The sequence below is a fragment of the Anas platyrhynchos genome, chromosome 3 (genome assembly GCF_047663525.1).
Source record: "Anas platyrhynchos isolate ZD024472 breed Pekin duck chromosome 3, IASCAAS_PekinDuck_T2T, whole genome shotgun sequence".
NCBI lineage: Eukaryota > Metazoa > Chordata > Aves > Anseriformes > Anatidae > Anas > Anas platyrhynchos.
Genome location: NC_092589.1, coordinates 19,583,315 through 20,080,858, shown reverse-complemented (window position 1 = coordinate 20,080,858; position 497,544 = coordinate 19,583,315). Strand labels below are relative to the sequence as shown.

At 42.8% G+C, this 497,544-nt stretch overlaps 7 protein-coding genes, 4 long non-coding RNA genes and 1 pseudogene across 34 annotated transcripts; 6 read left to right on the top strand and 6 right to left on the bottom strand.

Moving 5' to 3' along the window:
• Positions 1-10,433: 10,433 nt before the first annotated feature.
• On the bottom strand, positions 10,434-17,913 carry LOC106018032 (uncharacterized). Of its 2 annotated transcripts, XR_005264563.2 has the most exons (6): positions 17,796-17,913; positions 16,641-16,717; positions 14,004-14,093; positions 13,122-13,305; positions 12,772-12,883; positions 10,434-12,363 (listed from the first exon to the last, which is right to left on the bottom strand). It is a non-coding gene; the product is annotated as an uncharacterized lncRNA (long non-coding RNA). The 2 variants fall into 2 exon arrangements; XR_011807826.1 differs by lacking the exon at positions 12,772-12,883.
• A 3,497-nt stretch (positions 17,914-21,410) lies between these two features.
• On the bottom strand, positions 21,411-48,057 carry LOC106018030 (uncharacterized). 2 transcript variants are annotated; one of them, XR_011808054.1, is made up of 3 exons: positions 47,600-48,046; positions 26,178-29,723; positions 21,411-24,644 (listed from the first exon to the last, which is right to left on the bottom strand). It is a non-coding gene; the product is annotated as an uncharacterized lncRNA (long non-coding RNA). The 2 variants fall into 2 exon arrangements; XR_001191864.5 differs by lacking the exon at positions 21,411-24,644 and having other exon boundaries at positions 26,858-29,723; positions 47,600-48,057.
• STUM (stum, mechanosensory transduction mediator homolog) lies at positions 25,438-62,022 on the top strand. Of its 5 annotated transcripts, none has more exons than XM_072035495.1 (5): positions 25,447-25,740; positions 51,618-51,797; positions 52,647-53,014; positions 57,995-58,783; positions 60,234-62,022. In XM_072035495.1, exons 1-3 carry the CDS (start codon positions 25,554-25,556, stop codon positions 52,670-52,672), a joined length of 393 nt encoding a protein of 130 aa, XP_071891596.1. In that variant the 5' UTR covers positions 25,447-25,553; the 3' UTR covers positions 52,673-53,014; positions 57,995-58,783; positions 60,234-62,022. The 5 variants fall into 5 exon arrangements, with proteins under 5 accessions (XP_027309483.1, XP_027309485.1, XP_071891596.1 ...); XM_072035494.1 differs by having other exon boundaries at positions 57,824-58,783; XM_027453682.3 differs by lacking the exon at positions 52,647-53,014 and having other exon boundaries at positions 25,438-25,740.
• Positions 57,082-64,415, bottom strand: LOC119716482 (uncharacterized). The gene is made up of 2 exons (XR_005264601.2): positions 64,269-64,415; positions 57,082-58,266 (listed from the first exon to the last, which is right to left on the bottom strand). It is a non-coding gene; the product is annotated as an uncharacterized lncRNA (long non-coding RNA).
• A 1,159-nt stretch (positions 64,416-65,574) lies between these two features.
• ITPKB (inositol-trisphosphate 3-kinase B) lies at positions 65,575-118,386 on the bottom strand. Its single transcript, XM_027453678.3, has 8 exons — positions 118,041-118,386; positions 115,695-116,805; positions 76,880-76,979; positions 75,995-76,208; positions 74,527-74,731; positions 70,969-71,070; positions 69,995-70,066; positions 65,575-68,024 (listed from the first exon to the last, which is right to left on the bottom strand). Exons 2-8 carry the CDS (start codon positions 116,643-116,645, stop codon positions 67,809-67,811), a joined length of 1,860 nt encoding a protein of 619 aa, XP_027309479.1. The 5' UTR covers positions 116,646-116,805; positions 118,041-118,386; the 3' UTR covers positions 65,575-67,808.
• A 19,668-nt stretch (positions 118,387-138,054) lies between these two features.
• On the top strand, positions 138,055-162,763 carry PSEN2 (presenilin 2). 4 transcript variants are annotated; one of them, XM_038176123.2, is made up of 12 exons: positions 138,055-138,214; positions 142,454-142,654; positions 143,373-143,602; positions 144,813-144,954; positions 145,561-145,628; positions 146,595-146,815; positions 147,399-147,497; positions 149,306-149,383; positions 150,976-151,095; positions 151,645-151,763; positions 153,557-153,656; positions 161,883-162,763. In XM_038176123.2, the coding sequence occupies exons 2-11, from the start codon at positions 142,511-142,513 to the stop codon at positions 153,653-153,655; spliced, it is 1,320 nt and encodes a 439-aa protein (XP_038032051.1). In that variant the 5' UTR covers positions 138,055-138,214; positions 142,454-142,510; the 3' UTR covers position 153,656; positions 161,883-162,763. The 4 variants fall into 4 exon arrangements, with proteins under 4 accessions (XP_038032051.1, XP_038032049.1, XP_038032052.1 ...); XM_038176121.2 differs by having other exon boundaries at positions 153,457-153,656; XM_027453672.3 differs by lacking the exon at positions 138,055-138,214 and adding an exon at positions 141,573-141,729 and having other exon boundaries at positions 153,457-153,656.
• A 3,649-nt stretch (positions 162,764-166,412) lies between these two features.
• COQ8A (coenzyme Q8A) lies at positions 166,413-202,870 on the top strand. Of its 3 annotated transcripts, none has more exons than XM_038176117.2 (15): positions 166,413-166,527; positions 176,690-176,884; positions 180,517-180,924; positions 182,192-182,258; positions 186,515-186,589; positions 190,724-190,846; positions 193,873-193,958; positions 194,996-195,136; positions 196,312-196,393; positions 197,380-197,473; positions 198,104-198,245; positions 199,404-199,511; positions 200,276-200,341; positions 200,856-200,942; positions 201,453-202,870. In XM_038176117.2, the coding sequence occupies exons 2-15, from the start codon at positions 176,708-176,710 to the stop codon at positions 201,744-201,746; spliced, it is 1,950 nt and encodes a 649-aa protein (XP_038032045.2). In that variant the 5' UTR covers positions 166,413-166,527; positions 176,690-176,707; the 3' UTR covers positions 201,747-202,870. The 3 variants fall into 3 exon arrangements, with proteins under 3 accessions (XP_038032045.2, XP_038032046.2, XP_071891594.1); XM_038176118.2 differs by having other exon boundaries at positions 166,433-166,527; positions 176,693-176,884; XM_072035493.1 differs by having other exon boundaries at positions 166,436-166,461.
• Positions 202,871-204,651: 1,781 nt separating this feature from the next.
• On the bottom strand, positions 204,652-353,667 carry CDC42BPA (CDC42 binding protein kinase alpha). 9 transcript variants are annotated; one of them, XM_027453658.3, is made up of 40 exons: positions 353,526-353,667; positions 352,820-353,037; positions 311,752-311,843; positions 305,522-305,605; positions 304,063-304,158; positions 301,348-301,496; positions 278,786-278,879; positions 278,057-278,257; positions 277,227-277,475; positions 274,773-274,852; positions 273,552-273,718; positions 272,571-272,693; positions 266,870-267,003; positions 265,041-265,283; positions 264,680-264,790; positions 261,333-261,580; positions 256,301-256,406; positions 254,393-254,517; positions 248,885-248,990; positions 248,128-248,276; positions 246,011-246,102; positions 243,739-243,815; positions 242,515-242,562; positions 238,107-238,145; positions 234,665-234,784; positions 233,911-233,991; positions 232,719-232,824; positions 231,861-231,997; positions 231,086-231,225; positions 230,323-230,404; positions 228,958-229,174; positions 228,091-228,153; positions 226,592-227,185; positions 224,557-224,654; positions 223,168-223,252; positions 222,312-222,435; positions 220,888-221,005; positions 211,748-211,865; positions 210,865-211,022; positions 204,652-209,549 (listed from the first exon to the last, which is right to left on the bottom strand). In XM_027453658.3, exons 2-40 carry the CDS (start codon positions 353,013-353,015, stop codon positions 209,418-209,420), a joined length of 5,382 nt encoding a protein of 1,793 aa, XP_027309459.1. In that variant the 5' UTR covers positions 353,016-353,037; positions 353,526-353,667; the 3' UTR covers positions 204,652-209,417. The 9 variants fall into 9 exon arrangements, with proteins under 9 accessions (XP_027309459.1, XP_027309461.1, XP_027309462.1 ...); XM_027453660.3 differs by lacking the exon at positions 238,107-238,145; XM_027453661.3 differs by lacking the exon at positions 242,515-242,562.
• On the top strand, positions 285,042-292,526 carry LOC119716329 (uncharacterized). The gene is made up of 3 exons (XR_005264178.2): positions 285,042-285,155; positions 289,213-289,316; positions 292,421-292,526. It is a non-coding gene; the product is annotated as an uncharacterized lncRNA (long non-coding RNA).
• Positions 353,668-355,853: 2,186 nt separating the features above from the next.
• On the top strand, positions 355,854-426,365 carry XDH (xanthine dehydrogenase). Of its 5 annotated transcripts, none has more exons than XM_072035487.1 (41): positions 355,854-356,456; positions 363,892-363,944; positions 367,991-368,270; positions 370,084-370,116; positions 377,701-377,908; positions 384,400-384,457; positions 386,289-386,385; positions 387,580-387,688; positions 388,664-388,790; positions 389,630-389,691; positions 391,508-391,576; positions 392,347-392,415; positions 392,821-392,907; positions 394,139-394,280; positions 394,891-394,983; positions 395,674-395,825; positions 396,494-396,587; positions 397,431-397,540; positions 401,242-401,426; positions 401,940-402,114; positions 402,705-402,794; positions 403,446-403,615; positions 406,075-406,198; positions 406,737-406,856; positions 408,354-408,450; positions 410,451-410,575; positions 411,295-411,428; positions 411,867-411,954; positions 412,573-412,659; positions 414,076-414,267; positions 414,772-414,917; positions 415,493-415,574; positions 416,204-416,299; positions 416,754-416,882; positions 417,920-417,994; positions 418,918-418,970; positions 419,392-419,506; positions 420,215-420,280; positions 421,985-422,173; positions 423,454-423,621; positions 424,572-426,365. In XM_072035487.1, the coding sequence occupies exons 5-41, from the start codon at positions 377,891-377,893 to the stop codon at positions 424,620-424,622; spliced, it is 4,044 nt and encodes a 1,347-aa protein (XP_071891588.1). In that variant the 5' UTR covers positions 355,854-356,456; positions 363,892-363,944; positions 367,991-368,270; positions 370,084-370,116; positions 377,701-377,890; the 3' UTR covers positions 424,623-426,365. The 5 variants fall into 5 exon arrangements, with proteins under 5 accessions (XP_071891588.1, XP_071891587.1, XP_071891589.1 ...); XM_072035486.1 differs by having other exon boundaries at positions 363,723-363,944; XM_072035488.1 differs by lacking the exons at positions 363,892-363,944; positions 367,991-368,270; positions 370,084-370,116.
• Positions 426,366-444,772: 18,407 nt separating this feature from the next.
• Positions 444,773-472,063, bottom strand: EHD3 (EH domain containing 3). Its single transcript, XM_005021966.6, has 6 exons — positions 471,548-472,063; positions 466,034-466,210; positions 462,078-462,175; positions 448,658-449,070; positions 447,407-447,571; positions 444,773-445,918 (listed from the first exon to the last, which is right to left on the bottom strand). Exons 1-6 carry the CDS (start codon positions 471,772-471,774, stop codon positions 445,391-445,393), a joined length of 1,608 nt encoding a protein of 535 aa, XP_005022023.3. The 5' UTR covers positions 471,775-472,063; the 3' UTR covers positions 444,773-445,390.
• A 2,897-nt stretch (positions 472,064-474,960) lies between these two features.
• LOC119716612 (calpain-14-like) lies at positions 474,961-486,059 on the top strand (annotated as a pseudogene).
• The last annotated feature ends 11,485 nt before the right edge of the window (positions 486,060-497,544 follow it).

Below are 497,544 nucleotides of genomic sequence, written 5' to 3'. Positions count from 1 at the left end.
CTGCGTAGTGTCCCCAGGGGAAATTGTTCTTCCGTGAGACTGTCCAGTTCCTCTGAATATACCCTTCTGTTTATACAGTGTTTATTTACAGAGTACCAGAAACGGAGATAGGGCTTCTTGTTAGTGTTTCTGCCTTCTGGGGCTGCTTCCACTCCTAAAGCAGGGCAGCACTTTCTAAATAATAAAGTGCTTCTATACAACCTGCATCCTAGAGACCAGCAGGGATCTGTAAAATATCATGAGGTGGCCTACGGAGCCACGCACAGACATTCGCAGGCATGGAAACATGAAAGCATGCAAAAAAAAAGTGACAGGAACAAATGGCTGTTCAAAGTTTAGCCTTTGTTGTTGTTGTTGTGAAGTAAAGCCGCTAAATCAACACTATACAACATGGGTTTGGGTGGATTTTCTTTTTACAAGGGGGTAGGTGGCTCTTTAGTAACGTGTTCAAACAGTGCTTGAAAGGATCAGGTGAGCAGCTCTGTGTATTTTACCTCATTTTGAGAAGTGGTGTACTGGAGTCTGTATGGTTATAACCAGTGTAAGTCTTTCTGAAACAGGAATGCCTACACAAAGAATTACACCGTTATTATTCTAACTTTATTAAAACATAATTTCCTCTGTAGACAAACTGTCATCCTGATTTGTGGTGTTTGCCACAAATATTTGCCAGGTCCTGCTAGCCCCTGCCGTAAATCTAACGGTCTCAGATGGCTTGCCTTTGTCACACCTTTGTCACTCAAGTGCGACACGTGGATCACAACACGTCCCCCTTCCCCTCTCACATGCCAGCATGGGACTAGTGGGTTAGTGCTCACACAGAGCCCTCAGTAACACAAACGGCACTGAGGACACTAGGTTTTGTTGCAAACCAGAGGATGCTCTGTGGCAGCTGTGAGATGCAGCGCCTGCAAGGCCAGTTTCCTAGGCAACCATCCATTTAAGTAAATCTGGTAGTTTAGAAGCCCCAGTATTTGGCTGCTGGGTTTTACAAGACGCTGCAGCAACAGCAGTTAAAGAGGGTAGGATTTTTTTGTTTCCACATATCTAACAATATTCCTGTGTCAGTGGACTGCCAACTTCTGGGATCCTGCTAGATGATGAGTGCCATGAGGACATGCAAGATCAATGTTTTGTTTTTCCTTTCTGTTAGCAGAGCAGGAATTGTGAGCTAGAGAAAGTTTAGAGAAGACAGAGCCAGACCCTTTGGAAAGGTGTACACTAGAAGAAAGAAAGGCAATGGACACAATCTGGAACAGGAAATTTTGACTTTGATATCAGGAAAAAAAAGGTCCTCGTGAGTGTGATAAAGAACTGGAACAGGTGTGCAGGGAGGCTGTGGGATCTCCATCCTCGGAGGTACTCAAAACTCACCTGGACAAGGCAACCTGGTGTTGGTGGACTCAATTCAGGAAAAACAAAGTAATCATTTCCACATTTTCTTGAAGGTGCAGTAATTCTTATGTTCCTGGTGGAGAACCAATAGAGTGATACGGCATTTAACATCATAGCCAAGGAGAAAGAGTCATAAACTAAATATAAGGGCATAAAGCAGAGAGGCCAAATCCTGCCAGTAGCTGAGCACATGCATCAGCCTTAACAGAATTTGAGGCTGCTCACCATCTTGTAAGATCACATTTTAAGAAAGGGAACCAGCGTGAGATCCTTTTAACACTAAAGAACATTTAAAAATGCCCATCAAGTTCAGTGAATGCAAGCACGGATGCCTGAGTTTCCAAGCTCAGAATGCACATTGCGTTGGAGGCTGATAAAGTAAAGTGCAAAGTACTTTACAATGTCCATTTTTGTAGCTAAAACTAGAAAGCACACCCAGAAAGGTGACACGGTGGCTGCATCCTGAAGGGAGTCTGAAATCACAACCATTTCCCGTCACTTCCCTCTCCTAGTGGCCTCGGCTGTTCTGAATAGCGTTCTGACTTCAGTGAACTTTCTCAGCAAAAGCTGTTTTCACATTGGGTTTCAAATCCCACTCGAGCTCTTCTTTACAGAGGAAAGACACAAACACCAGCTTGTCTCTTTTCAATCAAGGAACATGCCGTGCCAGAAGATGAAGCATCAGATTCTTTACTTTTGATTGAGGCTCATTAGTGTTTCCTCTAAAGAACACTAGGAAAAATTCACTGGGTATTCAAACTACAAATTGCCTGAACTCCCAACCAGAGCACTGTTGCTTGAAGGAACGGGGCTGCCTGGTGCAACTCCAGAGGTTTTCAAACACTTGTTTGGACATCTCAGTGATGGGACTTGTTTGGACATCTCAGTCCCTTACCAGGCAACTTCAAAAGCATGGGGTCACCGCATCCTGCTCACAGCTGGCAGCACACAGAAGTGATCCTGAGACACTGTCCGGCTCTTCCCTTCTCTGGGCTCAGATTTCTGCACCTGCTCCACATGGGAAAAAACATGATGCTCCGCACAGAGAGCCAGTGCATCCTGCTGGCTGCTTCAAGTTCATGATGGGGACTCAGCACTGAAAGTATTTTGCAATTCATGGTCTTATTGCACAGGACACTGAGGCTCTGTGTAACATGCACTGGGATTAGCAAAGCAGCCACAAGAATAAACCTCTCAGTGTCTGCTTGTTCAAAGTAGCTATTGGCAACATGTACTGACCTCTCCGGCCCTGGCAGTCAGAGCCGGGACAAAGATCTCAAGGGCACAAGGCTCAGATAAGCAGATAAGTAAGAGGAGAACTAGAAGAATGATAAAAAGGAACAAAATAGGAACAAAATAGGATCAAAGAGAAAGATGGATGAAAGACAATCTAAGGCCCAGAGCTGGAATGGCAGCGTGGCACTTTCCCCACATCTTCTACGCAAATTTGAGTTCGGCACTCTGGCCATAGTACCTCCTCAAGCTCTGTGTTGTGGTGTAGCCCAGGAGGCAGCTAAGCACCACGCACCAATTTGCTCACTCCCCCAGCCAGAGAGATGGGGGAGAGAATTGGGAAAAAACAGTAAAACTCATGGGTTGAGGTAAGGACAGTTTAATAGGAAAGAAAAGGGGGAAACAATACACAAAGCAAGTGATGCACAATGCAGTTGTTCATCACCAGCTGACCGATGTCCCCAAGTAAAGGCAGGCACCCGACCCCGGCCACCTAACCCCAGTTTTATTGTTGAGCGTGACATCATGTGCTATGGAATATCCCTTATAAGCACTGCTCAGCAACTAACATATCCGTGTGTTACTAACATTATTTTCATCCTAATTCCCAAATCCAGCACCCTACCAGCTACAGTGAAGAAAATTAACTCCATCCCAGCTGGAACCAGGACACTCCGAGATCTAGATTTGTGGCTGGTGACCTGCTTTACGGTAGGACAAAACAAACTTTACATCTGAGTGTAGTTCAACTGCGGAGAAATGTGCTTGTGGCCCAGATATCACTCTTTTCACATATTGCAAGAGATTTAGGGGGGGGGTGGTGGTGAAGTTAAACCCTCTTGCTTAATGGTAAGGGTCACATCGAGCACTGATTTGTGCAGAATGGATAGGAGAGGCATTCCATAAGGCCCGATTCATGTGGTTTTGATTACTGCCCGTTAGCCTGTATCTCAGACTCTTGAAAGCACCAGCTTCCTATCAAAAAGGAAATATCACTGCGTTAGCTAATAGACTTTTTTCTCTCATTTGCAAGAGACTCTAATTGACTTTTTTTTTTTTTTTTTTTTTTTTTTCCAGTTGAATGCAGCTTTAAAAATGAATATTTTATGTCAGGCATTAAAGATAGCACATTGGCTTGCAGGGGAAATCTTGACTCACACAGATGCTTGTTAAGAGAAAGAAAGGGCAGACCATGCCTCCCTTCCCCCCCAACACACAGCATAGGATTGTATAGGTGATTTTATGCCTGAAGGGAGATTTTTGCATACAGCCCTTCCCAAAGGCCCTGGGCTATGGGACAGCTGCCTCCAGTACCCACCACCTCCAGCATCCACACACTCCCTTCAAAGAAACGCTGAGGCTGGCAGGCCTGTGGCTCACTCCTGTCCCCAAGTCAAGGAATTGTGCCAAATGCATGCCATCAGTGTTTTGCATTTATCCCCAACTTTACAGGTCAAGCAAGAGATGTTAAAATCACCTCATGGCAACTTGTTGGCTGATGCCAGACTTCTTTAGGGGAGTAGTGTCAATTTTAGTGAAGTGCCATGCTTAACGAGACACTGAGCTCTGAGGGGTCACCATGTGTTTGGGAACTCTCTGCTGGCCACCCTGGGCCTGCTCTCTGCTACTGCTCTCACAGGAGACCAGACCTCTCCCAGACCTCAGAGCACACACAAACTAACCCACGGCACAGCCACCAGGCTCAGCTGCTGCAGACACACAGGCAAATGAAATCATAGCATGACCTGCAAAATGCCAGGTACTCAGCGTCAGCCCCTTTCTTTGCCTTTTGCCTAAAGGAACAGGAGGAAGCTCAATTCCAGGGCCAGTTCTGTTCAACATGTTTATCATTGAGGTAGATGCAGGAGTGGAATGCATCCTGAGCAAGTCTGCTGATGGTACTAAACCGGGAGGTGCTGCTGACTGTCTGGAGGGAAAGGAGGCCTTGCAGAGAGATCTTGGAGAGCTGAACAATTATCAGCGACATGAGTTTCAGCAAAAGGAAATGCCGGGTGCTGCACCTGGGACAGAGTAATGCTGGACATAGGTACAGGCTGGGAGATGAGTGGCTAGAGAGCAGCTCTGCAGAAAGGGATCTGGGGGCAGTCATTGACAGCAGGCTCAGTGTGAGCCAGCAGTGTGCCCTGGCAGCCAAGAGCGCAAAAACACATTTTGGTGTGCATTAAACACAACATAGACAGTTAAAAGATGAGATTCTCTGTCTGTATTTAGTGTTGGGGCAGACCAACCTTGAATATTGTGTGCAGTTCTGAGCTCCACAGTATAAAAAGAAAGTTAAGGTCCTTGAAAGTGTCCAGAGGAGGGCAACAAAGCTGCTAACAGGGCTGGAAGGCATGTCCTACGAGGAGAGGCTGAGGACACTTGGGTTGTCTAGTCTGGAGCAAAGAAGGCTGAGAGGCGACCTCATTGCTCTCTACACATTCCCGAAGAAGAGATGCGGAGAGGGAGCTGCCAGTCTCTTCTCCCTGGGATATGTGGAACATGTTGGAGCAGCACAAAGCAGCACCAGTGGAGGGTCAGACTGGACATGAGGAAATACTTCTTCATTGTGAGGGTGGTCAGACACTGGAACAGGCTTCCCAGCAAGGAATTCTAATTCTAATTCTAAAGCATGGGATTACTGCAAGTGAAGACCTGTTTCTGGCTGCTACTGCAATCCTCGTGCTGCAGCACCAAGCCTTATGCCAAAGTCTGCTGTGACGATCTGAGCCTAGAGCACACACCAAAGCCCCATGCCTCTCCTGTCTTTATGCTTCCTGGGAATATTAATTGCTGTTTACAACACTGTATGGTTCATGGGAACGCACAAACCACAAAAGGCCAGGAAGCTCAGATTTTATGAAGGGCTACATTCAACAGAAAGGCTTTGCCAGAAGGAAACTGATCCCACCCATCTACTATATTATCCATCTCTGTGATGGTTCAGGGGAAGGTCTGAGACTGTGAGCTGAAAGGAGTGCTGTGCAAAGTGTTATCATGAACTAGGCAGGAGATAATACTCAAGCTCTTCTCAGAATGGGGCAAATAAACGTTAACAGTATGCCCCAAGCTTAGATCCCTTCCTGAAACCACCCAGGGGTCAGTTTGTACTGTGAAGTGTGCAGATTTCCATCTGTGTTGAAAATAGTTGAAAATAGTTGAAAACACTGCTTTTATCCAGAAGAATATCAGATCCCTTCTGATAATCTACCAAGCCATTTGCTGTCTGTGCAAATCATGCAAGGAACATTTGAACACGGCTAATTGCTAAAAATAGCCCAGTTTTCAGCAGTAGAAAAGCTGGCAGTTCTTCCAAGTCATGTTAAAAATACTGTTCTAGTATGGCTTCAGCGAGAGCCGCCACCTGTGCATGCTGGGAGGATGGAGTGGGACTGCCTTGTCCCTGAATGGGATTTCCTCCAACATGTGATAGGAGTGCTGGGTCCCACAACTCTGAAGTAGGGAAGCCACAAGCTCTGAAAATGTGACCACAGTATAAACTAAGTACCTTGCACCTGTGTTTTCTTCCTCCTTACAGCTTCACATTTTTCTGAGCCCAATTTATGGATGTGTCTGTGAGTATCAGGTCAAAGTGAACTTCTTATTAAGTAGGAACCTTCTGGTTACTTTGCTGTTCTAAGCCTGGAGGCCTGAAGTCCCAAGAATGACATGCTGATTGCTTTTGGCACCTGCTGCCAAAGAAGAGCAGCAAGTTACAGATGCTGGAGAAGCCCAGCCAGCCAGTGATCCCTCTGAACGTTAGGAAGAGGTTCTTCACTGAGAGAGTGGTCAGGCACTGGAACAGGCCCTCCAGAGAAGAAGGCAGAGCTCAAAAAGCATTTGGACGACACTTTCAGAGAAATGGTTTGATTTTGGGATGGCCCTGTGTGGACCAAGGACTGTTGGTGCCAACAGTCCTTGTGTGTCCCTTCCAACTCAGGAGATCGTGACATGATTTTCACCCAGCGTTAGGAGGATGTTTCTGAGAGCAGCTGGCTTCTGCTACTCAGGATAAAGGAACTCGGGCAAAACGTCCAAGTGCTGTGCTTTAAAATCCAAACCCATGATGTAACTGTGTTTCAGCACTGAATCCTGCTTCTGAATCTCCTCTTAAATATCACATTAGCTCAGATGTACTTTGAATTTACGTATCTGGAAAGTATGCATAGCTCATGGAATATTTAGGACAGCAGAGCTGGAATAGGACTGGGGATGGAAGAGGTGTGAATGTGTCCGCACAAGATATCAACTGTCTGAGAGTGTAGACACATCAATAGCCCTAAAGGACTGGTATTACAATCATTTCTTGTGATAATCAAATAGCCTTTTGCCAACTTGTAATTACATCTCTGTATTTTTGGATTTGTCTTTGCATCAGCGAACACTGGGATGGAAGAACAAGCTTTCATTGCACTTAAAGGAACAACAAATTGTGCCCAGCACTGCTGGCAAATCAGCTGCCAGTGTTAGCCCTGAAGATCAGGTCCTGTTTGCAGGCACTGGGAACCTGACCTGAGGAGCTGTGAGTGGAAACACACCTCTTAACCTCGGCTGCTCAGATGTGCCAGCCGAAGAGATCACTCTAACTAAAACGTACCAGACCCAAAGACTGCATTCTGACCTGCTTAATTTGATCTAACTTTGCCTTGCTGCCTCTCAGAAGTGCAGGATAGCAGCCAGTTAAGGCAGTGAGACACAACCAACTCTGGATTCTCCCTGTGAAGCAAGGGCTAGGAATTGTTTCCTTCAGTTTGTGCTTTGCTTGTTCCCAAGGATATGTGGAAAAAAATGCAAAACCTTGACAGATTAATATAACTCAGTGGCTCATAGGAACAATGTGGTGTAGAATAGTGCCAGGCTTGTTGGTGTTGAAATACTGAGTGACTGTAAATCAGCAGGGGATTGCTGAGATGGGGTTTGAGCGGGAATAGGATTTAATTAACATGCATATCTTACTCATCTGGCCAAAGTACAGGACAGTCGGTGGACATTTGCAGGCTACCAGACCTCAGTGCTATCTGGCAATGTGCAGCACCCAAAGAGCCCTGGCAGTGCCACCCTTTGAGACTCCAGCACTACCTCTCTGTGCACCTAGAAGTCTGAGGGTCAGGGGTTTTATTTTGCTTGCTGAACAGCAGACTGCACCCTTACAAGGGATTTTCATTAATTCTTTGAAAGAAATCTGTTGATTTGATAAGATTTCATTAATAAATTAATATGTTCTATCAAGGGATCTCCAAGCATGTTTCTATCAACATCAACTTCACATCTGCTCAGTGGGCAAGGCAAAAAATCAGTAGGATCTCTTCTTGCAAAGAGGAAGATTGAAGCCAAATGCCCACTGTGCATCAACAGCAGAGGTCAGGACCCTCTGCCACTCAGTCTCTTGCTCCAAGTTCTGACTGAGCTTCCTTCTGGTGACAGATCAATTGCATACGTGCTACATAAGATGGCAATGTTATGTAAGTACAAGGTACTTATGTTGCTACATGATGGGTGTGGGGGAGAAAGATCTCCTGGGTAGAGGGGACATTTTGCATCAATCACTCCCTCCCCCATAGCCACCCACCAACTGCAGGGATTTTTCTGAGCTCTGAAGATGATAGAGTTTGGTACATTTTAATCCGTTCCTTACGCCCATAAAATCATGGTGGAAGCACTGCTTAAGGAAAAACTGATATGGAGCAATTAGAGACGGTGTAACCTGCAAAGGAGCAACACGTTTGTGACAGTGTGTGCGTCGCAGGCAACAGGGAAGAGATCAGAGCTGCCAGCTCATGTCTCATTTCACCCCACTGGACAATCACTGTCAAGTACTGGGACTGCAATTAAAAAGGGACAGAAATCTGAATGTCAAGGAGAGCAGAGGAGCCTGGAAAAGGGCTGTGGCAATGGGAAGAGAGATGCACATTTACTGATAGAAGCAAGGAAAACCAAATTATGTTTTAGAAGGAAGAAAGTAAGCTAGAAGTTAAGTCCTCTTGGTATTAGTAAGAAAGGAAATACCTTAGTAATGTTTCCCCCCTTTGTGTAAATAAATTGTTCCTACAGCAGCTGTTTGAAGCAGCATGACTGCAACTATTTTCTTTCAGTACACTTAATACATGTCCCTGTTGGTTATTCAGATATACATAGTGCTCCATGCACTTTGCAGACTGTGAGGAGAAGCTATGAATATCAGTCCCTAGGTATATACTTAATTCAGTGTTAAGACATTTAATCAAATATATTAGCTGGGTATTTGCTTGAGTGAAGATGTATAAAGCCAAAATAATTCACATTTCCACTCACCAGTGTTCCAAAAAAAAAAAAAAAATTTAAAATTAAAAAATATCCCATTATGTGATTGCATTGGCACAAATTTTAAATTAATTAATCCAAACAAATCCAGATGCAGGATAAATACCTAAATTCTGCGATCAATCAAAACAGAAGTACCTCTGGATCACCATGTCCCACCAACCCTCCTCCAAAGTTCAAAGAGAAAGCTAACAAAACACCTGGAGACAAAGAATCATACTAGAGGGGTAGTCATAAAATACATTTCCTCCCTCTGTGATTTTCCTCAAGAGGACTACTTGTTCGATTTGTGGAAAAGAGAGCAAGAATTGCCAGATAGACTAACCATTTAAAACTGAACACTCAGCTTATTAATGACATAGCTCTGATAGGAAGCATTTTCCACAGTAGACACAAGGAAATTGGTAGACTTATGTAGAAGGCAAGAGATGCCTAAATAAGGGACCAATGGTACAACTACACCAAACTACATACTGCAATTTTTCTTGACTTGTACAGCTTTCACTTGTACTTTCCAGAGGTGAAGAACTCTCTTGAAAAATGTACAAGTTACAAATATACTCAAGTGCATTTTGTATTTTAGTTACATATCCAGTTAGGATAAGAAAGCAACTGAATGCCGTGTTTCACTATCCCATAGAGCACCTGTGAGATGGGTGAACATTTCCATACATATATGCTGCAAGGTCTCATTTTCCTTTTCCCAGTTTGTCAGTGTACTGATCCAAGAGGCTCAGAACTCTTTTGCCAAAGCCACCTTATAGGTCTCAAAAGTAAAAAGGTACAGCAACTGCTGCTTCAAGCACGCAATCTCTCAGCAGGATAACTGAAGTCCCATTCCAAGTCACAGCACCAAGCCTGTCAGAGTTTAAGAAGCATTTGGACAGTGCCCTCAGTCATATGGTCTGAATTTTTGGGTAGACCTATGTGGAGGCAGGAGTTAGACTTGATGATCATTGTGGATCCCTTCCAACTGAGGATATTCTATGATTCTATGAACTATTCCCAGCACGTTCCAGCTGCTGGGTCACTGAGCTCCATAGCTCATGCTAACTGACTACTCCTGTTATAAATAATTGTTTGGAGATGTCACTGCAACAGTGATCTACGTTTAAGGCATAGTTTGCTGCAGAGATTATTTATTCTTGAGAACCACCTTGTTATTATTACAGTAAGTTCTTCCTACCCTGTTAATACCATGGCAGTTGAAGACTTTCCGCTAGCGTTTCCACAGGCACTCACAATTCAACAACACTTTGTTTTTCAAGAGCCATAGGCTCTTCCATCAGATTTTTATCTCCTGAAAATGGATTTCCACAGCATATATCCAGAGGAACTCTCTGGAACCAGAGAGTTGGTAGGGGAAGTAAAAGACCTTTGCAGGTAAGACAGTAGTTATTCACAGAACCGAACAACTGCTTCTGCTACAGCGAAGTGCTTGCAAATTCAAATCAAATAAAGCCTTTAAAAAAAAATAAATTTATTTCTCCAGTCAAAAAATCTAAATGAAAGAAAAATCCCCAAAAAAGTCTAAAGGGGTCTTGTACTATGATTTCAGGTCCTAGCTGTGTTATTTCACAACTGCCTGCAGCTCAGAGCTGGACCTGCTCCATCCCGTTCCCAGACCTACTCTGTCACTCACCTGTTGCCACTGTGAACCAGATCCCAAAGCTGAGCTAGTCAAATTCTGTTCCTCCTCTTCTGCAAAGCTGGGGTCCCTGCCAGCTTGGTTACCTGAATTTCTTTTCTTAGATAAATACCAGAGCTATGCTTGGGGAAGCCACAGAAATACTTATCATAGAATCACAGAATGGTTTGAGTTGGAAGGGACCTTAAAGATCATCCAGTTCCAACCTCCCTGTACTCATTTGCATGCTTAGATGGGTGCTAATGCAGGCAATGCTTGATCACTCTCTCTGCATGCTCTCCTGGCATTTCCTGGCATTGAAGTCTCAGTGTGAACACAATCATTCGGAGTCCTTGGGTCCTCTGCTGTTATCACAGAGGGGGTGCTTGGGATGCCAAATTTCATGTCTGGATCTCAAACCCCTCTAAGCAACAGCCCTATGTACCTGGAATACAGATTGAGGGATCATTTTTATTTTTCCACATTACCAGTTTAAAGAGTTCTAGTTCTGTTGTTGTTTTGCAAAAAGCAAAGTATAATTTGTCTGCAAATATTACTTGTTATTTCTTTAGCAAGACAAATGGTAGCCTTCTCAAGTGTCTCTACAAGCCATAGGAGACATTCTCTTTAGTTCATTCAATGCTTTGATGAAAAAACGCATTTTTTTCCTGTACAGAGACATTTATAATTTATTTTTAATTCGTATGTGTGGCACAGCTTTGTCTGAGGAGTCTGCCATTGCAGCTTTTGTAATGTAATATTTCAGGAAGATTAGGATAAAAAATGGATTGGAAAAACTGCAAATTTCATTGCTTTGTTCTCTTTCTAGGGGGGGGTGACTATCAGGGCTAAGAGTAAAAAACAGTGATAAAATACATGCTTGCAATAGTGACTGCTTATTTACCATACTTTCCCTGAAAAAGCCTCAAAGTGTTATCAGTGGAAAGCCTGAGAAAGCTGTTTTCAAAAACTTGCGAGACTGGGAAAACATAAATTGCTTCGTTATATAAGAATGGTTTGTTGCAGCTTCTGTCATCCTGCTGTCTAGCAGAAACAATGCTTGTGGTTTCAAGTTCTCAGATCAGCTTTGACTTCAAGATTTTTTATGTCCTTGTGTACTTAACCTGACAGGATTGGTATCATCAGCTGAACACTTGATATCACACTAAAGTAGCTTTAAAAGTGATCATGCCTGAACCAGCTGTCCCTATTGCCCCACAACAAACATACTAGTCACCTACATACACGCATGTACTCTATTCCTGCACAACATGAAACGAGTACAGGTAAATCACTTTCAACAGGTCACTGCAGGAATTCAGAGTGTGTGATGAACAGTTATTGCCAAAAGAAGCTGGGAGTATGAACCACCCACCTGATCATACACAAACCATGTCCCTTTCAGCAAAAAGGTACACCAACACAAAGGAATTCAGGATATTCTATATATAGCTCACAGGCTAATGCCAAAAATAGATCCATATTCACTTAAACTGTTGGGGATGAGGGATTCATACTAGCCTCTATCCTGTGTAGGTACTTAGTACGAGTAGCCCCAGTCTTTGTGGGTCTCTAGGGATGAATGGAATAATAGTAACGTTGTGACTTTTCAAGATCTGTTGATCCCAAGCTGGCAAAAAGAAATTGCTAGCCCACAACCCTGCTCCATGAGGCTGGAACATGAAATAACAACAATGGTAGCTCACCATCTGTTCAGTAACTGCTATAAAAAGGCTGGAGAATCGCAGTCCAGTTCTTATCCATGGCATCCATATCCATCATGGGTGTACTCACGTGTGTATGGCCACCTGTGTGGAGAAAGTAAGACAGGTACTGAGCACACATTGCTTTTGTACACTTACATCCGTAAGTCCCTCCTTAGAGCAGCAACCTTATATTTAAATCACCTATGAGCCTGTATTCTGCTGACACAATGAAGAGAACGGCAGTAATTTGGATCAAACACAAGCCACATAACAAATCATTCTACGGTCCCTACTGATACACATATTACACCCCTTTAATTATACCCACAGCAAGGCACTAACAAGAAAAGCTCTGTAATAAATTAAGCCCATACTAATGACCTATTAACACCACAGCTGAGAATTTTTCTTCTGGATGCATTCTTCCACCACAGTTACATGCTCCTTCACTCCACCTGTAAGGTGTACCAACTTCTCAATTTCACTTTAACAAATTGCACAACATCGCACCTGTAAGCTTTAGTTTGTTTAAAGGTCCAACTTCAGAGCTTTACCAGTCTGTCAACTGTACAGCAAACTGTTGATAAGTTGCCTCAGTGTTTCCATGGAAACAGTAAAATGCCTGTTAATTTTAAAACAAGTGAGAGGATATGCCTTCCAGATGAGCTACTTCACGTTTGATGGGGTGCTTGCTTTTCTCACCTGCACTACAAGGTTTTGATCACCTGGATCTTTCTGGATCATTCCTGTAGTGAGCTGTATCAAGCTGGCTTGACCTTCTGCACAGACCTTCTGCAGTCAAGGGCTTTACGGGAAAACTGTGCTGGGAGGTCTACCCATGAACATGCAGATACATGTACCTGGACTAATTTCACAAGCAGCTCCAGTCTTGGGGAGATCAGGAGGCTGGTGCACAGACTCCTGCAGGACCTGCTCCTATTCTTGCCAGAAATAGTGTGTGGGCAGCTGGCCTTATACTCCCTCCTCACTCGTTACGGTCAGCCTGGAGGTGTGTGCAGCAAAGGAGAAGTGGTTCAGCTGTGCCTGATGAGTGAATAAAAATCAAGGAGAGGCAGTGGCCGGTGAGAGAAGATGTGAGCAAATTGGTAGTGTATCCAGTATTTGAACAAAAAGATCACAGAATCACAGAATTTCTAGGTTGGAAGAGACCTCAAGATCATCGAGTCCAACCTCTGACCTAATGCTAACAGTCCCCACTAAACCATATCCCTAAGCTCTACATCTAAACGTCTTTTAAAGACCTCCAGGGATGGTGACTCCACCACTTCCCTGGGCAGCCTGTTCCAGTGTCTAACAACCCTTTTGGTAAAGAAGTTCCTCCTAACATCCAACCTGAAACTCCCCTGGCGCAACTTTAGCCCATTCCCCCTCGTCCTGTCACAAGGCACGTGGGAGAACAGACCAAAAATGCTTGTAAACAGTGGAAAGTGACAAGATGGAGAACAGCCAAGAACTGCTGCTGTCCTTGAGTTAAAGAGGTGAGCTGGGGTACCCAAACATCCTCTCTTCTTTGAGAACTCCATGGGCAGCACTAACGGATGTCACAGGATCTGTGAAGTCTCATACCCTTTTCTTCCCTTCGAATGTCAAATCAGACTCTTTAAGTCTTAGAAAAGACACTGAGGCAGTAAGACTGGAAGTTGCCCAGTCACTGGCAACTGAAGGCTGGAGATGTATTCTGAGGAAGAATTGCTATTGATTTTCCTTGTTCTTATACTCACCCCAGGCATCCATTCTTGGCCACTGCCCAGGGACAGGATGTTGAGCCAGATGGACCTTTACTCTGAGCAAGTATGGCCTTTCTGATGTTCCTGTGTAAAGTATGACAAACTGGCAGTTGCAAAAAGCAGAACATTTTAATTTATTGCTGACAAAAATGTCAATTCATTTTCCTTTGTACCAATTCTTAATATGCCTGATACCTACATCTGTTTTCCAATGAAAACCATACTAGTTAAAAGCAACACACTCAGAAGCACGTTATTTAATAGCTCCTGGATTAGCTAATTGCTTCTAAGTTTTCTAATTTTCTTCTACACTTCAGAGTAAAACCCTGAAGAAGGTAAGAACAATTTCTGCCAACCTCTCCATGAAGAAGTTGGAGAACAGCCGAGAGCTGCTGTTTTCTTTGGGTTATACAGGCTAGTTGGGAGCACAGCTTGTCTTTCTCTGAGTTCTCCATGAGCGCATCAAACCACAGACATGGTGTTTACTTTTGCAATTATATACACTACCAGATATGGAAATAGCCCCACTGATGGCCCCACTAAGCCATCAAAACTAGTTTTCCTTTAATAAATGGGATATTGGCAAGTTAATTCCTGTGTGGCTTCAAGCAAGCTCACCATTTCTTTACTCTCTATCCTGAAGCATTATGGAGTAGTGCTAAACTCAATTAAAGAGATGTCCAGAGAGAAATTGATCTCTATATGCTACTTACTGACTTCATCTGGGTGCTTTCAGATTTAATTAATATTCCAAGAGTACATTTTAATCATTGAGTGAAAAGCCTTATGGCACCCAAATGGCAGTATTTGTTACATTAACCTGATAGCAGTACGAAAGGGGAATAATGATTTGAAAGGACAAAAAAGAATAAATTGTCTCAAGGAGCAGGCCAAGCAGAGAAATAATGTGACAGAGGACAAAGACCCAATAGTGTGGATCGTGAGTGATGAATTTGGCCAACTCATTATGTCAATAGGATTTTGTTGTCATTAGTAAGGAAATAAAGGTTGATTTTTTTTGCTGTCTTTGACTGCTGAAACCCTTAGCGTACAATCTATTGAACATCAACGTTGCAAACTCTTTTTCAAGAACAATTCTGTATAATCAAAATCTGCCTGTTGGAGATTGGTAGTTTTAACCTTTATGGTGTCTTTTGAAAACATTTTATGGATTTTAAAGCTACTTTTTTTTTTTTTTTTTTTTTTTTTTTTTTTTTTTTGCCCAACGTGTCAAAACTGCATCCTTGTTATTTATTTGAAAGAAAATAACTAATACCTTGTCAAGTACCTGACAAGAACAGCTACTGAAGTCCAGAAAAGACTAAAAATTACCTAATTGAAAGCATTATGTTTTGTAACACACAACAATACACAGCTAAAAGCCCATTGTCTACCTTGAGGAATAGTTACATTACACTCTCCCTCCCATCTTGGAGTTCATTAACTTCATACACAGGTGGAACAACACTGTTAGAAACTAAGGACTAAGAATTAAGTACAAACACAAATATAAGTCAACACAAAGGCTGTTAGTGTGCGAATCACTGAACCCACACTGGTGATTGACTCTCAACAAATGTGTTAGGCTTAGTGTGAGGACATGGAGGAAAGGAAGTTGGATTTGGAAATTACAGCAGTGATTGTCAAAATCTTAGGGCCGGGACTTTGCTCCATCTAAAGTAACAAATTCCCTGTCCTTTCAGACAAAAGCGTACCCTGAATCACATTTTTTGCAGTAAATGATTTAACAGCTGCCTTGGCCTTAAATCAGCTGGATGAGAAATCCACACTTGAGCTCAGTGAATAAATGGTTGCAGCAGTATGTTGGGAATGCTCAGAGAATATCTGCTTTGAAGAATAAATTCTAATACCTATCTGTTTGCGGATATGGATGCTTTAGGTAGGACTGGTTACAATTAAGGTGTCTCATTTTTGATGTGTTACAGCTTTGACACATTTCAGTAACATGGGCTGATTCTTCCTGTGTTTGCTTATTGGCTGAATTTGAATTAGTGTTGAAGATTCATTTACGGTGTAAATAAATTAGAGAACAACACATTATTTTGTTCTAACACCTTTCTTTTGCTTCTGAAAAGCTGTTGCTATCCCTGTCACAGTGCTCTCAAAGAATATAGCTGAAACACTCTATTAACTACAGTCAAAGCAAAATCATCATTAGCTTCAAAGGGAACAGCATTTCATTTTACAAGTAAAATATACTGTCTTGTGGTACAGAAGTTTGATTTTCATTAACAAAGAGGTGGCCACCAAATTGAACTCAGCTCTATTCTTTTCACCTAAATATAGGTACTCCTCTAGCCTCAGTACTACTCAGTAGAGTTCTTTGCTTTTATTCTTAAAAATGGACTTTGTCACACATACTTTCAAAACAATTTCAGAGAGTATGACAATGTCACAAGACTGTTAAAATCTTGAAGCTGTTCAAGTTCTTTGCTTTAAAACTGACCATTTTTATAATTTGGCTTGTATGTAAGGTTCCCCCCCAGAAAGCTACATCATTTCCCCCATCTACCCAAGGGAAGCTTTGAGTAGAGCTTCCCTTTCATTAGAAAGGCACACAGATACTGTAGAAACCAAAGTATTTTTTTTTCTACACTACTACTAACTTACTTTAAAGAACTTCTCAAAAAGCAGTCTCCCAGTGAGGCAGTTGTATTACAAACAGCTTTGGGTCATGCCAGGTACTGCTAGAGAGACAAAGAAAAAAAAAATCTTGTAAAAATCTCTTAGCAGAGAATCACAAAACACTATTATTATTATTATTGGCTTGGGGGACTGAGCCAAATAATATTTAAAAAGCAGATGGGTCTCAGCTTCATCCTTCTAATGTAAAATGGATGCACTGTGTTGAGCAAATGCCTAATAACTCTGTGGGTGTTTGCTTAGAAATGCCATTTAGGTTAAACACTGCTGCAGTATCTGTACTTTAAAGGTTCACGTGTTGTTGCTGAATTTGAAAGAGAATGAAATGCAAATGCTTGTGTTGGTCATTTAGAAAAGGCAAAACTTTAAAAATCTCCTTTTGGAGAATAGGAAGACTGCAGCAGCAAATAACACTCAGGACTGTGCAAACAACAGCGTAGCTTGCGCACTGATGTACACAAGGAGATGATGCCCAATGTGCAAAGGGCTGCTCACATTCCTGACTTGTGTTACGTGAGATCTGTTGTCTCCTGAGGCATTTCTGGGTTGGATGTATGGTCAAGGTAAAGTGTGTTTGCTCTGCTGTACCCTTAAACTGTTACACAGTTGTGTTACAAAGTTGTGACTTTGTGACATGAGAATAAACTGTTCTTGAGATGGTCCCTGCATAGAAAGTTCATGTTTGGATTTATCCTTTGGGCACACATAGTTATGATCCGGAGCTCTGACTCAATCTCTTAGTTTATCATAACTCTGGGCAAAAGCCTTGAATTGTTTTGCAGAGCATTTAAATGTGAAAGCCAAAACTGTGGAACTGATGCAGCTCTGCTGAAAGTCAGAAATGGGTCACTTTATGGAAGTCTGCAATAAGGACATCTTTGTGTACTTTACAGTTAACCTCCTTTTCACTGTCTAGGTATTTCTGACTGAGTGTGGATTCCAGTACTGGACATTATAGAATACATACTGAATATAAATAAAGGGTTATTTTTCCATCTTGATACTAATATCAGTTGCAAGTCAGTTTTCATACTCTCCTAAAACAACTCAGTCTCTCAGCAGGGATATGTTGCTGTAATTCCTCTTTGCTCATGACAATGCTGTAGAAAACACTGCCCTTACCTTCTCAACACTGCCTGAGCAATACAATAACCACGGGATGTTTTGACAGCATCTCCTTTGCAGTCTTTGGAAACAGAGTTTGCTGGAAATACCTTAAATAGCAAATTAGAAATCTGAGTTTATAAAAGGGTTTCTTCCTCAGTTTATCTGTTCTATGTGTATTTGTAAATCTTATCTTTACTAATGAAACAGCAAGAAGGAAGGAATGAGCTGGATTCTGTCCTGTCTCTGGCACTACCAGTAGAACTGTCAGCTCAGGGCTATTTGTAGATTCCTTTCTTGCTTGGGTGATGTGAGACAGAACAGGTTTTCAGGAAGTGGGGTAAGCCTGTGGGTCAGATTCTCTGCTGTAATACAGACTCAGTGATTTCAAAAAGTGATCATCATGGGACAGTCATGCTCCAAAAGGTCACAGCGAGCTTCCATACTCCATAGTAATCAAGCCTCTTCATGTTTCAGTTTACCCTGTTACACCTAGAATCAATGGCAGTTGTAGTACCTGTGGAAGACCTCTCCCCTCAGAAAAATTAGATATGGGATATCTGTTCCAGGATAGACCTTTCTGTTAGACCATCTCCTGTCACCCTTCCTGCAAGCAGTGAAGAATTTTCCCTTATAATACCAAACATCTGAAAAGTATCTATTTCAGTCACATTTTGGAAGGGGAGCGGAAGGCTGATAGACCTGCAGTTCTAAGAAAATGTCAACATATTGACTAGGAAATTTGTGGCATAAGATATGTAAAAGCACTCAGAACTAGACCTAGATTAGATCTGGAAGATAATTTAGGGCCTGTTTTTTGCAGAGAAGCTGAGGCCAACTTCACCAACCAGTCTAAAAACTACAGATCTGACTTCAAGATCTGAAATGGGGCAGCTTCTGGGCTCTTCTCACAGAGGCCACCACTGCAGCTCCCCTGCTACCAAACCCTTGCCACGCAAACACAATACAATGTGCTGTTATGACAGTAGAGGAATAGGAAAGTTATGAAAGTAAGGAAGAAATAATACTTCCATTTGGAAGGCTCTTTAATTTAGCATCAGCCTGGTGGCTATGAAAAAGAGGATCTTCAGAATCTGCAGTTACCCTGCTTTCAGGGTAACCATTACCACCTGCAACGTTTTGTAATGGCTTTAGCACAATGCCTCTCCAGGTATAAAGGAGCAAATGGCACAGTTCCAGAGAAAAGAATACACTGATATTTTTTCTAGTAGGAGGAATGAGCTTAAGCAAAACATTCTAACTCATGTCCCATCTTCCTTTCCTCCCTTCTCATTTTTTCTCTCCTTTCCTACTGTGATAGCATATAAAATCCCCACAAAATCTCAAAGAGGCTGTTTTGCCTGAAGGAAAAGCATAGCCTACCTGCTGGACAACAAACTTATTTCAGTCCTCTAAGAAAGCAACAAGGTGAGAAATGACTTAAAATGCAGTTCAGTCTATGTTCTAATATATACATTGGCTTCACCAAGGTCACCGCTATAGCACACGTAGTTCACACACAGGAACACATACCTCAGTGCGACACACAGCTCATAGCTGTTGACGACCAAACTCACCAGGCACAAGAAATACAGAGGGAGAAACCCTCAAACCAATGAAGCAAGAGGGTGAAATGCAAAAGAAAGGCTTGGAACTTAGGAATCTGAACGGCACACCAAAGCTTAGCATCAGCCTCTGCTCTTGTAGGAATCGTGCTATGATGCAACAAGAGGACAGCGCGAAGAGGAGGTTTCGGGGCTAACACTGCTCTCCTGCAGACAAGGCATGGGTGAGTCAACAAAGACATCAGGTGAGCTGCCTGGTTCAAATAATAGTTAATAATATCTACCTCTGTAGAAAGACCAAGCAGGGATCATAAAGTGAAAAGTATACAAACTATTCCCAAAACTGCACCCATGTTTCCTTCTGGAACCCTGCATAACCTTTTTCTCACTAGCATCCCATTGTCTCTGGAAGAACAACCTATTTGTTGATGATTGTACATCAGGCAAAACATCTTATCATTTCTCTCCAAGTACGATGTGGTTCCTGTTCTTATTGACTCTTCCTCCCCCATCTCCTCTGCGCTAAATCTTTTCTACTCTTCTTAATCTGACGAAGGGGACCGCACACACCCAGCACGCAGCACCATACCCATTGGGCCTGCAGTTGCTAAGAGACTGAATTTTGAAAATGTGGAGAGACCGTGCCCACACAATTTCCCCTCTGGCTCCCAATATCCCTCCTATTGCTACTGTCGGTTCTTACAGTTGATGCCACCTTGGTACCATCACATACATACAGCTTTTATGGGGTGTTTCTTCCCCCTGACTCTCACAGTACACAGGCAGATGTATTTGCTCGTGCCCTACAGAAAGTATAGCAAGTTTCAAATGATAACAAATCTACTGACATATGAAAATTTTGGGGAAGTTTTAGAAACTCTCCAAGAGTCTTGTCATATTGCTAGGCTGACAGAAGGTACCTGATCACTTTGGTCCCTGACAGTAGTGACAGACTTCTGCAGAATCATAAGTGGTTGTGATTTTGGAGTCTGTTTGCTGCCTCTCTCTTTCAGGCACGCGGCTGACAACTTGCTAGATACTTTGCTCTCCATTAATATAGGGTCAGTGATAAATATGAGAGAATTCAACCACCACCAGCTTCATGAGCCATCTAGTTGTGCCCTTGTAAACAGGACCGAGGAGCCTTCCATGCCATCAGATCACAACTCTTTGCCTGAATACGCATATAAAGCAATCAAATCTTCTGTTGACCTTCTTTTTGCTTACCTGAATAAAGGCGTGTTTTCTGCTCTTGGATCACTTGAAAGTGATTTTAAGGATTTTTAGGGTAAGATCCATCTGCCCTAGAAGGATTAAGAACAAACTCACTTGTGCTTCAGTTGCAGCGTTATATGGCATCTGTAGCTATTGCAAAGATTGTCACTATAAGTATTCCCCTTCCATGTGCTAAAAGGAAGCTTAGTATTAAAGTCTTGGGCAGGCTACCTGAGGTCAGCAAAAACCTGTAACAAGGTACAAAGAAATCAGAAGTACGTGGGAATATGATGAGCAAAGCAGCGAGTGGAGACTGACCACACTGCATAAATGCTTTCCCTGGTGAAGGATTAGATATAGCCTGAGAACAGGACAGGTTTGAGGACACAGCTCTTCAGAAGGGTAGAAGGGTAAGTCGTGCACAGAAGCAGCAGACACTGATAAAAACAAGTTTTCTGCACACTGTTTATAAGGAATGGGGAATGTGGAAAAGATGCCAAGAACAGCCATATATTTTTCTAGGGAAGAAAGCAGAGATGCTGTCAGAAGTTGAGATCGTGCCAAAAATAGTTATAAATTTTTTTTTTAGAATGTCACAAGGCTGACAAAACATCAGGGCCAGATGGGATCTGTCTGAGAAAAATCAAGCAATTAACTAAAAAAATGCGGTGGCATATGAATCAAAGGAGCAAGGTCCATCATGCTTTACCCTGCCTGTTTCACACCAGCAACTGAGTGAAATAAACCCTGCCTGGCCTCAGGAAAAAGCCATGCTGTGTGTGCCACAGGAGCAGGAGGGAGAAATCAGGAGGATCCTGGTTCTCATGGGAAAAAAAACTTCACACTGCTTCAGTCACAATGCTGTAAGGCAGGCATCTCAGAAGGCAGCACGTACCTCTGGAGAATGCTGCTCTTCACTTTCTCCTGGTAGCTGAGTATGAGGGATGCTGACACTGCTTCTGGGACAAGAGGTGCTAGTATATCCTGAGGTTTATGCAGGATCCAAAAACCAGGAAGAAACCCACAGCTTGACTTCCACAACGAGGGGGTGGAGATGGAACGGAGGCACTAATTAAGGGCACACAGAACCACTCAGGAAGTTATGACTTCATTAATGATAATGACTAGATGGGGAATCATACTTAAATCTGTTAGACATGGATTTTCTAGTTTAATTGGATATTAGAAATGCTCTTTTATATGCAGCAAAATCTAATGTGGAAGTCTGTTTAGCAGGGCAAAGGTTCTCAAGTAACTAGACTAAAGTTTCACATGAGAGGGGGAGAACTTGGGATGTCTTGCAGATAAAGTACCAGGAAGCTTATGGTGAGATCATGGGATTGCATGTCAGTTTCTGGTGACATGAACTGGGCAGTTCTCTACCACTGCACCATTAATGAGTATTCTGGCTGGCTCAGCCAACATTCCTACAGAGCCCTGGAGAATTGTATGCTGGAGTGAAGTTTTTGCCAGCTATTGGTGACACAGAGCCCAGTGCACGTTCTGTAGGCCTCCTTTTGTGCAGGAAATCATTTGGGGATGGAGAGAGACACCAACTATGGTCTTAAAAAAATAAATAAAGACTCAGTTTAAATCAGACAGTTTTATTTAAGGGTGGAAAGCTGAGGCTGCTCTCCTTCCCTAAGCCTTTGAGAACTGAGAGCAGCAATGCTGTTCTTTTTCCTTGTGCTCTCCAGTCATCTATCCAGAATCTATGTAGCCTGGGAAATTCAGCAATGTAATAATCTCCACTATAAACACCCCTTTCAGGATTTACAGAACGTTTCCTGTCCAGTCACCATTGCACTTGACTCAACTCTCATTTAACATACCGGCTATATTCTTCCCATGGGCAAGAATAACTCAAATGGGGATCAGCAAATGCAGCACTGATCACATTCTAGATTGAAAGGAACTTAAGCAAGTTTTTGTTTATATGACAAGAAATAATTTAAAATAAATTTCCAACTCCAGCAGGAAGGACTGGTAAGAAGCAGATAAATCGCAGGATGAACATAAATATATCTTGGGGAGCAGTGGTTCAGCCTGATAGTACAAAACCCTCTTTTACAGTTAGTTGAATTGCTGAAATAAATGAAGAACCAGGGGGTTGCTGGCCTCCCTCCCCACATGTCTTTCCCCAACAGGTCATTCACTCCCTCTGCATGCTACACGTATCATCTCTCATTGCCTGAGAAACTGCTTCTGTCATTATTGCTTTCTTGGTTATGCTAATTTTCACTTTTACATTCTCATCTCGTGCCAGAATTAGTTGGGTGCATTATGCTTCAAGTGAAGCTTTGCCATTTCCTCTTTTGCTGAACAAGCTTGAAAAAAAAAATAAAAAAAATACTGTTTCTCTCCTATTTTAATTCCTAATAGCCACAGAATATCGCTGTGATTTGTAGCTCTCTGGTGCATGTCAGTGTAGTATTTATAAAATGGGCAAGTACAGTACCAGAAAATTAAGTCTCTTGCTTGCTCATAAGAGAGATACAGACTTGGCAGCATCAGAGAAAGTTCATATTGCAGTAACTACTTAACAGTGCATACATAAATCTTCTCCTGACCGTAACAAAAGACCTACTGAAGAATATGGGAATATCGGGCCTGTCTCTACTGACAGAAAGCAGAGGACACAGGTTCTACAGCTTTTTTTTTTCCACACCAAAGATATTTCCACACCTAAGAGAGGACTCAGTGAACAGTCATCCTGTGAGCTAATTCCACGGGAAACCTTGGAAGTCCACTGGGCTATATCACAAAACAAAACAAAAAAACACCTCTGATCCTTACATTTCACAGCCCATCAGTTACCTCAAGAAAGTAAACTCAGGCAAAAGCTTTTGTTCTCAGCACATCTTGGTGAGGATGTCTACACTTTGGAAGACACCAGAGAGCTAATGCTGTTCCACAAAGAGATGGACAAAAGCTTTCAGCACAGACCAGGGATCAGACAACTATGCGTAAGAGAATATAAAGCTCCTTACACTCCACATACAACACTCTCCATCCCACTGGAAATTCCTGAGCTAACCAGCAGTGCTTACTGCTTCTATCTATTCAGATGTGACCTGTATCGCAGTAGCTGTTGACTTCAGCTGAATTGACAGTACAAAGCTCTGGAAAATTGTAGCAGGGAGACAAGGACTGAAATACTCGTACTTTTTGGACTTGTAGCTCATTTTTAAAATTAGTCCTTCCAGTCAAGGCGTACAACAGTATGAGGAAGACATGCATTTACACTGCTCTCGTGTCAGTAAATAGAAGATCTCATTCCTCACAGTTGTCAAATAGGTGCCTTTCTCCAAGATCAAAAGTTATATATGTTGGTAAATCAGCCTCTGTCAGCATCATGATTTAAGGGAATCTGAAGAAAGGGGAGCAGCATATGTTTTTCTATTTCACAGCTTTCTGAGAAGACCGTCTTACAAAATATAACATTTAATCCTGTCTGAGCCAGCTTTTACTAAGAAACAGAAAGTATTATATAAGTAGCAAGAAATCTGATCTGAGTCGTAACTTCATTTGAGATGGAGCATAGAATCATAATCGCATTAATGTTGGAAAAGACCTTCAAGATCATCTGGTCCAACCATCCCCTTGCTACCAATGTCACCCACTATACCATGTCCCTGAGCACCACGTCTAACCTTTCCTTGAACACCCCCAGGGATGCTGATGCCATGCTGGAGCCTGGAGTATCTCCTGGTGATCCTGGTAGTATCACATACTCTCAGGACAGAGCAGAACACAGCCACAAGTGCCACCATTAAAAGTTCTAGGCTAATAGAAACTTGCAGAAAGAACAAGACTTTGTTATTTTGACAGAGAAAAACTCCAAACAGAAGATGAATTAATAAATATGAAACTACTGCTCCCTCTGGAATCTGTGCAGGATTTCTGTGAGATTTGGCACAAAGAATACCCTTCAGCTTGATTTGTCAGTCTGGTGTGTAACAAAACTTGTCTGAAGTCTTGTGAGCAGAGGATATACTTGCGTACTCTGTAAGCAATAAGCGTAGTTCTCATCTGCACTAGGAAGGGTCCACTGGGTCAAATCCAGCCTGACGGAGCAGCCTGACATCTGTGAGATGGGAACGACTTCTGAGGTCTCGGTGCCATTACAGTCCTGTCAGCACAGCATCTACGAGTAGTAGCGGGTGAATAAAGCGTTCATCTGCACAGAAGTGTACTTCTCCCTTGAACCAGGTGATCGCAGAATGGCTGGGGTTAGGAGGGACCTCAGAGATCATCTAGCTCAATCCCCCTGCCATAAATACCCAACAGGAATTCCTCTAGGGAAGATACAATTTTAAAGTGTGCAGTAAGACGCTGACTACTTCTCATGCAGAAGTCCTGTATGCATATCGCACTTACGCTCTGTATCAGGATTAATGCCTTTAATATTTCCCCCAGTTCCTTCTCCGAGAGCCGCCGAGCCTCACCATCATTTCTAACTACTGACACATTTCGAGCCCTATTACCACTTCCCATTTTACTGTGTGCTGAATAAATACCAGCCCTACAAGAGGACATTTCCCTTTGCAGTACTGACATGAACGAAGACACATTTCCCCATTATCCCAAGCCACGACCAACTTGTGGGGCGCGTATTATTTTCTCTCCTAACACTTGTGGCTCCCCCCCTTCCTCTCGACAGCGCTTTTTCAACCCACAAACGAGCAGCGAGCCGCGTGGGCTCCGTTTACAGCCCCTTACACCTGCCGGCAGCTCTTTTTAAACAAAAACACGGGGGGCAGGCAGCGCTTCTTGGCGCTGCGGGGAGGGAAGGACCCTGTGAGGCACCGGGCACTGGGGGGGGGGGCGCCCTGAGGCGAGCGGGCTCCGTGAGGCGCCGCCGGGGCGGGAACGGCCGCGGGAGCGCGCGCGCGGCGCCGAGGGGGAGTGGGGCGCCCAGGCGGGGCCGCGCAGCGCCGGGAGCGCGCACAGGCGGCAGCTCGCAGCCCGCCGGGGCAGCGCCGAGCGCCGGGCAATGGAGCCCTCGCCCAAAGACGGCGAGAGCGCGGCGGCCGCGGAGCCCAGCCGGGGCGCCGGCTCCTCCAGCGGGGTGGTGGTGCAGGTCCGGGAGAAGAAGGGCCCCCTGCGCGCCGCCATCCCCTACATGCCGTTCCCCGTGGCTGTCATCTGCCTCTTCCTCAACACCTTCGTGCCGGGGCTGGGTAAGGAGCTCCGGGGCACCGCGGCGGTGACTTGCAGGGTGCCTGAGGCAGGCGGGGAGCGCGCTCCCGAGGCGGGTGCTGGGACGGGGGCTGCGGGGGGCGCGCGGCCGTTGGGCGCCTCAGGGCGCTGCCGCCGCCTCCTGCCCTGCCCTGCCCGGCCCCAAAACTTCGCTGTGGTGACGGGACCGAGGCACCGGGAGACCTGAGGCGGGTGGCCAGAGCCCTCCGGGCACGGTCTGCACGAGTTTGCCGAGGAGGCTGGCAGGGAGAAAGCCCTAAGGGAGCGAGGCGAGGAGCTGCGGGATTCGCCTCTCCGCGGTACGAGGTCCCGAGTAAGGCTGAGGTAGCACGGTTGTAAATTGTGGCTGTGTTTTTGTATTCTAGCGGTAAGCAAAGCACTCCCTTTAAAAAAAGAATCAAACAAGATAAGTCCATACCCTGAATCTGCCACAGTCCTGGGCACTATTTCAGCTACTGTGTATGTTACTGAAGCTTTCTCTGCAGGAGCAGCAGCACCTCCCTTGTCCCGTTAAAAGCCGCTGCCCTGCCCATCTTATTATTTTCAGGTGCCTTAATTCCTTAATGAACCTGGAATTCTTAATCATTTGTAACGATTAAAGCATCACCTAGGTCTGGGTTACTGTGTGCAACGGGTACAGACCATCACTATTTCTGCCTGCCTGCTGTTCAGCTACAGGTGTGTTCCTGAGGAAAGCGTTCACCTTTTTAAATCCCTCATAGTTTTCCTGTAGAAAGAGTGGCATTGGTATATATGCTTCCAGATGTAATGCTGCACCCTCAGGTGTGTTGTTTTCACAGTCCTTAGTGCAGACACCTGAAGATCCCGCAGTGATGAATCAAACAGAAACTCCCTGGTTTGGTACTTCCATGAGCTTTTATGTTATCGTCACAATTTCCCACCACCTTCAGAGAGAGGTTTTCAAAAGCAGAGCTAAGTGGATGTAGTTCTCCATTGCACTGAAGATGCTATGTCCTCACTGTAGACAAGGAAAAAAAATCACAGAATTGAAGGGGTTGGAAGGGACCTCAAAAGATCATCGGGTCCAACCCCAATGTTGGTTGGACCAGATGTAGATGGGGAGACTTACAATACCCTTTTCCTACCACATCTGAATAATATGATTTTGATATAAAATGTGCTTTGTACAGCACACTAGAAAATCCTCTCTGTCCTTTCCTCATCCTGGGAGGGTAAACCCTTTAAGCTGTCCTCATGCCAGAATTGGCTTGAGGTATAGTTATCTGCACCAACTCTTCTCTACTGCTGGGCTGTTGGAGGTAGCCAGTGCCGTGCCTTCCCTCAAGTGGAAGGGGACCATAAAGAACGGCAGTAGGCAGCGCTTCCTTTCTAAAGACTGGTGTACAGGACTCCCAGTCCATGCTGGCTTGAATGTTGAATCTGGATTTTGCAGCCCTGCTGGTTGCATTATCACTGTTTGGTTGGACCAGCTCCAAGTCGTATTATTTTGCTTGCTTGTTTAATTTTTTAACGACCTTAGATTTTTTTATAATCCATCTTTCTTTTGATAAGCTGTTCTTTCTGACTGTCTGTAACTCTGTTCATCCTGATCTGGCATGAAAGTAGCAAAACAAACTACAACTTAAAAAATAAATAAACAAATCTTCCATGTGGCATTCTCACAGACTGGCCAAAAGCTTTGTTTGGGAGATGCATCCCTATGCAAAGCACAGCACTTAGTCCATACATAAATGAGCTCTTCTCTTAATGAAGCTGCTGATGTCTTATACATTTTCCTAAAAAATTTACTCTGAGATACTATAACCAAGTAGAATATGACTGTGTACAGTCTCAGCCAGATCTTGTCATATATCACACAGCTTACATGCAAGGGGAAACAGGAGGGATACAAATCTGCTGGTAGGAATAGTCAGGGTAAAAAGAGATCTTGTGTCAGTCTCACACTTTATCTGTCTCCATGAGCTGAGCAGCACTTACAAATAAATATTTGCGATGATGTGAAGTATTCACATCTAGCATCTGAGCCTGTTCCCGTAGTACAGATTTTTAACATGTTAAATGATGTTTCACAGGCTTCCTATATATTTTCCCTGCTTAGGTGGAGAGAGTGACTTTGTACTGGTGATAACAGAAGTTCTCTGTTTTCCAGTCCTCAAATTCTGTTCCTCATCTGTTTTGCGTGTAGTTATAACTGATCTGTAGTCTCTGCAGTGCACTTGTAATAGAAGGTCAGAAGCCACCGGAACAGGTGAGGAAATAGGCAACGCTGAGTAAATCCAGTGTTCCACTGCTTGGAGCCCAGTACATTTGATGTGCTCGTTAGTGCCTAGTACCTCAAACAAGTAGTATCCAAACAGAACTTGTGCACTGTTGCACTACCAAACACACAGGAGGTCTCTTAGCATCTGAAAGCCTCTCCTTTCTTCAGTTAAATTATCTTTTCTACATTATGGAAGTCATCTATGAGGGTAAAATCTGAGAATTTTAAACATCCAGTTTATTTTTCCTGTATGCTATTTATGTTTTGCTCTATCACTCTGTTTGGACAGGAGAAGTAATACTTTCTCTTTGTTTATAATTTTTTTTTTCCTACAATTGGGTAATTTTTAGGGTTTTCTGTAGTAACCCAGAATTGCAGTTTTTAAGATGCATTGTAAACTGGGTTTTTGCATAAACATTAGAAAATACTCATAAGAAATTTTTCATATCCAGGGGATACGTTAAATTTTGCCCTGACAAAAATTAATTTCCAGACCAAATGCCATGTAGAGAAGCTTGATTAGCCCATCTACTTGCAGTCTGCTTTGTGGAGCAGCTTTGAAATTGTACTCTTGCTTCCATTCATTACGATAGATGCAACTGCTTGGTGATGTCCTGGATCAGGATTTTTCATGGTGTGCTGTGGTCTTCCTTGTATGCATCTGGTAGGGCTGCAGGACTGAGCTGTAACAAAGGTGTCCCTTGTTCGGGTTCATAAAAAGAGTTGGTATCCTTAGGAAGTGCTCTAGTAAATGCTGTGGTTCTATCAACTACCAGTCTTCAGTTGTGTCACAGGCAGCCTGCCACGGACTCTGTGAACCTGTAGTTTGGAATAGGGCTTTTGGAGAAGCCTCTGGGGTCTCAGGGCTAACTCATACCCCACCAAGCTCTGGAGGATGGAAGACAAGGACACCAGCAGAGGTAAATGGTGGTGTATCCTCTGTTTTTCAGTTTCCCACAGGATTGAGCAGCATGCATCTCCAGCCGGTACGTGCTGCAGATGGCAGCTGAAAGAAGGGTCTGTCCATGCCCTTTAGCTTGCAGACTGCGTTCTCCTGGAGCTGCCATGTGCCAGTCAGCGTGGGAGAAGATCTGGCTCTCTGTCATTCCCTGAGCTGATACACAGTAATCTTGCCCTCCTTCCTACCCATTTTGCCTTCTCTCAACATCACATGTGTGGGAAGAGGGGAAAGCAAAAGGGGAGAACGGGAGGAAAATATGAGGAGTGGAATTATCTGAAAGCATGAGGTATTCTCCAGGATGAATCCCTTGTGTCAGGAAGAGGGCAGACTTTTGGATCACAGCCTGAATTACACATGAATACTATTTTTATGCCGGGAGTAACTGAAATACATAGTATAACGTTAGTGGAAGATAGAAGAGCAGCCTCTGATGAGGCATGAAATAGCCAGGGGTGGAGATCATGAGGGACAGCCTCTCACAGCCAACTAGAGAAAAAAGGGATGATTCCCAGACGGTTCAACCTTTTTCTTCTGTGGTGTACAGCTCTCCTCTTCTTGGGTGTGACAGCTCCACGTAACATGTCTTTTGTTTTCTGTTTATTCTGCTGCAGTCTTGATAGACTTCAAGGGCTAGACCTTCAGCTGTGTAAACTGCAGTGGCACCATTGGCTTTAAGGCTTCATTTATGCAAGATGAGCATCTGAAGAATGGTTCTCATTAGAAGCTAGTGCTGTCTTCAGCAGAGGGAGCTCTGTAAAGGGCTGAAAAGAAGTGTAGAACACCACTTAGGAAAGCTGCAGGAATTAGATCTGTCTAAAATTACCAATATCCATTTTATTTTTCTTCATGGAGTTGTAAATAGATGCCTCAAGTAAATATCCATCACCTTCATTATTGAAACAAATTAATTTATTAAAAAACAAACAAACATTTTCTTATATATAGTAGGGCAAATATTGCCAAAAAGAAATTGGGACTTTCAACTGTCTGTTCTTTAAAACGTCAAGCTTTCTTTGGCATTTATGATTCCTCTTATTCTTTTTAATTTCTATGGACATGAAAATGAATGAATATGGGTGATTTACACCCTTTTTTGTGGAAAGCAAAGGTTTTTCAGGTGTTCCTATGAATTTATGTTTGTGAACTTTACTGCTGGAATTCCATAGCTAATGTTGCCTTTCAGCCTCTGGTGCACAGACCACCGGCAGTCTGCAGAAACAAGCTATTTTTTTAATGAGAGCTTAATTAAGCAAAGCAAACCTACTGTCAGTAGACCTTACTCTACTTTTTTTTTTTTTTTTGGTATTTCCACAGAAAGTGGTCCATACATTGAAAAAAATCAAGAAGTTCTTTGTGGTAGTTTTTTTACTTGCACGTGTAATGTAGGAAAGGATACGCAGGGAAAGATGTGTGTATTCACAGCTTGCTGCTCCCTGGTATAGTAGCAGTGGTACCAGCTGTTTGCTAGGTATTCCTAGGGTTGCATCTCTGCTAAACGCTCTGCCATAGCCCCTCAGTTTTAATCCAGTGTCCATAAAATACAGGAGGGTGAGCCATTGAATAAAGCTGCTTTCTGCTTTGCAGTTATATTTTATTAGCTCATACTTACCTGAATACTTAATGTATTCTTTTCCCTCCTCCCTTTCCATTGTTTAAGACTGGATTCTTTCCTTGTGTTTATCTGCCTAGGCTTTATGCCACATCTGTGCATGCTTTCTTGTCATCTTCTCTTGCTTTACAAATGCTGCTGCTATGGACATACACAATGCACGCACCGTAACACCTTGTTCTTGACTACAGTCTCTGTCATAGTCCAAATATTTAGTATTGTTTATATTATTTGGTCAGTTTTTGCTCTTCACTCATTGTGGTTGGTAAAAGTCAGCTGTTGAGCGCTGCTTGTGTTTATAACAACTTTTTGGTTCTTTTCACTGTCAAGCTGCACACTACCTAACGCTGCTGCTTTCTGAACTGTGGTCACTGCCAGACCAACTTAACTGTGAACAAATTTCTCTCCCCTCCCTCATGCCTTCTGTTTTCATCAAAATAAGAGACAAGAGAAGTGGCCAGAGACATTTTTCACTGCTGTAGTTTCAGCAGTTCTGTGGATGTATTCATTACTTAATGAACACATAAGGAGACAGGGTTTGCTCAGCATCTTGCAGTCTGGTTTGACAATGCAATTTGGACAGATGTACATGAAGATTAACAGTGCAAGTAGGAGCAGACAGAGAAGAAATATTAAATGGCCAAGTGAACCAACTGAATTTTAAGGGCTCTGGGAAGCTGTTCCAGATGAATGGTGTGACAAGGAGAAAAACAGAGAATCAAGCCCAGAAGGAGAGGAGCGCAGCCTGGGAGAGCACATTAGCAGAGATCTGGTAAGAAGGACAAAGAACTAGAAACTCCTGCAGAAAGACAGGAGAATGAAAAGATTTGAAGATGGAAGCTGGATGAGAAGAGTGCTTTAACAGATGAATTTCGGCAAACAGGTGAACTTGAATTGCAGGATAAAGGTGAGTTGTTCCAGTGCTCTGAATCAGTGGGCACCAGAGGTATTTAAAGACGTCGATAAAGCACCATTGCCTGCAACAGTTCTCTTCCATTTTCTCTGGTCCACCACAAAAAGATCATTGAGAGGTTGTAGAGCTGTTCAGGATACTCAAGGGAGCAGGAACACAGGTTTCCCAGGCTCTTTCCTACTCATCAAATCACATGCAGTGCCCTAACAAACGCTCCCCTAGGGGGGCAGAAGATGGCATAAAGTAGAAAAATGAATTTTAGAATACATGTACAGTTCTGTGGAGAAATGAGATTGGATGGTGATGGGATTTTAAAATAGTCCCTAATTTTGTAAAAAGGACAGTAATTTGCACTGGATTTATGAAAACTTTCAGATATAACCTGGAAAGAAGAAATACAAAAGAGTTTTCTTATTTTCTACAAGATATAAAATAAGTCTGACATATAACATTCTTTAATTTGTCTTTAGACTTGTCTTCATTAAAGAGCTCTACAACTTTAAAGTTACACAGTTGCAGCATTACAATGGATGTATGTGGCCTTGGTTGTAGCAGTCTGTAAAGATGATCATCGGTGAAGATGCTTTATGACTAATTATAAAATGCAAAATGAAAATATTCTAAGAGCTTGAAAAAAAAAAACCAAACTATTCTATGTAGTTATATTTCACTGGTTGATTTCTATTATAAAGTTATAAACTTCCTAGGTTTCATAATGTATAGAATCAAGGAGAAAATTAAGCACATGGAACTTGAAATTTCCAGACTAGTAAATATAAATGAGATGTTTGATGAAAGCTAATTGGTAATACACTAACTTAAATGAAAAGTTCCAGTTACAAGCATACCCAAAGGATATGCCCAGAGGGGATAATGATTAAATCTTGCTGGAGGAAACAGTGAATGTGATCAATAGAGAGACTCTAGGAACATAATTGTGTTCACTGCAGGGGTTCAACCTGTACTGCATTTCTAACTTCAGTAATGATGCTTATGCAAGGTAACGTGACTAAGGCTGCCATCTCTGGGAATCTGAATTTGAACATACCACAGGTAATTATCCAGCATCTCACCAGCTTGTCATTTATCTAGGCTGAGTTCTCAACACAAACATTGATGAATATCCACACAAAGTTACAATTTCTCTGTCAGCTTGAGTTTGTGGCTAATCATTTTGTACAAGTCATAATAGTGGAAAGTTTCTAAAGAATGCAAAACCTAAGTGGTCAAATTCATCCTGAGAAGTGGGGAGAAAAAAAAAATAAAATCAGCTGAACCAAATGAGTATGCTATTTTAAAGAAAGACTGTACATTCACAGGTAAGCACTATAAGCCCCTGAAGAGCTGAGATTTTAATGGAGATTAATAACCATTAACCATATATACCAAAATAACCATTGTTACAAGCTTTGTGTTAAAAAGCTGAGTCATATCACAAAGTATGAATGGTAATATATGAAAATATTGTACTCGAGATAAAATAAGCCCGATGATCACATTAGTATCTGTCCAGCTGAAACTGAGTTTTGCTGTTGTAGTTTAAAATATTTATAGCTATGCATATCTATTACATATGCCACTATGATAAGGTGAAATTTTTGGTTTAAGCGATTTCATCCTTACGTAGGTAGAAAACCATTTTTTATATCTGTTTAAGTGCATTCATGAAATAATTGATCTTAGATTTCATAAATGTGTTTTGTTAATTTATTTTTAAAATACTTGCAAGACCTATTCTGTTGCCATGACAATTTAATTTCCATAAACATGATTTTTGTGTGTGTGAATATTCAACATCGTACTTGATGCGTTGTGTTGGGGAAAGGAGATGGCAACTTGACACTGCAGAAATCACTGTGCTAAATGGCCCATATAGTCATGGAATGGTTTGGGTTGGAAGGGACCTTGAAGATCATCTAGTTCTAACCCCCCTGCCATGGACACCTCCCACTAGATCAGGCCACCCAGAACGCCATCCAACCTGACCCTGAACACTTTGAGGGATGGGGCACTGACAACTTCTCTGGGCAACCTGTTCCAGTGCCTCACCGCCCTCATGGCTCCCTGTCCCATATAAAAGAGAGAACAGAGCACAGGTACTACAGTCATTGGCAATTCTAAGTACAAAGCCACTTCCCTGTTTTCTCTCTTTAAAGCCAGAAGGTGATTTTGTACATTGACTTGCACCTGAGTATTTATTTCATTCAGTCCTCTACACCTCTCACACATTCCACATAATCAACATTTGAAATTGATTCTGCTGGCATTCCTTTGAAGCTGACTCCTTGAGGAGTCAGAAATAGATTTCATCTTATTTACATTGGTCAGCTACATGTTAACCTGGCTGCTCTGCCTCAAGTGGTAGACCCCTTATATCATATTTGTCACAGAAGGCTAGTGTTATTTTACTGTTATGCAAAGGTGCAGATAGCTGCTGAAATGCAAGGCAGAGCTTGAACCAAGCTATCATAGAATATTCCAAGTTGGAAAGGACCCACAAGGATCATCAAGCCCAACTCCTGGCTCCACACAGGTCTACCCAAAAATTCAGACCATGTGACTAAGTGCACAGTCCAAATGCTTCTTAAACTCCGACAGGCTTGGTGCCACGACTGTGTCCCTGGGTAGCCTGTGCCAGTGCATGACCGCCCTTGGTGAAGAACCTCTTCCTGATATCCAGCCTGAAGCTGCCCTGCCTCAGCTTGACACCATTCCCATGGGTTCTATCACTGGTCGCTAAAGAGAACAGATCGGTGCCTGCCCCTCCTCCATTCCTCCTCATGAGGAAGCTGTAGGCCACCATGAGGTCTTCCCTCAGCCTCCTTTTCTCCAGGCTGAACAGACCAAGTGACTTCAGCTGCTCCTCATATGTCTTCCTTTCTAGGCCCTTAACCATCTTAGTAACCCTTCTCTGGACACTCTCCAACAATTTAATGTCCTTTTTGTACTGTGGTGCCCAGAACCGCACACAGTACTCGAGGTGAGGCCTATGAGTGTCTGTAGAAGAATGTGGGGAAGGAGGAAGAGCTCATCTCTCTTCTCCTGTCTCATCGCCAAGATAGAGGCTCTGTGGCAGTGTTGTATGAATGTGCAACATAATGCTTACTCCCAGGCAAGGATTAAAACCATGGCCAGCCAGAATACTACATTCTTTGGGTTGGTCATTTTCTTCCAAATCTGAAGAAAAAAGCTGTCTTCCCTATGACACCAAGTCATGGGTTAGTGATAGAACTCAGTAGGTCAGGTTGGCAGTTGGACTTGATGATCTTGAAGATCTTTTCAAACCTAAATGGTTCAATGATTCTGTGGTCATCTGTCTGGCCATCAACCATTCTATGTCACCAACCCATCTGGATACAAATAACTCCTTAGGCACAAGGGTGCCAACAGGCAAATTCTCATTTCCAAAGTGAAGACCCAGTGGAGCCACTTTGGATGTTAGATTTAAGGCAATGTAGTTAGAAATAGGATGTGTCTCCTTCTGTTGAGTGCAGTTGATGTTTAGTAGAAGCCTGTGGTGGAGACAGGAATGGAGTTTAGACCAAATATTAGTTCCCTGGAACCACTCCTGCTTGGTAGCTACATGGTGAATCCTTCTTTTGCTGAAGCCACGATAAATAAGTGTGTTATTGACACTAGGTAGAAAAGCTTTTTGTTCTGTGTGTTAGCTGAAATGTGGTACACATACCTCAACTGAAAATCTGTCTCATGCTTATCTGTTCTACTCTCACATCAGTGCTTCTCCTGTGCATTCTTTCACCACTAATTTAAATCTGTGTGTGCTAAGGCAGAGCTCATCAGACATCTTCTTTATAGTTACTCTTAGGACTCCAGATCTCATTGCTTGGCACAATCAGCAGAACCAGATCAATACAGGTACAAAATGTTTCAATTTCAAGATAAATCCACCCGTCAGAACTCTTAAGTCCTCAACATGCAGAGCAATGTGGGGTTGAGCCTCTAGAAACATTTCTCACATCTGCTCATCATTTTTGTTTCTTAATGTAACATTTATCAAACAAATCCATGGTGTGATGACACATTAATAATGGAAAGAAGACTGGGCTCAAACGTAAGCACTAACATCAGTTCACTACTCAAGGCTGCTAGTGTGAACAAGTATTACTGTGACGAGGAGCTTCAGGGCTGAGCTCATCGTATTTAAAAGCTGAGAAGATTCTTCCTAATTTGCATTAGCAGTAGGAAAGCCATTAAGAATTATATTTCCCAAAATAGCCAATAACCAAAGCTAAAAATCTGAGGCTGTGGTATCACAGAAGGTATTCTTCTTTCTCACTTACAAATGTGGTTTTAAATATTTATGGCACTTATCATAGACTAGTAAACGTTCTTTAGTGTATTTTGTGAAAGGAACAATACCTAAGTGGCATGAGACCTTATTCCAATGACTGTGATTGTCTTATGTTCACTATGAACTGGTGCAAGAAGCGACAAGTCAGTAGCTCAGCAAGGTTTTACTACTTTAATTCAGTAGTATTGTAAAATGCAGACCATGCATGAGGCCTTTTATGATACAGAAATACGAAGGAAGACTTGTGTCAGACTTAGACTGTTGGTAGTATGAATAGAGAAGTCAGGCAAAATAATCTGAGGATTGCACAGGAAGATGGTAGCAGAACTGGCCGCAGGTCACACAACCATACTTTGTTACCTTTAATTTCTTCCCAGGAAACCATTTTCAATGAACTACCTGTATTACTCTTGGACTTGATATCTGTCACAAAGCAAGATGTTTGTGCCACATCTTAGTGAAAATGCTATTGACAAGTACAACGGAGAAGGCAGTTAGTTCTTCTGTGCTGGTTATTTCCTCGCATTATTCTGTGATCTGCTCTATGCTTGTGAAAGCACACACACCATCTTGTACACATGAGAGGGGACTTCAGCATGTTTTACTTAGTACATGACCCCTCCATCCCCCAAAAAAGCACAACACAACAACACACCACCGATAATCCAAAACTACCAAGTAAGCTAGTTTGTTTCATAGTATATATACAACTCAGAGTTGCCATTTGAAAGAACACTAATTTGTATTGTTCATTATAATATAGCACTAACAGATATTTGCAGTAAGTAGGCTCCATTGGATCTCATTTACACTGCAGTTGTGTGCAGAATGAGTTCTTATTGTGACCCTAAAATGTACTATGTTAAAATAGATTTATTACCTATGCAGCAGTGTAGGTCACTGTGGCACTGTGCAGACAGTGGGAAAAGAATGGGTCCTGTACAAATAGGATGTGATAGAAATGTAATCTCAAGAGTCAGATTGACGTTAAAAGAAATCTTAATAAAAACATACAATACGGTGTAATGAAAAGAAAAACACTTCCTTGAGTTGTATTTCTAAAGACAGAGTCTTAAAGGCACAGTTGGGACTTGTTTCTTAGCAACAGTGTGCATCTGAGCTGTGCAGACATTCTCGTGTTGTAAAAAGACACCCTCAAGAAGAACGGTAATATGAAAGGAGCTAGAAACATCAAATTTAAGGGATATCATCCTGCAGGAGCATTTTATCAGCATTGCAAAACCTTGTATCCAGTACTAGATGTTTCAGAGGAAGATCTCTGATGGACAGAGCTGAATGCAATAACCTGCCTGTAGCAGAAACTCCTCCTAAAGAAGTTTACTAGCTAGCTGATGTACCAAAACAGAAGATATTAGTATTTTTTATTCAAAATGGCTTAATGGTAAATGTTCTTTTTAATGGAAATATTAGATAGTATTCATCTACCTGTATATCTGAGTTGGTTGCTGTTATAGTCTGTGAGGATGAATTAGACACTACTGGCATGTGACTCATGTCTTCTGTAAAACAGGTAGTGAATCACACCCTCAGGGGTCCTGTCCTTTTTTTTTTTTATTAATAAAAAAAAAAACACACTGCAAAGGGAGCTCAGAGTAACTGGCTCAGATTGAGGCAGATACCTGAAGTTCGCTGAAGCTACCTGATAACTGGTTTGAGTGAAGAGGGCCTGGGTGCACATCTGGCAGCCATTCAAGGGCAACCAACCACAGCATCTCCCTTACTCCTGCAGTGCTATTATAACCTCTACTATAGAGAGCTACTATACTTACTAATAAGGGTGACACAGATAATACAGATATTATATCTGTAACTGTTCATTGCCTCTCCTCCTCTTGGTTCAGCTTGCTTCACCCTCGCCTGCCAGGACAATGCCTGGCTATAATCTTTGGTTATGATAAATGATATAGGGTTCCCCCCTCACTCTTCTTCTGACTTCTGAGGTATCAACATTGCATCAGAAGCTTGACTGTGACAGCTTAAGCAGTTACTGCAGAAGTAACAGAGCCTTTGCCATGCTATAGCTGGAGATTACTCTATTTCAAAGATACCTGCTATCAAAGATAGCAGAAGAAAACATCTACTGGGACCTCAGTGCCAAGCCATGGTTAAACTAAGTTACATTTAAGTTTGGGTAAGCTTTAGTAAGATTCACACTGAAACTGCTGTAGCACCGATACATGTTCCTTTCTGTTAACTCTGATACGGTCTTACAACCTATACTAAAAATAAATTAAATGCCTGGCAGCTGTTGCTCTTCATCCCGTAAGTCCTTGTACAGTTACACAGAATATATACACTTGATTATTCACCGTTAGACCAGTTCTGTTCTCCTAAGTTAAAACCAAAAAAAAAAAAAAAAAAGAGAGAAAAGGCACCATTTAAACAGAAATACTATGACAGTACAGGAAAGAGATTTTTCAGACAAACTTGGCCTTCTTTCATACCCTGCAGTACCCTAATTTTCAGGTACACCCTTCTCTTCAGAAATGAATAAATTCCTAATATATGTTCCTTTTGCATTGTAGCTAAAAGCCTTGGAGGGCAGTGAAGCTAAACTAGGAGAGCCAGAATTTAATCAAGTACCTGACAACTCTTTCACTATGACTTCAGGCATTGTCTTAGGCTGGAATTCCTTGATTTCAATGGGAATTAAATGCCTAAATATCTTCAAAGGACCGTGCTTTAGCCTCTCTGCCTTTCTTTCATTCTTCAGAAGGAAGAAAATGGTGGCATACATAATTACACAGCCTGCGCTGGGGTATCATTAGTACTTACAGAATGCTGTGATAAAAAAAAAAAGAACTAGATGAAGTGCTGCTGTTGCTTAGCACGTACATTAGGAGAAAAGTAACTATGTTCAGAACAGAATAAGTAGAAAAATATATGCAGTTATTGGCATATGCTAAAAAATATCGAAGGATTGTAAATAGTTTGGAGCCAGACATTTGAGAAGGGTAAGAACTACGTCCACATTCTCCTCTGCTGAGTAGTATGGCTCAGCTTCACCCACTGGAAAATAAAAAGCACTTCTCCAATAGTCCAATAGATTTGTACTGCCTTAATCCCAGATCTGTAAATGTGATGTTTCACATTGATCACATGCATGGCACCAGCTCTGCTAGTCTTGTGTCATTTAATGAGAAGATTGAACTTTCCTACAACACCGGGAAAGGGCAGGGTAATACGACCATTGACCACCTCTCTGGTTGTGGCCTTTGAGCCAATTCCATATTCACCAGATGGTCCACCCTTCACCTCTCCAATTTAGAGATCAAAATGTTGTGTGGAATGTGTCTCAGAAGTCCAGGTAGATGACATCGGTTGGCCTTCCCTTGTCCACTGATGCAGTCACTCTGTCACAGAAGGCAACCAGATCAGTCAGGCATGATTTGCCCTCGGTGAAGCTGTGCTGGCTGTCTCAGCTTTTCCTTGTCCTGCATGAATCCTTTACATATCGTGCATCTCACCTGCTGTGTTCCACCTATACCCCAGGCCCACCCATGACTCTCATTGTGCTCAGCTCCCAGGCTCAAGCACACATTGCTTTTACAGTGGACAGAAATTCCTCTTCTCTGTGAAGAATGGATTTTGGGTAAAAACTCTCATTATCTCTATCACACTTCTTATCCCTACACTTCCCCTTCCTCCCCCTCTGTCCTTTGCACCAATTTGCTGATGCCTTCCCTTACAAGGGACTGCTATAGGACAGTGGTTCTGTTTGTGGAGCACAGTGTAATAATTACAGGCTTGAGGTCCCACAGAAGGCCATTCTGCCTAGGTTATCTCACTGTCTGATTGCCCTGGTATCTCACATAGTCAGACTGTTCACTGCAGATGGCTCTGATACCCCTGAGCGTCAATGGTCCTGTTCCAGTCTGTCTCCAAGGACAGTTCAGTAAGATGCTGTTGCTTTGTGATGTGGTCCTATAATGCACTAAAATCTCTGGACTTCATGCAGAACAGATTTTTCTCTAGAAAATACTAATTGTAAAATTTCAGGTGATTTTTTTTTCATGACTGTATCTGGTTAGACAAATGTTCCTCTAAATTACAATAACAGGCTTCTGCTATCAGATTATATTTTTAGCTAACTATGCTACCCAGAACTTGCTTATTTTTTCATTGCAGGCACAATAAGAGATGGCACAATAGATCTAAAACATCAGATCATTGCTTTTGAACAATATTGTACCAGAAGTATTTTTCTGTAAAAAATGCTGTGTTTTTATTACTAAAATGAAGAGAAATGAAATACTCCAGCATTAAATAACCACACATTTTTAGCTAAAGTGTAGGAAGCTATAATGCCTGCAGAAATACACTTTAAGTATCTGTAGGGATTAGTGTAAAAGAATAAGAAATTCTAAGTAGGAAGACAATATTTTGATATAGCAGTGTATCGGTGGTCCACTCTTTCAGAGAACACATAGTACCCCTTGCTTTAAGGTGGGGAACGAAAAACATGGTCTCACCACTGTGTTAGTGAACACCCATCTTTCTGCCACTGCTAATTGACTTAGAGCAGGACGGAGTGCAGCCTTCTGTCATTTCAAAGTTTAGAACCACAGATTTCTACATGCATAAGAAAAATCTGACCTATTTTTTAGTCTTACTAAGAAACGGTGAATTGATTTAGCCTTTGTAAATTCCTAAAACAGATGGGGATTTTTATTAACTGTAGAAAAGAATTTGTTGCACCAAGTTACCTAATGTCACACAGAAACTATGACAGATCCGTAATTCAGGGGTAGGGGCTTTATGTTGCAGTATATATAAATAATAAGAGCAACAGATGCTCATCAGTTGTGAAACTAAGCGGAAAGCAGTTGATATGGTGTTTGAAAGAACTGTGGCTGCAACAGGCAGTAGTGGTTGAAGTAAGTTTAAGGAAAGAAAAAGTTTGAACTTCATATGAGAGAGGAAGAGGAAAAGTATTTGGGGTGACAAGTGCACAGCAAAAGGAGGGGGAGTATACACATAAAGGATCAGATTTCTAATTCTGCTTGAATTTCATGGATACATATTTATGGTAGCCCTGTACAAGTTCATGTCTGAATTTCATTCATTGGCTTCACACAAAACAGCAGATGTCTATGCTTGGCCTGGCCTGTTATCCAGAGGAACAATCTTTCTGGTGTTTGCATTTCTGAATCGCTGCCAAGATCAGGTTAGACCTGATGAGCCAAATTAATCCCCAGTGTAACTCCCAGTGGCAGCTATTGAATTTAGGTTTGAAATGAATCTGAGCCCAATACAGATTTTTGGCAACAGGAGAACAACAACAGAGGAAGGCTAGGTGGATGGTCCCTCAGCTGAGCATGCCCTTTCAAGAAGGTTTTTCTCTCTTTGCTCAAAATTTCTTTTCTTCAGGACAAGGAGAATCTTGAGGTTCACATATTGCCTACTACTACTGGCCCAAGCTGTTGCACAAGTAGCAAACATGAATTCCCTTTCCTCTACCAGACTGGTACTCCCTGAGAAGCAGCCTTGTTTTAGAAGCCACCATGGAAAATTGGGTAAGAAACCAACATAGTGATTTCCAGTTTATTGAGCTGAAGGACAGGCAGGAGTAGAAAACCTGCCCCCAGTTTGATGGCTTCTCCATAAGGACATTTTGAAGTCTAAATTTTATCTCAGCTTCACCCTTTAGCATTTCAAATAAGTGTTTCTAGCAGCCTTGCATAGGAGGGTTGAACCGTTCCACCATTGCCTCTAATCTTCTTGTAACCCATTCAACATGAGAATTACAAAAGAGAACGACAGGCAGGATAAAGGTATAATAATTAACACTTTGAGACACTTTCCTCAGTACATCTCACTCTATACAAGTCTTCTCTAACTTCTGAAAAAAATTATATCCTTGATTTACTGTATAAGAGAGAGTACTTACCATATTTCACTCTGAATAATTTCTTGCTATATTGTGATACTCAGTTCTTTGTGATATCTACAAACAAACATATATGCGTTTTTATATAATGCCTACCTGTAGCTAGATGATTAATATTGGAAATTATTTGGTAAAGGGAAAAAAAAAAATCTGTCCTTTAACTGAAATCAGTGTAAATCAGATTCTATTTCCTGCAGGTTGGGAATACAAGAATTTGAAGAGATGATGTTGTACAGCCAGAAGCTGGTTGATTTGTTTGATATAAGCATGCACACACATACATAGGGGGTAACATAAAAGAGTGGTTTCTGTGTATTGAATGCTTGCCTGCTTTGGCATGATTGGCAACTCACAAGCAGGGTTTATGTTTGGGGCTGCTGATTGCTGTGGAAATCATTGCATCTGATACTTAAAAAGCAGAAGAGCTGTTCAAAAACAAATGGGAAGTCATGAAGTGCTCTGTGTTGAAGAGCCATTAGTTGTGTGGTGGCAAGAGGACGTGACTCTGGAGAAAGAAACCAAGATAGTCTGAGATGGCTGCCAGGAAGAGGGAGTCTTACTTCAGTTCCTAAATACAGGAACTGAGAAAGCAGAGATTAAACAGACACATCATGTCCTTATCACATATAATTATTTAAAACAACACCTCAAAGAAGTTTGAGAGTTCCTCTTAGGTAATGCATAAAACACTTGAAAGTAGTAACGTTAACATCTTAATTGTGCTACTGCAGCACTACAGAATAAAGCTGAAATTACTTTGCAAGTGCCAGAAAATTGGAGCATGATTTAGTAAATAAAGCCAGGGCTGAATTCTGCCTAAATCATCTCCCAAACTCCTGAGTTCTACACTGCACCTCTAGGCTAGAGAGTACAGCTCTACCATGTCCCCTTCAAGTCCTTCCTTGAGACTCTTCAGCTCACAAAATGCATGTACTGAATTTTCTGGATAAAAACACCTTTCTGTTAGTCTCCTGCATACTCATCACTGCAGACATCCAAACATCTGCGTCACAGTTGTTTTACATTCTCATACTACTTAACAGATAGCTTTACTTGCAGTGATTCTGTGGGCTGGTACACTTTATTGCACTTCCATTTCAGCTATCTTGTGCTACAACCAGAACTCTAATTGCTCTATGTCCCCATCTAACTTTCTGATAAGATTAATTCTCTTTTATGTCTTGGTAGTCCCTAGTTAACATAATTTATCCTCATAGTTAAGGACTCCAGAGTATTGCACCAAGATGAAACTCATTGTTCAGTGCATCTTTCAAGTAGATAATTGTTCTTCCACAAGCAGAGCAAATGCTGTTAGGTAGCTTCAAAGGACTAAATTAGCTGCAAAGCAGTGAGCAGAAAAACAGAAGAGGAGGCAACACAACTACACACCTAGCCTTGAATTGTGGCTGCTTGACTCACAGACGGACAGGACAGATGGACCTTTACACTTTTATTTTTCACTGTTATGTAGCTCTTATTTCCAGGGCACTCTGGACTGGATGTACCAGAAAACCAAAAAGCTTTCTTTACAGATCTCATGGCCACTCTGAAGTAAGGATGGGCTCTCTCCAGACATTCTGCTCTTGAAGGTTTCAGGCTGGTAAAGTTTGGATGAAAAGCTGTGTGCAAGTTATTTTGATATCAGTAGCAAAAAAATAAAAAATGAAAATGGCTCAAGGGTTGTTTCTGGATTTATGCCAACAAAACAGAAAAGTGACTTCTGGAGGTGTTGAGCATAATGAATTAAGATCTTAAGATTGTAATCTTAAAAATAAGATTTTAGGGGAAGGTAGCTTTTGTCTCCTCAGTTCTCCTGTCTCTTGGATCCTGAGATCCTGCAATGGGTGGGTACAGAGCATCCTGTGACTAGGGGAGCCATGGCCAAGTGCACAAGTTCCTGCTTAGCTGGTGGGCAAAGAGGGGAATAAGGCTTATTACAGAGTGTAAGAAGGACTTAGTTTATTAGCAGACAACATGAATATAAAAAATCCGTACAGCAGCAGACAGAAAACTAAGTGTATCTGTTCCCATGAAGTAGAGCTGCTTGGTTGCTGATAAGATTACAGAGCAGCGGGGCTGCGTTCGCTCAGAGAAGATGAGCTTATAGTGAAGAGCTGTACGCCATAAATGCTGGTCATGCCTTTTTTTTCCCTATATACTTATTATTATAATTGGAAGCCAATTACATTATTTCAACCATGACATACATAATGAGGACGCAAATTTATGAAAGTTCTCTCATCGTTCCACCAGAAAAGAAGAAAAAAAAGCAAGCATCAAGCATAAGCAAGGCTGCACTGTCTGGGACCCTTTCATAGCAGTTTCTCTCACTGACAGCAGAACAATGGACACGCTCCTTCAGCCTCCCTGGCTCTTTGTTCCCTGTCTGTGAAGCACAGACAATCTGTTGCCTGCTTCATGGCAAACACCTACCTCACCTACTGCAGAGCACCTCTACTACTTGTACTAGCTTTAACAAAGCCTGACTAGCCATGGGCAAGAAACAAGGCAGATTCTTTTATGCAGAACTCAGTCTGCTCTTGCTAGAGTGCTGCCTAGACCTGAGTTATGACTTCTGGACGTCCCACAGAGCATCTCTCTACACAACTACAATCAGCATCACGATGTACCGAACGCCTTTCATGCTACTTGGGCAGCCAGGGATCCCAAGTGACCCACACAGAAAACGGTGGGAAGGAAAGATGACTGTTAGCGAGGCATTAGGAAGAAGGTGGGAATGAATGACAGGTTATTGCCAAGTACAGGGTTGATCAGAGTGTCAGCTAAAGAGCGGCAAATAATTTCTCCTTGTGGCACGTTATCTTAGTAATACATCAAAAAATGATGCTTCTGATGTGGAGGGATTTATCATAAGCAATTATTTTTTTGTGACTGCAGGTTGTAGGTAGCACTTGTAACACCCTTCCCATTTCCTATATGGATATCTATAGAGTTTCTGGGTAATATTCTACATCTCTCCCCTTCCCCCCCTTTTGGAAAATTACAAGTCCTCCCCAGTGGTTGAAACTATTATAAAATGCGATTCAAAAATATGAGTGGCAGTTCTGGAACCACATAGTTATATAAAGGAAAAATAAAATAGTTTGGGAGGTGGGCTGGTACAGCTTGCAAACACAGCTCAGCAGCAGAGTTCTGGCAAGAGCCTGAGGTCCGCTGTGCTGCTGCAGCTTACACAGCAGGGCCCTGCACCACAGTTCAACAAAAATACTCCAGTCTCGAGTCCAGCCTGAATTTTAAACGTCAAGTCAGAATTAAATCATAGACTAGCAGACAGGAGCTGGAAAATCTCTATTTATCGGTAGCTGTTTTTAAGCGTTCAAAAACATTGCAGAGCTGCAGCACTAAACAAACAACAGCAAAGAGCCGCTGATGGCTCCATGAGTAATTAACGGTTAGTAAGTCACTTGCCCTTTGTGCAGCCTTCCCCTGCAACTTAATATTTTGCTATGAATTTTTAGCCTAGGAAGCCTTTAAGAGTTTGTTGCAATCTGTTTTTTGAAGTTCCTGTTCAAACTCCACCTTTTCAGTAGAGTTAACTTTTTCCCCCCCCTTGTGTTTAATGTTTTGGAAAGCACTTCTTTTGCATCAAAGTGATATTATCCTACATGCACGTGGGCAATCTTTAGTAGATGCTCCATAAATACTGCTCAGACCATGGTACACAGTCTTTTTAATAAAGAGATGCAGAGCACCAGCTCAGCTTTGTCACGACAGCAGCGTTGTGAAGCGGCTGTAATCAGTTATGAGGATGCAATGCTTTGGTGCAGGCTGGGCATTTGTCACGTAGGGAAATCAGAAAGCAAATCCTATGAACAGCCCACCTTATTCAGACTTCAGAGTTGTGACAAACCCCTTGTTCTTGTGGAGACAAGAATCACAAGTGCTAGCTCCCACTTGTCAAGCCCCTGTATATATTTTTGTTGATACTGAGCACAAAATGATTGGACAGTCAGAATTCACTTCACATGTCCCTCCTGCATGGGAGGAAAAAAATAAAACCCATGCTGGCAGGAGCTAAGCAATGCATTTTTAATAGTAGGCCACAGAGGAAAAATCATGAGCTGCTCTCCATGGCAACATGCAAGCTCTGTCACATTTGCCTGCCTCCGCTCTTTCCTCTTCTTTCTCTCCTACCCCACTGCTCTGGTTTCCTTGCCTGGGTCCTGCCTGCAGTGCTGCCTGTGACAGCTGGCCTTTGCAACCCGTCACTTTGCCACCAGGTGCTTGCAATTCATTGGATTTTCCCCCACTACAGCTCATGGCTGCATCATTACTTGGTCACACTTTGAAGCCATTGTTTGTGCTTGGCCTACAAATTTCAGTTTTTTTTTTTTTTTTTTTTTTTCTCTCCCCAGTTCTACTAGGTGATGACTAGGACCGAGCAAGCCTGCCATTTTTTTAAGCAGTCCTCTGCTCCTGCTCTTCTTCCCCATCAAATTGTTAAAGCTACTCATCCATACTAGCCCTCCTTATACCATGTGTGGAAGAAATAAACTTTAGTCTGTTTGGACAATGGGAAGGGGGAAAAAGCTTGCCAGTGCCTGTTTAACCAACAAACAAAAAAACAACATAAGCTTTCTTTTAACATATGGAGGTAAAATACCTTTATTTCTAGAACAAACCAAGGTAATTGCACTGACTCTTGGATTAATTCCCTGACTGAAGTGAGCTGCAAGGGGAAGGTTGTAACAAATGCCACAGGTGCACAGGTTGCATATCCTCTTGTGGGAACACCTAAATCATGTTGATGCTGTAGCACTGTGATGCCATCTTGCCACCTCTACTTCCTTTATATTTCAGAAGCAGCACATGCAGCACCTACCAAAGGTGGGAGAACGGCTTTGTGACACGCTCTGTACCCTGGACTGCGCACTAACCCCAGCCCATAGAGGCATCAGTGCTCCACAGCCTCTTGGTGCCAAGAAGGCTACAGACACATGAGCTGGAGCAGCCTCTTCTGAGCAGAGAGCTGTAATCAGCTTGTGATGAGGATGCTCATCCTGGAGGTTTAGGTAACACTCTCACGCTGGCAAGTTCTCTCTGATGCAGCCTAAGCCCTAATGAGTTCCAGCAAGGCAGAAATTGAAGAGAGTGGTGAGGGCTCACACTGGCCAAAACATTCCCCTTGGATTTTGCTTTGTGTCTGTTTTCTCAAGGAAAGACATAAACAGATCTCTGAGAAAGGTCAGCAGCTACTCAGCCTGAGCATTAATGCTTTGCAGCTTCCTTTTCTTGTGCTGCTGACAGCGTTCTCCCTGCAGCCCAGCTCCACCCATGTGGCAGAGGGGAAGGACGTCAGGCATTGGCTGGCACTGCTAACAGCTATTTTTGGGGTGACTTTTTGTAGTTCTCTTTCCCTCATCATAATCCAGAGGACTGCAGATTAGCATTTTGATTGATGCCACCAAGGACGAGAGGCCTCCATAGCTGAGACTCCTTACAGATGGGAGTATGAAAAATGAGTTCAGGGCACCAAGGACTCACAGATGTCTCAGCCAGTAGATAACACAGTCCCTATAATAGGGAGCAAACTGCAATCCTTATCACTCTTTTTGTGCTATTTTTCTAGCTTACTCGAGCAAGAACGAGCACATCTCATGAATTTTCAGCACATCCACAACATCTGCCTCATACACCTGTCAACACTGTTTAATGACAGCTAATAATCATTTTAGTTAAAAAATTCAGACACGTTAGACATGTCCCCACACACTGCATTCCCCTGACACAATACTGTTACACAGTTGCTTCTCATCCCTGCAAAACACACACCTTAACTACATCTCCCACCATCAAGCCTGCAGCCGTCCTTGCTCCTGCAGACATCTCACACATCATTCTCCTGTCCTCCCTAACTTTGCCTGTGCTTACCTGCATGCCTCCTAGTGCCTTGCTCCAGCATCATGACATGTTTTGCTTTTTTCCTCAGGAAACAGGAGAGAAGCAAAGGTTTTCACTGCCTCATTTGCTCCCAGTACTGCAGGAGACCACCTTGTACAACTCTCCAGCTTACAGGAAGAGGAACAGATGTCTCCAAGCCCCTCTGGCTCCATCTGTCATGCTTTTGTAGGGTAGGGAGCATGACCAGCAGCAACCTAATGAGCTGCCCCAGCTGCAGTAACTTTGGTTTCTTTTCTTCCTCCACCTGTAACTGGGTATTTCATCAGACCTGATTTCCTCACGTAGATAGTTTGTGGTGTGGTTGCTGGTAGTCAGTGGGAAGCCCGGTAAAAAGTTGGTGTGCTCAAATTATTTCCACTTGCCCTGTGGCCACTGGTGTCTCACCTCCCTCTGTTTTGCACCTCGACTGACTAGGCTTCTACATCTGATGTTTCTGGGAAGATAAAATCAAAAGTTTTGCTCACAGCCACGTTCTTTACATGCAACATGCCAAGCTCCATATCTGACTGAAGCTGTCGCTTAATATCATGTTTATATCACCCTGGATGAGTGACCCAAACAGCAGTAAGCCAGGAGATGTCTCTCTGGAGTGTGAGTTTTAACTCTAGTCGGGAGAAAAAAAAAACACAAAACACAACATACACAAAACTTTCCTGTCTCATACTAATTCGGTGTGCTCTGTGAGGCCAGGAGCTGACAGGTGATGCTCTTGGGAAGGCTGCGAGTGCCAGGATCAGAGGAGCATACAGCAAATTTCTCTTTCCCTTTATGGTGGTATCCTACAGATAACTACAGAAAGCCTCCCTTATTTACTTGTGTAATCCAAAATGACCCTGATTGATTGGTGAATTTTCTCCTGGTGGAGGGAAGCTCTTAACACGTCTGTTGTCTCTGTGTAACCCTGGCCCTTACTGCATCCCTCACCTGCAACCTCTTGTTGCCCATCTATGGAACAAGGCAGGACACGGCTACCAGTGCAAGCAGCTTCTGCTCAGAGCTGAATAGAGAAAGCACGTGGTGTAGAGTAATACCAGATTTTACTAGGTTTGGGCTACTTTCTGTTGGGAAGATAGGAGAAATGACTCGTCTAACTTACTTTTCTCATGTTACACTGGCAAGGTTGTAGGGATTTTTAATTTTCATTCGTTTGCAGCGTTAGCAGTTTGCATTCACTGACTACATTCACAGCCGGAGATCCTTTTGGAGAGCTCATTTATGTAGCCTGTGTAATCCCAGCTGCAATTTTCTTACCAGGTTTACACTTTATATGCTGCAGGTATCCAAGTGCCTGCATGTTGGGAGGTGAATGCATGGGTGCCCTAACTGCTGCAGACACGCAGTATCTGCAGACACAGCTTTCCTTCCTCCTCCTCTCCGGGAATGTGCTCCCAGATGCAAACTCTTCCATATTTGGAAACGTGCAGCTAAGAAACTTTCTTAAGGGGAAATCACATACCTCGGAAAATGTATTTAAAGCTGTCTTCTGCCTCACGTTTTGGAGTGAAATGGGGGCTAGAGAAGAGCATTTTCTCCGTGTTTGTTGAAACAGATAAAATGCTTGTCCTCTGAAAGAAACATGTTGACTAGAGGAAAACTACTTCCATTTTATATCTTCTGGCACGTCTTAATTGATTTTAAAAATGCCAACGTTTTTAACTAATATTAACTAATCATAACTAGTAAAGAAAATGCATTGGTTCCCATGAGCAGGAAATCAGCCTGAATGGGGAGTCAGAAGGCAAGGTTCTTGAGATTTTATCCAAAGTTTCTGTATTAATTCTGTCTCCAGACAGGGGCACTTGGCTGCTTTGTTCCCTTCAGAATGGGACTAGACATTAGCTTAGTCACCGTGGTGTGTAGGGGATTAATTAGGCAATTCAGCACCTCACTCTAATAATGTAAAAACATTAAAAGCGTCACTGGAAGGAACCGAAGCTGTAGTTTAAGAATTATTGCTCATTTACAATCTTTTTTGTAACATATCTTGGAAGAGTAAAGGCAAGGCAATTTTCATTATCAAAATAGATATGCATTGCAGTTTGGCAAGATTGACCATCCTGATGGGAAAACATAAATATTCAGTTTCTGATCCTGCCTCAATCCAATCTCGGATACTGCTGTGCTGTAACGTTGCAGAGAACTGTTTCAGGATGCACTGGGGAATGTTTCAGTCTTCCTTCTGGTCTGAAGAAACCACACAGGGAAAAAAAATGGTGGGTAAAGCAGGGCAGAGGTCTGGGGTAATCCCACACGGAAGGCAGCAAAGCCAGAGAGCAAAAGGTAACCTCTCTCTTAATGAGAAACAGGGAGGCTGGTTTGACATCCGTCAGGATAAAACCATTCCCCCTTTTGCTCTTCCCACCTTGCTGGGCAGCCTGCCAGCGATGCTCGGGCGTGGGGCTGCCTCCCTCCGTTTCGTTTCATCGCTGCACACCCACTCCCTCTCCGCAGTGCCGCTACTGCTGCACTGCTGGCTGCAGCGGAGGGAGCCTGTGGGAGTACGAAATCCAGTGGCAGGAGGACAAGGGGAGGTTAGGAGCTGGTGGAGCATGAGGAAGGTGCTGGAGCTGAAGCCTGCAGAAGATGGTGAGATTAAAAACAGGCTGTGGCCAGCCTTCCCTAGCACGAAACTGATTGTCCTCCTTGTTACCACTGGGAAAGAGAGTGGTGGCAGAGTCTCTCTCCCACTTCCCTAATGGGGTAGGACAATGGCATTTTGCTCCTAAGCAGACCCTTCTGCTCTGTCTGTCCCATCTTCAGGAAGGATGCAGACTTAGTGTTTCCTCCTGCCTGCAGCCAAGTCAAGGGACTGCCTCTTTCCCCTGAGTTCAGCAAGGTGTTTGTGTACATCAAAGATATCAAAGATGAGCTCACACATTCACTTCTCAAAGGTTGTTTGCATGCTCCCGTCCTTACAAAGGTAAAAGGACAAGCTTTGTAGAAAACGTTGTTCATCATTCTGCACCATTTGTTATCCCAAACATTCATCAAGGAAACTGTTTTACAGAACTGGCTTATCCAGCACAAACTCTGCCACACCTCTGTGTCTACCTTGGCAATGCCCTATCTAGATTAAAAAATTACAAAGACAATTTATAATGATAAGAGCTGTTGAAATGCACACTTAGCTCAGGTAAGTGAATCTGCTGACCTACAGCCTGTACGTCACAGGAATCAGAAACAGCTTCTGCTACTCTTTGCTGATGCTGTGCATTTCTGCAGGTTGGCTGGGGGGAAGATAAGACTTCCCCAAGCTGCAGCTTCAGTTATCCATGGAAACAGAGCATCAGCTCTGAATAAATGATCAGCCTCATCCAACGTGCTAAATTCAGAAAAAAATCTCTGTAATGTCTGCTGTGTAACTCGCCCCTACTTTTACCTTCATGCATCACATCAATGAGATCACGTGTCTGAATTGTTTCAGGAAGCCCTGAGGGTGTGTGGAAATTTTGAAAGCTTGGCTCAGTTTGAGCCAGGGTTTGCAGCACCAGGTGAGCCTGGCTCAGCGCTGAGCTTTGGTTTTGGTTTTTCCACTTTGTACACCCGATAGCACCCTAATTCTTGGTGAATTTTTCCCTTTTAGAGCTTCTGTGGAGAAAGTATTCTCCCCAAAAGGGGATCATAAGGCAGAAAAAAGGTAGACAGGTGTTTCCACAGACAAACGTCAATCCTTAATCCTTTGTAAACCCTCTGGAGTGTGTAACTGGTTATTGGTGCCTGGCAGAGAAAAAAAGAATCCAAAACCTGAAAGAGGTTTTTCTGTCCTAGTTTCATGCATACATCTCAGTGCAATTCAGTGGAGACAGTAATATGTTCAAGGTAGATGTGGCTATGCCTCTGTTTAACCTCTAATGATAATTGTAAATTTCCAGCACTGCAGCGGGAGCACAAGGAGCAGGATGCTCCTTGTAAAAAGTAGGTTTAAAGGAAGAAGTGTGGCACGAAGCCGTGGCTTACACTGTGTGTTTTCTTGCTGCTCTCTCCATAGGGACACTTGTATCAGCTTTCACGGTGCTGTGTGGAGCCCGGACCGACCTCCCTGACAGGCACATGTGCTGTGTCTTCTGGCTGAACATTGCCGCTGCACTGATTCAGATCCTGACAGCAATCGTGATGGTTGGCTGGATTATGAGTATATTTTGGGGGATGGACATGGTCATTCTTGCAAGTAAGTACAGTGCACTCACCCTCCCATCTACCCCCCGCCTTGGGCTGTGTTGCTGGGACCCAGCTAACGGCCCTGCAAGCCTCCAGACTGCTCTCTAGGGAGCAAGAGCCACAGGATGGGCTCTGCAAGTCAATGAGAAACAGTAGGCAGAGGAATTGTGAGAGATGCTTAGGAGCACTTGCACCCAGGCTGCCCCATCACACATCTGGACGTCTCTCATCCCACCACACAGGTTAGGATTGTACATTCCCCTTTAAACAATGAGAATTGTAGGAAGGGGTGCGGATCCCAGCACTATGAATGCTGTTTTCTGGAGCTTTCCCTCCCCGGCTGCATCTGTATGTGGTTTGAACAAGAAAGCCCTTTGTCTCCCTGTGACTCCAGCTGCACCTCTCTAATTAGTAAGTGCTTCCCGCAAGGGCAGTCCATCCCTAGAAAAGCTCTAGGTTGATCTAGTACCTTCCATCCTCCCCTGAATCTATGTATCCAAAGGCTTTTTTTCACTTTTCATTAAGTTCTTAGGCTCAATAGGACTGTTGAGCTTTTTCTGGAAGGAATTCCCCTACACTCTTTCAGAAGGCTCTGAACCACTACTCTAGAGGAAGAAGAGAGGAATCCTTCTTTGAACATACATAACTTAGGTCAGCCAACTGCTTAACTAGGTGTTGCCAGCCCACAAGCTCTGTCACTTTATCTGCTAAAGACTTTCACTGGTGGACACTTTCACTTTGGTGGACACTGCCCCAGCTGAACAGGTCTGGGACCTTCCAGACCAAGGGGCTCAGCAGTTCCCAAAGTGAGGGCTTCTGGAGAATGTCTTACCAGTAGCTTTTGCTGTTTTGTTTGAAGGGTCTTCACGTAGTCATCTCTGCTGATGACATCTCTGTGGGAGGAGGATCTCAGGAAACTGCCAGGCACCAGCAAAACAATTAAATGGATGAAACTGAAAAGAACAGCAGGAAAACAGAGCACATTTTCAGATGCCAAACCCACCGGTTAAACCCATCCACCAAACCACCTGCTGCTTTCTGAGCCAGCTTCAATTTACAGGCTGAGTTCAGGGAGATCCACATACACAGTAAGATGATGTGAACATGAGTGAAACAAAAGGCTTTCCTCAAGACAAAGACAGCACTACACTTTGTTTTCCCCTGCAAACCAGCAGAAGTTTCATCTCAGATGTACCTGCATGTTGGGTAGCCTGATGAGGATAACATGTGAGTCAGTCTGTAACTGTGAAATGTCTCTAAGAACCTGCCTAATTTGTTTGTAATTGGGTAATTACATGCTTGTACCTATACACGCTAGCACTATTGCTCTGCTGGGCAGCCTCAGCATGTGGAACGCTGCTGGCAGACCTGCTTTTGGAGTGTCAAGCACCTGTTCAGACAAAGAGCTGCAGCTGAAACTGTGACTTACCTTCCCCTGTAGTCCTCTTTGTTGCATAGCAAAGACACACATCAGCTGGGCAAATGGCTGGTGCTCAGGAGGCTCCAACTAGTTTTCTGGCTTGGCTGCTGGGGATAAAACCACAGCTTCATCCAGATCTATCTGCTAGTACAGAAGGGGAAGGGGAGCCCACATGCCTCATGTTAACCAGCTCATTAAATAGCCAGGTTTTAAGTTTACTTACAATATATAAAGGAAATCCTGAATACGTTTAGCAGTTCGTGGTTGATGGAAAACAAAATAAAAAATAGCTTTGCAATCACAGGAAAAAACAGAAGTGATCAATTGCTCCCAGCTGGATCAAACAGCCTGCCAGGCCCGAAGTGAAATGTATTCTGTTTTGTTTTTTCCCCAATGCTTTGTTTTCATGTAAAAACAAAACTAAAACAAAACCAAATTCAAAACTGAGTCATTAAAAATGAAACAATGTTTTAAATGCAAGAAATAAGATATTTCATTTAAAAACACTGCCACAAAATGTTTTGCTTTGGTTTGAGTTTGTTTGCATACAAATGGAAACAAGTTGTTTGCAGTTTGTTCTGCACTGAGCAGAAACCACAAACTGTTGCAACTTGAATTTGCATTTGGGTTGGGAGTAGTCAAAACCTACCGAACCACTGCCCCTGAACCTCTAATCTTCCTCACCATGGGATGGTTGAGTCCATTCCTCCCTGTGGCTGTCCCATATATACAGGTAATGTGATTCTGATGGGCTAAAGATGGGCAGAGCATGTGATATCACAGATAAAGGGACTGGGGGGCCTTTGCTCTGGACTTCCATGGATGCCATGAGGGATCAGTGCCTCTTTCATGGGCTCAAGGCTGAGCCTGTGCCATTACGTTGATTGGCAGAGCACTGCGTGGCAGCTAGGGAGGCTTGTTGCTATTCTTCCCTTCCTAGTGCTCCTTAATTCTCAGACTCTAAGAGGGGAGCACCGCAGGAGCCTGGTCCAACAGGAGAGGAACTTTGAGGATAATGTCATGCTGCCTGTCTTTAACGTGGAGAAAAATGAGAGGAATTATAGGTCAGTCAGGTACACTTCAATTCCTGGAACAGCTAGTCACATGGATGATTTGCAAGCATTCAGAAAATAAAAAGAAACAAAGCAAGAGTCAGCCTGGGGTTGTTGAGAACAAGCTGTGTTAAACTGGCCTAATTCCCTTCTGTGGCAGAGGAATTCATTTTGTGAATAGAGAAGGTGATCAGACATACAAATCAACAGTGTGCATGGCTGTGCCTACGAATGAGCAAAGGCACTGTCACTTGTGGTTTCAGAGGACAGAGACTCCTGCTGCAGCAGTCCTTGGCCTTTCAAGAACTGGAAAACAGTAGTAAGAAATTACCTGTAATCATCCCGTCCACTCGTCACTCACTCCTTTGCTAATTACAATGCTCACGCCTCACCAGAAGCGACAGATGATTGCATAGTTGCTGTACATCTGGGCTCCCAGAGACTTTGGGAAGTGTCACCAAGGCCTGTCTTCTCCACAGGGCCCGTCCTAGGGTAGGTTCTGCAGTTGCCCTGGTAAGGAAAGAAAACAGAAAGCATGTGAGAGACTCAGAAGAGAAGAGCATCCCTAAACAGCTGGTAACCCTTCGTGAGATTAAGGAAATTCTGGGGGCAAATTGCCTACTTAGATCCATTACATTCCTTACAGTCTAAATAGAACCATCCCCCAGACTATGCCTAAGGTAAGTAGGTGGAACAACCTTTGTTGTGGTCTCCTACCAAGGGCTGCAGTGGGTTAAGTTCTTGACCTCATTTATGAATGTTAGATAGGGCCAAGGTCAGCAGCAACCAGTCAGGCTGGGACATGCAGAAGGCACCTGTGGGCATGAGCAAACGTGGCAGCAAACCTGGAGAAAAACCAGCAGGTGTCTTTCTCCTGGCTGTTGGACCATGAACAATGTGTAGCACGTGCCATCCCGTACACCATGATGTCTCGTTTTCCACCTTCAGTCCAGCCTGAACGTCACCGAGGAGAGCACTCACGGGAGCACCTTGTGGGCTTGGAGGTGCTCAGCTCAGGGCCAGTGACCTGAAAAACAGATGAGGATTCCACTGGCTTCCCTAAACAAGAACCCCAAACAAAACAACCCACTTCAAATACAAGGATTGTAGCTAAACACAGCCAAGGGTTAGCTTTGGTGTCAACGTTTGATTGTAGAGTTGTTCTCTGTGTACACAGCCCCAGTGTACTCATTCTTCATGTGTTTCGGATATATAGCCTACAGTTACATTTCTCCCTCTCTCTTTCTTTCATGTTCCTTTGCCTCCTTTTGTTCACCATCAAAGTTTCACAAGGTAAGTTTGTTTCTGTTGCTCTTCCTTCCTCCTCACCCTCACACCTCATGGCAGATCACAGCAAGCACTTGTCTAGGGTGAGGAGCTTAGGTGTGTTTTGGGCAGGTGCTGCCTGCTCCCAGCCCATGTCCAGCTCTGTCTGTGCTGTCTGTGCGTGTCTGCCTGTGTCTGTCTGTCTGTCCTTTGGTCGCTCCAGTGGATGCAGGGGAACAAGAAGGGTACTGCCTCTGGCAGTAGCCTGCATCCCCATCCCAAGGGCAGGTTGCTCACAAATCCCAATGCCCCTACAACAGGTGATGCCTGAGCTCTTCTCGGAGAAACCCAGGGCACCCACAACAGTCCCACCACGTGCCAGGTGGAAGATCCTGGTATATCGCTGTAGCTGCAGGACAGACCAAGGTCAAAATGTTCCCTAGGCTATGTCACAGGTGAATAGGGGTGGTAGCAACCTGCTCTGGCCTCAGAGAAACTTGAGCAGGAACGTGGTCCTGGGGAGGGCCAGCGGAAGGACAGCCTGTGTAGGTTGGTTGCCTTTTGCCTTCAGCTTTCTCTAAATGCAATCTTGCAATGGCTTACAAAAGTGCAATTTCAAGCAACCTTGGTTCAGTTGGTGAATTTGGGCACAAGTGCTGGTTCTAGACCTGTCTGCTTCACCAAACTGCACCTCGATACTATTGCTACACAAGCACACTAACATGAAGTTGCCCTACACAAAATACCTAGTGCTATAGAAGAAGCACAGGAACTATTTATTTTCATGTATAAACTATTTAATAGGACAAGTAAGTCTTAAGTGTTTTAATAATGTAATTTAGCACAGAAGAGGTCATCTTTTGGCTTACTTTGTTCATGTAAAGAGCGATACAAGCTCTGCCACTGCAATTGCCTTCTAGCCAGTCACAAAACCAAGCAGCAGAACTGAAAGGATTTCTGTTATATCTTAATTAAAGGCGAGGCTAAACAACATAGCATTTGTAAGTATAACCTATCCTGCTTCAGCTAAGGATTTGCAGCATGACCCCTGCTCTCCGGTCCACGTTTATTATTTTTTTTTACTAAACAAGTTAGAGCAGTGCCATAGGTAACTCCACATTACAGAGCTTCATTTTGCCTTCACAGCCGACTCACAGTTAGAACATAAATGGACAAGAAATTATTTTTTCCCTACAAAATACTGTTTGAAAGATCTGGGAATCCTTCTGTTGAGCTGCATGGTGCAGGAAGCAGTGTGGGGCAGCGCTGTGCTGAGAAGTGCTCATCCAGCCCTTGCCTCCCTGTGCTCCTTTAACAGAAGGGGATTTAGGCTGCCAAGGCTGGGTGCACACGTGGACATTTCCAAAGTGCAGCAAAGTTCATTTACCAGGGCCACCTCTCAGCTCACCCTTAAAGTCCCTTAAAGGTAGAAGTTGGAGCACTTGAGTGTGCTCTGTGTTTAGCCTCTTTAGATGGACTTAGAACAGCCTTACACGTGAGTTGGAAAGAAATTTTTAAAATATCAATGTTCAAAGCATTAAATATTCTCTGGGATGTAGAATTTCAATTTTATTTTATTTATTTATTTTTAATTCAAAATATAAACTTTACAGTCTACTCACTTTATTCAAGCAAAGAAAACAATTTTAAAAAGATACCTGGTTGGAAGAGCTTCACTGCCACAGGCAGCGCAGGTAAGGACAGTCTGTTGGGATTTTTGTTGTTGCTTTTTATTTTTTAAAGAGGAGATCTGTCACATTACAGCCTCAGCTTCTTTTACAACGGCAGCAGGTAAATCGTCCGGTGAGGTCATTGCAACTACCTAGGGAAGTGTTAAACAAATGACGTGTTTTTCTCATCCCCTCAAGATGTCACACAAGAGCTGCGGGTGCTCTGCTATTGCCCCAGCCCCTGGTAGCTCACCCCAGCTGAGGCAGCTGGCGGAGCAGGGGCTGAGCAGATCCCTTGTCCCAGTGCAGCCGGACTGACAAAAACACCTCTAATGCTGGTGGGCTGGGGCAGAGCAAACAGGTAATGAAGCAGCTGGAGTATCCTGATGGGGACAGCCCCAGCGTACCCGTGACGGTGTGAGGTTATAGGTTGTAGCGCTGGCAGCCACAGCGATACCCAGCACTTCTGTAACCCCTCCCGGCAGCGTGCCCCCATTCCTACCAGGGCAGGTGGTTACCCCCCTGCGTGGGTCAGCACACACCTCCTCGTGCACCAGGCTTGCCAGAGCCTTGCCAAGGGGCTTTAGGAGCTGAGACTAACCGTGTTCCCTTCCCCTCCTCCTCACAGGCTACAAGGAGCAGGGGATCCCACAGCAGCTGTAGTGGCTGGGACAAATATGTTGAGAGAAACACGGCGAGAGATTTCCTTTGGCAGCCGCGGGCCACGGACCTTCTCACTACCCTTTGTCTTTCTTCTTCCTTTTGTTTTGTGCTCGCCCCTGTCCCCCTGCCCATCCAGCGGAGCGGAGGTGCAGAGCGGCAGCAGGAGACTTGCACTGAGCGAGGAGCAGAGATGGGGCAGAGGCAGCGTGCGGTGGGCCCAGCCACAGCCCGTGTGCGGCGGGTGGTCGAGGAGGAGGAAAAGGAGGGTGCCGAGAGGAGGAAAGCCCCCGGTGAAGGTGGCACCCGGGCAGGCAGCAGAGCTGGGGGAGCGGGAGGTGTTGGTCTCTCTGTCCTCCCAGCAGCAAGCGGTCAAAGACATTCTGCCTCCTGTTAGACGTTTTTTGCCTCCTGTTACGTTAAAGAAAACCAGCTGTGAACATCAAATGCCAAGGAGCTATCAATAGACAGACGTACAGCCTGTAGAAGCAACAAGCGGTCCCTTTTTCCCTTCTGAGAGCCCCTTCTTGACTGCTTGGTGGCAGCAGAGGGCTCAGCCCAGCTTCCTCAGCTGTGTACCTTCGATGCTCTATCATTGCAGATGTCTTGAGAAATGTGCTTGCTGTAAATCGCGTTTTACTCTTAAACTGACTTGGGCTGTCCTCTACATCGATCCTCTGGCTCCAGGCAAGCACCAGACCTCCCACTGGCCCCGGGAGGCTCCTACCAGCGGGAGACGGGGATCCCCTGCACCCCGTGTGCTGCTGGTGGGGCAGTGGGACAAGCCCCGTGCTGCCAAAAACCTCTAGTGTAAAGACTTCTCCCCTTCCCCTGGGAGGAACCTGCTGTCCTTGGTTTGGCTGTGGATCCCTGCGCAGCGTGTCCTGCAGGACCGGTTGATGGAGCATCTCCGCTCTGCTCCCCAGGGGTGAGTGCCTGATGCTTGAGGATTGTGCCCTGGTGCTATCGTGGCCAAGGAGTACAGCTGCATGCCCACGGTGTGCCTGCAGAGCTGCAGCTGCTGGCCAGGCCCCTTGTTCCTTTTTGGCAGGGCGAGTGGGGCTGCGTTGGGGCAGGTAGGACCTGCTGGGAGCCCTTAGGGAAAAGAAGGGGGTAGGTGGGAGATAGAGAGTGTGTGTGTGTGTCTGTCCATCCATCTATCCCTAGCAAAAAAATCCCATTGCCTTCACCAGGATGTGCCCAAGCAGACAGACCCGAGCTGCTCCTCACCTGTAATTTCTGCAGGGAGGCAGCTGGCAGCACGCATCCCCTGCTGTGCCCGGCCTCTCACAGCATAACTGCTGGCTTTGCAAGCACATTTTGAAGCACACTGGTGTGCTTGCAGTGCAGACCCTCTCACTTAGGATAACTTTTTTTGGATAACTTGGCAGACTTCAGCCAAGCCAGCATAATTTGCACCCTCTGTGTGTGTACAGAAGCCAGCTGGTGCACCAGGGCAGCATGCCTGAGTCCATATGCTCAGATAAATGCGTGCACAGCTGCCTTAGCACGACGGAACACATCCTCTGGTGCCCATGGTCTCTGGAAGACGTGCCTTTGGCTCTTTGGGTGGAGAGAGCTGCAGAAATAACCCAGGGGGGTTTCTGCTGGGCTCATGCACTGCACATTGTGCCGCTGTGCTGGGCAGCCTCAAACAGATATTTCCAACTATCCCGAGTTAAAATGAGCAAGCTGAACCCTGTTTTTTCAGCTGCTCCACAAAAAGCAGAGGTCCATAGCATTGCGCAGACAGAAAAGCCTCTCATTTTTAATTTTTAGAGGAAAACAAAAAACCACCAGCTTCTAGAGCAAGATAAACCACACAGCATAGGCAGCAGTGAAATGGGTTTCTTGGGAGGACAGGTAGCAGCTGGTGCTTCTTGTTAACCTCGGGCTGGGTGTGCTCAAGATGAAAGGCAGCACAATTGTCACACCATGAGGTGGTGACAGTTTGCACGACAGCAGCTATTCGGAAATCCCAGCTTGATTTCACTTGGGGTGGATTACAGTAGGAAAGGTTAAATCTGTGGGCAACCTGCATTAAAGGCAAGAGCTGAGTTCCTCAGCATTACCCTGGTGTTAAAAAGCAAACAGACAAAGCCTTCGGATGCAGAAGCCCTTCCCAAGTCCTGGACCAGGAGCAGCATTTAACTAGCTAAACGTCATCTAGGAAGGATGTGTTTTGGCACCTGTGAGGACTGATACACTTCTGTGTTTGGTGCTGCCTGTGCACTGTAGTGAGGGTGGGATGTTGTGGTTAGCCAGGGGAATGCTTACATGAACATGCAGAACTCCTCAGGACTGCTGCACACTCAGGGGAACACCACTTTGATCTTTTTTTTCCCCTTGTTTTTAACCTTGCTGTCAAATCGGTGAAGTCGATCAAGCAACCAATGTACAACTCCAGAGGTGCTGAGGTCTGCCAGATGGACACCAAGGCCAAAGGGTCCAATTTCTGCCCGTGAGAGGGATCAACTTTAATAAACAGCCAGATTTCCACTCCCTACTTCAGGACAGGAGCAGCTTTACAGATTTGCCACTCTCCCAGCTACCTTAGAGGGAGCACTGGACTGAATTTTCAACCAACTGCTGCAAAAGCAATGAGGAACGCTGCTTTTTCCAGTAGCCCTTCCCTGGAGAGACATTTCTGTGACACCACTGGATGGACGGAGGATGTTTTTTCCCTGCTCCTGAGAGACTAGACCTCTGTCCAGGGATGGATCGAGCAGAGCCCAGACCCCGACACTGCTCCCAAGGAGCCCACAGCAGGGAAGCCAGCAGCCAGAAGCAGGGGGCCACAATTTTCACTGGTGAGAAGACCAATGCCATGAAAGCCCAGGTAGAAGTGCTGATGTGAAGCTCTCCTTCATGAGCCATGCTTATTATTAATTATTTGTTATTATTATTTTTAGGGCCAGATGAATCCAGCACCTTCCCACCTCCCCTGCCATGGGTGCACGCAGTGTGCTCGCTCCTGCCTGTGGAAACAGGACTGTCCCAGCCACCCCTCACCAGGCACATCAGCTAAGACTTTCAGGGCTTCCACCAAGATATTCCTCCTCTTCCTCCTGGTAAATACTGCCCCCTTGCACATTTTTTTGGTACAGCAAAATACCAAAAGGCCGTAACTGCAGGCCCTGCACATGATCCAGCTGCTGACCTGGACAGCTCGATACCATCCCGCGCTTTATGAGTACAAATGCTTCAGGTGCAAGTGTTGCAGCTACAGAGCTACAGCAGGTTACGAAGAACAAATGCAACTGCTTCACCACCATCAGCCAGCAACAAACTGTCCTCTGTTGCTCTTTCCCGACTGGGGAAACCAGGTTTCTCAAAAAGGGCTTTAACTAAATAGTTCCTTGGTACTTTAAACCTAGCCGGGCTGAAAAAAAAAAAAAAAAAAAAAAAAAAAAAAAAAAAAAAAGCTGATTTACTGCTTGCTGGAAAGCACTTCCAGGTAGGAACCAAACCAAATGCGCTTTTGAAACTCGTGGTGAGTCATAAAGTAGTTTCAGTGAGCCGAACCATTTCAATGTTCATAGATCTGTTGGTGTTGCCAGTTCTGTACTTACCATGGAAAAGGTGCTGTGAAAGATGGTCCCTGCCCTCCGCGCTCCTGCCTGCCCAGCAGAGCTGCCTGCAGAGGCTCAGCACCTCCTGGCCATGGCAGCATGATGGGTGATCCCAGCACATCCTAGAAACTTTGCCATATTAACACCGGACACCTCCTGCTGCCCTCAGTCAGGCTTTGTGCTAGGAAATGGTCTGGCAGCAGGCGTTATGGGTACATGACATGTGGGTACCTGTGTCTGTGCCACCGCATCCCACACTGCCAAAAAAGCCGCATGTTCCTCTCCATGTGCATCACTTAATTTATTAAAGACCTTTCAGTTTTGCTGGAAATTGCCCTTGGTCATAGCCTCTCCATGATGCATGAGGTGTTATGCAGAGCTCCACATTTGGGAAGCCCAAGCACGAAAACCCATAATGCCATTACTCTCCAGGGGCTGCTTTATCCCATCCTGGTATTGCCTCCTCACCACCTGGGGATGAGCCATGCACATGCTAAGCCATCAGGGTGTCCTCATACCCTGCCACTGTGCAGCACCACCGGGGCAATGCACAGGGCTTTATCCCACAAATACACTTTAAAAAAAAAAACACACACACACACAAAAAACTATTCAACATAAACTGTATCCCCTACATGTCAACACCAAGACTTCTTTGACGCTTTAAGGCCAGGCACGAGAATAGCCATAAATACAGCCAAACCTGATGTTCCTTCCAGCCAAAGGAGTGGCTTTGCTCACTGGTGCTGCACCGTGATATTTTGCAGATGGCACTTTTCCGTGTTCACGCACACAGCGCACTTTCAGGCAGTTCTGGAATGGGTTTTCCCAACTTGAACACAGCGTTTCAACCCCTCCTGCATGCCCACCCTGCTGTACCACAAGCTAAACAGAGATTAACCCCCCCCCCCCACCACCCACCAGTTCTTCCTCACCCACAGACCAGGCTGGTCTGGGCTAAAAATCAGTCCCACCTCACCCAGAGGGCAGCAGCACCCTAGTGAAGGGGGAGCTGGTGCCCACACGCACCACCTTCTCCCCACATGGGGACAGTGCTGGTGTCCCAACGTTCACTCAGCCTGTTTCATTTCCATGCTGGAGCCCGAACTGACCCAGCCGCGACGGTCACAGAGGAGCGCTTGTGAGCCTGCCAGTGTTGCCAACTGTTTGGTTGTGACTTGCTGTGTTTTGATACTGTGGATTATTATTATTTTTTAAGTTAAATATATTCTATTGCTGTACAACTGGAATGAAATACAGTCTTTTTACACAGAAAAACCCATCGGCCCCACATTGAAGGGAGGCTTTTCTCTTTCCACCCACTAAGCAGGTGGGTGAGAACCTCCAGCAATGCCCACGCTCCCTGAGAGGGGAGGCAGAGGCCAGGACAGTTTGCAAAGGAAAACACGTGGATGTGGGCTGCAAACGCAGCAGGAGGGCCTCAGTCCCCAAAATTAGTTTTCTATTAAATATACATGAAGTAGGCCCCCAGGGGGAGTTCAAATGTGGTAACCAGATCATCCCCACACTAAATAATGGTATCATGTACCAAGTGTCTAGTTCTGCACTGAGACAGCACAGCTGCACAATCTGCTCTAATGCAGGGGGTGCACAGGAGCTGCAAGCCAGACTTATATGTGGGCACACATCCAATATCAGCAGTGCACCTTCCAACAGGAGCTGAAATCTAGGTAGGGGACCAGCTTCCCTGCTGTGCATTTACAGAGCAGCTGGGTCAGCAAAGCCCAAAGCCACAGGAATCTGTGTTGAAGGCCTGCTGCAGACAGGAATGGGTGTGTGACAGCTGCATGCCCAAATACAACCCCAAAGATGCCTTTTTTAGGGGAAAGTGAGCATTCCCATATGCTAGTTGCAACAGTGCTAAAAGAAAGTCAAAATGGAGCAGAAACGTCCTTGTCACTGGGGAAACCCAGGGGCACCTGATGGGGGGAGAGCAAGCCCTACACCCAGCTGTGACAGAGGGCATGGGTAAGGACCAAAATCGTAACCAATGCACACGAGGCCACCTTCTTCCATGAGGCTCATCCATGAAGAGCAAGCTGAGGATGTTTGCTTAGCAAAAAGCACTTCATTTTTCAGAGCTGCCACTGTTTTGCTAATGTTAATTTCATGCTATGTTAACCCAGAGGAGGATGGTTCACAGCAACTCATCTCTGCTCCAGAAAAGTGTTATATATATACATATAAATAAAAGGCTGCACAGCTGTTTTTATTCCTTCTGAACCTCCCAGGGCCACTCAGGCCTGCACTGGTGACCCACCTATGACCAGCACGTGAATTTGGGGAACCTTGCTGCATTGCCTGGTGCTTATGAGCCATCCCCTGGCTGCTCAGAGCTGCTGTGCTCCCCTGCAGCGCACTTCCCCTTCCAAACAACGCTGCCCTAACCCTTGCGGATGTCACGGGCTGATTTATTTCTACATTTTGGGGAAAAATAAGTGCACAAGGAAGGAGGGTTCCCCATTCCCAGCCCCACCCCTCGCGGCCTGGGGCCTCCCCCGCTGCCGCTCCCAGCATGGCCGCTCGGGGGCGGGCACGGCCCGGGCCCGGCAGCGCCTCCGGAAAGGGCCGCGCCTCACGGGCCGGGGTTTGAGGCCCAGCCTGGGCACGGCTCGGTGTGGGGTTAGGGCAGCGCTTGTCCTCTGAGATCTGCCCTAAAGGGGTGCGCAGCCCCCTCCCCATGTGTGTCAGTGGGGCATCTGCACGGCTCGTTCCCAAACCAACAGCACCCTGCAGCCCATAGGCTCCAGACACTACTACTTGCTCCTGCCTTCCCCCACAAATAAACCACGCCACAGAGACCCGAGCTGAATGGCTCACCTGCAGGGATGAGCAAGGGCCCTCCAGGACTGGGCTTGCTGCGGCCACACACAAGAGGAAAAGCCTGGTTTTGCCAGCACTAAGCCCAGCAGCATTTCATCTGGGCACAAACATGGGTTTGCCCACTCCCTAATACCTTCATTTAGATCCAGCAGCCTTAATGTGGCAGCAACTGAGGTCATTTATCTGAACCCTCATTGCCTGGGCTTCATAACCCCCTCCAGACATCTGCTGTGGGGCTTGGCAGCACAGCGGCCCTGCATCACCCATGGTGAGGCCCAAACACATCTCCAGGTGCTCCCCCACCACCAGTACCACCACCAGTACCACCACCAGTACCACCACCAGTGCCACCTTGCACAGCCTCAGCCACCACCACGCAGCACAGCTGAGCCCCGCATCAGCCAAAAGTCACAACACGCCCAGCAAAACTTATAGAAGGCTCATTCTTGCAAGTGCTAGATAATTAAGAAGATAATTAGTAGAAATTACACAGCTTGAACAGAGTGCCCTGTACTGCGTGGCCTTGTGCTCAGGGGCTTTGCAGTGTTAAGTATCTACAGCAGCATCTGAAGTTTGCCTTGTTGCATCCGTGTAAATGCTGACCTCTCTGGTGTGAGCTGTTTGTTGAACGTTTCATTTATTAACCCCTGATGCAGCAGGGAGCCTGGAGAGGGCGGTTTTGCTTTGGGTGCAGCAAAGCAGGTGGCAGGGTGCTTGCTGTGGCGTGTGCTGTGTGGTGCTTGCAGACACAGCTTGGTATGAAAAGCTGCCCGTTTCCAAACTACACCTAAATTTCGGTACTGCCAGACTCCAGCACACAGTCATGACAGGTTTCTTGCCCTGACCTTTTCCCTTCCCTTATCTACCACACTGTCATGGTATTTCCTTCAGTAGTAGGTGAGAACAGATCTGAGGATCTCGTCATTTATCTACTAGGTTTGCATTTTAGGGGGCAGCTTGGCGGATTTTGGAGGCCCTTTCAGAAATCTTTGCTGTCCCCCTCAGCAAGACAGGCCTCTCAGTGGCCTCCATGACCTGGAGTTAGCAAGCAAACCGTCAGATATTGGCAGTGATGCTGCAAGAGTGTGAAAGATAGGAAACCCAGGCTTCTTTCTTGCAGCCCAGGAGAAACTGCTGAGCGGAGTTGTAGCAGTGCCAGTTCTGTAGTACTCTACAAGTTATTTTTCATAGCAAGAGGTTCCCAGTCTTTAAGCAAAGTTTTGCTTTGGGAGAACCATGGAGAAGCCATGGGTTGCCCCAAGGCTGCTGCAAGCTGTGCCACAAACGGAACCGACGCCAGAAGGATGCTTCCCATATGCCTTTATTTGGAAAGTTACAGGAGTTTTCTTTTTTTTACAGGCACTGTGCATTGGTGTTCAGACCAGTTTAGATTTTTCTCCATGTTACCCAATGACTGAAAGGGGAGGTGGGAGCTGGGAAAATACCTCACAGCAACTGTTCCAGCCTCCAGAAAGGCATAAGACAGCTGGGAGAAACAATCTGCTTCTTCTGAAGCCACAAAGTGAGGAATCTATTTTATAAAGTCTTAAAAAATAATATATATATATATATATATATATATATAAGAGCACAAAGCTAAAGTACAGCAATAACTGGTACATATCTAGGCATATCGCTTCAAACCTTTTCTCCAAAGGTGGAAAAGGGATGGTTTAAAAACTAAAAACACAGTTAAAAAAAAAAAAAAAAAAAAAAAAAAAAAAAAAAAAAAAGGATTCCATGCATGAAGCTTTAGTGTTCTGTGCAATTAAAATGGGATGAAAATAAATATAACATTAAAAAAAAAAATCCAACCTTTTCCATGACACTAATGGAACAGAGGCAAGTCTGTAAGGCACTTCCATAAGGGCTAGTCTAGAAAGCCTGGTGAAGAGCTGCAACAATGCAACCATTTACAATGGCATCATATGAGCTAAAGACATTTGTCTGCTGAGACAGGAGCTGACGAAAACCTTGGGGAGTTTAATCCTTGGGAAAGAGGCTGGGGCACAGCTGTTGGGGGCTCGACAGCCCAATCCCCCTTATTGCTGCCAGAAGACGCCCCTCAGCAGGGGAGTGATGCTCAGCAGATGATGGCAGAGGGGCTCTCGAGCATCACTGCCGGGAGCGAGGTGAGCCGGGGCCTGGGGCTCAAGCAGGTGCAGGGTTTGTGGCTGCAGCTCGGTCCTGCCGGCCCATCAATAGCTGACCTTTAGAGAGCCAGTGCTGATGTGAGCAAGCTGCTTAGTTCAAATGTTCCAGGAAGTTAAAAAATAGCCTCCACCCTGAATAGAGAACTGGTTGTTTTCACAGGACTCGAAGCAGGGAGGCCAAACACAGGCTGGGAAGCTAGCAACTGAGCGTAGCGGCAGAGCCAGCAAGCAGTGCAAGAAAAAGGGAAGGCACAGGAACGCCTCGCCTCCCCCCTCTGCTTTGCCACACAAGCCTAATGGGGCACCTTGAGTGCTGCTCGTCTGCCAAAACTCCCAGCTGCTGGGAAGCACCGGGCAAGAAACTGGCACGGGTACAAATGGTGGAGGTGCTCCAGGTGGGAGGGTGGTTCTGGGCCAGGAGCAGGCATTGGCAGCACAACCCAAAAAAAAAAGAATGACCAACCTGGATGTCTACCTTACATCTCATAGGCGTCCATTACAAACTGTTTTTCTCCCTGCCAGCCCTGCCCAAAGCCTTTATTCACTGTGGAAGGTCAGTGAGGAGCTCCTGGCATTGCCCACCCAGCCAGTGCAGCCAAGGTGGGTGACATGGGGGGGCAGCACCCGGCCGTGGGAGATACCTGTACCCAACCGCATGGCCCTGCAGCGAGAGCAAAACCCTCACCCTCCAGTGTGACTCCAAAATAACAGAGAAACCTCCACAGGATTAATGGAATGTCTTCAACACAAAAACTCAGGTCTGCAATTCTAGTGATTTACGCACTCAGCAAAGACAGTTCCCAGGGCAAAAGGTTCTGGCAAAGGCAACTAAAGGTAATCAACCCCAGTGTCTTTTAACATCTTCAAGCCTTGCTCATCCACCCTGGGTACTAAAGGGTCCCACGCGTGGCCAGAGGTGTTTTGGAGGTGAAGCTGCTGAACCCAGCACAGGCAGAGGCTCCTTCCTCCACCACAGCCCCGTGGCTGGGCAGCACTTCAGGGCCTCGGCTGCAGCATCCCCTGACCCACAGCGTCTCCATGGCCACCCAGGAGGAAGGTTCCCTTAAAACCATGCTGCACAAGAGACAAAAGCATGGTAGGGAAAGTGTGTGTTTGCCTAACCAACCCCTCCCCGGCTGCTCCAGCACAGCCGGGCTACTGACTCTGTGAAGCCAAGGTTTCAAGTTCAGGAGTTGTTCTGGAAGGTTAGCTCTGTATTTACATGTGGAATTAAAAAAACAAAACAACACAACAAAACCACCTTAAATAGGGAGAGAATAGCTTTAAAATGGGAAGGGCAAGGGTTGGAAAGTGTCTTGTAGTGCAGTTCAGAAGAGTCAGTTGGGAACAGGTTGGGGGTAGTGGCAGAGTCGGACGCATGGCTTTAATGCGAGTCCTCCTTCTGGGACAACTCTGTCAGGATCTGGATGAGATTGTCCAGTCCCCAGAGGTAGCCATCCTCTCTGTTCCCTTCCACCCAGGGCACGTTGTGCTGCAGAACTTGTCCCTCTGGCAGCGGGGTGGTTTTCCCAAAGTCAATCATCCAGACTTTGGCTTGCTCCTTTTTGTCGTGAATGAAGAGGAGGGAGCTCCCGATCACCTGCGGAGACAGGGGGTCAGTTAGTTGTGCACCTGCTTCACATCAAACCCAGCTCTGACACCTCACCTAGAGCTGTGTTTGCAAGAGGTTATGCCGAGATTTTGCATGAGCAAAAGCAAGATCAGTGCTTTGCCAGCAGTGTTTGCCCATGCAAATCAGGCATTCAGACCGGCTGATTTATTCATACAATTCCCCGCTTCTGGCAGAAGAAAAAGGTCAGCAAAACACAGGCACAAAAGGTACAGATGTGATTGCGGAAACTGAGTCAAGGTTCCTGGGGAAGGAGTGAGATGAATCCCAGCCTCCTGACTGAAGGTTTTCCAAAGCTGGCTCTTGGTGGCTGGTTAGCACCATTCACACCCACCAACTCTGCAGGCATCGCTGTAGGAACAGGTATGCTCCAAGGACGAGGTACTTACAAACTGCTGCCTGAAACATCATTTGATAGCACCCAGATCTCCCCCTAGAGCATCCTGGCTTTTACAGTGCTCTGCACACACGTTATGGGGGTGACCAGACACAAATTTCCTCTTCCACAAATTCCTTCTGCTACTTTGGAGGGTTCACTCTTACTGACTGGCCTTCCAGCCACAAACCCCAGGAAAGCCTGCAGGTATTTTCATCTGTGAAGGTGAAGCGCATCGTCTGGATGTGCACAGATTTGGTGGACTGTGAGCCCACATGCTCGTGTCACATACGGGGACTTCAGGTGTGCAAAGCGCAATGGCCTCAGCACACACACCATGCTGTGCAGATACCTGGAAACAGGTCGCACACCACAACCTGGGCAGACCAGAGGAGGAGCACAGCTCTGGGGACATCCTGCTGGCATCAGCCCTTCGAGGCAGCAGCACTGAGTGCCACCAGGGACTCCCATGTCCGTCCTGTCACTGGGGTTTGCCTTTAGACAAGGGTTTTAAGCTGGATGCGTGTGCTGTTTGCGATGTATTCACATTTTCAAGGAGACTTCCTCCTCCAGTGCATTGGGAAAATCTCCAAGTTCCAGCAACATGCATTATTTCCCAGAAATGCTTATCTTCAGCTCTTCTCCTAAGCTCTTAGAGCCCTCTCTTGGCCAGGATACAGCATTTTAAGGAAAAGCCTTTTGCTGACGTTCTTTGCTTGCCTGGCCTGACTCACCAAGTTCTCTTGCAGCTGCTTAGAGGAGCCCCAACCCACACGGGGAGACGTGAAGGGCCTGGCAGCCCTCCTGCTATGCTTCATCTTGAAGTTTGGTGGAAAGTCAAAGCCTCTTCTTTACAATTTTTAAGGATTGGAAACTCCTTTCAAAGCCTCTTTGAAAAGGCTGTTTTGTTCCTGCATTTTCAAATGAACTCTTTGGCACTTCACTCCAGGGAGCATTTTGTTTCTGTCATTGAACTGACCCAAAACACTCAGCTGTGACATTTCCCTGGGTTTTCCCATTGCCATGCAGGCACTGCTGGGGGGAGGCATTCATCAAGGTCCATCAGAGGGGCAGCACAGCTCTGCTGGGCAGGGGGAGCAGCGACTCCCAACACGTTGAGCTAGGCATTATTCCTGCCCGTATGACAACATGTGCCAAGGAAATGCACTCTGCAGTTTGCCAGGTAGATGAAATGGCATGGAGAAACTGGCAGCCAAATGATACCTGACCTGTGCATTCAGGCAGGAATTTCTCCCAAGAAGACCTATTTTTAAACCAGGATTTATTTCCAGTCATATAAAACCATAAGCAGATCGAATTCCTTTGACATCACTTTTAATTTGTATGAACATTGATTTCCATTAGATCTGAGCCCGTGTCAGATGCATGAACACTATTTCAGTCACCTGCTGTCAGTATTAGATAAACAGGTATGGAAATATAAGAATAAATTCAAAACTGAAGAAATTTACAACCTCTGAATTTGACTCCTCCCTGAACAAGCTGGGGTTAAAGCAGTCAGATCTACCTACATGGCACCTGAGGAAGGGAACGTGAGCGTTACCTCATGGCACTTGAAGAAGGGGGATGTCTCCAGGGTGGCACGGATACCCTTCAGCCGGATCAGGTAGCTGTTCTGAAACCACAAAGGCAAACAAACCCTCAGTGCTGACCGTGTGCTCCTCACAAGCAGCCCTGCAAACTGCTAAAAGGCACTCAGGGCTCCTCGGGGCCCCTTTGGTAATTCATCTCTGAGGTGTGGGCAGGAGGACGAGGCACAGCCTGTGCACAGCAGGTACCCTGGCAATGTCACACAATTAAACTGCTCACGCTGTGACTGCCTGAGGAGATGGTTTGGCCAAGGAGTCCAGAGACTGCGTGTGACAGTGTGAGAGCTCCAAGCTCTCCGCAGATAAAACACAGCCAGGCAGCTTAATCTGCAGATCCAAGAGTAATCCCTGGGTAACTGCTGTCAAAGCAAATTTGAAAGAGGCAGTGCCGAGGGCTACCCCATCTGCAGCCCTTCATTTGTAGGCTTTACAGAGTGCAACTTAAAATAAAGCCCTTTGTCAGTAGGATATTTGACACAGCCCATATGAATTGCTTACAGCTCGTGTTCTCCTGGCAGTGCAGCACAACTTGGGAAATGCCAGCTGTGGCGTGCCCACGAGAAGGGCACCCGCTGCAGGTATGGGGGTGCCTTGGCCTCTCCTCCTGCCAGTGAGCTCGGGGCAGGAGTCTCTGGCACCTGCTGTGTCAAAGCCAAGGCTAAAAAGGAGGCTCGGAGGCTGCCATCAGTCCTGGGGGTGACGGGGCAGAGCCTCTGCAACAGGCTTTGTGGCTGAGCCCTCAGTGGACTTGGACCTGATGGGTGCTGCTGCAGTGAATGTGTCCCCTCCCAGCTCTCCTCTCCTCACCCTCACCACAGGATGGTGTTTCTCTCTGCCATTTTTCTTTCAAGAGAGCTCCCCTGGGCTGTGGAGTAGCCTCTAAAGGAGAAGCCCTCTCGCTGCAGCTCCCACAGCAGCCCCTGCTCACCAAGACGTTGCGGTTTCCCCTGGTGAACTCCCTGAAGGCTTCCGTGACTTGCTCCTTTGTCCGCGTCTTCTTGAAGTCCCGATTCACAGTGCCATCCTCTTTCTAGGACAGAAGGGAGAGCCGTCAGAGGGACAGGGAGAGGAGGAGCCAGGAGGAAGAACTGGTGTTTCAGAAGTCACGCGTGTCCCCACGTAGTGACCAGCCCCTCTGGTAGCTGCAGGGCCTGTCTGTGGGGGGTGGCAGAGGCAGCACGCCTTGCCTTGCGTGTCCCAAACCATCCCGCGGCTCTGGTGCGTTGCCACAAGGCAAAAGGCAAGTCCCCACCATCAGGCACTTGCTGAAAACACTTTCATGGACCTTTCACTGAACGCCCTGTGCGTGGCCCACCGCGGGGACAGCGCCCAGCCCCGGCCCTGAGGCTCCCGGCCTTGCAGCCCCTCGTAGCCACTCGCCATTTCCCCGGTACCCCGAGGCTCTGCTGATTTTCACATCAGTGCCTTTCATTGTCTCGGACAGGCAGGGCTGGCTTCCTGGAGACAGGGGCTATTTTAAACAACAGGCTCGTGCTCACGGGGCTGTTTCCAGAGCTCTGTCCCACTGCGCTGGACAGCTCGTTTGCACACAATGGAGCGAAGGGGCAGAGGCCAAAAAGACATCCTGTGGGCTGCGTGAGATGAAGGAAAGGTGAAGAAGGGGAGCAGAGGCCGGGGAAGGAAGACAGCACGATCAGTCACCTGTCCTGGAGACTGACGTGTCCTGGTGGGACACGGAGACCCCTCCAGGGAAGTGACCCTGGCTTGGGGTGGCAGTGCCAGTCCAGCTGGGGGCACACAGGGCACACAGGCTGTGAAGAGCTGGGCAAGGCACGTCCAGCAGCAACCCCAAACCTGATGTGCAGCTCAGGATGAGCCACACCACACACATCCAACTTCCAGCTTGCATTTCGTGCGAGCTCTGACAAAGGTGGTATCAAAACCAGCATGTGAATGCTCTCCAAGGAAGAGCTTTGCTTGCACAGGGTGCAGCTGATACTCCTGGCTTCAAACCACCCTGGGATGAACCTGACCACCTCCTGCCCCTGCACTAGCTCTGCCGCAGGGTATAAAAGCGAAGCTAACATCTGGCAGAGGTAGGTGACCTTCTCTCTGTAGACATCCCTGCTATAGCAGCCGTCCTGCACATGGACAGAGCAGAGCCAGGCTCTCACCAAGTTTTTAGCTGCAGCTATGTGTAGGACTCCCCAAGTACGTACAGGAGAGGTGCACTGCACTGCTCTATGTCTGTCATGGGGCAGTGCAGAAACCCACCCATCCCCTCCTGCGGGGATCTGAGGCCCATAGGGGTGGGCTTCCCCAAAGCAGAAGCGTGAGGGGGGCTGGAAAGGGCTACGGGCACCTGCCCCAGCTGGCCCCCGCCCCACCAGCAGGCCCAGTTGGTGCTGGTGTCACTGGGACAGGGCTGGGGCTGTCTGCCTGCCCCGGCACCACTGGCCAAGGGGCTCACAAGCTGCCCGTCTGGGGAGAAGTCAGGAAAGGTGGTCAGGACTGGTTACGAGACCCCACAAACATCCCAGACCCAGAAATATCTCTGCAGCAATGTCCCACCGTGGCCTTGCAGTGGGAAATGGTGAACAACCCTCAGGTCAGAGCAGAAACTTCAAGATTTTTAATTTTTTTTTTTTCAGTGAGCAACTCTCCAGAGAGCTGAAGTGGGTCAAGAGGGACCATTTGTACTACTTTTAACACAGTGACTTTGTTAGTAGTTGCTGTTTATAACATTTTTGAGCTGCTCCACAAAGTTAGGTGTCATTAACCCCTTTTGCAGAGGGGAATTCCTATTTTGAAGAGGAAGAGCCATCAGCTCGAGGCCACCTGGCTCAACCAACGAAGGCTCCTTGTCCCTGTTCCCATCCCTGTCCCCGTCCCCATCCTCATTCCCAGCCCTGCTCTGTCCCCAGGCTGTGGCTGCTCCCTTCCTCCTCCTGCCTTCCCCCCAGCCCATGCACCCAGGATGGCTCCTGCCCTTTCTGCGAGCACCCAGCCCCTTCCACGGGAACCCATCCTCTCCCATCACCCTCACACTGTCAGCAAGGGGCAGAACAGGCTCACCCCTGCTTTTCCCAACGTTGTATCCTCAGCAGGAAAGGAAGCACGGAGAGCCTTGTCGTTAAATGACACTTCCCTGAAGTTTCCCCAGGGCTCAGAAGCAGCCTCAGGACCCTGAAACAGGTCAGCTGCAGCAATGCAACTCAGCTCTCCTGGTTCTGCAGCCCTGCTGGAGAAACGCCAGCCCTAAACCAGCCTGAACGACTAATGCTGTAGCTTAGGGGAACATAATCCAGAAGCCAAGGGATTTAAGGAGAATTACAGTAATTAGAGCCTTGATCACATTAGTCAGTCCCAAGCAGCAGAGTTACTCCTGGAGGCCAGCACTTCTCAGTTTTTCAATTAAAGAGCTGCCTAACTGCTTTGAAAAAATCCACGGCCCACATCATGTAGCAGCTCAATTACACTTGGCTAAAGCAGGGGTGCAACTCTCACTCCTCAGTCACGGCTTTTATTCCCCCCTCCCCAGCATTTTCTGGCCTGTGTGAGAACAGGGTTTTATTTTTTTTTTCCATTTCAAGTGCTTTGCATGTGACCTGATTTTGCTGTAAAGCCCATGAAAGTCACCCAAACCACAGAAGCACCACTAGAGGCCAAGGATAGATCAAGTTGGACTATAAATAGACAGATATTCTTGATTATAGCATGAAAACAGGGAGAAGAAAGAGTGCACATGAGCTTCAGTCCAAACTGGCACACTTGTATTTTATATAGCCATGGTTTTATAATAGGCACCAGGAATAAGAACCAGGCAAGGGGCTGGCTGGAGCAGCTCACAGCATGCTTGTGGGTGCCTGCAGCAGAAAAGGGACTTTGGGAGGGCTGGGGATGGTAGCAAAGAGCTGTAAGAGCAGGGAAATTGCTAACGTCCATGTGAACCTTCCATCGCTAACCCAAATGCTCTGTTACAGACCTACCTCTGTTCAGGTGCCATCCCGGATGCCTTTCTCACTGCAAAGCCTGTTGCTGATCTCTGCCACTCGTCAGGACAGAAACCCCTGTGCAGACTCATCTAACAGACACCCAGAAGCATCCCAGGAGGTATCCCCGGAAATGTGTGTGTCAGCTCAGAGCACTGGCATTGCCCAGCTGCTGTGCTCTTTGCAGAGTGCTCAGACAGAATTGAGAGAAGCAGCCTGGATGTAGGTAACACTCAGCTGCTGAATTTGTCTGAACATTTCCCATGTAAATACAGCCTTGTCACCAGCTCCAGCTGAACTCCCAGCTCCAGCCAGAGACAGGCACAGGCCAGTGCACACTGAGGCTGGGAATTGGGATTAATGGCTCAGGCTGGCAGCACATTGGCATTGAGCATGTTGGCAGATGCCTGCTGAGGGATCAGGATGCCCTGGGGTGACAGGAGCTTGCCACCAGCCTGTTCTGTGGATTTGCTACTGCGTGTGGTAACAGAGAGCTGCTCTTCCTCCTGCTCTGCCTTATGGAGGGCCCTCACCTTTATCCCCTCGATCCTGAAGCCCAGCGTGGCAGTGGAACTGATGGTCTCCCTCCACTGCATGTAGCGGGGCTTGGTTACTGCCCGCAGCACGTTCTCCTCCTCCGTGGGAGCGTCGGGGTCCACCTCGATCATCTTCTGGTACATGTCCTTCCGCAGGCTCGGCTTCTTTCGGGCCTTTATCAACTCCTCCTCCAAGTACGTTCTGTGAGGAGACGGGGGGAAATTAGCAGAGCAGCAGAGGCCAATGGCTGGGAGACCACTGACCCACTCCAAGGCTATGATGATCTTTAAAAATGATCTTTAAAGGTCCCTTCCAGCCCAAACCATTCTGTGATCCATCTTTCACCCTAGGTGCTTGGGAGATTTTACCTTGCAGGGCAGCTGAACTCCGCTCTCTCCCTGCCCCTCGTCAGAAGCAGGGGGGAAGAAGAAAAGGAAAGAAACAACTCATGGGGTGAGATAAGGATAACTTAATTAAAGGAAAAAGAACTACTAAGGGAAAATTATTATTAATTAAATAATAATAATAAAAGGAATGGGGAAAAACACCCCCAAAAAACAAGCCAAGGCCATGTGGAAGTGCAGAGGAAAGAAATGACTCTCTACTTCCCACCAACAAGCGATGCTTGACCACATCCCTGAAGCAGGGCCTCAGCACACGTAGCCAACGTTTGGGAGGACAAATGTGTCCACTACAAGAGCCCACGTGGCTACACATGCAGAGCACAGCCCTGTATGAGCTGCTGCAGGGAAAGGTGACTCCATCCCAGGCAGACCCAGCACAGATGCTTTACTTAATGAACCTATGTTAATTAGAACCCCATCACCAACACATGCTATTTTACCATTTCCTCAAGGAACCACAACCAGCCTGGCAATGAGAAGGGAGATTATTTCTTGCAGGTGCCCACATTGTTGCTGCAGTACTGATACCCTCTCATTGCCAGCTGGTGGTCCTGGGAGACCAAGGCACAGCAGATCTGGGCAGTGACTTACTCCCACAAACTAAAAGCAGCTTTCACAGCATGCTCAGGGAACTGCCTGATGGGCAGATGGAATAAAAGAGCAGAATAGAGATGCAGTGTTCTCAGGAGGGCTGCTCACACTGCTCAGGAAGCTGGATTTCCTTTTGGAGAGAGCAACACCTTCGTCTGAGGTATTGGTACCCCCGTGTTGCTCCAGACTTGAACCACAACCAGCTTAAGCCTGACAAAACTTACTTCAGGGCTGACTGCACTGCACCAAACCACTTTCTCCACACACCAGATGGTCAAAAAGCAGAGAGGAAAAGCCTGCCATGTTCTTCCTAAACCCGGGCTTCCTCACATCCCTCTCCTCATGCTGTTGGCTTAGCTTTTCCTGGAGACAGGTGAACCCGCTATTCTCACTTGCAGGCTTCCAGGGTTTCAACCTCTGCTTTTGGTTCCCAATCTTAAAACTCAAACAATGCCCCAGAGCCACTCACCTGACCCCCATTTTGCAGTCCATTACACAGGGGGAGTCAAACTCGGCCAGCAGGTCCTCCATCTGGTTGTACCGCTCCCCATCCTTCACAATGTCCCCATGGTAGGCAGGCACGTAGGGCTTCAGGACATCGTTCATCAGGCGGTCGAGGCAGCGCTGCTCGGATTCACAGTGCTTCTTCAGTATCCTGCCGTTGGCTGCTGCCTTGAAGCTACCTGCAGGTGGTAATGGGTGTGGGATGGCATGGAGCCTTCCCAAAACAAGAAGAGAGCCCAACAGCACCTTGGAAGCGTTCCCATGCCTAGAAGAGGCCCTGCAGACTGGGGCTTACAAGCTCCAGCTCCTGGATTCATGTATGGGGTCGGAGGTTTATGACCAGCAGTGTCACACCTCAGGCAGAGCAGGGACCTGGCAGCAGCTCCTGCAGGGCACATTTGTGTCCCATTCTCTGTGTGCTTCACGTGAGGGTCACACCATGTGGCTTTCCCTCTGTGCTTGTGAGTGGGGCACCTTCCTGCCAGGCAGTGTCACACACTTCCCTGTGATCTGCAAGGGAGCTTGGGGCTCACCCAAAGGACCCAGCTGGCTGCTGCTGGAGAGAAACGTGGGGCAGCAGCAGTAATACCCGCTGGCCTTGGGATATCGAAAGCACAGAGTGCTGCAGCTCCTTGTTACCCTCCTGAACATTTAGAGGAGTCACTGACCTGGGCTCTGGACACGGGAGATGAAATCTGTGACATTCACGCAGCAGTCAGAAGCAATTCTGTCCAGAAAAGCCCATTATCCTGACTGAACAAGACCCTCTCCACCACCCTGCCCTCTCCCAGCTCCCACACCCGTGGCTGAGCTGCAGATGGTTTGGGATGGTCCCTGTGATGCTCTCTACCTGCATGTCCTGCTAGCTGAATCCAAGGGTACTTCTTCTTGAAGGACATCACAAATGGAGACCAGTGCACCATGTTCTTGATCTTCCTCCATGATTTGCTCTAAGGAAAAAAAAAAAAAAAAGTTGAATGCAAAGTTTTAAGCTTTTACTGTCCATAAAGTCACTCCATGCAGCACGTGGCTGTCTTGGACGACGCAGCAGGCACTGCAGCCAGCGCAGGATGGAAAGCAAACAGAGAATCTGCTCTTTTCCCATCGCCCCACGCCAAGCCAGAGTCACTGGGCCTCATCTCCACATTCAAAATTCATGAGTAACCTCACTGAAGTGGACGGCCTCGCTGTTTTCTTCCAGCCGCTTCTGATGAAGAGCCCAGCCGTTTGCAGCGCTTCCTGTCCACTTCCATGTACCCCTCTGCAGCAACTGTGAGGACATTAACTCCTCTTTGGGTTAATTGCTGCATCAGATCATAGCGAGCAGAGTGGGAAATGGAGCCTGGGATTACCCCTGGGCCACAAAACTCCACTGCAGCCCCTGCAAACACGTGCGTGTGCTCACCGATGCATTTCTGCTCCCCACGAAAAGCCAGCTGCCCTGCTCACCACGTTTCCGATCCACCTGTGTCTGATCCACCTGCTTTGGCCAACCATTAACCACATTCTGGAGAACAATTCCTTCCTGACATGTTGTGCTTCTTGCCAGATAGATTGCACAAAACTATTTACATTACCTTAGCGAGAGCTGCATCGGATATGCAAAGGCCTCGCTTGAATACATGTTCCTTCCTGCACAGAGGTTTTCCCTGGATTGTTCTGGGGAACACACTGCTAACAAAAGGCAGCGGCAATGGAAAAATGCCTTCTCGCAGATGAGGAGACAAACAACAGGCTTTATCCTGGCCACAATTTGCTACTGGGTTCAGCTGGAAGCCCACAGAAAAATTATCCTCATTTGCTCCATGCCTAATGCATGCGGGGGAGCCTTCCAGAAAGCCCCAGTAATATCTTCCCCGCGCTTGGAGAATCGGCCTCTGTTCCAGTAACGCCTCACAGGCAGGAGGAGAAGAGCCAGCAACCCCGGCTTGCAGCTTGGCCGCTCGTCTGGGCTGAACTCAGAGCACAGGAATCCGTGCTGGGAACTGCTGACATGTTTGAAAGAATAGGAAGGAGCCAAACAAGGATGTCAGTGTCTGCAGCGGGGAAGCCGTGCCGTGTCGGGCCGCTGCACCCCGAGGGAGCAGGGCACTGGGTGGGCTGTGAATCCCATTCCCTCCTCTCCTTTCCCATCTCCCAGCCCAGGAGTGAAGCTCCCCTGGAGCACCGCGTGGGGCTGAGGGTGTCCCGGCGCACCCTGGCATTTAGGGCAGGAGAAGAGCGTTTTGGCAGAGAGCTCTGAAGAAGCGTGGAGTGACTGCGGGCATGCCCTTCAGCCAGGCTCCTCCACGTGGCAGGTCTGCACCACAGCATGGTTTGCTTGCTTTGGCAGGGGCTCGGGCAGTTCCCTACCTGCCATGAGGGAATGTTTTGATTTCCAAGGGCAGTGCCAGGACCGGCGCGCTGTAGCTGTTCTTTGTTCTCCTGTTGGCAGAGAGCAGGAGGGAAAATGGAGGGGAGGTGAAAAGGGGGCAGAGGGGTCTCCCTGCTTTTGCTTTAGAACAGTAACAGCCAGGTCCAGTATGATGTTGTGAAGAAAGAGGGGAGAAAAAAACTCCATGGGAGCAACATGCCTCGTCTGAAATGAGAAGGTGTCCTACCCTCCCGCTCAGCATCCTGAGGCACACAGTCCCCGGAGAACAGCCAAGGCACTGCACCTTCCCAAGCCAAGGTTTTATTTTTCAGTGGTAAGAGCTCTGTAGCTCAGACCACGATGCACTTCAAAGCGCAGGCAGAATGAAGCCAAGCGGTCCCTGGGGCGGTGCAGCCACCTCAGGCCCACCTTCGGCAGAGCTCTCTGAGCACAGCACTCGGCTCCAGCACTGCTGGTCCCTGCTTGCCGTGCCGCTGCTCTTGTGGTGCAGGTTGATGGCCCCGAGTCCCCAGGAAAAAAGCAGACAACACCAAACCCTCCCGCTGAGCTGAAGCCTCACTGACTTGGCCTGCATGTTTGGTTGCAGGTTTGTCTTGGCAGAGCCCTGGGGATAAACCTAAATAAAGCAAAGCTGTGGAAGATGGTGCAGATCCGAACCGAGATCGCTCAGTGAACAAGCAAGGCCTTCCTATCCCCTCACACAACTGCCAGAGGTTTTTACGGTGGTCCTGGAGGTTGCTTTGCCCACCTCAGGTCACCCCCAAGCTGCTGGAAGCAGGCTGAGTTGTGGAGGGACAGCACTGGCCAATGCTCCCCAGTGATGCTGCAACCCTGTTCGTTTGAAGATAATGAAATTATCTGCCCAGGTAAGCAGTTTCTCTGAAAGTTCACCCTCTGTGCTTTCCCTACAGCTTAAGGGTGACTCCGGATGTCTGCGAGCCAGCACCGGGGTCCTTCCAGGCGCTGGGGACGGCCAAGAGCTTGAGCGAGCCCCAGCTGAAGATGCCTGTGTTTATCCACATGCCAGCGTGGGTTCACGCAGGGGTGAACATCTCAGAACTGACAGCCTCGGATTCCTGTCATGCCAGCCCCGTGTCAGGCTGCTGCCGATGGCCACAGACTTGGTTCGTGTCACGAGGCCCGTGCTGCTCCACCCTGGCTCTGTGGCCACGTGCAGCACGCAGCCCCTGCGAGAGCAGCAGCCCGGGCTCTCCCCCCCTGCCCTGCCCTGTTCACATGCAGCATTAAAGCCGTGCACAGCCATGGTATCTCCTCTGCCTCCGAAGGATGTGCAGAAGGAGCCTGGTGCAACCTGAGCCTTGTTATTTAAAACCTGTTTCAACATCGGCAAGCGCCGACTGATTAGCAAATTATTTAGTAACTCTGAAAATGCGTGGAGCCCGTTGTCTGCCTTGTGGAAAGAAAGCTGAGCAACTGGCAGACCCAACCCTAAAAGCTGTTTCAGCCCTAAAAGTGGGTTTCAGCAGCGCTTTGCTCCTGCCCCTGCCGTTTCAGGCTGCTCACGGTGGAGCTGGCAGGGTGTGGGACTGGGGCCAGCAGAGCTGCGGCCTCCCGACAAGTACCCACAAGTGGTCAGTGGGAGAGGAGTGCTTGGAAAACAATTTTATCTGCTGTCTGTTTGGCTTTACTTATCTGAAGCTTAAAGCAAACTCCAGGCTTTCCCCATCTGTCAATAGAGCTTCATATGGAAAGAACAACAGGGAGAACGTAGCACCAGCCCACAAGGTCAGAGGGTACGTGGTGTTTAATTAGATTAAACAGAAAGTGACTGATGAACTCGGCGCTCGCTGCACATTTTCCCTGGAGCAGATGGCTTTCCTTTAATGCCTGCCTGGGGGCGGTGTGACGTTTGGGGACTGCTGCTCCCCTCCCTCTCCCAGCGGGAGCGTCGATGGGGTTTGGTCAGTGTCACGGGGAGCCGGGGGTGCCCTGCCCTTTCCACGCATTGAGCCGGAGAGATGGGCAGAAACCGATCTAATTTGCTGAAATTATTGTTTCCTGTTGCTTGCCAGGACCAAACATCCTGGAAATAGATGGAGTTGGGCCGGCGTTTCAGTACTTTGTATTAGCCAGGGCATGCACCACTGGAGTCAAGATCATGTAGCCGGGGCAGGGAGGAGCAGGAGCAGCATGAAGTTAATGATTTGAGGAGAACTTCAGCCCATTTGTCCCAGGAAGGTCCTGAAATAAACTAGGAGCAGAAGGTGGTGGAAAACTCAGAGGAAACAGCAGGGCCTTGCCTCTCTGCTTTCACTTCCAGCCCTTCCCAAATGGGAACTGTCAGCCTGCTTGGGGGCCATGCACACACATGCCCTCCAGTTTTCCATGTTTAAAAGAATGAATGTGTTTTCTCATGGTCTGTAAAAAACAATTAAGCTTTTCTTAGTGATGACTGTTTCCCTTCACAGCAAAAACCTCATGACAGTCAGTGAAGCCAGAAGGCCACCTTAGTTCTTCACAGTGGCAAAATAACCTTTTTTTGGCCTGAGGACCCACTTGTGATGGGAGAACTTTGGACCAGAAGGCAGTTTCTGGTTTAGTCACATAGAGATGTCAGCAGCTTCCCCAAATCTGGCAGGGCAATGCCCATCAGGTGCCTGTGGTGGTTGTTCAGCAAAGACAAAGAGACTCCCTCGGCAGACTGCACTGAAGTTAATGAATGGGATGACGATACTTTGGTCATTGAAACACACTTCTGCATGCCTAAAAATTCTAGTTTAAACCCTCAAACCCTATTAGCTTAATTATTTGTGTAGCTGGGGCACAGTCACACAAATAATTAATCATAGCCCCGGCCTGCCTCACCTTGGGCTTTGCAAGAATATGCTGAGTGCAGCCTGGAGGACTCAGAAGCAAGGACCCCATCACATCTAGAGAGAGAAAAACACCTTGTGTATGTATTATTTCTTTGACTTTCAATGCTTTGTTTATCAGAATGGTTTCATTTCAGCCAGCAAGGATTTTGGCTTTGGCAGGGGAGAAGCCAGTCCCGCCTGGCATGGTGAGGAATACCCTTTTCTCTAGTGCAACCAGGAGCCAGCCGCATCAAGAGCAAAAATCTGGGGCAGAGGGGCAGAGAGACAAAGTCACCGCCGCCTCTGCCGTCTGTGAGAGATCAGCACGAGTAAGAGAGGAGCTTCAGTCAAAACGCAGGGCAGGCAGGAACATCCGTGGGGATCGCTGAAAAAAATATTCCAGCGTATTGGAAAAAAACACAGGAGCTCGCTGCAGACTCCCCCTTCCTGCTTACGATGCCAGAAAGGAGAACTAGAAGCCAAATGCACAGGCGGGTGGCAGTGGTGCTTCAGCTCGACCTCCCCTCTGACAATAGAAGGAAGCCCCGTGGCTGTGGGAGCGGGCTGCTCGGGAGGCACCCAGTGCACCGGGAATATTCCCAACCTCCCCCCGCCAGCCTGCAGGGCACAGTGGGCACACGGCAGCTCCCACGAGACAGGTACAAGGAGAAGAGGCAGCGACAAAGCATCGGCATCGAATTTGGCCAGGAAGGAGAGAAGCCCAAGTGGGAGCAAAGGCGGAACTGGCGCTGGAGCTGCGCTTGTCGCTGCGTCTCTGTTTCTTCCCGATTAGGAGTCTTCACTTCAGTGAAGGTGAAAACTTTCCAACGCAGATCAGTCATAGCTGACTTCCCAGGAAAGCTGGATGAACTGTTAATTGCATGCATTAGACAAGTCCAGCCCACTTTTCTGAGTGGGAACAGCTCCAGATCTCTGGAAATGTCTCAGGAAGAGCTGTTCACTGCTGGTGCACTGCTATGGAAGCCCCACACTGCTTCTCGCCCAGCAAGCAGCTCACTTTTAAAATCCAGCAAATGGTAAAAGTGCTCACTAGTAGCCAAAAGCAGGCCTTGGTGAATGTGTTTGTACGAAGAGCCCAGAAACACTGCAGCACACCTCCGAAACCTGTTAGTGCCCAGGGCTGGGGCAGCAGATCAGCTGTCCAGCTGTCCACCCTCTCCTAATGTTTGAAGGCAAGTTTTCAGGGATTTAAACCAAGACACGAAATTTCCAGCCTGCTTAGAGGCATTTAGGGTCTGAGGCACCGAACACAGAAGCAACATCCATAAGTGGAACAAAGGAGCTTCTAATGCCTATTTTTGGAGTCCTTATTTTTGGAGATTTCTTCCTATCTGCTTCTGGATGCAACCCAGGGACTGAATCAGCCTGCTCCTGGACATGTGATGTGAACTGAGCTGAGATGGCCAAAGGCATGGCCCAAAACGAAGGTGGTTCATGTCTACAGGCACTGGCACTGCACAAGCAAGGCGATGCAGAACCAGTGCCGCATTGTGCCACGTGAGTGAAGCAACCTGCGGGAGAAGCTGGATGTGGAAGACTGGCTTTTAGGGGTGAGCTCTTCTGTTGCAGGAACCCACAGCAGCTCACGCTGCTCTTGGGCACCAGGAAACATTCCCACTGCCGTTCTCTTGCTCTGCCCAGCCCTGGAGCTTGCCTGCTGCTCTGACACTAAGTAAACTGAATTTCGTGGTAAGGAATATGTGAGTGAGAAACGCATCCCTCTTCCACAGCGGAGAGAAATGGTCGGATCGCAGCTTGAGTGCCTGAGGCTGGAGTGGGAAGGCAGGCAGAGAAAAGGGCAGGATGATGGCTGTGGTAATTTGTTTAGAATAAAGTTGTTTTATTTTATTTTTTTTTTAATTAGTCATAAGCCTTAAACATACCCGCACTTACCGGGTACGTGGAGTGTAAAGAGCTGATTTAAAAGAGCAGTTATAAGTTTCATAAACATGACTAAACCCTAAAGCTGAGTGTTCAGCAGGCACGGCCTTTTAATTTGCCTCTAAATCAGTTTAGCACTTTCATTTGTGTTTGGATAGCGCTTTGACAGTCTAAAGCACTCTGCAGAGTTTATTGTCTCTCCCGTGCTGAGCGGCTGGAGCAGCCTCTACTCGCTCAGGAGCTGCTGGGAGCCCCAGCCTGGCTCGGCCACGGCTCCACGCGCCTCCCTGGCACCACTACATGGCCCGTCTGTACCCCTAAATACCCCTGAGTACCCCTAAACACACCTGAAGGCCAAGAGAGGCTCGTTGCAGGCACACGGTGATACTCTGGCCCCAGCCTGAGTGCCCCATTTGGGAGGACCCAGCCCCTCCAGCAGCACGCTTGCCAATACTGCCGATGCTGTGCCCGTGCAGGGGCAATTTTCCATGATTCATGCTCAGAAGAAAGTCCTGCAGCGGAGTGTGGCTGCTAGGCACCTCCAGGAACTGGAGAAAGGGAGAAATGCAGCTAGGCACAGCAGGCGTCCTGACGGCTGGAGCCCCGCAGCAGCAGCGAGTTATTCTCCGCCTGACTTCCAGGGTCAGGGCCCCGTGCGCACCCCGTCGCCACTTCAGCTCTGAGTCACAGAAAGGTGCCCGTTTTAGCAATGCAGCACAGCTTGTGCAGGGCTGGGTACGGACCTGCACCAAAGCCAACATCCTGCCACATGTGCTGGGTGCAAGAGCACCCGGTGAGCGCGCTGCTGCCGTCGCCCCGCCAGCACCCCGGCAGGGTGGCAGGGGGAGAAGCCATCACGGCAGAAGGCAGGGAGGTTTCTTGCTAGCGAGGAGCTGCCGCTTGGGTTCTGCCTTTGAAGCTGTGGTCGGTGAGCAGGGCTGGCAAAGCTGCTGCACCCCCTAAAGCCCTCAGGGGAAGGGACAGGGTCCCAGGAGCCCCCTGAAGCACACCCGACGATGTTCAGGCAGGAATGCCCTGCCCCAGCCTCAGCTCAGAGCCTCCCTCGGGACCCCAAATAACCCTGCAGGGCTGAGGCTGGCAAAGGCACATGGGGGGGGATTGCTGGGACTCAGCACAGGGGGAACCTTGTGTGAGGAGAGCCCACCTCCTGAGCAGTGCCATCCCCTTCCCTGGGTGCTGGGAGAGAGCAGCGCGGTGGTGCTGTCACCGTGCCCCATGCATGTCACCCACGGGTCACCCAGGCAATTTTAATCACCTAGAGATCTGAAAAAGCAGGTTGCTCCTTTTAGCACATGGCACGGCACGGTGGCTGTGCACATAACTCCAGCACCAGCCTCTGGGCACGGGGTTAGCGAGGAGCTGAGTTACCCATGAGCCGTGGCATCCTTTCGAGAAGCAGAAGTCACAGTTTTTATATGAAAATCCAGACAGCCTTTCCCAGAACAGCCCTGTTAAATTTGAAGAGGAGGCTCAAGCCATTTTCTGGTCAAAAAAAAAAGAAAAAGAGAAAATAAGAAGGGTAGGAGGCTGTTATATCTAGCCATATAATCACTCAGGCGCTGGCGGAAGCAATACAATGAACCCATTATAAACATGGGTGGAACAAAGACAGAGCTTAGCTCATTGTGTCTTGGTGTTTCTAATTATATTTTATCTTGAAGGAAGAGCAAGGGAGAAGAGAAATTAGTGTAGGGAAGGCGCCTGGTTCTCCATATGACTGGGGCTTTGCAAGCCCACGATCTCCGAGGCTGCGGCTGTAGGCAGCAGCGAAGTCCTCTTGCTTCAGGAGATCATGCTTAGTGCTGAGGGAAGCAGAAGAGGAGGCAGAAAAATTTAGTCATCTCCCCTCAGACATCTTGTTTTGCTGCTCGTTTAGCAGCACGCGAAGGACTTAGTCACTAGATCTCCGACGGGGTATTTTTAGTGTTTTTTTTTTTTTTCAGTAGAAAATGAGAGAAAAAGGAGGCTCCTTCCCAATGCGGTGGGGGTGAGCTGGGTGCAGTGAGAAGTTAAATGGCTGGGACCTCACCCGACAGCTCAGCGCCCGCTGCAGATGCTCGGGGGAGTGTTTGTAGCCTGCAGGAGCCCACTGGCCCCTCCGTTCAGCAATGAATTTTGCAAGAAACACAAGTGCTGAATGCAAACGTTATCAATAGCTGCCATGCACAGTTCCTTGAATTCCCCGCCCAGTGCTCAGACCCAGCACCCACCTCCTTCCCCTACCAGAGAACAAGCGTGGGGGCAACCCGGTGCATTTTGCGACCAATTCAGGAGGGGTTTTGGTGGGCTCAGAAGGCACCCAGGCGGCTCACGGCTTCCTATTGCTTAATCTTGACTACAGAGCAACCTTACGAGGTCTTCGTTACTTGTTGACATTTGGTGCTACAGCAAAACACACCTTGTTAATGCACAAATAGGAAGCACTGAGGCAGCTTTGAAGAGATTCGGTGTTTTTCCTGTACTGATACGAGCATGATGGCCCAGTGCCTGCTGCATCTGCTCCTGCTTTGAAGACGGATGAAATCCCTCACCGAGCTCCCGAGCTCCCGCTTTGTTAGCACCCAGCAGGCTGCGGGGACAGCAGCAAGCCCTGCTATTTCCTTATTTTCCCTGGCCACATCGGCGAGGGCCGGGGGAATGCTGAACGCTGCGTTTCACCGCTGCGCGAGACGGACAGCCCCGCACACCTATCACCGAGCCGAGCGCAGGCGGAGGTTGCCAAGACAGCCAGTGACGCACAGCTGGCCCCACTTCTACATTTTTCCATGACACAGAGTTGAAGCTTGCAGAGCAGGAGGCGGCTTTCTCGAGCAAGCTATCAAGAGATCAGCAAGACGCAGCAGGATCCTGCGGGGCACGCCGTGCTGCAGCTAAATGAAGAAGCAGAGAAAGGAGCCAGAAATGAAGGGTAGGAGCGTGCGCGGGGTTCAGATCTCGCTTGGGAAGTGGTGCAGCCACTGCTACACCCCCCAGAGAGCCCCAGCGCAGAGCGAGGTGTTGGTATGAAATGAGAAATCCCCGGCTGTTCTCACTGGGGCAGCCCTGTGCCTCGCAGTGCGGGCAGAAAGCAGCAGGCAGCAGCCAAGGAACCACAGCGTGAGCAGAAACATGACCCAGTCACGGCTCCAGAGCTGCCACTTGTGTCTCCCAGCTCTGTCACTGGTGTCCCTGGGGGGCAGGTCTCTCCAGGAGACGTCCGTCTTGTCCCTGTGCAGGCAGCTCCTGCCCCACAGTGCAAATCCCCCAGCACCACCACGGGCAGCCTCGGCGCTCAGCAGCGTGGCTCCACACACAGCCTCCTCCCACTGCAGTCAGGGATCAAACCACACAAATAACAACACCAACCAAACCAACCCAAACCCAAAGGCATCTCCAAGGGGTAGGGTTGCTCCTGTTGTTGGTTGGGAATGGAAAGAGGCTACACAAAGGTAATCTCACCTGCGAGATGCATGATAAAATCTCCCCACATCTGCCCCGGAGATTTCCACTCCGAAAAGCCAGCCCTGTTCTCTACGGAAGGGTGCTGAGACTTGCACCATCTCAGGCTGAGTAACACCGAGATCAATTAGAGCTCACGGTACCTGTCAGTGCTTTACCTGGGGGCTAGATACCTTCTGGTGACTTTGCCTCCACTGCGAGCACTGCTTGGCAGGTGGAAGAGAAGACTCTGCAGGGATAATGCGAACAAAGCCCCAGCTACGTGCAGGGCTGCTGGGGCCCTGCCTCTCGGGGGATGCAATGCCCAAGGTTCCTCAGCCTTACAAGGAGTAAGGAGTGGAGATGTGCAGAAAGCAAGCTGTGCCACTTTGCAAACGCACTGTCCCTGTCACACAGAAAGCTGCCAACAGCAGGGTTTGCATTTTTTTTGCATGGAACCACTTCGGATTCACCGCTCCTTCACCTGCACAAACAGCAGGACCCTCTGTGTTAAAAACAAGGCATGAAGTTACAAGAGAAAGCAGCACTCCAGACATGTCAGGAATTACTGAAAAGGCTCTGTTTGCTCTCACAAAGCAAAGATCTCGCAGCTGTTGCCACCACAAGCAATTTGGGTCACAGTGACAGCGCCATCAGTGGAGGGAGGAGGCTCACACGTCCCCAGCACTGCGCTGGCACTGCGTGGCTGGGATGTGCAGCAGCACGTTCACAGCTCTGTACAAGAGCTATGCAAATATTATGGCTAAATCCTTCCCGTTCTCAATCCCAAACGTAATTGCCAATGCAAAGACCATGCAGCTCCTGCACTCCCAGCTAGGGGCTGGCTGCCCACAGTGTGGTCACCTCCATGCGGTGACGGGAAGGGAGGGACCCTCAGCACCCGGCTAGGCTAACTCAGGGCAGATTTAGAAACCCTGTGAGACCTAAAGATAGGTTTCAAAGTGCAAATGTTAAAGTGCAGTCCCTCTCAGCCGGTGTGGGGGCACACGGGCATAAGCAGACGGGGGGTGTCCTCCTTCACCCAGCTTACAAACAACAGCAGGTGTTTTAGGTAGTCACAGCCGCTCATCCTGGGGTGGAAAAAATGTATATGCTGGAAAAAAGTGTCTTGGTAATGAATCAAGGTATTTCTAATAGCCAGGGTGTTAGAGGTCACACCAAAAATGTGCTGAGGAGGTGATTATTTGGTACCCGGCCTTACAGCAGCAAAGTGATCGCAGGGCAGTGGCTGGCACATCCCAGAGAGTGGCTGGATTTAGAAAGGATGGGGGAATTTGGGTGTTCTGTAGAGATGTCATTAAGAGGGGTTCCTCTGGAGCATCTGGGAAGCAGGAGCTATGGCAGGCAGCTAACAGGCTTATTTGGAAGATGCAGACCCCATTACAGCATCGTTAATTTGCGTTCAAGCAGCTTCAAAGGCAAGGACCAGAGGAAATCGCAGAAGTGAGGATCTGGACAAAATCACCACGGGAGCTGCAGCTGCACTGTAACCACACTAACAAGGACTGGGACTTGGGATTAGCAGCAAACTTCACCCCATGGGCTCTCCTCTTCAAGCAGAAGGTTTTAAAAGCTGGGGGACACACAACATGGGACACACTCCTCTGCCTCCTGAGGTCAGGAAGAGGACAATATAAAATCTTATTTATTCTGAGCAATTGGTCTCAGGAGCTGGATTTATTGAGTCAGTCGTGGGTCTGGTCTCCCATTGGAAAAATATATTTTAAAATGCTCTTCAGACAAGCATGCCCTTTGCACGCCGGTGCCACGGGGAAAAACACCTGGCTGCAGCCAGGATCAGAAGAGCAGCCTGCACGTTGGAAAGCATGGGATAAAGCTGACCCTGAGTGAATCCCCTTTTGCAAAGCCCTGTTTGAACCACTCTAACAGGAGCTGTGCTATGTCTGCAGCGGCGTATTGCCTGAATGTAATTTAACTCTGCAGTAGTTTTAACCCATTTAAATGGAAGCCATACGGGCAGCTTGTGCCTTTCAGCCCTGCAAGAGAGCAGCCGTGCCAGCAGAGCATCCCACGCCAGCCAGCATCCACGCCAGCCAAGCATCCTGTGCTCAAGAGCCATTAACACCCAAACAAGGGTTAGGAAGACAAAAAGTTCTGGAATAAAAAGCCTGAACTGGAAGCATATCCTAAAACTCAGGGTTTGAGAGCCTGCTTTAGCCTTTGTGTGGCTGCAGACAACGCTTGCTGCCTGTTTGTTGTGTATGGCATTTGAACACAGCAGCTCTTCCTCATCCGCATGCAGTGTTGGCATGACTCAACACCAGAGATGTGATTGCTCGAATTAAAGCAGCATTGCAAAACCAAGCGGGAGCTACCCCGTGTGTGCTTACATGCCTGGAGACATCTCCCTCCTTAACCCACTGCTGTCCTGCACACGCAGCGTCTGCTCCCATCCCCTAATTCTCTGCAGGACAGTGGAGCCATGCCAGGGCCTTGCCCAGCACCATCTTTAGCAGCCGAGAGAGCCAAGAGAAAGCCACGCACTCAGCACACCCCTGTGCCCAAACCCCTGTCCCACGGCACAGCCAGGGTCCCGCCGGTGGCATGCCCAGCAGCCGGACCTGCCCCTGCTCTGCTGGCAGCCAGAACCCAGTCCTTTGGCACACTCCTTCCCTCCCTGGCAAGACAGGCCAGAGCTAAACTTTTCCATTGAGGCTGGTAAACAAAGACTTTGCTTTTTTTTCCCCAATAACAAAGTTTAGTCCAGAAAGTCACATGAATGCAGCTGCCTCCAGCATTTATATCGCGAATGGCTCAAGCGGCTGGTGGTGTATGGATATTCAAAACCTGATTCAGGACAAGCTCTGCTCTGGAAATGAAGCTGGAAATGCCCTGGAAATGCACCAGAAAGAGCCTGACCCCCAGGGCCAGCCTGAGGACCAAGGCTGGAAAATCACCCCGCAAAGTATCAGCGCTCCAGAGCATGAATAAATGATGAGCACTTTGCCTTGGAGGCAGCAAAAACACGGGGATTTTCTGAGGGTCATTCTTTGCTGTTACAGCCATAAATCCATTCATCAGCCAGCCAAAATGCCAGAGCAAAGAATGTGAACTTAGGGAAAGCTGGAAAAAAGAAAGGTGTTATTAGACCAAAGTATTTTCCAGCAATGTTTAGAGGCAGTGCTAAGCCCAGCACCAGAAAACCTGCTATTTCTGAACTGGTGCCATGCTCCCCCTGCAGCTATTGTGCTCTCCCTGGGCTTTCTCACCCTGCACAGAGCTTTGCAAGCCCCAAAACACTGGGAAATTCCCCCAAAGCACCTGAAGAAGGTGTTATATGTGTGCCCTTCCCAGGGAGGAAGGCAGAGGCTCAAGGGCAGTGAGACAACAGCACGAGGTTATGACTCGGCTCTCTTGGCCGTGTCCAGCTGTCCCGAGCCTGCATTTTATTAGCTGATAAATAATTTCCATTAATGACCTCACCACTGCAACCCCACCTGTGTTCCTTCACTTACCTCTCCTCCTCCGTGCTCGGCTTTTCTGGATGTTTTCCAGCGGAGGACCTCATCCCAATAACCTCAAACTTTTGGGAAAACGCAGTGCAAAGCAGCTGATCTTTTCCGGCTCTGCTTCTCCTAAAGCAAAACCCCCGCCGCCAACTGGGGAGGTGCCTCCAGCAGAGGCACGGGGCACCTTCCCCAGCTCCTGCAGAGTTCCTCCTTCCTCCTTTTTCCACAGAGGAAGGCACAGCCACCCAAAGCACCAACCTGCCATGGGATGGGTATCCCAGACAGAGCAGGTGGCTTATCCCACAGCAGGATGCTCATCTTGGGGAGGATGATGTGTAGCAAAAGCTCTCCCAAGACATCTCCATGAAGAGTTCCTTGATACAGCACTGGCTCAGACCACCACTCCATCCCTGCTTTCCAAATTCAAGGCCTCCCTACGGTGCATACTTACATCTGTGCAGCAGTGAGCTGGAAATAGGAAGCTGTGTGGGTGAGCCAGATGTGGGGAGAGGAGGAATCAGCCCTGCTCTGCTTGGCCCTGTTGACTCCTGCAGTCACCGAAGTGGCACTGCTTGTTGATGTAGCCAGGGCTGACTCAGTGGGAACAACCCTCCTGGGAAAGGTCCCGCTGAAGTATTTGTTCCTATTATTTACTCTGTGGCTGAATCAGGCATCCCTGCAGAAAAACCAGCAAGCAGCTCCGCTCCCCGCTTACTGAAAATGAGGTCACCGGCCCTCTTTCACTTACAAAGAGCTTCCCAGGAACCCAAGGAAGTTTGCCCTCAGTGTTTGCATCCTGGGACTGTCACCACCTAAAGCACATATTTTAAGTGCCTGAGCCTGAAAAAGCAAGTTCTGTTTTTATTATTTTTTTCCCCAGGACACACATTTGTTCCAGCTGCAGCCAACAAACTGGGAGGGATGAGGACATGCATGCTTCCCTGCATCTGCACGGGAAGCCAGGTGGGAGTGAACCGTGAGTATCCATACCACGTTCCTCGCTGAGATTCACTGTCAGGCACAAAGCTCTGACGAGGAAATGTCAGGATTTGGCTTCGTTCTTCCAGCCTGATGTAAAGCTTCCCTTGAACTTTAAGCTTCTGACTCCACAGTTGAGCGGTAACATCTGCTACTTCTACGGGATCCAGGGGAAACTTCGCAAGAGCAATCTAGCAGCCAGCCACTGAGCACAAACACATTTCTAAACGACAGGGCAACCGTATTAAAACAAGCTCCTTTCGACACACACACGGAGCAGAAGAACAGGAAAGGCAGAGGCCCCACCACCTGAAGGGCTCTCGTCTGAGATCGGTGTTTGTGAGTTACCCAGAGCAGGGCTGCAGTGCCTGGGCTCTGACGGCAAGGGATGTTTTCAAGGAAAGCACTTCAGCAGACAGCCGAGCTAGCAGCAGCTAGATTTCTGTAGGAGAAAGTTGCAGCTGCCCAGGGAAACAGCTCTTGAGCACAGCTCTCACCTGACAGGGTTCTCACATTGCGTGGCTTCCCTGAGCTCTGCCTCAGATTTGTGATAAGGCACTGGGAGTTTGATTTGTCGTCTGCAAGAGCAGGGTCTGCATGAACACGGGTAAGCCTCTGGATCGGGTATTTCACAGGCAGCCCACAGGGCAGGTGGCAATATGGATTTGCAAAGAGTCATCCCTGAAACCCAGAGCCCAGGGGTGGGCAGAGCAAACGTGGTCCTCTGCAGCCAGCAGCCTTGTCAGCCTGGGACATGTGGCAGCGTGTTTCTGGCGGTCTCTCTGAGCAAGGATGGTCCCTCGGGGGCAAAGAGGTGGCAAGGGATGAGGGGAAAGGGCTGGTGCTGGCAAGGATGCAAGGGGGAGGCCGGCAGGCAGAGCTGCCCTTTCCTGTTGGCAGCAGAGCACACCCTGTCCGGAGTGAATGCCCTCCGACAGCCGCTTCTTTCCTACCGAGCTTCTTCCCTCCTTGCTTAACCCCGAAGAACCCTGCGCCAGCAAAACTGTGCCTTACAACACTCGCTTCGGCAAATCGCAGCTCAGAACAAAAATGTCTCCGAAGGTCAAGCCAGGAAAACCTGAACTGAGAAGCAAAACGCTGCGCTGCCGTGGGGACGAGCACCCTCGAGTCCTGCTGATTCTCTGCAAGCCCAGGCACCCGGCACCCCTGCAAGCAGAGCCCACAGCACCCTGCTCGGTGGCACTCAGCCATTTCATCCCCTGCCCTCTCCCATCCCTGCGGCAGAGGACCCGCAGTGCCCCTCGCTCCTCCCCACACATCCCCACAGCCCTACCTGAGACAGGCGCTCCCACAGCAGCTGCAGCAGCCCACCACCAGCGCTGGCTCTCCCTGGGCCACCCTGCATCACAGTGCTGCCAGGAGAGGTGCTGCCCTTGCCCCTCAGCAACCCGGGACGTGACGAGCTCCGGGAGATGCTCAAAAAGCTGGGCTGTCTGTCTCCTGCCTCGTGGTGTGCTCGGCAGGCTCTGAAACCAGGTCTGTGTTGTGCCCAGGAGGCTTTATAATCCCCGGGTGGCAATCCCTTAAGCTATAGGCAGTTTTCCCAGAGGTTTCCCGGATCCTCTGTGCGAGGCTATTGCCATAAATCAATGAGGCTGCTTAGTCACCTCTGTTTGTCCCGCCAGTGCCAAGCCAGGGCTGCTATTTCACAGCATGTACTGTACAAAGCACCAGGGCCTGAAAATGAGATGCACCGCGGCAAAGTCGATCACATATTGTTTTCTCCGTTGCCTTGCTGGACTGGGTGAAACATAAATAAGAAAAAGAAGAAAAATGAGCTAAGAAGCCATGTTAAAGGTTAGCGGGAGGTGCCTGGCCCGGGGCTGAATGTGTCTGGGAGGCTGAGGCCAGGTTCGTGAGCCAAGCAGTGAGCGAAGGGAGGTCTGACCCTCACTGCTGAACCCATCATGGGCGATGGACCCTCACTGAAGCCAGGGTTTTTGCCCCAGTGTCACTTATCTGGGCAATACACAGAACAACGGCTACTCTTCATGCCTGTCTGTCTCAAAACAGGTCCTAGAACAGAGGTACCCAAGTATCTACCTGGGCTTGGGCACAGTATTTGACTCTGTCCTGTACAACACCCTTGTCCCCACATTGGAGAGATGTGGATTTAACAGACAGATCTGGTGGATGAGGAATTGGCTGGATGGTCACACTCAGAGAGGTGTGGTTCAAGGGCTTGACATGCAAATGGAGACCAGTGACAAGTGTTCAGATTAGGTTTAGATTAGACATCAGGAATAAATTCTTTACCATGGTGATTATGAGGCACAGGCTGCCCAGAAGAGCTGTGGATGCCCCATCCCTGGAGGTGCTCAAGGCCAGGCTGGATGGGGCTTTGGGCAGCCTGGTCTGTGGGAGGTGTCCCTGCCCATGGCAAGGGGTGGAACTGGGTGGGCTTTAGGGTCCCCTCCAACCCAAACCATCCTGTGATCCTATGAAAGTGAATGAGTATTGAAGAAAATGCCGACCTCTCTGCCAAACCTCCTCAGTGCACTTCAGCTGCCTGCCAGGGAATTTGTCACAGATGCCCAGGACACAACGATTCCCGTGGAGCTGCAAACCCTGGAAGTGACGTGGCCAAGAAGCCACATCAAGCTCTTTCCCATTGGAAAGGTTTGTGTTTCAACTCTCCTTCCTATATTTATCATGAAACGCAATGTTTGACTAGCGTGACGTATAAGAAAGATGCGTTTAAGATCCTGGAAGGCCTCTGGCAGAGGAGGAGGAATAATGAGGAAAGCACATGTAGTAATGTTCTGACAGCACTTAAAGTAAACAGGAATCGAGGCCTGCTTGTGGTACATCCTGTACAACAAAAAAGATGTAAAGATCCATTGCCACAAAGGCTGTATGGTACGAACGCACAAAACCTATTAAAACATTAAAACAGAGGCAAAGAAACCGTCTGCCTGCTGGGAGATGCAAGTCATCTCTGGTGGCTGCAGGCAGAAGGGATCGACAAAACCAGCCAAATCCCTTCCACTGAAGGACAGGAGCTTAATAAGGAGGTCGCAGAGCCCTCAGGAGCCTGCCAAGGAATCAGCACTGCCAGCACCCTTTTGGATTTGGTGAATGGGTTTAATGGCATTGACTTGTCAGGAGAGAGGAGAGGGAGAGTAATTCAGGAGAGGAGAGCAGAGCAGAGCAGAGCAGGAGATGGAGATTTCTTGCTGATAACAGAGAACCACAAGGGCACGTGCTCACAGTGTCAGATGTCCCCTACCAATGCAGGCACAGCCTGAGCTTCCTCTGACAGGCCCTTGCAGCGGAGCATCCCCGTGTAGCAGCAAGCCAGCCTGCCCGGGCTACAGGAAGACATTAAGCAGAGCTGATGGTCTGTGAAATAAAGTGATGATGCTGGGGACACTGCCTAGCTCTGGAGTCTGTAATGAATGCCACGCATGCCTCTGCTAGGCTGGTCCATGACTTGCCATCTCAATGAGGAGGCTGTTTGTGTTGTGCTTTGTCGGTGACTGTCACACAGAAGTGCTGTGGGTTTAAAGCTTCACCATCTCTGTCTTGCTCCCCCTCCAAAGCAGCTCGTTTCAATTTTGACCTCAATTACTTGAGCAACTAGGGATGTTCGTCATTTTTGTGAAGCTAAAAGCAAAAGCAACCTTCATTCTGAAATCCTGAAGTCCCTTTTCATTTTTTTAGAAACTTTATTTGAAAAACAAACCTTAACTTCAGTGTAGTTTCACTGAGACCTTTGCTTTCCAGTAAGGATGGAGGGAAAACTGAAAGACAGCTTTGGAATCAGGTCCATGTGGCGTAAACATGATGCAGGCACTGCTAATAGAAGCACTCACACAATAGTGCAGGAACTGACAGAGGAGGATTTCCCTTCTGGTCCCTCCCATGCAGCGGCTCCTGTACCCATCCACACCCTGCACCACGACACAAAGGATGTGGCTCCCTGCAAAACCCTCCTCACGTCACTGTCCTCATCCCAGGATGACAATGATGGGGGCAATCGTGTCACAGACGTGCTGCCTGCATGTGCAAGTGTGCCACGGCGTGCGTGTGCCACATGTGCGTGAGCTGCTCCTGCCACCTCACGTGGCAGCAGCACGCCGTGCAGCTGCATGGCGAGAGCAGCACCACGCCGAGAAATGACGCTCAGCTCCTGTAATAGACCACAGGGGCTGTTTTCTGGGCTTTGTGTGGCTGTGTGTGCATGCTCACGCTTTCCTGTTCCTCCTCAGGTCACTTACGCTCAGCCTCGCCTGAATGAAAGGGTTCTTCCACCTGCACCTCGCTGCACCTCAGGTCAGCTGAGAGAGGCTGCAAGAGAAATGCAAATCCAAAGAGGAAACCCACGTGCCCCTGTCTGAGGGCTGCACAGAGAGGTGTTTTTGTTGGTGCTAATCTGCTTGCTTTAGCGTGTTGCCACCAGGAGAAGAAAACACACTGCTGCTTTCTTCTTGCACAAGAGGTTAAGGAATCCCTCTGTGCAAGGCAACATCCGTCCCTGCCGTCACACACCACCCTAACATCTGCTCTTGTGTCCAGCTTCACCTGCTTGATCTAATTGTTGCAAGGAGCTGCATAGGTCCCTGGTTCAAACTAAGCAAGGAAAGAGATGAAACTGGTGCAGAACTAAAAATGCTGCTTCTCCCCAGAGCAGAGCCCAGGCCAGAGAGCAGCCAGTGGTCAGAGACAATGGCTATTGTCCCCCAGACGCAGCAGGGCCTGGCCGGGAGCTGGCACAGCTCCCAGCACCATGCGATGCTGAGCAGAGCCTGCCCTGCTGGCCAGAGGACAAAATCCCATCTCCACCCCGTGAGCTCCCTGCTCTGCTGCCAGCACAACAGGTTCACCCTGAGAGCCCAGGACGGGTGCTGCTGAGTCTCTGAGCAATGTCCACGCAGCTCTGCGGAAACCTGGGGGACTCACAGCCCAAAGCACTCCAGCTCTGCCACAGCAGCATTTGATGCAGCTAGAATAGGAACAGAGCTCCCTCTCAGACTGAACCACGAGTAAGGACATATAAATAATTTTTAGATCTACTTCACTCCTTGCTTTAAAAAAAAAATATAATAACGTAAAAGCACCTACTGAAGAAAGCGTACCTTCCCTCCCACCCAGACACAAAGCTCAGCCGCATACTTTAAAACAAATATCCTGTTACCTTGCTTCTCTCTGATTCTCTTCGTTTTCTCTTGTGACAAAGCATCACAAGCAGCGCAACCTCTCGAGCTAAAAATGCAGGAAGAGGGTGGGGTTTCTAACACAGCCCAAGCCATATTATTTATGTAAGCCCTTGAGACAGTGGCCAGACCCTCAGCTGGTGGAAATCCGAGAGCTGTGCTGAAACTAAGGCAGCACGGGGAGTCCAGAGGAGGGCCACAAAGATGATCAGAGAGCTGGAGCACCTCTCCTATGAAGAGAAGCTGTGGATACACCATGCCTGGAGGTGTTCAAGGCCAGGCTGGATGGAGCTTTGGCCAACCTGATGCCACCTGGGTGGCATCCCTGCCTCTGGCAGGGGGCTGGAGTTAGATGATGTTTAAGGTCCTTTCCAACACAAGCCACTCCATGATTTTATGATTCTATAATGCTCTGATATTCCCAGGTTCCTGTGAATAAGCAAGAGCCTTAGACACAGTCAGAATCAAACTGTATGCGCCCCTCCTTGTGCACCCTTTGGGGTTGTTTTTGGCGAGGGCCGTGCCTGTTCCTGTAACTGTGATGAGTGTTTTCACGATGAGCTGTGGGACTCACAGCCCTAACTGCAGGAATCTGGATGCACCCACAGGTTGGGACAGGGAAGGATCAGGGCCACAGGAGCTGAGCAGCAGCAGGATGCTGCCAGTGCAGCCAGGCTCCATCTCCGTGCCCTGCTCAGTCCATCAGTGCCAGCACCATCCACGTGCGAGGGGGCCCATGAAATAAATAACTGTGCACGTGTGCGCCTGGGTTTCTCTTGGCACGTCCTATGGGTGTCCCTGCAGAGATGTGGTGTTATTCTTTCCAAACTGGCTCTCTCTCAGCAGGGGAGAGAAGCTGTTTCGACTTAAGGGCAAGCAGTGAGGTGACATGGGGCAGATGGCATGCACACCAGGGGACCAAACACATTTCCCCCGTGACGCTGGCACTTGCTGGCATGAGTTAAAGCAAAGTAACCTCTACACTTAGGGGAAGCCAGTCCCCCTAAGCCAGTATCCCCATGCTGGTTAAGGCAGCGTGCAGAGCTGAGCTAAAAACATAACGTGAGGCTGGTGGTGTCCATTTATTTTAATGTTTTGTCCTCGGGACTGCAACTCCTCTCACCTATTTTTAGTGTAGGTGACTGCACCAGCACAGTCGGGCACTGCTCAGCCGCAGCTCCCCTCGTGCTGAGCGGCCCCAGCTGCGCCCTGCAGGGCCCTGCTTCTCCCCACTGATGTCACAGCAAGATTGGCTCACACACACCTCGCTGTTTCTCACAAACCCCGCTTCAGACGTCACGAAGAGCTTTTAAAATCCTCCTTTCACCAGCACCTTTCCCCCCTGTTTCCTCCTTTCCCACCCCCTGACCAGCTTCCACACGCAGCCCTCCCCGACCTCCCCCATCTCCCCCCACCACACGCCGCTCCTCCTGCCCACAAGCCCAGTCCCTGTGGGACTCCGCATGCAGCCAGGGCTCTGCCCAAACCCTCAGGGTGTCCCCTCACACCCCCTCATCCCTATCTCCCCTGCACCCCGCCTGCCCCCGCGCGCCCCGCCGCAGGCTCACCCCACACAGCCGCACGCCGCCATCCCGGCTCGGCCCGGCCTCCTCTGCATGCCGGTGTGCTCTGTGCGGCGGGGAAGCCAAGCCACAGGCACGTCTGGGATTTACACGTGGCTAAAGCAGATTCCCAGATGGCTTCACAGCTTCCCCTGTATTCTCTTTAGTCTTCCTGGCCTCGGTGGTCATTTCCCTTTTCTACCTGCCTTTTCCCTTCCTGTCCGCCTTATCTCTTTCTTCTGACCCTGCTGCACTCCCACGCCGCACGGCTCCCTCCCCGTGGCCTGCCACGGACGTCCCTGCGGCCCCTCGTGTCCCCTGCACTCACGGCATCACCTCTGCTTTGTGGCTTGAGCCGGCCTGCACCCACCCGCAGCGCGAGCCTCACAGGCAGAGGACAGCTACAAAGCCGGTCGGTGAGAAGCTGGGGAGCCTCTGCAGCTCAACTTGACAAAATCCTGGAGAAAATAAGGTCAGGAAAGAATCGTGCTCTATTTCCAGATGGAGCATGTGACGGGACTGAAAACTCGGTGTGTGCCCCCGCGAGGAAGATGAATGGAAAAAAGGCTGAAGGAAATGGTGGCATGATGAGACAGCAAAGAGGCAAACAGCATACGGGAGCAAGGGTGGGAAAGATAAAAAGGGAAAAAGGAAACAGGAAAAAACAGGTAGATTCTTAGATGTACTTCACATGCTTTTACAAAAGTTGCACTTCCTTTGAATTATCTGTGCCGGAGATATTTTCAGCCCATCTCCGCTTCCCTTGAAAGATTAATTTGGCATGCATTCAATTCTCAGATGAGCTTGCAAAACATGAAAGAAGCTGCAAGTGTCACCAAAATGTAGGCCCAGACTCAGTTCTGAGATCAAGAACCGCGCATCTTCCTCTTTGAGAGCAAAATGGTGCCTCTTGTCCCCTCCCTCCCACCTCACATAGCCCCAGCTCCCCACGCCCAGCTACCAACAACAGCAAGTTTATTTCTCTTCTAAATGGCATGAAAGGTGTTGAAAAATTGCATAGGATTCCGATCACACCGAGAGATTAACTCATCTGGCACCTGATCCAAGGACACCAAGGGAAAGGCTCATGCTTCACCCCTGGGTGCATATCGTGTATATATCATCAACAACCAATGCTTTGTTTGCTTACAGATGTAGTAGTGGCAAATGTAAGTCCCTCTGGCATGAACAACAGCCCTGATCTAGGAAGAGAAACTGCAGTAATTTCAAAATCGTTGGCTGTACTTTCACAAAATGTACTCATACCATTTTTTCCATTGATCTGATGACTCTGGTTACTCACACAGCTCCTCAGACTACTTCCTGTTCTGCTGGAGAGCTGAGCAACCCGCGTTAAGAAAAAAAAAAAAAAAAAAGTATCTAAATTTATTTTGAGGTCATCTGAAATAGCTCTGGTGGATGGTTCCTGGTTTTGCTCCAAAATGTATTTATAACTTCACTCCCATCGGAGGGTATGGCAATCTTGACCTGTCCTCTTCCTTGAGATGCCAACCCAGTTTTATGTGTGCTGGGCTCCTACAGCACTGACACGTGCTTCAGCTCTGGGCACAAAAAGACCTGCTTAGGGAAAAGATGGAAAACTTAATCTTTGTGGTACATTTTGCTGCTGCTCTGTCTGGGCTGTGTTTTCCGAAGGATCCCAAATCATGCTAGCTGTGAGGGGGATTTTGCAATGCGGGCAGCTCTCCATGGTTTTACATAAACAGTGCAGTAGCCTTGCCCATCTGTTTCATGTAATTCTTACTGAAATTTACCCCTGGTTAAGCCCACCAGACTCAACAGAGCTATGACAGAGTCGATTTGGCCCAATCTCATTCCTGTCTTCAAATTTAAAGAAGCAATGCTCTGTACTGTCAGTTATTCTCAGTAAAAATGAGAGAGAAACATAGTTCAGGGAGTCAGTAAGCTTTGTTTGAAGCCCTGGTTCCTGCAGTAGCAAAAGAAGACAGCAAAGGACCGTCAAACAGCAGCAAATAAACACTTTGCAGTGAGATCAGCTGGAGTTGCTCCTGCAAAATCAACCACCAAGCCTACACCTGGAGTCTGCCTTGCTGTTCCAAAAAAAAAAAAAAAAAAAAAAAAAAAAAAAAAGCAGGATTTTTTTCAAGATTAGTGGTTAAATCTGTGTCTTTCCATTATCCAACATGAAAATTAATATATCTTAGGGGTTTAAAGGGTTTAGCAGGTATTTTCAAAGTATTTTGTCTTTGGAAAAAAGACAGAAATTATTCCAAAAAAAACTCTACTGTTAGCTGCGTTGCTTTACAGATGTTAAGTGCCATCACATCACATTGTTAGTGTTCCCTGGGCCAAGGCTTGTTTCTCAAATCCCCACTCTGTTCAATAAACACTGACACCAAGTAAAAACACTCGGTATGTGTGTTGTAATGTGTGTTATTTTACAGCTGGCCATGCTGTTGAAACCAACTTGCAGTGTAATTCCCAAGCAAGTAACTTAACTGCACAGTGTATAGAAAATGGTGCTGTTACGCAAGCCTATGTTTTCTGACAATAGCCAGTAAGGCTGCTTTCCACATCTAATCTTACATCCCAGAAATATTCTCATTCTGTTTATTAGGCCGACAGTAAGTTTATCGAGTTTTCCAGAAACAGCTGCTTTCCAGAAGAACATGGCCACGTTGTTTGCAATCTTTAAAAGTACCCTTGTGGTGTAATGTCACTGAAGTTAACCCTGCGGATGGGGCACCTAAAAAAAAGTGAGCCCATCAGTGGGATACAGCCAGCACTGATGCCTTTGCTTTGGGAATTATTCCCTTTAAACATAAACCAGCTCTAAAGACGCACTAAAAAAGAAAAATATCTTTGCCTCGTTACCCTTGGGGAAATGAAGTTGCATACCCATCATCGGGAAAAAAAATACTGCAGTGTCTTAATTGAAGAGGAGAGCTGGAGAACGTGTCAGTGTATGTGATGAGAGGAGGTTAACATCCAAACACCCTCAGTGCTGCTAGAGAACAGAGAACTGGGCAGTGTTTCAGGACCTTCCTCGGCCTTTTCTGACCACTGTCTGAGCCCAGTATTTCTTATTAAAGATCTGGGCAGTCTTCAATAGATCACTGCCTAAATGCAATCGTTTAGTTGAAAAATTGAGATTTTTGCTAAAAACATGGGCCTCCCATGTGCAGTCTGTATTGTCCTTGTTCTCCAGTCACCACTTTCCTCTTGTCTATGCCCTCACCTCCCATTTTTGCCTTGGAGATGATTCTTAATTTCCACAGGGATGTAAGAGTCAAATGCCACCCGCTGTCCTGGGCCCGTGACACATGTCCAAGCAGGAGGTCAGATCTTGCTTTATTCGAGGATGGGCTTTTTGTTTCAGCTGGGGCAAGGAGGAAAGCTGTCTTTCTCAGTGTGTTAAATTAAATGCTCTTCTGGCCTTTCTTTCCATGCATCAGATTTCTCATCTGAGGGAAGAAGCTATCCCAATAGTGCATTTGTCCACCCCTGCAGCTTTACCGTGAGCCCTGCCTTGTTTTCGCAGGCCCCAGCTCTTGCAGACAGGAGGCTGAGACTTTGAACTTTCATTTTTAAAAAGAAAGCACATTTGTAACCTTCTAGCTAAGGGAGATGAGACTGTAAAATCGCCCCACATGTAAGTAAAGGCAGAAAAATTAGAAAAACAAATGTAGAACTTACCCCTGCCTACCCCACCAAAAAGTTTGGTGGTTTTCAAGGTGATGCTCATTATTTTGAGAATATCCATCCTTCAGTAACAATAAACTAGAGCAGGACAGGAAGAAAGCTTACAAATCTTCCCACTGCAAGTAAAACCCAGGATTTTCCCAAGAACGGAAAAGGAATTTCCTATAGCTCCTGACCACGAGAAGCTGCTGCTAAAAGGTTTGCTGTCCTGCCCCACAGCATCTGTTTTGCACCCAAACCCTCCCAAGGCATGGAAGTAAAGGGGTCAGAAGACAGCCACGGTAAATCTCAGCAAAAGCAGCTCTACTTCAGACACCAAGCGATTGACCCCTGAGGAGGAAACAGCACAAAACGTCCCAACAATGCAAAAATCAGCCAGGGACAGAAAACTTGGTGATGGCTCAATACAGAAAATGTGCCCGTTCCTTCCCTTCTGGCTGCAGCAAAGCATCTGCTAGCTGTTTGTTTGCTTCCCATTAATAAATGAGTTGAATGAGCCCAGTGTGACTGTCAGAGGAGTGAAAGTCTGCCATTCAGCTGTGTGTAAACTCCGGCTTTTCTGAAGATTTCTAGATCAGATTTCAGGGCCTCATGAGTTTGGGTAATTTTTCTAGCTGAGGTTCCACATTACGCCTTCCGGAGAAGCTGCCAGTTATCTACAAAAGCTACAGCTCTTAATCATTTGATACCACAGGTTTCAGGTTGAATCACAGCCAAGTGTGGTTGACCTCAGATTATACTGAAGCCCTCGCTCCATGGCATTGCACTTAAGGATTGGCCAGCACGAGAGCTGGAGGCAACGCGGCTTTCTTTGCATCAGAGCTCAGCCAAAAAAACCTTGGGGGAGAGGAGATGCTCGGGTCAGGCTGCACACAAATTAAATTGTGGGGCTGGAGAGAGAAAACTCTGAAATTTCTCATTGGGAGCCATTTGGTTTCATTTTGGGTTACGTCATTTCTAATAACCCTTTCTCTTTTCCTTTTCGAATGTGTTTTGAAGCCGAGGTCAACGTTTAAGTGAAAAATGCCATTTTGAATCAAATCTACATTTCAAATGCGTGCAAAACATAAACAAACCATTCCCAAAATGAAACATTTCATTCTGAAAGTGTCAGAATGACACACGTCGCTATTTTTAACATCCCACCCTCTTCCCCCACCTCTGTATTTTTTTTATTTTATTTTTTTTCTAGACCAGAAGTATTCAGGAAATGTGTTTGAATTTGTGAATCATTTTGACTCCCCCTCCCCCTTGACATTCACTGGAAAATTTACTCTGTGCCAAAATAACTGTTCTGCCAGCTCCAGCCAGCTCCTACAATCTCCTGTCCTGCTGGAGTCTTTCTGGACAGGACTGGTGCTCAAGATGTCTTGTGGCCACGCTACAGATGCTCCTGGGGTACAAGCAGAGCTGGAGGACAAATCACAGCATCTCTGCAGGCAGCTACAGGATCTGTGCCATAAAGCAGCTCTAAAACCTCCATGGTTTTGCCTGAAAAAGCCCTGAGCCACCCTCTCCAGAGACCAAAAGGGGAGTCAGCCTCTGAGAGAAGCCACCGCACAGACGGAGTTCCTCAATGAGGCTGGGCTGGCTTCCTGATAGTGGGGGAGAGCGCAGAGTTTTGCTTCTCTTGGAAAAATTTTAAGCTCAACATCAGGCCTCTGAGGGCGGGTGGGGTGTGCCAGGGCTTGGAGGTGCTTCCGTGGAAGTTTAGGGAAATTTCGGCTTCGAGGTAAGCGTGACTGTGCTGTGGCTCGCACGGCAATACAGACACTTGATTTTTTCGCAGCCTAGCGAATTGCAGAACAATTTATGCCTTTGAAATGTGAATATAAATATTGCTGCTCTCATTTGAGAGTGTTTCGCTCCTACCCTGAAACTTGTAGCAGGTGGAAAATTTGGATCGCTCTCTCTCTCAGTCCTCACATCCAACCTATCTGCAAGCCTCCCAGCTTTCTCAGAGTAATATCCCTCACAGAGCCTCTCCAACTTACACACCCAAGTAAAATTCACCTCCAGGGCTCATCATCTCAGCTCTGAATTTCACATCTCAATATAGCTCTGCAGACTTGCTCTGCAAAGATCCATCAAACCCATTGCTGAAAGATGGCTTTCTGAACCTGTCACCTCCTGCAGCTCTCTCCGCCTTGATTCTTTCCCTCTAGGTGCATCACGTCTCAATCACTTGGCTTTTTCTTTCCAAATGTGATTTTATCTATTCCCATCACTAATTTCAGTGCCAAAAGGTCAACTCCTGCGTATACCCTAGCATGAGATCAGCCTATGCTCAACAGGCACCTCTGTGTGTTCTCCCCTTCTGGGGAGGGTTCCCATCCACGAGAACAAACCTGGGATGTGGAACAGTTTTTAGGCTGGCCAAAAGCTCCAAAACCTAGTACCAGAGCTGGTCTGGCTGTAAAATACAGGAATGGCCAAAACCAGCACCGGTGGCACTGCGCTGCCTCTGCATTGCCTTCGTCACAGGCCTGTCCCCTGCTCAATGTTACAGACACTTCTGATGAGCCAGACTCCCACGCTGTCTTCCTCAGCTCAGAAAAGTCATTCCAGCACCAGAGAGAAACACGAGAAAACAGAGACCTGAGGAGAGAGGCCAAGCCTTTCTCCCCAAATGAGATGTGGATGAGAGGACGCTAGCAGTGAAGGAGCAGAGCTGTGTAGCCATTTGTTTTAACCTCCTGTGCAAGGAGGCTTCTGCAAGAGCCAGGTGACATTAGCTGCACCTTCCTCTGAGAGAGGGTCTGGCTCAGGTTGGAGCTGGTTTTCCACCCCTTTATCTTCACTCTATGAGCTTTAAGCAGGCTCTTTTTTTTTTTTTTTTTTTCTTTAGTGGTGGCACATCTAGGTCAAAAACTGTGATATCCAGTTTTTGTGAAGGTGGCAACGTGACACCTGACAGGTAATTCTGTGGGCTTTGCAAAAAGAATAGATCAAGGTTAGATCTCACTCTGTTGAAAGTATGGAAGGAAAATGCAGGATTTGTCAAGCAGAAAGAGATAAACTGAACCGGGAACATTGTATATACAAATTCCTAGGAGAACATTAAAACAATGGAGCTGGGAGAGCACACTTGTCAGGGTGTTTTGTTTTTTTTTCAAACAATTGGTTTCACATACACTGCCTCTTAAAATACAGCAGTAATTCAGGTGGATAGAGATAAGATACAGTTCCAAGACCTCATTCCTTTGCTTCCTTTATGGACACCCTCATCTCCAGCCCAGTAAGACATTCCTACCATGAAAGTGCAGGATGAAGGGCTGAAGGGAGACTGCCCTAAGCAGCAGGAATGGAGATGGGGGAGAGGCTGCATGGGGGCCAGCTGTGTGCTGGGGAAGGACTCGGAGGCCAGTGCAGTGCTGGCAGCTGTGAGAAGCACCAGCACCCCTTCCTGCCCCTGTACCAGCAGCCAGTACCCGGGCAGCACACACTTGCTGCTGTCCCAAACTCCCATCTGCAACAGCTCCCAGAGGTGGAAATACTACCCTGGCTCCCGCACGGTCACTTTATCTGAGTACTGAGGACAGCAAAAGATACGAGGTGATGCTGAATGAGCCCCAGTGGAGTTAAGCTGATGCTATACATGGATTGAAAAAAAAAAATGTTTCAACCTATGGGGCATTATTCAGGCTCATCTCTAATTATGCCCTAGGATCAGGCTTTGAAACCAGTTCTGTAGTCCTCAGTAAGGGTAACTTTGCAGTTGTTATTTGAGTTCCTTGCCAATCTGTTGTTGGATTTTCCATTTGACATTATTAAAGGATTAAGTTGTTTGTCTCATCATCTGTTATCTGTCCTGTTGAATTTCCTACAAACAGACTTTAGCCAGAGCAGACAGAAAGTGGAAAGAAAAAAAACAAAACCAAACAAAACCAAAACAATCAAACAAACAACAACAAAAAACTACAACCCACTTTCAAGATACAATCGTGGTTCAGGGTTTGTTCGTATTATTGTTTAAATTTATGACTTTGGATGTATAAACTTTGCTGACTCCTTAAATCTGGAATGCATTAAAGAAAGCATTAGGTGTTACAACACGTTATTGTATTATAACATCCTGATTCAGCTACAGCTGTGGAAGAAATACATAACAGGAGATCCTGCAGTTATACATTTAAGGCTCAGATCATCAGTTGACATAGAGAAGATAAAAACAAATGTAGCTGAGCCTGGAAAGAATGTTGCTAAAATTGGACAAACCTTTAATGTGAGTAGCCTAGGGGTGCAATAGCTTTGCCTGAAACTTAACAAAACCCACCCATATAAAACACACCCTGGGAGACTGCAGATTGGACTCTGACCTGCAGTCAGCCAAAAAAGCAAACCTGACTTCTCCTCCCTCCCTCCAGATGCAGGTTTGAATGGTCCCTGCAGCGTGTGAAACAGATATTGCCCATAGCAGCACACATGTAACACACACAGCCTCCCTGGACTATTGTATTTAAGTCCCTGCTTACTAAAAATGCTTTGAAAACATGTGGCTCAGTGGGGTAGAAGCTATTCTTCCCCCTCCCCACAACAAGGCCTAGCAGCGAGCCGAAGACGAGGCTCTGCTCCTGCCCGTTTAGCGAGCAGTGGGAACGGAGACCTCAGCAAGGGACGAGAAAAAAACATTCAGCCTTAAGTACAGTTTCCAAAAAAGTCACCTTTCAGATCTCTGTTTGTACCGCTCCCGTCCCCAAAGGCTGTGTGCATCAGTGGGCAGAGCCCGCGTGGGGCCTGCCCCTCTGCTCCGTGAGCTGCGTTTGAGGTTGGCCTCGGTGCAAGATGTAACTGGATACATGAAGGGGAGAGCAAGGGGAGAAGTGATAACGGACCCAATCTGCAGCACGCTCCTGCTGGCTTCTGCGGAGCTACAACAGCTTTTATCAGCGTTTTATCTGACCCTAACAAAAGGAGCGAATTGTTTAGCAAAGGAAGAGGGTTCTTTGATTCTATCTTGCTGCAGATGAATTGCCCAAGCAAGGGCAAAGGGACAGGAAGCGGAGGGGGAGGAGGGGTGATGCTGAAGGTAGCTGCTGCCGTTGCTCAGCTCGCTGCTAACCTCCCCTCTGTGCCACATTTCTGCTTTCTCCCTGGCGTTACGATCCTACAGATCCTACCGAGAAGTTGTGCTGAGTGTTCCTGGCGTTGCTCTTCGTTCCAGCAAGGCCCAAAGCATTCAGGCTGAAGGGAGTTTTGTAACAAAAAAAGACTGCGGGATAACTGCAACACACCCCCCCTGCTCCACAGCCTGTGAGTCCCATCTCCCAAAACGCCAGGCACAAGAGCTAAAGCCAAGGATGAAAACCCAGAAGCCGGCAACGAAACCCTTATCAATTCCGTGAGGCCCACGCCACAGGAGCTACAGGCGCTGTGCTCTCTGCAAACCAAATGCAAGAAGCAAACAGTGAAGAGGGTCTGATTCTGCACTTTGAACCAAACCTCATTAAAATGTCTGTCAGCATGGCACTCCAGAGCCCGTGCAGGTCTCTCTGGGGGAGGACGGATGCTTTACTATTACTTAAGAACCGCAACAGTGCTAAATGCTAATGCAGTTCCTGTTGTGTACTGCTGATCAGATAATGCACTGTACTACAAGTCGTTTGAAGTGCTAGGCTCTTACTGTTTTACCCCCTAGCTCTCCTCCCCAAAGCAATCGCTGTGTTTTGGCTAACAATGTATCACAGAGCTGAAGGGAAGAATTGGATTCCTTCTACCAGGCTGTGTCGTTTTACATTTAATTAATGAAAAAAAAAGTTAATTACTATTAAAAAAAGAAATAAACAAACAAACAACTTCTTTCTTCTCATAGCTGAAATGTATGATAACATTGAAATAAATATGATAAGAAAGGATAAAGGATAATATGGGTCTTAGCAGCCTGCAGCTGCTTCAGACTTTAATTCTGCTGCTCAGTGAGAAACTACAGGCCAGAAAATTCCTCTGCAGCCACCACAACCCACAGCTGACTGTGGTAGAAAGGGTCTCCCTCCGCAGGCACAGATCTGCAACAGAAGCTCTCCAGTGCTGAACTCCCACCACGGCTGGGAAAAAAGAAGCTGCGATCTGCATCTCTTAAAAGCACCCACCAAATCTGAGCGCGGACTGAAACTTGCAGCTGGATACCCTGAGATTATAAACATACCCACAGCAACTTGTGCTGCTGGGTGCCCATCCCTGTTACAGAGCAAATCACACATTTTGCTGCCTAAACACGGACTGGAGAGCCAAACATAGGCACTTTCATTTGGGGCTGACAGACCTCAGACTGGAGCAGGTTTCTGAAGTACTTGCAACTATTGTGCAGGTTATGCATGATGTGGATTTTTACGTGTATGAATATGAATGAAATTCTGACAAATGTTATAAAATGCATTTATGTGTAATTTAGGAACAGATTCCTGGCTTGAGCACACTCCTTGGCTAATCCTAAAGACAACATCAGAGTGAATAGAAAAGAAAGGTACCATAGGAGGGGATTTATCCCGGGGAGATATCCAACATGGCTGAGCATGATGAATTCTGTCCAAGGGCCACTGCAAGTGACCCAGCAGGTACTGAAGCACACATTGCCCTAAAAGTCACATTTGAGGATACAGATTAGGCTGCTAAGTCACTTGGTGATTTGCAAATGTTAACATTCAGTATTCACCGTCTGCTAAATATTAACTTGTCTTTCTTAGAAAGCTTGGCTGGGCTTCATTGGATGAAAGCAGGTCAAATTTACTGCACAAATTTTCCTACCGGTATAAACAAAAATAATCTCTAACAATTACAGAAGACTAATCTTAGCTGAAGCAACATTTAACATCATACATAGATGTCATTATTCCTCTAGTGAGTTAGAACAGATTTACATGTAAAGAAAACATTAGCTCAGTGCGGGCTTTCAGTCACGGCATGGCATGCAAAAGTTCAGTGCTGCGCTAATATTTTCTTCATATGCAAACCTAACACATTATAGAAATCACATGGAAAACATGAGACAGCTGCTGACTATGTTTTGATTGCTTTTTGCCTTTGCAAGGCTCTAAAAAGTTAAGGACAAAACTGTAAAGTTTTCACCGATCCAGGAACTTCATTCTGTGGACATTCAGCTTAATGCCCCAAGAAGTATTAAGGGGTAACCAGCAAAGCTCCTGACATCTGTGATTCCCATCAGAAGGGGAGGAAACGTGGCTCTTTCAGAGCTGGAGACCCAAAGAAGGATGAACATCATGCTTTATCTTGTCTGTTTTTTCACCTCAGAAATGTTTTGGGCTTTATTCCATTTTTATGAACTCTTTTAGTGTGAAATTGTTTTAAAAACAAAATATGCAAGAGACATCATCTGCGTTAGCAAGTAAGGCATCTGCTATGTGCCATGTCACTCCTGTGCTATCAATCATGGAGAATGTTAGCAGAAAAGGAACCCTTCCCAATTAGCTTAAAAGTGGTGATGAAAACGGGTCTGAAATAGCACTGCTCATCTCCCACTGGGTTATGGCAGCATCTTCACCTAGCCTCCGTGGGTGGGATAAAAAAGCTGCTTATCTGCTGAGAAGGCCAGATGAGTAGGTAGAAGATGAGCTACCAAAGAGAGAGCCGTGCTTTGTGAGTTCCCAGGAGCGCACAGACTCAGTCGAAGAACAGCCTGAATCTCTGCCCAGCCTGCCAGGCACTGGGTGGTCCTGATCTTGTCCCATGCTGTGCCACCAAGCCTGCTGAACGTGGTGCTCTGAGCATGGAGAAACAGAGGTGCCCAAATTTTCTCCTCTTTCTCTGAGTCTTCCCAGAGCAAGGCTAAAAGAGGCTCTATCCTTTGGCACTTCACCTGGTGGGCTAAGCATCTTCTCCTGCCAGCCACAATGCCGTGCACACTTCTTAAAAGTACACATTACCAGACTAAGAATAACTTCAGAGCAAGCAAGCAGGGCCCTAATATGCTAGACATTGTATTGATACTATATTGGTAATACCACTCAAGCTCATTAGCTCAGGAGCTTTTAATATAACCGTGGCAGGAGGAAGGAGCAAAGTATGTGAACAGAGTGAGCCTACAGACATGTATTCACAGGGTTGCATGCATCACCATAGCCATGTGTTCATGGTTTCTCTTACACAGAGACTTCCTGATCACAGTCACAGCTCTGAAAGGGAATGAAAGTGCATTTAATTTGATGGATTTTTATAGAAACAAACCAGGAGTGTTGTTGTCAGCTTACATCTTGGAAGATCCGAAAGAGAAATAAGCATGGGTCCCACAGGCCCTTGGCTAATACTAATCCTGTCTAAACTTGGCTCTTCAGAAATACGCTACAGCCATTGTGAGTCAAACAAACAAATCAATAAAAAAATCATCTGTCAGCAGCAGTGCCATTAGCATTTCCAAACACTCTTGTCATTCTGCACATGGTAGTGGAAGTCTCTTATCCTAAGCAAGCTGTTCTGCCTGCTGAAAGGAACAGAAGTTTCACAATGTACCAGGAGTTTCTTGGTTACTGCTCAGCATATATCCCTGTTTTCACAGTGGTGGTGGGAACACCACGGAGAGGAACGCTGTAGTATCTTCCACTGTTTTTCCAGGAGTTTTGTTGTTCTTGTTGTTGTTTTTCCTATAGCACATACTGGCACTATTTCTGCATTTCTTTTGACTCTTCTTTTGCTTTGTTTCCAGTGGCTGAGGAATTGAAAAGTTAGGGGATTTAGGGGATTTGGCTGAGCAAGGATCTGCTTCTCAAACGGAGGTGAAGACTGGAGGCAGGCTGGGCTGCAGCAATCAAACCCTTGTTGAGTTTGTGACCTCGAGGAATATGGACCTGACAAAGAGCAAAGTCAGGACCCTGAGCTTTTGAAGAGTGAACTTCCAGCTGTTTAAAAACCTAGTGAAGGAGATCCTCTGGAACACTGTCCTTAGGGACAAAGGAGCTGAACAGAGCTGGCAGCTCTTTAAGGATACTTCTCTTAGAGCACAAGAGCTCTCCAACCCCATGTGAAAGAAATGAAGCAGGGAAGGCAGCAAACTGGCATTGCTGAGCAAGGACCTGCTGGGCAAATTGAGACAGAAAAAGGCAATTTCACAGGCAGTGAAAGCAGGGACATGTGGCCTGGGAAGAGTACAGCCCTTCCAACCCAAGCCCTTCTATGATTCTATGACTCCCAGGGGATGTCTGTGCCCACCTTGCTGAGCATCCTAGAATCACAGAAGATCCCAAGTTGGAAGGGACCCACAATGATCATCAAGTCCAACTCCTGGGTCCACACAGAAACACCCAAAAACCAAACCCTTGTGTCTTAGAGTATTGTACGAATGCTTCTCAGACTCTGCCAGGTTTGGTGCTGGGACCACTGCCCTGGGGAGCCCGTTCCAGTGCCCAACCACCCTCTCAGTGAAGAACATTTTCCTTATATCCTGAACCTCCCTCATCACAGCTTCATGAAATTCCCTTGGGTCTTATCACAGGTCACCAGGGAGCAGAGCTCAGCGCCTGCCCCTCCACTCCCCTCGTGAGGAAGCTGCAGGCCGTGATGATGTCTCCCCTCAGTCTCCTCTTCTCTAGGCCGAACAAACCAAGCAACGTCAGACGCTCCTCATATGCTTTCCACTCTAGACCCTTCACCATATTTATAGCCCTCCTTTGGACATACTCTAATAGTTTTATATCTTTCTTAAACTGTGGCACCCAAAACTGCACACAGTGCTCAAGGTGAGGCCACACCAGCACAGAGCAGAGTGGGACAATCTCGCCCCTCAACCAGCCAGCCATGCCGTGCCTGATGTACCCCATGGTTGTCCCTGCGGGCTGACAGGGCACACTGCTGGCTCGTGTTCAGCTTGCTGTGGACCAAAACCCCCAGATCCCTTTCTTTGGGGCTGCTGTCCAGCCTCTCATTCCCATTCTACATATATAGCCAGGGTTGCCCCCTCCCAGGCGCAGAAACCAGCACTTACTCGGGTTAAATGTCATGTTGCTGGTGATTGACAAATCAGCTCTCCGATTTGTCAAGATCTTTCTGCAAGACCTCTCCACCCTGGATGGAGTCAACAGCTCCTCCCAATTTAGTATCACCTGCAAACGTAATCAAAACACCTTCTTGTCCTACATCCAAGTCATTTATGAAAACATAGAAAAGAACAGGCCCTAAAATGGAGCCCTGCTGAACCCCACTGGTGACTGGTCGCCAGCCTGATGTAACTGCATTTACTATAACCCTTTGAGCCCAATCCGTCAGCCAATTGTTCACCATCAGCTTATGTTTGTATCTAGCTGTATGCTGGACATTTTGTCCAGGATACTGTGAGAAACAGCTTTGAAAGCTTTGCTAAAATCCAAAAAGATTACATCAACTGGCTTTTCTTGGTCAGCTAGGTGGGTGACCTTGTTATAAAAGGAAATTCAAGTTTGTTAAGCAGGACCTTCCCCTCATGAACCTGTGTTGGCTAAGACCAACGACCACGTTGTCCCTCAGATGTTTTTCAGTAACTCCTAGAATAATTTTCTCCATAATTTTACCAGGCACTGAATGAGACTGACAAGCCTGTAATTACCAGGGTCTTCCTTCTTGCCTTCTTGAAAATTGGAATGACATTTGCCAGCTTCCAGTCAAGCGAGACCTCTCCAGATTTCCAAGACCATTGAAAAATAATTAATAGAGGTCCTGCGATGACATCAGCCAGCTCTCCAAGTACCCTGGGATGAAGCCCATCAGGCCCCATAGACCTGTATGCTTCAGATTAGATCACTGATGATGACTTGCTGTAATAACCAGCATTTGAATATATTTTGCTAAAGGAGTACAGTCAGATTCCAAGACTGGGGACAGTTGTCCTGCTGCTAAGTACACCTCGGTCTATCAGCTTTCCTTTGGGAAGAGCGAACAGAGTCCTCAGAAGCAGCCAAGCTCACAGATTTAAATTTTTTCCACTGAAGTTACTGATAGTCATAGCTAGAATGGGGCTTCTTTTGGGTGTGAAACCCCTTTCTACTGGGCTGCCGTCTTAGGGTATTTGTGCCCCTTAAGAGTTGGGACAGGGAGCACCTTCTCACTTCCCTGCACATTCAACCTGCACAGCCAGGTAAGAGGGATGAAGCCCTCCCCCAGCACAAAACATGCTGTGACAGAGACAGACACCCTTCCAAGAGCTGCTGTGCCCTCCTGACTTGCGGTCTGAGAAACACATACTTTGCTCAAGCTTCCCAGGTTGGTGTTGCAAGGATTTGCAGCAAGGGCTGCTCTGCAACATGTCAAACTGTGGTGTCCTCATCCATACACGCTGCCTGGACAGGCCATCCCTCCCACACAGCCCACGAAGTGTAATCCCTCAAGCATCATTGAAACCTTGCAAGCATCAATAAACAAGCATGGAGCTTCTCCATCACCAGCCCGCAGCCCAGGGAAAGCCACAGCTGCAAAAGCTCTTACACAGAGGTTTACTCAGACTTTAAGTAGACTTGCAATTAAACATCAGCAAAACATCAAACTGCTCTTATTGTCTGTGTACTTCACAAGTCCTGTATAATCATGGCATAGTCACTATTTTCTAGTGCTGTGTGGCCACCATTCACCAGAGAATACTCCAGGGACACGTGATGCACTGAATAAAATGTTTCAACAAACCAGCATGGAGCCTGTATCAAATGTGGTTATGGGGTCAAAAAAAAAAGTGGCCACACTACCTCCCTTCCTTTCACTAGGCAACATCATTTTCTTCTGATGACTGTCCACTTTGTGGACCCCACTGCAAATGCAGTTTCCTACCTGAAGTATAAACAGAGGGCAAGTCAGCCGGAGGGATCTGCCTTTTCCCCGGGAACGCCAGGAGGAACTACAATAGACAGCCGGACATCCCTAATAGACTGGCTAAGCTAGCCGGCATCCAGAAAGGAAGGGCAGAAGCAAGCCTGCTGTTTATCAAATCTGTAAACATGCAATAGGAGATGTGCAGTGCAGAATATGCTTGCAGTGAGAATGGCTTTCCTGCAGCTCATCGTGACTTCCCACCTAGGCACAACAGTCCTTCCCTGCACCACCAGCAAACAGGGCAGACCAGCAGGGCTCTGCCCCTGCCCAGCATTTATCTGCTCAGCTCACAGGAACGATGTTGGTTTCCATTTTCTATTTGGGTCAGAGCAATCACAGGCATGAGTAGGGATTGGGTGAAGAGCTCACTGAGAGCAGCCCTGCAGAGAAGGACCTGGGGGTTCTGGTGGACAAAAAGCTCGACACGAGCCAGCAGTGAGCACTTGCAGCCCAAAAGGCCAACTGCATCCTGGGCTGCATCAGCAGAGGGGTGGGCAGCAGGTGGAGGGAGGGGATTGTGCCCCTCTGCTCTGCCTTGTGAGGGCCCACCTGGAGTGCTGCATCTACATCTGGGGCCCCCAGCACACGAAGGATGTGGATGTGTTAGAGGAGTTCAAGGCAAGGTTGGATGAGGCTTTGGGCAGCCTGATCTAGTGGAAGGTGTCCCTGCCCATGGCAAGGGGGGTAGAATTAGATGATCTTTGAGTTCCCACCCAGCCCAAATCATTCTGTGATTCTATGGGCCGAGGTCTCCCAGAAGCACTTATTTTGACAGAAAAGCACAAGTTGCGGAGACAGCTTCTCACACATTCTGTCTCGTTACACAACTCGTTTCCAGACAACATGTGTTGTTAAAAGGAAACAGTGAGTTCACAAAAACAAATGAGTGTGCAACCTGAGACTGCTTCGGTAGCTGTGTGTCATTACGGATTTAAGATGTTGCCAACCAGTACACACAGTTGGGTGTTATTTATATGAATCAGCTTTGAATTACTTGGCATTCGCACACAGTCCTGCTGAGAAGTTGACTATAACCTGCCAAAGCCAGTGATCAGCCCTGCACGGGACCTTTGGAGCCCAGCAGAAAGCATCTTTGCACATTAGCCCAGCTGCTCCTGCTGAGATGACTCCAGCACTGAAATACCGAATCGGATGCACCTCCTCAGACTTCCTGACACATTTTGGATCAGTTCTTCATCTTGTTAAGCTTGCAGAAGTCCTACTGAGCCCAGCAGTTACTCAGGTCTTAGGCCCGATGTGATCCAGGCCTACTGCTCATACAAACAAGCTCTGCCTTGGGCTGAGCCATGGGCTGGCTGAGCTCGCTGAAGGCCACAGGAGGCTGCACGGAGCCAGCCCGAGACCCCGGGAGGCTTTCCACAGTAGCATCAGGGATGCTACAGCTCATCGGTGAAGTGTTTTCCACAGAAAAACAGTGAGAACTGGCACAAGTAACAGTCATCAATTAGTACGGAGAATAGAGCAAAGATTGCTACAGCTCGTGCACATAAAACCAGCGGCATTTATCAGCAGAGGGATTACAGCAGCTCTGAGAGGGAGAGATCTGATTCATCTGTCAAGAGCCCCGAAGTACAAAGCTGTCTGCAAACACAGTGAGCCACAGATTCATAACTTCATTAACCATGCTTTTACTCAACTGCTGCTCCATCCTCAGCAGAACTGAGCCTGACTTCTTGGAAAAGGACAAAGCAAATAGAAAAGCAAACAGGTTTATTTCAGTCTGCTGAGTGTTTTTATAAACCACAGCGTGTCAGTTCTTCTTAAGTTTGATACCTTAACTCTACTTAGGTATTTCTCTGCTCCAGGCTTCCTTGTGTAATTGAGCTTAGCAACTGAGTTTCACTATAATGTGTCTATGGAAAGTTAAACAAAATGAACCACATCACTGAAAGATGATCTCTGCTGATCTCAAATCAAGGTAATATCTCGCATCCAGAATATGGGAGAGCCCACACTCTGATCAGAGCACCTCATGACAGCCGCCCTGCACTGGGATAAGGCAGTTCAAAGCCCTCCAGATAAACAGCGTGACAGCTCAGAGCAAAGCACGCTCTGTATGGTGCATTCAGACAGAACGAATTCCCAAAGTGATGCAACAAACCCCGTGAGTGCCTGCCTTTAGAGAATGCCTCAGAGCCCGCTCCTCCACAGAGACCTCTTTGCTTTTTACGGTAATACGGCACTGAAGCTTTATCTCTCTTTTAGCCTCTGCAAGAACTGCACAGCAGGGTGAGTGTCACTGCTCTCTCCCATTTTCAGACTAGCAACAGGAGTAAGTTTTTCATGTGAGAGAAAGCACCTCCAAGCACATGCAAAGTTTCTCTGTGGACCTCTGCTGCAACCTCGGTCCCCCTGCAGTGGCTGTGCCAGGGCTGTGAGGCCATGCCCAGCACGGGGCCACTGCCAGCCTGCTCCCCACCTCCCCAAAAGTGGTCACTCACCACTCGAGGCTTCTGCTGGTCCAGGGTCTGCAGGAAGGCGGGCGTTTGGTCCAGGGTGCGCTCGGGGTCACTGGAGATGTCCTCCTCGGACTCCTCCCAGGACGACGAGAAGCCAGTGGAAGAGGCTGAGGATGATGAGAGCTTCCGAACGGGCAGGTTGCTGGGGGGCACGGCACCCGCCTCCTCCTCCGGGCCCCCCAGGTCCGTGATGATGACGGCAGGGATGCTCCCGCTGATGGCTGGGCATCGGCCCTCCAGTCCTGTGGGGGCCACCACCATGTCTCCTTGCTGCTGTCCGGGCCCTGAGGGCTCCAGAGGGCTGCTACCCTCTGCCTGCCCCACAGCCTGTGCCTCAATCATCATTAGGCCCCTCAGGGACCCTTCAGTGCTCGGCTGCCTCAGCACCTCCCCAGCATCGGGGTCCTTGCTCTCCCCATAGGCTCGCAGCCGGGGTCCTGTGCCAAGCCCCGCCGCCGGTGCTGTGGGGCTGGCAGGCCGCGGTGAGGACGGCCAGGGCGAGGACGGCCGGGGAGAGGACGGCCCAGGGCTCCATAGGAGGTGGGCAGCAGAGCTGTGCGCCTGGATGTGTGCCTCGAACAGCCCCACTTTCTGGTTCACTTGGACATTGTGCAGCTCCCGCTGCAGGCAGCGTGCCACGGGGGAGCCTGGCGGCCCGTCTGCGTCCCGGCTGCCCCTCCGTCCCCCGGGGCTGCCCAGCTGCTGCGGGGGCTCCTCGGGAGGTGGCAAGAAGAAAGCAGGGCCAAGGCACGGCGTGCGGGGCGGCACGGCGGCGGGGCTGAAGACAGGGAGTGAGTGGCAGCCGCCGGGTGGCTCCGGGCTCCTGGGCAGGACTTGTCTGGGAGGAGACGGTGTCTTGCTCCCACTGCTCGTCACCTCGCTGTTGCTATTCATCATCACCAAGCTATTGAACGCATAGCAGTACACAGCCATAGTAGTCAGCCAGGGTGCACAGGGAGGCCACCACCACCGCCTCGGCGCTCGGGCTCAGCGGGGCTGCCGGGGGTCTCTCCACACCGGGAGTGGCAGCATCACCAGCGGGCAGAAGGGTAGCTGGGCTGGCCCCGGCACACAGCTCCATAAAATGGAAAGCCTGGGGAGAGAGAGAGAGAAAGAAGAGTGGTGAGAGTGACTCTGCTCCTCCCTAAATTCGCCCTCCAGCTGTGAACACCGCTGGCTAAACCCTTCCCTTCCTGGGTGGCCCCCACTGCCATGGGTCCTGAGCACACCTCCAGGCATCCCGCTGCGCTGCCTTCAGGAAAATGGCCCACACAGGTCACCTGGAGAATCTGAGCCAAGGAGAAATCAGTTTGGAGGCTGCTTCCCCTCCTTCCTGCCCTTCCTGCCACTTCCCTAGGCTGTCTGTTGATGAAGCCACAGAATTGGTGTCCGAGAAGATACGACAGAGTCAGCAGCTAGTCCCACAACAGAACTGGGGAGTTACAGCCAGCTGGTGTGTAAACTTCTGAGGTGGAAAAAAAGTAGGAAGCTTCTGAGTATCTCTCCCAAAAGGTGTCATTTTCCGAATGAAAGAAAAAACTCCGAAGAGCTCAAATTTGCTACCTTCTGGTTTGTCACCTGCGTCCAACCATGCCCCAGTCTCACACACGGATTTCCGTTCCATAACTGCCTGCCCCGTTCTGTGTGTTACGGGTCCACGTCTCCACCAGCTCCTTACCTACCCATGTGCAACTACATCTTCACACACGCCCTGTCTGAGCATATTTCCCTTGCACACACCTTCCTGCTGGGATGCCGACTGCCGCAACCACCTCCAAGCCTGGGTGCCAGGCATGCACTAGGCTGGTGTTTGCCCTGCTGTGAGTGTGCATGCATGTCAGAGGGGCTCTGCCTTTGCATGAGGCTCTCTGTGCCCCTCCGTACTTTTGGGTGCCCTCCCTTGTGTCCGTTTCTTCCACGTGCCGCCGGAGCCGCAACCCTCACACTACGCCAGGGAACGGGGAGCCCACAAACACGCAGGCTGCGTGGGGGTGCGGGCTGCTTTGCACACATGTGCTAACCCTGGCTGTGGCCACACGCTTCTCTGCAAGTAGCCGTGTGTGATGCCGGCACCCCTGCGAGGAGCCAGGCGGATCAATGCCAGCAGCCCCCAGCATCTCCATCACCCAGAGCTCCCCGTCCATCCCTCCAGGCACCTCTCTGCAGGCTGCGCACAACCCCCCTCTCCAGCCGGCCCCCCAAGCAAGGCTCGGGGGCACATTTTGGGGCCGGGACAGCCCCCTCGAGCCTCCCCCAGCCTTGTGGGGGCAGCCTCCAGCCCCCGGGTCCCTGCACCTCCCTCCTTCCCACCCCACCACCGCCCCGTACCTGCCCGCAGGCTCCGCGCCCGCTTCAGTGCTCGCCGCCCCGCAGCGCCCGCAGGCGCCGGCGGCCGCAAGGAGCCATCCCCGCGGGCACGGGGCTCGGCTCGGCTCCGCGGGGAGCTGGGGGAAGGGAAGGGAAAAGGAAAGGGAAAGGAAGGGAAAGGGGAGGCCGCCGGGCTCCCCGCTCCGCCGGCTCCCCGGGCTCCGCGCCCCGGCCAGGTCCGCGGGGCGGCCGCGGAGCCCGCTCCCGGGGCGGCTTTGGGAACGCGGAGAGAGGAGGAGGAGGAAAAGGGAGAGGAGCCGAGAGAAGGAGGAGAGCAGAGAGGGAGGGGGTAGGAAAGCAGGAAGGAAGTTGTGAGCCTGTCTGGGGTTGAACTCAGCGGAACAAGTTTCTTTTTTTTTTTTTTTTTTTTTTTTTTTTTTTCTCTCTCTCTCTGCCGCTTGGCAGGACCGCTGGAGGGAAACACTGAAAAAAAAAAAAAAAAAAAAAAAGTTTCCATTGTTAACTAAAAAAAAAAAAAAACGCGTTTCTGCCTCTGTGGGTTAAAGATACACGATCCATTTTCCACCGCTAGCCCCAGAGCACGATGCCTGACCCCGTGCACGGCTCTGCACCCCCAGCCCTGCACAAGGCCTGGCCCCACAGCCCAGGGGTCCCCATGGCCACCAGCAGCAAGGCAGACGGGGGCACGACGGAGACAGGAATCCTCCCACCCTCGTCTTGTAACGCCTTTCACTTCCCAGCCACCCTACTGGCCTTGGTATTCTTCCCCAGTGTACAATGTTTGAGGCAAAGGCCGGTCCCTACACCCATAGGAACGAAGGGCTGAGGGTCCCTGATGCCCCCCCGCACCCAGCTTGGAGGCACAGACTAACCCAGCCACTGCACCCCACATCCTCCTTGCCCCAGACACAATGGCTTGGCCCTGTATTTTTCAGCACACTGCTCCTTCACATCGCCCCAAAAGTGGCACAAAGTCCTCCCTGGCAGGCTGGGTGGCTTCGGGTGAGCGTGTCCCATGGGGGCAGGTGGCTCCCAGATGCCAAACTCCAGGCTTGTGAAGACATCACAGGCACATCCACTCACTGCGGCTCTGCCCCAGGTTTGCTCAGGGCCACAGCTGCCGTGTCCAGGACAAAGGCTGTCCTTCCTGGCGCAGGGTGGACCACGGACGGCCCTTTTTCAGCTCCTGCAGCCCCCAGGCACAGGTCCCACTTGGCAGAAGGAGCAGGCTGTTGGCTGTGGTACAGCGCGATTTCTGTATCAAGATAACTCATTGGAAATAGCTGTCTCTATGTCAGCACTTCAGGAGAGCAGGCTGAGCGATTTGTTCTCAAACTAGGAGTCAAGGTCAAACCCGGATGGCAGCTTTTGGGTTGGTCTGGACTGGCCAAGGGAAAAAAGAAAAAAAAAAAAAGAAAGAAAAAAAGAACTGCTATTTGTCTCTGCTAGGATTTCTCAGCTAGGAATTTCCCCTGGAGAGGGAAATTGATGTCACAGTGGATCAGCTTTTTGTAATTAAGACATAACCTCTGGAGTGTAAACAGGAGCAGAAAGATCTGAACCCGCAGGTGGGGACTGCCAATCCTCCAGGCAGACAGACAGAGACACCTAGAATGAGTTTATGTTTGTTTTTCCAGTAAGAGAGATGTTATTTTGAATTCAGTGCAGGAAAGGAGATTTTTAGACTCTTTCCACTTGAATCTGCTTCCTCAGTTAGGAACTGGTCTTTCATGCAATAAAGTATGTGATCAATCTTTCTCAGAAAAGCAACCCCTCTGAGTATAAAGGCACTATTCATGAGCACGAGCTTACCCATGTGTGCAAGGATCTGCAGATTCTGGTCATTTGGTGCTCCCGTTCCCTCGTGACTGCATGTACACATCAAAGAGTAGGAACACTTGAAAGAAATAAGGAATTCAGAAATACACGCGGATGAACAGCTATCTCCCTTCTTAAAAGAGCTGCATTACGCTATGCATGTATTTGCAAGCATTACGGATATTTGTTTGCATGTTTTGACTGTTCCTTAGGGTTATTTGTGTTAGGAGTATTTATTTACACAGCATAACCAGAATAGGTGCTTGAAGCTTACAGTGCTTTAAAGCCCTTTCTTAAAGTCACGCAAATTCGAGCACCTTCTGATATACATCTTATCTGTGTGGGATAGGACAAAGAAGTGGTGAATTCACTGTGGCATGTTTACTGATAGAAAACTCCCTAAGGGAGACATGGCCTTAAGATACGGCAGATTTTTGTCAAAAGAATAGAAATACGTGATGTTCAGAGCCAGAGCTAAGCTGTTCTGTGGGCATGACATACAACAACAATATTTTCTTTAAGAAGGAAGTGGCTAATAAAAGTTGGGAAAAAAAAAAAAAAAGGCGTAAGGATAAATCTCTTTTCAGAATGGGCAGGTACAGGAGGGAAATAATTGTTTCCAGATAGGAGCCAGGCAGACGTCCACATTGTATAGTGAAGAAAGCGCAGTTGGCTTTCAGTACACTTGTTTCCAGTCAAGTGGAAACGGAGCGTCTGAGTTTAGACTAAATGGAAAGCAAAAACTGAAACACGTTGCTAGTCCAAACCATGGACAAGGATGGAGGCAAGACAGTAGATGAGTTTTTTTTAATAGATACAGATGGAAGTCTGCAGACACTGTCGCTGCCGTAGATGCCTGGTGCTGCTGAGGAGCCCCCTGTGGGTCTTTGGCACGGCTGTGTTAGGCGCTGTAGAAAGAGAAGAGAAGGATGGCCCCGCTTTGATTTGCAGTCTCAGCACACATCATCAACCAAAGTGCAATATTAATTCTCAAAAGATCTTGCTTCTGCTGAAGCCATGTTCTTCGTTTGAATTTGAAGAAGTATACTCTTGCTTCTAAAGGAAAATAGTGCAGTACTTGAGGATATTGAAGCAGGCTGGGTTAGGACTTCATACGCAAACACTTAATCCAGCAAGCTTCTATTTTGGCATTTTGTTCCTATTCAAGAGGGTGAGGCCACAGAATCTTCCACTTCAGAAGGGCATGTGTTCACTGCAGGATGTATTTATTCCTGAAACAAAGCAAGGACAGACAATTACAGAAGGCCACGGGGATATCCTGGCTGTGTAACATCTCCTGCTGACACATGGCTATAGCACAGCTGTCAAACTCAGCGACCTCCCAGCACCGTGTTCCCAATGTGCCTGCTGTGCCCAGCGATTGTAAGCAGCATGTGTGGTCCAGCTACAGCCACTGCAACCCTGGTCCCAGGACTGCCCAGAGCTACAGGGTCAGAACTGTGTGGAGGGACAGGACCTGATGTCTATGAATGTGGGGTTGGGGAAGAGGGGATTTGGGGTGGCCGTCCTGGCCCCAAAGAGCAGTACGTGAGGGAAAAAAGCCCTTTTAGAGTGTTGACAAGCTGACCCCTGGGATAGTATCTAAACAGTTGCCAGAGCATGAAGATGAAGACAGGGATCCTGGCCTCTGGCAAAGTGACACTCACATTGTTTTGAGGGCCTGTGGTTTGGCAACAGACTGACTCCCCGAGACTGAGATGTGTTGTAAACCTCAGCACTTTACACTCCATGGCATATTCCCCTGACTTGCTTTTCTTAGGAAAAACCCAGGAAGATTTGTACTGGTTTGAAGAACCTGTTCCCCAATCCAAACCACAATAACAAGCCAAAAAAATAAAAATAAAAATAAATTAAAAACATCCTGTACTGCAGAAATACCTCCTTCCATGGAGAGGGAAGAACAGTTGCATGAGAGATGCTGGTGATCCTACTCAGTTAAATACCCAGAGGCACTCAATTCATATGTCACGAGCCGCATTATAAAACTAGAATGGGACAGTATGAACCACAATCCAGTTTTTGAAATCCTGATTTTGAAAGCAATACAGAAAAAAAAAAATATCATAAAAGTGTAATCATAAAAAACTACAATCCCAAAGCATCCTCCTCCTTCCATTCTTCTTTCATAATACAATTCATCTTTTAAAATTATCGTTCTGTTATGTTTTGGACTGTTTGGATAAGGCAGTCTTCACTGCGTTTTCAGAGTTGAGTCTTCTGAATTGTCACTGTTTATCTATTTCAGCAAAAGAAGGATTGTCAGCATCCTTACATTGGAAGCCAGTATTTTATGGCAATTACTCACCACTGAGTTGAACCTTACCATCTTGTAAAATATAGAAACTGATAAATACAGAGTAATTCTATAGCCAAGAGACAGGGTGATGGAGAGTTGACTTGACTAGTATTTTATGGAGAAGAGGATAAGAGAAGGCTTGAAGGGAAATGCAACACAGAATTATGTGCTGAGATTTGGCAACTGCTCAGGCAGGTGACTGTCACAGGAATGGCTCACATCTGGTCTGGCCGGGCTGGCAGGTCAGGTTCAGAAGAGGACAATGGGTGTTGCTCTTGCACCAGACCTTTGGCACTGTGTCAGTGGCAAAACAAGTCAAAAAGCAGCAGTTTTCCTCAGTTTTCCGTGACCTCTGAGCTGGGTAACCTGGCCATTTGCTCCCCTCTGCCTGTCCCGCAGGCACACGTATGAAGGCAGAATTAAGGGGTGACTAATTAAAACCCTTGGTTTGCCCACGTGTGAAACAGGCAGCATGCACTAGGACACCCTGTATGTCCCAAGATACTTGTGGCTGTGAACTCCCTACAGTTGCGTACAGACTTGTTGTCTTTGGAGACAGACCCACACGTTCACGCACAGCACACACACGCAGTGTGTTAGTGCTGTATTACAAAGATCAGGTTGGCTTAAAGGATCCAGGTTTTGCCGCAGGGCTTTGATGAGCTGTTACAGAGTTCAAGAGATTTAAAATGTATGTATGGAAAATATTATGCATGGTGAAGTACTCTGACAAGGAATTATATGCATGCACAACAGGCAGGAAAGTTTAGGAACCCCATCACAAGCACAAGAGGTTACTTTTCCTCTTGATACATACATGTCAGTGGCACCTTACTTTTTCTCTCATCTAGTAAACCACTCAGACTGATGATGTGAAAGTCTGATGAGAGTGCCCACTGGCTTTATGCCTGGATATGCCCAGCAGTTGCAGTGTCACTGTTCCCGTTTTTTTTCCTGGTGCCAGCCCATAGCCCAGCTCTGCAGCAGGTATGTGCCACAGCTGCGGTGCTCTGTGCTGCAGCAGGGCTTCACATTGACAAGTTGGTTGCTCTTGGTTGATAACGAGCATACAAACACATGTGCATATCTGGGGAGTAACCCATGATTCAGCATTAATGTTTCCTTTTTTTTTTTTTTTTTTTTTGCAAAGACCAAACACGAGGCACTAGGAGCACATGAAATATGTATCGTTGTGCTTTGCTGAGCTTCAGTAAAAATGAAATTGTAAAGGGAAATCCGTCCCCACTGAACCCTGAGGCTATTAAAAAGTGTACCTCGGTCTGTGGTTGGGAGAATAAAGTGAGCTATACTGCTTCATTGTCTGAAGCATTTTTTTCCTATTCGTAGGTCACAGTTATTCCTCTAGACGGTGACCACATAACCATAATTGGGCAGCTTCGCATTTGCTTGAGATAGCTACGATTGTGGCAGGAAAAAAGACAAGCTATTTTTTAAGTGAGCAGTGTGTCACATAGACTGCTTTGGGTTTCATAGTATATGACAGGACATTCAGTCTCCAGGGCTGTGAAATTCCACTGCACCTTTTAGGGATGAGATGAGCATGAAATCACAAGAAATGTTGTGCAAGTTTCCACTCTGCAATGAATGATCTCTGTTTTAAAAAACGGGAAAGAGAGGGCACAGGAGACCCATGATTAATGATTTTAAGGCCTATATTGGGATGTGGGCATTTAATTGAAAACATCTTGGCTCTCTCCAATAATTTATTTTTGTATTCATCTGAAAGCCCATAGTGTAATAGTACACCTTAAGGTTTTACCATGATATTTCTAATAATGCACACAGAAGAAAGGACAGATGTTTACTTCTGTCTGTTCCTCTGTCTGTTAAAGGAAAAAAAAAAGTCTGAGTGCAGCAGAATTTATTAGACTGGCAGATCTAGATTGATTTTTTCATAATTTTGAATAGCTAAGGCAATAGAGCCATGAAAATATTTGTAAATGATGTTGCCAGACAACAGTGTATTATGCGTACTATTCTCTTGTATGTAGTGCCATTTAATACCACCAAGAACAGTTTCTCTTCCCCAGTAAGTACTAGTACCAACCAGTACTCAGAGCCTTGCCTCCTGTGTGCCCTCTGAACTGCCTCTGCAGCTCTGGATTTGAGCAGCAAATTTAGCAACAGAGAGCAGTTTTCCTTGCTGCCTGCCCACCTCACCTGGCTGGAAAGCCCAGGACAAGGCTCCCTCTTGTGCTTTAGTTGCCTGAGTAAGAAAACAGACTTCAAGACCAGGAGAGCTCCCTCATCTCCCTGTGAAGTTTGCCATGCTCTTCTCTGCAGTGTTCTGCGTGCCAAGGAAGGGGCTGCCCATTCCTCTTCTCCTTTGGAAAAGGTGAAAGATATTTCATGGTCTGGCAGGAACCAGTATGAAGCCACTTGAAACTCTCTCTCTAAAAAGCCAATACAGCTGGGGAAGGTGAATGTCTGGCCCAGAGAGGAGATATTAGCAGTCCATTTCCGTGCTTGCTGAATGAGAGCTGACGAGCCTGGCCACAGCTCTAATGGTTCCCTAAATGGTGTAGCCAGCTCCAGCTGGCTTCTCTCTTTTCCCCAGGGGAATTAACCTATTTGCCTCAGCAACATAACCAGACGCAAAAGGAAGGACAGCAGAGGAGAGCTGTGGGGCCTGTAGGTCCTCAGGAGAACCACTGTGTTTTCTTCCCACTAGCTCTTTGATCCTTTTCCATTCTTTCTCTCCTCCTTTCTGGACATACCCCTGGAGAATGGTAGCCCTTGCTGTTTGAGACAGATTCTCCCATGCTGCCTGTTAGTGGCCTTCAGGGTTGGATTACACAGGACATCAGGCTGGCCTGAGACAGAGAGAGTTGTTCAAGGATGGCACCTCAGAGGGTCACAGCTCCCTGATGGGCAGCTCAGCTCCACAGCTTCTCTGGGCAGCCTGTGCCAGTGCCTCACCACCCTCTGAGTGAAGAATTTATTCCGCATGTATGACCTAAATCTCTCCTCTTCTTGTTTAACACTTCTACCCCTTGTCCTATGGCTACACTCCCTGACAAAGAGTCCCTCGCCAGCTTTCCTGTAGGTCCCCATTATGTACTGGAGGGCTGCTGTAAGGTCTCCCTGGAGCCTTCTCTTCCCTAGACAGAACAACCTTCAGTCTGTCTGAGGAGACTCTCTCAGCCTGTCACCTCAGGAGAGGTGCTCCAGCCCTCTGATCATCTTCATGGCCTTCTAGACCTGCTCCAACACATCCATGTTGTGAATCACCTCCTTCGACCTGCTACCCACACTTCTTTTGATGCAGCCCAGAATATGGTTGGCTTTCTGGGCTGCAAGCGCACATTGCTGGCTCACGATGAGCTTTCCATCCCCCAGGACCCCCAAGCACTTCTCAGCAGGGCTGCTCTCCATCTACTCATCACACAGTCCGCATTCACATTTGGGACTGCCCTGACCCAGGTGCAGGGCTTTGCACATATCCCTGTTGAACTGCACGTTGTTCACACAGGCCCCACTCTCGAGCCTGTCCAGGCTGGCATCCCTTCCCTCCAGCACGTCACCTGCACCACTCCATTTGGAGTCACCTGCACACTTGCTGAGGGCGCAGTTCTAGAGGAAACTATTTACTTTGACCAAATTCTTGATAATTTCTTCCCTCATGCTTACTTTATGAATGCAGTTATTTGTCCCAGTGTCTAGATTCACACTCCTCCATGTCCAGATTAATTTATTTCGCAGGATTAATCAGCAGCTGGAAACAGGTGATGTCATGGTCTCTGACATTAGATTGTCACCTAGCATTACATTTCATGTGCTTTTTTAACTAAACTCCTGCAGCAGCAATGGATTTGACAGCTGGTGCCCAGCCTGAGTATCCACACAGAGATGTAACACTCCTTTTCTCAGTTTTCCCATATTTCCCCAGTTCACTTTCTCTCTGATGAAAAAACTTCCACAGCAAAACTCTAAGCAGCACCTGCAGCTGCAGTGTATCAAGGAAAAACACGTCAAAGACCAGGGTCCTTACAGCCCTTGCAAACTACAAAAGTTAGTGCCAGGGCATCTCCGGTGCCCCACGGTGATCAGACACACAGATTTTCATTTCAGATGAAAGATGCATGGAAGGAGGTTAGAGTCTCTCAAATACAAACTGTCAATGGAAGCAAGCCTTACACTTGCATTTACATAGAAACAAAACATGTCTCAGCTTTTGGTTGCTTTGGAAAGAAGATAATGAGGATGATGATCTTTGCAGGCAGGGTGCAGGACACTTTACTGTTTATGAAATTTGCCTGGCAGTTGTTAACAGATACTCTCCCAGATTTACCAAAAATGGGAGTTTGCCTGAAGTCAACATTGCACTTCATTTTCCATAAAAACACTGATTTGTAACTCTCATCTTTTTCTCTATCAAAACTATGTTCTGCCATCCTTAACACTTGAATCATCTCAGAATCGTCTTAGAGCTTTGTTTTTTTCCCTAAAGCTTGGGGTGAGTCAGAGGCATTTGCCTGGTAAAGTAAGTTGTAAAAGAGGAAGATGAAGCCTTGTATTCTCAGAAAAATGCTTTTTGTCACCTTCCAGCTCCAGCGTTGTAGAGTTTAGAAAACCCACATCTGGTCTAACCTGTTCTCAATGAAAAATACCATCTGTCTAGGCAGTCTTGATGAGTTGCTTTTGGAATAACTAGGATGGTTCATTTCCCTTCTTAATTTTCAAACATTTTAGAGTATATAATGCTATAAGCATATGTGTTGATGAGTTTGGGTTGATTTTATTTCATTATGACATTAGCTGCATTGCAGGTAAACTGAATTAAACAGCCATTACAGAACTGAATTTTCCAAATAATTACAGAACGATGATATTACAGTCAAATACTTTCTGCTAACAGGCTTAAGCATTTACAATTGTGGAAGCTTTTTAATGCATAGTCATTGCAGTAATTCAGAGTATAAGCAGGATTTGAAAGCCTTTACATAATCTGGGTGATATTTGAAATAATCACAATAATTTAAGAATAATAAACCAGATCAGTCATTGGGAAGACTCCACTAAAGCCTATTGCATCATACCTGAAATAAGTTGTGGCCTTTTCTATGGCATTGAGATAATCTCAGAAAAAGCCCCAAGTGGCTAACAATCACAGCAGGACACAGAAATGATAGTTCACATATGTCATTCACATATGTCCAAAGAAAATATCCAGTGATTAGAATAGGCTATGGGTCAGGTCCTATATCATAAACCTACTTCAGAAATTCAGCTGTCTTCTCATTAGAAACTGATGAAGGACTCTTTTAGAATTCAGTTCAAAATCTCTTCAGATGCTGTCTCCAAGGAACTACTTTTTCCACATTTCCATTTTAAACTTATACTATTCAAAAATGGAGAGCAAGGATTTACATACAAGCTTCTAAATAACCTACTGAATTCAAATTAGTTTCCACTGTGTAGAAATAAGTTTTTCCACCTGCATTTAAGTTAAGGATACCAGACAGACTTTCCTTTTAACAAGTTGTTATGACTTACAGGGATGAATGGACGAATGAATGAACTGCCTGTCACTCTGCAGTTACAGTCAGAAGAGTTCACAGCATTTGGCAGTGGCGAGGCCAGTACTCCTCACAGCACAAGCAAAATCATAGAATCATTTAGGTTAGAAAAGACCCTTAAGATCATTAAATCCAACCATCAACCTAACATTACCAAGTCCACCACTAAATCATGTTCCTAAGCATCACATCCATACATCCCTTAAATACCTCCTGGGCTGGGAACACCACAACTTCCTTGGGCAGCCCATTCCAATGCCTGACCACCTTACCATGAAGAAATTCTTCTTTATATCTTACCTAAACCTCCCCTGGTGCAACTTGAGGCTGTTTCCTCATGTCCTATCACCTGTCATCTGAGAAAAGAGGCTGACATCCACTTTGCTACAAACTCCTTTCAGGTAGTAGTAGAGAGCAATGAGGTCTCCCCTCAGCCTTCTTCTCTCCAAATTAAACAGCCCCAGTTCCCTCAGCTGCTCCTCATATATCTTGTTTTCAAGTACCTTCACCAGCTTTGTTGCTCTTCTCTGAATGTGTTCCAGCAACACAATATCTTTCTTGTAGTGTGGGGCCCAAAGCTGAACACAGCACTCGGGGTGCGGCCTCACCAGAGCTGAGTACAGGGGGACGATCACCTCCCTGCTCCTGCTGGCCACATCATGTCTGATACCAGCCAGGAAGCCATTGGCCTTCCTGGCCACCTGGGCACACTGCTGGTTCACTGTCAGCCAGCTGTCAACCAACACCTCCAGGTATTTTTCTGATGGTCAACTTCCAGACACTTGTTTTTTTAATCCCTGTTTTTTGATTATCCCATCGCCCTCCCTGTCTGCTATTTTTTTCTTTCCCCTTTCTTTAGTTCTTTAGCTCACTTGGTATTTACAGTCAATTTTACAATTTGCTGACAATATTGGAGTCTTTGGGGTTCGTTGCTGTGAATATTAAAGTAGCTATTCTTTATGATTCATTTTTTCTGCTATGAGTCAACTTACACTTGTTTCAGACTTTGCAAGAAATATTTTACATTCAAAAGCCTCCCAATCCCATAAGATGTAGTTTAGGTCAAAGTATTTGCCACAACCCTTTAAACTTAAGATATATTTCATATTTTTTATGATAAAGAAAGGAGAGGCCATCTAGAAAAGCCCCAGGGAGACTGATACCTTTTCTATGCTTTCTCCACTCTCCCATAGATTTCAGTGTAAGATTATATCCTATTTATAGAAGTCCATTGGATAATTGAAAAACCAAACCAAACCCAAAGAAAAATAAGAGATGCTGTGAACTGGCCTCTTTCAGCACATGCCTGGAATGATTAACTCTCCATCACCTTTGCAGTATAGTTTTGCTTGAACCAAAAGCTACATTACTGTTCTCAGCACTGAAAAGGACCATTATGGCATGTCAGAAGTATATTGTCTTTTAGCAAAGATCAAATTGTTAAGACAAGACAAATCACAACACCAGGCAAGGTTCCTCCCCTTAACTAAACACGGCAGATGTAGAACAGCCTTGAGGAGACGCTGCTGTGAGAATTGGGCGATGCAGGTTAGATCCTCTCAGAGGATATTCAAATTTACACAGCTAGATGAGTGCTAATTTACACATCTTTTACACAGGCTAGATGAGTGCTTGCTTTTGCAGAAGTGGTGGCTCCTACCATCAACAATTTTATTATGTTAGCCTGCTAATTAACTTTTTTTTCATTCAAAGTAAAGAAAGATTTAATTTGGGATTGAATAAAGTACACAAGTCAGAGCAACATTTCACATTTTTTTCTTGTGAAGGCACAGAAACCCCCAGGATATCTCTGTCATGATCAGTTCAAACCGATCTCAGCCCTACTCTGATTTATTTGGCTCAGCCACCAAACCGAAAATGTATTCAAATGACCTTAGAGTTAGAAATTCATTGACTTTAGTGAAACACACATGTAAGTAATAAGCAGCGGTCTCTCTGTCCAAGAGTTTACTCTCTGAGAAGCCAGACATGCCTCAACAAGATTCCCGTCTCTGTGCTGTATGGACATTTAGGAACTTTGTGGAGGAATGGGGAAGCCAGCCTGGACTATCAGCATCCTAAATCAGTGACCAAGCCACAAGCTCTTCTCTCCTTGTTGGTCAAATCTCCCACTTCCTTCCTGCAGCAAAACTTCTCTGGCCCTAGTGGTTAAAGGCTCTCCTCAGTATTAGAAGAGCTTCCTTATTTCCTTAGTGTCCACGGGGTAGCTATTCAGAGACCATCAGATACAGTTCAGAACTTAGAACTGCATGTTTTGCATTCACATATAACCTCTACAGTGGAAATAAATTCATCTTTTCAAGGTCTAGAAAAACTTATCTGCCAAAACCTGTCAAGAGCATCTGCTGTGGCATCGACTGTTTTAACTACATACCAGGATCTGCAGGCTAGACGTGATTCAGCACTCACAAGGAGTCTTCCCTGAATTAGCAGAGTAGGCTTATAGAAAGTGTCACACTGGCCTTCTGAGAGAGGAAATTATTTTAAGAGATGAAATGATTTGACTGGCTTTTCATACCCTTGCACTGGGTGGAAGAATGAAATGATCCTGATGCAGTTATGGAACCTCTTGCATGAATGTTGAAATAAGCAGGAGTGTGAACGGCTCTGCAGAAAGACACGGGAGACAGAAATATAATTTAGGGAGGAAAGCAGCAGTGGGTGAGCAGTGATCTGCACGTTGGCATTCTGTGCAGTACAGTGGGCATTACTTATCTTCATTAATGAGACTTTTGCTACCCCTTCTCTGGCTATCAAGGCATTTCTCACTCATTATCATCTCTTCACATCATGCAGATGAAAAAAATGAGGCAGGGAGAGGTAAAGAGCAACATTTTCAAAACTGGACAGTGACTTTTGGTGTCTCTGTTTCTGCGTGTCTGAAAGGAACCTGATCTGGACTAAGCCATGGCTTTCATGAGCCACGACTTTCATGAAGTGTTTAGTATTGTCTTCTCAGCATGTACAAGAATGAGGTTAAAGTTATCTCAAATTCAGCATTTGAAATGAGTACATGGGAAAAGTCGGTCTCATATACGCTACTCTTGCTCATACAGAAAGTCACCAGCATTACTGTTTCCCTCTCTGAATTACAGTGAAGGTAGGTTTCTTTTTAAATAATTTATCTGATGTTGACATTATTTATCACAGCTTTTGTGTTCACACGTGAAAACAGCTATAAGTCATCCACAAATAAAATGGAGGTGTCGGTGGAGTTGCATTTGCTTTTTCCTGCCATTTGCATTACCAAATTCATCTGCCTTCATAGGGAAAATGACGAAACTCTACCTTAGTTACATGTCATGAGGAACTGTACATTTTTGTTTGGGATATGAGTACTGCAGCTCTTCTGACAGCACTACGCCTACCTGCTGTCTGAGTTTTATGCTGCCTTCAGTGACAGCACAGATGCTAGCACTGAACTGCTTAGTGACTATCAGGCAATGTGTCCACGGAGCGGTGTTATTCCTTTACCAAAGATTTTGAGCAGAGTAAAGCTCCTGACTGAACCAAGCAGAAACCAGACTGCCTGCCCAGTTTTTCACAGGGCTGTTTTGCAGGAGACCAGTCAGTGATTTCAGACTACATTACTGAGCACAGATCCAAATTCTGATGCAGCATCTCCCTTTGTTCAAGTGCTCACGTAGACTCCATCACAGCATGTTCTCTACCCTGCTATTTTCCCCTTCCCCTGAAATTAGGACCACACTGTCTCCATTGGTGCTGTGCAAATAAGCAGTTCCTCTTGTGGATTTAAGGAAAAGCAACTACATCTCCACAGATATTACAGGCATTTTGGAAAACCCATATCTTGTATTCAAAATAATGTTTGTGGCTTTTATCTATTTGCAATGTCCTTTCCTCTGTTGGGTGATGACTTTCTGCCAGGCTAACTTTGGCAGTGTCAGATTTGCATGCCGTTCTCTTTTATTTCTTTCTCTGACCATTGTCTCTCACTGTGTGAGCTGTTAAATAGCAGCTGTGCTTCAACCTACCCCTGGCCAAAATGATCTCCAGGCTCAAACAGGACTTTGGGGGACAAACACGGACAGGCTTAAATCGATAGAGCTTATGCACCTGCAACAGCCAGCTCTGGCCTGTCTGTGAGAATTGCAGCACAAGTGTTTCACGAAGACTGTTTTTGACCAAGGGTGTCACCCAAAATGTCTGCAAAGTTTTCCTGCTCTGGAAACACATGCTGCTGTTAGATGAAAACAGCTGTGAGATGTACAGTGATACCGCTGGGACAGCATGGGAGGAACACCAAGGTGATCTGGGTGAGATACAGCAATGCAATGGAAAATGGCAAGCGCAACTGCATTTGTGAAAAATTACAGATAAGGAGTATGATTCATTAGCAAAGTGTAAGACCTTGCAGAATTTAAAAATAAAAATCTTCCGAAGTTCTTCTTGAAGCAATTTTTGGTTGTCACATGGTGATGAGGGGGGGAAGTTATAAAGAAGATGAGGAGGTGCTAGTTATTAGCATTTCCTTAATTTGAGACCTAAGCTTGAACCTCCTCAATACAAAAAGCTTTTTTTTTTTCTCTCTCTCTTTTTTTTTCAACTTATGGTTTCATTGTACAAGAAGAAAAATAAAAACCCTAAGGTTTCGAAAAGCTGCGGTGGTTTAACCGTAAATTTGACTTAGAACTCCTTTGTCTGATCAGTAGGAAACCCATGTGAACTCTCTTATTTATCTTAAAATGAAATAAACTCTTCAGCTACTGCACAACTGAAAATCAAACTGGCTTGAACCAGTTTAACTGAGTTGTTTCAAAACCTAATTCAAGGCTTGATTAAATGGTATTAATGCAAAGTTAAATAAACTACATGCCTGAGAAGGCTATTTTAGGAATGGCCACTCCTGCTGAAGGGGAAGGGTTTAAAAACAAACTTAATTAATTTACTTTAAAAGTTATTAAAATAAACTATTCCAAGTGCTTCCATGTAAAGAAACTTACAGAAGTATGACAGCGGATCCCTTGGAAAGCTGCTGCTTAACATGAAGACAGGAGTAAATTTAAGAAACAGAGGGAAATAAAGCCTTGTGGGTTTTGTTTTTTAACAAAAAACAAAATAGGACGTTTCCCCCTTACCCTACAGGGGAACGACAAATATATTTTTGCTGCATTCTCTGATTTCTTGCTTTTGCTGCTACAGTTGTAGCTCCAGCAATGGGCACACTAGCCACAATACAACAGCAGCAGCAGAAACTAGCAGAGCTAAAACCAAGCGTGTGAATAGCATGGTGTAATCTGACAAACAACTGGTCTCAGAACAACAGCTCTGGTAGTGCCAGGAGCTTTGCAACATGAGACATTTCACAGATTAGTTCTCCACAGAGGGCTATAGGTGCACCTAATGTATTTCGCAGGAATCTGATGACAATAAAATCTCCAAGGATTATCACAATGTGTAACAGAGTTCAGACTGGAATTGTGCTCGTGTCAAACAGCTAATCCAACTGCAGAGATGTCCGTGCACAGAAGGCCTCTGCCCCCTAGTGTATACAGTGAGACTTTCTGTTATAGGATATGGAGCAGTCTGCCTCCTTGAAATACAACGTGGAAACACTTATTTCAATGTTAATGTATAACTTACACATCTCACCCACATCCTCCCCATGGTGGCTACACGAGCAGAAGGCCCAAATAAATGGTACAGGTTCATCTGCACTGTTATGGGGAACACCTTGCTTTGTCTGCCATCTGCATTCCTAAAAGATGTTAGGCACGTGTTTTCCTTTTCTCTAGGAGTGACCTAATTTCAGCCAAAGTCACTATTGATTTATCATCGACTTCAGAGCAGCGCTAACTCAAAGGATTTTTAGTCATGCAAACAGATCTGCTGACTTCTTGGAGTCTGGTATTGCCTGAAGGATTTGTCCTGAAATCTGGAAAGCAAAAGAGATACCAATAGCTTTAAAGGCATAATACTCCATTGCAGGTTAATGCATTTGCCTCCTAAGAAGGTACTTGATTTATTTTACTTTATTTATTTAGCAGAACTGTACAAAACACACATATGAGGAGACAGGACAAGCTGTTTGAATGAGCAAGACGTTGCTGATACTACATTGATCTGGATGTATCACTGTTTGCTTTCTGACCGCAGACCTCATCAGATTTAATTCCCCTTCTGCTGCCAATACCTTGGCCTTGTCTGTTTGATTCCGATCTCATGTTTAACTCATTTCTACATACATTAGAAAGCAGCCACCTACACGGTTTCTATGATGCTACAAATGCTGGAATCAATGGACCATGAGACTTAGGTCTGTGTAACACCATGGGAGACATGTTCAGCATGAACACTCATAACAGTGTCAGCTGCCCACTGGTCAGTATCTTCTTACAATTTAAATGAAACCATTCCATAGCTGGCACTCCATCATGAGCCCTGACTGCATGCTAAATAATTTAACAAATGAGTAGACTTCCTTAAGTTGTGAGGAAGAGGTTTACTTTGTTATTCAATAATCAACTTCCCTTGAGGGACTAGAGATTTACTGAGTGGAGTAGACCAAGCAAGACTCTTTCAAAGTACTGTCTATTCTAGTATAAAACCTCAGATACACTAGGCCTGGCCCTACTCATATCTTCTGGATAAGCATAAGAGGTTATTTATTTATTTATTAGAGATGGTGTTGTATCTGTTTCCATTTGAAAGCCAAGGGAACATTTCTGTGTTTGAATTTTTATCAGTAGTTCTATTTGCAGCTTTTGTACCTCCTGAAATAAAACAGTCACAATTCCTTGCATATATTTGGATGGTTGTAACAGTTTATGACCAAAAGCTCCCCAGGACCTCCTACTGTAAAGCTGTAAGTACAAAAATTGAACAAAGTAGGGCAATTCCACAGCATGTCCTTCTTGTGGTTTAACCCAGCTGGCAGCTAAGCACCACGCAGCTGTTTGCTCACCCTCCCTGTGCAGTGGGATGGGGGAGAGAATCAGAAAAAAAGTAAAAGCTTGTGGGCTGAGATAAAGACAGTTTGTTAGGACAGAAAAGAAAGAAAATAATAATAATAATAAAAGCATGACACCATATGGAATGGAATGTACCTTTGGCCAGTCTGGGTCAGCTGTCCTGGATCTGTCCCCTCTCAGCAACTTGTGTGCCCCGAGCCTCCTCTCTGGCAGGACAGTGTGAGAAGCCGAAAAATCCTTGGCTTAGTGTAAGCACTGCTCTGCAACAATTAAAACATCAGGGTGTTATCAACATTATTCTCATCCTAAATCCAAAACACAGCACCATACCAGCTCCTAGGAGGAAAATTAACTCTATCCTATAGTCAAAACCAGGACAGTCCTTAGGTGCTTCAGAACAACCAGAAGTATGGCAACAACTGCTTCTGGCGAGACTGTGATCCCCCAAATCATAGAGTTGTGATGCAGCTTGTCACACAATCGTTTTGGGAACTGGCATGCTTTACATTATCTGTGAGAGATCCTTCAAGGAAATGGCTTCACAAATCTGTTTAAAGAAGAGAGAAAAAACAGAAATATTTTGACGACAATATAAATACAGTGTGGGGGTTTGCTCAAAGAGTCTGTTAACTTGCTCTTGGGTCAGATGCTTTTCATGTGATGCAGCTAGGGAAAAAAAAAAGTAAAACATGACTGAAAAGCTGACTGAAAGCTGTATGGTAGTAACTCTCAAGGATGGATGGACTGAAATACCTCTTTGTCTTCCTATTATCCACTTATACAGAAAAGGAACACTAAATTAAGCCATTTTTTTGTCTCTGAAAACTACCAAAGGAGGCAGGCAGAATATGCATTCACAGCAAGACAGCTGGGGGGTTTCATATACCCACGGCCTCAAGTGCCACGTGCTTTCTTGAATGTTGCAATACACATACTGCTTCTGAAAACCCCTTGTTAAGTTGCAGAATATCTATTTAAGTTGCAGACCTATGTCTCCAGGCCAAAGATCTGATTAGTTGTGTAAGTCACATAGTCTTCTCTCTCAGAGCCCTTCATACTTGAAAGTAGTATTTCTAACAGAGAAAAAAAAGCTGTGAGTTTAACTTCCAAAAGCTGCTAGCTGGTCCCATACCCGCAGTCCCTAGGAGACAAAGCCTGCCCAGCAGCTGGGAAGGGAAAGTTGGTAGTGAGAGCAGGACAAGACCTTGCTGAAAGGTAGGTTAAAAGGTTTGCCTCTGTTGTTTGCAGCCTGATTATCAGCGTGGCTTTTAGTCAAAATGCAGGTGGCATGTAAAGCCTCTGAAATCCACATGGCCATGCTGATTTGGGTATCTGCGGCCTGCTGTTGAATCAGATAGGTTACTTTCTGAGAGGCTGCCCAACTCAAGTGACCATCCACATGCCTTGATGTGAGGGACTTGGGGTGGCTTTGAAGCCTCAGCTCTCTTTTGAAAAAGGAAGTGGAAAACAAACAAACAAACAAAAAAACCTTTTCTCTCCATGATATTTGAGGGAAAAAATATGAGAACAGGATGCTACTGATAAAAATCTCCCACCAGATTAATAAAGCAAATGAAAACTACTCAGTGTGACTATCTAAAATGTCATGATTTTGGAGAAGAGGAAAATCTGCATCAGAATTACGGGTCACACGGCCTTACAGGCAAATTCCTTGCAAGGCCTAAGGACCAGACAGACCGCTGACTGCAGCTGGCTGGAGGAAGGGGAGGGGAATGAACCTAGAATTTGGAATGCCAATGTAATAAGGGAAGGGGAAAGGTGGGCAAGAAAAAGCTGCCCTCTACAACTACCTGAAAGTGTGGGGAGCTGGGGGTCGGCCTCTTCTCACAGGTAACTACTGATAGGACTAGAGGGGATGGCCTCAAGTTGCACCAGACAAGGTTCATGTTGGAAATGAGGAGACATTTCTGCTTAGAAAGAGCAGTCAGGCGTTGGAACAGGTTGCCCCAGGAAGTGGTGGTCACTGTCCCTGCAGGTGTTTAAGGAAAGGCTGGATGTGGCACTTAGGGACATGGTTTATTGGGTGACACTGGTGGTAGGGAGGTGGTTGGACCAGATGAAACTGGAGGTCTTTTCCAACCTTAATGATTCTATGAAAAGCGTAAACTACCAAAGATGGCTGTCTGTTACATGACAGAAATGGAGTGTGCTGAGTGAGGAAACAGTGAGGGAGACACTCATGATCCTTAGTGAAAAATGAAGAAGATTCTCCTGTACGAAAACACATTTACTCCTAATTCAGCAAACTACTCCATATGGATGAAACCTACATGTAGCTCCAGTGACTTTAATGGGCCTAGCAACAAGTTCCGATTCTCTGCTAGTGAGGTATACAGCCAAATATGCAGTTTATCAGTTTTCCTAAACTAGTTTTATCTTGGAAAAGAACTTGTCTCTGTGTGCAAAGTGGAGAACCAGGATTACAGGTATAAGACAGCAGTACTGGTCAACAGCAGTCTTATGCAGTAAAATTGGGAAAAAGAATACGACAGTCAAATTAGAATTGGAATCTGCAGGGTTTTCCAATTTGTCCAATGATATACAGTGTGGTATATCACAGTGCAATATACCATGCATATACACCATATACAGTGTGGTATATCATATATTCCACAGTATGGTGTATATATATACCATAGGAATGGTTCACTTGTCACACCTTGCATCTCCTTTAACACCACCCTGCCCTTCCTTCCTTTGTGTGTAAGGTATCAGGGATAGCACCAGGTGAAGCTGGAGCTCTGCCTAAAATACTGAGTGTCTGCACTTGGTGCTCTTCCTAAGCGAAAGCAGCAGGGAAATAAATGACTGCTACAGGGAAATAAATGACTTTCTACAGGGAAATAAGTGACTGCTGCTTTTTATGCCTCTGCCCCCAAAAATGATAAGCAGGTGAGAGCTGCCTGAACCTGAATTTCGTGTTACTGTTGCTTGATAACCTAATAGGCAACAACAGAGGGACGGGAGCGATTTTTGTGATGTTTGAGGAAGTTTGTTTACATGATTACCGTGCTGCTATACTAGACTTGAATTTTAATCAAATAGAGGTCTAAACTTCTCATAACGATTGCAAGTAATGTGAAATAGCTTGTAGTTTTCCTTTATTCACCCCTGATCCATGAGGCAAGCGAAGGTCAGACTGAACTCCAAGACTTGGCCATTTCCCCCAGTCTCTCTGCCGCGCTCCCTATTGCCTTTTTATTTCGGTAACAACCCACACCCTCACATCGCTCTCCCATTCTCGAAGGCCGGGTATACACATTTAAATGCCTCAAAAACACCCCGGGCTCAGCTAACATCACTGGGGCAAGGGACGGCGCCTCCCCTCGCCTCCTGCACGAAGGCAGCGGAGGGGCGGAGGCAGCGGCCGAGTGGCGGCTGCTGTGGTAAATGGGGATGGCGGGCGCCACCCTTCCTTCGGCCGGGGGTGGGGACGGAAGGCTGCGGGGCCAATGGAGGGAAGGGCAGGGCCGAGCAGGGCCGAGCCGGGCTGAAGGGAGCCGAGCCGGGCCGGGCCGAGCGCAGGTGGGCATCGGGGCTGTGGGGTCGGGGGCTTGAGGCGAGCTGAGGCGGGCTGGGCTGGGGGTGGCTCGGCGGCACCGCTGCGGGGGGTGTGGGACCGGCAGCTGTGCTGGGTCATCCTAGGAAGGATATGTGTGTGGTTATGTGTATATATGCATATATGAAATGGAAAATGATCTGTATTTGTTGTTCCCGGAGTGATAAAGCGTCTGTTGTGTCTCTTTCTGAGTGCGCAGAGGTGGCTGGCCGTGTGTTTAGGTGGACAACAAAGCTGGCCCCATGTTGCAGGCCAGCTGAGCTGTGGTGCTCCTGTGTCTCCTTGGGGCAGCTTGTGGTGGGGCCATATTAACTGCCCCTGGTGCCCTGAGCCCTCGGACAGGGTTCAGGAGGACAGCCCGGGTGTCCCCGGTGTGTCCCTGGGGCACCGCCAGCAGGACCAGAACTGGGAGCTGCTCCTCCGTGTGAGGTTGGACCCAGGCTTTGAGGTGTCCCTGGTGTGTGTAGGTCTGTATCCACTCATATTGACTGCTACGGGTTTGGGCCTAGGGCTGGCGAAATAATTCTTCTGACCTTCTTGGGGAAGGGTCCGGTTTCAGCTCTGTCAGCAGAGTAACGCCGTGGCTGCGTGACGTGCCTCTCTGTGGGAAAGTAATGCTAGTGTGTATGTTTTGGCTTTATTTGTTGGCACCAATCTGGAAATTTTTCCTCCTAATTGTTATCCTACCACTTGGAATTGCTGAAAATGTTTTCCTCCCCTGTATGTTAACCAGCAGCTGTGATTACAGGTGAAACTTAGGGGACCATCAGGCCGTCGGTGTCAGCCCAAAGCTTTCTCTCTGTCTAACTGTAGCAAAGGAAAACTGCTTCTCTTCATCTGATTGCTATCAAAGAGAACAATATATATGGAGGAGTTTAAAATCTCAAGTGGATTATTAAATATTATGCCAGCCAGCAGCAGCTGTTCTGTGCTATACCTTACACTGGTAATATTTATCAAGGATGAAAAACATAGCAAACAACTTGGTTTTGTTGCAGCACAGTGATGCTATAGCATGAAATTAAAAAGCAAGCCAGGGCTAGATCCTCATATTCGTTTGAATTGGCCCCATTTCAGTGTAATTGATAGAGTGGATTTATCCCAGTTGAGAGAGATCTCTTGCACAAAACACATACGGAAAGAGAGAAATGGTAACTCCTGCTTCCCTGTAGGCTTCACAAGGCTGCTATAACATAGGGTTTGCTGTAGTCTCACCTCAGCTGCTCCATTATAAGCAATGCTTAACTACTGACCTAGTTTTTGTCCCCTTTCATTTCTGCTATGTGGTTTTGAGAGTTTGGTCTTTTGGTTCTTAAACATCTTGTGATTTTTTTAATGTGTATTAATAGTTTGGATCTATCCACAGAGGAAAACCTTGCCTGATGTCCTGTGGCTTACTGGGTCAATTTGAAGACTATCTGGCACCCAGTGTTTCTGTCCTTCATTGGCTTTATTTAGTAGACCATGCTCTGTCATGTGAATATAAATTCAGCTTGCATTTCATCCTTCTGAAAGCTCCTCTTGTGGTATAGCCAGAAGGCAATTGTGCTTGTCTCAGCCCTCTACTTTGCTTCCCTAATCTGTCCTTTCCCCTCTTCAGCTCAGTCTAGGGAAACACATGGTCTGTATGCACTGATCTATTTAAAATGACCAGAAAAATGACCATATCCAGGAAAGAAGGTTGTGCTGACTGTGTGGCTGTGAGTGACCAGTGTGGTCCTTCCTCCCTGAAATCAGTGACGGTGTAAACCAGAGCTCTGTCTGGCGGCCAGCACAGCCTTGGTGCCAGTTAGTGCAACTCAGAGGGGTAAATGGTGGTGTTAGACAAACTGCACTGGGGTTGGTGGTAGGGCATAGGGCTCCTGCCTCTGTAAGCCGTTCACCAAAGAGCCCTGCTTGGCCCTGTGCTCCTCTTTCCTCCTCTGGGCACTGGGTCTGGGGCTGCTTGGGCAGCCAGCCTGGGAGCCTGTCATACTGAAACCTGGCTCAGCGAAAGCTATGGCAAGCAAGCACCTGTTGTCTCTTCAAAAGAACTGGGTTGCTGATGAGCACCTGGTGCTGGCACAAGAGACAGGGTGGTGGGACAACTCATTGGCAGTAGCACAGATTTAGGTCACTTTCAGGTACCTGTGAATACAACTTTGGAGATGAAAAGCATTGTAGCATCTTTGCTTTTATCCTTTTTGAGAGGGAATAACAGAAAATATCTGGCGATATTACAACAGGAGACTCTTCCCATGTAATTATGAGGGTTAGAAGTTACTGGTGTGTTTTTGCTACCTGTATAATTCTTCCAGTGGGTACAACTAGGATGGTGAAAGTAGGCTAATTGGCTGTGCCTTCTGAAACCTCTGCAATATCGCTGTGCTCACATAGAAGCTGCAACACAATTTTTGCTGAAATACTGGGAGAAAAAGGTCTTTGTTTTTATGCGGTTGTTAAAACCTAAACATTAGTCCCAAACGCTGAAAGAGTAAACTTTACTCTTACAACTGAACTAGAATCTAGGCTCTCAGCTGTAAACTGTGAGCCCCACGTGCTCAGAATGTGTTGAGCAACTGGGGAGTGGAGACTTTGGGCTCTGTAAGGAGAAAAAAAAAAAAAAAAAACACAAAAAGGGAAGTGTTAGGCAGCTCACTGCAACACAGCTACTGTGAAGCTGATAGGCCTGGCTTGAGGGTTGCCCCTGCATTTGTTCCTATAAATGTACTATTTTTATCACTGAAAGAGGAATTGAATTAGAGGAAAACGCTTGAAGAGAAGGCATGAAAGGAGCAGATGTCTGAAAAGTGTTTCACTTGGGCAGATTGAGTTTGCTTTCTGAAATGTTTTGAAGGTGACCAGTGTATTCAGGATGCTGTGAAAGATGGGGGAATCTCCCACTCCTCCCTCTTTCCTTCTCTTGAAGTGAATTTCAGTCCTTCTAGTGAGAAGCAAGAATCTCACAGAGCTTTGAAGCGTCTACTCCAGCCTCTCAAGCTGGCTGGTAGACAGAGAAGTCCACTGGTCAGACCATGAATGCTTAATTCAGATGTATGTGGCTGTGTCCAAGTCATGTGGCTGCTTCAGCTTCCTCCCCTGAGTTGGTTATGTTGCCTGAGATACACTCGTGTGGGGAGCTATTTTGTTTGTTTTGGGGGGGGAATACGTGGGTAAAATCCAGCAGAGGAGAGTTGTTCTCGTAGGTGTTACAGCTTTACAATGCATTAGGGGTCTGGTTTTGCTTATGGGTAGGTGGCTGAGAATCAGGTGCCTGAATTATCCTTCTTTACTCCAGTTGCTTTCTTAAGCTGCCTTAATAAAAGATAAAAGGAATTTTCCTATCAATCCCATTTAGAGCTACCTGAAATCATGGCTTCAGGGCTGTTCTGCACTAGCTTTATCCAGGACAGTGCAGGTCCTGTCTCCAGTGTCTACAAGGAAGAGCTGTTCCTTTCCTTTCTGCGTTGTGCCACTGCTTTCTTCACTTCTCTGCACAGCGGTAGGTGGAAAGAGGCCAAAAATGTCAAGTCTCCACTTCTATACTTGAAGTTGTTGCCCATCCAAGTGGGTTTGCTTTTAAGCACAAGTCAGTATAAGAGGAAGAAGTAGCGGCTCACCTAAAGGGCCAAGTTCTTCCCCTTTATTTACCCACAGCCCTTGGGCAGAGGGAAGAACTGCTTATGAAATTCATCTGGATGATCAGCAGCCATAATACGGAAGGCACTATGTAACTCCTGCTCAGTGGCTTATGTAAAGCCGAGGCTCCAGGTTACTAAGAAACTTCTGCTACCTGCTGATGCCTGTAGGAGTGTTGCGTAAGAGCTGAGCTCTCCTAGCTATCTGGCAGCCAGGCAGCATTCGAGGTGAAGCCTTGTTTGGCTCATACAAAACAAACACCAAGCACTGGGAAACCTCCTCTGTGAAAGTCCGGGTGTACTGCTCATGGAAGAGGCCAAGCACAGAGGCAGGAACTGTGGCAGAGGGGAAAAAATACTCGGTGGATTAGGTGCAGTTGGTTCAGCACTGCATTTTGCTGTTCCCCCTGGCTGCAGGATACTTTAACTGAAGATTGTTGTGTCTGATGTGACAGCAGGCTAAATCAGCTATCAGAAGGAGATAGAGTTATGAAGCCTGCTGAGATTGTGCTTCCTCTTCAGACTCCCGGTTGTTTGCGCTACAGTACTCACTCTTTCTCTTTTCTTTGGCTTTGCTTGTTTTCTCAGCCGTGAGTAGCTCCTGGCTGTGCCTCTCTGGAGTGAGTGCTCCCCAGGAAAGTGACGATGATCACGTTCATGAACAACTCAGACAGTGAGGATGAGACCTGTAACGAGAGAACATCCCTGATGTCTGCAGAGAGCCCTCCAATACCTTCCTACCAAGATGGCTTGCAAGCCTCAGAAGCAGGGGAAGCGCAGATACATAGGGTGAGTATGCATCCTCTCCGGGCACTGAAGAAATGGGGTATGATGGTAAAGGTAGTCCTGTTACCCCTCAATCCATCCCAGCAGGCAGGCTTTTAGGATTGGCTTTGGCCAGTGTTACTTCTCTTGGCCAGCAGCTGCACTGCCTGTTCCCATTTCCTTCACTGTGACTTTTTCCTCCCTTTTTATCTCCGTATATACTCCTCCCCTTTCCTTCCTTTTGGTAAAGATACAAGCTTTTAATCAGGACCTGATGCACATACAACTCGTGCAGGATATCCTTTTTAGCCTTCTCGCTTTGCCAGAAACCCTTTGTCTGCTCAGGTCAAATGCAGCAAATGTTGGGACAGGATCTAGTCCTACTGTCAGTGAAGCACTGTGGTAAAACAAGCACCGCAGTGCTCTGGGAGTGGGATCTGGTCAGGTTTATGCCACCTCCGATGAAATTTGTTCCCTCCCAGTTCTGTACACCTCACCCTTCATATGCATGTGTCAGCCTCTCTCTGTATGCACTGAAGAGGCCCTTAGATATTTGTGGGTTTGGTTTAAAAACTGCTGCAGCCTATTTGTAAGGGAATTTCTAATTGCATTGCTCAGTTGGCACCATCCTACTAGGAACAAGTTGCTATGCTGTGGTAGCCTCAGCAGCCTCATGAAATAGTGGAATGAAGCTCTGAATGCAAGGAAAGGATCTTATATATGTGATAACTTTTCTTTTCAGAAGAGGCACGCAGGCAGCAGCCGCAGCCCTAACAATGTTGCTGATGGGGATATGGCTGACTCGGGTGTTCGAGCGCGAGGGAGCGCCTTGGAAAACGAAGAAGAGGAACTGACGCTGAAATATGGAGCGAAGCATGTAATCATGCTCTTTGTGCCTGTCACCCTTTGTATGATTGTTGTCGTCGCCACCATAAAGTCAGTGCGCTTCTATACGGAGAAAAACGGGCAGCTGTAAGTGGGGTCTTCAAAACAGCCTCTGAGTACGTGGGATCCCTGGCATTACACATATACTCTGTGCACATACACCTATGTACACAGCGTGCCTCCTTGGCAGGCTGGGAGAGCCTTTACATGGCTAAAGATGGCTCTGTAAGCATACCAAGGTCTTACACAGATGAACACAGCTTATTTTAGTAAATTTTTTCAGTACCTGTATTGTACTGATTCATTAACACTATCATTAGGAATGAAATCACTTCATGCTGTAGTATAAAAGGCCCGGGTTTACCTCCTGGTCTGTTCACTCGCTGGCTGGAAGCAATCAGGGAATAACATGTTCATTTGGATGAGTGTCTCATTTCCTGATGACATTTTTGGTTCCCGAAGACTCATGGTGTGGATACATAATTCCATCCAGCTCTTCCTGCCTGCTCGAGACCATTCCCAGTGTTCCAACAGCACTTCACGTGGTGGCTGGAGGAATGGAACCAAAGAAAAGAAAATGGAGGGGGTGGTGGCGTGATAAGAAGGGGTAAAAAAGCCCAAGACACTCTTAAAAATTGTAGAAAGAAAGGGTCCCCCCTTGCTGGACAGCACCTGGGATGCGTCCTTGTTATCATGGAGAGGGTACAGAGATATACAATAAAAATTAGTGGCCTCAAGAGAAGTTGCTAAACTTATTTATCATAGCATCATAAAAGGGCTTGGGTTGAAAGGGACCTTAAACATCATCTAGTTCTGACCCCCCTGCCATGAGCAGAGATACCTTCCACTAGATCAGGCTGCCCAAAGCTTCACCCAATCTTGCCTTGAAGTCTTCCGGGGATGGGGCATCCACAGCTTCCCTGGGCAACTTGTGCCAGTGCCTCACCACCCTCTGAGTGAGGAATCTCCTCCTAACATCTAATCTAAATCTCTCTGCTCTCTATTAGTTTAAAACCTTTCCCCCATGTCCTCTCACTATTTTCCCATTTATGCTCTGTTTCTGTTTAGAGCTCTGCCAGACGCAGCTGCTCTGTGGTAGTGCGCTTTGGTTAAACAACACTAACCTGTAGCTGATAACTAACTGGATCCCAGCCCCTCCAGAGGATACACCTGATGTTTACCGTCCTTGGAACTCATTCCTCCCTTTCTTTCCCCCCTGCACCAATCCGTTTTTATCTTGGGGTGACTAGTTAAATGAGAATATACATGCTTGATGTGGCTTTGCTTTATACTGCAGGATCTACACTCCCTTCAGCGAGGACACCCCGTCTGTGGGCCAGCGTCTCTTGAACTCGGTGTTGAACACCATCATCATGATCAGCGTCATTGTTGTAATGACTGTGTTCCTCGTTGTTCTGTATAAGTACCGCTGCTACAAGGTAAAGCATTCGTGCCCGAGTGTTTGCTGCGTGCTTGCTGTGAGCAGGTTCGAGTGAGGCTTGTCTGTCAGGGAGAAATACAGGCACTGCACAGGTTAGTCCACAATTTAGTCGTGGCAGCAATTTTGTTGTAGAGAAGCCTTTGCTAGCAGTGTTAGAGTGTGCCTCAGAACGCACTTTGCTGTTCATTTGCCACTAATGGTAGGATGTTAGAAACAGCCTGTTATTTGTGCTAGTCAGGTTTGAGTCCTCTCCTTATGGTCAAAAAGTTTTGCAGCTTGTACTCAAGGACTCAGTTGTGCCATTTAAGGCGAATGCCTTCTGAAGTTTTGGACAAACTGTGTGGGAACTAGTCTCATTCTTGCCTGTGGAGGCTCTGGTGGAAGAGAAGGACAGAATATAGAATGAGTTTGGGAGAACTGGGAGCAACTGGCTGTCCCTCTTCCCTCATCAGCTGTGGGGAAGGAGGGTCTTTGGAAACCGGAGGAGAAGTGAAGAAGGAAAGGCTGTTGGACAATAGGAAGGTCTGTCATTAGTGCATGCAGCACTGCAGCCTGTGCAGGGGGAACAGCCCCTTCAGTCACTTTCTTTTTTTGCTCTTAATAGTTCATCCATGGCTGGCTAATCCTGTCCTCTTTGATGTTGCTGTTCCTCTTCACCTACATATATCTTGGGTAAGTAGAAATGTTGCAATTAACTTAGTGGTTCAGAACTACCCTCTTTTTCTGTTTGGAGAAAATCCCCAGCTTAATGAATGGAATGTCTCTCTTTCAATGAACAGAGATTTTAAAATAAAAAGTGTTAGCATTAGACAGCTTTTTTTTCTTTTTTTTTTTGATGAAAAATGAGGTCTTTAATGGGCAACGCCTGATTTTACAGTGGTTACTCTACAAAAATCATGGGGAAGTGATACCACAAACATGAACTGAACTGGCTGAACTTTGTTGTACAGAGGTACATTGATAGTGACTTTCAGGAGATACTGGTATAAACTACCAACATCCTGGGATATCTGTTGTCAATTGTTTCTAGAGATGTCACAGAGACAGTTTAGCTAGGTGGAGGTTCCCAAAACATGCCTTCGGTGTGTCTTTAGCCTCTGAGAACCAAGTCGAAAGGGACTTAGTGTTGAGTTGGTTCTCTGGATTGTCTTGCCTTATCCTCAGACTGTGTCTCTTCAAACTCATTCCTTTAGCTCCAAGTTGAGAAAGAAACAACCTTTCAACTTTCCAATGACACTTGCTTATATTTTTCTTATTTAATATTGAAATGCATCCCATCATGCTTCTGGTGGGATAACTTGCACATGATTTCTTAGGTAAAGACTGCTGCATAGTCGTGAGCCTATGTTAAATCTTGTCTTGAAATCTGGCCTGCTCAGATCCTTGGAATCACTGTTGACCTCAGGACTAAGGCAGTGTAGTGTTCGCCACACACAGCACACCCATGTCCTGCAGAGGAAACACAGAACTAAGAGCAACAACTGGCTGCCAGGCTGGTTCCCCTCTTGAGATGACATCTGCTTATATCCTGCTTCCTCCTGGTGTCACAGGAGGCTTGCTTGTTTGAGTAGATCTAGCAAGGTGCTTTGCATGTCGGTTGCTTTTATTGCTCAGCTAAATTTCACTGTTGTCTTCCAGTGAAGTACTGAAGACATACAATGTGGCCATGGATTACCCCACAGTCATTCTAGTCATCTGGAATTTTGGAGCTGTTGGGATGATTTGCATCCACTGGAAAGGCCCCCTGCAGCTCCAGCAAGCATATCTCATTATGATCAGTGCTCTGATGGCACTGGTTTTCATTAAGTATCTACCTGAGTGGTCGGCATGGGTGATTCTAGGTGCAATCTCCATCTATGGTAAGTCTGGGCTGTGACTCTGAAGGCGTGGCTTGTGGAGAGGTTATTTGGAGTTAAAATAGTTTTAAAAAAAAAATCTCAGTTAAAAGTTTGAAGAGAACTTGCAGGATGATGTATCTGGAAGGTAATATTCAGCTTGGTGAGCTCTGACAAGGAGAGAGAGTATGCAAAGAGGAACTTGACCAAAGGTTGAAAAATAGTCAGCATACATAGTAAAGGATTGAGGAACATAATCAAAGTACCTCCAGTTCTCTGTTAATTAAATTTAACAATTTAATGTAATCCTGTCATCTAGTTTCAAATGAATGATGTGTTGCTCTCAAGAAATTTAGGACTTTTGTAGGACTAATACAATGAAAACTGTTACTGTCACATTAAGCCTTGGGGGATGGTATTTTAAATGAGCATCATCTTCAGAGACTAGCAGCTACAGTTGCACAGCAGCAGAAGTCACCATTCAGGAAATCATCTGGTTAATATCGATAGATGTCATTTTGAGGGAGGAATAGCTTTTCAAAGAGCAGGAATGCAAAATATGCATGACAGTTTAAGGTAAGATTGTCTGTTCCTTTTCTCTCTGCAGATCTGATGGCTGTTCTCTGCCCTAAGGGGCCACTGAGAATGCTGGTAGAAACTGCACAGGAGAGAAATGAGCCCATTTTTCCTGCATTGATATATTCCTGTGAGTAAGATTAAAATACGAATGTTTTTAACGACAATGTGCTTGAAACCTTTTTCTGTGTCAAACCAGTAAGCGCTATTTTAGTTATTTCCTTGCCCTCAGATTGGTGCATATTTATGTCCTGGAACAGACCATTTGTAGAAGACCTTATCAGTTACAATGGTATTAACTCTAATTAGCCACAGGGGTGGGCAGATTTGCCTTGTGAAACTAAAATGTTCAAAAGTAGATTTACCTTTCCATGAATAGCCGAACGTAAATCTTTGTTCTGCATAATAAGCCTTGTGTAGACAGCAGTGTTTGTAAAGTTTTGTAGCTAGATGATGCCCTCTCAGTACCCATCTTCTTTCTGCATAAGCTTTATAGGCTCACTTCAAGTGTTTGAGGCTCTGCTCTTCCTGTAGCCTCCTCTTGCTCTGTGCATTGTATGGATGGCAGTGTGAGATATTTGCTTTATTTTTCATTGTCTGGCTGCTCCTGGCAAGTGGCTCTGTTCAAGTATTGCTCTGACAACAAAATCAGTCCTCTCTTCCCTGGATTTCCTGGACTGTTTAACTATGATGACATCCTGTGCCTGTATCCACAAAGGCATTCGTATGCTTAAGACTGGGATAGTTGGAAGGCAGGTGACTTAACGTTTCCAGGACCTGGGCTCAAGTGCTTCCTGGACCTCAGTGGCTTCCATTGCATCACTTGTAAGGTGAATCAGTATTTCCAAACGTTGGGTGCCAAGCTGAGGATGCCTACAACTTGACTGATCTAGTTTTTCAAGTGTTTAGTGTTATATAAATGCTTCTGTATGTTCCAAGTAGAGCTTCTGTTGACTTCAGCTGACTTCCATTCCACGTGGACATGCTGTTATACCGGCCTGAAACAATCTAGATGAAGTTTTCCCCATGTTTTATTTAACAAACAAACAACAGTTTCACTAAAGGAGAATGCAATTCAACAAATAATAAATACTGAACAAAAAGTTCTTAGGCAGAACGTCAGTGTTTCCATTGCAAGACCGCATTCTGTGGCTACCTCTAGATGCAAAAACATCACCGTGACTGAGTGTGTAATGGAATAGTAGACACTGTGTTTGCCTTGGCTTGTTGTTGTTTAGTTTAGCTTCTGTAAAAACAGGGAGACTGAGGTACTCTTATATAAAAAGCTAATTTGAGTCCCCTTCAGCATGGTTTGTATCTCAGCATGGTTTGTATCCCTTCGTAAATTAGGGATTCATCTCAAGAATAAACCTGCAAACATCCTTCAGTTGTTCTTGGAACCAAAACAAAAATAGCCAATATTTTGACAGGAGAAAAAGAGTAAAAAGAAAGAGGGGGAAAAAAAAAAAAAACACAAACAGAAGTGCAGGGAGAAAACAGACACTCAGACAACTCCAATGAATCTCTCACTTGTGTTTTTTACCTTCAGCAGAAGAGGGGGAGTATGCCATCTGCCTTAATCTCTGGTTACGTTTTGTACTACCATCATTTCCTGGGCAACTGTTCCCTTTGAATAGAAGAGCCAGAAACCAGGAAAAAAACAAGATGATGAGGACCCTTATTTGGGATTTTTGCTGTCTTCAGGATACAGACAAAACTATACTGACTTGTGCTCTGAGACTTTTCTTAAAGACTGAATAGGTGCACAGCCTTTTTGTCTGACCTTGCCTTCTAAGTGACTAGGGAAACGGACTGAGAATCAGTGTTGTAGCATTAACAGGGGAAGGGTTTATATTTGTAGGGATAGCTAAATACTTAGGAACTCTGAGCTACAGTGACCGATGTTTTGTGTCTGATTTCTTGCTCTCTTTTTTCTAGCTGCTATGATATGGACAGTTGGAATGGCAAAGCCAGACACAGCAGCAAGAGGACCAAGTCAGCAGACATGGGATGCAGGTTTGCTTGCATGTTACAGTATCCTGTGTAAATAATACACGTTTGAGACTGCAGGTCTCAATGTTAAGGTCTTGAATCCCAAAGGTTGCATGTTTTTTTGCAGTATTGTCACATCAGTTGCAGAACTTTATGGTGTTCTGAAACCTGGTGTTTGGACTGGCAGCAAAGATGGTGTAGGAAGCTCCAGTATTCGGGCGGCCTTTATTTAAAAAAGAAAAGTGTTGTCCAACACACAGCTTCAGATATACTGAAGTTAAAGCTGGTGTTGGGCTAGTGGGGTGGTGGTTGTTACAGTTTTAGCAGCTGGGGATAGGTAATTACAACATAAGGTCATAAATATAATGCCAGTGAGCTGGTGAACTTTTGTTAGTGAGTTGCACTCAGGCAACTGCCACAGAGCAGACGTACCCTTAGCTAGTTCTAAGTCCAGTTTAGCTTACCCTGCCAAAGAAAATGGATGTCTTTACATTTACCCTTGGGTAAAGCTTATGTTTGGGCAGTTACCCAGCAGGAGCTGATGTGTTCCAGGTTTACATTCTATCAGATCCTGTGGTAGTTTGTGTGCCATTGTTTTTATCTTCTTGAAATGCAAGTTAAACAGCACTTTTGAAGGTGATTGAGTAAAGTCTGATTTGTGGCATTAGAAGTATTTTCCATCTGGTCCTGTTGCATTTGCTTATTTTCAAGATAAAATAGCTGACATACTAACGAATGACAGTCACAGTCCTGCTTTGAAATCAAGCACAAAGCAGGAGCAAATGGCACCTTGGGTTCTACCGAATGCCCCTCTGGAAGCTCTGTGTGTCCCAGATCACAGTCTGTTGACATCTGCAGCAGCAGTGTCCTGTCAGATTGCCAAAAACTGGCAAGTTTGTATAAATACTTCTAAAAAATAGGAACTGTCAAATAGAGTAATGTGTCATTTACCAGCTGCTTCCAAAAGCACTGTTGATTGAAAATGGAAAAAATGAAAGGACTGTTGTTAAATATGTTTAATAGAACCCAAAAAAAGAAATTTCTGTTGTGTGAACACCCAACACCAACATCAATGTGATTCAGAACAGATTTTTTTTTTTTTTTTTTTTCATAAATGGCAGTCTTCCTAGTCATCCATTTTGGTAATACTACCAGCTAGGGAACACCTGACACCTCCACCTTAAAGACAAAACCGTATGTATTAATTTTACTTGGTTTCACTTCTCACTCTAGCCTGTAGAGGCTGTGGATACCAGCGTGCCCACCAGCTTGATTCAGGGATTGAAAACCGAGGTGAAGACTCTCTTTGCTTTTAATAACTGGCAGAGCAATGCTTAGTTCTGTGCTTCTACTCCGTTTACTCACTTGTTGAAGCCGCTGGGTAGTTGCCAAACAAGCTGTGAACGTGTAGCCTCCTCAATGGTTTCAAATAATAACATGTTTTCTGCAAATGCCTGTGCTTGAGTTGGTCCTGACTCCAAGACAAAGGGCTTATCTATTCCTGAGAAGCTTCATAAGAGTGGAGATTGTGTGTATCAAAGCAAGATATAAATGCAGTTACCTCTTGTTTCTTTTTTTTTTTTCCTCTTTTCTTGGCCTATTTTTGTGGAATCAAGCGGAAGATGAGAGAGAGAACCACAGTAGCCCTTCACACTCAGACTCTCAGATTTTGGAGACGAGGAGTCCTGTTCCAAGCCACCCCATCACTTCTTTAGAGGAACCGGAGGAGGAGGAAAGTAAGGGAAGCTTCATACCTTGTTATCAGTGCAGTCAGGGTTAGAGCCTGACATTTTTACTCATAGTGGTTAACATGCAAACTCAGTTGACTCTAATCAGTTTATTTGAAAAGTTGTGACTTGTTGGGCAACAAAGGTTTTGACTCGGACTGTGTATTACTTCTTACTGGTGCAGTATCTGTTCTGGGATTGTAGCTCCAGTGATATACCTTGGCTACGTAGACAACTTAAGCAGTTCCTTCTTCCCCTTGCATCCCACTCCTCTTCTGTCCTTCAGCTGTGACAGCTGTAAGGCAGCACAGGGAAGCACCTCAGAGAATGAAGTTGAGTAAAAATAACTGCAGAAGAGGGTGTCTGGAAGTCCTGACCCCCTCAGTAAGCTGTGGAGGTAATCCCTGTTACCTCAGTGCAGGATGCTAAGGGTCCGGGTTGGTGGGTAGCCAGGACTAGCAACCTTCAGCTGGTCCTCAGGAAAAAAAAATGTTCAGGAGGAAGCAAAACTGGAGAAGTAACACCTATTTTCATTTTTTTCTCTTCTACTTCTCACAGGGGGTGTGAAGCTGGGCCTTGGAGACTTCATATTTTACAGTGTTCTTGTTGGGAAAGCGGCTGCCACACCTAGCGGAGACTGGAATACTACACTAGCCTGCTTTGTAGCCATTCTTATAGTAAGTAACCAAATTCTTACACCTTACAGTCTTGTTTAGCTCAGCAGTGTTGCCAGAATTACCAACAGCTGAGCACTGCTACATCACTGCAGGTAACATCCTGGGTATTTGGGTGAGAGCACCAGTGGATTTTCTAGCATGGTGCTTGGCCTATAAGGACATGACCTCCACATGATTAGCAAGCATAGTCAAAAAGGCGAACTCCCTTTTGCTAAGGAGAACTGTGACATAGGGGGATGAAGGCCTATTTCATTCTTGGGTTTGAGCTGGGAAAACGGAATGGAAAGAAACTTAAAAATCCATGAAAATTATCAGTAAAAGCAGGTGACTAGCATACTGTACCTGTTTAAGGTAATAAGGTAGGGTTCTTACTAAGAACTAGCTGTTTACACCAGTATCTTCACTGAAAATGAACCAGGAGAGCAATGGCAGGAGTTTTAGAAGGTAAAAGGAATTGCAATGTCATTCTTGGGCTTCCATTTCTCTGCTTGGATCCCAAGGGGAGAGACTTACAGTGACTATCACTTTTGAAAACCATGGATTAGAAAGCACAAGAACTAGAAATTATCGCATTTTAAAAGTGTGATTACCTTTCCTACTTCACAGGTCAGAGACACCTATAGGATCACTTAGCTCCATATTCTGGTGACTGGTGGCCATTCACAGGGTCCCTTTGTGGGGAAAGTTCTCTTTTCTGTCCATCAGACCATATAACCCATTCTGTCTTTTACAGTGCTGTTAAATTCGTTCTGGCTTCATTTTGCAGTTTTATATTTCTGTTGATATGTAACTTTCTGTTTCCCAAAATGGTCTCTGCAGTTTCTTTGCAGTGAGCACATCTCTAAATGTATATGTAAACTATGGAGTAGGTGTAGGCCAGATACTGTCCATGAGTCGTGTAAAGAGCACAGCCACAGGCTCAGCTGGATCAACCTTGCAGTCTAGAAATACTGATTTTAAAAAGATCCTGACTGCTGATCTGTAGCTAATAGATGTTTTTTGGAGCCCAGTGTGAGCACTGTCTCAGATGTTCCCTCATCGTGGAGGGAGAAAAAAGGGCTCAGATAAGAGAATTAATCCATACTTAAATATACATAGTTGTACTGTATATCCAAAACCTACAAACACTTTGACATGTTCCAAAAGATGGATCTTGGCCTGCTGTCAAGATAAAGAACAGAATTCACCTAGCGAAATAAGCAATCTAGTCAAAAGCACAGCAGTGGGATATTTTTTTGTTCTTTTTTTCCCCAAGAGACCTTGAAACCTGTGCGGGTATAAGAAGTACATGCCACTGTGTATTAGAGCCCTCCAATGAAACTCCTTATCTATGCAGTTCAATAGGATGTAAATAGTCTTATCTGCTGGATCAGTAACAAATACATAATGGAATAGTACAAAACATAAAACAATCTGAAAATAAATTAACCTCTCAGGGTCAGTTGTATGTCAGCATTAGCTGTTTTACACTACTTTCTCAGCAAGCAGCTCTGCTTCAGGTTGCTGAAGAAAATATCTGGCCAGCTTGTGAGAAAGATGAAGGTGTGGGAAAAATGTCTCATTCCACTGTAGCTCGGGCAGGCTTCAATTTCTGTATAGTGTATAGAGCTTATTATTCATATATTAGGTTATTGATGACCTATGTTTTTGGGCTTCTTACTTTATTTCTTTGTTTTTTTATTCTCTCTGGCAGGGTTTATGTTTAACTCTTTTATTACTGGCTGTTTTTAAGAAAGCATTGCCTGCTCTTCCCATCTCCATCACCTTTGGCTTGATCTTTTACTTCTCGACAGACAACCTTGTGCGACCATTCATGGACACCCTGGCCTCCCACCAGCTGTATATTTAGAAGAAGAGGGAGTTGGAGGATTCTTTTTAAAGCTTTTCTGTGAAGTACGGTACACTGTTTGGAATAAGTCATAACATTTTACACCTAGTGCCATGTATTTGTAAAGAAGGCAATAACTGTGACATGATGCATACTAAAATCCTAGTTACATGTTAAGCTGAGATTTTTCACAGGACTTCTAATGCTTGAACTCCAGTGAAAAGCCTAGCTCACTGCTGAGGTCAGAGTTAAATAACTTGTTTGTTCTTTAATGTGCATGCAGGCTCCTGTGAGCAAGGAAGCCTGTATGTAGTGTGGGGCGCTGGAGGGATGAAGAGTCTGATCTGTGCTTCCAGAAACTCAGGCATTTTAGCCACGGAATTGCAGACAAGTTTAACTGTACTCTAAAATTGTTAACACTTCTCACTTTTGAAGTGTTGTGCAAACATGAAATGAAAGTCAGTCGTACTTGCAATTAGAAAAGCAGAGCAGTCAGTATGCAGAGAACAGAGTACTGCTACACCTAGTTGTGAGCATTAGGCAGATGCCTAAGGCTGAACTACATAAGCTGGCCTCTGTTTGTACAATTTCTATTGAAATTGCTCCTAATGTCTGTTTATTCTGATCCTAGTAAGACGTAGCCATGGTGGATCTAGGCAGCATGTCACTGGTAGGACATCTGAACATCAGGCTTGTTCCTGAGTGCATCCACCGCTGCAGCTAGCAGCTGAAGGCAGGGTTGACTGTTCTAGCGGATCAGATCCTCGCCATGGGAAGACAGCACTGTCTCCTCACAGCACTTTCAGCTTCTCAAAAATCTTTTCCTGGATCCATACAACAATCCCCAAGTAGCCATAAGGTGGAAATTACTGCACAACTCCAGTAAATCGGTTGACCTGTAACTTCTCATGTGTAAGCTTGGTCTCATTTCTGTGCATTGCTATAACTGCTCCAGAGGAGAATTTACCTTCTGTTTATGAAGAGGTCCTCTTACACTGATTGAGGATTGGCTTACTTAATTTTTGGTACTATTGTTTGAAGAGTTTTTACTACGAATTTTAAAATAGTTATTTAATGTAAAAGGAACTCTTTTGAAAATATTGTCATAATTTGTATCAAAATATGGGGGAGCAAACTTTAATCTGCTGTTACATTCCAGAAGGCATCATTAATGCTGGGAATATTTACACAGCATTAAGTGACTTCATAACAACAAAAAAAATCACACTTGTCAGTAAAAACAAACAAAAAATCTGACTTGACCTTGCTGTCAGATGTATTTAATCACACTTCTCTTACACATTTTAAAGGTGTTTCATTTCTTTTTATGTCAGTTTCTTAGAAGTAGACAAACTTTGTATTTTTTTTTTCTTCTAAGGTGTGTATAATAGACAAACTAGCTCTGTTTTCTTAGACAGCTGATCAGTATCAGTGTTTCAAAATACAACATTACATAGTGTTTTGTGAACAATGCAGTGTCATTGGGAGATGGAGAACTTCATGTCTGAAGCTACTTTTTAGATAACACTTTGAACTATGCCTTTTTAAGATAGATTAGCTTGAACAAGTCTATTGGAAAAACCACTACTTTGATATTTAACAAGGACTTCATGTAGGTGCCTCAAACAAATTAAAAAAAAAGTTTTTATGAATTGTAGGTGTCTCTGTTTGGACAAGTAATTTTTGCTCTTTTAGTTTTCTTATTAAATTTGTAATGTTTGGACTTAAACTGTAGGCAGAGTTAATTATTACTGATAGGTATTTTTTTAAAAATGTGAACTACTAGAGCTATCTGCTGTTTTTTTTAAGGGTTATGGGAAAGTTGTGTTCTTTATGTTGCCAAATCATAGTACAATCACTTGCAATCATGATTTTATTTTTTAGACTGCATGGTTTAGAGAGGATGTTAAATATTTATATGTACTAGAAGAAATGTCCTGCTTAGCTTAACAGGGTTGTAGCATATTGTTTAAAATGATTTATTTTTATGCACATAGAGTTGATATGTGAAGGGAATGGGGGCGGGGAGGGATCTTTTAATTACTGAAGGATTATTAAAGATCCTTGAGTTTTTTGTAGATTTGTTTGCCAAAGGATTGGCCTCTTACTGATCAAATTCTGCATAACTTATAAAAAAAAAAAAAAACTTCATGAGGTAACTGAGCAGTGTATTGTCAGTGCAACAAAATATGTTGTCCTGGTAAGTGGTAGGAGTATATTGTATAAAAACTGGAGTGGTTGAATTGTGTAAAAAAACTTATGTATTTACTACTAATGTGTATATATATTCACCTTGATGCACCTTGTGCGTGTGAATGTGTGTATACACACATGAGTTTTAAAATAATATTGAGTGACTTCTCATCTCATTGGTCATTTTCATTTGTGTATGAAAGTGAAGTTTTATTTGTGATACTAACATTGCACAGCATGGCACAGAATTTACTTGCACCCTTCAGAAAGGAGGAACAGGAGCTTAGTGGCTGCTACACAAGAAATTGGCACAGTGATCTCGCAACTTGACAACTTGATTCTGCGCGTGCGTGTGTGTGCATAGCAAAGTTGTTTGTCTGTTCTGTTCAGTCATTGCTTTCACCTTGCTGCATGCTCTGCTAACCTGCAATCTCTTTGACCTTGGAGAAATCCTAAATACTCGATATGGCTCTGAAAAAGTACAGCTGTCAGGTCAGGTAGGCTTAGGATGACACCCACCTCGTCACTCAGTAGCTCAAAGCCCTGTGGGAGGTGCCATGTGTTGGCATTTTTCTACGTGATCCCTGTCACATCTCCTCTCCAGTCTAAAATGAGTGTTTCATTGCATCTAGTCTGAAAAGTGGCTTGGGCATAGCAACAGTCCCTAACATGTAAGATTGAGGTTATGTCAAGGAACAAAAATGCAGTGGTAAGCCTGCCTAATGCAAACCTAAGCTTATCATTGCTGGGAGATACGCAGCCTTCTTCCAGCTTGTAGCGTCTCTGTTAAAAGCCTGTGCAATGTAATCAATTTGCTGTTGTCACCTTCTGACCATGTAGCTTCTGCTTGTGCTTAATTGTTGTTTCCTCTTGCTGCTTTGTTGTTGCTTTTGGTTTCAGTTGTTATTGTGGGGTTGTTTAGTTGAAGGTGTCTACAGTGCATCAAAAACAATGCACAAGAAGCAGTGCAGTCATAAAGAAACTACAAGAAGTAAGACACCTTTCAGAATCATGCTGTGCTCCCACAGCAACGCTCATCAGATACTCGGTCTCATTTGCAAAACCTAACTTCAGAAATTACCTCAGTGAGAAGCCAGTCTGTGCTAGAAAGATCATCTCCCTCTGGTTCACAGAGAGAGAAGGATGTATCACAATGTGAGGTGTCTCAGCAAAAGCAGTGTATAAAAATTGCTGAAACTGGGTCAGCAAGGGTTAGTGGGTACAGCAAGGTCACAACACGCTCCTACCCCAGTCAGGAAAAAGAGCAGTGGTCTGTTAGTCTACACCTTCTCTGCACCAGTCGCTAATGAAATCTCCACGGGGCCATCAGATTGTTAGGCCATCTCTCTTTGGCTTACTGACAATTGCTGTCTGAACCCTAGTGAAGAATAGTTCAAGGCTCACTGTCCTTGTCAAACAAAATATATGGTGGTCTCCCTCATACTCCCAAACCAATACATTGCTTTGCTTTGTTTTTGCCTTCCTAGGCACTTCAGTTAACCAGTTCATGTGAGTTTCCCCTTATTTTTTTTATTATTATTTGAATATATAATTATTTTTGTTGCCTGTTTCCGTCAGTCCCTGGTCTCTGTGTCTGCAGTACAGCTCTCTGGCAGCCATAGGAGGGCAGTAAGTCTATATGGAGAATTACCAGCCATTTTAAAGCACTCTTCTGTTTGTGCCTTGTTTTTCATTGAGGCTGAAGGTTCTGCAGTCTCCCTTATGGCAAGGTTTTTTAGCAGGCACCCCATGTCCCAGCATAGCTGCAGTTTTGGCACAGCAGGGGAGAGGTCTTGAATGAGCGTGAGCTCAACTGCACAAGAATCCATTTAAAACCAGATGGTTTCAGTGTCCTGCCATGTTCAACTCTGTAGCTGTGAGATGCTGCTGTTACAACACTGCATTTTGTTTGTGTCCTTCCTTGTTTTTGTTTTTTTTTTTTTTCCTCTAAAGAATTCAGCCCTAGTTTGAGTTCTACAAATCTCAAGTGTAAGTCAGATGCTTCTCCAGGAACTGTTAATTTTTTTTCTGAGCATCTTCAAGAAGCAAAGGAGTAATTATACTTAGTGATTTGTCATGTCTTCTGTCACTTGCAGTCTCCTGTTTTGTCCCAGCAGGTCCTGCTTACCTTAGAGAAGAGCAAGCATCATTCCAGCTCTCTGCATTGGGGGATGCAGGATCTAGTTAGGTCTTGTCTTTTTGTCACCAGTAGCGATCTAATTTTCTTGAAGTCAGTTGCATTATAAGAAGGCAGCCTGGACAGATAGTATCTTCCCATCCCATAGTATTCATGTCTCCTAGCACACCACAGCGTCCCTAGTTAAATTTATCCTTGCTTGCTCTCCCTTCACCTTATCAGGAAAGATGAAGTGGTGTGAGCTGTTCCAACTTCACAAGTGGGAAACACAGTGAGAGTAGGAGTGTAAATGCTGGGTTTAAGCTTGGTTATGTAGGAAAAATCAGGGCATCAAACATGAATAACAAGTCACCCTTCTTCCCTTTACATCTTCCTGTTGCTACAGGTTTTCATTAATCCATCTTTTCCCACTAGCTTCCAGGCATTTGCCCTGGGCCCTCAAGGAGTTAAGTGAATATTGAACTGTTTATTTCCTCCTTCATGCAATGCATTTGTTTGACAGGTGCCCAAGAGCACAATTTGGATGTGTCAGTGCTCAGTATTATTTATCACTCAGTATTTAATAGATATAAAGACTATGAAGTGGAACTAGCTAAGCTCCTTGATATAGAAACCTGGTTTGGGGCCAAGGAGTAGGAGGGGGAGTTTTCCAGAACTGGAAACTGTTTTGAGTCCTGTCAAATACAGGCTGAACAGAGTGGCAGCTCCCAAGGCCAGCTCAAGGTTAGGTCTTTGCAGAAATAAATGGTGTGTGAAGCCTGGTACTCCCTAACTGCTTTGCAGGGCCTGAAGAATCAGGAGGAGGCAGAGGAGGAAAAGCACTAGGCCAGCATTCTTTCACATCACTGTTTTCCATGTTTTCAATTATAGAAACAATCACAGAATGGCTCAGGTTGGAAGGGACCTTAAAGACCATCTAGTTCCAGCCCCACAGGTGGGGATGCCACCCACTAGATCAGGTTGCCCATGGCCTCATCTAACCTGGCCTTGAACACCTCCAGGGATAGGGCATCCACAACCTGTTCCAGTGCCTCACCACCCTCTGAGTGAAGAATTTCCTCCTAACCTCTAATCTCAGTCTCCCCTCTTTTAGTTTAAAACCATTCCTCCTCATCCTGTCACTATTGGATTGAGCAAAGAGTTGCTCTCCATCTTTTTTATAAGCCCCCTTCAAGTGCTGGAAAGTCACAGCGAGATCACCCCGGAGCCTTCTCTTCTGTAGGTTTAAACATTCCCAGCTCCCTCAGCCTTTCTTTGCAGGAGAGGTGCTCCAGCCCTCTGATCAACTTCGTGGCCCTCCTCTGGACCTGCTCCAACAGCCTTCTAGTGCTGGCGGACTTGGACTCAGAGCTCCAGGTACGGCCTAATGAGGGCCTCAACTAGGGATGGTCACTGCAGCCCAGGCTGCCTCCAGTCTTCACCTCCTTGATGAGCTCTTCCACACTGGTGAGCACCAGTAACGCTTCTCCTCTGGTTGGTTTGCCTAACACCTGGACCAGGAACTTTTCCTCAATGTCCTCTAGGAATCTCCTGGATTGCTCACAGCCTGCTGGGTAGATTTACCAGCAGACATCTGGGTGGTTGAGCTCTGAGCCTGTCCGTGGCTGTTTCTCAGAGGCATCTCTTCATGGTCACTCCCTTCCACACTTCTGCAGGACTGAGTGAGGTACATGTAATCAGTCAGGTGGCAGAAGGAGAGGGCAAAGCACTCACCAACCTATACAAGCAAAGGCCATTTACAAGGAGCAGAAATAACTGATCTGTCTAGCAAATCAATAAAGAACTACAGGCTGAGTAATGTTTAACCAAGTTTCCCAAAACATGGGAGAAATGGTAATATGGTGTTCTTGAGGCACATAGCTGCTCATCAGCTGCTATACTCTCCTCAGCTTCATCTCACCCAAAAGGGCTTTGCTTGATACCTGTGAAGCATTGTTGTGCAGAATATAAACAATATTGTGAACATTTTACTTTGCTGGAGAGGTTTTGTCTTGATAAAGGAAAGAAATTCTTTATACAGAGAACAACAAACAACCACCCCAGGGAGACGTGGTAGGGTCCCCATCACTGGAGATTGTCAAGATGGGGTTGGATAGGGTGAATCTCATCTAGGTTCCCTTTTCTAAGAAAAGGTTGGACCCGATAATCTTCTGAGGTTCCTTCCAACCTGGGCTCTTCTGTGACTGTGATTAATTGCTAAGGTGACAGGGGCCAGGTGCACTGTCCCAAAACCTATCCAAAGACAAGGACTAGTATCGCTTTCTTCCATTTAGTGCTTCTATCTGCAGCCTGTCCACCTGACTCTGTCCTTCTCTCAGCATGCTCTGCTCCCCTGGGCTCGCCTCCAGCTTTCCAAAGTACCAAGAACCCATTCTGTGCCCGTGTGGAAAAATTTGGAGGGAAGGGTGAGTTTGTGTGGCACAAACCACAGCCACACGTAGCGTGGTGGTAAGAGTGGTGTGCCAAACACCTTTTTCCAGCAGTCCTCTGTCAGCGATAAACATGTTTGCAGCTGTGGTTTGTCGTGACTTGTTAGCACCCCATCTAGAGAGTAACACTTCTCTTTTCTTTCATAATGTAAAGAAAAAAAAAATCCACGTACCTCTATACAAATTTCCACTTTGAGAAAACATTTTTGCAACAGGTCTTCTCTCCCAGTGGAACAGAAATCATGTTATCTGACCCAGTGAGACTTTGTGTGTGTGGTGGAGGGCAGGGGCATGCCCTGGTGCAAGACAAAGAGGCTGTGATCTGCCTCACGTCCCTGAAAATCTGCTCTGTGAAATGCCTGAAAAGTAGCCTTGCTACTTACTCTCCAAACAATTATTAAAGATAATCCCAGCATTAGTGGGCCTGCCACGGCTTCCTAGTAGAGGTCAGCGGTGTATAGTCACTTCCCTGGAGCCATGCAGCACTAGCCACAAAGGCTCTGTCAAAAGCCAGGCTGTGTAACCTCGCAGCAGCTCCTGCCCACTTCCTGCTGGCAGGAGGGCTCAGCCTTCCAGCAGCCCCACTGGTTTTCCCTGCCTCCTCCAGCTATGCAGAGCGAGGCTGTTAGCTGACAGCTCCAGGAAGAAAATGGGGGCGGGAGGTCGTGAAATACCTGTTTCGTTCCCTGCACTGCATCTTCTTGGACAGAAAACGTTTGTCAGAAGAACTGCTACACTGACTCCTTCCAACAGCGCTAAATCAGCTTAAAGTTCTCACTGGCAAAATGAAATTGAACCCTGTCTCCTTCTCTTTGTAGTGAGGGAAGAGAGAAAAGGCCAAGTGCAAAGAATGCCTTGATGTTTTTGGGGTGAAAATACACAGTTCAGGAATCAGAGCAGTCCTAAGCGTTATAAAAATAGCTCATCGTTTGGATCCTGGGACGATCCTGGATGTGAATTTACCCCTGACTGACTCAGAGAGATCTCATTTCTTTACAAGGCTGTTGCTCTCATTCTTGGCCGTAAAGCCTTGTAAATAACATGAGATACAAACAGTGTCACTGAAACGTGCCAAAGTTTTGAAATACCCAGAAGTTAACTACTGAAACCAAGCCACCTGTCCAGTGGCTTCTCCTTGAGCTGTTTCAATTCGTCATCATTACAGTGTTAGGTTGGTGGGACACCAATTTATCAATAAATTTATCAGGCAGATAAGACAATTCCTTCTTCCCTGAAGAAATTGCCCTATATAAAAGATGAATGAACATGAGGTAAAGCCCCTTAGGAGGTAGCTTATGAGAGCTTCGATAGCTGAGGGAAGCATTTCCAGAGTAGTTTTTGCTTTGTGATTAGCTACACAAATGTGGGAGAAGGATGGTGGTGCACATTTTGTTGTGGTCAGAGGAACAGATTGGGCCTGTCCAGTGTAAGAGGTTTTCTGAGTGTTCTCTGAATAGCCTGGGTGCTTGTCAACCTGATGACAAGACCAATATTAGCTTAATTGAGAATCCATCAACTTTTTCTTTCTGCAGGTTAGTTGTCTGCCTACCAATCCTGTTGCATTGGAGCCCTTCTAACTGCAGGGACTGAAGATCTTTCCAGGCTCTGGTTCTCTAACTTTTTTTTTAGAAGCTGAGACAGTCTGACCAATTCTTCTCTACGTATGCCTGGGAACTTGGCCACTTTGTACAAGGCTTTAACAGAAGCCAACTTTCTCTGCGTTCTTCAAAGCAGTCAACATCAGAACTGGAAGAGATTTTTTTTTTGGGGGGGTGGTGGTGGGGGTGTTCCCTGATGTCCAATAAGCAGCAAGCTGCTATCTGCTGAGCAGACTTTCCTCAGAAAGCAGCAAACAGGAGGAGAAAAGCAACCTTACCTAAAGGCTGATAGAGGGCCTGCTGGAAGTCACGTTTAAAGAGGCCTGGACTCACTCCTTGCCACGTCCTTCTTGCTGCTTTTACCGAGAGCTGCAGCAGAGCTGGTCATGAAATGTGAGCAACCCCTGAAATTGCATCATTAAGCCCTTCGTTATGTAAGTCTCGGTGGGCAATACGAGGTAAAGATATGATGGCACCACTGAAGCATTTGCTATGGAGCCGTAACTTCTGGCTGCTATGTCAAACTTTCCCACTGACCTTGGGTAAGGTACTGACCTCTGACTTGTAAAATCAGGATATCTGGAGAAGTAAATTATCTTCAATAAACCATTTTAGGATCAGTGAGGAGAAAGCTCTGGGGAAGTGTGACTCATTCTTAGTTATAATTTGGTTATTATAATTTCCATTATATTTATGTATTGTATTATACTTGAGAATAGATCTATCATTATAGTGTTTGTATCTAGATTGTAATTTGTATTATATTCAAATTTATTACAAGTTGTATTATAATTTAATAAAAGATTGATATATAATCCTCATTGATATAAGAACCTTCCTAGAAGCGATCACATTTTTGGATAAGGCAGCAAATCTGTTGAAAGCTGACTGAATGTGGCAATACTGGGTAAGATTTGAGAAGCAAATGACAGTTGTAGTACCGAAGATGTATTGTGACAGATTTCTTAATGCTGCTCATGCTTGCTCTGTACATTCAGATCTGCACTGTGCAGATCTGCAAAAGGAAACAAATACATAACACAGAAATTGCATGGGATTTAGACACTGAAGGAAAAACTTGTAACATGCAACAGCCTCATTCTGCTGCCACGTCATACTGGAGGCACTAAGGCATCAATGGATGCCAAACTTTAGTTTTTAGCAGGAAAGTCTTCTAGGTTTCTTCTAGCCACCCTGCTTGAAAGAGCTTAATCTAGCAGGTGTTTGCATTGCATGTTTAGCAGATCAGCTCCTACAGAAACTCTGACAGTTGATTCAAAGCGTGTGTCTCTGCTGTTTTATCTACAACCTTCTGGTGAAGGGCACAAAACCAGAATGCAGTGGCCTGGGCTTCCTTCCCAAACTGATCCTGGGGTTCTGCCCACAGGCAGCAGCTCTTCAAGCACTGCTCCCACACGGCTCCATCCCACGGGGTCCATCCCCCAGGAGCAAACTGCTCCAGCACGGGTCCCCCACAGCTGGGTGGCAGCTCCCCCCAGACCCCCTGCTCCTGCATGGGCTCCTCTCCAAGGGCTGCAAGCTTTTATCTGACACACAGCAGGTTCTGGACTCCTCTCAGAGGCCACCCTTGCAGACCCCTGCTACTAAAACTTGCCACATAAACCCAATGTAGATGCAAATTAAACAGCAGCAGGAAGAATGGTTTACCACATGGGAATAAAGTGAACCAGCCAGGCCTGTCTTGGAAAGATTGGGAGAGCTTTATCCCTTGCTTGTTCTGCCTACATCTGAAATTATGACAGCGTGCTCATGCAGAAACGCATGGAATTCTCCATGCTCAGCACAGTGAGTAAGACATTATTTCACAATTAATGCTGACCTGACGCAAGTTAGGTGGCATTACGCACGAACTTGGAGCTGGCATCCAAATTCAGTACATCTCTAGATAAAAGAGCGTCCTCAAAGAAAGACGTCTCAAATATCTCTCTTTTCTGAGGAAGGTAAAAATTACCTTTCTTTTAGAGAAAATGGTATGGACTTAAACAAAAATTTAATAGTTAATTTGTATACACTCCTGGAAATGTCAGTATTGACTACATATTTTCGACAAAACTTTTTGAGGCTAGCACCTTATTAAAGCCACATTTTTGTATCACCTACCACATCCAGTCTCCATCCAGTTCTCACACACAAAAGTCTCATGTTTGGCCTCTCCATTTCAGATATGTTTTGTCTGTGCATGGCCTGTGCCATGGCAATGAAGAAAAAATGTGCCTTCCTGGGGGAATTTTTTCTTAACCTTTTAAGTTAATATTTAGCCTTACTAGTATTTACTGAGGCTTCCTTCCAATCTGGACAGTGGCTGGGTGACACGTTTTAACAAGATTACTTGCAGCTGTCTGTTGTGGCTGGCAGAGAACATCTCATGGCTCAGCTGGGAAGGTGGCTGGGGCTTTGGTGGGATGCTAATTTTTTATTTAAAATAAGGAAACAAAACACATGAAGGAATTTCTGTAATATTTAAACAAGGTTTTATGTGTTCGTAAATACCAGGCAAATCAACCTTGGTGTCAATAGATGAAGGCAAGGGATATAATTGTCCCACTACATAGAGCAGGGAAGTTTGGAACTAGCAGATCAACAGCAATATTCACCAGCTGTAGAGCTGAACCCCTACACACATGTGTAGCAAACTATTGATACAGCGTGCTTTACAACTTCACAAAACCTGCATCTCCCACTAGCTTTGAAGTAGGTCCTTCAGTGTGGATTGAAGTACTCAGTTCAGACTACTAGTTAGCTAAAAAAAGTTGGACAAAGCAAGCAATTAACATGGCTGAAATCAAAGCTCAGGGCTGTTTGTTCATTACTCCTGTAAGTTATGCTATGACTAGAGGGCGTTTATGAGAATAAACGAACTATTATACTGTAAGAATAAATGAACTATTTAATCCGTAAACCTTGTCCAAATATACTTCTGCACTAATGCAACCTTGCAGCAAATACATCAGAAAGAATGCCTTGTATTAGTTTTCAGGCAGGAAAGTTGTTGAGGCACGTGCTTACCAAAGCAGAAGAAACCCCCCATGGTTAGGTGGAAACAGTTAGAGACCTGCTGCTCCACCTGCACTGTCACAAGTCCATGGGGCCAGATGGGGTCCACCCGAGGGTGCTGAGAGAGTTGGTGGATGTGATTGCTGGGCTGCTTTCCATCATCTGTCAGCGGTCACGGTCATCCAGAGAGGTCCTGGCTGACTGGAGACCTCCTAATGTGACACCCATCTGTAAGAAGGGTTGTAAGGACCAGCTTGACCTTGGTGCCAGGAAAGGTGATGGAACAGATCATCTTGGGTGCAGTCATACAGCATGTGTGGGACAACCAGGGGATCAGGCCCAGTCAGGACAGGTTCATGAAAGGCAAGTCCTGCCTGACCAACCTCATCTCCTTCCATGACTGGGCGACCCGCCTGGTGGATGAGGGAAAGGCTGTTGATGTAGTCTACCCAGACTTCAGCAAGGCCTTTGACACGGTCTCCCACAGTATTCTCCTGGAGAAGCTGCAGCCCAGGGCTTGGGCAGGTACACTCTGTGCTGGGGTAAAAGCTGGCTGGATGGCCGGGCCCAGAGAGTGGTGGTGAACAGAGGGAAATCCAGCTGGTGTGGAAAGCTGTGCAGACAAAGAAGATCTGGGGGTGCTGGTTGATGCTCACCTGAACATGGCTCAGCAATGTGCCCAGATGGCCAAGAAGGCCAACGGCATCCTGGCTGTGTCAGGAATGGTGCAGCCAGCAGGAGCAGGGAGGTGATCGCCCCCCTGTATTCTGCTCTGGTGAGGCCGCACCTCGAGTGCTGTGTTCAGCTTTGGGCCCCTCACTACAAGAAGGACATCGAGGCCCTGGAGCGTGTCCAGAGAGGGGCTACGAAGCTGGTGAAGGAGCACAAGTCCTGTGAGGAGCGGCTGAGGGAGCTGGGGTTGCACCTAAAGGGAGCCTCCAAAGAGCTGGAAAGGGACTCTTTGTCAGGAGAAAATGACAGAACAGCGGATAATGCCTTTTTTAAAAAAATATTTTATTATTTATTGATTCCTGCAAAGCACACAGCTCTCCACACCGCCACTGGGTACCAACCACCCCCATCACCCCCCGAGCCCCATGAGGCGAGGGGCGATCACCCCGCCCCCCCCCAGCCCTGACGGGTTTCTTCCCCTCTCCCTGAGGCAGCTCCCGCCCTGCCCCGCCCCCTCCCTCCCGCCCGCGGCAGCAGCGGGCCGGGGCCGTGCCACACGCGCCTCACGCCCGGCGCGGCCCCGCCGCACGGACCTCACGGGCCTCACGTCCCCCTGCAGCCGCCGCGCGCACCGCCCTCCCCGCCCCTCATTGGCCCGCGCCCCGCCCGGGCCCTGCTGCCATTGGCGGGAGCGCCCGGCGCACGGGCTCGGCACGCTCCTCGCCGGCCGCGCCGTGCTGGGAGGGGCGTGGACAGCGGGGCGGCCAATGGGAGCGCGGCGGGGGCGGGGCTGGCGGCCGGGCCTGGGCAGGGGGCGGCTCGTGAGGTAAACAGGCGGCGCGGGCCCGGCCGGGCGGGCGCGAGGAGGCGAGCGGCGGGCGGAGGCGGCCGGGTGAGCGCTGAGGGGGGCTGAGGAGGGCTGAGCGGGTCTGAAGGGGGCTGAAGGGGGCTGAGGAGGGCTGAGGGGGCGCGAGGGGCGCTGAGGGGGGCTGAGGGGCGCTGAGGGGGGCTGAGGGGCGCTGAGGGGCGCTGAGGGGGCCTGAGGGGCTCTGAGGGGGCCTGAGGGGCTCTGAGGGGGCCTGAGGGGCGCTGAGGGGCTCTGAGGGGCGCTGAGGGGCTCTGAGGGGCGCTGAGGGGAAGGGACCTGCGTGGTTCGTGTCCCTCAGAGCGCGGCTGCCTCCCCCTGGGCAATCTCAGGGGCAAATCGCCCAGCCATCAGCCGTGCCGCATGTATTTGCTGCCCTCGCCTTTATTTTTCTTCTCCTGCGGGAAGGTTTCTCCCTGGAGGTGGTTGTAAAGGTAAAAGGCAAGCTTTGCCGAGCTTGCTTGTGGCTCAAATGGAAGAGAAAAAAAAAACAGACACACACACAAAAAAACAAACAAAAACGTGAGACCTGAAGGCTCGGTAATGTATCCAAGGGAATAATCATACATCTTACAGGCTTGTGGGGCCGCTGTAGCGAAGTCATCGGGGATTAATGGGCCAGTGCATAGTTCTGCACAGGCACTGAGCAAGCAGGCTATAAATATCCGCAGATATAAAAGTTTGGCTGGTGCTCGCGGTTCCCGACTGTCCGAACTTCTGCAGAACTGTTACATAATGGTACGGCTTCTGATATCCCACCCTGGTCGTGTTGCACCCAGCAAGAATGTAGGTGGGGAGTTGCTTTTTACTGCAGTCCTTCTGGGTAATGGAAAACCAAGCTTTTCAGGAAGCTGCGTGGAAAAATAAAGAAGTTAGAAATCCACTTTTTATAAAAATGAAGCGGACTTTTACTTAGCGTTTAAGAAAAAAGGAATGTAAAAGGATACAAAAGATTTTTCTTCTTTTTTTTTAATAACCTATGGTATACTTTTTCTGTAAAGAATTAAGTTAATATCTTCTGGCCTTTATTTCCTCGGTTGCTCATCTTTAGATTGCTTCGCTAAGCTGGGCATATTCCTTGAGCACGTGCAAAATGATTCTTAGCACGAGGTGCAGAAAGATGATGGTCAAAATCACCAGCAGATTGATCAGAGACTTCTGAAGGGGTTCAGAAATTGCTCTGAGTCAAAGGCTAAAAGCAGATAGATATCTGTCATTTAAAGAGAGTGTGGGCGTCTTGCATTTTTGTGCCATGTCTTAAGTACTTCGTCTTTCATTTTTACCTGGATAGAATAGAGTTGAGCTGTGGCTCACGTGCTTACCCATCTGCTTGCTGTTCGACCTGCAGACTTAAAGCATTTACAAAATGCAGAAATTTCTTTACTGTTAGCGATGACCTTAGTAGCCTTAAATAAGGTACGCTTAAAATAAGCAGTTGTATATTGGACAGTCTTAATCAATGGGGGAGGGGGGAAATAAGTGACCTCCTGAGTGTCTCCTTTATAAAAATAAAGTGGTGTGATAAGTAGAAGAAAAGGTCAGAAGATGTGGAGAATTCCTTTACGTGTTTACCATCTGAGTGTTGATCGCCTTGTTTCATTGCTGTCAAGGACAATTCAGTGCCGGGCGATGCAGCTCTGGTTGTTTCATTTGTGATATTTAGAGCAGGTTAATAATAGCGCGTATGGAATCTTTGCAGCGGGAACAGAGCTTGTTTTGGCTTCTAGTCCTCCAGCAGTCCTTGTACAGGCAACTGGTGGACTGTTGTTTCACACCTTGTTTGTCAAGTTACATTATTTTTTCTAGCAAGTGAAAGGGAAGGGGGGTAGCAACTCAAGTCTTGGTTTCTGACTTCGCTAATGTTTAACTGCTTGGCTGGTGACTGAACTTATTTGTACGTAACGAATTTTTTTTTCTGTGCTTTTAAAAATGTCTTAATACGGAAACTAGGGGTCGTGTGTTCATCATGTTCTTTTATCTTGTGTATCAAGTTATTTTCTTGATTGGTTTTGCAGACTTACTAAATGCATCTGGGCGTTGTACAGATGGTAGCTTATACTTACAAAGTTCTATTTCTATGTTTGTTTTGCCCTTGCAGTTTCTTTTTTTGTGTGTGTGTGTGTGTGTAGATCTCCATGTAGCCTCTTTATTGCCATTTAGATCTCCGTTTTCACCAATTACACACTGGATTTTTGGGTGTGCTGAGCAAATGTACTGTAAAAGCACTCAGTATTCTGAAATGTCACAGTGCTCGGCAAGAGAGTAATCGGGACTGGGAAAGAGGTAATTGGGTAGGAAGTAAAACGAGTGTTTCTTTCACAGAACTCTTCTAAAATTAGGAATCATAAATTTTGTTACATATCAGCGTCGTACATGGTCGTTCACAGATCACTATGGGAAGTTTGGGGTCTCCAAGGGCTTTCAGTATAAATTGTGTAAAGCTTTGGCTTTTCTAGTCAGGACAAATGGTGTGTTGATTCCCTACTGTATGGAATATGATCTCACAAAATCTGTGCAGTGAGAGCACAAATAATCCTAGACTGTAGATTGTGTTATCTTTGAGAGCTTGCAGGTTAGGCCTAGTGGTGAGTTACAAGCTGTATAGAGCTCACTGCTCTGATGTACTCTAGTGTCAGAGAGAGCTCTCTGTATGATCACCAGCAACTTAACTAAACAACTTGTCTGAGGACTGTGGCAGAGCTGTAATGTAGGTGCTGGTAGGCTGTGCTTCGCTCCCTTTCAGCACTGAGGTTGCAGAATGGTTGAGGCTGGAAGGGACCTCTGGAGTTCATTGGGTCCTGCTGCACTGCTCAAGCAGGGGCACCTCAAGCACAGTACACAGCACGTTACACAATGCCACTGAAAAGAGCTTGTCTCTGCCTTCTTTGCACCCATATATCACGTTGATAAAATCTCTCCTAAGCCTGCTTTTCTCCAGGCTGAACAGTCCCCAGCTCTCTCAGCCTCTCCCCATAGGTCAGGCTGTTGCTCCCCAGAACTTTGCAGTTCTCCTCCTTGAACATTGTGAGATCCTAGTGATCTGTTCAGCCTGTCAGGGTCCCTCTGGATGGCAGCACGGCCTTCTGGTGAGTCAGTCATTCCCCTGAGTTTTGTGTCCTCTGCATACATCAACGGCTTCTCTATGGCTGTCCTATGGGGACAGTGTCAAAAGCCTTACAGATGTCTAGGAAGGCATTATTCACTGCTCTCCTGGCGTCCAGCAGGCTGCTCAATTCGGTGCAGAACCTTATCAGGTTGGTCAAGCATAACTTCCCCCTGGTGAATGCATGCTGCCTACACATGGTGATTTTCTTCGTTTGTCTGGAAATGGTTTCATCACCTTTTTGCTTCCCTAAGGAGTTTGAACTCCACCATTTCATGGTCACTGCAGCTGTGGCTGCTTTGGACCTTCACATTCCCAACAAACACCTCCTTTTTTTAGTGAGAATTAGATCAATTCGTGTCTTCTTGCAGCAGTCTCTTTTGCCTCTTCTTGCATCCTATAATTTTCTTCTTCTTACAGAAAGGTTCTGACACAGCCAGAACAAGAAACATTACCAGCTCCTTAGCTATGTGAGCTAAGGGGGCTATGAATAGACCTGAATGTGTTGTAAGTTACTAAATTTGAACATAACCCTGGTCTCCTGGGCAACGTTGAAAGGCACGGGGGCTGCACGGGCATGTACACCTCCAGGATCAATAGTGGGAGGCCGAGGTGTTTGACCTGCTGTTCACAGCGATAACAGGGGTTATGTGCAGTGGGCAAGTCAGTGCCAGCCATGGATGAAAACGTGTAGTACCTCTTGCTGACTTTTTAAGCAGTGACTTGAGGCATAGCGTGCGTGGTTCTGTCTCCAGCTACAAAAAGGATTATAAGGAAAAGGTCATCTTATACCTGAGGAAGATAGATTTATAGTAAAGTTACAGGGTGTGCCTAGCTTTCCAAGGTTATGATTCTAGTCAGAGTTTTTCTAAACCTTTGCTTGTTCATCATTTAATCCTTTAGATGTGTCTGTTAACAATATGCTGGTAAGGTGAATCCTAATTTCATTTTGCTCTGTAGTTTTTTGTCGTTTTAAGTACACTTGAATTACAGAGGGCATGCTGTTGGGGTCGGTTCGCTTAGGAGAGCACACTGATTCTCTTCCCAGCTCTGGCACCGACACGTTATGTAACTTTGGGTAAATTATTTGCTACCTTCCCTCTAATAGAGAACTTAGAGATCAGTCCCATTTCTGTAGCTCTTTGCGATGTACTCATGAAGACTTGATACCTCTTTAAAAGCAAGAGGAAAAGCTTCTATTTTCTCAAGACCGTGGTATTAAGTAATGGTGTGTTTTATTCGAAAGGAATCTCATTTGTTTGTGAGATGGAGCTTTTATTACTGTTTGGTTTCCAAATTGGACTCTGAGTGCTTTAAGAAAAATAAAACTTGAAATAAAAACAATTACAAAATGATGATGTACGTAGAAAAACAAAACAAACAAAAAAAAACCCACAGCTGCCAGCTGATAGCCTCCCTCCTTCCTACTTGGCATTCAGGTTCAGAGCAGGAGCCCAGCAGGGAGCCCTGTGGGTTGCCTGGAGCTGCGCAGCTCCGTGTGCATCAGGCAGGGCTCTGAATGCAGTGGGCTCTGCATCACTTCACCAGTTAGGAGAGAAGAGAGCATAAAGCTACTCTGCAAACATGGACTGAGAGGTTTGTCATGTTTGTTTTCTGTTTGAAGTGCAAATGTTTGGATTTGATCTGCAGAGCTTTGGTGTAACGTTCTTGTAAATGCTCTGGGTTAGAGCTCTTGTGCTGTGGAAAACTTGGGTTTTGAAGGGATGCTGTACATCAACACTGACAGGGATGCCTTGGAACTCGTTAATGCTGTCAGTTGTGGTTTTGTACAAGTTTGCCATAAAAAACAAAAGTGTAAATTCAGCTTGTAGTAGTTCAGTGTGATAAATACATGCTTCAAATATGACGTCTACCCAAAACTAATGTTAACTCGTGTGTTTCAGTCATGCTCCCTTTTTGTTTTAATGAACAGTTGTCTGTGCTGCTGGATAAAGGATCCACATGCACGAAAACCAACTTTATCCACAGTATTTTTGAGAATAATTCACGTGATTAAAGCTATGCTTGTGCGTACAGCTTTTGAGCTATATAGAAGATTATTATAAGTAGTGTCCAGTGCATAAAAAGGAGGGAAAAACAACAACAAAACCCAACAGCTTTGTGTGGCTGGAACTGAGTCAACTGTGGATGAAGACGACAGGCTCACAGTAACCCTCCACTAGGATTAATGGTCGGGATTAATGTGATTATTTGTGAAATTAAATTACTGCTAGGTGGTAGCACAACAGAGCTTTTGATCTGTCCACAAGGAATAGATTGTGCAAGGCCTGCTGCTTCTGTTTGTATCACCTCAGTTGGTGGAGGAAGAGGGGACTGTAAATGCTGCTTTGCACTCAGTGCTGGTTGGAATGGGGATTGGAAGAAACAGCCTCGTAATTCCAGGATCAAAGGCTAGTGGAGTAAAGTGTGTCACTTCTTACATCCAGAAACCTGCCTTTCTGAAAGGAAGAATGGTGAATGAAGGGTGGTGCCCTGATAGCCCCTGCTTTGGACAGTTTATACTCCAGTTAGAAAACCAAACCCGTGTCACCACAGCCTCAATGCAACAGAGCAAGAAAAAGTGCAAAAATGGCACAAATCTTTCCTTGCCTGGTTAGTGAGTTTTAAAGACCTTAGAATGAGGTAAATGAAGCTTTTTTTTTTTTTCTTTTGGTCCCCCAATTGCAAATACTTATTTTATTGGAGCAGGAGCAGAACCCAGTCTTGGGGGAAAATGAGTGAGTTTTAGCCTTAAAATCAAACCAAATCAGATCTACATCAGTGTGGTGGGAAACATGTGCCTGGGCCAGAATTTATGAGTGTATTGTATCGACACTATAATAGAGGAAGCGAACCGTACTGAGGGAATGCGCTCTCTTGCTAGGATCTTAATTGTGAATGCATTATTTCTACATTTCTGTTCCTTGCCAGACGTGTTTATGAAGCCTTGTGAATTCTGGTGGGAAGATGCATTTGTCTGCCAGGCAGCCCACTTCTCTCAGTGCACGTACTGCTCTTACAATGATTAGAGAGTAAACAAGTTCTGCCTGCCTTTCAAAGGTGTTTGTCTTGAATTGCATTGGCAAACTTTTTGTGCAAGGGTAGTTTTAAACTTGCTTTCAGAGACTTGAATTTAGTTCAAGGAGGCTTGAATCGAAGCCACGGGGCAGAAGTCTAATTGAGCTCTTAGTCCTGTTGCAGGTCAGATCTTTTAAACAAATTTCTTCTGAAGTGGAAACATACATGAGATGCAAGGAGAGGGAAGAGTGAGGGGATAAGCAAGGCACATCCTCAGTTTAATTTAAAGGAAAAAGATAAGTTAGAGAACGTCTTAATGAATAACTCTTGTTTTGAAGTTACTGTAGTCTGCTGCTGGGCTTAGGGCCATGGAAAAAATGTGCTGAGCACCTGGTCACTTGTATCTTGTTTGTGGTTGTGGGTTTTTAAAATGTTTTATTACATCTAATTTTTAATTTCATATTGTTGCCACAACTACTTCAGCGTTCATGGTGTGGGTGGTTTTAACACTGATTCCAAGATTATAGTCCTTGTTTAGATAGAGTGAAGATAACAGTGATTGTGATGATAGAAAATAGGAAGGGGGGGAGGCGTAGGGATTGAATTACATGCTTATGAAGGAACGCTGTAAACAATTATCTGCCCTACTATTTGTACTAATGGTTTTCATTTTTAACTAATTTAAAAGAGAAGTTGGAGATGACGTAGGCACTTAAAATTACCTAGAGGGGAATGTGGGCTAGTGCAAAACTGCTCTGTGGTGGTGTGCCTGTGTGGGGCTTGTTTGTTTAGTTAAACTGACAGCAGATGAGCGTCTTTCTTGTGGGGATAGTAAACTGTTGGTGATAATTCCTCTGCATTGAGAGAGCTGTATTTTTGGAAGAAAGTTTTCAAAAATAATTCTGGTGTATTTTTGTAGGATTAGAAGTCTCCCTACACTTAATCTCTGTCCTGTGTATGTGTTTGTGTATACATGCACATGTAATGTGCACATATGAATAGGATTTTGGGCTGTACAAGCACCTAGAAGAAAAAAAAAACATGGAGTAAGAGAGTGGTCTGTGTAAGAGAATGGTCTGCATAAGCACATGGTAACATGTGGAAAAGAAGAGGAACAAATGAAGACATGTTTTGGAAACAGTACAAATATAACAATTTATTTGTTGCCTGTTCTGAGGCTTTTTGTTCATGTGATTGGGTTACTTGTACTTGCTTAATCCTGCAGTCCAGTAGCCTGGTGTGCTGAAGAAGGAAGGCAATGTGGAAATTCACTGAAGGACGGTGGCTTTTTGGCAGGTGGTCATTGCACACAGGAGTCTCGAAGGCAGCTTTCATTATTACCTGATTTGGTTTTGTGGCATTGCAGCAGGGCTCAAAGCCTTGTGAGATGTAAAGAGGCTGTCTACCTTAAAGTGTTGCATCCAACCCATATCAGACCCCCACCTGCCATGTGAATTTTGTCCAGTGTCCAAGGGTGACTTGGTTCTAGCCGCCCCAGTAATGTGTAAGTTGTGGGTGCTTTCCATAGGTTAATTCAAAGGTGATCACACCTATTCTTGGCAAATAGCTGGTAATTGACGGTTGTCAGCTTTCTGATCCAGGTTTGCAGGCACTCCGATAGCTTGTGCAGATGTGGCCGACTTGTCCCTGTCTGTACAGAAAGGCCTCATCTTTGCCAGAGCTAGGTAACGAGTCCTCAGGAGACAAGTCAAGTGTAACATAAACTTCCTGTACTAGGACCAATTGTTTGAAACAACCTGATTTAAAATCAGTTTGATAGAGCTTGCTTATGCTTTTTTTTTTTTTCTTGATTTAATAGTAGCATGAATAGAGCTTAGTGGAAAAAAATATATATATCTTGCCTCCTGTCTGTACTGGGTATTCATGTGTGTGTATTGCTGGGGTTACATACCAGGCTTCTGCTGCTCTCTTTGTTTTTCAGTTTTCATGTTTCCTGTCCATCCTTGTGCTCACTTGTTTGTTGAAGAAAGAAGATAATTCTACTAATTCTTGGTTATTTGTTGTGTATAGTCTTTTTCCCTTTGTGATTGTCTAGCAGGTGTTTTCTTCCATGCTCTTCCCTTCTGGCTGCAATGACCTCATTAGTGTCCTCTTTCTGTGCCGTTTTTAGGATAACTAACCCATGTGTCCTGCTAAGTGTGGGATCTACAAAATGAGATTTTTTTCCAGTTGAGGAAAATGCTTCCAGTATCAATCAGTTCAGTTCTTGTTGCACTTATCTCCCACCCTCATAGCTCTTGATAAGGGATGTAGACATTGCCTGAATGTTCTTTTCTCTTGATGGCTGTTGCCAAAGGAGTAATAATTTCAGTGTGTCTGTGTGTATTTGTTTCCTCTGCATTTTCCTGTCCTTGCTTTGTCAGGTAAAGGTGAGGATTCGGTGTACAAAAGATGAGGAACTGGAAGTAGATGGCTTACAGACACAATTCTGTTTAAAAAGCAGGAATGGTCTTGCTTTTCCATGTATGCTTCTCAGCCTTCTGTGTTAGTAACTCCTTGGGGTATTCTGAATTCTTTACTGAGCTATGCCTTGTCTTTGTGGTTTCCATTCGCAGTTTGTTAGCTACCTGCAGGGAATCTGTGACAGGTGGTTGAAGACAGCAAGTCAGTTGCCTGCAGGCTTCCGTTTGCTACACAGAAGCTGCTGTTTCAGCAAGCAAAGAGGTGTGGGGCTGAATGGTGCATTGTAATAGCCCAACCTTTCCTGTGCAGCATAGGAACCTGTTGCTGATGCTTCTGGGCTAAGAAACCACTTGCATGATACCTAGATGGCTGTAACCACTGTGTGCAGGAAAGTGAGGATGGTAACATGGATGTCAGAAGATCATCAGGAGCAATGTGCCATCTTTTATAGCCAAAGACTATAAAGGAGGATTGTTTGTCTCTTGCTTCATAATATATTTCACAATGGGGATTGTGCACAGTATGATACAAAAGTGCATTTTGTAGCATTAAACGTGTGATTAAATGCTACAGGGATTCAGAAATAACAGTTGTTACAGATCTGGAGTTTAGGGACAGGTTTTGTAAGGTTAAGCACAGAATGATGACTGGGGTCAACTTAATTTTTATTTTACAGATAACACACTAAACCTAGGTGTGCTGCTAACACTTGACCATCCTTCTAACAATCATGCTTTAAAGTATGTAATATGTAATACTCACTTCATGGCTATTCAGTTATTCCTGATCTTGATCACTGTTTAAACATCTGTCAGTATACCTACCTAGGACATAACTTAAATTTGTGGTCTTGGTAGTGCTTGGTACCTGTTGAAGCCAGATTTTTACAAAACCCATCAGGGAGAATATTCTACAGATAAGGATGAAGCTTAGACAGTATCTTGTGCTGATAGCATGCCTTCATATTCTTTGTTAGAAACCATGGATGTAGATGCAAGTCTTGGACCCTCCAAGCTGCTTAAAGCCCTACAGTCAATAATCCTTGCAATGCTTGAAAGATGAGGGAGATAAATAAAATAATAATAATAATCAGGTGTAACTCTTCCTTGCAAAATGGTTTTGGGATCCCAGCCAGCCCTGATTTTCTTTTACATGAATGACAGTGGCGCCAGGGCAGTAATGGGATGTGGCAGCTGTCAGTATGCTTCATCTGTGTTATCAGGCACTGAGAATATGTTCCCTGATAATCAGGAGTTGATTCTAATGCTTTAATCCTTTTTAAACATTTGTGAAGAATTAAGGCAGTCTTTGCAATGTTGCTGAAATGTATCTGTCTATGATTCCTCCAGTTAAAGATAACTTGAATATTTGTGTGAAGTCCTGGAACGCTGTCCTAGCTCATGAGCAGTCACTGTCAGAGTGACACCTTGCCTTTGCCTGGCAAGGTGACAGCCTACTGTCATTCCAGCTGGCTGAAGTGTTACCTGAGCTGCAAACAAATTCCTATGGTGGCTGGTTGTCAAAGTGAAACAAAATTGTCTGGTACATACCGCTCTGGCTCTTCAGTGACTTGAACCTAGTTGCAAACTTGTTCCTTGACCTCTTGCCTTTTTTTTTTTTTTTTTTTTCTTTTTCATCTTTCAGCAGAGAAAGAAATAAGCCATGGCGGGGGATGCCATCATGGTCATGAGAGGTTTGACAAAGCTCAGTAAGGCCGTCCTGGAAACCCAAGCAGGACAGCTACGGCAGGTGATCCTCGGTGGTGATGCGGTTACTGTTGCAAGGAGTCTGCAGGTGGCTGCTGAACAGCAGTTTAGTTCTGCCTGGGGGAAAGTGCAGGTAAGAAAAGCTCTTGTGTGCATAGACTAGCATGATGTTCTGGCTTCTCCTCCAGGTACTCTGTGTTGTGAGAGGGCCTAGGAAATCCTGTCACGAAGCAGAACCTAGCTCTGTGAAGCACTAGGTAACTAATGCAGATGTCAGAACATGCTGGGAATTCTCCAAGACTTCTGTAGAGTGTTGCAGGTGTTTGGGCAGGAATGCAAGGGGATGGTTACTGTTACAGTGAAGTGTGCTGGTTTCCATTACTCGTTGTTTAAGGCATGCTTCGCTCACTTCATCTTGTCAAAGATTAAGTACTTGGAAAAGACTGGTCAGCAGTCTCCTTGAGATGTCATTCATCGATTACCTCGAGTTTGAATAAGTGAATGAGCTCTCTTAGAGTGAATTACAATTATTTCAGTGTTGCTCCCCCCCGCCTTTTTTTCTTTTTTTTAACAGAACTGGTACATGTGATATATTTCAGAATGGCTCAGGGTCAGGTGTTTGTCCCTTGCAGCTGAGGCTGGATTTTCAGAGAAAAAAAAAAAAAGGCTTTCCAATTAGGAACATAAGGAAAGCCAGACTTTTTTTTTAAAGCAGTGGCTTCTCTTACCAGACATGAAGATGGATATATAAGAGCTTCACATTTGCTGTGTTGCCATCTCTTGGAAAAAGTGGGACTCGTCTGTGGAAAAGAACGTCTCTAAATCAAGAGCAATCATCATTTAGAATGACATTGTACCTCAGATCATGATTTTGAAGCAAAAACTAATGGGTGAAGTTTTGATGATATTTTGTGCCATGTTTGAACTGTCATGACAGTTGCCTATAGCTTCAATCCTAGAATCTGTGCCTGTGTTACCTTTGTCATATTTAAGTCTGCAATAGCTTTCTCTTGAGAAATACCCCAAGTTTATTTGTTTATGGGGATAGAGCTCTGTTTTGCCTCTGTCTTCCTTTTGCATTCAAGAAAAGAGAGTGTTCTCTTGTTTCCGTGTCTGTTTCTCTGCACAATGTTCTGTGCATGAGTTGCTTGAGAAGCTGGGGCTAAAACAGCTTTTTTAAAAGAAATGGCAATTGTTCAAGTGTTGCAAATGTTCAAGCTATAATTTCTTTCAGTTTTGAAGAGTAAAGCTTTTATATTAAGTGAATATATTTCATTTGTCTCGATCTATGGCAAGGTTTTAGCTGTCTGATATTCTTTTAAAATTTCTGTATGGAAGTAGAGAGACCTTCGTGCATGAAGTCATCAGTCAGTGCTTGGCCACAGTCCCCATTTTAAACAGATTTCTTCTCTGCCCTCGCTGATGTTGAGGCTCAAAATACCATGAGACCTACTGAATAACAGGAAAGACAATGTTCTGTTTTTTTCTGTAAAGAGGGGAAATGTATTTTAGACCCTTTCCTAAACACTAATTACACTGCCTGTTTACCTGACCACACCAGAACTTTAAATCCTGTTGATTTGCTGTAATCATCCACAATTTTTCCTTGGCATTGCTGCTGCTGAGGTAGAATGGACATTTTCCACTAGAGTATGTGGAGTAACGAGTAGGAGTTAAAACTCCTGCTGCTGACTGATATTTTATTTATTTTTAACTTTTTTCCCCTGCATTCAAAATTCATAGAATCATCTAGGTTGCAAAAGACCTTCAAGATCAAGTCCAGCCGTCACCCTGACCTGCTGAGTCCCCTCCTTCCCTGACAACTGGATTTTGTTTACAAATTTTTTTATGTATACATTCTGCTTCACTGAAATATCCCATCAATTTTGCCGAGTGGACATGTGCTCAATTGCGTGACACAAAAGAAAGCACCAAGTACTTGCAACCCATTTGCTTAATGCCATCCATGATGAGTAGCTTTTATGAACTCGTCAGGGCGATTTGTTTAGCACTTCCCACAGAACTACAGTGAGATCTTACTGGCCAAACATAGTTACTTGAGAAACATGTAGACAAGGGTGGCATTCTGGGGACTTCTTCATCCGCTAATGGAACTACAGAGGGTTTCAGAAAGCTTTAAGCAGGTCAGAATTACAAGGTGTTTATACATACATTGTCTTGGTTTAACAAGAGCCAGGACAGTGTATCCAGTGGACTCTTCCAACAAGTGTAAACAAACTCAGAAGCACTGAGTTTGTGTCTGCACATCTGCTCTCAAGTATACAGCCATACACCCATGGTAATGTTCACAAAACCTCCTTCACATAGTTCTTGTATAAACTTGCCCTCCCAAAATATTGTTTTGCCAAGATTAATATAGGGCCAAGTAGTGAGTTCCCACGCATAGATAAATGCTCACTGTACAAAATTCAAACACATCTACATAGAGGGACCATTTCCTACTAGGACAGGATGTAATACTTTCATTTGTCTGATACTTCAGGCACACCTTCTCCAATCCTTTTACATTGGCTTAATGAAGGTGCCAGAGTGGGAGATCTTTACCTCTGAGTAGACAAGGTGGTTACCAAGTACCAGATGACAAAGGACACCACGTCCATCTCTGCAGTCTCTGAAGTAAAACAACAACAAAACAAAAAAAAAGCCACCAAACCAACCAAATAAAAAAAACATGAGTTCACTATGAGTTTGTTTCCCTTCCTACCCTCCCCAGTTCTGAGCATTTATGAAGCGTTAATTTCACAGTTGTACACACTGCATGAGCAGATACACTGTAATGGAGCCCTTGATAAAACACAGACAAAAATTGGACTATATATTTGTAGTCAAATTTACATAGGCTTACACATCACTATTACTTCTGTTTGGTCTTCAACTTTGACTTTTCAAATGCTGCAGTTAGCAGTAATTGTGATTTCTGCCTCATAAAGCCACTACGTTCATTTCAGCAGAATCTTGACAGCCCTAGCATGAAAGCTGTGTGTGGAGATTTCAAACCTTCATTTGCCTAAAAGCAAAAGCACTCTCAGATAGTTTTCTCCCAGATACCTTTGTAGACTGTGTATCACCTATTTTCTTTCTTATAGTGAAGTTTTAAAAGAATGAATACAATAAATTGAAAGCCTTTGTTCTCCAAACCACAGTCCCACACAGGGGGGCAACTCTTGCAGGTCAGGACAGGACAGAACAAAACAGAAGACTACTGGGAGAAGCTTGCATTGAGTGTTGAGCAAGTGTGGTTATCCTTGCTCCAAGCACAGAATTTTGTTTATTTGTTTGTTTGATGACTACAATCCCTTGGCCGTGGAAGGCTTATCTTAATTGGCCTACAAATAAGTACCTGTTATTGCTTCAAGTAGCCTTGAGGCTCCATGCTATACATGCTATTATTTATCTTCCATCACCTGTTGTTCCTGAGCAATGCACTGCTTCTAGAGATCTCTACAGTTAGTGACCCTTCCTGGCAGCGTGTGTGGAACAAGACATTTCCAGTTACTGGTATTTGAGGAACTGTCAATTAATTAGTGCCATCAGTGTGGCTGAGAGACTGCCAGTGGGTCCAGGTGTCCTCCATGTCTCTTCTTTTTTCCTGGCTTTCATTGTGAACATCTCTGGTGCCAGATTCTCTACAAATTACTTGAATGAGACAGGACAGCCGAGCTGCATGCCCTTCTCTGAGGACTGTGGATGAGTCGTGAGCAGGTTTAAGTTCTTTTCTTAAAGTATTTCTATTATTGTTTTCAGGAACTGGGCAAACAGCAGGAGAACTTAAGTGATCTGTCTGAGGATTTTGGGAAAGACTATGACTTCTCAGACCGAGAGGCATCAGATGCTTCAAGGGACTTCTCTACTGCCTCTGCCAAGCCTCACCAACAAAGCAGCGAAGGCCCTGCTCACTCTTACACTACAAATGGACCTTTTAGAAATGTTGAGACTGGAGATTCTGGCCTCAGTCAGAAGCCGTTCCCTCCCAGAATGGATGCAAGGTTATTTGGAGGCTTTAGGGACCCTGGAAACCCTTTCGCTGCTGCCTTTGGACAAAATAGGGCTTTTCACCAAGATCATTCCTCTGTTGGTGGATTAACAGCAGAAGATATTGATAAAGCCAGACAGGCCAAAACAGGGTCAGAGCAGAAACCCTACAAACAGATGGTATGTGTTTGTTTGTTTGTTTGTTTTGGGGGGAGGGGGTTGTTTTTAATTAAGGGTTCTCAGTGCTAACGCTTCTGTACTGGATTATCCTTTACTCACCTTCTCCTGTGTTTCTTATTTTTTCCTCTTCCCCTGTTCCCTTTTGTAGAGGCAAAAGATGGAAGTGTCAGTGCTCCTTCACTCTGATCTCTGTGATATTTGTTCTGGCAGAAGGTTTTCAGGTTACTTTCATATCTACCTCCTCTACATCTGATATTTGAATGTGAGAGGATGTTTAAAATGCCTTAAAAAAACAAAAACAAAAACAAAACAAACTTTAAATAGGGTTAGACTTAAAGTTTATGTTAACAAGAGCTCTCCATCCACTGGACTGTGAGGACTCAATATGTTAATTACTGTAATGAAGAGTCTGTAATTGACCCCAGTTCTTGGGCTGGACTGTTCAGAAGGTATGGACAGCTATGGGCTGCAGAGGTCTGGAGACTGACTCTCTTAAAGGGCCTGTCTTCCCTTTGAAGGACCCTGTCCCCTTCAGCTAGCAGTGTTGCTATGGTTGTGCAGGACGGGTTGGACCTAAATCTCTCTCAGCAGAGGCCATGGCTTCCCGTACTATGGCTAGCAGCCCTGCAGGTGGAGAGGTTGTTGTCTTTAGCATTAGTAGGTTGGAGACGAGCACAGATAGCAATTGTTGCTGTAGGGCTTCACGCCCTTGTGCGAGACAGTGCAGAAAGCCTACAGCAGGATTCACAGTGGAGATGCTTGTCATCTGCTCTGACCTATTTCCTCCTTCCCCCAACCCACTACTGGATGCTGCTGTGGGTTTACACACCCAGGATATTGCTTCAGTGAAACTGTATGCTTCTGCTCTGCTGTTGTGTGTGAGGAAGTTACCTGTGGTCCTGCCAACCTGATGGCTTTGCAGGAGTTTTAATTGCATGTGTGGAAGAGAGTTTGGGTTGGCATTGCACTGCTTCTCCAAGTTGACAATTAAAGGGCTGCTGAGGTAAAAGTGGAAATGGGCTTTCTAAACATGGTTATTGCCTCCTTTGTCTTTCACGTCCTGTTGTACATTTCTCAGTTTAGTGCATGTTTCAGTTTAAGGCATTATGAGTATGAGGCTCGGTGTTCAAGAAGAGCTTGCTGTAGCACAGAGATCTTCAAGTGTTTTTCCAGTTGCTGTCTGAATTTGCAGTATCTGACTGTATGCCCAGTTCATTTGTGGGTTTCTTTTCTGTTTTGTTTTCCCTGCCCTGTTTTGCTGCGGCAGCTCAGTGAGCGGGCCCGGGAGCGAAAGGTTCCTGTTACGAGGATTGGACGGCTCGCCAACTTCGGAGGTGAGTTTGCACACCCATGTCTACAAAGTGACCACACCTGCACATGCTGATTGATGGCTGGCTGTGACAGTGCTCCTGCTAACATAGGCGTTGGTTCCATTTTCTAATTAAGCTTGCTAATAGGAATGTGCTTTTCCACAAACACCTGATTTGGCTTAGAGCTTGATCTGGGCTTTTTCATTGCAATTATGGAACTTGGTGTTTAGTCAGAATTAAGTTACTCTTTGCATCCTGTCCCTTGTCGCTCTTTTATCATATCTAATTGCTGCTGTGATAATATGGCAAAGAAAAAAGCTGCCCACCTAAACAGTTATTTCAGATGTGTTCAGCAAGCTAGCTATTAACGAGCTGGAGAATTGGTATGGGTTTTCTTTTTGTCTTTCTCTTAGGACCACAGGCTGATCTGATTCCAGGACCTTGGTTTTCGTATACCTGCTGTGAAATGAAACAAGTCACTCTCAGTAGTGTAGGGTAGATGATTTGTTTAACAACAGCTGAAATAGCGGCGTGTTACCACCACCTTTAGTGTGCCTCCTGCTGCACCCTGTGATTATATAGTGAAGATGCTGGAAGCCTTTGTTTAAAGTTCAGATCTTTAAACCATAGCAGCTGAGTAACAGTAAACTTGTTTATGCCTGGCTTTCATTTTAAACAGTTGTTGGCTGATGATTGGAATTTATTTTTTAGCAAATTAGAATGGAGCAGTAGGCAAATCCTAAGAGGACCTATTGTAACAAGCTCTTTTTCTAGCATTGTGTCCAATATGGTTAGAATAGAACGGTTCAGGTGTAAGGGGTCCTCAAAGATCATGAAGTCCAACTGCCTGACCTCTTCAGGGCTAACCAAAAGCTAAAGCATGTTACAGGGGGCATTGTCCAAATGTCTCTTGAACATGCACTGGGCATCACCTTGCTAGGAAGCCTGTTCACTGTGTAAGCACTGTCACAGTAAAGGAGCTCATGTCCGGTCTGAACCTCCTCTGGTTCCACAACCCAAGTATCCTCAGCCTCTCCTTGTAGGACATGCCTTCCAGCCCTGTTACCAGCTTTGTTGCCCTCCTCTGGACACTTTTGAGGACCTTAACTTTCTTTTTATATTGCGGAGCCCAGAACTGTGTGCAGTATGCACAGTGCGACAGCACCAATGCTAAACACAAAGGGAGGACCACCTCTTTTGACTGGCTAGCTATGGTGTGTTTAATGTATCCCAAAACGTGGTTGGGTTTTGCCCTCTTGGCACACTGCTGGCTCCACGTTAAGCCTGCTGCCAGCCAGCTCCCCCAGATCCCTCTGCAGGATTGCTGTCTAGCCGCTCATCTCCCAGTCTGTACCTGTGTCCAGCATTACTCCATCCCAGGTGCAGCACCTGGCATTTACCTTTAGTGAATTTCATGCCATTGCTGATCACCCGGTTTTCCAGTGTATCTAGATCCCTCTATGAAGCCTTTTGTCCCCCCAGGGAGTCAGCAGCACCACCCAGGGTAGTATCCTCAGCAAACTTGCTGAGGATGCACTCCACTCCTACATCCAGATCATTGATAAAAATGTTGGACAGGAATGACCCTAGAATTGAGCCCTGGGGAACATTACTGGTGCCAGCCCGCCAGCCCAGCACAGCCCTGTTTGCTGCAACCCTTTGGGCCTTGCCATTTAGCCAGTTGATCAGCCAGTGCATTGTGAACCTGTTTATCTCATCGTTGGACAGTTTGTCCACAAGGATGCCATGAGGGACGGCATTAAAGGCCTTAACTGAAATCCAGAAAGATGACGTCTGCCACCTTCCTTTCATCCTCCAAGCAGGTGGCCTTGTCACAGCATGAGATCAACTTACTGAGGCAGGACTTTCCCTTGATGAGCCCGTGTTGACTCTGCCTGAAAATAGCTTTGTTCTTTACATGCCTTTCAATGTTCCCCTGCGACAATCCTCTCCATAACTTTTCCAGGCACTGAGGTTACACTTACAGCTCTGTAGCTCCCTGGGCCTTCTCTCGTGCCCTTTTTGTAGACGGGTATAACCCTGGCTGACTTCCAGTCAGCAGGGACCTCCCTGTCCTCCCACGACCTTGGTAAGTTGTTGAGAGGGGTACTGCTAACTCCCTCGGTCCTCTGGGGTGCATCCTGTCAGGCCCCATGGACTTGTGAACGTTGAACTGTTCCCTTACAGTCCTAGTGGCCACACATGAAAGCCACTGCTCCTCCACTTGTGGTCTGCCAACTTCAAAGTCTGGGCAGCCCAAGGTCTGTCATTATCATCAAAAACTGAGGCAAAAAAAGGCATTAAATGGGTCACATTTTAGGTGACCATCCACTCCCAGTATTGGTCCAATGTTTTCCTTTGACCTCCTCTTGCTGTTGACATACTTGAAAAAGCCTTTATTGTTGTCCGACACCACACTTGCCGTTGTCAATTCAAGTTGAGCTTTTCTTGTTTCCTTCCTGCAGGTGCAAAGTGCAGCTTTGTACTCCCCCTGTGAGGCCTGACCTTGCTTCCAGAGATGGCATACTTTCTTTTTCTGCCCTAGTTCCAGGAGGAGTTCCCTGTTCAGGCAGGCCGGTTTTCTGCCCTGCTTTATTGACTTGCAGCACAATGGGTTTGTCAGCTCCTAGGCTTTTAAAAGGTGGTTCTTGAAAAGTGACCAGCTTTCATGGATCCCTAAACCCTCTAGAGCAGATTCCCAGGGGACACTGCTAATCAGCTCCCTGAGAATCTTGCAGTTTGCTTTTGGACTTCAAAAGAACACTGAAAAACATTTCTTTGGAAATGGGATAGAAGCCAGCAGGAAAAGTACTGCATGAGTGGTATCTTGGAATTGTTCTCAGTCTAGAAAATCACTTTGAGATACTTATCTTCATTGTTTTCCTGTCTGACTTGATACTTTTTTTTTTGCTCCAAGTAACTGTCTTGCATGTGGGATCTGACTGGAGATGACTGTGTCAGCATTTTAATAGATACTGTTTACACAGTATCTATTAAAAGAAGTCTTTTTTTTTCTTTTATTTTCTTCTCGTTTTAGACCTGAAATCTGTGGATTTCAGGTTCAAAAGACAATTGCTCAGTGGTCTTGCATGGCTTGCTTCTATTGAAGGGCCTGCAGAAGTTTGTTTCATGGCATACCTTCATAGAAGAGTGTACAGGAATTATGAAATGCATGGATGCAGTCCATGCAGAGGCCTTGTAACATCACTGATTGCCTTCCATGGTCTGTGCTTCACCTTATGCTGGGTTCTTTGGCTCAGTGCATGTAGATGGAGTCGTTCCAGAAGCAATGGGAAGGAAGAAAAACTCAAAGTGCTCAAATGATGTTCAGCCTGTTTGTGCCCAGACTTCCTTGGTTGAGACTACTCAATGTGTGCATGCTTACATACTGCATTTCTTCCCACATACACGCACAAATTAACATATGCTGCTCAGCTGTGCTTCCTTCACTGTACTTACTATGTAATCCAGTTGTTTTATTTGGGAGGCTGTCTTACAGTACCTGAGGGAGGACGTGGGATGTTTGGAAAACATGCATCAAGTACTGCCAGCAGTGCTCGAGTAAGGCGTGATGGGAAGCGGTATTGCTGAAGAGTTGTGAGGGAGCACCAGCCATTCTTGTTACTTACGTCACTTGTCCAAAAAAAATATTTTCAAATTGGGAAGATAATTGGGTAGGCAGTGAGACCTTTGGTAGTATGCATTTTGCTGCACAGTTAGATCTGTGTGTCACTTAATTGTTGGTGGTTTTGGTCAGTTGTGGAGGCAGAGAATGCTACTTGTAGCTTAATCTGTGGCCACTGTACAGTGTCATGCAACTTGCCACTTGTAAGGGCGGTGGTATATGGATTGCTGATGTTCAGTCTCATGGACCTGTGGCTGCTGTTCAGGGTTACTCCACAGCACAGCTGCTTGGGATTAGAGCTTACAATGCTGCTTGGGTGAGGTGGGCCTTCGGAAGAATGAACCCCACAATTTGAGTCTACAGCAGGAGCACGCAGCTCTCAGTAGCGCTTGCTGATGCACTTCACAAGAACTGGGTGTCTCAGGCTGGTCTAGCCTATGATACCTGGCTGGCATGCTGGACTGAAGAAAGAAACACAGGAGAAAAGACTTCAGTTTAAAACTTACAGATAACTCCATTGCAAAAGCCAGGATGCTCTAATCAAGATGTTTTGTAGCTGTGCTTGTGATCTTGTGGCTTGAGGTTAATTATAAAAAATGCTTCTATATGTAACGAAGATAAGTATTTTTACCGTGACCTGTTTCTTATTTTAAAGGATTGGCTGTTGGTCTTGGCATTGGAGCATTGGCAGAAGTTGCAAAGAAGAGCCTTCGACCTGAAGAACGCAATGGTGAGCCCTTTCTGCATCCTCATATTTGGTCTTTTTTTCCTTTTTCCTCTCCAGTCACAGTTTACCTGCATACATAAATGCGAGATTTTAGTCTTTTAAAAGCTGGGACATTGACACAGTTGGGACAACAAGGGGAATTTTGTAGTTCTTTTGTTTTTAATGTGATACTTCCAGACTTTTTTTTTCCCATCAATGTAAGCCACAACCTCACCATGTAGATGGAGGTCAGGCATGTGTACGTGTGAGAATAAGTTTATGCCAGTGCAATTCATACAGCCTACTTGCCCACAGCCACACCTGAGCATGAATACCATACCTGTGTCCATTCTTGGATTATGTTGGTGCAACAATATTTTTAAACTGTTCAGTGTAACTGCATAGTTCAATCACTTCAGAAACTGTAGATGAGCACTCATGTCTGAAAACTTCATGCTATTGCTGTTTGCAGTCTGTTCGAAGTTTAGGGATGTTCTGCCTAATAGGAATTTAGAGGATGGCTGCTCTCCTCTATTTCTCTGTCTTTCAGAATGACAAAACAATTTATGTATGTGCTAAACAGTGATTTGCTACTTCCATTTTTCTTTCGCCTTCCTCTGAAGGATTCTCATAACCATGCAAATTCACCCGACCTTGTTTTTTTTCCCAGCTTGTTTGAAGTTGGAGGTAAAATGTTCCCGAGTTACACCTGGCCATGTCATGGTGGCTTTCTTCTAAGCTTTTGCAGTGGTTAAATATGGCAGTGTAGTTTGCTCTGCAGGCTGAGCTGTGCTCTGGGAAAAGTCATGTTTTTGCCCAAACCTTGATTAGTTTATATGGCAATGAGAGCTGATGATTTAGATGGTAGGCAAAGGATTTGGAAAATAATCTGGGTTTTATTTTTAGCTGTCTTGCTTGATGTCGTTTTTGCTTCTCTTCTTGCTGTTGTCTACTTACATAAGAGCTTGGAGCAGTGGTTACACTGCGTAAAGGAGAACGGGCCAGGAGTGGTAAGCTTTGAGGTGAGGAAAAAGTAGAAGATTATTTCAGCCTTTGTGCTGTTTTGGAGCTTCTTAAGCCAAGATCATGAGGAGAGTGCTGCATGATCGAGGCTCTCATTCCTGCTGCTCTTCTACAGCTTCTAGCTGGTGTCCTTGGTCACACTTTCCATAGGACGTTACAGTGGGTGTGACTCACTGGATGGGACCTCTCTCCAAGGGCTCTGCTCCTGCAGAAGGGCATGGCAGAGGACATACACACGGCTTGAATCCAAGATCCCATTTTCTTACTGCTCTCTGTCAGTACCAGCCTTTGCTGTTCTTGGGGGAAATGTCTTGCATAGATACCTCTATTTAATCTAACAGGTTTGTACTTCTGTCATCTTGCCATTGCTGCTACCAAACGGAGGGGCCATGGATGACTCCTCTCCTGTATGTTCTCTAGTAACCATGTTTGCATTGATTTGTTTCCCACCCCGCTTAAATTCCCATCCTTGTTTAGTAACTGTAGGGCCCTTCTCCATTCTCTCCTCTCTGCCTCATCTTGTCTGTTTCCAGAAACAGTTTACTTTTTATGATACCAAGGGGTTTATCCCTGAACAAAAATTTTGGTGCAAGAGTTTGTGAGTTTCTCCCTTCCTTGTCAAAGCCTGATGTCCTAGACACAGAAATTTGGTGGCAGAAATGATTTCTATGGAGTTGCAGGGGTATTTTTAGGGTCTTAAGGCTGCCTTATTTAAGTGATTTAATAAGTGGTTTGGTTCATCTTTTAAATAAAGGATGATCATACTTCATTTCCAGTGGGATTTTTCTTGTCATGTTGATGTAGCTAACTTAAAAATAACCTCCTAGGTCACTGGTGACCTTGCTGGTAGTCTCAGCATTTGGTGTGCATCTAAAGTGCAAGGTTTACATGTGGTGGAATGAGAGAGTAGAACAGAATTCCAGGAATAAGAATGAAACACTGCCCAGACAAATAGTTGCCATTACTAGCATGAAGACTTTGGATTCAAGGTCAATTTTGTAACTTATTAATGACCCGTAACAGGTTGTTCTGATAGGCACAGAGCAAATGCCAGGCTGGGCAGAGCCCTGCGGGGCTGGCAGCTAGCCTGGGTTTGAACAAATACTTGTTTCCCTATGGAAAGAAGAAGTGCAATCAACTTGAGCGGTCAGTCTGAAGTGCTTAGGTTATGTTCTTGACTGTTTACTTGCTCCGAAGTTTGTGATGATCCTAAAAGTAAATGTGTGCAAAGTCCAGCAGGTAGTTCTTCTTGTAATGGTAGCAGAGGAGGTGGAAGAGCAGTGATGCAGCAGTGAGAAGCATACACACTTGGAAAGCTTTGTGCTGTTTTGATGAACTGTGCTGGGTTTTATACCTGCTTTCTTCCACCTACCCGTGGAAGCCTATGTCTGTTTTCCATGTTGTTTCTTGACTTGCCGTTTACATAAATCTGGTTTTGACTCTTGCTTTCAGGTCACCTTCTTGTTTGTGCCCACTTTTAGCAAGGTACATAAACAAAGAACAACCAATCACAGGCTGTTGGGTGGCGTGGTAGTCAAGCAGCACCCCTGTGGGCTCAGCTTCAGTGAGAAGCGTGCCAGGAGAACAAGGTGGGGGAGTGCCTATGCTGGCTCTTTCTCTGACGAGACTTTTTTAAAATTGTCATGGCTCACTGGCTTCTGGAGGTGACTTTAATCATTAACTAACTCTTTCATCCTTATCTGTGCAGGTGTTACAAAGGAAGATAGAGAACTCGGTAGTTTCCCTAGCTCCTCTGTGTCTGGAGCTTGTGGGAGGGACTGTTTGTTTTGTCATTGCTGAGGATCAAGAATTTTCCTTGTGGGACAGTTGAGAGCCAGAGTTCATGGCTTCAGGCCTTCCACCCTTCAGTGCTCTGTTCTCCCTGTCCCCTGCACAGCGTGAGCTCCCTCTGTACACACTCCTGACAGCTAGCTGGAGAGGGAGAGGATTTCTTGCTGCTGCAGTCACTACAAGACACACCAGGAACTTCCATCTGTTGGAGATCTTCAGATCTTGCAGCTGCTGTGCCTTTTGGGCCCTTCTTGTTGTATATGCTGGCTTCACCTCTTCCACCCTTTGTACCCTTTTCTCTGAAGTGTTGCTACAAGGTGTAGCCCCACGGTTGACATACCAGCTCTGGGCTCTGCAGCCTACCTGTAATACCAGACCTCCTTCCTGTCCCGTTCTCCATGAGAGCTGAGCTGCAGTCCCAAGAGCAGTGGTCGGCAGGTGCCTGCATGCCCTTTCTGTCCATGCTCTGTAAGCCAGAGAAGCTGTCCTCCTGAAGGGCTTGTTGCTTCCGAAGAGATCACAAAATTGAGTTAGTCTCCCTCTATCTTTGTTCCATCCTTAAAAATAAATAAAAATACATCAGTCTTTGCCCTTCGCTGGGGACAGGACCATGCTTGTTTGAGTTGGAACTAGTAACTAGTGGAACTCTCCCTGGGTTTGACTGGCCCCATAGCCTCATCACAGATTTGCAATCTGCTGCTTTTTCAAGATGCTATATGCAACCGTGGTATTTTGGGGTTACGGTGTTGGGACAATGTACTTTGCCTGTGCATTGAGAGAGATTTCAGTTTCATTAAGAAGAATGCTTTTATGGACTCAGAAATGTGAAGGCTCTGCTTTCTGCAGATGCCTGGTGCATGCTTTAGATGCACAGTTGCACAGCAATACATGAAGTGGGAGCATATTCTCAGTCAATTCCAGCGTGCTGTCTGGGCTTTTGACAGTCCCCCTTGCTGTGTCCCACTCCTGCTGCTCTTCTGAAGCTGTGGCTGTGCTGCAGCCTGTGGCACGGGGACTCAGGAGCCCTTTATGTGGTGTGTGGTTGAGCTGTGTGGTACAGCCAGTCCAAACAACGCTTTCTGCAGGGTTTGTGTAGCCTCCGTGGATGTTTGTGCTGTTGTGACTTGTTGCTGTTGGCACTCGAGCTAGCAGTGAGTCAGAACAAGGCACAGGTGTGCAACCACAGCTCATGCCCCTGGGTTGTGATGGAGCTCGAGCATAGTCCTGGTTTGGTTCCTCTCTGAGGGAAGGTGAATCTCCTGCTGAGCGTATGCTAACACAGCGGAGTGAGCTTGCTGAGGTGAGGATGCTTTTCATCCATGTGCTTTCTCTCCTCGCCCTCAGGAAAGAAAGCAGTGATGGACTCCAGCCCGTTCCTGTCAGAGGCCAATGCGGAAAGAATCGTGAGAACCTTGTGCAAGGTCCGGGGAGCAGCCCTGAAGCTGGGACAGATGTTAAGCATTCAAGGTAAGTGGGAGCACAGGTCCTTAGCTACCCTCAGCAGCGCTGCCTGTGGGAGCAGCTGATTTCTCGTGTTACACTGTCAGCTGTTTGGAATCAGTCAGCATGGAGTAAACGTGGAAAGTAGCTTTCTCACGTGGGAACAGAGGTGGCGATGTGTGTGATGCAGTTCAGCTTAATCATGGTCTGAAATAGCTGATGTATGGATTATATACCTACACTTGCCTAGTGCCCCTGTTGTAGGTCTGAGCTGAGTCAGGCACACAGCTGAAATTGGTTGAAAATGAGATGACTGTCTGAATTTCCATGCCTGTGTATAAAAAGCACTTGTAGAGTAGCAGAGCTGTATCCCAGTCTGCTCCCAAGCCTCCTGCTAGAAAGGAGGTAGAAGATGACAACATGATCCTCTTCATTGTTTACCAAAAGTGTTTGAGGTTATATCTGCAGCCCTCTGCCATTACAACAACCTGTTTGTGATTTACATCACAGAACCACTGAATTGTAGGGGTTAGAAGGATCCTCTGGAGATGAGAGTCCATCCACCCTGCTAAAAGCGGGTTCCCTACTGTAGGTTGAGCAGGAAAGCTCCACGTGGGGCTTGAATATCTCCAGAGAAGGAGACTCCACAACCCCTCTGGGCAGCCTGTTCCAGTGCTCTGTCACCCTCGCTATAAAAAAGTTCTTACACATGTTTGTGTAGAACTTTCTTTTTCTTTTTATGTCCTTGAAGAGATTTCAGGCTGTCTTACTGCATCAGGCTCTGAAGTCGATGGTCACAGGTGAAGGCATGAGTGACATCGGCTTCTTTGCACTAAGCTGCTAGGTTACTCCTGGAACACAGCAGGTGTGTTGATTTCAAACCTTATCTGAACCTGTTCACTTTGCCTTCCTGCCAAAAATAAAAAGAAGAGGAAGGAAAGAACCAGCAAAACCAGGGCTTTTACACTTGTCTGAAAATAGCTTTCAAGATATCACTGATACTGAGTCAGTGTCTGAGTGTTTGAAGTACTCCGTTTGCCTGGCTTGTGCTCCTACATTAATTTTAGTAGGTGCTGACTGATGGGGCTGGATCCTGTGTTGTGTTAAATAACTGAGAGCAGCTCTGTGTTCCAGAGAGCCCTCACTGTGGTATTTCATCGTCCTTCATCTGCTGTCACCTGTTGTAGGTGTGTGCCAGGCTGATGGCAGCGCTTGCAGAGCTAGGTGGGAGGCAGCTGATGTGCCATGGCTGCTCCCCATATGCTCTTTTCTCACCCTCCAGAAACTTCCAGGTGCTGATACTGCTTCTTTATAGAGCAGATCTAGGAGGAGCTCCTCTGTTCCTTGCTGTGTTTGGCCAGTGCCTCTCGTAAGTGCAATGGGTGAGCCATGCCTGGAAGTTGGCTCTGAAGCTCACTTGCCTGCTACAGGTGGGGAGTAACTTAGAAATTGTTAGGCTGCTGTTACGAGGTGCACCTGATGTGTCCAGAGCCTGGCTATAGCTGCACCAGGCGGGGATGGTAGTGACGAGGCAACAGCTGTGAAAGGCCACCTCCGAGGAACAGAAATAATCTGCATTTTTGTCACTTGCCTGCTGTCTCCTAAAATGACTGAGCTTTGGCAAGGGTTTCAAACACTTGCCAGCTGACTTCACTCAAGTGTCAAGACATGCAGGCCTTCAGCGATCTCTGAGGCATTGTCCGGCCTTCATCTGGTTCGTGACAAGCGAGCAGAGTGCCGCAGTGCCTGTGGAGGGCACAGGCCCTTGCAGGGACAGAATGGGAGCTCCTCCCTCCCAGGGCAGCGTCCTTAAGGTAGCTGTGTTTCTCCTTTCCTGGGACAGACAGGTTGTGTTTGTAAATAAATGACACTTCAATTTCAATGTAAGAAGCACATGTGTTCTCAAGAATAAAGCTGGTAGCAGGGCCTTTTTTTTTTGTGTTGGGAGAGCAGCAGTTAAATCTAATTTCATAACGACTTGAAGAAAAATGAAGTGTTTGCCAGGACTGGTGGCTTTTTCTCTGGGCAGTTGTAGAAGCCTTTACAGGAGATGACTAATCTTTCAAGAGCCCACTCCCATCGTTTCCTATGAGGGTAAAAAATGCTTGCTAAATCCTTCTGGCTCCTAAAATAAGTTATTTTTAGCTGAGTTATGTTTTCTTCTGCCTACTTGCAGCTGCTCTACGTTTGGGTAGCTGTTTACAGTAATAGAGGCTGTATTGCTATTAGTCTGAGTCCAGTACTTGCATACATAGGGTATTACTGCTGCCCAGCTTTCCAGAGAAACTGCTGCCCCTTAGGATGGGCTGGGTTAAACCCCACCACGAACCTGGGAGCACTGGGATGACGCCCCAGGGGTTCCTTCTGTTGCCTGTGTCTGTGACAGTGCCTTCTCGTAGGCCTGGGTGCTGTTCTGCTGCCAGCAGGGGCTGGTAGATGGCAGAGGCTTGTGCAGAGCACCTTGTGCTTGGTGTTTGTGCAGCCTGCCGTCCTACCAGAAGTCTCTGTGCCTCGCAGTGCTGCATGCTGCTCCCAGCACTGCTGCTGGGTCTGTGGGGCCTGTAGCAGTGTTCTTTATTTCACTGAATTGAGCCAGGAACCGTGATGACAAGTGATGCTGAGGAACCTTCTTACACTTAGGAATCCAGCGTGTTTTCTGGTGTATTCATACTTTGTCCTGACGTTGCTCATTGGGAAAAGGTGCACAGAAATTTACTCTGGCTGCAGCAGGTGAACTTAGGAGATGGTCAGGTAATATACAGGTTTTTTTGTGAGGACAAAAACGAAGGAGTAGCTTTTTCCTCTGTTCTGTTACTTGTGCCCAGGACGTCTGGCTCATTTCCAAAGGTGTGATGCTTCAGGAGGTCTGCCTAAGGGTTCACTACAGGGTATGGTATTTATGAGCTAAAATTAATTCCATAACCTTCACTGGTGTGTGCTTGGTGGGCAGGACAACCTGACTTGTTTGAGCACAGGTGTGTTTCTTCATGTACTGAAGAAGAACTGGAGAACGCAGGGCCTGTGCTGACTGCCATGTTCTCTTCCTCTGGCAGATGACGCCTTCATCAACCCCCATCTCCAGAGGATTTTTGAGCGTGTGCGTCAGAGTGCCGACTTCATGCCCATAAAGCAGATGATGGTGAGGAACGTTCCTTCCTGCTCACTGGGGAGGAGGGTCCATAGCAGAATAAATGTCACCTGTGACATTCACTGCTGGGGGAGGCAGACGGGTATTTCTAAGAGTATTCCTTCAACAAAAGTTGTGTATTTTTGGTTGTGGGTGACATCTGATTCCTTATCTCAGCTATGTGCTGTCAGTTCTCACTCACAAGTATGCATTCAGCTCTGGACAGAGGAAAAAATGCTGTATTTTTTAATGTCCAGAGGTTATGAAGTCCATACAAAAATGATCACATGGGACTAGTTTAGTGTAGTCTCCTCTTCTGTTTCCTTTCTCTGATCTTCCTCATGGATGTTAACCTAGTGTTTACAAGTGCCTAAATCCCATTTTAAAAACTCACAAATTTTAGTCTAATGGAAAACAAACAGCAATTCTGTCCTGTTGATTGTATGTAACCTACCTTCAAGCAGAGTTGGAACATGTTCTCTTTTTGTCTTTTCTTCCCTTTGATAATTAAGATGTGAAGGGTAATGCAAAAGGAACTGTCAGCACTACATCCATCTTCTGAAAGATAAGAGCCAGTGCTTAAGTATGGCAGCCTGGCAGTGTAACAAAAAAGCTGTTAACGCAGGTTGTCATGTTTAATTGTCAGTATTGCCTCAAAGAGAGTCACTCTCAGCCTGGATTGCTTCTGATCAGCTTGGTAGCATGATGAAAGAGGAGAAATATCTAAATCCTTGCCCGTATTCTGGAAGATAAGCGGCCTCAAAAGGGAAACTTTGATATTCCTAAAGCAGTGCTGGTTGTGTTCAGGATCACTGCTCTTCGGGCCTCACTAACACAGCCTCACACAGCTCCTACCAGAATCTGTTTAGTTCTGGGGAGCCACTGCTGGCTGGACCATTGCTCATGGTTCTGTGCTCATTGAGAGGAAGGGGAAACGATCTAGGAAGCAGGGTGTAGGTACTCAGAGCGAGTCACCTTAGAGGAGCATGATGGCAAATAATGCAGATCTTAAATATTTGCTGTCCCTGATGTTTTCCTTTCATTTGTAGAAAACTCTGAACAATGACCTTGGCCCCAACTGGAGGGATAAACTGGAGTCCTTCGAAGAACGCCCCTTTGCTGCTGCTTCAATTGGTCAGGTTCACCTGGCACGCTTGAAAAACGGGAAAGAAGTTGCCATGAAAATCCAGGTGGGCTTTAGAGACCAGCATCCTCTCTTGTCTGTGCTGCACAGAGAGGCAGCGGAGCTGCACAGATATATTTACTGCTAGGATGGATAAGGAAACACTTTCATGCAAGTGAAATTTGGGTCCAGCAATCTCTTACGCTAACAGAAGCAGAGGGGAAGGACAGAAGAGGTTGTGCAACTTGGGCCAGTCTCTGACTCCAGATGAATGGGAGACCTTTCTTGTGGTTGTGTCACTGAAGTGTGGGGATAATGGTGGTAAGGGACTGCTCGTACCCACTAGTGCTGCATGCGGGGGTCCTACCTACTCCATGGGTCAGTCCTCTTTCTGGAATGTGCCTTTTCATGCCTTTTCTGGCCACAGCCCAAAGGTTATAGAAGTTTGAAGTGACAAACAAGCACTGGCTGTTAAGAAATGGCAGTCTGACAGTGCTGAGGGTTATTCAGGGCTGTCAGCAACTTCAACCAAGTATTTCTAGCAACTGAGTTCCGGAGCTGGAACTATTTGTACAGCATGCTTTATAATGCAAGAGAAGTGACGGAACTTGCTTAGTCAGGAAGGGACCTCAGGCAAAGTTGGTTATCCGGTTGTTGATTTGTTTTGTAAACTGGGAGGCTTTAGAGATTATATGGATGGGTATTGGCTCCTTCTCAAGCTAGTTGTGTCCAAAGTGACCTCTGAAGTTAGCCCAAGGCAGTAGCAATGGAAAGTTAACTGTGGCACCATACGTCCTGCTCCACAACAGCATAGGCTGGTTCATTTCTCTTCAGACTAGGTGAAAAACACGAGGAGGTACCTTTTCCAGGACTGGTGTGGGGTCTCGCTGCTTGCCCAGCAGCTCTGGATGAATGAAACACTCTGGGGCTGTCAGTGGCGTCTGCTTTCAGCTGTGGGTAGGAAAGTGGCTGGCTGCTGTCACTGGGATTTGTGTGTCTGAGGGGTTTCGTGTGTTGCTGGGATTTGTGGCTTAGGATTTCTTTCACTTTAGAGGAGTCCATGCCAGAGGAACTGAAAAGGCCGTTCTGTTTGCCACGCTGCAGGTGGCTGTGTTGAGGGTTGGTTCCTGTTGAGCTGGAAGGTGTTTTTATAGCTGGAAGGTGTTTTTATCTTGCCCTGTACAACTGGCTTCCTTGGGTTCATCTAGTCGTAACGCTGCCCTTTCCCATTCTGTCTTGCAGTACCCTGGAGTTGCCCAGAGCATCAACAGCGATGTTAATAACCTGATGACTGTCCTGAGCATGAGCAACATTCTCCCTGAAGGTAAAAAGACCAAGACCCACGTGTCATCTAGCACATGGAGGCCTGTACCTTGCTTACTTCTCTCCACAGACTGGAGAGCATGCCCTTGAGCATGTGCCTGCTCCAGTATTCGCTCGGTGGGGTGGGAAGTGCACTTGCAGTGTTTATTTTCCCTGGTTGTGTGTGTGTGCACCTGCCAGAGTAACATACGCTTGTACCTGTGCACTTCTCCAACGAAGGACTCACAGGGACTCCTGGCAGTCTGAAGTGCCTGATGGCCTCCTAGCCATGAAATGTGGGCGGTGTTCACATCACGTATCCTTGCTTTGTCCCTGCTATTTTCTGCCAAGGCTGGCAGAACTCATTCTTCCCTGCATTTCCTGCATCCCTTTGACTGGGATGAGCAGAAAACGACGGGTAGAGCTGTGGAGAGCTGGAGACCCATTAGATCCTGGGCTCTCTCAGTGGTTTTCTGTAGTACAGGAGTACACCCATTTTTCCACAGCGAATGCAGGATTAACTGCTCCTCATTCCAAGCACCTGCATGCAGCAGCTGTAAATCTTAGTGGCACTGTGCAGATGTTGCCCTCAGATCAGGCTGCATGGTGACAAAAACTGGCTGCTGCTCTGTGGTGGCTCACAGGGCCCTGCAGGATGTGTCTTGCTGCCCTGACACATCTTGCTGCAGAGCCCTGTCAGCACCAGAGCTGCCCCGAGGGAGAGAGCAGGAGCAGGCGTCGTGGGTGGGAGATGGGGAGGACGGGCCCAGCTGTGTGAGCACGTTGTGGATGTGCCTTGCTGAAGGAGCAGCTGCGTGGCCACTGCCTGGGGTTACCTGTACAAACTGCTTCCAGTTGCAAAGAGGAGGTGGCTCCTGGGGACCTCTCGTATTCTTCAGCCTTGAGTTGGCTGGACAGCAGGTTGCTCCTCAGCTGCAGTGCTGGCAAGCTTAGCCTGAGGGGCTTTTTTCCTAAGACTACTCTGTTCTCTGCTGTTTGGCTTTTAAGGTTTGTTCCCTGAGCATTTGATTGAAGTCCTGAGCAGAGAGCTGGCCCTGGAGTGTGACTACCAGAGAGAAGCTGCCTGCGCGAAGAAATTCCAGTATGTTCACACCAGTGCCCCAACCTGTCTCTGCACATGGGTGTGAAATGTAGGGAGGCTCCTCAACTGCAGGGGCAGTGGGGAGGTGAATTCCATGCCCTGGGGACCCAGGTCAGCTCTCTCACAGCACATAATGCCACCAGCAGTGGCTGCTCCCTTGTCTCACTGTAGCACTGGGTCCTGATGGCTTTTATGTTAAGGCTGGACCTGGGAGTGCTGCTGGAGGCTGGATGCCCCCTCTTTGTCCACCCTGCAGAACGTTGGCCCTGCTCTCCTTGCAAAAGGCCAGTTTCTGTACGTGTAGTCTGGCCCTGAAGTGGGATCACCAAAGGAGCCCGGTGTCCCTCAATGTGACCGCCTGGAGGCCCTCCTAAAGCTGCTCCTTCAGCAGGAGATGTGACCTCAGGAGTCACCAGCAGCTGTAACTCACTGGCATGGCTTCTGGTGACTTGATCCCTGCTAGAGCTACTGAGGAAAATATTCCCTGGCAGCTGCAGCCAGGGTGTGGGGAAGGGGCAGCAGTTGTGAACCAGGTTACGTGAAGGAGCTGTGCGCTGTTCAAGATGTTGCAGAGGGACCCACGTGCTTGCGGGGCTCCTAACCTTCTCCTCTCTTCCCTCTGTGCCCTAGGGAGCTGCTGAAAGACCACCCCTTCTTTTATGTCCCGCGGGTAGTGGATGAGCTGTGCAGCAAACACGTCCTGACCACAGAGCTTGTGTCTGGCTTCCCATTGGATCAAGCCGAGGGGTTGAGCCAGGAGATCCGAAATGAGGTACTGTGGTCATAGGGGTGGCTGAAGGGGAGGTCTAGCTGAGGACCTCCTGGGTGCCCTGCTTCTCTCAGATGACCCTAAGCTTGGGAGGAATTGCCAGCTCTGGGGGAAGAACAGTTTTGTTCTGCAGCTGTTCTCTTGGATGGGACTTCAGGAGAATTTCATGCCCTTGCCAAAGTGATTGGGTGTCATCGCCCTCTGTGAGCCTGGCCCGTGCTGTACTGAGCTGCTGGAAAACTACCCCAGTAAACAGGAGGGGGGATGTGGTGGTGGGTGCGTATCGGTGCCCAATATAGCAAGGGGTTGGAGTGCTGTGGTGGGAGAAGCATCTGTTTTAGTAGCAGAAATAACTGTCCTGGAATTTGGATATGTTTTGTGGTTGGGTGGTGGTTTTTTTGGTCTTGTTGTGAGCTGTCAGCTGTTAGCAGGTCACTGGGGAAAAGTGCAGGGTGTATGTTCCCCTAGACAGGCTCCAGTGCCATATTGGACTTGGAGACAGGCCAGAGCTGGCTGCCTGAGACCCCTGAGCTGCCTGCCCTTGGGGCTTGTTCTCTCGGATGGGCTGCTGCATCACCTGGGCTGCTTTTCAGAGGCTCTGGGGTGGGGCACTGCTGCTTTGCCCTGCAAGCAAAGCAGTTGGCCAGGCAGGTCCACAGCCTTCTGCCCCAAGTGGCAGTGTCCTGCAGCAGGGTCTGGCTTGCCTTTACTGATCTTCCTCCTGAAGGCAGTGTTTCACTGGGCCTTTGAGCAGCTGAAGATGGGCAGGATGAGGCTGGCAGCTGCACTGAACAGGCTTCAGTTTGTGTCCTCACAGAGAGGCTTTGCTGCATGTAATATGGTAGCAGGCTTTCTAGAGGCTGTGCTCTTGCCTCCTCCATGCCTTCAAGTCCCAAGCTCGTGTGCCTGCTGCTGCTCCCTCAGCCTGGGCGGGTGCTGAGCCCAGTAGGCTTTGCTGAGAGGTGCCGTTATGGTTGTGTGCATGTAGTCAGAGCGCCCTGGAGCAGCATCTTGCCTCCTGGGAGCTACGTTGCCTTCATTTCAGATGGTACCTGCCAGTGTGGTGATGTGTTCCTGGCATGTGCTCGTGCCCACTGTAATTACATGCATGCGTGGGTCTTGCCACCCTACTGATTTTTCTTTTTCTCTCTGGTTTTCAAGATCTGTCACCACATCCTCGTACTGTGTCTGCGGGAGCTGTTTGAGTTCAGGTACATGCAGACTGACCCGAACTGGTCAAACTTCTTCTATGACCCACAGTTACACAAGGTAAGTGCAAGCAGCACCCATTCTGCCTGTGCTAGCGCTGTTTTTCACCAGCTCTTGATTATTCCCCATTCTCAGAGTTCATTGAGCTCTGACTGAGGTTCTCTCATGGATTCCTTGAGCCTTGGGCAGGCAGGACAGTGAAACCTGGCCCTTTGCTGCTTTTACTTGCTTGGTCTGGGTGGGAGGGAGAACAGGGCTTGTGGAACTGTTGGGCTGCCTGTCTTTGGCCCTGGATCCAGTCACAGGTAACTCCTGAACCTCAGGGTCTTTTTTTCTTTCTTTGAAATGTGTCACTGGGAAGTTGTATTTGGCAGTGTCCTACCAGGGCACATCTGAACAAATGGTTTTTAGTTGAATGCTCTGGTCTTGTGCTATGCTGAAGTTAACAGTGCTTGGGGAAGCACTTGTAGATGTCCTGCTGGTTGGCTTGGCTGCCTGCTTGTACCCTGCAGGCCGGATGGAATTGCTTGTTCAGCCCTGAGATGTGTTGAGAATTGTTGGGAAAAGGCTCTGCATTGCTCTGTCCCCAAGCAGAAAGCCTGGGTGGGGTTACAGGGCAGGTGTGACAGTGTCAGCACAGGCCACACCTCCTGTGTCATGTACCAGAACAAATGCTTGCCCTATTGCTAGGGAATACAGGAATTAAGGGGAAGCTGAGACAGTGGAAAAGTTGAGCTTCCTGAAGGCACTGGGAGTCTTCTCAGGTTGGGCCTTCTACCTGAAGAGGTTGGTACTGCAGTGCTGAAGGGTGTGTTCATTTCCAGGTGGCCCTGCTGGACTTCGGAGCAACACGAGGGTTTGACGAGAAGTTCACAGACGTTTACATTGAGGTGAGGACTTGCGGTGTGTCCTAGCATGCTGCGCTGGGGTTCTTAAGAGTATTTGCACAATTCTTCTCGTAGCTGTGCTGTTTTGTGTCTGTATTGAATCCACTTCTGGCTGTAGAGGGAAGCAGGATTGGAGATGAGATCTTGGTTCCGGTTTTATCCCTGACGATAGCTCTATGCATGTCTGCTGCTAGCCTTTGGTGCTTGTGTCCTGATGGTTAAATGACGTGACAGCTGTGGAGAACTGTAACATTGCTTACTGGGAGACTCAGGCAGAGCTTATCTCAAAGGCGATCCCCTCTTCTCACCCACTCACAATTCAGTGATTTTTATATGAGGGTGTGGGGGAATTGCTTCTACTGTTCATTGCCTGGCTTCTCCTGTGGCCTGCTTACAGACTTGTGAATTCATGCACTCGTGTATATATGTGTGTGTGTGTGTGCGTGTGCGCGCTTTTTTGTGTGAAAGCTTTTTTCAGTCATCATCCAGCTCTCCTGAAAGTGTTCTTCCTATTCAGGTAATCAAGGCAGCTGCTGACATGGACAGAGACAGAGTACTGAAGAAGTCCATTGAAATGAAATTCCTCACTGGTTATGAAGTCAAGGTACGGAGCAGAAGCATCTCCTTCTAGTAGTGGCCAGTGAAAGGTTTGCTGAAGAACGTGGATCTTAACTTAGAGATTTCTTGATGGCAGTCTGAAAGCCCAGTTGCCAAGCTGAGGGAGAAGGGCAAAAATGTTCATGATTTTGTTTTCTCTTTTTGTTCGGGCAGCAGGAGCCAGAACAAAATGATAATGTAGTTATCATTTAAAATAATCATCTGCTAACCCCCAAACTACTTTTTCTTTTATACGCCCTCCATCTCCCTTCACTCCCTCAGCAAGACAGGTAGTGACGCTGCTGAACCTTCATGACTGGGCAGTCAGTCTTCTGGGAGGCTTAGGTGCTTGGAATTAACCGGTTATCAGTCTGTCAGGGTCTGGGGGTCACATTCATTGTGGGTAGAGGTAGGTATTTCTCCTAATTGGCTGCTGTTAGGAGTAGTATATCTCCTTTTTCTCCCTGGTGTTCCAAATGGTTAGTGATACAATTTGGGCCCCTTTCCTTTTGGGCAGGAAATGGAAGATGCACACTTAAATGCTGTCCTCATCCTGGGAGAGGCTTTTGCGTCTGAGGAACCTTTTGATTTCGGCAACCAAAGCACCACGGAAAAGATCCACGGTTTAATTCCAGTCATGCTGAAGCATCGGCTTGTCCCTCCACCAGAAGAGACCTACTCTCTTCATCGGAAGATGGGGGGATCGTTCCTTATCTGCACCAAACTGAAGGCCAAAATTCCCTGCAAAAACATGTTCCAGGAGGCATACAGCAAATACTGGAGCACTCGGGGCAAGAAGCCAGAGGAGTAATAATGAACTAACGTACCTTGTTCTGAGGGCACGGTTGGTCTGAGCCTTGCCAGGAATGTTCTCGCCTCCCATGTGTTGCACCTAACTCTCCATCCTCTTGAGAAGCAGCAGCCTGTGCCCTGGAAGCCAAGCCTGAGTTTCACGGAGACAAAGCTGTTCTTTGCTCTGTCTGTCCGACACAACGACTGCCAGGACCGTCTGCAGCTTGCTGGAAACTGTCGTGAGTGCTTGTATTACTGTTTCAGGATACCAGCCAACTACCCTGAATACATTTTTAACATTGTGATGATACCTGCATATTGTTTTTTTTTCGCTGTTTTTTTTTTTTTTTTTTTAACATATAGCGGGTAGGGGAAGGAGGACAAGAGTGGAATTTAGTATTGAAATGTTTGGAATTCTTGTTGGTTTTTTTTTTTTTTTTTTTTTTTTTTAAAAAAAAACCTTCCTGCTAAGGTGGAATTCAAGTAGTTTTCATACTGTGACTTACAGAATGAAATAAGAAGGTGTACCCTACCACAGACACACTCAGCCCCCCTTTCTCCTGTTTTTGTAAGTCAAGTGGCAGCAGTCCAAGAACCTTCCTGGATTTTAGTGATGCTGATGTAATGCAAAGGATGCGTGTACACATAACATGAAGTTTTATGTTTTCTGCTTCTCTTTGGCTTGCAAGGCAAACATAGGAAACATTTTATAAACCTGTGAATTGAGTGCCAATATCTTTTAAATACACACATACTCACACAACTCTTCTCGGTTCTGGGAGGCAAATATTCAACAGAACTACATCTGAGCACAAAGAGTGGGATTCTTCACTGCTGGGTAGGTATTGACTTTGGTGAGTTAGATAAGCTACATCTCTGACACCAATTGTTTGCTGGACTCCTAACTTGAAAGCTAGTCTGGGGTTTTGGCTGATTTCCAGTAATGTAGAACTTATGGCAAGGCAGACAAACACGTCGTGTCTCTCATGAGCATTTCAAGCTTCAACTGTCACATGTTTAAAACCAGACGCACAATTTTAAACTATTGGAGTCAAGCTAGCAAATATACTTTCTTAGTTTTTTTTGTACAAAGCCTGTACCTGTACGAGTTCTGATTTCAATAAAAAAAGTGCTTGTGCTGTGGGCCTGCAGTCTTTCCATCTTCTGGTGGTGTAGTGACTACAAAGGTAAACCGTGTCCTATTCTCTGAGATAGACAGCAACACAGGAAAGGGGACCCTTCCACGTCCCTTTTGTAGTTGTTTGCTTAAAGAATTGCTGCTACCCTCGCAAAGCCAACTGTGGCCTGTTCATTCCTTCACTTTTCCATTGCAGCTGTGTCACGTGGTGACAGTGATGGCAAGTTTACCAGGAGCCAGAGGGATGTCAGTTTGAACATCGATCGATCTGGCCGCTACAATCCCTGATAATTAACTTTTTCTTTTGCTTGTTTTCCCTTTTTACTTGCTCTATTAAGAGTTCCTGGACACTGCTCTTTTTGCCCTTCCTCCACCTGTGAAGAAAGAGTGGCTGTTGGAGTTGATGCTTATCTGGTGCCAGTGAGGCAGGCATCTGTGTCTGTCAAGAACAAGACATTTAGCAGCAGCTGAGCCTACTTGGTTAGCACAGCCCAGGCATGCAGAGGGCTGTATGAGCTTAAACTTCATTAGGTAAGAAAGCCTGATTGCTGGCACTGCCAGAGATAAAGAGCAGGTGAATAAATGGTTTCTCTCAGTAGGGATCTATCAGAAATAGGAGAACAGGTTATTGTATTGCCTTTCCTCCAGGATCATAAACATATAACCTGCTTGATTTCAGGCTTGTTTTAGGACAATCCAGCATTACTTGATTCAACTAAAACCACTCATCAGGTTAGTTCTGATACTTTGAGACGTGTGAACACTGCTATTCAGTAATAGTAACAGAGTAATAGTTTTGCATAAAGCTGCTTAGCTTTATTCACTAACTTTTCTTAGTGCTTTGTGTTCTGATAGATATTGTTTACTTTTCCTTTGGCTCTAGATGTCACAGCTGTAAAAATGGTGGAATGGGTTGAGATGGTAAATGTTCATGTTCAAAAGCAAGGACAAAAAGCTGCCAAGGAAACTAGCAAAGTTTCTGCTGATGGACAGCCAGTATGTCCGGAATGGTTGTAAGGAAAACAAAATAACTGAAGAGCATTACAGTGCCAGTAAGCACAGGCAGAGGAGATTCATTACGTACTTGCTCACATGACCACAGATCTTTTGTATAAGATGCTGGGGGCACTGCTCGCAACACAGGACCAACAGCAGCACAGTGTTCCTGCTGCACAAGGGCGGGGAGGGAGAAATTGCTGGATTGATGTTTGCTATCAAAGCCAAGCATATTGCCAGCACAACAACAAACAAGAAGGAAGATGTCCCAACAAACAGTCTCTGCTGTGGAGGAAGTATCATGGCTTGTGGAGGAACTGGTGGAAGGTGAGACCAGGTCAGGACACACTCCAAATAACTTTGCAGGTATTCTGAGATGCATTTCAAGATGCGTGAGACTCAGTTTGGAGGAGGCAGCTCAGCCACCTAAGTAAGAATCCAGCCTCCAACGTTAGGGCAGCTGAAACACTTGATACAGAACTAAATCAAGGAGGAACCTCAGAAACAATGACTACAAATACCAACACAGAACAAATGACCTAGTGGTGGTCACAAATACTGTAGTATATACCGAAGTATAAAGTGGCTTGGCTTAATTTTTACAAAAGGTTCTGTTAAATTTGTCTGAAAGCTGCTAAAGCTATATAGCACTATGTACCCACTGCTTTTCTTCCAAGTGTGTGCTTGTGCTGGTCTTATCTTCTAGAAGGCGATTATTCCCCTTTCCATTTCCTCCTCAAACCTTAACAGGGAGAGGTATGGGGGGGGAGGAAAAAAAAGACAAACCATCTGCATTTCTAACAGTTCCCTGTTTTATTGCGGTACATCAAAGTAGGTTAATATTAAGTGTGTTACCGACATAAAATAGTGGTGGTAAGTCATTTTTACATTGTTGACTTCTCCACCTTAAATATTTCTGTGCAAAAGAATCTACATCATTGTTCTGTAGCAAAGAATCTCTTACAATGTCCCCTACAACACTGAGGGCATTAAACAAAATAGTGAGAAGAGGCAAAAAAAAAAAAAAAAAAGCAGAATCTTTCCCCTGCACGCACACTTGTCAGCTTTTATACTCTAAAACACAAAAGTGATTACATCTAGGCCATGCAAAACTGTACAATGATATTACAATGAAAAAAAAAAACTAAACATTTTTTTTAAATAAATGAAACTGTCATACATAAAAAGGCAGATATAATTGCTCTGAAATACCAACACTGATTTGCTTGTGGATTTCTTCCTTGTGGACGAGACTCTCCAGCCATAGCTTAGTATAACCTATTTTTTCCTCTGCATTTAAGAAAGACAAGGTAGAGTTTGAATTTAGAATGGAAAGTCTGTAGCAGATGTGTTTCTGAGGGCATCGATCAAATACAGCATGAACACAGAACATGCAGATGGGTGCAGTTTGTGTTAGTACAGAAAAAATGTCTCATTTCCTCCAAGGAACTGACGCCTATGTGGAAACAAACAAAAAAAACACCACAGAAGCTGAATGTGCCGCTGGTTCTCAGGCTAAGGAGGTACAGGGTCATTGCACCGCAGCAGGCTTTGCCCTTCATGTATTCATTTAAGCCAAACAGCATACACAAAATTGAACAAGAAACTACTACCCCAGAGTATGTTTGTCCTGTCATTTAGGGTCTGGCTGAGGCTAGTATCTTTTCCTGTTAAAGTGTTTTGGAAGGCTAATATTCTGTGAGCCAGTTGGTGTGGTTAACCTCTATTTCTATAGGAATGCTCTGTGGACTTTGTTTTTTGGTATGAGAAACCCCTTTACTCCCCTCTGCTGCATATATGAGGAAAACATGCTTGGCCGTTGATTTTATAAGAGTTAAAGACAAAATTTTTGACTTAGTTTTGAAACTTGTTAAAATGGACAAAAATGCACATCATAACAAGTTGCAGCAACTAACCAAGAGGAAAAGAAGCTACTTCATCAGAAACAGGAATGTTTTTTGACACCATCGGCTGTTTTCTGCAGGTCAGGTACAACATAGAAGAAAGCACTATAACCCTGTTTTGGGGTTCATGAAATGTGGAAAGCCACACGCCTCTGGCCATGCACGTGCAGGGGAAAGCTACTGACCAAACCTTTTTCATTCTGTAACCTGGAGTCCTTAGTAGCTGCCTGACTCTTCAGATCTTCTGTTGCCACCAAAATAAAAGAGGAAAAAACAACAACAACAAAAAACCAACAACCCATATGTTTAAGTAGTGTCATAAATGCAAGCTACCTTCAGTCTCAGCCAAAAAGAAATAAACAGCTAGATACATATTGTGTACACAGAACATATGCTACAGTTTAAAAAAAAAAAGGGGGGGGGTGGAGATTTTTAAGCTCCCTGGACAAATTGCAGCCCTCTACTTGTGGAGTTGAAACAATGCTACAGTGCAAAGTAGCCTTAAGAGACATCAAGCCTTAAGAGACAACTGTCTTTAAGATACCAGGCAAAAGTCTTTAACAGTTCAAATGACCAAGTTACTTCTCCTAGCCAATAAGTATTCAAAAAGCTCAGCTACAGTATGCGTTTGTTTTCAGTGTTCATAACAACAAAAAAAGATGAGTGTGGTTTAAAATTGTGTATAACCAAATGGCCCCTAAATATATAAAAACTATTCAAGTCCTAGGACACCCTTTCTCCTTTCAGGTAAGTGATGTGGTCATTTGTATTTCAACTGAGAGAACAGTTTCTGTTTCTCTTTTTAACAGATGCATATAAAAATACACAGTACCAAACAAATGATTAAATATAGTGATCCTAAAGGAGACTGCCAAAGCTTAAAAATTGTGGTGTGCAAACAGCATAGGCCTGTGGAGCTCTTGTCCTGTGGATCTTAGTGTTCTAACACAGCTGACCTCTGCTCTGCCTGAAAATGTCAGTTTGGGCTAGCAATACCTTTCAGGTGCTGTAACATAGTAAACATGCACGTTTAGTTATTCTCATTGTGTTCTGTGTAGTGGCTCTTTGGGTTCCATTTTCATGTAGAACATCAGCTCAACTAAAAAAAATAAATGCATTAAAAAAAGATGCTGTGACCCTCTCCTGGGGACCTGTCACACAGGCTGCTCTGTCTTAAATGACCGCCGTTTAAATGCCTTCTCTGAATAGCAAAATAACATTAATATTTAAATACAACATACAGTAAATACAAAACTAGTCTGCAAAGTCTTTGAAGAGTGTGTGGCCATGCTTCACCAACAGGACGAAATTGGGGGAAAAAAGGAGTGGCTATACTTGAAGCAATATGCAGCCTTTAAAAAGAAGCCGATGTGGAGTTCAGTAATGCCAATAATGCCCTGCCTATCTGTTCCTCAGAACGATTAAAACCTCTTCTGGAAGGAATTAATTTCAAGTGCTTAACTGTTTGCTAAAGCTTTTAATATTAAATGCCAGGCTTGCAAAAATAGTAGCTTTGAAGTGAAAACAAAACAAAAAAAGAAAAACCACACGCTACTGTCTTGCTACTCTGAAAAACCCAAATCGGGGAAAGAGACAGGTTTTTGATATGATGGTTTCAAAAATAATACTGAATTCCTGTCCCAAAATAGTATTTAATGAGCTCAAACTTTGACAAGCCTTTTGATTCAGAGTGAAAGAGAAATCTTACTTAGGAGACCCAGCATGATAAAATGGTACAGGCAACGATCTGTGTCTCATTCCCTGTTTCACATTGGGATCATACCTGGAAATTACTGTACACAGTTTGAACTTACCTATAACTTCCATTACAGAAGACACAAACTGGAAAACTCCAAACATCTCTATGTGGGTGAAACACTCTATCACTGCTGACCGCAAGAATATGTAATGGTTTAAGAGCCATAGCAAGTTTCTGAAACCCACCAAGAAACAGTATTCTAAATGCAGAAAACCCTCACATGTTTGGCTATGGTAATAGTATAAACACCAGCAACAATACTACTGAGAAAAGAGGCTTGTTTGAACACTCCCAAATAAAAAACACATCTGCCTTGCTAAATGAAGAGATGAGACATCTGCTCTTACCACACATCTGTACATCGGCCTCTCACGTTATTCTGTTGACTGCATGACCAGCTCCAGCTTTTTACTTATTTCTGCAGCTGCAGCAGGCTCTGTCATTCACTGCAATACTTTCTGGCCTCCTGAACTGCTACTGGAACCAAACAGCAGGTGAGCACACAGAAACAACTGCAAATTGCACAAACCCACAGCATGGGAGAGGAAAACCAACCTTGCCAGCACGGCAGTTGTGGGTGGCTAGGCATCTTCGATGACCACAGTGTGAACAGTATGAGGTCAGTCTTCAAGGTTCTTCATTGCTACAGTGACAGCACAGCCAGCGACGGCTGGCTTCAGGATAAGAGCACTCGTTTGGTTGGTGTATTACAAACTAGTATTTGGTAACAACGGTAACAGTTTGCTGTTCGGGGATGATGAAAGGGATGTGGAAGGCTGCTCCCTTCCTTAAACCTGGCCAAAGGCTGACCCAGGGAAGCAGTTTTCCTGCTGAATCCTGCGGCACTGAGCTCCCTTGCTGCTGTAAGGACCTCTACCATAGCATGCCGTAAGGTATCTCAGCTGCACAGCTAGCACAGAATAACCCAGGGCAGCCGCCTGGCTGACCGGGGCCCTTGGTTCTCAGGGCAGGGGTTGCTTTCCAATCATTGTCATTTTTGCAAAGGAGGAGGAGTAACATGAAAGCGGGAATTACAGCCTCAGCTAAACCACTGCCAGAAGTAAAGAAATGTGAAAGTACTGCGGGGACTCCTGGCAGTGCAGCAAATGGTGTGCAACATGAGTAAATGACTGTCTGTCCTGCAAAAGGTTTTAGGCCAGGCCTGCAAGTCTGTATATCACCAAGCATGAAAACAGGGACAACACAAATCTTAAATTAAAGGCTCTCTTAAATAAGCATCCATCTTCTGCTGCATACACAATTTTTTTTTTGATTTTTTTTTTCTTTTTTTAAATATATACATACATATTTTACTCTAACATCTGTGTATTTATTTAAACTCTGTACGGTAGTAAAATATGCATCATCTTAATCAATAAGGATTTGCTGGCAACAATCAGATTGACATTCAAATGTGGTGGCTGAAAGCTTTTATGTGCCTCTGACATACTGATCGTTCCCCATGCAGGGGAAGGGGTCTCTGTGCTACTTTTGTACAGTACAACAAGCTATTGCATGAAAAAAAAAAAATCCCTCTAAATTTTCTCCTGTTGACACTGGTCTGGTCTATTTAAGCTACTTTTGAGGGAATTGGGGGGTGGGATAAATATGTCTTTAAAGCAGCTGTAACCACAAAAATGAAACCAAGACTAATACAAATCTAACAGCATCTGGTATTTACCAACACCCTAGCTTTGCTCAATTGCTGCTGTCAAATCTGGGGAAGAGAGGGTGAGGCAGTGCTGAACAGTGCTGAAGACGACCAGCCTCTCTAGCCCACTCCCAGATCACTGAGATGGGCAACGGGGAGGGTTAAGATGATGAAGGTGGGAACTGGAAGAGGTGAAGGGGACAGCAAGCTGCTGTGATGTCGAATCTGAAAGCTGAAGCAGTTCATGAGTCCCAACTCACATGGTCAGAGCTCTCCAGGGAGAGGCTCTTGGTCTTGTGAGGAGAAACTGGACTGGGAGGGCTGCTGAGGTTGGAGCTGTTCGACGCAGTAGAGTGTCTTGGAGAGTCAGAGTCCTGCAGCCAAGAGACAGGAAGAACACCAGTAAGTAACAACACGAAGCCTGAGTGACTCTGGGTGTCTGAGCAACAGGTGACTGGATTCAAAGGCCTACACATATTTTGCTTGTGTCCAAAAATATGGAGGAATTTTCTTTGCTCAGAATTTCTTGGCAAGGGGGTGGGAATTAAGAGTAAGCTGTCAAATCTGCTGCTTACAGTAGGCATAACTGATGCTGGTACAAGGGTACAACACCTGTGGGATTCTCGCAGCTTGCACATTACTGAGGGCCTCTTCATGAGCCTGAGCGTGCAACTCCAAGTTGCTTGTGAGCTACAACAGCTCCTGCCTTTTTGCAACTTAGAACCCAGGATGCTCTTCGCTAACTGGTGGAATCTTCATGGTGCACGCTTTATCACAGTTTCTTCTATGACGCTCCCAGAATATTAATTGAAATGATTCTGGTCAAGATACTCTAATTAGATCTTCCTGAGTACAGCAGAATGCAAATATGTCTGACCTGAGTTTGGGTTGACACTTGCCCTTCTGTACCACGAAAAGCCTGTGTGATCTCTGGTTTTCTCATTCCTTGGTTTGAAAATAGGCTGGTGAAGTTTGGCTGGCCAGCTGCAGATTGAGCCCTCCTACATAAAACATTCCTGGCTGGAGGGACTGAGTTTAGCACTGGGCAGGATTGTCATCCAGTCATAATTACAGTCTCATTTTGCACAAAATGTAAATGATCAAATCCAGTTTCTGCTCTAAAGGAAATTATTATATGGTAATTCTTAAATTACCTCATTAACTTCAGGCATTCTGATGACTATGACAAAATGCCTGCTGTTAAATATTTGCTAATATAGCTTATGAGTCTGCAAATAAAGGGCAGAAGTAGTATCACCACTTCAAGCTGTGAGATGTTGCTACCAAGCTGTTAGTCTACTGGGCCAGTAGTTTTGGGAACCTCACTGTCCCTGTATCTACAGGTGAGGAGTGCAAAGAGAATTTTCTACACATTATATACTAGGAACAGAGTTAGAACACAATTGTATAATCATCTGGCTTGGAAAAGACCTTCAAGGTTATCAAGTCCAACTGTCAGCCTGACCTCCCAAGTCCCATCACTAAACCACGTACCCATGTGCCACGTCCACATGCCCTTTATATACCTCCAGGGGTGGGGGCTCTCTCACTTCACTGGGAAGCCTATTCTGATGCTTGATCGGCCTTCTCTGTGAATAAATTCTTACACCACCCAAACCCCTGACATAATTTAACTTCCTCATCCTTATCAACATGCTTTGATTTTCTCCTCTTTATCCTGTCACTCACCTCTCGCTCATAGTCCCTTGTCGGTGCGTCACTGCCCTGGTCCAGGCCACCAGAGGACAAGGAGCCGTCTGAGGGCGATGCCATCGGCTGTCGCTTTGCTCCATAGCTACCTCCTGAGAATTCCCTCCGCAACGCGCTGCCATTCTGTGCAGATGATCCTAAAACACGCAGAGGAATTAAGCTGTGTTACAGATGCCTGGTCAAGGTACCAGAAATTTTGTTAGCTGTTCCTCTAGCTGTTTCTGCTTTCCTTCAGCACGTCCCAAGATGCTCAGCTCATGGCTTGCAGCTGATGTGGGCTTTTATCTCGTCTGATGCCAGACACAGTTTTTCCTAGGGATTCTCTGGTTCTTCCCTTGGCGTGTCAGAGTTAGCATGCTTTACACAGCACGGACAGAGTCACTGTGTCCCTAAAGAGACAGCAGTTGAAGAAACTGCTGTGCTGGCAGCCTCGTTACAGTTGCATCTCCCCAGGGAGTGCATAGGGTCACGCCAGCACATACAGATTCTAGCAGACATATGTGCTTTCTGCAAGCAGCTGGCTGTTTTCACATGCTCTATTATTTCATCACTTGTCTGGTGGCAGTGACCTGTGCTGACTGGCACATGAGGTAGCATGGCAGCACTAGGAAAAGGGTTTCCAATTCAGTGCAGCACAACACTTCCATACCAGCAGTCAGTTTCCCACTGCTTCCTCTGCACCAGCAGCAAGAGAGGCAAGTCAGCAACAAACAGAGTAACCATGGAACTTGAGAACAACTTGGCAATGATTTAAAACACTTAAGCAGCAGCAAAGTAGTCCCAAGGGTAAGAATGCTGTTTTAATTCTAACTTCCCTAAAACACTTGTGCATAGCCCCAACCCAACAGGTCTGTTTGCTTACTTGCTGCTAACCCGCTGCTTGCGCTCATTGATCGTCCTGGTTCTGTGCGGGACTTCGTGATCGATGGGATGCTGACGGAGCCACTGAACACAGTCCGACTTTCCTGAGGCCGAAGATTCTGCAATGCAGACACACAACAAGTTTTTTATCGACTGCTAGCTCAACCTTGGATGTTAGGAAGGAAGGCCCCAATACCCATTAACAACCCAACCTTACCAGGTATGAATTGTCTGAGCAGCATGTCAGCAAAGTTTGCAAACCAACTCTGCAGTTCTACATAACTTCCTATGGTAACCACGTTAATCCCTAATGCCTGCAGAGTTGTAACACCACCTGCTGGATCAGTCGTCCATTACTCGGGTGATTCTGAAGGGACTAACAGTGTTTCTCCAGACCTCCATCAATTGAACCAAAGTAACAATCCGCCTCGTGTTTCCAGCCTGGTCAAACAGGATGACCAGGGCACCCACCATCAGTTTTTCTATGTATTTCCATTGTCACTACCTGAGTTCCAGCGAGATTTTCTAAATTATTACTGGACTGAAGTGGTCCTTTACTGAGGGGAGAGATAAAACACAATGCATCTGCTTGGATACGGCAGTTCCTTAAAAATAGGTTTTGTCATTACGTGAAGGGAAAACAATACTTTCAAGTAACTAATTGGAGATGTTATTTCTGCTTCTGTTAACTTATAGCTAACTGTGGGGAAAAAGGATTCTCAGCTTAGTTAGCCTAAAGATGAGCTGGCTTTTTAACCCAGGATTTCTGATATCCTTTCTTATCATTTTATCTCTGCCTAAACACCAGACTAACATGATTTCCACTATTAAGTCACGAGCATTAAGTAGAGTTAAGTTTAGGGAACCTTTACAGATGCAGCATGTGGAAAGAACTGCAGGTAGCTCTGAGCATCAGTTTATTTCCATGTCACAAAACACTTTCAGCAGTAACTGTTAATTTCTTCCTAGCCATATTTAGTTATTTTCCCATCCACTCTCTCAGATAAGGTAAATAAAACACAATAAAACAACATTTTCTATTGCAATGCCTATTTACATCTATTTGCAGCAAAGTCATGCAAATTTCAGACCAGAACAAAGATTCCCCCACCCACCACCCCTCGGGTATTCTCAGCGACTTTCAGCTACCAACTATTTCTCCGGATATATTTTAAAGTGGATATTTAGATAAAGGCTTTGCAACGAATAGGGATTATATAGTGCAGACTTTATCAGACAATTGTTGCCAATCTGCTGTCAGTCCAACTTTGCAGAGACTTTAAGAGTCACTGCTATTACAGACCTCTTTGCTACTACACTCAAATCTTTGCTTTTCATCTCAGTGGACTAGAAACGACTCATTTTTAACACTCAAAAAACAAAGAAGAATTTAAAATCTCTCTCAAACACCAAAAAGAGACCTTACCAAGGGAGAAGCCCTGTTTAATTCTCCCCGTAACCACTTCTGCAGTGTTGTCAGTGAGGATTTATACCCAGAGGCTTATAAGGATTTATTTTAAATCACCTGCAGGATCACACAGCTGCCTCTTGCTTACCTTTTTTTTTTTTTTTTTCCTCCAAATGAGAATGAACAACCTACTTTGTAGCACCAAACACTAAATTTCTGTACCTGTCCTTCACCATGCAATGAATAACCTGAGTTACAGCGTAGAGCATGAGCAACCTGGCTGTGCATAAAGAACAGAGAGGGGCTCCTCCAATGCTACAAATAGTCAGGGGAAGAGGTTATCATTGTGTTTTGAGAAATAAAAAAGAAAGCCAAGAGCAGCACCAGGAAACGTGTGCACTGCAATTAGCACACTGAAGTTGCATGGAAGGTGCTTCATACTTGTATAAACCTACAACATTTCATTTTGCAAGGAGAGCAGTTACATTTAATGACAAGGCAATCTACATCCTCAACAGGGACTGAATAGACCTACAGGCAGCAGGGGAAGGGAGGAATGAGTATGTTAAAAAGACTAATTTATTTTGTTAGTGTTGCTAGTGACGATTATTTTTCATGACCTCAGTTTGCAACGTCCATGTAATTCCTTGTAGAAAGTTTCTCCACAGAGCAAATTTATTGTTCATTGATCTAAAAATGAACTAAATACATGCTGGAAAACCTTATGGAAACTTTATGGAAAATACATTATTATTTCATCTGCATTTTTAAATTCTCTCCAGCGTGGTTTGTAGGTGTGTATCTGAAACCCTTCCCAGCAGTAGGGGTCGAGCGAGGCAGCCTGGCAGCGAAGGTTTGCTGCACGTGTCTGAAGAGAGTCTGGAGGTCGCAGAACCCATCAGTGGTGTTCCCATTATGGGGGGGCCCAACTCAGACACACACAAGCCCTGAGCAACCACCCACCACCAATCTACCTCACAGGCCATTTCTGATTTACCTGCAGATCTGTCCTAAGCAGAACTAGAGGCCACAGCACAGCATGTAATTATACAATAGGCTAGCAAGTACTTGTGTAATTGTTTTAGTATGGCTTGAAGCACCACAGGACATACCAACCTCACGTATTCAGACGAGGATGCACAATGTATGAAAAAAAGAAAGTATCAATTCCGTCCCCCAGATTTTACATTCCAGCTGGAAGGAGATCTACAGCACATTATTTTACCTCGGTCACTGATCAAAACCACTAGGATTAAGAGGAGCTGTGTAAACAAGATGGTGTTATCTTTAATTTTTGATCTTCCTGCTTGTACACGTTTCAACTTCATTCATGTAATTGAACCGAGATTGTGTCTAGGCACAATCCATGTCTCTCCAACTGTGTAAATTCTTGCACTCCACATGATTTCATCACAAACAAACCATTTGGAAGCTTGGTGCAACAGAGACAGACCCAGAACCTTTTCCTAATGCAACCTGATACACAGCATCTCATCCCTGCCACTGACTGCTGGAGGATGTACACCATAAAACAACAAAAAAAAGATAATAAATTCCCAGATCCTCCGGGTGATTAAAAAGCAATTCTCACAGCAAAAGGTTCAGCCCAGTTGTTATACACCTCTTTTCTTTTTAAAGCTATTAAGTGTCTGTTTCTTGGCATGTCAGAGCTGGGGAAAGCCCAAAGTTGACAGCAGAAAACAAATCAGCTGGGACAGCAGAAAGTTAGGGGCTGAAGGAAACCACTGTATTTACAAGGGTTTTTCTCCCATGTTAATAGCCAGGTGAAAGGAAAATCACAGAGTGTTAGTACAGTGAACTCAGCTGCCCATACCCACAGAGTCATAAGTTTGGAGTACCCAGGACAGAGTGAGGAGGTGGGGGAAACGCAGTGCTTATGGAATCGTAGGAGAGGAATTTTTCAGCTGAATTAACAGTCACATGGCAGAGGTGCTCAAAGCTGCTCAGAGAGGACATCGTACAGGACTGATGATGAGAGAACTGACAAGGGGAGTGCTGCTATCAAAGACAACGGGAAGAGAAAGCGATGAAGGATGGTTGCGCAGGTTACACCAGCAACAGCAGTTTGCAAAAGCAGTCAAACACGGAAGGACAGCCAAACAGCAGCCCTGCTTGCTTGTCAATGCACAGGTTCTTACAGTTACCCCCCGTCCTCTGAGTACCTTTCCTAGATGGTGTCACACGGGCCTGTTGCCCTTGCTGTTGCTAAAACATTAAAAAAAAACTTTTAACTCATTGGCAATAAATTCTAATATTTATTAGAATTTGATATTTCAAAGAGCACCACAGTTATAAAAGGTGCTTTACAGACAGTGAAGAAGCATCAGTTCCCTGCCTTGAGGAGCTTACAATCTAAAATAGACATAACACAAAGGAAGGTGAACACAGGTGAGATGGTGTGGGAAGAAAAAAAGATGAGAATACACAACAGTTAGAGATCGTAAGAGATTTCCTTCGATTAGTCATGCATTTTAGCGATTCCATTAAAATTAAGTATCACCCATACAACAAACACAGAGTATTTCTAACAGGTGTGAACAGTGTTTCAACGGGATAGGGACACAGACGGGGTGGGAAGGTGAGCTGGTTAGTGTCAGACAACCGGGACAATTTACCCTGTCGTACAGAGAGCACAAGGCCTATTTCCTCCTGTCTGCTCACTAAGCCTGACAGCGCCTTCGTGGGGATCAGACTTTGCACTGATGTCTCTGCGCTCCAGAAGAGTGGGCCCTTATCAGATAAGGAGCAGAAATATTGGGAAATTCAAATGTTTTTAACAGGTCAACTGAGCAACGTGCCCCCAAAGTGTGACATAAAGAAAAAGGAGAGAAAAGTAATCCTGCAAATTAAGCAGGAAAAAATTCCAATTGATCTCTTCAGAACATGCTGACACAAGCGCTCGTTATTCAAACTCATCTAAGTCCAGATTTAACAGAAAAGCATTTTAAGGCTTGATCTCACTCCCTGTGCCATCTGTACGTTTTCAGCAGCTCAGCCTGCTGAATGGATGGTTTAACCAAAGGCCACCAGCAAATCGGAACACCATTCCTAATTTTTCTCTTCCCCTTATCCAACTGATTTCATCACCTTAAAAGAAACAGGTCCGGATAACATTAGAAATGTTAGGACTTACTGAAATAAAATATGGTAAAAATTCAGCTTACCCCTCTACTAAACCTAAGGCACTACTTTTTGTATGTGGAATATAGTAAAGTTTGGATGAACATTAAATCACATCCCAATATATATCATCAAACATTATTGGAACTGTTCTCTTCATTTCTCTCAGCTGCTAAAATCCAAATTATTATTACTTTTTGAATGCATAGGTATTATGAGGCTTTGCATGTTAACTGAAACATCAATGAACACATTATGGCATGTAATATATAATATATATTAAATTGTTTCTAGTAAGTTTAGCAGCATCTGAATATGAGTACAAGAAGCCACCATTCCAGTAATGGTCCGCGAACGTAGACTTCACTGAGATACCTGCTACCACTAGAACTGGCAGCAAACCAGCTACATTCTTAAAAGCCAATGAGGGAGAAAAGGGAGTGTTTAAAAAGCTAAAAAGCCAAGGGCAGGCCAACTGCAGGCAATAAAAATATTTAGCCATTCATGAGCGTGAAAAAGCCACGATATGGCAACATTTTAAAAGCAATCCTTCATGGAACTCTCTCCATGGACTCTGCCATTAGAGACATGCATGCGGTTACCGCTGTCTTTAAAGAATATCAAATATGTTTAAGTATTCATTTCCTCTGATAGGTTCTCACTTCAAACAAGCAAAGCTTCACACATAATCTGTAATGGAAGTATAATGGCTCATGTGTAATGAGGTCAAACTGAAGCATTAATGATCAAATACCATGGCAGTCGAGACTAGCTTTTGTATGTAAAATACTCCGGCATGCAGAATATGAAAGCAAAATCAATCCTGTAAATCTGATGGACACAGAGCGGTAGTCTGTGCTGCAGTAAGTGCAGTTCCAGATTTCAGATCTTCACTACTAAGGAGCATCCACGATAAAGTGGCTTCAAGGGACAAGAGGGCAGAAGGGAGGCCAGACTGTACGGCCAGTTAATTGGTGACAGGCTGCTAGGGAAGAAAAACACGCACATAAATGAGTTTGGGGATATACTAACAGGAACAATTCTAAATCGTACAGAGCAGTACAGTGACCCCAATCTAGTATCCACATCAATAAAATACAAACACGTACTGATTACAACTCTGCTAACAGCACATAAGAAGTTCTGGTTTCTGTTACGGCTGAGCCCACAAACTTGTTTGTCAAAGCCAGACCCTTAAGTACCTGACGGCGATGAAGGAAAGAAGGATGCAAGCTCATAGTTGTCTGATTACATCTAACATATTCTCTTTTAAATCTGACCTCACTCAGTCTTGGGCATATTCACTTCTGCGCAAACACAGGGCTATACTGAAGTCAAGGGCACCCATTATGGTGAGAACACGGGACTAGGCGAAAAGACTGCCATTTGTCATACATTTATCTCACTGCTCATACCATGTGCCTGTTGCATACCAAGACTTTGGAAAGAATGCACATAAAGTGTCTTTTTCCCTTGTGTGGCCGTGTCAGCACATACATGCACATTCTCACATGCAGACAACCATGCTGTGCATATGTAGGCATCTGTTTTGTACACAACATATCAAATAGCCAGGAATAATTTTGAACTCTCCATTTATCTGATTTTCATTTTGGACTTTTACAATACAAATTAAACGCTCTGAAGTTGGTCTTCCAAAAGACATCATTAAGGAAAGCAGCAGGCTGGGAGCAAGGAAGCTCCTATGGGCACTGCATCCAGTAGGCAGTTACGCCGTGGGTGAGGGCCGCGCACGTGTGTGTCCCCACCTGTCCTCCCAGCATATTGCAACCTGGCCACGCAATGGACACTGCTCCTACTTCTAATTCTGTGCTTTGCTCAATTAGAGGCACTTTACCTGAAAAGGGCAGCAGAGGGAGGTTAATGGGACTGCAGAGATGGGTTTTGATTGGATTCACTTAATGTATACATACATATAGATGTATATATAGTGTATATAATAAATACACATATATAAACACATACATGTAAATAAAAATTGTCGTTAGTTTTATAAAGTTCATCCATGGATGTAAGATAAATCTAGGCCAAGCTGGCTATTAAAATGTGACAATCTCATCCAATGCAGAGATTAAAGTATCTGTTCTCTACTAAACCCTATCAATAAGGACCCTTCTGCCTACATAACACCATACTGACATCAGCGAATACCCATGCTGGAAGAACAACTTCTTATCACTAGATCCGGCCACATTTGAAATTGCCCAAGGAAGTCTGAAGAAACAGCAAGTAAAAAGGCTCAGTCCATTATTTTCATTCACTTTCTGTATTCCAATATTTCATAAGCAACATCTCATAAAGTAGTTGGATGAAGACAATTTGAGAAAACTATTAGCCGTATACGATGTGTTCCCCCTAGTGGTAGCACTCTACATGCAAAAATGTATTTTATTAGCCCTTTTGGTAAACAGAAACGAGCATTTGCAAAGTAAAAGGCAGCAAATCTTTCCCATATTTTTTTAAAATTAAATACATTTTCTTCTGAAGCATACTAAACTAAGCCATACAAAGGACTGGAAGAGTATTCTTTACCTTGTTACTGAAAATATAAAAATAAATAACAAATTTGCTTTATCTGCAATGACTTCTCCCAGCATTAAGACTACTTGCAAAAAAAGAGGTTTTAATAGGAACTTTAAAAAAAAAAAAGATGCAGCAGTGGAACAAGTGCAGAAATCAGTTTTACAGCGTAAACATTTTCTAATGTCTTCTCGTCAACATTAAGCATAGAAAGCGATTTCTAAATTTCTTTCAAAACATTGTACTGACTGGTAAGAAGCAAATTACAAATCCTGTTTCCAAATGTAACCTTTTAGCTAATACAAGGCTGATATAGCTCAAGAAATATTAACCCAGGTAAGAGTCTCGAAAATCCCCATCTATAGGTGAAGTATTTCTTCATTTTACACTTTCTAGATTTGGGGCTTGATTAAGAACCCTCTCAGCTTTTAATTCTCAAGAACTTTCAACACTCATGAAATAAGACATCTTTTGCCCTACCTTTATCATTAGTAATTATTTTCTATGCTTGACTAGAACCAGAAATATTTGAAAGAACACAGTAGTAAGGGAAGAGTTGAAAAGAAGTTCTGATCTGCATCCTGCCTTGAAACAAATTACCATTGAACAGCAGGCACACACACACACAAACATCTATATATATAAACATAAACATCCAGGTGAGATGTGAGTTGGCCTTCGGCCAACTTCCTTTGGATTTGTCTTGCATTTTTTAGAACCAGCCTGCTTCTTTTCATTTTTAGTTTGTTATAAATACACACGCACTATTGTTTGTTGCTCAGCTGCACCGACTTGTTACAGAGAGCCTTTTCTAAGTGTCTCTAGTATGAGATTAAAGGAAACCTCCTTTCCTTGCCTATCCTCATACAAGTAAACGACAGTGTCAAAGGGCTCCTGTTCAAGATGCAGACTTCAAAGATGTAAAGATTGGTATGTAAAATACAACATAGAAGTACCATTTTTTGCAGAAATGAGTATCTGGAGACCAGAAGTTAAGCTCTTAAGCTCCAAAGCCAGTGCAACTACACGGCACATTTTCTTTTCCAGTCTTATTGTAGTTTCCTTTTAGTTCTTCAGACACTGAGAAGTCCTCCTACTTTCTGCTTTCTGCATAAACTCCAAGTAATATTGACGATGATTTTAGACAGTGCTGCTGTACTAATTATATATGCCTATGTCTTATGGAGGTACTTGTATCGTCTGTTTAATAATATCATAAAATCTTTCTTACAGAGTTAATTATCATATCCTGAATCACATCTATTGTGGACGAAAAACCATTGTTTAGAAAGCAATACAGAACACATAAATACGATAGATGTTCAACATAGCCTGAAGTAAGCAGTATGATTATCTCCTCTGAACTAAATACTAATTTGTAGCTCAGCAAAAACTTCACTAACTTCCTGCTGAGTATTTCCTCAAAAAGGCTTTGTGGAGACAAATGTGTGTGCTATGACAAGTTTTGTTTTCTTCATTTTTACTTAAAGGGCAGTTTTCATTTAATAAATTCTGTTTCACTGAATCTACTTAATTTGGAGAGAAAATGAAAAATCGCATCTTACTCATGGAAAGAAATTTGGACACTACATGCTTTTAAACTGCCACAGTTTCACTATCTGAGGAGAAGAGACTGTAGAGAGAGAGAGGCTAAATTGCAGTTAAGGATGGGAAGAAAAGAAAGGAATTGAACTTACAGTAACGTAGTTCATGGAGAAAATAATTTCTCTTTCCATTTCCACAAAGTATCCAGGCTCAAATCCTCTTTTTACCTTTATAAATGCTATAAAAGCTAAAAACCAACACTGAGAAGCCAACCTGCCTTAAAACCCAAGAGGTATTAGTTAATCCTTCCCCAGCCATCAACGCTTAAGTGTCATCCTCTTCATGTAAATTTTATCACAAACAGCATCCATTCCCTAGTTACACTGTTCCCGATATGAAATTAATCAAACACTCTGAACATATATTTAAAATTGTAGTTGTCTATCTTTCTCTTATTTGCAGCCTCTGTTGCTGCCAGTCATTCTCACATGTACTTTTGCACTTACCATTGGAAGGTCTTTGAGAATTTGTATACCATCACCTGGACCCATATGTGCTATGTGATTAAAATTAGTTGGGTTAGAAATTAATTTATTTCTCATTTCTGGGTCACGTAGCATCTCCCTGGAAGAAAAAATACTGGTTAGATATTTTGTTCAAGGTGAAGATAGCCATTTAAAAAAATAATTATAGCTTGGATTATCAGCTATTTTAAAGGGGAAATTAACTATTTAACCACGTTAGCAATAATAAACTCTTGCTATCAGCACTGACATGGACAAGCAAGCTGGGAAACTTCCAGCTTGAAGCGAGAGCTAAGGGCTAGAACAAATGAATGATATTTTGCAGGCTAACAGCCCACACCCAATAGTTACTAAAAGTCAGAAAATATACAACCACTATGAGCTGATAAAAAGCTCTGTAAGATGAGCAAAAGCAGAACTCACTCGTGATGCTGTATTACAAAGCACAGATGAAAATGAAGTAGAAAATAAGAGAACAGAATTAAAGTAATACTGTGGTACCTTTCTCAGTCTGTGGTCAGAATAGCATTACAAGTTCTCCAAAAGTATGCATTTCAGAGCTCAGGATAAATATAATTTTAAAAGACCAAACCACAATCAGCTCAAAAAAGTCAAGAACAAGAATTGGAATTTTGTCTCCACATCACACACACATTACTTTTCTCAGAGCCAAAAAGAAAAGGAAGCTGAGAGCCAGCCATTCACAAAAGTTGAAAGTAAGAAACCTGAAGTATTTGGAGAGTAGTTTAGCACAGTAGTAAGCCATCCTTAGTGGGTGATAGTAAACACAGTAACGTGCTTTGTGCTCTGTGAATGAATAGTGCAAACCTATTTCTACTGCCATTTAAGAAAGTATTTGTGACCTGTTAAAGACTTCTATTTAGAAACACGTCATGCAGCCCTATGTCCCCTGAAGATGAGTTTACTGAAATTTACAGAATGTTAATGTAGTTAAATAAATCTGGAAAGCATGTGCTTTGGAATACTGCTGAGAGTAGAACTTCCTTTCTAGAAGGAAAAGCAGAACAGGAGTCTGAAAATAATTAATATATATGCATAATTATCAATGCAATCTCCTTTTGCAAAGTGTTTATTACAGATCTTTACATATACAATGTATGTGCACACCTCTGTCCCTATATACAGTATGTGGAAACTTGTATTCCAAATTAGAGGTGTTTCAGACAGTATGTATTAATGAAATTACTCGTGTATCCAGCATATATCCATTTCCAAACTGGTATTAACAGAAATTATACAGAGGATTAACACGCTAGTGAAGACACAGAACCTTCTGAATGGGCATTCCAGAAAGCAGCAAGTGAAGTACTGCTACATTGGCATCATCCACTGTCCTTCAGGACCCACAGGCACGTGTGGAAGACAAGTACAGGTTGCATACTGACCTTCTCTGCTGCATCCTCTCCTCCTCTGGTACTCTGAATGAATAGCGGCGCTTGTTGTTGATATTTCGAACCATTTGCTTCCGGCTGTTATCTGATGTCTCAGGAACTACCAGCTCATCACCCTCTGGAATCAATACGAAAACAATCCAGAAGCTTCATTAGGCATTCATGGAATTTGAATTCAAAGACATTTCCTCTTTCTACTTTTGCTAGTGTAGCTCACCACTCATTTTCCATCAAGTTTGAAAAAACGCTCCTTCATTTAGCAGTCTTTTTGGTCATCGTCTACTCTGTTAAACAAAAGCACACCTAACCCTTCTCTTCACCCTTCTGCCACAACTGTATTTCTCAAAATAAACGTTGATTAATTCTTTCAAACAAAACCTTTATTTTCCCTTTTCAAGGAGAACATACTTAAATAAACATCACAGTATAAAACATTTGTTTTCTGACCTTTGGGAATGGTTTCTTTAGGTCAAGTATAAGATTAATTTCAGTTCAGCACTGCCAAGATCATTATTAAAGCCCTAAATTGTGCGGGTGTTTTTAGATGGTGTTTTGGCAGGCTATCTCAGATGTGGGGGAGCAACTAGTCATTCTGTTTTCTAAGTCTTTTTTATATTTTTTATTGAATATTCAAAAGGAAAAAAAATCAGGCTACCTGCCTACCAGATATCTGTATCATTGCAATCACTGTGTGATAAGCACGGCTTTCTCCCAAACTAACAAGTATACTTACATTTGAGAGACGTATGTATGTATGTAACTTTTTACAATGCACAGATTCAAGCCAAGATAAAAATGCTTTTTTCTACACAATAATTTGCATGATGAAAACTGGATCCTTTTTACTTACCTGCCATTTTGTTTTTGAAATATATTAACCTAATTGTTTCCAATCCTAAAAGGTTGAGCGATCCTTCTGTATTCAAGGGTCGTACCTGAAACAAGGAAAACCAATGTTTTAATAATAACTCATATTTAAATAGTGCATCTTATTCTGAAAGTTCCAAGGAGCATTCTAACCTTTATGAAAGGAGCACTGTTATAAAGCCAGCCAGGGAGCAGAACAGCGTAACTGGCCAGAGCAAAGCCTACTCCACAGAATAACTACAATCTGGAGGAATCATGTATCCAATGACACATGCCTGCTCTCAGAAGTGACAAGTGAGGGTTGGTATAGCCACAAAATGGAGGAAAGGACAACCTTAGATCTTCAATTTCTGTTTGGAGATCCGGTACACAAGGAGTTGCCTAAAATTCCACTTAAAACCATAGGCATAACAACATTCCTACCAGCATTTAAATAAATTGTTCCATAAGATACTTCATGTAATAATATAGTTTCGGTCTATCAGATGCACAAAGCACTACGATTTTATTTTGTGTTAGCAACATGCCACAATTACACCTTGTGACGTAAGGGTATATACTGATTTCTAAAACCTAACGATATTTGTGATGTAACGTGAAGGAAAAAAAATAAAAATCTTTCTCCAAATAGTCTATAAATTGTTGGAAACAAATCCTTTTCCCCCTTCAGTGTTAAAAGCTTTCTTGACGTCAGGGTAGACAACATCCACTGCTCTCCCCTCCTTTACCCAGCCAGTCATTCCATCGTAGAAGGCTATCAGATTGGTTAAGCATGATTTCCCCTTGGTGAAGCCATGCTGACTACTCCTGATCATCTTCTTTTCTTCCACATGCTTAGAGATGACATCCAGGATAAGCTGTTACTTTGCTTTTGTTTTCCATGCAGGATAACCTGTTTCCCTTTCCTTTCCCCTTCCCTTTCCCAATACAGCTTTAGAGTTGGAATTAGAATACTTCAGTTGGAAGGGACCTACAAAGATCATCAACTCCAGCTGCCTGCCCACTTCAGGGCTAACAAAAAGTTAAAGCATATTATTAAAGGCATTATCCAACTGCCTCTTGAACACAGACAGGCATGGGTCGTCAAACACCTTGCTAGGAAGCCTGTTCCAGCTGAGCAAACACCTCCTGAATACCAAGGTAGTGTCAATTTTCAAACACTTCTTCCTTTTGGTAAGTGAACCAAACCTAACAAAATTCTACTTACAATGGTTTTTGTTTGTTTGTTTGTTTTCTTTTAGTTCAATTATGTTTAAACAAGCAGTTTAAATGATGAACTCTAATGTCCTTAAAAAGAAAAAAAGTATGAATGTAGCAAAGCAATACTGAAGTCTAGTCATACTCTTTAACTGGTATCGGAAGAGCAAGTTACCTTTTTGAGAGGAATAGTCTGAATCCACTCCATGGAATTCACGTCGAAGATATCAATTGCATTTTCACTATACACAGAGAGGTATGGTGCATTGTAACCTGAGATGGAATGATTCGGTATATAGTCATGTGCTTTTACACAGGGTTCACAATATACAATTTCTTATGGTTTAACAGTATTTATAAGAAAAAGCAAAACTATACCACCACCAGCACCACCAACAATAAAAAAAAACATGATCTAAAAACAACCTTAGTTTGCAAAATAAACTTTAACTACAAAAATGGCCATTAAATTTATTGCAAAGGCAAGCCACCATCAAAAAAAATTCTAAAACCTTTGCAAGATTTTTCTTTTAACTTTGCAGAACCAAACTACTTCATAGACTACAAGGAATTACACCTTACTCTGCCAAGCACTGATGTTGTTAAATATTTTTCTCCTCTAAAAACCCAATTTTTAAGAGTTTGTATTTGGTACATGATGTGGTAGGTATTCTTGTTATTTAATATCCGTCCTTTGAATGAATGTACTTAGTGTTTGGACCATGTACTAAATGAACATCAGTTAAAATTAAGCACCATGATACAGTCAGGAGAGTCTTCGTATTTCCTGCTAGTTTTAATTCTCTTTTCTAATTTTCCACATTGTAAAGGGAATTCTGTGCTACTCATCTGGCACATTTTCCAAGCATTAAGTTTGTTCCACTGGGACATCTAAAGGAGAATTCAGTACTTCCACATTGGCAAGAAAGCTGCCATAGTCTGCCAAGACTAACAAGAGCATCAAACTTGTGTTTATATGTAACACTATTTGCTATAAACTATACCTCTGTTCTGAATTGGAATGCCATCAAGTCACTTCATTTAAGGCAATGAAAAAACTTGCACAAATGTCAATGGCCAGTATAAAATGTGAAAAATAACTGTTTTTTATTCATTTACTTCATCTTGTATTCTGACTCAGTCATTTTGCGAGTTCTAACATCTTAATAATCATGCTCCTGCTTGAAAAACAGAAGTGACATACAGGCTGTAAAAACTTATTCTTCCGCATTGAGATGGGGCTTCATTCAGACCAGAGGAAACATTACTCTCCTCTGCAATGTGACTAGTGCCATCACAGTGAGGTAAAAAGGCAGACTATCTTAAAAATCAGCATACGACTGTGCTCATATAATCTGAGGACAAATTTGGATAATCTTTATCTGCATTCAGAAAGATATTAAAAAGAGGAAGACAAGCACTGCAGCTTTCTTTTTCCTCTGTCACAATTATGAAGTCCCAGCTTTGAAAAAACATGCAATAAATGATTGACACAGTTCTTACTAGAAAAGGAAATCTTGAAAATTTTCTGTTTTTTTCCCCAATGAGGTTAGGAAATACATTTTCTACACTGTTGAAATACATCTTCTACTATTATGCTGTAGTTTGGAAAATATGGGAAAAAAAGAATAAAATAAAATTAAAAAGAAAAAGAGAAGATGAATGAGAAAAGAGTTGAGAATGACGGAGCAACTAAAGAATACGGAGAAAAAAAAAACAGTAAGCAAGAATAAGTACCATTAAGAGAAAGACAAGTCTAACTACCAGATCTTGTTACCTTTGAGCAATTCAAATCACAATGCTGAGCCAAAGTATAATCAAATTTTTAGGCTTTAGACAGCAACAGTCTAGTTTCAGCTGTAGCAAATGCAAAGAGATCCCACTAGCCTCTCTAGGGCCTAAGGCTGTTTTAGAAATCAGGCTGGGTGTTTAGTAATAGGACATCGGGTGACTGACCTAGAAATCCTGGCCCTTGGTTTCTCTTTGCGCTAGCTACAGCAGCACAAGTCTGTTACAGAGCTGTCAAAACTAGTATAAATTAAATCAGGATTAAATCCTCTTGACTAGATTTAAAACCACTGACACAGAAGCTGAGTGTTCATTTACCTGTTGCGTAATTTTCCTTGAATTTCACATCCTGGTGACATTAATACAAGCAGTGATCACTTCTATGTATAATAACAAATAGACTGACACACAGAGCAACTTACAGCAAGATGATGGAGTCGCAGGCCACATCAATTCTTGTTGTCTAGACCTTCGGCCCTGGCAATCAACATAAACCCCTACGCTGCTAAAACACAGCAGGTATTCTTTATTTGAGATTTCGACTGCACAGATGGCATCAGTTGGCTGCTGTGAGATAAATGATAGTGTGTGGTCATCTGGATGGAGCAGACTGTATGGGCTGCCTTCTCCATGAAGGGGATATTTTAAGAAACCTGACTGGTAGCCTACACAAAGACGGTCACTGAAGACTGACATCCACTGGACATTCCCCTGAACTTGGATCTCCTTGATCTTTTTGTGGCGTGTCTTACTCTGATTTAGTTCATAACAGAGGACCTGCCTTTTCATAGCTACACACAAGCATGTAAAGGCTCCATGGCGTACGTGTCCAGAAACTATTGACTGGCAGCCTTTTGTTTCTGCCAACTTATAAAACTCAGTCTCTCTTCCATCCAGCGCTGCCATGGGGAAAAGCCGCACATGACGGTTTCGTCCTGAGATTACTGCAATGAGCTGTTCACTTGGGATAAGCTCAATCTGATGAACCTTCTTATTGTCACCAACACGGATAATCTCTAAAAAAAAAAAAAAACACAACAAAAATGATAACAGTGAAGCATGACTTGATTTAAAAGTATGTATTTGTAGTGGAGAAACTATGAGGCAAATACAAGAAATCCCCTTTATTGCTCCCTTAATATATATTTAAAAATACTGAATTGTAATTTATATTTTAATTATACCAGATATGCCAGTGCTGGATAATCCTTTGACTTCTCATCAGAAAAAGGGAGGAACAGATCCTATGTAATAACAACTGCAATATCATTTTAGAATTAATTTAAGAAACAATTTATAGCCACTGAACAACTGAATAAAGGAAAACCCTCAAAGAACTAAACTGTACAATTAAACACGTTGCTTGTTGAATTAGCTGTGGCATCTGCTGTTATGTCTCTACATAACTGAACATAAGGCTTCATTTCCAATACCAAGGAGGAGGTTACACAGAAGTCCAACCCAAGCACCTTACTGAGATGCACAGCAGAAGAAGAGGTAAAAAGTCACAGATTGGAACTGGGGATGTTCCAGCTAGATATGAGATGTTTCATTGTGAAATACACATTGCAACAAGCTGCCCAGAGAGGTTGTGAAATCTCTGACCTTAGGTATTTTTCAAGACCTGACTGGACAAAGACCTGACCTGGCCTGAATTCAATTTTGAGTCTGCTTCAAACAAGGAAATAAAACCTTCAGCTGCATTCCAGATGATGGATCTTTGCTACTGGAACTGATACCCAAAACTGAAAGCACAGAGAACAGCTTCTTGATTATCTGCTCTCACATGGGGCTCTCCAACTTGTAATACAGTAAATTGAGAAAAATGAAACTAGAGGATATCTTAAGAGAACAAGGCTTACAAAGTCACTTTCTGGTTATTTAATATAAGGGAAATTATTACCAGTTCTGAATCTCTTACCGTCCTTGGTGACATGCACAACAAATAACCCTTCTTCGTTCCCCAGTGCTATTCTTTCATGGTCTATGATGTTAACAAGGGGGAAAAAAAAGGTTAGTTTTCTTTTAAAATGTTTTTTTTCAACAAATGTGATAATTCTGATTAACAGAGATTTCTTTTAATATCTTGAAATAAACAAATATAAAGCCAAAATAAATGCATTCATCTAAAAAAAAAAAAAAAAGAAAAAAACAATGGTCTTTCAAATTTCTGAAAAAATAAGTCTTTTTCCATTTCTCCCGTTAGTAGAAACAACACAGGAAATATTACTTTTAAGAAATCATTCAGAGTAGTTAGGTATACCACTAACTTTGCAATAAATAAAAAAATCACATTTAAATAATCTGAGCTCAACATACTTTGCGCAGTAGCATTTTAAAAGACTTTATTCTCAGCTCTCAGTTTTTCTTTCTCTTTTTTAATGGGCAGATTTTTGTAAAATCAGTGATTTACACCTATTCTGTAGTTATAAATCTGTCCAGTTAGGAATTATGTTTACAGAATAGCAAAAGAGTAATGTTTAATGCTTAGCCAAAATGGCTTATGACTATGTGTCTGTATATTTTTAAAGATGTGACAAAAGTTCTGGGTCATACTTTGCACTTCTCTTGTACTCCCATATGTATTTCCGTATGGGGTAAAAACACTACATATTGTTCTCTTTTCAGTAAACAACGTAATTTAACATATTTTTCTTTAAAAAGCATGCTGTAAGCATACCCATCATAGAGGCCATCATGAATCATCTACATTACTCTGCTTTTTTCTGGCAACATTAGAATCTAAGAGAAGAAATTTTTCTGAGATTTTTTCTTATTCATTTCGTACCTATGATTGCTGCTGACTGTGTTGTTTTGATGAGGGGTAAGGTGCTATCATAAGCTTCTTTGGGAACATAGACCGAGCGGTCTTTGAGTTTGTTCTTCTTCAAGATCCTATGCAATTCATTGAGCACTCCTACCCATTTGCTTTTTTCATTCTCACCATCTGCTAGAATCAGGATTGAACACTTATTACTGGATGCAGAGAGCTGGGAAGCTGTGACCTGGAAAATATTTAAATACATATCTTAAGTCATAAGCAATAAAAGATTTCGCCTTGATAATTTATACATGGTATCAGATGCATGTAAAGTGCTCTTTTAATCAGCTATCTGATCCAAGAATGCAAAAATTTAGCTTTAGTTAATAGAAAAAAATATCACAATCAAGAGCTCATGGCAAAAAGACCTATAGATGTGAATGATGCAGCAAAATCTGAAAGCTTTTTTTTGTAACATATTTATATTTATTCTGTAATTTGGAAACATCCACCTAAGTCAGCTAGACATCTCATAGCAATTTTATAATGTAAAGAATTTCTTACAAAGTATTCTGTATTTTTTAAAAGTCAATAGTTTCCATCGTTAATTTAATGTAATAGGAATGCTATATACAGAAGAATGACCTATCATCATCATGTATTTGGTACAGCTGCTACAGATAAAAGCAAAAGCCCCTTTTGTAGGTTTATCTCCTCTCAGCATGCAGAGTGCTGAACAGTCTGAAAGCGGGAAAAACAAGGAGTGAAATACAATAGTGTAGGTAAAGAAACGATACATGATTTAATTAGACACCAAAGATTTTTCACTGAGGTCAAAGCTTCAATAGAATATCCAGTAAAAATAAGAATATTAGAAAAAGACAGTGATGGCAAAATCCTGACACCAGGTAGCAGATAAATTTTGACGAGTGTATTACACTGTATTTTTATACTAACTACCTGATGAATGGGAGTTTTCAAAAATCCAGTGCCTATATATGAAGAAACTACATACAAAAAAATGCTTCAGGAATAATGCAGCAAATCCAACTGAGAAGCTGAAGACAATTTCGGGAAATGAAAATGTAGAAAGTCATGAAGAACAGAATTTCAAATGGCTAACAGAAAGTTGAGAAACATAAGTCTTATTGTGAAGGTTAGAAAAAAATAAAACCTATCATCTTTTTTGATGAGAACTTGTGCTATTTTTATGACGAAAAATATATGGATTTATGTACAGAGCTTTATGCACTGCTGCAGTCATGAACAACACACTGCTAGAACTTGTGACAGAAGTTAAATACTAGCCAAGTAGTCAGTAAATGCATGCTGTACATCACACTGTAAAACCCAGTGCTTCTGGGTTACTAGGCTCAAGACAGACATACTTACTCGAAAGATACAGGGAATATCTTTTCGATTAGCATGGATGACATCTGAAGCCAGGACAGAACTCACTGAGAATTCTTCATCCCTTATGGAGACCATAAACATTATTGGAAAAGAGTTAAGGAAAGCAAAATCTGTATGTTTGTTTTTTTACTTATATTTCCACAGCATCAATTTCTTTGTTTTGTTACGTACACAACAGGACAGTACTGAGATCTAATTTTTAAAATTATCCTGACTTTTCTCTTTATCTGCAAATGAAACTCATAATGCAATGTTACGTAATTACTCCTGGTAAATGCTGATAGAAATATACCTATTCAGAGTATTTATTTTTGCATCTGTTTAAATTAAAAACTTAAAACAAAAATCAAACTAGAAAGAACAGACTGGGTCAAGAAGACCCTTTCAACTCTTTCATAAAAATCCAAACTGTCTAGAAGTTGTAATCTTAATTGGGTACGTTAGATGTCCTCAACCTTCATCAAAGTCAGTAGTATTTCAATAATACTGAAGACAGTGAGAACAAAATATTCAGCACTCCTGAATACAAAATTCTATTAATTTTATCCAATGACAAAGGTCAATCTGTCTTCAAAAACTCTATCCAACCCCAAAAAGAATGTATTTTTGTTCTTTACTAATTCCACAACTTACGCACAGACAACAGACGCATTTTGGAATAGGAAGTAGTAATGAAGTTTTAATTGCATTGTCACCCCCCTTCCTCTTACGAAAAGCTCCCACTGAACAACAGAAAGCTTACCTCATGTCTATGACTTGACTCACTATCACACTGGGCTGGGATGCTTTTCCTTCTGCTATATCATACAGGAAGAGTTTAAAATCACAGATCACTGCCAGCGCTCTCTGCCAACCTTTCTTTACTCCAGCTGGTTTTGGTACCTTTAGCAAAATAAATTCTGATCAATTCTTTAAATCTCTGTGCAGTCAAAAATCAAACAGGCAGTACAAAAATCAATTCTTTCATCTAGGCTGGCAAACTTTTGTTCAGTGATAACGTTAAACAAGATAAGAAATAGCATAGATGCAGTAAGAGCATCAAACACAATCAAACAGATACCACAACATGTTGTTTAAAAAAAAATAAATTAGCACCACAGATTGCTTCTCCATAGTAAACAAGCTTATTCAAAGATATGTTGACAAAAGATATAAACATCTATCTCTAGTTGGTCAACAGAAATCTGCCTAGTAATTTTTTAATTGATTCTTTATAAGCAATTACCAGCAAACAACACTAATAAACAGGAAGACTCAAAAACTCACTGGCCTGGGAAAATGATCTGATCTCTAGAGATGGACTATTCAAGACCAACTCAAAGCACTATGGCCAACAGATAAAGAAAGAAATACTGTTGAAAATGCCAAGAGTTGCTCTGAAAATTGATGTCTTAGTTTCCAAACTGTTACCTTAAGAAATTACTAAATCATCCACCCCTAAAATTAGAGTTTAATTTCACCTCCAGAAAGCAACAAATCTGACACAAGTGCCCCAAATGCTGCTACCTGATACTTACTCGGACATGTCCTTCATAAGCTGTTCCTATACCTTTCTGCGGATCTATTCCCAAAGGGCCCTTAGTCTGTTCAGGAGGGATTGGACATACTGCAGGGGCCTTGTCTGCACAGGTCACGTGGCAGGAGAATCCACATACTTGTGAGGAGGAAACGAAACAAAAGTATTTGATGGTTATTTCTTATGCAATGCAAAAGCTATGATAATGATGATGACGCTTTTTCTATGTATTTATTTATTTTTTACTAACAATTGAATTGTTGCACTGAACTTTGCTACACTAAAATAGAAAAGTTTTTTTTTTTTTTGCACAACAGCAGTGCATAATTTGATTGGATCTAAATTCAGAGTTGTTCAGCTTCAGAGTTCTATGGAACTCATTAGAAGTTCAAATTGAAAAATCTATATGATTATTTTTCTAGGTCCATCTGTCTTATAAACAAAAAGCTGCAAACTTCCCTAAATGATGTGTGTTATTCTGTGTATACAAAAATCTAGGATAAATCAGTCCTGGAAAGAAGCAATATTATTACTAAATGGCAAAACTTTCTTACATACTGCTCCAGGTCGTAAAGCAAGGTTGCTGTCAGCATACTTGACCACTGACTGCTGCCCCTTATTGCTAATTTACATAAACTCTGCTAAGCTCTTCTGCCACCAACCAGAATAAGTACTTCCCCAGATAACTAGGTAATTTTTTATGAGATACTCAAAGTGTTTGGCTTCCACTGTTAAAAGACAGCAGAATGAGAATATATTCTGTTATTCAAAACGTATACAGAAGACACCTGCATTATTGTTTACTATGCAATCTGCATCTGTAAGAACTTCAGTTCCCATTTCCTGCTTTTATACTTACCTTCACAAGTGCAGCCCTGTCTTATTAAACCAACCATCAGAGATGTGCATTGATTGCATTTTGTTGGGGTATTAAATGATTTCACTACAAACTGATGTGCTTTAGGCTGTGAAACAAGCAGACAAGTATGTTAGTATCTGTAACACTTCTGAAGAATAGTTATCTTACACAGACACAAGAGTGTTTGCTGAAATGAGACCTGAGTTCCCAACACACAGGCTGAAGACATTCCTTATCAATGCTTGTTATTGATAACTTAAACCATCCCATGCAAACATAACCACAGAAACTGAACCTTGCCTCAGAACATTGGTTTGCTTCCACCATAGACAGGAAAGTTGACAAAATTACCCAATTACACTCATTACAAGTTGAACATATGGATGTACCTATCTTTCAAGAAACATCCAGTGCTTCACTGTAAGGAGTGTTGCATTAGTTCAAAGTAAAACATCAAACTTTTTCAAAACTCTGATTTTTATGACAGAGTTCAGTTTTATGGTGTCAGGCACAGGCTATTTCAGAATACCCAGTTTAAAGCAAGAATGCAGATAAAGTTGATTTTAAAATTGGTTGACTGCAACTGATAGACCAGCTGACATGCCTCTACACACAGCAGAAACAGGGAAACAAGCAGAAGGAGTTGGAAACCATTGTCGCAGTTAGACAAATATGACCTGATTGCTATCACAGAAACATAGTGGGATGAATCACACAACTGCAACACTGTAACTGAGGTCTATAAGCTTAGAAAAATAATCATTATTTACTGTTAAGGCAAAACATTTGTAAAAATGAAACAAAGTGTGCAGTACAATGTTTCACACTTAGTATTTTTGATTGATCTATTAAGACGTTGCCAACAGAACTGCCTGCTCAAACATCTCTAGCATTCTTTTACATAAAGTCTTTTGTTATTTTGCAGTTTATCAAAATAGTAGAACAGATGTATTAGAAAGACTTACACACTTCATTGATTAATTGCAAAAAAAGCTTTTGTTGTTTTGTTTGTTTGTTTTTTAATATATACAGAAGACTCCTGAGCTATTGAGGGCCTGTTAAATTTTAGAAAGCAACCGGCCTGCACACAAAGAACTCTTCTGGAGAGTTCTGGTAAGATTCCTGATGCTGTGGCCCAGGAGCAATACTTTTCCCCTTATTGTACAAAAAGTGTGAACACATGATTGAATACCTTTAGTGCAGGAAGTCCCGATCCAATATATGCTGTCTTCATGGTTGGCGTGTGAATTGAACGAGGAGGATGATCCATAACCTGAATGTAGTCCCCAAAAGATCAGTAAGACATCAAATATGCACTATCAAAGACAGCTTGAATAAAGTAAAAATACTACAACCTGCCGCCCACTCCATTCCCAAGCATACAAAAACAAAAAAAAAAACTAACAAAGGAAGGACTCGGGAATACAAATCTTACTTGTCATAAAAATGATGTGCAAGATTCAGCTCTTAAATATTTGACATCTTAAACGGCAAAAATAGTTTTGCATTAGCTCCATTTAGCGACTATTTTCTAACATAAAATAATCACAGAATTGATTTTTTTAAACAGGGGAAGGGGATGATACATTATTACAGTTGCAGAACCTTGCTAATTTTGTATGGACAAGACTCCAAAGCAAGACTCCAAAACATGCTCTCACAAACTATATTGTAACATCATCTTTGTGCAAATAATTCTTAAATTTTCACAACTAAGGATACATTATGCAGAGATATCCAATAACTGATTTACCAGAGTCCCCATCCCTAACCAACTAACCATACATAAAAGGACTCAATATTCCCCAAAGTACAGCTCACCACCAGTGCAGAAGGCTATTTACAGGGTTCTAAATAGTCCCTACAGTATAGCGAGTTTAGTTTCTAAACAAAAAGATTTTTAACAGCAAAAACTGGTACTCCTAAAAAAAAATTAAAAAAAATACCTCTATGGGTTCAGTTTCGCTTGCTGTAGAAGGAGACCTCGATCTTGAATGGAGGTGAGACTTGGTATCTTCATCCCGTGATGGTGTATTAGACAATGTAAAATTCTCAACTGAATCAATCTAGAAGAACAATTCCAGAGGGGGAAAAAATTAAAAGAAATCAAAGTCATCGTTAAAATTGATTTCTCGACTCTTACCAAAATAAGATAAGGAAGCAGCAGAATTCCTAAGAGAGAACTGAGAAAGAAAGAATCAGTTTTAAGTAACTCTTTAATCAAGCTACAAAAACACAATTTAAATTATTAAATATGAAGACGCCAAGGCTTCTGCTGAGAGGTGAGCACATGCATAAGAACTGCTAGTTCAGGAGCCTGATAAACACTCAAGGAGACTTGTAATTGAGCATTTTTAAAGGGTGACTATTTTCTAAACATTACTCTTATTTTGTCCACCAGTATTAGAAATTTGTTAGTAGTGAATTCCCATATAAACCACATAAATCAGTGCAAATGTATTTAGCAGAAAAGGCAGAGCAAATAATATATTTCCTTAAATTAGCATTAACAATATTCACAGAGAATTGAAGGGGTTTGTACTCCACCAAAACTACAAAAAGGGAAACACATCTTTATTTTCTACATTTTCTTCAGGGGACTATTTTCCTAGTCTTTGATACACAACAAAACTAAGCCAAGAACAAGATTATATTAAACAAGAGGACACTGGGTATGATCAGGTGTCCTGATAACAAGTCATCTTTTGCCTGATCTTCATCAGACAAATGAAAATCGAGACTGAAAATCAAATAAAAATTGAATGAAAATCAGAGAATACAAGATTCTTCATCGTAAACATGACATCCCCACATCAAAGTTTTGGATTTATTTTTTATTTAAATTAAAGTGAGATAAGGATGCTTTTCTCCACTAATAATAAAATTAAAGGCTGAAGGCCTACAGAAGGCTCCATGGCATGTCTGGCTTTTCTAGAGCAACATTATCAACACTTCCCCATTGCTAATGATTTGGGTAACTTGCACACAAAATAAAATATGCAGCAACCTTTACAGAACGCATCTGAATATTCCAATGTGTTTTGTTTTTTTTTTTTCTTAATTTGCCACTGACAGCATACTAGAAATTCAATAACCTTTGCTACTTTTTTGGGAACAAAATATATCGCCATGCCAATCTTAAACATGCATATAGAGTTCTCTTCCCCAGAAAATCATGGCAATGAACAGGTGCAGCTGAAGCTCTCTTGTTCTATTTTTTTTTCTTATTTTAGATTGTAGTGAGCTAAGTTTGAAGATTTCTTTACCATAGTCATCAAAAAAAAAATGTCATAGAGAATGCTCATCAGCTTAATCAACTTAGGCAAATTAAGATGCCTGCAACAACAACAAAAAATAATTTGTGCCATGGGATAATGAGATACATCTATTTTCTGCACATAAGTCATGTACTTTAAGTACTGAAGCAAAAAGTAGCAGTAAACATTTTGTGCTCAGATTTATCAGAAGCAAATTATAACTGGAAGCTTCATCCAGTATTACAAACACTGATGCCTTTAAGTAGACAAGACACATAGTATTGTTTCAATTAAACTTTTTTTTTTTTTAAAGCAAGTCTGAACATGTGATAACTTAGAATCCAGTCAAAGACTATTTAACCTCAAAAAATCTCGCTGCTTTCTAACAGTGCTATTAAAAAAGCAAGCCCAAGGAGTAACCACAGGACTTTTTTTTTCATAGCAAGAAGCGGACTTTACTTCTCTTCTTTCAGTTAAATTCAGAGATCTAATCTATTATTTCATAAACATTTCCACATACTCAGAAGGCTTTCCCTTTCAAAGTAGTATCTGCATACCAAAGAATTTTCATGGTGTCTCTTAAAAAATTTAGTACAAGGATAATATAAATAATGGAACTTTTCGGGAATGTGCTACAAAGCCTTTGTGGTTAGAAGACAACTGCTGAACTATTTACTAACTTATTTTTACTTTGCTTATAAACATAAAAAGCCCCAAAACATACAGAACCTGATCTACCATTACTGAATTTGAAGGGAATTTAACCACCAACTTCACTGCAGAAACAGGGTGTTAAGCTATATGGCTGCTGTAATCTTCAGGTTCCTTACCATAATGAGATGAAATAAGTACAAAAGAAGCCTAACTCAGCTACGGCCAGAAGCTTAAGTGGACCATAATATTAGCACCATTAAAACTAGCCTTAAACTAAGCCACTGGATTATGAAAACAACATTTGAGATCAAATTGCAACAGCCTTGTTGGCTTCCACCAGGCTGTGTTTATCAGTACACACAATGTCATCTGTGAAGGTGCCAACACCAGGCTAGATGAGACCCTGAGCAACCTGATCTAGTGGGTGGCATCCCTGCCCATGGCAGGGGGGTTGGAACTAGATGGTCTTTGAGGTCCCTTCCAATCCAAGCCATTCAGTGATTCTATGAAGGTCTGAGCCAAAGCTGTCCCCTGTATAAATACATCTGACTTGGAGCCACAACAGGCAAAAACAGTCACTGTAAGCTTGCCTAAAACACTGAGATGCGTGCTTTGAACTATATTAGGTCATTATTCGAGCTGTGGGTATCGTTGTTTATTTATTGATTATTCGATAGAAACGCTTTGTATGCTTTCCTATTATCTTATATATTTCTTATATATCTTATATATATTATATCTTATCTTATATATATTATATATTTCTTATTATCACATATATATGAAAGAATCAAAAGACGTAGCTCAAAGTGGAGTGAGTTCAAAGTGAACATGGCATACCCGGTACCAATTCAGGTTCAAAGTTTTGGTAAAACCATGTTTTAAAATCCACCTCAATTTCTGAAACACCACAAAGCTTTCCAGCTTGATAGACTACAACACATACAACTATGTCTTCCTTGTATGACTTTTTCCCACCTTCTTCAATGTTTCAGTTTACTCAGTTTCCTACTTCTCATTTATTTATCTTTGTGCTGTGATATTTTCTGTCATTTGCTGACATGCCTCCTGAATGCCAAACTTCTACCTTGTACAGGAAATTCTTGTAACCCTATGTGTCCTCTCCAAAGGTCAAGGAAACAAACAGGCCCTCATTTGACATCTGCTCATCTTCCCATCCTGTTATCAACCAGATCAGCTTTCATAATGAATGTTCATAGTGAAATGAAAAAGTAGCCAAAGCATCCTCTTTAGTTACTGCGATATTCTGCTCATGGAAGTATTACCAAACCAAATACTCCAGAAGCTTTTAGCCCACAGCTGTAAAACAACAGAAAGCACAGCAGCAGCGGCAGCAGCAAGCAGTAGCAGCAGCACAAGACATGCAGAGAGATATATACGTAATCCATACATTAAACAAAGGCATGTACACAACAGGCAAAAATAAAGGGCCACATAGAGTAAGACAGCCTCTTACACATCTGCCTCTGTTAGCTGGAATACAGGAAGGAGAGCGCTTTAACAAAGAAAGGAGGAGAATATGTTACAAAACCAAACAGTGACATATACTTCAGCTCTGAATTCATTGCTGTATATTTCCAGATGTACTGTTTAGACACACACAAACACATTCATTTTTAAAACAATTTTCAAAACACTATTCTGGGGTAACAAGAGGAAAGAAACGTCAAAAAAAAGGAACAGTTATTTTAGAGTTTGTAGCTTTACAACAGACAATAACAGTGAAACTACAGACTATGTTACACTACAGAAGTATGATTTGTAGTTAGTATCCCTGTATTCTCAATAAGGCAAATAAAGCAATCTTTTGGAGGTTCACTGCATCCAATTTAAAGAATCATTAAGAACCAGAGGAATTCTAAACTTAATTATGAATGTGCAGGAACAGTCAGGGCTCTCAGCACACGCTGATGTGGAGTATTTAAAAATGAGAACTCAGAACATGATTTACTCTGTGGTTATTTACAAAGTGGAGATTTGTTTAGTTTAACCAAGGCCCACAGGGACTGCATGGGGGGACAGACTGCAGGAAGATTTAAGAAAGCTATTTTTAATTCATAATGTGCTACTAACAAGAGAAAAAAAATATTTTCTAGCAAGTAAGAAAATAATTGTCAAGGGAAAATGGATTGTTATTGGTTTAGTGTTACTACATAATAACAAATTCAACTTTAAATAAAACAAGTTGATTGCTTCTGTTAGCTAGAGAGATACACAAAAATCAATCTTGAAAAGAAATAAAAAAACCAATACTAAACCAAAACAAAAACCACCACCCAACACTGCTATTATCAGATACTTCCAGGGAACACAGCAGACTTAAGACCTAGATGATATTACTGAGAGACAATCTGCAACACACAGGAGAAATAAGGGAAAAGATTCAGAAATGAGTATAGTGGAGTCATTGGGGATGGCTGCCCTCCACACCACAATCAGAAACCACAGGCAGCAAAACTCCTTTTCACACCTCTGGTGCACACCGGAGATAAAAGGATCATTTCTGGACATTTGGACTTTCACAACTAGGAGGATTTTGGCACCAGTTCCACCAATTTTACCAGGTATCTTTTTGAGTATTCAAGGAGGAACAGCGTGAGCCAGCAGTGACTGCTGCTCACCTCAATACTGAGCTACTGCTTCTCTCTCTCAACATACCTGCAGGCTCCAGAGACAGCAAGACAAATGATTTTACTGCTCTCCAGAAGAAATGCAAAGCTATCATTTTTCTTAACTGATACAATTAGAATTAACTACAATCATTCACTGAGCGTGATAAACGATCACATTATTTGGATGGCAGACAGGAGACGTTATCCACCCCAACAAACTTCAAACGTAACCAATGGGTCAAACTCGGTGCTGCTTCCACATGTATACATTAAACAGTCTGCAGAGACTTTGCAAAGAGTGCAATACGTAACTACAACAGCATATTATTTTACACACTCTGTCATTTCATAACGAAGCACAGAGGCTGTAGAAACATAACGGGCCATCAGTAATATTTACTTTGGGTTCTTGATTACAGGACAGGCTTTCCTGAAACCCATGCTATCTTGCAGCACTGCCTGAGTCTAACCTGCAGATTTCTAATTCTTCACTGGTCTGAATTTAAAGAACCCCCACACTTCTCAGGTTTGACTGAGCACAGATTAATTCTCCTTGAGGTGCTACAATAAACATTGCCCTACAAAGCAACTACTGTCAAAAAGACATGTTGATAAGAGAACAGAGGTTACATCCAGAGGGGAGGGTGGGTTTTGTGGTTTTGTTTACCCCCCCCCCCCCTTTTTTATTTGCTTTTTTTTTTTGAGGCCTTTACTATCTTTTAAGTCAAATATGTGGATATCGAACCTGCTGTATTAGTTGAAACATAAATAAACATTCACCTTGGTAACTGAAAGGCTAGGTACTATGAATCTTTGTGAATTAATCAAGTAATTGCCCAGCTATAGAAGGGTGCAGAATTGACTTTAAAACACAATTTAATTATACTACCTTCCACCTACTAAAAATGACATCAGACATTTCTCTTTCAATAAAGAAATATAACTCAACAAGTGTTCTACTTGTCTGTAAGGTACTTTTCCTATCTTTGAACAGCCAACTCTCTTGTTTTGCTAGAAGGTTTGCCAGAAAGCATTCTGCCTCAGTGTTAGAGAGGCCCTAGATAGCAGCTAGTTACTCCAATTCAGAAAGGTACTGAGAAAAAAAAAAGCTGTTGGACTCCACTTGAAAATATACCAAAGGAAGTTTGATTCTGTATGTGCCAGGCCACCCATATGCAATGATATACACGCCAATACTTGGGGTATTAGTTGAAAAGATTTGATCTGGGTGGATCAACTGAGAAGAATGATCTAAAGGATGTATGGCAACAGTTGGAAATTATTCACTTGCAAAGAAAAAAAGGTAAAAGCTCATGAAAAAAAAAAGCTGCCTTCTTTAAAACAAAAGAAACAACAATAAAAAACAACAGTGCTTTATCCTGTATTTATTGGTGTCCTTCAAAACTAACTAGAGAGCAAAGAGGAAAACTTCGTTGTCCTCTGTTTCACCTTGCAAAACAGAAAATTATCCGTTACCCTGTTACATATGTACTTTATTTCTCTTTTAAAAAGTTTTTTCAGAATGACAGAATGGTTGAGGTTGGAAGGAACCTCTGGATGCTATCTGGGACAAACCTCTGCTCAAACAGGAACACCTAGAGCAGATTGCCTAGGACCATGTCCAGGTGTCCAAGGAGGGAGATTCCACAAACTCTCCGGGCTTTGTTCCTGTGCTTTGTCACACGCACAGTAAAGTGCTTCCTGATGTTTAGACGGAACCTCTTGGGTTCCAGCGTTTGCCCACTGCATCTTGTCCTCACGCTAGACACCACTGAAAAGAGCATGTTTCTGTCTTGCTTGCATCCTCTCTTCAGGTATTTATGAAAATTGCTGAGATCCCCCCAAGCTTTCTCCTTCTCTAGGCTAAAAAGTCTGAGCACTCCCAGCTTTTCCTGATAGATCTGCTCCAGTCCCTTCACCATTGTTTTAGGAGAGTAATAGATATTTTAAAGGTACCTTTTTCTGAAACAGCCTGCTGATATAAACTAAGTGTTCCTAATGCTCTGGCAACATACTGAACACTTCCTTAATTCAGTGAAGAATTGAAATATTAATTTATTATATATTTAACAAGACAGGAAACTATACTCTATTTTACTATACTACTATTTTGGGGGTAAGAAAATTACAATATCAGCAAGACAAGAGTTTCTATGCTACACAAAAATGCAGACAAATGAATGCTACTATGGTACCAGAAATGTACATTCTCATTTTGTCTAAGGTATGTATTGAATTGCAGATAAAAACTTCTAGATGAAAAGCATTCTTTCAGAGTTGCTGAAAGGAAACTCAGTCAGTAGTATAGGCCTATCTGCTATACCGTCTGTTACATCATTCACAGCAGACATTTCTAGAATACAATTAATAACATTGCATTTTAATGCAATATATGATTTTATTATTTTAAATATAAATGTATAAATATGCATGTATGTGTATATAACATATACACATAAAAGTACACACATATGTACGCACAATATATACAGAATTGCAATGGGTGGTATACTACAAGTGATGCACAGTGTTTACTTTGATTTTTAAAAGTTTGTTAGCATTTACACATACGGGCTTATTACTTTGGTCTGGAAGAAATACATAGTCAATTTTCAGCTTTTAATTTAATTTCCTTAGCATGCAACTAACCAGCACAAATATTTAAACACTGTTGGGATCAAAAATTAGCATCTCAAATACCAATAAAAAGAAATCAAGAAGGTCACTTCAGATATAATGAAGATTACTTCTTAAAATATAGGCTAAAAAGTATATTAATACTATTAGTATATAATACTAATAGCATATAATAGTATTTTATTTGAACAGACAGAAATTAACTGCATGAAAAAAAAAACCACCACTTTCACTGAAGTGACCAGAAAAGTTTTGGAAACAACTAATGATAAAATAATAACATGAAGCAATAGAACTAAATAAAATAAATATGCCAGTGCTTTTAGAACCATTTTTCACAGGTCATATCAGTAGGTAAGGCCCCAAAGCATCTTCTCCCCATTAGAAATAACCTTCTGAAATTAAGACTTCTTTACCTGCACATAAAGAAAAACACTGACTTCAAAACTGTGTGTCTATCTATATAGATAGGTGTAAGTATTGTAGAAATAGCTCTCTGCTGCACTTGCAGCACTTTTATTTCGACTGCATTACCATTTCGAATATTCCAAATCAAATCAAATCAACTGATCTTTCTTACTGAGGGATTTACTGGTTTGAAAGTCAAAGACTTACGTCATCCATAAAATCAATCAATGAGGATGAAGAGGAGGAAAAGGAATCCTATTTTAATGAAAACAGCAGAAAAAAAAAAAAAGGGAGAGAGACAGAAAAAAGAGCAAGATGAAGAAAGCTGTTCAGCGCAAATAAAAGTGCAAAAATAAAGAACTGAAATAAATAGTGCCAATAACAGTTACCTAAGTAATTTTTATTAATTGCCCATCATAGACAATTAATCAATAAACTACCCATATAAAATGAATTTTTTTCCAGCATTAAAACGCAATGACACAATAAAACCATATTCCTATACTCCAACAGGATTTTTATATTAAAAGTAACTTGTAAGAGAAATAGTTAAAAAAGGAAATCAAAAATGGTATTAACTGTAAAGACTTCATGAGAGAACAAAGGACAAATGAATACAAAATGAAAAGTAAGTACATTTTGGAAGATCAGTAACACGTGGGATGTCTTTGATAGCTAAATGTGATGACCTTGTACATGCATCAGAAAAAAACTAGTGCAAATTTTAGACCAATGTGTAACTACTGAGGTAGTACCTTGTCCTCATGAATTTAGTTTGACCAATATTTCACCCCAGCTGTTCTTTTAAAAGAAAAGTGATGCATTGCTTACTGTTGATTAAAATAGAAGATATGAAATGTACAGTACTGTTTCAATTTTTCTCCTCTAAGTTTTCTACCTAAACTTCTCTTTTATCTAAAAGTAACAAAGGAATTAAACAGATTTATTTTTTAAGTATATAGGATCTGTGGAGATGAGACAAACAGCAATTATCTGAATTCTACAAACCTGCGAATGAAAATGAACAAGAGATGAACACAACCTAATAAATATACAGCACCAACATTTTCATGGATTATATACCTATTTTCTCGCATTTTTACCAAACCAGTCTTCGTATTTCTTAGCAGTCCTCTGAACACAAACTAAGGCCATTTGAACACCTCTGCTTTATATGTTTGCTACAAAATTGGGAAAATTTCTGCATTCAAGATTATAGAGAGAATTCACTATGCTTACAAGTGTTCAAAGAAGAAAGCCAGCACCTCAGATGACAAGCAGTATTCACATATTGTTATACACAGATCTCTATGGGGCAATATGATTACAAACAATAACAAACTATCAGCAAATATGCATACAATCTGCATAAAATAGCAACAGTAAAAAGTTTTATTGACTAACTGAGAAAGAAAATAGCTGCACACTTACTTCAAATTGATCCAGAGCAGAGGTAGGCGCATTCAAAAATGCCAAGAAAGAATTCTGTGAGTCTTGGTGCTTTACACCTAGAAAACAGCAGCAGGTTTTTAAGCTAAAGAAAAATGACCTCTTTGTGGAGGACCTTTGCCTTGCTGAATTCGGGGTTTGGGTATCCACCCAAGCCACCTCCATTTCTTTTAAATGAGCTGTCACTTTCGGTCTGTTTTCCAGAGTAAGATTTTTTAAAAATAGATATACACCCACTTGCTTTAGCAAGAAGCAAACGTTTAATGAACCATTTCTAAGCTAGGATGTGTGTGGAGTGAATTGAACAAGAAAACATAGTGCATGTGTGTATTATGCAGAAGGAACAAGTTTCTAATGTGCTTATGTCTATTTGCAACATGCACTGAATGATACACAGGCTTAAATATTAATGCAGCAGGTGTCATCCCTACTCTACCCACACACTACAGTCAACTGTGACAAGATGGTAGACAACAGCAAATAGTAAATTTCCACAAAAAACATACAAAACATACTATTTGGAGAACATACTGAATTTGCAGATAATACGGGTTTCTTGACATGCATGTATACTCTATATCTACATAAATATGCTGAAATCCTACAAAAAGACTATAAAAAATCTCAAATTACCTGCTATTTTCATTTTTATTGATCTTTTTCCCCACCCCTCCCAGGTTTAAAAATATACTTATCAGAAGAAGGGATGCATGTGATAATCTAAATTATCTTATATAAATGGATTTGCACACACGGGAAATTACTCTATCACAGTACACTGAGGGCAGCTGAAGACCCTACACAATTCGTGATTCAGACATCAGTATGTGTCTTCTTAAAAGGGAGAATCAAGTCCAAAGAAAATAAGGACTAAGGTATATTTATAGCAAAATATTTGAATAATTACAGTAGAAGTCATTTACTTCTGAAAAAGCTTAATTATTAACTTTTTATTGAGTAATACTTTTTTTAAAAAAAGAAAAAAATAAATGTTTATCTCTATTTCCACAAAAATAATAATAATGTATTAATACTAGAAAAAATACAAGGTAAGATATTAATTACAAATTCTTAATAGATTGTTTAACGGGAAGGTAGATTTCAGAAGCAGAGGAACCATGCAAAATTATTTAAGACAGCTCAAGAGTCTAAAAATAAAAGCTAAACATGACAAAGCACTATTGTTTCCAGAAAGATGCTATCAGAAGTTCCTCTCCAAGCACTCAGAAGTATAATCTTGTTATCAGTGCTAAGCAGTAAGATGAACAAATACCAATTCCCTAAGGTTTATTTGCTAATCAGCACCAGTGAGTTTTGAGTATTTTGTATAGGCTTGTATTATTTTACCAGTCAACCAGCACTTGCAGGCCTAGCTATATCAGATGAATGTTAACTGCAATACATTATTGACTGACATGCCATTAGGTTGCAAAGGCTGAACAATATTTTAAATCTCTATGCAACAATTGTCAGAGCTTTGAATTTTTTTCTGAAGTTCAAGCAATTTGCTATAAAAAAATTAGATAATTCCATTTGGCCTGAAAAATTCCTTACTCCCATGTGACTCACAAGATACAAGTATGAGAGATACTATGTAACACGTAAAGAATCAGCCAAATCATTAATCTTTCCTCATTTTTTTTTTCATTTCAGATTTAGTAAAACATTTCTTCTCCCAGCAACTATGCAAAATACTGTTAAGGCAGATGTTATCAGAGAGGTAACGTTAGGCAGAAATCGCAGACAACTCTCTTACAACCACAGCAAAGCAAACATGACCACACTGTTCACGACATGGTTAAAAGGCCAATCAATGACCAGAAACCAATGAATGAACTGCAGAGTGCCTCTGCAGTTGTATTCCCTCTTATGGGTCCAAAAGATTCATAAATGGAGAACACTGAAGAACACAACACTGAAGTTTAAATACCTTCACCCATAAATGAAGGAGAAAAAAAAATCGTACTTCCAGCAGTTTTCTGGCAGTAAGTTACCATGCACATGCAAAATAAAAATAATACAGTTCCAACCCAGATAATACCTTACTTTTTCAAGTATATCAACAAAATGGTTACATATGAGAAGTGCAAATGCAACTGCTGTGGGTACATCTCATCATGCAAGAGGTGTGCTCACATATGATATACCAAAACCCCTTGGTATTGTATTTTACTTGCAAGATGACACTTAATTGATAAGATATACCCGCCAACGTGAAATATGTTCTTATTTATTTGGATATCATTTGCCATACCCTTTTCTGATCTAAGCTCTTCTGTCTCCTTTTTCAGCCTTTCAATATCTGTCAGCAGTTCCAAGTTCTTCTTCTCAGATTCTTGCAATTTACTTCAAAAGAATACAAACAAAAAAACTATGTAAATATTGAGAACCCATGATACAAGTCACTCTTTTTTTGTCCATCTTTTCATGCAATTTGGACTACTGCCCAGTTAAAAATCAATGCCCAGAAAGCTGCATGATGTCATCAAATGCAAAATTAAATTCAGAAACCTGTTTGGACCTGTTTAGTATGGTATCTTAAAAAAGAACAAGCATTAACTACCCTTGATTACCCACTAGGTAGGCTCACGTCTCTAATTTATGAGTAACTTTTTGAGCCTGCATCTTATGCTCAAGAAAAAAAAGACCACGTGTATTTTTAAATTACAAATTGTTTTTTTTTTAATTTGTTAATTCATAGTGCCTGTGATACTAGCAGATTTTGTAGAACTGGTTTTCCTCTCAGTTACTTTACAGTTAGTTGTTTCAGTGCTTTTTGATTTGCATCAGATAGGTAACACTGCTATGCATTTCTATAGCACTTCTCATCCTTTCCTATCCAGTGAAACCTAACTACTGGTTCTCCTTTCTTAGAGGAACTACACTACTGCCTATCATCATGTTACCTGGTATGAAGGTAACATTTCCCATTTGAGGTGGACAGGGCATTCATTCCCCCTTCACAGATAACATACTTGAATCTCAACTCTGTCCAACTGATTTCCCAAAGCTCCAAAACATGTGAGTGCCCCTCAAATATGACAGAGAAATCCTTCATTTTGCTTGTATTTGAAATTCTTACATCGCATGCTATCCCTTCTCTGCTTGGGGCAGCTTCCATACCTTGTATTGTCCTTCTACACGCTCAGACACTGCAAGGTTGACAGAATTGCTACTACAAAAATCATTATTGTAGAGGAAACAGTGAGAGGAACAGAATGGGTATGAATCTAAGAGAAGGCTCAGAATTCCTGCTTTAGCTTGAGTACTTAATTCAACCTACAGCAACTCAGACGACTTGCACTACATCTCTAGCCTAGTGAGATTCATAATTTGTAAATATAACTACCATCACATCACAGTGCAGTTCTTCTCATGGCAAAGTCACATATACTTTGGTTTAAATCAAATTACAACGTATCACAGAAACTATGCAATTAGTATGTTATTTTTTACTTCATATTTTTGCATTTTATCTATAAAATGTCTTTACTTAATATAGTTAATATCTTGTAGTAGGGATCAGAACCACTGCTAAAGAAATTCAAGCCTTCTTTTTAGCAGAACTTAGCTGCAACTGTTAGCAGCAGTGCAAGCTTATTCTTAAACACTCTTTAAACATGGGATTCTCTTGAAGGCACAGAAAATCTCATGTTCTGTCTTTGATTTCTGTCTGAACAAGCAAAGAAACAACAGGTGCCAGCTTCAATAGTGAATGCCTATGAAGAAGGCTTGTGCCACTAAATCTGTGTTCACAGGATTCCAAGAGATTTTCTTAGTACTAGTTCTTAGGCACTCCTGAAGTAGATTTGAAAGTAAAGACTTAGAAATGGAATGTCCTGCTACGGCTAGACAAATACAGCTTCTAAATAGCTTCTTCAGCTATTCACCATCCTCAAAACAGATTTTGTAATTTAAGTTTAAAAAAAAAGAAAAAAAAAAGAGATCTGAGGAATGAACAAACGCATTCATAACTTCCCACAAGCACATCTTGTTGCTGTGCAAACCAACATGCAATAATTGCATTTTGTCAGATAAACCACTACAGCTACTAATACAATGGCAAAGAATATATTCTAAGATAGAAAAACAAATTCTGTTTGCATTTGAATTTTTCATCATGAGTAGGAGAGATTCCGTTATTAAAGAGAAGGTATCCCCTCAAAGTCTTCAGGATTCCAAATCTTCAAAGGAAGTATTCAACTGCTCACACAATAAATACAGATACAGTCTTTTGCTCACATTTGGATAAAAGAAACTGGCATATCATTCATTATCAAATGTTGACAGACAAGGTAATTAAATTCATGATTTGATGACACTCTCTGGAAGGTATCAAAGTAAATTTCCATTACAACAATTCAGTCTTACCACTCTGTAGAGATACAGGAAGCTTTGACTTTATTCAACTCATCCTGAATAGCCTGTTTGGCTCGGATTTCAGCATCAAGAGCTGACTGTAGTTCCAACCTTGCAGACATATCTAACTTTGCAAAGCGGCGCATCTTCCAGGGCATATCCTAGTTAAAAAAAGCAATAAAAAAAAGGGGAGAAGGAAGAGTAAGAGGAGAGAAGGCAGAAAACAAGGATTGTAACTAACTTCAACAATTATGTTTCTCAGTCTATTATATCTCTGTCTGTTTAGTCTCTAAATACTAGAGAGTACTCTTATGATTTTTACTCTCAAGTAACAAATAGGCAAGGAGAATGTCTTACACTGTCAGTCTCAAAATCATAGAGACTTTGTGAATTCTACTTTTGATGTGCCTCAATTCAAATGACAATCAAAGGACAAAGAACATTCAAAGGACATTCAGAAGGGAAAGACTTCAAGGTTTCCATGACGTATACATTTCCTTCAACAGACTAATATAAGATTATAAAGTAGCTACTTCAATAATATCAGAGATAAAAATCCCATTATGAAGATACTACTGTTTTAAAACATGATAAACAATAAAATTTGGTATTCAGTTATTCAGAAGGGAAGCTCTAAGAAAGTTTAAATTCTAACTAATACTGCCTCTATAGGCAGGTTATCATTGCAGCTGATTTTTATTTTATTTTATTATTTAAAAAAAAACAAACAAACAACAACAAAATCCAGTATATGAAATTAGACTCTTACTGTAGCTCTTGCACCCAAACTGGAGTTCCTCAGGGCCTCTAGTTCTTCTGTCATTTTAGAGGCCAAGGCTTGAAGATAACCTCGAGCATCTTTTTCATCACTTACCCTAGGCAATTACATTAGAAGAAAAAAATGTTTTAACCAAACAATCTAAAAACAAACAAAATTCTCTTCAATGACACAACAACCAGAAACAGAAAAACGAAGAGAAAGCAAAACTCATAAAATATAAGGAAATGGGGGAAAAAAAACAATACACCACAAAACAAAGTCTACCATTAATTAATATGAATAACACGATGTTTCAGCAAAGATTTACAGATAGTAGCCAGAAGGCAAGACAGAAAGTACCCACTCGCAACTGCCATGGGCTTGGAAGAAACAGAAGAGCTTCACCATAGCAAAAGCTATGGGCTAAACATCTACAGGTTGCAGTTACTTCTCGGTGTGAGTTTAAGATTTATTTAGGGATGATTGCTTTAATACAGAGGAGGCAAAGATAATGACCACTTGACACACAACTCTCAAGCAACATGAAAAAGTAAACAATTAGGTATGCTTTGGGCTTTATCTTCTTTGTCTCCTGCTTACAATTTATTTCAAGTAAGAAGGTAAGGCTAAGGAGGATGCCTAGGGAAAAACAGAACAAAACAAGACCAAAAGGTTCTGACTTTAATAAAGTTAGTAAGAGTTTTAATATGAATGCTAGTATTCTTCCCAAGCTATACCAAAACTCAATGGAAGCAGCATATCAACTTTTGTTCATTTTGGATGTACCACATTTTCAATTCTTTAGGTAACACATTTTGATGACCAGATAAGAAGACCGTGTTTATACAAACCACTCAGGGTATAAAAGTGGGAAAAAAGATGCAAGAAATAGCATAATATGCTTTGGCAACTAAGGGGAATGCATAGTGAAATGGATGGTAAAAAGAAAATGGAGTTTAAGTAGGAACAAAAAGACTGAAAGGCTTTCAAGGTGAGAAGGGAAGTAATTTTTCAAAAATATGTGCCAAGTTCAAGAAAACTCCTCAGACTATTAAAAACAGTAAGTATAAATGGTACAATTTAAAGCTGAGATACCATTTTGTTGTCCGCTAGATGGCAACATTCTCCCAGTACGGAGACTGATCAAATGTAAACCCAGGAGTTCTTGGAGTCTTTTGATTTGTTACTGTTTTGCTGTTGGTTTTCTAGCTTTTAAATAGTTGTGTGTGTTTTTTTTTTTTTTTTTTTTTTTTTCCCTGTTGGTTTTCAACGCTTTTAAATATCTGCCATCATAACACTATGTTTAAAGACTCCAACTTAATTTCCACCCCCACAATCAATTAAAACAAACAAACCAAAGAACCCCCTGCTTCTCCAAACATTCTCAGCACTTCACTGTGCTCTCAAACCCTTAAGTTTCCCCCTGCCCTCCTGAATTTCTGTTTAATAGCTAATTAACCTCTGATTCTTCCTACTTCAAACACGATGCGTGTAACAAATTTTCAGGTTTCCTTCAGTTGAACTTCCTGAGAATTTCTGCTAGTTGTTCAATGTATCATCACACTCCAGATCACTTTCACAATTTGTGTATGCTTTCTTCTGAAAGCAAGCAGGTTTCAAAAGCCAAATAACTACTTTGGGACTTTTTAATGTTTGATTTTATGCTTTTTTTTTCTTCTTTCCTTTTTTATTTTTTAAATGAAATCAATAATTTAGATAAAGTCAACCACTCTACATTTGGTGGAATAAGACCTAGTCAACGAGGAGAATATTAACTGAATATTCTGGGTAACAATAGTCACAGCTTCTGACGTCCACTAATGTCCATTATAATAATAAAGACCACTCTAATGATCGAGTAATCCAGCTATGATTTTGCGAATTCTCACGTCCATGCTCAACATAGAGAATTATTAATTTGAGCTGGCCGTCTAAGATTCCTTTTCAATTGGTGGAGAGAAAAATTACCTTCTATAGCACTAGTCATGGGATTACCTACCTTATGACTTCTAAAACTAGGTTACATAAATCCCTCCCAGAGAGGGTAGTAAGTTAAGATTCTTGCCAAGAACTCTGGGAATCAAGAGCAAGATTTCTGTCGACCTCCTTTTGGTAACAGATCAGAAATACAGTGCCACGGCTATTTAAAAGATTGCTTTTTATAGTGACTGTGTTAATCTCATATGCAATGAATTTCTTTCCCAACTCCCATAGGAAAATTTAGAGCTGACTAAAAAATCTTCAATATTTCTTATTTCTTATTTCTGGCTGTATTTATGGTGTCTTGGGATAACAGCAAAAACAAGAAGGGGTTTGTACATTTGCCATAAACAAGATGCAAAAGAGGACAGTAAGAATGCATGGAAAGGCTAAGGGGAACATTACAGGCCACTGAAGTTACTTGCATGCTATAAAATCTGAAGAAAAAAAAAATTAGAAAGGCCAAAGAAGTTATGAAGACAGCAACAATCCTAACCACAAAAAATGTGGACTCAAAAGTGTGGCACATTTCCTGAGAGACTTATTAGATGGCAAGGCACTCAACGGAAGTGAATAACTCCTAGGGCTTGTGTTACTTAAAATAGAGCTAGAACAAATCCTTTGAATTATCACTGGGAGATGAGCAAACTTTTTACCAAAACAGTAATTAATTTCATCCACTGCCTCCTATCCTTCATGAACCATGGTACAAAAAGAAAACAGTAGGCAAAAAATATTTTGAGAGGTGGAAAGTATGCACCCAAAACACATATTTTAATTTAATCCTAAATGAAAACCTGCTAGTTTTGGAGATGGAGCCTGGAAGCTCTACCCTGCTTTGTTATGTCCAAGGCTAACTGGAAAGCAGCGGGAAAACTTGAGGGAGATGAGGGAAAGAGGGGGATCCTCCCTCTCTACTCAGCGCTGGTGAGGCCACTCCTGGAGTACTGTGTCCAGTTCTGGGCTCCCCAGTACAAGAGGGACATGAGGCTACTGGTGTGAGTCGAGAGGAGGGCTACTGAGATGGCAGCACAGCCAGGGGACTGGAACATGTCATACACGGAGAGGCTGAGAGAAGTAGGCCTGTTTAGCTGGGGGAAGGGAGGACAGAGGGGACCTTATCAACATGTCTACATATCTGCAGGGATGGTGTCAAGACAATGGGGACAGAATCATCAGTGGGACCCAGCTTGTTGCTGGGACAAGAGGCACCGGGCACAAACCAAAGCACAAGAAGTTCCAGCTGAATATGAGCGGGCACTTCTTTACTGGGAGGGTGACGGAGCTCTGGCAAAAGCTGCCCAGAGAGGTTGTCTCCTGCTCTGGAGATAATCCAAACCCGCCTGGATGCCATCCCGTGCAACACGGTGTAGGTGACCCTGCCTGGGTCCCCTAGATGAGCTCCAAAGGTCCCTTCCAACCTCAACCATTCTGTGGTTCAGTGTAATAGTACCCTGTTTTCATACCAAAGATGCAGACAGGTATGGATTTAAATTGCATGTTCTTCCAAGGAAAACAGACCTGTGAGTGATTAAATATGAACTTTTTTTTTTTTTAATTAGACTTCTTTCTTTTAAAACATTTACCATTATAATGGGTGTTTAAAATTATTCATATAGCACCCCAAGCTCCACAGCACAAAATCCCCAGATAAGGACCCATTTTGGTACACAGTGGTGAATTCTAAGGCTAGCACATGGACATTAACAGATTATCTGGGTAACACATGGGAGATCTAAACACAGAATCACAGAATCACAGAACTTCTAGGTTGGAAGAGACCTCAAGATCATCGAGTCCAGCCTCTGACCTAACACTAACAGTCCCCACAGAAAGAAAGAAATGTGAGCAACTATATGGCCTCACAATGCTGAAAAAAAATTAATGTATGCAGAGAGAAATATGAAGGGAAAATTGAGATATGTACAGTAATTAAAAACTGAAACCAAATCAGAATTTTTAAATCTCCTTAATGTTTGCCCATAGTATTTCTTTTTTTCCTTTTTAAACCTCTTTCCCCTCCCCCCAAATGATGTCTGATACATGCAAGATGCCTTATCACGTATCTAAACCAATTCAGCAGTACGTCTTCAAATATTAAACTCTCTCATAAATTGGAAAGGGACTTTCTGAATAGGCAGTTGGTACATTTTTACACCATGTCAAGCAAAATAATCCACATTTAATGATGACTTGTCTTCTTCCACAACTCTAAACTTTTATGAATGCTTTCACACGTAAATCTGAAAAAAGATTTACAAGCATTTTTTTTTTTAAAAAAACAACATGCAATGCAATATAACAAACTTATGTCTCTTCTTACCTTGATTTTTTTTCTAAAGAAAATATTTCTGATCAGCTACAAATACACCACGCATTAAAAACAGCTTTAGTAAATATATGTATTTTTACTTCTCTGATGCAGGCAGTCTACTAAGAGTTGTATGAGATGTGGTTTAAAAGGAATATGCACAATTGGACCCTTAATATATTTTTTTTTAACCTCTGCAATGAATTCACTGTCTTGAGATGTTATTAACTTCATGACACAGATTGGAGGTACATAATTTTATGTAACAGGAAGTTTTACACACTTCCAGAAACCCACAGAACAGCCTTCCTTCTGGGTATGTATCACATGGTTGTATTCAGAAACCAAACTTTCTATTTAGACAACAAAATTATATTGACCATATAACAACTAACGATCTAGTTTTCATTAAAACAAGTATTTCCCATTTTTGCTTTGACATGTCAAGTTAGTTATTTAGTTGAGACAGATAAAATGAGAAAGAATATTAGTAAATCAAAAAAAGACGATTACATGGTGATGAAGTCTTCAGAGAGGAGATTGATCTTTACAAAAAATATCTGGATACAAACTGTTCTCGTAGGTGCTAAACACTAGACGGAGCCATAAAAAGGAGGGGGAAGGAAAACATGAATGAAGGGGAAAAATGAAAGCCGTCTATAAAAAGCAATCTTATCCTTTTGATAGTTTCAACTTGTTATTTTTCCCTTCATTTATTAGAACTGAAGACAGAAGACTTTATAAACATAAAATCATTATTTAACAGAAATATTAAAAAACCCACCACTTGACTGGCATTGGGATAGTCTCAAACCTTCTGCCTTACTGCCTTATAAAAAATCACATAAAAGTACTATATTTGTTTCACTCTGCCACATGCCAAGCAGATGAAGGAAATTAATGCTGAGACACAAATACTCTCAAGTCACTGCTTTTCCCAGGCTTGTTCCTCCTTGGAGGCGTGAGCTCAGCAGCACATGATTCCTTTCAGCATTCTTCCAAAGCCACAAGCCACACCCAATGGCTATGATTCTTTTGCACTTAAATAGTTGTGTTTGCAAAGACACTTTCGCTCTTAAGGAGGAACGCAATTTTCCAGATATGGATATTATTAAAATCTCATGCAAAAATACAGCAGAATCCTGCCTGGATGGTGTGCAAATTTCACTTAAGCACTTGCGAATTCAAAAACTCAGCAATAGCCCTACCACATACTGAGTACTCACCACTGGATGATCTCAGTGATTTGGGCCTCCCAGTGGGCCACAGACTCCTTTTTATCAGCTAGGTCTCTCATCTCTTCTTCCAGCTGCCGGTTATTCATACTCAGCCTCTCAAACATGGTGGTGAGCTGAATGAGAAATTTAGGAACTTGTTAAATGTATAAGCTACTGTGACTCCATCACATTACAAACTCGGAGCCATGTGTTCCCTCTCCCATTTCATACATCTGCTTTAAAAATATTTAATGCCCATTACAATGAACACCATGCAACAATAAAAGCCAGAATAGTTTCTCTGGTATGACCTCAACTGTACTGAAAGGTCTGTTTAAGAACTGAAACTTCATTTTTGCTCTAACAAACACATTAGTTTCCAGGGAATTACTCTCCAAAAACCCATACAACTCTAAGACAGTTTCTGTTTTGCACCATATAGATCGGGAATACTCTCTATATGAAAAAGCCAAACAAGGGCACAAAAATAGTTACAGCCGAGATAAAGCTGCTCTCTCTCTCTCTCTCATTTAGTAACCATGGAGAATGAGAGGCTTAACAGATACAACCACAAGTCAGTCCTGAGGTTCTCGAGGTATTTTACATTCCTTTATTTTTCATTGCACTCACTTGCAGACATGGAAATTGAAATAAAATGCAAATCTCTACGTACAAAATGGAATACCTAGCTATTAACCTTACTCACACTTACACAGCTGTCACTCATACATGCACCTTCTGCAAGACAAAAGCCACAGCTAATCTGATTGGGTATGGGGAACTAAACCTTCATTATGCTAAATAATTATTCACAAAATCAAACTGGAACCAGACATCAGATTGACTTTATAGAAAGGCCTGCTGAGGAGAATGAATCTCACATAAAAGGTTTCTTTTAGCACTGAAATACATTAACAAAAATCGTGAAGAAATAACATTTTTTAATCTATGCTGCTCTTTTATGCTCCTAATATTACTCTGCTGCATATTTACCATTCAGTGGACTTACGATTTAAATATGCCAGTTGTTTAAATGCCATTTTACAAGACAAATACAAAGCTAACCAAATTTAAAGAAAAAAAGAACATGCAAAAAGACTATCAAAATGACTAGTCTCTTGCTGTTCTTTGACTAGACCTACATATAGGCATATATGTTACACTGCTTACACTGGTATTAAAATACACTTTAATTTGAACACTGACATGCAAACATCCTTGCTTTGAAGAACACTGTACTTTCATCGTATTTTTAGATTTTTTTTTTGCATTAAAGAAAGAACAGACAAGTTTAGCAAGACTTGACTCATCCAAAATGAACTTGAAAAACCTCTCAAAATGAACAAGAGGTAACCAAAATGTATGAAACATAAATATTTATATATGAAACATAAATATTCCTTGCTCAATAGTCTTCAATTAAATTGTCTTATCCTTTGTATTTTTTTAAAAATACAGAGTAACAATCTCAGCAAGCAGGAGGGGCCCTGTTATTTCACACTAATTGACATGCAAATATACTCTATGTAATCACATCATTAACTATATATTTTTATATTTGGGTTACACAAGCAAGTAATCACTTTGTTTGGGGGGGGGAGGGATTAAGATATTGTCTAAAATTAAATCTTAGCTAACTGTAAAGCCATGCAAGTAAATTCGAACCCAAATACACTGATATATCCATATATAATATATATAAAAATATATATCCACATATATAAAAATATCTATCCACACATTCTGAAATTCAGATGCATGTAGAAACTCTCTATTCAAATCAAATGTTAATCACAACTTTTGGTGTAATATTAATTTCTGATAGGAGATACTAATAATCAATACAGTTTTACATTGACAGATTTGTACACAGCATACATGAGTTGTAAACTCAGGACACAACTAATCCGCACTTACTTTATCAAGTTCATTTGAAAGTTTTTTGTTCTCCTCTGTTAGAAGAATCTTTTCTCTTTCATACTTCTGTTTGAACTCTGTTTCAAATTCCTCTCTTTCACTTTGGCTAAGAAGTAAAACAAAGGAGAATTATAAAGTTTCCTTTCTTAAATTCACCATACTCTACTTACAAACATACATGCAAATCAACACACAGTAGCTGAAAGGAAAATATTACAATGATAATACCTGATCCTATTAAAACTAAGACCATAACGTGTTACACTACCATTTTAGGACTGTAAGACAGTCTTTAATTTTATCATCAGAGTTATCTTTCCTTCAGTACAGTATTAACAGAGCTCCACTGAGCTATCATTTATCAATCCTCTTGCACATATTTTAATATTTAATGAATCTCTCCAACACTGAGCAGCTGTAATTCAGCAGATTGAAGTCTGTGTCAATATTCTGAGACATTCAGGGTAAATTCTCTGAAAGCTCACATAAATGTTATTTTACTTTACAGATCTCCACTGTTCCAGGTTTCACACATGCAAAAACAACTGCATATGAAAAGAGAACATACAGAACTTAAATTAGGGGAGTTGGGGCTGAGTCACCGATGAGGAAAACTTACATGGGCAGTAAACTTCAAACAATGTAGCACAGCCTGATGTCACATATGAAGAGTTAATTCAGGTATTATATATTTACTATCAACAGGAAGTAAACAGATAACTTTTACATTCCTAATATGACAAGATTCTAGTCTAGATTAAGACTATTCTTTTGGAAAAACATTTTCAAATAGCTGTTGTCCCCAGCCCTTCCTTCCTCTTGTGAGTGTCATTCAGTAGAGAAGAAACCCTGATTGAATTTTTTCAACTTTGATTTTGCACAACGAACATGAGAACCTACAATTAAATAAAACTGCTTGGCAAAAAAAACACTGTAGTTTCCTTAAAGAGGTGTATTGCAACACTGTGCACATGCAACTCCCATCTCAAATCCATTCTTTTAAGACTTGCTACATTTGTGAGGCTTCAGAAAGATGATGTTGTAGCATCTCGTAATCACTGTGACCGATAACGAGTACAAAGTTCATCAGTAGGTTAATGGAACCGTACTATAAATGCCACGGGTAGAGAATAACCCATTCAATAAACATCCCTGTCCAACATTAAAAGGTTTGAAAAAGTGCTCAGTAGAAGAAGTAAAAATAAAGTCCAGTGGAAACTGTGCCTTGAATATTGCAATTGCTTTTCTTGATAGCAATCAGAATTTTATGCTGTGGAATAAAAAAATTACAACCTCACCAATTTTCCTGAGATGTAGAACTAGTACAAGTCTGGCAAATTGCAAGAACACCCTTAAAAGCAGAGAGGCATCAGTGGTTACAGTGAACCCAGTTAAGAGAAATGCTGGTTTGAATTTCCTACTTCTAATTTGAAATTCATTTAGTGCTTCAACCACTCTTTGAAATCCAGTACAACATGTTAGACTCATGGTGAAATCCTACGTTGCTAGGCATCCTTTGAAACATAACCACATCCTAGCAAAGTAAAATACTATCATTACTGTTTAAACACTAAGTTTGAAATTCACCACCACTTCTTTTCTATATCAATAGATTCCCTGCATATGATGAGCAGTCTAGGAAAAAGGCAGGAAAAGATTAAAGCATTGGCTGTCAGGGGAATTAACAAGTCTTGCTTCTTTTTGCAAGGCAGAGATTCAAAACTAATTTCTCAGACAGCAGATCAAACTAATTTTTAATTAATTTTAGTTCTTTTGTTTAGCGTTTTCATATTTATGTTTTTGTTCAGCATTTTTTGTTCTGTATTTGTATAAAACTTGTTCTTTTAAGGCTCTAAGGCTCAAAGCAGTCAAAAATGATGGTGGATTACAGAAGGGAGCCCAACATATTTGGAATTTTCTGTATTTTGAATTCTTAATTCAGCTGATTGTCACTAATCCAGAAAGTCAGATTGCTCCAGTATAATACACAGAGATGACAAATTTTAAACAGATGAGAATGTGGATATAATCTTTCATACCAAAATACCAACTAAGCAAACCACTGAACTATGCCAGACTACATATGCATACCTCGAACAGCCAAGAACATCAAAATAACACATTTGCTTTGAAGCTGGGCATCCTCCTCTCCCATCAAGCTTTTTCTCTCATCTAAAATTTAGCTATGTATCCGCTCCTGAAGTTTAAGAAATTATACGTGATCCAGATTTCTTTTTATTGGTTAAAAAATATAATCACAAACCACATGCAAGCAATGTGAAATACAGCTGTATTATGGTATCACTTTGTCACTCCAGCTCTTTACAGGACAACGAGCTGTACAAAGTGGAGAAATATTTTACCTTACTGCTTTGAAACCAAGTAAACCAGACTTGAAACAAACAGCAGCCCTCAGGCTTCTTCATATAACAGATTTTTAAAAGAAAAGATTGTTTTATAAAACTCGCTTCTTTAGAAATGTATCATTAATTGACAGGCTAAAAAGAAATTCTGCAAACGTGATTTATTTTTCACTTTAGGTTTCCTGCACCTTCTTCCAAAATATTTCATAATGGCAATTCTAAAAAAAAAATAAATCAATGTTGTACAACAGATCACTGGCCTGATGCTGCGTCCCTACATCTCCAATTTTAGTAGCATGCAGTTTATCGGAATTTTAGCAAAGGATACAAAGGGGTAGTTACTCTCACCTGAACACTCGTGTTGTTGAAATAACAAATAAGGAAGCTTAAATTTGAAGGAAACAAACAAAAATTCAATTTTTTAAATAAAAAGAAACCACCAGCATGTAAGTTAAAGAAGGTTCACATAGAGAATTGATTTTGACCAAGCCCTTATTGACTCTTGCTTAGAATAACATACGTAATTTACTCTATGCTATATCCCTTGTAAAGCAATACAACCATATCCTTTTAATCTGCACTAAAGGTTATTTTTAGACCACTAAATACACTTCAACTCCACGGCCACTCCAAGCTTATGGTTTAAATAATTCTACTTATTTCACCATAAAGCCTCCAGGTGCTTCCTTTTCAACACTTACGCTGAACACCTCTGTATTGGTAAACTCACAAAAAGCTTTGTTTTTCTGCTTAGAAGAGCTAAAACCAATACGTGCATGGGGAAACAAAAAACATCAGTGTTCTCTTAGAAAAAAAAATCCAAACATGAATCAAGTAGCAATTCTTCCATTCAATGTTCAAGCTTCCCTTCTAAATCCCAGAACTACTACAGATGTCAATCTGTAGCATACCTTGAACAGTGAACTTCTGCATTTCCGTGGAGTCCTAATATTTGCAATGAGATTCTGCCTATCTGTGTCACAAAACACAGTTCTTCAACTTCAAAGACAAATTCTTCAAGCCTTCATTAATCACTCGTCATCTACTTGGACAACCAACTTGGTATGATGCTTAAGCCCTTCCCACTGAGGGTCAAATGTCAGATTCTGGTTATGTGCTCTGCTCATGTTTTACAATTTTTCCTTATACCAACATCTGAAATACATGGTTACATCAGCATTCATTTCAGATTTTGATTCAGTTCCATTTTTTATTTACAAAGAGAAGCTAGATGAAAGAAGGTTTATGAATAGCTAGTATGAAGCAGATTGGCATTGTTAGGCCATCTGTCATTTCACTAGACGGACATCTAGTTCTAACCTCTGCAGCTGTACAGAAGAATGGTTCTGATAAAACAAGTTTTTGAACCAGTTGGAGTTTGGAAGCTTGATCTTTAAGAACAGTTTAGCCTGAAGAAAGAAGTACTAACGATTCTTTCTTGATTATTCCTCCACTAATGAACTGACATATCATTAAAGAGTATCATACTATCACTTTTATTTATTATAAGACAGCGTAGCCTTTTGTGTATTTATAACTCATAGGTCAGCAAAATGGTTAAGTTGTGATAAACAGAAAACATCCTGCTGATGCAAGTTTTACGTCTCAACCTAAAACAAAGCAGGAAACTGCTGTATTAATATCTCCAGTCTACAAGTAACACCTATACTCCATGAAGAAACAGTCCATGCACTGCATTCTAGGACATATGATCTACTTTCCAGTGGTAACAGTTTACCAGAAAAACAGTGTTTTCCAACTCTATTTGCATAAGCTTTTTTGAAAACCTCTTCTATTTAGTACCTACATCCAAGGCTTGGCAATAAATATATATAGTTACATTTATACGTATATATGGCAATATGTATTGGCTAAGCTTCCGGTAGGAACCTCTCCTTCGTGATTTTTCTACTATCCCATCTTACTGCAGCAGGAAAAAGAAGCATCCACTTTTTTTTTTATATCTATAAAGCAATCTGAATTTTTATGAATGAAATTGATGAACACATTCAAGCTATGACTATTACTATCTTCAATACTACACTATCCAATGGAAAAACTCATTTTTATTGATGAATGCCTCAAGAAACATTGTCAAGGCCAGTTTTAAGTTTCACCACATGGGAGACGAAAAAGCAATTCACTGACAAAATTACTGTGTCAAAAGAGATGAAGCAACTTATGCCTACAGGAGTCTGATGACTGATGTTAACACTGGATAGAACCCAGCGTGGATTAGCCACAGTCCACAGTAACTGACTGTTCCTGTGTTGGCAGAAATGTAAGCAATAGTTGATTTCTAACACATTAGCTTTGCATCAAAGGATGAAAAGAGGAAACAGAAAAAAAACATCAAGAAAATATTTTAAATTGCAACATAAATATCAGAGGTCAATTTACACTGTGCTGCTATTCTGCAGCTACAGACCTTGGGACCATCAAACAGTGCCAGAATTCTGGTGCAAAAATAACTGTTTCAATACACGGCTGTGGATTTTTTTATTATCATTTTTGTTTGCAAAGGTGACTTCACTTTCAACCATGGCATTTGCTCAGCCAAAATCCACCTGTCTGCACTACAGTTAAGGAATTCACAGTGGGTCTGGAAACATACCGTGAGTCTTAAAAATACATATTCAGCTTAAAGGTAAATTCCATAAAATACTCACCTTTCTCTTCTGGTTTTCTCTAACTTGTCTTTCAAAATCATGATCTCCTTCTTGAGGGCTAGCTGCTGGCTCTCTGCATCCCGTAGTTCTTTCTTCAGACTTTTTATCTCATTAGCATGCATTATTTCACGTTTAGATAGTTCTTCTTCATAGAAAACACTTTTCTTTTCCAGGTCCGCCTTTAATTTAGTGATCTCTTGCTGGTATTCTATATAGCTTACAGCAGGTGAGCGACCAACCTGTTTTTGCTAAAACAAACAGCTCCAAGTTAGCATTCAAGATAGCTGAAAGCGATGTTCAGCAGTAACTCAATATTCTTAAGTCTATGTTTAGAAAACATCATATTACAGACTTCAGGTAAAAACATAAATCCTTTTTTTTTTCTGAAAATTTGTTAATCACAAATCTGAATTGTACCCTTTTATCATTTTGTGATCTAAATGCAGTAATAGTTGGCACAATATTGAAAAATTGATCATCATTTTAAACACCTTATGCTGCATTCTGACTCCCCTTACATGCAGTCAGAAAATAACCAGAGAATTAAAAGACTTTCATACTCCCACTCATACAGTTGACAGCTTGACTTTGGACTATGATATACAGTCAATATACTTCAAAGCTCAAATAATTTGTGGAAAAACTATATAAAGGCAAGCAGAAGCTAAATTTAAGGCTAAATTCTAGTTACAAAAAGATTATATGGATACCATCAGTGAGGAAAAACTGACCTATTTTACTTAAACTGACCACTTACATCATCATAGTGGATTAATAGGAAAACAAGCTTTAAACAGTAAGAGTAATTACTTTACTTTTCACAGCTACAGCTGCATAGCTGCATCAAATGCTGCACTCACTAAAGACAATGTCCTGCCAAAAGCCAAGTATGGAGATACGTTTTAATGTAAATACATGAATAATCTGGTTAGATTTTTCTTCCTATTTTTAATATGGAATTAAATGTAGTCTAAATAAGTAAAGAAAATAGTTTAATAAAAAGACTGTGCTTCAAAAAAGTACAGATAACTGAAAAACCTACTTCCTTAGGGCAACGCACCTTTAGGAGGATCTCACAGATCTAAGATATTTTGTTAATACTTCTATTTTTACCATAGATAACCAAGGCCTTGCATAGTTTCTTTTGCTCATGTATGAACAGGCTTTAAGAGCTAAATGTCATTGCAGAACATTCTGATGATTTGAGTTACTACCACGATGTATTCTGTAAGAAAACCGAGCCTTGCTGTTCATGTCAGCATTACAGTGTAAAACCCCTAAATGTACAAGCCAGATACATGCTGCTATCTCATTGTTTTCTGTAACTCCATCTCACACACACCAAAAAAAAAAAAAAAAAAAAAAAAAGGAACAAAATCCTGCTGTTAGGATGCAGAATTGTAGATCAGAGGGAAAAAAGTGCCATACTAAGTAGAGATTGTTTTGGGAGGGAAGGGGGAAAGTAAGAATTTCCCTTCGTGCACAGGTAGTTAATTACTTAACTTGTTCATTACTGCCCAACATGATGAATTGCCTACACATATACTGCAGTGGAGCATGTGAAAAGCTTCTTTGCAACGCCATGATGTGTTTTTTTTTTCTTTTTTTCATGTTTTATTTCACAAATAAAAATCACAGAATCACAGAATCATCTAGGTTGGAAGAGACCTCCAAGAGCACCGAGTCCAACCTCTGACCTAACACTAACCAGTCCTCCGCTAAACCATATCCCTAAGCTCTACATCTAAACGTCTTTTAAAGACCTCCAGGGATGGTGACTCCACCACTTCTCTGGGCAGCCCATTCCAATGCCTAACAACCCTCTCAGTAAAGAAGTTTTTCCTAATATCCAACCTAAAACACCCCTGGCACAACTTTAGCCCATTCCCCCTCGTCCTGTCACCAGGCACGTGGGAGAACAGACCAACCCCCACCTCGCTACAGCCTCCTTTAAGGTACCTGTAGAGAGCAATAAGGTCGTCCCTGAGTCTCCTTTTCTCCAGGCTAAACAATCCCAACTCCCTCAGCTACCAGGAATGTTTCCAAGAGCTCCTTCTTGAGTTGTATCTGTCAGTCCCAAATCGGTAGTGTGTAGGACAAGGTTAGATTATTCTTCCACTAATAACCATACGTTTTAGCTACAATGAAGCTCCTCTGACACCCTTTTATACAACGCCACAACTTTCCATGACCCAAAGCATACACACTGTATTGTGAAATGTTGGTAAGAAAGCTACAATTCCACTTGCCTATTCTGATAACGCTGCCTTGTTGTTACTAATCAGCTTACCATTTAATCTCAGTAAATCTCCAATAAATTCCTCACGCCTCCTAAACTGTTATACAAACTCTTTGTTGATGGTGAAGATTCATGAAAGCAGAACAAATGTCTTAATTTTCAGATAAGAATCTGAATTCAGAGCATCAGAAGCTTTATAAATCCAAATTTCATGAGGAATGAATTTCTTTATTTTCATTTAAGGAAGGTAGGCAAAATAAAAGAATGCATGTTAAAGAAAAAACAAACCAAAAAAACCCACAAACTTCTGTTAGTGACTTAATGTTGACAAATGTCCCAGAAAATTGGGAAAAATGACAAAACTGTTATTCATGTGAATTAAGACCAGAATAGACCTAACCTGACATTTTGCACAAAATGTTTAGACTTATCCTACTGGACAAAACACTGGGAACAGCATTTTGCTGTAAATGAACAAAAGTCCGTAAGGAGAAAACAAAAAACCTCATCCCGTTTTTGAGAAAGCCTGTGTTCTTCAGAGCACCATATACAATGCTAAGGCACAGAATAAAATAACAGTTAATATTCTTGACTTACTTAAAATTCTGTTTCTGAAAACACAAGCATGTGTGAACAATCTAATCAAAATTAATTCAACACTAAATACACTAAAACTTCTCCTTCATGGCTACATCAGTTGACTCCTACTTTGAACAGGAAAATAGGTTTCTTCACTTACAATATAATACATTAAAAACCTATACAGAAACCCACACAGGCTGCAAGTGCATCTTAAATAGTCAGCTACCCTCCATTAAAAATGCTTTTACCGGGTAAACAAAGTAATAATGGAAGCAATTTGTTTAAAAAAAAAAAAATCAAGTATTGAGAAATACTTCAGTTGGCTGTAACACATTGGTCTGAAAACTGCAACAGGCAAATATTCACTTTTCTCAACAATAATGCGATTCATGCTTGCATTAATATTCAGCATCAACTGGAGTGTCAAACTAACAATATCCTTTTGTCTTACATCTGAAAGCAATCATACAGATCCAGTACTAGTTGACAAGCAAGTCTGCAGGTACCAGTATCTGAACACACTAACCTTTAGCCCTTCTACTTCACTTTCCAACTCTTTAGAGTACTGCTCGCTCTTCTCTCGCAATTTCCTGTCTTTGGATGCTTCAGCAGCTGCAGCTTCAGCTTGGACTTCCAGCTACAAAAATACACAATTTTTAATAGGCAGAATTCTTATATTTTATCAAAACCTATTGATGATTTTCAATAAGAAAGACAGATCTTCAGCACTAACCTGGACACTTCAAATTCTTAGAAAATAAAATTGGTACTGTTTGAAATAACAAAGACATAAAGATTCACAGATAACATTCAACAAATACATTTTTTGGAAAACCTTACATAAAACTACAGTTTCATAGATTCTAAACAGTCTTCTCACTACTTACTTCTTTTTTTAGTCTCTCTGTTCTGCGTAACTCTTGCCTTAAACTTTCTACTTTTTGCATCACCACTTCCATTTCTTCCTCCTTATCTCGGAGCTGGCGGGCAAGCTTTTGTTTTTGAGAGTGCAAGTCTGTCAGCCGCTCGTTCATCTCTGAGAACTCCTGCATTGCCAATTTCCGCTGGCTGTGTGCATCTTTCAACTCTTTGGCTTGGGATTTTAATCTGTCACTAGACTCTGCCAGTTCCTACAGTTTAAAGAAAGAATTAAGTAATAAACCTAGAAAGCTGTAAGGCCAATTCTCTGGATGTGCATCTAAAACCTCCAGAGTGAACAGAAACTAATGCATCTACAATACAGATTGTATGCTTCTATAAGTAAGGTAAGAAGCCAGGTTTTACTACTGAAGTCAGTTAAACTGCACGAACTTAATCAAAGTGTGAATTTGCTCTTCAATACAAAGGCTTTCAAGCACTCACATTAAAACATAAAAATACCTTGCTATCTTAAAAAATGTCATTGGCATAGTATTTCACGAACTGTGTAAATTAATAAAAATAATAGCATTCATCTCAATTTTTAAAAAAGGCTTCTGCATGAAGTGAATGGAGAACTCTGGTCTATGAAAATTTCTACTTTAAAAGCTTTTAAAAACTGACCTACACATTGGCAATCATTTCCACACACTACACCATAATATAAATTTTACAGAATGTTTCAGGCAACAGAACACTGTGTTTAACAATAATATATGATAATCATTCTTTTACAAGAACCCACATGAAAAACAGCCAGTGATGCGATACCCCTAGAGTGAAAAACCTTCACAAAGCTTGCTGTTGTCTTAGATCTGTTTTATTACACTATGAATGAAGGATCACAATAGTTAATATGGTTTAAAAATGTTCAGCCAAATTGGAGAAGAACAAAGAAGCAAGGAAAAAGTAAGTCTAAGGATGAAAAGTGGCTGGAAGAATTAATATTTGGCACTGTTGACATTATACAAATTTAAAAGCATTTTCTGAGATGTCCAAATCACTATGGGTTGTTTTAGAATACAGATAGTCCTTCTTAGACAAACTGGCAGTTCTTAAGGTTTTTAAAACCTTATGAGTTAAAAGTTAACTCATAAGTTAAAATTAACTTATGAGTTTAATGTGTTAAATACAGATGGCAGATAAACATTGAACGTGGACTCTACAATACTGTGCTAATACAAATAATGATGAGAGGCAAACTAATGTATTTTGCACCAAACTGTATTTTCAAATTGATTTAATCATGAAGGCAAAGTAGCCACAGAAGTCAGTATTTTATTAAATAAGAAAATTAGGAATTAGGGAGATAGAGAAAACTAAAATCAGAAAAATAATTTTTCAGTTTTCATATTTGGTGTATTTTTCACATCTCCCTTCTTGGAACATTTCCATGCCACATCCCTAACAGTAAATTCTGAACATTTTTTTCCTGATACAGCCTCACTCTTATTTCAGAATAAAATAGTTGTCTGAAATAGTTCTTCTCTTCTCCATCTTCTAATCACTCTAATTATAATCTTAATCTGAGAGTACAAAACCTTCATTGCAACCATTCAGCAATTTGGATCATAGAGCAGTTTATTATCTGGAATTAGTCACTTAGGACCATCCAGCAATCCTACATACAATGCTTTAAATACTCTCCTTGTCTTAAAAAAAGTCAGAAAGCAAAGTAGGTCACATTAAACATTTGTTACCTACTCATTAATTTTACACTAAAAAGTTATTTTAAGCAAAATTAAAAAGTAAAAATAGTCTTTAGGATTTAGAATAGTCACTGACAAAACACTTTTACCTTATTAAGATCTTCTCTCTCTTGCTTCAGTGTTCTGACTTGTTTCTCAAAAGCCTTTATTTGTCTGGAAGCATCATCCAACTCCCGCCTTGCAGTGCTGGCCTCTTCAAGTTGCTGTTCTAGCTGATCAGAATCTAGAAAAAGCAACATATTTCTAAATATGTTAAGGAAAAAGTTATTATAGAATAGCATACTAGCTGTTCAGTAGCCTCTTCAGTATTTATTTTGGTTTCAAATTAACACAAACTAATGCAATTCTTACCTGGCTTTACAATAGGGACTAGTTGGTTTCAACTGCCATATCTGCTTTTAACAGAATAGAATAGGTCACAGCTTGATGCAACACAACGTAGAAAATGACAGCTTGCCTTTCCACATTGTAATAATCACACCTTACACATAATTCTGTAGTGCATGCTGTAACGTATACATTTGACTGGTGCACACCATAGAATCATAGAAACACAAGGCTGGAAAGGACCTACAAGATCATCTAGTCCAACTGTCCTCCTATCACCAATACGACCCACTAAGCTACTAAATTTATCTCGTAGCACCTTTTCCAGGCCCTTCTTGAATACTGTGAGGAAGTGCGACTCCAGCAGCTCCCTGGGCAGGCCGCTCCAGCGCCTGACCACTCTTTGAAAGAAAAAGTTTTTCCTGCTATCTAATCTAAATCTCCCCAGGTGCAACTTGTGGCCATTTCCTTGAGTCCTATCATTAGTTATCTGAGAGCAGAGGCCAACCCCCTTCTCATCACAGTCTCCTTTCAGGCACTTCCCAGCTCCCTCAGCCGCTCCTCACAGGACTTGTGCTCCTGGCCCTTCACCAGCTTCATAGCCCCTCCAGGGCCTCGATGTCCTTCTTGTGGTGAGGGGCCCAAAGCTGAGCACAGCACTCGAGGTGCAGCCTCACCAGAGCAGAATACAATGGGACGATCACCTCCCTGCTCCTGCTGGCTATGCTATTTCTAATACAGGCCAGGATGTTGTTGGCCTTCTTGACCACCTGGGCACACTGCTGGCTCACGTTCAGCTGAGCACTGATCAACTCTCCCAGGTCCCTTTCCTCTTCACAGTCTTCTAGCCACTCTGCCCCAAGCCTATCACACTGCATGGGGTTGTTGTGGCCAAAGTGCAAGGACCAGGCGCTTGGCCTTGTTAAACCTCATCCCATTCGCCTCAGCCCAGCAGTCCAGCCTATCCAGATCCCTCTGAAGGGCCACCCTGCCCTCAGGCAGATCAACTCTACCTCCCAGTTTGGTGTCATCTTCAAACTTACTGAGGGTGCGCTCAATCCCCTCATTCAGGTCATCAATAAAGATATTACACAAGATAGGCCCCAGTACCGACCCCTGGGGGACATCACTTGTAACGGGATGTCAGCTGGACTTAGCTCCATTAACCACAACCCGCTGGGCACGGTACTCCAGCCAGTTCTTTGCCCAGAGAAGAGTGTACCTGTCCAGGCCACGGGCAGCCAGTTTCCCCAGGAAAATACTGTGGGAGACCATGTCAAAGGCTTTGCTGAAGTCTAAGTAGACTACATCAACAGCCCTTCCCTCACCTAGTCTGGTCACACAGTCATAAAAGGAGACAATGTTGGACCAGCATGACCTGCCTTTCGTGAACCCGTGCTGGCTGGGCCAATGATACTTAATGATATCATGATACCTAATATATCTTTCCTTACAGTGTATCATAACTATAAAGAGTTTCCTTCTCCCCACGAACTCCCCCAGAAAGAATCAGCAAAAGTAACCAATCCAAGAGAGAGCTGGTAAACATTCTCCTGTTCATACACTTAAAATTAACTCCAGAAGATTTTACTTACTTCTAGTATAAAAACCATTTGTATTTATGTGACCTACTTTACTACTCTAAGTACAGAAAAACTACTACACCATTTTCTTACTGTCATTTATACAATGAAAGTACATTTCTATGACACAGCTAAATAATGTCATATTAATACTCTCAAATGCTTTAATATAAAAAGCTGGCAACCATAAAATATAACAGAAAACTGAAAATTTCTGGATAGTGTTTTCTTTCTAGCTTGTCACTTAAAAACACATATTTAAAGCAAGATATATGTGAAGGTGGGTTAATTCTGATTTCTAAAGTCAAAGGCAAAATGCCTTGATACTTCATAGTTGTGGCAGGACTTCAGATTGTATGTATTTATCCACAGAACAAGGACCCATCCATACTCTTGATAAGAGCCGTTTACAGCCTTTTCATAAATGCAACCCTAAGAGACTGACTCTTAGGGAAATCAAATAAAAAAATACATTTTGAGGAACCGTAATTTCTGAAACACAAGAATTTTATAAGTAAAAGAATACCATTACCTTGTACTCATACAAATATTCAGTATCATTTTAATTCATTAACTCTTGTTTAAAAATTTAAAGGAATGCATTTAAATAAGAGATGTAGCTCAAAGACATAAATTATTAACTGGCTGCCTTACATAGGCTACTCTGAAGTCACCAGCAAAAAGAAAGTTTATATATGGCTCTGCTGATCCAAGATAAATCTCTCCTCTGTGCATGAACTACTTTGTTCCATAGCTCTGTTTTTTTCTTCTGTTCCTGCCTTTTACATATTTGGCAATGTTAAAGATTCCTCAAAGATTTCTCCTATGTAACTTACAGAACAAAAATTACAACTTTGACCTCAACTAGTGAAAGCATATGCTAGCTTGTCATTACCCGAAAAAATAGGCAGACAAAAAAAAAAAATCGTATTTTTCTAAGGTTCCCCTGGTTACACTCTTTAATTTGACACAATTTTACATTCATTTTTATTACCTTTTTAAATGTGTGTTTACACTTAGAGTTCCAGAAGAGGCAGCAGAACAGGTTAAAGACTATAAAAGCTGGTTGTAACATGTGAGTAGTAAACGGTAATTTTCCTTCTAAGCACTCTAGCTGTTGCTCACATTTTAGCTAATATATGCAAACACTCACCGAGGAAGTTACTGCATTACATTTAATTGCCCAAGAGATGAGCCAAAAGCGTAACGTTCAGCTCTGCACCTGAACTGAACCTTCTTAAAAGTTCATCAGTTCTAGACTTGGAAATATAGATATTTTAAAGGTCATCCAGTAAGCTGGAAAATAGCTCCCCTAAATCTAAATCTGCATGCACTCAGACATGACCATCATCTGGTTTGTGCCTGTCTTATGTCAGTAACTTAGTTTTAAAATCTATTTCTTAAAAAAAAAAAAAAAAACAAAAAAAAAAACCAAACAAACCAAAACACCACACACATCGACCGTAAGATCAAGTAAAATACAACATTCTCTCTTCCCAATTTTATGAAATTAACTTGGATTAGCTACAACTCAAGGCACATGAGTGCCTTCTATTTGTAATGTCTGGACCTTGCAAGGCATTCCAATATATACTGGGACAGTTATGTGGTGACTAGGCATGAATTAGATGACTGTACGTCTTCCTTATTTGATCACATTTTTCACTTCCAACCCAAAAACCAAAAGCGCATGTTTGTAGGAATAAATATATAAATATGTATGTGATACGAAACAGAAAATTCTTAATGGTACTTAAGGGAAAATAATATTAATTAATATTCTCAATATTAGCTGCCTTTACCAGACACTGAATTCTTTTATAAATAGAAATGGGTATCAGTTGTGTTGGAGAATGTTCCACACTGTTTTGTTTTGTGTTTTTTTTTTTTTAATACCAAAGAAAGAGAGTAATATCTGCAAGGATGCACTAAAATCTGAGCTGCAGCTCAGTAAGTCAAGAGGAAAATATGAGTTAAAGCTGACTTTGTTGCTTTTCTATATATGCATGTTCTTATGAAAAAACTGTTCTAATGAATGTTGCTTTTCACTGGCCCCAAGGAACCAAAACTGGAGCTGAGTGTTGTTGCAGAACAGAGATTTCTGATCATGTCTTGCCTTTCCTCGTTACAGCAACAATTGGAAGGACATCTGGCTGGAGAACAGCTTCACAAAAACCTTTGTTCTGACACAGCACCAACAGGACATTACTCAGACTAGTGAGATCCTCCCTGAGCTACTTAAGCCACGTTCACATCCAAAAAATAATGCTTATGATACAACGCAAAACTGCTACATCATGCCAGAGAATCTGTCCAACTGTACATCTGTAACACAGACTTTTTCAGACCACACAATTTTAGCATAATATAATCGATGTGCTACAATCTGCAATTCATATATAGTGTGCTTCTGCCCTGTAACATAGCAGCAGAGTCTAAACACAGCAACTAAAATGTCTGGAAGTTAATTTCCAGTTATTCTTTCTATGGGTGTCCCTGCTGGCATTCCTGAAGGAAGTGAATGACGCTTTTTCACAAATACAAACCAGAACAACTTTTTTTTTTTTTTTAGTTTCTTTGACCCTTTTCTCACTGCATTTTCCCTCGCCACAGGTAACCTACAGTTATACAAGTAGATTTCAATCTACCATATCTGATTTTTCTCTCATAAAATGCACACTTTCTCCTGTTTGGGTTGACAAGAAAAGTAGGATTTGTCCTCCTTCTTTCTACATTCCTAGTCTCAATACGTAACAATCTCCATCAATCTTGTTAATTTTCCTAAATAAAAATCTCTAGAAATTCTAAAAATATGGTGAATCTGGGAGAGTAAGGATAGCAAAGATGAATTTGGATATACTGAATTTCCTTGACTCTCCATAAATGTTTCCAGTAGCCTCTTTCAAAACACAGGATACTGCACTAGGTAGATCTTTGCTTTTAACCAGTTTGAGAGTTCTAAAAAATCATAAAATTACATTAATTTAAGAAATTCAGCTCTTTACCTGCACAAATTTCAAAAATGCTTTTCAAGCTTAAGGTTCTTTCAAGCTTAAAGTACTTTTTTTGTGTGTGTGTGTGTGTGTGTATGTTGGCAGGGGTTGTTTTTCTTTCTTATTGAATTGTCCTTATGTCAACCTTGAGTTCTTGCACTTTCCCATTTTCTTCCCCATCCCACCATGGGCAGGAGGAGTGAGTAAACAGATGTGCGGCATTTAGCTGTCTACTGGGTTAAACCACAAACTAAATATTTTTCAGACTGTTAAAACTGCTAGACTGAAGTCTTCATCCCTCAAGTTTGTTTAGCCATGTAAGCAAGAATCAATACCTTCCTTCTTTCCAGTTTACTATCTATGTAACTGCACATAAAACGAGAAATTCTAAGGTATGCTACAGTGGCTTGTAAATAACAGCAAAGTGACTTTGACTTGTAAAATGACAGCCATGAGTTTTGATAGAGCAAAAAATAACCAAGCAATTGCTCTATCTATACCTGCACTACATTCTTGGAAGGAAAAAAACAAAACAAAAAAACACAAGGAAGCACAGAGGAAATTTGTCATGGTTTCAGATTCTGACGTAGAGCCTGATTCGCATCCATGTAAATTAGCAATACCACAATTTAAAACCAGTGGAAATTCACCACTAATGGTAACAGCAGAAGTCACTGAAATTTCCTCTCCCTTGCAACTGGAATTACTCAAGAACTAAGTACTAAGCTGCATTTGAAAAAAATGTTGCACCACAACTGAGAAGCAAACAATAAAATGAGAAATAAAAATAGATTAGAAAATTCTTTAAAAGGAGAGCACTGGGGGAAAAAGATCTTGTCAAATTACTCTTTACTGTTACAGTTGTTACATTAATATTTATAACTTACCTGTTACCTGTTTCTTCAACTTTTCAATTTCTTCTTTTAAGCTTTTAATTTCTAAATCTTTGCTTGCTGTAATTGGGCCATCCACTGTTGAATACTGCAGAGCCTGGACTGTCTGGGTGGACTCTAAAAACAGATGTAAGAGAGAAGAACCAATTACAATGTCTGACATTTAGGTGGTCAGAAGGGTATTACTGGTTAATTAAGACATGCCAAAAAGGCCCTCTACTGAGGCATTTTACATGTATGCACTTAAGGCCATATCCCAGACATTAACACCTAACACGCAGACTCAAAACCTTAAAGCGAAAACAGCAATGAGGTAGAAATTTAAATTATGACGAATATTTCGGAAAACTACAGTTGTAATTATTATTAAATGCCTCTACAGATCTAATAAAAAAACATGTTTCTTTTTTCCCCCAGAACAATAGGAAACAACATACACCGTTGAGAATTCAAGCACTGCATTAGGTTACACAGTCATTTATGTGTCAAAAATCTTTTCCAGCCTCCAGCAAGACCAAGTCTTACTCCTGTAATAAAACTATATATGTCTACAGATTAGGATGCTATGATTTATAATTTCTAATGGCTAATGGTCAATTTTTTCAGGATGCTATGATGCCAATTATTTTCAGGATGCTACGACATATAATTTCTGATGAGTAGGGACCGATTACTTTTGGCAACTGTCAACTGGACAAATTAAGTTCTTAGAGATTTTTACAATTAAATCTTTACGCCAGAATGGTTATATACGACATAGTGCAAGCAGTGTTAGCATGTTTTAAGAAGTTGCATACATAGGATATTTCAAGCATAAAGACTAATAGAAGTTTAATATGTCAACAGAAATAAGAGATATTTTTTTTCTTCTAGAAAGCATTCCATGAGTTATATTTTTTTTCTCCACTGAATAAACTGTGCTTCACATAACAGAAAGCTAATTAAGTCAAAATCATGACTGAAAGATTTTTCTACCTTGCAGTTTTCTACTAAGTTCAAGCTTTTCCTGTTCTAGACGTCTTATTCTCCTCTCATAAGCTTCTGTTGCTAAACTGTCCTCCAAAGTTCTTTGGATACTCGCATCAAGATCCATGGAGGGTGGTCCAGCTGTCAGTCTGAGACAGCTGCGGTCTGAAAGCACACTGGGAAAGAAAATAAAACAGTATTTGATTTTACAACAGGATGTGTTTAAAATTTAAAAAACAAACAGTAAAGTTGTTTAAATTGTGAATAACTACGTAAATCATTACACAATAAAATAATACTTTGTCAATATGCGCTTAATAAAACTTGAATTCATTTCTACCTAGCATGACTGATATCCCCAATGCATTTTTAATAATATAAAAGTGAATAAACTCCTGATTAAAAATGACCATTACAGACAGTTCAAGTTAGCTTCCAGACAGCAAAAAGTGATTGTCTAAATAGTAAGATTATAGTAACAGTTCATTTTAAAATTATTCATCAAGTTTGCCAACTACTTTACTTATGACAACTACAACAAATGGCGTGAAATTATCACATGAAAATCAGAGCATCCACATATCAGAAATACTGTGAGGCCTTGGTTTTGGGTATACTCATTTACACATACTGCTACTTATGCAAATAATCCTTTTGAAGTCTACAGGTCATCTGACATAACCAGTACTAAGCAAGTTTGCAGAAACATGCCTGGCTTTTCAATAGTTGTAATCATTTATAAATATAAGTAAATAATGATTAAGGAAGAGTACGTAGATTTTGTTGTTACTGTTTTACTTAGCAGTACAGATGACCATGACAAATACCACGTTAATACAAATTATCAATTAAGAGTATTTTTTTGTTGTTTCCATTCAAACTTACAATAGTTTCAAAGGACTAGAAATAAAACAGTTTTTAAAGACTTATAGGCCAAGTTCTCTCTGGGTCACATATCTGATCTTATCTTTGCCATAAGTGGTCAACTTCTTACACTGTCTGAAAAACACCATTTTCAACATAACACCCCTGAACACAGTTGGTGACCTTTACATTGATGTAAATTTTACCTGCAGAAGGTTCACTATTTTGGACATACAGCATTTTAGCTTATTCCCTGGTAATCTCCTCAGTATACCACATTCCTTTCTAATCTGTCTACTGTGGGTTTCAGAGAGAAACAGGATATTATGGAACTATCCTACTGACAATTTCAGAAATCTTACTTACCAGCTACTCGTGTATGTGAAACCCACAAATGGTAAATGATGGCCAGAAAATGCAGTGTGTGATGGTGGAGGCATTGTCTCCTAGAAAAACAACACAACAGTTGAGCAAGTAATATCCCACTGGATTAGAAAAATAATAAAAAAAGAGTTTAATCATGTGTGAAATGTTAGTGACAATATCATATTGACTAGATTCTCAGTCATCCTTACATACTGCTCAAATATGAAATGGCATCACCTAAATCTACCTATAATAGCTGGCAATATATAAAAATATAACATGCTGGCATAAAAATGTTTTTCTGATTAAACAGGCTATCACTGGAGGAAAGCGGAATATAATAAAGATTAAAAGACAATTGATTCCTTCCATTTTTCAAGAAGTTGTTAGCGCACACAGTATTTTTCATTCCCTCTTTTACTCCTTTCTGCTCTTCAGTCAGCAGGGCTTTTGCCCATAGATTTACCCCTTTTCTTAGTAGGCTCTCTCTATTTTGAGGGAACAATATTTAGACATTTTCTAGAAAAAAGTATTATAACAGGTTTTCTAACCTCATTAGAATTTTGAACATTTTTATCATCATTGTTCCTTTTCTCTGCCAGACAAATCAACAAACTTACAAACTACAAGACAAATCTTTGAGTTTCTCTTCAGGCTAAAACAACCCTGTTGCTACATTTCTGAACTCTTTTGAGTTCTAATATTCTTAAGTATATTGTTAAAAGTTTCCTGTTTAATCCCAAGATGCAAGGTTTATGTTGTTACACTACAGGTTGCCTCCCAGTCTGTCTTGCATAATGCCTGCTTACATAATGGTCATCAAAGGCAACCCCCTGTGAAGAAGCTTGTGACCCTGAAAGTGATAAAGCATTTGAAATAAAAGAAAATTTAATGCTGTTTTTTTTTTTTTTTTTTTTTTTTTTTCCTGAAATCAAACAGAGAAAGAAGAAGAGAACCAGTTGTACATGTTTTAATGTAAAATTTGGCAGGACAGAACAGGTAACAAGACTGTATTCAAAAGAAATCCAAAATTACTTCTTTGGTGGTGACATCAACTATATTACTTCACAAATTTGACCTTAAAACCTAGCAGAAAAATGATCTTCATATCAAAAAAGGCCCCTAGACAGGAGGAGCTTAGACAGTGTGAATAAGGTACAAAAAGTAATCAAGTTTTACAAACACCTGCTACAGACAGAATCCATTTTTACCACCCAATCCTGACAGTTGTCCCTGGACAAAATAATATGCAAATGTATTGGAAGATGGTATAAAAAAGTTGTAAGATAAAAATAGTTGTGAAGGGAAATGGGCAATACCAGATTCAAGTGGAGAACAACTGAGAATTAGGACTGCTTTATACACTGTAGCCACAGAATTTATTACTTTTCATATAGTTCAAGTTGAGAGTTTTTCCACCTCTTCCAGACATTTTGACATTCAGTATAAAAACTGATGAAAAAATTAAAAAATGCATGTTGTTCCTATATAGCTAGACTGATTTGCCTAATCCATCTGCTTGAAAGGTGTTCCATACCACATACCTCTACCACTGGATTTCATCTGGTTTTACTGTGCTGGTGGAAGAATGGGAATGCAAACAACAGTCATATCCTGGCTATATCAAGTCACGTTGACTAAAGCTTATCTGTGGGTCCAGGAAGCTCAGTGGAACTGAGAAGCATAAGCAGTTCAGAAAACAAAAGCAAAAGCACTGCAAATGCTTCACCTCACATGCAAACAACAGATTTCTGCACCTTTCAATAAATAAAAACGCATTTCCAAAGAGATGACACAAGGCATTCCTCTGACGCTAGGATCCCTATCATCTGTCAAAGGTCCTCTTTAAAAGCATAGAAACACTAAGATTGTTAAAAATCATCAGCTGCAAGCTTTTTAGCAAAGGCAAAATTATTTATTTCTCACTAAGATTGCTCCTGAAAAAAACAGCTGTAACATTTTTCCTAAATTTTCTAAAGCTCAACTTAAGTCAGAAAAGAAGCTTGAAAAATTTTAGTCCAAATGAACTGAGATTTGGCAGAGATACAAGCAATTACTGATACAGCACTACAACAAAATGCATTATGCAAACTTAATACAAAAACCAACAATGTTCTATTAGAAATTGTGGCTTGCAGACTATCTACATATCAATATATTATTATTTATAAAACCTGGACACTAAGAAGTTGTCACTGCAAATAAGTCATATTTGTGAGTGAGACATGTAAAGTTACAATGACTGTACAATATTTAACAGAAATTATCCCTACAGATATATACTTGGAGGATCAGACTACAAGCTGTGAATTTATACCCCCCTGCAGGTTCTTCAAAGCTTCGCTTATTTATTATTTGTGCAGAACATCATGAACACACAGAAATGAACTGCCATTTTGTCTTGTAAAGTATAAAACAAAAACACATTTGTCAAAATGTTAACTATATACTTACAGAATTTTTTAAGCAATCATCATCCACATCAAAGTTTGAGGTATCAGTGGGGCTGCTGACTTCTGGGATGTAAGGTGCGTCACAGTTTTTTATGTTATCCCAATCAATTCCAGCAAAAAATGGATGGTTCTTAAAGTCTTCTATCCCATTTTGCCCAAGTCGATGTTCTCTGCTACAAATGAGCCTTCGGATGAGGTCCTTTGCACTTTCAGAGACATCTGTCACTTGAGCAGGAAACTGAAACCTCTCCTTAAAAATTAAGATAAGAGCAAACAGTTTGTTACCACCAAAAAGTTGGAGAAATCACTCTTCTGAGTGTCTGAGTGAAAACTATTATGTAGAAAAACAAATCTGCAAATACGCATGTTCTTAAATTTACATAGTAAGGTTTCTAGGAAAAATACTTCTGACAAAAGATAGAACCTATTAAAAATGTATCTCCTAGATTTTCTTATTTGAATTTCTCTTAAACTGTTGGATTCTGCACAAGTGGAAGAACACTTAAGAATCTGCTGTATAGGCCAACCAGTAGAACCAACAGAAGAAAGTAACACAAGAGCAGCAATACAACGTATCCAAGACTTGTTCCATAGAGCAAACTAGCAGCCATGTTTCCAAATCCACATTTTAGCTTTGAACTGCTTTATCCCAAAGCAAAGCCATCTGCAATCCATAACCATAAACTCTATACAGAAACATACTTTATGTTCTACATTTATAAACATTGACATAATCATTACATAAAACCTCGTTTTTAAATACGCCTCCAAGTTACCCCATTGCTTATTAAAATTAGCTGAGAGAGAGACAGAAAGAGAAAATGCACTAACTTTGTGGTTCATTATTTTCCCATAGGTCTCCACCAAGGACTCAGCATAAAAGGGTGTTTCTCCATAAAGCATTTCATACATGCAAACGCCCAGGGACCACCAGTCACACTCAGGCCCATACTTCCCTTTTCCATCTTCCATGGCCTGTAAGATTTCTGGAGAGATGTAGTCTGGCGTTCCAACGGCCACTGAAGATTGGACCTGTAGAAGTTACATTTGCAGGACTAAAATCAACTTCCATCATTACAGACACTGCAGCTTGTGGCACTGTGCATGTATATAAACTTAGCCTAGTTTAACCTAAACACAAAAAAAAGCTTCTAAATTTATAAAAGAACACTTAAGCATCCAAGTTACTTCATTAATAGGCATTCCAATGACATTTTTTGATAAACTCTTATGAATATTTAATAAAAGAGAAAGAGAAACTGCCAAAGGTTAGTCTAGAGTTGTTATTGATTAATTAGGTTTTAGGGCACATATCACACCTGGGAGTGTTATATTTGAGATAATATATGTGATTACATATATTAACCAAAGCATTTTATGAACAGTAAGTCCAGACAGCATGCAGTAGTATTTTGAACTCAGGCTAGTTACATACCAATACCACTGCAATTCCATTTCATTTGACATCAGGCACCTTTTCTCTTTATTAACATACATTTTAGTGGCTAGCAAGGGACTGAGGAAAACGTGTTTATGAATATATCATTCTTTCTACTTTACCGTTCCATCTTCCATCAGTTTCAGACAAGAACCAAAATCTGCTAATCGAATATGTCCATTCATATCCATCAAAATGTTGTCTGGTTTAATATCCCTGCAAATAAAAAAAAACATTTCAGAATTAGTCCCCAAATGTATTGCATAACATATAGTCCAATCATTAACTCTGCAACACTATTTATCATCGGAAAACATTAAAGATCAGTAGATGGAATGCTATCACAAATCACATAACAAAATGTATACCAAGGGACATTTCATGACAGGGGCTGTACATCAAATCATACAATGCATATTGATTTTAGTAAGAATTGTGCAGTCAAACTCTTCTCACAGGTAGGAAAGGCAACTTTATTAGCTCTGAACTACAAGCATACAAAACTTTAAATCATCTGAAGAATTTTAGCGAAGTGCTCTCAAGTGAAAGATGAACACAAACACTGAAGACATAAAATGATCTCTAAGTTTTACTGTAGAACTGTAAGTTTTACTATAGTGTTAATGAAACACTAAAATAACTAACAGATTATTAAAATTAATGTATTTCTTCAGCATTTTTCTCTCAAATCTCAGCCCACTATGTATGTATGTCATGCTGCTGAAATAGACCAACAAAGCCATTGTACAAACTGCTGCAGCTCTGCTTGGCCAAAATCTGCATCTATCCCACTCAGGTCATGATACAAATGAAAAAATCCCTTCTAAATAGGCATCATAACAAACACTCCTTATTTTGCAAAATTGATGTGTTTGTGTGTTTGTTTTTTTTTTTTTTTTTTTTTTTGTCTACTGTTTTACAGATACCCAAGTATACTGAAATATAGATAAAGTATAGCAGAGTAGAGGGGGAGAATCACCTCCCTTGACCTGCTGGCCAAGCTTCTTTTGATGCCACACAGGATACAATTGGCTTTCTGGGCTGCAAGTGCACCCTGCCAGCTCATGTTGTTGTTCTAAACAATGCTTATTGCGGATTTATAATGGCAAAATTAGAAAGCCACCTTGAGTGGCATTATGGAAGCAATTGTGCAAAGCTCTCACCCTGTTACACCCAGTTATACACAGTTATACGCAGTCAGTGATAATTAACAGAGTACCATCATGTTGTTTTGACACAAGATTACTTTGTGAATTAAGGTTATCATGTATCAGTAAAGCCATTGGTTTTGTATCAGGCTTTTACTCCAATAAATATTTTCACATGGATATATCTATGCAATAATTCACATGTTGCACCTGGCTTTATAAACTACCTTTTATAAACATCTATTTACTGCAACTAACTTCAATCCTGATTCACTCACAACTTTTAAAAGTTAATTCACAAAAGCAGAAATGTTATTACAATTTACTTTTTTTTCCCCCCCCCCCCCCAGGTCTTTTCAAAGCAGTATTTGTATTTTAACTAAAATTGGCACAGGCACCTGACCACCCATGGTTTAAATGCAGCTGGCTTACCACAAAACCCTGTTTACTCCCGAAGCTGCAATCCTCCCATTCTTCAGGCCCGCTGCTGACCCAGTCACCAGAAGTGACAGCAGCAAAAGCCAGAGAGAAGTGACAAGCAGAGCTAGAACTTGCCAGCAGATCCCAGGTACCAACCGATGTGCAATTCTGCAGCTCTCCAGGGTCCCTGGGGTCACCGCAGTGACAGCACGGCTACTGATTTAATGCCTAACAACTTGTATCTTGTGACTTGAACAACAGATATCACAGAGCACGAAGAGCAGTGCTGGTATTGCCTCCAGGGCTCTCAATCTCTTCATTTTAAGTATAGGTAATATTGCTGGTATCTCAGATTCCCCGTGTAACCAGACCGACTCTCATGCAAGCAAAGCCACACCATTAACTTGAATGACACTCAGAAATCAGTTTCTGTTCTACTGTATCTTGGGAACCAAACAGATTGGCACACAAACCTTAGAAGGCTTTACAGCATAAAAACACAAGGTAAAAGCTCAATTTCAAAACACTAAGTGGCCCACGCTGAAAATAAATTTTAGCTGCCTTACAGAAATGTAGAAATGTTTATAAAATAACAACGAAATTCTATGTGAAATTAAACTTTTTGCATCGTGTGACATGGCATAATGAAGACATTTCATTACAAAGCAAATCATAAAAATTCACCAATCCCATTCTCTGAATAACATTCTCCCTCTTGAATTTTGCTGACTCTGAATACGCCAAAGAATTGCAACCTGCAGACTGCAGAAATAGTTTTATTTATTTTAGAGTGACCCACCAAAACCATGTTCCTAACTGAAAACAAACACATGCTATAGAGGCCTCTGGAAATGTAACTTCAGTATAAAACACTTTGTAAAAGCATGCAAGTTCCTCTTAGAAGCTGGCCCTAGTTCAAGCTAAACAAAAACATGAGTCACCTCGAGACTCCATTTTTCCATGTTTTATCTTTTAGTATGTTCCTAAGAGAAATAATAACAATAATTAGTATAATAAAACCAAACTGACCTCCTCCACCCCGTCTCACAAAATAGCAGAAAACATGAAAAAGCTCACTCTGTTTTCTGCACTATGCTAACACAGAACTGCAAACCTTGAAAGCACTCAGAGGAACACGTACTTCTTGCACAGTGAAGTTTGTGAGGCTCAGAAATAACTTTAGATGAGGAATTTTTACAGTTAAGGAAAAAGAAGCCAACTTCATGTACGTTATGGGGAAAAGTAATGTCATAAACCTTGCATCTCTGCTGAGCACTTTTTAGATTCCATTAAATTAAGAGCTTTACTCCAGGTTTTTGTTTTAAAGACGTTTTGAAGAAGTTTACTCCTTTGGTGATCAGAACTGATTTTTCTTCTCTTCTAAACAGAGCATGGTCTCCCCCATATTCCTTGGCTCATCCCAGTTCCCTTGGTGTATGCACTGGCCCCCGGTTCCACCTCAGCTTTAATTCTATTCCTATCACCTCCAAAGCTCACCTCAGAAACTGAGATGTCCAATCTTCCACAGCCCATCAAACCTGTATCACCTCCATTCTGATTTCATTCTTTCACTATCAGCTTCTTCTCTTTAATCCTAGTTTCCCTGCCTGTACACACGTAAACTTTTTTCTCCTAAGTTCTCAGCAGCCAGTATTTCCCTGTGGTCACTTCCCAGATTCCATTCCCACTCCCACTGGTTTCTTATTCCTCCAGTCCATACTTCCTCTGTCCTCTTGCTTCATTAACCTTTTGTTCTGCTACACAGAAATATTCTTTGGTACTGCAAGGTAGAGCAGTACTAACAAAGAGTATTCACACTGTCTCTAGAGTACTATTTACCATCATCTCCTGAAACTGCAGTGAAAGTCCCTTCGTTCTCAGAGCTCTGAAACAGAGCAAACCTGCAGAAGAAGAAAACTGCAAGGAACATAGGAGGCAATGGGTACAGGCTGTTAGAGACAGACGCAGCACAAAGCAGATCTGTTGCACAAGTTCTTTGCAAAGCACACCACAGTGGATTAATGGGGCATGGGTACCCACCATACCCAAAGAAGTAAATCCTTCCTTATATAGACTATATATCTACTCAGTACTGTCACCAGAGGTGGTGATCTAAGCACAGGCTGCTGTTCTGTTTTTTTGTTTGTTTGTATGAGTGACATACCAGCCTCAAAGGACCCAGAAGTCTCAAGCAAAGAAACTTCTTAAAACATACATTTGGTCATTTAAACCTTGACTCCAACACAGAGGACAGCCATGGGAGTGACTTGGAGTGACTTCTATTTCTTTCAGTTGCTTTAGCCTTGATTATAGGAGAAAATCAGTACTCAACAGCAGCTTGGACAAAGTGATGCAATTTGTATTGGTATTTTGCAGACTTTATTATTTGCTCCTGTTCAGCTGAGGAATGCCATAAGAACAACCTGTGTGACGCTGGCAACTTCACTTGTGCAGAAAACAGATGTGTGAAGGCTTCTAATAAAAACTGACAAAATCTTTAAAGAATCATTTTTCAAAATTCAGAATACTTCTTGGTTTAATGTGGGGAGCTGTTCATGCGTTAGATTGGCTTGTTTATCCGGATCACTCCACTCAACTCTCTTTAAAATAAGTTTACCTTCTTAAGCCATAATTAAAACTCAAACATTTTAGATACAAACTGTGTTAATATAAACAAAATTCTGAAATGAGACTACAGCAGACATTTGGATTATTGCCATATATTTTGATTTCTCTGTTAATGAGCCAGAGTAGAATTTCATTTGTTCGGTAAGACTTGAGAAAAAGTATTCCCTCTGAGACATCCTAAACCCATACATAGCACATTCCAGTTGCAAAACAAATACTTGTGAATCATTTTTTTTTCATGGATTAATTTCTGATACTGAACGAACCTTTACAAATCGTGAGGTCTTGCATATTGAAATTTGGGCTAGCTGATCTCCTGAAGTTCCTTGAATTACGAAACATGAACTATTTGATGATTTTGTGATTTCAAAGTGTACCTGTTCCTGAGGTTCACCTACGTCATTCTTTGCATCACTGAATCGATGTTATTCAGTTATTTGCAAGACAACAAGCAGTTCTGCAGGTCTACAGCACAGGAAGCAGTGATTCCAGAAGAATCTTGACTTAATTCAAACTAGACACCAGGAGAAATTTCTTTACCATGAGGGTGGTCAACACTGAAACAGGCATCCTAGCAAAGTGGATAATGACCTCAGTAAGGTGCTTTAGCTCTCAGTTAGCCCTGAAGAGGTCAGGCAGTTGGCTTAGACGATCTTTGAATGTCCCTTCCAGCTGAACTATTCTACGCTGATTTTTTTTCTTGGGCAATCTCATGGAGGCAGGGGAAGAGATAAATAGAAAGGAAGACACTTCTTTCTTTCCTGTGAGGGTGACAGAGCACTGGGACAGGTTGCCCAGAGAGGCTGTGCAGTCTCCTTCTCTGGAGATATTCCAAACCTGCCTGGATGCCATCCTGTGTGACGTGCTGTAGGTGACCCTGCTTGGCAGGGGGGTTGGACTGGGTGATCTTCAGAGGTCCCTGCCAGCCTCGGCCACTCTGTGATTCTGTGATATGTCACCATTGGACTAAACGTTTCAGATATTAATAGATTTTCCTCACAAACAGAGCTGAGCTTTTCAAAAAGCGGCAGAACTGAAGTGACAGTAGAGGTTCATAGGGTTCTAGATTCAACAACTGCAACATCAGCTGAGCCTGAAGAAAGAAATGCATCTGTCTGAAATCAAAGGAGCAATTTGATAGCAGAGTTACCAGTTTGTTTTAGTCCCGTGGATAAGAAAGTGATAATTTGGAGAATTCAGGCAGGTCACACACCCCAAGACATGCTGACCTTGAGAAACAAAGTGAATAAGTTATATTAAATTATTTTTCATATGAACAGCATTTTGTTAATGCTATCACCAGTGCCAATTAAAATACCACCAGATGAAAAAAATAAATTAGTTCCTGGACTAACTGCTGGCAGAGAAAGACTGATGCAGACAACTTAATACTAATTGAGGATATCACAGTATATTATTTACTCATTAAACGTACAAGAGGATTCCCCAAAGGCATAAGCCAAAAAAGTTAAAAGCAGACATCAATGGTTATAATTATCCAGTCTTACAAATAGAAACATCATTGTTTGCCAAGTTACCTCCTCAAAAAAAAAAAAAAAAAAAAAAAAGGAATATAACCAAGATCTTGTCAGAATGCCTGGACTTTTTATCCAAAACTCCTTGAAAACACAGGGCTACCCTTAGTCAGAACATAAGTTCTGCAGTTTATTTCACTCCCTTCTGTAGTTTCAGGAAGATTTTTCTTCCACACACCTCCTCTTCTCACACAGAAATACTGCAACCATGATAACAAAAAAGGAAAACATTTGGTTTTGGCAGCATTCCAATGAAATGAGAAAATTTGGCGTCTGTGAAGTTTTTGTGAAGGTATTCAGCAATGCCATACTGACAGCCTGCTTTAGATATGCAGAGTGAAACAGCTGGTGACCTGCCATCAGGAACGCTAGTCAATTAACTGCTTCATTTTTTTTCCAGTCAAATCTACAGGCAGTAATGTCCAGGAGCTTATTTCTTTCATCTATTACTCTCTGCCAGATTATATCAAAGTTGCCATATTCTACCAACGAAATTTTATCCAAATTCTAGTGAGCAAAACTAGAAATATGTTCCACCTGGCAATGTGCACTGAGACAAATTAGATTGAACTGCTGGCAGTTATTCTTCAGTAATCCCAGTAAGATTGCACAAGAGAACAGCCTAAGAAAACTGGAATATGTTGTACCTCATTAACCATTCCTCTTATCAAGACTCTGCTGCCTGCCTTCTCCTAAACAGATACCCCTCCAGCTCTGGGTGGAATCCCGAATGTGATTATTTCTATTGAATTCAAAATAATGTAAGTAATTTTGATCACAACCTTATTGTTTACATAGCACTCAAACAGCTGTATCATGTTTTTTATAGTGAACTAAACCTGCTTCCTGTAAAGCTGACAAACAAAACCTGGGAATTTAAAAAGATGCAGTAGCCATGCACATTGCCTTGAAAACTATAGGAATAGTCAGATTAAACACTAAGATTTAAGTCTTAATAAGCAAAGAAAGTACATGAAAAAATAATAAGAAGAAATGCTATAAACAATCTTATTTTGAACTTGCAATGATGTGGTTCAGGGTTTGTTTTTTTTCTTAAGCAGTGCCTTTGTTTTCTCATTAAGTTTTGATAATAAGTAATTATGTATGCATTGTTCCAGGAACATCCAGTAATTTACCTCTGCTAAAGGAATCTCACTACTCTCAGCGGGAGATGATTCAGCCCAATCTCATTAAAGTCAGTGGGCAGACTCCCATCAATTACTAGGACAGCTGAACTAAACCGATATGATAGAAGTTTGGATCTGACATACAGCCATACTTACCGATCAGTGTGTGCAGTTTTATATTTATACTGCTGCACACCCTAACCAACATTTATTCTTAGTAATATTACAAAACTAAATGATAGACAATGTAGAAATTAAAGTTACACGTACTAGATGCAGAACGTGCACTAGCAAAAAAAAAAAACTTAATTGACAACACATGTGAAGAAATTGTACAAGCACGTTTACTTCAGCAACTCATGGTTTCACCAACCATCAGAGACAGAATCAGGTACTGAACCCAAAATTACTTAGTTTCAGAATACGTTTCCTGACAAAGAATATTTTTCAAATCTTTAAACCACACTGAGAGGAAATTACCTTACTTTTGGTGAGCACAGAGGTTGCTGCTTTCCTCTTTTACTGCAAAGAATTTGCACCCCAGACTTGAAGTATAACATACAAAAAGAAGGCAGATTGCTATCCACACTGAGCGTGGGCAGCACAAGTAGTATTCTGATGAAAGATCCTTAGATTAGACATTAGGAAACACTTTCATAATAATGACAATACCACACTGTAACAAATTGATTAGGGAAATTTCACCATATCCATCACAGTATTTTTTTAAGAACTGGTTAGACAAATATCTACCAAGAGTGGTTTTGCTATAGCTTGATCTTGTCTTGCAGCAGAGGAAAAGTATTAGACTGACCTCTCAGAGTAACCTCCCAGGCCTTTTCTCTACAGATCTACATTGCTCCAATTTCTGCCACTCAGACAAGTCTTCTGGATGCAGTATTTACTTTACTGTGTTTATTCAGTATATACCTTATTGTATCCATTACCCTTTATGAATTTCAAACGCTAATAAAGGAAATAATAACAAACAACAGGGAATGAGTACATCAGCCAACAAACATAGATCTTGAGTTTGTTCAGGCACTGATACTCATTCCTAAATGCTTGAACTGAGTGGAGTTACTGGCATATAAATATATGCTCCACCACATAGCATTACAATGTCCTAACATTTTTAACCTAGAAAAAAATATCTCCCTGTGACCTTTATATATATGCATTTGCTTTAAAATAATGCATATCTCAAAAACGATAAGAGCTCTAAAATATGGATAATTATTTTGAAAAGCTGCCTGTATCAAACTGTTTTTCTTCTTCTCAGAAAGAAAAAGTCATTTGAAATATTCTTTTTGATTAGTACTTGGCAGCTACATACTTCCCATGGTTCTATCATCCAAAATGCTAAGCAGCTATTGGAACCAGATACCCAGGGAGAAAACACATCCAGTTAGGCACCCTAGTCAAGTATTTTGAAGAGATGTCAGGGCAAAGGCACCTGTATGTCTTATTTCTATTTCTTATCAGTTTTATGAATTAAAGCAAGTAGGTCATTTTAGTACCTTACAATGCTGATTTACAGATGTTACTTTAAACATCCATGAAACAAAAATGTAAGAGTCATAGGCATTAGCACCAATTCTTATGGCAGACAAGCAAGGGCCCAACAGGAACTGATATCCAATGCATCCTGAAACTGACCAAACTTCATACAAAAGAACACAGAAGCCAAGAAACTTCCTAAAAGTTGTGTGGGTGATCAAAAAACTTGTTGGGGTTAAAACACATATAGAATTTAATGTTTAATTCATTGATCTTGTAAATAATAGTGTTGTTAAGTAATAACTCATGCATAAAAACACGAGAGCTTTGCACTGTAATTTTCAGGGAATTGTAATAGTTTAGATTTCCTGAGGATCTTTCAGGATGCAGAAAATTCCAGGCACAAGCACAGGAGTTTTGAAAGATGTGCAAACAAAACATGGAAGAAAGAACAGGACTTTTATTTTTTTTTAAATCACCAAGATGCTAAATATTCAACCATAGCAGGACATGTACTTCCTAGTTCTAGTGGCTCAAGACACTTTAGCCTCAGTTTTAGCATCTTTAGCCTCGGTTTTCGTAACAAGCATTTTTGCAATGGAAATTCCAATTCATAAAACAAATAATGGCAAAGCATTTCTCTCTCTCTAAATTCTGCAAGGATATGACACATAAAAAGACAAAATTGTTTTGATCATGTCTTAACATTTAATAGTAGACAAGCTTATAAAAGTAGTTCAAATGAAAAACTTCCTTTTGCTGCTCCAAAGCCTAACAAACACACAGCCCCTTCTTATCGCAGAAGGCTCAGCAACCAAGGTCAGTCTTTGACACTGATGACACTGTGAAGATAAATGCTGGCAAGACTGGCCTCAAGCCATTAGATAATACCAAAGGAGTTGCCTTCCATACCACTGCTCTTTTGCACATACTTTCTCTGTGTAAGAATTGTACCACAGGGGACTCATCTCCTCATACTTCAGCTCAGGAGTCTGTAGCTGCAGCAGGGCAGAGCTCCCATGTCTCTCCTCTTTGCATCTCAGAAGTAAGCACCAGCACTATTGCTCTGTTACCCCAAAACAAGGGTCTTTATTTCACACAGGCATTTCAGGAAGACTCGACACTTAGTACCAGACCACATTAAGGGATCAGCTAACTGCTTTATTCTATTGAAACATAGCATCGTCATATGGTTAGTCTCTGGCATCAGCTACAGCCACAGCTTCCCCCAGTATCTCTTGTTTTTCTTAATGGAGGACTCTGTCCTTAACCTGGCTAAACAGTTAGCCCTATTGAGACTCACTGAGTCAACTTAATGAGCAAAGGAAAACAAGAAAAGCTCTTTGGTTTTTGTTTGTTTTTAAAAAACAAAACAACAACAACAACAACAACAACACACAGCAGCAATGTAAAACTTAGAGTGAGGTAATAAAATAGGTGGAGTTTGTTGAAAATGCAAACTAGACACTATTCTGGCCTGGACTACTTATTTGAACCTTGTATTCGAGTGCATGGCCTACATTTCTCACCTAAAATAACACACTCCTTAGTTAAACTGCCCATAATTTTTTTCTGTAACTATGTGTGTACTATTTATTATTATTAAAAACAAGCTTAGGAATACCCAGGCAACAGAACCGAGTACATAAATACATCCAGTAAGAAAAGGATTTAAGTCAGGTTTGTTCGCTCATTGATGGTTTTGCAGAACCCACTCCCCAGCAGGAGGTTGCAAAGTGGGTGTTTCAATCATACCTTGGTGTAACTGAACAACTTCGCCTATGCTGAAAATGCAACAACAACTTGAAATCGAGGAACCTCTGGGAAAAAAAAGTGATGGGAGGGAGCAGACTGGTATCTAGCATGCCGCCTCCAGGTGCGGGGCCCTGAAGAAAAAAGCTGTTTAAAACGGGCTGTGAACCAGAAGTTTTGCCACAGTGGGCTACATACTATTTGCGAAGGAGAAGCTGGAAACCTTGAATTTACACAGCATTTAGAAAACAAAACAAACGAAGGTTTGATTTCTCCATCTCTAACTGTTGTTCTTCCAGTTTTCTAATAAACTACTACTACACGCAGTGGAGTACCTAGCTGAGGGCACTCAGGATTTTTGCATTTCTAATCTGCCCAGCTGTCACAATGCTTTTTTTGGATCTAATCATTCTGCTAATAGTTTCACATTCCTCAACAGAAACTGCACACCAGTGACATTCATCAGAGAGGAGGACCATTTGAGTCAACACTGGAGAGAATGATGCCCTTCACCTTTGAATCCAAAGCTGCATGGATATGGAGGTATAACACTGGTCATTTAATAGAGAAATAACTATCACACCAGGCATATTCAATAATATTTAACACAGCTTGCTCTTTTGGTGACTGTCTATTAGGTGGATACTTAAACATACTAAGTAAATACAAGCTGCTTTGCATGAATGGATAGAAAGAATTTTCACTGACCACCAAAATTAAAATGTTAAGGTTTATTCCCTCAAGATTTCAATGTAATTGCAATGGAATACTAAGCAGCTTGCTTGGATTCTGTGAGCTTCAGTTGACAGAGCTATTTCTGAGTTGCTGAACCATATCCTTTTGTATCAATCTACACTTTTCCTCCAAAATGTAGGAATAAAAATAAAACTACAATTTAAAAAGATCTGGAAAAGACTATTTTTTCCACATTTTGCCATCTCCACTTTATTGAATTCCATTTTGGCTCCTAAGAACGTAAGTAAACAGATTAAGAACTCCGCAACCACAGCCAAGCAGCATATTCTAAAGATTAAAAAATTAAAGTCTGCTAAGTAAGGCTAATTCATGTCAAAGCTTTTAGATTTCTAATAGTATCATGAGTTACTGGAGGGTAAAGGAGTAGAAGAAGTAAGCTCCTTAAGAATGTTATGTCCATCTGTGAGTGCCATCTGTCAAAGACATCCTGAAAGGGGAGGCTGCAGAGGAATCCAGAATATCCCCAGCTGTTATGCTGCAAATTGCTACCTATGCTAGAATATGTTGATACATATTTCTAGGCAGATAAATGCTTTCTTTCCTTTTGATGCTCATTTTGGATTCATGATCTCTGCTCACTGCATTTCAGTATGAGCACATATCATCTCTGAATCATCTGATCACATTAAATAATTCTAAGAATAAACCAGACAACCAAAACTCAGGACGTTATTGTTTTTCACAATGACACTCAAAAAACATTTTTCATAGATTTTTAAAAATGCAACAATGATACTAAGAAAGTATTTCACTGAAGAAATCTCACTCAAAAGCTGTCAGGACAATATAACAATTTTTAAATTTATAAATATGTAGCTGTATCAAGAAATATGTGGTGGTTTTGTTTTTATTTTTAATTATCACAGATATCTGTAAGTACCGGAGCTGAAGTAAGCTGCTAGCTGCAAATCACTAGAAAATTTCTGGAACTGATAAGAAACAAAATACCTGCTGGGTTCATACTGCATCCCACAGCAAACCAAAAGCTTTTCTATCTTCCTCCAGGAATAAACACACAGGTATAAATACATCAAGAATTATGGAAAATGAGGTAAAGGGAGGTTTGTACAGAAATGAGTTTTGAGATCACCGAATGCCTTTCATTTTCCCAAAGGAAGAATATACAGCCTTAATATAAGGTTGATCTGATCCCTCTCCTCTCCATTTACTTGATCAGCAATAAAAATTGCAATGAAGCTATAAAAACATATTAAAGGGGAGTAACTGTTTCTTAGCCTTGAATTATGCGAAGTAAACCCTGGATGCTAAAAAAAAAACACTTTGTTTTACAATGAGAAGAAAACCAATTCCATCCTGAAAGAATACATATATAAATCAAACATTTGCCATTGCTGTTAGACGTATGTGAAGAAGCAGTTATATGCTATACATTTTACTGCTCTTACCCCAGGCCACTATGGCTTTAGATTTCACATATTTCACAAATTTTTGAAGGACTGCCTAGCAGAAAGAAGGATGTTTCAGAAAACAACACCACTATGCAACTATTTGAACGTGCTGCACAGACCTTTTGTTTTCCTCTTTCTTCATCCAATAAGGATTTACTCAGTAGTTACAGAGATACCCACGATTCCTCTTTCTCAACACAAGTCAGTGGTGTTCAAAATAGCTCCCTAGAAAAAAAGGGGGGTGAGAGGAAAAGCCACAAAAAAAATAAAAGACAAAACATGGCTTTTCCAAATATGTCTTCTACTTAACCGTGCCCTAAATTAACAGTATATAGGTTAAGTGCTAACAGAAAAGAAGATTCCTTCTGAGTGAGCAAGTAAAAAGTAGAACAGTGGAGAGCAACGAAGCTACTACTGCTGAAATAATAATTCCTATTGCTCCCCCACAACTTCCTTATGTTCTTTACTGTATTGCAAGTATGGCACTATATTTATTACCTTCTGGTTATCTGTAAAAAATAAAGTGTTTGAGGAATTCTACTTACAAGTTGTTAAAAACAACAGAACATGCTGCAGTTAAATACAAGAAATGTGAAGTGACTTGTTTTTAAGTACAGATAAAGAGAGTAAAGAGCACATGTGAATGCAAGCTTACACGTTGTATGTAGAAAGAGGAAAGAAGAGGCTGGTAAGGAATCTTTTGACTCAAAAGTCCTACTCTGACAGGTGATACAGAGTATTTTTACATTATTTGACATGAGTCTTCTAGCTCTGCAGAGCTAATTAAATGAGAAAAGTGTGCAGTTTTGTTTTTTTTCCCGGGGGGATCCTGAGGTAGGAACAGAAGACTCACTCCCTAGAAGTCTCCTGTGCCAGTCTGAAAAACAATTTTACCACTTCTTGATTTTTTTTCTCTTATTTTGCTATTTTGAGACAGTGCGGGTGCTTTCATTTTGACAATAAAATTGCATTCAAAGTAACAAACCTTTATGATTTAGATTTCACTTTATCTCCTCACACTCATGGTCTGTTCCACCCTGTCTGCTTCTCACACTTCTTTTCAATCTCTTTTGTATGAGACTGAGGCAAAGGTTCATCTGACTAGGGTAGATCAAGCAAAATGGGATTGCCTTTCTGTTATCTCAAGCAACTCCCATGCTGGGTCAGTTGTTTTCCCTTCAGGATGTTCCTTGCACTGAGTGGTAGTGGCATAATGCACCTGCACCCCAAGTTTCACGACTAAATAAATTGTTTTGTTTATTTTTTCCCTTAGAAAGACCAATTCCCTAATTTTTCTTTGCTGTACAGAACAAACACATATGGAAGCAGAATGAAGAGAGGGCATAAAACAGTAAATGAGAGGCTGTGACCCACTGGATAGCTGTGTTTTAAATTCCTACCCAGACTGTTGACAAAATTATTTTAATAACAATTTTTTTTTTTTTGATTAATATTTTTTCTACCGTGTTTTTTCATATTCAGTGCCATAAAAGCCACTAACTGCCTAAGTCAGAAGTTTGACAGAAGAATTCTGAAGACTTTAAAATGCTGAAAAGAAGCATCCTGTGCAGCCAGCTGAATGGTGAGGTGATAAAAGATTGAACCAAATTTGCTGGAGCACAAAGGAAAATCAGAAGCCTGCAGCTCAGTGATAACTATGGAAACTGATACATGGTCCGTCATCTGTAGATCAACAGAATATGTATTCAGAAGTTACAGTGAGAAAATATAGTAGGAGACGATGCACTTCATAGCACAGCTGATTTTCTTTTCATTATTCGATTAAAACATTATTGATTTGATACACCTAAATTACGCGTGTCGTATTAAAGGCATTCGAATAAATAACTGCTGCTACTAAATGAAAGCCGTGGTTGAATTCATATTTTTAAAAGGAAGTCAGAGAATATCGACTTCAAACTGACAGCTATTCAGGAATACTCAAAACTACTAAAAAGAAAAAAACCACACCACCACAACTCTCAGAAGTGACTTGTATTTTCAACCCCTTTTTGCTTCCCTCACTCTAATGCTTGTTTACCTTCTCATATCCTCCTCCACTTAAATAGCTAGTCACTTGAGGATCAAAGTTGCTATTTTCAGACACTTAACCTGCAGTTAATCTCACTGTTGCTTGTCTTTAAGTGGAGTTAGATGTCTACTGTGCACCTACGGGCTAGCAAGAATGGCAGTAACTCCTTGTAATGTTATGTAATATGTAATGTTACAGGAAGTTCATGCCAGTTCCGAAATACACAAGTAGGTTTAGCTAGTTTTGACATTTGTTTTTTATAGAGTGGATTGATATTTTAACTTATGGGACTTGATTAATGTCTGTATTAATCATTCTTCTCTGGCTGAGACTCAGGCACTGCTTTCCTCTCTCTGGAAAACAAATTGAAGCACAAATTCTTTAGAACAGGGAACAGCAGTTCAGGACTTAAACTTATTAAAACTGCACGTAAGCAGAGCTAATCAAAAGCCTTCCTTGGACATATGTGATGTATCTGAACTGCTTCAGGTACAAGTCTGAGTATAAAACAACACATCTTAATAATTACAAACTAAACATCCTGGAAGACTTCCCTTACTTTCAAAAGCATGGAGTCAAAGATCATTCATAATTGGTGCCTGTGCCTCAGCTCTAAGCAGAAAGGGGTTTTCTCATGTCACCAGCCACACAGCTTCCAGCAGGGTGTCTATTTTAACAACAGAAAAGTTTTTCCACAGTTCTCAACATTATCAACATCATTACCAAAATATTCTGAGAAAACAATGCTTCCTGCAAAAGTTCACAGAGTTACATACATGCCTAATGCTATTTTTTGTTGTTGTTTTCACAGATTTGAAGAAATACATTGGAAAGCGAAGGATGCTGTTTAAATATTGAAATTTTAGTACTCAACTTCAGATGATCTGTTACAAAAAATATAAACAACTGGATATTTGATTCCTTTAATATATGAAAACGCTGCCTAAAATGTCTACCTAAATTACCTTCTTTCTTCTCATGTGTCTGGAGCTGAAGAGTATACAGCCTACATAGTACTAGGACGTGTAGTAGTCCTGCTATAGTGTAGTAGTAAATGCTTGACATTTAATTTCTTCTATATAATAATAATTAAAAAAAAAAAAAACAGCAAACAAAGACATTGATATTTGAATGGAAATGCAGGGAAACGGTCTCAAATTGTGGCAGGGAGGGTTAGATTGGACATTAGAAAGAATTTCTTCACAGAGAGGGTAGTCAGGTATTGGAATGGGCTGCCCAAGGAAGCGAAGTAGTCCCCACCCCTGGAGGTATTGAAGAGAGGTGTGGACATGGCACTAAGGGAGACGGTTTAGTACTGGAACTCAGCAGGTCATGCTGATCTTTTGAAATTGAATTGAATTTATTGAAAATCGGTGAGTTACAATGGCAGTAATACCACTATTTCCTACTGCATGTGGAAATGTTAAGGATATCCCCCAAGAGCTGATAAAGAAATCCTGAACAGCATGAACATCACAGCACCTGAATCAATAAAGATTTTTATACAACTTTTCAGATTAAACTCCACACGTTCTTGCTTCCCTAACCCCAGCCATGAAGCCTTCCACAACTGAACGAAGCATGACCACACTCAAGCATTTGCTTTGTAAACAGTGTTCTAATTTGCAGGATCTTAAGTGACCTATTTTTTCCTCAAGTAAGAAGTTAAAAGCTAGTAATAGTTTGTCATTATTGCAAAGGAACTTGGGGTAGAATCTTCTAACAAAAGAATAGCTCTCCTGAAAATGTACCATCAGGGAAATGCTTACTGTAGAACAGCATCAATGTACATAAGGTTATTCGGACCAATTCTTCCTTAAATGCCATTTCAGGAATCAGTCCACGCTAGGATATTTTTATTTACTAAGAAGAAAAGGTAAAGAAGGATACCGCATAGAGTATTAGTAAATGAAAATTCAAGACACTGTGAAAGGAGATAGTATGAAATAAATAACTGTGCTCACAAAAAGAGACAAAAACAAAATAGAAACTTGTAGAATACAAAAGATGAGGCAGTTAGTCTACTTCTAATAAAACAAAAGACTTGAGAATAAGGAAGACTCCCTCCACCACACAACTGCCATCCTCATTTCTGCCTGCATCATTCTTAGCTTTCTAAGCAAGGACAAAGTAACTGACAGCATTAGTCACGAAGTCACCAAGCAATGAATTAATTACACCCTCCAAACCACAGTCACCAGGACTAAAAATTCAGAATCAATAAAAATGTTTTTGTCCTACTTTCCTGCTGTTGATTCTGGATATCCCAGCATGTAGGTGTAGAAAATATTTCTAGGTCAGAAATACTCAGAAAAGAATGAGTGTAAAATTACAGCTTTTTTCTCTCTCTCTACGTGTACAGCTTACCAACAGGAATCTTTGCCTTCAAAAGAAGTTTATCAAATTCTGAAAATACCTCCAACTTTGCAAGACACTGGAACAGACCTCAAATTAGAGCTACATTAATTCTATTGCAGACAGTTTTCTTCTGCAAATACCACAAAGGTCAAATAAATTTTTATGCTAAAGGTAGTAAGCAGTATCTCTTGGGAAGTTCCACCACTTGGTAATCACTGAGCCTTGCTATAAACATTATTACTTGGAAGGCAAGGTTTTCAGGTTTTGTTTGTTTGCTTTTTAATATGGAGTAATTCAGTGGAAGAAATTTGGCTTTAAGAATTTTCCCATTAAGACACAAAGTTAAAAAGGACCATTTTCAATCCAACTTTTTCTGTCCATCTCTCTCATTTTCACTTTTAGCAGGGTTTTATACACTTTGCCTTTGAAGCAACTGCAACCAGAAGATACACTAATCTACATTAAAAAATGAAAAAATCTTCATCTAAACATTTCTGCTTTTTGTATGAGTCTTTTCCTCTAATAAAGGCATAATTGTCAAGCTAAAAGACCTATGGGCACTCATCAGAAAAACAAAACAAAACAGAAATAAAAACCAACAACAACAGAGAGATAAGCTCCTTGCATTACTGGCCTTCCTCAACTGGTAATAACCACAAATGTCCTTCCTTAGCAGGTAAATATCACACATGGAAGGGGAAGGGTTTATTTCTGGGGGTTCTCAGCTATGTACATTTCAAATAAATACCTTTAAGATACTCTAGCTCCAGGATCTTCATGTATCCTTTTTTATTATTTTTTTTAAAATCTTAAAATTCAGCAAATCTTCAGATATCTCAAGTAGCACTCATTGGTTGTACAGAAAAGAGTTGTAGTGTTATCACAGATTTTACTGGCAAGTCTAGCTTAAAATGATTCCCTCCTATTCTCTTTTTCTGTCAGACAGAGTGGAGGACTGACCCAGATTACAATGCAATGTTACTTACAGCTTGGACTGATGTCCTCATTCAGCACACTGCACAGCCCCACAGCCCTTTGTTTCAGCAGAGCAGGAGCTTGGGGCTTGGGGAGAATGGAACAACAGGAGAAAAAAAGGCTGAAGGTTTGTAGAAGTGCCTCTGCTGAAAGGACCACTCAGGACTACTACCACTTAAGGCCTGGTTTCTAAACTCCTTCCACTCGAGTAACACAGAATGCGGGCCTACACTAGCACATGCATCCATTACACAGATTTCACTTAAATTAATCCCATCAGACACAAAACTAAGAAACTGTTTAACTTCTACGTGATAGCACACGCAGCCTGACCCACTAGCCCTTTGCACACACACACAGGTCTTGTAATTCAAATACTTGTCGTGCATCACAGTCTCCTCAGGAAGTCCTACCAACACATTCCAGTCAAATAACGTTAGCCTCACAGTCCTCACCACAGACTGGGTGCTACCCTGAAGGAGTACTATGGGATTTTTGGGAGGTCATGGGGCAAAATGATAGCCCAGGGTCTGTGAAGATGGCCTTTGTTTCCAGCCCCTCCTTGGTGAAGAAATGAAGAGGAAACAGCCCAGACTCGTGGAGCTCTGTAAACAAATTTCTTACGAAGGAGCACGAGCTTACCAAATACTTACTAAAATAACTTTCTGTCCTGCAGTTTTCCATCCAAAACTGAACTGCAAAAATTCAAAGCAATGCATTTTAAGTAGACTATCAAAATACTCTAATGTTATTTTTTCCTTATTTTTCTAGCTTTTCCTTATTTTCCTAGCTTTCTCAGCACTTTGTAAGGACATCTTCATGGGTGTGTTTGACATTATGTCTGCTGCAAAGTTTGGTAAACACTTAAAATACGTTGGTGCTCTCTTTCAAACCCACAATTAGTGTTCACTTTACCACGGCCAGAACGCTTGGCACATCGCTGTGCCAACTCAACTCCGACCAAATGCGCAATGCAGCTAACTCCATAGACGTGCTTTCCATCTCCACATTTTCCACTTCAGCAAATGACTGATCGTGAAAGATGGGATACACCCAAAACACAGAAAACCACTCATTCAGCAAGACAAAAATGGATATGCTGGCACTGAAACTTATAGTTGAATGTGAAATGCATCCCCCCAAAATCCTGGATTTCAGCTAACTATAGTAAATATTTCAAGAATGTCCCCAAGATGAATTTTAGCGACGACACACAGTAACTTGTTAGAAGTAAAACAAAGGCTGGCTTGATAGGGAATAGACAGTACTTTTACCCCTCTACTGCATTTATCCCCTTATGTTCAGTGTTTTCCAGAAAGGATGTCACTTCCACGGAGAATTCAGTTGCTCTACATTTTAAGAGCTCAAATGTTCCTATGAAGCCTGACATATTTCAGAAATTGATACAAAAAAAAATGGAAAGAAAAGAAAAATACATTTCTGGTGACTTAGGATGCTAAAATACTTCCCACTAAAAGACAGTAACAACTAGAAAACTAGAAAATTACTTCCAGTAGCAGCCAGGCCTTCTGAAGTCTTTTATACTTAAAAAGATTTAGGAAAGAATAAGCATTTACCACCTTGATTTCCACTTTATTTAAAACAGAAAGAAAACCTGCCTTGCCATTCAAATAAGAATTGAGTTAAAAAAAAGAATCTCCATTGTTGGAAAAAAAAAATCCATTTCAAGTAAGTCAATATGCCTAAATAAGAGTAACTACCTAGCTGAGAGAGTTTTACTTCAACATTCATCTGGATATTTGATAATGCATGCAAATATAAAAACTTTTAACATATACCATAAGGAATTAAGCATTCCTAGTAACAACAAAACCTTGAAGCTGAAATTAGTGTTACTGCATGTAGAGTTTGAGGTGTGTTTTTTTTTCTTTTTTTTTCAGATGAAAATCAAAATATGGTGCTACGAAACTGTAAAAATAAAAGACAAATTGATGTTGATTTCAAATAAAAGTAACTTATTACCTTGTATGGCACTACAATTTGCAGAAAACTAGCACAAGATAATATTTAACCTTGGCCTACAAGCAGGCATGATTTCATTATTTCAGCTTAGTTATTTAAGGTATCAGGGGTAGTTAGAAACCTATCAAAGAAACTCCCAAGGAAGTCCTGCACTTGTGAGAGCTACACTGAAGTTCTTTCGATCTTGTTGTGAACACTTGCGCATATACTTGGATGCCGTTACTTTCTATAACTAGTCTTGGAGCTGTCAATGTCCTATGGCAACGTCAATACTGGTGAATTTATCACAACAGGAAAAGCTAAGAAATACATTAAAGAAAATGCTGTTTTAACATCCTAAGCCATCGTTTAACTATCAAGTAAAATACTACAAAAATCTGTTTGCAGAAATTAATTGATCAGAAATGTTATTTTCAGCTAGCTACTTCTCCCCTTGGTTCATTAGCTATCAGGAGACAGCTTCAAAAGCAATTTTTCTGTGCAATTCCACTAATAACGTAGATTTTCATCTCCTTTCTATTGTCAATTCATCGCATAATCCCACAGAGCTAGTGCAGAAATGGCATTCAAATGTAGAACTCCAAAACCTGAAACACACTTGAAGCAATTTCGTTTCATAATGCTGAGGTTGCTTGCATTTGAGGTTTGGTCAGCGTGTTTTAGGAAAGAAAAGTATCTTGCAGCATGTGACATCAGAGCAGTCTGCACACCAACTACCACTGCATTCAGTACTGCTCCCTGACAAAACAACCTGAAACAAAGAAGCGTTTAACAACTGAAGAGAGCAAAAGGTTGCACACTGCGTAAGCAGAAATACATTTTTTAAAGCTATAAAAGCATTCAGAGTAAAGGAAAACTATCATCAAAGTACAACAGTGTATGGCTAATGTGAAAAATCTATCCTGAAAGAACTGGAACACTACAGAAAACAAAACAGCCTCTCTCACTGTATGAAAGGAAAAAAAATCACTTTAAAGAAAAGTTCATTACCTCCAATTCAGCTCAAATCCTGATGTATATTGACTACTCATTACAATTATCACTACTACCACTATCCCTTGTTTTTAATAGTGTTTTCCTTCTACTTCTCCTATGTCCTTCTCTGTGTGCAACAGGCACCCAAGAAGGATGTGGTCACCACACCTAAACTTTCACTACAATAGCATTTGTGAAATTTAGATGTTTTCTTTCCTTTTCGTTTGCTTTAACAGTTGCAAACATCCTACTAATAGCGCAATGCGTCACATTTCAAAGGCTGATCATCTAACATATACTCAAATCCCCTTTACTTTTTTTTTTATCTTTGCAAAACATTCCCTTTTAAACAGGCACTGTATTACAATGGTATTAGTGATGAAACATGCCAACTGCCTGTGCCAAGTGCTGAAGGGGCATTTATAATTTGGTTTATAAATATGGGAACCTCACTGGCAAAGCTGCAAATCAAACAACAAAGGACTGAGAATTCATAGGGACTTTTTTTTGTGAAACTTTCAATAATAATAAATATGCAGGCATAATAGTATGTTGTTTTGAACCACAATGCTCCTTAATACCCTATCAAAACTTTACACCAACACCTATTTCACCTTGAGGACATTAACTATTTGAGGATGGAAGTATCATATCTACCACAGGTACAAAATATAGCAGTCTATGTACGTAGTACATGGGGTACACTTCACCTGGTAACAGAAGAGACAGTATCTCAACAGTTCACCCACAGACACATTTTAAAAGCTAGATGCAAAATAAAATTGAATACAAAAACCTTTCACATGAGGTTCTAAATGAAGAAACGGTTTATCAGAAATATACATTTGAAATGTTCAAGATTCAAGAAAACCTCGAGGGAAAATATTCTGCTTAGGCTTTTCCACAAGGCATTATCACAAAGAACTCTTTATCAGGTCACCAATTCTTCAACAAAACTAGCAGACTTCAAAATATTCCAGCAGAGCAATTTGCAGTTTAGCACCATCCCATATTAAAGCATTCTAACTATAGCTGTTTCATGAAAAGCCACAATCTCAAAGGAGATAAAACACAACTGAGTAACAAAACAAAGTCAATTACAATATATCTTTTGGACAAAAGCAAACTAACAAAACACACACCAAAAAAACAAACAAACAAACAGAAAACCTAACACCAATCAGACAAATGAGAACAGGAAAAGAAGGAATGGCCAGTACAGACTCTGATTAAGGAGAATAAATGGACATATCAGAAGAGTTCATTCTGCCAGGTTAATGAACCAGCTTAAACAATTGTGAGTTACTCTCCTGGTTTCTGCCAGAACAAAATAAATTTCTTCAGAGTATATTTAAAATTTCAGCCTCTTATAAGGTAATCTTTGCTCTGCATACAAGAACCACCACGGAATTCTGCAGAGATGACACACTAAAGAAAAGACGATGTGAGCTTTATGGAAAAAGCAATTATGGCCTCCAAACATGTCAGACACAAATGACATAACATTTTCCTTTGAACAAAATATATTATTTTCTGATATACCAATGTAAATATAAAGTACCACAATTTAGATACCTATTTAGAAAAATGTTATCACTTTGTTTTAAAGATAATTTGATCAAGTCCAAAAGAAAATGTTGGGGGGGGGAGGGGGGAGAAGAGAGGGGGAGAATCAACAGCAGAACACACAATGGTGTGTTGGTGTGTTTTCAACTTTTTTATAGATTGAACCAATTTAGCTAAGAAATAGAACCTGACCCTTAAATAAACCTGTTCAAAGATAGTCACGTTTCAGGAAGAGGTTTCCAGTTTTGCTGTTATAAACGATGGATCATTTACTCTAACACGTGCCAATGTGTAAGATTCAGCAAACACATTTGGATATTCATAAATGTCCTCATTCATGTCTTTGATCAGATGGTACAAGGTTATCAATTCTCAACAACCACAAGATAGAGGCAGGTATGTTCTACTATGCTTACTATCATGGCAAATACTTGTTACTAGCATTAACTTTTTAATGAGAATTACCTTTCCAAGTAACTCTCCCTAATTGCAACAGGAATCTGGAGGTCAAATTGCTTACCTGTGGACATAATGCAGCTGATGAACAGAATCAATAGCTATCACCATTTCAGCCAAATAGAAACGAGCCATATCTTCAGGTAGTCTGTCCTCAAACTTGCTGAGCAATGTAAGCAGGTCTCCTCCAACGTAGTAATCCATAACCAGGTACTACGGAGAGGAAATGATGAGAAAGCAAATGGGAAGAAAAACATATTGAGTGATTTTAGGACTTAAAAACTAATTGAAACATAAAAGATAACTTATTGCAAAAATTATCATAGGCATTACAAATGCTGAGATGCTCAGATGTTCCAAGAAGAGTAGCAGTTTTAACCTCATTTAAATATTTAACCTACTTGAGTATTTTTTCTTATTTATACGTATCCAAACAGTCAGCCTCATGACAAAACATTATCGGCTTCATCCACTATCCCATCATCACACACAGTTATATTTAGATACTCAAAATGCCCTTTTAAAAACAGTATCCTTCAACTAAATGCAAAAGGCATAAAGGATTAAAGCACACACCTATGATAACCTGTGTTAATTAGGGATCTCATTTAGGAAATATAATATTCCAGGTTTCCCCTTCGCTTCTACTTACCATCTTCTTTTCCTATTATATAAATGATTTTGGAAAGTAAAATTTTTTTAGACTACTCATAGATTAAAGCAAAAAGGGAGAGAATTCCAGTGTCTTATAGCATAATTCCAGATACTGTTGACACTGCACACAATACAGGATCTGCCAACATATGATGGAAGACATTACCTTCTCTAACTGATATCATGGAAGAAAACACTTTGATTTCTGCTTTATTAATGAAGCATATAATGAAGCATGTCTGCCATTGGATCAGATGCAAAGACTTAAAAGAGCTCACAATCTTTCTCCGTTTTACTGTATTATGAAAGAATGAACCTCTGTGTCCTTTGCAGACATGGTCAAAATGACTGGAAAGAAAGGTAAGAGCTCACAATGAGTATCTTTTTATTTTAATTGTGAAACAGCAGCTGGAAAAGTAAATGAGAAAAAAAAATATAACAAACTAAAATAAGATCGTTCTCTCAAGAGGGCCTGGTGAGAGTCGAGTGGAGTGAGCTGACTGCACGGCCAGTTCAGAACAGCAGCCAGCCACAGGAAGCCATCACTAATAACCGCGTGATGGCAGTGGGAGCAGCAGTCACCTCCTGTGCTGAGAAGAGCATGAGGCTTGTGAGGTCCCAGGAAGAGTCTGAGGGGATTTCTGAGCCCCAACACTCTCAGGCTGTGCCTCATGTGTTGTATTTGTGCAGGTGCTGGCCAGCAGGCAGTCTCACCCGAGGGCCCAGCGATAGCTGGGCAAAGACAACTGACGGTACAGCCAGTTCTAAAGGGCAGGAATATAACCCATATAGCCACATATAACCCGTTCCTGGGGAGTGCCAGGGACCAGGGCCACAAGTGTGGACTCATAAGAGACTATTTTTTTTTTTATTTTCTTTTAGTAAAAAGCATACAGAGAAGTTGCAAGACTATCTCTTATTAGCAGACAGGAGATCCATTAGAAGATAAAGAACAGAATCTGCTCAGTGCTCAGCAAAAATAGGAAAACCTGCAAGATTACAACAAATTCTAGCAGACTGCTGCTGAATATATCATATTTTCTTTGTAATACTATTGATAGTAAGATCAAAATTACGTAAAACATGAGATCTTATTTACTGTTCAAATTAATGAAGAATGAAACAGGTTGGGAGGTTTTTAGGACAACAGCTAGGCTCATAAATGCAGAGCCCTGTTTCTATATAAACTCCAGCAAAATCCATGGATCTCCAAAAGCATGTGTACTGACAGAACAGAAAGCAATATAGTGGCCAAAAAAATTTACAATTCTCCGTGATTCTGATAGCACATTTTTATTGTAATAAATAAAAAAATATGACTACACGTTAGATTTTTAAGAAAACATTAGAACTTACTAACGATACAGATTCAAAAGCACAAAGCAATAAAAAACAAATAAACAAAATCTATCAATGTATAGTTGTTAACCTGTAGGGGCATAAGTATTACCAGAACTTTAATAACACAGTGAAAATATTTTGGTTGAGAAAGATTTCACAGAAAAACAACATGTTTTCTCTTATTATCTTCTTTTTGCAAGTCTGTCAAAATACTTGAAAAATAAGCAACATCGAATATTAAAGAGATACTTTCATCTACAGCTACAGCTTCCAATCTTACTTATTAAGACTTAGTGGCATTCTTCCTTGTTGGAAGAACATTTGTTTTATTACATCTTAGTGGTTTTAAATCTTCAAAAAAGCAAAGACCAATCAAAATGAATTGTTATTTCAAAAATCGGACAATTCCATATTTTAACTGTAAAGCTCCAATCAGCAATGTTAATCACATAAATATAAAGCTTATGTCAGTAAACATGCTTTTATTAATCCAATTAAGCTAGAGGGGCAAATTATAAAAGAAAGTGCAGATAGATCCAGGTTTATCAATAAATTCAGAAACTTATCAATAAATGCAAAACAGTTTAGAAAACAAAATTGCATTCCTGAGATAGTAATAGCTAAAGTTTAAGTGTGTGACCACCCTCCATCCTTCATTATCTTATGCACAAACTTATAGGTGCTCACAAGGTTCAAAATACACAGTTAACGAGCTATGTTTGTCTCTCATACCACAACTAAGAATCTGAATTTCTATTCATATATACATAAGAGCAACACTCACTAAATAGTTTTCATCCTGGAATGCATAATGTAACGTTGTGATCCACTGGTTATCTCCATTCACTAATACATCTCTCTCTTCTCGAAAACATGCTGTCTGAAGGGGAGAAAAATAATTATTATAGGCTTATTTAAAATAAACAAAAGCAAACACATTTTGCAATCTGGCTATTTAATTTTTAACATCACATTTGGAAAACAAATTCAAATCTCTCTCTCAGTTAAAAAGTCATTTCCTACAATCTCCAAACATGCCAAAATCTATGAAAAATTAGGTATCAGAAGAGTTCTAGGGGAACTACAGGGGAAAGACAACAGACATCATCTACCTGGACTTGCGCAAAGCACTTGACACCGATCCACATTATACCCTTTTCTCTAAATTGGAGAAATATGGATTTAATGGATGGACCACTCAGTGGGTAAGGTAGATGGTCGCTTCCAAGAGTTGTGGGTCAATGGCTCAATGTCCAAGTGGAGCTCCTCAGGAGTCGGTATTAGGACTGGCACTATTTATCATCTTTGTTGGTGACATGGACAGTGGGATCAAGTGCAGCTTCAGCAAGTTTGCTATAACTCCAAGCTGTGTGGTGCACTCCACATGCTGGAGGGAAAGGATGCCATCCAGACAGATCTTCACAGGCTTGAGAGGTGGGCCCATGCAAACCTCGTGAAGTTCAACAAGACCAAGTGCGAGGTCCTGCACCTGGGTCAGAGCAATCCCCAACACAAATACAAACTAGGCAGAGAATGGATTGAAGGCAGCCCTGAGGCAGCCAAGATATTGCTTGCACTGTCCAAACTAAAGAGACCGTGGTCAAACAACTTTTTTTGCTTTTACTGAATTTTAGTTTTCAGAGTCTACTTTAGGCAGTTTGTTTTTAGTATGCACAGATTAAGTAGTCCAAATAAATTAAAGAGTTAGATACATGTTCCATTTTTATGCTTTAGCAATTCCGGATTTATGCTTTAGCAATGAACTTTCTGTCACTGATTTTTGCAAATGGGACATTTTTATGAAATATGCTTTCAAATTTGAAACTTTTATCTCTCTAATTTTTCAATCAGAAAATTGGACCTTGACTAAATTCTAAATACTGAGAAACTAATACACATGGTGAGTTAAAGCTCAGTAATTTCCTTATACCACAGAAAATATACTTGCTAAAGACTACTGAAATAAATACACTATAAGGTTGCTTGTATAGTGCATAATTCTTGGCCAGTTACAGAAACAGGGTACTGTATAAAACATTCAGCCCCACCTAAATCAAGTCACCATGCCACTTAACCCTTCCCATGAACTGAATTAAGCTTATTTTGATATTAATCTTCATATTGCCAATAAGTACTGAAGCACCTCCTCAATTTGAATATACCCAGAGTCTTCTCATGGAAAAAGAAGTAACAATTCACTAGAGTAAGAGGGGATGTGATTATAGAAAAAAATGTTATCTTACTTCAGCTCTCTTCAGCATCTCCCACTTATTAAGTATCTTCATGGCAAAAACCTTATCTGCATTTTTCAGTTTTACTACTGCAACCTGGAAAAGATAAACAAAAGTTAAGCCTAAACATTAAAAGACATTTTGTTTTCTTTTTATGAAGCCTTGCAATTTTTTTTCTTCAGTGTTTTGGAAACAATTTTACTATCCATGCATGTGATCATACCATCACTATCCAGAAAGAGTACCATCACAACAGTACAAGACATTTATTCTGCAAAAGCACCAAGTCTATTTTAAGTTTTCACTATGTATCACACTTTCACTACGCATCATTTTTCTAGGTGACTATATGAATGGTATTTTCTCACTATCACATTTCTTGCTCTATCATCTGCATGAAGCTGTCACTGGCTGGATACTTAATATTCGTGGACTCATCCTTCCAGTATTATACAGTAATTTCAGTTAGAGACTCACCAAGAAAAGACAACAACTTAGTAGTCAGTTTCTAAAACCAAGAAACAACTCATTCTAGGTTCTAGGCACAAATTATTACTGTAGATTTGCTGAGGTAATTTCTACTCTTTCAAAAAAAAATGCACTAAAATATATGGTAAAGTATTACTTCATAGTTTTCCACTTGAAGTTCAATGAACCCTTTTACCATGCCTCTTGTCAGTGGCAGGGAAATGCTGAAATTCACATTTTCTAGAAAAGTAAATGTAAGGAAACACAAGCTTTACTCCCCTTCACTGTTTGTTAAACATGAGATACCGTAGGCCCATCTAATAATGCATTAGCAAAGTGTACTGATATAGTCTTTTTCTGAGAATATTATAGTTTTGCGAATTTATTTTAAAAGCTAAGATGGAATATTTTTACGAAAGGGGAAGGGAAGAATTTTACATAAATGTGTTTTCACAGTTCAGGATTCCCTGGGTACAGAACGCTAAGTGTCTTAAACAAATTGGCCATCAATCTGATACACACTCAGATCAAAATGAGACCAGACCATTGTATTACCATACCAGCTGTCGAAAAGTTCAACTATCCATACACTACATTTTAATAACCATTCACCAACTAACCCATTCAGCCTCCTCCCTTTCAAATAATCCCTAAGGCTTAAGGAGATACATTTATTTCTGTGTGCACTCGGTTACAAACCAGCATGCTGTCACCCATATTATCACCATCTTCATCCTGCAGGCCAGCGACAAAAAATACTAAGGTTGGTTCCTACGTTCCTTCTGCCTCTTTCATAATCAGTAAACTAGCCATGTGTGAAGAGAAAATACAAGATCAGACAGTTTGAAGAATGCGTAATGCAAACATCTTTCAACCATCTTCAAATGTGTCATCAGCTGCAGCAGCTTCACACATATGGCAAAAGTACATGTTGAAGGATTGCAATACTGAGATGTCTAAACTTAAGCATATCTAAAAGCATAGCTCTTACTTAGCTACAGATTCCCAGACAAAGCAGCTGTCGCTTCCCATTTGTGCAGCAATACATTACCGGCCCTGCTGGTGATACTGCTGCCTGTGGGGTGAGGGGGAGGAATAAAAAAAGGGGAGAAGACAGAAAGGTAGGAGATCTACACGTTTAACCCCATTTATGAACCCAAATTTTTAGAGGTTGCTTCATGCATAAAAATTGAGGCTAAAGTCCAGACCTTGAATCCCTCGAAGTACTTTAAAATCTGACGCACAAAAAGATTGCTTAGACTGCCATTTTCTTTCATAAATAACATCCACTATTCTGCACGTGGTATCCCAAGACCGAGCAACACAATCTTCCATAGAAGGAAATCCTCCGTGGTAATACATAACCCACAATGCCCATCTGAAACCTGAGTTTCCTTTTATTCTTCTAGCAAAAACTCTAACAGGCTGTATCTGTATTGGCGTTTTTAAATGAGAAACACTGGGAGGAGAAAACCTTACCATTGAACCTAGTCAGCACTCAAACTCTATCATCGCTTGGATGACAGGGACAGCTTCTGCATAATGCAGTCTGGGACATGAAGCTACTGGGTAATTCTGCCTTCAACATTTCTAAGGATTTTGCCATTGTTGTGGACAAAAATAAGAAAGCTGGCCATAGAGTTGACTAGATTGCTGTTGCTGAGTGAAGTTTTACCAACCCCACAACCCCACCATTACCACTGTAGGACCGGCAGCCAGATGTGTGAGCAGAACATGGTATTTCTACTCCAACTTCAGGGCTTCATTTGTTGCTCTTAACATGCTCAGTAAAAGGACATTTCGCTTTTGTTTGGTCTCGGTTTCTTTGGTTGTTGTTGGGGTGTGTTTTTTTTTGACCCCCACCCAGATTTCTTAATGACATGCGCTAATTGCACAGCTGCCTCATTTTGCAGTCTCCTATACTGCATTTATTGGACACAGCTGAAAGAGACCCAGCGCTGCCTTTGGTTAACAGCTGGAGAGTAGGCTCTGTAATAATTGAGGGCTTGGTGCTTTCTGTGAATGTCTACCAGAACTGAAGAGTGACTAAAGGACAGAAATAGACTCATGTTTACCAGCTGCATTTACAATCAGGAGCAGCCTTTTAGTCTGTCAAAGGCATTCATGTTATTCCATATCCATCCCTAGCCCACATCACCCCTACCCCACCCCACACACACAAGACCACAATGAAAACAGCATCGTTTTCCTGCAATCACAGCATCTTTTTGCATGTCTGAGGGCTTCGTGGAAGTAAATTTTACTGTGCTTATTTCAGGATTTGACTGTGAAACAAAAACCTGACACTTCACCAGTGAATGATCCGAGGCGGTTTCTAATTGCAGCAAAAAATTCTGAAACACGATGACAGAGCCAGGCAGTGTTTACAAATGCATGCACACACACACGTCTCTATGCTATGAGTATGAATGCTCAAGTACACCGAGTGCTGTTTTCCCTTCCCCAGTGAAGTTGTGAAGACAGAAGAAAGGATGATCGTTCCTAAGTAGTTATCCTGAAGTACCTTGCTACTGGAATTTATTAAAATTGGACATAGTTTTTTCTTTGTTGTGGTGTTTTTTGTTTGTTTGTTGCTTGTTTTAATTATATTCTCCTGTGAGCAGCTCAACAAAAATTACTGGTATGTGTTGATGTAAACATTTTGGTTGAGTCAGATGCTTTTTCCTCATTCTTCCAACAGTTCTCTGTGTTTCTCACAGGGGGAAAGATGAAAAAGATGGGAAAGACAGTTAAGAAAACGGGGGAGGGGAAAAAAGGGCAATACTGCTTTTTCAAAAGTAGCCAGCCCACCAGAAACAAGCACCGAGTTTCAAAGTAACACACGGTGAACTAACAGCCTCACCTCTGTGGAATAACTAACGCAATCTGAGCACAACACTCCTTTGGCTTTTCTTATCAAGTCTTAGCTCTTATGACCAACCTCTGGATTGAAGGGGGTGGGAGGTGTTATTGTTCATACCTAGATGCCAAAATTCAGGAATGCTTAGTTCTCAAAGCTACAAACATCGTCTTCAAAATATCAACAACATAAACACTAATATTTGCTTGCACAACCAAGCAGTGAACATTTTTTTTAAAAGCAGAAATAGAAGGAACTGAAAAATTCGATATTATTTAGAGTCTTAAATCAGCCACATTTTTATCCTGCAGTGACATACCAATGAGAACTGTTGCCTACTGGAATCAACAGCGGTCCCTCACTTTTCCTAGCAGCCTCCTTCAACTTCCAAGTTTAAAGTCTTCTTGTTTAGGGTTGTCTGTTAAAGTTTTTCCAACCATGTGCCTGAAGCCAGCAAAATGAAAACCCTTGATGTCCACATCATGAATTTCACTGGGATAATCCTCCTCCCAAGGAAAACATTTGTGTTTTCTAAAGGCAGCACTCTTTTACTCTAAATTTTAAATAAGTACGTGTATGCATGGAGAGGGAAGGCAAAAGGAAGCATTCTCAGAGTGACATCAAGCAGGGTAAGGACTTCAAGGAAAAAGGAAAGCTAAGAACCTCTTACAGTTATAAGCAATACTTGAACTGTTTTTTGTCTACATCAAACTTTCATGAACAAAAAGGGAAATATTTATTAACTACGCAAGTTAAAAAACACTGAGTAGTGTAAAACCAAAATCAAAACAAGTCTGAGACTGTGCTAATGAAAGCTTGCACTAAAACTTCATAGTCTATGGAATTTCAGAATTATGCTGCTTCAGGAGATGAAAATTAATCTTCCCAAAAACCTAGAGAAACTTTGGTCTCATTTACAGTTTGCTGGAAAGAAACCATCTTCTGCTTAATCTGTCTCTGCAAACTATTATCTACTGAATAATAACAAATATTTTGCAGCTTAATATCATTATGGTGCTTGGTGGCTAAAGTAGCAGCAACATTTGGCAATCCTTTTTTAAACCTTGCTTATATACTTACTAGTTATTTGGAAAGAAAACTCTTAATTTCATACAGAATTTGTTTCCTAGACAAACGTCTAAGTAGGACTTTAAACTTGTATTTAAACTAGTCAGTAGACCTAACATATATGCTTGCAAATACTTTAGAAATCCCACTTTAAGAACGTATAAAGTCAAATATTTTCATTGAAAGAATTTCAGTTTTCCCCTTACTGAAGATTTTGATGATTAAGTGGTCATGCTGTCTTTCTTAGGTAGGGCATTATGAAGAAACACTGTTCCTAAAAGCCAACTACCGTGTTGTGTGGACTGTCCCCAGAAGAGGATGGGGCAAGTTACGCTCTCACTATCCATGGTATGATTCATCACAAAGAAGCTTCCTTCGAAAGCACTACAGGGGTGGGTGGGTGTGGGAATTAGCTGCTCTGGAGTTTGATGCTGATTCAGCAGACTAAAATGACCTCTTTTTGAAAGTGTAATATAAGGCAGGTTTCATGCATGATTCTTCTGACAACAAAGTACTTACACAGTGATTTTTCTTACATCCTGTATGATTTGTGCATGAACTGAGCTGCAACTACTATGGCAACACTGAGAAAGTCACTGATTTATGCAGAAACATTTGCATCAAGATGGTGAATGCAGCATTACCTTTGTGGCAAAGGTTAAGACTGAAGATGGATTATCCACGAGTGGATACTACATTACAGTAAAAATTCCTGTTCCTTAAGTACTACCTACAGAATTTTGTTCTTCCATAATCAGACTAGTAAAGCCTAATTTTTCACATTAAGCAAATATATAAGCAAACCTGAAAACTCGTCCTCGTCTGCCATCAAAGCCCCCAGAGATGCTTTTATATCAATGAAAACATAACAGTCTGAAAAACATTTCCCATTCCAGAAGAAATTAAGACATTGCTCAGAATCTTTTCCTTGTACTTTGGATTTCAGTGCTCAGATTTTTATTTTTTTTTTGAGGCAATAAGGAATAACTTCTGCAGAAGCTTTGCATATTATTCTCATTTGTTGCACATTTGGCCATCAAAAAATTCTAGGCATTGTTACACGTTTTCTTGCTCCTTCTATATAAACAGTGACTTAAGTGAAGAACAAAGCACATTCTTAATATAACTTAAGAAGGGGGGCAGAGAGCTAGTGTTTATTCATTCCAGTTTCCTCAGCCTGTATATTCTGACATCCCTAGTAGCCATAAAACTTAGTGGCGAACAGCCTTGCCTGAAACTTGAAATAAAAGATGGTTTAATCAGAAGCAGCTACTTTTTTTTTTTTTTTTTTATAGTTTGACAGTAGTAGGTGACAACTAAACCAGAACCTAACATTTGGTAAAATCCTTACAAGAAATATAGGAAAAAAAATCAAACATTAATTTTAGGAAACAAAGCAACAAGAATAGAGATATTTCTCTGTGTTCCTAGTATGTCAGTATCAGTATCTGGCAATTCAAGTTCTTGAAGACTACTTTCAGGCAATTCAGTTATTAGGATGATTGGAAAAGACTATATCTTCACACCATCAGTAACTCAGTGGTCTCTATCTGCTGACTCAAAGAACTATAGTCAAGTAAATGACTTATCAGATGGCTGAAATATGGTCTTTTAGCCCATGTGAACTTGCCTTCTCTCAAAAGTTAAGAGATTAAAAAGAGCTGTAAAGGGCTTCCAGAGAAGATACAAAACAAAATATAATTGCTTCAAGGTTTAGGTTGGCCTAAAATATCCCTTCTGCCTGAATAATGTAAAACTTACACACTGGTATGAGGCTATGAACTGTCTCTCCTCAGTGGGGCAGATCAGCAAGTATATTCAGATCCTTCCTTTTCCACAGACATACCTCACCAAAGGCTCCTCGCCCAATCACCTTCAGGATCTCAAAGTCTTCTTTATGTAGTCGCATCTGTTTCACTTTAGATGTAAACGGTTTTGCTGAAACAAGGAAAATATCAACCATTAAAAAACAAACAAACAAAAAACCACAATGAAACATAAAATGTAATCAGAGTCCTGAAAACAACAGACCATTTTGCTTATATACCTATATTCTCTAATGTAATGTAACAAAACGTAAAGATGGAAATAACAGGCAGTAGAACTAAGACAAAACTGCTGTAAAAAAAAAAATTGATTTTACCTTTATAGAAAAGGAAAAAAAAAAGTCCAATGATACAGTCTTTTGAGATCATAGACATCTACTGCATTTGTGTTTTATGTGATCAGTGATCACAAAAGGAAAGGATAATATAATGAGGAGTTCACTTTGGACAATATGATTTTCTCTGCCAAACAGGAAAACGCTATTGTATTTGATATAAAATTAAAATGCTGATGAAAGATGACAAGAAGGATAATACTGGCCTCATTTATGCATCATGCAATATTTTTTATAGACCACTTCTTCAACAGAGAGGACACTTATGGGTTAATTCTTTGCTACCGGCAGCAAGAACAGTTTTATTCACAGAATGTTATCAACACATTCAGTGGAAAATACCCTACCTGTATAAAGTGGGTTTATCAAAAAAATAGAAGAACACAAAATAAAAAAGAACCTGTCCCCCCTATATCCCCTTCCTAAATCCAACACTCCCACCTCCCCAAAAAAGAAGAACAAAACAGAAAAACAGAGGGTGGGAGGGGAGCAACAACAACCAGACTTTAATTTTTTTATGCTCCATTACAAGAATAGCATTAAAAAAAAATAATTCAAACCACCACATTTCAAGTTCATATTTCCAAGGTTTGGGTGGGAAGAGAATTAAACACGCAACATTTAACTTAATTCTCATGCTAAGAGATGATATAGGAATTACTTAACACCAGGTTGGATGTTCTCATCCAAATGGAATGATACATTGTCAAGTCAAAGATTTAATACTTACTATGTTTCAGACAAAAGAAGTTCTTTACAGTTATTGTGCCTATAAATAATAGCATTCTTTTCCCCTACGCTTTGTTTCTCTGAAGCACAAAGGGTTTAGTACTTCCCTCTTACTCTTGCAAACAATTCCACTACAGTAAATACACAACTTTATGAGGTTGACTTACTAACTTTATATTCTTAAATTGAGAGATTTAGACTCTTAAAATAAAACAAAGATAGTATATATACATACATAATATATATATATATACACATCAATTTAGCACTGTTTGTATCCATATACAAGTATCCATAAACAAAATTTAACTCAAAAAATGCATTACCTTGCCAGAGTCCATGAACTGAAAGACCAAGCACCCAGTTTGTCATTGTAGGTTTGAAATGACTTGACAAGGAAAAATGGTAGGCCAAACTATTTACAAATACACCCTCTCCATAGGCAGCTAATGAATTTGGAAATAAGGTTTTTCTTGATTATCATATAATTTGACTGTACAAGCCATTGATAACAACAATTGATATTTTTGCCCTGAAGAAGTAACATTTATTTTTAATTTTATTTTTCTTATCAGCCTTAACATGTTCTTTTTTTCTAAGATTCTTCGGATGCAATGAATCTAACATGAGTTACATTTGTTATAACTCTAGGAACATCAGTTTTTGCCTAAATAAATGAACAGACAAGTAGGTTTTAGGTCCAAATAGTAATGATGTAGCCATAAGGCACCAAGATTTGCACTCATTTTAGTGATATTTTTACCTTCAATTTATACTCGTTTTATTCAATATATTTAATTGTACAATTAAAGTGCAGGGTATTCTTTTAAAATGTAATTCAACTGAAGTATTTTTCTCAAGCTCACTGAGATCCCGAACTTTCAACCAATTTTTTAAAACATAAAAAAAAAAAAACACAGGACTTTTTTTTTAAAAAAATAATGTAAAAAAAGTCTTGCAATAAACAAAATAAGTGACAGCAAAATGTACTGCCTTACTGGGACAGCAAAAGCTGTGCTGTTCCAAGTAATTTAATACAAATATTAACACTACTGATGTCTATAACTGAACAAATTAGAACATCCTATTCAAGTCTTTTAACTTGAAAAACAACTGATTGAAAACAAACGTGTAGTTCTTGACTTCGACTTGTTTTTTGGACCATTGTAGGCCTGGATAGCATACAAGGCAAAATATCTTGTTAACAAGCAACAGCATAGCTATTTAAACCACAAAACTCTTCCTCACTTTATATTGTAAGGAAAGGCCTGTCATTCTTTAATTATTACATTTTGGATTCTTCCAGGGTTCCCATAGGGACACTGGAAAAATAAACATCATTAAAACTACTTCAGTAAAATACAACAGGCAAGAATACGTTTGGGTACAGTTTAATGATTTGTAGCATCAGTGTTAGTGGAAATGTTAGTAAACCCTAGCACATATATATAAATATATATTTTAATCATCTGTAGCATTAGAAATGTCAATGTATAGTCAAGCAGTTCTATGATGGAAGATAAAGTCCAAGAAAAGAAAAGAAAGAGGAAAAAAAGATCTGCTCTTGGAATGTACTCTAAATAGCTCGTTCCAAAACAAAAAAGAAAGGTCAATTTGCTTTATCATCTATGTTGTTTGCCTGCTGTACAAACATCTGCTGTTCTTGTGGCAACAGCCATCTCTCGCACGGAAAGTTTGGCCTAGGCAAGGGTCTTGGAAGGCAGCTCTTCAGACAGCAATTTCATACTCCAGGCTTTCCAGACTATGAGGTTCACAGGCAACTGATTTGGCAACGCCACACGAAGACAGCAAACCTCCTGGTCAGAGAAGGGTTTTCCAAATGCAATATGCTCTAAGGGGCCCCTGCAACGCTGCTCTATTAAATTATATGGGTACACAACACCCCAACCCCAGTTAACTCCCCCTTTCCATTAAGGGATTCATAATGAAGGTGACAGTTAGAAAATAATGCTCATTTTCAGAAAGAGCAGCAGTTTCCTTGACTGGTAATAGTGCCTGTCTGCAGCACTTTGAGGACACTTATTAGCATTACTTACGGTATATTTAATACCAAGGGATTTAATTTTTAAACTCATGGGGATAAAAGTCCATCTCTCCTTCTCCCTTCCTCACTGCAGAGAACTAGAGCTGCTGTATGCACAGGGTTAAATTCAATCAAGGTGAGATGAGGATCACAAACTGCTTAGAGAAAGCACCTGCAGGCTTGGAGCAGCAATTTAAAATGTGCACTCACAGTTGATTTAAAAATAAAACAAAACAGAACAGGGCAATATTAAGGAATTCTAAAATTCTAGAGATTTAGAAACTAAAAGCTGAATCCACCACAACTGTTAAAACCAATGGTGAAAGTTCATTGTAACAGAAACAGGGAATTGAAAAGGAAAACAGCCTATATCCATCAGCTAGTTTTCTATCTCAAGAGAAAACCCCTTTCCTTCATCAGTTAAAAATAATTATAAATCATACGAAAGATTCATAGAATGGCTTGGGTTGGAAGGGACTTTAAAGATCACCTAGTTCCAACATCTCTGACACCTCAGGTTGCCCGAAGCCCCATCCAACCTGGCCTTCAACACCTCCAGGGATGGGGCATCCACAGCTTCTCTGGGCAACTTGTGCCAGTGCCTTACCACCCTCTGAGTGAAGAATTTCCTCCTAACCTCTAATCTAAATCTCCCCTCTTTTAGTTAAAAACCATTCCCTTTGACCTGTCATTATCTGCCTGAAAAAATGCCACTTTCCATCTTTTTTATAAGCCCCCTCTTCAGTATTGAAAGGCTGTAATGGGGTCTTCCCAGAGCCTTTTCTTCTCTATCAGCCTTTCTTCACAGGAGAGGTGCATCACCTTGCACTTGGCTTTGTAGAACCTCATTAGGTTCACATGGGTCCACTTGAAAAAAATAATATAAAAATACACACAGAGCTTTCCCTTGCAAAGAGGAAAAAACACTTGACCTAAGAAACTGTCCCTCATACTACCAAAAGTTTCTGCAATTCCTACTAACACCGTCCTCGCAAACACAAAAACAAAACAAAAAAGAAGAAAGCAAAATACACTGCACTGATGGACATGTTTTTAAAGGCATTCTGCAGTTTTGAAATTTCTGCTGAATTCCTGAAAGTAATTGAACAAGTGTTTTTATTTTACAGGTTCAGTCCAAATTCAAACTATTTTCAATTGGCTTTTATCCACTGTGATTATGAAATGTGTACATAGCATTTCTGAGTTAAGACAGACCACAAGTGGATGTTTCAAAAATCTCCAGAAAGGAGGTGTGAGAGAAAGCTCCTCCCAAAATAAACATTACTACTGAAAAGAAGGAGAAATAATTGGCAGTCATCAAGACAGAGCTGTTTAAAGACTTATTTAATTGAAAGGAGACAAAAGTCTCCTTTTATCTCTACCCACCTAAGATTGGCAAAACAGCACAAGAAAGCCTTCTTGCAGCTTCTTGTCTCTTTGGAGGAAACCAGGGACAAAACACAATAGTTGACAGCGATAACAGCTGAACGTTATTTAAGGCAAAGTAAAAAATTTAAGCCACAAATACCCTTTTCAGTTTTAGCAGTTAAGATTCAGTTTTCATTCAGAACATTTTTGACATGTTTTCCTGATGAACAATTAATTGCCAACATCTGTCTGTACAGTTTAAGAATCTGTTGTTTTCCAAAAATCAGAAGTACGTCCACAAATTCCCTTACAGTTGTACATGCAGACACAATATTTTGAATCCTATTCATCCTTATTAATAAATATTATTAATAATAATAATAATCAGTTGTCTTCTAGGTCAACTGGAGACCATCCAGCCATTTTTGGCTATAGCTACCGCAAAAGATTCAACAGGAATTGTAAAATCAGAGATAGAAATAAAATATCTTTCCCAAACATACAAGACAGTTCTGTTCCTCCCCCAAGACTCAGATGAAAAGTAATACCTGCATTCGTTAAACCCTCACTGCAGATCTGGGCAACGCTTCCACACTACATCAAAATACGGCTATTATTTTTCACGTCACCATTCTTTCTCATCACAAGAGTTTCAGTGAACCACCCTATGTTTTAATACTATCATCAAAAATGAAATGTTGAACTTCATTTCATCCTGCTATGTAATTCTGATGCAATTCTTGTAGCACTGGAAGTAAAATCTTTACCGTAGGACTCCTGCTTCACCTAGTAAAGGGGGTGGAAATGCTCTAGGAGCAAAACAAGAGTAGACAAAAAAAAAATTAAAAAAATCAGGTATTTAGAAAACCTGAAAGGCTAACAAAGGAGAAAAAAGGTGGTCATATGCTTATAAAGCTGAATGCTGCTTAGAGTCCATCCTTCATGCTGTCACAGAGCTGGAACCAAGACAACAGAAATCACATTTCTGACAGACAAGATCAAACTTTGCATTCCTTAGTATTTCACATACAACTCAAAATGCTGTTATTTGACTGCCAAAAAACATTGGATGCTTGCACTATGTTTAGAATTAACTAAAATTTATCAGGCCTGTGTTTAGAATTACTAAATGTTCTGAAGAATCAAAATATATTCTTTTTTGATTCCTGTTTAAGTAAAACTCAGTCTCTCAGGGCCTTAATTTTATCACGTAAAATTAAGATGTTGCCATTTGATCTGATTGCACTCAAAAAAAAAAACACAAAAAAACCTATCTTACTGTTTGTGAAAGATTATGGGCTGATGACTACCAGAGACAAATGTGGATATTATGCAAGAAACAAAGCATGCAACCACACAGCAAATTTTTAGAAGGGGGAAAAAACAAAGGAAAGAATGACCACCTGTCAAGTAACAGCTCTCCCTTCTGCAGAACACATATTTGGTAACCGCAGACTGTAAAACATCCTCTCAGGGGAGCTGTGGAGGCATCGTTAATTCTGCTATTTCCTTTGCTCTGTATGCATGGTTTTTCATCCTTAATACATGATTTAAATATTCTCCTCATCTGAAAATAATAATAATGACCCCTAGAAGTTCTGCTGCATACCATAAGAAGATGAGTATTTCACCACAATAAAGCCAGTGACTTCGCTCCTCCAAACGCAGGCATCTAACACTCCTCACCAAGTAAAGGACCAGTGCTGCCAGCTACCATTCACACCATGGATCAGCACTGAGGAAGCCCCCTGCTCAGTGTCCACGGTATTTCACAGCACTTCAGGAGTCTCCTATTTCATTTCTGAAGCTAGAAAATGAAAAATTTGAAGGATTTTACTCAAACAGATCTAATATTGCAACTTTGGTTGGACTACCTTCTCTTGCCTCTCACAAGTAGGTAATCCAACTGCAGCTCTTCCCTCCTGTGACTCTTCATCCCAGTGCTTTCCTTCTCAGCTGTTCAGTTCTAGCTTCTACCACAAAAACCATCGTCCAGTTTTGTCCCCACGTTCTTTTGCCACATCACCTGATGGTTTCTCCCACAGCCACCTCACAGCTTTGTCCACATCTGTACCTCACCCACTTCCTAAATCCATGTGCTCATGGCTGTCTGTTTATGACCACATCCTTATAGCCTTGTCCTGCCAGCCACAGAAGCCTCCATCTGAACCTAATTCTTTCTCTATCCATTCCTTACTGCTAATTCTGTCTCCTGCTTTTCCTTCCAAACTCTGGTGTGTCTATATGAAGTCTCTCTGTCACCAAAGTCCTGTTTAGTTTGGGCAATCAACACTTGCCAGCGCCCTTTCACAAATTCCCTGAGCTATTTCCTTTCTCCTTTTACCACCACAAGTAGTCTTGAGGCTTTGCTCCAACTTATCGTTCATTAAATTGCAGGTGACTAACAACAGGTACTTAAGCTACACATCATGTCTGCCTTCCTTTTACTTTACAATTTTAATTTAAAAGACTGTTTTTACAGTTATCTATACAAATCAGATATACTCAAGTCAGACATTTGATTTTTTGTTGATACCAAGAGCTTCATTACATCTTATGTAACAAACCTTGCTTATTTTCATTTTTAAGAAAGAAAAAGCTGTAAAAACTCACACTGCAAACCACTTTAATCTCTTCTAAAGGTTAACGTTCTACAGTTTGTGAGAAGTCGGGTCAAGCAGACCCTCCACAAACCCTCCTCCTCTAAAATGACTCAATTTGTGTAGCTACATATTTTTAGCATATACTTCCCACTTCCAACGTGTGCTCAGTGTGTGCAATTTGGCAGATGTGTCTTTTGCCATGAATCACTTGAATCCTGTCTCTCACTCCTCCCTCGTGGTGCTGTTACCCCAAAGTACTCACTGCATGTTATTGCAGACTTTTCCTAGCAAACCGCGAGGGCCTCAGAACAGCTGGGGCAGCAGGAAAACTCTTCTCCAGGAGGTCACAGGCAAGCACCATCTGAACTGATAGATCACCTAAGAAAATACCTTGCTTCCTCCTCAATCCTATACAGCGTATTTCACTGATGCTGTTATTCATATTTGCATTGAATACGCATTGTTCTTGAAAGTCCCACTCACAACTGGGGAACTCTTGGAGGTGAATACCATACAAATCCATACAGCTACAATCCTAATTCTGCCTTTATGGACAGCCTTTTTGATCTGCACCTCACAACAAATGGAAGTTCAGACATTAAAAGTTTAAAACATATAAAAGCAAGAATTCCTCTGATGTATCTCATGTGAAATGGAAACATTACAGAGTGCACGAAATAGGAGCTTAATACTGTGAGAAGGAATTTTGCCAAGATTAAAGTAATACAGATATTACAGCTAGGTTTTTATTATTTCTTTAGAATTTACCGCTTGTTGTCATTAGAGATACTGAGTTTTGAACACTGCCTGCATTAGTTTTACACTGTCCTATGGGCTTTTTTTTTTTCAGTAAAAATAAGAAATATAGGAATGCATAGGAAAGCAGTACAACTACGTTATTAGTAAAGATTAAATTATTAAAAAAGAAGGATCAAACATATATTTGGAATTAGTTATATCTGAAGGAAGAATACCCTTCCACATAATTCTCAAACAGAGTTTGTTATTTTTAAACCATTCTTGACAAACAGTCAAGTCCTAGGGTCAAACACAGATTACTTCCATAACAACACACTGCAGTCCCTAACAATTAAGGAAAACTTTACAACTTCATCATTTTTCTCTACCCTCCAAACATGACTTTTTTTCTGATCTCAAATCCTTAGGAAAAAAATAGCAATACCTATTAATAATGGTCAGGAGTTTTAAGATTGTTAGAGGTTGTTAGTATGCATTTACTTAGAAACTACAGAAGGAAGGGGGAGGGGAGGAAAAAACACCATTAGTTTTAGCTTGGCTTCACAGAAAAAAACAAACCACCACCACAAAAACACAATTTGTTCCTCTTTTTCAAATTCCCTAGTTATCGCCTAGGAAATAAAACTGATTACTGAAACTAAGCGTAATATTCTGAGGACTACAAACATAAGGAGAAAAAAATGTAACATGCAGACATGACACATACATGAAAATTCAAAATGTACTTTCCCATTATCTATTCAGAAAACAAATCTATTCGATGGCTCATACTTATCCATGCCTTGACAACTTTCCTCTACTCTACAATACAGAAACTCCTTTCCACCTAAACTTTCTGTACTTCCCATAAAAAGGTAGTATTCAACTGTATTCCTTATTTATGGATGATATTTTTTTAATTTCTTTGAGATAAACTAAACATATTTAAATACTTTTCCATTTCTGGAGAGTCAGAATTCAGTCCAGAAGTACTACTTGCTGTAAACAACTTCAGCAATATTCATTCTGAGGAAATGGGCTGCTTATCTAACTGCTTAAGTGGAAAGGACTCTTCAGTACAATAAAGTATTTTGGGATTACTTTTTTGTTATTTTTTCAAGTAATGATAGCACATAAATAAAAAAAAATCATACAGAAGAAAAAAATGGATGGTGGTATTTGCAATAGCCATCGTGGACATTTATTTGTTTTTTACACCTAGTTCATGAGAAAGAGACCAGGACAGAACTCAGATCTTCAGACATGAGGTAGTATTCAGAGATACTTGTTTTCCGTTCCCTAGATTTATAATTGCTCTCAGACTAGATTTGTTTTTAAATTAATAATTTTGTTGCTGATTATGCTTAATCAGAAGAATCTTTTTGTTTACACACAAAAGATAAAAATCTTATCTTTACACATAAGAACACGTGAATCACTGTCAGGAGAGTTAACACAAGCAAGTGACAGAAGCAGAGCTGTCACATTTCCATGGCATGCCTTCATCTATGTCTCCTCATACCTCCAACCTATCACCTGACCTGAACCAAGCATGACTCTATGCTGATGTTTCAAAAGCAATTTATTTGTTGCATGCTCTGCAAAATCAGACTGGTGGCAGAAGAGACTAAGCCCACGCAGCCTCCAACTCCTTCCTTTTGCTTCTTAGATGGAGTAAAGACTCTCTGGATCCAGACAGAGGCATGGCAGTAAACACCCTCCTGTACAGGTGTTATAAGTACAACTAAACATTTAAATGGGGAACTCCAAATCAGCCACAAGGCACAACTAACAGGAACTCAGGGTGTTTGTTTGTTTTTGTTTTTGTTTTTTTTTTTAAGTCATTTCTGCTCATGAAATTACCTTTGGAGGTCCATTGTCTACTGCAATGAGTTTTTAAGATGTCTTGAGCCCAGATCATGAGAGGAATGCAGACATTTAACTTCCACTGATACCAACAGAACTTGTGCGTGACTACTCAATTCTGTCAAACCTGATGTAAACTGCCAGCTTCAGAGAAGACAAAACTACAGCGTAGTAATACATGTATTTGTTTGCATACACAAGGATTCATTAAAAAAGAGCAAATGGAAGTTGGGTGGGAACACTGACCTGCTTGAGGGTAGAAAGGCTTTGCAGGGGGATCTGGATAGGCTGGATTGATGGGCCAGGTCACACTGCATGACATCCAGCAAGGCTAAATGCCAGGTGCTGCACTTGAGTTGTAATAACCCCATGCAGTGCTATGTGTTTGATGATGAGTGCCTGACAGCTGTCACATGGAGAAGGACCTGAGAGGGCTGGTCTAGAGACAGGTGGATATGAGCTGGCAGCGGGCCCAGGTGGCCAAGAAGGTCAATGGCATCCTGACCTGTACCAGCAGCAGTGTGCTCATCAGGGCTAGGGAAGTGACTGTCCTCTGTACTGGGCAGTGGTGAGGCCGCACCTCGAGTGCTGTGTTCAGCTTTGGGCCCCTCACTACAAGAAGGACATTGAGGCCCTGGAGCGTGTCCAGAGAAGGGCTACGAAGCTGGTGAAGGGCCTGGAGCACAAGGCCTGTGAGGAGCAGCTGAAGACACTGGGGGTGTTTGGTCTGGAGAAGAGGAGGCTCAGGGGAGACCTCATTGCTCTCTGCAACTACCTGAAAGGAAGCTGTGGGGAGCTGGGGGTTGGCCTCTATATGGAACTATAAATTCAACAGGTGAAATTAAAGCCAGGAAGATTCACAAAAATATTGGCAGGTGGAGGGTGGAAGGAAATCTAGCTCTATGGACAACTGAATAGTGGAACAAGATACACACGGTAAGCTGTACGATTCAGATCTCTTCAGGCTTTTAAGAAATGGTAACACCATTACTATGAACATGAAAAAAGCTCATCATCTTCACTACTCGGCATGTATGCTTGCTGTCTTTGGCAAGGGTGCACATACGGCTTTCAACTTCTGAACTGCTCCACAAAACAAACTTGAACTTCTTCTAAAAGGTTCTTATCTGACACAGAAGAAAATTCCTACACATCTTAGTACAAGCACACAACCAGATGGAGATACTTGGACACGAGTTACAGAATCCTCTCTGGAGGCTGAAAACAAAATAAACAAACAAACAAAAGAGAGAGAGAGAGAAAATAGATGTCTGAGCAGACCTAAGGATGAGGGTAACTTCCAAGGAAGAGATCTGCTCTGTACATAGAGCTCATGACTTTTTAAGGCCCTGGCAGATTTTTGGAAACTGAGCACCAGAATCAGTCGATTCTGAAGCACTCTAAGGAGCCATCTGAAGCACAGGAGGTATAACATTTATCTCGGACCCATGCCAAGTCTCGTGGCCCAGGCCCCATGTGGAGATCAGGCAGCACCATCAGACCAAATCAAATGAAGCCAACACCAAAGAAACATGGTTGAACACCTTCTGGCTCCAAACTCGGCAGACAGTGACAGCCCTGAGATACTAGTAAAACAAGAAAAAATCCTTTTGTGCACAGTGTTAAAACTGCATGCCCTGTTTGGCAGATGATGTCACTGTACCTCCATACAAGATGGGAAGCAGGTCTCCTCTGCTGCACAACTACGGGAAAAGATGAACTTAAATTATAATCTGAGATTCTTGCATGTATCTGTTTCTGTCAGTAAGTTTGGAATAGTGAGCAAAAAGTTGAGGAGATACTAAACCAAAACAACAAGCTTACAACTGAGCATCTAAATTTGTTTCTTAATCCTGAAGAAAGCAGGAACCGGAGGTTCAACAAAGCATTTTTCTTCTAATTAAATATGCAACTATTTTTTTCTGGACACCATAAATACATTTCAGTGTCAACACTCATGACTTACATCTGTTATCAGAGGAACTAGCACTTGAAATTCTGCCACATCTTGTAGTAGGAAAGAAAAAATATACATATAAACAAAGAGACACGCAGCTTTCAGAAAATACAGCATCAGTACAGGACCTTAGAAGACTGTGCAATTAGAAACAAAAGAGTACTATAATGCCATTATGCTTAAAAAGGAAAAACAAAACTCCAACATGTATTAGAGGTGTAGTAAGGCCCAATGAATATGGGCCTTGTGTAATAATGAATTTAATAAGGCCCAATGAAAAAAAAAAAAACAAAAAACAGTCTAGGCCACTGTGCTACATCTAAGTTCTGGAAAAAAAATATACAAATACGAGGAAAATATTAATTCAGTTGGGCTCCATCTTTTTGCTGCATGCGAAAAACAGACAGACTTTCCTAAGGCTATCTTGCTACATCTAAGACTTCTGCTATATACTCTTACCACTTTTTCTAGATTTAAAGAAAAGTCCGTAAGTCAGTTTTTTTTTTCCTGAAAGCTTCACAACTATTCTTGAAAATACAATCCACTGAAATATCAGAGTGCAGCAAGTGATTTTTTTTAAAGTAAATTATCACTGCCCAGACCTCATGCACAATTTCCTTACTACTAGTAATAAGTCTTCATTAATTCCAAAGACTGACCATTAAACTTGAAAATTTGACTAGTAAATTAACCAAAACCATCTCACTGTACAAACAGAAAACCATATTTCTCTACGCAAAAATTTCAGTCATCCCAGTGAAACTTTCCTATCACCCTACTGCAAAAGGGACGGTTAGAATCTATGACGCTGTGTTCACAAAGGGCAGAACTACAAATTTAAGACAGAAACAAACAAGCAAACACCTTACCAGCAAGCTTAACGGCAACCCTCCTATGTTGCAAGAAACATTTTTGTTATGCCTACATACTTTGGGGAAGAGATTTCAAAATATAAACATAATGTTGGGTAACAACATAAAGTTACATTAGTTTCCTGAAATAAAAAGTATATTCAGCCAACTAAATTGTTCACTAGAACAAAAATCTTAGGTAGACACAGGCACACTAAAAGAAAACAGAATTCCCATTGCAAAAAATGAGCCCTCTCTGACAAGCAGCGTGAGCTTTTGAACAGGTTAGGTAAATGACAAGATTTCTTCTTGAAATCTTCTGATACAGCTCCCAGCATAACCATTGAGTTTCTTGAATGAGACAAGAACGTTCCTCTCTATTTTGGAAAACCAAAGAGTTAAAAACACCGCAGAAACAAGGCGGCTGTTATTTCAGCCATAACATTAGGTGACTGTTATCGACACGATTGGCCTGATTTCCTCACAAAGCAAATAAGAAAGCCATCTAAAAGGATAGAAAAACCTGAATCTACATTTCTTTCGTCTTCTTTTCCAGTGAGTGACTTCTGCTATTCTTTCAAAGTCACCCTTTTTAACTTAAAAGCAAAAAAACTACCTACTTGCTAATATAACTACATCAGACTGCAAGCAGGGTGGCAAAACTACTGCACTGTTCTTTCACAGCACTGGCTTTAGGAACGTTTTTGCCCAAACCAGCCTCAATGACAGAGATTACCCTTAAGAGAACACTTCAGACAAAGTAAATGAGTTTTTCCCAGTCCTGCTTATAAGCAAAACTGTGGAGTGCCCTAAGACTAGAAAAAACCCTCCAAGAAGGAGTTCACTGTTACGGTATAAGAGTGGGAGGCACAGGGGAAGAAGGGCTTTATCTTGTCTATTTACATTCTGCTACTGTATCCTAGAGATAAGTTTTAGTAATACAAATAAAACATTTTCCTTGATCTGGAGGCAGCAAAAAGACAAAAGACTTCTCTGCCCAGTGTCGTTCTTAACTAAAGGTGGCAGAACTTGCACACAGGTTCAAAAGTGCTGCACGTCCCAGTTAGTTTTTCAAGTCCACAGTGCCATACAGCACAATTCTCTGGAAAAATCTTTTGGGCCCCCAGAGAAAGCAATGAGATACAAACAACAAACCAACACTTAATGGAGTTGCAAGCCTCGTGCCAAGTAACCACTTGTGAACACGGAAAGTAGTGAGAGAGAAAAATTTAAAAACACCCCTTTGCCAGTAAGTCCTTAGCAGTCTGATCTAGCTAACAGCTCAGGCCTGTAGGAACGCTACGACTTTGGGAAGCGCATCTATCAGCATGCTACACATTCAGGCATCGAATGAGCTTCAGATCACTGACAGACCTGGAAAGACTGGTAGCTTGGAGACATGAATAAAGTTGCTAACTATTTGTAATAAAAAGCATTAAGATCTGCTGACCCTTAGACCGAGTTACACGGATCAAACAGAACAAACGCATACACATACTTCTGTCTCATGCAAAATTAGAGGATACCTGCCACAGGAATCACCAGCAGGGGAAAACCAAGACGCCCCTATAGCTGGGTTTACTCCCTACCACTGCAATACTGCACCAGACAAGCCCCAGCCAGGGAGCTTATGCCATCACACAAAAAAAAAAAACAAACAACCAGGGGTGACGAGGAATTCATCCGAATGGTCTGCACTCAGCTCTCAGCATGGCCCAGCCATTCCCAAGTAAGCAGATAAATCAGAGAGGATGCAGATTTCCTTGCTGATGGGTCTAAATTGTGAGTTTGTCTGCACTGCTGGCAATGATGTGGGAAAACACTACTAGGAGTGCTTGAGCCACGAGGACACAGAGCTGTCCCCCTCTAACTCTAGCAAGGATGGAGGGCTAGGATGAAGCTGGATCCTGTATTTCTATAAGGCTATTTCTCCTTACACAATCACCTCTGCCTTTGGAGATTTTCTCCTGACTTTTAAAGCCAGGCATCTCTTCCACCATCCTTGTTTACTTCTCACTCAGTTGATCACTGTGCAAACACCGTTTCACTTTGCCTCACTCCTACCCTGATACTATTTGCAGTTGGCTGTCATAGTAGGTGACTTGGAACAAGAGAAGACACACACATTTGCTAAAATAGCCTGATTCAGTCAGTAAAAATAGCTATTTACTTCTGTAAAGGCAGACTGGCCGGAGGCAAACACAAAGTTGAACCAAACCATTTATGTTTGCAGTAACCTGCACAAATGGGACACAGGGCACACTTGTGAAAGCAGCAACTCCTCTGGTGATCTTCAGTGCATGTTCAGAACTGAGCATCACTTGGAAGAACTGAAGGAAAGGTCCTGTTATGCATCAAGACCAGATAAAAATACGGATACATCAAGGATTTAAACTACTCCAAGTTTCCTCAAGATTATAGGCTTAATGTCTAGGAGTTGGCCGTGATGATCCTTAGGGGTCCCTTCCAACTCCGGATATTCTATCATTCTAATGCTTTTGACTACTTGCGTTTTGTTTATTTTTCTCAGTTTTGTGTTTTTTAACTGTAATGTGACTGACCCCATGAAGGAACTCTTCCAGCAGCACGTTATTCCTTGGGCACTGTAAGGACCTCTCGTCTTCCCTCCTGCCTTCGACAAGATCTCACAATTGAAGTTGGGTGGCTGACCTGGGAATATTCTGCCTCACACGGTAACACGTGAAATTTCAAAAAAGGCACAAGAGCTAAGCACACCAGCCTTCTTTAAAAACAAAAGCAACCAACAAAACCCACAAAGAACACAGAACTCTTGGAACAGGTTTTGTTGTTCTAAAAAGAGTTAAAATGCACAGAGCTGTGGGAGCAAAGCTTCTTCCTCATCTCAACTCACTCAGCTGGCACACGATCCCTTTCCCTCTCTCCCAGTACCTTGGGTCCATACAACTCCAAACCAAAAGTCAACCCACCTGTCTCGGGCTCGGTGGTGAAGCCCAGTCAATTACAGCTGCAAGGCAGAATATTTCCTGGCAAAACTTGCCTCTGGGAAACTTCCTCACAGGAACAAAACGTACAGACCGATCGGGTACATTCACCCACAGCACAGCTGTGGTACGCTTATTACATACATCAGTATATTTAAGCTGAGTAAGAAACCTGTACCTACATAAGAAAGAAAGTGCTTAAATAATTGCAATTTTAATTAAGCACCAGCAAATGAACTAAGAGAGGAAACATTAACGGCAAAGAAATCGTGAAGATGGAGCTGTCCTGGCCACCAAAGGGCATGAGAAGATCCTTCTGCTACTCAAAGGCCTGAAAGCCAGATCCTGTAATCCAGATATTGATTAGAGATACCTACATATCCCACTTGGCCATACTGAGCTTGTGATTGCAAGTACAGGGTGAGTGGCTACCACTGGGCATAAACACATAAAACAGTTGGGTTAAATTGGGAGATCTCAGTGGGGAATGCTTCTTTGAAAACGTTGCCTATTTCATCTTCGCTGGACTTCTTTTTTTTCCACTGGATAAAGGAATATCCACAATGGTCCAGAGCTCCAGAGTAAAACTCTCAGAATGTATCTGTTTGTCTGGGACCATACAAGAGAATGCTGCCCAAAATCCAAGCAACAGCAATACGTGATAAAGCGTTTCCAACTACAGAGTATCTCCAGTTATTTGAGTCAAAACAAAGAGAAAAAAAACTTCAGCCCTTTACTACTGCACTGTCTGCAGACTGCTTCGAGCACTGTCAGAGCTGGAGACTGTTCCTACAAACCTTCTTTAGTTTAGCTCTATATTAGCCACGAACAAAACACGAACCGACAAGATGCGCCACCTCTCTTTCCCCCCTTCCTTCCACCAGCAGGTCAGATGAGTCTGCCAGCTCACGAGTCTTTAACCTCTGGCTTGGGAGCTCTCTGGAGTCTGCAAGAGGTTACGAGTAGCTGGAAAAAAACTTACATATTTCTAACTTAAATGTTCTGCACAGAAGTCCCTAATTTCCATGGAATACGTTTCAAGTCAAGAAGGCAGAAAGCCGTTACTGAGACACTCGAATGCTGCTTGTATTACCGCGATAACTGGAACTTGTTCAAAACCTGTAATTGGACAGATCTGATTTACTGTCCTTCATACCTATGTAATTAAAGCCCCTGGTAAAAGATTGGCTTTGCAAAATATTACATGTTTCCACCATGCTCGTTCAATACTTTAACCTCCCAACAGTTTTCTAACACATGTTGACAAAGATGTAGCATAACAGAAAAACAATGCCACCTCCAAATTATTATATAGTAAAATAAGCTTCTTTGAACAGAATGTTAGGTTACACATAGAACTTAGAGCTGTCTGGAATTCACTTTTACTGAAAACCTCACAATTTTATAAACTGCAATTGCGCCAACGTTGTGAGAATTGCTCACACTGGTATAGTTCCACATTTTCCATGGGCATGCACCACACAGAAGTATTTTTAAACCAGCATTATTTTCATGCTGAGATTTGGACTACTTTAATTTGATCAGGAGAGTTAAGGTTCTATAACGCATACATGAATAACCAAAGCCAAAGGCAATTTCTCAAATCTTGTTTGGGAAAAAAAAATAATAATAATAATTCTCTCATCCTTCACTGCTGCACAAATGAAATACTCAATGCATTCACGTTTAGGGTAAAATTTAGCTCAGTAAGAAAGAGTAATACTTGCTTTAAAGCTACAGAGGGATTATGGATCTTCAGCCCATTTGAAGTAGTATAAAGATCACACAATCAACTTAATATATGAAGAGGTGCACGCTAACAGCTTTATTAACATACAAAGTCAATACGCTTTCAGTTCATTGATCAGAAACATTTTGCTGCACTAAATACCACAAAACACTATTTTAGGAAGAGCTGTATAAATTTATCTTGATTTTAGGTATCTCATACATATGTTTTTGTTTTTGTTTTTTTCTCTCTCAACTCAGCTATTTTGAGTATAGACAAGTATGAATGTTTATTTTCAGACTGAATATGATCACTCCAATTTAGTACATTGGAAGAGACCAACAAATGTTCTAGGAATTTAGCACAAGTCTCATCTCACGTATGGTCAAGAACTGTTTGCTCTGCCTGGTCTCTGCTCCCTCATCTATCGTTCATGAACATCTTCTGCAACGTTGCTGCAAATAGGAACTTTATCTTGTCAAGGAATGCTTTCTCCCTCCTCCACCAGAGGAAAAAATCAAACTGCCCAAAAAGACAACTCAAGATGAAAGTATGCATTGGAAGAATGTGCTCTTACATAACTTATTCCTCCCTAGCTACCTATATAACCTTGAAAGAAATGGGAATAGTGTTTGGGGGGTTGGGTCTTTGTTTCATGTTAGTATTTGTGCGGTAATATTGCTTCTACGTGTGCTGCATTGGTATCTCCTTAGGGAATGAAATAAAAACACAAACAGCAAATCGTTTCTATTCAAATACTGAGCCAGATCTCCAGCTGACATAAACCAAGTTTCATCAGTTTTCAACTCTCACACATCTCAAACTTGCCAATCTTTATTAAAGGTCACTGTGGTCAAAGTGTTTTTTTGTTGTTGTTTTATTATTATTATTATTATTAGATTTTGTATATTTGTTGTTGCTGCTGTTGGGTGATGTCTTCATGACCACAGAGTATATACTGTGATTAAATTAGGAAAGCCTTAACATTTCTCAGAAGATATATATGTGAGAGACAAATACGGCAGAGGGCTAGCTCTTCAAAGCTTTAAACTACACTGAATGCCAGAATTCCTTTGGCTTTTCTGTCACTTTGAACTGCATGTAATCAAATGCCATTTTTTGCACTTTCTCTCCCCCCAGTCTTCAGATCTTGGGCACAACACAACATGAAAACATGGCTCAATTGAGATTTTACAGGAACATCCTAACCAAGTTGTTAAGCAAGTTCAAAGAAAGAAAACAAAGAAACAATAACAACAAAAAAACCTTTCTATACTACTTCTCTAGATAAATTTCACAGGTGCACTCCACTGACCCAAGCAGTCTGGCAGACCAACCCCAACCCTCGGCACTGACTCCTGAATTAGATAATCAGTCACCCTAAATCTGCTAGCAGACAGCAAGCTTCTTCCCCATATTTGTTAACGATGACAACAAATTACTGTTATGTTACTGAGTGTCCTTGATGCTTCAAGCAGTGAAGAAAATTAAGTGAATTGAGCCCAGATTCCGCAGTCAGTCGTCTTCTGACTACTAATTTTTAAATGTTACTGCTACTGCTTCCAAAACACCACTTTCCACAAGTTATTCCAGATAGTTTTTTTTAGATATTATCAACCTCTGTCATTTCCATGATTTATGGCCTTTAAATTTAATTTAAGATCTGAAAAGCAGTGAATTCAAGATATATATATACGTACACGCGTTTCTCAGCTCCATCTGTAATATTTCTGTTGGATCTATTGAAAACTCTATGTACTGGTCTCTAAGAGAATGTAACAGAGTGACTGGAACAGAATTTAAAGGGAAAAAAATGGAACTTAGATTATATCAGCATTTCCCAAACTACTGTGCTTAGTATTGCTATCCCAATTTATCTCTGCTGTTACTGCCTCCTTCAGTCTTCACTCCTGCTTCCCAGAGAAAGCACTGTCCTCAGGAGGCTTCAGAGGTACATACTAAGCAGCCAAGCAGATCAGTAGTGCCACAGTTATCCACATCTCACCCAGCTGCCAGGGATCAATACCCACTGCTGCACTACTTCATGACACAGAACAGTAACAGCAAAGTGTGGTTTCCTGCCCAGGTTCAGCAAAACTGGCATCACATAGCCCCAAGGCTGTAAACATCCAGTAAGTAAACAGCCAGAAGCAATATCAGGTGGTTGTTGCCCAGTCTAGGAGCTGGGTACTGCACATTTCAAAGACGCCAAGAACTTGGGGCTCTGCATCTCAACATTTCCTGACCCTTCTTTCAAAATCCACTTGGTTTGCAAGCCATCTGCTTTTATTCTGGAAATGTTTTATCCCTAAGATAAAAAAGGCAAGGGAAGGATACATTTATTTCCTCAATTTATAAATAAAAAGTTGTAATGCTAACAGCACATGCAGGGAAGAAAGCAGATATATGACAAATTTTGTATCTTTCAGTAGTTTTACTTAGCATGACAACAAATTCTTTTAAAATACTTAAAAATGGAAAAAAAATGGAAAAACACATATGCAGTTGTATCAAAAAGTTCATCTTCCAATTTCTTCAGAAAAATTATATACATAAAAGCCCTGATTTCCAAAAATGCAATTAGTGTGTCTCGAAGTCACGGAAAAGCTGGTTGTAACCAAAATTTGAAATAATTAGAATTTTGCACATTGTTATATCCTGAAAGCATGGGCCTCAAGACAAGGCATGAACTATCCTTGCTTAAGAAGAGGATACAGTTTTATCACCAATTTAAAGCAGTGTAGGTGTGTGGTGTTCCCCGAAAAGATGGCATTGCTCTCCTGGCATAGCCTTTCTTTTCTACAAGCGTTAGGGCTTGTGTAGCTGAACCATCTGCCTGCTCCAGATCTAGGAGCAACGAGCAGGAGGTTCTCCATGCACCTCTTACCTCTCAAACCTCCAATTGTAGGAGGTTTGAAAGGTAAGCTTGGAGGTTTCAAAGCTAAGTTTGAATGGTAACTTGCCACCGTTGCCAAATTTCCACCCGCAAATTCTCATCAGCAGAATTTCTATTTCTTTTAGATACTTGGTAAAACATTCGCCATCTCAAGAAGTGAGAGCATTCTGTTTGTATGTTGCAATAAGCACCACCTTTTAGAAGTCAAAATACAATGTTGTCCTAACTAAAACACAGCATCTTCTAAATAGAAAGTTATTATCAAAAGTAAGTAGAGAACTAAACTGGTTTCAGCCACAGGGCTTCCTGTGGTTGTATCATTGTTCTTCACTCACACAATCAATTAAATGCGGCTTCCTACGACAACACAGGAGGAAACCACAAGGAACTTACCCATTTGTCAAACGGTATTATGAGAAGAAAGTACACTAAGTCGCAGTGCTGTCAGAGATCATAAATAACCCACATATTTCCAAAAAGAATGCTTAGAGCTAGTGCAAGTAGAGAATTAGAGATTAGAAGATTAATTACTGATGAGTGTCTATGCAGTAATAAAGCAGATGTGATGTGTTCCTACTATATTGTGAGAGATAAGGTCTAACACGAGGCTTCTTTCCATTTAGATGATTTAATCAATACACTCAAAATAAACTGAAGTTGCATAATCTGTATACTTGTAACTTGAAGCTCTGATATGATCTCAACGAATAGAAAAATGACCCTAGTAAGCACCAAGTTAGCAGCATGCATAAGTTACACACTTTGTAGGTTCACCAAGTAATCATGAAAGCCAAAATTTCAACCTAAAGAAAAATCAACACAGACACCTAACAGGTAGCTTTAACTTGTTCTTGGTTGCTGTATAAGGTATAATGCAAATACACGAGGTACGAAGGAGAAGAGGAGAAAACAAAGGCTATGGAAATGTTTTCCAATAAGCATGTCACAAGATACTAGTATATAACCTGCATTTAGATGCAAATAGGTATTTGAAAAAATAGAAATAACAGAAGTTAAAGACAGTGTAAATAGCTACAAATATCTTAAACAAGGTGTAAGAGTGGCCTTCAGGCATTGCAATACAATTGCTGTATTACTTGAATATGATTTTAACAAAAATCAGTCAATATACAAGCACCTAGTAGGAGTGTCAGTAAACATTCTCCATGAAACACCTACTGTTACTCACCCAAGAAACGTTAGCCTGTTATTTAAAAAATGATTATTAATACTAGACACATGGCACTTCTTGTCTTTCAAAAAAAAAAAAAAGCACCTTAAAATAAACAGCAAACAAGCTGTTTATTAACATACACATGTCAAACTGTTTTGGTTACAATAAATGAAGAGTTACAAATCTGCAAACCACGAAATATCATCAGCCATAAAGTTCCATTCAGTTCCACAACTCATTACCTGAAATAGATGATTAAAACTAGTACCAGCCGGATTTTCTACAAACAATGCTTCACCAAACTGTATTTCAAAATCATGTAATCCTGATTTCTGGACAGCAAATCATTTACATTACATTAGCTATATATTAACAATATTTAAACATAGCCTGTAGCATTATCCTTACCATCCATTCTTTTGAAGGGACATGAAACTTCTAAAGCAAGATATTTTGTCTAAACCAACACAAAACAGTGTTGATACCATGCTATAGTGCTTTGATCCACTAAATTTCATTAACGGGCCCCAAAAGAAGTTTCTACCCAGTTCTTCTCTGGCAAAATGTTGGTGTCCCACAAGGAACTTCAGAAGAAAGAAGCAAAAGGTAGAAAGAAACTGGTGAAAATCCCTCAGTGTCAAGCACATCTACTGGACAGTTTAATCCTAACAGGTTTTTTTCCCCCACTTCTGATTCCTACAATCCAAGGTAACTGAAAACGCTTTGTCAGAGATGAACAAAATCATCATAGTGACCAAGAAGGAAGAAAAAATTAAACATAAATTATCTACTGATATAGGTTCTTTTACATCATTTAAGGAAAGAACACGTGTAAGATGTCACGTCCTCTACTGGAATGTATTATAATTACCATGCCAGACTAAAGTGCTCCGAGAAGAACTCACCAAACTGTCCAGTTCTTTGATCAGCTCAGGACTCTGTGAAGTATCATTTAATTACCAGAAAAAATCAGTTTTGTAAATTTAATTCTGCCTACTGGAATACATACGGTCCTATTGACAATGAAAGCTGTACGTAGATAAAGATACACAAGTGCCTTGCAGTGGCTCCCCTTTCTGTCCCCTCCAAAATTTCCCCCTGCTGAATTCTGTGCTAGAGTTGTTTTCTTATTTATCTCAAGCTTCGGATTTGTTGTTGTTTGCATTGGTTTTTTTGGTTGATCAACAGGAATAAGCATCTGGAAACTACTTATTTTTTAATATACTTTCTAGTATCTAAAAATGTAATTATAATTACAAGTGCACAGCTTATCTCCTTATCTCAGTCCCAAGTCAAAGAGCAGTATGAGCTTTGAACCAGATTCAGGAAAGCATGTGGTAAGTACATCCTTATACTCAGGAAAGCACTTCATGATGTGCATAACAGCATCCCCTGATTACGCCTCATTTTTGCCTTTCTTGAAAAGAACAAGTATTTTTAACTTGTAACTTGGGACATTTTCTTCCTCTTCTTGCTGACCGCAATCTAACCAATCCAGATGAAACTGATTTCTTCCTTTTCTACATTAAAACATTGCAACAGTACCTAAAGATGGTGCTGTGCAAGAAACTACCCTTGACAGCTGTTTCAGAGCACAGAATAGCTAGCACATCTTCAATGCCTGGTGTTGACAGGGTTTACTTAGAAACAACCACACCAGAAGAAATTGTTCTGCAGGCTACTCCTCAGCAGGGTTTTCAGGAATACAGCAGTTGTCAGAGCAAGTGCTAATTTGTATTTCAAAACAAGGAGTCCAGTAACTACAGCAAACTCCTAACATCTGGGATTTCAGAATACTGCATTTATCTACTATCACCCATGTTGGAAAGGTAATTCCAGCTTTCTGAGCATACAGATTTCAAGTCTGTGGTAAATTGAAGACCGATCATTAACCAGAATAGAATAATGTATAAGACTACGAGCATTTTGTGAGTATATTCTGTATTTCCTTAATTAAACTAAAAAAAAATGAAAATACAATTATTGAGGAGAAAGAGGGTTTGTTTTTTTTTGCACGCTGCTTCCAGTCAAAAAAGACCATGGCCACTACAAGCTAATTTTACTCGATTTGTGGGCAAGTCAGGAACAGAGTTTACACGCCAGCACTGTCCCTAAAGGGATTTTAATGCAACACGCACTTCACAAAACAAAACCAAGTGTTGTGTAACTAGTAGACCACTTCCTATCAGAAATATTCCCTGGTCTCAAATGGTCAAATTAAAAGCTCCCTTACGGATCTGAAAAATAGAAAAGCCAGTGAGAAATCCACACACTGTTCTAAATCCAACAAATTACTTAAGGACTACTAATATTCTCACATAATATCCTGAGTAGTCTCTTATCAGTAACAGAGTTAGAGAAAGAGGCTGACAAACATAGAAACGTTCTTATAATTAATATTGTTACTTAACATTTTATGAGCTGCTGCTGGTTATGAGCAGGATACTGCTCTACAGGCAATGGTTGGTGACGACCACTGCTGGTTAATTTGCACCCAAAGAACTGCTGTTTTTATCTTCTAATGAGACAATGGCAGAACCGACAGAATTACACAATGGCCTGGATACAACACAAAAATTATTTATACCATGCCAATTTCAGCCCAATATGGGCAGTCGAAGCCACTATGACCCTAAAAGTTAGCTTTGAAACTCTTACAATGCTTGACAACGTCGAAAGCAATCCTGACAAACTTTAACCTTTATCGATAACTAATGAAAACCTGTTGGTTTGAAGTAAAAGATAAATAAAATTTTCAACTATAATTGGAAAATATCATAAAAATTAAAATCAGAAACACATCTTTCATTTGTTTGAATTAATTAGACAATATTTTTTTTTAGAATAGTTTATGGCCTTTGATTCCAAACATTATATTGCCACATAACTTCTCCAAAGCCCACCACATGCTACACTTTGGAAAGTCTCAAGACTCCTGAGAGGCACATGTCCACTGTTGCCTACGTTTTGCAATAAAGGAACAGAGAAAGTACATATGAGGAATTTGATTAGAATGAAACATGAGGACTGGTTCTGTTACAGAGCACTGCAGAAAATCAAATACAAACCTGTGCCACTTCTTTTCTCTTTCTGGTAAATTGATATGTTTATGCCATGAAAATTCACTCTTCCCAAGACACCATGATAAGGTCCTGGACATAATTCCTCCATACTCTGCAAATCTTCTGTGAGGCTGCAGAGAAGTATCGCTTTTCCTGGTTTCAGACTACTTTCATGGCTCAATCAGAAAAATTATATTCGTTCACCAATAAAATGTCCTTTTCACCTAGTGATTTACATCATTCTGTACAAATCAGCAAGGTTCAGCAACCATTTTGCCTCCTCTATAACTGAACCGTTCCCATCACAATTCCAGGTACAGCAGCACCTCTGCGCTGAGCACAGGCAGGCTGCCAGGAATTCTACGGACTGAGTATCCAACACTTGCATTCATTAACTTCAAGTATGCTGATAAGACAAATTTTATGCAAAGAGACCTCAAATATAGTATGCAGTGTGTGGTGGGTAAGTTCCCAAGTTTAGGCAAAGAGAACTTAAAGTAAGAGAGACTGATGAAGCAGTAGTGACACAGAGAGAGAAGAGGAACTCAATGCCCACATCCCTGTCCATACAAAGTTTTTTCCTAAACCAGATAGGCAGCACAAGGGCAGCAGCACAGCTTTATACATTTTTGTCATTAACTAAGAAGCAGCCTTCTTTGTTTGTTGTTGGTTTTCTGTTTTTTTATTTTCATTTTTTATTTCTGTTCTGTACTAAAAACAATACTTTGGATTTTGGAAACACAATCAGTGTTATATCTCTTCTTAATTTAAGACTTGTAAAAGTATGTTTCCACTATTAAATCTACCACTTGAGAAGGAAAACACGGTGCTCTCTTCCCAAAAATGGTTAAGCAGAAGAGATGCAGGATGTCCTTTCTCTTTGGACCTGGATACTATCATCTAGCTACAAGTGACTAGAGCTGGAAGTGAAATACTGGCTTCCTTCCCTACCGACTGAGGTATTTTGCTTTAAACAATAAAGCATCTTGCAGCTGTAGCTTCTCGAGGATCACCCCTCCCTCCCTCAAACGAGTAAGACAAAAATATTTTGGACTATGACTACAGAGTTACCTTTGGTTGTTCAGAGATACAGCACCACCACCAAAGCATACATCAGGAAAACTGAGAGGTGCAATATGTAAAAGTTGAACTGCGTTCTCCTTAACACCGAAAGGGAAGCCTCTAATTTAGGCAGCCAGGATCCCTCTCTGGAAGCCTTTAAATACATTTATGTACCCTCACTGAATCTTCAGGAATTTTAAACATGTGCTCTGAAATGCACTTTCTGCTGTTACAGAGTACGCCTCCTCCCTGAACTATCTGAAAAACAGTGACAGCGAGACTAAGCCAAACTAAACTTTTTACCACTTTTTAAAATAGATTTTTCCCTTTCCTCATCTACCAGTAGCTCCAGCACACTTCATTTTAATTCAGAAAAATTCTATCAATCTCTTCCAAAACAGAAGTTTCCAAAAATGGTATAAGCTATGTCCAGAGAAACTGCCTGTTCTGATCAACAACAGCTGCAACAATAAAGGAGGTAGAGTAAATACATGATTTCCATACATGCCTTATAACGTAACGTTTATAAACTAAACAGTTAGTTAAAAAACAAGCAAGAGGACTACTCATTGCAATGTGATGATGTCTGGACAAGGATGAGTCAAAGAAACAAAATAGGACTTGGCTGAGAAGTCAGCGCTGAAGAAGATAAAAGTTTAGAGGTGACAAATCAGAGGGCATCGGCGTAAGAATGATGACAGCCTATGTATGACCTTCTCAGTACTCTGATAAGAAATATTCAGGTGGTTCGTGGATGGTTCAGCATATTTTGCTGTGAGATTTGTGATTTCTCACAAAATTTGTTAAACGTCCTCTTTATGGCAGTATCCTTAATCATGAAGACAAAGAGGATTGAGACATAATAAATGAAGGGGGAAAGTGGTCGTCCAATATTAATCGGTAATTTTACAATTCCCCATACAAACTTCTTAGAGTACGCAGCACTTTAGGGTGCTTTAGAGCTGAAAGCTGAGCTCCAACTGATTTCGTGACAGCTGAGAGTTCTCCGCATCTCCGTACATCAAACCACAGGAAGCCAACTAACTGAGCCAGATGGTGATGCATGCGCAAGGAGTGGATGCATACAAAGTATCTGGGTAAGTAACCTAGCCAGCATCACATAAACTCTGTAGCTGTCAGCAAGAGAATAATCATATTCTCCACCATACCATTCAAATTCCCACAAAAAAAAAAAAAAAGAAAAAAAAGCACATTTTCCTTTTTCGGAAACCACAGCTTCATTCACTATTTAAATGCTGACTTCCATAGTTTACAACATACTCATAATGAATTTCCACATCCCCATTGTCCCATGCAATACGGAAAAAAAGTGTGAGGCAGGGTGGGGGGAAGGAGGCAGGCAGGGAAAACACCACAGACTAAGACGCAAGGACACAGTCGTATTGTTAGTTCTGTCAGTTTACATTTATGTTTGAATGACTTTTTATTTCCACCCTAAATGTGTACTAGGAGAATATTCCAAACACTAAAGAAAAAAAAATTCTCAGAAATGTTTACTGTATTCCTGAATCAGTTAATAATCACTTAAACTTCAAACTTTCACCCCAAATCCCTAACATTCTCAATAGGTTTACATGAAAGCAGCCTTCAAGTTGCTCCTAAACCCAATTCCTACCAGCCCTCTGAACTCCCAGGCCTAGCACCAGGCAGAAACCCTGGAAGGTGTGGTGAGCATCCTTATTTCTCTCTGCTCTGCAGCAGGTTTTCAACTTACCCCATGTCAGAGCCTGCGGAGAGACTGCCTGCCTACAGCTCCTTCTTCCTGATGCTTCAAATTCTACACTCAAGTGCCCACAAGCAGAGAAAAATATAGAAATGAACACCATTAACATGAGAAGCACATCCCAGAAAGACTCCCATTGCAGTGAGGAACATCTTACTTTCCCATTTGACAGTAAAGTACAACCTGAGCTATTTTGGCTAAATCTATAAATAGTACTCACACTTCCTTTCCTTCAGACTAGAAGGAGGAATTCCCTAACCAGGATTAGCTCAAATCCAGGAATTAGCAGAGCCAGGATTAGCTCAAGCCTTTATGCAGCCAAATACTTCACAGATGCACAGAGAACACGTACATTTCTTTGTAGCACCAACACTGTCATGCCTTACTCCCTTCTTAGGATCCCTTAGGGTTCAGTGCCATATTTCTGGGAGAGAGAAATCAAAATGTGTCTTACTGAGCACTCAGAGCAGCCACAGAATATATCTTCTTCAACTTCTTAAGCTAGATTTGCTGCAATCATTGACAGATTTTACCCTTCAATAAGTTCCTTGCCCTGAGGTATGAAGATGTCAGACTGCGAAGCTGAGCTGTAAATCTCTATCATTGAAACTGTAACCAGTAACATAGGTAAAAAATGCTTGACATTCAGTAAGTGTGAGGAGAACCTGCTTCTAAAAGTGCCTTTAAAATATCAGCTGATATAAACGAAAAAGGCAGAAACATTCATGAAACGGGCTCTGCATTTCCAAATGACAGGTAGAACTGCTGCTTGCTCTTACCGGAGACTGCTTGACATTGAGAGATTTGCCAGGCAGAGGGCAAACTCTTCCACATATAATACAAACGTCCTAAATACAGGAGAAATGGCATCCCAAGACAAATCCTAAAGACAATCCTTGCATAACTTGCTAGTCATACTCAATGCACAAGACATTCTATTCCTAGCCTTGGGATAATTCTGAGAATTAGGTAAGCAAGACTTGGTCCCACACACCCGATCATTGATCTGAAACTGTTCAAAGGCAAGGTGCAGGTATTGGGGGAAGAGGCACTTGGGGCTTCACGTGTAGCTCACACCAACCTGCTAAGGTTTAGGAAGAAGTCATAAGTCTTAGCCACCATGGAACACGTCTGAAATGTGATCTATTTGTTCTGTAGAAGCTAAGTAGAGGGCAGTGCCCTGAAAGCAAGCAAAATGCCAGTGCTCTGCCATACCACAGAAACGGTATGGATGAAGTTCTCTTATTGTAAGGTTTCCTTCCTGAACTATCAGCCTTGAAAGCAAAAGAAAGGAAAAATAGCATGTTAACTTCTCTTGTATTTTTCTTTCTCTTAGCAACATCAAAGAGGAAAACTATTAGTGGATTACTTCAAGTACTTAAGTTTTCAATCCTAACTACTCTTCTCAGCTAATAATCCCCCAAATGATGCACAGTATACAGTTAATGAAGTCACAGGGGACAAACACTCCTCTTGTTTTCCAGTGCAACCGCCTGCAGTAGTGTTTTTGAGGAATTAAATCAACCCACAGTAAAAGTATTATCGTTCTTGTAGCCAAGCAGTACTTTAGAATAGAGCTTATCTTGGCTGTGATAATAAAGCCTAGAATATTCTTGAACACAGTAATTCAGAGTCTTAGCTACAAGTTAAAGCACAGAAAGCAAAAGGAAGAGGCATCCAAAGGGATAAGTGAAGGAAATACTCTCCATTTAATCCACAGCTCACCCACTCCAGTACTGACCCCACAAAACGGAAGGGAGCAGAAGAATGTTATACAAGATGATAAAAGAAGGCTGCCTGTGTTACATGGGATGGCAAAGAGAAGCCGGAAGAAACCAAGAGCCTTCAGGAGAAGGAAAGATTCCCCCGTGCAAGTTGAGACTTAGCTCAAGCAATCCATGAGCAACTGTCCCCACACCCTTCCTCACCAGTTCAGAGAGACGGCGAGACTCAGCAGCAGAAAAGAATGAAATCCTTCAGCAGAAGCTGGGAAGACTGGGATAGCTGCGTTATTTACAAGCGGCAAAACCACAAATGAGCTATTGAAGCTCTCCAAAACAAATAGTGATGGAGGCTCTGGTTTTGCACTAGTTTGCACTTGATGCAGATGTTATTGTTCCGTACCAATAAATAAGCAAGCCCTCCCTACTTTTCTGACTGCCTTTGATTTTACACAGGTGTGCAGGACAATCCATCATTTCAGATGTCAGGTGGCTAGGATGAAGTCTAATATTGAATTGACACTTCTTCCAAGAAAGCTCACTTAAAACCATCAAAGTTACTAGAAGTTACTCTTTTCTGTCCATCTGCTAACAAAGCCAAGACTGGACTAAAATCCCAAATCCTACTTTTAACAGACCAACATGAAAATTCAGTTCAGTACAGCCTGTGACTTCAGATTACACTTGCATTCACGACCTTCCACATCTGACTGAAGAAGAAGGAATAGAAGGAACATTTTTCAAGTCCTGGTATATGAAATCACGAGTAAGAACCCTCAGTCACAGTCCTTTTATAAATATTACATATGCAACAGGAAAGTAGAGAAAAAGCTATTCCTTCTTCATATTCAGAAAGTGTTTGCAAGGGCTGCTATAGGCCATGCAAATCCAACCCTCATGGGCCATGCAAATCCAACCCTTACCATGCTTACAAAGAACTCAAAGGATTTGAACGTCTGCTCCTTGATTCTTCTAGTCTAGGTACATAAGTAACTACGTTGGGACAGTTTGAGAACTTTTGTCATTTGAAACTGGCAGAGCAAAAAGATAAATGATAGTGATTTGTATTATTTAGTTTACTGCATGTTTTGTTTGTGCCAGAAACAGTAAAATCACTCAAGAATACCCTTATTGATCAAAGTTTCCCCACATATAAAACATGCTTAGTCACTACGTAAAGCACTACATATTACAGAAATTACATTGTGCCTGGAAGGTAGCTGCTGAACGTGAAGTAATAGCTCAACAACAGCTCTTCGATTGTTCTTTTACAGTACTGTTTAAGATGAGAAAATTTCAGCATTTATGTTCTGGCATGTTATGACTCCGATGCTGTAAAAAAACAGACCAACCAGCCTCTGGGAACCATATAGAACATGTCCAGCAGTCCTTAAGCACCAGAACAAAATTAACAAAAAACGTAGACCTTCCATTCTTAGTGGAAAGTCCTCTAGAGCCAAGAAACAGAGTCATTTTGCACAGTTGCTTTAAAAATCAACTCCCTGCAAGGAGGTCCAGAATGAAGTAATGACTAGGGAGCGATTTCCTGATCCACTGAAGTAACAGTACAGTGAAATTACCTACCTATGCTTTTTCACTTGAACTGACAACTACCCGACAAGGTCATTAGAAGACTTGTTTCATCCTTCAGTTACAACTTTTTGGAGAAATACCTGTGCACATTATGCTTTTCAGGTGGTACCTCCAAGTGTTAGCTGCATTATAATATGATTATAAGAGTTTCTCTTTATCACTCGTGCCATGCGACTTGACTTCCTGACAGCACATCAAGTTTTAAGGGAAAAGCTTCTAGCACACCAATGTTCATTTTCTCCTCTTTGAGCTTAATTAAGTCTAACAGTTACTTCCTCCTACACCACCAATAGTTTTCTCCAAAGTCCCCTCAGGCTAAGTAACGCTTATGCAGAGGAGGGATTAGCACAGGGCTATTTAATAAATATTAAATTAATAACGTAATAAATATTTAATAAAGTATGATGCTAGATTTCAATGTACACTTGCATTCCATATGAGATACTCAGACGCTTTGGAAAAGTTGACTGAAATACCAGAGGCATGCACACATTTTGTGGGGCTGCAGAAGAGATTCTGAAAAAGCAAGGTACAACCTGCTCTACTAGTTAAAAGAAGCCTAGCTTTTTACGGAGCCCTAAATTCGTAATACATGAACAGTCCTTCAGAACACAATTTCTGGCACACATTCACCTGAGCACTTCCCTTATGAGAAATAAACCAATTGCCACTGTTCTCAGGTGCACCACGCTAAAGTCACAGGAGGGAAAGAAAAGCAGAGATGACAGAAACAGGATCACAAGACGAAAATTCCACGCTTTCTGAAGAAACTACACCTACAATAACAGCATCCAAACAGTACACTGAAAACTTAAAATAAATAAATAAATGAATAAAGCACTTAAACACACAGAAGTTACAAACCACCCACACTTCCAGGAATTTCCACAGTAAATGTTACAAAAACTTTGGACAAAATTTTGGAAGGAACTTACTTATCAACCTACTAGAAACTACTTTTCCGGTAAGTTTTTAAACGGCCTTCAATGAATCACAGCCATGCCTCTATTTCTTTGCAGAGATGTTTAAGATGCATCCCCTCCCCTTTCTCAAACAGACTTTTACAATCTACACTAGTGCCCAGTATCACTGTGAGTGACTTTCTCTCCAGGAATCATACTACTGAAAGGAAAAAGAACATTTACAACCCTCCCAGCTTGGAAAGAAATAAAAGCATACTTGCAAAACATGTAAGAACTACACCGAAATAAATGTTCTCTCTCTGGGTATCCAGAAAAAGCTACGGTATTTGAGCTCAAAAACTAGAGCTCATACATAATTAACCAGTTAACCCTCTCAAGTAAGTGACTTAACTTTCTTTAAAAGCTCGGCAACAAACGGGAACTGCTTTAACACTGTATGGGAATTAACTTCACATTTACATCCATTAAATGAGGAGAATTTGGCTTGCAGATGCTTACTGTTATCACATACACGGCTGAATATATTTACTGACAGCATAACCTACACAACCAAGAGAAAGCAAAACACCTCTAGACCAAACTGCTCTATTACGAAGAAAAAAATGTGCTTTAATTTTGCCATTAAGTTAACTACCGATTACATGGAGAATTTTTAGATGAGACCCCATTCTTCTGGCAGTGCCACGCATTACAAGGTGAATGTATTACCATCAGTAAACACAGAGTTAATTCCATTAAATAATCTGCTGTGGATAAAAAGTAATCTACAAAAGCCACGTACAAGTGCGAGAAGAGTGCAGCTACCCAGCTCATCAGCAACTTCTTGCCCCTCTGCTCCCTTTCTTTCCACTGCCCAACAGTAACGCACGAGGCTACGACTGATAAGATCAGATGACAGCTCTGACAAAGAAGAGACTTTTCAGGTTAACAGCTGAAACATGAGTTCAAGCAGCATATATACAGTCACATACCTGTACAAATACTCACTCAAGGAGCTAAGAAACAATGGCACTAGAAGCAAGCCACTAGCTCCTAGATCATCATGTCTTAAAACAAAGGATTACTAGCGCAACAAGTTAACCAAGAATTACCAGATTAATGAACTAACAGACACCAACCAGGGTAATATACATCATAACAGTTTTCTCTTAGTAACTGTAACTTGATTTAGACTTTGCTTTTTGAGAGGCTGTGTTATCATCAGTAGAGTTTGGTCATTCCTCGTTTTTAGAGAACATAAGGCACAAGAGCACTGAGAAAACAAAAAAGATAACCTTCCAAATATTTACATCCAGAAGATAATATTTGCCTCAATCTGTTCCTGTTAATGACTTTTGCAAAGATACAGAAGTTTAGAAATCTATTTTTTTTGTTAGTCAAAGGTGATTCCTAGCTATGAAGGTAAAAATAGTCAATTTGCTGAGTGAGAGGGGCACAGACATCAAAACAAAGCGTCCCGCGACACAAGCTACAGCTAAATGATAAGAACTTTCTCAGCAAATTTCTGTTGCTGTAGTAATCTGCTTCTGTAATTTCCTTCTGTCTTATCACAGCAAAACCAAGTCTTTATTGTCAGTCCTTACGAAAATTATAAAAGTACCCTTTTACATTATCACAAAACAGCACAACATTGTGCTCAACAAGTGTTTTCTAAAAGCTAGGGGAAACAGAACGCAACTATTCCACAGTTGTTAAAACAAAACTCTTGGTCTTTCAGATACAAAATAAAGAAGGAAAACACACTGAACAGTAATACTGTGCCAAATACCAAAGAACACAGAGGTAATCAATTTTTTTCACCCAAGGAGTTGCCCTCATCAAAATCAGAGAACCATTTTAACGACTCCTCTTCACAACTGGGTATTCACGCATTGCGAGAGGAGTCTTGGAAACTGTTAATGGAAACAGAAAAGCTCACACAACTTCTCTACCAAACACCTGTTAGACGGTAACATCAATATTTGGGTCTAATTTGTAGGCTCCTTGTGTGCTCCTGGGAATCTTAGGAGCAGTCTCAAAACGTGGACTGCAGAAACCACAGTACGTAAAGCCACTGGGAGGTTGGGCTGTCACAGTCCTGTCCACCTCTTTGGTACAAACACCAGTAAAATCTCCTCAACTTTCCTACCCTTCATATTATTTCTTCATATTTGTTTAGGGTATTAAAATGATACACTCTCTCACTTAAGTCTCTTCACATTTAGACCACAGGAGTAAAACAGAAAACAGCTTCTTACTCACCACCAGAACAAACCACCAGAACATGACCCCAGCTCTACAAGAGCTTAATATTGCAAATCATTCATATTTGTAAATTAATCGATATGTACTGGATCAAACAGGAAATACACAGCGTGTTCACAGAAAACGCTTTGTGGGTGCACCTATAACAAAGAATTACATAAGAAATAGGAACATTTTTTGCGACCGTTCTCTACACACAATTGTTTTGAGCCTGACCAACAAAACAGAGGAAGCTCAGAGATGACTAGGAAAGAAAGAAAAGGAAAAAGAAAAAGAAAATCCAGAAACTGTGATTCTGGCCAAGGACATTTCAGACAGAAACGTGGTATCTGCATCACACTGAAAGACAAACTGACATTTTGCTCAGATAAAAAGCAACAGAATAGACGCTGGGAAGAAGAGATGGCAGCCTCAGCTTAGGGAGGACAACCTAGAGCTCTGTTTTGGAATAACATTACCCATTAAAAATGCATAGAAAGGAAAGAAGGAAGAACTCAAAAATGGATACCCCAAGGGTCCTGCACCACACGTGGAACAGAATTACGATCCACAGCAACAGTCAGAGGGATAGGAGGACAACAAAGAGAACAATCACAAAATCCCCAAATAAAGAAGGATTTTAAGATTAAAAGGATGAACGCAATGACAACAGTGAGAGGAAATACTTTTTTTAAAATTTCACTTCATACAGAAAAAATGCTCATGTTTCCTCTACCCTGACAATTAAGAGCTTCCAAGCTCCCAAGCTAAGATAAAACAGGACTGCTGAGACCAAAGAGAAAGCTACCAAAACAGCAATAAAGCATTGGAGGTGTAGCCAACAAAGATTGAACAAAATGAGATTCTATAGTTGTTAGCACCTGAAATAGTTTTTCCCTTCCGTTCAGAAGGCCACTAAAAACTCACCCATGTCTTTCCAGTAAAAGAATTACCATCTATTTCTACTACATTTCTGAGCAAAATAAATTACCTGTTATTATTAAGTTTATGTCAAACCTTGTGCTTAACAGAAGTTTGCACACGACTGACCTAATTCACTCACTGTTTTTAAAAGATTTTCATCCACATTAGCAGCATTCCTAAGCTTAACGAGGATTTCAGAAAAATAGTACGCGGAGGTGAGTTAGACCTGAGCAGAACAAAATATTCTGGTTGTTCAGCCAGAAAAAGAGAAAAATCAAATTAAACAAGTACAAACACTCATGGAAGAAATGATTGATTTTCCAAAAGATAAGACTTAAGAGTCTAGCTGGTCAATTTTTTTAATTCTGTCTCAACCATTCTTTATACCTTTTTTAGTCACGTTTTACAGCTTGGCGATAGAAGCTAATTGATTTAGAAGTTTACTGTGCCAATGGGCAATAGAGATAGGAAAAGTAAAGGGTTGCTATGAATGGATTAATATATTGCAAAGATACATCTAGAGTAACTTGCACTGTCCATCTTCAGAAAATAACATGGGAAAAACTGCCGGGGTAGTTACCTGCATCCACTTTGTAGCTGGAAATTTTGTGTTTGCAATTTAATTGCAACAGAATTTCAAGACACCAACGCTTGACTATTCAGCTGCAGGTATGAATCAAGTAAAAAAATCTGCTATTTAATGCTGCAATTCAGAATTCAAGCACTAATCTACGGACATAAGATAAAGTTGCATGAACGAAGGCATTTTCTCTCAGTCTTTGCAAATATATATACACATATAAATATATATATATATATATATATATGTCCTGAAGTATGAAACTGTATCGAAACAAATAAGCTCACTGTTCTTACAGCACAATATCCTTCTTTCAGTCAACTGTGAACCAATAATATGCTAGAGGTTATAAAAAGAGTACGTCAGTAAAATTCAAGAGAAAGGCGAGAGGTGAGGAAGGACTTCAAACACGTGCAAGCACAGCGTCCCACGCCGCACAAAGGTTACGAATCCAAACACACCTTCAGTCTATTCCAGCAGTACATTTTACAATTATGACCATCCCACAAATAAGCCATTGGATTAACACTAAGATAAAATAGCTTAGTAACAGCTAGTTTATGGTTTGTCGTAAGGTTTATAACGCACACTGAGCAGACCAGCTCAAATTATTGTATTTCTCCGTTTGTCTATGTTAGACCAAAGCATGCTAGGAATTTCTGTACAGAATAAAGGCATTCCTAAAATTCCTGAAAATGTAGCATTAGATGGCTTTCTACCTCAGCAAGCGGCACTCTGCAATAAAAAGAACGTCACTGACAGAATTCAGTCAACCTAAGGACATCAATCCCAAAAGCCACGAGGCAGCCTCTGAATACATCCAAACTTCCTCATTCCAAATGAACAAAACCCGCCAAAAAGAACAACTGTCAAAAAACTTATTTTTAAGTAGAAAGAGGTGTAAAATCATTTAGTGTACTGTAAACAAGTTTAGAAAACAAATCTGTCACAATGGGTTAATGGCTTACTTCTCTGGAAACTGGCTTTGACCGTAGTGTAAAACAAGCAGAATTAACTGGATGCTCTCACGGACCATTTGATCACATCATGACTATGGACCGACTTACAGTAATTTGTTTCCCCTGTACAAAACAAAAATCAGAACTGAAATGTGCATGTGGTCACAATTCTCAAGGTCCAAAGGGTAAACACAGAGCTACCTAACAGTGAAGCGTGCACGGAGAACTGTTCTACTTACTGTCCTCTAATGTCTTTTTCTATAAAGTAATTTGGTTTAAAACTGCATCCCCATAAATGCTGCTCAGACAATGTTCTGAAACACAGATTTGAAGGTCATTTCTATTTGACAGCACTGAAGACCCCGTACTTCCATATACCTTGACTATCAGCAATGGAATGACTCACTTTTAAGGGTAGGGATGTACGTATGCACATTAGGTGGCCATGACACGGAAGATGCTCATTCCTTCATGAATAGAATTTAATAACTTACATCACTGAGAGCAAGAGACATTCCTAGTTTTATGAATATAATAAGAAAGCATCAATGACAATTCCTAAAATGCAATTTCCTGGCAAAATATCTTTTAAATTGGTAGGACAGTACGAAGCACTACTTTTTTTTTTTTTAAAAAAAAAAAAAAAAAAAAGGAACAGGTAAAGAAGTAAAGAAGTTGAAGCTTATGTCTTATGCTGCTGTCTCTGTGAAGAACAGGATCTAGATGAAGGATTTTTCTAACCAGCCTGTTCTAAAAACAACATGGAAACAAATTGTATCTGAAAACGCCTGTGATTTCTTTCATGATTTACAAACAGGTGAATAACACAGAAGAGATGCAGAAGTCCACAGGCAAGAACTTATTTTCTTTTGTTAATAATATTTAAAAACAAACCTAACCAGAAAATGGACGCACCATTTTTAAGTCAGTGGGAGGGAAAGAAGGAGAGAGAGAGAGCTCCCCAAAGAAAATACAAGCAAACTCTCTACACCTCCTTCTTGAAAAAAATAGTTTTATGGTGATAGAGCCATTATCAATGCCCAGAAGAGATGTGGTACGGACAAATGACAGAAGTATAAGAGCGATGCCAGCAGTCCCGTCTGGGACCGTTCCAGCAGTGCCTACACATCACAACACTTCAGTTCTGCTAGAGATGAAATGAAAACAGAGAAATTCATATAACAGAGAAAGAGAAGACACCAAGAAATAAACATGCTAAAGGACTGCTGACATTTTACCTGCAAGAGAACAGACACGACTGGGTCACTGACCTCCCGCTACTCACAGTTCCCTCCTCCGTCTCTTCGCATATGGTGAAGAGTTGTCTCTACTTTTCCATTAATGGAGAATTAAGTAATATTGTGCTAGTTTCCTCTTAAAGCCATTTCAAATTGGTACCATTGTAAAGGGAGTTTTCATATATCAATTTTTTAATAAAGCTTCTTTCCATCACTATGTTCTTTTTCCAGGCTGAGTTCAGCACCATGCATTTACCCCCTCACACACCTGAGTAACAGGGGCAAATCCCACAAACAAAGGAAAGGAAAAGCAAAATGCCTGGAATACAGCACAGATTCCTTGTGGTAAGCTCCAGTTGCTAAGATTAGCTGGTCCCATTTCCAAATCACGAATGCAACTGTCAATAGAGATAAAAATTAAAACTACCATCAAACACATACAACACACCTAGTCCAGCTGTTTGGTTCCTTTCCCATCATCTCAAGACATGACCTGACTAACACTCAGAGATCAAATACACCATCTGTCTCTGCAGGCATCTCTCCACCTAGAACTCACAGAATCACAGAACAGCACTGGGAAGGACCTTAAAGATCCTCTAATCCCAACCCCCTGCCACAGGCATGCACACCAGCAGAACATCATACACATAATAAACAACATCGAATTATTAGCATGTCAGAGAACAAGTCAGGTATAAAAACAGTTAGACTAAAAACATACTGACTTCACATGAAAAAAAGGATGTCTAAAATTAATGTAGATTATAAACCACAAAGCAATCAACCTGATACTCCACACTCATTTCAAGCACTTCAAGAAGACTGAAAACCTCCAAAAACTCAAGCGCAGTCACGTGGCAGAAACTTCACTTTCGCCACTTGCTGAGTTTAGCTTGCAAGAGCAATCCAAAACGAAATACCTAAAACCAGGGCAGATGCCCACCTGTTTTACCCTGCTTATTCTTTTTAATACATTATAGGACTACTTCTAGAACTAGTCATAAAACAGTCTTTAAAAGATGCAAGGCCTACAGCACAAAACATCTTCGTTCCCCTCAATCCAGCAGCAGTCAGGTGGCTATTGCACTAACACCACATCAGCTCTTCTGTGCTAGGGGAGCTCCTAACCCCCTGCACCCAAAAATTTACCTTGTGCTATGAACATCCACTCTCACAAGAAACAACACATGGAACATCTAAGGCCTAGAACAGATGAAAAACATACAGCCACTAGAACAAAAACATACATCCACTAACAAAAAAAAGAAATCCAAAAGCTCCGCAAAACCAAAACAGCCCTACCTCTACACTGCACCAGTGACATGTACCAATACACCGTTTGTCACTGCATTCAACAGTTTATGGTCGCCAAAGAGCTATGTATTAGATGTTAAAAAAAAAAAAAAAAAGAAGAATAAAATCACTTTTAAAAAAGCAGTTTAAGCTTAAGAAGATTAACAGTTCTTAGGGCTGTATTTGTATTCTATCATATGTAAATGCACAAACATACAAGTTCCTATCAATTCAATATCAATTCCAATACATTCAAAGACAACTCCTCATAGCAGTAACACAGATGTGTGAGGTTTTGACATAAACCCGTATCGGTCCAGAACGGCAAGTGACACCCACCAGAATATTCCAAGTTTTAGTTCACTGACGGGAGAAATAAACTAATACAGCACATTAAAAACTAAGACTTTTCAGAACTCCCTGGGGTAAAACTGGCATTATTCTCCCTACTGCTCAAGTAGGGAAGTTGGAAAAAATAAATAAACAAATACGAGCTGAAAGCACTGAGACTGACGGAGGTGAGGACAGAAACTACAACTTGTGGCTGCCAGCCTTCTGCTTCCACCGCTGCTCGGTGTGATTCTGACTTGAAAACCACATCTCGCCTCTTTGTCATCAACCACTTCCACCAGTTCCCCTTTGGGGAAAAGAGATGCGTGGTGAGGTTACGATTACACCAAAGAACAGGATGCCCTTCGTAGATTCACTGCACCCACGAGCTGAAGCTAACAACTGTAGGAACCTCACTTTGCCAAGACCCACATCTCAACAGGAATGCCAAGGGTGCTGGTTTCACCAGGAGTGCTGGCAGGCAGCAGAGACAGCTCAGCAGCATTTGCAAGATAACAACACCGTTCATGTGACACTTCCAAATGCAGCCACTAGAAACCGTTGCTCCTACATTTCACCTCACAACCCCTCTCCAACAACTCAAGTTAAAAATCTGAAGAGTAAAACTGGCAACAGACAGAGGGCTCTGACAGTGCTTCCATGAAAGCAGGAGGAACTGCTCTGACTTGAAGCAGGAGTCCTGCTAAGGCACAGCTGCAAGCAGGAGAGCAAAAAGTTGAAGAGGCCAGCAAGAAACACTACTTTGGAAAGGCCGAAATAAGGTATTATTTCCATTAGTGCTCTGTAAAACTTGTTACAGACAGCTTCAGGCACTGGCAGATCCTTGGAAGGATCCATTCTTTCCATCAGACATTAGAATTTACAGCAGTCAACACGATGTGCTCCAAACACATGTATTCTAACAGTATGATTTTACTTGATTTTTTTTTTTTTTAATAATTATTATCACGGTATCAGATGGCTAACACCTCTACAGATTACATTTTCACAAAAAATTCCTGTGACCCAATGTATTTTCCAAGCCTTTCATACCTTCTGTATAACACAACACTTTGTGTATGGAGATTCTGCAGAAGTACCTTTATTACTACTTCTTCCTTAGCTAGAATGTATTAATTACAGACCATTCCTCTAAATAAGAAGAAAGCAAAAAGCAATGCACTATGAACAGCAAAGAAACGTAATTACAGAGTCAGATGTCCTTTAGATGTCACTATGACTCCATTAAGGAGCAGGCACACAACACACACACGCCTCGTGTTGTCAGATCAGTTATCAAAACAACGTCTTTCCTCCGTGACTTCATTACACACAACCCAAACAGCTCATTCATCAAATGCCTGCTATGTTGGGAAAATGGGCTTTTTAAGAAAATGGTGCCTTCCAGATGCAGTTATTACAAACCAGATGCGAGAAATAGTTCTGAAAGGAAACAGAAGTACAGCAAGACTTGAAGTTTGAAGGTCACATCCAGTAAGGGTTAGCATCAAGGCTCTTATGGCAGACTGCTACTTCGCTTTGCCAGCTATATGTAGAAGGAGGAAAAAGAACCAAAAGGAAAAAATAAAGCCAGCCAGTTCTGTAACAACTTCAGAAGAACTGGACTGCCGTCATTCAACCGTTCTCATTGAAAACTTATAAATACAGTGATGTTGCACTAAAACTAAGGAAGAGAATGGAATGGAGGATGGGGAGGACACCATTTCATTCTGATTTTCAACTTCATCTCCTAAAGTCAGCAATGATGCTACGTTAAAGAAAACGAAGTATTTATCCCCATTTTCACTCCAGACAACAGACCGAGGATTGCCTACTGAGCTGTTGGTCTCCAAATATCACAGAATTGGTCCCTCATCCTTCTCTATTCCCATTACCTTCAGGACACAAACCCCAACACCTGGGTATATACACTTCATGGACCAGAATCTGAACCATGCCAAAAACATAAAGTCCATTTTACACACACACCTCAAAAACAAATAACCAATAGGAACCTCTTGTCAGGACCACCAGCACCATGTTCAAGTGCAGTTCAGCTGACAACATTTCACAGGAACACACCGTTAGACTCAGTCCCCTCTCACCCATCAATGCCAAAGACAAAGCAGACACCAACACGGGCACACGCACCCAAAACAAACGCACCTATTCCAACTTACCCCATTCCAGATACTCGAGGATGTTCTTCTCTCTTCTCAGCGGGGAGTTATTGCACTCATCGTACAGGCAGATGAGGATATCCAGCAAGGTCTCCACGCTGAAGCACTGCCCGTTGCTTTGGGTCGGCCCATCCAGAATGAACTGCTCCAGCTGCTTCAGGCGCACTTCTCCAGACATGGCTGTTTCGCTTTGCATTGGGGGGTCTTTTTTAAGTATACTTCATCCAAAAAAAGAAAGAAAAAGGAAATGTCAACCGGATTTTTAATAAAATTGTGGTTGTGCTTCATTTTTAGGTCCCTTCAGCATTCCCAGCTTGAAAGTGAAGCCCAGCAAGTTTCAGACACGGATGCATAGAGCGCGTGTCTGCGTGCATCGTTGTTAAGAAGAGAAAAACCACTTAATATGGTTAGCGATGAAAAATATCTATCTGTTTCTGACACGTCAATGGTAACAGCTACCCTGAAATTCAACCACGGCTGCGTAGAGCCGATTTCACCACCCCAGCCGCCTCAGACTGAGCCGTTTGCACGCTGAGGCAGCTCTCCCCCTCCATCCAGCATTCGGGTCACGCAGGACGAGCCCGAGCGGGGTCCGACCGCATCCCTACGGCTTCGGATCCCCCGTGCAGCCCTCAGCCAGGCCTGCTGAAGGCACAGCCCCGTCCCGCGGAGCCTCGCCCTTCCTCCGCCTGCCCCCGCTGCTTACCGGGTGTCCTCCCGAGGCCTCTCAGCGCTTCAGGGCAGCCGACGGCTTCATCGCCCCCCGCTCCTCCGATGCAGCGCCAAGGGGCGGCCCCGGCACGGCGCAGGGGAGCGCTGGGCGCCCTGTCAAAGCCTCCCCATGGCCGCGGCGCCACCGCCGCCGTCCTCCCTCCCTCCCTCCCTCTCCCTGCTCTCCGCGGCTGCTGCTGCTGCTGCTGCGCGTCCCGCTGAGGCCCCGGCAGCGGCTTCACTCCCGGCGGGGCGGCGCTGCCCCGGCCTCGCTCCCCCAGGCCAAGGGCATCGTTCCCCGGGGCGGGCGTCCCCCCCTCAGCCCGGCGCCCTCCCCTCAGCCCGGCCCGGCCTCGCTCACACGCAGCAGCCGCCGCCGAGCTCGCGGCAGCCCAACATGGCGGCGCGGCTGGGGAGGGGGGAGCCGCCGCCGAGCGCCGCCGCAGCGCGGGGAGCCGAGCCCGGGAGCCGCCGCTACTGCTGGGATTGAGGGGAGGAGGCTGCCGGGGGCGGGGGGGCTGCAGCAGGGAATGCAGGGAGACGGGCGGGACCGGGACCGGCCCCGGGGAGGGGAGGCTCAGGGCAGCGCGGCCCCGCCTCGGACCCGGCCCCGGCTCCGGCTCCGGCTCCGGCTCCACACGGGGCTCGCCCCTCGCCTCGGGACGGCGGGGCGCGGGCAGGCGCTGAGGCGGGGCTCCCTCGGCCGCCTCGTGTGCTGTGGAGAAGGAAAATGGATGGGCTGTGTGTGCTTCAGGGAGGAGCAGCGCGCTGCCTGGTTGGTAAGCACGGGAATGACAGCCAAGGGCTTGGACAACGTCTTGTGGAAGGAAGAAACTCTCCTAGCAACTCATGATGAATGACAAAATGTGCAGAGAATTTGACTCCAAAAGCTTTCTACACAGAAACTCTCCACGAAATGTCTTTGGAACTGCTGAAAATATAGGTGAGCTTGTCAGAGGTAGAAGAATTAACATTAAGCTATGACGTTGGGGACAAGGCAAGGGTTTCCTTCCTATTGGCAACTGCATTGAAGACAATGATGATACTCATATTGCCGTAATTAGGAAAAGTCTTAATTCAAACCTATTTTAAAGCTTCAGCACAGCCCTTTCAGGGAGAGAGCAGGGAATGATCAGCCCTCTCCCACTGCACACCTTGGGTCTTGTCACCACAGCAAAGAACGAGGTCTTCTCCTGCACTCTACGAGTGGTGTTGGACTTGGACCTGCTTCAGGTGTTGCAGAAGGCAGAGCAGAGAGGACGCTCCACGCTTCTGCTGCATTCAGCATGCTCAATTGCCTCTTCCCAAGCATCATACATGGTGCTCCTAACCCCAGAGTTTTATCCTTATCCTCTCCTTATCTCTGGACACAAATTGGCGGCACTTTCCAGGGGATAAGAAAAGCTCTGTAGGAAAGAGCATAAATGCAGCAGCTGGGAATTGTTGGAGATGAAAAGAAACACTAACTCTGCATGTCTGGATCTGCCTGGGTGCCAGTACAAAAGCTGCAGTGAGAGCTCCACTGTCATAACGACAGTGTACCTCAGAACAGGAGGGAAACCCTTGCCTTGTCCCCAACGTCATAGCTTAATGTCAATTCTCCTACCTCTGACAAGCTCACCTATATTTTCAGCACTTCCAAAGACATTTCGTGGAGGGTTTCTGTGTAGAAAGTTTTGAGAGTCAAATTCTCTGCACATTTTGTCACTCATCATGAGTTGGTAGGAGAGTTTCTTCCTTCCACAAGACGTTGTCCAAACCCTTGGCTGTCATTCCCGTGCTTATCAGTCAGCGCGCTGCTCCTCCCTGAAGAACAGCCCATCCATTTTTCCTTCTCAACAGCACAAGACGGGAGTCGCTGCCCTGTGCCTAACTTCACCCCAGTGAGTTTACACGCGGTTCAGAGATCCTGAACATCACTTTTCTACAAATCTAAGCAAACTGCGTGGGACTTGCGTTTACTCCTAATGCCATGTTTCATCTTCATCTAGATGGGTACTTCAGAGTGCTTGCGTATTATATACCTCAGTGAAGAAAAGTGAAAAATATACATAAGGATGCTTGTTATAGCGAAAACAACCAAAAAACACCAAACGCGGAGGGTCTTGTGCCGGTTACCGAGCTGGGGGCACCCGCCTCAGCGCCTGCCCGCGCCCCGCCGTCCCGAGGCGAGGGGCGAGCCCCGTGTGGAGCCGGAGCCGGAGCCGGAGCCGGGGCCGGGGCCGAGGCGGGGCCGCGCTGCCCTGAGCCTCCCCTCCCCGGGGCCGGTCCCGGTCCCGCCCGTCTCCCTGCATTCCCTGCTGCAGCCCCCCCGCCCCCGGCAGCCTCCTCCCCTCAATCCCAGCAGTAGCGGCGGCTCCCGGGCTCGGCTCCCCGCGCTGCGGCGGCGCTCGGCGGCGGCTCCCCCCTCCCCAGCCGCGCCGCCATGTTGGGCTGCCGCGAGCTCGGCGGCGGCTGCTGCGTGTGAGCGAGGCCGGGTCAGGCTGAGGGGAGGGCGCCGGGCTGAGGGGGACGGCGATGAGGGAGGGAGGGACGGACGGATGGTGCCCGCCGCCCCTTGGCGCAGCATCGCAGGACCGCTTGGCGATTGAACCTTCGCCTTCCCTGAAGCGCTGACAAGCCTCGGGAGCATGCCCGGTAAGCATCAGGAGCAAGAGGAGGAAAGGCAAAGCTCCCCGCGACAGCACGAAGTAATTTTTGAACGAAGTAATGCTTAAAACAGACCCCCCGATGCAAAGCGAAACAGCCATGTCTGGAGAAGTGCGCCTGAAGCAGCTGGAGCAGTTCATTCTGGATGGGCCGACCCAAAGCAACGGGCAGTGCTTCAGCGTGGAGACCTTGCTGGATATCCTCATCTGCCTGTACGATGAGTGCAATAACTCCCCGCTGAGAAGAGAGAAGAACATCCTCGAGTATCTGGAATGGGGTAAGTTGGAATAGGTTTGTTTTGGGTGCGTGTGCCCGTGTTGGTGTCTGCTTTGTCTTTGGCATTGATGGGTGAGAGGGGATTGAGTTCCTGTGAAATGTTGTCAGCTGAAGTGTATGTAAACGTGATGGCAGTGGTGCTGACAAGAGGTCCCTATTGTTTATTTGTTTTTGAGATATGTGTGTAAAATAGACCTCATGATCTTAACGTGGTTCACATCCTGGTCCATGAAGTGTGTATACCCTGGTGTTGAGGTTTGTGTCCTGAAGGTAGTGGGAATAGAGAAGGATGAGGGACCAATTCTGTGATATTTGGAGACCAACAGCTCAGTAGGCAATCCTTGGTCTGTTGTCTGGAGTGAAAATGGGGATAAATACTTCGTTTTCTTTAACGTAGCATCATTGCTGATTTAAGGAGATGAAGTTGTAAATCAGAATGAAATGGTGTCCTCCCCATCCTCCATTCCATTCTCTTCCTTAGTTTTAGTGCAACATCACTGTATTTATAAGTTTTCAATGAGAGCGGTTGAATGACGGCAGTCCAGTTCTTCTGAAGTTGTCACAGAACTGGCTGCCTTTATTTTTTCCTTTTGGTTCCTTTTCCTCCTTCTACATATAGCTGGCAAAGAGAAGTAGCAGTCTGCCATAAGAGCCTTGATGCTAACCCTTACTGGATGTGACCTTCAAACTTCAAGTCTTGCTGTACTTCTGTTTCCTTTCAGAACTATTTCTCACGTCTGGTTTGTAATAAATGCATCTGGAAGGCACCATTTTCTTAAAAAGCCCATTTTCCCAACATAGCAGGCATTTGATGAATGAGCTGTTTGAGTCGTGTGTAATGAAGTCACGGAGGAAAGACGTTGTTTTGATAACTGATCTGACAACACGAGGCGTGTGTGTGTTGTGTGCCTGCTCCTTAATGGAGTCATAGTGACATCTAAAGGACATCTGACTCTGTAATTACGTTTCTTTGCTGTTCATAGTGCATTGCTTTTTGCTTTCTTCTTATTTAGAGGAATGGTCTGTAATTAATACATTCTAGCTAAGGAAGAAGTAGTAATAAAGGTACTTCTGCAGAATCTCCATACACAAAGTGTTGTGTTATACAGAAGGTATGAAAGGCTTGGAAAATACGTTGGCTCACAGGATTATTTGAATGTGAGAGTGTAATCTGTAGAGGAGTTAGCCATCTGACTAGCCTGTTCTCTGCTGTAACTGTAACCTCACCACGCATCTCTTTTCCCCAAAGGGGAACCGGTGGAAGTGGTTGATGACAAAGAGGCGAGATGTGGTTTTCAAGTCAGAATCACACCGAGCAGCGGTGGAAGCAGAAGGTTGGCAGCCACAAGTTGTAGTTTCTGTCCTCACCTCCGTCAGTCTCAGTGCTTTCAGCTCGTATTTGTTTATTTATTTTTTCCAACTTCCCTACTTGAGCAGTAGGGAAAATAATGCCAGTATTACCCCAGAAAGTTCTGAAAACTCTTAGTTTGAATGTAGTGTATTAATTAGTTTCTCCCGTCGGTGAAATAAAACTTAGTATATTCTGGTGGGTGTCACTTGCCGTTCTGGACCGATACGGGTTTATGCCAAACACTAACACATCTGTGTTACTGCTATGAGGAGTTGTCTTTGAATGTATTGGAATTGTTCTTGAAATGATAGGAACTTGGATGTTTGTGGATTTACAGGTGACAGAATAGAAATTTACCCCTAAGAACAGTTAATCTTCTTAAGCTTAAACTGCTTTTTTAAAAGAATGATTTTATTCTTCTTTTTTTTTATGTCTAATACGTAGCTCTTTGGCAACCATACAGTGTTGAATGCAGTGACAAACGGTGTATTGGTACATGTCACTGGTGCAGTGTAGAGGTAGGGCTGTTTTGGTTTTGCGGAGCTTTTGGATTTCTTTTTTTTGTTAGTGGATGTATGTTTTTGTTTCAGCTGTTCTGGGTCTTAGATGTTCCATGTGTTGTTTCTTGTGAGAGTGGATGTTCATAGCACAAGGTGAATTTTTGGGTGCAGGGGGTTAGTAGCTCCCCTAGCACAGAAGAGCTGATGTGGTGTTAGTGCAATAGCCACCTGACTGCTGCTGGATTGAGAGGAACGAAGACGTTTTGTGCTGTAGGCCTTGGATCTTTTTATGACTGTTTTATGACTAGTTCTAGAAGTAGTCCTATAACAAAAAGAATATATAAATAATAAAAAGAATAAGCAGGGTAAAACAGGTGGGCATCTGCACTGGTTTTAGGTATTTTGTTTTGGGTTGCTGTTGCAAGCTAAACTCAGCAAGTGGCGAAAGTGAAGTTTCTGCCACGTGACTGCGCTTGACTTTTTGGAGGTTTTCAGTCTTTTTGAAATGCTTGAAATGACTTTGAATTATCAAGTTGATTCCTTTGTGGTTTATAGTCCGCATTGATTTTAGAAATCCTTTTTTGATGTAAAGTCATATTTACTTTACCTGTCTTTATTCCTGATTTGTTCTGTGACGTACTGCTGATTTGGTATTGTTTATCATGTGTAGGATTTTCTTTTGGAGTCCCTGCCCATGACAGGGGGTTGGAATTAGCTGATCTTTAAGGTTCATCCCAGTGCTGTTCTGTGATTCTGTGCATGTTAGATGTGAAGATGCCTGCAAAGATAGCCCATGCCTTTGAGCTCTGAGAGTTATTCAGGGAGACATTGTGAAAGGAACCAAACCCCTAGACCTGGCTTGTACATGTTTGATGGTAGTTCTCATTTTTATCTCTATTGAGAACATTTGTGATTTGGAAATGGGACTGGCTAATTTTAGTGACTGGAGCTTACTGCAAGAAGCTATTCTGTGTTCCAGGCGTTTTGCTTTTGAAATTGTGTTAACAAACTCTTAGGAGGTTAAAGTATTGAATGAGCATGGTGGAAACACATAATATTTTGCAAAGCCAGTCTTTTACCAGGGGCTTTAATTACATAGGTATGAAGGACAGTAAATCAGATCTGTCCAATTACAGGTTTTGAACAAGTTCCAGTTATCGCGGTAATACAAGCAGCATTCGAGTGCCTCAGTAACGGCTTTCTGCCTTCTTGACTCAAAATGTATTCCATGGAAATCAGGGACTTCTGTGCAGAACACTGAAGTTTGATGTCTGTATGCTTTTTCCAGTTACTCATGACCTCCTGCAGGTTCCAGAGAGCTCCCAAGCCAGAGGTTAAAGACTCGTGAGCTGGCAGACTCACCTGACCTGCTGGTGGAAGGAAGGGGGGAAAGAGAGGTGGCGCATCTTGTCGGTTTGTGTTTTGTTCGTGGCTATTATAGAGCTGAACTAAAGAAGGTTTGTAGGAACAGTCTCCAACTCTGACAGTACTCGAAGCAGTCTGCAGACACGAGTGCGGTAGTAAAGGGCTGAAGTTTTCCTCTTTGTTTTGACTCAAATAACTGGAGATACTCTGTAGTTGGAAACATTTTATCATGTATTGCTGTTGCTTGGATTTTGGACAGCATTCTCTTGTATGGTCCCAGACAAACAGATACATTCTGAGAGTTTTACTCTGGAGCTCTGGACCATTGTGGATATTCCTTTATCCAGTGGAAAAAAAAGAAGTCCAGCGAAGATGAAATAGGCAACGTTTTCAAAGAAGCATTCCCCACTGAGATCTCCCAATTTAACCCAACTGTTTTATGTGTTTATGCCCAGTGGTAGCCACTCACCCTGTACATGCAATCACAAGCTCAGCATGGCCAAGTGGGATATGTAGCTATCAATATCTGGATTATAGAATCCGGCTTTCAGGCCTTTGAGTAGCAGAAGGATCTTCTCGTGCTCTTTGGTGGCCAGGACAGCTCCATCTTCACGATTTCTTTGCCGTTAATGTTTCCTCTCTTCGTTCCTTTGCTGGTGCTTAATTACAATTGCAATTATTTAAGCACTTTCTTTCTTATGTAGGTACAGGTTTCTTACGCAGCTTAAATATACTGATGTATGTAATAAGGGTACTGCAGCTGTGCTGTGGGTGAATGTACCCGATCGGTGTGTACGTTTTGTTCCTGTGAGGAAGTTTCCCAGAGGCAAGTTTTGCCAGGAAATATTCTGCCTTGCAGCTGTAATTGACTGGGCTTCACCACCGAGCCCGAGACAGGTGGGTTGACTTTTGGTTTAGTGTTGTATGGACCCAAGGTACTGGGAGAGAGGGAAAGGGATCGTGTGCCAGGTGAGTGAGTTGAGATGAGGAAAAAGGCTTGCTGCCACAACTCCGTGCATTTTAACTCTCGTTAGAACAACAAAACCTATTCCAAGAGTTCTGTGTTCTTTGTGGGTTTTGTTGGTTGGTTTTGTTTTTAAAGAAGGCTGGTGTGCTTAGCTCTTGTGTCTTTTTTAAAAATTTCATGTGTTATCGTGTGAGGCAGAATTTTCCCAGGTCAGCCACCCGACTTAAATTGTGAGATCTTGTCGAAGGCAGGAGGGAAGATGAGAGGTCCTTACAGTGCCCAAGGAATAACGTGCTGCTGGAAGAGTTCCTTCATGGGGTCAGTCACATTACAGTTAAAAACGAAAACCAGAGGAAAACACAATCAGTTGAAAGTATTATGACTAGAAACCTGAGTTAGTTTGAGTAGTTTAAATCCTTCATGTATCTGTATTTTAATATGTTCTTGATTCATAACAGGACCTTTCCTTAGGTTCTTTGAACATGCCCTTAAGATCAATGGAGAAATTGCTGCTTTCACAAGTGTGCCCTGTGTTGCATTTTTGCAGGGTAATACAAAGGTAAATAACTGTTTGGTTCAACTTTGTGTTTGCCTCAGGCCAGTCTGCCTTTACAGAAGTAAATAGCTCTTTTTACTGACTGAATCAGGCTATTTTAGCAAATGTGTGTGTCTTCTCTTGTTCCAAGTCACCTACTACGACAGCCAACTGCAAATAGTATCAGGGTAGGAGTGAGGCAAAGTGAAACTGTGTTTGCACAGTGATCAACTGAGTGAGAAGTAAACAAGGATGGTGGAAGAGATGCCTGGTTTTAAAAGTTGGGAGAAAATCTCCAAAGGCAGAGGTGATTGTGTAAGGAGAAATAGCCTTAAAGAAATACAGGATCCTGTGCTCCCAGCTTCATCCTAGCCCTCCATGCTTGCTAGAGTTAGAGGGGGACAGCTAGCTCTGTGTCCTCGTGGCTTGAGCACTCCTAATAGTGTTTTCCCACATCATTGCCAGCAGTGCAGACAAACTCACAATTTAGACCCATCAGCACGGAAATCTGCATCCTCTCTGATTTATCTGCTTACTTGGGAATGGCTGGGCCATGCTGAGAGCTGAGTGCAGACCATTCGGATGAATTCCTCGTCACCCCTGGTTGTTGTTTTTTTTTTTTTTTTTTTGTGTGATGGCATAACCTCCCTGGCTGGGGTTTGTCTGATGCAGTATTGCAGTGGTAGGGAGTAAACCCAGCTATAGGGGCGTCTTGATTTTCCCCTGCTGGTGATTTCTGTGGCGGGTATCCTCTAATTTTGCATGAGGCAGAGGTATGCATTTGCATTTGTTCTGTTTGATCCGTGTAACTCAGTCTAATAAAAAGCATTAAGATCTGCTGACTCTTTGAAATAGTTAGCAGCTTTGTTCATGTCTCCAAGCTACCAGTCTTCCCAGGTCTGTCAGTGATCAGACGCTCATTCGATGCCTGAATGTGTAGCATGCTGATAGTTGCTCTCCATGAAGTAGTTGCTTTCCTGCAGGCCTGAGTTGCTAGTTAGATAAGACTGCTAAGGACTTGTTGGCAAAGGGGTGTTTTATAATTTTTCTCTCTTACTACTTTCCGTGTTCACAAGTGGTTACTTGGCACGAGTGTTGCACATCTATGAAGTGTTGGTTTGTTGTTTGTGTCTCCTCGCTGTCTTTTGGGGCCCAAAATATTTTTCCAGAGAATTGTGCTGTTTGGGACTGTTTTTGCAAATAACCTTCTATTTGGTGATGACTCATACATATATAAACAGGAGAAAAAAAAAAAAAAGAAAAAAAAAAGAAGAACAATTAGTATGACCTTCATCAATATTGAATTGTGGATGAAATGGATAAAATGTCTTGAAAAACTAACTGGGACGTGCAGCTCTTTTGAAGCCGTGTGCAAATTCTGCCATCTCTAGTTAAGAATCACAGTGGGCAGAGAAGTCTTTTGTCTTTTTGCTGCCTCCAGTGCAAGGAAAATGTTTTATTTGTATTACTAAAACTTATCTCTAGGATAGAGTAGCAGAATGTAAATAGACAAGATAAAGCCCTTCTTCCCCTGTGCCTCCCACTCTTATACCGTAACAGTGAACTCCTTCTTGGAGGGTTTTTTCTAGTCTCAGGGCACTTCACAGTTTTGCTTATAAGCAGGATTGGGAAAAACTCATTTACTTTGTCTTTAGTATTCTCTTAAGGGTGACCTCTCTGTCATTGAGGTTGGTTTGGGCAAAAAGGTTCCTAAAGCCAGTGCTGTGAAAGAACAGTGCAGTAGTTTTGCCCCCCTGCTTAAAATCCAATGTAGTTATATTAGCTGTTAGCTACGTTTTTTGCTTTTAAATTAAAAAATGTGACTTTGCAAGAATAGCGGAAGTCACTTACTGGAAGAGAAGACGAAAGAAATGTAGATTCAGGTTTTTCTATCCTTTTCAATGGCTTTCTTATTAGCTTTGTGAGGAAATCAGGCCAATCGTGTCGATAACAGTCACCTAATGTTATTGCTGAAATAACAGCCGCCTTGTTTCTGCGGTGTTTTTAACTCTTTAGTTTTCCAAAATAGAGAGGAACGTTCTTGTCTCGTTCAAGAAACTCAGTGGTTATGCTGGGAGCTGTATCAGAAGATTTCAAGAAGAAATCTTGTCATTTACCTAACCTGTTCAAGAGCTCACGCTGCTTGTCAGAGAGGGCTCATTTTTTGCAATGGGAATTCTGTTTTCTTTTAGTGTGCCTGTGTCTACCTAAGATTTTTGTTCTAGTGAACAATTTAGTTGGCTGAATGTACTTTTTATTTCAGGAAACTGGACAAAAATTGCAGACAAAATTCCTGCATGCTGTGATATTTAAAATTAAACACTATTTGTAATCAATTGTTGAAGTTTCGTCCGTCCCCTTATTGTTTTTGTTTTTTTTTTTTTCTACCAGAAACCAATTCTGGAGATTGTCCCCAAATGAATGATTAGTGCTGCCTTGTCACCAAATTACCATACCCGTGTTTCCAGGAGATTCATGAGGACTTCCTGATACACCTTTCAAGGTTGCTCTCATCTTGTTTTAAAATAATCTTCCATTTAATTCTTCAGGTACAAATAGCTTCACAGAGGAGAACTATGAAAGACTGGAAGCTTTTCCAACTCTAAATTTCTTTGCCTCTCCTGCCATCTTGTGGGACTTCAGAGAACATTCACTGTGCTTATTGATACCTAAGATAAAGTGTTTTTTTTTTATGGTCCCACTAACTGTTGAGCAAAGGAAACACTGAATCTAGCTGTACTCTGTCCTCTGCAACATCAGCTTGACCAGGGGTAAGTGATCTAACCCAACTCTGCTATACATGTTGCTTTACTGGCAAAATCAGGTTTGGTTGCTAGCTGTTCTTGTAGGAAGTGATTTATAGTTGTGGAAGATGGAAGATTTTCCTATGCAAATCTGAATCCAAGGCAAACTTTGACTTTCTTTGTAGAAAATGCTCCTCTAAATTTCCTCTAGTAAAAGTACCCCCCCCCCAAAAAAAAAAACACCAACAACAAACAAACAAAAACAAACGTTAAAAGTAATATTTTTGAGAGCATGCTCTATGACCAGCAGCTGAATCTCTATAAAAACCTCAGTAGAAATATTTCTTTCAATCCAAATGCAAGCTAAGAAAGCTAAGATAGACTGAGAGGTCCTTCTGTTCACTGGCTTTGAAGTAGGGCTCCTGAACAGTTTGGGAGAGCAGTGGTGGAGATGTTTGTAGATGAGCCACAACAAGATGCTGAGAAAGAGTAACTCTGGCCAGTATGGCACACTAGCTCTTCTCCTTTGATTCACCTGCTGCAGCAATCCTGTTACCTGTCCACAACAGTTATTGTAACAAAAGTTTTTCATGGATGTGATTTGTTGACGTTGTCATAACACTTCACTAATGGAGGAAGGAAATAAACTCAAAAATATCTTAAATTGTTTCAGATTACAGTTGACTCTGCACCTGTTTGTAAACATAGATTTGTAGGGTAGTCCTGGGTCTGTTATTTCAACACAGCACTGTTACCTGTAAAATCGTTCTGACTGTAGTTTTTTAGATTAAATAAACCAGGGAATCGAGTATGAGTAAACTGTAACATTGAGATTGTGTGCCTGCAAGTGCAGTCAGTAGGGCTTTATTTATTATATCTTGAACAGGATTAGAGTCCTTCAGGGTGTGTAAGTTGTTACAACTATAAGGAAAAGCGATTTTGAGCCTGATGCCTATGACCAAAGATTTTGTTAGTGCAATTCAGTGGCTTAAAATTTTATGTAAAATGTTTGAGATCAACTTTTAATCTTCGAGCTTAAACTTTAACATTCAGATCTCATCTTCATCATGCCATAGTTAGCACTAAAGTAAACATGTGTGAGAAGTCCATCTTTGTTAACCAAAGGTTTTAATCTAGCAGGACAAGGAAGAACCAGTATGCATCTTCCAGGTAGCAGCACATATTTCTGAGGCCTAAACAGAAATAAATCATTGATGTTAACCAGACCTGCAGAGTCCATAGTGATGACTGTTAGGTTGTGTACATCATCTGTTGAAAAGGAACAAACCTTGAGGTGGAATTTCTGAAGATTGGAGAGAAAAAAAGTAAGATTTAACTGCAGAAGAGCCAATGTAGCACTTAGGAAGGGCTCTGGCTACCTTCTAGGAATATGCAAAATATCAACTAGGAAGTATATATTCAAATCAATGCAGCTTAACCACAAGATACTGTTTCTGCAAGGGCTTTCATTTCCTTTTTTTTCTCTGATTTGGCTGTGAACCAAGGGCAATTCAGCTATGGCCTATCATGCTGCAAAGAGATATTTCATCAGCATCACTTTCCAACTATTAGGCAAACAAATTTGGAGGTTAAAATTACAAACAAGGGTTTACAAAGGTTGCACAATTGCTAATGCCTGGAGTACTGTGTGTAACTGCCCAGTTCCACAGCCTTTTGTGAAGGCTACCAAGGTTTTGCAATTTCTACAAGTGGTCTTTTAATAAGGTCCAAAGTCAAACCTTCAAAGGAGATGGGAACATTTATGGAAGTAACACTCTTTGTGATGGGAGTGTTCCAAGTGTTAAGCTCTGGAGTAGAATTTCTTTGCAGGACAATTCCTGCTGGACTGCCCTGCTTATTTCAAGGCAGTTCTCACTGTCTAGGAAGAATTATGAGACGTCAGGGCTGGGGACTGACTCCCTTTTCCCTGAATTTATGTATGTCAGCAGATGATATTCTGCAATAACAACACTGGACCAAATGATTTACTGATAAATGGGAATATAGGACTGCAACAGAAGTCCTAGACGATAGTGGGTAATATCTGGAAAATATAGTCAACTGAAAGGTTTGCAGGACAGTGGAATGATGAGCTCTCGCTGCTCTCAGGGCTCTTTCCTTCTGCCTGTTGCTAGATCAGCTAGTGGACTCATGGAATTTCTGTGTATGTAAAGCAGTGAACATAAGAAAAGTTGTCTTTCATCTGTGTTCCACCACAGATGGGAGTCTGAGAGTTGGAGATAAAGTCATGGGAATTTGCTTAATTTAGCTCTGCAACATTGCAAAGCTCAGAGTCTGTTTTTTGGTAAACAATGGAGAACTCTTTATTTTTCTTATGACACTGGAATAAATGAAATTCCAAGATACCAGTTTTAGCTGAAAAGCTGTAATACAAATTTCAAAAAATTAATTAGAAGATGTATTTTAAAGTGGTAGAAATAGTGGATGATTTTGTCAATTAAGAAAAAAAAAAGTAAACCAAGAAAGTCCCCTAGCCCAGACGCTGTAAAAATGGGAATACTTATCTCTGAGGATGGGGATTTCCCATCTATGGGGATAATTATTTATCATATATTCCCACTCTATGGAGATTTACTGACCTCAACCTCAGGGAAGTCAGTGGTGATAAATGATTCAAGAAATTTTCTGACTGGGTCTGGTTGTCCCACCAGAAGGATTTACTGTGGGTTCTTTATCCTTACAGTTGTGTTCTCAGCCTCTTCACTGTGTACCTAGGCTTCTTAGGAAATGGTACAGGGCTAAGAAATTGAGAATAGAAGTGATAAGGTAAATCTAACCTAAGCATAAAGGTCTACATGGGGAAGCTTAGCTGTGCCAGAAACACTTTCTGGGGCATTTAGGTTATATTATGGAAATAAGAGTGTACTAAAAAAACAAACCAAAACAAAAAAAAACAACTATAGAAGGAGACCAGTAACTTCGCCAGAGGATGGGAAATTGAGAAAGTGGTGAAGAAGGTAATGGGCAACTAGATCATCGGTGGCCCATAAAGTATCAGGGCTTAAATTAACTAATGAAACACTGAAGGTAACTGGGACAGAAGGGACTGGGATAACACTGCCACCTTTTTGGAGACTCTAAACTGAGACTAGAGGATAAAACAATCACTGGGCAATTCTTGTACGCACTCGAGGCAGGGACTAATTTGTTGGGAAGGGATTTGATGCTGAAATCGGGTATTCAAATAATAAATTGTCAGACTGGAATAACAGTTTCAATGAAGTTATTGACAGAAGATGATGAAAAAGAAATAGACCCCATAGTGTGGGTCAAGGAAGGAAATAGAGGAGGAATTAATATCGCTCCCCTGAGGATAGATTTGCAGGAAGGATATGAGGCAATAAAGCTTAAGCAATACCCTATCTTAACTGAGGGACAAATTAGTCTTTAATCAGTCCTTTTATCTCTGATTTAAGATAAATTATTGGAGCCATGCAAGTCTCCCTTTAACACTCCTGCCCTTTTGGTGTAAGGAAGGCTGCTGGTTCTTGCCAGCTGGTACAGGATCTATGAAAAATTAATGGGGTAGTGTGGAAGCACCACCCTGTGGATCCAAATCCATGATGAGCAAGATCCCACATGAGCATAAGTGGTTCACTGTGACAGATTGAAAAGATGCCTTTTGGGCCTGTCCAGTGGGCCCTGTGAGCAGAAACATATTTGCCTTCGAGAGTTAAGACCCTGAAATAGGATAGGAACAACAATATAGATGGACCTATATAGTTTTACCTCAGGGTTTCACAGAATCACCAAATTTATTTGGGCAAGTTTTAGAGCAATTCTGACCTCTGGAAGGGCTTTTGCTGTTACAAATATGTGGATGATCTTTTTATTATCAGGACAGATATCATGAGAGAAGAAGGGAAAAAAAATAAGGGGAAGAGGAGAAATTAAAATTTGGTCAAATAAAATTGTACATTTATGGTATAGAAGAGAGTCGAGTAGTTTGTGCATCTGTAGTACTCACCAGTGAGGAAACAGGAGGAATTAAGCATTGGGTCACAGGGAATATGAGATTATGATTTACTTGTACTGTGTGTTTCTCTTCACAGGACATCTGCCATTGCAGTTGTGAATAAATTAGCTTCACAGAAGACGCTGTCAAGAAAATCATTGAGATATTTCTCATAACTTATTGGGACTGACTGTAATTGCTTGGGAGGGGAAAACACAGAGCCTTTCAAAATACTGGATGTATTAGGAGCACTTTGTTTGAGAAGCTGACAATGAAAGAAGTTATATTTAGTGAATATAGTTATGAGCCATTCCATGATGAAAACACAATGTCCTATAAACAGGAGGGAGGGGAAAAAAGCAGAATCAGAAGTCTAGGTAAGATATTAAATGTATATATCCCATAAATCACATAAAGCTCTCTCATTTCTAAGTACTTTAAATGAGCTGCTTCAGAAGCCAGTACTGTTTATTTTATTTATTATTATTTTTTTAAGTATACTATTTATGATTTTTCTATGCACAACAGACCTGAATGCCTCCTCACAATGTGCTTTTAAGCCTAGCTGGACAGGTGTTAGGGTCTGTTAACTTGCCTTAAACAGAACGGGAAACTTCTTTTGATTTAGCATGAACACTAATTTTTGCAGCAGCAAAAGATGCCTGAATGAGTGCTAGGTAAGAGAAATCTAAATAGAATACATTGTTCTTTTAGTATGGTTCTTATGAAAGAGCAATGGGATCTATTCAAGAAATGTCTTTGAGGCAAGCACTCTCCATATATTTCTATTGCTTCTCTGGAAAATGAGTGGTTCTTTGAAAAACCTAGATTACTCAAAGAGAGGGAAACCAGAAGATTGCTGAGAGGAGTAAGACTTACACTCTTAAGATAGTTAGGTAGCAGTGTAAAAGGTAAAACTGAAGGAAATGAAGATACACAAAGGAAGCCTTAGGAGCCATCTGCTCCAGCCTTTCCTTTCTCGTAAAAGAAACTATGGAGCCAGATAGAAATCTCCAGGTGACTAACCATGACCATAGGTGAGATGTCTGACTGTGCAAACACTGACCTCTGCTGAACTTACTGCGGATATATGTTTTGGGTGTATCAACACACCTGAGTGCAAGACTGCCAGACAGAAAGCCCTGTAAGGTCACATTCCCTCCTGGGGCATTGTTCAGCCCAGGCTGAATGCTGGGCTGTGTGACTGGCTGCAGAACTCTTGAAATACAAAATAGGTCATTAAATAATTGTCTTCTGACTTAGTAGAAGAAAGCTCTAGACCTGTTTACAGCGTAACTCACTTGCTGCACCTTCTCAGAGACCATCTGTGATAAGTGTTGCCTGCCTGGCTTATTTGAAGTGTAATTTTTACCCTATTAAACATGGTGTCATCTGGAGTAATTTCTTCTTTCACTTGAGGAAAGAGTGTTCTGCTGTCTTGCTATAACTACTAACCAGTTGTCAGGTCTTCATTCATGATCCTCACAATCAAAGATGGTTATTTAAAATAACGTGTGAGATGCAATATTAAACTGATCAGCAGTTTAATGGTCTTTAATGTTTAATGATTTTGATACATCCTGTATATGGAAAGGGAACAACAAAAATTTGGTTGGATTTTTCAACTTGGAGCAAGTGAGGAGGTTTACAAGGTCTCACCAAACAATCTGACAAGAGGTTCTTCTGCAGTCGAGGAAATTAATATTGTCATTTGGATAATGATGTTTAAATGATTTAATAGTACTCAAAATTGTGATTAGTCAGTTACAGTAGCATGGAAGCTTTTTGCATTGTGATAAATGTTTGCTGAGATTTTACATATCAATACATCAAGTGAATATATGAAGTGCTGCAAAGATTTCTGAAGACTTTAAAATAAAAAGCATATAATGTAACTGCTACTTTTCAGATCACAAATTGAAAGGACAAAAGAGAAAACAAGTTATGTGGATTATTTACCCTGATTATCTCTGTTACCATGTTTCAGATTGCTTTCGCTTTTCTCAGTGGAATAAATAGAGCAAAGAACTGTTTTTTTTTTAGTTAAGCATTAGTAAGTCTATAATGACAGACTGTCAATAAGTGACTTCTGTATTTTTTTCTATTAGTCCTCTGTAGGCTGTCCATATTTAAGTAAAATCTTGCTTATGAGACATTTATTTTTCTCAGTGCTTTTCATCATCATTTTAGGAACTGGAAACAGAAAGGACAAAGGCAGCTGAGGTATGTTCTGAATGTCCCAATGTAACACTTGTCAATTGCATAAATGGATTTTGTAATCTGTTGCCCTGTTCCTTGCACAGTGTGGATTAAGTTAATTATTTATAGCTTGTCAGGGCAGCAGTTTAAGAGTCCTGTGTAATGCAGAAGTTGAGTACGACAGGAAGCCATCCTGCCCCGACTGGTCAGTCAGGGCAGGGGCTAGAAGAGTTTAAGTGATAGAGGTGGAATTATTTAGAGATTTTTTTTTTTCCTAAAGGAACAAAATCACCTTCCCATTTGCCCCCTGAAATAATTTTTCTCATGATCATGAATTTTTCATTGTTTAAATGTTTGTGTTGCCCTTGTCAAGCTCTTTCTTTTCCCTAGGTTTAGATGCCTAGCACTGTCCACAAGCCTGTTATGGACTGTCTTGAAATAGCAAGCACTAACAGAGTGAAGAGACCATCTCAACAATTTTAATGCTTAGTCACTAGATTGAGTGCCTTGGGTTGAAATGAGGGCGAGATCACATTATGCTCAATATAGTGTATATACTCGCTTTACATTACTATTTACATAAACAGTAGAATGTGGTTTTTTTCCAGTTCCTTCATCTTTGATAATTTATACTTACGAGAGGATTTGCTGCATTTCAACTTGTCTCAACCAAGGCTTTGGGTGGTAGAGCTGCCATCAGTGGGCAGTCGATGATATTTCATGGCTGGCAGTCTCTCTCTTGGTTGTAGGCTGGACAGAGCAGGGCAGGTGAGAAGACAGCCCGACTGGGTGCCTCGCTGACCATCCCTGCCTGCCCCTCACTGGGCACGGGGCCCAGGCACTGGTTGCTGGGCCCTTGACCCTACCAGTACTGCTGCTGATCTCCCCAGCAAACTGAGTTCAGGACCTGCTCCCTTTCCTCACCCAATAGGGACGTGTTTTCTGTGAAGTTGCTGCTGCGTCAGGCGTTCACTGATTAGCAGACCCTGAACATGGAATCTTTTTCTCCCCCGTTAGTTTATCCTGAGCAGCATGTCATCTTCCTGCATTGAAACGTCTTCTGACATCAGTGTGGTTAAGAGATCAAGGGCAATAATGTTTTTTCTCACAGGCAATGCTGACACAAACATTGTTTATGCTGCATGTTGAAATTTAGGAACAGGTCTTATAAATTCAAAGGCAGCATTAATAATGGTACACTCCATGCCTCCAAACTGGAAAGGAATCAATTTTATATGTAATATATTTTTTAGTTGTTTTAGCATAATAGCATCACCATGTAATACAGGTAAGATATGTAAATATAAATTAAACAATTCAGTTTATCTTAGCAGATTGCAACATTATCTGTAGTAGTGAATACAGCGATTCAGCACTAGTCATTCAGTAATTCATTAACAGATCACTGAATTGTTACAACAGAATAGTCTTTGAACATTCTGCTCTTGGTAAACTCTCCCTACTCACCAGATTATGTACTGTGGAATAAACTACTCTATAGCTGTTTCTTAGTCAAGAAAACAAAACATTTCCAGGAAAATTATTACTATTACATTGTCTTTTCATATTTATGTAATTTCCATGCCTTCCAAGTCAGTGTAGGAAAACATTCAAGCATTTATTTTATTTACTTACTTTTTATTGCTCTTATATTACATCCTTTTTGCTGGGACATCAACGCCATTAAGTGTAAACAAGCTATATACATGTTAAATTTCATTTAATGTTGCAGACAATTTGCATTCAGATTCTGATCTCAGTGAAACCAGGGTGGTTTCCCACTAAGCGGAATTTTTCAGATATCATTCAGTGTTTATTTAACTTCCCTCCCACTGAGTCCAGTGAGAAAGCATTTGAAAATTTCACCCTTGGTGTCATCACTGTTTGTCCAGCTGTTTGGCCAGGTCATTTAACTTTTCTGTACCACAACAATTTCCTCCAGAAGATGCGAGAAAAGTCTAAATCTAGCCCTTTGTTACCCGCATGAAAGTGGAGTGTGTAAAAAGACTGGTTTTCTACGAATCTGCCTTTGCAAATGATACTTTTATACACTTAAAATATTCTAAAAGCTATACCTAGCTTTTAGAATATAAAATATTATTTGAATATTTATTCTTTGAATGAATTTAATATAAACAATTAACAAAACTGGAAATGTCCTTTTAGTCCAAATAATGGATGTATTCGTGGAAAAATGGAGATTACTCAATACATGACTCCACTCCATAGATCAAAATGGGGCTTTGAAGGTCAGTTTGTTTAGGGCTGCATCTCATAGGAAGAGACAAATAGGGTAAATGAATCCTGCCTTTAAAGGATAAAATGTAGCTTCCAGAAGGGAGTTAAGTGAAAGCCTGTCTGCCATCAATTTCTGCTGTTTGTGAAATCGTCATCATGTATGAGACTGGTTTCCGTTCCTTGATCTTACGGGTGTTCTACTAGACTGGGGTTCTTCTCTCCATCTTTGTAGCTGCTTTGTCTTCCACAGGGTGGAAGTGGTGGAGCAGAGCCTGCTTTGACATACTGCTCATCCTGCTTTTCTTAGCTATCCTCCTTATTTTGGGACAGTGGGACCTTCCCCTTATCTGCTTAACATACTCCCCACTGCTGTGCCACACCATCACTTATAAATATGCAAGGTTAGGGGAATTCTCCACTGCAAAAGCACCTATTGCAAAAACACAACGTTGTTTCTCACGGGGAGTAAAAGCCTTTTGTATCTATTAAATCAAAGCGAGTAATATTGGCTGTCTGACCACTTAAACTTTAGATGCTTTGGCAAGATCTGTAGGAACTTTGAGAAATGATTGCACAGAGGCCTCACGTTTACTCAGCAGAAACCAGACAGATTTGTGATTGAACTTTCCTGCGTTGTTAGTAACACAACTAGCAGCAAACACCTAGCAGTCCATTATCAGGGTGGATAATCCCAACCTCAGTAACCATTAGAACACCTTTCCCTTGTACTGGGGAAAGTAGCTTTGAGAAGTCTCTTACATACCTCTTTATAGTTTATCTTAGTTTTGCTGTCATTTCCTCAAGTATTTTCTGAGCTGTGTTTGGTTAAAAACCATCTTAATGTCTAAGTTAGCAAGGCTGTTAATCAAGTTTGCATCCAAAATACTTCAGCAGTGTTCTGCTGAAAGAAGAAATCTACGCTAGCGATAGGTGTCTGCTTTAGTCATGCTAAATGTTTTTATTGCAACAGCTCTGAAGATTCATTTGTTATTGGCAAATCACTCATAACCTTATTTTCCCTGCTTGAACTTTGTGAAATAGCCTCCTGCCATAAAAACTGTTAGCTCTTCATCATTTGGTTTTGGATATAAGATAATGGAGAATACAAAAAAAAAAAAAAAAAAAGAATAAAAAGAGGGAAACAATATTCATTTTAAAAAGGAAAACCACTCCAAACCAAGAGAAAATTGGTTCGGATTTGTCATTAGAAGGTAAAATGGTAGTCACAGTAAGTGATCAGAAATATTTGAGATCTCTATTTCATCATGCAAAAAAGAGGAAGAACTGTAATAAAGGGAATAATTAATCTTTTTTTAACTGGCTTCTAAACAAATTAATGAAAATCGGAGGTAGTTGATGTTCTTGGACTTGAAGTAACAACTTTCAGCTCTTGCAGTTATATGCATATAACATCATATTAGCCAGTTTGTAGACTGTTCAAGTTTCATTTTGAAAGCAGTTAATATTTCTTTCATGGACTATTTCTTTTGGAAGGTAATTCTTCAATCTTGTTGCTGATTTTAGGGCCTTGGAAATTCTCACTTCAAATCATTCATGATTTAAGAGGAGTCAACACAACCTGGGAGGTAAAAGCTGGCCACAGTGGCTAGTTTCAGACAACTGGCCTATTTCAGTAATGATGTATTTTGCAATATACCTGCATCTGTCATCTTGTATTATACTGATAACAGAGCCCTTCTGAAATTTTCTTGGCAACCGTCTTCTCATATTTGACTGACAACAAGTCATCTAGACTTGTCCGGTCTAGACAGGTCTGGTTTTGAAAACTGTCAGTCATCTTAAAGGTAGAAAACATTTGGGAGCTAGAAAGCAGTCAGAGCACAGGGCACTACACGGAGTCTGTGTCTCTGTTTAGCCAGGGGCTTTGAAGAGGCACACACTGACTTGTGCAGTTGGAGACTGCTTGTAAACTTTTCACATACAAATCCTTCCTAGACAGGACAGTCAAATGTTAGGTTGATTCAGGCAGCCTTTTTTTGTTAGCAAAAGCTGTGAAAGGTTTCTTGTCTTTTGAACAAACTGTCCACCAAAATATTGCATTCTCAAATGAGAAGGTGATTAGCAGCAATATACACGTGCCAGCCAGAAGACTTGTAGAGATAGCAAATATACTAATATACTATAAAACTATTTGCTTAGGTTTTCAGGACAGGTATCTGAAATTTATCTCATTGTACCCTGGAAGCAAGAAAACCGATCGCTATTGTGTGAACTACTGATGAAGACGATGTTGATGAAGGCAAGGAATCACGATTACAAAAACCTGCCTGAGGAGTTGCTTCTCAGGTTACCCATCTGAAACACCTTTTGACTGACACATTAGACCTGGGTTATCAAAGAAAAACTGCAAATGGATTGAAACAAAAGAGCTTGCTTTGGTAATTGTTCTGAAGACTGGTGACAACCGGTACATTTCCACAGAAGACAGAATTAGCTAAGTTTATTCTCCTCTTAGTGCTGTCAGAGGAAGTCAGACTAGGAAAATAACTATAATTAAACTCCACCCATCATCAAATGCAGGTGAAGAGGTCGTAGTTCATGAAATGCATACATGCTATTATAAAGTATCCATACAATTACAACCTGAACACAGGACAATTAGTGATTCACGAGTAATGAGCTAGTATCCTCTCAGAAACATCGGTGAAGTTCTCTAGTTTGATTTGTGACTATGATCTTTTTTTCAGAACTGTATCTGTAACCAGAAAGGAATTTTAAAATGTCACTTCAAAACATTGCCATTTTTTTTAACCTCTAGAAGTACTATTGAAAAAGTAACCAATACACTACTTTCATACTTGTATGGTAATTTTATGGATTATTTATTTATTTATTTATTTATTTTAAAGTCTACTGCCTGAGTGAAGATCCTGGGAAGATTGCATTTCTTGGAGGTCTTTTGAGAGACTTTGCTAATGAAGTGCAAATGTCCCTATATGTCCTAATGTCAGATCAAAAGTCCTTTTATTTCAGGAGCCTGTTTCTAACAGTGGACAACAGATCCTATAAGAGAAGAACAGGCTTCCTTAGACAGCCTTAATATTCACAGTGTGTAATTAATATATTGTTTTTCTCTAATTTTACTTATACAGAGAATACTCATGACAAAGCAACAAAATTAATCTTCATCAAGTAGAATATATGGTATGTAAAGCCCCTAAGTAATCTTACAGCTGACACTAGATTTCAGCAGGTGGTTAGACTGCAGAGATCCTGAGATCCCTGAGAACAAGATACCAGTGCACGAGGGATATCTGTACCAGCTGAAGAGAGATTTCCAGATCTAAAGCTTTCCCGCTCGATACATCAGGCATTGCATTATAGACCTGGGAATTTCTTTTCTTTACTATCTGCTTTACCAAACGGTTCCTCATAAAGGCCTCCACAAAATCATCTTGATTCTTCTTGCATCTTCTTCAGAGCTGAGCCTGTCTTCCATCCTGTTTCCCCAAAGAGTAATGTGTGAACAAAATAACAAACCTCCTCACTTCTGGGTAATCCTCTTCCTCATTACCATGACATCTGTTTGTCATTGTGCTTTTATGTGTTTACTTAATTCTGGTGGTGAACTCCTCAGGTAGTAATGGTGTTTCTATAAATTTCAGTGTCTTTATTGAGCTATGCATACGATCATCTGCAAAAGAGATTATCATTAGGATTGCAACAGCCAGGTCTGCAGGATTGCAGAATGAGTCAGAATGAGAAAAGCTAGTTGCTTTTTTTCTTGATGATGTAATAATATATCAGCTACTCTCTGAACTTTTTACTGAGTTAATGAGAGCGTGGGGAATTCTGAACCTCTGCAACATAAGAAGCTCTCAGGTATGAATGGGCAAAGGGATGATTTCTAAAATGGGAAACCTGCTACGCTTTCACTGGCTGCCAGGTCAGAATACTTTGTCTTGTAAGCAGTCTTTGTTTTTGACAAAAGTTTTATTTTTTTTTAACTTAAGGGATAGCTATGCTAATGGAAATTTTCTTACGATACAGAAGTTTGCCGAGGTGTGAATTTTTTTTTGATTTTTTTAAAAATTTCTGGTAACCCTCTCTGTTGTTTAGAGTGGGATTCTCCAAATGGGCTAAGAGACTTCAGTAGGAGATACTTAGACATTCTAGAGTTATTCAGAGAACCTGGAAAATTCCTCTAAAAGGAGTATAGCCTTAGTTAGAGAGAATGAATTGATTTGGTTTTCTGTGATCAGACCTCAGAGATGAGGTCTGAAGCTTTATATTCTCTGCATGTAGATGTCACTGTCACACGTGTTTGTCTTTACATTTCGCTTTGTATTACCTGTATAGTTGGTTGATGGGGTCAAAAATAAAACCTGACAATGGTAAATCCAGAGATTCTGTTAGTGGTTTAAGCAGCACGGGATAGTTCAGCTCTGTTAGGCTCTCACCATGGCCAGGTGTGGGATTCCTTAAACAAGTGATGGCGTATGATTACAAGTGTTTGTAAGTCTAAGAACAACATCTTGCATTATGGAAGATACAGATTACGAAACCACTTCCATTTGATTTTGATGTTAATGCTGTAATGTCTGGTTGCTCCAAGATTGCTGTAACGTGGTACCTGTGGTTATGAGTAATAATTGATATTTAAAATATTACAAAACTATTTAAAAGTATTAAGGCTGTGTAGACTAATTTTGAGATGAGTGCTTGCTATGTGAGGATTGTTCTTGTAAATTTGCATACAGATAGAAAGCAGAAGAATTGAAGATTTCTTGAAGAGAAGTGTTATTTATCTAACGCTACTCCGGAGTGGGAGATGCCAAACAGTAGGTGTCAGCACTGCTTCAGTTAGGCACAAGCTCCCTGCAAATGTTGAGTAAGGCAACCAGAGTTAAGCACAAGTTTGCTGTGTGCTAGACTTCCAGCAAAATGAGTACCTGTAAAGAAGTGCTGAGACAGTGCCTGACACTTGTTATAAACGAGCTTTCTGGAGGAAGAGCTGGACAGTAGACTACATGAGTTGGAAGATAAAAACTGGTATAAATAATCTGTTTTCACTCTGACATATTTCCAATATGCTGAAGGAAAGACTTTCTGAAAATTGTAATTGAATTAGGTTTTGTTATCTAGCGAATTGACTAGAGAGGTTTCTCATAGGGAGACTTAATTTCCAAGGAATATTAAGAAAAGTAGAAAATTAATAACGACTAATGAGACCTAGTAAGCTGAAGAAGGAAAAAAAGACACAGAACTCGGACTGCAGCAGATAGGATTAACTACTGTGCTAGGAAACTTCTGTTGCATTTTGGAATTGTGCAATTTCGTGGTGTGGTTTTAAACTGGAACTAAGTAATTAGAAATCTTATTCATGAAAATGATGCATGTCCTGTCTAGGGGTCTGTGGACGATTCTGCAACAGTTTTGGGGAGAAAAATCAGGAAGATTTAAGCAAGGAAAAAAAATGTGGTTGTATAAACCATATGAAACCAGAAGAAACCACCAAAAAAAAGGAAAAGAGAGGAGACACAAATTCTTCATTGGCTTTTCTGTCTCACTGGCGACATGCACCTGAATCCAGGATGTGATGATTAAACCACAAAAGGTAAGCACAAAGGCCTTTAGAGCCCAGTGAAAATATTTTGATTTCAGCTCAGTGCTTCCTTTTAACGTGCTGAACCAGAGGTTCAGCTCTCTAGAATTGTTTTTAATCTGAACAAGTACATACCTGTGTGAATTACATCCTTGAAGGTGGGTAGCACTGTAGCTTTAAAAGTCTAAGATAAAATGGTGAAAGAGCCTTTCAGGCACTCTACTAAGTTGATAAGGAAGTGCTCTTACAAGGAAGACCTCACTGAACTGAATGCCAGGTGAATGGCTATGCACGGAGAGAAGGAAAGAGAGGGTTTTTGTCGTCAATACTCAGCGGAGAGTTGGGACACCCTTCTTCTCCACCTCTGCAACCATTCCCTCTGGACAATGCCCCCCACCCAGACTTTGCGTTGCATTGCAAAATGCTGGGACTTCCTGGCAGCTGCTGCGGTGGCACCCTGAGTATCCCAAGCTTGGCAGCATAGCCCAAAGGGAATGCAGCTGGATCGTGAGTCAAGTTGATCTGTTGCTATATAAAAGGGGGCGGGTCACTTTGCTTGTTCCAATTCCTTTTCTGTTATTGCTGCTGCAGAAGCACCAACCAAAAGCAGCTGGCACGCCTCTTTGTTGGCCCTTATATAACGTGGGACTTCACAGGTTACTTACGGAGAAATAAAGTCAGACGGTCTTCAGACAGACTCATATTACTTGTCGTGTCGCTGGTGCTCACTTCCCTGTTAGGTGTAGGGTTGCTCTTAGGGGGGAGAGGGGTTGGTGGTGCCCGTGGCCCTATTTGAGTCTATTTTGGAAGGTGTGCAGGATGGCGCCAGACGAGACAGGGGATGAACTTGTTTTCTTTGTGAATGGTAAAAAGGTAAGGAAGATTCCAGCATTCTTAGCTTGCTCCTTGATGGCTTGCTGATTACTTATTTTTCTAGTCTTCTTTTCTTCCTCTGAAGTTCTCTAATACCAGCAAAATTGCTATGATCACTTCTGAATATTAAACTGTCAAGGCTACTTACACTTACTGCTTTGCTTATTGGCTTTTTCCCTTCCTTATCTTTAGTTTTTGAATTATTCAGATAGCAATATAATGTTCCTTTTACAGTTGAGATTTGTTGGCAATAATTTGCTGCCGTTCTGGGGCAACTACTTTTACTAGAAATATTTTCAGTAATTACAATAGATCTGGAAAATGCAGCTCACATATAAGCATCTCTATAATTCATATGTTCAGTAAGTAATTGGGCATTTGTCTTTAAGAAGTGACCTTAGGAAAATATTTATCCCATTTCCATTTTAGAAGCTAGAAGTCTTTACAATCTAAAACCCATTACCTGATCCTGTTTTGCATATATCGAAAACTCAAGTATCACCCAGGTCAGCTGCAGACAATACCCCCAGAAGTCGTGGTGCCTGACAGGAGGGTGGGAGGTGGTGCCTGCACACACAGCACACCTTTCAGCTTTTTCTCTCAGAGTCTCATTTCTCCATTTAGACTTCCCCAGCTAGCATTGCAGGCTCTGCTCTGCAACAACTTGTAACAAGTCAAGACTACCTCTTTTAAACTCTGAATACAATTTCTGAGTTTAGCCCGGTGTTAATCTTGCCCTGCCTCTTTCCTCTTTCCTGATACCTGGGTGGAGAAACTTGTGCAGAGCAGCTGGTAGCAGAGAAACCTGGGGAGGGGAGAAGGCTGCTTATCTGCAGTATAGTTTGGGGCCAAGTTTGTGGACATTCATTGTGCCTTCTTCAGGGGTAAATAAGATGCAGAACTAATTTTGGGCTAGAGAATTAGCCTTTTTAATCCCTTGAGGGATCACACGCTATTTTTATTTGGTTAAAAAGCTCTGTGCGCTGCCCTGAAGACTGGGATAGGATTCCTATCAATTTTGCTTTTGTTGATCTTGCGTTCTAATTTAATCATGTGTAAATGTGGATTAGATTGTTGCTACGATCAGGGTGTTTTAGTTCTGAATTTGGATCCCAAGCTAGACTGGAATTTGAACTTTCCAAGGTTTTGTTAAAAACAAAACAAAACAAAAAAAAAAACACAACTTGGAAGCATTGGAAAAAACCTGGGACATTTGATGTCAAAGCCTCGTTTTGTCTAATTATCAATTGCTAGCTGAATAATGAAGTTTGCATAGTATGGATTAAAAATTAATCCAAGGTCTCTTTAATGTAATACTGATGTAGAAGTCAGCCCTGGTTCTGCGCTTTTATAAAGGAGACAACTCCTGAAGCTTTGCTTGCACTTTTCAGTAATGGTTCATGTCAGTGTTAACTGACTCTTCAGCTGCTAATTGTTGCCAAAAGGATGTTAAAAAGTTGAAGCTTTGTTTTAATTATGACCAGCTAATTGTGTCTTGTAAATGAGATCGTGAAACAGTTGCATAGGACGATGTATGAATTTTCTGCTCTGACAGGTGATAGATTTACCATTAATTTGTCTTGTTCTCTTTCTGTGAAGGTTTTAGTCACTTCAGATCCCTTCTTGTGAGCCCAAATTTTCAGAGTGAGTTGAGAGCTTTTTTCAGTCTTACAACAGGGGATTGCCACAATCATCTATGGCAATCCAGGCCCTATCAGAGGCTATACTGTTATGTTTGGTGGTGGTTTTTGTATTTTAAGTATACTCAGATGGAAGAGAATTGTTCTTCTGGTGCTAGACGAGCTTTAGTTCATAACCAATATGTTGCTCATGGCAGGTATGGGAATGTTTGCTAACTCTTCATATTCAGAGATAGCTGGTGCTTCAGCATCAATGATTGCTTAAGTATTACAGGAGCATTGCTCTGTGTCTATCAGTAGAGAAGTCTGTCTTCCTGGAAAAGACTCTTGGCTAACTCATGGAAAATGTGTTGCAATCAGTAAAGCAGAAGAGAGACGTAGCTGCACCAAGCTGGTTTTGTGGAACGCTTACAGATGTGGGGTGAGGTAGAGAAGGGGAGAAAGAGCAGGTGTGGGTCCTGAAGGCTGTCAGCTGAAAACAAACCTTTCCTTTCTATCTCCTCTGGCTATGTCCTGAAGTTAAAGAACATGTTGTGAATGTCGTCTTCCTTGGTGCTTTGTAGCAGTTTTTATGGAACCATAGTTCCCTGTTTACAAAACCGTATTGGAGCTGGCCTTGTGAAGAGTTAAAAGGTTTTATCACGTTACCTTGGCAGTCCTTGGTTTGGAGGAAAAAAAAAAAAAAAAAAGATTAAAAAAAAAAAAAAGGCAGGAAACCATAAACCATGAGCTGGAAACCACTACCAGCAGTACCAGCTCATTCCACATGTCGAGACTCTCTCAGCATCATTCCCTGCTCACTCATGCGACCGCAGTTCCACCTGATCAGAGAGGAGGAGGAGGCCCAGAGCCTCCAGTGACTTTGTTTTTTGGTTCCCTTTTTGGTTGTGCTGCCAAAATCATTTGAGCTATGCCCCAAGCAGATGAACATCCAAGAAAGATAACAGATGATTGGACTCATTTGGCAATCCAGTCTGTGGCAACAAACATGGAGTTTGCTGGCACACTTCTGCCTGTGAGAGATTGTGATGAAAGGGGGTGATCAGGAGCTCCTAGGCAATGCTGCTGAAACACCAGGTAGCAAATCAGGGTATGGATCCACCTGTCTGGAGTCCTGACCAAGTATTCCAGTCAATTTGCTGGAGAGACTGTGAAAGCATGACCAGGAAAGGTTACTGCTGCGTGTATTCGTGGCAGCTCTGCATTGCTAATGGGTTGCTGATACTCGTATGCATTTATATTACTGCCATAGTACAAAACTGCACAGTAAGGGGAGGTTGACAAGACAGGGACTTTCCTGGTAGCCAATGCTACTCTTTTGCATTATCCCGGTCTGTCATGTTGTCAAGAAAAAGTCTCAGAAGAGCTGAATACTTCATAGTCTGGGCTGTTTATTTTAAGCACCTCTTTGCTGGGAGTGAAAGTTAGCACACAACTATCACAAAGTTAACTTGGTTATATTGCCTGGATATGATGGAAAACAGCACATACAATTTATAGGAGATAAAGGCAATTCTGGTTTCATCAACTGGAAGGTGTGTTACATACGTAGCATGTAATTTTAGTTCAAACATGCTCAATATTTGTATTTTTATCCTGAATATTAAGGGGGGTGGGGGGAATGTCTGTGTTGGAAACCACATTAAATGGTTTAAAATCAAAGCCTGTGGAATTTTGATTTCAGATGGAGCTGTACAAAATACAGGTATTTCTCTCAATCCATTCTCTGCCCAGCCTGCATTTGTGCTGGGGATTGCCCCAGCCCAGATGCAGCACCTTGCAGCTGGCCTCGTTGAACCTCATGAGGTTTGCACAGGCCCACCTCTCCAGTCCATCACGGTCCCTCTGGATGGCATCCGTTCCCTCCTGTGTGTCAAATGAATGTCCTCCAAGCTCATGACCCTTACCTCTGACCCCACGTCTCTGTCAGCATTGCAGATACACAGCTACAGTGGAGTTGTCTGAAGTTAGTGCAGTAGGAAACTGGGCTGTGAGTGTGAGCTATGAGTGTGGGGTGTTCATGTCGTTGTTCTGCACAGTAGGAGCCACTTGCTGGTAAGGCTGATCCAAGGTTTGGCTATGATGGGACTCAGCACATGCTTGAGTACTTCACTAAAAGCCCGTGGAGCTGAGTGGCTGCATGCTTTGCTGAACAAAGACTTAGGCTTGTGTTTTACTGTGTGTTAAAACAAAAAAAACTCTGTTAAAGGAACAATTTGCCAAAACTTCAGTTGCTCAGTTGGAGAACATAGTGGAATGTTCTTTGAAAACTTTCAAGAAGAATTCTTGAGAGGTTTCTTTGATCTAAGGATAGCACTGACGTGAATATTCTTTAAATATTCATCTGGAAAACTGTTCTGAAGGTTTTTCTCTGTGCCTGGCTATCTTGGGAACTGGTTTGAAAGGGTTTGCAGTGGCCATTGCTGCAGACCTTGGGAAGGAACTCAACTCACAGTGAGGGTACAGATTTTTGGGGAAGGCTTTTAGCTTGGGAAATGTCTGTGAAAGGCCAGCAGTTCATGGGAGCCTAGGAGTCAGTCACAGGTATTTCTGTTGGAATTACCTGCTCGTGTCTGCCTATTTACTGAACTGCTGCAGTGCTTGCTCCGAACTGAATGGTCACGAGAAGACCAATACATGCTCTTACTAGCTGGTATGTATACAGGAGGCAAGGGTATGAGACCGTACTGCTTTGACTAGCAGCAACACAAGTGCTGCGTGATTTACTGGAAGGCGTCCCAGAGACAGAAGGAAGAACTGTTTCCTTGTGGATTATCCCCAGTGCAGAAATTAAGAGTATAGAAACAAAACAGCCCCCCCGTCTTGTGCCTTGTAGCAGTAACTGTATTGGATGGCTATAAAAATGCAGACTCAATATGAACCTTGTCTCTTGGGACTAATCCTGTCACATGTCAGAGACAAAAAATGAAGCAGTGCAGAGGGCTTTAAGCAAGAAAAAAGGCTTACACAAGTGCCTTCTCTTTCGTTTTGCCATTTGAAACTGGGAGCAATTAATTTATAGAAACAACATGTGCCAGGGTGGGATTTGGGTTAAAAGCAGTAAGAGGACTTGCAGTGTGTGAGAGCTGAGAACACGTGCTCCTGTTCTGGCACTCGGTGAATTTGGAAATGCTTCTTACCTTCTGTTAATAACAATGCCGCAGGAAGCCAGGCTCTGCAACCTGTGGGCAGGAGCAGACCTTCGGTTTCTGGCCATGGAGCAAAGGTCAAAGTAAAATCTCATTTTATATCTGATAGTTAACTGCTGGTAGTGTTGTTTACAAATGGATGAAGCCGACTCAAAACTTGCAAAGGAGATTTGTTCTTGGTTAGGATTTCATATTACTTCCTTTTGGATGTCTGCTAATGTAACACGAGTACACTTAACGCTGTCAGGGATGAAAAAGAAACTAAAGGCATTTGGTACGTGCTGTCTGACCTTTGGTACCTATAATAGGGTTTCTACTCTGCTTTTTACTTTCTTTTCCTGCACAGTCTGTTACCAGTTGTGCTTCTGTCTGTTTTCTGTGTCTATTCTCATTTTCTCCATCTCTTCTAATAGTAAGAAGTGGAAGGGTCAGAGGTCACTTAAGCCTGATCAATAAGGCTGATACGAGGTTTTGTGGAGATAACAAGAATTCAAAACTCAAGTCCAAAACACGCTCTTTCTTTCTCTGCTCACAAATAAGTCTGCTTGCTATTTTTGGTGAAGGGTTTTTTAGGGGTTGCCTTAGTGGGCCATGGCTGAAACACTCAGACCTACATGATATGTTTACTTTTTTCCCTTTTTCTCAATAAATTCGAGGCATCATTGTGTCTGGACACATGTAACCAACATAGCTGAACCAAAGAAAGGGGAGTTTATCTGTGATTCTACTCCCTGCTTTGGAAAAGAAGTTGAAGAAACATTAAGCTTTCTCCTTGCAAGTAATGTATCCAGCTGTGTTGTAAAGTTTTCCCTGTGTAAAAAGTCTCTTTCCCTTCTTGCAGGTGGTGGAAAAAGATGTGAACCCAGAAACAACTCTGCTAACCTATCTAAGAAGAAAGTGTATCCAATGTCAGAAGAAACTGCAGAAGGCGTTAAAAGCCTATAACATTTCATAACTGTTTATTGTTTAACTGTGCACAGACCATAGGAGGGAGTGTTCTGCATAGCCTGGTATTATTTCATTCTAGAAAAGATTATAGAAGGTATTCCAAGATAGAAGAATAGAAAAATACTTTATATAATACTTTAAATAAATCTTAAATAATTTGTTAGTACCTTAAAGGGCAGTCTCTCAGAATTGCTAGCAATTGGAAGATAGAAATGACTACAACATTGAAGGAAATTTTTCTGTGTTTCACAAAAACTGTAAACAATTTTCTGGCCAAAACATTACAGCCACTTGAGTTGGTTGCAGCATCATCCAGTAATTTGGATATTGCTGGATCTATTATATCCAATAATTTGATTATCCCATGGAATGCGTATCGTAGGGAAGGCTAAGGTGATCCAGAGGTCTGCACTTGGAGTTAAAAGTTTCAACCACATGCTACAGGCATGTTTACGTGAAGAGATGCAATCAATCATGTTTCACTCCTCTGAGATGCTGCTCACACATGACTCAGATTTGCTTCAGGAGCTGGGTAGCTATTACTGTGATGACGAGGCTGGCTATACTAGGTCTAGTTCTGTCGGTAGAGTCATTCCATATTTTCTGAGTTTTTGTTTGCCCAACTGGGAGTGGACGTACTCTAGACTGCTCATGTCTGTGTTGGTGTATTCTTTAAAAAGAAGCATGCATTCTTACTCCAGCTTTGCTGCTATGCTCTCATTTTCTAGGATATAACTCATGCTCTGTAGTTTCCAGCAGAACTATCAGCAGCCCTGTTTTATCTGTGTCTTGGGTACATAAATAGGGAAAAACAAGCCACCTGTCTCCTGTGCCTGTGTGTGCTTTTCACTGCTAGACCTTTTGTGCCTAAGCTTGTTAATAATGAATGTAAATAGCTTCAAAGAAGATAACCAGGACTCTTTTTAAATGTTCTGATCTTGCGCATGAGCATTCTGATGAACTTTGTAGACATCTTGCTGGTGGTAGAGAAGTACTTTGAAAACATGTTTTATTGAGGCAGATTAGCACTATTATCACAAAACTTTGGGTCACACAAGAGATCTACATTTCTGCTGAAGTAGGCATATAGATTCGTGAACATAATAGCTCTGGCTCCCAGTTTCTCTCTCCTGCAGTCTTATGGAAACCGGGCTACTGATAGTCTGCTTGGCTGATTGTGTTCTTAGAAGCCTTTGCTTGGGAAGCCACCATAAGTGGGACCAAGAGAGATGCTGCAGTGGCCAGGCTCTTGAGATGCAGGTAGTTTGAGAGCAGTTCAGGAGCAGTGCCCTTGTCAGTTGTCAACTCTGTGGCCTACAGCACTGTGTGATTGCCCTGCTTGGGTGCCTTCAGTGTGACAGGAATCACCAGGTATAGGAAGTAGTCAACCCCCACTGATAAAGGGTGCTGAAGATGTCACTGTGTGTCTCAGGAATGTGGCTACGTGCCCAAGCAACTCCTGCTCAGCTAAAGGCTTTGTCTCCCATATGTCATTTCCTTTTCTGAGTCAAATGGAAAGTGAGAGGTGTTGAAGTTCAGAAATCATTGTTTATTCTGAGTTTATTTGATCACGGGCTGCTTCCTTATCAGGGCTTTACGATGTTGATCTCAAAGCTCACATTGCCGCATTTTGAGTCCTCTTATGTCAAGTTAACTTATTAAGCAGGAAAAATATGAGTGCTTTGTTTCCAGCTAGAAATTGTTGCTGAGACTTGATTGACAACTGTGTGAGCAGGCTTCTGCCAACACTCTTCTTGTTTTCCTTGATTCCTGTATTCTCAGTGGGCCTATGTGGAACCAAACTAGGCTGTGGAGAAGGCGGATGTGGTGCTTGCACTGTTATGATATCCAAGTATGATCCGTTTCAGAAGAAAATCATGTATCCTTTGCAATCTGGACTCCGACAGAGTGTGAAATGAAATGGGGATAGTTCCAGGCTCTTGACATATCACTGTTTTAAAAGGTGTTATATAATGTATGTTTCTGCCAAAACATCATTTTTCATTTTCAGAATATAGACTCAGGAGGCTGAGACCAGAAGGTATTTTTTTCCAACAGCATCGTACAGTGCTGATGAAGAGCATTTCTTCTTGCCCTGAATTATCTAAACTTACTCCAGTGCAGTCTATCTGCCTTTTCCCACCTCAGAAAATGTTTATGTTCCATTCTTGCAATGCAGTATAGCTTTTTTGCTATGCTGACCCAAATAATAACAAAATCTTTACTGCAACTGTATTACTACAATAATCTGGTTTCTCTATGTATTCATTATTTCTCTACTTCTGTGGCAGCCTTCAGAATGTCTATTTCCTGAGAAATAAATTTTCTCCTCTTCTCTGTTTAAATCATGTGAGAGTGAAGTAGTGAAATCAAACCAAAAGGAGAATGTAGACAGGATGGAGCAGAGGTACAGGTTTGTTTTAGTTTATTTAGTTTACTTAGTTTATTTTTCCTGTGCGGAATAGAAGGCCCTGAAATGTTGGATATACTTGTAATAATGCTGCTTGGAGATACATCAACTTGGGATTATCTAACTTAATGGTTATATGTAGCAATATGATCTTTGATAAGATATCTTTAGGGTCATTACTTCTGTCTTGACAGAAAAGAAATACAGTAGCTAGCTCCTGTAAGAATTTTGCTGGTAGACTGGAGTTTTTCCTGGTGTGTTATCTAGAAATGTTTTTTTTATCTCTGGGTAAAAGATTAAGTGATCTGTGCTTTATGTATGTTTTTGTGCGAGTGAGTGTAAGCCAGCTGTATAACATCTTGGTATTTGTAGTTTGTCCTCATAAATTACTTACATTAGTTCTGTAGCTTAACATGAGATGATGATGTTTGAATTTCTAGGTCAAATCCTGTGGTACATACTCAGTTTAAACTTTAGATGAAGTTGATAAGAACTTTGGTCGAGTAGGTACCGTAGGATTTTGCTTCGAATACATTCAGTGCATCTATTAAAGTTCTCCAGTCCAGTGCCACAGTTTCTGATTACTCTTCAGCCCTCCTGGTTGCCCTTTTCCTTTGCTGAGCAGCACCGTTGAATGAAAATGACCTTAATTTATCATTTTAGCCACCATACTGCCAATGCTTGCCTCTTCCCCATCTGTGCCCTGCATCATGTAGCTGTAACTACTGTTGAAGGCATAGGAAACACAAAATCCAGATTGCATCCAGTCCAGGTAAGCTATTAATGTTGATTTTAATTGTTAACCTTAGAACCCTGTATAGTCAATTTCTTTTTATTCTACTCGGTCATGTTGCAGTGTATTGGGACCTTCATCATAATGTTAAAGCAAAGAGACTGTCCTCATGATTAGTCTTTACTTGCAGGAACAGCTAAGGGACGGAATCAAACTCCCTTGTCAGTTCTAGAGCTGTTACGCCCTAGCAAGTTAACTGTTGCTATCCTGGCCAAATTGCTAATGCTTTTGTTCTGGGGCTCTACTTAGTTCACATCTTTTGTCAGAAACTGGGACAACTGAAAGCCTATATAGTGAGTGTGAGGCAGGAAATCTGAGTTAGGTTTTGGCCCTGCTGTAGTTTTCCATGAGTGACCTTGGTTTCTCCTCCTGCATAGTTAGGAACCTGCAGTCGTAAGAAGGAATGAAAGGAACATGAAGTCTTGCTCTTCCAGCAAGGTGTTCTAATGCACTTCTTACGGAAGCGCACTTCAGCATTATCAGAGATATTTCTCCTTTAAGGGAAACTATGATTCACCTCAGTTTGTACAGCGGGTAGGACTTGTACCAGGATCTGTCTGAGAAAGCAAACAACAAAGAGAAAATGTCAGACGTGCATGAACGAATGAGAGTGTCAAAACCTTTCGTTTTCATACCTCCCCTGACGGCTCTTAGCAACTGAGCTTTGAAATACAGTTAGTTTTCTATCATGGCAAAGCTGAAGAACTCCCAGTCTCATTGGAAGCTTACAGTTATTTTCAATTACTCTGGGAATTTGAAGCCTAGATGCAAGCTTTTCAGTGTGCTCTCCTCTTTGAAGTCTGCTTCACAGACTAAATGAACATCTAGTTGAAGAACACCTTAGCTCTTCCTGTAAGATTTCTGCAACATCTCTGTTTAAAAAAAAAAAAAAAAAAGTACAACTATGAACTAACTTTGATATTACAAGCTGATGGCTGCTGTTACTTTTCCCAGGAGAGAATAGCAAAAAGTCATGGGTCCCAGTGTGGCTTTTGCACTCCAGGCATTGTCATGTCCATGTACACATTGCTTCGGAACAAACCTGAACCCAACATGGAAGACATAGAAGATGCTTTCCAAGGTAAAACCCACGGTCATGCAGAGGTGCAACCGGTGCTGCTTTCATAACAGCTGTTTCACCAAGTGGGTTGGAGGTGCACCTTCATTTAATGTATTTCATGAAAGACAGACAATTGTTATGAGGTTAAGAAATAACCTCATATTCCCATAGAAGACTGATTGGGTGCTATGAAGTAAACAAAAATGGCCTATGTAAAGTCCCACAGAAGCACACTGTGTGTCCTTAAGCAGTGGCAAGTGGTCTCAGGACTGCACTGAGCTTAATGCAACAAGTATGTGATCAGTGCCTTAGAGGTTTATAAGAGCCCTCCACATCTTGTGGAGGTAAATTCATCACTAGGACAAGAGCTTGCAATGTGACAGAGCATTTGGGCCAGCCAGCCTCAAGTAAAGGACCACGACAGCAATATGCATGATGGAGTAGGGTAAAATCCAACTGTCAAAATTACCTCAGAGGATCCTGTTAATACTGAAATTAGAGAGCTATTACCAGGCTTCTGACAGTGGCCCAAAAGGAAATCAGATGCATAAGAATCAATCTGTTTGCAGTTCAGGAGACTGGGTGGTTGGTATGCTGATTAGACTTGCACAATTGAGGTAAATGAATACTGAATAGGGCAGAATGTTTTTTCACTAAATTAATTTCAATTTAAAATTTCAGTGACAATGGGTGGTAAGATTGCTGCAAAAATTATTTATGAAATATTCCTCCTCCTGGCTTTTTCATTAGCTTTATCTATATTTGAGAAGCTATGGTGAGAAACAACAGAATGTTCTAGAAGAGGATAAACATTCAGCTTAATAACACTAAGCACTTTTCCTTTTGCTCTGGCTATGCAGGAAACTTGTGTCGGTGTACAGGATACAGACCCATTCTGGAGGGATACAGGACATTTGCTAAAGTAAGTGGCTTCAGATAGCGTTCAAAATATTCTGGAATTTTGGCTGTCTTTCTCTCTGTTAGTAAAATACAGCATGACCTGAAAAGGGGAGGAAAATATAAGTGCTGTACCCCAGCTCCAACTTTGGACACACTGTATGTGGTTCGTACATTGAAAAAGCAAGAGTGACTCACTCACTACAGTTTCTCAAAGTGCAGTGCTTTGTTAAGATCCACCTGATGGTCCCTTTTTGGATCACAGGTAGTCAGGCATAATTCTTTTCTGTAAGTTTGAAAACCTCATAATTGCCGAACAGTTGCTGATGATCCCTGATGTGGAGAAAGCGTAAAAGGCTGGTGAATGAATAGGAACAGACTGAGGGGAAATTTGATCAGACAGTTGCTTTCTTGAAAGATCACCAGCAGAGGTGAAGTAACTCTGGAAAGAAGTTGAAGTCACAACTATATAGCTCTTGCCCTAAATTCTTCTACTGTATAGGTGACAAGTGAAGCTTTGCCAAAAGTTTTCTCTAGTCCTTTTGTTCCTAAAAGACTTCTGGAGGCTGTGAAGAAAAGTATTCACTAGGTACTTCTGTGATCACTAGCTACTCATGGGGCTACATGGGTATTATATATCAAAAGTGAAACAGAAATTAGAATGCTGCCCATTAATTTCAGCTCATTATCCAGAATTAAGCTCAACATAAGAGAATACAAGCAGGAGTGAGACACATTACAAATGGTTGATAAACCCGGTTGATATAGTCTACTTGGATTCCCAACAGTCTTTTAACAGTGTCTCATCAAAGCCTTTTAAAGAGCATAAGCAGCCATGGGGTAAGAGGCAAGATCTCTGTATCTATGAAAAAAAAGGCAGGAAATGGCAGGTAGGGGAAAGTGGTGTGTTTTTGAATGGTGGAAGGTCACTGATGGAATTTGGCTGTTGTAAAATCCCAGCCTGTTGCGTAAGCAAAGCTGTTTGAGATATTTCTGAATGAGCTGGGAAAAAAAGTGCAGTGGTATAAGAAAACAAGTTCACTGATGATATCAAGTTAGTTTGGATAGAGAAGATAGGAAGGGATGTTGAGGAATTTCAGCAAGACTTTATGAACCTAGAGCGGTGAAGAGAATGAGATACAAAATTCAGGGCAAAGTGATCCACAGAGGAAAATGTAGGCCTCATTTCATGTATAAAATGGTGGGCTGTGAGCAGCAGACTGTTACCATGCAGAAAGATGATCTTGGAGGTGTAGTAGATAGGTCCGTGGAAGCACGAGTACTCACTGGCAGTCAAAAAAAATATATCAAAATACAGCAAACAAAAGAGAAAACACTGTTACACCACTGCGTCATAGCTCTCCTACACTAGAGTGCTCTGTGCAGTTCTGATCCTCTCATCTCTAACAAGGTATAGCAGAAATGGAAAAGATTCAGAGAAGTGGAATGAGGATCACAGCTACAGTAACCTGGCTTCCATACTAACACTGAGTAGACTGGGACTCCAGGCTTGAAGAGAGCAGAGTATTGGGTGTTGTATATACTCACCCCTTTTACTCTTCTCTCTGCACACGCCTTCACAGCTGCAGCTGGACCAGAGTTGCTGTCTCAATTGTTAGGGTCTATCTACAAGAACAAGAGGTCAGTACACTAGAAATGCCCTTGCCATCACACTGCCTTCCACAAGCAAGGGGAAACAACTACTTGCTTGGGACATCCCATCTCCCATTTCTGGTTTGGAAATAGAACATATGGGATTAATTTCTCTCAAAAGGGAATAAAATCTGCTTAATTTCCTTAGAATCTGTGCATTTTTCTCAGAACTGCTTTTGTCCCCACAGAATTCGAGTTGCTGTGGCAGAGCAACCCATGGCACAGGATGCTGTCGTAGTAAGAGGGAAAACAGCATGGTAAGCTGAATTAAAGAAGCCATAAACTCAATTTTTAATATTGTATTAGTAGAGTTTTTATGTAATAGCCATTCCTCTAGCCCTACTGTAGTACAGGTATTCAGAGATGTCTGAACTATTTTGCATGTCTGTCTTGGAAAAATACTGCTGTCATATATTCCTGAGTGGCATGACTGGCCATCATGACATAGCTTTTAAAAGAGTGAGCCATGTTCTGGATCTGTGAGGTGAAACACCATGGTGACAACTGTAAGAAATGTGTTACTTGCTTTTTGTATATTGAAGCTACCTTTCTGTGAAAACACTTCCAAAAAACAGTTAACTCTCTGGTGTGATCTGTCCCAAACTTCATAGTCTAATGATGAATGATTTAATGACTATTCCAATAAATTGTTCCATTGGATCTTCTTGGAATATCTTGAGTAAAAGAGCTAATTTTATGTACTAGTTGAGGTACAAATGGTGGAGGGATCAAAAGAAGGAATCTGGACATAAGGTGGTAGGAATGTAAAATGAATTTAGGAAGGAGAGAATATAAAGAAATTATTTCTTGGAAAACTCCAAGAAATTCTTCTGGATTATGGTTGTGTGGAATACTTCAGCAATTAAGATTACTTTGAGTTCTTGCATCAAAATGGTTTATTAATGAAAAAATATTACCAAGAATTTTCTGTTACCCAGGGATTGATAAAAGGGAGGAATATAACTGTAAAAGCTGGAATTTTCTGACTTTGTGCAGAATAGCTGAGGTATACTTGTTTCTTCTTCAGAATGGGAGTTGTTGTGGAGGAAAAGCCAATGGTCCAGGCTGCTGCATGAATGAAAAAGAGGACAACATGGTAAGGTGTTCCTTAAAGTACTTTTTGTCTCCTGGTGTTTTGGAACCTAACTCTGCTTCGCTCTGTACCAAAGTCCATTCGTTGTAACTTCACTTATTTAGCTTTTATGCTGGTGTTAACTCGAGAAACGTTCCTTTGTCATCTAACATGCAAAAGTGATGACACTTGATTAGAAAAAAACTGCGAATGTGTTCAAGTTCAGGTTTCTGATCAGACATATTCTTAGCAGAAAAATACAACAGGGAGAACTTAGAATGCTGGTCCAGGTTGCATCTTTTCACTGTTTGCCATTATTTGCTGCATGAAATATTAAGAGGCATTTGATTGGAAGGAGGAGTGAGTTAGTGTTACATGTAGATAGATTTCTCCTCTACCTACTATTAGTTTAAATTTTCTCTTTCATAGACAATGATGTCTTCCAGCCTGTTCAATGCTTCTGAGTTCCAGCCATTGGATCCTACACAGGAACCAATCTTCCCACCAGAGTTAATGGTAAGTTAATTCCAAAAGACCAAGTATGTTGTTCATTGGCTTCATTTTTCCATGCAGGGTTTGAATGTCCCCAGGGTCTCTGTCCTAAGGAAACAGTAGTGCAAAAAATGGCTGCCAATAAAAGAAGCATGGGCATAAACACTTCCCTCTGTTTAAAAAGACCTTGTCAGCCAGAATGGCTTAAAAGATACTGAGCCTTAAATGTCTTCCCCAGCTGTTTGGCTGACCTTGAGTGTTCTTGGGTTGCCTTCCTTTCCAGTCACTGCCTATCTGGGGATGGAACTGTTGCTGACAACTGGATTTCAGTTTACTAGGTCATCTGTAAACCTTTATAGTAAATACAGTCACATCTGAGCTAATGACCCAGTAATCCACTTTCAGTGTAGGGAGAGAAGTAGGAGCTATGGGATATAACTGAATATGTTTGAGCAAGGTAACTTCTTGAAAGCCCCAACTTCCCTCCACTCAGTATAGCAAGAGGAAAAGCTGAATGGCTTACATCAAAAGGTAGGTAAAAAACAGCTTCTCTCCATGTTTAATTTCTGTCTTTTTTAGGGTAGTATTCCCCAAAGAAATTGTTATGTAACAACAGAATTGTTCCAACCAACAGTCATTTCCAGTACATGGTTTGTTTACGGCTTCCTTCATATTTAAGAAATGAAAACTCAGTTATTAATTCTGCTGCTGCACCCAACTCAATCCAGCCAAATGGGTCCTGAGCTACAGCACTAGCAAGCTCTCATGATACTGTAGCCCAATATATATTTAGCCTGAAGTAGGCTCCCTGCTGTTTCTTCCCTAAGAAGTTCCCCTGTCTAAGAGTTGTTGTTGGGAGACAGCTATGTTAGTCTGTTTTCTTCAGTCACAGAATGAAGGAATGAAAAAGGGAACCAGAATCTGGCCTTATTACTTCTGAGATGGGTGAAGCTACCAGTATCTGCCACAACTTGGGGATGATGGAGCGTGCTGGCAGAGGTGTTGGTAGGATGAAGTGGCAGCAGGATGCACCTGGCAGAATCAGGAAGGAAAAACTTCTGTCAGCATGACAGAGACTCTTGTCAGTGATAGTGGAAGAATGGAGAATAGCTAACTGATCAACAGTGTGGATATCACAGGTGCCTGTCAGTAACTTGACTGAGAGGGAGCCTGGCCTGGTATAGGCATGGGCACCCATGAGAGATTCTTGGCTTGATGTAGGGGGTTTGAACTCCATCTGAACTCATATTTGCAGAGTCAGAAAAACAAACAGCAGAAGCAGCTGTGTTTCAAAGGTGAACGTGTAATGTGGATCCAGCCTACGACTCTCCAGGAACTGGTGGCCCTCAAATCCCAATACCCCAATGCCAAGCTTGTTGTGGGAAACACGGAAGTGGGTAAGAGGAAGAGCTCATGCTCTTTATCAGCAGTTGGAAAACTTTAAAAAGCTTACTTCGACCTCTGAGCCTTTGTACTAGTTCTGTGGACTTCTGAGAAGTGGGGAGTGGCACAGTATAAAATTTCCTTGTATTCAAAAGCTCTTGGCTGTGAAACCTCTGTTTTTCAAGATGTTCGAGGAATAAACTCTTAGACTTGAAATCTTGAACGTTTTCTCCCATAACATATACTTCTGCAACCATGAGGGGTGAGAGAGTTAAGACATACTGAGTAATTCTGTTATTCTAAGCAATTAATCCAAAGACAATCTCCCATAGTTTTCTGCTTCATTTCATACATTCTTCTTTCCTGAAGGATTATGTACAACAATAGGCAGATAACACAAGTGCTAAATAGTGTATTTAAGGTTATTGAGAGCCAAGAAAAAATTCTGTAGAACTTCCTGATATTAATTGGAAACAACTTTTAGTTTCTCTAAGACCATACATGATCAATGTGTTAGATGGTCAGTGAACTGACTCATTTATAGGCCTGCTGCCATTTCATTGGGAAACAATTTAGGCTCTGTGTCACCAATATGTAACTGAAGGAGTCTTACTTTTCATTAAGGTGTTGAGATAAGGTTAAAGAACATGTTGTATCCAGTGATAATAGCACCAACATGGATCGCTGAAATGAACGCTGTTCAACATACTGAAACAGGTGAGCAAAAAAGAGGCAGAATGCCTGTTAAATGGGTGGGGATTCCAGCAGAATAATAAAGAGGGTATGAAGGAAAATCCCCAGATTAAAGACTACTTTCTATCTCCGTTAATATTTCTCCCATGCCCCAGCAAGTGAGTCAAGTGAGTTCTATGTATAAATAATTTGAGAATCAAATAGAATTTTCAATGGAAAGTATTTTAAACATTTTTATCTCAGTTTGTATGGTGTTTCATTTGTATTGCTTGGGTTAGTATTGGGTTTCAATGAGCAATCTTCTTATTTAGAAATATTTTAAAATTAGTAACTGGGGAAAAGAAACTGGATTTCACTGTCTGTGTGAAAGTTATGTATTGTATTTATTTTTGTGGTGGAAGCAGGTCAAACTTAGAAATAGAAGTAATTGAGCTGATGTAGTCCATGGGGCCATCCTACAGTGAGGCAAAAGGGTGGTGGGTGACTGTCATATGAGAGGCAATACCAACATGAGCTGTAATTTAAAAGCGAATTTCTTCTGAGGATGTGATGTTTACATGCAGTGCATAAAAAGTACTTCGAGTGTCTTCTCCAAACCCTTACTGCCTAATTAAATTAGTGGCATCTAAGCTTTGTAGACACGGTTATAACTGTCCTCCCATATCTAGACTTTTGGGAGAAGAAAAACAACACTTTTCATTTGTTTGTTTACAGGGGTCACCTTTGGCGCTGCCTGTACTCTAAGCTCAGTAGAAGAGGTGCTGAGAAAAGCAGTTGCAGAGCTTCCTTCTTACAAAACAGAGGTCTTCAAGGCTGCCCTTGAACAGCTACGGTGGTTTGCAGGGCCACAGATCAGGAATGTTGCAGTAAGTGATGTGGGAGTATCAAGGACTGGAAGTGAAAGCTCGGTCTGAGGAGCTGGCCTCGCTCATCCAGCATTGCTGTGCCTGGTGCTCCCCATATAAGAACACTGGCAAAAAAAAAAAAAAAAAAAAAAAAAGAGATTACACATAAAACAACCCCAGGAAGTGATAGCAACATGGGGTCTCAGATGGTGTCTGTGCTGCAGTGATATCACAGATTCAGCAAGCAACGGCAACATGGTGGATGTGCAGGTCTTCCATTACTGTTAATGGGATAAGTGGGGGAAACTGTAGAGAGGTTTGGCTGTGACTTAACCAAAAATATGTTTACAGAGCTGGAAAAAAAAAAATTGACATTGTTGAGCATATGTGGTTTGAGCATAAAGTAACTCCAAAGCATTACCCAAAGACTGTTCCTAAAATTGTTTCAGAGAAATGTTAGTTTTGATGGGACAGCAATTGGTTTCAGGGGTTTTCTACTTTCTTACTTCATTAAAGGCCTAAAATTGTTGAGTGAGCAAAAAGAATATAAAGGCAAACTCAAGCCTAGCTAACCACTAGTGCCTGAAGTATATGTATGAAGTGTATGAAGTAATGTAGGATTACAAGAAGTTATTGTTGTATCTCGAGTTTCTTTTAATATTTATTTAATGCATTTTTGGTCACTCTAGGCTCTTGGAGGGAACATAATGACAGCAAGCCCAATCTCTGACTTAAATCCTGTGTTAATGGCAAGTGGAAGCAAACTGACCCTGGTATCAAATGGTAACTTACATTTCTTTATGATGCTGAGGTAGATGAAATAGTCAACTGTCCTTTCCTATGCATTAGGTCAGGTCAGAACTTTTAAAATGCATGTTACTAATACATAACATATTCTGTTTGACTTTATATGGTTTTGCCCTTTTTACATTCAAGTCTTTATAGACTTAAGGCTGGTTTCCCAGATTCCCAGAGAATTTTGAACTAGAATGAATCTCTAGTACTGTGCATGCACTTACAGAAACATCCTTGTGAAGAGCTGGTTGAAGGTGTCTGTCTATTCATGAAAAAAAGGCATATAATTGTTTCTGTCACTATCATACTTTGATACTTGTGGATTTTTGAGAAAAAGGTTAAAACCTGTATTGTTTTTTGTTTGTTTTTCTTTGAAGAAAACCAAATGTCTCAATTTGTAGTTGCTCTTAGGAAGAAATTTTTTTCATAAAGGATCCATTTGAGGAGCAGACTGACTGCTCAGTGACAGTCTCCTGTGATGCACATATATGCAGGCTAAAGAAAGAGGGACTTTCATTGAAATGCTGGAAACTGATTCTCCTGGAGACTCATCTTTCATTAGATAATGGAGGGAGAAGTTTGAGAGATCTCTTTTCATCAGTTCCTGTGCAGATAAAACTTCATATGTGCACCAAAACTGTCATAAATTACATAAGGACCAAAGTAAAGCTGAGAAAATCCTTCCTAATTTGGTGAAATTGTGTGGAGGAAAAAAAAAAAAGATATATGAAGAATCATTTGTGTAGGTCGAAGGCTCTTTTCATGTGTACTGTTGTCATTCTTCATCCAAGTTAGTTATTCGTCTGCCATTGATCTCTTCTTGCTCTGCAGAAGGCAAAAGGACTGTCACGATGGATGAAAATTTTTTCACTGGATACAGAAAGACAATAGTGAAGCCTGAGGAAATACTTCTCTCTGTTGAAATACCCTACAGCAGGGAGGTAAGCTTGTAGGAGAAGATTTCATTGTCCATGGAATTAAAATGTTATTACCTGAATGTTAGTTTCAATGTTAGGCACTTTTCCTTGAAGACCAATCATGAAATGCCAATGTAGACCCAAGAGGATCAGCAAGCAAATAAATTATCTGGTGAAAAGCAAGCAACGGGAACTGGGCTCTCTGGTAAATATAGTAAGCCCAACTTTTTTTGTGAAAGAAATATAAACTTCACTTTATTGTCTATGGCTTTTTGAGCACATTCAGTAGTGATTAAAGGTGCCAATGTGATGTTCTCAGAAGTCTGAGTTCTGTTTACAAAATAGTACAGCAAAGATGCTAGCAGTTTGTGAAGTAAAATAGCTTTAAGGTTCCTGAAGTTCCTGTTTCATTTCTGTGAAATGAAATGGGGGGAAAGGGGGGGAAGGAAAGAGAGAAAAGTGTGGGGATAAAAGACAACTTCACTTCTGCATCCTTGTCTTGCAAGCCTGAAAGCACTAGGACTGATTATTATGGCATTTTGCCAGTGGAGACTTGCAGCTTCAAATGAGCCTGCAAAACTTCTGTCAAGTAGAACAATGAACATTCCTCTTTTTTAGCAGTATGAACCATAACTAATTCAGTCTTTAAGGCAAATAACATCAGACTTTAGTTTGATGCCTGTGAAGGTATTTACCTTTTTAGCGCTTGTGACTAGAATTTATAAGATGCAAGGATTCACAATGTAGTAACACATTTCCTTTATAAATGGAAAAATCCATTTATCTGAAATGCTATCCTGTTATGGGATAGAACTAATAAATCCTTTGTCTATCCTCTATATTTGGTATCTAAGCATTAAGAGAACAAAGGTATTTTATTGATGGTGCTTTTACATCTATTTCTGAGTGATTCTTCCTTGATCTTGTGGTAACTGCAAGCATCTCTTTTTTTCCAAAATGAGAATCACATTTGAACGAGTCAGTGTAAAACACCACGTCCTTCCATTTATATAACAGTCATATGGCAGTTTCACAAAAAACAATAAATGTTTGCCAGCAGAGCAGTGGCATGATCTGTAGGTTATACGCAGCTCATTCATGTGAAAAACTAGAACAACTTTTGAACTCTACTTCCTGGCTGATCATGCTCATCAAGCATGAAACTAGGGAGACTGAAGTTCTTCAAGGGATGTCTGAAGTTGTTGACATGTGGCAGACAAAATGTTCTGGCACTGTGATTTTCTCACAACTGATGTGTCAGCACATAGCTAGAGATGATTTTTTTGGTTTGTTTGTTTGAAACCAATGTTACCTCTTGCACTGATGTGACGTCACACAAGGTGTAAGACTGGCGAAAAAACATGAAGAATTAGACCAAACCAATTTAGCAGATAACAATATTTAGTGTTACTGTAGAGTAACTGAGTTTATGGTAAGCTTTATCATAGTGAGATTGGTAAAGAAGAAGAGGCTACACATTTTTCTCCTGCTAGTCTGTCTGTCAGATATTTAAGATCTTCAGAGAAGAAAGATTGTTGAGTACTTAAAAGATTGCAACTGAGTGAGAACAGCATTTGGAAAAGGAAACAGCTCAATGAGTTAAAGTATAAACAGGTGCCAGAAAACTGCTTATCTTTTAGTATATAACAAGGCATTCCTAGAACAGGGATTTTTTTAACGTTCTTTTTTCTCTTCTGGGCTGCTAAAGCATTGCCTGTGTTCCAGGTAAGGTTCACGAATATTAGACACAATTTGCATTGTTACTCACTTACTGACTATCAGTTTTTTATATCCTTTACCATGCATGCATATTTCTCTAGCACGTTTTTCACTGTTATGTAACTTTTATGGTAATAGTATTTTGTGTCATGAACACACTTGAGCAGTTTTCAAACAGAAGCAGCGTAACACAATGACGGCATATGTCTCTCTTTAAAAGACAGTCTTAATTTAACCTATTGTTTATTCAGTATTGCCATCATAGGTTCATAGTATCACATTCTTGCTCCCCTGCAGACAGAAAGAGGTTGTGTAGTTTACTTCATCCTTTAAATTAGCATCCTCCAACCTTCATCCATTATTGACCTCTATTCTGCGGTGCTGGATTGAAAAAAAATTCACATGGAAATGTTTTTGCAATTATGAGTATTGCCTGTGAGTCTTTCAGAGCCTGAGCATTTCTTAATATGCGCCTGGTGTTGCCTCTTGGCCAGGCAGGGATTCATATGGAGGCATCAAGAATCTGAGTCACTTGTCTTTCCTTTGAGATAGCTAATACCTAGAAGCTTTCACGGTGAACATTTAGAAGGGACATGCTTTGTTGTTTTAGCAAGAAATGGGACAGACATGGGCAGCTGATATGATGGCTACATAACCTGCAGCCCTAGTGAGGAGGAGTAGTGGGTGCCTTTTCTCCCACAGGACTCTTTACCAAGAAAACTAAGATATCTTATGAGGCATGGAGGCAAATTTTGCCCTCATGTTGCAAAAGCTGAGGTGTGCGGTAAGAGAAGACGCTGCATTTTCTTCTCTTTGAGAACTAATTACTTTAACAAGCGTAGTGGCAGAATGTCCTCATTGAGAGGATGTTATTGATGTTATTCTGCTATTATCTGCTGGCTGCTCACTCATTAGTTGAATTTAAGGAATTATATACAGACTACTTATATCTCCAGTAATGAATCTCAGTGCACAAAACTTCCCTCTTGTGAAGCTGTTCTCATTGCCAATGATAGAGGAATTATTCTTTACAGTAATGAGAGAAGTGTTATCTACTTCAGATGAGAGTTAATTAATGGAACAGACCACTCTGCTCTGCAGAGTCACTTGGCTAAGCTATTCAGGAAAGAACTTGGCAGCAAACTGTCCACAATGGCCATGCCAAGACATCAGATCTGATTTCTCTCCTAGTCTGCAGGATGCCTGAACAGGAGTTTTGTGATAGTCTGCAGCACAGGCAAGGGGAAAAACTGACATTAGTATGACTCCAGAATGACACCATCATTTAGTGTAAACTGGTGGAGTGTTAATCTCAGGTTTACTACACTTTTGATAGGAGAGCTGCTGAGTTTTTTTGTGAGTTGTAGTTGCTGGTGCATTTGGAAGAATTTTCTCTCTCTGTGAACACCAGCAGAGGATTCAGAATAGTTACTGAGAGTTGTATTTTTAGTAACAGACTGATAATAAGTATGGTACGTTCTGGAACTGTGAACGATTTGTGATTATTGATTTCAGTTCCTATAGAGTTTGAAGACTTCTGAAAGAGCAAGAAGAGAAGGGGTTTAGGGATCTGAGTTTTACTGATGAGGCTTAGCAGCTCTGAAGACAGGAACAGTTGCTGAGGAATAATAAGCTTGTATAGATACTAAAAATCTGTCTTTGTCTCCTCATAGCATGGAAAAAATGTCTGCAAATCTCTGTCAAAACTCATTTTTCTGAACAGTCCTATCTTGGGTAATAATCACTGGCCTAATACATTAGACTTAATTTTTGAATCATGTGAAGTTTGGACTCAATGATCTTGAAGGTCTTTTCCAACCTATACGATTCTAAAATGTACAACAGTGCCTTAAAACACATGCCCTGCTTGGCACTGCAAGGTGAATCTACCTGATACAGTTCCCTGGAATAGCTCATCCACATAGGGATATGCTAAAAGCTTGTCTATATCCGTACTCCAAACCATGCCAAGATGGGGAGTAAAGAAATATATTTTTGTCTCCTAGGGTGAATACTTCTCAGCTTTCAAGCAGGCTTACCGTCGAGAGGATGACATTGCCATTGTGACCTGTGGGATGAGAGTCCTGTTCCAAGCTGGCACTAACCGAGTGGAGGACGTTAAACTAAGCTATGGAGGAATGGCTCCTACAACAGTCCTGGCACTAAAAACTTGCAAAGAGCTCATTGGCAGGTAGGAATTTTTCTGCAGTAGGAAGGCTGGCTGGTGGAACAGTGCTGATTTTTACAGGAATAGTTAAAATACCCTGAATCATTCTCTCTTACAGTACCCAGAATGAGAAAGGGGAGGAATTGTAGATGCACTTCTGTAGCAGTCTGTTTTGTGTGATACCTTTCTTCTATCCATACCCTTTACCCTCAAAGATCCATATTGGTCTCTTATTCACAGAGATTCTCTTGCTAAATGCACTTATCTAACGAAGTGTGCAGATGATAGATGTGGATATGGCCTAAGGAAATGATTTTTTCTTTTGAAATAAACTGAGAAATCTGCACCTTAAATAGCTTTGTCATATTGTTAGAAATGTATGCTAGTCCAAGATGAGAGCAAATGTGATGCGTACCCTATAAACAGAGAGAGCAGGTAGGCATCACAAGATAGGTTGTGGGGCAGCCGTGTCAGAAGAGTTAATCCGCCCTGTTAATAGGCCTGAGAAGAGGCTGTGTCACCTGTGTTCTCTTGCAGAGACTGGAATGAGAAGCTGCTGCAGGATGCCTGCCGCTTGCTGGCAGGTGAAATGGACCTGTCACCCTCTGCACCTGGTGGGATGGTGGACTTCCGACGCACGCTCACACTTAGTTTCTTCTTCAAATTCTACCTGACTGTCCTTCTGAAACTGAGCAAGCACCACAATGGCCCTGTGAGTGTTGCTGGGGAAGGATGAACTGCATGTGCAGTCTTTATGGGGAAAGCATAGGGAGAGTCACATTCTGAGTCTTCACATTCAGGAAGACTCAGAGCAGAAAGTGGCCATGAAAGGTTTTTTTTCCGATAACAAACTCCATGATGCAATAGCTGCCAAAGCTACTCTGCTGATTTCCCTGTGTGACAGGGACTAGTGTATCTTCCTGCTTGCTTCCCCTTGGCATCTTCACCTTGCTGTAGGAAGATGCTGATCTGTGGGCTCATAGGAGGATTCCTGGAGTTCTCCTTGAGGGTGCTGTAACAGCTCTAGTAGGTCTATGACTATTGTTTGCACAGAGCCTGAACACTACTTGCTTTTCACCTGGTATGAGATGGATTATTTTCTCTGCATGTTGAGCTTTGGGTTCTGCTGTATAGTTGGTGTGGGCTTTTGCCACTTTGTACGAACAACCTTATTCTCCTTTGTGAGCCACCATCTAGGAGGGGCATCTGTGACTTACTAAGGGAAAGAGAATATCCTGGATTACTGGGGAATATGAGAAAGAGACTGGCAGGAAAGATAATTGTCTTTAATATTTTTGGCAGAACAATCTGTGTGAGCCTGTCCCCTCAAACTACATCAGCGCTACAGAGCTGTTTCACAAAGATCCCATTGCAAATGCCCAACTCTTCCAAGTAAGTAGCAGTACCTGCATGACCTTTTCTTTAGCTCAAATAATGATTGCTATCTTGTTGTCTCTCTGAGTATAAACAATACATGAACTTACATAATGCCATTCCTGAGGCTTGTATTTGGGTCTCAGTCCCTTCATTGCTTTAGGATAAAATGTTCTTTCCTGTCACTGTCCACGACTGCTCCTGACTTGTATATCTTCATAAAATCTGCTGTAGGTAGCATTTTCCTCCTGCAACCAGCTCGATACACAAACTGAATCTGCCCTCCTGCTTTCCACAGTTAGCCTCTTTGCATCTTTCAGGCTTCAGATTTGGGATACACATCTCCTTCCTTATTTCTGTGCTAATGACCCCTTATCTTTAGCTTTGGGATTAGAAGCTAGCTGCAGAACTTGAATGTTTTTTTATGAGCTGTCATTTCAAAGCATTCTCCTCCCTAGCAATTTCAAAGAACCATATCCCTTTCACTTCATTCTCTGCAGCCCCGTATGTGTAGCCAGTCCGTCTCATTTATCTTCCGTTCCCAGAGGACTGAGTGCCTGTTCCCTTATACATCTCGCTAGGATGTCTCACCTTGCCTATTGTTCTTCCATCAATGCTTCTGTCCCCTGCACTGTGAGCAGCAGTAATCAGTGATGTGTTTTACTTCAGGAAGTGCCAAAGGGGCAGGCAGCTGAAGATATGGTGGGCCGGCCTTTGATGCACGTCTCAGCAGACAAACAAGCTTGTGGAGAGGCTGTGTACTGCGATGATATCCCTCACTTTGAGAATGAGCTGTACCTAACGCTGGTGACTAGCACCAAGGCCCACGCTAAAATCATGTAAGTGTTGCTTCTGAGTTTCAGATGTTGCATGCGTCTAGTGCCTGCTGGGTTAGAAAATATTGACCTGTGGAGTTGTGGGTAAGGGAAAGGTTCTTGCGTTAGTGAGACCTCCAGTTCATTGCACATTGTTACATGGAGGTGAGCTGTGTATGTTACAGCTAAGTCTGTATTAGTGGGGAGTAACACCAAACTCAGAGCTTTGTTGGAGCACAAAGGTCTTGGCCCTAGGCAGCCTTCTTATGTGCCCTATCACTTTCTTATACTCAAACACAAAATTAAAAAAGAGGTGGGTGGGAGAGCACCACGCTGTCTTAGGAGACGTTTTAATCGCTCACCAGAGCATGCAGCTTTTCTATGCGTCTAAAAGTTTAGCTTGAAATGTGCAGTTCTGCCACAGCACTCCTGGTAGTGTCTAGTCTGATCTGTGTACTGTCTTCTGCATTTTGCCTTGCACAGTGCTTGCTTGCCATGGCCAGGCTCAAGCCCTCTGCAAAACCGTGCTGTGTGAGAGAGATCCAGTTGTTAGATAGAGAGCTATTTGTGCTTGTCTGTAACAAGGTGGTTAGGTCAACATTTGGAAGTTTAGATGTCTAAAAACATCTTGTACATAGAGAGAATGACTGATGGAGAACTTATAACTAAGGTGACTAACAACCTCTAAAATTCTATCTTGGCAAGTAAAGTCTTCTACATTCTTGTATACATTTTAATGCTGTTACACTGCAGCACTGACTTACCCCCACGCAATCCCTAAGTGCACGTGCACTGTGGTAGTTCTTCAGGCTCCCATCTGCTTTGATGTGGTACGCTCTGCAGTGCGTTGCCTCATGACAGCCTCAATAGCCTTGCGTTGTGTCATTCGTTCCCTAAGCAATACTTCCTGCCTGTTTAGGCTTCCTGCCCAGAGGTTTCCCACAGCGGTCTAACACAGGCCAGGCAGCATACAGTGGTCATTTATGCACAGGTGTAGTAGTTGACTCCCAGGTTATGAAAAAATTATTCTGTCATGGTTAAATCTTAGGTGTTGCAATTTTGGCATTGATGAGTGCCACAAATATATAAGCACTGTTACTATTACCAGTGCAGGTGGGGCAATAGAGAAAGCATCACATCTATGCCTATGACCCCAACATGAGTTATTTTCTAGAGGTTGCTGTGTACATTCTCTTGCACCTGCATTGCACGTTCACGTTTCAAGCTATGTCAGTGTCATTCTGTAGAGGAAGTGGCAGTATATTTCATCAGGTGACAGAAGTATCTCAGCCTATGATTATGTTGGCTAAAATACTGACTTCGAAAACTTCACTTCAAATGAGTCAGGTTTTGGCTACCAAATGTAAATTAGAAATTATCTGCTTGTATATTACTAAGGAAATTGATCAGGTGATTCTTTCTGAGGCATTGCTGCAAAAGTGTACAAAAGTGAATTTTCCAAAGAAAAATAGCATTTTCTTCAGCTCCTGTTGTCTGTCCATGTGAGGGAGTTCATCCACGCATTTAATGTCGTTTTTGTTTGTAGAACACTGGGGTACATAAACAACTACTTTCAGGCATAGTTTGTATCAGAATTTCAGATAAATCCAAGCATGCTGGAAAAAATTGCAGCAATTTAACAGAAGACAGTAAATCATTCAGCAGACACGAAGCCACAGTTCTTTTTGCAACAGATCCCTTGTAAAGCCAGCCGATTGCATAGCCAATGTTCACAATATTGCATAAAGCTGGAAAGTTGTTTGTATTGTAATTATGAAGAGCTCCATATAAAAATATAATGCACTTTTTTTTCCCCTGTCTTGCTTGTCACTTCTAAATCTTTACATGATTACAGCAGACGTTTTCATTAGATACCTCTTCCTGATTACCTAAAGAAACCTTACATTAAGTTGTTTTTTTTCTCTCAGAGCTTCATTGCTCTTGCACCCTTTTAAATACCCTGCAGCTTCATTGTGATTAATATGCAACTTCTCCCAGACTCACAGCCACATTTTTCTCCAGAGGTGAACAAACCGTAGATAAATCTGCAGTCAAATCTTAGGTTTATCAATATACAAGGAGGAATCTTGCCTTCATGAAATCATGTTAGCTAAGATGGCAGTGGAGACATACCATCACTAACACGAATTTCTCTTTGGTAAAGGGTGTCAAGAGATTTTTAATATATATGATGATTGGATTAAATTCAGGTATGTCTCGGGGAAAAGGTGTATGATGTAGTATAGTCCAAAGCAGCTGGTTGGTGATCAGCCTGACAGTGAAGATTCAGGTTATAATATAGTTCCCAAATGATTGTAGTTACCTTTCTGCCTTGGTCTTACATTATATTGATATGACAAACTCCTCTTTTGCATAGTCAGACTTTATGGAGTCAAGCCTGAAGATTTATTGGTATCTCATATGCACTTACAGAAAGAAAAATGAGGAAGAATAACTCTGTCTCTCTTGCTTTCTTTCTTTAGCTCTATAGATGCATCTGAAGCCCAGAGCGTTCCTGGGTTTGTGTGTTTTGTCTCCGCTAAAGATATTCCTGGCAGTAACATCACAGGCATCGCTAATGATGAGACTGTCTTTGCTGAGGATGTGGTATGTGGTTAAAAAATAACTGTTTTCACTTACACTGTCCAGGAGATAAGACTTTGTATATGGTCCAGTGAAGTCCTCTGTTGTGTACAGAGACAAATTCTGACTGCACTGGAGTCAATAGAAATCTTGGTGCCAAATTCAGTAAGGCTTGCCTTATGCTCCTCTTCTCTAGCTGCATTATTCTCCTCTAAGCTGCAGACTACTGTGCAGGCTTACACTTGTTCAGTTACTTTCCAAAGTCATTTGTGATCAAAGTTTACCTTGACCAGTTATGAATAATTATGTCTGTATTCTGTGCAGACATCTCTTACACAATGAAGACAAACGTGCTCATCCGAGACACCAAAAAACTCCAGTCTGGCTACTCAGATAAAATTGTACTATTCCTTGCTCCATTCAGCGTTCATTTTGCATAGACTGGTCCAATCAAACAGAGAAAAAGTTGCAGAAAAGGACAATAGCAAGAGAATTATTATGAGTTGTTCAGCTACTGTATATATACACAGTAAATGATGGTGGGTCTAAATCTGGCTTGCAGGTCACTTGTGTTGGTCATATCATTGGTGCAGTTCTTGCAGACACACAAGAACATTCCAGAAGAGCAGCTAAAGCTGTGAAGATTAAGTATGAAGAGCTCAAACCTATTGTCACAATTCAGGTAAGATAGCTCATATCTGCTTCTGCAGTTACCTCAGAGCCCTCTGGTATCTAATTAACTTCTCTTTTCCCAGATAATCATTTAGCCGCATGTTGTGTTAGTCTTTATGATGCAGGTGCAGCAGGATATGGATAGAAGGAATAATTTGTATATTTAAAGAGGACACACCTTTGATATGGTACTGATTAGGAGTATATTGGCTCTGTATTACTTAATGCTAAAACAAATAAACTCTGGGAGATACATTGCACCCTTCACAAATTTGTTTAAATTAACAAGGTTAGTGCCAGTTACATTTTTATCCACAGATACTTGCTTTCAATATTGTCTGGTATAACCTTGCTGGCTTCATTGGTATTTATTCATTCTTTTCTCATTTACAACACTCAGTAAGAGAGTGCAAAGAAGTCCCCTCTAGCTCAGCCACAGCACTGTTTCTTGGAGATTTGTGCAGACCGTTTGTAAAGTTTCTAAAGCTGATGGAATTAAGTTTGAGGAGTTATCTCTGTTGTGAACATTTCTACTGGCTGTGTGGATCCTTAAGTCGGTCTTCTCAAAGCTGAAGAAATGCATGTCAACAAATTGTAATTATTTTGTGCCTTTTTTTTTTAAAAAGCATATTATTTGTTAACAAAGTTTCCTTGTGAGAGCGAAAGCAAGCGGTAATATCGAATACAGGATTCACATGCAGAAATTGGGAAGAAAAAAAAAGTATGAAGCCAGAGAGAAATTAGAACCATAGAATTCTAATTAGTTTTTATACAGGTCAATATTTCATACCATGTAGTTTGTAACGTGCATTGCATTCATGCAAGTACAGAATCCGTGCCTTGTCTCGTACAGACAGCAGTGCTGTCATCTGTGAGCAGAAGCTTTGATTTGTTTACATGACAAGATTTACAAACTGTTTGAGAACTTTTCCTGTTCTGAGGCTTCTATCTGCTTATTCAACCTGGGAAGATGAGACTAGAGCTAAAAATGTGTTGATTTTTGTTGTTCTTTGATCACTGTTTTGTTCTGTTTTAATCATGGAAAGTTTCTGTTTTGGCAAAAGCAAAATGCATTTACAAAATTTCTATAAGGCAGATTGTGATTTGGCTCAAAAGTGAACTATTTGTGCAGAACTTCTCACTCCATTTGGAAGATTTAGTTTTCCTCCTCTTTCTTTTCTTTCTCTCTTTCCCCCTCTTCAGACTATGAACTGTAGTTAACACAAGTTGCAAGTCATAGCTCTGGTGGCTATGCTCTGGATCCATAAGGTAAAATGGATCAGAAGAAACAATCTAAGATTATCTAATAGTTTATTGTGGATTATTGTGAAACTGCTGTTATGCCAAAAAAAAAAAAAACAAAACTGTCTAAGTGAAGTGATTTGCCTGTTGCATTAGTTACTGTCTTAAACTTGTGCTTTTTATCTTAAATATTTCTACTCCAGTCAAAAGAAGCTTTGCTTTCAGTGTGCTTCCACAAAAATGTCATTGTGTCATTGTTTCCTAGGAAGCTATTGAGAACCAATCCTTTTTTAAGTCTATAAAGAAGATTATTAAGGGAGATGTGAAGAAAGGGTTTGAAGAATCTGATCACATTTTGGAAGGTGAGAATAAGTGTTAATACTTTTACAATAGGATAGTCTGTGACAAAAGAAGTGAAGCTGTCAGCCCCGTTTCTATGCATATAATACCAAGCTCACTCAAGTAAGGCTTGCTGGGCTGAATTTCATATTAAATTTCAACTAACTGTTTACATACAAATAGCTCGTGAAAAATTTAATTTCAGTTTCAAAAGGACTTGGATGCTTTCAGCTTTGCCCCTGTAAACACCATCTTCTAATGTAAGGACACATTTTTCTTGAGCAGTTATTCTACAATGTGATTCTTTTTCCTGAAATGTATTATGTAGAAGCTTTGCCCTGTCCAATCATAGTCTAGTCTGATTCTTGGAGACTATCAGTTTCCTTAGTCCTGATATATAACTGTGTCTTATTAAAACAGGACATGCATGCTTCTGAAAACCTGATTCACCAACTTTGGTGGCTGTAGGTATCATGAAGAACATGGGAACTCCTTATAACACTTTTTGAATGTTGTTTGTTGGCCTGTTTTTTCATATGCTCTTGGTCTCATGCACCTGGAGTCTGCTGGGGAGGTTACAGAAGCATGGATAAACACTGCAATTCTCAACAACTGTTTAACCCTGTAAGGATTAGGAGGAAATAGTGCCAGAGATGTGAACTAGAATACTCTGTCAGATCCATGTTGTGTGCCCATGAGAAACAAAGGATAACTTGCTTGGTATATAGCACTGATCAATAGCTTCTGTAAGGAAAAGTCGCATACGTCAGACCTTCTGGAAACTATGTATTTATTTAAAAAAAAAAAAAAAAAAAAAAAAAAAGAGGGTGTTACATCCCTCTTCCAGATCTGAAAACAAAGTTAAGTAAGGCACACAGATGAGGCCTGGTATGAAGAGGTTATTCCTAAAGAAAACAGAGAAGTATTGCCACCCTTACCTCCTCGTGGGAGAAGGAAAGAGCTGTTTAACTGAAACACACCTTTCTAGTTCTGTTGCTTGCTTGCTTGCATTTTGCTGTGCATTGCTGAGACTTTTCTCTGCAGTCAGCCATTGGCCCTGGCATTTCAAGGGTGTCATAAACTCTTGTTTACTGTTCCTTAAGGAGTACTATATTATATAAAATGAAATCATTGGGCCAGGCAAGGCAGAAATTGTTCTGAGCTAGAATATTAGGTTATTAAAAAAAAACACAATACTGTGCAAATGCCAGGCCTACCCCTTTGAGCAAACAAGGGAAAAACCCTTCTATGTACCAGAGTCTACATCCCAGAGTAAGCATAGTCTCACACAAGTGTGCATTTCTCACTGAGGTGCCTAAAGAAGACAGCTATTTTGTTGTCACTAAGTTGAACAGGAGAGGAACAGCATCTTGAGAACTGCTCTGAAAATTATTTTTTGTGACAGCTGAATAGATCAGGGCTGTAACTGAGAAAAAAGGTTGATTCTGAGATGTAACAATATGTAGCATGACTTAAAATTGCACCATCAGCAATGCCAGATAAGATGTCCTGGTACAGTCATGTGCAGCAGCAGAGAACTGATCATGAGTTAGATCATCTTAAGGCATTTGGGGTTTCTATTTTTGTTCCCCTATTTTAAAGTCTGTAATCCTGCATTTGATCTGCTCAGCTAGTCTATGCTTGATTTATTTTTATCCTTTATGTCAGTGGTGTTATCAAGGCAGTCTGAAATGCACCGAACTCTATATTTTAAAGAATGCTAGGTCAATGGTGTGGGGGTGCAGGTTTATTTTTGAAATGCCAGCCACCAGTGCTTCAGACTGAAGATTTCTAGAAAGTGGTTGTTGCTTATTTGTGTGTGTTTTTTGCTTGGTTGGTTTGGTTTTTTTGAGATGAAACTGGAAGTGCCAGTTTTAAAGCTGAAGATATCCAGTGCTGGACAGCATGAAGGATTCTTGTTTAACACATCAAAAGAGCAGTGTTTTGCAGGCAACAAGTGGTGGGCAACTTCTTACAACACCAGAGACACCTTACCTATGGGGCATTTCTTTCAATTTTCTAGGAGAGATGTACATTGGTGGACAAGAGCACTTCTACCTGGAAACACACTGTACTGTGGCTGTGCCAAAGGGAGAAGGTGGTGAGATGGAACTCTTCGTGTCAACCCAAAACTTAATGAAGACACAGGTACTACCTCATTGACCTGATACCCAAAACACTTTGGAGTCTCAGTGTTAGAGTAGATAGACAATTGTTTTGCAGTTAGTCCTAGCTTGCCTTGTTTGTGTGTGTGGGGGGAAAAAAGGCACTTAGGCTTAGAGGTGGGTGTAGGATCAAAGTTCACATCCATCGTATTGGTGTCCTGAATCCACTTCCAGGTAAGAGATTTCTCTTGGCAGCACCTCTCTCTTACCAGGGATTACATGCTTAACCCTTGATGGTGAAGCCTGGTTGTTGGATGACGTGTCAGAAAGGGAGGTGGTGCCAATACAGACCAACTCTGCCATTTTGTGGGATAGGCTACAGGTACTATGAGGTGTCTTTGTCCTGTTTACAGACTGACTCACCAAGACTATCCCAAAGCCCCCTAACTTAGTGAGGAGAATGGACAGAGTGGTACAGATGTTAAATGTTGTGCTAAATGAGACCCGTATCTTGGTAACCTCATCTGCTGCAAGTCTTTCTAAATCTGCTGTTTACTGAAGGACTATGTGCTATCCCACCTCAGAGATGAAATGATGGGCTTATGGGTTCCAATTGCAACCAAGTTGATTGCAGGACTGATAGGACCTGGAGCAGTAACAGTATTTCCACTATTACAATGGCTGCAAAAGGCAACGTGTTTGTGTCTGGTTCTTAACACCAGGGCAGTTCCATACATGCTCTGCTGTCCTGTTTTTCTTCAGGAATTTGTTGCTAGTGCACTGGGAGTCCCATCAAATAGGATTGTGGTTCGAGTGAAAAGAATGGGAGGAGGATTTGGAGGAAAAGAGACTAGAAGTACCATTTTGACAACTGCAGTGTCTGTGGCAGCCTTCAAGTAAGTTTCTGTGTGGGGAATAGGACTTTTTCCTTTCACTTCACCTGGTCTAGGCTGCCTCTTTTTGGAGCACAATCTGCACTGGAGCAGACTCTTCATGGCTTTTTACTGTATATCTTGTAGCAAACCCGAGATTTCCTAAAGGAGGCGTATAATGGTCTCTGAGCTGGAAGAAAATGAACCTGTTCAAAAGGACTAAGCTTATTCAAGAATGTCAGCTTTTAACAGGAAAGGGGGGGGGGACTTTTCTGTTCTTGTGTTACATATATATATGTGTACTTTTTATGCGTACACACAGCAAGATACACAATCTAGGCAATTTACCCCTAATGCAGATAGCCATTGCCACCCTAAAAAGACTGAAAAGATTTGAGTATGTCTCCATAGGAACTGTACCCTGCAATTCAGGGTTTGCCTGATAAATGTATCCTTTAACAGAATTGGACGCCCAGTAAGATGCATGCTGGATCGAGATGAGGACATGCTTATAAGTGGTGGGAGGCATCCCTTCCTCGGAAGGTACAAGGTATGCATACGTATGAAATGAATGCATGTTTTTTTTGGTGTCATTTGAAACATCAGAGAGCAGTAAGATATAGCAATAAACTTACTGCTCCGGTTGTTTCACCGCTGATGTTCCCTGCAGCAAATGGATCTGTCAGCCCAGTCACGGCATTCTTTCTGTTAAAGTCCTTTTGCTTCCTGAAAAGTTCTGCTTCCTGTAGCAGTACTTTTGGTTTGGATGGTTCCCCTCTCATGACCTCTGTGTGACCTCTTCTTCCAACAAAGAATCTTCTCCTTGTGAACAATCACATTGATCTTAGATGGCTCCCAATTGGTTTACAGTATTGTACTCCTAATTGTCTTAACTTTCTCCTTCCATTCCTTATTCAGTCCAAGTGCTTTTATTTTTCAAGGCAAAAGATCTGTTAAGGTTATTGTGTGTTAATGTGTGGCTGTGACAATTCGCCTTTATTTTCAGAAGAGTTTTCTGGAGCAAGATTGAGATGCATACAAACACTCTTTACTGGGAAGGTTCCTCAGTAATTACTGTTTTGTCTGCATAAAGTCCATTCAGTTTTTGGAAGGAAGTACAAAACCACATTTTATAGAGAAGACGTTACTGACAATATTCTCTTGACAGGTTGGTTTCATGAAAAACGGGAAAGTGAAGAGTCTGGAGGTGTCATACTACAGCAACGGGGGCAACTCTGCAGACCTCTCTTATGGTGTAAGTAAGAGAAGTTTTCTGATAGTTAACTATGTAGAAGACATTTCCCTGCGTAACCTTTTTCTTCAATTTAAGAGAACTTACCTACAGCAGTTCTTATACATCCTCCACGCTGACATGATTGTAAGCAGATTCTGATGAGTGTTGTAGCTTCTACAACTTCTGTCTGAGCCAACCTACTTGTCTTGACACGTGCCACACAGTTTTTATTGATGCCATAGTAACTTGGATAGGGCAAAAGGGTCAAGGGAGTTTGCTTTGCCTTACAGAAGACTGTGATGGAAAACTTACTACACAGTACAAGATGGCTAATGCTCCCCCAGCTTTGGGGAAAGCTAGTTTCTTGGAATAAGAAATGCCAAAGTCAATAGCCTGATCAGGGCAGGCTGCCTAAATCAACAAGTTTGTTAAGGAGTGACCAAAGCTAACAGAAGCTCAGCATTGGAGTTCAGAAGCAATAAGGACAAGGTTGGGCCTGATTTCAGAGTTTGTTTTCAAGAATTTTTGCACTGTTCAGTAGAAAATTTTCCTTTTCTGTTGTGTGTGTCCAACCCATTAGCCTAGTGTTAATCACACTCGCTTTAGTTCTGCTTCCCAAGTCTGCTGAGTCTTTGATAATTTTCTGCAAAAATTAATCCATTTCAGCGAGAGAGGGCTGCAAGTACTAGAGTCACGTTTGACACTAGCAATATGCTTGGTGCTGTACAGAGAGGAATGTCAGGCATTTGTCTTCGCATAAACTGTGGGCGTGGCTGGGAGTACATACACATGCGTTGTCTGACTGTTTGAATTAGGAAACTGGGAAGTGCTCCAAGTTGAAATAGATTTGAGATGTGCATAATCTCCTCCCTGCTGCTGGGAACAAAAGCCAGAAAGAAGATCTGGCCCTTTCTCAGTTTGGACAATTAGTGGACAAAGATCTGAAATCTTGTGGTTTAGATGAAGTTACTGAAAATATTTATTTGCCCTTACTACTCCCGTAGCCCAGCTGCTGAGTCACTTGACATCAGCAATACGTCTTTTCCAGGAACAAATTACTCTGTATATTTAAAAGAAGATTCTTGAGCTTCCAGGCGGGTAATGGCATTTAGTAACAGTTTGTCCCAGCAAGAGCCCAAGGCCAACTAATAACTTTGAAGCTCAATCTGTTCCAGGACCCTAAATGTTAAGAGAGAAGCGTGCTTATCTTCCTTTCTGTCAGGAGGATGAGGATACTGCTTGACACTCCAATACAAACAGGAAGGAGTACTGGCTGCACCTCAGTGCTCATTCATGTTAACTGCAGACCTGTGGGATGCAAGAGAAAATGATTCTTTTATTGCTTTGCACCTTTCCAGGCTGTCCTTGGCAGGTGATCAAAAGTCTGACATGTAATTCATGTAAAATGTATATATCCCTGTCCCTTCTCTTCACCAGGTTATGGATAGAGCCCTGTTTCATCTGGATAACTCCTACAACATCCCCAATGTTAGCAGCATGGGCACTGTCTGCAAGACCAACTTGTCTTCCAACACAGCCTTCCGTGGCTTTGGAGGCCCCCAAGGAATGATGGTTGCTGAGTGCTGGATGAGTGATATTGCTCAGAAGTGTGGCCTACCACCTGAGGAGGTACAGATCCCCTGACACGTTTCAGGACAGTGCTGCCTTTGAACAAGCTCTGAGAACTGGAAAAAAACACAGAAAATTATGAAGCATAAGAATTTTTTGCTTCATTTTCTGCTGAGTCCTTAGCAGAAACTCAGGTTTTCTCTTTGATAGTCACATTATAGCTTGGTTCTTCCTTCTAGCATCTTCTGCTTCCTTATATTCCCTAAGTAGCCTCAATTGTGTAATACCTGTTTTAACAGTAGGTATTCAGAAAAACCCTAAAGGTACTAAGCACCTTAATCTTATTAACAATATGCTAACACTTTCTCTTGAAAGTTCCCAGCTTTAATGTCTTACATTCCATTTTCCCGTAAACAGATTTGTGTCTGTTAATTCTACTGCTCTGTAGAGCGAGCAGAGGAGGAAAAACTAGGAACCAATGTTCTTTTGATGACATCCATTAAAAGGACCTAGTTTGAAACATTAAACTTGACACATCCTTTATATGTCTCTTTCTTTGGGAAGGTACGGAAGCTCAATCTTTACAACGAAGGAGACCTCACTCATTTTAACCAAAAGCTGGAGGGATTTACTCTACAGAGATGCTGGGATGAGTGTTTATCAAGCTCTAGCTTTCATGCCAGGAAGAAACTAATTGAAGAATTCAACAAGTAGGTGTTCTGCAGCTGTGGTGTTACTGGGTGTACCTGTTGCCTTCTAACTTCTGGTATTCTCTTAGCAACTTGAGCGATGTGAAGTTAGTCTATGTATTTGCAGAATGACTTCTAAAAATTCCTCTTTTTGAAATTCCTACAGGCCCATTGTGTGAAGTAACCTTTATCAGTGGTGTGGTGGTTTAGATAAGGCCTAGCATGACATGGTTTTGTAAGGGAAATGTAGCAGAGGAGAGATGTCTGTAGAATCTAGGCTTTGCTTGACTTTTAATATGGCTGTCAAGGCAATTTGTGTAGACTTTGCGCTGTCTTTCTTAATTGGCTTGTATTTATAACTAGGTAGCTAATAGTCGATACAAATGCTTCTCTAATGCCTAGGAGGCCATCTTCAATTCAGATTTCTTCCTGTACCCATAAACAAAGCCATTCTCTCTTAAAAATTACTGATTAACTCCGACTGTGTTACATTCATGTATTTAAATTCTGCTTTGATACCCAATCTGTCAGAGTTATACAGCACCAAATTTAAATGAAAGCTTCATGACTATACAAAAAATATTCTTTCCTTGCAGGCAGAATCGCTGGAAGAAAAGAGGAATGTGCATTATTCCTACCAAATTTGGCATCAGCTTCACTGTCCCATTTCTGAACCAGGTCCGTAAGTGTCATTCACCTTTTCAAGTAGAGGAGATAGATTTATGATGTCTTTCCCAGACCCCACTCCCTTTGTACTTAACCAGAGCTTTTCAGAGAAGTGGTTAAATTAGTTAAGAAAAAGCACAAAATTTTTGAACCAAAACGAGCAACACAACAGTTACAATTTATACAGTCCAAAAAAACCACCACAATGCAGCTATGTTGTTACTGTATTAATTTCCCTTCCTGTTCTCTCTTCCTCAGTGGTGGAAATACTGTGACATTGAAATATGGTCACTGTCATTCATATGTTTAACCTGATTTGATGGACTGTCAGTGGTGTTGACAAATTCAAGTGCACAGTGTTATCTCTGTTTTACAGGAGAGGTTTGGGTTACTTCACCTGTTTTCTCAGGTGAAAATACTGGCTGAGGTTTGCCATGTCACTGGAATTTCTGTTGAGCTGGTGACACTAAACCAAATTCACCCCAGGTTTAAACTAGTGGCTTTAGTTACTTGAAAGAACAACGCTGGTCTAGTTCCAAATTCATTCTCTCTGTAATTTTTAACTGGACTCTGCCAAGCACTTCACTACTTCATTTATGATGACACTTGGAATAAACTTGGAATGATATTCCCTTTTATAGGCTGGAGCTCTGGTCCATGTATATACAGACGGCTCTGTGTTAGTTACACACGGTGGGACTGAGATGGGTCAAGGACTTCACACCAAAATGATCCAGGTAATAATGAATTTGGACTTAACTGCATGAGAAATATTTTCAGCTAAATTATACTCATTTTATAGCATTGCCTCAGACATCCTGACACCTCTTTTGTAGGCATGTGTAGGGTAATAAATCATGACTAATTCCTTCAGCAGCAGTGCTAGGTTTCCAGAGTATTATTACAGCTGAGCAGGAAAACTCGAATCCTCATAATTTTAGCTCTTCTTATTGTAGATAATACAGCTTATGGATTGGCAAAAGTGTATATGTATCTACTTGGACAGTGTCTGTAAGGGCAAACTTAATTTTCTGGCTAGCTCTCAAGCACCGAGTCAACTGATACCCCAAGAAAGATGAGATTTAGTACTGGAAGAGGGTGAAGGCTGCAATGTGGACCCTAGCAGTGTAGACAGTGAATGATCATGCCCTCCTAAAAGCCTCTTACCATTTGTTTTCCTTTGTTCTGCAGGTTGCTAGCAGGTCACTGGGAATCCCCACCTCCAAAATTTACATCAGTGAGACCAGCACAAATACTGTCCCAAATACCTCTCCAACAGCTGCATCTGTCAGCGCAGACATCAACGGAATGGCTGTCCATGTACTGAAACCAAGTTATTTAAACAGTTGGGTCATGAGCTGGGACTCCAGAAGATGAAAAGTTGATACATATTTATCTATAGCTTAAGGAAAATACAACATTCAAAAGGGACTTGCAGGCAAAGGATACCTCCTAATTACTGCCATAACTACTGGGGGTGTTAGATAATGAATGACCATAATTTTTTTTTCTATTTTTATTTAACTCTCTCTTTCAGACTTTTTGTAGTCATATAATACTGTTTCTGTGATTACTCAAAAACAGAACAAAGCATCTGTTTAAATGGCTAGCTTCTCAGTAATTAATGAGACCTTATCTATAGCAATATATTATGCTACAGGTAGTACTTGCAGGTTGTTTGTGGGCTGTGCTGTAGAACCAAATACCTCTAAGTGTTAGACACTTGGAGCAAATAGCCTTCTGTGGCAATGGCGTGGTTATGATTGTCCCTGACATGGTGTGGAACCTACCAGTGCATCTATTTGCAGGGTGTGTGACACTTCCATTGGAAAGAGAAATTTAGTCTTGGTCAGTCTTGTGTTTGAAGAAAAGAGGATGGATAATCTCAGAAGTAAAAAAAAAATATATATATATATAAATATTCGTGGTTTGATTCGGTAGGTTGGGCTCTTCACAGCTTGATTCAATAAGCTGAATTTTGGCAAGAATATTTTTTCAGTGTTATTACATCATCTTGCTGCATATGGCAATGTGTCCCACTATGACTTGGTGCAGGTAAAGTTGCTTCATAAATGGACTTGTGATGTTATGCGTCATGGTCTGGTGAGTTCTGTGCTGTATTTGGGATTCTCCTCTGCTATCAGCGGAGACAATCTGTTTTAAAATCCTATTCAGTCAACATTCCTCCTACGCAGCAAGCCTTCTGTTAGTGAACTTTGATCCGTTTTATGATATGCCAAAGTCCTGGAGGCAATATTGATTTAAACAGAAGGTTCTTTGAGACTGGTATTACACTCTTAATACTATAGGCTGACTTTTCAAATCTTCTAATACTGCTTTTCGTTATTTGTTTTTAGAATGCATGTCAGACCATCTTAAAACGACTTGATCCAATCAAACAGTCTAATCCCAAAGGATCCTGGGAAGACTGGGTAAGCTGTCTGTATATGTCATGGGACAGGTGGGCATTGTCACAGGTTGTTTGCACTGACAAGTCCTGTATACAAGTTATCCTCCAGGTCTGCATCTCACTAGAAAAGATTTGAGGAAGAACAGCAAAGCAGAAACCTGGCAAGGGAAGTAATCAAAGCTGGCAAGGGTTCATTCCCAAAACATCAGCTGTGACTTTAATACAGAGATTTCCCCAGATCCTGGGGCCTGCCCATGACAAACTTTATCAAATAAGTTTTGAGTGTTTACATATATCTATGTAGTCAGGTTCCAGTCCCTGACAGGAAGAAACCTAATTTGTAAATGATGAGATTCTGTGACAAAGATGACTTTGAGTTACCAGCCACCTCCTGTAGTGCTTCTTGGCTGTGATTTAAATAATTATAAATAACCTATAAAATATACCTATAAAACCTATAAATAACTTATAACCTAAATAACTCTGTAACCTCAATAACAAGAGATTGGTGTGCTGTAACACTCTAAAACTATTTTCAATAGCAAGCTTTAAGATTTTATTTCAATAGAATCTCCTCTTCAAAGGAGGAGCTTCGATTTTGTGATTTGAATGTCAGGACAGGATTTCTCCTGGCCTCAGCGAAGTCAAGGAGACTGATAGTTTAACTTTTGTCTCTGAGCTTCAAAGACTAATCTGTTGCTGAGAGACAAATAAGTCTTACACCTCTGCTGCTATACCTTGGTAGCTGCTGACAAGGCTATCTGGGGAAGCAAGATGATGTTTCCCTTGGCAGTGTTGGTGCTGCGTAGTGTCACAGCTGTCTGTCATTGGACACCTGTTTGTGCTCTCCTTGAAGTGCATTTGGGAATGATGTATTTGGGGTAGCTGTTTTTCCAGGCACTGGTTGGACTACTATTGTTTTCAATTTCTTATTCTCTTTGGCAGATTAAAACCGCCTATGAGGACTGTGTTAGCCTGTCAGCCACGGGGTTTTATAGGTGAGTGAATATTCACACTACAGAGACACAGTTCTTAGTTGCATCCAGGGAGATTCTGGGAGGATTTACAGCCCTAATCCCTCTGTCACTGTTCCAACCCAGGGCTGTATGCCCTTTGCTGCCTAGAATCATTGCAAATGACCTCCAAGAAATGTTCAACTGCATTCAAAAAGCAAAGGATTTGCTACTGGATTTATGGCAATGAGTCCATAATACTCACCCTTATATCTGAGATCCATTGGAAAATAGCGAAAATAGTTTCAATAAGGTTTGTGAATACAGGGCAGCTTCAGGAGATTTCTATTTATAGTTGTTTACGCTTTTCATTTCAGCATGGGTTTGATGGAGGAGGTAAAACACGAGTGAATAAAGATTTTAATTTGTGGAATGAAATCTGGTTTTGTTTTTCTTTTGTGTCAAGAATTCCTGACCTTGGCTACGATTTTGAGAAGAATGAAGGGAAACCATTCTGCTACTTCAGTTATGGCGTTGCGTGCTCCGAGGTTGAGATAGATTGCCTGACAGGTGACCACAAGGTGAGGGGATCATCAGTGAAATAGCCTTTTTTTGTTTACGTATAAGAAACGTTCAGAGGGAATTAGAACAAATAGTGGGTGTCAGCCTGTTCCTAGCTCAGTCATTGGTCCAGCGTGACCTTCACTGGATTTCTTAACTCCTGTGGTCCACAGTGCAACAGTCCATAAAGTATAATAAATTGAGAATTATCTGACCTGCGGGGATACTAGGAGGCTTAATGAATGATTGCAAAAGTTATTGGATTTGCTTATGTAAGAGATATCAGCGCTGTGTTAGCACAAAGGAACAGCAACGTACGAGAATTGAGTTAATCATTAAAACTAACACTGGGATCTTTTAGGGGTGAAAGACGAGAGGGTGAAAGAGGGAGGGAGTACTCACGAGAAGAGGGGGTTGGGTGGGAGAGAAGACGATTCATTAGCATTTGGCCTAATTGGCTATGCTTAGGTACAGAGCACTGACACTGGCAGTTTTAATTAATGCAGATTGGGTCTGATGGATCTTTAGGGAAAACTGCAGTGAATTCCTTGGTTTTACTTTAGAGATGAACTCCCTTCAAAAGATAGTTTGAAGAATTGAGCTTGACATGGATTGTTGAACAATGGCCAAATGTGGATAGTGGTGGATATCTTACGCCTCCTCGTATAAAACCATGGTGTGCCAGTTTCAATGTCTGTGCCGATTTATTCTTTATTTCTGTCTTTTAGAACGTTCGCACAGACATTGTCATGGATGTTGGCACCAGTCTCAACCCAGCCATAGATATAGGACAGGTAAGTGAAAGTGTGTCACTAATTTCACTGTGTTAAAGTGATCATATTACCCTCAGGCTTTTCTAGATGAAGCATTATCCCACTCCAGCTTGTACATTTGCAAGCAGAATGTTTTAAACTTAAACTGGATATCCAGAGATGCATTTTAAGATGGTTATGAAAGTTTGACCCACAGTTAACAATGCAATAGGCACATAATTTTGTAGGGAAATACCTTTTTATTAGTAGTAGTATTGGATATAAAGACTACAGCGTATTCACCAGTTACCACTACACCAATGCTTTTCAATGTATACCTCACCTAAGAAATTAATCCAGAGAATATTAATACAATGGAATAACCTCATCCCAGGGCCAGCTTCTGCTATGTGGCATGTCTAGGATAAATCCCACACCCTATTTCTATACTCGGATCTGTCAATATCAATTCCCATTTAATTAAGTGAAAGTTCTTCTGTGAATAAAGAGTTGGGGCAGTTGTTTCTGTTCTCCAGCTAGTGCTGTGCAGGGATCTCAATAAGAAGTTGGACGAATTACTTAGCTTGCAAATTTTCAGGCAGATACAAATGTACTTCTGTATTTTGTACAGTAATAATCACAATGAAACTACCCAGCAAGTAAAGGTAATAAAGATAAGGTTGTCTGATATACCGAGAGGTCTATCTAGACATTTGCACCTGTTTACCCAGGCAATGCTGCCTTGCTAACTCTAGGTGTCAGTATAGTGCAACTCAGTGGTGCTGCTGCAGGATTTATTTCCAGAACACAAGGTGCATTGAAAGCATCATGTTTTCGGAGAGACTTTTTTTTTTTTTTTTTTTTTTGGAAGTGGCCAGGGGGAAATGGGGCTTTTCTGTCTTCTCAGCATATTAGATTGGGGCTGGGAATAAAGATATGGGCTATGTGGAACCTGTCAAAGACATGACAGTTTCCTGTGTCCTTCCATGTATCACTGCAGAGAACCCTGGGGACAAAAGTTGTATGGCTGCTGGATTGCGAGCACATGGAGCTGGGTTAAGGAATGTTTGTGCTGAATCTTTAGAGTAGTCTGTTTGTCAGATCTCTCAGTGGATGCAGAGAACAGAGCTTCCTTATATAGGGCTGTTTGAGCGCATTCTCCTCTCATAGCTGCTTTCCTTCTTTTTTTTTCTTTTTCTCCTAAAATTTAGAGTAGAAAAGTTATGCAAAGAAGCCTTTAAGAGTTGAACGGATATGGGAGTGTTATTGCATGGCTCTGTACTGGTAACCAGAGAATATGCAGTACTCAGGAAAGCATTTGTACTGAAATAGCAAACATAAAATAGTTTGTTTTCAGATAAGTTTATTTCAGTCCTTTTGATCTTCTTTGAATTATCAGCAAGTACAATTCATTCGGTGCTTATCTGCCTGTGAAGGAATCAATATTTTGGTATTGATTTTTTTCCCCTTGTTTCATCAAAAATATCCTGTCCTGCATTTACAGTATATGTGCTTGCTGTATAGATAGATTGCTTCATCTGCCAGGAAGATGCAGTCATATCTATATTGGGAACACAGAAGTTGCATAAAGGTGCCAAACCACTCAGCAGAAGGGACAAGGGTTTAGAGACAAAAAATAGGTATTTAGCTAGGAATGGAGGGCTGGAAACTCTGGCTGAAATTGTCACTGTTTGTTCAACAACAACAATGAAAAAAGAATGTAACCTTGTTTGGATGTTTTTGTAGATAGAAGGAGCGTTTGTCCAAGGACTTGGGCTCTTCACCATGGAGGAGTTACGCTATTCCCCAGAAGGGAACTTGTACACACGAGGGCCTGGAGCGTACAAAATCCCTGCGTTTGGAGACATCCCAACAGAATTCTATGTGTCACTTCTCCGTGACTGTCCAAACAGCAAAGCAGTTTATTCATCCAAGGTATGCTTGCAAGATCTTGCAGGCCTCTTACTGCTCTAGACTTCTGTAAATGTGTGGTAAAGTAATGGTGTGTGTCAGAATAGTTGATTTTCTTATGCTGGCTTTACTCTTGGGTCAGGATGCTTTTCTGTTCCTTACCAGAAACATGTACACTGCTGTTTATTGTACAGAGGACCAGAAGTAATCTGCACGTTGCATCCCTGATTGTCCAGTAGAAAGAACTGAAACAACTTTGCTGTGCTAGAAGCTCTCCTCTAACAGAGGCTGCAAGCCTTCCCCTGCATGCCCACACCCTTGCTGTCATCTCCCAAGGCCCTGATTACCTTTCCCTGGCAGCAGAACCACCACTGTGAATGACATTTCCAGTAGTACCATTTCCCCAGGTGTGATGTACCAAGATCTTGTGTCTGAATTTTCACATCTTGCTTCCTTTGCTGTTTCACAGCAGCATTTCACCCTTAAAGGTTCATTATTAATCCACATCTTCAGCTGTTTCCATTGCAATCAATACTGATGCCTGCAGCTAGTCATGTCTGCATATACAGTATGAAAGAGTTTGCTTTACTTATGGTTCAGTGGAGCATTTAGAAAGGCCACCCAGCATCATTATGACCTGTGTGCATCTTGCCAGCTTCCATTCTTTGTCTCGTTCCCCTCTATCCACAAAAACATCTTCATCAAAGAGGAGAACTTGGCTGCTGGTGTCAGAATTGAGAAAAAAGGGTCTCGGCATGGATCTCAGTGTGCTGTATTAGACAGTGTGTGTGTAATCCGTGTTGGTTTTCAAGGACCTCCAGTGATGGGGTATCATGCACTCTGCCTAGACAACTCACCACTGCCTTATCTGAATGCCCTTTGCTGAAGTTTTATCACCCAAAGGGATATGGGAAAGGGTTAGTACCTGCTTTCCTTTATAGCAGCCTTGCTATGTTTGAAAGCATATACTTTGCCACTGAATCTTCTTAAAATGGACCAGGGATTGTGTTTTTAGCATGATCTTTCCTCACCGATCACACCTGGTAGCCTGGAATCTGTTTTAGTTTGGTGTTTCCTCACTAACCACATCTGGTAGACTGAGGTTCACACCTGAGAGGTGACCTGCAGTTTTGGCTTGGCCTTTCCTTGTTGATCACATCTTGAAGACTGTGAAGTTACAAAGAAGGAAAGAGGAATGAGAATTGTCATCTAGGGCCTGCTCATCTTTCTGTTAGCCCCATTAGTCTCTCTAGAATCAGGACTGTTTTGGGCTGCAGCCTCAATCTCGCTTGTGCTCTGTCTAGGCTGTGGGAGAGCCGCCTCTGTTCCTGTCTGCCTCAGTGTTTTATGCCATTAAAGATGCCATCTACTCAGCAAGGAAGGAGTCCGGCCTGACTGAACCATTCCGGCTGGACAGCCCTGCCACCCCAGAGAGGATCCGCAATGCTTGTGTGGACATCTTCACGAAAATGGTAAAAGCTTCTGGTTTCATAGTCTGCTCCCTGACCAGCTTGTTCTGTGTGTGCTAGTCACCGTGGCTCAGGTCTGGGATTAGGGCAGTGTGGGGAAGCTATGGCCCTACTTAAGCATCTGGTTTTTATTTCATGAGTATTATCCTTCACTTAACATGCCACCAAATGAGAGACAAATCCTCTGACCAGCACTATTTGGGCTGCCATTGCAGAAAGGGATGTCACATAATATTTCTCAAGTTGCAGTTCATCCTCTTAAGTGCAGTCTATAGAAGGCATTGACCTGTCCTGCTGCTTCTGACCCTCATCTCTTAGGGGATCACAACAGTTAATGCATACTGCAGCTCTACTGTGTGATTTATTGGCCTCCCTCCAATAGGGAGAGCAAAGAAGTGTTACTGGAAATGCTCACTTCTGCTGGATGTTATGACCTTGGGAGTCTACTTAGAGGGTGTGGGCTTCACCTGAAGGAATGCAGGATTTAACACTGTCACCATCTCCTCATGGGTTTATTCTCTGTCAGAGTGCTGTGACAGGGCTGCACAGGATTATGTCCCTGCACAAAGTCCTTCTGATTCCTTTGTGACTCCAAAAATCTCACTGTTCACATGGGCATCCACCAGGCTTTTGTCAGCTTGAACCCTGCTGTTGTTAACAGCAAAGCCTGGATACCTTGGTTCTCCTCACCAAACACCTACATCGCTGTCTGAGTAGGAGGACTCAGAAATAACTGTGAGAACAAGGCCTTCAGCTAGAGCCAGGCACAGCCTTTAACAGAAGTGCCACAAGACAGACATCTCTGTGTTTTGAAAGACCAGTATCTGAGCTCAGATCTCAGTGGTGCAGAGTCACTTACCCCAGAGGAAGCATGGTGGGGCACACTGAACTAGATCAGAACCTTCATTGTTGTTGCTGTTGCTTACTGTATTTTTTTTTTCTTCTCTTTACAGTGTCCTTCTGCTGAGCCAGGGACCTTTAAACCATGGTCTGTGCGTGTGTAAATGGAGAGTCTGAGGAGCAAACTCTCCTCGTGAAACTGCCCTGTGGTCCCTCCATTGTAAACCCAGTAGGACTATAATGAGAAAAAAAGAATCGGTGCTCATGTGGCTCATCTATTTTGATTCATAGAGCTTTCACGTTTAATTGTTCAATCATTGTTTCCTCTAGGAGAGAGGATTGCTGCCAGATTATAGCTGTGATTTTTTTTTTTTTTTTTCCTGTGGGGAAAAGAATACACCTTCTGCTGTAATGCCAGGAAGGACTTAAATGCATCGAACCCCCCCAAAAAAAAACACAGTCCTCTTGCGGACATGGGGAAAGGCATTAGGGGCACTGAGGGCTGGACCCTATCATGTTGCCTCAGCACACACAGCTAGCTATATATCGGAGGAATTTTGACATTAGCTAACTGTGGAGAAGGTCTTACATGTGTAGTGGCCATCGTTCAGAGGGCAACCCTGAAATGTGACCGATAGCTGATTTATCCTGTTATACGAGGATTGCTTTGTCTACAACAGGTCTTTAATGATTTTTTAGTTCATGTGCTGCCTTATCTTCTCCAGTTGAAGACAAAAATGAGAGATACCAAGACTTCCAGCAAGATGCTTACTCATTCACGTGTTCAGCCTTTTTCCTCTACATCTTTCCCTCATCTTTTTAAATAGCTGAGGAAGAACTTTGAAGTAACAAGAAGTTACTGACCATTGTTCCCAAGGCAATTTATACCACCCTGGGTGAGGGAACAGGACAAGAATGGACAAAGATGTGGGATTAGTTGGCTCTGTGTTTCCTCTAGGAATAAATTCCTTGCTTTCATGCTATGGTCTTGCTGCCTTTTCAAGAAAACTCTTAGTTTTGCTGAATGTACTGGAATTGGGTGTATTGCTACATGGATTGCTTGTCCAAAAATGTGCTAATGATGTGATGACCTCTTGTCTTTTGAGTTCAATGTGTTTTTAATGTTGGATTGAAGTCTGGGCATCCTTCTTCACAGGTTTTGTTACTGTCAGTAACACAGTGGCATCATGTTTTCTCTAGCTGATGCCATCCGTGTACTGTAACTGCTCATCACATGCAAACTTCTATCTATTTCTCTGGCCCACAGCTCTATGAAAATGTCCTTTTTTTTTTTTATTCTAGCACTCCTAGGGACAACAAAAATATGAGGCAATAGGATATAACTTCATTGTCTTAAAGGAAATTTTGCTTACATACATCCTGCTTAATATTGGCTGCCATCTTAGGACTTAACAATGTATACAGAGTTTGAAATATTTTTTGAAGCACTCCAGGGCATACAGTTTGGAAATATGTATAATATTTCAAGCTGAGAATTACATCTAGTTCTACCATCTGGAAAAAGAGCATTTTTATATTCCAAGTTACAGGAAGTATTTTGTGCCTGCTGAACTTGGTATCTAATTGTTTTATTAATTAAAATAGATTATGGGTGTTTCTCTACTGATCGGGTAGTGGGTGAGAACACATTCTTGTTTTATTCTGAAAGCTGGCAATACGTTAAAAAAAAAAAAAAAAAAAAAAAAGCAAAAACTCTTAGAAAAGAAAAAAAAAAAGTAATCACTTGTGTGCCAAAACAGCTAGCTTTTGGAGTCTGTGTATTCATTGTCTTTGTCCAGGAAGGGATGCAAAATACCAAGTCTGTGAGGTAGATAGGCATCAGCACTCTCTGCATTGTTCCACCTCAGGAGATTGTTGGATGCGCTCATTCTACCCAGAACAAAAAGGGACTGTAAAGTGTGTTAATGCAGAACATGGCAAGTTAGAGGCAAAGAGTGTGACACCGGTGAGCTTCCAGCATCATTTAAGTGTTCACAAAGAGTCACAGACAGGGAGCACATCCCATGTGACGGGATGTCACCCAGCAGGATGAATGTGCTGTTTATCTGCTGTGGTTCTGGCAGCACCTTTTTCATGATTTCAGAACGGGTTTGTGGTATCTCACACAGCCATGCTGACTGCCTAGTCAGCTGAAATTCTTTAATGATTTATGTAGTTTCACTTTTGTTATTCATTTCATGCATTAATCCAATGTATATTTGCCAAGTTATGTATTTATGCAGTGGTCAAAGCAAGCTAGTTCAGTGCAGGCCTTAGCCTGTGGAGCAGTTCTGCTGCAATATCTGTGATCCACAGTTTCAGGTACCAGTCTTTGCTCTCAGGCCCACCTGAGCTTAGGGCCCGCTTATTTTACCCTTCCGTGGCTGCTGGCTGTCAGGAGGAAGAAACGTCTTCCTTTTTGAAGACACTGGAATGGAAAGGAGATGATATCAGACACCAGTTGGGGAGTGGTATAAAATTAAGGTTACAAAATAATCTACAGAGACTGGTTTTGAGGGTAAGGTTGGAAACCAGTGGGAATTTACAGAGATCAACCTGGGTGGGCTATGTGAGCACTGAGGACCCTGAAGAATATGAAGCTGAGTTTTTCATTTAATTTTTCTGATAGTGTCTTAACATTTCATACATTGCTTTTCCATGGAACTAAGTGTCAGATAACCCCAGGGAAGGACTGGATCCCTTTGTGTAGGGCTGCAAGGAAGATATAATACTGACAAAGAATAGTCCAACTTAAAATGTGGTCTGTGCTACTAATCTGAGAACAACTCTATTTTTAGTGCACATTATTGTCCTCTGATAGATGCTCTGTCAGATTTCTTGATGCACATCTCTCTGCATAGGATTTCAGCTTGCAATTGCTGATGGAAAATCTACTTCTAAAGATAAAATATTTATTTCCTGTGAAAAATAGTATGAATGAATATATATGGATGAAAAATAGTGAAAAATAGTATGGATGCATGGCTAATGTTATATATAATCGGAAATCTGCCCTGCTTCTCTCCTTCCAGAACTGTATCCTTGGGAGATGAACCATCTTGTTAGACTGTAAATTGTAATGTGCAATAACAACATTTAAGTAATCATTGTAGTAGCTTGATAGTTTGTGGAAGGGCTAAAGGAGGTCATCTGATCTGATGTCTTAAATAACATTAATTGCACATCCCACTAAGAGAGATGGAAGCTGATCTTCAGTAATTGTTTAAGCTTAATTATAATTGGCAGCTTTCACTATCATTCTTCAATGAACATAAGTCAAATTGGTATTTCTGTCACATGAACGTGTATGGAATTTTCTGTGAATGTCACAACATTACAAAATAAAACTAAAAAATATCCTGAAAATCAGCATGCTACAGTAAAAGTCCATCACAATTTGAAAACAGGACAACTTCAGATCATCCTTTGTTTTTAACAAGGATGGACCCTTCTCAGAGGCTGCAAGGCAGGTCAGCTCCATGGCTGACAGATGGTGAGGGGGTCGTGCCAGGTTGCCAGGCAGTACATTGCTGGACTGCCTCTCTCTGGACCATGCTGGCAGTCAAGTCCCAAAGAAAGTAGGGTCCATGGTGCTTCTCCACCAGGAAAATCTTACAGTAGCCACGTCCCGTTCTTACAGGAGAATAGTGATGCATCCTGATGCTTCTAGCCACCTCCACTGGACCCATCAGCTGCTGAGAAAAGGTGGCAGGCACTGCACAACATAGGCAGTGGAGAGCCTGCCTGCACCACAGGCTGTCTGCACGGTGTGACTGGTACCTGGTCTAGGTGGCTGTGTTCTTAAATCGCAGCTAGTGAGTGCTGGCAAAAACTAAGCTTGGCCCATTTAAAACAGCCTTGTAAAGGGGAACCTGCTGTCACTCAAAACTTGTTAGTGGAGCAAGCATCATGTTACATTCCCAGCGATCTTTTAAGTCTGGACATGCTGGAGATGTGGGGTCATAAAATAGGAAACAGTCCACGCAGAACTGTTATGAGCAAATGACAGGTGAGGCCTGGACTTCCCAGAACACGAAAGGGTTGGGAACATCACCAGTGGTTCCCCAGTAGGGTCTGCCACCCTGTATCATCTCGCCTACGTTTGTAGAGTAGACGGGCCTCCCCACCATGCAGTTCCTCAAAAATTGGTGTGTAGTCCCATAACTTATCACCGGTGGGCCTGTTTTTGTCCCTTTCCCCCTTGAAATCTAGTTTAAAGCCCTGACAATCAGTCCTGCTAACTCATGGGCAAAAATCCTTTTCCTCCTAAGAGAAAGGTGTGAGTCAGCAGGCCTCCCGCCTCCCACAGCTGTGCTCTCTGCTGTCATTATGGTACTGGCATAAGAGTGTGCCAGCAGCCTGACACCTGAGTGGCAGCAAGTTCCCCCTGAACCTCTGGTAGGCTACATCAGCTGTGGTGGGTGCTGAAGCCCTTGAGGCCACAGCCTTCTTGCTGGGTGGTCACCATCACTCCAGGGACAACCTGGCCACTCTTCAGCACCCTTCCTCCCCACCCTGCCAGCATTAACAGCTACACCATGCCCTATTTGCCTGCTCAGTTCACCCTCCTCACTCATGTACCATAGGGGGTGCCTTTGAATAACTGGGGGTGTGGGGGTGCTTCCACTGAACACATCAGCCCTGACCGATGTCAATGGGCTCAGCCAGTGACTATAAATAACATGGTGGTTATGCCCCATGTGAATAACCTGCTGGGGCTGCTTCTGGCTCTTCCAAGCCTCATCAGCTACCTTCACCAGGGCTGCCAGGTCCTGGTCAGCTACCTCGAGTGACCTGGATGCAGGAAACCCTCTGCACGCCATGATCCTCCCCTGCAGTGCAGAACATGTCTGCCCAGGAGTTGGTCACCTCGGTGAGTGCCTTTAAAATGGCAGCTCCTTGCATTTTTTTGTGGAACTGGTTCTTAAACAAGTGCTTTGCTGGTCTACTATTTTGCGGTTGCCATCTCCACGGGGGGTTGTCATGACCCCTCCGTCGGTGTTTCAGTCAGCCCGGCAGGTGCGGCGTGCTGAGGCAATTTTTGCTTCCCTGCGCAGCCGCTTCGTGGTGCCCTGCTCCCAGCACAGGGCCGGGCCGGGCCCGGCGCCATGACTGACGGCGCCTCGGCTGAGGAAGAAATTCTTCACTCTGAGCTACCGGGAGCTTCCCATTTTCTTTCTCCTCCACAAGCTGCTGCCATCCCTCGCCCCTGAGAGTAGAAGGGCTTGCGCCTTCCACCTGTTGGAGGCACGGCAGCTTTGCTCGACTCGCTGCAGAAAGCGCCCACTCCCTGTTTCCTGAGGTGCTGCATGTGAAGGAAGGTATCCGGCATCAAAGTGAAATAAATCTTATCAGCCTTGGCGGCCAGGTCACCCGGAGAACACTGAACATGGTGAGGGAAGCCTGTAGTGGACCGCTGCCCCAAGCCAGCACCCCAGCACAGGGCAGGCTCTTCTCCACTTATTCCCATTTCATGGGGTTATAAAGAAGTGTTTTTTGTGTCACTGAGCTCTCTGGGCTGCATCCCCGTGACTGTTAGAGCTGACGGATGCCCAGCCCCTGCTTTCCCCGGTTGTGGTGTTCACAGATCCTGACTACAGCTTCATGCTGTGCTGCAGGTCTCTGCTAAGGCAGCGCTTCTGGTGTGAACTCCTCAGCTGCCGCTCAGCTCAGCTGAGGTGAACTTGCAAAGGAGAAATACAGCCAGAAAGATTTGGAGACCAAGCAGTGGTAAATTGGTTTATACAAACAAATGCACAACTCCCTGCAAACAACGGCCTTCGGATCTGTTAATTGTTTAACATCAGATATTAAAATATGCCAATAATTATATGCCAAGCAAAGGAATTATTCTCCACAGGTAGGGTTGATTTAGGAACCCAAATGACATAGCTTCTTGCATCAATTTGGCATGTGAAGGTTTTTTTTATTTTTTTTCTGAAGAAAAAAAAAACAAAAAACAAAAAACAAAAAAAAAAAAAAAAAAAAAAAAAAAAAAAATAAAAAGCAAACAAAGGCCAGAGAACAACCAGAACAGCAAATAGGTAAAAGCACATAAGAGGAATCTATGACAGTTGCTTTTATTTTGTCAAATTTCAGCTTTGCTCCTTACTTTTTATCTTCTTACTGCTAGTGTGAAGAAACCATAGTGAGTGAAGAAACCACAGCTGACGTGAAGGCAGAGCTGAATGCCTCCCTCGCTATATACTTTTGGTAGTAGCACATGTCTGGCTCATCTGCCTAGTGTGGGCATTTGACAGCCTTGGGGGGCTCCTTAGTTTGATAGTTTCTTTTGGGTCCTTGGGAAGTTAAGTATTTTTCACTGATTCAGGGATGCTTCCACACAGGGAGATGAGCTCTTTTCAAAATTAGGAAGAAGGGGCACTGGGAATGCAGGAGAAGAATGCAGCAGTGACTGAAGCTATCCCGAGGTCATCTTGAATACACCCAACCTCAGACCAACAACATTTGCAGAATACAGGTAGGCTTTGCCCTGTATTGTCAGGGACTGGAGGGAGCAGGCATTTTTCAGGCAGCAGAGGCACTGGTTTACTCAGCCCTGGCCCCCTCCAGCTCCCTGGTCCCCCCCCATCTCCCCACACTGAAGCTTTCAAGCGTTACCTGTAGGCTTGCTAGGCTTTCCTCACTCTTCTACTATGGGCCTCTTACAAATGGCCAACAGATTGCAGTCTGAAAGGCGTCCTGCTCCATCTTGTAGGGGGGCAGCACCATTTTTAGGCTAGAGTTTGAGCCAGACAGGAAAATGCATCTCGCTATTTAACACAACTGTACAGTGGAATTAAGGAATTTATTTGAAGCTTCACCTCTAAGTCCTTATTTAGGAAAACTCTTACTGCCATGAATTTGATAAAAAGTTATTCCCTGATTCTTTAAACCAGTAAAAGGATCGCTTAATTATGTCCAGATTTAGCCCCACTGATGGCTCAAGCTGGGTTGCCTTGGGCTTATTTTTTATTTTTTTTTCTCATAGGATGCAAATGCTTCGGAGATACTCTTCTATGTCAATAAGCATTCTTGTTTTGAGCGTTCTCACATTCCTCCTACACTTCAAAATTTTGCAGCGCATTGTTTTGCGTGACCATGACCTGACCAAAGCACTGTGCTGATCCACCTCCATTGTTCCTCCGTGTGCCAGCCTCTGTGGTGCACGTGTGTGAGCAGAGGAAGGCAGATCCTGCTGCCTGCTTGTGGGAAAGTGTTCTTTTTTAAGAGAGGGTAAACACCGCCTAATTCAGCAAGAGATATTTTTACATTGGAAGCAAAGGAAAAGCAAAATAGGAAGCTTTCTTTTCTCCTGTTTTTTTTTTTTTTGTTTGTTTGGAAGGCTACCGTTTGGAAACTTAGAGAGGACATCCAAGCTGGACCAGTCACTGCAGAAATCTGGGAGCAGCCAGGGGAGAAACGAGCTGCCCTGCTCCTAGAGCAGACAGTTGTGGGGTGAGCGGATCTTCCCAGTGCCCCAGGCCCACATCCATCTTTTCCAGCACTCGCAGCCAGTGCTGCTACTGAGACAGCAGCGCTAGGTTGGTTGGTGGTGGGTTAGGGAGGCGGAGGGTTGGGTTGGAAGCAGCACACTGGGTTTGGGCAGGTAAAGCAAGCAGGAGACAGCCACCATCCTGCGCAGCAGCAGCATCCTGGGACTGGTCAGTGCTGGATCAGAAAGGGAAGGGAAGGGAAGGAAAGGAAAAAGTTCACATCGCGTCCAAGGAGTGGAGCAGGTAGGACAATGTTCAGAGGGGTTGTAGGACTCCAGCGCTTCCTGTTTTCCTGTGGGCAGGAGCTGTGATTGTCACATTATTCAGCTTCTCATCCTGGGAGGAAGACAGTATCAGGCTGCGCCGGGGCAGCAGGATGTTTATGTGACAGACTGAGTCAAGGTACTGCTTTTAATACTCTCCGGAGCAGAGTCATTGGGGGAAATGTACATTTTAGATTATATTTGTTTTTTTTTTTTTTTCTTCTTCTTCTTTTTTTTTTTTTTTTAAAAAAAAGGAGTCATAAACATCCACAGTGCTTTGCAGCTGCCATGCAGGCCGCACAGCTAGCTGCCAGCACCGAGTGCCTTCTTTCTAAAGCTGCTACCCGAGAATTGTACAAGGTGCCGTGAAGTATTGTAATTTACTGAGGATTCACATGGTTAGTGAAGTTCAGTTAAGAAGCTTGGCTTAATTACTACATCAGCTGTTAAACTGGTCATTGTCTGCACCCACACAAGCACCACACCGTAGTAGGGAGGGGACTGAGATGGGACTGGGGTCACAGAAATTGTGAGGGGCTGGAAAATCCTGGATTTTCCCTCACAATTTCTTTCTCATTTATTTATGAAACAACTGTCACCCTGTCTGTTGTGTTCCTTAATATCATGATCCTGCGGGTGGGACTCTCGGTTGGGCGTTGCTGTCAGCCTGGCATCTCTCTCCTTGTGTCAGAAGTCCTTTCCCTTTTTTGGGACTCACAGCTGGGATTACAGCTGCTGCTCCCCATTCAACATTTGGGCAGCTCCTGTTGCTCCGACACTGACCTTAGCCCAAATATTGGGTTCAGCTGTCTGTGACTGCTCTGGACTCATCCTAATGTACACCAGGATTTATGTGGGGAGCCAGGAGGCTGAGGCTGAAACACATGAGGGGTGTCTGAACATCCCAAAACTGGTGCAGGGGCAGGGGGCTGCAGCAAACCCTGGGGAATTGGTGTCATCTTAGCCCTGAGATGTCTGCCCATTGCTCCTGGCCTTTCCCATGGGAATAATGCCGGGTTGCTCGCTGATTTTTCTTGGTTGCTCGTTCAGCATCTTCTCCAATACTCGGAGATCTCTGCTGTTGGGGTGATTTTTAGGGAGAGGCAGGCAGGCAGGCTCGGGCTATCTCCACACCTGGCATTGCGGGATGTTATTGCTTATGGGTGAGTAACATTTCTAGGAACTTGGGAGAGTCTGGTCCCAACTGTCTCAATGCACCAGAAGTGGCAGGGGAAAACAGGTTTAAGATCTGTTTGGTTTATATTTTTTTTTTTCCCAGACAATAACCCACCAAATATTCCCAGGTTGTTTATATTTAGATAAGGCTGTGCAGTGTCCTGTGAAAGGAAAGTGACACATCTGCTGCTCTGGGGGCAAGGCAGCGTGGGACAAACAGACCTGACTGAAGCAAGGCACGGGGACAAGAAGTTGGTGCCCTGGATGCAGGAGGGTGCCTCAAACACAGAGGCCCTGTGCGGGAACACCCACCTGTCCAGGGCCAGGTCTGTGGGGTGGAGCCCCCTCACATCTGTGCAGTGGGATGAAATCTCTGGATACACCCTCCCCTGCGTGCTGCCACACTCCTGGAGACCAAGTGCATACTTTAAATGTCTTTGTGGGAGCAGCCCGGTGTTGCTAGGTACGAGCAGGGAAGTTATAAAAACAACCCCACTGTTTGTGTTTTTTATTTTTATTTTTTTTTGTTGTTGCTCATAGATTAATTGCAGAGCTTTTTGCTTGACAAGGGATTGGTTATGAGGCAAGAAAAAGCTTCTAATTATTCTTCTAATTCTTCTTCATCTTCTTCCTCTTCCTCTTCTTCTTCTTCTGCTTCTTCTAATTCTGCTTCTTCATTTCCCATTGACCATTGCTCTCACCTAAAGCCTTGCAGCCGGCTTTGCCACTGGGAGCAAAGATGAAGAAGGTTCTGGAGAGGCCTGGTGGTGGAGACGAGGTGTTGGGCTCTGCCCCACACACACTGGCCCCTGGAGGAACGGCACACGTTGCTTCTTTTTGTTAAGGGTGGGCAAGCCAGGAGGGAACGGGAGGTGGTCGTGGAGCCTCCGTACCTAAACAGGATTTTTAGCAGCTGGGCAGTATGAGCTCCTCTCACTGCTGGGACTGATTTGGGAGTGCTGCCCCAGCCCTGGACCTTCAGGTTTAACTGGAGCACTGCAATGCCTCTGAAGACCTGGCCATGGGATAGTTTGGCCCCACAGGCTGATTGCTGCAGTACATTCCCACTCCTGTTTTCCCTCCAGGGCAGCCCCTTTGTGCAGAGCGATGTGGGTGCCCCATGAAAGCTGCCAGTGCTGGCTGCACCCAAAAATACTCCTGCTCTGAAGGGGAGAGTTCGGTCCCAGCAGCTCAGCTCTGCCTTGGGTAAGGTGAGCACTGTGCAGGCACCGCCGGCTGTGGGCACTGCCACGAGAGAGAAGCAGCTGTGACAAACCTTACGTCTTGATTTTCATCTGATTCATAAAAGCAATGAAATTGCAGCTCTTTGATACATCAGCATTCTGGGGCAGACCCGAAAGTCTCCGTTTCACCATTTTGCGGAGAAGGGACCGGTTTCCATCAGCGTGAGACTTCCCACGGTTACAGGACACTTCCCCATCCTCTGAAGGGCCAAGGTTTTTCATTCACATGAGAGAAACAGGATTGATTTTTTTAAAGGAAAAAAAATAATAAGAAGTTGTACACTTCTCAGGGAAAACTGTCAAAATCTTTATGTGCCATTAGGAAAGGCTTGCTGGGAATTGAGCAAACCAAAAGCTTTGTGTGTCTGATGGAAACAGTGGCAGTAGGGTGTGGGGAGTGGGCAGACGTGTCCTCCCTACATAGCACGTGTTGTCAGTGTGTGGGAGAGCAAAACCCACGTTGGTCCCATTTTACTGTGCTGCAGGAAAGCTCAGTGCCTGCTGTTGTGCCAAGCCGAGGTTCCCTGCACACTGCAGGGCTTTTATTTTTTATTATTATTTTTCCCAGAGTGTTTCCCAAAGCCCCAGAAGGGGATCCACCCTGCAGCAAGCTTTATTCACTGCACCTCCTCGGGCAGAAGCCCTGAAGCATGCACATGAGGAGGGCCGATGCTCAGCCAAGCACTGATGCTCACCATCAGGTGGAGGCTGTTTTGGGCTGCACGCCCCGTCCTCTGCTTCTGCAGCACCCTGGAGTGTCTCCTCCTGCCCCCAAAGTGAGCTGCAGGCAAAAAAGGGAGGCAAAAACGTGGGGAGCAGGGGGCAGGAATGCATCTGTGGGGCTGTGGTGGCAGCAGCATACAGGAGTGTGGGGGCTGGCCGTGGAAGGGCTGGGAGGGATGACTTCTCCAGCTCTCTCATTTATCTCCTCCTTAGCGAGCCAGCTCAAAGGGCAGGACGCAACTCCAAGCCCGAGAAATTCCTTGTTTTCTTTTGTAAACACCTACCTGAGAAGGATGCAAAGCTTAATGCCACTTCTAAAAATATTCGGACAAAACAGGTTTTCTAAAACAGTTCTGGAAATGCTAAATTTGGTTGTTGTTTATCTGGGGGAGGGGGTCACATCTGCTTTATTATTTTTTCCCCTAAGGCAAAGCAGAAGCAGTGTCAGTACCGACCGCTGCTCATCCTTATCCTTTCTGCTGCTGCACTTTGAAGAGCCCATCAATAATCCTACGGGCAGCAGCTTTCCAGGGAGATGGCCCCACAGAAAAACAGGAATCCCTTATCGGAGGGCAGGAAATTCTATTTTTACACGGGAGTTCAGATTAAAAATAAAAAGGGAAGATCTGCACAGGACTCACGGGCTAAAATTAAATCTTTATATTCTCCTCTCCCCTGCTGCTCTCCGTGTGGGGAAGGCAGCGATGCATGCCAAGAAGGAGGCTGCTGGTGCTGGCTGCGCCTGGTGGGCTTTGCCCTGCTGCAGTTAGCACAGCTGAGCAGCAGGCTTTAGGCTTTATGAGCGTGCATTAATTAAAGCACCCTGAATCTCTGCTGGTGGCACCTTGCTCATTCTGCTGGGGAGCCGCCAGCTCCTTCCAGGCTTCTCTGCCTTGGCTCTGCAGAGCTGCACCGTGTCCCGAAGGCCTTTTTGCTCGGCTTGCAAAAAACAATTAGCACATACCCAGCGAAGTCACCCTGCACGGGGTGGCATCTCCTCGCTGATCACGCCGATGTTTTTTTATCCGTGTGCGGTTTATGCACGTGTGTCATCTGCCGCCTGCCTGGGAAAGCCCCTTGCAGATGCAAATGGGAAGCAGGCAGGTTTCTGAGCTCAGCTGGGGGCTTTTCACGCTACCGGAGTTTCTGTGAGAGATGCTGTGACCCTGCTGGGGGCTTTAAACAGCAGAAAAGGGTTCTTGCTGATATCCCCTGCTGGCTTCATCAGCGCCCAGCCAGGAGCGTGTGCTCTGGGGCTTGCAGCGCAGCAGGTTACGCTGACACAGCCCCAAAAAGCAAGGAGTCACCGAATGTCAGAGAGAGGGATGCAGGAGGTGTTGGGCTAGGACAGCACGGGCAGCCTGGGGGTCTGCAGGCCCAGCAGCAGCTCCTGTGCTCCCCCGGTGCCACACAGTGCCCCTGCACAACACCAGCTCCCATTTCTTCCTTCTGAGAGGGAAAAAGCCAAAGCTGGTCTGAGTGTGAGGACCCAGAAGTGCTCTCCTGCAGCAAAGCTTTGCTCCGAGCCTTTGGCTCACAGCCTCCTTCAAGGCAGGGAAGCCCAGAACAAACAAAACAGCTCAGGGCAGCCTGAGGTAGCCAAATGGCCACCGGACAGAGGCCTGGCTTGCCAGGTGAGCGAGGGTTTGGGAACAGAACTGTTTCACCTGTGCTGCCCTGCCCCTACTTAGCACAATCACAGGAAGGTTGGAAAAGGGAGGAGGGTGCATTTTTTTTTTTCCTTCCCTCTATGGAGAGCCAGGTTGTGTGGAGGTATGAGCGCTAAGGTAAGATGGTTAACTGGGGGGAGGAATGATGATGATGAAGAGGAGGAGGAGAAGGTGTTTGGTGCTGTTTTTGGAAATACTTCACAGTCCCAGGCTGGAGTGGGCAGCTCAGCTTGTTGGTTGTGGTGCTTGCCATGCTGTTGTTTCTAGAAGTTAGCCCTTTATCACTAGCAGGTAGTGTGGCTGCCTTTCCACTTCCTTGGCCTTTTTAGTACCACTTTTTGAATTTTAATGCCACAACATCATTTTCTTCACCAGTCTTCTTACGCACTGAAGCAGGTATGCAGCAAGAGCTACTGCTGCCTTTGCTAGCCTCTGTGGGCAAGAAATTAAACTGTGCTGGGCAAACCCACGAGTGAATAACTGTGTGGTTCGCACACAGGTGAAAGTGAGTGTCTGAAAGCACGAGAAATGCAGGTGTGAGAGCTGTGCTGCATTGTGCAAGCACTCTGCGAGTACTCGCTTCGGTTCCTTGCTGTAAGATGGGGTGGGGAAACTTGATGCGAAGAAGCGATGCAAAACAGTGTCTCTTAAAAAAAAATCCCTGATCAGAAGGCTGCTGTTCCTCCAGGGGGGTGTAACCTATTTCAGTTTTCACACTTCAAAATTAGCTTGTTTGTGCGCTTAAAATTTTTGATTTGCAAAATGTTTCTTGGATGTTTTGCCTGCTTGAAATCAGTTTCACGGCTGTGCAGGCTGCTCCTGGCTCTAGAGAATTTGCTGGTTGTGCGTGTGGCTGGTTTCTGCCTCTGCTTTTCTGAGCGACAAGTTATGGGCTGGATGAAAAACAGCATTTTGAAAAAAGAGGAAAAAGAAACACTTTTACTTCCCTTTCTGGAGTGGGCTGAATTGCAAGTTGATTATTTTAATGAGAGGTGACTTCAGGGGATTAAGTGTTAAAACCTAATGCGTGAATCTGCTAATTGTAGGGGGAGGTACCTCTCATCAGTACTTAATACTTAGTACTGTTGAATAAAATGCGTGTAATGATTTTTTTCTTTTCTTTGAAGAAGAGATATTTGTGAGAACATTTATCCAGAGGTGCTTGTGAGCATGTTGGAGCTGGCTGACCTTCAAGGTCCCTTCTCTGATAAAACCTTTGGGCTGGGGTAGGGGCAGAGACTGAGTTCTCCAGCAGAAGTCCCTCAGGCAGGCCAGCATTTAGGAGGAAGGGTCCGACAGCAACGTGCTCCTGTCTGTGATGCAGCCTGTTAGGCACAGACCTGGTGTGGGACTTGTGTAAAAATACAGCATGGGAGAGGAGAGGGGTCAGGAAAGGACTGGCGGTGTGTGCAGAAATCACCCAGTCACCCCTAAGCAGCAGTGGATGTGAGCCGTGCATCTCACCTGCTTCCCAAGTGGATGTGCTTGGGTTTTGGTTGTTGCTTTTGGAGTTGGTCTCTGCTTCGTGTTCAGCCATTATGCAACACAGCGTGTTCGGGAGAGGCCAAGTAAACTCTATCTGCTTGCCCTTCCTTTTACCAGAAGGTTGAGAGAGTTGATTTTTATTAAAAACCAACAGAACAGAAAAAGCTCCTGCCATCCTGAAACAAACCAGGAAGCTCTTATCAGCCTGCCAGGAAGGCCTGCTGCTTTGTGGAAGTGTTACTGGGCAGGCATTGCTGCCTTCATCGCTTGTTTGCAAAATAATTTATTGTTTTCAGATGGGTGTCAAATCTTCCATGCAAAGCAGGGAAGAGGCCCTAAAGCTGCGGAGGGTGGCTGTAGGAGAAGAGGGCTGAGGGGAAATACCATGGGACAGGATTTGGATTATCTCCCTACATATTTTTACAACGATAAGAATTTCATTGTATTCTGTTGTAAGTTATGATCCTGTTTTTGTTCCCTGCTCAGATCAGGAAACAACAAACCGATGTCTTAAAAATAATAAAAATAAAAATAAAGCCTAATCTTCGGTGACGCGGTCAGTCAGCAGCAGTAACCAAGGGATTCGGGATGATGTGTGAATCGTTACCCTATAAAATGCCGTGTGCTTTTATCCCCAGTGTGTGCGTGTCTCGGTGTGTGAAGTCACCCAGCTCTTACAACCTGTCGGAGGGGCTCGGCTGCTGCTTTCATCCCCTGCTTCTGGTGTGCCAAGAAATACCAATTTTATTCCTCTCCCTTTTAAAATGGTAGCCGTAAAACCAGAGCTCTGTGAAAGGAGGTGAGGATACCAGCGGTCAGTGCTTCTGGAAAATGGGGTGATTCCCAGTTCAAGCTCTGGTCAGGCCTCGCTGGAGCACTGACACGAGGCAGGGTGTAACAGCTGCACTCCTGTGTGAACCCATTATTCCCTCCGTGTGCGCGCTGATCTCTAACAAACCACCTGAAGAAACCTCCCCCAGCGTGCCCTGTGCTGCCCTGACCCCGGCAGCCAAACCAGGGCTCTGCTACCTGCCTGCAGCGAGGCGCCAGCGACCTGGGGATGGGAGCGGGGCTGCCTGCACGCGCCCTGGGCCATGGCCAGTGGTGTGTGGGGCCTGAGAGGTGTGTGGGGAGCATCTCCTCGGCTTCTGTCCCCAGCAGCCCTCCTGGAAGGAAGCGGTGAGAGGCTGTGGGTCTGCCTGTCGCTGTGAAATTAGCGAGGCAGGCTCTCCGAAGGGGACTGCTGGAAATATTTGTTGCCTTAGATTATCCCGAACAGGGCTGGGGTGGAGTTTGCCAGAAAGGACGACGTGTCCCTGTTTGTCACGTTCGCAGTTTATGGTCTCCTGCTCCGCGTGGCTTGTTTCTCCCTCCCGTGGAGGAGATGCCCGTGCCTCCTGCGTTACACCAACCCCTCCTGGAAGCACGAGCAGCCTTCACGGGGCTCTGCTTCCAGCAGCCTGCTCACGCACTGCACCCTGGCTGACTTCCAGCATCTTTCTTTCCTCCCACCACCTCATCCCACCTCCAGGTTGCTGCAGCTCCCCTCGTGCCTTTGGCGGCAGTTCCCAAAGGCTGGGGTTAGGAACAGCTCCTGCTGTGTTGTTTTTGGGGTCCTGCCAGGGGCTGGCTTTCTCTGAGGGACAAGAGGACAATGCTCCATCAATTCTGCCTGTCTCGGAGGGTCTCGCTGTTGTTTTTTCCCCCCAGCACAGGGTGGACGGGAGGCTGTACTTCCCCGCTTCCCTTGCGGGAGGAGGAGGGCAGAGCGGCCTGCGAAGAGGAATTGCTACGAGCAACCACAAACAAAGCCTGGAACGGCTCCTCTCAGGTTCTCCCAGGAGCTTTCAAATTCTGACCCGGGGCAGGGAAGCGCTGCCAAGACTGCGATGATATGGTGCTTGGAGCGAGGTGTGTCAATGATGAAGGGGGAGGGAAAAGCCTCGGCCTTGCCAATCCATAGGCCGCGGGGGGGCTGTGCTCTGCTCTGTGCTGTCCGAGGCCTGAATGAGCATCCTCCCGAGCGTCCTCCCTCATGGACATGGGACTTGTAGGACTGAGAAAGTGCTGGAGCTGAAGGGCTGGGGCGATGGAACCAGCAGAGCCTGAAGGCAGGCCTCACTGCCTCAGCAGCTGCTGTTCCTGCGAGGTGCTTTCAGAGAGAGGAACCATGAATGTCCCAGGGCTGCACAGACAGCTGCAGGCCTGCTGTGATGGTTATTGAGACCATCAGAGGCCCAAGGACTGTGGTCCTGGACGCTTAAAGACACTGCAGTCCTTTGTTTTGTAGCCTTCTCTGAGGGCTGCAGTTGGCGAGATGAGGCGTGTATGGCTTTGTCAAGGGATGGCTGCTGGTGGTAGCACGTGCCCCCTGCCGCAGGCCTTGGCTGAGGCATGTGGGAACCAGGGAAAAAAAAAAAAAGGTCCTTGTGTACAGCAGTGTTTGGTCCCTGGGAAGGACGCAGCCATTTTAGGGCATAATCTGAGCCGTGGTTTCTTGGAAGGCACGATGGCCATCGCCGTCCTCTTCCCATTTGGCAAAAAAATCCAAGGGAACTTTAAAGATAGTTGGATGTGAATGCTGGTGCTTATTTACCTGATGCAATCGGCTGCTTGTTCCATTTAAAACTCTCTCAATGCTTACAGTGTTTGTGCTCCTCACCAGCGCTGGGAGCAGTGGAATGGGTGTGCCGTGCTGAATGTGAGCCATGCCTGCTGGGGCTTTCTTCCACATGGGCAGAGATGAATTGTTTCAAATTATGTTCATCCCACCTTAAATAGTGGCTTTGATACTTTGTCTGCGCTGCCTGAGGGATTTGGGAAGCTACCCAGTGATTGACTTGCCTGCACTAGCTTTGAACTCATTAGTAGGTCAAGTTTCTAAACCGAGCCTTGTTCTCAGCCTGTGTAAGGAGAACAAAAACAGAAAGGTCCCTGAGCACAATGGAGGAAAGGGAAAAAAGATGCTACGCTGCGAAAAATCCACAATAGTAACGTGGATGTTGTAATCAAGCTGTTCCTCTCCTCAGCGCAGCTCTCCACAAGTGTCTCCAAGCACACACCTCTCAAGCTCTGAAGGATGTGAGGTCTTAAAAGCCTAAGAAGAGGTTAAATAGTTAATTGTGTCCCTTGATCTGTGTAAAGATGGAGTCACCTAAACCCTCTTCCTACAGCTGTCCCTATAGTAAGAGAAACACTGAAATAATAGCAGAGGAGAAAGTTATCAATGAGGTGCTCTTAGATGAGTTTTGGAGAAGTTTTTCCCCAGTTTCCCCTGGGCATTGTTGGAACGATGTCAATCTACGTAAGACCAAATCGTCTGTAACTCTGTGTTCCCCAGCCAGAGGCTGTTATCATATGGACAAAACATTAAGGAGCAGCGAGAGCAAGTTAAAGAACAGTTTCCAGATTTAAATCTGAATTTCATTGTTGTACGAAAGTTTACCTCAGAACTTAAGATGATGGAAAAACTGATTCTGACCTTTTATGTTTGATTGCAAATCCCTCTGAACGCCAACGTGCTGGCCAAGTTCCAGCTCACAGAGGTAATGGTTCTTGTTAGACTACACCCCTCCTGAGGCTTTATGAATGTAGTGTAATTACTGCCCTTCCCCTCATATACATGTGTATGGTTGCATAGTGCTGTTCAGCCAAACTCCGTCCACAGTGGAGATCTTCATTTTAATGAAGCCCATAGAGCATGCATGTTCAGATTTTTTTCTCTAAATCGTTCCCAGAAAGGAACAGAAAGAGGGAAGAGCAGCTCTGCTTCCTACCGGAAGAATGGGTTTGTGCTGACCTTGTGAAAGTTCTGCCTGAGGACGGGCAGAGGGGGGTATGAGAGGATCAGAAGAGTGATCCCGGTGTGTTCACATGCTACAACTCCCTACCCACAGCCGTAAGCAAACACATAGGTTCCTCTGTACAACTTCCTGGGGAAACCTCGTTAAGTGGCTGAGAAATGCACCTAGAAAAAGGAAGCACTTCTGGGCACACGCAAACACTTTCGAGAGCGTGGTTCTGTGACCTGGCAAGAACCCCGCACAAGGCTGCACAAACAGCCCGGAGTCCTGGTGTGCTGAGGAAGTCATCATCTTTCCCACGTGTGTGGTGAGCAGTGTGAGGTTACCCTAATAGTCACAACTCCAAGTACGAGAAAGGGGGTGGGGAGTGATGGCAGCTGCAGCTGCTGGCTGTGGAGATGGGCACAGAAAAATGTGCACCTATTAATGAGCATACTATAGGCTCCTATTTTTTTTTTTTTTACTATTATTTTTTGTATAGAGAATCTTGTGATACTTGAGTTACTTTTTACTTCCTAAAGCACTTAATAGGATCGAAATCTTCTGTATGAACTTGTCTGAGTATGGAGGACTGCATGTAAATGGCATCTCTGGAAACAGCATCTACAGTTGCTGTCCTGCTCCCTCCGCTTTGAGAGATGTCTCGTGCATTGTTGCTGACCCACAAAGCAGTAATATTGAGTAACTGTCACTGAAACGCTTCTGGTTTTGTCCTCTGAGATGACCAGGGAAGTTCCACTCTGACAGTGCTGAGTGGGTTTTGAACACGTGCTGGAAGAAACCCCCCTGCACAGTGCTGCGGTCTCGGTTTGTGCACTTGACCTGAGCTGTCGGAGTTCCAGCGTTCGCTGATGTGCACACAGTGCTTAAACTGGGGCCATTGGGTGGGCGAAATGGATTGAGAAGACAGTCTGCTGATTTCTCTCTAAACCTTTGTTTGTTGCCTTGTGCTCTCCACCCTACGATTTCCTCCCTCTCATCCTGTACAAATGCTGAATGGAAACTCTGCTCACACCCTCTTTTTCCAAGTGCTTTCCCAGGACTATTCCAAGTGCTCTCACTCACCCAGTTCATCTCCCTGTCCTGCTTGGGGGATAATGACCACCACAACAAACGTGTAAAGAAAGTGTGATGAAGACAGAAGTAAAATTAAAACTAGCAAGATTTAAGACCAAAAAATATATATATTTTTTGTGTTCATTCTAGATCTTGATGAATCTGTAGCATTTTCATCTGTGACTGGCAGGAGGAAACTCAGTGCATTCCTTTTCCTACCAAAGTACACGTACTTGTTTAGATGTTACCTCTCCACTTCTGTTGAACAAGGTGAACCTTGGGTACAGTTCGACCAGCTACAGCAAGTACAACCCATGCTTGTAAGCAGACTGCCAGAAAAGGAGATGTCTGCAGATGCTAGCCGACCATTCAGCACTGCACACCAGGCCAGCAGGGCAAATCTGTACACGCATGTTTGGGAATGTGCTAAACTCACTTTGTTGCACGCAGAAGTCAATTTTGTCTTTTCAGCTGTATTTAATTTTGTTCTGTAAAGAAATAGACAGATCTGGCCTTTCTTTTTAATAATGTTTTAGGATCAGGGTACAAAAACGGTTAATGTATTAATTTTTAAGACAAGTGATAAATGTAATGCAGTAAGCACATCCTACATACACAATATATTTCTCTATATAATATGAACACAGATATAAAATAAGTTATACTTGTATTGTTTTTTTCATCACAGTAGGAGCTCAGCTTATATAAAGTGACAACAGGAATTGGAACAAAATGCTGCTTTAAAGCAACAAAAAACAGAAGTGTCCGTGCAGGGGTGTGTGAAACAAAGTAGGAAATCTAGGTATTTCTGTCAAAATGGGGTCTTGAAAAGAGAAATTTTATAGAGCATTCAAGAGACAGGGAAGGTCTCTTGGCTCAGGGTAGAGGTTCTGAAGGGAATAAAGTGTTACTGCGTGGTGAGGAGGAAGGTAGATGAAGGCTGTTGACATCTAGGTTAGATTTGTGGGGACACAGGTAGCAAAGCATGCTCTGCCCACTGTGTTGTCTGCTCTCATGACGAACCATCTACCCAACAGTGCTGTGTTCTGTGTTCTCGTCTTTACAGTAAGATTGGGACCCAGTAGCTTTCACTGCGCACAATGAGTAACCATCACTTCACAGGAATGATGAACACCACCCTTGTTCAAAGGCTTTTGAAGGAGAAAACACTATCCTCTTGTGAAACAATCAGTGAGCCTGGGGGTAGAGTCCTGAGTTTCTCCCCTTCCAGCCCACCTGATGTCTGACTCTAGTATATTCTCCTTCCATTTCACTCAGGGTGGTTGTTCTCTCAGCTGTACTTTGACAATAAATCACCACCAGGGAATGGATGAGAGGTGCAGGTGCTTGGGAATTCCTAGTGCCTGTCCCACAGTAAATAATGAAGAACTCAAGATGTCCAATTGAGAGCCATTTCAGATTGCTTTATTTTTTTTTAAGGACAGGGAAATGCTTGTAGAACTTGTATCTGACAGTGAACTGGATTCCTAAAATTCTTAACTCAGGGATTTGGAATTTGGAATTTCTTATTAATTAGGAGGTACTCCTTAGTCTGGCCAACAGCTTGGAGACCTTTTTGTGGTTTCTTCTTTGCTATCAAGGATCTGTCTCATTAGGTTTGCAAGACCGATAAACAGCACAATGTGCAGTCAAAGCTCAGGAGTGACACTGGTGGTTAGCAGATTTCTATTAGTGCCAATTCCACTCTCAAAAGATGCAGCCCACTTGAGGTTTTCTTTCTGTCCTGCTTACCAGGTTATCCTAGCCTCAGTGTCCTTTCTTCACCTTCATGTTTACAGACTACACATTAGAAAGCAGGGACATTACACTGGAAAAGTGAATTGCATATCATCATGAAGAATGATTGGACTTTTTTTGTTCTGCTTTAGTTTTTTCGTCATACAGCAGAATAGGTATAAATTGAAAGGTGACCTCACATCTAAAGGTATAATTTAAGTAAACATGTTTTTCTAGATCTTTCTCCCCTCCCTTCCCCTCTCCCTTGCAACCCTCCTTTCATTCTGTTATTTTCCTTTTGGATGGAGGGAGGAGATGGGAAGGTAGCTCGTTTGGCAGCTCATGACCCTCCAACTTGACTTTAATGAGATGATTTGCCAAGGCAAACTCCTCATCATCCAGCATGCCATCTTTGTCAATGTCAGCCAGTTTCCAGATCTTTCCCAGCACTGTGTTGGGCAGCTTAGACCTTACCATCTCCTTCTTTGCATTGGCACCAGTTATTTTGCCATCAACAGGTGAGAGCGTATAGAAGATCTCATCATACATGGGCTTGTCCCTGGCCACCACCCACTCAGCATCATCAATCCCTTCGCCAGCGCCTTCGCCGTAGCCATGGCCAAAGGGGCCATGTAGTGTGCCCTCGAAGGCTCCTCCCTTCACCATCTGGGTGGGTCGCTGGGACTCCTCCTGGCGTACAAGCACCATGAGCTGCGCGATGTCGTTGGCCAGCATGTCCTCCACGGTCTCCAGCAGCTTGCTCTTCAGAGGCTGGAACTTGCTGAAGTCTTGGGCCTGCAACTGATCCTTGAAGTGGGACAGGGGAGCAAGAGGTGAGTGACACGGTTGTGCACAGGGCAGTAACAGCACAGAGTCGGCTCTGTTCGGCTCAAAAAACCTACTGCAGAGGAGGAGTGGGGAGCACAGCACTCTCCTCCGACAGCCCTGTTCCTCAGCATGCAATAGGGTTTCCCTGGCTGGCCGTGCTCTCACATATTCTTTAAGTCCTGCAGAGAACAATCTCCACTGCTCACAAAGTGGGGCTGGCATGGCACAAAGAAGGGAAGTGATTTACTCCGATTTACTCCAAGACCTGGATGTTGGCCATATGCGAGTAAGACTTCCTTTCTAGGCCATGTACAAGTGTTCGTGAGGACCAAATTGTTCAAAGCAAGCTGGTTGTGCAGCTCTTGCTGCACCTTCTAACTGGTGCTCTGCGCTCTGGTAAAGAAGTGCCACTTTCGCAACAGACTGTTTTGCAGGTAAATCCCTTGCTATCATGCAGTGCATCTTTCAGATGCCATAAAGACAGTAGAACTTCACAGAATAACTCATTTTTTTGTGTTTTTTCACGGCTAGGCAAAAGTGGTTTGAGCAGGGACTTGCAAAAAATTCTCTTCTAAGAGCTGTAAAACAACCTACAACTTTATCCTTCACCCTACCCATTAAATCCAGTCTATTCACTCCTTATGGAGTGGTGTAATTATTTTTTAATATTTAATCACATTTTAACAAGCAGTGAATGGGATTTTCTGTTGGATACACTCCACAGATCTCATTCCAAAGAACTTAGGTGAAATACATTTTTATTAAGAAAGATGAGCAACTGCTGTGTTTCCATAGGAGCTTGTAACAACTTCAACAGCTAGTAACTGCAACGAGGTTTCTGCTTGGACTGAAGCCATAGAGCAATGTAGCCTTGCCCAGCATTGTTCCAGTATACAATATGAGGCCCTGATCCAAGGTCCTCTAAAGTCTTTGACTTTGTATGAACACTGAATCAGGCCTCAGCTTTGCAGCTCAGAAAAACTGCTTCTCTGCCTAAAATAGACAGGGAGCTTTAAGTTTTCACTGCTTCCTTCATCCCCAAGTCTTTCTAGAAACAGAGTGAAGTAGAGGACAAAAAGATACAGCTCCTGAGGAGACGCATGCATATAGGCTTCTGGGAAATGTATCTTTTTATTTAATATAGATTAGCAGTATCCTTAGGTCTAGAAAATCTGAAAATGAAGCCTGGACTTAAAGAAAAAGAGGAAATCATTTGTTGTCAAATGCTGTTTAGGCAAAGACTTGAGAAATGAAGGCAGCTGTAGCTTCGTCTGAGCTCTGTGTGCAAAAAATGTTTACATGTATGCCTAAACATGGCCTGCACACAGTTCAAGGCTCACCCCAAGATTACAACAGGCCTTTCGCACAGACAATGATAATAAACGTCTGTACTGTGGCTTCTGTCATATTCCCTGCAGTTATTCTTTCCTTGTATGTTTGTGCTCTGGACAAGACACCACCACTTACCTGCATCTTTCTCAGGTTAGGAAAGTCTCCTGGTGAGATCTGATGTTCCCGTTCAATGCGGGCATAAATATCTCCCAAGTTGTTAACAAGCTCTTTCTTTTTATTGTCTTTCCCAAACACGGAGGGCATTTCCTTCTTTAGAGAGCTGATGATGTAGGCATGGACCTGAAGGGCATTACAGGATATGGAATGAAAAAGACAAGTGCTAAAGAACACATCATGGTTTTCCCAACAGACAGCACCTGTGCGTAGGAGTCAACCCATCTTGTCCCATCCTGAGGAGCAAGCTTAGCTCCTCAGCTCGCCTCTATCTGCTGATTATCACTCTAGTGCTAAGTGCTGCTCAGCTGCGTCCAAACGTACAGACTCTAGAACTCCAGATTTTGTTTAATGTAGGAATGAGCCTTTGACTTACAAGACACTACGCTATTGAGTACTCTGTACAAGGACTGTACAGAGCCGGAACAACCATTTTCATAAAGATCAGTTTATATTATACTTCCTGTTAGCACTGGTGATTCTGGAAGGCAGAATCTATTCTAGTATCCCCAGCAGAAGTGACTGATGGCAGTGAATTTCGTATGCAGTATTGTGACACCTCTTTATTTTGTGGATGCGGGGGTGAGGGAAGCTTTTTCTCTTCTATAGAAAGCTTTCGGGCATCTTTCAGGCTCTCTTTCTCAGTTGATATGGGTCTGCTCCCTGTGCTCTGGAGAGCTTAACTCAGCTCAATTTAAATAATCAGAAATGCAATTTCTGGCAGCGCCCTTGATATATATATATACTTGTGTGTGTGTATATATATATATATATATATATATATTTCATGTTCATGGCAGGCTTATCTGCCATTCTTGTCACTCTCTGCATCCATCTAGGTTTCTCTCTTTAAGGCAAAAGACCTCCAGACTCTTACTTCCCTTGGTGTGTGATTCTGACACATGGAATTGGTTTTAATTCTGAAGTTGCTAGCACAGTGCAGCTGCTTTCTGCATCCCCTCAAGTGCTACCTTCTTTGATCTGTGAGCAACTCTTCACTCAGGCCTTTTATGACTGCTGCACCAAGCAAAGGAGGTACATTCTTTCTTGAAGTGCATAGGACAAACACACTAGGCCTCTGAGTGAAATAAGAAGGGGAAGAAGAGAAGTAGGATCCACCGGCTATGCAAGCTAGAGCAGCCAAAACCACTTTCCCATGCCCTGCATGCTGTGGATGGCCCATGCTGAGTGCCTGGGCTCTCCTGTACCCACCTTGGCCAGCCGTGCCCGCTTGATGAGGTCGTTCAGCTTCCTTAGGGCTGCATTGCGGGGAAGGCTCTGGATATCCCTGAACAGGTCCTGCTCCTCTGCTTCAAACAGCTTTCGGTTGTCAGGGATGAGCAATGGATGGGACCAGAAGGAGCCAATGTAGACCCTGATGACCTCAGGAGTGTTGACAATCTTTCCCAGGGACCACATAAGGGCACCGTACACCCTCATCAACTGCTGGGTCTCTATTTGGTCAGCTTTGTTGAGAACAACTCTCATCTTGTCCTCGTGGTTCTTCAGGGCCTTGATGACCTCAGAGAATTCATCTGAGATGTCCAGCTTGTGCGCATCAAAAAGAAGAATGATGCGGTCGACCCGCTCTGCAAACCACTCCAGGACAGCAGCAAAGTCATAACCTACAAGGGGTGGAGGAAGAGCAGAGAGACACACGCACAGGTGTAGAGAAGGCTGGTGGTCATACCTGCATCATGCAGTCTGAGGGTAAGCTTGCAAAGAAAAAGCTTTCCCCCGGCAGCTCAAGTAGCTTGATAAAGTGAACAAGAAACCTAATTCTTTGCCACAAAGAGGGTCGAGAGGGAAGTGCTCTTCATTATGAAACATCTAAGACTTGCACATTTAAGAAAGGTTCTCATCTTCTCCAGATTAAGAGATCACCCAGGAAGTCCTGAACTCATGCTACAAATGCTTCGTTCAAACGTACATCTTAGCAGTTTGCCTATGTTCAAACAGCTACTGCAGAAGTCTTGCACATAACAAGACAGGGACGTCTCATTTCTGAATTACTGGCCATCAGCAAAGCCTACAAATGCAGCAGAAAGCTAGATAATTAGTATTTGCACCCAGACTGGTTTGAGATTTGTATCTCTACTGTTTAATAACACTCAGGTCTAGTCTAGTTGTGTGAGACTGTCCCATGCAATTCAAAGCCCAGGATGCAAATCACCTGCCATAGCTGAGTAATCATCCTCTCACATCTGCTGCATGTGCACGAAGCAAAATGAATTGTTTGCTTTGCTAAGTACTTGCTACTTAGGCAGCATTGCCATGAACAGCAGAGGTGGACTCCAACTAAACACACTAGTTTCAAATTTCATTACTTCAGAACTAAGGATAAAGGCATGATAAAATAATGTGTGTATGTTTTAAAAATGACAGCAACAAAATAACCCTTTTTTCCTAGCTCTGTCGTGTTTCTTCATCTTTTTTAAAGCCTCATCATGAGATTGGTGCTCCCTCTCTTCTCTGTAAGGCTCTCCTGTGCTGTGCAAGGCTTGGGGTTATCTGTGTTGCCAGAGTGCTGTCCTCAATAAAACACCTGTACTGGTTCTGCTTTGCAACACAGCTTTTTTCCTGGTGGGCAGGAATCATCAGGACAGATCACGTGCTATTTGCATTCAAATCCTTGAACATACTTTTTTTGTCTTAGCTTTTATGAATTAATGTGTGAGAATTAATTCACTGCCTTCCCCTTCCCTGTTTTTCCCCCTTTACCCTCTCATCTTTCCTAAAGCACAAGTGATGCATCCTGCTCTTTAGGTGAGGGCTATGGAAGGGAGGACTGCAGAGCTCTGATCTTGATTTTTGCCTTTTCCATCTTATGACTTTAAGCAAACCCTGGCTCTGAAGTCAGGAGCAAAGCCCATGTGAACCTTTCTCTTCAGATACATAAATTCATGTTAGCTGTTTGCTACTAAGAACTTCTTTACGTGCTAGGTACTATTACTGGGCTGTTTTGTCTCGGTTATAGTTTGCTCATAACAAACAAACAAAGGGGTGAGAGGAGACAAATGTGCTCTAGAATTTAAACAGCTTGCCCTGCTTTCTTCTGTGCTGTGTGATTTCTTCCTGCTCTGTGATTTCTACAGAAAATCACAGAGCAGGAGGCCCCTGGCCTGTCACTCCATTACCGTGCGGTGGTGTCTTTTCCAGCAGCAACAAGTGATACTGGTTCCCAGCTCTTCACTCACCTCACACTTGATGCTGAGAGCTTCAGATAATTCAGCTAATATTACCTTTATGGGAGACCTACTCAACACTCAATAAATTATGTTTTATATCCTGTCCAGTCCATGTGTCTGATCTCACACGTTCTCATGAATCAGACCTTATAGTTGAAATAAAAGGTGGTTCTGCTTGCTTTCAGATCTCAGCAGTCTTTTAACCTTAGATATTTTGCCTGTAAGGAGCTCATCTCCGTGGGTCTAACTGCATAGCTGTTTTAAAGCTATCCTTATTTCTTTTCTAAATTGCACTAGGCCACATTGGCAGCAGAACAGCATCAATACCAACACCTTATCTCACTTGGACTTGGTTCAGGCTCTAAGTTCTCCCTCTGAGGAGATCAATGGATTTGCAACGGGGGGAAAAAACACTAACTTTGCTAAATGTTGGATGCACATCTATACCTAATGGTCAGTTTGGCTTGGGCTGTGCTGGAAATTAGTGGCAGGATAGCTTATTCTGCATATGCAGCCACCCAGCTTGCTCTTTCACCACAGAAACAATTAGTGTGTCTTTGTTCAGAGAAGTTGGTGCATTTAATCTGATGAAGTTTCCTTGACAGGGATGCTTTTTGTCAAGCTGGCATGTGTTTGAATTGCACCATGACTGCTTCTCCTAGCCTTTCCTTGGAAGATCAAAGGAGAAACTGAGTCATACTCTCTTGGGCACCTAGTGATGTTACAGTGATGTCCTGTCTCGGGTCAACATGGATGGCTTCTCTCCACCAAGAGTAAAAACTGCTGCTCTTCAGGGTGTTTAGCAGGGGCTGGGATGAGGTGGGGAAGGTGTCTGCACCTGACTCTCAGCACAGCTTTCAGCGATTCAGTAAAGGTAGGGAGCCCTCTGAAAAGAGGGAAGAAAAAGAAGTGGCATTGTAGTTCTGGTATTAGCTGAGGTCTGCCCATTGATCTGCCTGGTTCTTGGGATTTGTCTAAAAGGATCTTTAGGCACTTAGCTCCAGTGATCTGCTGACATCAAAATGTGTCAAGCCAAGATCTGCAGCAGCACTTCAGGCATCCGCTCTCTGAGTCTCTATTTCCTATCCACAGACAAAAATGTTGCTCTACCCAAGAGGAAAAGGAAATTAATATCTGCTGGGATCTTCGTATGTTCCTAGCTGCTACAGTAACATACAATGTGTGTAGAATGTCCTTGTAGGCTTCATCAAATGTCTAGACGGATAGGCAGAGCACATTTCTTTCCCAGCTTATTTGTGAGTTTAGAGATCATCTACTGACAGCTGTCCTGCACATCTCTATTAAGACAGAACAAAGCCCTCAGAAGTAGCAAATGTTGGTGTTTTAGAGCAGTCACAATAGCATGGGCTGGCTTACATCCTGTGCTGGGACAGAAACCTTATCCCCAGACACTCCTTGCATGTGTCCCACTTTTGGCACTTATGGGAATGTGTGAGGCCTTTCCTCTTGGTGCTAAGCAAGAAACTTCTCTCTGTGTGCAACTCTACTTACATGTAGTCTGACAAGAGGGAAGGGCAGGCGGGACGGACCTGTGTTTACAACCATCTACTTGGAGTCAACTCTCAGAGCTCTGTGATGGTATTTTCCCACACAGACAGCTGCCTAGGGAATTCCCACATGGGAAATTTGTAGGGCTGACTTTCTTGTTTTGCTTTTAGCATATAAAAGAACAGATTTGGAGCAGAGAAGCATTTGGATAGCAGGGAGACTGGGTATAAAACTCTAAGGGGAAGCAAGCTCTTAGTGAAGATATTTTAAAATAAAGTTAAACTAATATTTTAATGTTTAGTTCAGAGGACTTCTCTATAGCATGGAGAACTCAGGACGTTTTGCCTGGCTGAAACCAGAGCTGGAACACCTGAAAACGCAAGGCTTGTCCTGTAACTAAATTTAAGCATTATAGCCTCACTTCATATTATTTTGTCCAATTTTTATGTTGCAGATTCATAGGGCCTGACTCTACATTCTTCTGGCAGTTTATTTCAGTGTGAGGTTAGATCAAGAACTCATCTTGACCTACTGTCAAATTAGGAGTTTTCTGTCCGGAGTGTCCCTCTTGATTCGCAAAGTTGAGTTAATAACTCTGCGGATGCGTTATGTTTTTTTATGCCCTATCTCGGTGTTGTAGAGCGTTGCTAAGGCCTCTCACAAAGGCAGCCAGATTTGGCAGTGTGTCACTGATGGGCGAAGCTATCCACATACCACAGCAGTTTATTGTGAAGTTAAATGGCATTTGGGAAGCCAACTGCTTGCCAAAGTTGCATAAATGCAGAAGAATTATTACAGGGATGTTCACACAAAATGTGAAGGGGAAAATTTTCTCTTCAGTAATTCCTGGTTGTTTGTGGTTACACTTCTGCTGTTGAAAACCAGACCTATTTAAACGTGCCTTAATATCGCTGATGTGGATTGTTTCACAACCTCCAGAGAAGGCTGTGAAGGAAGAACACATAAGGACATGAACAGAAAATGAATCCCATCTATGCAGTGCTAGAAGAAATGGGCAAGATGAGCGTACCACTTCCTTCCATCAGATATTCTTTCACGGGGGTAGATTTCATTTTGGCAGCATGAGAAGGAATCAACAGATTTAACACAAAGCTGACAAGTCAGATGACTGCCAGTAGATTCATCCTGTAGAGGAAACGATTTTCTTGCAGACACCCTGACACCTAGACGCTGCAAGGCAGACTGTGGCTTTATGAATACTTGTCTGTGCACTGCTGGAATACCTGGCAGCAAGTATTTAACTAAGATACGGCAGGATTATGCAATTACTTTTCTGTCAAGTCAGACAAAGAATGACACAGTCTTTACGTTGACTCTGTGCAGACAAATGATACCAGACCCAGCATCAAACCTGCCTGCCTGTAACATTATAAAGCCATTTAAACCAGCAAGGAGTGCTCATGTAGTAGCTCGGCATTGCTTTTGCCTGATGGTAAGCACACCACTGAATTGCCTGTCTTGTGGAACTATGGGCACAGACCCTGTGGTGGAGGTCAGGTGGGATGGAAGGAGGAAAGTAAGATGAAGAAATGCTGAAAAACACAAAGCTGCTTTTTAAAACTGTGCCACTGCTTTTAGCAACTTACCTCATTCCTGGTGAATTTAGTCCCTGGGAGCTCCCTTCGTACTATCCACCTAAATCTGGTGTGTTCCAGAGACTGAAAGCCCACTAGATCACAGCCCTCAAGACAATGTGATGGCCAGAGGGAGGAAATAAAGGGAGGAAAGGAGGAGGAAGTGCTACACGAAGTGAGTAGGACACACAAAGTGAGTGGGAAGCAAGGCAGGGGTGGCTGTTGTGAGGCTCAGGGAGGGATGGTACAGATGTGGGTGACAGAAACCGAAGCAGGGGAGAGTAGAGAACAGGGATTTGGTTTCTGTCAAGGTGAGGAGCTGGTGAAACCAGCAAGGAATGGATTAGAAAGGATGATGAAAAGCGAGGGATGAATGTTGCATATATCTCACTGCAGCTCATCCTAAAGCATCCTTGTGAAAAAGCTGCTTCCTTTCTGGGAGTGGCTGCCTTCCAATGGGATATAAAGAGATTTATGTAACGTGTGTCTGTGGGTGTGCTGGGAAGTAGAAATTCCACAGGATGAGAATACTTCTATGAGTGATATGTCATAATTTCTAGAGCAGGTTTCTAGAGCTTGCTGATTAATTCTGCCTTTGCTTATACCTGAAGAAATCATCTGTCCTAGAGCTGGTGACTCACAGCAATAGGAGCTGCATCCTCCTGTCAGGGCTCTGCACGTCCTCTCCCTCAGTACCAAGAATTAATGGAAATGCTACATCCATTTCGGAGGCTTAAAGGTTTCCAAAGCAAAAGTAAAGGGACTCAGCTCTCCACAGCAAATCTGCATAATGTTCTCAGCTAGGAAATGTGGGCTGGTGTCAAATTTCTAATGCTAACATTTACAATAATAAGTATCTGGAGTGGCATACCAGGGACTTCAGCTTTCATGTTGTTTAGAGCAATGGTTTCATGGTTGAGAAGAGACTAGGAGACTGATGAGGCTCCTGCTTTATGTCAGTGGAAACTACGTGAAATCTATCTCACTAGACAAGTTCAATTCAGGTGGACTAAAACTGATGAAAACATTGTCCAGAGCCAAGACTTCTTACAACTGTAAGCTTCTATGTACACACAACAGAACTTCTCCCCTTTACCCGTTACTCGTTTATATCTGTTATTTCACGGAATGTTAGGGATTGGAAGGGACCCTGAGAGATCACCTAGTCCAATCCCCCTGCCGGAGCAGGAACACAATTTGTGACAGATGGACTGAGCATCTCATGGCATCTAGGCCAATCCTCAAAACAGCCCATAGCCAGATTTTGACACCTCAGGAGGTATCTGAATCCAGGCTAGGTTTTCCAGAGATACCAATTTTCCAGAGCAGTGCTGATGCACAGACTATAATGATTCCTCATGGAATTCTGTCTGTGTCCAAACACAAAGTGAGTTCTCAGGACACTGCAAGAGTACGTGATGTGCAGAAATGATGCAAACTGAGATACTGATGGGCATGATCCTCCTTCCTTAATAAAGGAGATCCTTAGGGAATGTCTGGAGTGCACAAGGGACAGACAATAAAATGTACAAATTTAACAGTTCTAAAAAAATCAAACTTGTTTGGTTTAAAAATAAAAAAAGAGGATTTGCCATATATTAACGGGAGTTAAAAGAAACAATAAATAAATAACATAGACCTTTCTATTTGCACGACTAAATACTTAATCTCATTTCTTTTGCATTATTTTTTTCTTCCAGTTCTGGAAATGCAAAACAAAGCAGTATTTCCACCCTAAATCATGAGGACAGCTCCCCTCTCTCCACATCTCCCTCAGACAAAATGAACTCGGTCTCCTCAGAAAAAAACATATAGTCTTGAGTTTTTGTTTGCATCCTGCCTTCAGGTTAGATGAGTTAGTCATGCTCGTGGCTTCAGATATTTCTACAAATAAAAAGGGACAGATGCGTGCAGGTTTTCCTTACATTTTTGTCCTTACAGGAAGCCCAGAACTATGTCACTGTACAACTATGTGACTGCCTTTCAGTGGGACAGCGTGTGTGTGAGACTATGCTAAAGTCTGGGAAGTTGGCAGCGTGGCTGCTGCGCTGTAGTCATGGAAGTGGACTGCGAGGCCACAACCGATCACACTGCATTTTCACCCTCCTGGGTGGAGTGAAACACAAATAATCACAGGGGACTGTTATAGCAAATGCTTGAAATGCCTCCTTTTTAGATGCTTTCAGGGTATATCATGCTGTTCCCAGAACACGTGACAGAACTCTAAGGTCTTATCTAACAAACTTAATTTCCTTCTACAACAATGTCACCCAGCTGGTTGACCAAAGGAAGCCAGTTGATGTGATCTTTCTGGACTTCAGTAAAGTATTTGATACTGTCTCTCACAGTATCCTTCTGGACAAAATGACCAGACTATAGTTAGATAAAAGCATAATAAGATGGGTGAAACAGTTGGCTGATGGGTCGGGCCCAGAGGGTTCTTGTAAATGGGGTTACATCAGGCTGGGGACTTGTCACTAGTGGGGTTCCCCAGGGCTCCATTTCAGGACCAGCCCTATTCAATGTTTTCATAAATGATTTGGATGAAGTACTTGAGTTTTTTTTGAGCAAGTTTGTGGATACCAAATTGGGTGGAGTTACTGACTCTGTCAAGGGTGGGGAGGCCTTGCAGAGAGATCTGGACAAATTAAGAGAGCTGAGCTGGGAAATCCCAACAATGTGAAGTTTATGAAGAGCAAGTGCTGGATTCTGCACCTGGGAAGGGGCAACCCTGGTTACACGTACAGACCGGGGGATGTGATGCTGGAGAGCAGCCCCACAGAAAAGGATCTGGAGGTTTTGATCGGCAGCAAGCTGAACACGAGCCAGCAGTGTGCCCTGGCAGCCAGGACGGCCAGCTGTACCCTGGGGTGCATCAAGCACGGCACTGCTAGTTGGTAGAGGGACGGGATTGTCCCACTCTGCTCTGTGCTTGTGTGGCCTCACCTCGAGTACTGCATGCAGTTCTGGGCACCACAGGATAAGAAAGATATAAAACTGTTGGAGAGCATCCAAAGGAGGGCTACAAATATAGTGAAGGGTCTAGAGAGCAAGACACGTGAGGAGTGGCTGAAGTCACTTGGATCGTTCAGCCTGGAGGAAAGGAGACTGAGGAGACTCATGGTGGTCTACAGCTTCCTCACGGGGGGAGCGGAGGGGCAGGTGCTGAGTTCTGCTCCCTGATGACCAGCAACAGGACCCGAGGGAATGGCTTGAAGCCACAACAGGGGAAGTTCAGGCTGCATATCAGGAAAAGGTTCTTAACCAAGAGGGTGGGCAGGCATTGGGACAGGCTCCCCAGGGAAGTGGTTACGGCACCAAGCCTGACAGTTCAAGAAGCATTTGGACAACGCTCAGACGCATGATCTGATTTTTTTTTTGTGGTCTTTCGGGTACCCAGGAGTCAGACTTGATGATCCGTGCGGGTCCCTTCCAACTTGGAGGTTCTATGGGTCTATCGGACCCTAAGCATTTAATGAAGTGGGAGAACATTCTATGATAACATCAGTGCTCTTGGTGCTTGCTTTCTCTTCCAACTATGGCTGTTCAAAACACAGTCTTGAGAGCTCTGCGATTGCCCAAGACTGTTATTCGTTTACATTTTTCCTTTCACTGTCAGGCTGGTGAGTAACTGAATATCCCAGAGTGAAGCTACTGGTAATCGGGAATTCTTCCTTCCCAAGAGGGAGAACAAGGCTAATATGTTTTCCCTTGGCTATGGGAAGCCTGGGCTGCATCACAGTCAGCAGATGGAACTGGGTGGAGGGCTGGAAAAAGGCTGGAATAGGCTGGAAAAAACATGCCCTAATGAGAAAGATTTGAGGGTGTTGGTGGATGAGAAGCTCAATGTGAGCCAGCAACATGCGCTTGCAGCCCACAAAGCTAACCATATCCTGGACTGCATCAAAAAGGAGTGGCCAGCAGGTTGAGGGAGGTGATTCTCCCCCTCTGCTCTGCCCTCATAACACCCAGCCTGGAGTACTGCATTTAGCTCTGGGGCCCCCAGCACAAGAAAGACATTGAAGTATTAGAACAAATCAAGAAGAGGGCCAGAAAGATGATCAAGGGACTGGAGCACCTCTCCTGTGAAGACAGCCTGAAGGAGCTGGGGTTCAGCCTGGAGAAGAAAAAGCTCCAGGGAGACCAGGAACTTTTCAGTAACTAAAAAGGGAATATTTGTCTTATCACTAGGACCCGCTGACAAAGGGGAATGGCGTTAAACTAAAAAAGGGTAGATTTCAGATTAGACATTAGGAAGAAGCTCTTTAATGTAAGGGTGATGAGGCTCTGGAACGGGTTGCCCAGAGAAACTGTGGATGGCTTGGATCCCTGGAAGTGCTCAAGGCCAGGCTGGATGGGGCTCTGACCAACCTGGTCTAGTAGTAGGTTTCCCTGTCCATGGCAGGGGGATTGGATTTAGATGATTTTTAAGGTCGCTTCCAACCCAAATCATTCCTTGATTCTATAACAGAAAGCTGCTGGGGAATGCCACTGACAGTCCTCATCTCTTGACTGTGACCTTGTGCTCACTGCTAATAACGCAGGAAAGGGAGGAGGTGACATACAGCGGGTGAAGATGAAGTGTTCAGCATGTATTCAGGAAGTATGACCCTCAAACAGGGATCAAATACTATTTGGCAATGGCATTGTTTAACTTGGCGGACTTGGACCTGCTTAGCTCAGGGCGTGTGTAGGTCAGGACTGATGGTTAGCAGAGTTTGTGAAGCTCCTTGCCCAGGGATGCACTGCTACTGAAGTGCCTGAGCTGCTGTTACCAGGTGGCTCAGTTAGCACAGCAAACTGCACGAGATGATGAATTATGAGTAAGTCCTAGCTCCTGTCTTGGCTCTGCTGTACTGAATGACCTGAGGTCCTGCCCTTTGTCCTCACTTATTTCAGTACCGTGTTCCTCCCTTTCTCATCTTCCATCCCAGTGGGATGGTGAGGGCTCATCATGTGACACCTGAACAGTGCTTCGCAAATGGCTAGCATCTGTACTGTTACCAAAATCGTCCAAGTAACCCAGGCTCTGTTGCTTTGGTACCTACAACTCTCTCTCCTATGAGAATCTCCACAGCCTGCTGTTGCCTTATGCTCTGCTGCAGACAATAAATGAAACAGACAACCAAAAAGGGACCTGGAGTGAGGGACAGGGCAATCTGATGACATTCTTTATATGTGAACAAAGTACGTAATAATGACCAGAGGAGGAACAGTTGCTCTCTAGGCAAGGTGAGTACAGAAGCGGTGATAGGGAGGATGCTTTGTGCCATGACATCCTGGGAATACTTCTCACCAGGCTTGTAAATGTAAATCTGTGTATCCTAGGATCTAGCTACTGTACCCATGGTACCATGGGTGCCTCTCACAAAGGATTGTACAAGTCACAGGAGCAGTGCAGGCAGCTCCTTGGCTACACCTTTTTACCAGAATCTGAGTGCAGCAAAAACTGCGTCGATGCTGGTGATCTCACTGCATGTGCTGGAGATGTGGATTTCAGATGACAGCTTGCATTCCCCTTCACTGCTTGACAGGCTTAGACCTGCAAGTCTGCTAGCAGGAAACAACACGGGCTGCTCCGTGTGGGGCAGATGGCACATATGATCATGTAGTGCTGTCCTGGAAGAGAGCCAGGGCAGAGTTCTGCTTCTGCCTTACGTGGCTTTCCTTGGAGGAAAGTTTGCCATCCGTTTGCAAAGTCCAGCAGCTGGCTGGACGAAGCTGCCTGCTGCTAGCTCCAACACTGGCACACTGGTGCTCAGTGCTGCCTGCCCACTGGGGAAGGCACTGCATTTATCTGTCACGGTAATTTTTACTACACCAAACAGGCAGTGAAGTTAAGTCAGCGTAGTTCAAACTGATGAGGAGCTTCAGAACCTGGTCTTGGCCTCTGAGTCATTCCTGGAAAGACAATTTCCTTGCTCCTGGTCCCTGAAGCATGGACGCAACAGGGCACATGATAAGCCCTGATGGATTGCTAAGCTGGCACTGTATAGATTAATTAATGTTCTTAATAGGAAAAGAGACAGACTTCTGACGTTCCCATCGAGAGGAATTTCCTATTTTTAGACATGCTGCTGGTTCACATGGGATGGGCAGGGCAGGAATGCCTGCCATATCTTCTGTATTTGTACTTTCCCTCTCAAATTTATGACAGAAAGCTGCTTTGCTACCCCTTCCCTTCCCTGACTCTCACTGACACTCTGATCTGAGGGTCTTAAAACATACATCCTACTGGCAAATAGTGGGGGGAGCAGAGCTACCCTCCTCCCAACAGTTAAGGAACTGGGAGGTCTCTTGGGAAATCTCTCCCAGGTTTTGCGACATTCCCAAGTGAAATCTGAGCAGGCTGGAAGGTAGAGAAGGGCAGAAGCATTTTGTTGCATCAGCAGTTTTTGGCACTGTCTTGTTTTCTGTCTAGAAAATGCGTTATTGCTCTGTCTGCCTCCAAAACCAATCTGCTGATCAGGGCAGCTGGCTTGCAAGCCTAGTGGCAAATGCACCAGGCTCACCACTTTCTGTGTCTCTGCCACGACAGGCAGAAGGCAAGCACTCCCTTTCAAACACTGGCTTCCTTGAAAAAAGCTTAAGCTAATCCCTGGCAACAGCCCTTCCTAAATTTAAGCACCTCAGCCCTCTTCTGACTTTCTGCTCCCTGGGCTGGATCCCCTGCAGACAGAAATCAGTGGAGCTCTTCCTGCTGCAACAAAGTTATGTTGATCTAAACTGGATAAGGAGCTTGTCCTCCAGCTATTGGAAAGCCACCTGATGTGGCCCACGGAACCAGCTTCGGGCTGTCCTGGCTATGTGTGAGGGTGCAGTGAGATCCCACCTACCCTGTACTTTGGGCTGCTCCCAGATGCTCAGGAGGTGTTTGTTGCCTTGGGTCAAAGTGCACCACCTGTAACTTTCCTAACAGCACACAACTGCGTACCAGCTGTGTTCTGGCACTGCTGGTATTTACTGGTGTAGCCACAGGAATGGGACACCAAGGCAGCAGTTTTTTTTTTTTTTTTTTTTTTTATAAAGAAAATGAACAAAAGTGGTTTTTCCTAAGCAAGTTTTCATCACATTAATAGTTCCAGAGAGAACAGTGCGCTTTCTGTAGCTGCTTTTTGACTGAAAAATGTTTATACCATATAAACTTTGATTATCTCTGCTTTGAAACATTTTCTGTTGAAGGGAAGAATGCTTACACACCTCTGATGAAGGTGTGCGCATCTTACTACCTTTTGGCTGTCTGGAAGGAATTAAATCTCCTAGCAGTGCTAAGACCCATGTTGGAAAAGCTTAATGTGAGTCTTAACTAACTCTGTCTTTTATAGCTTTATTGATGCTTCTTTAGTTGAGCACCCTACGGTGGAAGATCCCAGTAAAATGAACAATTGCTGGCTCTGTACAAGGTAGTTCCTTGATGAAAGAGAAAAGGAAGTTTTCAAGAGCAATTTCAATGCACAAGTGAGTTATAAAACTGAATCAACAGAAATCTTATGGGACAGAACACTGAGATATGGGAAAGGCTTCAGTACTTTTGAGTAGCGCCTGTGCTGCTGAAACTTAATTGTGCATTGCTAATAGGCAGTGTGAGTGAGAACTGATCTCCTCAAACTCAAACGTGTGTGTCGTCATCATGTTTTCACTACTTTCGGCTTCCTCCCACTAAAATGCTGTACAGTTATCAGGTTTATCTCAGGAACCTGTGAGAAATGTGAACTATGCCACCATCATCCTACAGAGTAAGGAAATGACTGCAAACAGTAGGTTCAAAGTATGGAGATATTGCCCACTTCAGAGGGTCACCCTGAGCCATTTATAAACTTGGAGCTATTCATTAGTATTAGTATACGAATATCATTTAGTATCCCCACTATTTCCAGATTTGCAACTGCAACAAGGAATGTGAGTGCCAGCTTAGCCCTTATCCAGTCCAGCACTACATTCAGGAAGCGTGGGCACTGTAAGAAACCTGCGAGGCCGATTGGAAAGAAATCAGGTTGATTGCCATGCAAGCCTTGCCTAGGGCTCATCAATAGGTCGCTGAAAGCAATTGCTTCTGCAAAGTAGACAGGTTTGACACTTTCTGATGGAAATCTGTTCTACTAGGGAATACCAAAGAGATATAAGTATTGCTGACACTGTCAGCAACCTTACCTGATAGCATTTAAATTCTCTGTGGCAGATAGCAAATTAAGTTCGAAGGAACATCAGTAGTCATGGCATCTCTCTGAGAGGCCCCGACTGTTGTTTCTGCCTAGAATTTGTACAGCTTCAGAGGAAACCCACATAGTCCATTCAATTTTAACTACCGTGATTTGGAAAAGAACTGAACTTGGGACTTACCTCTGCTAATTCTCTGTTTTTCTCCAGAAAGGATTCCCGGTGTATCAATGACACTGATGCTCTCTAACACAGGGTTAGGTAGCTGCGCACATACAAACCTGTGCAAAAATAATTCGGTTTAAAATAAAACCAAAAAAGTACTCACGATGCATTGAACATTACAGGCAACATGGGACAATCCAGGCTCTGATCTCACAAGTCTTCAGTTAGAATTAGTCTTGATTTAAATAAATGAAAGAGCTGCCAGAACTGAGCACTTTCTCTGCTTATTTTGGCTTTTCTGGAACATGAGTCTCTGTCATGACCTATGACGTGAGTCATTTTTTCTATGTCCCCAAAATTGTGAGAAAAACAATTCAGAAATCCGTATTTGTTTTTTTCTGTTCGTATTTTAGCAAGAAGTGGTATTTCATTTTCTTCATTCTGCTGCAGGGACATGAACTCAAATGAATTGAAATAACTCATTTAAATAAATTAAAGTTGTAGGGTTTTTTTTTAATCTACTTTTAAATCTGGTCTTAGAATGTGTGCTATTCTTGCACCATGGAAGCCCTAAAATCTGAGCAACATCTCAAGAATCTTAGTCTATCTTCCTGCTTCAAAGCAGGGTCAATCAGATGTTTGTCTGAAGTGTTTGTCAAACCCATGATGCAGATTCAACAGCCTTTGCTGGGACTCTACTCCATTTCTTAATTATCCTTACAGCAAAATCTTTTTCTTAATGTCTTAATCTAGATCTCCCATGCTGCAATGCATTTTAGTCTCAAACACAGTAGACAAGGTTTATTTTTCCCCTCTTGCAGCAACATATACCTATTGTTATTGCATCTCCCCTCAGCCTTTCCTCTAAAGAAAACCAGACTCTTTTCCATCTCTTTCAGTTCCCTGTAGCTGCCTTTCTAGTTCATTTTCCAAGTCACAGAAGGCCTTTGCAGCTTTCCTTCAGATTCTTCTCAAGTTGTTCCACATGTCTTCTGGCACGATGTGGTATTCCAGCTGTGGCCTGGCCAGTAGTGACCAGATTGGATGAATTGCTCCTTCTCTCTTACATAAGACATTTCTGTTTGTATGTCTTAGGAAGGCATTTACTTCTCTCATAGAAGTATGACACTGTTGACTCACACTAGGTTTGTAATTCACTCACTCGTTTCCCCTCCACAGCTCCATTTCTGCGCAATTCCTCTTCACCTAGTTGTTCACCATCTTATGCCTACACAAATCCCTAGCTGAGAAGAGCACTTTGTGCTTATTCTTAGAGGGCTGCAGCTCATCTCTTTCAGTCATTGCTACAAGCAAAAACGTATCTGCTCGCATGGCTCCTGGTTGCATTTTGTGGACAGCCTTTTTGTGACAGCATACCGAGCAGCTATAAATATATGTGTCTATGTATGTACGTATATTAATAGGCTGGTGTAACACTGAGGCATAAAAAATGGTGCTGTGGGAGGAAGCAGAACCACAGAAGGACCAGAGTTGACATAATGGCCACTAGATGAGTCAAGGCAGACAGAGCCTCTGCTGGTTTCTGATGAAATCCCTGCAGCAGTGAACTCCTCCACAACCTTACCTCAATTTTTTCCACTTGTAGGACTCTAAGATCATTCTGACAAGAATGAATCCTCATGGGTCAGAGAATTGCCTTCATTCCTAAGCTATCAGATATTTCAATGCAAATATTTCAGCCTCTTTCCACCATCCACAGCTTGACAGGTGGCAACAGGCAGCATCTTTGAAGGTGTAACACCTTGTGTAGAAAAGGGGGCTGGCTTAGTTCTCCCGTCAGGTGCCAGGCTTAGAAGCAGAGAACAAAGGCTCCAGAGGTCACAGACGAGGGGATCTTCCATAGGTTTCTCTAGGAAAAGTACTCCACAGGAAATTGCAGATAGAAGGTCAGAGGCTAGCTTTATAAGTGCATTCTGGCTCTGTTGGCAATGTTCTTAAGGATGCTGTCTTCCAGCTGTCCCCACAGAACTGCAGGTACCTCAGGGAGCATGACCCAATTCTGTCCTGGACTGCACTAAGGGATGCGTGTGGTGCCAAACTGGCCTTTCATTACCCCTACAGGCAGAGTATGGGGGTGAAGGAGGAATTGTTATCCATGATGTCTCTTGTTGCTGACAACAAAAAAACAGAAACAACTCTACCTCAGCTCCCTAAAACAGACTACCAGGGTTGGGAATAATCTTGCAGCCATCAATCAGGCCAACATGATACCAAAGCAATGGCTGATATTCCCGATTTTGTGCCAGGCCCTTGGTGCCAAACAAGTCTTCCTGATAATGAGGTGCAGCCTGTAATCTCTGATGGGACCCCTCCAAAGCTGGGATACTGCCAGCAGAGCTGGAGTGAGGAAAACAAGCCCTTCTCTCAATGCCTAGGAAGCACCTGGGGCAAGAAGAGGGGGGAAAGGAGACAGGGTCAGAGCATGGTACTGCAGAGCTGTCTCTTTTCATCTCAAGACAGCTTGTCAGCCCCATCTCTGCACAGAAATCATTAGACCATTCTTTTTCTGTCTGCAGAAAAGGGGTTAATTAGCTGTCATGGCTACTCTCTGCATTGCTAGCAGGACTGCACTTCAGCTGCTGCTGAATCCCTGCTGCTGAGTCCCTGCTGCGCCCCTCTGCCCTGCCATCCTCACGTGGAAAAGGAGGAGCACGAGGAAAGAGCGATAGCACAGCATGATGCAGTGAACTAGGCTAACAGATACATAGCAACACCAGAGATCCCTTGCTGTATTAGGAGCAAACTGCATTCAGGATGTGTCCATCAGTCCAGGTGTGCTTGCTTTTTGCACTCCATACCTGACCTCTTTACTCCTGAGGTAGCGTCTCTTCTGCAGTGAACTGTTGGCCAGGTACACATGTTCCAGGCCTTGCAAGATGTTGAAAACTGCTGAAAATCTGTCTAGTGAAGGACCATGTTGCAGTATTTGAGCCTGTGTTGTGATCAGATATTGCTTCTATGGTCAGTGAGGCTCTCTGCATGGCAGTAACTCCAGCTAGGTCCCTCTTCTCTCATCAAGCTTCTCCCCAGGTCTCTTGCAGGCCCGTGCCCTTGCCTGCCTCTCTGCAGCCTACGCTGGCATTCCTGTGGTTAGAGTTGGTAGGGGACGAGGCACTCTCTGGACAGACACTCCCAAAGCCTGGAAGTCGGAAAAGGAGTCCAAGCCCAGCTTTCTTGGTCATTTGGCTGAACAGTTGGCCATGTGCTAGCAGGGAAGGCGCCAATGACAGGTGTAGTCAGTTTGTTCCCATTTCCCTGCTGTAGCACAGGCTGTGCTCCCCTAGGACATGGGTGTGTGCTGCTGGCTTCCTGCAAGGCCTAGATCCAAAATTGGATGGTTGGGTGAGGTCTAGGGAAGGGAAAGGTTAGATTCCTGATGTTGTGGAGCTACTGGTCAAAGCCCCTGGACAGTTTCCTATAGGAAAGAAGCATCTTCAGAGCTGTTACCACAATATATGTAGGTTATTTGTATATGGCTTCAGAATGCAGAGAGATTCAAGTAATTATGAAAGAAATGCAAGAAAGCACAGATGTGCGTGTTGTACCAGATCCACTCTACTGACTTCACTGGCTGGGTCTGGCTGGACTGTTTAGCTTAAAGGAACTGAACTGACTGCAAAACAGAAGCAGCTAGGAATATAAGAACAAGGGACAGTGAAATGTAAGGGAGAGTATTTACCTCTAGACTCCTACAGCATGAACGTGACAGGCTGGGCTTTATTCTTTGTTTTGTTTGTTCAGCTAAAATGAAGTTTTGGCCCACTTTTTTAATCTGCCCTTCAGTGAGTGACTGATGCATGCCTGGTAGGACTGGGATGGCTTTGTAATTGCCACGTGAATGGGGAAAAAGAAGAGGCAGAAGAAGAGTGTAATGCCTTACCCTTTTAAATTGCTAGCTATGCTGCTCATTAAGTTTTAGCCATATACTCCAGAGTAAGTTTTTGATTACTGACCTGTTTAAAAAGGCATTGCCAAAGGCATTGAGTTTCCTGAATGGTTTTTTGGGATCCACCACCAGTGCATTTCCAGGAACAATTCCTTCCACATCTCCTTGCATAACCGCTATAAAGGAGTCGGTTGTAGGCTCTGGTCCAATCCTCATTCCTGGGAAATCCTGCTCCAGCAGGTACCTGTAGGTGAAAAAAAACAGGGTGTGAGCATGACATGAGATCTGCCTAAGTCCTAATTGAGTTGTCCTGAAGATCCCAGTGAGATTACGTAGCTAAAGAGTATAGATCCTTTTAAGAATATTTTTAGCACTGTCACTGAATTTTTTGATAGGTGTCACAGTAGCTTTTCTACTTGGGATCTCCACTTTTAAAGCTTTTGCATTTCAGGAGGATTAAAACAAATGAGAAGATTACAGCTGCTGGCAAGGGATTCTCATCATGTTTAATCATTTTGTGTCGTTTAATCTTCAAGACATTTAGAACAAACTTAGCTTAGTGAGGTAAAAACAGCAGTTCACTGCTATCAGAGAGTTAATCCTGAAACCTTACTGGCCTTTGGTGCTGATATTACTTCACTGCTGCTCATTTCAGCAGAAAACTCATCCAACTGATGTGCTTAGCCCCCAGTCCAAATCAGTCACTCAAAGGCCAGCTTCTCCTCTACTTGGCTGTTGAAGTCTCCACTCCTTCCTGCACACTCCTGTAGCGCAGCTACAGGTTTGCTGTACAGAAAAAGGAAGTCTGGAGAAAATGTTCAGCCTGTTGCTGATCACCTGGCCTGCTGACAAGCTCTGGATTGTTACCTGAGGAATGTGTGACTACCAGGCTGTAAGAGTTAGTGTTGCATTGTGTTGCTTGTTGACATCAGATAGCCTCTTCTCTCTGTTAGCCTCTTCCTCTTCTGTTACTTTAACCTCATTTTTATGACGAGCCAGAAAGGTAAACACAAAACTGAAAGTGATGTTAAAAGTGGTTCTGGGGGAGGGGAAAAAGGAGAGGAAGGGAAGGAGTGGTGATCCTTGACAACTGAGATCAGCATATGCAACAGTCAGCACTGGTTCACTCACCTGAGTCTTATCAAAGTTCCTACGTGAGGAACAGGACCTCTGCTCTGGCTTTGTACTTTGCTTTTGGTCTAATCCTAAGAGTGATATACAGGTGAGCATTCACCTTACCTATAACAATGAATCTTTTGAGTTCTCTCCTTGCAAATATTAGAAACAAAAGAAGCAGGGAGTAATAACAACCATTAAGTGCAACAAGTAAGGTGCATTTGAGAAACACCTTACTCCATGTGACAGGTCTCAGCCTTGCTGAGACAGTAACCCACTTATTTTAGAGGGGTTTGAGATGCACGTGCAATGACACAGCTTTTGAGCAACAGGGAAAAAAAAAAAAAAAAAGCCTGGGGTTTTTGTTTGTCACTTACAGACAAGGCTTCTGAGAAAACCCAAGCAAAAGCGCTGTATATAACACTCCTTATCCAGCCAGGCTGACTGGAAGAATTTTATTGCAGCTCCACTGAGCTCATGTTTCAAAGCATTTATTTCTTGTATACAACAAAACATATCTCAGCAAACATCCCAAACTATGAGAAAATGTTAATTGGCTAAATGTGCAGCAAGCAACATGAAATCAGAGAAAGATTGGCACTGTCTGGTATCACAGCCTCTGTTTGAAGTCAAGCTTCTCTGGGGGTTTGGGTACATTGTGCAGGAGGGCGTCTGCGGCACTCAGCCTCATTGTACAGCAGTCAAACACAAGGGAATTATTGACACTCGTCTGGGGAGGGGGAGGCAAGCTGCTGCTAGGCAGTGACAGAGGCTGCCTCTGCTAACAGAAAAGCTGAAGAACACGTGATTGTTACATTTGTGGGGTTCCTGGGAGAGGACAGCAAACAATGACTGTGGGAGACACCAAGTGAGAACAAGCAGCAGCTCCAGAGCAGTTTCCCCAGGCAGAGCAGTGTGCTTCACTCTGCGCTGGGTACGCCGTCAGAGATCTGGGGAGCAACCTCTGACCAGGTTAGGAAGGTTGTGGAAAGCACCAGGCAGGAGGCAAGCATCTATTTACAGCCTATCTGCTTTTTGGAGAAGCATCTGGAGCCTGTATCTGATTAAGAGCATTGCTCTGCTTGCCCCCCTCTCAGAGCTGTCCCCGATCCTGCTGAGAAGGTCAAGGGGGAAGGGCGGAGAAGCTGCACAAGGGCTGACCTGGCATGGGGCATCCTTCCCACCAGGTTTGGAGTAATGTAGAGCAGTCGGGCTCTCCAGGCAGGAATGCCTCACAGGATGTGGGGGAGGGAGCCATTTGCTAGTGATGAGTCACGGAGGAGCCCTGCAGGATGCTGTGGCAGCAGAGGTGATGCATGCCGGAGAGGATGAGGAAAGGGAAGAAGGGGAGAGGGGGAGGAAGTGGCGAGAGCTGCCCGGTGGAGGCCGAGATGAAAGGTTCAGGGCCACGCAGGGAGGTGACAGAGCCACCCAGTGCACACGGTGACAAGCAGGCCGGAGAGGCCAGGACATGTAAGCCATTAGCTGTACGGGAAAGGAGTGGCTACACCACAGCAGCAAACCACGCTGACAGTCAGTAGAGCTCGGGCTGGCTTGTTTATTTTATTAACAGGATGGCTGGACAGAAGCCAGGATTATTTTTAGAGAAGATCACAGAATCTAAGTGAATTAGGGGAGTAATGTTCTGTCCTGCATTCCCATCCTCTTACAGGAAAGCTTAAGAGCAGAAACATTAGATGCAGGCTTCAGTGGCATCCTGCTGTCCCAAGGAAGTTAGCTGCGAGATGTTCCCAGGCAGAGGTGTGGCCCCGCTCCCAACACCCAGGCCTTCCAGAGCCCAGCCCTGCAGAAAGGACTTGGCTAAAAGGATGCTGACAGAAACGGGAGCAAGGAAAGGGGATATTGCAGTACACAGGAGTGGAGAACTGTCAGTGTCACTCACACTGCATCTCTCACACAGCAAAACAAGGCCCAGCTCCCCAGGTCTCTACAAGGAGAGAGCACAGCATTGTTTAGCCGGTGTGCTGGTCTCACTTCGCTGCCTCTGACCCATGCAGCTCACCTCCCTCCACCCCCTCAGCCTCCAGGAATGTTTCTCAGTGCCCTTGACTGCTTTGCTTCTGCCACTTCCTCCTGACAGGAGGGCAGCCTCACCACAAGAAACCGTGCCTAGGTGCTGTCTGAAGAGAGGTTCTGGCTATTTATTGCCTCAGAAGCTTGTGTTTCTTCCCTGCTTTGCCTCAGACTCCACAGGAACAAAGGAATGAAACAAACCCATGTCTAGGATAGATGAACAAAGCAATGTTTTTGTTTTAAAATGGTGCCCTGGGATTCAGGTGTAAATTGAGATTGAGTTTGCTCCACGAGTGTTTAGCAGCACTAATCAATATCTGTAAGTTGCATTGCAGTATGCACAGGATGCAATAAAGGAAGGGACACGTAGGGAAAAATGTTAAACGCCTCTCATCTGGACAACATTTTATGGAAGAGATGCTGAGAGATTGTTTCTTGTCTCACTCTGGTACCAAGCCATACTGGCTGTTCCCCCTTTTACCTCCTCCTCCCTGCTCCTAGTCTTTAACTCCTACTCACCATCCCATGGTAACTCTGGATGCTAATCTGCTGTTTATCCCAGCTGCCTAATGACCAGCACCTGCAGGCTCATGCTGGAAGCCTATCTCAAGCAGCACAGCTTTCTGGCACCTCCTGCCTTTGTTTGGCTGGGAACAGGCTGGAGTGGTGGGCCCTCACACTCCTCCTGCTGTCACAGGCCCACGGGTTCTTCAACAGCTCAACTTTCACCTTCTTAACCACAATTTTAAATAGAAAAAGCCTCCACCTTCCTGCAAATGGCTTGCTCATGGCCATTTTGCACTTCTGCAGAGCACTAGCTCCTAGTCACTTCTTCTTGACTGTAATCCCTGGGTAAACGCATCCCTATCTGTGCACAGAGGGGCTGGGAGAAGAGGGCAGAGGCTGGTTGAAGGATGGTTCCCAACAGCTTGCTGAGCAGAGAGCTGAGGGCTTTCTGCCTTCCCACAGAAGTGAGGGCTCAGCTTCTCCTTTTGCCTGGAACATGATTTAAGCAGCCAGACTTCTGAAGAAAGCTTCAAAACGAGCCCAGGCTTACAGAGAAATGAACAGAAGGGGGCAAAGGCAGGAAGACTGCTAACAACAGCATGCAGGTGAGACTGCAGGAAAAAGCTGATGCTGGCAATCCAGACAAGGATTTGGAAGGATGCTCTAGTTACACAGCCAGCAACCTCAGGAATGGATATTCAGCAGCCTCCTCACATTCAGGAGAATTTCTGCTCAGGAACATTATTAACTGAAAAAAGCCTTTCAAATAGGTTTGGTATCAAGTCACAGAACAAAGATTTAGGGTGGAACCAGACAGCTATGCTATACGAGACATTTTTTTCATTTTCAGAAGAGCAACTCCCTTTCCAACCACATGTCAAATGCTTCTGAGGGTCATTCACATTCCTTCATCATATACCTGAGCTGCTAACACGAGAAAGGCCTTGTCGTCGCTAAATTTCATTTGTCATCTGCATGTCTGACAACATAGCAGAAATGCATGCTTTTCTTGGCTCCTGAGTGGTGCAATAAGTAACAGGAATATTACACAAAAACACCCTGCTGTTTCTCAAGGTCACTTCTGGAGGGGCACTGTCAATTTGATTCACTTCTCTCTAGAGCTCCTTCCTTCAGTGAGAAGTGCCGGTAGAACAATGGGACTGGCTGCTTGTGGCCTCCGTCCAGATTTACACTGGGGTAATTCCGGAGATTTCAACACAGCCACACCAGAGTTACGCTGGAATTTAACGCTAAGCCCATGAATCACGTAGGAAATGCAGACAGCACAGCTTCAGCTATGATCCCCAGAGAAAGGCTGCTGCAAGCTGAGCTAGAACTGTCTGAACAGAGATCCCAGCAACAAAGTCCAGCTGGAAAAGTTTAACCCTTTTACAGCTTCATATCAAATCTGCTGCTGGCAACTGCTTCGCTCTGCAGCTCAGAGTGAACTTGCTGCTCCCGCTATCACAGCACATCAGGACACAGGTCCTTCCTATACAGGCACATGCCTGAGCACACGTGCTTCTCCAGCTAGGATCCCCGTGCTGCCTCTGGGCACAGTACAGAAAGAGAAAGAAAGGAGAGACACAGGCCAGTACAAACCCAAGAAGACACTTCAAGTTTTCCTAGGTGGTTGCCACAGTGCTTGGTCAGCAGGGAAATTGGAAGAAAAAGGTCCACAGCAGGATAGCCTGAACTGAGCAATCACAGGGATTCCCCTCTTTGGGGCTTTCCACAGCTTTGCACTCGGAATGGACAAGAGGGCCTGAAGTGACTCATTTCCCCGCAGTAATGCCCTGCCCTGGGCTACTTCTTGCCACACTGACGTTTCACCAGGTGCCTCACCCACCCCGTCCTCACGAAGCAGAGCCGCTGAGGCTCCTGCAGGGGCAGCCTCCCCACCCAAAAACCATCCAGACGTTACCTGATGAAGGTGGTCTTCCCCGTGGAGTACTGCCCCACCAGCAGCACCATGGGCTTGTTGTCGAAGTCGGCATCCTCCAGGGCGGGCGAGTGGAACTCGTGGAACTTGTAGTGCTCCTCCAGGGGCAGCAGCTTGGTCTTGTAGAGCTTCTTCAGCCCCTCGCTCACCGTCTGGAACACCTCGGGGTCCTTCCTGCGCCGGTCATCGGTGCCCAGCCAGCTGAACATCTTGGGGCCGCCCGAAGCCAGCTCCGCAGCGACAGCCGGGGCCGGGGCCGGGCAGCGCAGGGCAGGGGGCGGTGCGAACGGGCTGCGGGCAGGCGTTACCCTCGCATAACTCCCTCAGCGAGGCTCCAAGCGGCCGTTAGCGGCGGTTAACGGCTCGGCGGGGCCGCCGTTGGGCGCCGCTTCAGCCCTGCGCCAACGGCTGCCGGCGCGGGCATGCCGCGGGGACGGCGCCCTGTGAGGGGAGCGGCGCGAGGCGGGCGGCGGTTAAGGGGGGCGCCCGCCAGGAAATGGGCCGGCGCCGGAAGTCGGCCACTCCTGGCAAAGCACCGCCCGTGCTCCCCCAGCGGGTGAAGCCGCGCTGGGCGGCGCCATGTTGAGGCGCTAAGGGGTGGGAGAGCCCCGCCGGGCGCAGCGCCCCCTGGTGGCGCCCCCGCTCCCCGTGCCTGTCCGCCATTTTAGCCCTCGTCTCCCTCGCCTAGAAGCAAACGCCCGAGTGGGCGAACGTGACAGGGAAACCGCTGTTTCTGAACCGAAATGTGCCCCTGCCGCCCACAGCAGCTCCCTCAGTGCGTGGCTTGGTCCTGAAGCACAGCACTTGCTCAGGCTGCCCATCAGTCACTGTTAGCTGAGCTGCACCTGGCAGAGCTGGTGTCCAGCAGGGTGGCTGCCCTCTGATAATCTGATGCAGTGCTGTGGCCACTTGTCACAGGTTGATAGGGATGGTCTTGAATCACAGAATTTCTAGGTTGGAAGAGACCTCCAAGATCACCGAGTCCAACCTCTGACCTAACGCTAACAGTCCCCACTAAACCATATCCCTAAGCTCTACATCTAAACGTCTTTTAAAGACCTGCAGGGATGGTGACTCCACCACTTCCCTGGGCAGCCCATTCCAATGCCTCACAACCCTTTCTGTGAAGAAGTTCTTCCTAATATCCAACCTAAACCTCCCCTGGCACAGAGGCAGCCTGCACCTGGGATAACTCACTATTCATTTAGGTGAGACAGACAAAGTAGTCTCTGTCCATGTTCTTTTATTCCTTCGCAAATTAGGGTGAGAGGAGAGCTGAAGAACAAATGGTGCAGTACTTGCCTGTGGCTGGGCTTGTCCCCAGGACTGCCCATCTGTAGTGCCACACTGCCCTGCTTTCTGCTACAGCTGGTCCTCTGGGATAAAGCATTGCAAGTTAGGAATGTTTCCTGAAATATCTCCAGGCAGCTTTTCACTTGAGTTTCTCCATCAAGTCCAAGAAATGTGGCAAGAGGCAGTTCTGGAAGAGGTTCCACCATGTCAGGGGTCCCTGCCCTTTCCCAGCCATTTGTGTCCAGCACAGGCTGGGAGGAATTCAGCTCTTGCAGGAGATGAGATGCAGCTTTGCATTAAAAGTGGATGATTTTCACAGGGGAACACTAAGATACACACGGTCCCTTGTGCCTGCAAACAGGTACTTGACCTTACTGTTGAATGAGAAGAGAACAAAGAAAGGGTAATAAAATAGTTTTCACTGAACGTGTTTCTCCTTTCTTGGCAGCCAGGGACCCTCCTAGGAATGACAGGATTTATGTGTGCTTTTGGGGTCCTTATTTATGCATCTGATTGAAGATACATTTTCACAATTCTGTGATGGGATGCATTTGCACAGATAGCTCTTCCATGCAGCCTGTTTTCTTTTTCTGGAAGAAAATAGCAAGTTGACTGTATCTTCTGAAGGTCAGGCTCTTCTGCTTCACTGCCAATGCCTAAAGCTAGCCTGAAATCAGAATTAATATTTTAAAACTTCTTTAAGATTCATTTCTCTCATTATTATTATTTTTTAAATATAAATAGACTGAGATTTTGGCTTTAAGAATTTGATCAGTTATTTCTAATGAAAATTCCTGAGAAAGACCCTGTAGAAATTGTTTGGCAAAAAATCCTTGTTTTGTAAGAAAAAGTTGCTTTCATCTTCTAGATGGTTATGCCATTTAAGGAACTTTGCTCCTCAGAGGTTGTTCAGAGGCTCCATATACAGCTGTACACTGCTGCTAGAAGCCATTGCTCTTCAGTGCTTTCTTGTGATATTCTCAGAGCTGACAATAGGTCAGGCCAGGAAGCCTTCGATGGCAAATTTCCCCAGACCACCTTGATACCCTTCCCTAATGCAGGGAATGTGAGAGAAATGTGAGCTTTTATTTCTGAAATACACCACCATATTTAAGCAAAGACTTTAGGTTGTACCTGCAAGTGCACTTTTCATAATATGTGTTAAGAGACTAACAAAGATTAACAAAGCCTAATGCAGTCACATTTTAATTTGACCAACCAGTGGTAATTTCTGCAGTTCATGTTCTGCTGTATAGTGAGAATGGCTGTAAAAGGTGGCACTCCATTGTTCCTTCTGCTACCTTAAAATTTACTATTTTGCATGCAAGCATTTGTTTTATTCCACACAATCAGGAACAGCTCCTCAGCCCAGATACAGATTGCCTTGTTAAATCAGAGGAGCTGGGCTGAGCTGTCAAATGCAGCCTGCACCAATGTTGTCTGAGATAAATCCTCTCACAGAGGGAGTAAGTGCCTGTCAGAGAATTCCTTGATGGTTCAGTACTTTTACCGAAAGTGAAGAATTTCCCATGAATTCTTCAGATTCTTAGTTTAAGACTGAGGAACCAGCCAGTTCATGGTACCTAAGATGATGAGCAAGATCAGGGGAGATCATAGGATAGTGATTTATTGGAAGGAGTTACATTAGATGGCAAACATACTAAGTAGGGTAATGTGCAAAGAATAGAGGATCAAATCCATCCAGCCCACCAGTTCACAGCTTCCATCTAAAGCTTGTAACCTTTGTCTGTTATGCTTGGCTGCTTTCCCTTAGAAATTATGAAATGTCTGGAAGAGACATGTACACACTCTGCTCCACCCATGTCAGAGGACATGGTGGGAAACCGTGTTTATATATATTGCTGACAGTCTAGTTCAGTAACATTACTGAGTGGAGTACACGTGATTTCCAGGTATATTTTGACTCTTCATATACTGCTGTGTCTGGGTCCTGCTTGTACACAGGACAGAGGCTAGGCAGCAAGCAAAAACTTAAAAATCAGATGTGTGTGGGGGGGTTCAATACATATAAAGTAACTGAATCACTGACTCTCATACACACAGCCAGAACTTCTGGCTCAGTTTCTTAGAAATAAGGCTACATGTTCAGGTAATTTAAACCTCCATTTTTGAAGGCATTATTTTTTCATACTATCTCTTGGTTTCAAAGCTTATTTGTAAGGTTTAACTGTTTTACAAATACCAGACTGAGGTACGAACTGGTAAAAGGGTTACAACGATTTTATCAGGCATTGTGGATGTCCTGCACATGCAAAAAAAGTCAGATCTCAAGTATTTGCTCTTCAGTATAGCTCAAAATATGTCGTTTGCCCACTGGTTCTTTTCCTGGGGAGCAGCAAAATGAGGATTTCTTCATAAATACATGCTTTTACTGTCTGTTTTTATGAAGTGCTGTCAGTGTCCAGGCCTTTTTTTTCCCCTCTCATTTTTGTATTAACTATATCTATCTGTCCACTGTTCATGTTGTTGTAGCTCTGAAGGTCAATGGCTATAAAAAAAGGCAAGGTTTGGAGGGAGAGACAACACTTTTCATCTGGAGAAAAAGTGTACACGGTGTTAGGCACTTAAATCCTTCAGCTTTTAAATTTCTAACGTACAACAGAAAATAAAATTTTTGTTTCCAGGGTTATATTTTGAAGACTTTTCTTTTGTTTGCCCTTGAGAATCAAGCCTTGTGGATCACTGGTAGAGTGGTTTTATAACAAATGAGTGCTCTCTGTGGGAGGACAACATAATCTGTGTTTGTTGGATTTCTCACTGCTGGGTTTCTCACTAAGAATACTTTCTACACTGGAATGTAAAGCCTTGAACACACAGAGATCGGTGCTAGGTTACAATTAAATAGAGCCCCACTTCTCCTGTAGGCGCCATCCCCCTCTTCTGACTAAAGAGAAAAATTTAAAATCCCCAATTTACTTTTTACACGTAATGATCAGGAACTCTTATGGAAAAGACACACCTCATCCTAAAAAACAAGGAGTTTCCAGCAGAACTGAGCAGGGCAAGACTCCTCAAGGGAGATCTCCTCAAAGGAAGAATTTATCCCTGCCAGATATCTTCTGCAGATAGTGCCGTGCCTTTGCTGCCTTCCCTGAATAAAATAAAATAAAATAAAATAAAATAAAATAAAATAAAATAAAATAAAATAAAATAAAATAAAATAAAAAATAAATAAAGTCACCTGTGCTCGTTTCAAAAGCACAACCCACCTGCCCAGCAGAACTACCAGGCCTTGCTGGAGATGTGCTTGAAGAATAAACCCCTGCTCACAGATGAGAATTTCCCTGCTCACACCAGCTCTATTAGAACAGGAACACTGTGAAAGCAACTGCAGAAATTTATAGTGAAAGAGGCTACACATAAATGATTTTCAGAGCTCTCATGTAAGTGGGTGATCAAACGATAGCCAGTGAGTAGTGTTAGCACTGAGTGAACTTACTTTTAGACTTTAATTTAGGCAGGCCTTAATGCTGTCAGAGATGACACTTAGAGTAGCAGCTGTAAGTTTGGAAGTTGGAGTACATACAGGTTTATAACTGTGTTTGAAGCATTTATTGTCAAGAAATAGAACCAACTTCATTCAGCTTAGGTCCAGTAATTCTTGGAGCAGGCAGGGAGAGCAGGTGAAGAGAGTGGGGGTGCTCGTGTCCCTGGAGCAAGCGGCGTGCCAGCAGTTCTGATGATCCGGTGGTGATTCTGTGATGATGGTTCTCATGGTGATAATTCCTCCCCCAGAATTCACGATTTTGATATTTTAGAAAATTTCTGAGTTTCTAGACAGTTCTTAACCTTCAGCCCCTGTCCCATTGCCCACGTACTGTTGTGATGCTGGGGGCTGTTACTTTCACAGGCAGCGGCAGGTGCCTTATCCTCTTGCTGGTCTGTTCTTTTTTCCTACTTAACTGTTTAGTCTAATCTTTCTCGGACTTGTGTTTTCCCAGCCCTCAAGGTTGAGCTTCTGTTGTGACTAAAAACTGACCTGCAGCGAGTTGTTTTCAGTTCTGGAGCGTCTATATTCATCTTGTGCCTGTTTTTCTAAGGCCTTTCCTGCTATCACACGGTTGAACTGGATGTCACAACAGATGCTTGGTACCAAGCTCTGAGCAGGTTCCCATAACAAATGGATAGCAAGTCTTGCTAGCCAGGACAGGCTTCTAGCATGGTTAGATAAGGTCTGTTAGCTCTAGCCTGTTAGTAGGAATGGTGATACTGTTCTTACTGAGCTGGTGAGCAAAACATTGATAACCCAGTCATCCTGAAAGCAATGTATGCAGTTATTTGAGAGTTTCAGGCCCACGTACTCTTTACATTCCTGTGTCTGTAAGGAAATATTGTCGGCAATAACAGATAGCATCTCCCAGCTAAGTCATTTTCTAGTTGTCAGACTCTATCAGATTTATCCAGTTTCTTAGGGCCAAATTTCTCATAAACTCTTGAAAATCAATAGGAAGGAAAAGGCACGTTTACAAAATAAGCAGGAGGGCTTGGAAATAGCAGACCTGGTTCTCAGGGTTTCAGACAGAATTGTGTCTTGCAGGTGGTTTAAAGTCAGGATCTTGCTGGCAGAGCACGAATGCCATCCTCAGGTGCCTGAGTTGAGATATGCCGGTCTCTGAGGCTGAGAGAGCTGTGACAGCATAGCTGCGTTTGGAAGGGAAGGCCAACACAAGTCCTGGTCTCTGCAAAGGCCTTCAGGTCTGTCATTGTGTCCCTCCATGCCAGGTATATTGGAATGGGCTTGAAACCTCCTCTTTCTCTCAGCCCACTGTTCTGCTGCTCTAAAACTGCCGTAGGAAGGCTGCCTTTTGCTCTGATGCCAAACTTAGCCCAGCAAAGACTCTCTGAGGATGGGTGCTGTGCATCCTTCAGTCCCTTTGCTGCAGAAGAAAACATTGAGATCATGCTGTTTGGCCTGCAGGCTTGTAGCTTGCTGGATCTGTGACTGATGGCCTGTGAAACGAGCACCCAAATTCACCAAGGATAGGAGCTGGTGTCTAATTACTGTCAAGGCCTTTTGAGGGGTTGCCATTTCTCTGCTACCGCCTGAAGGGGAAGCCAACAGTGAGAAAATTAGCCTGAGCAATTTATGGCTCACAAGAGCGAAATGAAAGTTTGATGCTTAGGTTATTGATTTGATCCAAGAGGCATCTGTGAGCGGAGAAGAATAATAGCATAATTTCTGCCTGAACGGTTGGTCAAGAGACACGCTTATCAGGGTAATAGAAACTTCTTCAGCACATATCAGTTAATGTGTAGCCTGATGGTCATTCAAATTAGGGAGACATTAGCCAGGTTAGCAGAAAGGTTAACAGTTACAGTCTGCCCTTGAAGCCTCTTTGACTGAAACTTGTCAACAATAATGGAGGGGCCGGGCTGGCAGCGCTGAAGGGTTGTCTTCTTAGATATTCATGGACAACCACACTGATGTGTCTAAGCTCCACTGGCTTATCTGAGACCAAACTCAGTGTAGACCAAACACAAATGTGTGCCCAAGCCTGTGTCAGATTAGCCAGAGCACGTGACAGCGCTGGAGTTGTACCTGAATTAGAACAGTATCTGCTAGGACGATGCTACCTTCATTATTTTGAAACCTTTAAACAGGCAGAAGGAGTGTTTGCATCGTCTACTTTTTTTTTTTTTTTTTTTTTAATGTATATTCCAGACTCGAAATTTACTGCATCTCTCATCTCATGAGATTGCAGCTCTGCAGACAAAGATTTACTTCAAGCTCAAAGAGATATTAGTGACTTGTTTTTCTCTCTTTTTTTTTTTTGGTCATGTGCTTCCCAGGCTTTGCACAGAACACCAGTATTTTAGGATGCAAAAAGAAAGCAACTGGGTTTCTGCCAAGGATTGATGGGCAAGGAAACTCCTTTGTCTAAATATGTAAGATTTTTTATACAATATAACATTTTGGGTGGAATATTGACTGTATAAATCCCGGCATAGAATAGAAGATACACACACCCTTATTGCTTTACTTTGTGTGGTGTGGATGAAGCAATTGTTAAGATGGGACAGGCACAGTAAAAATATTGACAAACTTCAAGGTTGAATTAGAGGTTTGAGAGGTGTCTCCACCATATGAAACCAACACTCTTTTCTGTTGCTTTTCTGTCTGCTACTGCCTCACTAAGGAGTGGCCATGTGCACTTGGTCTGTAATGTTGCTGCTTGACAACTGAATGGAGACAACACAGAAGCAGGAAAATCTGAGCCTTGCAATCTTCACACCTGAGTCTTAGTGAAAGTGCATTCTCTTCTCAGCTTTACAGTTGGAAAAAAATCATTTTTATACCATGTTACCTGAGGTAGAAGAACATACTGGCATCTCCAAAACAGGTAGGGCAGGACCAAATTGGTTCTTATTAAGTTTTAAATCTACTTTAAGCCCTTAAATACAAAGTGCAGCTTTGCCTGGAAGATCCGTTGGAAATTATTTTTCTCATCTGAAAAAGTGAATGCTTTCAAAGGAAAAAGGGAAAGTTTTTTTTTTTTTAATAGTGTAATTTTATAGACAACATAACAAATAGTATCCAAATGAAAAGATCGTGAAAGAACAATTATAGAACAATCATGGTTTGGTTAAATAAAGCACATATATGGATTGTCACATTTTATATGCATGGTTCATTATAAAGACATCAGCACAATAGCACTTCTGGTATCTTCATGGTGCTCTGAACTTAGCTGGCAGGTCTTGTTTTTCTGCCAGCCACGTTTCCATTTGTCTTGGCACAGAGAACTGCTGGTGCTTGGTGGCCCTGGAAGCCCTGACATTCCATCAGGGCTCCAGTAGTGCCACAAAACCAACATTTTGGAGGAAATATGTTGGTATTTTCCACTTCCAGGTACATTTGCTTCCTGAGGATTTAGGAGGTCTTCAGAAATCCTCTGTCATGCTTTGTGTCACACCCCTAGATAATTTCCACAGGGTTTCCTTTGGTCAAGAGCAAGTGGCTAGGGGATATCTTGACCTGAAGGATCATCGCTCTGAACCAGTCTGAGCATATGCCTTAGTTTGGCACTTCTCTCCAGCTAGGCCCTATCCATATTTTAATCCAGACAAAAGTCTTACGTGCTGGCAGAAGTCAATGGGGCTTGAACATATTTTCCCAAATTTACGGTCTTGCTCAGCTCTTGCAGCCTGCAGTTGGGAACTCCTTCCCCAAAAGCCCTGTTTTGCCTAATTTCGCTATTTAATATTCTTTTACACCTGACACATGCTTCATTTTCTCCTCCATCTGGGTGAGGCTGATGAGTTGGATCTGTGGGTGTCAGTACCTCCCACTGATCTAATGCAGTCCTCTCCCAAGACAGCTCATCCTGAGCCCACTGCTAAGCAACTCTTCCTTTCCCATTGCTTCAAAGGGATGTTCCTTGTAAGGGAAACGTGGTCTTGTTCCTTTCCCCCAACAGTTCTGTCACATCATGAATGGGTTGAGGTGGTTGATGATAAAAGCTAGTTTTATTATTTTTCAGTCTATAAGAATGTGTTCTGGGGAACCCTTCTGGAGAAGGTATATGCTAAGTGATTCGTTCCAAGTCATGCAAATGGTCTGTCTGAATCACATTGTTTTGTGGCTATGCGTTTTTGTTTATAAAAGCATCTTCTAGGCCTTGCCACATTTGGAGCATTGCAAATGGTTCTCATCTTTCTATTTTTAAACAGTAAAAGCTCACACTGCAGTAACTGTTGCTAATTCAGGCCCTTGAGTTTAAATCCTAAGGTTTAGGATATAAATGAAAGCAAATATATCCTGGGGGATTGTCCTCAGAGCAAGAAGTTTGATTTTGGGGATGTATAGACAAATTCAGCTTTGGTCTTGGTAGAGGTACCTACTCTGGGGTCTTACAAAACCTTTAACTTGTTAAAGCATTCAACCATTCACACGGTATGCTGAAAATACTGCCTTTTCTCTTTGGGTTGTTTTGTTTAGAGTGGTTTATTGGGACTAAGAATAAGGCAACAAGTCATAACTGATGGAATTTGTTAGTCATAGGCTAAAATAATCTGAACATGGTAAAATTAGCAGAGCAGGGAAAAGTCCTAGTTAATGTTGAGAGAAAGATTGTACAGAAGGAGAGAAACTTCAGTTATTTTCACTTGGTAGCATTAAAACAAAAAGAGAAATTTCCTCTGCAACAGTGAAGAAAATCACTTTGGAGACTGAGCTTTCAAGGCATGGTGAAATCCTCAGGCAACATTTGGCAAGGCGGAGTTATTAAAGAACCTATCTTCTGACTATAAGCCTAAGAATATATTGATGTATTTTTTGTCTAGACTCCATAGTTCCTATGAAGATCTGCAGATTGGGCAAATTTCAGACACCTTTGTGGATTTCACAGGTGGTGTTAATCGAAGGATCAAGCTTGCAGTAGCTTCTCCTGATCTGAGGGATACCTTGAGAAGTGCAACCTACAGCAGATCTCTCATGGGCTGCCAGATGTGTTTAGGGGTAAGACTTAGTGTGACATCAAATGGTTTCACAGCTAAAAGCCTTTCCAGACATGTTTGCCTCTTCTCGGCTAGTCATTGTTACTACTATAAAGTATCAAAGTTGCCACATGTGGCTTTCTGAAGAAATCACATTCTCAAGGTTAAAGATTGAACGTGGATTGGTTCCCTGCTGCCCTCAGCTCCATTGTGTTTAGGAACTGGTTTATCTATTGAAGAGTCTCTATTAAATAGGACCTATCATTTTCCCATTTTTATTAAACAAATTTTCTGATTGTACAGGTGGTGCACTGAGACACAGACTCATGGAATAAGCTTATAGCCAAGACCAGAGAGGGGTGTGGTTCAGAACATAAATTCAAATCTTTGCTCCCAAGCCTTATACTAATACTTCAGCTATTGGGAAGCCCTAAACCATAATCTAACCTAGACTTTTTAGAAGTGAAAAAGATAAAGATCCACAATTTATGAAAGGACCCTTGCAATCATACTCCCAATTCCAAACATGCTGCAAAATATGGCTGTTAGGAAAAATGTGTCTGTTAAGAGCTCAGATGTTTGTTTTGTTTTGCTTTTGCCATTCAAACCATTCTACATTTGCTTTGAGGGTCACTGCTTACACAGATGCATGTTTCTGAGACTGATGTGAGTCTGCTGTGTGAGTAGAGATAGAAAAAAAGATTTGTTTTCCTGCTGGTTCTCTTGCTTGTATACAGGCAACAAAGGTCTTGAAAAATGGGCTTGTTGCTGGCTATGCTAACACAGTAACTGGTATTAGAAAGGCAAGAGTAGCACTAACATCCTGGGTCAAAGCTTATTTGCATGTCAACAATTTTTATTTATTTATTTATTTTTTTTTTTGCAACAGTACGTTAAGCTTTGTAAAGACTCCCTTTCAAGTGCATCTGGTTGAGTACTGTGACCTTGACAAGATCAGTATAACTCTAAGAGTGGGAATTATTCACAGAGCTCTGCTGAGAGCATCACCTACAAATGTGTCTTAGCTGTTAAGGGTGGAAGGGTATGCCTTTTGGTATGCTAGGAGGATGGGGTGAAACCTGCTCAGGGTAAAAAAGCCTTCCTCTGAAGTCAGAGGAGAGCCAATAGCGTGGAAATGTTAATTGAATACAAAGGCCAAAACATGACAAATTGCAGAAGGAAATATAAGTTGCTAGAGTAAGGGAATCAAACAGTACTCCTGTGCAGAGCTGGACCCCACTGATCTGTAGAAGTGTTATGAGGAACGCCCTAAAGATGTCTTTGTAATGGGACAGAACAGTAAAGTAATAAATGCCAAAGAACTTCCCAAGCACAGCAGAAGTGCTTTAGTTACAGTCTTTGTTAGCGATGTCTGTCAGTCCAACTAGCTCCTCTGATGGGGTGAAGGAATAGGCAGGAGTCAGGGGGTCAGCTCAGCTGGTGGAGCTGCTGTGCAGTCAGCCATTCAGCTGCATGCTGCCAACATAATTCCTAGTCAGCCTGGCTTCCTCTTTTCCCACTGTAGCATCCCAGTTCAGGAGGCACTAGTCTGTGTGGTCACCCTGTGTGCTTTCCCATTGCACTCTGCTTCGCTTTCACGGCGGCACAGTTCTGCTTCCATGTAAGCACAAAATGAACAGATGTTGGAAAGGAGGAGGAATTTACAGCCAAGCGCCCAAATTAGGAATCTGTGAGGTCTCAGGTTTCACTTCCAGCGAGGTAAGATAAATTATCTTGATCTCTGTGTGCTTGCATTGAGAGTTGCATGTTCATAGCATAATAAAATATCATCCTTGCTAGCATTTGTGAGAACAAACAAAATCTGTGTTGCTGCCTGGCACAGTGCAGTGATATAAACCAGATGAGAACTGCTGAGACCTTGGTGAGCACAGTGTTACTGTGCTCTGCAGGTGACAAGTCAATATCGACCAAAAAACCTGGTGAGACTGTGAGATCTGTTGGGGAGAATTGAATGGAAAGGGGACTGGAGTGACAGGTGGGTTTAAAAAATTGAAGGCTTGATGCCAAGCGGGAGGGAAAGTTTCTTGGGGGAAAGATGCTGCCATCTTCAGGATTGAATTAATGTGAAGAGGAACATAAAGATAAATTGCACAGGCCCTCTGGTTTCAAAGCAATGACTCAATAGGTTTGTATTTCTCCAGCAGTGAGTGCTTGTGTAGAGGGGCTCACTTCACACATGCAGCTTCAACTGGTTTGGTTCTGCTTTTCAGTGCTTTCAATACCAGAGGAAATACAGTGTGAACTTCAGATGCTGACCGTGTTGCTGCAATCTGGATGCCGTGCCAAGTGACAGGTGATAGTTTAGCAATTCAGGAGGCTTTAAACAGCACGTTTCAGGGCCCTTTGTCACAGGAGGGGCCAGGCAAAGTTCTCCACATGCTGCAAAGTGTTAGAGCGAGGTGACTGTGAAGGAGTCCTCCGTCCTGGCAGCTTGGGGTATGACATCAGGGGAAATAAGTTGAGATAAATGGGCTATATATTTGCATCTGCATGGATGTTTTTGACAGGACCCATGAAAGACAGTGGTTTGTATTCCAGTCCATGGTCAACTCTAGACCTGCCCTGTTCCTCCTGGAACCAGAGCATGTTCCTTCTGTCCCAGCTTCTCTTCATTTGTTCAGGAGGCTCAGGGGTAGGGAGGAGAAGGATGAGCACAGGGAGGTGTTGAGAATATTACTGACTTTCACCTTGCCTGTGGAGCAGTAACTTCTCTGGGTGTCAGTCCCATGATGACAGCACACCAGCTGTTCCTGTTGAATAGCATAATGAACACGGTAATGTAGGCCTGCCTTTTAAATGACTCCCAGCTGCCTCTTCTACTGTCCTACCCCTTCCTTCATTATGCCAAACACTCTTCCTATTATGCTTCCTTTGACAGAAAGATGACCAACAGAACAGATCTAGAATTTCATATTTTAACTACTTGTATGCTGCGTGTGCACATGGAGGAACTGGCTGATGTGAAGGGGAGCGTTTCTGGTTTCTGCTGGAGAAAACCAGAGGTGTTTAGCTATATCTCATGGGACCCAGTATGCTTGCGGAGAGTCTGCCATGGCTGAAGGCATAGTGGGCCTGTGCTCAGTGAGGGATAAACATGGAGATACATGGAGACAGGGATTTGTCATCCTTTTATAGGGGAAGGCTACGTCCTCAGTCGTGAATCTGAGGCCACATGGGTTTAGTCACCCCTTGGTTTTGCCCTTAGCTTTTACAAACAGCACTTTCATTTCAGCCTGTGCCAGCTAGTTCGAGGTAATATGTGACCTGCTTTAGAGCAGCCCTTTGTTGCGTGCTTGTTCTCCTTCTCTACTTGATGATGTGAGGCTGTGCCGATGTGGCAGAGATGCACTGCTCTAAAATGGCAGGAGTGAGGGAGAAGCAAGGCACTACCACATCTCCCAGGGTTTCTTGGGACATGGACAACTTTCAAGAGCTTTTGTCTTATTTTTAAGGTAACTGTGAAGTTCTTGCTTGCTTTGCTTTTTCTTGTCGTTTCTCCAAAGCTTGTGCCACGAGGTGGCAATGTTGTCACCCATGTTGTTTCACTGCGATGCGGTGGATGGTAATATTTTGATCTCAGTGCTGCTGTCCTTTTCTGAAGCTTTAGTTGTGCTTTTGCTACTGATAGATGCTGCTGTTAGAGCAGACACTTGCTTCTTTACTACATAATAAAATTTGAGGATTGCCACGTGTAACACAGAATGAGTCAGCTTTGAAGTTCTCTGATCTCTTTCCTTTTCTGTTTGTAAGCCATATGGACTAAACTAAACTGCTGACAAGATGTCTCTTGGCGCTCTTTCCCCAAGATGTCTCTGTGAAATTTTAAGATGCATTTTGTAGACCTCATGATCTGTAAATTAACTGCAGACTTGATGAGCCAGGGAAATGGGGAAGAGTGGATGTATTCCCTGAAGAGTGGGAAATGGGTTAAAGGAAGCACAGCAGGAGGAAGTCTGGGATTCTGCAATGGTGAAGGGTGCTTTGGGCTCTTCTGGGTGCCTTGGGCGTGACCCTTCTCTCTTGACTCAATTAGTAGCACATCATGCCCCTTAACACAAAATGGACAAGAGAACATGCTCTTCCTGCTTGAACCTGCACATGAACATCAGAAGTAAGCAGCTGAAGTACTTTGACTAGCTTCTTTCATCGCAGGAGCTGTGTTGCTTGCAAAGATAGGGCAGTGACTGGCATGAAATGGTCTGCAGGAGTCCTTGGATCACTTGGCAATACCGAGCTTCTTTGGGGCAATAGCTTTTCTGTTAAAATTTACTCCTTGGAAGTGCTGAAGATACCTGAGGATTTACCTTTAAGTAAAGTGACTGGGAAACACAGAGACTCAGCCCTTCTGGAAGCAGGGTAGGTGGGATCTGAAGTCAGTTAACCCATACACAGGGAACAAGAGAAGACTAATGATAAATTTTTAAACAAAATAAGCTCTTAGCTGCAGGTGAGCCAAAGGTGTGCCTTTTGTTCATTTGTTCAGCTATTGCAGAACACATTTCTTCTCTGTTTCTTCCCTTAACAGCACCAGGAAGTCAACAGAAAGCTGTCCCCAGTGTTCTTCACTTGGCATCACCTTGTGAACAAGCACCAAGTCTCGATGAATGGGAGGGGACTCACGACTTCCACCTGGAGCACGGTGTCTATTCGATCCACTCTGGAGTCTCAGCAGGAATCGGAATTCATCCTGCAGGTCTTCTCCAGGAGGCACGTTATTAGGTGAGATGCTGCTGCTCCTCTGACAGCCCCTGATTGTTTGGCATGGTGGGGAGATCTGGTCATCATGGTTCACTGGGATAGAATGAGGACTATGCAGCACGCTGCCTCATGGAGAGGCTGGCTGGGGACCTTTCCTAGCTCGGGATGCTAGTGGCTAAAGCACCGCTTTTGGCCTTACACTTTTGGGAAGTGTTGAGCTAGGCCCACACAAGTGATTCTTGCGATGTGCTTGTTTTTGAGACTGGGGAAGCACAACGCCTTTAAATGCACTATAGTTTTGCCAGGGGATCCTGCTGGCAGTGGCAGAGGGGTTGCTTATGCAGAAAGTGGAGAATGCAGCTCTGGAAAAGTGTCTTCAATAACTGTATGATGGCCACATTTTTCTTCCTTATTTTTATTTTTTATTTTATTTTTGTATTTATTTAAAACCCTAAAGGCAACTGTCGATAGGTGAGAAGATGAGATCTGGGAGGATTTCTTAACAAAGCATTTTGAACAGTTAAATGTGTGCAAGAGCCACCAGGCAAAATTGCTCCAGAGCTATGATGCAGCAGTGTGAAAGTAAAAGCATGTGGATGTGCAAGGGATGTTTGGGTGTAGAAGCACAGGGAACAGAGAACGGCCATGGGAGGTTGGGCAACATGTACAGCACTAATTCCATGCAGCAGGTTTGGCCACAAAGCTTGGGAATATGTTAACACTGGGGCAGACAAACTTCTATACAGGAGAAGCAATGAACGCCTGGAGCTTACTGCCACAGGACTCTGTGGATGTGACGGTATCAGCGGGCTCAAAAGGCATCACCACTCTGGTGGAAAGCAGGTCCATCAACAGATACTAAAAAACTATCACTGCCCGCCCGAAGTGCCTTGTCTCCTAATAAAAGAAACCCCAGTTCTGTAGCTGCTAGGCCCGTGGGTGAAGGGCAGGAGTGTGTGTGCTTGTGGGAACTATCTGAATGAATGTTCTTACCAAGCCATGACTTGGGAGAGTCATTTACAAGCATTCAAACCATCTCTTTTGCTTTTATAAGTCGGCATAGCCCTACCAAAGTGAACTTAATTTGTGGACTAGGCCTCCAGCTCTTTGCTGGGATGGAGCCTGTGATGCTTGCAGATCTGTTTCAGAGAAGCAGTGGGCTGGCTCTGCAGATTGAAAAGAACAATATAGTGAGAAGTAATCCCATATAGTCTTTAAGTCACTGGAGACTGGCAAGAAATAGATGTTCTCTGTAGCATGACACGGGAGCAGTCTGGCAAATAGACTTGTAGGACATTTAGATATTAGTTCTTTTCATAAAGGAGAGAGGGGGACAGAGATTTTAAGTGATGCAGGCACATGTAGGCTGTAGCGTTAGGGAATCTAAGTGCTTAATTTCATAAATACAGTTTTAGAGAGTGCATGAGATTCAGGGGTGAGAAGGACTCGGGTACATGCTTACTACTGCACTGAAGCTGCACAAGAATATTTAGAGAGAAACGCAACAGTGTATGTATTCCCTATCGGGAGGCATTAAACAATATAAACAGCTGTGTGCTCTTTATTCCCCTGAATAGCCTGTTCCTAACAGTATTATTTTCACAGGTTTTATGAGAAAACGGTTAGAACTGGATAGCTAGGTAACTGTATTTGTTGTTGTTTATAACAGTTGATAGAGCTATCAATTATTAAGTGGCCCACTGTGGTGTCACTGGAGCCCTAGGGTTCAGACTGTGAGGCAGGACATGATAGAGGGAGCAGGGACATCCAAGGCCCTTGAGCAGATGTGTCGCATCCTGCCAGACTCCTGGAGAGGCTATTTTAGCAGCTCTCATCATAAAGCATGTGCCCTTTCCCAGTTGTCAGGTCTCTGCTCCCTTTTGTGATTTGCAGCTGAACACAGTGGAGCAAACTAACTAAGCCTGATTTAACTTGCACTCAACTCAGTGGGTGATGTTGTAAACACTGATTTAATATGTGTAGGAGCAGCGCTAGAAGAACCAAAAGGTTGTCTGAGGGAACATAGATCTTGCTCTTTCTGTGTGCTTTAAAGATGGTCCTTGGTGCCAGTGGGGATGGCCCTGGGTGGCTGGGAGTGTCTGTGGAACTACAGAGGTCGCAGCAGGACTCTGCTGGATGTGATGGGGTGAAAATCTGTTAGTCCCAACTGTATTCGTTACACAGTGTGTGTTATCAGCTCTGCAAGAATTATTTAAGGCCGAGAGTATGCAGGACATAGTTTAAATGTCCTCAGCCCATGTGCAGAATGGGGTTTCAGGACACCCAGCTTCAAATAGCCATTCATTTTAATTCTGTACACACTGTTTTTTATATCACATTTTGTGCTTACTTACTTCATACCTATTTAATGCAGAGGAATGCAATTGCAAGGAGATTATTTTGCTATTGATTACTTGATCCAGGAAAGAAGCAGAATTCATGCCATGCCATGAATCACTAAACATTTGCAGCAATAAACTTTATAGAGCCATGTGACTTGCTGTTACAGAATTGTAAAGAATGCTTTACTGGAATGATTATACCAAACTGTGTACAATTCAAACTGAATTATCTGGCTCACAACAAAATGTTTTTGGCATGGCACCTACTCAGACACTGTGAGGCTTTTATGTTGCTAACAGAATAACATTTTCTGGGCAATTCTGAAGATAAATTACTCTTCATTTACAATGTGCATTGTAGGAAAAATGGTTTAAAAGGCTGCTGAAGGATGCATTTGTTTGTAACCACAGCATTTATAGAGATGCTGAGCTTTGCAGTGGGTGCTATTCATTTAACAGAAATGAAAGAAAAGTGAGGCTGTGACTTGGGCAGGGTATTGCTAATAGAGGCCTGTCTTACTTTATTTTATATTTTTTTTTGAAAAGACAGATGCAAATAACAGGAATGGCAAATAATGGTTGGCATGTGAAGAGGAGCTGGATGATGAAGTATACTGCGACAGCAATACTGACATGAAATTGAAAGGAACTCCTGGCAAACAAATTAATCAGCTAGAGCAGGACACACTACTGCATATGCTGGAGGTTTTCTGGGTATGGATATTGCACACATTAAGTATGCAGCTGGGGTAGAGGAGGTACTGGTCAGCCTCACTGCACGTGCTCTGCATTTTCAGGATTTATGTCCAGATGGGGACATCGACTTAGAAAAGCAGGGAAAACAAATACTTCTTCAGTGCCTGGAAAGGGTGATAGGCATGAGTTTAACGTGGGGCTATGCAGTCAAGACCTGATCAGAACCTCTGTCTCCTGGAGCCCAGCCTTGAATCTGGACAATGAGCTCCTCTCTGCCTTGTGTACTAGAGTGCTACTGCTCTGTAATTCATGTACTGTTGTGAGCCAGATCTTTCTGATAAACAATGCTTCTTCCTCGCTAGCATCCAGGAGCTTGAGTTATGATCCTGTCCCAAAGTCTGAGGCTTGCAAGGAGCCAGTGATCACTGGGCAGTTCTTCTGTTATCTTGCCATCTGTGTATGCATACCCTCACATTCCCTTCTCCCCTTCTCTTGCCATTGTCCTCAAAAAAAAAAAAAAAAAAAGTTGAAATATTGCACTGAGAAAGGGAAAAAAATATATATTTTTCCCTCTTAGAGAAAGAAATGCTAACGGTTACCTTTGCCTTTCCTTCCTGCTGTGTCTTACACAGGATTAGGCCTGAAAAGCAGTAGCACCGAGCTTGAAGTTCAATTTATCAGTACAGTCAGGACTGATTTGTTACACTACCTGTTCTGGGGAAACAAATGTCTCCATTGCTCTCCTCTCCAGTCCAGGCAGACCTTTGTTTTGCTCAGATCAATTATCGAAGGTAGGAAGCTGATGCTCCACAGATAAAGGCATGAAAACTGCAAAATCCTGACTAATGCTACTTAGCCTGGCAGTGCCAGAGACCGATGCTGGTTGCAAAGCACCCACTTGTCATTTTGGTGGCTGCAGATACGAAGCAGAAAGAGCGCCCTTTGCCTGGACTTAATCTCCTACTTTTGTTGTTGTTGTTGAAAATGCAGTGAAAAGTCATAGAAAATGATTCTTGGGTGAATTACGTGTCCCATTTATCACTAATAACATTGTAACTGGAGGGTCAACTTCATCCTTGGAGCTCAAATTCATAGTAAGAGTCAGGTTGAAGATGAGGTTGTTTTTTTGTACAAATTTTTATCTCCTTTATGAGACAACAGAAATAGACTTTGCTACTGCTTTTGAAGGAAATAAGTTTTTCTATGAAAATTTGCTACTGTAATCTAGCAATTATTATTCTCACCATTTAAAAAATGATCAGTTAAAAAAGCTCACAATTAAAAAAAAATCACTTTTCTCCCCAAATCCATTTTGACAGAATAGTTACAGCAAACCTTACAGAAATGTAGGATTTACATTTTCAGATTCAAAAGACCCAGCATGTGGATTGGTACGAAGAGCCATATTAGAAAAGGACCCATTTTTTTCTGACTTGTTTCTAACAAGTTATACATGTGTCTCATGTTGAGGTAAGGGTGAATAGCTGAGCACCCTGCAGAGAGAGCTGTGGAGATCTTCGTGCTTCTGCAGAGGCAGCTATGAGAATGATGGCTGCAGCTGATGCTTATTAAGTGGGATGAAATGAAAGCTATAGGTGCTTTAAAGTAGCTGGTTTTCCTCAGCTGAAAGCAGCATTTCTTTCTCATAAATATGCTACAACTAGACATAAAACGTCTACCTTGCACTACCTGCCTTTTGGTGACACTATCAGAATATTAGCCTGATGATGCTCATCCTTGGGGACTGTGAAGAACCATGACTCCCAGCCTCTGTGGACAAATTCAGACCACAGAAATAGACCTGAGCATCTCAAAAGCAGTTTGACCTGAAGGACTGAAGATTTTTGAATATCTGAGATGAACGCTGCTGACAACTCAATTTTTACTTCAGGCTGCTCTTCTTGATTTTGCAGGGCATGGCGTGGAAGCAAAGCTTGGGCACTTCACAGCCTCCAGTGTCTAGATCAGTGTTTTCAAATGTGCACAAGTTTTCAACAGTTTTTAAACTGCTGAATTTCACAGAACTTTAATTGTATCAAATGCAAAAAGAAGATGACACTATACAAAACTAACATATAACTAGGCACATAAAGAATTTAGGGGCTGAAGTAACCAAATAATTCCTGTGCTGCAAGAACAAATTGCTGAGAGCAGCAGAAGGAACTCTGATCTCTCTCTTCTCTCTCTCTCTCTTTTTTTTTTTTTTTAAATAGTGCAGAGTACCTGGAAATAAATTTAAAAAAAAATGCAGGAGAAAATCAGTGGAAAGGCAGTACAGGGATGCCATTTTTAATACTACTCATTAAATTATGTAAAATGGTAGCAATGAATTTGGAGACCAATCAAAGAATTTCTGTTAACTCCAGTTCGTGTGCTGTGGTGTGGCATGGAGGGGAGGAGGTGGGCATACAGTGCCTCCCCCAGCTCAGGGGTCTGCCAGGCTCTGCTAGCTTGTTCTGGGTTACAATTACCCCTCCTGGCTGTGTCCAGGCTGCAAGGACAGATCCGGACTGGGACCTGAGCCTCTCATCGCACCCAGCACGTGGAGGATAAAAACAAAAGGCTCTGTGATCCCAGTTCTCCTGCCACTGGCATCTGTTTGCTGAAACAAAGATTAAAAGCCTGAGTTTCTACAAAGATATTTTAATGGCAGTCAAAACCAGGCTCCCAAAAGAAAATTAACCATTGCTTGGACTGAGCAATGAGCTCTAATGAAATGAAGTGATGAGGAAAATAGAGCTAGACTTGCAGAGTTTGATTTGATAAGGCAGGCTGAGGACAGTGGGCACGAGACACTGGCTAAATGTTAGTTTTTACTTGCAGCTGAGTTTTACATCTTTAGGCAAGACTTGATCTCTTCTACAAGCAAATAACACACTCATTTACATGAATAATCCACATTTCTTATGCAAATAACTTCCCTACTGCTGTTTCTACTGTGAATAATATACAGTATAATTACCACATTTATTTAGTGAATATATTTTCGCAGGGTAGCTCTCTGTCCATGAATGCTCTTCATTAGAAAGGCCCAAAAAGCAATGGAGGAGCCCAAGCTGTCAGTCATGTGCGCCCTCCTCTTTCTATTTCTGTTCTGATAAAGCATTTTGGGAGCATTTGAGATGCCTCAGCAAGAGCAGAAGGATGTCAGCATCCTGCCTCCATCCCAGGGAGACCACCTGCTGCTAATGGAAGGCAGCTACCACCCCGCCGCCCCGCTGCCTCCATCCCTCCCTCCCTGCTAGCTAGCCTGCTGCTCAAGCTTCAGCTAACCATAATGAGGCAAGGCACTTTGCACAGTAACTTCCCTTTGTTTATAAGGCCATCTTAATTTTTGTGTGTGTTTAAGTTGGTAATTGCCGAGAAATTTGACAATCTTCCAGGCTTTACCGCTCTTAATTAGGTTCACATGCATATGCATCATCTTCTTGTGTGCTCATTACTGCAAAGAGATCAGAGCCTGAACCTTTGGAACAGTTTCTTCCAATTTTCTGGCATACACAGACTTCCCTGTGAAATAACCCTCCTGCGTGGGACAGCCTACTCTGTTCGGAGCATGTCTTGTTGTCCCGAGGAAGCTCTGCTCTGTGCAGTTAAATCAAAATGTATTTCTTATTTTGCGTGCCTCACCTGCCTTGCTGCTACCTAGACTTTCCCTTGGTCATAGCACCATCTGTTGAAATGCCTTTTTGGTAGGAGTTGTTATGGCTCCCAATGGAAAATGTTTCAACTTCTTAGCATCCAGATTGATTCTTTACCTGCTCTGTTTGCATCTATTGATTGTTCTGATCCAACAAGAGCCTCTGGGGCTAACAAATTCTAACACGTTTGAATATGTTAATGATGAGTCGTTATGTAGGGAAGGATAAATCATGTGTCCAATTAAACGTTTGTTTTCTGAACAGCAGCCTTGACGTTTTGTCCTACTGGTGGGAAAACCAAACCACTGCTTTGTCTTCTAACCAGCAACAATGATATGGTGAAGGGAAACAAGATGTTAGTGCACCTGAGCATGTTCAGCACAGAATATTGTTCCCCTGTAGGTAGACAGGATTTGTAGTAGTGTGTGTGTTTTCCTGTAGAACACAATGGATCTGCTAAGGTTTACACGGATATGAAATAAAAATTAAAAACCTGAATTTCTATAAAGTTACTTTGGTGGCAGGCAAGACCAGGCTCCCAAAGGAAAATTAACCATCACCTGGACTGGGGGAAGTTCGAGAGCTCTAGAAAAATGGACTTTCAGGTTATGTCTGCTTTCTGCAAAGAGTTACTGCTGGCTTTTAACTATTTTTCAAGGAGATAAGGGGTTAGTTGTTAGCACATTGGATCTTTCGCTTTGAGAACAGGAGATGGCCTGATCAAGTATCAGTCACTGTTTTTATACTTAAAGCATTTGCTTGTGTATGGAAGAAATGTCTATTTCGAGACACTTCACCTAAACATTGTGGATGAAATCTTAAGAAGTTAGATGGTGTGTAGCTCATTCCTTTTGGTTTTAAGATTTGTTGGAAGAAGGGAGGGCTGAATAGTCAGGCAATTTTCTATGAAAATAACTCTAGGAGGAAGAGGAGGGTAAAACTTGACATCCAGCTGTGAAAATGCTCCTTCTCACAAGAAGTTTGAGGCAGTATTGCATACTGCCAGCTGTGTTAATCGATGCCTAAATCCTGGTTGGCGTCAGGCCATGCTTACATATCACAGAAGTTGAGATTTGGCTCTGAAATGTGCTTAACACCTGCACACAAATGGAAAGAGGAATTAAAGGTGATTTAAGGACAAAGCTTTGACTGTTTTTTCACTGATCAATTGACTTGTTCTGTTGTGAATGTCACCTGTCCAAACTGCAATTATGTTCTTGAATGTGTCTAAGGGACGCAGTCCTGCAGCTGGATAAAATGACTGATTCAACGTATTGAGAATAACAAGAGGATTTGCTCTGAATGCTGGCAGGGTTCTTTGCTTTCTGTTAGAGATGGAGGATGTATCCGTATGCACGCAGGAGCACCATCTCCTGGAGCTTGTTTTCCTGGGAACCAGCTGAGCAGCGCTGCCTCCTGATGCCCCACTGCCTTCCCACTTTGCTGCTGTGGTACCGGAGTCCCCTGGGAGCATGGGTGCAGCTGCAATGAGGACTGCAGGGTGCCAAGGACCTTACAGGCTCAGGTACTGCAGGTAAAGATTCATCTGCCCTGTGCTGTGTTTGCACAGTGATTGCCCTCACCCATTTGCCCTCACCATTCTCCCCCACTTTCTCTTTCTTTCTGCAACTTGGTCCATAAACCATCTACCACAGCAGAAGAGCTACCACATCTGGTCTTGTGCTTCTCAGCACGTCCCCCCAGCCACATGCTGAAGCCAACGTGTCTCGCTTCAAATCTTCCCCTGCTCTGGCCCTTCTTCCCACACCTCCTCTACTGGCACCATCCAGCCCCTGAGAGTGCTTGGAGTGAGTGAAACAGCTGCAGCTAAGCCAGAAAACCTGTGCTCCAGCAAGTGGAGACAAAGCCTGGGGAGAATGTGAACTAAACTTAGTGCAAGTAGTGGCTGCTTGATTACGGCTGCTAAAGAAGCAAAATATCTTGTAGTAATTGAGAATTTCCTGTGGAAGGTGGGGTCCTCCAGCCTCCTGATGGTGATGTCTTTCCATTCATCCCAGCAGTGAGGGATCTCAGCGTTTCCTCCATCGGTGTCGCACAAGTTAGCTTGAAGGTGGGAGCTGCAGATGAAGATCTGGAGGTGTTCTGGTTCCCATCTATTTGCAGAACAGCTTTTGTTCCTGCAACTGACCAGAGCTTTAATTAACAAATGCTATTAAAGTAGCGCCTCTCTTTACTTTTTTATGCATAGTCTGTTCTGACAGTTTAAACCTTTAATTAACTGGAGATGCCATTGTGGAAAGTTTGCTAGAAAAAAACACTTATGGCTTAATTAAAAACCCCACAACTTTACAGTTACTGAAAAAGGTCTGCTTACAATTCCAGTGGTGCCAACGAATTCCTCCACTTCTCTTTTTGGATTGTAACTGTGGGCAAGGATGTGCAGAAGTGATATCACTGCCCAAGCGGAGAAGACACATTCAAAGTACAACTCCGCACCTAGGCAGGCAGCGCTGTCGAATGGTTTCTGAAGCATCCCCTGGGAGCAGGTCGGGGCCATTAGGGTGGTGCCAGGGTCACGGCCACGTGTTGGTTTGCTCCCCCTGCAGCCCCTGCTAGTCCCTGGCACCTTGGCTGCTGGGGAACAACGGAGAGATGGGCTTCTTGTGAGACACTCAGCACTTGCCAGAACCTCTGTTTTAGAGCAGCCTGATGTGCTCACTCTTCTCCTAGCCCTGTCCTCGCTGTGGTTAAATTCAGTAAGTGTAGAACACACCCTTCCAGGGGGAATTTCCAGGGGAGTGAAAACAAATTTCTGTATTTGCTTCTTTTTCCAAGCCTGGAGCAGGGATCAGGGACCATAATTGTACTGTTGGCCACTGAATGAAACCCATTTCCCTGTGCAGCCGTGTATTGTCACAGTACTACCTTTAAAGGCACAGCCTTTTGTTTTTTAAAAAATAAAGATTAAAAACAACAACAACAACAAAATTCATTCTGTCATAACTGCTGCCACAAGCAGCACCTCGGCATGAAGAAGCTCTGCTGCCATAAACAGTGGTGAGTTCTATACAAACACTGGTTCTGTACAAACGTATAGTGCTATGTGCTCTGCAGTTCTATACATTTGTGGTTGCCCATGCTAAATTTTTGGATTGTAAAAGGATTTCCTAGACTATTTCTTTCTGTCTCTGCTGCTGCTCTCCTGGAGATAGGTAGTATGTTATTAATCTCCCTTGTGAAGCTGCTGAGATTGGCAGATGAAAAATTAGGGAAAAATAGGGAAGATACAGCTATCGGTAATAAAACAGAACATATTTTTCTTGCCATGTTTTTTACTGAATCGTAGTAAGATTTGCATATGAGTCTCTGGAAGTCTGACTTTAACACCTAACCTGAAGTTTTGCACTCTTGCCTCATTCTTGTTTAAGTAGCCTTTGCTATTGCCTGCTCAATGCATTTTCTGTCCCAGCATACCCGTGCACACTGTACCTTCAGCAGTCAGTGGGAATATACTTTCCTAGAAGCCGAGCTCCTCAGATCTCCATCTCACTGCAGGACATCTGCACGAAGCAGCTCTGTCAGGCAAGGATTTGTATATTGTCACCATGGCACGGTGACAGATGCTCCTTGCTGGCATAACGGTGGTGACAGCAGGGAAGGATGAGGCCTTTGCCCATTATCTCTGCTAGGTTATTCATCACCACGCTGAGCCCTGCCAGTAAAGCTTTCCCTCAGCAGAGGGAGTTGTTTCTCAAGGTAATAAGAGCATTATCTGATCATAGTTCTGTCAGGTCAGCCTATTTATTATCTTTCCTGCTATCTAATTTGTAGTGTATTTCCTTGATATTTTCTGTATTTCCCGTTATATTTTATAATATATTACAAATGAAAATCTGAATTACAAAAAAGATGGGGTTTTTAAATCCACCTCTAAATGATAACAGCTAGGTGCCTTTATCTGGAAAGTCTTTTCTACTTCCTAGCATGGAGCAGCAAGGTCTGGTAAGGACCAGCACTCTCTGCAAAAATGCCAGGGGGAATGCTGCATTATATATGGCAGCCCAGGTAACTTTGTCTGGGACAGGAAAGCACTGCTGCCTATTTTCTACTTGGGGAAAGAGCATATTTTGGGCTTGAAAGTGATTCCTGTCCCAAAGGGATCAGAGGGAGGTGTGTGAGAGGTGGCGGACAGTCCATGTCCAAGAGTTGGGGTAGGTGCAAGATAACAAGAAGATAAATCATGTGAAATGCTACCACGGATGCAGCTCAGCTGCTGGAAGCTTCTCAGGTGGTCTGTAGGTATGTGGCATAGGTGAGCGATCCTTCAGTCCAAGGTACAAAGCAATGGTTTGGGGAAGAAAATAGGGAGACCCAAGCCTGCCTGCTGGACCTGGATTTCATGATTCTGGTAGAGAATCTTCAGAGTCAGGTGGCCTGAAAACAAAGTGAAATTCCCCATTTGTGGATGCTAATGAAATCTTTATCTGAGCATGTTTCTGTGAAAATTGGGCCTGAGAGGCATGGATTACGCTAGGGGAAAAGGACTTAGCGAGCCCTAGAAATTAATCAGAGGAGGACAGAGAGTGAGGATCACAAGTGATAAATTAGCAAGTGACACAAAACAACTGCAGGAAATAACAAGACTGGGAGCAGCGGGTGGGAAACGCATAGGAGAGATTGCTTACAACACGTGCACTGGACTTCCCAGCATTTGACATCTTATCTTCGATTCATTCCATATGTTACTTTATGCACGGGTTCCTGGTTTTATGGGGCTTGTTCTGTAGTTTTCATACGAACACAAATGACTCATATCTGCTCCGATACTTGATTTATTCTCTGACATCTTCTGCATGGGGAAGCACAGATG

Coding starts and splice junctions, on each gene's coding strand:
- CDC42BPA (XM_027453658.3), bottom strand. CDS start 353,015: ATGCAAAGCGAAACAGCCATGTCTGGAGAAGTGCGCCTGAAGCAGCTG. Junction 243,816..246,010: donor AGAGCTTAGATCAGAAAAGG/GTATGGCAAATG, acceptor GCTGTTTTCTAG/GTGTAAAGCACCAAGACTCA. Junction 223,253..224,556: donor AGACTATTCCTCTCAAAAAG/GTAACTTGCTCT, acceptor TCCTTGTTTCAG/GTACGACCCTTGAATACAGA.
- COQ8A (XM_038176117.2), top strand. CDS start 176,708: ATGGCGGGGGATGCCATCATGGTCATGAGAGGTTTGACAAAGCTCAGT. Junction 180,925..182,191: donor AGAAACCCTACAAACAGATG/GTATGTGTTTGT, acceptor TTGCTGCGGCAG/CTCAGTGAGCGGGCCCGGGA. Junction 200,342..200,855: donor TCACAGACGTTTACATTGAG/GTGAGGACTTGC, acceptor CTTCCTATTCAG/GTAATCAAGGCAGCTGCTGA.
- EHD3 (XM_005021966.6), bottom strand. CDS start 471,774: ATGTTCAGCTGGCTGGGCACCGATGACCGGCGCAGGAAGGACCCCGAG. Junction 462,176..466,033: donor GGCAATGCCTTTTTAAACAG/GTCAGTAATCAA, acceptor ATTTTTGCACAG/GTTTGTATGTGCGCAGCTAC. Junction 445,919..447,406: donor CTAACCTGAGAAAGATGCAG/GTAAGTGGTGGT, acceptor TCCCACTTCAAG/GATCAGTTGCAGGCCCAAGA.
- STUM (XM_027453682.3), top strand. CDS start 25,554: ATGGAGCCCTCGCCCAAAGACGGCGAGAGCGCGGCGGCCGCGGAGCCC. Junction 25,741..51,617: donor CACCTTCGTGCCGGGGCTGG/GTAAGGAGCTCC, acceptor CTCTCTCCATAG/GGACACTTGTATCAGCTTTC. Junction 51,798..57,994: donor GGACATGGTCATTCTTGCAA/GTAAGTACAGTG, acceptor CTGCCCATCCAG/CGGAGCGGAGGTGCAGAGCG.
- XDH (XM_072035485.1), top strand. CDS start 378,716: ATGGCGCCAGACGAGACAGGGGATGAACTTGTTTTCTTTGTGAATGGT. Junction 386,386..387,579: donor CCGTTTCAGAAGAAAATCAT/GTATCCTTTGCA, acceptor TTATCATTTTAG/CCACCATACTGCCAATGCTT. Junction 406,857..408,353: donor AACCTATTGTCACAATTCAG/GTAAGATAGCTC, acceptor ATTGTTTCCTAG/GAAGCTATTGAGAACCAATC.
- ITPKB (XM_027453678.3), bottom strand. CDS start 116,645: ATGGCTGTGTACTGCTATGCGTTCAATAGCTTGGTGATGATGAATAGC. Junction 71,071..74,526: donor TCAGGATCGAGGGGATAAAG/GTGAGGGCCCTC, acceptor CTTCTGTCCTAG/AAAGAGGATGGCACTGTGAA. Junction 68,025..69,994: donor CCTTCTTCAAGTGCCATGAG/GTAACGCTCACG, acceptor CTGTCTCCGCAG/GTGATCGGGAGCTCCCTCCT.
- PSEN2 (XM_038176121.2), top strand. CDS start 142,511: ATGATCACGTTCATGAACAACTCAGACAGTGAGGATGAGACCTGTAAC. Junction 146,816..147,398: donor AGGTGCAATCTCCATCTATG/GTAAGTCTGGGC, acceptor TTCTCTCTGCAG/ATCTGATGGCTGTTCTCTGC. Junction 151,764..153,456: donor GCTTTGTAGCCATTCTTATA/GTAAGTAACCAA, acceptor TCTCTCTGGCAG/GGTTTATGTTTAACTCTTTT.